The sequence below is a fragment of the Emydura macquarii genome, unplaced genomic scaffold (genome assembly GCF_026122565.2).
Source record: "Emydura macquarii macquarii isolate MOO-44397 ecotype Brisbane River unplaced genomic scaffold, CSIRO-AGI_Emac_v2 contig_67, whole genome shotgun sequence".
NCBI classification, from domain to species: Eukaryota; Metazoa; Chordata; order Testudines; family Chelidae; genus Emydura; species Emydura macquarii.
The window spans coordinates 6,019,674-6,596,389 of record NW_027130204.1 but is presented as its reverse complement, the minus strand read 5'-3'; the positions used below and the strand labels follow the sequence as shown (position 1 = coordinate 6,596,389).

Here is a 576,716-nt window from a genome sequence, read left to right as displayed (position 1 = left end):
AGATAGTTTATAGGGGCGTATTTGGATTTGTGGCAGCCAGAGCCTACCTATCCTGATAGATTCGTAACTTTGTCAGCTCTGGTATGGGCAATTCAGGAGAGCCCTTGGATCACAATAGGGAACCACCATCAGCTCCTGGGACACATGCCAGCTTGCACCTTTATGACCAATCATAAAAGGCTGCACCTCCGCTGGTTCCAGGACTGGCTCAGAATGACCTATTCTCCGTTCAGAGACACCGTGGACAGACAGTTGATTGTTTTCCTACAAATGAAGAACGCCCTAGACTGGAGGGAAAATCAACTCAATGTCTGTGCAGGTGTTTCTGTCATCAAACTCCATAACTAATTTTAACAACAGATGCATCGCTGTTGGGATGGGGGACTCACCTCAATGCCCTCATGACTCAGGGCAGATAGGAAACCAGTTTCCACATCAATCTGTTGGAGTTGAGGGCTGTCAGAAATGCTTGCCTTCATTTCCTTCTCCTCATCAGGGCAAACCAATCAGGGTCATGCTGGCCAATGCATCCTGAATGTTCTATATTAGCAAAATCTTCCTCCTGGGGTGCCGAAACTATGGAACTAGTGCATAGCTCATCAGATCCGAATTTCAGCCTCCCAGGGATTCTGGACACCACAGTCAATGTCCTCAGCAGACACTTCTCACAGGACTGAGTGTCTAGCTCTCGTTCAAGTCTGTCGCTGCTTCCTGCCTGAATTGGTGCTGCTGTCAGTCATCTTGGGTTACCTGTTGGAACTGAAGAAATCGGGGTTATCAGTTAGGTCAGTTGAGGTCCTTTTGTCTGCAAAATCAATCTTTCATCCTCTGGTGGAATGCTTCTCCAAATTGGCTCACCTGGTATCATCTAGATTTATTAAGGGTTTGGGGAATCTCCATTCCCAGATCAGAGATCCCACCCTGACCTGATCTCAACTTGGTATTCAGCTATCTTTTACGAGACCTCCATTTGAACCTATGGCAACATGGTCTCTGCTCCATGTAGCTGTGACCATGGCCTTTTTAATAGCCGTCATTCTAGACTGTAGGATCGGGGAGATTGGAGTATATATTACAGTATTCTTCAAAGACAAAGTGTCTTTCAGTCCACACCCTAAATTCTTACCTAAGGTTCTATTGGAGTTCCACCCTTAACCAATCCAGTCATCTACCAGTGTTTTATTTTTTCCCCTGAAGCTGCATAGCTCTCTGCAGGAGTCCTGTTTTCATACCCTGGATGTTCAGAGGGTGTTGGCTTTCTACTTAGATAGGACCAAACAATTTTGAAATTCACTTAGGCTCTTCATCTCCTTCACAGTGTAGACCGCAGGGGTCCATGATTTCTATTCAGAGCCTAGTGAGATGTATAGCTGGATGTACTATCACTTGTTAGGACGCTGCAGACATTCTGGCACCCTCCCCCCCAGCACATTCGATCAGATCACAGCAACATCTACAGCATTGCTTCAGCATGTGCCAGTATCTGAGCTACGTAGGGCCTCTACTCGAAGAAAACGAGGTTACTCACTTTGCGCAGGAACTGCAGTTCTTGGAGATGCGTCCCCTCTGCGTGCTCCACTACCCCGCTTCCTTTCTGCTTTGGGCTCTTCTCTATAGGACGTTGAGGTAGAGAAGGAAATGAGGGAAATGAGTTTGCCCATGCGTCCCTGTACAGCCCTGGTGCCTGGTAAGAGGAGGTATCGGGTGCATGTGGGAAATCTCCAAACAAAGGCTAAAGAGGCACTTGTGCACTGGAAGTGGAGCATTCGTAAGGGGCACATCTCCAAGAACTGCAGTTGCTGCACAAAGGGAGCAGCCTCTTCTTCTCTCATTCAAGCTCTTGATTCCAGCAGTTAAGGCTTTAGGAAAAACACCAATATCCCATGACGTGACAAAATCGTAAGAGTTGGCAACACTGTAAAAGTATGAGACCAGAGATGGAGACAGACAGGGGAGGACAACGAAACAATGAGACAATACCGGTCAGCATGACAAGCAGTGGCCTTAGGAAACCAACAGCCTCGTTCTTCTTGTGTGTTTGGAGGCATCACAGCAGAGGAGAGTTTATTTTAAGGTGCAATTTTGAATTCAGCTAGAACATTGAGGTTAATTCCCTGACTCTTGCAAAAGAACCACATTAGGATCCCGATGCGTGGTGACGATCTCCACTTTACATTTCTGAAATTCAGCACCTCTAGCCACAGAATATCGATTCAAGAACCAATCCCGAAGGAGAAATGCCACGGACTGGAAAACCAGCAGTACATGGAGATTTCTCATCCAAAGATTAACTAGGCTCAAACCTCTTTAGCTTCTGAAATCACCGCGGCGTTGTGGTGGACAAGACTTTGGTAAGCATTGCTCTATGTATTACGGGGTTCAGCACATGGAAAAAAAGGGGAAGGTGGAAATGCGATGAAAGTGATCATGTCTTCTGCCTACCTCGCTGGGAGATCTGCCGATAACTGACTTATTTTAGCCCTGAGATAATGTTAAGCCAGATGATTGCCATTGGACATAGTCACAGCCACAGTTACCAAAAGTATGCTCTCCCATCTCTCTCTAGGAAGAAGATGCTCTTTAGTCATCTCTGTAAGGGCTGCTGTAAACTCTCTCTGCCTAGCTCAAGGCAAAGAAAGCAGCAGCCCATCTCCTCAGCTGCATGAGCAGACGAGAGCATATTACAGTGGTGATCTGCAGCCTGTGCTGGTTCCCACCTCGCTTCAGGCTCTATGTCAAGGTTCTGATATGGATTGCTTGGGCTTAGCCCATTAAGGACTTTGCTGATCTCAAGAAACATCTCTCTGCCTGAGCAAATCCAGGCCTCCAACGCACTGGAACTCTGGCAGCCCACTTATTGACTGAAGGGAGCCAGAGCAAGTGCTTTCCTCACTGCAATCCCAGCATTCGTAAACAAGCTCTTAAAGGGGACTAGGAGCCATCCTCCCCTCCCACCTCCATTGGATCATAGTACAGGAGTCCCCTCTTCCACAAAGCCTTCAACAAAGCACTAGAATATTAGGAAACCTGGTAGCGTATTCAATTAACACAGAGCGGGATAGAAAATTGACTGTGTCTTCTGGACCGATCCCACCGTTTTTCTATAACACTGTAGGAAGGCGCTGTGGCCTCCCCCAGAGTCTGGACCCGAGGAAGGGCCACAGCGGCCTGGTTGGACCGAAACAAGCCCAGCAGACAAGTCCTCCCGGCAACAGAAAGGCCGGGCTGTGATAGGGCCGGCAGGCCAGTCTGCCCGGCAACCAAAAGGCTGGGCAGTGATAGGACCTCCCGGCAGCCCAATCAGTGACAGCGGGATGGAGCTCCTACAGGAAGGGACAGTATAAAAGACAGGCCCCAGGGCTCAGTCTGGAGGAGACTGCCGCCAGAAGCAGATGTGCTGCCCCGCTGGCTGAGGCCTAGGCCGGAGCGGAGCCGATGCCAGGGATGCTCACTTCCCAGAGCAGAGATCCCGACCATTCCCCGATCCTGCCTCAGGGCCTGGAGACTGGGTAGGGCCCTCAGGTAGTTGGACCAGGCCAGAGTGACTGGACTGAGCTACCAGAACCCCAGGACTGGACCGAGACCCCTGAGCAACCTGGATGAGAGATACCCTCCAAGGCCAGACGGGACCTGGAGGAACTGCCTGACGCTGAGCCCCCAGAGACGGGACAGGACCTGGACGAGCTGCCCGAGGCTGAGCCATCCCACGAACCCTGTGACCTGGAGGAGCTGCCCCTCGCAGAGGAGCTCCCCGCCTTGCCACCTGTGGACAAGGAGGGACTGACGGGCCTACCCCGGACCAAATACCCCAGCGACCCCGAGGACCCTGACAAGACAGGTACCTGGGGATACGGGAAGGAAGTGGCCCAGGGACAGCCATAGCTGTGGCTGAGACAGGGGCAAGACCCCATCGGCGTGTTGCGGCGGGAGCTCTGCCGACTCAGTGGCAATGCCTTTGCCACTGCTAGGGCCCTAGGCTGGGATGCAGTGGAGACGGGTGGGCCTGTGTCCCTCTTCCCTAGCCACTCTGGGAGAGCCTATTCCTCCGTACCGCTACGAATAGCGGAGCCATTGCTTGCCCACCCTGCCTAAGGGCCATGGGCGATAGACTGCTTGCTCGCCTGCCCTGCTAAGAGCCACACGGGAGGGCTAACTGTTCCCCTTTCAGGAAGGCGCTGTGGCCTCCCCCGGAGTCTGGGCCCAAGGAAGCGCCACAGCTACCCGGCTGGAGAGGACGGCCATATAACAAACACATGTGCAGTGCCAAGATACCAGAGGGTCAGAAAGATCTACCAAGCCCTTATCAGGCAAATCACTGTATCTCGCTGTACTTCAGTGGTGATTTACATCAACTGAGGATCTAGCCCTGTGTTTTTAAAACAGGACCATAAAGTTCAAACTAGCATTGACACAGAGCTTGAGCGCCTCCAAAGTACAGCTCCTTCACTAAGGACTGCACATGAAGGCTTTAAGCTGGAATTTGAGTCACAAGTCACAGTGGTTCCGATTGCAGGTTTGATCTCCAACCCCAGCCTCCCGCACAAATCCTGGCCCCAAAAATGAAATGGTGCATTCAATTGGCGACCTCCATGTTTTCCTCTGGTTTTTCATAATTTGTGGTATGGTAACTCACACAAAAACAACAGAGGCCGCAAATCTTTCTATGCTATTGAGCCTTTGCTTCCATGGAAGCATGCTGAACTTGCACTTGGGTTCCAACAGGTGCGCATTTTTAAAGCGCATCCGGAACCATTCATTCGCACCAAAACCCCCTCCCCACTGCTTACCAGGAAGGTCTTCAAGCAACTCCATTCCCGCTTATTTGGCCTGTGTCTGAGTCTTTGATTTTCAAAAATAAACGGAGAGAGAAACACTAAAGAACTGCATTAGAGGGGGAGAGAAAGGCAAGGCTTGAGACGGCTTTCTCTCACCTTGGTGAAAATCAGCACTAAGGCCCAGGTCCTCAAAGGTATTTAGCAACCTAACTCCACTGCATTTACATCAAAGCATTGTGTATGTGGGATCAGAATCAGAACCCAAATGTTAAATAAACAACGTCTTTATTATTGGCTTTTGTTCTGCTTTCTAGACTGCTGTATGAGCACAGGAGATTTGGCCGTGTGAAAGGTTTCAAAGTTTAAGCGCTTTGCATTTAACAACAAGGCAAATCAGAAGGTGTTTTTCCATTTCCCAGTGTCTGAGAGGAGAAGCAACTGCATCTCGTGCCTGGGGAGAGGCAGCCAGGCTTCTCTTATAATGAACTCAAAATATTAATAATGAACTAAAGGAGGGCACTGCAATTAATGCAAATCAACATGGGTTTATGGAAAATAGATCCTATTAAATTAATTTTATCTTTTTTTTTAATGAGATTACATGTGTGGTTGATAAAGGTAATAGACTAGACTTCTGTAAGGCATTTGACTGGTGCAGCATGACATTTTGATTAAAAAAGCTAGAAAGATCTAAAATGAATGGGACACACACTAAATGGATTAAAAACTGGCTAAATGTTAGGTCTCAAAGTGTCGTTGTAAATGGGGAATCATCACTGGGCAGGACTGTTTCCAGTGGGGTCCTGTAGGGATCTGTCTGGGCACTATGATATTTAACATAGAATCATAGGACGGGAAGGGACCTCAAGAGGTCTTCCAGTCCAGTCCCCTGTACTCGAGGCAGGACTAAGTATTATCTAGATCTTCCCTGACAGGTGTTTGTCTGACCTGCTCTTAAAAAATCTCCAATCACAGAGATTCCACGTCCTCCCTAGGCAATTTATTCCAGTGCTTAACCACCCTGACAGGAAGCTTTTCCTACTGTCCAACCTAAACCGTCCTTGCTGCAATTTAAGCCCATTGCTTCTTGTCCAATCCTCAGAGCTTAACAAGAACAATTTACCTCCCTCCTCCTTGTAGCAACCATTTATGTACTTGAAAACTGTTACCAAGTCCCCCTCAGTCTTCTCTTCTCCAGACTAAACAAACCCCATTTTTTCAACCTTCTTTGACCTTTATTCACTTTTGCTGCTCTTCTCTGGACTTTCTTCAATTTGCCCCCATCTTCTCTGAAACGTGGCGCCCAGAATTGGACACAAAACTCAAGTTAAATCCATATCAGCACAGCGTACAGTATGTCTTGCTTCCAGCACTCCTGCTGATACATCCTAGAATGATGTTTGCTGCTGCTTTTTTTTTGCAACAGTATTACACGGTTGACTCATATTTAGCTTGTGATCCATTATGACCCCCAGATCCCTTTCTGCAGTATTCCTTCCTAGGTAGTCATTGCCCACTTTGTATGTGAACAACTGATTGTTCCTTCTTAAGTGGAGCACTTTGCATTTGACCTTATTGAATTTCATCCTATTTACTTCAGACCATTTCTCCAGTTTGTCCAGGTCATTTTGAATTTTAATCCTATCCTCCAAAGCACTTGGAACCGCTCCCAGCTTGGTATCATCCACAAACTTTAGAAGTGTTTTCTCTGTGCCATTATCTAAGTCATTCATGAAGGTATTGAACAGAACTGGCCCCAGAACTGTTCCCTGCAGGACCCACTTTATCAATGACTTAGAAGACAACACAAAATCATCACTGATTAAAGTTTGCAGTTAACACACAAATGGAGGGAGTGGTAAATAATAGGTCGCTGATTCAGAGCGATCTAGATCACTTGTAAACTGGGAGCAAACAAACAGTCTGTGTTTTAATAAGGCTAAAGGGAAATGTGTACATCTGGCAACAAAGAACGTAGGTCATGCTTACAAGATGGGGTCTATATCTTGGGAAGCAGAGATTCTGAAAAAGATTTGGGGGTCGTGGTGGATAACCAGCTGAACATGAGCTCCCAGCGTGATGCTGCAGCCAAAGAGCTAATGTGACCCTGGGATGCATAACCAAGGCAGTGTCGAGTAGCAGCAGAGAATTTATTTTACCTCCTGTATTTGGCACCGGTGTGATGGAATCCTGTGTCCTGTTCTGGTGCCCACAATTCAAGAAAGCTCTTGATCAAGTGGAGAGGGTTCAGAGAAGCGCCACAAGAATGATCAAAGGATTAGAAAACCGGCCTTCTAGCAGTAGATTTGAGGAGCTCAATCTGCTTAGCTTTACAAAGTGAAAGTTCAGGCAGGGCTTGATGATGATTAGAGTCTATAAGGACCGACATGCTGAACAAATACTTAATAATTAGCTCTTTAGTCTAGCAGAGAAAGATCTAACCCGATGGCTGAAGCTGAAGCCAGACAAATTCATACTGGAACTAAGGTGTACATTTTTAACGGTGAGAGTAATTATTGGAACAATTTACCAGATGTCATGGTGGAGTCTCCATCACTGACAATTTTTAAATCAAGATTGGGTGTTTTCCTAAAAAAAAATATATATATATATATATATATATATGCTCTAGGAAGTATTTTGCGGAAGCTTTATGGCCTATGACAGCAGGTCAGAGTAGATGACACAAATTCAAAGATGATCACGCCTTAGAAGCTAGGAATCTTGCTTCTAGCTAGGTCCTTAGCTGGCCTCAGCACGGTGGTATCTGAACCCCTTGCCATCATTAACAGATGCTTGCCTCATTTCACTGCTCAAAGGAGGACGCATGCTCCCTATTTTCCAGATAAAGAATAGTTCAAGCCCCAGCTCCTTAAATGTATTTAGGTGCTTAGCTCCCAAGTGATGTGGGTCTAAGTGATTAGCCAAGGCCACACTGTGAATCAGTGGCAGAGCAAGGAGGCAAACCCAGCTGTCCTGCGTTCCAGGCCCGTGCTCTGACTCAGATGTGCTCATGCCCTTTCCCTGCTGCCGGCTGGAGTGTGCAGTAATACAGTTTAAATCCTGCTCCTGTGATGAGCCACGTGCAAAAAAGTCAGGAAGCTCTGCATGGGCAAAGGTGTTCTCCAACATGTATCACACTATAGAGTCGGGCTGTACAGCACTGTGCTCATGGAGGTTCTTCCCATGGTCTCATCCCTCCCACGGGTGACACCCGTGTTGCCTTGTTCCATTTCCCAGTAGCCTCACGACACGCTGAAACGCTTAGGTCCAAGTGTTCAAAGGTATTTAGGCTCACAACTTCCATTGAAATCAAGAGCCTAAGTACCTTAGTGGCTCTGAGCCTTACCCCTAGTGGTAAATACTACACCCACAGTAAGGAACTGCAGGATGGGGCCCTTAATTTAGCTACCGTTCCCAGCATGGACTCCTGGGTTCCCAGTCATGTCATTCACACCTACATTCATGGAGTTTCTTTTCCCCCTCCTCAAGACCATCTTTTGTTGAAACGTCTGTGTTGCTTAAGTGTATTAAAGTGCCCGGCTTTCATCACATGGCGAAGAGATGATTTCTCCCCCTCTCCCCCTTCCTTTTTTATTGCCTGACTCTGGCCCTTGTTAATATTAAAACAAACATCTTGGCACCCAACGCAGACGCTCTGATTCCTGGTTTTTGTTAGCCACTGTTTGAAAATGTTGGTAGCTTAACATCAGGGCCCTCATTAACCTTTCAACATGTGCATGTCGCCGACCAGCCCGACGGATTGTCTGTGCTGCAGCAAGTGTGGGACGCACTGACCTGGTCACATGGCCAATAAAACTGTAAAGGAACCAAAAAAAAAAAAAAAAAAAAATTCCAGGGTATAGTTTTCCCCCCTTTCCATCTGCGATGTATAGAATCCAGCAGCGCTCCCACACTGGGCTCCCTTCTGCTCTCAAACAATGGGCCGCTGTTCGTTTCATATTATCATGTGCTGCACCAGCCGTGGAAACTGCTCGTTACTGAGTTAATCAAATATTTTGCTTCCTTCCCCCCTCCGAATTTGTCACAACAAATAGATGCAGGGCTTCGGAGTTGGGTGTGATCAATATTGCAGCCTGTGTATGCAGGTGGTCGTGGGAGCTTTGTTGGGAAGCGGAGCTCTCAGCAGCACGGTAGACCACGGGGGATTCTGTTTTTCCTAAGATCAGGCTCGGGAATGCCAGCGGTTGCCTGGCGTGCATGTGTGGAAAAACATCGTCACCCAGCACAGCGGTTCTTTATTTTTTAATTACTACGTGACATTTTAATGTTTGACTTTAACGACATTTCCCGCTCCTCTGTACTGCCCCTCCCCTCGGCCAATAAAATAAATAAGGACACTTTTGTACAATGTGTTGGAACAAAAGGAGAGGGCAACATGCTTTTTGCACCAGCTCCGGTCTTCTGATGTCTGTGCTGAACCATAGTCCGTTTCCGTAAAAGAAAAGGCTCAGGAATTTGAACTATTTACACACGGGTCCTTGCTGGTGCAAATCAGCACCCGTGTCAGAGGAGTGACTCATTGATCTGCACCGGCTGGGATCTGGCCCAGGCCCTGTATGTGACAGGCCTACAGTCTAAATGTGGTGTTGCTCCTTGGTTTTGGTCCCCCTCACCTGGGCGAGAGGCAGCAGTAACTGCCCTGACGCCGCCGTGTGATTTGCAACAGGCTAAGGGAGCGGAGACTGAGCCTCCTCCGTGTCTGGTCAGGTGCCCGGCAGCTGGATTTGTTCCCCTTGCTCCTCATCTCTCAATAGCTACTTTATGCGCTGCAGAGCGTCAATATTTACATTGGGACGTGCTGCCTTGAAGCCCAATGGCTGATTATTTTTTTGTGGCTTGTGCTTGGGTTGAGCTCCAAGGTGATGTGGGCGCCGTGCATCCTCCCTCCCTCTCCTCCCCAGGCCCCTTTCAGACGGGTTCGGTTGCAAAAAAAAAAACAACCCAACAAAAAACCCCAAAATCCAATTTGCCTGGGGTAGACAAAATGAAGGAGACCAGCACAGGATCTGGGAGGCACATGGGACTCGGTCTGCCCCTCCAAGGAGAACGTCATCTCTGAGGCTAGTGGAAAGTGCCAGGCGGGCACTCAGCCATGAGCATGGAGACCTCTGTTCAGCCCCAGAATGGACCTTGGCTAGGGATTACTTGGGCTAAACATTTGCCCTTAATGTCTAACTAGCGGAGCTACTGCTGGGGCCCCCAGTGCCACAGCATCTGAGCCCCTACTTTGCTAGCCCTAGTTTGCCGAGGGGACGAAGGCTAAGTGACTTGGTTAAGGTGACACAGGGGGTCTGTGTCAGAGCAGAGACTTGGATTCAGGTCTTCAAGTGCCAGGCTCGCACCTAATCACTGCACCTGCCTTCATAGAGCAGAGGCGAGTAGGATATATTTTGGGGGGGGGGGGGGGGGTAGAGGGGGAGCGTGAGAAGCTTCAGGAAAAAAAAAACTTACTGTGCACATTTTACCCACCACATGAATATCTAGCCAAGCTGATTCCTCCAGACATATCAGGTCCTTGGATGGCGCTGTGCAATTTTGCCGGATATCTCTTAATCTCGCATCATTTGTTTGCTACGGCGCGGGGTGCACATTTCATTGTACGCATCGACCACAGTCTCAGTTTCGCTTTTGCTCTTATTGCAGCAGAGCGCTGGCTCATTCATGCAATTCCTGGTACTGCTCCGCCCCGAAAAACAGGCGCCTCCCGTCACACTAGGAACAACATCATGAGGCCAGTACGCTGTACTGCACTTAAAATTTACTAGAGACTTAAATGGCTCTGTTTGAATCAGTGCCTTGCTGTTTTTAATATTTAATGAGCGTTGCATGCTGATTTTCTTGGTCGATGTACTTGTGTGGTGGGGTGGGAGGGGGGATGAGCGTAAACTACTACAGACACAAAGAAGGGGGGGCACAATTAAATAAGATTGAGAACCACTGTCCTAAAATGATCAGAAGGTACTTCCAGCCCCTGACTCATTCAGTCCTCAGCCTAGGGTGACCAGATGTCCTGATTTTATAGGGACAGTCCTGATATTCAGGGCTTTGTCTTAGATAGGCGTCTATTACCCCCGTCCCGATTTTTCACACTTGCCATCTGGTCACCCTACCTCAGTCCCTCTGCTGAGCTAACAGATTTGGGAAGCAAAGAGGTACTGTGGGGTAGGCACATCAGTTATGGAGGGGGTAGAAGGCTCTTCCTGGTGACACCACTGCCAGCCATTCAGTAGCCTGATTCTCCCCACCTCCCCTTTGGATGTTCCCTGCTTCTCCGCTTTGCCCTTTCCCCCTGCTGTTGGCTCCTCAGACATCTCCGCTTCCTCCCTGTCAAGTGCTCACCCCTGTGGGCTACAGGAGACCGAGGAACCACAGATCAGTGGCTCTGGAACCGGGGGAGGAGCAGGGGTCCACAGCCCCCCACTTTTTGGAGGTAGTCTGGGAGGGGATGGGGCGGTGCAACAAAGCGCAGCCCCTACTGCTGCCACTCACCTCCTGCCTGAGGCTCGCAGTTTGCCAAACTATGCCCACGTTAAAAAGTGGCCTCCCCGTTCCAGCGCCGGTGGTCCCCCACTTCTACAAAGGTTCTGGTGCCTTTGTCACAGACCAGGCCCCGACTGAGCTGCAAGGGCAGGGAGTGAAGCTCTAGGCAGAAGAGAGGGAAGGGAAAGAGAGGAATAAGGCCTCTGCCCTGGGCTTGCTCTAGTGGCTCGAACAGTGAAGTGGGAGGCAGGAGACCGGGTTCTTTTCCTGGTTCTGCCACTGACCTGCCGGGTGACTTTGGGCACGTCACTTTCTCTGCGCTTCCCTCTCCCCACTTGATCTGTCTTGTCGATGTGAGCTGTGAGTTCTTTGAGGCAGGGATTGTCTCTTCTTTTGTGTACATGCAGCACCTAACACAATGGGGCCCTAATCCAGCTGGAGTCTCCAGCTGCTGCTGCCAATGACCCTGAGTGGAGGAATCAGTCTTTAAGGATGTAGAAGAGGGGCATGACGCTCGTGAGGTAGGGAGAAGAAGAGCAAGACTGAAAAGGGTCGGATCTCCTTGGTATAGAGGATGGGGCTGTGGCATAGCTAGCTGCAGGACTGGCCCCAGAGGCTTGACATTTGCTGCTTTACGTTACTCCGAGGACCAGACTGGCTCTGGGCTCAGCGGAGCCTCTTTTGTCCTGAGTGTATCTCACCCACACCTGAGGATCTAGCAGCACCCCTGGGGAAGTGTTAACAAATCAGATGAGGGCCAGATCTTGGCAAGTGGCATGTATTGCACCAGCCCCTATCACATCCATTTCTTTGTGCTCATCCATTCCTGGTGCCAGAACAGGTATATCCTTTGCCACTGTGCCTTTAAGAGCCAGACACTCAGCCAGACTGCTCAAATTCTGTTTCCTTTCCTGCTAAAAACTAGGAAACTGCAGCAGATTTAAGGAAAAGATGTGCCCGGAACCGTTCCAGTTCTTAGCACTCTCCCTGCAATCACAGCTCAGTGCAGCCTGTAGGAGGAGACGCACAGGCTGTACTTTCTCCTGGAGACTTTACTTTTGTTCTTTCTTGCTTCATTGTTCTCCTACGCTAAAATAAAAGTCATTTTGTCTGAAAGTGTTGGTTTGCTCTGTGCACAGGGTGAGACGCAGAAGAACATAAAGTACCTGTCACAAAGTAATATAGTAAGGCACAATACAGGGGGAACACCAGGGGGTTTTCTATCCAGTCACCACCCAGATGTTCTTGGGGTGAGCATCTGGTGCAAAGCCCCATGCACCCCTAATGGCTGTGTTGTAGGTAGCCCTAACATGGCCTGGTCAAGGGAGGCAAAGAGTTCTTACTATCTGCCTAAAGTCAGGGCATAGTGAAGTCATATGGCAGCTAGGGGCCAATCAGTGAGCTTGCTTTTGTGGGTTTGAACCCCTGCCCCGGTTCTCGCCATCTACCTCCGTCTAGTGGTATTGACAGCTCCTGGGATTTTTTCACGTCTTGCAATTTTTCCATGTGTTTCCGCAAGCCCCAGCCCTGCAATCATGTGAACATATCAGAATCTCACTCTCACAAAAGCTCTAGCCCTTTTGGTTGCAGAGCAAATAATGAGAGTGGGACCCCGCGGGCGCCCTAAAAGCACAGATTCTAGAAAACACAGCAAACGAACCCAAAACAAAGCCAAATCTCGGGCCGGTCTTATGACTTGGGCTGCCTAACTCGTTAGTTTGGAACGCTGGGTTCAGCAGAAGAGCTGGCCGGGGACCGGAATTTCAGCACCGGGAACATTTTTGAGCTCGCAGATTTTTTTTTTTTTGGCCTGAATTGGGATGAAAAGCCAAAAATCCAAACTGTCCCAGCTCTGAAATCTCACCAGAACATGGAGTTTCCAAGATGAAATGTACTCCCTGAGCTGCGTGACTGCCAGCCTGGCAGGCTGCAGCAGAGTCAAGGACCCTGGGCTACATCTACAACCACAAAAAATATCCCCTATGGCTTTGGGCCTGGGCCTACAGATCAACTGACTCCGGCTCAGTCTAAAAATAGCAGTGTTGACATTCAGACTTGGGCTGAAGCCTAGGCTCGAGACCCTCCCCCCTTTGCCGAGTTTCAGAGCCTGGCTCCAGCCCCAACCCAAACGTCTTCACTGCTATTTTGAGGCCGGTAGCCAGCCCTGAGTCAGTGGCCCAGGGCTCTGAGGCTCAGTGGTGCAGGAAGGTTTTTTTCACTGTGTGGACCAGTGGTTCTGCAACATCTTTGACCCTGTTCCCTTTCTTTGTGTCTGTAGTAGTTTCCACCCCATTCCACCCGGCCAGCAGCAGTCACTCTCTGGCTCCCCAGCTCTGAATGTGTGTGATAGTGTAAATTTGTGGGTTTTTTTCTCCTAAAGCTTCTCATGCCTGTGCCCGCACCCCCAGGCTACATTCCATGCTCCCCCTGGAGGTGGTGCCCCCCCCAGTTTGAGAACCTCTGGTGTAGACATACCCTGGAAGTCCAGACAGCTGCTGAGTGAACTTGACCTGCTTCTTGTCAGTTTCACAGCTGCCCAGCCCTGAGTAGTGGTGTGAAACTGAGCAGACTCCAGGTGTCCTGGGAAGTTGGTAGAAAGGGAACTGAATTAGTTAGCAGCATGGGTTCTGACTCACAGCACCCCCACCCAGGAACTGTCTTCTCCCCGGATCATCGGCCTGAATCATCAATTCTGAGAAACAGGGGCTCATACTTTCTGCTGGCAGCTTCTCGCCTTTTGAGGCCAGATGGGGATATGGACCATGCATCCCCAGGTGGGAGTCCAGGGCTCGCACTCAATAGAGTGGGTAACAGCACAGCAGGGATGAACAGCCTCTCCAACTGAACCCTGCCCTGCCCGCACTAAAATCAGTGGGTGCTTTGCCAGTGACGTCAATGGTACTTGAACGGAACCAGCTACGTGCGTGCGCTTCGTTATCTGTGTGAGCCACTCGTTCTGCTTCACAAATTGCTCTGTCACTTTGTACCCCAGCAGGGAAGGGCCAGTTCCCATAGCTGTGCAAGCTTATTTTGCAAGAGAGAGAGAACAAAGCAAGAATAGGATGGGCTGGGGATTTCCTGTTTCCTGGATTTAGCGGCAGCATGGAACAAAATGGAATCTACCGTCACTCCGGCTTTGGCGCAAATACGTCCCATCATTAGGGAACCGTGAGCCCAGAGGGTGCGGCCTGGCTGGCCTGGCCTGGCCTGGCCGAGGCGCCCCACCTCACAGGGAGGGGATCTGTTTATGGAACACTCATGTACATCTGAGCCATGTACCAATCTGAGCCATGTACCAAATGGCCCTCTCTCCTGAATTCCCGTCAGCGGAGCTGGGGTGGTGGGGGGAGGGAACAGAGAGCCATGCTGAGCAATCAGTGGTAGCTGAGGCTGCTCAGCCTCTTCAGGATGTGCCCTCGCTAATGAATTGCTGTGGATCAGGTGCGTCTTGCCAGCCCCACTGCACACATAGGGAAACTGAGGCACCACGAGACTAAGGCTGACACTTTTTCAAAAGGGGACTCTGATTTTGGATGCCTCAGTTTTGTGTGCCAAAGTGGGGCCCCTGATTTTCAGAGAGGGTGGGTATCCGTGTCTCCTTTCAGCTCCAAACTGGAATGAGTTCGCTGGTCTCTGAGAACTGATTTTTATATCCCTTCCCCCACACTTCAGCAAAACCCTCGCTCCAGGGTTAACAGCAGGAGGAGAGACGGTCCCTGGTCTGTGGCTATCTAGGCATCATTGCCATCACTGCATGGTACAGCAGTCACGTGGAACTGCACAATAGCAGTGGGGAGAGAAATTATAGCCTCGTCATCCAGCACTTGAGCTCAAGTAGGATCTCCATTTACTTTCAGCAATACGGGGCCTATGATGCACAGTTCATTCCATTCGGTTCATAACAGAGTCTCCTACCAGGGCTTCACAGGGGTTCACACCTCACTCCTGACACCAACCAGACAAATCGATGACCACCTAGGACTCCACAGTCACTTCTGTGCCACACCCTTTGGCCTTTCAGCATGTCACAGCAACAACACGGAGAGAACTCAGATCCTGCAGCTCCAAAACCACAGCCCTGACCTTCGACGGCTAGCAGATACTCTCCCTATGGGCTGTTAGCAGTATAGGGCATATGACACACAGTGGAGCAGTTCTGATTCCGTTCAGAGGGCAGCAACACATATCGACCGAGAAGTACATTACAAGTCAGCTAAGGTGAACCCTGGAAAATGCATTAGAGTTCTGCTGGGAGATGAACTAGAGAACCCAGTAAGTCTTTCCCATCCATACTGCATCTGTTTCTGTGGTGCTGTGGCTAGCTCTCTGTTCCCAGAAATCCTGCAGCAGGGCTTCTTATTGGGCCCTGGGGTAAATTCCTTCTCTACTGCTTGGTTTCAGGAAGTAACCGGGACAGGCAGGTGTTATCATCTCTCTCGTGTCATACGGGCAAGCACAGCTTAATGCAGCAAATTGCTGTTGATGCAGAAGTTGTAGCCTCTGCTTCCAGAAATGCCAGGCTGGTTCACCACACGCCGCGTGTCCACCATGAGTCTGGAGATATGGGGACTAACTGTCCGGGCTCTGGCACTTCCATGTGGCCATCTCCTGCGACTCCACTCCAAGGGCCTGGTTGAGTCACCCTTCCCCGCCCCTCACACTGGTTCGATAGCCGGTGTATTAAAGATGATGGGTCTTGCAGCGTATGAGCCAGCTGCTTTGGATTTCTATGCAATCTAAGTGTCTGTCTTCTAGCAAGTGCAAGTAAGTACCGTAAGTGGGAAATTGGAGTTTAGAAAGAACAGGTATTTTCAGCCCTGTGGATTTCAAAGCCATTTCATGAAACACCTCCTAACCTTGCTCTCTTGCTTGGGCTGATATCCCCTTGGTTTGGACAGTGTTAAGTGCCCCTTCGTCCCCCTCTCACCTCAGAATGCCATCTCAATCGCTGGGATCGGGGCTAGATTGTGGAATGATGCAGGACTCTGAGCATGGTGGTGCCGGGCCAACACGTCCCTCCCTCGGGTGAGCTCAGAGAGGGATCATACCACAAAAGCACAATCCTTGCCTGAGCTCTGAGGAATACATGCTGCATCACCCCGTCGCATGGCACGGCTGGTTCCATTTCTGTGGCTGGATATCTCCTTGAACTGGTCAAGGGAGCCGGGCTTCCCCCAACCCCTTTCCTCCTTGGGAGAAGTTGATCGCTCAGGTAGGCCTGGTCCCTGAGCTCCGTTGGACACGTGGACTGGTGCTGTCCCTGGTGCGTGTGCAAGGATAGGATGTGGGTCCCTTGCAGTCATCCTCGCCACTGACCTACCAAGTGACTTCTCCTTTCTGCAACTCACCTGTTTCCTCAGACCAAGGAATCCCAGGAGCACTTGCTGCCCATGCTCAGGTCTTTGCCCTGCAATCTGGATCCCCACTGGAGCTTCTGATCTCACCACAGCAGGTTGAATAAGGCCATTTTATCTCATGGAGAACTTGGAGAGTATCCAAGTTTTCCAAACTCTTTTGCAACGTTTTTTGCCAAAATGTTTCTAAATAATTTTTTGGGGTGTTTTGGAAAAACAAAAAAAAAACAAAAAAAAAAAGTGTTTCATTTAGATGGTGGGGGGGATTAAAATATTTTCTCTCACTTATTTACTCCTTCCTCTTATTTTCTACTGGGAAAAGGATAAAAAAAAAAGTGTGAGGAAAGTGGAATTTCTCTTACTGCAACATAACAAGTCAAATTAAAATATTTGTTTAGAAATTTTTTCTCGTACAGTGACAAATTGACTAAAAAGAAAAGGGAATTTCCCGGAGAAATTGAATTTAGTTTAATTGAAAAGCCATTTTCTATCAAAATTTTGGGGTCAACTTTTTTTTTTTTTTTTTTTTTTGAAACAGCCGTAGATGTTCTAGCACTTCGTGTTTTTCAGACCTCCATTCACTAGAGGGTGACGTGATGCCAAACACCAGAGCAGGTCCCAGCCCACCCAGCAGAAGGCAGCGGTGCACAGACCCACACGTACAACCAGCCTTGCGACAATTTCCCATGAACACCGCCAACACCGAGGAGTTTGGTAAAATGGGATGGGACACCTACTCTCCCTGACACATCCTGCTACAGCACACAGACCCTGACATTGCTCTTACCAGCTTGCTCTTCTCCTTTTCTGCCCCCTGTACTCCCTCTAGTGGTCTTGATTAGGTATTACACTTACTTACACTTTTGCCATCCCTCCACTTAGCAAGAAAATTGTGGTACCCAAGGCTAGTTGAATAGATGTTGTACCTCAAACAGCAAAGCCCTGTGTCGAAATACCAGACCAGCAGGTTGCCTTCAAATGCCTGACAACATCCAGCTTGGAAGCGCCGTCTGAGTTATGTAGCTCCGATGGATGAACGGCCATAGCAGCCACCACGCAGCATTGTCTAAGGCGATGGTATCGCTGACGCAGATCTGGTTTTGGAGGTTAACGGTAGTGCAGGGATTTTTCAATACAAGAGGGTGGTGGCAAGGCCTTCTGGGAGGCAGGGATTTTGGTTAATACCCTGCTTAACAAACCAACCTCCTGGAGCTCTGAGGATTCACACAATGTGTCTTTAAGGCTGTAGCAGGAAGCCAGCTGGGAGGAGTTGGGGAAAGTCCTAGGCAGAAGTGCTACAGAGATTCAGGAGGAGAGAGGGAGCAACTCTCACGTCACTAGTGGATCCCTTCTTCTAACAGAGCACCTTGCTCAGTGCTAAAGAAAGCGACGCTTTGTGCTTCATCCCCATTGTCATGGCAGCAGGTTTGGGGTGGAGTCAGGGCCACGTGCGTACACGTGCAGGGCCAATGTGATCCAGGCAGCTCATCCTTATGGACCTTGCTATCAGGTCTCAGTACCGTTATTTAAGGAGCTCCCCTGTAAGGCAAGATACACTCTTCATCCTCCATCAACAGCTGCTGCCGCTTCTACCTTTCTCCGGCTCCTCTGAGAGATGTTAAGGCCAGATGAGGCCATTCGGACCATCCAGGCTGGAGCACTTAACCTAACGTGCCATCAGGCTGTCCAATGAGCATAGTCTGAGCAGCAAGAGTCTCCATGGATAGCGCTCCACGCCCAGACAGCTGGCTTCAGAGAGTGTCCCACCAATGCCGCTCAGATGCCTTTTGGCTCAGGCCTAAGGGTCATCGGCCAGGCTGTGAGGGCCCCCCGAGATTAGCAGAGCAGGGGTGCTTTGAGGCAGGCTGGAGGTGCAGCAACCAAACGGTGGGGAGACAGGATGGGAAAAGCGGGGCTGTCCAGATGTCCAAGTTAACTTGCATTTGTAGCGTTCTAGAGGGAGCCCAAATTCATGATCACTAAGTTTGCTTCCTAGTTACAAGGACTCACGTGAAATGCAGGTTCCAGGTTACAGAGGGAGGAGGGGGAAGAGGGGCTTCTTGTCCAGTTATTACTCAGGGTCCTCCATAGCTGGTCTTGTTACTTCAATGACAGCTCCGCTCTCCCTCTAGAGCTCACTGCTACCTGACCAAAGCAACACGGCAAGAGCACCTACGTTGCCATCTGCTCACCAGCCAGCTGACCTGCTCAGGGTGTAGCATACGGATTTGCTCGGTGCCAGGCAGCTCTTCGCAGTAGTTCTCTGCACACCTCTGGATAAGCAGCACTGGAGTCATCTCCTCTATCCTCAGCTGCCAAGCTGGGGAGGCCCCAGGAGCTCCCTTCTCACCCGCTGGACAGGCTAGCCCTTGTCCTCTCAGCTGCGGCCACTTGGTGCCAGCTACGGGGACAGGTTTTGTGGTGCCACCACCTGCCTCACAGATGGAGCATCCGTTCATTTCCCAGAGGCCACCTAGTAACAGCCAGCTGGCAGCAACTTGTTCCAGTGCTAGGCCGGAGCCGATGGCCGAAGAGGGCTCCTGCACCATTCTGCGTCTCTCAACTCGACGACGTTTTGCTGCGGCCCTTCCACGCTAACAACCCTGCCCAGCAGCAGAGCAGCCCGGTTCTCAACAGGTCAGTACGGCCAGCTTGTCACCCACAGAAACACAGCCAAACAATGTACATCCACTAAGCTATGGGCCAATCCATTGTGCTTTGTGTGATGGCGATGTATCACGGTAGCACCTAGGAGCCGGAGTAAATAAGGTTTCTGGCCTTTTGATTTCCCAAGAATGAGCAGAACCAACACACACAATGGACTGCTAATGCGCTCAGCGCTGGGCAGATTAGACAAAGGCACCAGGCTGGCCCTGCCAGTGGCTGTCCAGCCAGGGGAATGCCAGCTGCTTTACACACTCTTAGCTCTTCAACAGTGGTGCTCGCGAGCCATTTTCATCTGGTTTCAATCAGCCCCCTGCTCTCTTGCCCTTGAATGTTCCTATTTTCATGGAATATTTCTCCGCCTGCCAAGCGCGTTCCTCTGGCTTCACCTTGCAGGCCTTCACCAGGCAGGCCTTGTGAAAAAAAAAACCCATCTCCGCGTCGAAAGGCCCATTTGAATCAATACAGCGTTAGCTCCACGCAGTGTTGCTTTTCAGCTCCCCTGGCAGCAGACATGTTCTCCTGCTATAGCAGGGCATTGCTTCTTAACCTTTCCCAGCGCCAGTGAAATTGAACGCGATCTGATCCGTATCTCCAGAGTCCTGAGCTAGCCAGTGTGATGCTATCTTGCTGGGGACGGGGGAGTTGAGCAAAGAATGGAACAGTGTTTCTCCAAGTTATCACATTTGGGGAGGGGGGAGATCTTGTCAAAAGAGGGGGCAGGGTGGTGGAAAAGCGCCTTCTCCTTTATCCCACAGGTTTCTTACGTTGCTGTCAACAGGAGCGTAAGCGGATCTCTTTCTTCATTCCATCCAGATAAAGTCACAAACAGATTTCAGAATCAATGCACGTGTCACTAATCAAATGATGTAGGGGTCAGGGGGCTGGTTTGACATTTGTGTGTGTGTGCCAGGATTGTAAGCTGCATAGCAATGTGTTTCACAAGGGGAAATAACAAAGTGCTCCCTCTTTTATGTGGAGGAAGCGACGGTACATGTGAGCGCCCTCGAACAGCAAATTGCATTTTAAATAGAAATGTTCCGATAAAAAGGCAGTTCAACCAATGTGTCCCTGGCTGACTCCAGGAAGCAAGAGTGTGGAGCAGATCCCTGTTACCTCAGAAACAGAAGAGCAAATACATGGGCCTGGATCTTCAGGCAGATCCAGATGGAAAGCTCATGCCCTGCTGCTTGGTTGTGGGAAGGGGTTGAACCTAGGACCTCTGGATCTAAAAGCATATGACTCTGTCACCTCAGCTAAAGGACTAGTCCCATTAAGAACGGGGAAGTAGTACTCACAGACCGCCAGCTGGGGTCTGACCACTAGAAAGGGACAGGGCACATTGTGTCAGTCTGCATTCCACCTGCAAGATTTAAAGGGACTAGGTGCTTTCTCCATATCTAAATGCTCCATGCAAGGGCCATACACAATCACAGGCCCTGCACTTGGGGACTTCAGGGGCAGCTTCTCCAATGAAGTTCAGCGGGAGGCCAGACTTCCTGGATGGAGGCAGGGAGCTTTAGGTGCCTTTAGTTGTGTTCAAAAATTCAGCCACCCAAAACGAGTGGCTATTTTAGAAAATTTGGAGCCTAAAATGCTAAATTCATTGTGCTCTCTCTGGGGAGTTGGCATCTCTGAAGGGGCAGAGTTAAGGTTATCTGGCTTCCTACACCAATGTATTCCCATACTACCAAATGTTCAGGTTCACCTTCACTCAACAAAGTTTATAGCTGTGGATTAATTTTACTTTGTGGGTGTCACTACACTTCCATGCCATGAGCAGACATCCCGCTGCCACAAAAGGCCCAGGGCACGTGTGATTATCAGCCATGCTTTGTAGAGCCAAGAGACTTGGATAGATTTTTTGATTGCTTATCCAAAATGAACCTTCTGAATCTGCCTGGTCCTAAAGCTTTCCTTCCAGCTTGTTGGCATTGGCATATAAAAGGTGAACTTCACCTCTGGGCACAGGGCGAGCCCAAGGTAAATGCACAACTTAAATCTTTCCTAAGGCTTCAACTGCACAGGGGTGAATTTCTCTAGTGGATCCCATTAACTGTCATCATCATCATCACTTATTTTCAGAGAAATGGTAACTTGGTGGCAGAAGTCCATGTCAGAGTCAAAAATACAACACAGGAGTTCCTAGCTCTCAGGTTCCCTGCTCTGACCACTAGACCACATTACCAATAGTGCAAATAGGTGTCGAGGGCCTTACCCATCTCAAGGGAGAGATGAGTCACACCCTTAATGGGAAGGACACTAAGGCTAAATTACAAAAAAATAAATACCACACTGTGAAAATGGTAGTAAAGCAAAACATTTTTCATTGGAAAATACTGATTCATTGAAACAAACTTTTCACAAGAAAGGGAAGGTTTCAGTAAATTTCCTATTTCGAAGAAATGTCAGGAAAAAGTTTCCAAATTGTCAAAACATCCCATTTTGACATTTCCTAGAGGAAAAGTTCAGGTTTGTTTCAGGTCGAAATGATGTTTTGTTTCAAAAGTTCAGTTAAAAAAAAGTTTATTGATAAAAGATGAAAAAGCAAAATTGGAGCAACTGACCAAGGGTCGTGGGAGATTCTCCATCATTGACAGTTTTTCACTCAAGCATGGATGTTCTCGTAAAAGATCTGCTCTAGGCATTATACTGGAGATATTCTCTGGCCTGTGTCATACCGGAGATCAGATGAAATGGTCCCTTCTGGCCATGGAATTTATGAAAACAAAACGTTTTGATTGACCTGATCCACATTTTCTTTTTCCAGCTTTTTGACGTGTGACCATTTGAGATTTTGGAGGAAAACGTTCAAAAAAATCTCAAAGATTCTTGGGGGAGGGGAAAGTCACTTCCTGCCTAGCTCTAGTGACCGGGTCTGGAGGTGTAAGTGCTGGCAGACAGCAGCACCAGCTCAGTCCTCCTCTGGGCATCAAACAGCTGTACCGCCTGCCTGCGAACAGGGCCGTGTGAGAGCAAAGGCAGGTGGAATCAAGCAGAGCAGCTCCTTCCTGCCAATGAAGCACAGGAGACAAAAACATCGTGCCGCCCTTGGGGAGCCCTCAGTGCTTGTGCAAGTGAAAGCACATGGCCTTCTGCGTACCAGACAGTGCCCAGGCTAGTCTCTGGGTGGAAAGCAGCTCTGTGCAGTGCACCAGCACAAGTCTCTTGCTCCACTATAAGATGGAGTTAAGAGGGATGAGCCACACCCAGGTCAGCCTAGACCAGCAGCTATTCTGCAATGCCTGCCCATGTTATTGTGTCCTCACTGGTGCCGTGAGTGTCCTTACTCTGTCTCTATGCCAGCCAAGGAGTCTCCCATACCCAGAGATCCCCGTTTACAGCCCCTTGACTGCAGGGACTGAGCAAAAGGGGCCTTAGCATGGCTCTAGATCTGACCCACTCCCACCTGTGTGACTGCGTGTTCTGGGCAGCTGGCGGGGAGTGGGGGTGCTGCTCCAGCATGCCCTCTTGTGGCCTGTTGTGGCCCTGCAGGTGCATTGCACTCCATGAGCCTCAAACAATTACCCAGACCAGGGGAGTTCAACCCGTCTTCTCGGGGTCTGGCTTAGTCACAGTTCCAGCACGTATCCCTTTGCAGGGGCGGGTATAGTTATTCTTTCTGCACAGGTCACTCCTTTATTTAGCCTCTCCAGTTCACAGCCACGCTGGGGCTGTGAACCATGTCCTCCACTGTTCGGACAGTCCCTCCGTCTCTCTCTTTAACGCAGCAGCCTCCTTGCTCTCCTCCTGGGAGCTGGAGGTAGACTTTAGGCTCAGCAGTAGAGGTTCAAGCAGCTTCTCCCCCAGCTGGCAGGTTACCCACCCAGTCCTTCTGCCCTCAAGCTGGGCAGGTTCAGCCAGCCGACCTGGCCCTGCCGCTGTCTTCTCCCTGCTAACTCAAGGCCCTGCAGGAGCCTCTATGCTCCCGGCCATGGTGGCAGGCCTCAGCCTGGCTATGAAGAAGGAGGCAGCTTTTATACTGGCGCCTTCTCCCAGCTGATCGTTTTTGGGTGGGCGAGAGGGGAGCCGGTGAGACCCTCTCTGCAAGGCTCCTGGCCCCAGGCTCTGAGAGGAACAGTCACAGAACCCCTGCCCCAATCACGAGTCATTCTTGGGGCCACTTCTCCTTGGGCTCTGTCCCCCATAGGGCTCTATAGATCTTTCTGTTGGACCCTCAGTAGGCCTTGCCACATGATGGAGAAGGCTCAGTGCTTAATTTGTGCCAGGGCTGAGCCCCGGCTCCTTGTACAATACAAATTAAGCACTGGGTGGCCTGACCACTAGGCATGACTGCCTTTAAGGGGCAGAGCAGGACATCCCAGCAGCTGTGTCTAACTGAGACATCAGCTCTGACTTCGGCCCTGTGTCTCTAGCAGCTAGTTCCCATTCTCACAAGGGGAGGAACAGCTCCCTCCTTTCACTCCAGGGCAGGCTGATCCATTTGAAATCTCACTCAGGCGGCGCGGGTTAGATACCAAGACGAGATGGGCTGTATAAATACCTCGGCGAGAAAGTCAGGGTTGATTTTTAACCTGCTGCGGTGCCAGTGTAAAATCAGTTTGGCCAAAGCCTGAGCTGGAGTAATTAAGAGTGCAATCAACCCAAATGGCCCCTGAAACTACCGCTGCAATAGATCATTACAGGCCATCCCCTGCACAATGGGAGAAGACAGGCGCGAGCCAATGCTTTCATCTGGCCATCAATCATCATTACATCGTAAATTGCTGGGGTGAAAGAGGGCAAAGCTTTGAGTCCAGGGCTGATGGAAGTTCTATGACGGGGGCTTTCTTTAGCTAAAGGCTAATTAACCATAAAAGAGTCAAAGGTCTGCAACGCTAACACGAGGCGGTTGCCTCTTTAGATTCTATTGTGTCAGTGAACATTAATTCCGTTAAGTGTGAATACATCTAAAGACACTTTCCTCCCCCGCCTCCCCTTTAATTTGTATATCTTGCAAGATTCTCCCTCTGTGCACCATTACCTCAAGCTTGGGAATCCACACAAGTCACCAGGCAGGCAGGCTACATTTGAAAGAGGAATTCTTGACATTCTTCTACCCCAATCAACTCTGCCCAGCTAATCACATTAGCCACAGAGAGTATGTTTGATTACAATCATCCAGAATAAACACGCGCATAGGCTAAGCGACCGTTTGACTGGTTCGCCATGTGCATGGAATCGTTGTACAATTGTGTGGATCTATGTATTAAATCTATGGGCAACAGCATAAAACAAATAGATGTAATTTAAAGGTAAACATTTCATCTATACCAACAAATAGACAGGTACAAAGACTGCTCAGCCTGAATACATTTAAAATAGTTTTTAAAGGATTAATTTGTCTAGCTTGGAATAAAATTCTGATAATCAAATTAGTGACACTGTTTTTTGGGGGCCTGAACTAAAGCCTATTGAAATCAATGGGAGTTTTCCCACTGACTTCTACAGTCTTTGGATCAGGCCCATAATCTGGTGCTTAAAGTACTGGAGAGCTGTGGTTAGGTTCTAAAACTAGAACAGGCTTCTTGGTCAAGTCACTTCATGTCTCTGTACTGCAGGTCCCAGCTGGAAAGTGGAATGGTAAATAAAGCATTATCTGTCTCATTTATTTGTACTGGAAGCTCTTTGGGGCAGGGACTATATTTTATATGTTTTCAAAGCAGCATAGGGCAATGATCTTGGTTAAGCCTGTGGGCACTTCCATAATACAAATCAGTCTAATAAAGCTAGAAAACACTTAGGTTTATGTTAGGGATGGGGAAACTGTGGCAGGCAGAATAAAAGCTGAACTGAGCTTTTTATGCTGGTTCATTCTTTTCCATCGCTTTTCATTTTCACAAACTTCTGCACCATCGAGGTTTGGCCTGCGGCAGAAGCATAGGTGCTAGAAATATCCTGTGCAGGGTGTGTTTTCCTGAGATCCGCAGCCCGGCTTTGAAGCATCAAGAAATTTGGAGACTCATCTGAACTTCTGAGAGCTTATGCAGCCGGAGCCTCCAAACCTTCCAGCAAGAGTCAGCTTTTTCTTATACCCAGTGGGCCTGATTCGCCATTCACTTCCATCAACGTCACCCCAGTGTAAACGTACTAGTTTCACTGGAAGTACGCCTGATTTACACTGGGGAAAGAAGCATTTAAATGTTACTTAGCAAAGGGGTTCATAGAATCATAGGTTTTATAACACAGGGTTGAGCATTTCAGCCAGCGGTGCCTGTGTTGAGCCAATGTTTTGTGGCTTTTGTAGTAAGTGCAAGAGCCCATTGAACATGCGCCGTGAGCCATGAGTAAATGTACTGGTTGTTAGTGGATGTGCTCTCCTTGTCTGCCTTTTTGTAACTCTGGACTATGGGGAACACACCCCCATGAATCACAAGTCCAGCAGGGTATAGGCACAGTATATTGTACACAGTAATGCGTCTATATGCCATGCCGTATTGCGCTATGATCGGCTCAAATCTCACAAACTAAGAAACAGCAATGTCACAGTGCCACCTGCCCTTTTATTTCCCCTCCTTGCTCCAGTAAGGGCACCAACTCTCCTGCTGCTCAACCATTGCCTCTGTTAGGCAGAGACACACGTCTCCCTCCCTCCTGAGCAGGTTTTTGCCAGGCTGCACCATTCCCTGCCTAACATTGTGATATTCCCAGCAAGCCAGACTGCCTAACTGTCCAGCATCTGCATCTGGCTCTCTCTCCAAGGGCTCTAAACAGCTGAATTGTCCCCCAGCTCTTTCTAAGCAAGGACGTTTGTTCTTAAAGTGAAAGCATGATGGAGAAAACATATTAAAGCAATAAAAGAACCTACACAAATGCTAATCAGCTCATCCGAGATCACCTCAGTGCCAGCCTCGAGTGCTGGCAGTCCATCCAACCCTCCCCTAAGAATTGGGGTTCCCCCCTTGGACAGAAGGTCCTGTCCATTTGCTGGATCAGAAAGCAAGCCCGGACTCAGTTTAAACTCAGGTTGTTTATCCAAAAGTCCTTCCTTTGGCTGTTGGTCTCTGGAGAATCCAGGCTGAGCCAATGTATGGGACCCTTTCCAGGTGTTAATGCCTCTCTGGAGTGGCTACAACCGGAGCGATTGCCCTAATTTTAGTTCCAAGAGGGGTGTGGTCACCCTCTCCCGTGGAATTACAGACAACCCCTGGCCCACGCTGATATTGAAATGTAACACAGTAAGAGCTCTCAGGGAAATTGCCAGGTCTGTCACAGTCAGTACGTGGATGGGAGACCTCCAAAGAAAATCCTCGAGCGGTAGGAAGTAACGCTGATGATTTGGATCCCGGTGCTGTGTCTGATCCTGCCCCGCACAGTGCCCAGGGTCTCAGGGCTGTCTTTCAGCTCAGACATACAATCAGCTGTTTTCCTGACCACGCGTCGTTATGAAAGACCCCATTATGTCATTTGCAAGAGCATTAGCCCTGGAGTCCTTCCCCACTTGCGGTTTAGTCTACCGAAATGCCTGCTAGTGCTTTGAGGGGAGGAGTTAGCCCTTGACTGTGCTCCAAAACAGCTCTGTGTAGCTTTGCAAACACAGAATGATTTCTGCATGTCACCCCAAGGTCCCTATGTACGCAGCCCTGATTCTCCACGGGCCAGTGCTGCAATGCACGCCATTTCCACAGCGTCACACCAGCGGCAGATTGGAGAAACTTCGTGGCTATAGAGGCCCCACAGTCCATACGGCATTTCTGAGATATTTCAGGCTAAAAGGCGCTACATAAATGCAGGTTACTTTATGAAATGCCTTGCAAATCGTTTATAATGCCTTTTAAATATCAGAACAGCCGTACCACATCAATAGCCACTGCACATGTGTTTACTTGATTTTAGGGGTTGCCACAGTTCACTATAAATGGCTTTATGTTCAGTAATTCAGTTATAATGAAACGTGCGAGCCCTCAATAAACGCATATGTTACAACTGGTCTGCGATGTAAGTGGGTTGCCAATTATATCTATGTTAGTGATGACTGTCGTGAGCTTATAAATACTCTTTGTAATTATTTAGCCCCCCTATTCTCTTTTCTCTTACATACAATTTACAATTTACTCTGGTGGGTGACTCTAGTTGGACCTGCTATATAACACAGGCCAGAGAATTTCATCTGGTTTCTCCTGTATATAGCCCAATAACTTGTGTTTGACTAAAGAATATCTTCTAGCAAGGCATCCAGTCTTGATGTGAAGACCTCAAGAGATGGAGAACCCATCACGTCCCATGGTCATTCGTTCCAATAGTTAATCAACCTGACTGTTAAATGTTTTTGCCTTATTCCATTCCATTGCCTTTAGTGGGGTTATTTTTGTGAACACCAGTGGATAAGCAGACCTCATCTGACCAGGACTGGCTGAACCCTATTAATTGCTTATAAGGGCCAGAAGGGAACCATTGTGATCATTTAGTCTGATTTTGTGCATAAAACAGGCCCGGCCTAAGACCTCCCTGAATTAACTTCTGTTTGAACCAGAGCATATCTTTTAGAAAAACTGGAAGACTGGAAGAAAAATACTGGAAGAGCTAAAACTCGCCAGGGACCACAGCTCCATTCTTAGCAAACCTGAGCCTTTTATTACATTTGAAAAAAATATTGTGGAGTTCCCACTTCCCTTCTTCAAGTGGCCCCCATGTCCCCCTCCCTATCTCCAGCCGCCCTCCTCACCCTGGGTGAAACTGACCCCCCTGTCCGCCTCCCCAGTGCAGAGAACCTACATATTACCGATGTATCACCAGGAGCCACATTTTAGTGCAGTTCAGATTTTCAAGCGCTCAGCACCCACATATGCACCTAAATAAAGTCTATTATTTTCAAAAGAACTCAGCACGCCTGCTGATCTCTTCTGAAAAGCTGGCCTCTTATTTTGGTCCCCAAATGGGAGCTGAACTCCTTGGAAAAGCTCGTCTCCAAATGCAGGTGTCGAGCCCTTCTGAAAAATCTGGCTGGTTTTGACTTCTGAGGTGGATGGTCTTATGTGGACTCCCTGCATAGGGGTGACTGACTGACTCTCTCTGTCTCCTCCTCCTCCCTCATTTTCCTCCTTGTGCAGAAGGTCTGCTGAGCTCCGATGGGATGGTTTTGAAGGCTCCAGGCTTGCTAGGCTATTTGTCCAAGTGTAAGTAAAGGATGTGACCTTTGTTATCCGCACACTAGGGCACCCCACCTTTACTCCAATCTATAGGGCCCAAGGCATAACCCAGTTAAGGCACCCCCCACCCTTTCCCAGTCCGTAGGGCTCCGGGTGTAACCTGGTTAATTTAAGTACCCACCCTTTTCCAATGCGTAGGGCTCCAGGTGTAATCTTCTGCAGGGTCTTTTACCAGTGAAGGAGCCTTACACAGTAATATCCTTATTCTCTATTTATTAACAATTACCAAAACAGAATACACACGTTAAGCCTGCAATGCTCACCACTCCCAATAAGGCAGACAAACTTCTCCTGGTGGCCAATCAGGATTAGATCATCTGGGGATTCCAGCTTCTGTATGTACAGTTGGCAGCGTGATGAAGTCTGGCGGCTCTGATCTTGGGCTGTCCCCTGCAGTTAGGTTCCAAAAAACTTCCTTTTGGACCTCAGTTTATATAGTTAAAACTTGGGTCCTGCTTAGCTATACCCTAAGCAAACATTTGAAACTCAAGTACTACAAAACACCAATCCCAGCCCATTCCGAAACAATCCTTTAACCAACCATATCCTACCGCCTTAGTTGATTTAAATAGTGCACACTTAGTTATGCAACAGACAGAAACAATGAAAGAACCAGACAGAAATCATTCAGACAAACAATAGAGAAGTGGGGACCATAAAACAAAACAATAAGAAGTGAGGCTCTTACAATCACAACTGTTGATCAGTGATTCCTTACTGGACAGAATGCTACCAGACAAGATTTTCTTTAAACATCTTAAGATCTGTTTCTTTATTTAGTGGTGGTAGGTGCTATTAGGACAGTAGCATCTTCTTAACAGCCCAATATTACATTATTTGATGTAATTTCAGGAATGTGAAGATGTGACCATGTGCTACTTAGCTTATGGCTGCTGTCTCTCCTAATATGGCTGCTGCTGCTTTGCCAAAAAACCAAGGCCTCAGACCTTACACCTACTCAGGGTGTTACAAATGGAGGGATCTGCTGTCTAGTGCAATGAGTGTAGTTCTGGGCAGACAAATCCTCTTTCCTCCTCTGCTGCTGACATGTTCTGTGCTTTGGGCAAGACCCATCACTTCTCTGGGTCTGGACGCACTGTGAAGAAAAGGGTGTCTGTAACTCAGGCTAGTTAAATCGGGTTAAAATAGCCGAGCAGGCAGCGCAAGGGCAGCCACAGGCTCCCTCATTGGCTTGAATTCAAGCTGCTAACCCAAGTTAAGGGCACACCTGGACTTGCACTGAAGATGTACTCTCCACCCCAGCAATTCTCAACCTTTTTGGGCACATGACCCATTTGCAGACCTGGCTGGCCTGTCATGATCCAGTAAATAGCTTTAGTGCAGAAAACAACTGGCTTACTCAATATGTAACATCTGGCTTACTAAAGATGTCTGATCCACGATATACTACATACACATTCATGTAATAAATACATTCTGTCCACCACCGCGGTGGTGCCTGTCCCGCAGAGCTGGCTAGGGGCTCCGTGATCCAGGCATTTGAACCTCTAGGGCCACAGCACCATTCACTCCAATTTGGCCTGCCAGACCCCTCCCCGCATCATGACGGCGGGATGTCCGGGCCAAACCTGAGCGGTGCTGCAACGCTGCGCAGCTCTCTGCAATGCCGGGAGCCGAGTTCAGCCAGCCCCCAGGGACCAAAGCCATAGGAGCTGCTGCTGGAGGTAAGTGCTGCAAAACACACCCCTCCCCAGGCTTCCCATGCGACCCTCTGATGACCCAGCTGTGAGTTGCGAGCATGGGGTTGAGATACCCTGCTCTACCCCATCTCTAGAAGGAGGACGGTGTTGATTACTGCGGGGTGCTGTGTGGTGCAAAGAGGGGCACTCACTGCAGGAGCGCCTCCCTGTGGACAGGCGTGGCGGAGCAGTCATCTTTCGCTCTGGCGCCCCCTGCTGACTGTCGCTCCGCCTCATCTCTCTCCCATGGCTCTGCCCTCCGGCCAGGTTGTGCTATCTACATCCGTCGCTTTCAGGGCAACGACGTTCAGATGGCAAAAGTCCACTAGATAATTCTAAGCCCCTGTGCCAGGTCTCTGGCCCCTGACTCAGACCCCAGTGCTGATGGTATCCTGCCAGGCTCTAAAGTATCCTTATGGCCTGAGGTCAGAGGGCTTCATGCCCACCTTCCCCATGGCTGGTGGTGGGATCCAGTCCCTCCGCCTACACTGGGTTCTGGCCCCGGCCCATAAAACTGGCAGGCAGGGTCTGCACAATCCCACCTGGCTTCTGTGTCCCTGGGATTCTTCCTACCCTGTCTCAGCCTTTCTTCTCCATAACTTCTTAGGGCTGATCCTTCTGTCAGGGCAAAGCTCACTGGGCTTATTCCACCGTAGGCTTTCTCCCCACCACCTCTCTGTTCCCAGACTGTGACTGCAGTCTCTCTCCTTGCAGGCCACTCTGCTACCAACTGCCTCTCTTTATACTAACCAACCTGCTTCTGCCCAGCTGGGTTTCATGACCAGTCTCACCTCGCTTGCCCTCCAGATGCAGCCAGGTAACATAACTGGCCTTGCAGGCCTGCATTAACCCCTTCAGGGTCTGTGTGGGGTACACTCCCCATTGCATGAGGATTCACTGTTTCCAGTCTCTGCTCTGCAGTACATTCGCCATATAAAGAAATAGATTAGGGCAAATCTGCTCTGTCCACAACCTTAACGGAGAAAGTCCCCTTAGGCCATAGACCCAGCAGGACTGCTTTTTCCTCCTCCATCCATCGAGGCCTCAGTGCAGGGGGCTGGGGACATCTATGGCAGGAGATATGACTGTGATCCAGCTATTCTCAGCTGGTGGGTCCCTGGGGGCTAGGGCCAGCCGATGCATGTTAGATGCCTGGGCCAGGCACGGAATCAGGGAGCTGTGATTCAGTCACCCAAGCAGGAGCTGGACACGGCAGAGAACCCAGCCTATTGGCACTAATTAATTATTACATTAATGAACGCCCGAAGGCAAGTGATGGAGGCGCATGCTCCTGACGTGCTCCTGTCCAGTTCACATCGGGATCTCCCCAAGAAACTGCCGAGGGGTGATGGTGTGCCCTTTTAATTGCTCTATTAGCACAAAATAAAAATGCACATAAACTTCAGTGCTTTTCATACGACACTTAGGACTGTTTACTCGCTGAAGGTAAAGTGCTTTGAGAAGGAAAGCACACTTCCTCACCGGGGCTGCTTCCCATAATTAGCTGGGGTATGACTGTTTAAATTGTAGCTCGGCAGAAGTGTTTTGATTCTGTGAGGCACCAGCGGCTCTGCAACAGAGCCGCCTTTCACGTCCACTTCGCAAGCGTAACAGACCATTTAGGGCCTGGGGTAGCCAGGCCCACATAAACATGGTTTACAAAGAGTTATAAAAAGGCTGGGGGAGGGGGATTTCTCTCTCTCTTATTACAGCTTTTCCCCCTTATAATTAATTTCACCACAAGGCAATGCAGTCAAGCTTTTCTTGGCCGGCGTGAATCTAAATCAATAAATATCAGGCACAGAATATGAATCTATACACCACTGTGTGCTGGAAGAAAGACACCCTGGTTGTGTTAGTCGAAAGGAACCTCAGAGTTTGTTTTGTTCACCGTTGGCAGAGCACAATGCCTGTGTTATGTAGGCATTCACCGGGCTGACGCTTGAATGGGAAAGACCCTCTGACGGGCAATGGAGCCAAAAAGTGCTACGGAAAATGAATTGGTTCGAGATCTGGGGTCATAAGTGAAATGGCGTCTCCTGTGGGTGAGCCGTAGAACACCACACCGTGGAACCACCGCTGTCATACCAGCTGAGATTTGCAAAGCTGCCCAAGGGTGTGGCATGTCTAGTTCGAGAGCTGGGTATCTAACTCCCTAAGGCACCTTTGTAAATTTCAGCCAGGGCTTTGCCCAGGAGTATTTCCTTTCCTTGTCGGAGACATGTAACTTCCACAGGCTCCACAGGGAGAAATTCAGCCATGGGCAGAGGGACAATGCAAGGCATAGGCACCAGTTAATAGGGCTGCTGTGGGACTTAAGTGGTATATAGTTCTTGTGCTGGCGCATTTCACATGAGGAAATTTCACCCATAGGGCCTAATCTAAAGCCCTTTGAAGTCAATGAGAGACTTTAGGGAAAGATCCACTGGGAAAGATGTCTTATTGACGTCCGTGGGCTTTGGATCAAGCCTATGTTGTGTGGGGCATGCATGGCTTGTGTGTTCAAGTCATGGTTCTCCCACTAACTGGACCTGGACACACACACACACACACACACACAAATAAAACTCAGATTGTAACATCCTGGAAAGAGCCGCTCCATTTTCCAGACCAGGGCACACATCTATCCCACAATGATTTATGTGAACACTGCAACATGCTGATACGTGACGTCATTGCCCACCCAAAGTGGACATGTTCAATAAAGCTGCAAGTTTTTTTATATTAATAGTGACTCTTAGCCATGTTCATTCCAGTTCCCCGCAATCTGGGACACAGCACACTGCTGAGGTGCACTGTAGACATTGGGCGTTACATCTGGCTTACAGCTCTGTAATTGTTATGACAATATGTCCTTCATAGAGAAGTCAATACGTGTACGTTGCTACATCCCAGATGATGGTACTTTGCTTTTTAATTTAGTCCGAAAGAGGCCTTTGCTTTGGAAAGCTTCCAAGAGAGCATAACTTTACATTTCATTGGCTGTTAACAGATGTTAAATGTTATCATTCTTCTGATCCCAAGTGAACACACCCAATCGCAGTGACTCGTGAGTAAAGGAGAACCATCGAAGAAGCGAATTCCAGCTAAAGCACCAGATTCTCTCTCCCTCTCCAGTCCCTTTGTGCTGCTCCGGCAGTGCAAAAAGAGCAAAAGCTGGCCACAAATTCCTAGCTGCAGATTTCCTCCAGCAGGCAGGAAGGCAGGGTGGTTAGTGCCTGTACCTCCTTCCCCCGCCCCAATACAAACAGCCTGTCAGGGGCAATGAGGGTTGAACAGCAGACATGGTGTTCCTTGGAAACCATTGCCAGCTGGTATGTGTTAGAGCAGCTCCCAGGCTGCTCTAGCTTGCTCCTGGGGCCAAGCAGAGCGTCATGGCGCTCTAATTAGTTCCCCGACATCACCTCTGCTGCATCCCACTGGACACGGCAGAATCTGGATCAAAGTATAAAAATAATACGCACTTACATCAGTCCTTTCATACAAGGATCTCAAAGCATTTTCCAAATGCTAATTAGTCACCAGCCCTGTTGTTATGAGCTGGATTGAAAATCCTTAAAGCTGTGGGGTGTATCAGCTGCCCTTTACTAAAGAAAAGTGTAAAAAGCAATTGAGCTCCTTTAGGTAACCAGAAAGCTGAAACAATAGAGCCTCCACCAAAACACAGGCACGTCACTGCCCAAAACGAAGGTAAATGCAAGATCACAGAAACTAAGTTATGTGAGCAGAGGGGTTTTGATTAGGTACTGTTTAGACGTCCGTGTCTCTGAGCAAAGCAACAGAAGACCACAGGCGAGAGACAAACAGCAGAAAGCCAAAGACACAGCCAGAGAAGCACTGGTATTGTGATTCTGAGAAACAGCTGAGAGAGAGAGAGAGAGCTTTTGGGCTAATTGCTGCTTTGAAAGGGGCTTTGAACTGTAAGCAAAGAAACTGTCTTCTGTTTGATTCCTGCTGTGTTCAAGGACACAGGCCTTCATATATTCTTGGTAAATAAATAGGATTGCACCAAAGAAACACCGGGCTCCATCACTTCATTTCTCCTTCTAAGTGGAACAACCTGCTAGATCTGGAGGTTTGGCTAATTGCTCATGTCAAAAAGGGGTGATACTCATATCAGCTGCATTTTACAAATGGGCAAACTCAGTCACAGTGGGATTACCTGTCAAGCCCAGAACCAGGCAAGCGCAGAGCTGGGAAAGGAGCCAAGGAATCCTGTCACTAATTGCATTGTTCTAACCATTAGACTATCTCACAACCCTGCACCACCGTCTAACAGCAGAGATCTGAAGGGCTTTGCTCTGTGGTTCTGAACAAGCCTCTGAGTTGCTCTGAAAGCTTCCTGGGATCCCCATCCACCTATCATAGAATCATAGACCATTAGCTTGGAAGGGACATCAGGAGGTCATCTAGTTCAACCCCCTACTCAAAGCAGGTCCAATCCCAACTAAATCATCCCAGCCAGGGCTTTGTCAATCTGGGCCTTAAAAACCTATAAGGATGGAGATTCCACCCCCTCCCTAGGGAACCCTTTCCAGTGCTTCACCACCCTCCTAGTCAAAAAATTTTCCCTAATATCCAACCTAGACCTGCCTCACTGCAACTTGAGACCATTGCTCCTTGATCTGTCATCTACTACCACTGAGAACAGCCTAGCTCCATCCTCCCTGGAACCCCCTTTCAGGTAGTTGAAGGCCGCTATCAAATCCGCCCTCACCTTTTGCTTCTTCAGACTAAACAGGCCCAGTTCCTTCAGCCTCACCTCATAAGTCATGTGCTCCAGCCCCCTAATCATTTTCGTAACCCTCCTCTGGACTCTCTCCAATTTGTCCGCATCCTTCCTACAGTGGGGGGCCCAAAAGTGGACACAATACTCCAGATGTGGCCTCATAAGTGCCAAATAGAGGGGAATAATCACTTTTCTCGATCTGCTGGCAATGCTCCTGCTAATGCAGCCCAATATGCCGTTAGTCTTCTTGGCAACAAGGGTACACTGTTGACTCATATCCAGCTTGGGGTGCAGGGAGGGAATTCCACGCTTCCAGGCCTGCATCCTTCCTGTGCACCACTGAATTAGACAGCAGCAGTGAGTTAGGCACACGCTGGGCCGGGGAGGCATCGGGTGAGACGTACTTTCACATCTGCGGATCTAGGACCAGCTTAAATAGTGGTGGCAGCTAGTGGCCAAGGCTGTGCACCGGCTTGGGTGTGTCAGCATTTGCAGAGCACGGCTGAAGGGCACAGCGGATCTCTCAGTTCCATGTGAAATCCAGTGCTTTCAGCTCAGGAACCCGGGAGCCCTCCCTCACCGCTCAGGCTGATCATTCACAATCATGAAGAAAGGGAAGATCACATCACTTACCCAGATTGCAAATCTCCCGGGGCCAGACCCTGGCTCATTCTGCACATGCCCCACTGGGAGCCCTGGGCCATTTGTCCACCTGCCTGGGACCATTGGGGCAAGAGCTGGAGAAGTCAGTGGTGCTAAATATCCCAAAGAAGAGGGACAGGCCCACTCCCTCTTCTCCACGGGCTGCTAAGCCACGGATGCGCTGGATGGAGCTGCAGGAGCCAATCCTCAATGTCCTTCCTTTAGCGCCCCCCAGAGGCATTCAGGATGTCTTGCCAACTGCCCTCCTCACACGCCAATGGCTTGTAAGACCATAGTGCATCTGTTGGCTTTGCATCCATTGGCACCCGGCAGTGAATTAGACCCAGGCTAAAATTTTAAAACCCACCTAGAGGATTTAGAAGCACAGCTCCTGTGAATTTCTCTGAGAATCAGGCAGCCAGACCAGTCAGGCACCTTTGAAAATCTTCAGACTGAAACCAGACATGGTTGGCATTCATCCATCCACCCAGAGCGTATAAATATTTTCCACGCACTGGACGGTGCCATCCGCTAGCTCGCATGGAACAACACTGTGCCCCAGAACAATGAGTCTCCTATGGACCGTGCCAACGCCCTCCACACTCGAGCCAGTCGATCTGACCTTTCAACCTCACTCCTATTCCTCAGCTCTGGCGGCCAAGGTAATGCCAAGTAAGAGACATGGAAAAAAATAAATAACTAAATAACCCAGAACCAGAAAAGCACGCTTGGCTCGGACAGTGCGAGTCCTGGCATCGTGGAAACTATGTACAAAGCCCAGCCTCTGTTTATATGGGCTAGTAACTGGAACAGCCCTGCAAGGGAAAGCTGCAAGGAGCAGTTCGGACTACAAGAAAAACAAACCGAGTCCCTTTGCCGCGTTCCAGTCCGAGCTGAGATTTCAGCGGGAAGGATAGATGGTGCTCTGGGACACACTAAAACCTCTCAGGGGCTTCAGCCAGCTGAGATCTATGGAACAAGCCAGGGGCAAAAATAAGTCAAAGGAGCAGAGGAGGGTCAAGGATTAGAGACTCACATTCCTGCCCTCCGTGATCCTGTACTGGTAGCCCTGTCGCTTTCTGAAGTTGTTGCAGCTACCGGATCATAAGGCAATGAGCTCACAGATGCAGTCAGCCCTGAGGAAGCGGAATTGTTCCATGATTTTAAAGGGAAATCTCTATGTTGTCATCCATGATGCGTACTTTTTGGCATTCCTTGCAGTGTCAAAGGCGCTGACCTGATTTACTCCAGCTGTGCTTAGATCAAGATTCGGGTGGGGAGGCTTTCAAAAGATCTGCTCCAGCTTAGTCAGAAGATACAGGCTTGAGTCAGGAATCACTGAGTTAGGTTCTGCGGCCTAGATGATGATCTCAGATGAAAGGATCACAGCTGTCCTTCTGGCCTTAAAATCTATGGGTGAAATTCTGGACCTTTTGAAGTCAATTGAAGTTTTGTCATAAACTTCACTGGGCCAGGATTTCATCCCTGGGAATCCATTAACTTTGATTTAAGGTTGCTAAATTATCCCCATTTAAAAATATATATATATATATCTGTGAAGCACATTCCAGTTGCAAAAGTTAAACCACAGAAAGGTTTGGAAATGTTGAGTTTGGATTAACAATGACTATTCAGTCCGACTCCGAGTGTTCATAGGTAAGTTTTGCAGCAGCAAACATGGACTGAGAAATGGGATCACAGCTCAGCCTTTGGGTGCTTGAATTATTTTGTGGAGGGGCTAGCTGCAGCTCCATAGTTAAGCCTGAGCTGAGAACGCACGGTTCAGATGTCCAGCCGACCTTAACTCTTCCCTGCAGTACTGCCCTAAAGAAAAAGATAAAAAATCTGAACTCTCTTTAATAATCAGTTTAATCTAATCTGGGACCACAGACACAAAAATATCTTAATTGTAACTGTGTGTTTCTGCATGGCATAAAAACTATAGGGCAGAGTTGAGGTCGTTGGGTGCCCTAGCTGTACATTGTCATTCTATAACATGTCTGGATTTCTTTTACGTTTACCCATAAGTCTATATTTCCTGAGTTTAGTTTGCATTTGGGGATAATTACAAACATCCCTGCAATGGATTTTATCCTCGATTCCTGCTATGGACGCAGAATTTTAACGTTAATTTAAACATACTTTTGGTCTGGGAAGAGTATATCCACAGATTCATAGCTTCCACGGACAGAAGGCACCATTGTGATTATCTAGTCTGAGCTCCTGTATAACACAGGCCAGAGAGCTCCCCCACAATAATTCCTAGAGCAGAACATCCAATCTTGATTTAAAAATTGTCCGTGATGGAGAATCTACCACAGCACTTAGTAAATTCTTCCAAATGGTTAATTACTCTCACTGTTAAAAATGTACCTCTTATTTCCAGTCTGAATTTGTCTAGCTTCAACTTCCAGCCATTGGATCATGTTAGATCTTTCTCTGCTAGACTGAAGAGACCATTATTGAATATTTGTTCCTCATCTTTGTTATAGACTTAGCCTTCTCTTTGTTAAGCTAAATAGACGGAGCTCCTTGCGTCTGTCACTATAAGACATGTTTTCTAATCCTTTAATCATTCTCATAGCTCTTCTCTGAACCTTCTCTAATTTATCAACTTCTTTCTTGAATTGTGGACACCAGAACAGGACACAGGATTCCAGCTGCGGTTGCACCACCATGAAATATAAAGTAAAATAACCGCCCATTTAACTAGAAATTAATGAGAATTAATATTTATTTTCAGCATCCTTAGCTGGGAATTTCCAAACATTTGCATCCTTAAGTTTTGTAACTATTCCAAACCAAAAACATTTCTTTCCAAAGACTAATTAAATATGCAAAGTGACAACAATGTCAGTCCCTCCACCAGGGACTGGGTTACATATTAGCATTTTAATGACGACCTTTGCATCCATGCCCTCTAGGAACCTTTCCCCCATAGATTTGCTGCAAATAATCATGAAATATTTCACCCCTGCAGCTATTCACCTTTACCAGTCAATTAGCACAGAAACCACTAATAATTTTCTGGGTTTAGACCAGTTTTGTTCAAAACTGCCCCGCCCCTCCCCCCCCAACCCACCTAGTTTCTCCAATAGGAATAAGAGCATCAGAAGTTTGAACTTGTAAATCCAAGCCATTTTCTACAGGCCGAAAAGTTAAGCAAAGACTCACACAAGTGCATCTCATATGAGAGGGAGCAGTGTGACTGTCTAGCTAAACCACTGGACCAGTGCCTAGAAGACCTGAGTTCTATTCCTGCCTCTAGTCTACTGAGTGCCCTTTGGCAAGTCATTTCACCTCCCCATGCCTCAGTTTCCCTGTCTGTAAAATGGGGATATGGATACTGATCTCCTCTGTAAAGCACTTTAAGGTCTATGAATAAAAAGCCCAGGAAGAGAGTGAGGTGTTATTATAATAGCCAATATCCACTGCTAGTTGATTTGCCATGTCTCCACTTCCTCTTTAACCTTGCAAACACCTGTAGTGCTGCTTTGGGCATCGTTATAGGCTTCCCAGGGACGGTGGGTGCGTTCGGACAGCTCCTCCCAGCCCGAGCATACCTTCCCCTAAGAGCACAGCCCCTTTCCTGACAGGCTGATTGCCTTTGTGCGTCGCTAGCGCTCTGGATTCACACAGCGCCAAGCTCTGGGTGCACATAACAGCATCTTCTCTTCCATGTACTCTGCGTTGCGGTCCAGTGGGTATCATGCTCTTCTCCCCTGTGTGGGGAAATTCCACAGAAGCCTTTCTGTCACCAAGCACCCACGCACTGCTGCTGGAGGTGCCATCTATAAAATCAATGCAGTACCCCTGACACCATGCTGGGGGGCACAGATTCCATTCTGACCCTGCTGAACCACCATCACTATTACCTTCAGCAGCCTGGGATTTGCTGGGCAGGGTGCATACAAGTGCTGACTCTGCTTAGATTAAGAGATGTGGTGAATCTGCAGGGCAAAGAGAGGGGCGCAGGGTCTGTGTGCCTGTGAGAGACACTAGCTCCTCTAGTTTTTCTTTCCAGCGCAGGGCACTTGGCTCAGAAGCCTGCAGACCTGGGTATTTCCCTTTCACTTTGCACTGTGGGAAATCACTTTATTTACTTTGCAAAACCTTTGCACCGCAAGCCCCAGATGGATTCCCACGTGCAACCCAGATTTAAAGTCCCACAAAACCAGGCTATTGTCCTGAGGATGGCCTGTGAAAACCAGGCTTAAGAAGACAGCTCCAAGCGGTGGTCACTGCTCACAGTGGGCAGGAGGACACCGTCCCCTTAGTGGCTTATACCAGTAGCAAATTATAGCACATCCTGCGATGGCTCTGCTGCTCCAGGCTGCAACTGTATGGAGCTAAATCTCTGCCCATTCTCTGCCTACTTTTTATCAGGAGGGCATAAACAGGCCTGTAGCCCTGCTGAGAACCCAGAGCCAAACGCCTAGAAAACCATATAACTTCTTTTCCCTCTTCTTACCTCTCGTGTGGGGGTCCAGTCCAAACCCCTCTGTGCACAGGGCTCACTTTGCCTTCTGCTGAAAAACCACCCACCCTGGCGTGGAATGGAGTAGCAACAGCTAAGTGACAATATAAATCAAGCAGGAAATGTAGAGGGATAACGTCTCCAGCTGAAATGCAGGGGGAAGTTAGAAGGGCAGGAGCCAATTGCCGGGGTTGGAATTCATCCACTTCTCAGTGGCTGTAACTAGAGTGGGGTGAAATTCAAACCGTTTTGCGAATTTGTGTGGAATCTGCTGAATTGTTTCAGCCAAGAAACCCCCTCCTGAAACAACAACAAAATAGAGAAAAAAAATCCCCTAAACTCAAAATCTTTTGTTTCAACATTTCTAAATAACCCGTTTCAACTTTTCAATTCAAAAGTGATTCTTTTTCATTTCAAAAGCTACTTCAATTCCACTGACAAAATGCAAAAGGTAAAAACCTCAGAAACTAAATGCAATGTTTCATTCAACCCAGAGGACATCTTTTTTGATGCTTTTGGGTTGCCTTAAAAGTCTACAATGTTTGGTTTCGGGTTCGCTCCAAAGTGACTTTTGTTTTCAGTTCACCGAAGTAGAAAAATCAGTTATTCACACAGCTCAAGTGGGAACTCTGCAGATGTCATCTGGTACCGACTCCATGAGCTATGTCCTCTGCTGGTGTAAATCAGCAGCAGTCCGTTGGCTTCAGTGGCACTATAGATCTCTGATTTACATTGGCTGAGGAGCTGGTCCAGTATCTTGGTTTTATTTCTTCTCCAAAAGCCACGGTGCTCCTAATGGCATTGTCAGGACAGCATTGTAGCAAGCAGCTGGGAAAACCAGTGGAAGACATAAGAGCCCCTTGAATATTTACCACATGAAAAAGAGTGAGGTGCAGTTGCATGCAAAAGCGCCTGCTACTGCTACTTGCCTCTCCCAGATTTTGGGATCTTGGCTTTGGTCCTTTAAATTATTTCGTCACCTAATTCTCATAAGAGTTAGATGCCTAAACACCTTTGAGGTGCTGGGCCCAGGCTCCTATAAAAGGCTGACCCTACGCTGGAGAGTTCTGGGCTGCTAGGTGGCCACATGTCTCTAAAGAAAGGGATTGAGTTCCCAATGTTTGGGTGGAAGGTGTGGTGGCATCTTCACAGCTGCAGCTTGGGGCATTTTGAAAGAAAAACAAAAAGGGCAGAACTCTGCATTTTAAACCTGAGCTGTTTCCGTTGCCTCAACCCAATCAGGCTTTGCCACAGACAGAGTCTGTACTTACTGGGAGGGGAAAACGCCACCTACTGAATCACCGACACCATTTCCTGCGGCACCGAGGGCTTTCCCTGGAGATCTCCTCTCCACAGACGGACCCAGCCACGGTCATGCTAGCAGAGTGCAGTTGTGGCCTGCTGTGTGCTTTCATGATTGTTTTGCAACTCAAATGTTTGAGTCAAGGCGCTGGAGAAGGATGGCACACACTGGGGCTACCGTGATCCTGTCCTCAGTATAGGGGCTGGCAGGCACGACTGCCGCTGACTTCAGAGGGAGCAGATCCTGGCCTGGAAAGGAGCCTGCGGTAATTCTCAGACACAATCCCCTGGCCTACCTTCACGCCCAGTTCAGCAACATGGGCTCACACTTTCAAAAGCAAACAGGTCAGGCTTGGAAAAAGGAAAGCCTCATGCTCCATCCTTCCCCGCGCCCTTGATTCCTCTGCCCGTTTTCTTCAAAGGGCCTGATCCTGCAGACACTGACTACGGGGGCAGTGCTTACTGCCACCAGCCATGCCTTTGGCTGCCAGGGGACTGCTCACAGCACCTACAGCTACGCCTAAAGGCCACATTTCCAAAGGTGTCTAAAGACCTTTGAAAATCTTGCCCCAAATCCTTTGCCATTGACTCCACTGGGACTAGGCTTTCCCCTGAAGTGTCTGCAGGATCAGAGTCTTAGGCCCAAGGAACTGTTTCCTCTATTACCTGTACAGCATATGCCACCCTCTGGGCAACTATGCTTTCTGTTCTGGTAGTATTTAGATGCCCTATGTGAGGTCAGGACTCCACTGTGCTAGGCACTGTACAAACACACAGTGAGAGACAGTGCCTGCCCCAAAGATCTTACAGTCTACATACACAAGACAGCCAAAGGGGAAACTGAGGCACAGCGAGGTGAAGTAACGTGCCCAGAGTCCCCCAGAACCCCAGTGGCACAGACAGGAATAAACCTGATTCCCAATGCAGTGCGCTAGCTACTAGACCACACTGCCCCTGAATACATATTGACTGTATGCATGAAATAATAATTAGTAATAACGAATCAATAAAGTCATTTCTGTAGCATATACCAAAGTAATGAGTGGTGTAAAAAAAGCAAACAAAAACTCACACAGTTCTAACCTGGAGAGAAAGTTTAAAATACAGAGCCAAAGTCATCCCTCTGCTGAGTTCGGAGGAGTGACACCAATGGTGAATTTGGTCCAGTGTTTTATTCAATTTGTCCACGATTTGCCAAGCTCATTAATTTCCTCTTGCTTCCCTCCCCCTTAGCCTAGGAATAACAACCCTTTTGCAACAGACATTAGAAGCAGGAAATCTCTGAGTATGTTTCTAATTGTCGGACGTTTTTCTCCCCTTCTGCTGTTCCTCTTCTTAAGGCAGCATGAGGGGGCTGCGTGACATGCCAGTGGGGAAGCAGAAAGGAAAATCAAGGGCAAAAGAAAAACCACACAAGAAGCAGGAAGAGAACCTTGCAGATAGGTTCATGACCTTAACATTTCTTCCGACTGTCCAGGACAGGGAGGGAGCATAGGAAGTTAATATTAGCGCAGATGTGTGCACAAACTCCCCGCCAAAAACCATCAGAGAACTAGGAGTGATGGACAGCAACAGCTACAACTTTTTAGGGTTCCTAGCTCTGCTCATCTGGCAATCCCGCACCGATGTGTCTGCTACTTAGTCCCAGACAGCTGGGGTAATTCCATCAGGTAAGGGCAGACCATTCAAAGCTTGGCTTCCCAGAAGGATTCACATGGCAGAGAAGACGTGAAAAACATTTGGCAATTCAAAACTATTTTGTAAGCAAAACAAATACCATTCAGAGAAGAGCCTGATCATTAAAGGTCATTAAAGATCCAGGACACTTTTCACAACAGCAGGCATGTTACTAACTCCTGGGTATTGTCTGGGTGATTCTGTTCTTTCTTCCTCAGTTCCTCTCCTCCTATTGTCTTATTTGGACAAAGCTATACCCTTTGGGTGTGCTCTGGGGCAGGGCCACTATTTGATGGGAGACCTCCAGCAAACATCCATGTAGTGTAGAAAGTCGATGAATCCATCAGCGTGTGGCATAATTCTCCCAGAGTCGGTATTGATCAGGTGCTCTGACATGGAGGAACAGTCTTTCTGGAGTCGTACAACTCCTGACAACTTGTCATTTTATACATTCAGCAAGATCAGCGTTCTTATTAACACTGGTGTCTCGGCTACATTCCAGGCTGATTGATACGCACTTGGCTACTTCAACCTCCCTCCTCCCACCCCCCAAAAACCCCTCCTTCAATGTAATTTAAATTGGTACTAGATTCTTCTTATTTTGGGCCTGTGACAGAGTGCTGGGAACCAACAGCTGACCCAGAATTCTGATCACTTAAATACCAATTAATTCCCTCCAGGATGGCTCTGATTGTGCCTAATGAGCAGATTAGAATGAAATGGGGAGGACTAACGAGCTAATTAGCACTCTAGCACAGAGGGTAAAAGGAGGCAAAGAAAGGATGTGTTGGGGAGAGACAGGCTAGTGCAGCCAGAATGAAGAAGTATCTCTGGGTGGAGAGATTTTGTCCCTCTCCTTGGCAGAGGATGGAGGAAGAACAAGTGTTGTAAACTACAGGGTGGTATTTAACAACTGAAGTTCTTCAAACAGTCTGTGTAGACAGTGCAAGACCTTGTGCTGTCACAGGGCCCAATCCCCATTTGAATTCACTTGGAATTGTGAATGCTATGCATTTCACAGGATTGGGTTCTTTATTTTCACAAAATGTAATCAGTGTTGCTACGCACTGTTGAAAAATTCCACTCTAGAGGTGGCTGCATTTCAGTGGCAAAGTCATTCCCGCATGAGACAGTGGGTCCCATAGTTTGGCTCATAGTTTCTACAATCCCTTTACAAAGTCCTCTGAGATCTTTGTGGACATGTGCCACATAGTTGTAATATTATGTGAGCAGGTTAAAAAAAAACCATGACAAATATTTCATAAGAGTTTTGTCAAAATTTCCCCTTGGAAATTTGAATTTTGGAATTTCAAAATTTGAAAAATTGCAGCCAGCTCTAATCATTGTGGTTGTTTTTTGCATATTAAAAATGCCAAGACAATTCCAAGACACGCAAGTTGCATTCATATGACACTCGAATCCCACTTCAAATTGGAGGGCAGACAAGAATATAAAGGTTCAGCCTGTATCCCTGAAGTGTGTTTCATGGTTGTGGAGCTCTGCAGAATAGTGTGTTCAGTTCTATTTTGAGAGAAGATCACACAAGACAGTAGCTTCTCAGACTGTGATCCGTGGAGCCCCAGTGATCAACAGTGCCCTCTCTGGTGGCCTCCAGAATGAAATATTGTACTCACTGTGAAGTGGGTCTCTGGGTGGTTGGAAGAGAAGATGGGTCTATGGGTGTGTCTTCCTGAGTGGTCCATCAGATGATCAAAGTTGGAGCGCTGCTAGTGTAAGAAGCATTTTCCATCCCTGTGTAACCTCAGCCACTACTCAGTCACCTTGATTTCCTCACGGCACTAGAATCTGTGCCATTTACAGATTCTCCTTATTCTAGGCAAATACACTAAGAAGCTACGAGATGCACTTCAACTAAGTCAAAAATTATTCTGAGAGACATGTTGACTCTATAAATTATAAGGACTTCATTTTTCCATCCACAGCTAGCAGCAAATGATAGTGTGAAATGATAAATGGAAAGAACAGTTAATATATTTATGGTCTGGCTACCGGCAGCTGTACACCTTCCAGCTGATTCTGCATGCAGCAGAGATGCACTAGGATTCAACAGGCCATGCCAGAACCCGGAACTCCATGGGAGAGGTTTCTAATGCTTGAGAAAATACAGCTCAGCTGTTACCCAAACCTGGTACCTACAACAGCTCCCCCGTGAAATAACAGTGTGAGGGGGCTCAGGGAGGAAAGGAGAGAGACAGAAGATATGCTAGTCTGTAAAAGCAGGTCATAAGCCAAAAGCAAACATTTCCTGGACTTTTTGAAAATATTTTCATTTCCCATTTTTTGAAAAGAAAACTTTGGCTTTGAATGCTTTGGAAAATGTTCATTGAATTTTACACTGAAAATTGTTTAAACAATGTTCATTGGTTCATGTTTCTTTTATTTCCCCTTCCACCCTTTTTCTCCATTTGCTGCTGAAAAGGGGGCAGGGGAGCAGTGGAGGAGAAAAGGAAAAGAGGATGGAGGGGGGAATCAAAAAAGGAAAACTAAAAAGTGAAGACAAAAAACAAAAAAGATGGAAAATTTCAAAAGAACAGTATTTTTCATTTTCGAAAATAGGCATTTTTCAAAGAAAAAGTTTCATTTTAAAAATTTCAGTCAGTTCTTCCTAAAACATGTCTCTGTCCATTTCTAGATGGTTTCTACAATGCTAAGCAGCTTGCTTTTCTGCTGAGCACAGACAGCCACAGCATGTGTCTTCTTCATCAGGCCCTTATTTCTGTCCTCTTTTTATGGGTTAAGACCATTCTGCCCCACCTGATGCAGAAGCCCAGAGGAAGGGTCCAGCGGGAATTCTGCGAGAACAGGAAGGCACCAAAGGTCAAGGAAGACACCCAAGTAAACATTCTCCACACTGCAACCAAGATAATTTGCGAGTGGGATGCAAGATGTCTTTCTTGGAAGCCAGAACATGTGTGGTGGGCTCTGATGACTCTAACTGGTATTTACATTAGCTGTATTGTAGCACAGACACATGCATTATCCACTGTTTCCTAAGTGGGACAGAGCAAGAAGGGGAAATGACAGTGGGACTCTCACCTGCACGGAACATGGAATTAATTCAGGGAAGTCCTAGGGCCCACTGAAGCCAGTAGAAAGACTCCCATTGGGTTTGGATCAGGCCCTCTGTCCTTCCTCCATACCATTTTATCCTTTGATTAAAAGTAAAAAATCCTTTGATTATTTCTTGCTTTTCTGTATATATTGCTGCCTTTGATCTACATGCAGAAGTCCCATTGACCTGCATGAAGGGCAGCAGATGGCTCCTTTTTCAGAAGCCATTGAGAATTTAAATGAAATAGTTACAGATCAATAAGGACACATTGTATCTTTCTTATTAATTGCATAGCTGAAAATGAAAATGGGTTGATTCTATAGCCAGATTGAGAATGTCGCTGAGGCCCAACTGGGAAATGCTGAAGTGGAAACATACTGAACAAAACGGAGAGGAAGATGGTTGGTTCCTGAGGCTCCAGCCAAAGGGTTTTACATTCCTAGGCATCAGAGGGAGGAACTATCCTCCACAAAAACATCATGACAATTAGAGCACACGTTCAGTACACAGGAACTGTGACCACACTGGGGGCATTCTGCAAATGATGAATCCTATGAATGTAGGGGATCTCGAGAGGTCATCTAGTCCAGTCCCCTGGAATGTTGCCCATCGTTGCTGACAGCAGGTTAGCCCCAGTCCTAGAAATGATAGGAGCTCTTGTGTAGACTAATTGACTGTTGGTTTAAGACCCATGTCATGTAACCCTGTTCAGAGCCAATCCCATCAACAGCAACAGCCAACAGCCCATCTGCACTGGGGTTTCCACTCTGAACCTGATGGAGAGAAAGCTAGAGAGGGAGTAGGGGAATGTGAGTTGGGTGTTCTCCGTTTCAGTTCCTGCTGCTTCCACCGACTTGCTGTGTGACCTTGAATATGTCCTGCGGGATCTGCAAATCTTGGTTGAGAACTGTGAGCAATACAGACATTGTGATGATGCTTTTTTGGGGTGTGGCCACTTGCCATCTAGGAACTGGACCGGAACCACAAACTCATCTCATCTAGGCTCCTCTACAGTCATGGGATGGTAGTACTTTTGGTGACCACCCGCCTGGCCTGCACTCTGTATTCCATTGGCAAGCCCTGGAGACATCTAATCATCCATAATAGTGACATTTGATATGCAGATAAAAGCTCAGATATTTTGTATTGTCACAAACTAGGTGTAACTGGAAGTCAGGTTTCCTTCTGTAACCCTTCTGCCAGACAGAGTCGGCAGCTTCAAGGGCCTGGTCCTATATCTAGGGGTCCCTGTCAATGATACCACACCAAACTAGCTCGAGCCCCCACCCAGTCATCTGGGAAATCTCACAATATCCCCTGGGCACCCCAAAGGGCAATACTTCCCCTCTCGCAAGCACAGAGGGACATGATATTAAGGGTCTGATGACCATCAACAATTCATCTCAGCAAAATCCATCCAGGTTTCTACTTAATTCAGGAATTAATCAAGGTGGTGAAAGCACCTAGAATGTCAATCAGAAAGTTTCCACGATGTCAGATTGGAATAAACATCACATCAAAGGACATTAAGGGTTACATTCATATAAAGGAGAGAAAAAATAAAGTGAGACCTTTGGAAAGATAGGAAGCTGAATGCCAAAATCTTTCTCCAGGCCTAAGCGTCTGTTGAAAGCTTAAAAATATGGCTCCTGATGTCTGAATCAAGATGAAGAAGGCATGTGTGTTGACTTTGCAGGGAGACTGTTTCACAGAAGATTGTCTTAGCAAGACCTATTTTGAGGAAGCTTCCCCCTTTTCCATAGCAAGGCCCATCTCAACAAACGGAAAGGCACTTTAGAGAGGGAGGGTTTCCGTACATTGATAACTTCCACACAGAACATGTAATTGAACTCAAAGAGTTTCCCATCCTTTTACATTGCAAGCAGATCGACCCAGAAGCTACTCTTTCACACATTATATAGGCTTAACCTCTTCATTCTGCTCTCGTAGACAAGACCTTTCCAAGCTCACATTGGTACTTTCCATGAAATTTGGACATCCCCACAGAGGTCAGGTGGTACCCACATTGTATGCAAGATCTGTGGTTCTGAGTGTCAGTTGAGGTGCAGGTGCATTTATCTCTTGGTGTGGAGGTAGAAGTGTGCATCTGCCTTCTACCAGGTGAAATATCTCAGACCTGCCCCGAAATGGACTACAAGAAGCACTGGTGGTTCCATGATAAAAATGCAACCGAGGGTATGTCTGCACTTCAGGTTTGGGGTGTGATTCCCAGCTTGAGGCGACAAACCTGTGCTAGCTCTGATCAACAATGGGAAGTAGGAGACACTAGACACATACTCGGGGCAGGTAGACCCTTGCATGGCCATTGCTATGCTCTATTTTAGTAATTCCTGAGCTAAGGCAGGTATGTCTTCTCAAACTGGAAGTTACACCTCCAGCTCACACTGTAGACATAAGCTGAGTTTTCATTTTAAGCCCAATTCTGCTCTCCCACCTAAAATCCACAAAGAAATGGTTAATTTATTGTGAAATCCTTCATTACATCTCTAGTGCCAGGACCTTGCTTCCCAATGCATTGATTCCGTCTATTTTTGCTGCCACTGGCCTTTCTTCCCTTCAAAGTTTAACTTCCGCTCCTTCTCATTTAGAAACCTTTGTCATTAACCTGAGTCCTGAACCAATTGACTGATCTTTGACTGATCTTTGACTACTGGTGGGAGATATGCCAACGGCCTGTGAAGGGATGTTAGATGGGGTGGGTTCTGAGTTATTACAGAGAATTCTTTCCTGGGTGTCTGGCTGGTGAGTCTTGCCAACATGCTCAGGGTTTAGATGATCACCATATTTGGGGTTGGGAAGGAATTTTCCCCCAGGCAGATTGGCAAAGGTTCTGGGGGGGTTTCGCCTTCCTCTGTAACATGGGGCAGGGGTCACTTGCTGGTTGATTCTCTGTACCTTATAGGCTTTAAACCATGATCTGAGGACTTCAATAACTCAGTTATAGGTCAGGCGTCTATTACAGGAGTGGGCGGGTGAGGTTCTGTGGCCTGCATTGTGCAAGACTAGATGATCATATTGGTCCCTGCTGACCTTAGAGTCCATGAGTCTATGAGAACAGCCAAGAGTATGGGAGCCTGGGTCTGGTTCCCAATGGCTGTCAGTGAGCAGTAATGCCAGTGAAGTCACTGGGGTTGTAACAGTGTGAATCACATCAGAGCCAACCCCTGGAGGGGGATCAGAACTGTGGGCCCATTCCTCCCACTTGTTCCTTAAGCACGCAAGTATTCCTGTTGAAATCCATTACTCACACATGGGAGGGTTTGCAGGATCAGGCTCGATGGGTTAAATCCTGCCGGCACTGAACCCACACAGTAAAACTTCCATTGAGTTCATGGGAGCAGGACTGGGCCTACTTGGAACCTCTAGGAAAGTGGGCTTGAAATTGCACAGTGACAGGTTTCTGCTTCCCTCAAACATGCCGCGAGAACAGCCTTCCTTTCTAGCTTTCAGCATTTCTTCTGCTGGCAGGGAGGCACGTGGGCAGCACAGAGCCATGTACAATGGGAAACAAAAAGTCAACGTCTAATGTGGTTTGGGTTCACAACAACCTTTAGGGTGAGATTCAGGGTTTATTTCCAAACTCGCTCAGCACTCCCAAGCATATGAATCTGGATCAGGGAATGTCCTTCTTGCTCCCGCAGCTCAAACTGGCTTCTAAATGCAGTCAGCATTAATCCAGTGTGGGTCTTTGTTCCTGCTAAAAAAGATCTTCACAAGCTTGCTACTGCCCATAAGCTAATGGATCTGGTTCTTTAGCTCCAGTTGCAGTGTCTCATGCGTTTAGATCCAGATCAAGCGGGCTTGTAACAACACTGCTAGCTGGGTCTCCTGCAGGGATTGCATTCAGATCCTCTGGCCCCAAAAGCATGGGTCATGAGCATGGAAGGAGGGTCCAGTGGTTCAGGCTATCTGCTTTTGCATTCATTTCATGAACAACCTGCTTCAAATGGCTCCTGGGTGGGGAGCTTCCAAACTGTGTTTTCCCATAACTATTTCAGACCCCGAATAAGTAATAGAATGTAGAGTGTGTGGAAGTTCACCCATATGAATACGGTAGACACTTGTTAGTAGCAACATATTGATGCCCATTTGCTATGTGGCGCCAAAGCAGTTGTTATGGGGAGTATCATTGACAAAAAGCGTATGAAGAGTTAAGGATGTTTCGGAAGAGGTGGGGCAGCCATGTTGGGGAGGGAGTTGAGGGTTGGAGAACCCCAAGTTTGGAGGGATGGGGAAGGGGTACGCTGGGTTTGGCTGGGGAGCCCCCCGGCAGCAAAGCAGCTGGGCAAGCCCAGCTGTTACGACAGGCTGACGATGCTCCGCCCTGGCGAGGGATGGATGGCGGGGAGGATGGCTCCTAGAATAGACAGCAGAGATGGGAGGGGGAAGGGAATAGGTCAGTGATTGGGGGAGAGGGGGTTCACCCGACCCCCCCCCATGGCAAAACAGCACACCACACTCCGCCGCTGGCAACCCAGAGAGGGGACAGCTCAGTGCACCCATTGCAAAACAGCAATCCCCCCTCCTCCTGCTGCCTGTAAGCCAGATGTTGAGGAAGGGAGGAGGAAACCTTCCAGCTGTGCCTCTGCTGCTCCTCCGACCCCAGCTCCCCCTCACCCCTGAAAAAATCCCTCTCTTTCAGACTCCCCCTCCACAAACTACCAGACACGTGCTCTGCATGCCAGCTCTGTCAGGCAGGGCCAGCGGAGGGGTTGTGTGCCCTAGAACAGTGCTGAAGGGCCATGGTCGGGAGAGGAGTAGACAGATGCAGTTGGGAGGGCAACGCCCCTATATGCCCCCCATCTTCACCCCGGATGTGACATCACAAACGTTTCTCTTATGTGGCGGCTGTGTTGCTGTTACCGAGTGGACAATTCGTGTTCGGGAAAGTATTCCCAGGGGAAATGTTGCTCCTAAGCAGCAGTTGCTCTTACAAAGTGTTGCTGCAAACAAGCGTCTACTGTAATACATTTGCTTAAAAATAACAGACGTAGCCTGGATAGGCCCACAAAGCCATATGACAGAGCCCTTCTCCGGGGAACAAACAAGGGGAATCTTAGCTTTCATTTACGGTCTTCTTTGTTTCCTAATTACCCAGAGCTTTTTAGTATTAAAGACAGATGGAAAAGTATAAATCATTACTGCAACCATTTCTGAGTCAGCATCACTTCCAATGCCCTCATCATCACCCTGCTTTCTCTCCAGTGACTGTCCCCCTAGCCTAGACATAGTTTTAAGAGGCCTCAATCTCCGTAACCTCTTTGTCAGGTATTCACTGAATTTTTGTTCCCTTTTATCTCTTCTCCACAAGCTTGGAATCATTAAATACTCCAGTTTGGCTACCTTGCCATGTTCTCATTGCCATTAGACACTGTTGAGCAATCCCTTGTGAAGCTGCATTGTCCACTCTCCATGTGTAACCCATGGCTAGTTCATGTAAAAAGCTTTATGAATCTGCTTCTGCCCCTAAACTACTAGCTCTGGTCAACTGGTTCTCCACCTGTTTACCCTTGTGGGCCACATATGCAGGTCTCTGTGTTATGAGGGCCGCATCCACACACTATATATACTACCTGTATGGCCCTAAGGATGTCACATGGACTGCAGCTGTGTGCTAATTGGGCCACTTGGTTAAGCACCCCCTCTCTGTCTATTTAGCTGACTCTATGGTAGCCTATGCTTTTTAAATTCAGAGGTGCCAGGTTCAATCCCTGCAGGCAATCTTACCAAGGGCATCGTTGCTACAGTTGGTTGGGAAATGATTCCGTCCCCCCTTCCCCTCATCTCCAATAAATGTTTGTTTTGTCAATGTTTTCATTTTTGTCAAAAAAATTTCAATGTTTTATTGAAAAAACAAACCGAAGAACAAATTTTGGTGATGAAAACCAAAACGTTTTCTGCTTTGGGGCCAAACCTGAAGATTTCCAATGAAAATAGAATTTTTTTAGCTGGGAAAATGTCTATGTTGCTGAAAAGTTGTTTTCCATTGAAAAACGTCTTGATGGAAGATTTACATCCAACTCTAAGCATTTCATGCAGTCCTATTTTTCAGAGTTGATCCCTTTTGTGTTTTAATTATAGTGTCTTTTTTATGATTCTGAATTTAGATTCACCTCCAAGTCACCCTGGATTAGACTATAGAAGCCTAAATCTGAAACCACTTCTCATGGGAAGGAGACAGTCTCACTGAATGACTTAGTGTCTCATAGGAATGTAGGAGTTGTCTTGCTGGATAGTACAGGATCTCTGCAGCACACCAGAGGTGTGGGCCGAATCTGTGAGCTCCCTGGTTCTTCTTGATGCCCCCCATCTCAGTGCTAATGGTCTGGCTCCTCTCACGACCTGCATTTTCATACATATCCTCAGCAAAGCATCCGTCTCCACCCTCTCCCTCCAATTTCCCCAGGCAACGTGATCAGTAGTTACCTGGATTTGCTTCCAAGTTCACCTCAATCCTGCTGCAGCTGCTGTCATCACAGGCTCTGCAATGCTAAAGAGACAGCGATGTCACCAGCTGTCACCAAGGAGAACACAAAGCCGTGAACTCTGCCCTTGAGAGGGGCAGGAGGAGGGAAGAAGGAGTATCTAGGGGTGAAGGAAAAAGCATAGAGCAAAAAAATTGGGCACAGGTGTGGGATATAATGGAGGAGAGATAGGGCAAGTTAATTATGAAGAGGGAGGAAGAAACATGCTGCAGTGGAGAAAATCCTCATGGTCACTGGGCTTCCTTCAGCAGGGTCTGACAACATAGGAAGAGGAGAAGCAAAGGAATTGGATATCAGGAAGGGGGAGCTGGTCAGAGGGACTCTGAGGTGAGACAGAGGGCCAAGGGGTCCCAGATAGAGGAGGAGGAGGGGGCCGGGAAGCCCGCTGCAGAGCGCCTCTGAGAGTTGGGCGGAGGGGGGTGGAGCAAGGATTGGAACTGATGAATGGAAGAACTGGAAGATGGGAATTACTTGTGCTGACCGTGCTGCGCAGGGCAATATTAACAGGCCTTATGCTCTCAGTAGCGAATGACTGACGGTTGCTAGCATCTGCTGGCTTTCGATGGCCTGTGTGAAATGAAGCGGTGGCTGCAAGACAAGTCTGAGTGGTCAATGTCCGGATCACACCAAGCCTACACTCCCAGCTGGCACTAATTGGCCCCCCTGTTGGAACTCTCACTAGAGAGGCCAAGGGCCAAACTGTCTTGTCACCCCCGAGGTAGGCCGAGGTCCCTACGGCTCAGGGTTGAGGCGTCTTGGAAGGGCTGCGTATGTGGTAGAGACGCTTGCTTCTGTTGCACCTATCCTACGGACAGAGGACCTCTGTCTCCGGGTTGTCAGTCTGGCCTCGTACATCAGCAGCAAATTCACTAAAAGAAACATGTGGACAAGGGACAGCCTATTTTGCAGATGCTCTTTATTTTAATCATACAATGAAAATGACAATTTTTATGTAGAAGCCATTAAGGATGCAGGACGTGTCGGCTCCTCACGCTGGGGTTCTTTCTTTTTGCTGGGCCGTGGCAATGCAAACACAGACCATCATGATATTTATACCTTTAGCTCTCCCATTCAGTGCATTACTAACACACTGGTGGGCCCCTTGTTCTTGGTTTGTCTATTTCCTTAAACTTTCTGCCCCCTTTTTTATTATTATTATTTTTTCTGTCATGTGCGCGGTTCCCAAAGGTCAATCAAACTTCACAGATAGAGCCATTCCGTTCAGGGGCTCCCAGGCAGCTTGCTTATGAATGAAGAAGGCTTTGTGAACTTCCAGGGACCTGCTGAGTTTTTCTAAAAAACTACCAGTGGGACAAGAAGCTTGGGAAAGTGAAGGCCTCTTACAGAAACAGAAAACAGGCGCACTGCCAATAAACCTGGGCTGACATTCTGGTTTGTCAGACTCATATCCAAGTAACAAGCCTTTTGGAAACAAGTGGAGTAGCTACGCGTCTGGGTTCAAGATGAGTGTTCTCGGTACAGCATGTGTACTGCCGCAGCGAATGGTTTCATCAACAGCCGAACGGAAAGATGTCAGAAGATAAATAGAACAAACAGATCAGGGCATCGTGGAATAGAACACCGAAAGGACAGACATGACTTAAAGCAATGAGACAATGCCCAGAATGTGGGCAGAGTGGATACATACTGGGCCCAATTCAGTTTTACAAGGTGGGAACTCCAGGTAACCCTCATATACACCAGCATCAGAGGAGAACCAAGCACCACTGGGTTTACTACCAGACCAAAAAAAAATACACATTACAGGTAAGGTTGCTAAAAACAATTCAAGAGATGATGCATCATTGAACACATCCAGCAACCTCTCCCGTTAACATTAAAAAGCATGGAAATCACAAGCTAAGGCTAGCTAACCAATTCTGAAAGCAATGTTGTACTCCAGGTGCTCACACAGACAGTTAAACAGAAGATTCTTCCCCATAACCTTAACCCTGCCTCAGAAGAGCTATTAATCACTTTGATACCCATCACGTGGTACATCTGGTGGATTTAGTATAATTCGATATTTTCCAGGCAGGAGCTGAAAAATGGGATTTTGGTGATGTAGAGGTTGCGGTCACTCCTCCCCCTCTGGATTGGAGGGAGGCCCCATTGCTTCACTCACTGTCTATTGGCAGGGGGAATTAGCCACCCAGCCAAGTAGCAGTCTATTGCTCCCGGCCCTCTCTCAACTGAGCTAGAGGCCCTATCTTTTGTACTTCCTGTCCCACCCATCCACTTCCAGTGGGAGGGATGAGATTGGCCTAGCTCCGCCCACTTGGGTAGGGAGGGTGGTTCCTCCCCCTCTGACTCGGAGGGAGCCACACTGCCTCATTACAGGTGGCCATGTGAAGCAATTTTAGACACTCTCATTCTGGGTCAAACATGGCAGTTCAAAAATGACCGAGGCAGCCAAAGATTTGGTTTGGGAATAATCAGACGGGCTGGGGCCATCCCTGCTTTTTTGTGAAACTGGCTATTCTGCACTGAGCAGGAGTTACCACTGTGCTATTTGACTTCCAGACCGGCGGCAGCGCTCAGACTGAACTCACTGGAGTGGCCCCAATGTAGAATTGAGAGAACTGAATTAACCCAAGAACCTGGCGCTGAAGTATCCAGTTGAGCCCATTCACTTTTCTACCACCCCCATTTTGTTTCAAGCAGATAAGACGGTTCCAGGATGCATCAGAAGGTGGACTGTGATGTGGTTTTAAAAAAAAAAAATCAGACAAACACCAGAAAGTCCATCGTGTGGCATTATATTGACACCCACCTGGGATGGAACCTTTCCACTGCACAGACCTCTGCCACTTGAGCTAGTGGAGTAGCCGATAACAGGAGTAGGTTGTGACCCTCCATAGGGCCCAGTACTAAAGGGCGATGAAACACATTTTGCCAGTGGGTTTCACAGTTATTTGCTGGCAACAGAGGGGTGGTGAGACCCAGGAATCTTGGCTTCCACTCCAGGAATGGAGGGGCTCTGGAGGGGGGTGAGCTCTAGTAGTTATAGGCCCTTCCATCCCTGTTCTCCCCAAGCCTGCCCTTTTCACCTCCGCCCCCTCCAGCTTGTCTCTGTCCTGTCTCTTCCTTCTCAACTCCCCACCTCCACCTCACAATTCCAATCTCCTAGTTTAGCAAGTCCCAGTCTCCCCACAGTTTCTCATCCAATCCCATTCTTTCCACCACCCCCTTTGCTGGCTCCTAATGCTCGTTTCCTTGCCCACCCAGCCCCAGTCTCCCCCCAAATTGCTCCCAGTACCTCCCCCACTGGCTTCTTGGAGCAATAGCCTCCTTTTGCAACCACCCTCTGCCAGGTCCTATTCTTGTCCCCTCTGCATCCAAGTCAGGCTGCATCCAAGTTACTCACAGCACAGAAGAGACAGTCTCCTTGGTTGTGCAGTCCACTGGCATGGCAACCCCTGCTTCCCTCAGCTGGAAAATACTTGGTATAGACAATCATCAGAGAATTTAGCTGCCAAACTCTAAGAAGTCTCTACTGAACATGTGCAAGATGTTTTTTCAAAGGCCTATAACTTGGCTATATTGAGCAGTATTTCCCCTACAAGCAAAGCATATGACATGTTCTTGACACCAGCACCATTCCACTGCCGAATTTCAAGTCCCTGCTCCAAAGCTGGGGAGCTCTAGAACTTCTCAATCACATGGTTGCACGAATTTTTGAACATGGGCAAACCATCCTGTTTTTCTGAATCTTGTTCTTGGGAACAGCTGGAATATTTTTTACTGAAACTTTCCAAAAAAATTAATTCCGAGGCCGTCATCTGACATGGAAAATTTCAGGCCCAACCGTTTAAGTTTGGTGAAGTTATAAAGTAGACTTTGAAGGACTAGATTTTTAATCAGTAAATGTCAACTTCACTGTACACCCACAAAGTGGTGAAAAAAAATATTTTCAGTGATAATAGCAAAGTAAGAAAGATGTTGCTTGAGAACTTAAGAGTTTGATTTAAGGATATTTACTTTGTATATTTTGACATGCGATGTTGACAATTTGAAAGTTAAAAAACTTTTTGAATCTTAGCAACAGTCATTAAATAATTGTCTGACAATTCCATAGTTTAATCCCCCAATAATTTTCTGTAGCTGTGAAAAACTAAATTGATACAAATAAAAAAATGTTTAAAAATAAACATCAATATTATCCATTAAAATTATATTAAAAAAACCAAACATCAAGTTCTGCCAAGCCTCGTTATAAGCAAGCAAAAACAGGGTCTTAAAATGAGAAGCATTGGGCAACCTTAACTATAGACATTTCTAGTAAAGCTGGGTGAAATTTTTCAACCAAAACCTTTTTGGTGAAAAATGCAGATAGGTCTCACTGGAATATTTTGCAAATCTATGTTGATTTTGTTCAATTGTTTCAGTTGAAAAAGCTCTAGAAGAAAATTCCAAAAATATTGAAATGTTTTGACATTTTTATATGAAACATTTCAATTTTTCTGTTTGAAATTACTTCTTTTTTCTAATTTTCTTTTAATGAAAAAATATAAAAACATAAAAAATGCTTGAAATCAGAAGAAAACATTTAGTTTCACCCAAAGCCTTTTTTAAAAAGATCTTTTCAATTTGCCAAGCATTCCAGACAAGTTTGTTTCAGGTTTGTTTCAGGTCAACCTGAAATGATTTTTTCCCCAATTTTTTGGAAGTTCCAGTGAACTGATGAAGCTGCTATTTGCCCATCTGTAATTGCTACCTCTGTCACCTTTAACATATCAGCAGATGATTATTATCAATCATCTTGCACTGCTATAAGTGTGCCAGCATTATGATAAAATTTGGTCTTTTCCCTGAGGATCTCAAAGCACATTAGAAACATTAATTAAGCCTCACACCCTCCTTGCAATGTAGGTAAAAGTTTCCATCTTCATAGTACAAATGAGGAAGCACAAAGAAGTTAAACAATGTACGCAGACGCATTTACTGCTAAGTCAGTGGAAATGTTAGGACTAGAATTCAGGACTCCATGCCTGTGCTCTAACCACCAATCCACCCTTCCCCCCCTTGTAAGAACAAACCTCTATTGTAAAAGTCCAGTCTGATGATGACTTTGCTGCTAAGAATTCCCTCTGCACTGAAGTTTGCCATATAAGGGCTCAATAAAGGGAGCAGATTTTGAATTGTGCCAAAATCTGTTTTGCTGTTTGGAAGTTATTTGCAATGTTACAGGCACTAATTGATTCAATATTTTGACTGAGGACATCAGAATAGCTGAGGCCTTTTCAAAATGGTTTCATCAAACAAAGGCTGCATCAGAGTTTGGTCTGTGCATTCCGCTCATGGCTTTGCAACCCATCAACTTGGTATATGCTTTGCAAACGCCTCCATCCTCTGCTTACCGTACGGGATCTTGCTAGCAGATGGCGCGGCAAACCAAGCCACGTGCATGCATCCGGAAGGTCAGGCTCCCCACTAGCACCCTCTCCCCAAGATGCCTGTAGCTCCTCCTCAGGCGCTGGGGGTCGCTTTAGCTCTGAAGTCCTCTTGACTATCAGTTATCCCCAGACTCACCCCTTGTAGCTGGCAGAGCAGGAACGACAGCTCTACTCCAGTGAGGGAAACCTGGGCTCTCCCTGTGTACAGACACCAGGTTTCCTAGAGCCCGACTGAGTAGCGGGGGGCAGTCGCAGGTCTGGAGGGTTTCCTGCTGCCACAGGATGGGAGTGAAACAGAAAATACCTGACTGCATCAGGAGGGGAGGGCAGTGGCCACATTTCACCCCTCACCCCCTGGCATGTATGAGGTGGTGGAATGGGCCACAGAGCAGCCACTGGAAGTCCCACCAGGAGGTGGGAGGGGCCCACCTAGCCCCAGAAGACATGGATCAGAGCGGGAGCTATGAGGTTTGGATCCTTGGAAGTTACTTGAGAGAAACCAGCACATGAACACAGAGAGATGCAAACACACAGATACGGGTTTATTGAACTACAACTAAGACCAGCCAGAACTGGCTGAGTTATCCCATACTAGTCTCTGTTGCTACAGCAACAAGCTCTGTTGCTTTGGCAACCTAGACAACTAGGCAGGATACAAAATACACCGGAGCAGTCTCCACCTGCAAACCACAGCAGGGGTAAGTGGCTGGGCATCTTGGGGCGGGTGGGAAGAAAGATTGCTGAGATCTCATACTGGGGTTTGGACTCAGAGCTGGGCATCCTCCTCACAGGATGCTCCCTTGGCTACCTGGTGTGTCCTGCTGCCGGGCCTTTACTCACAACACACACAAGCCCTGCCTTTTCCCCCCATGGGCATCTTTAATCTTTCAATTCCCAGCAGCGCAGAACATGGCCCTGGCCTATGTCAGATGGAGCCTTCCACCACCCTTTCTCTCCCACCCCCAGCTCCTGCTCAGAGCTGCCCTTTATTTCCTGGTCCTGCCGAGTGCATATCTTCCTTTCCTGAACTACTTTCCACTAGCCCCAGCCATTGCCCCCAAGGGTCAGCCATCTCCACCACAACAGGTTAACTTTCTCCAGGGAAGCCTGCAAGCCTCTCTATTATGCAATTAGCTCAGTGACCAGTGACACAAGCGTGAATGTGGCCCAGCTGCATTCAGAAATGTGTCCTTTCCATCTCCCCACTTTCCAAACAGCTGTGCTCCCCGCTGCAGTCATGGCACGAGTCAGTGAGAATTCACTCCAGCCTGTCGTACGCAGGCCGCCATGTCCCGCCCTGTCCTGCCTCCTCTGTACGCAGGCCTGGCCCTGTCCTCCCCCTTGCACATGGGCTGTTGCCCCATCCTAGCACCTCTCACATGCGGGCCATTGCCTCACCCTGGACCCTTTCAAATGCGCGCCACGCCACACCACACTCCCCCTCACACATGGACCACAGCTTGTCTTGCTCCCCCTTGTATGTGGGCCGTTGTTCGCCCCACACCTCCTAGCGTTTGTCCCTACAGTCATTTCCCTGCTGGTGTGGCAGCTTTTCCCAGCTCGCTGTAATAGTCTTCCTCTGTATCTCCTCCTTCTCTCTGTGCCACTGAGGTTCTCTCTTCTCCTACATTTGTCTCTTGCAGAGCTGGACCAGGAATTCACAACAAGTCACTGATGCAGGAAATGTTGCTTATTTTTCAGTTCATCAGTTGTCCACAAACACATCACTGGTTTCTCAAGTGTATTTGTTATTTGAATGCATTCATGAAAACAAAATTATTTTAGGGCTAGGGTGACTATTGCATGAGACTGAAAAATTTGGACTGTTTAGTTTAGCAAAGAGTTAAGTAAGTGGGTGCCATGAGAGGAGTCTACAAACTGATGAATGGTTTAGGGAAGATAAACTGGGTGCTCCTATTAACCCTGACACATAGCACAAGAAAGAGGGGACTGAAAGGCAATACTTTTAAATGTGAACAAAGGACAAATTAGATAGTGAATAAATGACCTGTGGAACTCACTGCCACAAGACCAAAAGTTTACTAGGATTCAAAAAAAGAATGATATATTTACAGGAAAAATTATCGGGGATATATATATCCTCATACTTTAGGGAATGAGCCAGCTCCAATACAGAGTTCTCTTCAATTTACAGTTGTCCACTGGTTTTCAGCAAAATTGACTATTTACCACTCTGATCGTTCCCTTCCTACATTCTTTCTTTCTTATGTTACTATAAGTAACACTTGAAAAATTTGTGGAGTGCCTTACCTCAGGTTTCACAGATTCATAGATTTGGAGACGAGAAGGGACCATTATGATCATCTGACCTCTTCCATAACATAGGTCAGAGAATCTCCCTCAGCAATACCTTTCTTGAGCTCATAACTTATTTTTAATAATATTTTTGCATAAGCTTTACCATAGTCCTCTAGTACAGTATTTCAATTTTTTTAAAACATTTTCAACATTAACTAGTCAGAATTCCTCGGCTAATTCTTTTGATGCTCTTGGGTCCTGCACATTTAAAAATGTTTAACTTCAATAGTTGCTGCTTACCTGCCTCCCAAGTTACTGATATAGTGGAAAGTAATTTGTTATCATGGCAAGATATAAATTACCCCATCCTGCTTTTTTCTGAATGCAGAACAGAACTATTTATTGTATACTATTGTCTTTACTGCATTGTAATTGGCAATTTTACCACACTTATCTGGTATAAGACCTGTACCATTGCTAGGCTTTCATTTGTTCCTGATGTGTTTAAAGAATTCCTTCTTATTGTCCTAACACTACTGACTGTGATCTTCTGGCTACCTGGACTTGGTGATGCCCTCAGTGGCCTTGGGTATGACCAGGTTGGCCAGCAATGCCAATAGCAGCAGATTCATGGTTGTCAGGCTCTCCTGGGAAGCAAGTGTCGAGCACTGGTTGAAAGGCATCAGAAGGGACTCCTCCCTGGTGACGTGCTCAAAACCAGCCCTGACAAAAGCAATCACGATGGCCGTGGTGGTGTGGGAGGTGCTGGTGCCGGTGGAACCTGCTTCAGCCCCTGGCACGTGGATATGGAGTAACTCTCTTTACTGCACCTGCTTCTTATCACCCTTGTTCTGGGTCTTGGACACAACTTCCTTAGAGCCCTTCTTGGCAGCAGGAGCAGACTTAGCTGGCTCCGGTCTCCTGAAAGCTGGTTACTCCCTGCAGCCCAGACCTGGCCCTCTCCGCTGCCCGTCCATTGGCTCTCTCTGGATCCCAGACATGGGTGCTTTCTCTGATGCCTCTGGGATTTTAAGACGGGATTTTCAAAGGAGGCCACAGGTGCTAGGCACCCAAATCCCACTGAAATTGAAGGGGAGCTGAGTGCCCAGGATCTCTCAGGTACTTAGGCACGTACATTGATGCCTATGAGGGTTAGGCCCCTAAATAACTTTCAAGATCTGGGCCTAATTCCCTCAGCCCCCTTTGAAAACTCCAGCCTAAAAAAGGACAGACAATGGCTATAGTCACGGCCATGCAAGCTGTTATGGGGCAATTGTGATCGTCTGTGGCGAGAACATGCATGCTGGGTAACAAATAGCCTCCCAGCTTACCCAGAAGCCATTCAGAATGGCAGACGGACTCACAGTCCCTGTCTCTTCAAAGGAAGCACTCCCAGCCCAGTTAGTTCATCAACTTCTTTGAATGGTCCAGCCACCACTAGAGGGGGACAGAGCATAAGCCTGAGTGGGTGTGGCTTATGGGACTGCCCCAGCACTGACCACCACCTTGCATAGGGGGTCTGGGCTCACGGCTGGGGGACTGGGCCTAGTGTAGCGTGGGGAAATGCAGGGTGCACACCCTAAAAGGAGATATCAGAGCTGCCCCTGGGTGCAGGAGGCATTCTGCTTGCCTGTGTCTTCTGCAAGCAGGTTGCCTGTAGGTTTTGGCTCTGGAGAGCTTTGCCTCTGCAACTGAATGACAAGAGAGCTAAACCTATTGCCAAATATGGAGCACAAGTCCCTAGTGTTGTCAGACCCCATATCAAGGAGCCCTGTTGATCCTGCAGGTTCTACAAAAGCTCAGGGCAACACAGAAACACACCTGGGTCCTGCCAGCCTTGCCCCAGAAATGCAAATGGCTTAAAATAGCCCCTCCTGCCGCTACACAGCTGCAAACGGTATCCAAGCTTATCAAGCATGGCTGACACATGGTCCCACATCAGGGGTCCCACATCCAGCCCATGACATCCATGCCCTGATCAGGGAACCCGCAGAAGCTGAATATTGTATTGCTTATGGCAATCGTGTCCTAGTCCCACCATCCCTACAGGATACCAAGGCCACACAAATTACTGGAAATGGGCCTGAATTCTGATATATCTGAAAGCTTCTCCAGTATGAAGGTCCTCTTCAGTGCTTTTTTTTCCCCAAGCAAAATTCTTGTGACTTCAGACCAAGTCCATGGGAGACTTGCTCAATTAAGACATTAGCAAAGGGCTCTGAGTGGGTTGTTCTTAGTGGTAGTAGATGACAGAACTAGGAACAATGATCTCAAGTTGCAGTGGGGGAGGTCTAGGTTGGACATCAGGAAAATCTTTTTCCCTAGGAGATTGATGAAACACTGGAATGGGTTACCTAGAGAAGTGGTGAAATCTCCATCCTTAGAGGTTTTTAAGGTGTGACTTGACAAAGCGCTGGCTGGGATGATTTAGTTGAGGTTGGTCCTGCTTTGAGCAGGGGATTGGACTAAATGACCTCCTGAGGTCCCTTCGAACCCTAATCTTCTATGATTCTCTGAGATGGCTGCTATTCTATTTATGCTGGCCAAAATGCTATTTTCGACAGTGACTCTTTGGCACCACCTAAGTGCCAAGCATTGTTATTCTATTTCGCTTGTTCGGCATTGATTTAAGAGTCATGGCTGGCATCAGCCTGGCGTGGGATTAAAGTTTAGGGGATTCAGCTAGTTATTAATAGAAAAAATATGAAGCATCAAGAAACAATGCAGGTTTTTCTGATAGTAGAAACACCCCATCATTGGATGAAACATTCCCTTCTTGTTGCCTTCATAGAGTTTCTGTAATTGACAAAATTAACTGTTATTGTTTGAGTACGTTTGGCTCGCTGGTGGTGGGTTTTATGTTTGAGAACTGACTGGAAAGAAAAGCAGCGACTTTCCAAGTCACTGTTTCATTCACACCCCCTAACTATAGGCATGAGATTACCAGGAGCTGACATGAATGGGGCTCCTTCTCTCTCTGGAAAACAAAACACAGACCGGCATACATTTGAACCGCTGCACGTTGACTTTGGAGAAGGCTGGTATTTTTGCACGATAACAGTCTGTTGGATTCCCTCATAAGTCTTTCAGTTCTTCATTACATAAAGACTTTTCCTGAGCTGCAGGGCAGAGTGCAGCATGTATGTAATCCCTGTTTCACATTAATGCATCACATGTGCTGCGGATTTCAAATGTCAATATTTTTAGGAGCATACAGTCAGAGTCTTTTTCTGCAAGTGGGGTTTGGATTATGGCACTTACTGCCCTGCACCAACTCTCTATAACTCACTGAGTGCAGGTTTTGCTGTGCTTGTGGTCCATTTCAATGTTTGAAAAATGTTACCTTTATATTTAAAAAAAAAAAAAAAAAAAAAAAAAAAAGCACTGCAGTATTCTTCAGTAACAATCCAAAGTAATACCACTTGCCATAACAACACTGCAGCATTTATAGTAAGGAGTTGTAGTATTTTTTTTTAAATGCATCACTATGCAACCTTCGCTTTCTTTTCATGCCGTTGTTTTGAATGAACAGAGGGGCCAGGCCCTCAGCTATTGTAAATCCACACAGCTCCATTGACTTCAATGGAGCTACTCACCAGCTGAGGATCTGCCTTCTTTAGCAAAGCTTTTGATACAGTCTCCCACAGTATTCTTGCCAGCAAGTTACAGAAGTATGGGTTGGATGAATGGACCATAAGGTGGATAGAAAGCTGACAAGATCATTGGGCTCAACGGGTAGTGATCAATGGCTCCATGTCTAGTTGGCAGCCGGTAACAAGCAGAGTGCCCCAGAGGTCGGTCCTGGGGCTGGTTTTGTTCAACATCTTCATTAATGATCTGGAGGATGGGGTAGATTGCACCCTCAGCAAGTTTGCAGATGACACTAAGCTGGGGGGAGTGGTAGATACCCTGGAAGGTAGGGATAGGATACAGAGTGACCTAGACAAATTGGAGGATTGGGCCAAAATAAATCTGATGAGGCTCAGCAAGGACAAGCGCAGAGTCCTGCACCTAGGCCAGACAAATCCCATGCACGGCTATAGACTAGGAACTGACTGACTAGGCAGCAATTCGGCAGAAAAGGACCTGGAGATTACAATGGACAAGAAGCTGGATATGAGTCAGCAGTGTGCCCTTATTGTGAAGAAGGCTAATGGCATATTGGGCTGCATTAGTAGGAGCATTGCCAGCAGATCGAAGGAAGTGATTGTTCCCCTCTGTTTGTCATTGGTGAGGCCACATCTGGAGTATTATATCCAGTTTTGGGCCCCCCGCTATAGAAAGGATGTGGTAAAATTGGAGAGAGTCCAGCGGAGGGCAACGAAAATGATTACAAGGCTGGAGCACAAGACTTATGAGGAGAGGCTGAGGGAACTAGGCTTGTTTAGTCTGCAAAAGAGAAGAATGAGGGGGGATTTGATAGCAGCCTTCAACTACCTGAAAGGGGGTTCCAGGGAGGATGGGGATAGGCTATTCTCAGTGGTGGCAGATGACAGAACAAGGAGCAATGGTCTCAAGTTGCAGTGGGGCAGCTCTAGGCTGGATATTAGGAAAAGCTTTTTCCCTAAGAGGGTGGTGAAGCACTGAAATGGGTTACCTGGGGAGGTGGTGGAATCTCCATCCTTAGATGTTTTAAGATCTGGCTTGACAAAGCCCTGGCTGGGATGATTTAGTTAGGATTGGTCCTGCTTTGAGCAGGGGGTTGGACTAGATGACCTCCTGAGGTCCCTTCCAACCCTAATCTTCTGTGATTCTTACGAATACTGTTCTATCTTCTTTTAGGGAAGCCTATAATTGTAGTTATGTGTTTTCATGAGGATTGGTTGAGCGTCATCATTCTCATTTCAGATTCTAAAGCAACAGGGGCCACTGTGATCATCTGATCTGAGCTCCTGTATAACATGGGCCAGAGAACTTCCCCGCAATAATTCCTAGAGCAGATCTTTTACAAAAACACCCATTCTTGATTTTAAAAATTGCCAGCGATGAAGAATACACCACCACCACCACCACGCTTGGTAAGTTCCTATGGTTAATTATCCTCACTGTTAAAAAATTGCTCTTTATTTCCAGACTTGGTTTGTTCAACGTCAACTTCCAGCCATTAAATCATGTTAGCCATTTCCCTGCTAGACTGAAGAGTTCATTATTGAAGATGAAGCACAGAGAGATGAAGTGACCTATGTCAAAGAGCATGTTGGGGCAGAAATAGCAGGGGGATCCAGGTCTTCTGACTCTGAGTCCATGGCCCTAGCCTATGTGCTTCTCAAATATTGGTAGATTTGCAAGTAAACGGGCCTCTGCTGGTTTGCTCTGCTGCTATTTCTAGGCTTATATTCTCTGCTATTCAGGAGTATCTGGGTGACTATCAGGTATTTGTAAAGTGTTGATGATTCCTGAAAGTTTGACAAAGCAGAACACATTTTTGCTAGTCATTATTCACTGCTCAGCTATTTCAAAGGTTTAGCCCCACACCGAGGGTGCAGAAGTACCTCCATGAAGAGGAAAAGGCTAGTCTTGGGGTGAAGAGAGTGAACTGAGGGGTTCAATTCCTGAGTCTTTCAAAGACTTCCTGTGTGAGCTTCACCCAGTCACTTCATCCCTCTGTGGCTTGGGTTCCAATCTGTAAAGTGGGGATAACCCTCCATGGCTGCCAGACTGTCTTGACACAGTGAGTGATGCCTTGTAGTGCACTGGGATGGTTATTGATTTCACAGAGTTTACAACCAGAAGGAACAGACAGATCATCTAGTCTGACCTCCTGTATGACACAGGCCATTACATTTCACCCAGAAACCCCTATACTGAGCCCATTCACTTCCGTTAGATCAAAGCATTTCAGCCGTCAGGGAGACTAAACTGTGAACTGCAGGCAGAGAAGGCAGAGATCAACTGCCTGAAGCCCTGGAGACGGCAGGGAATTGATTAGGCGAGACATGTCCAGATGATCCAGCTGGCGATCCACACCCCATACTTCAGAGGAAGGCATTTGGCATGAGTTTGTGCTATGTTGTAGAGGTACTCCCATCCCATGGGGCTCCCTGAGACAGGGGCTTGGATGCAGATTTCAGGGCTGATCCATTGGCAGGGCTGCTTAGTTCCTCATGCTGCAATGAGGGGAGGGCTGCAAGGGAGCAGTGAGAAAGTCCTGTCACACTGAGCACCAGGATTAGGGTGACCAGATGTCCCGATTTTATAGACAGAGCCTCGATAGTTGGGGCTCTCTCTTATATAGGCACCTATTACCTTCCATCTCCCTGTCCTGATTTTTCACACGTGCCATCTGGTCAACCTAACCAAGATGGAAGTGTTTTGGATGCCCTGGATTCACGTATGTACCAGAAGCTCATGTGTATGGCCATACACCCCTCCTGCCAATTCCCCCTCTCTCCTATGACTGGCTTGGGCAGTGCATTTGTGGGAGAGCCCTACTCTTGGGAGGATAGGCAAGACGGAGCCCTGCTTGCCCCTTTTTAGTGCAAGCAGTGTGCTAGGCATGTAGCAGACAAGTACGGCAGGCACGATGGGCTAGAGCTAAGCACGTTCCTGTTAACAGAGGAGAAGTGGGGAACATGACCGTCAGCCATACGTAACCCATACTGCGATTGCATGTTCTTCGTCCCCTTCTAGCACCCACTCCACATAAACTCTTAGTGAGTCTCTTACTTCTTCTACCTAGGGGAGCTGGATGTTGAATTAGCAAGCCGCTCTTAGACCTTTAGCTTATGGTTATAGCACACAAGATCCTACATTCAAACCTCCAGGAAGGCCCAAGTGGGCTCAGGTACATACACATTGGCCAGCTACACCCATGCAAACCTAGTGAGATTAACAAGATCGAAGGGCAGATTTTGGCCCTATTCATCTCAATTATTTCACCTTCTGCGGTGCCAGCCCTCAAACAGCTCAGCGCAAAAAGCACCGTGTTTCTAAAGACACTTATCCACAGTTAATCTGTACGGAAATAATCCAACACAGAAGGTTGTATTTTCTGAGCGACCCACCCTCCTTTTCTGTTGTGTGCTCACAATGAAATCCTTGTGAGTGCTCCGAACAGCAGACGGCTTCTGTTGGCTGCATTTCACCCGCTGAGCTGAACAAGGAAAAATGTGAATGGTGAAAGCTTGTCAGCAATACAGTGCCATTCACAGTTAGTCACACTTCACTATCGTTTTGTGTAGTTGTTAGGATACAGATATATCCCGGGCAGAGGAGGGAGCAGAGACTCGTCTGAAAACTGTGATATTCCATCTCATGCAAACAAACAAACCAACCAATCCCAGAACCTCAAACATAGCAACCTCAAAAAAAAAAAAAAGAAAAAAGAAATCCAAGCACAACGTGAGAAATGCCTATAAATTACCATCTCAGTGTAAAAGCTTCTGTTTCTATTATAAATGCACATAATTTATGTGCTTCCACTGTAGTGAAAAATAACAGCTATGTACTTTTCTAGTGCCCTTCTTCTTGGGAGCTAAAATTGATTGATGTAAGAAGAATGGCTTTCTGGGTAAGGACTGGGACTCAAGAAATCTGGGTTTAATTCGTGGTGCTGTGGCAGACTTCTAAGATGATGGGTAATTCATTCAGCTTCTTCGAGTCTCCATCTCCTCTATTTTGATTGTAAGACCTTTGGAGCACAGACTGTCTCTTGCTATGTGTCTGATTCGGTCTAGCACATCAGTTGGAAAGAATAGACACCACTGTATTTATATATAAAAACGTGTGTGCTTTGGGGGGTAAGGGGTACATGAACGTCTTCACTGAAAATGATTATGAAAGATTGACCAGAAACCTTGCTAAACTCCCAGGTTATAGCATCATTTCCTTTTCATTAGACATGCATTATGAAGCAGTAAAAGCCACGCTCACTCGCTTTCCATTGTAAATCCAATTTTGCCTGTTTCTCCTCTACCCCTCTCCTTCCTCCACTGAGCTTCAAATCTGGCATATGTGGTCAATAGCCAGATGATAACTAACTTCAGATTTGGTCAGATATTATTTGAACAAGCTGTTTCAAAGTCACTAGATCTTGAGGGGAAAAATTAGACATTTAGAAAATCATTCCTGGACTTTTTCACCACAGTCATGCTACATAAGAGATTGAACCAGAGACTTTAAATCAGGTTTATATGAAAGGTGTGAATGACAATGGCACACAGGGCCACATAGGAGGCTGTGAGCTGTTGAAAAGCACATTGAAAAGTGTTTGATTTTGACTTAGGAATGTCAGAATAGCACATCAGAATCCAGCCAACTTCCACAGGGGGCAGCTGTTCTGCAAATTCACTTGACATCTGGGTCAACCACAGTGTGTACACACACACACACACACACACACACACACACCCCTACCTGTAGGAGTGGATCTCTGAAGGAATTGGAGATGCTGATAAATTCCTATGGCACACCAGGGTCTGACAAGCAAGCTAGGAAGATACTGACTTGAGGTTCCCAGTGAGGAGTGGGAATATTCCATCTCCCGGTATTGCCAACCCCAAGCATTCAAAAGTCTTGAGTCATGGCCTGAAAAATGATGAGATTTTTTTTTTAAATAAAAAAATGGGTGAGGGTAGAAGGGTATTTCCCTTCTGGGTTTTGAGCCTTTAAGGGGTGTATTTTCTAGCCTTGTCTCTTCCCTCACAAAGACTGGAAACTTCCTTCAAACAAACACAGTGAAAGTCAAGTGTCTCACATAATCATCTGACTCCAGGGGCTGGTGCTTTAAGGGAAAAACAGTAGATATCCTGAGATTCCCAATCAAATCATAGGAGCTTCCAAGCCTGATCAGTCAGAATCAGCCACTGAACATTCACTTGCAATCATAATGTCACCAATATCAGTGGTTTAGGCTCAGTTGTGCCTAAGCCAACACAGGTATGCAAGGCTAGAAGCCTTCCCCCAGCTCTCTCACTAATCTTACACACAGGTGCAGGGGCCAGACATAGGCCCAGAGCATCGGGACTGGGGGAGTCGAGCTCCAATAGCAATTCTAGACCCCTCCGAAAGGAGGGAGGCCAGGAAGAGGTGCAGAATGGCCCCTGGTCCCAATCTTCTCTATACTAGTCCACAGGGGGAATCCAAATGGGCTCTCCCAGCACTCTCAGAGGCAATGGGTTTGGAAGAATCCCTATAGGAACAGCTAGTGGGCTGCAGCCCATCCTACCCCCGGGCCCCCAAGCAGGCAGTGTCTTAAAACCACAGTCTTGCCTTCTGTCATGACTCCCCCTTGCCTCCAAGCACCATCTGGTGACTGGGCACAATGAGGCCAAACTTATTGCCTCAGTTTCACCTCTGATGCTCCTTGAAGACTCCAATTCAAGTTCTCCTGGAGTCCAATATTATCCCTACCCTGGGCCAGTTTATTATCCACAAAGTGCAAATCGTCCATGAAAACCCCAAACCCCATCCAGATCTCTACCCCCCGGCCTCAGTACACAGGATCTGTAGAAGTACCAAAATACAGTCCATCAACACACCTCATACCTCAGCTCCAGCATCTTCTACCACTCCTGGCTCTCCATTGCTCCCCCTGTTCTTCTATCACAATAGCCACCCCAGCCTTTCCAGCTGGAGTTTTTTCCAGGCTTCTTCCAGGCTCCCAAGCTTCAGCCTGAGAAAAGTTAGCAGCTAGTTCCTCCACTGATTTGCCTAAGCCCTCTTCAGTCTCCCAACCCTGGTTGTCTGGCTCAGGAAGATCTCCTGCCTTCAGCCTTCTTCAGGGACCACCTCCCACAACATTTCCCCCCTCTTCCTCTCATTTATTAGCCCCAGATGCTCTTCCACCCTCTTAATCAAATCCACCTGGGATGCACATGTCTTCATTGCTTTAGAAAGCCACTTTGTCTTTTTACTGCTCTACTTCTATCTCCTCACCTAGCCTCTGAGATCTTCCTTCTCTCTCACGCTTACAGACCTGGCATGGCACACCATGATTCTTGCTGCAGTTCCAGCCATGATAAAGCAAAAGCAATTCAGACTTTACAGTCTTGCATTTAGTATTTAAGACTTAGGACTCATGGCAGATAGCCAGCTGAGCATAAGCTCCCACTGTGATACCATCGTTAAGAAGGCTAAGGCATAGATATATAAGCAATGGAAAATCAAATAAAAGAAAGGAGGTATTATCACCTCTGTAAGTGGGATTCATGAGGCTATTCCTGGGATACTGTGTCCAGTTCTGGTGTCCACACTTCAGAACGGAGGTTGGCAAACTGGAAAGGATTCAGAAAAGATTTACAAGAGTGATCTGAGGTCTGCAAAACATGCCTTAGAGCAAGAGGTGTATAGATTCCTAGATTCCAAGGCCAGATGGGACCATTGTGATCATCTCGTCTGACCTGCTATCTAACACAGGCCAGAGGCCTTCCCCAAAATAATTCCTAGAGCATAAATGAAGGAGCTTAAATTATTTAGTTCATCCAAGGGAAAGTTAAGTGACTTGATCATGCTCTGCAAGTGCTACATGGGGAAGAGATTTAATTGAATCATAGAAGATTGGAGTTGGAAGGGACCTCAGGAGGTCCTCTAGTCCAACCCCCTGCTCAAAGCAGGACTAACCTCAGCTAAATCATCCCAGCCAGGGATTTGTCAAGACATAGCTTAAAAACCTCTAAATATGGAGATTCCACCACCTCTCAAGGTAACCCATTCCAGTGCTTCACCACCCTCCTAGTCAAAAACTTTTTCCTCATATCCAGCCTAGACCGCCCCCACTGCAACTTGAGACCATTGCTCCTTGTTCTGTCATCTGCTACCACTGAGAACAGCCTAGCTTCATCCTCCCTGGACTTCATCCTACCCTTTCAGGTAGTTGAAGGCTGCTATCAAATCCCCCCTCATTCTTTTCTTTTGCAGACTAAACCTAGAGTAGACTTACCAGAGTAAGCCTAGTTCCCTCAGCCTCTCCTCATGAGTCTTGTGCTCCAACCCCCTAGTCATTTTTGTTGCCCTCCGCTGGACTCTTTCCAACTTGTCCATATCCTTTTTGTAGTGGGGGGCCCAAAACTAGACACAATACTTCAAATGCTGCCCCACCAATGCCAAATAGAGGGGAATAATCACTTCCCTCGATCTGCTGGCAATGCTCCTACTAATGCAGCCCAATATGCTGTTAGTCTTCTTGGCAACCAGGGCACACTGCTGACTCATATCCAGCTTCTTATCCACTGTAATCCCCTGGTCCTTCTCTGCAGAACTGCTGCCTAGCCCGTCGGTCTCCAGTCTGCAGCTGTGCATGGGATTCTTCCATCCTAAGTGCAGGACTCTTCATTTGTCCTTGTTGAACCTCATCAGATTTCTTTTGGCCCAATCCTCCAATTTGTCTAGGTCACTCTGTATCCTATCCCTACCTTCCAGGGTATCCACCGCTCCCCCTAGCTTAGTGTCATCTGCAAAGCTTAGTGTCATCTGCAAGTAGACAGTCTTTCATTTAGCAGACAAAGGCATAAAAAGATCCAGTGGTTGGAAGTTGAAACTGAAAAAATTCAGACTAAAAAATAAGGTGCAAAATGTTTAACATTGAGGGTAATGAACCATTGGAACAAATTAGCTGGTGGTTTCATCATCACTGAAAGTCTTTAAAACAAAATTGGGTGTTTCTTTCTCAAAGATCTGCTATGGCTCAGACAGGAAGTTCTGATCCAGATGCAGAATTTCCACGTGAGGTTCTCCAACCTGGGTTGCCCAAGAGATCAGACTAGATGATCGCAGGGCCTTTCTCAGGGGTCACACACAGGCTGCTTCAAAGCCTTTCCCCCTTTCAAAGGTCTTTTGAGGTTCTAGTAAGTCTTTGTGGGTGGCACAGGCTTGTCAGCTGTTTCCCTCTCAGCCACTCTGTAATAAGAATCAGCTCCTTCCCAGACGCAGAAGCTTTCCTCCTGGTTGCCCCCTTTTCCTGTGACCAGCTCTTCTTTTTAAGCTTCCTCCAGCTCCAGCAGGCTTTGCAGTGTGTCTATTTGGTAGGGATTGAGCCCAGCAGTGCTTGTTAGCCTTCTCCTGATCGGGATGGAAGTGTACCCCATCGCAGGTCCCTTCTGCCTTCATCTAGTCATTGATTTATATAACATAGGACCAGACTTTGTGAAGGGTGCATGTCCGTGGATGCATTTGAAATTGGTTGTGGTAAGAGTATTGATCATGCCAGAGTACAATCTCAAGAGGACAGAACAGAAAGAAACTTCTTAATTGAGGCCCCATGACTCGAGCATGTTTTTGCCAGAGATGGTGTCCTCCTGCCTTTCCTTGCTCCTCCTTCTTGCTCAATCTTGCTTTCCTCTTTAGTTTACGTTTTAGTTCATGTTTTTAGATTTCTGAAACGCACCTCGTTAGGGATATTGGGATGCACATAAGTTATTTAATTGTACAAGTTCTGTGGAGTGAAGGATTGGTAGGGTTTGCACTGGTGTTGCTTATGGCATGCATTTTCTGCACTGACTGTGTAGCTAGCGCCACCTGGACCACAAGTAGGATTTGACCCGGGGACTTACAGAACAAAAACTGTTCAAGCTGGGCGGGAAATGGTTTAGCCATCCTGGGAACGTTTTTGAGATTCCAAAAAACGTCCTCATGCTGAGTAAAGATGAAAACACATTTTGCAAACTGACAATCCAAAAAAAAACAAATAAATAAACCAGATCAGATCAGTTGGTATGTTTTGTTTTCATTTCAGCCTGTGGTATTTTTTACAAATATATATTTTTTTACTACATCTAGCTTTACATTTAGAAATGTAAGCTGTTTTGAACAAAAAATGGAATTTTTTTGTTTTGAAAATGTCAAAATCAGGATGTTTTGACAATCTTTAAACTTTTTCTCCAAACCTTTTTTTAAACATGAAATTTCCTGCACTTTGTTTACATGAATCGGCATTTTCTGACCAAAAAGAATGTCTCTGAAAAATTCCCAAACAGCTCTAAAAACAGTGAGCCGTTACTGCTTGAGGAAAAGGACTAAATCTGTTGGCTGGAAGCAGTAACTGACTGACAAAGTATTATATGGAGAAGCTACTAGAGGGGGACAAAGAGCCACATTCGCTTAGGGTGGGTTCAAAAAGCTAAACCACAAAATTTGGGTCCAGATTCCACACACCCTGGCATTTGGGATTACTCAGATCTGGGATTTTGATGCAGCCCATTAGAGAGAGTCATTTACAAAATGTGGATCCAGAATCAGGATTTGGATTTTGAACTGCCCCGCAGTTTGGAAGTGCTGGAACCAGGCTGCTGGGCTGGGCTAATCTCTTGGTTTTGGGTCCATCTTTTCTTGCTGTGGGGTTTGTTTTTTTTTATTTTGAGATTATTTGGTGCTCAATGGAGACTTTTGTGTCTGAGCATCTAGAAATTAATTTTTATCATTAGTCATATTATGTGTGGTGCTCTAGACTCCCTGTTAAATGAAAATCTACCTCCTCTTGCCTTGCTGACAGCAAGTAGCTGGGCCAAGCCACAATCTCCAAATCTTTGTCTCCCCTGGGGCATGCAGCCATGTGATCATCTCACCAGCACTGACAGATGAAGGTCAACACTTTCGGATAAGCAAGTCTAATGTTTCTTATTTGCACACCTAGGAAAAATCAAAGTCAGGCATTCATCTCTTCTGTCGGGTAAACACAGAGGCTAACTGAACGTTGCACTCAGTTCTCCACGGGGTTGTTTTCACAAGACTTCATGTGAGGATTTTTGTTGCTGATTTTGAAAATATTTTGAGGTTGACTTGCCAATGTGATGTCCTCATTTACAGCCTTTCCTGCATCGTAAATCAAGGAACCTGTAATTAAATTGAACAGATAGTCAAACTCTTGACTAAGCTGTTTATTGAGTCCTAGAAGGGATAAGGAGAGTTTGTGGTTTCACAGATATCTAATATAAAGATTCACTTAAGACACGGGTTTTCAAGGCATGGCCCTGCTATCATGTACCATATGATAATACATTATCTAATAGTGATGACTGCTTTGCTTAGAAGACAATTCCATACCATTGGGGAAGGACACTTTTGCCTAACCCAGAAACTGTAGACTACTCCATAGGGAACAATTCTGCACTGGCAGAGGAATGAACTAGATAGGTCTTTTCCATCTCTTGTTTCTGGGATACTCTGGGTGACATGGTGTTTCTTTTCCCCCAGTATCACCATTGTCAAGTGTTTTAGGATGTTTGAAATACTTTTAACCTATTCATCATCATGACTCCCATTGACTCTCCTTGTGAGGCCCAGGCCTCCTTGCCTTGTCTCCAGCCTTGATTGTTTGGGGAAGGATACTGAGACGGTGATAGGCTTGCAATTTGAGATTCACCTAGATCCCTGTCATCCTAGGGCTGTATCGGCTCCTCTGGTTCATCAGCGCATTGCAGTGATGCGTGAAGGTCAGGTCAGATGCCCCAGCTTGATAAAGCAGGCCAGGCCGGCAGGAGGCTCTGTGCATTGCATTGGTTTTCCTGTCTGCGTCTGCCTGCAGTTCAAGGGGTTGGTTCTAACCTGAAATGCGGGAAATGGTTTGGGGGCTGGCTGTCTGCAGCCCCAGTGCCCACCCTGGGCATCACGGCAACACTGGAGACCAGTTGACACACATTTGATCACAAACCCTGATGCCTGGGTGGCTCGACATTCAAACTCCCCCAGAGCCCATGTCTGCTATCCTTTCAGGATGTGTCCACACTGCAGCTAGACACACGCAGCTGGCCTGTGCCAGCTGACTTGGGCTCGCAGGGTTCAGGCTATGGGGCCGTTTAATTGCGGTGTAGACATTTGGGGTTGGGCTGGAGGCCAGGCTCTGAGACCCTCCCCCATCGCAGGGTCTCAGAACCTGAAGATCTACACCGCAGTTAGCCACCCCTGGAGCCCAATCTCATTCCCCGAAGTCAGCTGACACGAGCCAATCACAACTGTGTACATTGCAGTGTTGACATACCCTCAGAGCGCAGTGTCTCTTCTCTAGCCTAAGACTTCTCTTTCCTTCTCTTTCCACATTTTCCCTTTATCCGCTGATCCATACTGCATCTAGTGCCACTGCGATGGGTTCGCTATGCTTTGATTAAAAGGAAAGCAATAAACAAACCAACAGGGACTCCCGGATTCTATTCCTGGGTCTGCCACAAACTCTCCGTGCACAATCTTGGGCAAGTCATTTCGCCTCCCTAGGCTTTGGCTTGCTTCTCTGAAAGGACAGGAGACTGGCATTCACCGGCCGCATGGGGGTGTCATGAGCCCAATCCGTTAACTGCCGGGGATCTCATCCCAGGATGGGCCCAGTCAGTGCCTCTCTCCAGCAGCAAAGTCCATAAGCAGGTGCTGAAATTTAAGCATGCATTCACATGTGTTGCTGAACAGAGATGGATTTAAGCCAATGCTTAAATGCTCTGTGGAACTGGAGCCTCAGCTCTGGGCTATTCACTGCCAGAAAGATTGACCAATAGGCGCTTCGGAGAACCCCAGGGTGACTCCAACCCTCTGACTGCCAGATGCTGGTAGTGGACGACAGGGGCTGGATCACGCAATAAATTGCCCTGTGCTGTTCACTCCCTCTGAAGCACTTGGCATTGGCCACTGTTGGAAGGAAGGATACTGGGCTAGATGGACCATAGGACTGACCCAGTGTGGCTGTTCTTATGTAGGAAAGAGCAAATAATAATCCAGGGGGATGGAGCCTGGTTTTGACTTATGCGGATGTACTAAAACAGGCAAATAGCTTGGGTAAGTAGCAGTGGAGAGAAGCCAGGGTCAGTCGATAAATACTGAAAGGGTGCCAGTTCTGAAGGTGGGAAGCTAGGGATCCTGGGCTAACATTAGGAAAGTGAGATTTGTTTAGGCCACGGAAGAGTTTCTCAAGGGAAGTGATAGGAGCCCCAACATGTGGACTTTGGCAAGCGCTTTGCCCAGTCTAATGTTAAATGGGCTATAGGGAGTGATCTTAGAAGGCAAGGAAAAGGGCTGGAGGATCTGTCTAAAGGGGATTTTCCATCTCAGACTTCTCTGACCTGTGTCACGTTGGTACAGTTCTCGCTTGTGATTTGTATTTTGAACAGTGTCTTGAGACCCTGGGTAAGTGCTTGGCAACTTGGTGCAGCTGGCCCGAATTTCTGTTTTCCTTTGCCTCACAGGAGAGGAGGATGAGCCGGGCTGCCTGGGGAACAGTGTGTGCATGCTGTCACTCTACCAAGCGCACCTACAGAGATTCTTCAGACTCAGTTCTGATCTCACATGCACCAGTGAAACTCAACTGACTTCACTAGGGTGACTCCCGCTTTACACTGGCATGGAAGCAGAATCAGGCTCGGAAATTCTAATGATTCAGTTTCTTTTCATGACCCTGTTTGAAGCAGTTATGCCAGAAAATTATTATTCAAAAAACAAGAATCAACCTAATTTAATTTGCATTTATTGTGTGGGGTTTGGGTCTCTTGCATTCGCCTCTGGTGTTGGGAGGAAGTAAGGCTGGAGATGTTGGGACCCAGGAGAAACACGTTCAAAGGAAGCCAGAGGTGTAGTGTGACAAATAGGGAAGGAAGGGTAGCAGGTGGTCAGCTGGGCCACAAAAAGGAACCCTAAATAACCATGTGGCCCCTGTCGAGTATGTATTTCAGGACTTGCAGAGATCAGGATCTGGAATTATGAAGTTCATCTCCCGATGGATTCCAGTTGGCCGCAGAGCAAAGCATGACTTCTTGGATGCATTCTGAGTTCAAGCGAGCCAAGGTCTTTCCACAAGGGACACCTGATCCACATGTCAGCTGTGACGTTCCTGTGGAGTGCAGCTGTCACATGGGGCATGCACAGAAAGGCAGTCAGTGACATAGCTAGTTCATTGACAGCTTTAGCAATAGGACAAGGAACTTGAAGTGAGTCTTCATCCTGAGCACTGGTGCAATGTGCTGTCATCTGGAGGAAGCAGATTGCTTTGTATTTTTGACCTGCTGGAGCTGCTGGATGGGCTGTGCAGGTAGAGGGTTGCTAGATGAAATTCTGGATCACTGGGCCAGGCCGTGTCCAAGGGGAAAAGGAGTGTCCTTCTGGCCAGCTCAAAATAGAGAAAAGGTATTTCTGGTCATGGTTGCTTACTTTGGTGTCCAGGAGCAAGAGAGGAGTCCAAGAAGAGAAGACCTCATAAGTTTAAAGGCAGATGTCCTCAAAGAGGGTGAGGGTCCTGGTTCCAGCTAGTTCCCTGAAGTGCTTTCCCCTCCCCTTCTGCCTTCACTTGATCCAGCTTCTTTCCATCCAGGCCTTTCTTTCTACCAGGCAATGGGATAGTAGCATCATCTGTGCTAAATGTTGCAGAGGGAGTAGCCAGCGCTGGGTGTTCTCAGCAAATTGCTGGAAGCCGGTCCTGCGTGGCTCTAGTGAACTCATCTCTGGATCAGGTTAAATAGGAGAGGGGACAGAAGTGACCTGTCACACAGTCAATGAGCAAACCCTACAGTAAGATTTTTGCTTTTCTAGTTTACAAAATGCCCCCCCTATCCTGGATGGGGAAACATTTAACCGCAGATCACAGGGCCATGCTAAATGAAAAGAAATGTATATTCTTTTAAAAGAGGACAGATCTAGAGAACTTCTTAGGCCAGGATTGAGAGGCAAAGCCATGGACTTTAAGCTGTCTACTCCAACCTGCTCTCTGAACCAAAAAGCCCTACTCAGGGGACACCTGCAAACCGTGTGGCAGGTAGTGATGAGTGACCATTTTTTCAGACAAAACTTTTTTCCCAGCAAAAAATGCAGATTCAGGCCCACTGAAACTTTCGCAAATCGGTGTTGATTTGGTCAAATTGTTTCAGTAAAAAGAAAAAACAAAAAACCTAAAAAATTCTGACAACAATCAAAATGTTTCTTTTCACTATTTTCTAAAATGAACCATTTTAATTCAAAATGACTTTTTGTTTAGAAACTGCCTCCAATTTTTTTTAAAAAATATTTAAACCGTTAAAAGGGCTCAAAATCTAAATGCAACTTTTTTGTTTCAGGTTGAGCAAAACGTTTCATTCAACTTGAAACAAGTGTTTTTCAGTGTTTCGATTTACCAATTTTTTTTTTTTTTAAATAAAGAAAAAATGCCAGTTTGGGTCCAATGGCAGTGGGTGATGCCATGACAGAAGCAGGGATTAGATCGCGTGTGTTGGGAGTTCTGTTGTGTCATGTGCTATCTATGTGCATGGAGAAGATTCCCTGCCCCTGGAGACATTTCAGCCATCAGTTCCTGAGCCTACAAAGAGATCCATCTACATAGACCCACATGGGATCCAATTTAAAGTCCATATTGCTTCACGCTAGGCCTGTGCCGCTCTCTCTGGCTCGCAAGGGTTAGATGATTGTATCTAGATGCCAGTAGCTCCGTAAGCTAACAGGGACTCAAACTCTACTGCTTCCCGTTGTGAATGGGCATGGTACAGCAAAACACTGGAATCTCTCCTTCTGTGGAGATAGGGCCTACCAGAAACACAATGTGGGGTTTAAAGGGTCTCTGGAAGTATTTACAAGACACACTCGTCTTTTATCTCACCTCATATACTTTCACAAGAGGCCGTCTTCCCCCTGACCTCCTCTGGTTTGTCTGTTAGCTGGTGAAGAGCCAGCAAAACCCAACCAAGCAAAGAAAATTAAAACATCAAAGCAACAGGAAGGGCAGGACCCAAAGCCAAACTTTCACTGGGGAGGTTTTTGCTCTCTCATTTTTAATTCTAGAGGATCACACGCTTCGTTGCTTCTGTAAGTCAAGTACTTTGCACACCCCACCGGCTCCTTGCCTTCCTTCAGTCCCCCCACAAACTCCCTGTGGGCAGCCCTCCCGTCCCATTGTCTTCCAGGGACACTGCAGCCTTCCACCCCCTCATGCCAGGGCTCTGTGTGTCCCCCTTTCCCATGTCCTCCATTCCCCAGGCCCCCCAAGCCAGAGATGTTAGCTAATCACTATGGCAAGGCGAAGGGAGTCCATTTCAGACATTTGGCTTTCCCAAAGTTAATCTGATAGCAGCCTAAGAATGGGGCTAAGTGCAAAAGCAGAGGCTCTCAGTCTTTTCCAGACCGCGAGCCACGTTACAATGGAAAACTGTTCTGAGCTGCCCCCATCTAAAGTGTCTAGCTCTCCTCCAGCTAGTCAAAGAAAATATGGGTGGCTGCAACACGCCTGGATTGGTTAGGGTCCCCCACGTGGGTGGCGAGGGGGGTCTGCCGTTCCACCCTGCAAGATGCTAGGCAGCTCTGGGAAGCGCTGAGTGCTATCGGGTCTCATTAAGGTCAGGGCACTCAGGACTTCTAGCAGCTGCTTCTCACCTTATAGGATGGAGCTCTGGGAGTTACAGCAGCCTTTTCTTGCTCCATTCACTCGTTGGAGGGTTAAAATTCATCAGAAATCAAATGCTAATTTCCATCCTTGAGATATGATTAGTCTAAACCATCTGTGGCTAGTGCAATGGATGCTTCCCTGTCAAAGAGAATGATGGATAAACTCCATTATATCCACGCAGTTAAATCCCGATGTCAAGCCGTTTGACTTCAATCCCACGCTCAGCTGGTGAAACAGCTCCCCCTACTGAACCTGTGGAAGAGCTTTTGTACCAGCGGGCCTCAAAGGCTGTGGGCCAGAGCACGATTTCGGTCGTGGATAACCTTCAAGCGAACAAAATGTAGGCCAGATGAGTTGGCGCGCATGTATCAGGAGGGCATGCGGTGTACCCGCTTCCACTGCATCCCAGATGTTGGCCAGAGGATGCCCCGTTTGCAATGCATCTCCATCATTAGTCTCTCTCATTAGTTTCATGCTGCAGGTCACAGACAGTGATCCAAAAACACCAGGCAAATGTTTTCACTTACAAGCTGAGAAGCTGATTTTTTTTTCTCCTTTCTGTATTATTATTATTTCATAAAATAGTGGGGAAACTTGCCAGATTAAGTCTGTGAGGCTGAAACCACTCGGTGCGAAGGATGGTTTGGTGGCCCAGCTTCAATTTCTGGGTCAGTTGCAGACTCCCTGTGTGTCCTTGGACGTATCTGTCTATAAAATGGGGTAATATTCTCATGCTTCACAGCTGTAGAGTGATGATAACTCCAGTAGTGATTGTGAGCTGCTCAGAGACTATGGTGAAGAGGCCCATGTGGTACCTAGAGCGCTAAATCAGGAGCACAGGGTCTAATTCCATGTCTCAATGGAAAAATTTCCATGATTTCAATAGGGCTGGCACAGGCCCTACGAGAAGAGTTGTCCTGTTACTTCTTGCTTATCACTTGTATTCTTCAGTGAAAGGTGAAAATGCAGCCAGGTCTTTGCCATGGTTAATATCCTATAGCCTCTGGGATATAAAAATATTTAAACTGAAGTTTGCACATCACCCCCACAGGCCCAAACCCCCATGTACATGGAACACACATAGGGGAAGAGTTTAAAAAAAAAAAAAAAAAAACACTACAAGAGAAGAGGAAAAATGTCCTCTCAGCTCCCTTAAGCCAAAGAGGCTTGTTATAATCTATCACCTGAGCCCCTTTCTGGCTTGGTTTCCAGCCACCCTAGTGGCCTGCTTATTCTTCCTGTTTTCCTACAGCAGGTGAGACCAGCCACACTGGCATTCCCCAGGCTTGTATATTGGAGAGCTAATGGCTGGTCCCCAATTGGCTGACCTCCAGGGCACACGGAAAAACATTTTGGGGAAGCGAGAGGGGCATTGAATGAGGAGAGCCATGGCTTTGGTGGGGAGAGAGAGAGAGAGGCACTGAACTGGGAGAGCCAGGCTCTTTCCCAGTGACTCGTGAGAGAACTTGTCTGTCCCTGTGGGCACAGGGGAGAATTGTGGGAAGGCACTGGAGGACTACCAGCACTTGACTAATTTACCCTATGTCCTCACTGCAAAGTGGGCAGGTAGCAGCCTGAGTGTAAGCAGCACCCAGGCTTTAGCTGACAGCCCAGCTGGACCAGCTAGTCCCGGTTGAAAGCACCATCACATTCGGGTCAGAGGGTTGTGTGTGTGGATGGGAGGAGGATTAGGGACCACACGTGAGTCAGCGCCCGGGTTCACTTTGCAGCGAGGACATATGCTGTGTGTTCACACAGAGCCAAGCACCCTGGGCACTGATCCTGGCTGGTGCCAGCAGGTGCTACTGTGAAAGTGTTAATAATATGGAAAAGAGAAACATGAAGCTGAAGAGGGAGGGAGGAGAAAGAGCTGGGCCGATGCGGCACTTACGCCAGTTATGCATGGCAGCAGAAGCTTAGGCAAGCCTAGTGCTTTCTGTGCCAGGGAGTGTGGCTGGCTGGGCCTTATTCCCTGCCTGAATACCATACCACTGGAGCAGGCTGGTCCCACCAGCTCCCAGAGAAAGGTCTTAGTGCTGATGGCGACACGCGGTACCAAGACAGTGATCTCCTGAGACTTGCCGTGGAATCTGTAGTTTACTAAAGAGGAATAGTGCTACTGTGGCTAGGTACTGTCATCTGTCACCATGGGCTGTTTACCCACAGCCAGGGTGCCCAGCAAAGCACATTCACTGCAGCTATCTCCTCTGCCTCCCCACACCAGGATCCATCCCGGTAGCGCACACAATGCAGAGAAGGGGAGCGACGACTCACATAATTCATTGCTTAAGCTTGTACGTCCAAATGGCAGTGCCTGAAAGGAGGCGATTTTACCCAGGAGAGTCTCTAAGGGAACCAAATGCACCTGTGTTGCATGTTCACCTCGGGGACATTTGTATGACGATGCAGTTCTTTTACAGGAAGAGAAATTTACTGGCCCCTGCCTGCACATTTGACTCTCTTCAATTTGGATTCTGCCAGGATCTGAGGACAGCATGGAGGCAGGGTGTAGAACAGCCACAGGGCGGGGACAGCACACAGCTGGGCAGGGAGGGGAGACAGGTGGGGTGTGAGCCTTTGACTGTCAGGCTGCAGGAATTTTACAAGATGGTCTAGTATTTTCCTAGATGACTTGGGCCGAGTCAAATTTATGGCACAATGCTTAGACATGCAAACTGTGCGCACAGTCCTGACGAGCCTGGCTTAGTCCTAACAAGATGTGCCACCTTGGAAACTCACAGCGGTTCCAGACAGAAGGCAAGAAATGGGCAGAATGTGAAATGCCAACCGTTTTGGTTTCACTGGCGCAAAGGGATGCAAGACTGTGGATCTGCCTTCTAAGGACCTATAGTGAGAGCAGCCCAAGTTGCCATTGCGTGTAACTGAGCAACATCTCCTGTCACTTGCAGCAGTTTCACACCATTGATTTAAAGGGATTCACTCCTGATTTACCCCAGACTAAGTGAGAGGAGAAATCAGGTCATATACATAAATATACAGAAACACGAAAGCAAGAAGGCTGGCCTCATGGACCGGAACTTGGGACAGCACAGTTCAGTTCCTAGTTCTGCCATGGATTCCTTTTCTGTCGGCTTGGGCAAGTCACAGCGTTTAAAGGCTGACAGGCCCACCAGATCATCCACATTGCAGGCCACCAACCCCAGCCAGCACCTGCCCACTTACACAACAATGGAAATGAGACCAAAGTATTACAGCACACAGGGGACTAGAGTGGTATGTGCCCCAGGCAGAGAATAGGAGGGCCTGAGGTGCACCAGTGCCCAAAGCCCCCGCAATGGCTGGGAATTGTTTAAATGAGATATAGCCAGATAATCTTGGCAAGTGACTTGCACCCCATGCTCCAGAGAAAGGTGACTGCCCCCCTCCAAATGACCCTGCCGTACGAGTTGGGGGAAAATCCCTTCCCAACCCCACCTATGGGGATTAGTTAGACCCCAAGCATGTGAGCAGGAACCAGTCAACCAAGGAGCAAATCTCAGCCTATGGACGTTGAGCATCCACCTCCCATTGAATGTCAATGGAATGTAGGTGCCTAAATCCCTTAGGCTTTTTTTGAAAAACCCAGCCTAAGGGCCTGAAGTCACTCTTGAAAATTGGAATTAGGAGCTTTGGAAAACCTACCCTTAGGCTCTTGGCTTTAGATGCCCAGTTCAAAAAAAAAAAAAAGAAATCTTGGTTGAAAGGCTTTGGGTCAGCTATGTGGTTTTTACAAGAAGCTGAAGTGCAGAGGTGGCCTTGCTGTTAAACATATGCTGCAAAGTCAGAGGAAGAAGACAGCCTGTTGGGGCAGAAGACCCAGCTTCTCTACATTAAGACCTTAAGAAAGACCAGATTGTGCCTTATAGGCACAAGGTCCCATAGGAGCTAACCAAGCTGGGGGTGCTCCAGGAATGATTGTACATCTCAAGAAGCACAGAGAGAATGTGCATGTTCCACCATCTCCTAGGATACCAAGGGGTGGTTCCCCTGTATGGCAGCTGATCCCGACAGATGAGGAGGAGAGTTGAAGAGCCACGCCCCTTGCCCATCTCTGTCGGGTCTTCTTCTCCACGCCACCAGGGTGCGAGGAAGGATCAGTCCTGGCATTCTCCCAAGCACGGAGCTGTTATTAGAGCTGAATGGTAAACTGTTTTCCTGCGCCGGGAGACTTTCCAAGATTTTGAAAAACATTCCCTTCCTGAATTGGGACAAAGTCATGATATGCCTTTTTCCCCCCCGATTCATGAAAGTTTTTGAGATCAAGTCAATCGTAACATTTTTTTCCAGCGTTGACCCTTATTTTAATCGATAAATTAATGTAACTTTCTCAACAAAATGTTGTTTCACGCAGAAAAACACCCCTTTGCATATAGAAAATGTCAAAACTGACCCTTTTTCAGGGACAGCTTCGAGTCCGACGAATTGGAATTTCCTGATGAAAAACGTTTCATCAAAGCATTCCCAACCAGCTGTAAATGGGATTCTGGCCTTTGCACCTTTTCTCCTTAATGCACATAGGCTGGCCCCGATGTGTACAAACTCCATACAAATGTGCCTGGGCAGAGAAGATCCTACCCCTGCCTGTCTAGATCAGTATCCTGTCTCCAGCCCTGGCGAATAAGTGATGGAAGCCACTATGCTGCCCCAGCCAAAGGTGGAGCACTGCACAGGGGGTAGGGATTGCTCTCCGAACCCTGCAGTCTATCAGTTTATATCTTGAAGCATGAAATTTAATAATCTTCATAATCCCAGACCATATAGCTACAGATGTGTCTAGCCATTCTAAAACCCAGACAAGGCTTAACTCATCCTGCAGCAGAGATCTCTGTAGGCCGACCATGCACTACATACAGTAACCTCTCCTTCTATATGAATGCCTTTTGAATGTCATTGACAGCCCCTTGTTCTCATCTTAGGGGACAAGGTTAAAGGCGAAGTTTGAAGCTCAGCTCACATGGGTTCTCCTTTCCTGGATAAATAAAGGATCCTAGGTTTTTGCCACTCTCATCAGATGTAAATCCAGCCCAGGCCTTCCATCTGGCTATGTAAAAAATGAGGAGGGAAGGCAGATCTCCAGTTGATGTAATCAGCATCAGTGCACTGAAGTCGATGTGGTTATGCTGATTTACATCAGCTGAGAATCTAGCCTGTTCCATGTAGAAAGTGACACAGGATGCACTGATAACCACGCTGCTTTGGAGAAAGTCCAAGAGAACTTCGTGTAGGAGTCAGTTGGCATCTGAGTGGCATTAGCGAAGACACGTCCACTTCCCAGTTGGGAAAAACATGTGTCAGCCATAGGCCATAAAGTAATCCCAGATGTAACGCAAATCAGATCAGCACTGGCAAAAGAAAGCTGGGAAGTGAAAAGACTGCTCAAGAAAAGGAAGCCATGGGAAGACTGCTTTTTACTTGGCCACCTGAATGGCTGGCTGCCTTCAATAACATAAAACCGTCAACAAGAATGGAAAGCGCCTTTGAACACCAGAATTACAGCAACCACAAATATTTCCAGGCAGATGCTGATGAATTTTGCACCAAAAGTAGAAACTAGAGAGAATGGAAAGATTCAAGATTTTGAGAAAATGAAAGGCAGACACTCTACAATAACAAATAGCATCCCCCATATTCTTGTAGTATTCAAGATTGCAAAGCACTCACATATATTTATCATACACCTGGGAAGTAGGAAAGGGCCATTACCCCATTTTACAGCTGCTCCTGCTGTTTGTTGGTTTTGCAAGTCATTCATATTCAAACCCATATTTCCATTTAATTTCCCTCACCACTTCCAGCTTCTTCCAAACATTTTTTTAATGAAAAGGTTTTGAGTTAAAAGTTGCTCACAAAACAGGAATTATTTTCCTTGAAAAAAATTCAAACAAAATGAAAAACGTTTATTCCATTGTAAAGGTTTTGGTTGATTTTGCCAATATTTCATCACAACCATCTGAAATGAAAAAGTTTCACTTGGAATAAAAGCAGAATTTGTTTTGAGGGGTGGAGATGTGGTTCCCCTTTATTTCTCTTTTTCCTTTTCCCTTTAAAAAAGGTAGGGGAGAAAAAAAAAGGTTTAAATTCAAATTTAAATGAAAATATTTAATTTTGAATCATTTTGTTGAAAAAAAATCAGACCAATTTGAACACTATCACAATTACACACCTGCTCCTTTTTTCATGAGTATTTCTCTGCCCACCATCCCACTCCCTTTGTTCTCCATTTTCCACCCTGGTTTTCCACTGGATATTTTTTCTCTGAGCTTTTTCTTGTTGAACCAAATATACATTTCAGTTCTGACTGAATTTTGCAAAGCCACAAGTGTTCAAAAAGTAGGTAAAGCACATTTTCCCCATCCCTGGAGAATTCGCCTTCAGAAAGCAGGGTGGGAAATAACAGGTCTTTAACAACCTTTCTGTTCCTATCAGCCTTCCTCAGCGCTGAGAGGAACTTGGACACAGCTTCTCCGTGAATGGTGGAGGGAATGAACCGTCATAGAAAAGGTGTCCTTGGGTCCTCTTTTGACATCATCTACTACAGTCAGCCAATCAGAGCCCAAGCTTTGTGTGGATGATGCTTGATGATGACTATTTCCCCCATGGCTGCCAAGAACAAACCATGTTTCAGGGCCCTGTTTTGGGAGCAAGGTCCCCAAGCCTGGAGTTGCATGATCAGCAGCAGGACTCAAAGCAGAGCCTGAATTACTCTGCATTTGTTCTTACCAGAGTGAGCAGGTCTAGAATTAAACAGAGCTCAACTCTTCTGTCCTAGGAAAGGACACTCAGGGCTTAAAGGTGGATGCAACACTAGAAAAGACTCCTCAGGAGCAGTTCTCCGGCAAGGATTGCAAGCCCCCCTGGAGTACAGCATCTGGCCTTTACTTTTGGTCTGTTGAGAAACCCAGCTACTTTGCTGCTTTTGGTGGGCTTGCCCACAGCGCAGGTGGCTTCCATGTGAAGAGGGTGGTTTCCAAAGCAGAGTGATCTGTGTGTGTTACGAAATAGCTCAGTCACAGAAATAGTCCAGAGGCATCTTTTATTTCTCTGATTTCGCTCCTAATTTATGTGATCCTGTTCCAGACACTCCACACTCTTTCTCAAGGCAGAACCCTATGGAAATACCCTGTCTTGTCTTGAATCTCCACATTTTAATGTCCAGATTTTCCATATCATTCCAACTGAGCATGGTGTTTGCCACGGATTAAAACGCTGGGCCACGTTGGCACTACTGGGCCTGTCCCTGTGTGTCACAGAATACATTCTTTCAGGGGGAAAAATTTGTGCGGGGAAGATGTCCTGTTTGGTCTCTGACTGCCTCCATCTAGGTCTATGGTTCTATCATCAGTTCTTCTAAGCCACATGTGGAGCTGTTTAAAATGCTTTGACACTTTTGCCTTTCAACGGGTTCATCCCGCTAGAGGACAGACTGCAGCCTACAAACCCCAGGCATTTCCCCAGTGCTGCTTACCAGGCAACCAGGGCGATCTGTGTGCCAGTCTTGTGCCTCTGCTCTGGGTCTCCAGCATCCATTCTCTGGCATGAGAGCTCCCAAATCAGTAGTATGTTTCTTCCCTGAGTTCTCCTATCATCATCAGTCCCAGCCAACTCATTCCTCCCCAGTTTGTCCACTTCATACCCCCTTTCCATTCACAGATCTCAAAGACTCCTCAGCAGCAGCCAGCAGAAGGCAAGAGATGTTGGTTTGAAAGGGGCTGATCCTCCCTTCCAAAAAGAACGGCGAGATCCATCTACAGATGAGCCAGGGATCTTGGTGGCACGTTCAAGGCCAAAGTCAGAGGTATATTAATGTGTTATACGCTAGGACCCTGCAGAGATACAGAGCTCTTTCTCGGAGTCATCCTGACAGCCAGACCAGGTGGATCCTATTGGCTTCAACCCAGGATATAGAAAGGGTTTGTGTGTGTCTCTGAAGCAAGGGACAATAGGCACACAGGAGAAAAAACGTGCAGAGAAGTGCCAGGACAGCCTAGCAATAAAAAGGCGAATATGAAGAGTGCAGTTCCAGTCCTCCATGTTTTCAAGCATGGAATGAGATTCTGCATCATATATGGTTTAGTGGCAGGTGGACCTCCAAAGGCCCAGAATTTGGTTTGGATAAGCATCCAAAAGGCAAGGGTTACCATGGAATCCAGAGCTCATGACTCTCATGCCTTAATTGTTAACCACAAGGCTGTCTGTCCTCCTCCAACCCCCCGGCAGCAGAGAACCCTTACAAATGTGCTGGGACATTAATTTGCTATGGCCAAAAAGGGAATAGCATCTGCATCGGAACAAACCAGCACCACTCCTAGTAGCATTTATGCTGTCCTTGAGGGTCTCCTATCTGCATAGGAAACAGATCCCCGGTGCCTTAGCTTGTGAAGCCCAACAAGAGTATGACCGAATGTGGAGCACTTCGAGCGCCTCCTGGGACTGACAAAAATGCAGCAATACAGACACCTTGTATGCTTGGAGGGCTGAGATAAGAGATCTTGCAAAAGCAAGCAAAGGTTCAGAACTCCTGCGTGGAGCTGCATGTACAACTTGGAGCGTGAAAGCTGTAGCTCTCTCTGGGCAGGTGTAACTGGCGGAGCTCACAGTTACTCAGCTGATCACCCAAGTGGACATTGACCTAAGGCTAATATTTTCCTTCACATAAAGCCATTCCCAATCACGTTCTCCAAGTATTGGAGCACACTGTGCATTAATAGCAGGTTGTCCTGGCTTCTTTTTCCATCAACTTTTTTGTTTCCCCCCTCCCCCCTCCTTTGCACAAAGCACACTAGCTACATGGCCAACACATGGAAAACTTCACTCAACAATAGCGTTTAGAGTTTCTGTTTGCTCTGGAACCCTCCGAGCTTCCAGCACCACGCAAGGGCATTTGCTGTACAACGGCTGGAAGCTGATTTCTCCTGATCTGGCTGACCCACAAAAGACAGGACTGTACCCTTGACTGAAGGGAGTGAGCTGCTGCTGACCCAGCAGGATGGGGAGAAAGCGGCTGTTCTAAGGGCATCAGAAGCAGCAAGGTGAAAGGCATGGGGATCAGCCCGAGCCTACGGCAGTCTCTCCACACTGCTATAGTCACTTACAAGTTGCTTACACCTGGATACTATCAACAGAGGCTACTGCTTTCCCAGTGGATGAAATGTAGCACAGCAGTGGCACTGGTATAATGGCAAGTTGTGGGTGCTGTCCTCAATCACTCAATACACAGTCATTTATAAGGCCTACTTCAAACAATACCATTGAGGCTTTTTTATTAAATCAAAAGGTCTGTCAAATTCTGCCATATGCGCAACAAATTGAGAGGGAAGAGACACTCTGCCCAGAGGCCCATCCACTCCCTTGCTGGCCATTCATTTACAGTTATTCCTTGGTGTTTCTCAGCAAAGGATGCAGCCTGTAACAAATAACCGCAAAAGCCTTTGCCGCTTCAATCCACAGCTCCAGCAGCGTCACTGGTTTCCCTGGAGATCCATCACAAAGGAAAGCTCCATTCTGAATTCATCAAGGACGGTTTTTAAAAGTTATGCCTCTCCCCCAACTCAGAACATTCATGAACATCACAGGTGTTATGGAGACACAAATAGTGTCTCCTCCCTGCCAGTCCACTTTCCCTAACTCAGCTCTTGCCTCACCTCCATTCATGATCATCCCATCTGACCGCCTGCACATTGCAGGCCACAGAACCTCACCCACCCACACCTGTAATAGAGCCATAACTCTGGCTGAGTTCCTGAAGATCTCAAATCATGATTTAAAGACTTCAAGTTACAGAGAATCCATCTGTAAGCCACTGGCATGGTCCAGCTGGGGCATCGCAACCCTTCCTCAGGCCTAGGCTCTGAGGAAAGCCACAACGCCTTCCTTTAGGGGACTAAACAGTGCCTGTTTACAAGTCTTTAGCCCCGGCCTCTAGCAGGGCGGGCTAGCACAGCGGTCTGGTGCCCCCGGCCCTCAGGCAGGGCAGGGCAGGCAAAGCAGTCTATAGCCCCCGGCCTCACAACCTCGCAGGGCCAGTAGAGCTCAGTATCCTTGGCTAGCCAATGCAGAGGATGTCAAGCACTCCCGGTGTGGTTAGGGAAGGCGGGAGGGGGACACAGGCCCACCCGACTCCACTGCGTCCCAGCCCCGGGCCCTAGCAGTGGCAAAGGTGTTTGCCACTGAGTCAGCGGGGTTCCAACTGCAACACGCTGATGGGGTTTAGTCCCTGACTCAGCCACTTACTAGTCAGCTGCCCCTGGGCCACTTCCTCCCACCCTGCCCCCGGGTACCTACAGGCATTAATCTCCCTCTGGGTCGCTGGGGTACACTGTGAGCAGCAGGCCCACAAGTCCCTCCCTGTCAACTGGCAGCAGGTCCGGGAACTCCTCTGCATCATCTGCGGAGGGCAGTTCCTCCAGGTCACATGGTCCAAGGGATTCCTCTGGTTCACAGGGTTCACTCAGCTCCCAGAGGACCCCGGCATCAGGCAGCTCCTTCAGGTCAGGGCCGGCCTCAGGGGGTATTTCCCACCCAGGAGTCTCAGGTGGCTCATTCCAGCTACTAGGACCTGGCGGCCCCACCCAATCACTAGGGCTCGGCGGCCCAGTCCAATCACTAGGGCCCAGTGGCCCTATCCAGTTGCTTGGGCCCGGCAATCCGGGCAGGTTTTGGAGGCTCCACTCGGTGGGGCAATTGCTCCAAACAGCTGCTGGGTCTGGGTCACAGCCTCCAGAAAGACATGTCTGCCTCCAGCAACAGCTTCCTACCTACTGAGCTGCTAGGCCGGCCTTTTATAGTTCCTCTTCCTACCTTGGCTCCGCCCCCTTTGTTGCCAGGCAGTTTGGCCTGTAGGGTCCTGCTCTGCCCAGCAGGGGCGTCACGACCCTTCCTCAGGCCTAGGCTCCGAGGAAGACCACAGCACCTTCCTACACCACCCTTTACACTAATTTAAACCTGCAAGTGACCCAAGCCCCAGGCTGGAGAGGCAGGCATAAAGCCACCAGGGTCTCTGCCAATCTGACCTGGGGGAAAATTTCTTCCCAATCCCAAGTATGGTGAACAGCTAGACCCTGGCAAGACCCACTAGTCACCTGGGAAAGAATTCTCTGTAGTAACACACAGCCCTCCCCATCTAGTGTCCCATCACGAGCTATTGGAGGTATTTGTTACTAGCAGTCACAACATTGTGGGCAGCTTCATCATAACCGCCCCTCCATACACTTATCAAGCTCAGTCTTTAAGTCAGTTAGGTTTTTTGCCTCCACTGCTCCCCTTGGAAGGCTGTTCCAGAACTTCACTCCTCAGATGGTTAGAAACCTTCACCTAATTTCAAACCTAAACTTGTTGATGGCCAGTTTATATCAATTTGTTCTCGTGTCCACATTTGTGCTGAACATAAACAACTCATCTCCCTCCCTGGTATTTATCAGGGAAATTGACTGTATGTAAAGAGCCTGGTCCTCTTCTAATTTGCATGAGACTTACACTCCAGCAATTTTATTGCCAGTCTTGAAATATCTGGTATTTTTCCTAAAACCTGAACTGTTGTTCTCCAGAGATTACAAGAGAATCTCAGCTTTCATTTGCAGAAGAAAAAAGTTTCTAGCTCTCACGGTTGCAGGGAAAGTTTGAAAATGGTACCCAATTGCACCAGAAAGGCTCACACACTAGAAGGCAAGTGAAGAGCCCACAGCTTATTTTATTTTTTAAGATCTTAGGACTTTTTTCTTGCCCGCCTCATGGTTTTTGAACGTGTGGGGTTGGCTGTGCTGCTTCTTCATCCATCAGATCTGATTGTCATTTACAATGAGTCTCTTTACACGCTAGTGTCAAATCCTAGGGGAGACAAGGCACAGGTAGTGTTTACCTGGTTTTAGCCAGTCAAGGATAACACAAGATCCAGCTGCCCCTTGTCCGCACCTTGCGCGGGGGGATCCTGACCTAGCTACCCCAAGGTATATGGTGACAGCCCGGAATGGGTCATCAGTGAGGGGCTACAAAAGTAAAAAACTACCTGTGCTTTGGGGTAATGAGAATCAGTGGAGTTACACCTGATTTGCAGCAGTGCAAATGAGATGAGAATTGGGCTCCAAATGCTGTCATAGCACATTTACTGGAAAAAGAAAGGAAAATATTTATTTTCTCTCATCCGAGCTACGTGTTAATTCGAACAACAGTAAGTGCAACATTGTCAGAGAGAAGCAGACAGATCCCTTTAATATCAACAACCTTGCAGCACTGCGCCGCTCGATTTACCTAGGGTGTAATTAAAGCTCCTCTTACTCAGGTGTAAATCAGGAGTAACTCCACTGAAGTCAATGTGGTTACAACATGTGCAAATAGTATTTGTATGTATATAACCAAAATCAGGACCCCATTGCGCTAGGCACTGTACATAGACAAGGTAAGAGACAGTCCCTGACCTGAAGAGCTTACAGACAGAACAAAAGGGAGATGTAGAGCAGGACTATTAGTCCCATTTTACAGATGGGGAATTAAGTGACTTGACCAAGGTCATGCAGGGACTCTATGGCAAAGCCATCAATTAAACCTAGATCTCCTGAGTCTCTCACCACAAGACCATCTTTCCTCTCCATTAAAGGGCAATGGAGTTACACACACTTTACACTGATTAAAACTGGGCCCCCTACAATTGCATACGTCTATTATGTTTTTGCAGCAGCATGAAGATTGGGAACAGGTGCTGTTGGCTTGGCCAACTTCTGCATACAATGAAAATATGGCCATAAAGCACAAGAGGGGAAATACTTTCCTCCACAGAAATGTGTGCAAAGAAAATACGGGTATTCCTAGCTGCAAACCAACTTTCCTGAATTTGGCTGCTTTGCAAAGACTAGAGAAAGCGCAGAAGGTTTTGGGGTGGTGTTTTTTGTTTTTGGAGGAGTGAATCATGACAAGATTCTGGAAACTTGGCACTCTCCTGTCTCCCTACCGTGTCCCAGTGCCCGATCTGTACATAGAAGGAGTGAAAAGGTTGTCAGTTCCTCCAGTCCAATTCAGGAAGGGGGGTTGGGGGGGGGGGTCGCACGTTGCCACATGTGCACTGTTAGGATGCCTCAGCGCAGATGGAAATAGCACCTTTCACAGAACATAGACACGCATTACTGCTGATGCTGAGCTTCCCAAGGAGAAAGGCTTAGAATGATTAGCTGTCTTGGAGTTCATTTATAAACGCCATGCAATGGGGCCAGGAGTCGCTAATGTCTTGGGATTCCCTAATGCCATTGGAAGTGAACTGGAGGAAGAGCAAGTAAGGAGGAGTTTGAAAGTCACAAGTTAGAAAGGCTTCCTGCTGGTCTGAGGTTTCCAACCCCCCCCCCCCCCCAATCTTTTAATTTGGAGTCTTGTCACAATTAAGTTTTGGTTTCACATGGCAGATGGACCCCTGTCAGGTCCCATGATAGCGCCCCCTTGGGGTGTTAACCGGCGGATAGACCCCTGTCCGGGATTTGGTCCTTTGACTGTCCACACCCCAAGGGTGCCCCATGTTGTAGACTGACACGGAGTCTGGTCACTCAAGAGGGATGCTCAGTAACACTCTGGAGGTGATGCAGTCTCAGCCCTCTGGCCAAGTCCCTCTGGAAGCTCACCCCTTCTCAGGGTGTTGAGGGAAACACACAAACAACTCAGGAACAGGACAGTAAATGAAAGAAAAGGAAACATCCAGTCAGCCCCCTCTGGGTCACTGCCTCTCTTCCTTCTTAATGACCCAGTACGGGCCGCAGTCTGGCTCAGAGAATGGTAGGGCCCCTTTAAACTCAGAGGACTTGGGCTGTGTTTAGGCAAGGGAATAGGTTCTGCCTTCCACCAGGCCTCTCCCTGGGAGCTGGGATGCTAGGCGTTCTGCTCCTCCCCAGAGCTGCTCACTACTGTGCTTTCCCTCTCTTAAATTCCTCCTCCATTCTTGACATGACTTCTCATACAATGAAAATATGACCACAAAGCACAAGAGGGGAAATATTTTCCTCCACAGAAATGTGTGCAAAGAAAATATGGGTAATCCTATGGTGGAGTGGGAGTGCGGAGGAGTAGGGCCACCACAGCCCAAAGCAATTCCATAACCCCTTCCTGCCGGGTGCGGGATCTATACCCTCCCCCCCCATCACAACTCTCTATACAGAAAATAACTCCCTGGTGCAGTGGCGTGACTGTATACCAGCTGAGCATCTGACCCAAGGAAACACTACCTGATGCTTTAAAAAAATGCCACTAGGCACCTCTTGAATCCATCTGTATTATCATTTGCTAAATGGGAATGCGGAAACTGACCCAAATCTTTGCTTAGAAGTCTAAGCATATTTTCTCCTTTTGAGTTTCATTTTGTTCTGAAAAGGAGGGACAGCAAAGAAGATGAGTTCTAACCTGGAGTCTTGGTTTGGGATGATCTCAAAATACACTCTCGCCTTCCAAATCAAACACAGATATTACAAAGATCATAAACTCTTTGGTGCACAGACCTGGTCTTTCAATTGTGTTTGTACAGCACCCAGCACAGTGGACCTCCATCCTGATTGAAGCCTGTGAGCACCAGGATTAATATTAAGTCAAAGAAAGAGTTATGAGCTAATGTAGAGAACACACCCGGGATATGAAAATGTAACTCCAGAAGCAAGGACTAAATCCCATAACGAACCCTCCTCTTCAGACCCTACAAAAAGAAGAGTGACTTTCTGAATTTGCCAGTGAAATCAGACACCATAGATCATAGACATCACCTAGATGGATGCAGACCCCTGGCTTTCCACTGCTGTGATGACTCAAAGGATCTCAATTAAAACAGGTTCTGCTGCTCATTTTGGACTGGTTAAAGCCAGGTTAAAAGGGCTTCTCCTTTTGTTAAGAATTTGCCTTTTTTCACAGCTGTCTCTGAAACCCAGCTGGAGTCCGAAGTAGACACACTGTGCCAGTGCATCACAGGAGCAGCTGGGAGCATTGCATTTCTGGCCCAGCCAGGCGCTGGGACAACTGGACATCTCGCAAAGAAACCTTTGCACTAGGTGGCTAATGCAGGTCAGAGTTGGGTGGTTTGTGGAAGAGCTGGACAGGCAGCCAAACTTGTGCGACACTTTCCCACCTTGTACCCAGACTGTGATCTTTGGGCTAGACTGACTGCCCAGAGTGTCTAGCCCAACACCAGAGCAGGCACAGACTGGGACTCAGAGGGTGTGTCTACACTGCACACTAAGGCCGGGCTCTGACTCAGGTTTGAGCCCAAGCCCCGCTTCCATCCACACACACAATCAGCCCAAATACACAGGACCCAGGCCCTAGGGCCCTGCTAAGAGGGGTGGGTCAGACCTGGAGTCCCGCTGAGCCTTGGGTCCAAGCCCTGTTGTTTTGCAGTGTGGACGCAGCTGACACATCTCAAGCTTCTGTCTACCCAAGTTAGAAGGTCTGCATGGTGCAGTACAGATTTGTTAACACGGCTAACCCAGGTTTACAAGGCAATTTGGACACCCACAAGCCTGGGTTCCACACACCTGGGTTTACAACACAGTGTAAACACCCCCAGAGAGTAAGAGAAGAAGCAGGGTTACAAATACTCCAAGAGTAGCAGCAAGCCATTTTACGGGTGCAATTTACTTCTTCCTCTGTCTGGTTCCAAGCAGTGCTCTGGGGGCGGTGGGTGAGAGGTGGGCAGAGCCCTCCCGCCTTTCTATGTTTGGCCATGGCTGCCTATGTGGTGAAGAAGGCGTGGCTGCTCACGCCCACGTTGTGATCTGTGAGAGAAGTAGCCTGTGCAGGGGGTCACGGGAGGCATGTTATTCCCAGGCATGGGAACCTACGTGGCTCCTGACCAAACGCCTTGTGAAGTTATCTTTTCACAAGGAAAAAATAGATGTTTTGGTTTCTCTCTTCTCCATTGTTTCTCACCCTTAATACGCACCAATCAAAAAAGGTTTTCCTAACCTGTGACCTGTAAGACCCTGAGCCTGAAGCCAGAGTCCTGATAAAACACCAGCTCCCCTAGAATTCTCTGTACCCTAAACACTTACTAACAGCCACTTTCGCATCCTACGATGGCTTCCTCCCAGAAAGTCCATGGGCCGAATTCTGAACTCAGTTAAACAGGGTGAAACTGAGTGAACTCTATCCACGTAAATGGAGCTGCTCCAGATTTACACAAGCATAACTGAGAGCAGGATCTTTCCCAGGGTCTTAGACCATTGTATCCACTTCTGACAACGGAGGTGTCAGATTTGGTTGCTGATATAATGGGCCACATTGATCCTCAGTGTAACACCCGACTTCATTAGTGTTATGCCAGGGGTGGAAGATCAGGCTGCGACATTAGTGGTGTTGTGTCGTAATGCATGTGTTCGATAATTTCGGGGCTATAGAGAAGAGAGCAAACCTATTATCATAATACACAGAACCAAACTAGTGACGAGGAAGATGCTCCTTCCCCCATTTGTAGAATGGAAGCCTTGGGAGCGTCTTCTCTGTTGGAACAAGACATTCTCTCACTTCTGGTTTCCAGCCAGACCTGTAGGCAGACATGCCAAGAGGCCGAAAGCAGAGACTCTTGCATGCTGCATCTCACCATGACCAGAGCTCAGTCATGTCCCCCGCAGGGGTAAATCTGTTATAGATCAGCGGGCATCACCCTACAGGCCTTTGTGCCCTTTTTGCTACTAAACATGTGCAAACTTCTCTGAGTATGTGTGAGGGGGTATGGTAAGGAGAATCAGGCCACTTGGTGGTGGACTCAGAGGGAGGGACAGTGAAAAGCCTTGTGCCATCCTACAAGATGATCAAAAGATGTCTGGGTCTCAGAGGCTCTTAACTATCACCCATGTTCCAGCTAGCCCTGTGCGTTGTGGTTAATGTCACGGCTATGGGACATTATCGTGCACAGGAGGGCCCTTGGGGGCCCTTCAAAACAAACGGCATGCCTGGAACTATTCCGTAATTAGCGTGAGTTTCGGCAAGTGTGAGGCTCAAGAGCACAGAGGTGTTGTGACATCGTTTAAGTCTGTTAGTGTAAGAGCATTCTTAGGGCTTCTGTGTGCAGCCACTAGCCCCCTCACTCTGCCCAGCCCCCCTGCCCTGATAGCATTCCCTCATTAAGGGATTAAGGATGTTATTGTAATATTGTCCGTAATGTATACAATCTGCAGCACCCCCATCTGTTTTCTGCACTTGGTATCTAATCAGCAAGACCTCCATTTATGTTTGCTTTGACATATCAAGGCAGGATACCAGAGGGCTCTTGGACAGAAAGGAAATAACAGAGGGCTGGTGTAATGTGCTAATTAAAGACTCCAAGGTCAGGCAAGAGGAATCCAGAATGCCGTGGGGAGATGGGACTCCGCTGAGGCAGAGCCCGGCCCTTCTGTTAATGGGGCAAACACCATCAAAGCATCACATCCCAAGGAGCAGGCCTCTGTGAGAGCACCCAGCTCCTGATAAAGGGCTGATGTCCTCAGTCAAGCATTGAGGAAGAAATGACAAGCCTTGCTTAGCACACGAGGGACTATAAGGAGAGCGAGCAGCTTGCTAGAGCAGGGCATTCATGCCGTTAGTCAGTTACCGACAGGTCCCATTTGACTGAGTCAAACCCTCCCCGCACTGACGCGTCATTTGTCTCATTGTCTTGACCAAAAAGAGCTCTAATTGGATGTGAAAATGTAACATTCAGAGGCAAACCCTATCCCCATTCGGTTTTTACTTTGCCTTGACATGCTGCTGTGGATTTCCTATCACATCACTAGCAATAACCCAAGCAGAGGAAAACAGCAGCAGCAGGCATCCCCTCAGGGGCCCATTGTGCTAGGTGCTGAACACAGATGTAATAAATGGTAGAGTCCCTGCCTCAGAAAATGTATAACCTCTATCTAAGCGAAGAGACACCAGGTGTATGAAACAAACACAGGTGGAGCACAGCAAACGGAGGTGACTGGGATCAGCAGAAGAAGCAGCAGCTACAGCGTGACAGCCGCCCTCTTGGCCAACACACGAGCTCTTGGGCTCTCCACAGCTGCAAGCATGAGCCACTACAACATTTGTGTGAGAGACAGCGCATGCGCGCCAGGCTTGGTAGCTGCGGTTGTGATGGACTCACTCCCCTGCAGATCAAGCACAAAGGGGGATGTGTAGGGCACACGGTCTCCAGGGAGGGGGTGGGGGTGCAAAAGCACGGCAGCTGCCAAGCCTTTCTCCAGTATTTTGTAGACATCACAGCAGAGGTGACTTTTAAGGAGAGATTTGAAGGAGGATAATGCAAGGGCACAGGCTGCTCCTTGGGCTAATCCAGGGAGTGTAGCAAGCATACTGGTGCCAGACAAGAGATAGAATATAAGACCTTGGTTCAGTCTAACAGCCCCAAACTTGACAGCATTCAAAAATACAGACCCAGCTTTGGAGTTTGCAAGTCATCCCTGTCGTGTAGGCTGCTTAGTTCAGGCTCAGCCGCAGCTGGGGTCTTTCTCTTCCCTGCAGCTCAGACTGTTGCAGTTCCTGCCTTTATACTGGGCTGGCTCAAACCTCCAGAGCTGAATGCACCTGAACCCTGAGGTGACTGAAAACCGAGGGCGTTTTGCATCTCGGGCACATTCTTTGATTACTAGCATGCATCTTTGGGAGGAACTGAGACAGCAAATTCCGCAGCTTTCCTCCCCCCACCAGCCAAAGCAATGCTGCAGCTCTTTAAAGTCAGAAAGTGAAATGGGTTTATTCCAGACAGAACTGGAGATTGTCCCAAACCAGCACCCTTCAACTTCGGGGGGTTCCGGTGAAGAAGATCAAGGACTAAAGCTTTCTTGCAGTTGGTTTTGCAGAGGCCAGCAGTGAGAGATCTTCCGGTGTCTGTCTATTCCTAACCCTCCCCTCCATGGAGACACGTACCTCCCTGCGTCCATCCACAGAGTCTCCAGGGATGTGGCAGCTGAGGAAGGGAACTCTGGCAAGTCAGATTACCCTTGATAGCAGAGCGGGGCAAATATGTTCTATGGATTCAAAAGCCCCGGTTTTGCCTTTCAGAGCCAAAAAATGTGACCATGGTATTTGTGCTATTCCCGAGTGGAAAGAGCACTGGACTGAGCACCAGGGGATGTAGGGTCTATTCCTGGCTTGGCCACTGGCTTGCTGGGTGATCCTGGGCAAGCCACATCCCTTCTGTGCCTCAGTTTCCCCATCTGTACAACCGCGGTAATGCTACTGACCTCCTTTCTTTGAGAGCTGCTGATGAAAAGAGCTAGATAAGAGCTAGGTATTACATTATGGTAACCCTGGGAAGCACTGAAGTACCGTTATCTAGATATGAGAGGCAAAGCTGGAAAGTTTGAGGGTATCCACTATGCTGGGAGAGGAGTATGTTTTAAATGGGAGCTCAGCACCTAACACCTTTGAGGATCCAGGCTGGGGCCCTATTTAGTAGTGAGATTAGCAGACCCAGAATCATGCCCCGTCTCAGTCCTACTACAAGTAGGGTGATCAGATGCCCCGTTTTGGCTGAGACAGTCCTTTTTTTAAACCCTGTCCTGGTCATCCTGACTTTTTGGGTGCAAAAGTGGGAGCAAATGGGAAAAATATCCACTTGTCAAAAAAAGTGGAGTGCAGAGGAAAGTGCAGGGGGTGAGTGCTGATGCCAACCCTGCGCTGGGCCGAGGAGGAGAGAGCTCGGGTCAGCCCCACACGGTGTCCTGTTTTCCCTTTGAGAAACATGGTCACCCAAGCCACAAGGTCTCTTTCGCCATCGTTTAATCACGGCCCCAGGCCGAACAGCTTTAATCAGATGCTGAGCACCAGCGGGCGAGTGACGAGGAGTCCTGATCTGGCTAGCTGCTGGAGCGCGCCCCTGCTGCCTGTCTCAGTCACATGTTAATCAGGGAACAGTAATTTGCGAGAGCATTAATGAATACAAATCACTCCCCCGGCTCAAGCCAGGGTCCGTAGTACATTATTTTACCTCTCAACAGTAACAGTCCTGATTATCTCGCAATAAGAGGCGCCTGTCAAGGCACTCAAGGATGGCCACATTTGATGAAGACAAATGATCTCCTTCAAAGGAGCGCCGCGCCTTCCCTTGACTTAATGGCTCGCTGACACAGAGCACGGATTTAATCAGAACCCCAGCGTCTGTCATGCCTGGCCCGTGAAGTTGGGTAATTGGAGGCAGGTGCTAAGTACAGTTTAAATGAAATGTCTAGTTAATAAAGAGTTTACAACAAGCAACTTATCTTCCCCTCTTGGGGAATGTGGAAGCAGCCAGCTGTGCCTAGGCACAAAATGACTTAATTTTTCAGCCCTGCCTTTCTTCCCCCAAACTCTTTGCTAGCTACTCTAAGTTTTCCTCTGGGAGGATGTTGGGGTGCTGCAGAAATGCCACAGCACAGCCCACCTCAGCGCTGGAGAGGAAGCCCAGCTTACATCCCGAGAGAAAGTCAAGCAAGAAGATTTGTGGCAGCAACTGCTTTTTGAACACCCTAACATCCAGGAGTTGAGCTGAGCCTTGCAGCTGAGCACTGGTGTCTGCCTAAAACATATTCACTAGCTCAACCACAAGGTATGGGCTGGATGCAGGAATCACTGGTTGCAATTCCCTGGCCTGCACTATGCAGGAAGTCAGCCTTGATAGTCACAATGGTACCGTCCAGCCTTAAAATCCATGCAAATAAACAAATTCAGATTAAATGGACAAGATGGGAAATGCATTCACCCATCTGGTCTCCTTAAGAGAGCACGACAGCTAAGAAAGACTGATGAAAGGCATTTTATCAGGTAATAACATGTGAGTCTACAGAATTCTCTGCCACAGGGTATTAGTGAAGCAAACGGGTCTGCAAGTTTCCAGTCAATTACATGAACAATACTCGTGTCTGCAGTTGTGATGCTAGAGGTCTCAGCTCTCAAAACGTATTAGAATTAGAAAAGGTACAGAGAAGGGCAACACAAATTATTAGGGGTATGGAACAGCTTCCATATGAGGAGAGATTAAAAAGACTGGGACCATTCAGTTTAGAAAAGCGACGACTGAGGGGGGAACCACGATAAAAGTCTGTAAAATCAGGAATGGTATAGAGCAGCGGTTCTCAACTGGTGGTACGCGTACCACCGGTGGTACTTCGAAGAAGGCTGGGTGGTACGCGAGCAGTACCGCGCCGCCGAATCTGCCGCCGAAAGTTTCCCCCCCACCGCTGTGAAACCCCGCCACAAGTCCCCCCCACCCAACCACCCCCACAAAACCCTGCCGCTGAAAAGGGGCAAACGGCAGCAGGGTTTCGGCGGAGGGCCTTGTTCCCCCCATGTAACCCCGCCGCCGCCTAAAGTCCCCCACCCCCCCGCCTCTGCCACGAAACCCTGCTGCCGCCGAAATCCCCCCCCCCTTTTTTTCCCCCCCGAGTGGTAGAATCATAGAATATTAGAGTTGGAAGGGACCTCAGGAGGTCATCTAGTCCAACCCCCTGCTCAAAGCAGGACTAACCTCAGCTATATCATCCCACCCAGGGATTTGTCAACCCTCAGCTTAAAAACCTTTAAAGATGGAGATTCCACCACCTCTCTAGGTAACCCATTTCAGTGCTTCACCACCCTCCTAGTGAAAAACTTTTTCCTAATATCCAACCTAGACCTCCCCCCCTGCAACTTGAGACCATTTCTCCTTGTTCTGTCATCTGCCACCACCGAACAGCCTAGCCCCATCCTCCCTGGAACCCCCTTTCAGGTAGTTAAAGGCCGCTATCAAATCCCCCCTCATTCTTCTCTTTTGCAGACTAAACAAGCCCAGTTCCCTCAGCCTCTCCTCATAAGTCCTGTGCTCCAGCCCCCTAATCATTTTTGTTGCCCTCCGCTGGACTCTCTCCAACTTGTCCACATCCTTTTTGAAGTGGGGGGCCCAAAACTGGACACAATATTCTAAATGCGGCCTCACCAATGCCGAATAGAGGGGAATAATCACTTCCCGTGACCTGCTGGCAATGCCCCTCCTAATGCAGCCCAATATGCCATTAGCCTTCTTAACAACCAGGGCACACTGCTGACTCATATCCAGCTTTTTATCCACTGTTACCCCCAGGTCCTTTTCTGCAGAGCTGCTGCCTAGCTCGTCGGTCTCCAGTCTATAGCTGTGCATGGGATTCTTCCTTCCTAAGTGGAGGACTCTGCACTTTTCTTTGTTGAACCTCATTAGATTTCTTTTGGCCCAATCCTCCAGTTTGTTTAGGTCACTCTGTATCCTATCCCTACCTTCCAGGGTATCTACCACTCCCCCCAGCTTAGTGTCATCTGCAAACTTGCTGAGGGTACAATCTACCCTATCCTCCAGATCATTAATGAAGATGTTGAACAAAACCGGCCCCAGGACCAACCCCTGGGGCACTCCGCTTGTGACCGGTTGCCAGCTAGACATGGAGCCATTGATCACTACTCGTTGAGCCCTATGCTCTAGCCAGTTCTCTATCCATTTTATAGTCCATTCATCCAACCCATACTTCTTTAACTTGCTGATAAGAATACTGTGAGAGACAGTATCAAAAGCTTTGCTAAAGTCAAGGTATATCACATCCACCGCCTTCCCTACATCCACAGAGCCAGTCACCTCATCATAGAAAGCAATCAGGTTGGTCAGGCATGACTTTCCCTTGGTGAATCCATATTGACTGTTCCTGATCACCTTCCTCTCTTCCAAGTGCCTTAAAATGGATTCCTTAAGGACCTACTCCATGATTTTTCCAGGGATTGAGATGAGGCTGACCAGTCTGTAGTTCCCTGGATCCTCTTTCCTCCCTTTTTTGAAGATGGGCACTATATTTTCTTTTTTCCAGTCTTCAGGGACCTCCCCCTGTTGCCACGAGCTTTCAAAGATAATAGCCAATGGTTCTGAAATCACCTCAGCCAACTCCCTCAGCACCCTCGGGTCAAGTGGTACTTGACCTGACTGTACCTGACCCGAGTGGTACTCGGGGAAAAAAAAGGTTGAGAGCCGCTGGTATAGAGAAAGTGAATAAGGAAGTGTTAGTTACCCCTTCACATAACACAAGAACCAAAGCTCCCCTGATGAAATTAATAGGCATCAGGTTTAAGAACAAACAAAAGGAAGTATTTCTTCAAACACCACACTGTCAACTTGGGGGACTCATTGCCAGGGGATTCTGTGAAGGCCAACAGCATAACTGGGTTCAAAAAGGAACTAGACAAGTTCATGGAGGATAGGTCTATCAATGGCTATTAGCCAAGATGGTCAGAGATGCAACCCCTATGCTTTGGGTGTCCCTAAGCCTCTGACTGCCAGATGCTGGGACTGGATGACAGGGGATGGATCACTCAGAATTGCCCTGTTTTGTTCATTCCCTCTGAAGCACCTGGCACGGGCAATTGTTGGAAGGCAGAACACTGGGCTAGATGGACAATGGGTCTGACCCAGTCTGGACATTCTTATGTTCACACTCAGCCATCACTCTTCGTGAGCTGATCACTATCACAAGTTAATTGCCCCTCTGACAATTGTGGCAGAGGCTGCCACAGGTTAGCGCCCCCTCTCACAATGGAAATGTTCTCACAAGGTGATTTCTGAGATCCTCCAAATGAAACAACCCATAAAACAAAGCTCCTGCTTCTTCACCACTTTCCTGTGGCCATCTGACAGTCACCTTGAAACCCGCTGAAGGGATCTGAGGGGAAAATAATGATCAAAGAGACATCTGAGGAGACAATGAGCATTCCCTAATGTGTTCCGGCAGGCCAAGACGCTCGCACAGCCATAGCTGCTGCCACGACAGTCCAAGGAGCGGGCCTAGGGGAGGGACTGCCTCAGGAGCAGACAGTATGAGTGAGGGAAGCACAAGGACACAGAATATTTTTAATTATACAGACGGAAAAAACTTTCAAGTCGCAATTAAGGCCACTGAGCATCCAGAGCTGGTTCGTTCCTTCTCCAGACCATAGGGCATAGGCCAGGGGTGAACCTGTTTGGGTCGATCAGAACCGCCTTCCTCCCACAGAAATTGTCTCTCTACACTTAACTGGAATTTTTTCAGAAGCTCAGTTTAACTTTTTTGCTCCATGATCTTAAATTTGTACAGCTTCCTCTGAAGCAAGTTTTCCAAAACACCACAATGCACCTGGTTCTGTCAGAGTCCACAGGTTCCAGGGATCTTCAGCATCTCCAACTCTCACAATTTTATCACAAGGCTCAGAGTAGTGGCTGGGCTTTTGGGTGGTGGGGTTGGATCCCCAGCTCCTGGTATCCTGTGATTATGGGAGGGATCTCAGCTTTCTTTTAAGAAAAAGTTTCTAGCCCTGCTGGTTGTGGAGAAAAGTTTGAAAACGTGATTCCCTAGTGACACCAACACGAGAAGGCAAAGAAAAATCACTCCAAATGTCTCATTTTTAAAATCTCATGCTTTTTAAGCCAATGTCATGATATTTTGAGTGGGGGATCGGCCTCATGACTTCCATACACATGGGACTGAACCCAGACTTTTTATGGGCAAGCAGATCTGAGTGAATCAGCACCAATTAATGTCTCCGACAAATTCAGGCCGTGTTCCTCTGGCCCCATTTGTTAATAAATAGGAGATAAACAGGATTTCTACTAAAGCATTAAGTATAGCTGGGACTGGGGAATAGGGTACAGGGGAAAAGTTTTTTTGATTGAAATGACAAAGGCATAACATGATTCAATGGTCCAATGCACTACCTCCACCCTAAGTTATACATTGCGGCTAATAGATTCATACAGGAAGAAAGAACCACACTTCTAAAACACACACACACACACACACACACACACACACACACACACACACACACACACACACACACACACACACACACACACACACACACACACACACACACACACACAACCACTGAAGCAGATACCCAAGAGCTGGGGTAACATTCTTCATCACTCGATATCTTTCATTCATGTTGGGCTGTTTTACCTTAACAAAGGCTGCGGGGGCCTAACCATTCTGGAGGAAATCCTGGCTCTAGTGAAGTCAATGGGAGGTTTGCCACAGGCTTCTGCAAGGCTGGGTTTCACTCCATCAGTCGTGTAGGAAATATTCTGCCAGGGACTTAGGAGAAAGGCCCGTGTCTTCAGCAGTCTCAAGCTCCCTCTGATAGCGTTAATCTTTCACTTCCCTTCTTCCAGGCTGAGCTGCGATTCAGCCAGCTGCCTTCGAGAGATAAGAGGGGTTTTATCTCCACCTGAGATGAAAATAGCATCAGATTCACTCTGTCCAACAAGTCTGATCTGGGATACGAGCGACCCCCAGTCCCAGCATAGCTCTGTTCTGACACTGATAGGGAGCTGAGAATCTCCGGCTCCTCGCTTAGCATGGTGCGTGCTGCGCTCTTATCACCAGGGAAAGGAAAGAGGAGAAGCAACCTGCTGACCACAAGACAGATGGTTTTAGCACTCAGCTATTCTTGCAGGCAGCAGGGCTCCCCTCTGCACCATGACCTGGTAAAGAAATGTTAGATTGGTTTCTCTCCATTAAATTGTCTTGCCATACCAGTACCCACTGTGCTAGGCGTTGTACTGACTTACAGCAGAAACTAGAGGGTTCAACTGAGATCATCAGGGCCTGGTTGTGCTAGGGGCTGTACATGGAAATACAGTGAAGGACTGTCCCCAACCCAAAGTGCTAACCGTCTAAATAGCAGAGCTGGATGGGAAACTGACGTTTCAGGGTATTCGCTGAACTCAACAGGAGTTAGGTCACCCCTTTGTGGATCTAGCCCCCAATGCCCAGCCCAGCAACAGAAGTACAAGCTTTTCTCACCCAAATTGATGCTGTGCCTCGCCCTGGCCAGGCCTGGGAATGGCGCTCCAGCCCATCCAGGCCTTGCTAGGAAGAGTGGCAGAGGTGATATTAACATTGCCCCCCGCCCCAGGAAGCGGATGGAGAGAACTTGTTTCACACAGACGCCACCAGGCAGTGGTGAGATGGCAGCAGCTTTTGGCCATTCTTAGCCTAGATGACCTAGAAGTGAAGGGTTGAGTTCCCAGCCCCTTGAGCTGTAAACTCTGCATGTGTCTTAACGTGCTTGGCATTAATGAAGGAAGCTCATTGAATCCATGTTGCCCCTAACTCATATGGAAGAGAATCGTGACATCTAGTGGACAACACTGGAATCTCAAACTTTTTCCTTCTCTCTCTCTCACCTTCCCCTCATTATCTAGTCATCCTGGGGGCATGCAACAAGAGGCTGGTCAAAGTATCTTCATCCAAGTGATCCTGACCGCAAAATTTTATTTTTTTATTTTTAAAGAAAAATGAGTCTTCAAAAGAAAGACATTTTAGTGAAAAATCCTTGGAAATTTTCTGATTCAATGGGGGGAAAAAAATCAAAACAGGAAAGATTTTTGGATTTTGGTTAATTTTTTTAACCTTTCCTTAGACTGGATTTTTCTTTAAATGAAAAAAGGTTTTCAAAAGCAGGAAAAATTTGTTTGGGTTTTGTTATTTTGGTTTGGTTTGTCTTGAAATTAAAGTTTTTTGCTGGAAATTGGAGGGAGTTTGAGATTTTCCCCCATCAAGAAAAACAAAAGTCATATCCCTGCAAGTGTTTCCATTGACATCACTGAGTTCCAAATCAAATCAGAGCGCTAGATCACACCCTCCATGTGTACATACAATCCCTATTGAAATCTATGGGGTTAACATGGTGTATAAAGGGTGCTGTCCTAAGTGGCAGAAGGCTTATAACTGTAGTTGGACATAACACAGCTGAGATCTGAAGCACAATGTACACAGTAGCAGGCTGGCATACATCCCTTGGGTCTTATACTTAGCCCTGCCTTGAGTGCAGGGGACTGGACTAGAAGGCCTCTCGAGGTCCGTTCCAGTCCTAGGATTCTGTGGTGTGCCAGCCTTACATCAGAAAGGCATTTGAATCTAACAGTGCCCAGCTTTGGTTCTGGTTTTACAGCAGTGTAGTGGTCAGTGGCATCAATCCAGATCCATAGCAAGGGATGGGATGGGGGGATATGTCACACACTTCCCATTGTGTCCTCCTGTCCTTAGACAAAGAAAGACCCTGTGGTCACTGCTGGCAAATGCTAACTTCATAATGGCAGCCACTCTACAGATCACCTCATCAGACACAAAGTCAATTCACATCCATCCCTGCTACATGGAGATACTGGAGAACCAGGCCCAGTAGCTCTGTGCTATGTTGATTTGATGCTGGGGTAACACCACTTAGGCTGGCCTAAGGTCAGAGGGCAGGTGCTAGATGGTGTCACCTGGCTTGATCTAAAACGCGACTAAAGCAAGACTAATGATACTTTAGCCCATGCTAAGTGGGTCGAGCTAAAACCCCATGTGGACTATGGGGACTGCACAGCTTAACCCTGCTCCACACACACAAATTGCACTAGCAGAATCCTATAGAGATGGGGCCACACTCATCTGCTGATATAACCAGCAGTGTCACGATGTCCACTCACTACTGCAGCACCTGCTGCTGGCCCATCTCAGGGATTAGTTCCACCAAGCAGTGCACCCCATCCACTGGTGCCTCTCCAGTCATCTCCACCTGCAGATCTGCCTGAGTCCAAGTATTGCAGCAACTCCTTCATGATGCTCCTGTCTGGCTGTGTCACTATCTGTGTTTTCCCCCTTGCAGGGCGGAGAAGTATCTCCATCAGCAGTCCAGCCACTTCCCTAGTGGCAAGTGGGGGTGCAGGGAATCAGGGCCTAGCTACTACTCCAGGTCCCAGCCTAGGAACCTTGTAGATAGCAGCCTGATGCTGTATCTCTTTAACTTGGCTCACTGCAGCTTCTATTTCCTGGGCCACTTCCCTGCAGCCCCAGCTCTTTCTTCTCCAGTCTTTCAGCCAGTAAGTCCCAGCAACCAGCCAGGAATTCCTTTTTGCTCCCCCACTTCCTGCCAGCAACTGCTTTGTCCAAGATGCTGCCCTTCCTGCTTGGGGCACAGTCCTCACTCCTTGGGCTCCCCCAGAGCAACTAAGGAGCTGGCCCTGCAGCTCCTTTTATGTGAGCCCATTGGGCCCTGATTGGCTACTCTGTGCAGCCTCCCTTCAATTGGCTGCCTCCTGCACAGCCTCCCTAGGCTGCTTGGAGGACTCACCGCCATTGCTCCTTTCTGAGACAGGGTGTGACAGGCCCATGAGACCTCTCTTAACCCCTTCCTCTCCAGTGTGGGGTGAACAACTCATCACAAGCAGCTACTGTGAAATAGCTAATCCCCGTTTTGGAATGGCACAAACCCCCTGCTGGCAGAGTTATAGCCCCACAGTTGCAGGGTGGATGCACATTACACAGGTATGGTTACAGCAGTAAAAATAACTAGGAAGTGCTAAAGTATGGAATATTTTGCTCTCCTATAGCAGCTTTCTGTAAGGCTCTAGAAGCATGTTGCAAACATTAACTAAGCCCCATGTGCCCCCTGTGAGGTGGGGGAGCATTATCCAAATTTGGTAGAGGGGGAAATTGAGGTACAGCGAGGTAAAGGCAAACTTGCCTCCCAGCAAGCTGGATTCTCCATCACAAAGCAATTTTTAAATCTAGAACTGGATGCGTGTCGAAAAGGTCCGCTCTAGCTCAGACAAGAATTAATTTCGGGGAGTCCTATGGCCTGTGTTATGCAAGAAGCCAGACTAGATGACCACAGGGGTCCCTTCTGGCTTCAAAGCCTAGGTGTTCTGAGCGATAGACCCCACGAGTCCTGGGCAGAGATGTGCAACACTCAACAGTGTTGTTTAGGGACACCGTTTCTTCCCCTTTGCTCCATGGGGATACACATTTCCCAGTGCTCACCCTGAGTTTTGGCCTTAAACCAACTAAATAGCTCAAACCAACTCACAGTTAACCCCCCACTTCCCCCCAAGCTTCCTCTAGTTCCCTGCAAAATGCACGGCTGCAAGTTTCAGCTGGTTCCCATGAACAAAAGGATGCAGGCTGGGCTGGCGAGAGATAGGTTTGGTTCCTGGCTCTGCTGTGGACTCCCTGTATGAGCTCAGGCAAGTCCATTGATCTGTTAGTGCCTCATTTGCAGACTGAGCATGATGCTAAGACCTCCTCTGCCTGTCTAGTTTGTAAGCCCTTAAGGGAAGCACTGTGTCTTGCTGCGTGTTTGTCTGGTGCCTGGCACCGTGAAACCCTTCAGTGCCCTGTCATCTGATTAGTAATAGTAACAGGTTCCTCTCATGACCCCATGCTGAGTTTGCGATGAAATCCAAGGCCAGGGGGGCGTGCGATAAAATCTCATTGCAGGCATCTTGCTGTTTTGGACTGCAATGAAATCTTGCAAGTTTCATTGATTAGGAAAGGTTCAGGCTCATTTCCAAGGGGGTTGAACCAGGAGGAGAATGAGGAACCGTCTTTGCTGGAGCAAGCAAGTGAAACAAGATGAGAGCGCCAGGGCTGAGCTGGTTAATTGCTGGCTTGTGCTATTGAGCTCGGGGCCTTGGCCAGGAAATGTGTAATTCCCATTGTGCCTGTTGCATACACAAGGTTGTACAGCCCTGGGGCATTTTAGTCTTATTCTACACTGAACGGTTTAATTAGCAAGCTAAGTAGTTGCAATAGTCTGAGAAGGATCTCAAAGAGCTCCCTGGCCCCAAGCGTGCATCGATTGGTTTGGTGCACACTAGACAGAGAAGCACATTCGGTGCTGGCCACATACCTCCTCTGGAAGTGCAGGGTACAGCTCGTCCTGCTGGCACAGGAATGAGACAGGGGGTCCAGCCACAGACAATGCGTAGCCTGTACATGAGCAGGGCTCACATACCTCTGGGATACACCTCGGAGGCCTGCCTCTTTTGTAAACTCTGCCAACACTTGAAGGACTTGTTAGAGCATCTAGTCTTATTGAATCGAATGGAATTGATCTTTGACTTTGATTCAGTCTTTGCACAGCAGAGCCAACACTACACACAACTTTTGAGGGTGCCCCCCGAAAGATGCATGCCATAATTGACCTAAACAAACTATATAAACATTTGTATAACTCTATATCTGCCCTAGGGGGCAATGCTTATATAGCTAGATCAGATGCCAAACCTACATAGTTTAACTGGTGCAAAAGTTGTGTGTAAACCAGCCCTTACTACACGTGCATTTATAAGGCCGGTGCCCATCACAAAAGCCTCGCGGCAATTAAAAGAACAAATTAGTAACTAATGCTTGGTCCCACTCCTTGAGTATTTCGAGTGCAAGCGCTAATTCTGGGTATGTCTGCACTGCAGTCACGGGATGTGATTGCAGCTCGGGTAGACGTATCCGAGCTAGTTCTAATCTAGCTCACACGTGTACCAGGGCAGGCGTCAGCATGGGATGCACAAGCTCATCAGAAACTCTGGATAGTCACTCCCGGGGCTAGCTCGTGATTAAAGCGGTCTCAGTTTATGTGATCTGGCCTCACTGTAGAGATATGCTTGTAGAAGGTTGTGATTCAGAGACACTCCCTAGCACGGGACAGTGATGTGTGAATTGGGGGATGTGCCCTACATCAGATCTAACATGGCTGCTCCCAGCTGCACACCTGGGAATCGCTCCTGTCTGTTATTAAGTGCTATTCCTCACTCATTCAATAATGTGATCTTTAATGAACCCTCCAGATCGTTACAGTCACGCCCTATGACTGCAATGTAGACGTACTGTTCAAGTTTGTAGTGAGGAGACCTTCGCAAGGGTCCCTAGCACTACCACTAAACCAGCTGCAGCAGGCAGATAATCCCCACAATCATCCCAGCCCCCACGAGTCCAAGGATCTCGGAAACACCATCCCTCAGGAGCAGCTGAGACACAAGCCGCTGCTGCCCCCCTCCCACCCCACACCCAACCCTCACTCAGGGCAAAAGCCTGGGGGTTGCACCAGCTCCAAAGCTCAGGAGAGTTGGGTGCTGGTGGAAAAACAAAGGAAGCCTGTTTACACATTTGAGAACTGTCAGCTCAGGGCAGAGTTTAAGCATCAGGATGGTGAATGGCTCAGCTACAAATAAGCATCAGGTGGAAATAAGAGAGCGCTTCATAAAACCAGAGGTTGTGCAACTCCCAGCAGCAATTTTCCACTTGTAAAGTCCGATCATTTGTAAACAAGACGGGTGAGGGAGGGTGGGGGGACCCCCTTTCAACTCCAAAAGCGGCCAATGCTTGGTGTAGTGTTTGCTATGGGCCAATAGGTGGCAGTGTTTACCAGCAATTATAATCTGCCCGTTGGTTATTTGCTAATTGTGCTGCCCTGGGAGGCGATTACCCCTTAACTCAGGCTATGCCCCCAGCCTAGAAGACACTTAGGGAAAGGAGGCTGAACATTGCCTCCTGAGCTGTTAGAGACGTTCTCAGATAGCTTATTCAAGATCTCACTGCAGCCCCAGGGCCCTAAGATGCCAACCCCAGTATTACCCACTGCACCGCACTGTGCTACCGTTCAGGAGGCCTAAGCCAGCCTGACCTAGCCTTCCTCAAGAGGATACCTTGCACCCTTCTCCCAGAGGCAGGGATAGAATCCAGGACGTGTGCACACCAATATTCTACAGCTGGTTGGTAAATAGTTGGGTAACCCACTGGGAAAATGCATCAAGGCCTTTCCGGTAGCTGGGTTGAAGCAGAGTTAGCCACCTAAGCCTAGATCCTCCAAGACATTCAGGGTCCTAACTTTTATTGATTTTAGTGGAAGTCAGGAACCTAAATACCTCTGAGGATCTGGACCTAACAGCCCTTATTCAGGTACATCATGAATCAAGGTGTCTAAATTTAGATTTAGTAAGTTTAAAAGTACTGACTCTCTCACAGCTGCAGTTCATTGGAGTTATACTGCACTTAGGTGATCTTCCACTTGCTGTCTTAGGTCTATGCAGGTACTTCTGTGGGTCCCACCACCATCATATCAGAGCACCTCGTACTATAGCAAGCACACACCAATGAGGCAGGGAATACTGGCCCATTGTAGAGCTGCAGAACTGAGTCATAGAAAGGCTAAGTGACTTACCCAAGCTGTGATGAATTGGGGCTGCAGCTTTACAACTGAGCAATTCTGATTGCTATTGTGAAGTTGTAGTAGCAAAATCTGCTCTGTCATGAGTGCTTGCATGTATGTGGATCCACCGTCGTGTACAGGTCCGACAGCAGATACCAAACCAATGGGGGATAGTTACGGTTAATGACGGTACTTAAACCTTACAAAAGGAATCTCAGAAATGTAGGGCTTGAAGGGATATCAAGAGGTCATTTAGTCCATCCCTCATGCTGAGGCAGCAATAAGTATGCGTAGGCCATCCCTGTCTGATATTTGTCCACCCTGTCTTTAAAAACCTCCAGGGACAGGGACTCCAGTCTCCCAAGGTAATCTGTTCTAGTACTTGACTATTCTCTGAGTTAGAACACTTCCTTCTAACCCTCATGAATTAGAGGTTGCTTTATGCGCCAAGGCAGGAGGGTTTATATCACTCCCAAACTTCTTGTTGTTTGTTTATTATATCGATTTCGTATCAAGAGACTAAAATGAAACACCAGAGAGCATTTCCAAACATCTCTTGTTTTAATATCCCTGTAAAACAGGAAACATGGATGTATTCAAACAGCTGCAAAGATGATGAACATGTAGAAAGTGGAGCAACGCGGGGGCACCACAAGGATTGTCTTTACAAGGCCAATAGGTTTGTTCACAGCCATTTTTGTACAAAGTCCAGGACGTTTCCATTGTGAAACTGGCTTGAATCAGTTTAGTACAAAAAGTGAATTGTGCATTAGATTGTGCAATTTTATCTCACATAGCAATGCATGTTAAGTGCAGTAAATAAAACCAAAGTGAAAGGCCAACACCAAACAGAGGTAACCGATTTATGAACATTCATTTGGCTAAAGATCTGTGCCGATAACTGCTACTCTAGATGCGGCATGCAGAGAGTAAAACACATTCATAATGTATGGAGAACAATGCTTTCTAGAGGGCTCAAACTCAATTAATTCAAGATAGAACATCACGTTCTGTTCTTATTTATAGCAGTGTCAATCTGGAGTTACTTCTGGTTTAGCCCAGAGTAACCAGGTGCAGAAAACAGAAATTGGCCTGGAATCTTTGAATAAGTTTATAAAGATGCATTTTCTGAAAGTCAGGTTTTTAAGTTGTATTTAATGTCATATGTCTCCTGCTCCATAAATCTATCACTCTGATCCATAATAAAATGAAACAAGAGTATTTAAATTGTCTTGTACCTTGTGGAGTGGTTTTATATGCAAATACCTCTTAATATTACTACTGTCTTGAAGTCAAGGAAGCAGTTTTTATACACAGATTGCTGTTAATATATTTCACCACTGTGTTGCCTATTTTGAACAGAAGGTAATCTTCTGTTGCATAGCTAATAATACTATTTCCATAAATATAACCCTGTAGGCAAACGAGTTACAATAATATCATAGCAATAGTTTGCAATTTACAAACATGGACAAATGAATCCCCAGATTACCCCAGCCTGTGAGGTAGATAAGATATCCCAGAGAGCTTCCCAGTTTAATGCAGATTTCAGTCTCATGGGATGGATTGGGGAGGGGAAAACAGGATAGATCTGCTCAAATTGAAACTCACAGAAAGTGAACCATCTTTCACAAAAAGATTATAGTACAATAAAGCTATTTAATGTTGTTTAGGACCAGATTCAACACCTCTGCCCCCGAATCAATGTGACTTTCCATCAGCTTGAACTGGAGTTGGATCAGGCCCTAAATAACAGATTATTAAGTAGTAAATCAATGGGAAGGGAAGAAATGTATGTTTAGTGTGACAATTATATATACACACACAGTCAGAGCTGGTTTGGTAATATTTTCCCATTTACATGGATGCAGAATGAAAGGAGCTAATGATATCTAAATGGGCTGATATTGCTAGGGAAAAACTGCCCTCTATTCCAATTGTTGGAGCTCTCTGCCTGCTCTTAAAGTAGCTCACTAGAGCTTTGGAATCATGTCCCGCCATCAATTTCTTTATGAAAACTTCCACCAATGGGAGTGGGAACCCTAGCGCTAAAATGATGGCAGGAAATGGCTCCAAATTGTTCAAGTAACCAGAAGCACACTGGTACCCCCCACACACTGGGAACAGAGAATATTGATTCAAAATAAAGGAGCAAAAGTCTCAAGTGACATGAGAGAACTGACCTTCAACTTGAAACAGTCCTGGTCTCAGAGATTCCTAGCTGCCTTTCAGATATTAAAGCTAACTGAATACAGCTGCGATCCTTGAAAGAGTATGTCACTTCCTGACCACCAGCCAAAGTTATTCTCCTGGCCACCAACATGCTGTCACACAGAACATCCAAATTACTCTCTGTGGCAACTTACCAGTGATGCTGATCAATTCCCAAGCCAGTGAACCAACATATAAATAATTTACCAATTTATGTTATGCTGATTTAGAAATGCTTTAGAAACCAAAGTTTCCTAACACAGCGTGCCAAGCAAGGCAGTGCATGCAGTACAGCACCTGTCTGTGCTGATCCGGCATCCCATTAGAACAAGTCCCAGGTAACGTGGGGGTCTCCAAGACGAGAGGCAATTGCAGAGGTTGTTATTGCAGAAGCTGGGATTCCATGGCCTCCATGTTCTGCAGCACTTCCAGCACCACTTCATAGCAGAACAGGTATTGATCCTGGACAGGTGGAGAAACCGGTACCTGTTACATTCGGTAGATACATACGAAGGACCCTGGAGATCTTCCTGGATTGGGAGCATGTCTGTGACGTGAATATAATCTTGGGCGGCTCCTTCCACTTCACCCACTCACTTGCTTTCTGTCCTTCTTAGCCTGTCCCTCATCATTCCATCCTTCCCGCTCCCCGTTCACTCACAAAAGCCCTGTCTCTGGAAAGCACCCCGGTTCAGAACAGCAGGGCTGTGCTTAGCTTTAAGCACATGCATACGTGTTGTCCTGAGTAGAGCTGGACAATGTGCCTATATGGTTTCCTGAACTGGGGCGGCACTCTGTCTTCCTTACCCCTGCCTCATTCGCCCCTGATTCAGCCACTCTCACGCTGTCTTTTCCCACCTGGAAACTATAGTTGAGTAGTAGGCAACTGAGCCTTCTTTCCCAGCATCCTCCCTGCTGCCCGTCTTTCCCGGGGAATCAACAGAAAACTGCACTTTAGTAAGGTGGGACTGGCAAGACCTGATCCCGCTTTAAAGGCTGACTCAGTCTATTACTTGTGCTTTTTAAAGAACAAACTAGTTCGTCCTGGCTATAGTGTCTTGGGTATATTGCTTATTCTGCTGTGAAAAACAAGGGTCTGTGATGACTGCAGGATACTATGCTAGACCAAAGATCATTCTCCTATAGTTTTCTTCACATTACCTAATCAGGGTCAGATTCTACCACCTTTACATTGCGTAGTACCCTGGGACCAATAGGGCCACTCGTGTAGTAAGGTACCAGTCAGCCTGAGTAGCAGTGGGAGAGTTAGGCCTTATAGAATCATAGAAGATTAGAGTTGGAAGGGACCTCAGGAGGTATCTAATCCAACCACCAGCTCAAAGCAGGACCAACCCCAACTAAATCATCCCAGCCAGGGCTTTGTCAAGCCACAGCTTAAAAACCTCTAAAGATTGAGATTCCACCACTTCCCTAGGTAACCCATTCCAGTGTTTCACCACCCACCTGGTGAAAAACTTTTTCCTAATATCCAACCTAGACCTCCCCCACCGCAACTTGAGACCATTGCTCCTTGTTCTGTCATCTACTACCATTGAGAACAGCCTAGCTCCATCCTCCCTGGAACCCCCTTTCAGGTAGTTAAAGGCTGCTATCAAATCCCCCCTCATTCTTCTCTTCTGCAGGCTAAACAAGCCCAGTTCCCTCAGCCTCTCTTCATAAGTCTTGTGCTCCAGCACCCTAATCATTTTTGTTGCCCTCTGCTGGACTCTCTCCAACTTGTCCACATCTTTTTTGTATTGGGGGGCCCAAAACTGGACATAGTACTCTAAATACGGCCTCACCAATGCCGAATAGAGGGGAATAATCACTTCCCTCGATCTGCTGGCAATGCTCCTACTAATATGCTGTTAGCCTTCTTGGCAACCAGGGCACACTGCTGACTCATATCCAGCTTCTTGTCCACTGTAATCCCCTGGTCCTTTTCTGCAGAACTGCTGCCTAGCCTGTCAGTCCCCAGTCAGTCTTATGGCCAGTGTTTAATATGTAATGAGAGAGGTGCTGGGGCTCAAGCGATTTTTTTTTTTTTTTACTTTCATAACTGACAGAGCAAGCCTAGACATGCCAGGGCTATGGAGTGCCAAGCCTAGACATGCCGGGGCTATGAAGTGCCAAGTCTAGATGTGCTGGGGCTCAGCCCTGGCACAAATTAAGCACTGCTTAAGGCCCCAATTCAGCAGAGCACTTGGGTACATGTTTAAGTTTCATGAATTTCTGTGGCAGTGAAGTACGTGCCTTGCTGAATCAGGGACCACATAAAGAGTTAGTCTTGTTTCAAGGTGGAGACCTTACCTTGGTTTGAACCATGCCAAATCGCTGATGTCTCAACTCTCTCACGGTCTGCTTTATGTTGAACTGTCAGGAGAGAACAGGGTTATTTCATTGCAGGCCAAGTTATTAAAAAGAAGGAAACGTACCCAATGGGGAAGCGTAAGATTGTCCCTTCTCTAACTGTTTACTATTAATTATTACCCCTACAATCAACAGGAATCAGGACTTAATACAATTTTCTTTTGAAAACTGACTTGAGTTGATTTATGCCAGGGGCGAATTGGTGTCCATCCACAAATAAGCGATTGATAATATTTATAATGATTTGGTTTAGATATACTCACACACAGATCTTTTTCAATGCAGCCCAGCAAAATATCAATACAAAGCAGAACCCCACTCCTTCCAATCCCAGCGCTGCAGTGGGCCGTTATGGGGCCCGTCTTGTGAACTTTTCTCATGTAGCGAATGAATTTTACAAGATGCTCTATCAGTCTGGGAGTGCCGTGATCCGGCCAAGTGGTAAACTGCAGGTGTCTTATGAAGCGTCTCTCTCCTGTCTGGAAGAGAGCGATCACCAATGTGTATTTCATTGTAGGAGTCAGGGAATTACTGTTGTAAAGTCAACCAGAAAACTAAGGACTCTGGCTTCCCATGTGGAATAAGCAATAAAGAAAAAGAGACTGTTTTCAAGATAGACAGTGAGGAACTAGGAGTAACCATTCTAAGCAATCACAGACACATTGTGGGGCTTTAATATCTTTAATCCTCAGATAGAAAGTGCTATGGTTGTGCTACAACTTCTAACAAGCCATATCCTGAAGCTTTCTAAGGACTTTGGCCAAATGTTAAATGTATTAAAATTTGAATTTCAAATAATCATTTTTTCTTCCTGCATAACGGGCACTTAACATTTGATGTGTCTAATTTCCTCAGCAGTAGTTCATTGTTGCTCCTGTATAAGTGCCCTTGGGCTCTAGAATGTTTCACACAGGCATTAAAGAAGAATAAATAGGTTTCCATGGGTCAGAGTCTGATCTCATTTACATTGGCATAAAAAAGATCAGCCTCTTGGGCACAATCTACTTCTCCTCACGGTTTGAGCATTAAGCACCTGCACTAACTTTGTAAATCTTGCCCATAGTTCAAAGATACTGAGCTAAATGTCTTCACAAAGCATACAGACAACAGCCAGATAGGGATCTCTATTTCAATGTTTTCCATAGTGCCTATCATTAATATCCATAATGGGCTTCTTGGAATACTGAAGGACTGGATGTTGTGGATATGGCTTTGCACAAAAGACCTTCACCAAAACCTTCACCCAGAACTCAAAATGAACCTTTCTTTAGGCTGAAAATTGTTCATTAACTTTTGTCTACCACATGGAAACTCTGCATCTCATGGTTCTGACTAAGGCTGAAAGTGGAAATGCCCTGGAAAAAGCACCGTAACTGTATGTCTACGCCAACTGGAAGCAGTAAGGACTGGACTTCTTGCCCAAGAGCCTGTTCTCATAATATTTCTCATTCAGCAGACTCAGGAATCTCAGAATGTTTGGCCATCACATGTGGCGGCTTCTCTGAACTGAGTGAGGATTGCCCACCAGTACAACCAGTGACCACACCCCAGTCGTCCTGACCGAAGACACAGTTTTAGAAAGGTTCTGAGCCCATCCTGCAAGTGCTCTCAACACCCACTGCAGTTAAAGGCCTTCAGTCCCTGTCCTGAAAACCCAGATCCACTGTTTCTGCACAGAGCTAAGGAAAAGTCACCCACTCTATGAGCACTCCTATAATTCAGGTTTTGATAAAACTGAAAGATAATCAGAAAACGCTACAGAAAAAACTTATTCAATATTTCAATTCAAGAATTCAATATTGACAGAGAGACACAATTTGTAGTGTCCGAGCCCTCCTCTTCATGCATAAATTAAATATATTTAATTTACCTGCTTGTTAATTATTTCTATTATTCGGATTATAAAATATTCTAGGATCTGGTAGTTGTCCAGCCTCAGATGGAATTCAGCCAAGTCTAGCGAATCCTCTGGCAGTTCAGGCCAGTATCGGTGACATTTGACTTTTCCAAGCTCCACTTCTTTTGTCATCATGGCGATCACATCTGACTCATTCTCCCAAACCATTTGCCAGAAATCAGCCACAGTGCAAGGCAGAGGCCCTTGTGTTGAAATATAGAAATGTTCCTCTCCTCCAACATGCATTCGGATGTAACTTGCATTAATATAGCCCCTGCTCGCTCCAAGAGGAACTCGCGTCGCATCATCTGGACAGAAAGAAAAAGTCCTTTGAAGTGGGAGGTCTGAATCCAGGTCTCTCTCTAGGATCTAAGGGGATGGGGAAGCTTGGACATCAGGCAGTTGAATGTTGGCTCAGTGATATTCAGGGTGCATTTGGCCAGCCAAGCAGCACTCAAATCCCTGCAATTCCTACAATTATATGATACGATTCATCTCTTCCTACTAAGAACGGTATTATTTCTTTAAGGCACAGCTGTCACAATCTGACAAGCCTTATAACAAATCACTACAGGATCCTATGGTAAGAGTCCAAAACGCTGCAGTTCACCCTACTGTTATCTGAACCATTACCATCTGACATCGTAATGTTTCTATAACAGAGGGAACTAGTAATATTTCACAAGTATTACAGAACCATGCCATGCAACATATCCTGTATTTTTAATTCACATTGTCACAGATGACAAAGAGATGTGTGTGTCAGTGAGAATGGCATGATGCTCTGTTAATAGTGATCATTCTGCTGGAGCAATCCAATCTTCAGTCCAAAAGTCAGTTCCTATTGGTAGTGAAACTTTTCTGCCTTGCTCGGTTTGCTCAATGGGGATTTGGGGTCTGCAGATCAGATCAGAAACTATTTATGTTCTCAGATGCTTCTGAAATTAGGAAAGAATTTTACCCCTTTTCGGGGGCCTCACTGATCCTGGGACAGCAATTCACTGCCTTGCAGTCAGTTAGGGTTAAAACTTCCTGTGAAAAACTTAGGAAGAGGTTCTATGGGAGACAGAGAAAGGACTAAATCTCCTATTCCAACCCCCACCACTCCTGCACCCCGGGGACAATGTCTGGGGAATCTAGGCAGCAGCAAATTCATTGTCCCAGCCCTGGCTCTACTCCCAGACATCCACCATAGAAGGAAAGAGCAGGGACGGACCCCTCATGGATCCGGGCTTCACATCACTGCAAGGGTCTACATTTCCTGGATGAACCCTACGAATGCTACCCACTGTCCGGGTAACAGCTGCCACTGCTTCTGGAGCCCCTCCTGTGACAAGAGAAGGGGTGGGATTTGCCTGCTATAACTCAGCCTAAAAACTGTTTTCCTTGGATCCCATCTATTTCTCAAGTGCTAAGCCCCATTAGTGTACTTGCTTACATGGAAGGATATCTCGGTATCTGTTTTTCTCCCGGTTTTCTGGTGCTTTTCCAACTCGGCAGCCATCAAGCGGTTTCATGTGTTCTAAAGCCTAGATCAAAGGCAGACAGTCAATACGCTTCATTTCCAGCCTTGGAAGAGAAGCTGCAGGGCTAGCGTTAGGAATCTCCATCAATCTATGTGATCTATGACTAGGAAACAGAGTTTTGTTTGGAATACACTCAATACGTCCTACTCTATATTTTCAGGTAAGATGAAGCCCTAAAAGCAAGGTGCTTTAATTTCCCATCTTCTAAATACTTCGAGAGACTTTTGAAAGCCCCCAAGAGTGAATATTTCGGGGGTTTTCCCACAAGATTTCAAACCAAGGTTCTGAGCACCATCACTAAACATCCCTTGGCATATATGTTTGTGAAGGGGGTGATCATTCTGGTGTCTTGGCCCCATTCCAGCATGGGTAATTAGCAAGCTGTTGACCTAAGACATGCTTGTAGGGTTATTGGTAGCAGACAGTGAGTATTGCATTTCCACCCCAGTGGTAGCTGCATTTCAGCGATGGGGGAAGTGATACATATAGGGCTCAAACTCAAAGGTAGGTAGCATAATTTCTGTAATGATAAGTGTTTGTACGTAGACATACAGTTTAACTTGGTATAACAGACATACCAAAGAACAGGAAGGAGTCAGTTACAATAGTGTTGTTGACACCTTTTTGCACCTTCGTCTTGGTTGTTTTTCCTGCTCTACGCCTTGGGATGAGTTACACCAGCTTGCAGTCTCCTATGCCTACTTACACCCTCTTCCTGACTTATACTTTACTCCACTCTTGAATTTGGTCCACAGTCTGTAAAGCACTTGGTGATTCCTCCGTATGAAAGGAGCTATAAACTAGTAAGAGTATCATGGGCCCAGGGCTCATTCAGACAAAATGCTCATTGGTTTCGAATGAAGGATCAGATACAAACAATTTCCATAAAAAGGGACAGCATCCTTTGTGACCAGACCCACATGACTCACCTGACAGCTGCTGTAGGATGCTATGGTCAAGAGTGACCTAAGACACCCTCCTGCCAGAATCACTGATGGGCAGAAACTTCAGAGGCTGTTGGGCTTAGGGGATGGTTAGGAAATATTACACACTTTTGTCGAACACCCTTGTGTTGCTGGAATTTATTACCAGACAGCAAGAACTGGAAAGGAGGGTAAAAGGAACCAAGGGACATATAAAATAGGAATTACCATGGAGACCAGGGACGATTACCAGGTTCTTTAGAGGAAGGTGCAACCTTGTAATGGAATATGGAATATTATGTAATAAGTTGCCCTTAAGGGAAGTTTATGCCTAGCCTCCATCGGTCAATGATTGGCTTATGTTGTGAAGCAGGAGATTTTATATCTTTTATCATTTTTATCCTAGCTATTGTAATTGCGCCTGTTCTCATTATCCATGGACATGTCTAATCCTCTTTTGAATTCTGCAAAGCTTTTGACCTCAATGGTGTCTTGTGGCAATGAGTTCCACAGGTCAATCATGCATTGTGTGACAAAGTATTTCCTTTGATCAGTTTCCAGTCCAGCTCTCTGGCAGCACAGCTGGGAATTCTTCAATCTGATGCCACCTCTGGAATCTTCCCTACACAACAGCACAACAGAGCTGAGAGGGCTCTGCAGAAAAGTCAATACACCTAAGGTGATTGCATGGGTTGGAAATGTACACATGTCCCCCCCATCTGATAGGGTCTAAGGACAGTGCCATCAAGGTGACTGAGCCTCACCTCCCCTCCCCCCCCCGCCCCCCCCCGCATGGAAAGCGGGAGATCTGCATATTGAAGATCCCCTCTAGGCACAGATCCTGAGGCACAGTCTGGGAGCAATTCCCTGACCCAATGGAGTCAGAAAGGACCACCCACACCCACAGATTTCTCCTCCAGCCCATGGGAACATGCTGATCCTTGGGAGACTAGGTTCTTTCACACACCACTCACTTTCCCAGCTGTGCCAAACACTTAAGCCTACGAAAACAAAGGAACACGTCTCACCACAAACTCTTTTAGGATCTCTTGCTCCTCAATCTGCTGCTGAAGGCTCTGGATCAGAGCTCTGAGACGAGACCTCAGACCTACCCCAGTTGGCGATGGCACGATGTGAGTCAGCTGAGTCAGCTCATCTTCGGAAACAAGGGAGCTGCCTAGGTGTTGACAACAAAGAGGAGATGAGTTTAAACTTAGCTTTTAATTTTTGTAGTGCAACGCGCACGCCCGGCTGGCTTTGAAAAGAAGGGGATTGCTAGTCTTCAGTGCCTTTTGCCACCTACTTTTCGGATGCAGAATCCAGAAGCAGTTTTTCCAACTCATTTATGTTTGCGGTTGACAAACATAAGTCAAAACCCTGGATCTGAATACCCCCAAATGTCATGAAAGCTGGATCCTGAGCCAAACATTGCAATTCATGGTCACGTGTAGTTTCTAAATACAGCCTAGACTAAACACAACATTACTGCAGAACCGTATACTTTAATGGCTGCTCACATTGGTCTCCACTTGCATCGTCACTGTAAATCATCTGGTTTCTACAGATTAGTGTGGTCACTTTCCTGATGCTAGGAATAATCACTGTAAATTTTTTCCCAAGTCAGGAAATAGTTCTTGTTTTCCTCCTTCTCTCTCCCCATCCCACTCATGCCGTGGACTTACAATTTTTCAGCATGTTGGAAGTAGCAAAGACTCACATCTGGTCTATCTGAACTCTCATGGACAATACAGTAAGTCTGTGTTCAGATTGCTGGTTACACTGGAACCAGAGATGCTGGGGTGAGTTACTCTGTGGCTTGTCTTTATGAATGGGGTCTGCATAGACCAAACTTCAGGGGTTCTGCATCAATTTGCACTATTACTTCAAGGCTAAGTCATGCCCCTTACACTCCTACGTGTGACTGGGGGTCCAGGTACACATGAGTTAGTAGCTGCTGAATGCTCATTTACTGCCCTAGCCTAGACCAAGTGAGAGGGCAGTGGGATAGGAAGACAAACCTAGACCCTTCTTGTCTAGTGATACATGAAGCAACCTATTTTTCCCATTGCTGTCAGTCCAGAGTAAGATGTTTGACTCTATTGTAAGCTGTATCCCTGATGGCAGCATCCTTTTTGATTGTCCTGACACAGGTCATTCTTTGTCCTCCACACCTTCTCTTGTCTCCAGGTTGAATCCAGTCTAAGATGTGCCTTGTTTTTCTGCCATGCAGTGGCCAGAGGATACAGCCAAACCACAGTAGCCGTCTCCGTCTAATTACTGAGTCTGCAGTCTGCTGACTTGTGCAGCACAGCACTTCCACATTGGTCACATGATTTTTCCAATGAATTCTCAAGATTCTTCTCAAACAATGCTGGTGGCATGCATGAAGCTTCCTGCCACATTCCTGAGGCCTACCGTAGTGTTGAAAGGACAATAGGGCTGCATCACCTTATCTGACTCTTCCAGATGCTTGACAAAGGGGAAAAGCATCCACTAGCTTTACTGATTCTTGTCTTCACTTCTTCAGTGAGCTGGCCCTTAGCAGATATTGCACTTCCAAGGTAGACAAAGTCTTCAACTCATTTGTACGCTTATCAGTCTGCCTGTGTTGACAGCATTCTCTCCTCTCTCCATGGTCTTGGTCTTCTGCTTACTGATTCGAAGTCCCACTTTAGCGGCATCTGCTTTTATGCTCATAAAAAGTCTTTTCATTCCATCCCAGCTGGTATCCAGTATTACTATCTCATGTGCAAAACTTAAATCTCACAGCTTATCTCTTGCCCAAACAATACCAGTTTGGCAGCAGCCATCATTTTTCTCATCCCAAAGTCTATGACAATGCAGAAGAGAAGCAGAGGTAGTATGCAAACTTGCCTTACACTAGAAACCATCTTAAACCATTCTGTGTCTCCGCTTTGTGTCCAGACGAAGCATGCCAACTTGTCATGCAAAGTTTTTATCAAAGTAGTATTCTTTGCTGGAATTCCCTAGCGTCTCAGAGGGCTTCTCTGTGGACACTATCAAATGCTTTCATAAAATCAAGCAGGCAGGAAATGGATGGAGTCTTGGCTATGTGCCCATATGAATCACTCAGCAGAGCTGAGCCTGCACAGAGTGTGTTGCAAATCACTGCTTCCACAGAGGAACAGGAAGCTGAGCAGCGTCTCTGACACACTCCTGGAGCAGTGCAACTACGGGTCTAAGGGACTGGTAAGTCAAAGTGCACTAGGGAACTTTTAATGTGTGGTAGCAAGGTCCACATGGACAGCTAGTGTGTAGCTTGCTAGTGCACTGTAGATCTACACCCCGGCTTGCAACAAACTAAATGTTCATTTAACAAGCCTTCAATAACCGCTACCTCTCAAGGTATTTTTCTGCATTTGGGATAGGAGCAATTGAACTTCTCATAAGACAGATAAGACTGAGTCCTGCTGTGACTAGAGGGATCTTCCAAGGCCTTTGGAGAAAAGTTTAGTCACTGATGCACCAAATGATTTAACTTCAAGTGTATGAGCAGTCCCATTGACTTCAATGAGATTACTTACATGCACAAAACGAAGCATATGTTTAAGCATTTGCAGGACCAAGGTCTTAAATTAGAATTTGGTTCTTTCCCCCTTTTTCCCCTTCTTTGTTTCCTTTAGTAGTCCCAGGTCATGGTTTTGGATCAAGCTTTCTGCAAGATTTTGAAGTCTTCTTGTACCCAAAGCATGATAAGGCCAATATAAATTTTGTAGCATGGTGTTGGGATTCATTTCAGTGGTTCTCAACACGTTGTTTGATATTGTCTTTCATGTGAATTACTGTATTTATCCTTGGAAATGAATTTAAAATTAAAATGAAAAAAAATTAATGCATAACTTGTAACTCCTCCATCATACCAATAGAACCTTCCCCTTTGCATTAAATAAATCATAAACATAATAATTCATCATCATTTGGAGTCTTTATAGTAAGACAAGATGTCTATTTAAAAGAAAGAATAACTCCCTCCACTGCAGGAATCAATTATGAGATTCTCTGGCTTGTGTTATACCTGAGATCAGACTGATCTAATGGTCCCTTCCAGCCCTAAACTCTATGAAATCTATAAGAAAAACCAAAACTTTCTTTCAGCAGAACAATGTAAAGAACTGACTAGTGTGAATGTGTAGCACTGCCCTCCATTGGATAGAATCACAACTGCAAGTGGAGGTGATTAAATAGGGTATAATTGAATTTGTTCAACAAATGGAATGACATTATTCAAATCAGTTAGGTAATTAACTTTTTCCCCTTTATTTGCTCAGTTTATAGAGCTGGTCAAATCATAAGCAAATATAGATTATGATTAATTTATTCAGTAAATGTAATGACATTGTTCAACAAAATAACATCTCCATTAGCCCAGCTCTAGTCTTAGACCCTGTACTGCTAAATGCAAATGGAGATTCCTCATTAGCTCAAGTTACATAGGCCCATGCTTTTGGAGCAGGACAATCTAAGCTTTATTCCTGCTGTTGCCAGGAACATCCGATGGCCCCAGCATGCCGCAGAATAATGAACGTTGTGTTCCCAGCAGCCCCAGGTGCGATACAAAGAGCCTGGTGTACTGTTATTATTTATACTTTTGTAGCACCTTGGGGCCCCAGTTATAGACCAGTAGCGTTAGGCATGTACAAACACAGAACAAACAGACAGACAGAGTCCCTAATTGGGCTTAATTCTGTTGAGCTCATTAGAGCTGTACTAGGAATCTGGGCCAATATGTTAAAGAAAAGAGAACCTTTCACACATTTACCTCTAGGTAGAAGGGAAATCCTCCGGGCCACATCTTCCTCACTCATCCAGCTGTCAGTCTCAGACTCCTGACTGTCTGTTCTAAGGCTGCCTGCACAACCCAGGTATTGCTGCGATCTGTAAAATACCATTCAGTTAACATCCGAGTTGGGAATGGAAGCCACCAGCACAGTGAAGGCTGCATAAGGGTTGGAGTTCTCAGCTCCTTTTTTTAAACCACTCATAACTTTCTGTTTCCAGGCATTGGCATGAGTTTTGGATGTCATAAGTCCCTCGCTGCAAAGGGGCCCTTTGTTTGTAGCAGTGTCTATAAATACAGCAGATAACAGTATCCACCGTTAACTTTATGGAGTTTAATTTTTAAAAGGCCAAGGAGACCTTATATATAAATCCAAAAAGACTGCTTGAAAAGAAAAATACTTTAACAACGGTTAAAGCTTGGCAAAGTTATAAGCACTGAAAATTGGGTCTGATAATAGAAGTGTTAACCAACCTTAGTCAATAGACAAAGCTGGTAGGGCCTCCTAAAATAAATATCAACCCAGAATGTTTTACAGCATGGAACAGAGAGAGTCCTGAATTGAAAGTCCCAAATCCAAAAACCTCTTAACTTTGGAAAGTCTCGAACTTTGAGGCTACTTTGAACTCCAAACCAAAACCCCAGATCTAAATCACATTAAACTTTGGGAAAGTTTCGATCCAGATCCACACTTTTAGCTAGGACACATTTCCAGTGTAAATGGTAGATTTTCTGTAACTTGAAGACTTTAAATCATGATTTGAGGACTTCAGTAACTCAGCCAGAGGTTAGGGGTCTATTTACAGGAGTGGGCAGGTAAGGTTCTGCAGCCTGCAATGTGCAGGAAGTCAGACTAGATAAACACAATGGTCCCATCTGGCTTTAAAATCTATGAGTCTAGTACAGAACTGAACATAAGAAATGTTAGTTCATCTTGAACTGCAACAGTTCGCAATGAAATGACACCAGCAGGTGACATCAGAGTTACACACTTCTTAACCACAGAAAGACCAAGGCCAGACGCAAAATACTTGTGTTCTTTATCATAGTTGTTAATTTCACACAGAAAAAAACTATTTCTGTGCCTTAAGTGTACAGTGTAAGAAAATCACACGCAACTTCTTTCTCTGCTTGTATCAGGCATGACCCCACCCAAACCTTCTACCAAAATTGCAGCTACTTCTGGAGGTTATGAAAATGGCCGAATGACCTTTTCTTTTCCAGTGCATGTCCATGTGTATCTGCGTGAAAGTGGGGCCAACTGTTCCACAAATGGGACTCCTTTTTCAGTTTGTGAATTATCCACAAACTGACTTCAATCTTTCTGGTTTTGTTTGTCGTTTGATGAATGACTTACACAAACGCATTTCAGACAGTGGGCTGCTCACATTAACTTGGTCATTGTTCATGCTGTGTGACTGGGATCTCTTCATGGGCATGGGTGTATGCAGAAATTTAATTTTGACCACTTTTTGGGGGGCAGACATTCTGTGGGGCCTTCCCCCACCTTCTCGGGCAGGAGCTCGCTCTCCCCACTTCCCCCTCCCATGCCACTGCGGCTCTGGAGCCGGAGGAGTTCTGTGCCCCGACGATTATTGGTGGAGAAGACGTGCCCTGCTTCTCCCCTCTTGTGCATGCCCCAGGCATGGGGGATTGTTTCTGATCACTGATTCGATGACTTCCCAGCTAGAGCCATGCAGAAGCAGTGATACTAGTGATGTCAATGAGAACTAAAGGTGCAGTGCACCTCTGAAAAGCAGGCCACGGGGTGCTTCATAGAAAATATAAATCTGAAGATGTTTTTTCTGAGAGTACAATATGCATCAATGTCCTTGTCTAAAATCCTCCCTCCCTTCACTGCTGTGTAGGGGTTGGGTGGCATCTCTCACTCCAGAGGTAGCTGCATTTCAGTGGAGCTGAATAAATATAGTGTGGGTCTCGCTATGGGATGGATGGTGTTGTACAAAATGTATGGTATTAGGATTGCTCAAAACAAATGGAAGAGCAAATTGGCCATGCTGTACGTTGTCATGAATTTTTATGTGCTGGAAAGACGTACTTTTCTGCATTTGCCTGATACTCAAGTTCAGTTGATTGACCTTGCAGGGGTGAACTGCATTTATTTTCTGAATCCTGTAGAAACATAATAAAACTATCATGAAAAATCAGTAGGAGGAAGCATCGAGAATATTGTTAATTTCATCATTAAATTTACTTCTCATCTGACAAAGCCACGTCCCCCGTCAAAGTCAGAAATGGAAAGAACAGTTTCCCTTTCAAAGATAAACGCACGAATCTCAATTTGGCACTGCAGGACCTACTCAGAGTAAAAAGTGTCTTCAGCTGTATATGCAAGCTCCACAACAATGCAGACATCTCTGTACAAGTGCACATCCTAGCACGCATCGCTGAGATCTGGAGGGATCCATATTCATTGCACTCTCGTTGTAAGAGCAGAGAGGAATAATCACAGGATTTATGATCCACGCCATGCTCTCTGCATCCCATGTACTGTATTAACTGGCAGCAGGAAGCACCATTGGAGGAGCATGAATGAATGGCATTAACTTGCTTTTTAGCCCAGGCACAACAATGCCAGCTGTTAGTGGCATGCTGCAGCTGATCTATGGAAGGAAGACTTGACTGGCGGAGAAGGCAAACAGTTGGTTGCCCTCCAGATGGAGGAGAAAGTGTGAGCATCGGTGGCTGATTGCATAGTACCAGAGTGATAATTGGATTCAGCATTTAGATTATGATACAGAACATCTGCCTTTATCATATGCAAGTTGCTCCTTCTCCACTGTCACGTCTGACAGATATTTACTTAGATTTCAGCTCAGGATGGATTTAATCTAATTTTTTCCCTACTCTGTATTTCAGATGCAATCAGAAAACCATCTTTGCATGTTACAAAGTGCAAACTGTTGAACCCCCAAATGTACCTCTACAAAAGCCACCATTTCTGTCTTATTCCCATAGATTCAGGCTTTCTTTCCCACAACAGAAATGCAAAAGAAGCTGGATCTATAGCCATGAATTCAGTAATCCAATTTCTACACCCACCAACCAAATCGATGGGAGAAAACCATGGGGATTTTTGTTTGTTTCTTAGCAGAGAGAAAATGTTTTGCATTGCTCCTTGATGCATTCATTGCGCTCAGTACTTTGTCCATTTCAAAAGCTACCCATTGGGAGCAAATGGCAGCCGTGGTTTGGAAAGTAAAGCATATACAGTACCTGTTTGAAGGAGATTGGGCTCAAGGCATGCTGAAAATAACCAAGAACAAGACATGAGTTTTAGGCTCCCATTCAGCAAAGAACGAAAGTGTGAGTTTAATGCTAAGCATGCGCTTTGCTGGAAAGGGAAGGATTTAACCATGTGATTATAATTAAACAAGAGCTTTAGTGCATTACTAATTCAGGGACCAAATGAGAATGGTCCTGATTTAAAGTACCCTCGCTGTTTCATTACTTTTATTTTTTTATTGATTTGCTAGGTGATAGCACAGTATAGGTGTAATTCTGTATTTTAGTGATCTTGGACATTTGAGTTCCAATCTCCATTCTAACCCTTTGCTCAAAACTTTCTCCAAATTCCTCCCAGTCTGAAATTTTCTCAGTTTGGTTCAACTCAAAGATGTCATTTTTTGGTTTTAAATATGAGTGAAATTGGTCGAGCCTTCTTTTTAGTCGTTTGAGCATGGAAAGAATTACATTTTGGTCATATTTTCTGATCAGCAATTTTGCAGCTGTAGAACTCAACATTGGCTGAAGCTACAAAACTTGGCAGGTTTTGTAGACCTCGCTGTGACTTAGATACCAAACCTAGTGTGAAGAAGTTTAGGTGTATCAAAGCAGTGAATATATTATCAAGGCAGCAACTGGAGGTCAGTAAGGTGCAATCTTTTAATGTGTACTTCATTTAAAAAAAAAACTACGTTAAAAGAACGTTAAGGTTGCAAGATCAAACATTCAGATGTTGGGAAATGACAAAATTAAAGTATTCCGTGCAACTTTCATTCAGCCCTTTTGTGTGTCTCTGTTATGAGTCTTTAATTATATGATCGCATACAATTTTTTACACACAGCCCCTACCTCATTCCGGAGCTACTGGCTCTGCTTATAACAATCCATTTCCTTCAACACGGTTTATTGTTTTTACTAAAATATACTCCGCCACAGAGGGGTGACCCATTAACTAATTTTCCTTAATTTCCCCAAACCCACGCCAGTGAAACATTCAAAGAGAGTCGTCGCCAGGTAACTTCTAGAAATGTCACCTTGCTGCACATCTGGCTGGCGTCCTCTTCCCCGCCTCTGAAAGCGAATGGGTGCTTGGCTTCTAGGCTTCTCCCGCCACCTTGTTCATCTGAATGCAAGAAAGTGAGAGCAGAGAAAAATGACTTTAAAATCTGAGATGCAAGTTCCACCTCTTGTGTGCAGCGTAACGCGGGCAGCTGGGCTGCTGGCATGGAAAGCTCACCAGCAAAGAGCTGCAGAAGCAGACGCTGGCAGCAACCCCCCACCCCCATGCGCCGAACAAATGAGCTTCTGGCTCCTCCAACTAGCATGTATAAGGCACAGTCCTACCCCCACTGAAGTCAGTGGGAGTTTTGCCATGGGCTTTCTGGAACCAGAATCCCCCCCAGGCTGTGCATCTGGCAACTCTTCCCCACTTGCTGCACTTATCCCTGCTCCCACACTGGCATGGAGAGGGGGGCAGGTCACCTCTTCTTCCAGGCCAGCGTCTCATGCAGCTTGCGAGCCCTTTGGAGAAAAGCCTTTTAATGTGGCTTGTAGACAGGGCTCACGCCCTCAGCCTGACACTCCGTTCAGAAGGACCGGGAAAGAGGGGGGGAACGTAAACCAGCCGCTCCCTATATCTGATTCCAGGGGTCAGCTGGGGGGCACATCCCCCATGAGCAGCCTCGCCTGACGGACCCCCCTCCCTGTCCGTCCTGCCTCATTCCTCAACTGCCGCCAACTGTCATGCCCTGTGGTGGAACTTTCTCCCTCGGTCTCTGTGACATCGCTGGCTGGCTGGCACCCCCCAGCACCCGGACAGGGTGAGAAACCTCTCCCTACATGGGACACCGGCAGCGCAGACTGGGCAGCATGAGGAGAGGGGTGGTCCAGTGCTTAGAGCACGAGCGAGGCTCTCTAGAGATCTGAGCAGGATTCCTTGCTTTTCCTCAGCCTGCCTGGGTGACCTTGGTCACGTCACTTTGTCTCTCTGCGCCTCAGTTCCCCACACGCCCCTACCTCACCGGGGTGTTGAGAGGATAATGCACTGAAGATGCTCAGGCACGAGGGTGATGGAAGCCATAGATGGACTGAAGAACTCAGTTGCCCCCCAGAGCCAACAGAAGGTACAGATGTCAGAATGAACAGACGGGGTGTAGTTATGGTTCACATACAGGTAATGAGCGAGGGAATATAGACTCCATGTGGGTGATGACAGCAGGGTGAAAAAGGAAAACTGCCCCCTCCTTCTTGGTAGCAAAATGAAACTGCATCTAGATGCATAAACTGTGAAATGCTTGCAAGGCTTTCTAGAAAACAAACTCCCTATCCCCTGAAGCACGCTAGCTTCAGCCTAAAAGCACCAGTCCCCTTGCCCCTTGAAAGTCACCCATGCCTATCTTTTTTGATGAGCAAGCCAAAAAATGGCCAAAAAAATCAATCCATAGCGCATATCCCACAATCCCCTGAACCTCAAAGGATTATGGGATATCTAAGGCAATTTCTTTTTGACAGTTTATTGGATCGTGGACCAACAAGGATTGAGTGATGCCAGTCAGATGTTACATGGCCAGTTGTACATGTAAATTATCACAGCTTTGTCTACAATCAGTGCCTGTGTGTGCAAATTCTACGAGCCATGCCCTCTCATGCAGCACAACATTTGTGAACATGTAAGCCAGAATTAGGACAAATCTGATATTCAAAGCCTGATTCTTACCCCTGTTACACCTCTCTGCACCACTCTGCTGGCTGGCTTAATCAGCTGCCTGGTACCCTCTGGGGCAAGGAGGATTTTGGGTGGTGGAGAATAGGCACCATGGCTCTACCACAGCCCCACTGGTAGCCCCTGGCCCAGGGAACATGGTACGAATATCTCTGCACTCTAGCTATTCCCAGCTGTGGCAACAGCCCCCTGGGAATAGAAGACAGCAGAACTAAGTCAGAGCAGCCCTGAAGCTGCTTTACCTTTGTCCCTAGCCGTCCCCAGAATCAGTCTCAAAGCTGTCTTTGCCTGCTTCCTGCTTGGTCAGCGCTGAGAATCAGGGGCGGAGGGCCCAATTTGACTCTCACTTCCAGCGAGTGACTCCTTTGAAGTCTGTGGAGCTATACTGGTGTCGCAGAGAGTCAAGCCAGAGCAACACAAAATCCCCACTCTCAACATGCAAGGAGAGGCGTGCGCTAGTGCTTACCCGGCTGTGTGGCTGTGCTCTGGAGGGAAGACGTATTGCACTGGTTGCCTGAATAAGCCCAGTGCAATGCCGCACTTCGGCAGACAGTGAGCTGAACTGTGCCTTGAGCCTTGCGTAAGAGGTCTATCACCGTATTGCGCGTCAGTCCGGACACTAAATTTCCATTCACCTGGAAAGCACACAATGACAAACGCCTTTACAGCGCTGGAGCAGAAGGGTTCTTCATATCACACACTGGCACGGAGCGCCGTGCACACACCACCCAGGCAGCTCAGATGGTTCTGATTGTATGTGTGTGTGTGTAGAGGTAAGAGATACGCTTGCCTGCAAGGGAGGGAGGTGTGTAGAGGTAAGAGATACACTTGCCTCCAAGGGAGGGAAGGAGAGAGGCGGGGTGTGTGTGTGTGTGTGTATGTGTGTGTGTGTGTGTGTGGTGTGCACACACATGGCTTAGAGAGGCACTCTCCTGCAGTATCAGCAGACAGCCACCACCCTCCAGAAACTGAAACATTTTCCATTTGCCATGTTTCCCCCCTTTATCCAGTAGAAAAGATGAGCGAAAGGAGAGAAAGGGAGCTGTGGGAATGAAAACTGGACAAGGGCAATTTTAGGGACTTGGCATTTTTTTCAGCTTTTTATCAAAGAAGTGAAATATTTGGGGAAGAAGAACAAAAAAAGAATTCTGTAACCTGTCTGTCTGGAGAAAAAGGCCGATTTTGGTTGGAAATGTGACCAGCCCTTTAGCAACCCACCCCTGCACTCCCTGGGGTGCCCTCTTGCACCCCGCCCAACCTTCCTGGCAAGAGGCTCCAGCCAGCACATGATTCCCCCCCATCCTCTCCTTCAGATTGGTTCCCCTGTGAAATCCCCACCATCTCTAGGCCTCCTCCTCCCCCACCAACCTGGCACCAATAGGGGCGGGCAGGAGGAGAAACCACTGCTCCAGCCAGTGCAGCCCCCTCCTGGCTTGGCCAGACTCCTGCTCTGCAGTCACACAGCCAAACTTGGGGTGTGGGGAGGAGAGGAAGAAGCCCAGGCAGGCAGGGAGTTGGGCTCTGCAGAGAGGAGCCCCAGCAGGGGACAGAGCGACTCCTGCAGGCAGAAGGCTGCACTGCAACTGCCTCTCACCTACCTGAGCCCAGGGACAGAGTCCACTGAATGTTGCTACACAGAACCGCTTCAGACCTTCCTCTTCGCCTCACTCCACTGCCTGCCCTCTCTCCCCCCTTCCCCTCTGTAGTCAGCCTGAAGTTAGAGAGGACACGGATATTACTGCTGCCTTGTAGGCTGGAAGTTGCGGAGGGCAAAGTATCCCCCATCCTCCACAATCATGCCCATGCCCATCCCTTTGGCATCTGGGTCTCTAGCAGCCTGACTGTTCAATTAGCTAGTATCCTTACAACGGCTGGCGTGTGCAGTCCCTGAGTGAGTCACTCAGCATTGGGGTCTGGGGTTTTGCTGCCTCAAACTAACTCATCAGCACAAGCGATTGCAGAGGATCCGAGTAACGTCAGAACCAAGCCAACCCTTTGCTAGAAACTAGAGGTCTAACACAGTCATTTGTGCAGACACGCCCCCTTTGCGGTAACTGGTGCCTGCCCTTATGGGAAGCACCGTGCCCAGTCGTAGGGATCTGCAGGGTTTTGTAGATTAGGAAGTTCAGCTGCAGTTGTTGTAGCGCACCCCCCCACACCCTGGGGCCTTCCCAAACTTTTGATGTTTGCCCATGATGGCAGGTCACTGGAATCCTCAGTTCTGATCCGATTACAGTGATCATGCTCAGCGTTTGGTGATGACTGCACCATGTGACACAAATTCTTCCTAAAGCTCAAGGGCAAACATAGACCAAAGTGGCAAAGCCAAATGTTACCTTTAGTAAGATGTCACCAACTTGAAGCCTGCCGTCGAGATCAGCAATACTTCCTTGGCTGATGGCTTTGATTAGGATAGCCCTGCCATTTCTGCCACCTACAAGCGCAAAGCCCAGGTTCCCGTTTGCTGTTTTCTCCAACTCAATCTTAATGATACAGTCCTGAAATACAGAAGGGTCCGATTTAAAATGGAGCTAGATCGGGGCCAGATAGGGTGACCAGATAGCAATTGTGAAAAATTGGACAGGGGGTGGAGGGTAATAGACACCTATATAAGACAAAGCATCAAATATCAGGACTGTCCCTATAAAATCGGGACATCTGGTTACCCTAGGGCCAGATGAAGTGACAGTGATCATGACTAGAGATTTCTAATGTGCCTTTCATCCTCACAGGATACCAATGTGCTTCACGATCTTCATTAATTGATGGTGTAAACTATAGGGCAAATTCTTCTCTTATGTAGACATGCAAAGGGTCCGTGCCTTAAACAGCAGCTGCACACATGTACCAAAGGGATGATATGATAGATAAATTATGTCCACAAAAAATAAAACTTCTTCAAAAACAATTAAAGTGGATTGAAGGGAAAGCCCACCTGCATAAATCCTTAATAGCAAGAAAATGTCTAGCTCTGGGATCCTTCTTTCACCACTTTCATTGATTGCTAAATAAGTCCCATATACTTCCAATGTGTACAGGGGCACAACACACAGCCCACTGGACTATAATGCAAGACCTTAGCCTCAGAAATATCTCTGTACATGTCTGTTAGGCATTGATGCACGAGTGGATTGTATGAGAAGCTACCTTATCAGGCAGTAGTTTGAAGTCATAGTTAAGGTTTTGGCAGACAAACTTATATCAAGTGCAATGCCCTGGAAATGTTTAAATTTTGTTCCTGAAAAATATGCAGCATATATTGATATTGACACACATTCTCGAACTCTTGTGGCAATCTGATCCACTCCACGGGAGCAAAAATTACTCTTCAGAAATATTTTAATGAGCTGCCTGGATAGCGACTGCTGATTGAGAAGATGCAGGAGAATTTGGTGATGGGGGTAGCTTCATCAGAAGCAGGGAAGTCATTCCTATTTTCCCTTCAGTTTGGCAGTTGAATTTTAGCAAAAGGCTCCCAGAAGCCCCTTCCAGCTGCATGACACTAGCAAATATTTCACCATAAAATTTCACCCCCAAAATGAACCATTTCAATTCGAGACCACTTTACAGCTCAGCTATTTTTGCAAAAATGAATATTAGCGGGGAGATGTGGGAAATCTTGAAATGTTGTACATTTCAGGGTGAAGACGGATTTTCCTGCGGACACAAATTTCTAACCTGGGAATTATCAGTTTCAAATGTGTCACCTCTTTTGCTGGAAAGTCAGACTATTTTTAAGTTAAAGCCAAAAATGTAGATAAAAATTCCACAGGTTTATCACACACTGGACCAGTTTGACAATCTCATAATGAAATGCAGAAATCTCAAGTTTCAAGGGGTTTTGGGAACTCTCACACTGTGAAGACATTTCACAGCCCTACTTATATTTATTTCCTCAGAATCCCCAGCTGCACCGTTAGATCTCTAGCATTCCTTCTCTGTCAGCACTTGATCTTGGGAGGAGCTTCAAACTCCAAACTCTTAGTGGGAGCTCCCAAGAGGGCACTGTGCATGATCAGGCTTTTTTATACAACACAGCTAGTAATATAGCGATATTACACATAGAAAAATAGCAGTAGAAGGACCTACTCCTGTGAGCAGCTCAGCACCTTCAAGTCAGTGATCGTTTAAGGGGCTCTGCACCCTCACCAGCTAGAACCCTAGTGGAATATGCTCACACTTGCAATGGAACGGAGGATCAGGCAAATGCATTCAATGTACCTATAAAAATTCCACTACAGAATGTATAATCTGTGTCCAGATCCTTCTGCACAGCAGATTGCCTAGCACTTGAGAAAACGATGACTTACCTCATAATCTGCTGAGTCAGCTGTGCTTTGCTCAACATCACAACTTTCTTCCTCCGAGTGCTTTGCTATGAGAAAGCAGAATGGGTTCTTACACAGCTGGATTAGTGGTATGGTTTAGAGTGTAACACTGGACATCACACTACTATTAGACATAAGGCAAGTTATTTGAGTTTTCACAAGCAAAATACCACCACCAAAAATTCACTCTGCATTTACACAGTTTGCTTTTCTTCCACTTCTTGAGCGGTTAACTGAACCCTGGGCCTGCCCTCCCCTGTCCTTTTACTTGCCACACTTCAGTTTCCCAAGCAAGCCTTAAAGCTGCAGGTCACAGGGTCGGAAACATCAACTGGTCAACTGATAGCGTACAAAAATGTTCTCTGATACTCCACGGGAGGCAGTTTTTCTTACTAATAATTAATCTTTTCTATTTGCAGCCAGAAGCACCTGCAGATTTTCTTTTTCTTTGAGAGAGATGGAGTGAAACTTTACAAAGCCAGACTGAGAAATGCACAGTAATTTCCTTACTATGTTGACTGGGTTGATGTTGTTCTTGGAGATTCCCATTTTCATTTGAGAGAGAGACTTGGACTTCCTCTGGGTCAGCAGGCGGCCCTAAAAAACAAGCATGTGGATTTGCCATAGCTGATAGGCAACCTGATAAATTTCATGTCTATGAGGGAGTGCAGACTAGTGTTTAGATTAGCCAATGGTGCCAGCACTCCTGAATTCTAATCTCAGCTCTAATCTCTAATTCTAATCTCAACTCACTAGATGAGACACTCAGGGTACATCTACACTGCAATGGAAAATGCGCGGCCAGCCAACTCGGGTTCCGGGCAACTGCAGAGTTGAAGGGTCCCAGAGCCCAGGCTCCAGCCCTACACAGCAGTGAAACAGCCCCGTGAGCCCGAGTCAACTGGCATGGCACCAGCCACAGGTGTCTAGTTGCTGTGTAGACAAAGAGTCCTTGTCCTGTGCATAAATGTCCCCATTTGCAGAATGGTAGAATTAATACTTGCATAAGGCATGGCAATGTTGTGCAGCTTAATCGCCCGAATTATTGGTTTTCAGATGCTGCCAACAAACACAGGGCAGAGTTAACATTATCTTTGGTGTGTGTGGTCGAGTTGGGTGGATTTGCTAAGGCAATGAATAGTGTGTGTTTGTGAGTGTGTGTGTGAAAAGACAGTTTTAGAGACATATAGCTTTACAATACACTATGTTTCCTGTTTCTGGGTTTGAGTTTTGCATTATTATCCCTTAGCAACCACAACTGATTTCACAAAGTGTTTTTTTAATGTCTGAATTATATAAGCAATAAACTTTCTGTTATGTTAGTACCAGTACTCTCTCTAGGAGAGGCGATGTTACTTCACTTTTTATGGAACTCAAATAATGTATATAATTAATACATTCATTGGCCAGAAGGGACCACTGTGATCATCTAACTGACGTCCTTATAACACAGGCTATAGGACTTCCCTGCATTAATTCCTGTTTGAAATACAGCAGATCTTTTAGAAAAATATACAATTTTGATTCTAAAATTTTCAGTGATACAGAATCCACTACATTCCAAGGTAAATTTTTCCAGTAGTTCCAGTTGTCCACACTGTTCAAAATTTGAATCTTTGTAGTCGGAATTTTTCTAGCTTTAACTTCCAGCCATTGGATCTCTTTATACCTCTGTCTGCTAGATCAAAGAGCCTTTTAGTATCATTTTTTTGCTCTTCATGTAGATATTTATAGACTATGATCAAGTTACTCCTTAACCTCTCTTTGTTAATCTAGAGATTGAGCTTTTTAAGGCAGTCAGTATAAAGCATGTTTCCCATCCCCCACCCCATTCCTTTAATAAGTCTCATGGCTCTTCTCTGAACCTTCTCTGACATCCTTCTTGCATTGTGGGCACCAGAATTGGACACCAGTGGTCACACCAGTGCCAAATACAGAGGTAATATAACCTCCTTACTTCTACACAAGATTCAAGTATCGTATTAGCCCTTTCAGCCAGAACGCTGCATATAACGAAGGATTGCCTTCTCAACATAATTAATGCACTGAGAAGCAAATTATTATTTTTTAAAAGTGTTTTGCTAAAAAGGAATCATTTTGGACTATAAAAAGAAAATGCAATCAAGGAGATTAAATTTATTGCAACTTTACGTTAGTTACCATCACCGTAATAAATCTATGGAAAGGGCAGAGGATAACTGGTAACTTGCCTGTTTTGAAAGCATCCTGGGAATGTTCGTGGAAAGCTAAAGCCTCACTAATATGAGTGTAAAATATGGGCTGGTGAGAAATTTTGGTTCAGAAGTGACTTTTTCAGGCCTTCCTCATGTGGATAAAGATTTCAGTTATCCAGTCAGGCATCAGAAACATCATCACTTGACTTGGGCCTCACCTACATTGAGTTTTTGCACCAATTTAACTAAAAAACAGTTGAAAATCAGTTTTAGTTACGTCCATGCAACCCCCTAGTGCAGATGCAGTTATAGCACTAAAAAGGGGGTTTATAACAGTAGTTTGTTTCTGGTTTTCTACCAATTTAGTTAAACTGGTACAGTGTAGACCAGGCCTTAGATGACCAATCACATGGCGCAATAGTGAAGTATGGATAGAAAATAGTCAAAATAGTCTTAGTGAATCATTTGTGAGCAACCCAGAGACTAAAATATGTTTGCAGAAAACTTCCATCCAATCAGTTTGAACAATGAACAAATTGACCAAACAAACAAATTCACCAAACAAATTCATGAGCATGGAGAATTCAAACATGGGTTAAATCCCCTAAACAAATTATTCTTTGCTAATAGTTCGCCGAGCTCTACATTTTCTCTCTCTTGGTAAAGTGCTATGTAGTTCTGTTCTCATCCCATGCTGCTTATCCTCATGGGCACTAATGAAACTGTGGGATACAGCCCTGAGCAGATCAGCAGTTACTACAGGGCTCTGGGAGCAACACTGAAGGGGTTGGAGGGGTGCAGGTTATGTTCTTGTCCATCCTCTCGATTGAGGGTAACAGCGCAGGCAGGAGCACGCATCCTAAAGATGAATCCATGGCTGGGCAGATGGTGTCAACAGGTGGGCTTTGGCTTCCTCGACCATATAATGCTGGGAAGAAATGGGATCCACCTGACTAAGACGGGGAAGAGCATCTTTGGACACCAACTTGCCAACTTTGTGAAGAAGGCTTTAAACTAGATTCAGATGGGGGCAGGTGACAAAAGTCCATAGATAAGCATAACAAGGTGACCTTAACAGAGGGCTAGAGGTTGCAGGTGAGGGTGGACATGGAAAATTACAATAGGGGTGATAGGAGCAATAACAAGGAAATCACTGGGAGAATCTGCTCAACATCTCAGATGTCTATACACAAATGCAAGGAGTATGAGGAATACACAGGCAGAACTGGAAGTATTAGTACATAAGCTAAATTATTATTTATTTGGCATCACAGAGACTTGGGGGGATAAATTTCAAAACTGGAGTATGGGTATAGCTTGTTCAGGAAGGACAGGCAGGGGAAAAAGCGAGGTGTTGCACTGTACACCAGCAATATATACACTTGTTCTGAGATCCAGCAGGAGGTGAGAGGCAGAGCAGTTAAAAGTCTCTGGGTAAGGGGGAAAAAAATAAGTGTGACATTATGGTAGAGGTCTCCTATTGACCATCAAAGCAGGAAGGGGAGGTAGATTCATTTCTAAAACAACCACAGTATCAAAAACACAAGACTGGTGGTAATGGGGACTTCAGCTACCCAGACCTCTACTGAAAAAGTAATACAGCAAAACACAAATTTTTCTAAGACAAAAGAAGTCTGGAGAGAGTCCAGAGAGGAGCAACAAAAATGATAAAAAGAAAACATGACATATGAGGAAAGGTTAAAAAACTGCATGTTTAGTCTTGAGAAAAGACAATTGAGGGGGGACTTGATAAGAATCTTCAAATATTTTAAGGGCTGTTATAAAGAGGATGGTGATCAATAGTTCTCCATGTCCACTAAAGTTAGGACAAGAAGTAGTGGGTTTAATCTGCAGCAAGGGTGATTTAGATTAGATATTAGAAAAACTTACTAACTATATGGTTAGTTAAGCTCTGGAACAGGCTTTCAAGGGAGATTGTGGAATCCCCATCATTGCGGTTTTTAAGAACAGGTTGGACAAACACCTGTCAGGGATGGTTGTAGGTTTACTTGGTCCTGCCTCAGTCCAGGGACTGGACTTGATGACCTCTCGAAGTCTCCACCAGCCCTGCATTTCTATGAGTCTCTGATTTCCACATTCAGGCCTGTGTTGTGAACCCGTAAATAAAAATGTAACTAGCATTACTTACAATTCTGTGGCTCTCTGGGAACTACTGGATTACCATTTCTGCACAAAAAAAAAAAAAAAGGAAATGTTCTGAACATTAAGAATTCTAGACTTTATAATGCAAGTATGAAAACCATATTTTTAAAAGGCATGTTGTTCAGTAATTTTTTTTTACATCTGTACTTCCATTATTTTGTTATTTTAAAGTGGTGTTTTTATAAATAACTTACCTTTAATGAATGTATACATTCTTATTCCATATTTACCCAACAGCAGTACACCTTAATTATATATGTTTGAGAAAAAAAGCACCTGTTATATAGCATCTGTCCCAATGTAGGACTGCTCCACAGAGCATTTGGTTGAATCCAACCTCTATATCCCCACTATAACATGGGGATAATAACCCTTCATTTCATTTACCCTTTGTCTGGCATGTCCATTTGGATTTCAGGCTCTTAAGAACAAAGGCTGTCTCTTGCTATGTGCATGTATATCTTAGTTGGGGCCTTTAAGTGCTACTATAACACAAATAGTGGATAATAATAATAAATTATTCACGCTTCATTAGAATCCCTTTTGGCACACTAACTGAGTCAGCTCTTTAAGCAAGGTAACTCTTTTTGGTATTGTGGCGGGGTGCGCCTGTTCCACCCTGTGGATCCTGCGCTTCACCGGCTACGCCAGTGGTGCGGCTGGGAGGGGAGTGAAGGGGGGGGGCCCGGTCCCGCCCTCTGCCCCGGGCCCCTGACCCAGGGACCCTGTGAGGACTGGTCTCACCCTGCTTAGTCCCTGAGACTGACTACCTTCCCTGGGTCGCCTGTCCGTGGCCCCCCGGCTTGTAGCCTGCTCCTGGTACCGGCGTGAAGGGTTGTTCAGCCTTCCCCGGCTGGAGGACTTCTCCGTTTTGGTGTGGTAGCAGCAGCAGATGATAGTCCCAAGCTCTGCAGCTGTAGCTGCAGCAGGGCAGGGCAGCTCCTCTCCGCTCGTCTCTGCTTCGCTTCGCTTCTCTTTGCTCTACGTTGCTTTGCTTTGCTCTGCTTTCTCTCCTCTGGCTCTTAACTCCCTTTCAGCCTTCTTGGCCTGCCTGAAGTGGAGGCTTTTAACTGCTGGGGCAGCTTCTTTGATAGGCTCCAGGTGGCCTAATTGGCCCAATTGTCTTGAATTAGCCCCAGCTGGGTTACCCAGGGAAGAGGGCTTTATGGAGCCTGGGGCTAATATACATGCCTTCCAGCACTCTTTCATAGCCATTCGGTCTGGCCCTGTCACACATCCTTCCCCCCTGCTCAAGCCCCCAGGTTTGGGCAACTTGGGACGTCAGACAGTGAACCCAGGACAGGCCATCAGCATTCCCATGGCGACATCCCGCCCTGTGCTGTATGGTGAACTGGAAAGGTTGGAGGGACAAGACCCACCGGGTCACCCACACATTTTTCTCCCTGTTCCGCTGCATCCACTGGAGGGGAGCGTGGTCGGTCACCAGCATAAAGTGGCGTTCCAGCAGGTAGTAGCGGAGTACCTCCATAGCCCACTTGACGGCGAGGCACTCCCTCTCCACTACTGCATACCTCTGCTCCCTCGGGAGGAGCTTCCTACTGAGGTACATAATGGGATGTTCCTCGTCACCCACCATCTGCGACAGGACCGCACCCAGCCCCACCTCCGAGGCGTCGGTCTGCAGAATAAATTCCTTTGTAAAGTCAGGAGCGAGGAGTATGGGGTTATTGCAGAGGGCTGTCCGTAAGTCTGTGAAGGCTTCCTCTGCCCCTGCAGTCCATCGTACCATGTCCGGGCCCCGGGCCTTGATCAGGTCTGTCAGGGGGCTGGCTCTGGAAGCGAAATGGGTGATGAACCGTCGGTAGTACCCTACCACACCTAAAAATGCTCGGACCTGCTTCTTTCGATTGGGCCGGGGCCAATTCTGGATAGGTTCCAGCTTGCTGAGTTGGGGTCTTACTGTGCCCCGCCCTACAATGTATCCGAGGTATCTAGCCTCGGCTAGACCAATGGCACACTTGGCGGGATTTGCAGTGAGGCCAGCTCACCTCAAAGTGTGCAGTACCCCTTCCACCTTCCTCAGATGTGTCTCCCAATCTGGGGTATGAATGACTATGTCGTCCAGATACGCAGCGGCATAGTCAACATGGGGGCGTAACAGCTTGTCCATTAGGCGCTGGAAGGTGGCTGGGGCCCCATGTGGTCTGAAGGGAAGGACCGTATACTGGAACAATCCATCTGGTGTTGAAAACGCCGTCTTTTCCTTTGCCTCTGTAGCTAGTGGGATTTGCCAGTATCCCTTGGTCAGATCTAGGGTAGTCAGGAATCGGGCCTTGCCCACTCGGTCCACAAGCTCATCTATACGGGGTATGGGGTATGCGTCAAACCAAGATACCTCGTTTAGCCGGCGGAAGTCGTTGCAGAACCTCGTAGTGCCGTCTGGCTTCGGTACTAGCACAATTGGGCTACACCACTGACTATGGGACTCTTCTATGACCCCCATCTCCAACATCTTTTTGACCTCAGCCTTAATCTCCTTTCTCTTGGCCTCGGGTACTCGATAGGGTCTCATCGTAACCCTAGCCCCAGGACTGGTGATAATGTGGTGAAAGACCTCCGTTGTTCGGCCTGGGCTAGTCGTGAAGACATCTTGGTTCCGGGCTACCATCTCCGCTGCCTCGGCCTTTTGGTTTGGCGTTAGATCGGGGGATATCTTCACTTGTTCAGGTGATATCACCTCCTGGGTGAAGGTCATACATGCTTCTCGGGCCTTCCATGGTTTTAATAAGTTGATGTGGTAGACCTGCTCTTGCTTCCGGCGCCCCGGTTGCCATACTTTATAGTTGGTCTCTCCCACGGGCTCGACCACTTCATAGGGCCCCTGCCACTGGGCCAACAGTTTGCTCTCGGCGGTAGGTATGAGGATCATCACCTGGTCTCCTGTCTGGAATCGTCGAACCATGGTGTGGCGATTATAGTGGACCTGTTGGGCCCTCTGGGCTTTCTCTAAATGTTCCCGCACAATGGGGGTCACTCAGGCTATCCGATCCCTCATCTGGAGTACATGACCAATAATATTCCTTCCCGGGGTGGGCTCCTCCTCCCATGTTTCTCTGGCTATGTCCAAGATGCCTCGGGGGTGGCGCCCGTACAGTAGTTCAAAGGGGGAGAACCCCGTGGAGGCCTGGGGAACCTCGCGAATGGCGAACATAAGGTACGGCAACAGGGCATCCCAGTCCTTGCCGTCTCGGCTCACCACCTTCTTGATCATGGCCTTGAGGGTCCTATTAAACCTCTCCACCAGGCTGTCCGTCTGGGGGTGATAGACGGAGGTCCATAGGGCCCGCACCTGTAGGAGAGTGCACAAGTCCTTCATTAGCTTCAACATAAATGGGGTCCCTTGATCCGTTAGTATCTCCTTGGGCAGCCCCACCCAGGCGAAAATCTTCACTAACTCCGTTGCAATCGCTTTAGAATTGGTATTCTGCAAGGGAACGGCTTCTGGATACCTGGTAGCATAATCGAGGACAACGAGTATGTGTTGGTGCCCTCTGGCTGTTTTCTCCAAGGGACCCACTAGGTCCATAGCAATACGCTCGAATGGGATCTCAATGATAGGTAGGAGCACTAAAGGGGCCCGCAAGTGAGGCTGGGGGCTGTGTAGTTGGCATTCGGGGCAGGTGGCGCAATAGCGCCAAACTTCCTGGTGTATACCTGGCCAAAAGAACCTCCGCAGGATTTGGGCCAGGGTCTTTTCTACGCCCAAGTACCCCCAAAGAGGTGACTGTGGGCTAAGCTCAGCACGGCATTTTGGTGCTTCCGCAGCACCAGGAGCTGCAACACCCGCTCCCCGCTCCTCTCCATGGCCCGATACAGCAGGTCCCCCTTTACCAGAAAGTACGGCCCTGGGCCTTGAGCTCTTCCCTCCACTGGGACTCCATCGATCTCAGCCACTTCTGTCCTGGCGTTGACATATCTTGGGTCGTCGGCCTGGTCTCGACCGAAGTTTTCTCGCACTGTTCCTAGTTGTCCCAGCTCCAAGGGACCGGTCTCTACCCCGGCTTCCGGTTCGGTGCGACTCGGCTCGGTGTCTGCTTCAGGGCCTTCTTCGCTCCGGGCTGTTTCTCGAGCTGTCGCCCAGGTCTGTCTGCCTACCATGGCGGGCTTCAGCCCCTGGGCCAGGATTCTTGTGCCCAGAGCCTTAGCCGCCCTCCTTTCGGCCCAGGTTTTTCGGCCCGTCCCTGGGGCCGGAAATAGATCTTGGGCAATCTCAGAGAACATTGGGGGGTGATCCTCATGGGGAAGGGCCCGCCTGGGGGTTTCAAGTTCCTCCCCTCCCCCTGGTCCCTCTGAGGGAAGGAGGGTTCCAAAGCCCGTAAAGTCTCTTCCTATAAGAACTGGGTATGGGAGCCTAGGAACCACTCCTGCTGTCTCACTGGTGACACCTTCCTGAACTTCGATGTTCACGGGGATGGTGGGGTAGTAGCTTACGGACCCATGGACACATGTCACCCCCGTGCGTTTAGCTTGTGCTAATTGGATGTGCTTCACCGATTTTCCCGAGATAAGTGTAATGGCACTCCCAGAATCCACCAGTGCCAGGATCTTGACTCCGTTCAGCTTCATAGGCCTTGTGTATCTGTGGGGGGTTAGGGCGACCCCTACAATGTGGATTAGGCTGCAGGAGTCCGGCCAGGTTCCCAGGTTGCACTGCATGGGTTCTTCGCTGTTGGGACATTGGGCAGCTATGTGTCCCCACTCCCCACATGCATAGCATCAGTAGAGGGTCCTAGGCTCCCCTTTGTTCTTTGGGCTAGGGGGTCTAGCTCTATCCTCCCTGCCCGCGTCACCCCGTCCCTTAGTGGCCTCCAGTGGGCCCTCAGTCTCCTTTGTCTTCCACCTGGTCCTCGCTGGGTTCTCGGGCGTTCGGACCCCTGGAACTGGAGCGGTCGTCTGACCGGGGCAAGTCCTTTCTGACTGGCTGGGCGAGACCCCTGGCCGTTACCTGCCTCTCTACTAGTGCAACCAAGTCGTCATAAGATGAGGGGTCATTCTGCCCTACCCAAGCGTGGAGGTCGGCCGGCAGCCCCCTCATATACTGGTCAATAACCAGGATCTCCAGGACCTTCTCCGGCCGGTGGACTTCTGGTTGCAGCCACTTCTGGGCGAGGTGGACGAGGTCAAATAGTTGCGACTGCAGAGCCTTGCCCTCCTGGAATCTCCAGTCATGGTACCTCTGGGCCCGCACGGCTGTTGTTACCCCCGACTGAGCCAGGATTTCTGCTTTTAACTGGGTATAGTCCGCCGCCGCCGTGGGTAGGTCATAATAGGCCTTCTGGGCTTCTCCACTCAGGAAGGGGGCGAGAATACCAGCACACTGAGCCTGGGGCCAAGCCTCACGTGCGGCGACCTGCTCAAAAGTAAGGAGGTACGCCTCCAAATCGTCCTCCCCAGTCATCTTCTGCAGATAGCCAGTGGCACGAAGTGTTCGCGCCCCATCCGGCCCTGGGGTTTGAGAAGCCAGGGTCCTCAGCTGGGCCACCACTTCTCGCAAAAGGGCCCGGTCCTGGTTGGCCTGGCTGATCAACAACTGATTAGTCTCTTGCTGAAGCCGCAGTGGTTCCTGCTGGGTGGCCATCTGGGCCCGGGTGGCCTCCTGCTGGGTCACCATGGCCTGTATGAGTGCCTTTACTACGTTATCCATTGTGGTGAGGAGGAGGAGAAAGTAAAAGTCCTCCACCCTCTTGGTTTTTTTTTTTTTTCTTTCTTTCTCTCTCTCTCTCTAGCCACTGCGCACGCCGAATCCCACTCCTGACACCAGTGTGGCGGGGCGCACCTGTTCCGCCCTGTGGATCCTGCGCTTCACCGGCTACGCCAGTGGTGCGGCTGGGAGGGGAGTGAAGGGGGGGGGCCCGGTCCCGCCCTCTGCACCAGGCCCCCAACCCAGGGACCCTGTGAGGAGTGGTCTCACCCTGCTTAGTCCCTGAGACCGACTACCTTCCCTGGGTCGCCTGTCCGTGGCCCCCCGGCTTGTAGCCTGCTCCCTGGTACCGGCATGAAGGGTTGTTCAGCCTTCCCCGGCTGGAGCCTCTCTGTTTTGGTGTGGTAGCAGCAGCAGATGATAGTCCCAAGCTCTGCGGCTGTAGCTGCAGCAGGGCAGGGCAGCTCCTCTCCGCTCCACTTTGCTTCGCTTCGCTTCTCTTTGCTCTACGTTGCTTTGCTTTGCTCTGCTTTCTCTCCTCTGGCTCTTAACTCCCTTTCAGCCTTCTTGGCCTGCCTGAAGTGGAGGCTTTTAACTGCTGGGGCAGTTTCTTTGATAGGCTCCAGGTGGCCTGATTGGCCCAATTGTCTTGAATTAGCCCCAGCTGGGTTACCCAGGGAAGAGGGCTTTATGGAGCCTGGGGCTAATATACATGCCTTCCAGCACTCTTTCATAGCCATCCGGTCTGGCCCTGTCACAGAATGTGTATATTATTTGATTTTCCACCCGAGATTTTTAGGAGTTGCTTCTTTGAGTATTATGCTATAGCCTATGCAGACACTCTTCATCGAATCAGGGATCAAAATAAATTCAAAGTGCCATCAAGACCTGATGAGAGAAGCTCCCCGCCACAGCTTATTGACCCACAGTATGGATTAACTATTTGGACAATTCTGCCTGAAAAAAATAAAACCATGTCATAAATGACACAAAGTTCCCAAACGCAGGAAGTTGCTTGCCTGTAACTGCGGATCGCAGAAGATACAGTACTGTTCAGAACAGATTCGCATGCTCTGGGCTCTGATAGAGGCATGAGACAGGGGCTTACACGGTTTCACAGCACAGAACGTTCTAAAATGGTGAACAGCCTCATTACTGAGAGCCGTGCATGTACGCATTGGTGAGGGAGTGTCCGTTACCATTAGTGTCATCTGCATCCACCTGTGGCCACTTCCTCTCATAGGAGGTACTATCGATAGCAACTAGGAATATCTGGTGGGACATTGCCCATTAGTTCACACCTCCCAGGCTTCCTGCCTCAGGATGTACGATCTTCTACTTGATCCATGGGAATTACAATGCATTTGTGGGAGACTGGCTTTGTGAGCTTTCTAACCCTAGCTGGATATTGCAAATGCCTGATGCCAGGAAAATGGAGTCAGCAACGTGACAAGCTGCAGCACGGGAAACCACAGAGCTGTAAAGTCAGGTCTTGGCAAGTCTATAAAGGAACAAATGCTTTTTAATTACATTTTCAGATGGACCTGAACAACTCAGGACTCTGGGGATAGTTAGATCCAGATCCCAATTGTGTGATTCAAGCTAATATCTAGTAGTTGTTGAGTCTGCACATCATTGGTTTCTATTTGAGATCTTGTACTGTTTTCTTTTTTTAAGCATTTCACTGCATCTTTCAGAAAAGAAGGCAGTAATTATAAGTGGTTGGGGTCACTGAGTTTGTTCTGCTAAGAGAAGGAGCAGGTGAGAAATTCCTCATGTGTCCCATTTACTGCAACTGTAAGGTGCTTTGTAGTACAACAATGATAAGAACAACACAGAGGAAGAGGGCGCATTTTATGCAGCGTCATTTTATTCTGTTAATTAAACAGATGGGAATGGTCCGTCTAGCTGGTAAGCCACTTTTATCCCCCACCAGCCATAGGCCCTTCAATGCCTATCTCTGAAGTAATCTTTTGCTAAGGGATAACTAAATTGCTACTTAGTAATAGATGGGTAACCCAGCAGCGAAACATCACTTTCAAATTACAGTTAATCTGGTACTGGATCAGAAAAAATTACCACTTTTCCTGTTAAGAAATTGGCCAAACTGAAACAAAAAACATTCTCAGTCTCTTGAGGGGTCTGGGTGTGATAGCTAGTCTACACTAGAAATGCTACAGCTCTCTCCCATTGGCATAATTACTCCACCTCCATGAGAGGTGGAAGCTATGTTGGCCGGAAATGCTCTCCCACTGACATAGCACTGGTGTGGACAGAACTTAGGTTTCTGTAATTTGCGTCGTGCAGGGAGGTGGCTTTTTCATACTCCTGAGCAACGTAAGTTACATTGACTTAAAATTGACTACATTGACTAAAATCAGGCATGAAGATTACCTGGGCATCTCCCAACCATCTCCCCCAGCTGCCTAGTTTAAAGCTCTCTTAATCAGTTGTGCCAGCCTCCATCCTAGAAGTCCATTTCCCTCCCTACTCATGTGAAGTCCATCCCAAGAGAGCAGTCCTCTATCCATGAATGCCTCCCAGTGGCCAGACATCCCAAAGCCCTCCTCATAGCACCACTGCCTGAGCCATCTGTTGATCATCAGAATCTTGTCATGCCTTTGTTGTCCTCCTCTAGGGACAAGCAGAATCCCACTGAAGATCACCTGAACCTCGATTTCCTGAAGAGTCTTCCCCAGCCTGGCATAGTCTCCTTTGATACGTTCCAGCAAGAATCTAGCTATATCATTTATACCGACATGAAGGACAATCAATGGATTCTTTCCCGCTCCTGTTAGGATCCTCTTCAGCTTCAGGTCCACATCCCGTATCTTAGCACCTGGCAGACAGCACACCCTTCTGTTCTCTGGTTACAGGCCTGTCTGTTCTTCTCAGCAGGGAGCCCCCAATCACCTAGACCTGCCTTTTCTTGGTAACAGTGCAATTCTCCGGCCTATCCCCTATTCTTTCTGGCTGCAAGTCATCTCGTCTACTATTCTCCTTTGTAATCCTCTATAACCGTTCCTGTATCCTCCTGGGGCTCTTATTTGGTGGTATCTCCATTGGTTCATCCACTCTTTGTATAGGACTAGCTGCTCTTCTCTTCTTCGTTGCCCTCCCACCTTCAGCAACCACCTGCTGTGCCCCTTCTTCATTTTCCAACTCCGCAAACCTGTTTCTGAGCTCTATTTCTTCTTCACGAGCCCGTCTTTTCCTCTGCTGGGTTCTCACAGCTGTTCCATGCCCCTAATCATTTGTATTGCCCTTCTCTTTACCTTTCCCACTTCTAGTATATTTTTTGAGATGAGGTGACCAGAACTGCATGCAGTGTTCATGGTGTGAATATACCATGGATTTATATAGTAACATGATATTTTCTGTCTTCTTACCTATCCCTTTCCTAATGGTTCCTAGCATTCTGTTAGCTTTTTTGACTTCTGGTGCACATCAAGCAGATGTTTTCAGAGAACTACCCACAATGACTCCAAGATCTCTTTCTTGAGTGGTAACCCCAAAAATAGACCCCATTGTTTTGTATGTATAGTTGGGATTATGTTTTCCAATGTGCATTACTTTGCATTTATCAACATTGAATTTCATCTGCCATTTTGTTGCCCACTCACCCAGTTTAGTGACTAGGTGACTCTTTGTAACTCTTCACAGGCTGCTTTGGACTTAACTATAATGAATAATTTTGTATCACCTGCAAATTTTGTCACCTCTCTGTTTACCCCTTTTCCCAGATCATTTATGAATATGTTGAACAATGCTGGTCCCAGCCCAGATCCTTGGTGGACCCCCCAGTTTACCTCTCTCCATTGTGAAAACTTTTATTCCTACCTTCTGTTTCCTATCTTTTAACCAGTTACTTGTCCCTGAGAGAATCTTCCCTCTTACCCCTTGACTGCTTATTTTGCTTAAGAGCCTTTGGTGAGGGACCTTGTCAAAGTCCAAATACACTATCTCCACTGTATCACCCTTGTCCGCATGCTTGTTGACACCCTCAAAGAATTCTAATATATTGGTGAAGGATGACTGCCCTTTACAAAAGCCATATTGACTCTTCCCCAACATATTGCGTTCATCTATGTGGCTGATAATTCTGTTCTTTACTATAGTTTCAACGAATTTGCCTGGCTTACTGGCCTGTAACTGCCAGGATCAACTCTGGGGTCTTTTTAAAAAATCAGCCTCATGTTAGCTATCCTCCAATCATTTGGTACAGAGGCTGATTTAAGCAATAGTTTACACACCATAGTTAGTAGTTCTGCAATTTCATATTTCAGTTCCTTCTGAAATCTTGGGTGAAGTTCAGATCTGGATCTACAGTCAAATGGTGCAGAATAGATTTATCTCTAGGCTGAAACTTGCAGTCAGACTTTTTTCTTTGAATTGGTGCTCTAGGGCAAAAGGTTTAAGCTGCCCTAAAAGCCAGATTTCAGCAACAGGAAGTTTTTCATTGACTATGTGCTTTTCTTTGTGGGTAAAATGCACTGGAGGGAATTTCCCTCAATGTGAACTGAACATTTTGCTTGCCTAAGATTTAAAATACAGTTTCATTGTATATAGCACCTGGCACACAGGGCATCACAAAATGCTTTGTAGAAAGTTAGTCATAAAAGGGTGTATTAAGGTGAGTTTTACAGCCCTAATTGATTTCTCTAAAGTACTTTAGATAATGCAGCATGAAAGAATAAAGATTAACTGAATTCAGCACCATGGGCTAGACCAGCAGCACCAGTGCTCTGCTTTAACACATCTTTGCACTCCCGGCACTTCAGGCCTGCTTAGCTTAGCCCACCGCATAATTTAGAGCAGTCTCAGGATTACCCTAAAATTCTACTGACTTGCAACATCCTCCTCGAGGGTCATTCCACCAGCTAGCAATTGCTGGAGCACATGCACTCTATCATGCCCCCTATGCTATAGGCATTGGGAGCAGGTGACACAAAGCCAGCTATGCCATCTGGAAACCAGCTGGGGATTTCCCCATGCCAAGGGATCCTGGCCTCCATGTCAGCCCCAAGGGGCTAAAGCCGAGGCCAGGATCTGCTCCAATAGCCAAGCCTATCTGTGCTCCACCACCACTAAATCAACAAATTGCCTCTGATGTCATAATCCCATCAGCCACCAATGAGCTGCCCTGTTCACAGAACAGCTGGAAAGGAGGGAGAGGAACAGCAACAGAATAGGAGGAAGAGTGAAGAGAGGAAGATGGGGCTCCCCACCCTGCACTCACTGGCGGAAGTCTCATTAAAGCCTCACGGAGAGTCAGATTTACCTTGTCGCTTTGATGTGGACGTTGCAGCTGGCAGCTTCACACACTCGCACTGCATCATCCAGGCTGATACCCTCGGTCCATAGCCCGCAGATGCAGACAATCTGATCCCGTGGCTGCAGACTGCCCTCTATACTGGCGGGAGAGCCTGGCACTACTTCAAGCACGTAGATACCCTGCAATTTGCTCCCGGCTCCTCCTGTTAACTTCAAGCCTGGAAGGATGCAAAGAAGTGTATTGTGTCACTGTGTTTTCTGAATGCTCACTAGCAGTGAGACGAGGATGGTGGAACCGTCTCCCATAAAAGGCTCAGCTCCACTGACGCTAGGCTGGACAAAGCACTGGATAATATCCTGTGGGGAACAATCCTGCACCAGCTGCACTAGATGTTAGAGCATGGGCTGGGCAGTGAAGCATAGGGAGATTTACCGAGAGAAAGGCAAGAAGAAAACAACGAAGGGCCTCCCTGCGCACAAGAACTGGAGTGTAGCACTTGCTGTGGGGTAGTTGCTGAAATTAGACTATTTAAGATACTTATACAGCCCTCATTAGCACAGGGTCTCAGCACCCCTCTTTAATGGATTGATCCACAGCACTATGAGCCCCACTGCAGAAATGGAAGCCTAGAGACTAAGTCACTTCCCACAGTCAGTCTGGGATGGAGTAAGGAAGGGAACCCAGCTTGCTTACATCCCAGGCTAGCACCCTAACCTCTAGACCATCCTTCTTCTCAAACAAGCCTTTCTTTTTTCGGTCTAATGTTGCTGCATGTATCTCAGCTGATGGTAGCCAACATCTGGCCTAAGCGCCTGACATCCCAAAACCTGATAAATATTACCAGAGATGCCACAGAAAACATATCAAAAGCCAGATCTTACTGCCACAATGGGTGTTTGCCACTCACTTCCAGGGCGGTAGCATCTAGCTCCCCATGTGATGAAATCCAGATCTACAGACCTGGGCCAGCCTCAAGAATGTCGCTGGGAAGCTAACCCACCCATGCGCAAATCTAGGACTGCACCAGTTCCTATGCAGCTTTCCACTATCGCCGCCCCTGCCTAAAGAAGGGGCAAATTTCAAGCTCTGCACCACGTACCCAGCTGTCCATTGCCGCCTTTTGTGAGGGTGATTTCAGGAATCTCATCTGGTCTAACAGAGGCATAGGGGTCATCGTTAACCCGGCCAACCACCAGGCTCAGATCAGGAGGAGAGCTGTGTAGCAATGCCTGGGCTTCATCGTATGAGAATGCTGTGACATCAACTCCGTTTACCTAAATGACAAAGAGCAGCCACAAGCACGTGCCAGGTCTTTTATAAACTGATCACACACTCCTTCCTTTTATGAAGCTCAATATATGCACTTCAGGCAGTTTCCACTCTGGCCTGACTGACTTGCTCAGGCGCCTAAATGATTTCCATGCTTACCTCCTATTTTCATGCATACACAACTTTCTGAAAAATTCTCTTCAAACAGACTTTCCATGCATTTTGCCCTGGTTTGTTTCTTCATGATGCACAAAGAAGGCCTGAAACTTTGTTTATTATTGTAGATCTTCCTCTTTTTTTTTTTTAAAAAAACATTAGAAATATCAGCTCTTCTCTACCTTATTTTTGCGGGAGGTCTTTCTGGAAGACTGCAGAACTAGCAGGATGACATCGAGAGCCTAGGTACAGAAACCTCAGCCATTCAGAGGGGAAGGGGAATCTAGTCAGACTTCCTGGGTTATTTTTTGTCTTTGTTTTTTGTTAACATGTATTTAACTCAAACACCTGACATACACTTGCAGGGAAAGCTGCCCTTGTTAAAGATTCAAACACGCCCAGTACTCTTCAGCTTGAGGACTGAAAAACCTTCTGCTCCACTTCTCTGCTCCTCCAAATAGTGCTCTAGCAACAACAAGGAAGACAAGCTCAACACAACAAGCTGAGGAAGAACCTTCAAAAAAAACCCAGTGAGGCTTTGTTTATACATCAAAAGAATCAAACCATGTTAATGCAGTTTTAGTGAATGAATGAACATTTCGGTTGTGTCACACTCCTGCTACAAAGCAAGGGGACACTGGTCTCCTAGTGTCTTTTCCTCCTTTTTAATTCAAAGGATTTCTGTACCATAATGAGTCTGTCCCCTCTTCTCAGCCTTCCATCGGACAGGGCAGGCTCAACATACAGGCAGTTGTCCAGATTGTTAAGAGCCACCGTGAATCCATAACCATTGTTCTCTGACCTTGTCACAGTGACGGGCACCTCCATTTCCTGTCAAATGCAGCATAAGATGTGTTTAACACCTTCCTTTCTATTACCTTCTTCCTTCTTGTTGTAGATACAAATTAGGAATAAATCAGCATCAGTTGTAGTTATGCCGATTCACAGCAGGGGGAACCTGGCCCCCGGTCTTTAATGGACCAAGCAATACACAGATGCAATGCACGTAATTTTCTCTCCATTCTCCCCCTGCACTAGTTCCAGAATCCATTTAGTTACTTGTAACTAATGGAGCTCTCAGGCCTGATTGTTCAGGCCAAATGGGGCTTGCAACACCTCCCGGGACCAGGCTCTAAGCATGGAAAGTTTACGTAAGCACTAAGTTTATGATAACATAAAAAGTGCTAAGAGATCATTGCTGTTATTATTACTCTTGTTACAGGGGTATGGGGTGGCTCAGACCTAAATTCTACCTTCAGAGACTCCCATTTTCCCATTGTGGGAGTTCAGAGCTTACCTACGGCAGCAGGGTTGGATAGTGTTTGGGACCTGGCCAGGTCAGACCCTGTATTTTGGACTGTAATAAAAATACGGGTCACAGCTTATGATGGAGCCATTACAATAGTTATCACCTACCCTGGTATATTCCTCCTCCTTCTCCTCTCCCGCTAGTTCCTCCAAGTCCTCCCACTCGTTGTCACTATTGCACGGTTCTCTAGCAGGCCAGGGGGCTGAGAAAGGTCCACACGGCTGTGGGGTGGCAATGATGGTGGAGCCCGTCTGAGAACTTCTGCCACAGGAGAGTGAGGTCAGAGACGTTGAGCTGAGGGTGAGATATTCCTCGTCGACAGGGGTGGGAGAGAGAATGTCAGGTACGCAATAGGTCCTGGAGAAGTCACTGTCATTCCCATCATAGACTGGGCTGGGAAAGAAAAACCCATATGATTGCAGGACAGGAAGGACCTTGCCTTCCAGGTACCTCAACAGCAGGACATTGAAACCTCTGCTGTAGGTACATTATCTCCCTTTTGGCTTATCTAAATATTTATGATACTAAAGTGTTCTCCATGACCTCCGGGCAGTATATAGCTACCTAATACAAGTAATCAATCATGAGAACAAGCATTGCACTTTGTACAGTTAGTCAAATAATTTCAGGGTTCAAAATCTGTCAGTATAAAAACAGACACCTTTTTCACAAAACATTTTCCATAACATTTTCCTAATTTTTTTGACTAATTCTAGGTTTTTTTATTAAATTGGAAAGAAAAAGTTAATAATAAAACCTAGGTCTTATCTAGCACTTTTCTTCTGTAGATCGCCAAGTGCTTCACCAAAGAGGTCGGTATCATTATCCCCATTTTGCAGATGGGGGAAACTGAGGCACAAGGAAGAGCTGTAACTTGCCTAGGGTCAGCCAGCAGGCCACTGGCAGAACTAGGAATAGCACCTAAGTCTCCTGAGTTGCAGTCCAGTGCCGTGTCCCTTAGGCCACATTTTTAAATGCTAGCATTATAAATTCTTTCATCTGTCATAAAAAAAAACCCAGAATGAGCAAATAACTTGTCTAACACATAGTATGAATTTTCATTGCAATGTCTCATCAGTTTTCATATCTGCCTTCTCCTTATCTGAAATGGACTGCTCAACACATACAATTCTTTGCATGGCAACCGTTGTTCATGGGAGCAACAGGTCCAGTATGATGGGACAGTAATCTCTCTGTAGTTAAAGCAGTAACTAACTTTCCACTGTAAACTTGACTTTGAAGCTATTGTACCTTTTTTGATGTCAAAAAAAAGGATCAAACACATTGAAAATGATCCCAAAATGGGCTTTGAAACATTTCATTTACAAAAAACCCTGTTTCATAGAAGATAGACGTTTTATTAATAATAATGTCTTTTGACATTTTCCCCATCTCTTTGATTACAGCCTCTACTGTTGCCCCGCATTCAAAAGCAAGTGAATAAATACACTTAAAAGAAGAGCAAGTCATTCTATCCTTTCCTGTTTTAAGCCAGGGGGCCTTAGAGTTTAGTTTTGTTAAAGCTGCTATCTGTGGTTGGCCAGAAAAATGAAAACCACAGAGAACCCTTCTTAACTCATGTGATTCATTCCATTGAGCCATCAGATGGTACTAATAGTTTTTATGTGGAATGCCCCCGCGAAATGAAGACTCATTCCCATTGGCTCCAATAGTTCTCCTGGTGGGATGAAGAGTGGCTGAGGTGAACGAGGAAGGGTTTGGGGGAACAGGACATGTATGTTCAATGAGAAGAGTGACAGCACTTTATTAGCTTATCTCTATAGAGAGAAAAGGGAGAGGAGTTGGCCCTGTCAAATAACACCGCCATGCTGAGTATGAAACATGCCAGTGCAGGTGCTTCAATAGCAGGAAGACAGATATTTATGAGCAAGAACATCTTGATAATTTAATGAAATATTTAAGAAGGACAGCACAAGGCCTGGGGAGAAGGGAGAGGCCATGGAGGAGGGGGAGGTCACAAGTTTAACAGAGATCTCAACCATTAAGCATATGGCAGAGGCTGTGTTATATGACAGTGAGGCACTATGCATGGAAGGTACTTGGCAGAGCTACAAATGTTCAAGGCAATCAGCCAACTAACGGTTCATGCCATTGCAAGCAAGGGCTGCTTCCAGCTCATCTCCTCGGCAGCAGGGAACACACAGAGGTCCTTATCCTGCTCTCCCTTACAACGGCATAAATCAGGAGAAGCACCAACCAAAATCTCTGGGCTGGATTCTGGATAGCCTGTGTATAAATGAGCACAGCAGCTGCAACTTCCTTGGTAACTCTGGGTACATGTACAAAGTGGCTGGAAAAGAAATTTGAGACCTTTCCATGCTCGCTGCAATCGAGCTAGCACCCAGCAGCATGAGGAGCTAGCTGTCCCGAGTACATACCTAGGGTTTCAGACAGGAGTGTACTGGGGACAACTAATGCCACTGCAGCTGCACTTCTGTTTGTAACATGGTAGCTTGATCAGAGCTAGCATAGGTGCATCTCCTCAAGTTGGAATTTACACCCAGCTTGAAGTGTGGACCCTGCTGGTTAGTGGAAGGAATTGAACCTAGGCTCTTTCTGAAGCTTCACGCATGAGCCTCTACTGTATGAACTAAAAGCCCCATCATCTGCTAGCTGGGCTAGGTGCCACTAGAGGAGGATACAGCACCACACCAAGCAGGAATGGGTTACATAGACATACCCAAAGTTACAACAACCTGATTCTCTAGGTGTTTTTACTGGACTTGATCAAAAAATTTAATTCTTTCCCATGTGAAAATTTGAATAAAAAGACTCTTCTCCCATGGGAAATTTTGAACTGATTGGAAATGAAAATGTTCATCCTATTTTAACGTAATATGACAATTTGGTTCCCTTTTTTTAAGCAGAAGGATATCTCAAGTTGAAATGAAATGAAAATGAAAATTGTCATTTTGAATGGACATTTTGACATAAAGTGTCAATTTCTTTAGGTTTATTTAAACCCAGAAGCTGAAACAACATTTTTAAGTCGATGCAAAACTAAAATTTCTCTTAGACAGTTCACACAGGAAAAACCAAAAATTGTCATGGGAACTGCCGTTTTCCTGCAAAATTTTCCAATTTTGATGAAACTATTTTCCACTAGGAAAATTTCCAATGCAATAAATGCTGATTAGCTTGAGTTTTCACACCAGAAAGGCTCAAGTGCATCAATGCACAAGTGCTTTTGGGGGAATGGGTAAGCTAAAGGTGGTGTGGCTTTGTAGCCACCACCTGAATTGACTCTGGGCAAGGGTCCTTGAATCACTGAATGTCTGGTACTGTCATTGCTGCTGAGGGAATCTCACAGCCGCACAAGGATCTCAATGGACTATACATGAAAATAGGCACAAGCACCTCCTAAAGCAAATGCTTAATAAATCTGCGGAAGGAGATGCCCTCTGGAAGAGCCCTCACTGAGCTCCCCCTCACCATCCGGAGTGGAGCACTAATTTCACTGTTTCTCCTCTCCCATTTCTTTTGAGATGGGGAGGAGGGTTGGAGAATTTCACATAGTAGAATGGTACCTGAATGAACTTTGTATTCTTTCCTCTGTTCTTTTAACAGCCTTCCCTTTCTTTAAGAAGTGTATAAAATCTGGAAACAGAGTCTTATGAACACTTATGCTTTTAATATTGATGAGCTTCACTTTGTACTTAGTACAAAGGGCTTTGGAAAAGACCATGGACCTGATTCTCATTTACTCTGCAGTCCTTTTATACCACTTGGGTAGAGTACAGGGACTGTAAAATAGATCTCAATTACTTTAATTCCCATTTAAGTCAATAGGAGTCCTTCCACTGAGTTCAATGGAAGCTCTATGAGGCCCTGGTTGGACAATGCACTTTATTTCCATAATGCATTATTCATACAAGTATCTCACAATGCAGCTTATCGCACAGTTCCAGGAAGGAGACAGGAGAAGGTGGAGACAGCAGACTGGGACAGGCATGAATGGCTGGCAAGGGAAAATGTTGGTTAATTAACATAGCAGTTAAAAGCATAGAACTATGTATTTAACCCACAGCATTTCACTTGCATGCAAAGTTGTAAGGGCCCGTGGAAGTAGCATGGGGTGGAGATCCGCACTTCTTACCTTTCTGCCCTTCTGCTCTCACATGGCGAGTAACAGTTCTGCTTCACTTCTTCCTCCAGAGAGAGAAAAGTCTCTGAGGTGATGGCCTCCTGGTGAAATTTCCAGAGGTGCTTGTAGGAGGACTCACAGTGGGCTCGTGGCTTCTCTTGGGGGGTTTCTGTGTCCTGCTCCTCATGAGACAAATTCTCCTCCTCAGAAGGGTCACCGCAAGAGGTCACTCCTTGAGAATCCATATGGTCTTCCAGTTCTGGAGAGGTACTGTCCCTCTCACTAGCATCGTGCCCTGCACCGCTGCTGGGCTCTGGGGTAGCCGGTGTCACTGTCCCAAACTCCTTAACCGGAGAAGGCACTGGAGTCTATCAAAATGACAGAGAGAGGGGATTAGTCTAGCTTCTCTCCTCCCTCTCCCATCACTCCTTCACCGGCTCCCTCTCATACAGGCCAAGAGGAACACAGCAGAGCAAATATCAGCAGGTTCTTCATGCAGGACAGTCACACAGTGCTGGTGGCGTGTGGAAGAATAGCTCTGAGAGAGAGCCACTAGCTCACTGTAAAGCACTGAATCTCTGGGGAACGAGGGATGTTGAAAATACTTTTCCCTAGGGAATGCATTGCTAGTGGGAGGTACCCAACTGGCCACTCTGGAGACTAGACTGGAAGTTCTCTTCACAGAATAGGTGCAATATAAGCAGCAGTAGGATAAGTTTTCTCCCCTCTCCCTTTCACTGCCCTCTGGTACCGTGCCTTGAGGTTTGTGGACAATCTCCAGTTAGCAGCTTCCAGCCAACTTGACCTCTGGGCAACAGAGTACAGAAAGAAGAGCCGAGAGGCCCCTGAAAGGACAGTAGTGTGTGGGTCTGTTTATCCCGAGGACTATTCTGACAGCAATCTCCATCCACCCAGGTCCTGAGTCAGTGAGGACTTGCTATGACTGGGGACTACACGGGAGTCAGCCTGGCCTAAATCAAATCTAATCTAAAGGTTTGTGCACCAAGGCTTGTGTGTGGACATGAGGTATGTTACAGCACAGGAGGAGTTTTGCTGGAGCACTGAATTTCTCCATTGTAGACATGACCATAGAAGGGAATTTGGCTCAGGCTCCTCAGCCCAATCAGACTTTGGCCTTTCTGCCATCCCTGCTAATCCATGCCAGTCGCGACAGTGGTTTCTGAAAGATGGTTATCTGCACACGGGAAAGGGGACTGAGAGCACTGGTTCATTTAATGAAGTTCACTACCTGGCAGCCTACACGTCAAACGTTTGATATCTCACATCCAGTCTCATTAACTGTCCAGCCTACTCAAAGCTCCAGATTAGCATCCAAAAAGCTGCTGCTTAGACCGTTTGTAGTGTCTGGCCTCGGATGGACTACCCCAGCTCTGCACTACAGCCCTCCAGAACCCTGCAAATCACCCTTGGCAAACACCCACTGCCTCCCACTGGCATTTCAGTGCGGCAGTTCCACAAGAAGATCCTACTGGAAAAACTAAGGGGGCGGATCTGCTCCTCTCTTACTTCTCCAGCGACTAAGAAAGTTGCTGTTGAATTTGGGGAATGGAGTTTGTTGCTGGGAGCGTGTAACAGGGCGTGCTGAGTCGCGATCTGGCTCGGTGCCCTGACACTCAAATCCCCACCAGTTTATATTAACTGAGCTTGGATTGAAAGATAGACAGTTGCACGGAGATACAGCTGAGGGGCTCATTGGGCGATAGTGTCTCTAGCAATTGGGACTATACAAGTAAACAGGAAAGAAGTGCTGGGAAGAGAGTAGGGGGCCTGGAGGAAGGCAAAAGCAAGCAGGACCGATTGCTGCTACTGTCCCTTCCCCAAAAGCAAGTGGGGAAGCTGGTTACTAATGGTAAATATATTATAAAGCACAGTGGTGGTTAAGAAGACCTGGTGGTTTTGGTCAATGATTGAGGTTGGAAAGGACTCTTAGGATGAAGAGGATGGAGAGGAAGGGAAAAGAACAGTGCTGCCTGAAGGAGGGAGAAATAATCCATGTACTCCTTGTTTGAGACTCACAAGCAAGTGCCACAGTGAGTGTTTGCAGGGCTACAGATGCAAATACAGGGCTAAGAACGCTTGCGTGTCTTACCAGCGCACTCTGGTCTATTTCCGGAAGAACACCCTTCGGAGGCCTGCAGAGAAGAAGCGTGACTTGTCGAGGAGCACCTCTCAGCAAGTGCAGGACATCCTACATGGGGGGAAATGCTATTAGCCCTGTAATGAAATACGCAGCTCCCGGGCTGCAGCACATCCCTCTCTGCTCTCTATTAACTGTGCCCCTGGTCAGCAGCACTTTGGGGGCAGAATTGGCCTGTTAGTTAACTTTAAAGCAACGTTCTCACTTACAAATTTAGCTTCCGTTCCAACATCCCATCTACCACTCTAGAACAATAATGATATTTTTTCACTTTCAAAGAAAACAGAGTGCTGGCAGGAATAGATTCCCGGTTGCTGAACAGACTCCCAGGTTCCAGGGGCTCTAGTGTGGCCATTCTGGTTTTCACTAGCTCAGAATTTGGTCTTCCAATGGCCACACGCATTCCAGGGCTCTTTGCTTTCAGTTGCAATGATAGGTGTCATTTACACCCAAGGGATGGACACCATGTAACCTATCACCTAGCTGAAAAAACAAACCCCTTGGGCACAAACACTGGGCACAAAGGCTGTGAACCAGAGTAGGCCTGGCCTTGGCAAAATACCATCACACTAGGTATTCGCTAACCAAGCGTCCTGGTGCTCTGACTGAGCAGGTACCATTGCCGCAGGCATACATGTGTTAGTGTACCTGTATGGAGCCAGGGCACTAGGACCATGCTTTTTTGACAATAAACTAAGCCGGGCACCTTCGCCACTGAACCGAGCCTGTGGTCTGCTGACTCAGCAGCTGTGCTCTCTGCCAGTGCTGCTGACATCGGCACTCCAGTAACAGCGGCTCTGAGCAGCCGTGACAGCTTTGCAGCCACAACAACTCTCTGCAGCACTAACAAAAGGAATAAGTACATACAGGGCCAAAGCCTGATTGTTGTGCATAGACTGAACCAAGGGGCCGTGCACTGGGACGCTATACAGGGAGCTGGACGGGATGGAACCCTCTTTCTCAAGCCAGGGGCAGGGCATGACGTACAGCTGCAGCCCTCCAAGGTTGGCTACACAGCCGCTGCTCGTGGGCTTTGGACCTACGTAGTCTCAGACCAACTGGGCTGCTGGAGAGGCCTCCGTGGAGTAGTGATGGTCAGTAAATGAAGATGGGGGGGGGGGAAGTCCCACTGCCTGGACTCTCTGTACTCTGTCTCTCCTCACACATAAGAACTGTGCTGTATCTGATGGGTTTGCCTCCTCCTGTGTTCTGTCCAGGCCTGGGACGATTTGTCCCTAGCAGTGTATGGAGAGGATGCCTGGTCAGCATGTGAAGACCCAGGATCATTTTTCCGGCCCCAGCTGCGCGCTGAAGGCCTTGGTCTAACGTTACAGTGTGGGTTACCTCATCATAAATTAAGGATGGGCAAACCTCCCAGGGTCTGGAGTTTGAACAAGGACCCAGACATTGTGATGCTCATTGAATCCTAGCTGAGCAGGCTTCCCCATGGAATTTCTAGCACGTCCTGCTTCTGACTGAAGTGAAGATGCTGCAGGAACAGCCCCTCCCTTGAGCTATTCCTACTTCCTGCCCTGGCTAAAATCTGGAACTGCATAAAGGAGAAACAGTCATTTCCTCTCCCCCTCTCCCTCCTCACAGTTATCATCTAGGTATGCAGGAGGATCTGCACTGGCCAGAGGGGCCTGTCTCAGCATTGCAAGCGAATGCAGCCCCGATACTCATGTTGGCGGCAGCAGCAGCAGACAGGCTATGCACATAAGGAGAACTACAGAAATCCCCCTTCCATACACAAGACAGACAGGATGACCACTTGCCCTGAAGTGGGTGGGACCGTCCCGGTCCTGGTCTGAATGGCTCCGGAACAGCATTTCCCTGAGGCGCTGCTCCATGCCTGCCCGAGGCTCAGGGGCAGTGTCAGCCTCTTCGCGGTGTCGGGGACTGAGGTGGGCCTTCGCCCCTGCTCACCGTGAGGCCTCGCCCTCTGCTCCTCCTCTTCCACCCAAGGCCCCAATCCTGGCCAGGCTAGAAGCTGGAGCCAGGAAGTAGTAAAAGCCACCCAGGGACCCAGGCTGCTGCGGGGAGCCCTGGTGTCCTGAACTCTGCACCTGCCCTGGGCGGTGCACCCCAGGGGGTGGGGACAAGGACCGGGGGCTGCTCTTGGGTCCCCTGGATCCCACTCAGGGCACGTGGAGGGTTCAGGCTCTCCACAGCAGCCTGGGCTCGCTGAGCAGCTCTTATCACTGACCAGCTCTGGCTTCCAGCCTATCAACGGGGTGGGGCCTTGGGGGGGGGGGGAGAGACGGAGCAGGGGCAGGGCCACAGAGGGGGTGGGGGACTCCTGAAGGTGTCCCAGTTTTGCATTTTGAAAAGGTGATTTCTGGGTCAGAGCATCTCCATTTGCAAATCAAACAATGGTTTTTCTTACAGCCAGCTGCACAAACAGCCTGGGATCTGTGAGTCAAGCTGGGCTCTCTCCATCTTGGCCATCAGTAGTGGCAGGGAAGATTGGATAGGCCAGATTCTGTTCACATTTGCACCCATGCAACCCCACTACCTTCAGTTTATGCCCTCAGTGACACCTGTGTTAACCTACTTAGCCTTCCCAGTTATTTCTGAAGGCATAATCTGAAAAAAATGGGGCTTCATCAGGTGTCACTGGAGGACTAATTTGGCCTTCAAACCCTTTTTTACGGTGATGATGCAAAAAGTGGAGGGAACCCAGCTTGACTCTCAAATGCCAGGCTGTGTTTGTACCACTGTCTGTTTTAAAACCATACTTTTAAATGGCACCTGAGCAGATCTGAACTTGAGATCAGTGCGAGATGGTGAATATGGACCCCTATGCTGTCATTTATACAAGGTCATTTTTTAATATCGCACTCTAGCAAAACAGTAATATACAGTTATACTGCAGCCTCCATTGGAGGAGCTCAAATTAGGTACACAGTGTATTATTATCTTCATTTTACAGATGTGGAAACCATGGCATGGAAAATGCAAATGACTTGTTAACAGTCACCTAAAGCATCAATGGCAGAATTGGGTAGAGAACCCAGGTCTTCTAACTCCCTGTCGCTGGCTCTCACCATTTACCTACACTGCTACTCTTTCAGTAGGAGAGTTCCATAACACTACCCATCATCCCTGTTCCACAATAGCATCCCCATTAATAATGGCTTCTTTAATGTAGATCTATTTTTCAGGCGACTTCACAAGGAAAGAAAATACTATATTTTGAAAAACAAACAATAAAGATAAGTCTAGTTGTGGATCTAAGTTCTATTGGTGTAAATCTGGAGTAATGCCCATTCAAGACAATGGCGTTACTCCATCTTTACACCACTATAACCTGAAACTGGAATCTGTCCCATGGTGTTTAGCATGACATTATAAAACACACGGGAACCAGAGGGGAAAGTGTATCACCTCATGTATCTAAAAGCAACACAGACTCCATCTAATTAAGTAACTGGTGTGTATCTGCCAATAGATTTTGTATGTCAATAGCAGAGAGCAAGGAAATTAAATAGTGAAGGAAATTATGCATAACGATTTTATCCAAACTCAGTACAATGGTGTTTGTTCTGAGCCCTTTGGGCAAAAAAAAAAAAAAAAAGGGTGAAACTTCATTTACACTTAATTAATATGTCACACAGTGGGAGACTCATTAAGAGCGTGGTTTGGTACCTGATACGAGAGTCCCTGAATGGGTTTCTCATTAACAGCTAAAATGACGTCTCCGACTTCAATCTCTCCATTCTCGGCAGCTGGCTGCCCTGGAAACAGTCTTTTGATCCTCACAATCTCTCCTCCGAAGTGTTCGCAAGCATCTCTTTCCATCTGCAGAAAACTGAAGCCGAGGCCTCCAGAGTTCTTCATCAGCTTCACTTCAAATGTGCTCTCTGTTCAAAGAGGGGACAGGAACCTGAGCGTGCTCTGGGGCGCACACGTCCCATAAAGTGCCGTTCGGCTCTGAAAAGTGCCTATATAACAATGTTGACTCACTACAGAGGCTCTGAGCTGGATTCTTCTTTTCCACCATGTGCATCCCCAGGTGGAGTAAATCCCAATCGGTTACACCTGGGCACGCCCACTGAGGGAGAGGAATCTGCACTGAGGTAGATGGGGACAGAATCTGAGGTGGTTTGGGCTCCCTGTAGATACTTAGCAGACCACAATAGTGATTTACAGTTATTTACTGAGCCTAATTGAGAGGTCATTCTCACCAGGATTGGTCAGGAGTAAGGGGGCATCACTAGGGTACATCTAGTGCCCTGCAGAACAGAATCAGATCCGTTGTTTTCTTCCAGCCAAGACAGAAAGACATGCCCTCCTCCCAGATAGTTAGAGCTAACTCCTAGCTTTTGCCTCAGGAGGGGTGCTGGGAAGGAGGTGAAGGAGCAGGGGGGTGGGGGCACCCTTCAGGCTGAGTTCTGCTGGGGGAGCTGAGAGGAGCAAGTAAGAAGAGGGACCTACTAGAATTCCAAAGAAGGGCAGTAACAGATCTCTTGAGCTCTGATTTTCTGGTGGGGCAAGTGCATCATAGGCCATAACCCCGCACTCCTCCTTTGGCAAGAGTGCCATGGCCATTCTGTCCATGTCCTCATGGCATGAGCATGCGGTGGAGGTGGAGAAAGGGGTTGTGTGCCCCCTCCTGACTGGTGCACTGATCCACAGGGAACCATTATTCATCCCTTACTCATTTAACTGGGCCTATGCACTGCTACAGCCAGTGGAGAAAGCCAAAAGTGCCTCTCACATTCCGCCCCTCCCCACTATACCTGCTAGGCCTGATTTTGCTCTTCCTCACATCAGGAGTCACTCTGCTGACCTCAGTAGGGTTACACCGGTGTAAATTAGCTGCTGTGTGTGAGTTGCAACTTGAAATGCTTCAGAAATAAGGTAAGAAATTCATTTTAAATCACGCCACTAACATTGCCTGTTACGCTTCTGTTTATTCCATATGTAGTTTGCACTGTGAAACCTGCAGGAAATATTCGGACCTATCTTTTTGTGGCCAGTGCAAATTTCACATGATCTTTCATTCCTTTCTTACAAAATGGAAGGAGTACAGTTGGAGGCAGACATCCTTTTATCATCTCTCACCATCTGTTGTAAATGAGTAGCTGTTGGGGCTGTCGGATAAAGGCGTTGCCAAGGAAACAACCTCACATCTCTCCTCCTTTCCGTCTTTAGCAGCTGGACACGGCTCTGCAGATCTGTGGCGTCCCCTTTCTAGGACCAGCCTGGCAACCTAGCGAGATGGCGGACAAGTTCCACTTAAACCCTGCACAATCAGCATCGGTTTTTCATTTCTCTCCAGTCAACAGAATAGCAAATAAATGCCCACGGGCCCAGTTCTGCCACCTAGACTCACATTAAATAGTTACTTGCTCCACCATTGTGATCTGCCCTTATACAAACCTGGCCAGATTTCTTCAAGCATTCCACAGCCTGCTTGTGTGTGATGCCACAAAGGCTGACACCATCCACCTCTAGCAGCCGATCACCTGAGGTAGACAACAAATGGGGTAAGTTGCTTTGGCGCTTTAATCAAACGGAGATGAGCGACCCGCGCTTCGCCCATTGTGACTGACCTTGGTGAGTTACAGTGGTCACCCTCAAAAGTGTTTCAATGGCTTTACAACTCAGTGCCGTTCCTGTTGTGTTTGCAGTATTTCCCAAATATCCCTTGTGCTGTGAGACCCTGAAAATTTTGCACTGCTGTGACTTAGTTATCGAAAGCAACATGGCAAGGTGTTCATGAGTGAAGTCTCTGAACAGACATTTGAGAACCACTGGCCAGATGTGTAGTTATGCAGAGTTCCCTGATTTGCAAAAGGATTCCTGGTCTTGCCAGTGTGAGCTACAGGGACTGGATATTCAGAATCCCAGATAGCTGGAAATTAATGGTTGCCTGCTCCTCCAACTTGTAACTGTTAACACTTTTTAGAGGCCCATGGAGAGAATTCAGACCCAAACATTTAGTTCTGCAGCGCAGAATCGTATTGTCAAATACCCTACCTTTCTTTATTTGTCCATCCTTATCAGCTGGTCCTTTGGGGATAACTGACTTCACGTATATCCCACCGTCACGCACGCTGGTGTTGATTCCACCCTGCAAAATATTCACCCACAGTTTACAGTAGTGCCTTAGCATGATTTTCTCCTCCCTTGGTAAAAATCAAAGCAATATTTTAACATACTGCCAAGCAAATTCTGAACAGAGTTTTCCAGAAATCAACAACTGCTTCAGAAATTACATTTTTTTAAATTTGGGGGACGGGGAGGAACCCAGAAACAGACATTACTCGCCCACTTTGTAACATGCTCCTCAAAGCAACGCCCATGTCTTACTCTCTCCGTAAAGCACAGTGCATATCTATGAGGCTACAAACAATTATTTAATAATAATCATTCAGAAATTCCTTCCCCTGCCATTGGGACTGTGGTTACAGCTCCAAGCCAGTTAATAGCCCCAACTCTCTAACTCTGTGTAATGCACTCAGTGGTTATTATTCTGACTCCTGACCACTTGGAGCCATTCACAATCCTACGGCACTTTTTTCAAGAATAGAAGTGTGAGTCCCCAGGCCCTGGGCAAATTCCAGATTCACTTAATTCTATTCTGCCAAACCACATCCCCAGGCAATTTCATGGACAAGATTAGATGCCTTTCTGGAAGATATACTATAGCCAAACACAAGTTATTGGGTTCACTATAGAGGTCATAGGATGGAATTCTCTGGCCTGTGTTATGCAGGTGGTCAGACTAGATGATCCAATGGTCCTTCTTAAACTCTTAAACTCTATGAAATCAGTCTTCATTGTCTATGGCACACTATTAAATGGCTGTTGCTTTTCACCCCAGTGGGATCTGCATTTCATTGGCGGGTGAAGCGACCCCTGAATCTATAGGAATAGATTAATTCCCCTGACCCAGTGGGAGGTGTTATCTCCCTGAGAAAGAACAGGAAGCATTACCATTTCTGCCTACCCTAGTGCCTCTGAACTAGGGAAGGAAATATGTTCTTGCTCAGACCCCATAGTAGGCCCACTAGCAGACGCTGCATAGGGAATACTCTTATTTAGTGCATCTCCCAGATGCACTGGCTAGGCCTCTCCCTGGCATACCCTGACACTGTCAGCGCTATGCCAACAGAGTCCTCTGACCTTTATCCACACTGACTTTCTGCCACTGCAGATCCTCAGCCCGGATTCTGATGGCAAGAATCTGGATGACTAGAACCCATGGTTTACAATCACTTCATCAATCATTGGGATCTCAGGCTGAAATTCACAACGAGAGTGCCGGGGATTGCTATCAGTATATCTTCCTGCAAAGCTGCACTTGGCCATGTGTACCGGGCAACATCATAGTCTTACGGATGCATTGTAAGATCAACAATAATACTTGCAGTCACACTGATTCCAAAAGACCCATCTTCTTTAAGCAGCTCCACAGAATAGATTTCATTTGAATTGCTTTCTGCAGACGGCGGAAAGTGGGAAGAGTTGGCTTCCTGTTTCAAAACATAAACCCTAATGAGACTGTTACATGGGAGATAAAGAAAAAAATACCAACAGAAATAAAGGACTCAATCCTACTCTCATTTGCAGCTGTGTAAAACCAGAGTAACGCCACTTATATCCACAATATTCCTCCAAATTTACATCAGTGTCACTCACAACAGAATGTGGCTCCAAACATGCAAGCTGAGGACAGACAGGGAGGTCATTCATAGCTAGAACCATAAGATTTTCTTTCTGATTTTCTAGAACTGGTTGAAATTTTCCACAAAAAAAAAAAATAGGGGGGAAAATCAAGAATGTTTTTGGGCAACCATTTCCTCCATTTTTGACCAGCTCTAGACTTGGGAACATTTTCAAATTTCAAAATTTCGATGAACAAAATCAGAAGATTTTTAAGCAAAATTTTCCTTGGATATTTTCCCCTCATTTTTGACCCACTCTGTTACTTTCTGTTATTTTCTTAGTGTAGCTGAACACCTTGTAAAAATACATTTCAAGCATTTCTGCTTGAAAGAACTGGGCATGTTGAGAGTAGAGAAGGATGAGGGGAGACATGCTAACAGGCTGCAAATATGTAAAAGATTGCTATAAAGAGGATGATGATCAATTGTTCTCCATGACTAGTGAAGGTAGGGGTGAAACTGGGACCCTTTGATGCACAAGGGGTGCATAGGTTTTGCAGGAATCCCTTGGGTCAGATACCGAGAGCCAGTAGCCCACTGGTTGTCATAATCATTTCAAAATGTATGGATGGATAATATTTAAGGAGTTATGGATCTATAATGAAAATATGTTCTCAAGGCCTTTGAGTTAAGACAGGTCACCAGGAGGTGACGTTCCTTGGAAATGTCTCCTTCAGGCTGGAGGTAACAGACACCTGTCTCCCTGTCTGTCCATTTGTGTATTGTATGCCTCATAATGTATGCCTATTTGCATACGGTGCAAGTGATGAAATAAGAGACTGTGAAATCTACTAGGTGACAAACAGCAGTGGGTGTCCAGTTTATGAATAAAGACAATGGATTGCTCTCATATATCTTGGAGTGTAAGGAAACATACTGAGTGTTTCACCTAGGAGGCAAGCTGACAGCATGTCTGTCTCATGAAAGCAGGGTCACAGCCAAACCTGGCTCTAAAACGCTGCAAGGATTTTGGGTGAGCCATACTCTACCAGACATGAGAGTATCTTGTTAATTAAATCTAGGCTCTAGACCATGTGTAATAATTTTGTTTTATAGGTAACCATTTGTTTCTAATATTTCTACTTGCGATTACTTGAATCTCTATACTTTGTTAAAGAAACATACTGGATTTCACTATAAACATATCTAAGTGCTGCATGTTAAGTGAAGAGGCAGTCTAAGGGGGAACTGGTAAGCTGGGGTGCATTGTTTCTTTGGAAGCAGCACATCTGTAAATATTATGAGTGTCCAGTGGACCACAGGACTGGATAAGCCTAGAGGGGAATGTTTGTGTTGCCAGTGGCCGATGAAGTCAGGGAGCTGACATGTAGCAAGCAAAGACATGATAAGGGTAGGTGGTAGCGAGATGCTTCACTCCCAGGAAATGTCACAATAAGACAAGGAGGAATCAGCTTAGTTTGCAGCAAGAGAAATGTAGGTTAGGTGTTAGGAAAAACTTCATAACTATACGGATAGATAAGCACTGGAACAGATTACCTGGGAGGTTGTGGAGGTTATTAAGAACAGGTTAGAAAAACACCTGTCAGGGATGGCCTAGGTTTACTTAATCCTGCCTTAGCGCAGGGGTTGGATCCATCTGCCAACATTTCTATGATCCTTCTAGTGTCACAGCTGAGCAATATAAAAATTGTGATTACCTCCATGTCCAGGCTACCCACTGAAAGAGCAGGAATCTTGGGACCCAATTTTGGTGCTAAATTCCAAGAGAGAACCTTCTCGAGTTCATCTGTATTTATGTCTAGTTCTCTGGAAGGTGCTGTATGACGGTCTTGAATCCTTTTTCTCCCACTATCTGCACAAGAGATCTCAGACCCACTAGTGCTGGTTTTTCTTGATAAATTCTTCTCCTCATTCAGTCCTTCTTCAGATATGTCTATGAAAACAGACCAAAACCAAACATTGCCAGCTGCTAAAATACAGAGAGAGATATTATGTATTGGCACAGGAGAAGTGGTTAGTTTCAAAAGTGTCTTGGTCCTGAAATCTCAAGGAGAACTACGAAACAAACCAAGTTTGAATAAGATTGATACAGCCATTGTGAAAATAAGGATTTCTGCTTAGAAAATGTGTGGCAGTTGTATTCATTTCACCTTCGCAGGACTCAAAAGCTTCCGAGAAGATTTTGCTGAAATTTTAGATAGAATAACCCTTGTCCTTGGACTAAGATGGAGCATGGAAACTTTTAGCACAAAAAGAATTATTAAGAAATGTATTAGCTCCTGAAAGGGGCAAGAGGGGATGGGGTTTATGAGGGAAATCACATGTCTGTCTTAATTATTATGATTGATAATGCAACTGTTTTAACAATATATTAACATTTCTTATTCATGTAATCTTTTCTGATACAATCAGTCACTATTTATCAAAAACTGTTGTTTTTAAAGTTAGCCACCTTTTCTTAACCAATCCAGTTATTAGAACATCTTTAGGACTTTATGATTTCACACCTCCAAAGGTTGGTTGGGGTTTGGTGTTTTTCCCCCCATTTCTGAGTGAACCAATTGCTCATCTGACAGCCAACAGGACTGAATTTCCTTATAGCCACAGAACAGGTAAAGCACACAGCCAGTAGCAACAGTGTAAACCTTCCCACACTGCCCTTCTAATCGCCCTAGAGTGGATTAAGCGAGTGCCTTTGAGACTAACATTATTCACAGATCGGAGTCATCCCCCTAAGAAAAGGATTAAAACAAAACACATCAGGAGGGGAGAAAAATAAAGCCAGAACAGTTCATTTTAAACCATGAAAGCATTTGAATTCTTAATAAAAGCTGGGGACAGTGACCTGGTTTGATACACCCAGCTCTGTCTGCAGGTCCCCCTGGGATAATAGATGCAATAAATATTCTGAGGTCTAACCAAGAGAGGATTAAGATAGGAACCTTCTACTATCCTCCAATCAGGATCTCATACTATGCCCTTCATCTTGGTATTTGAGTTCCTGAGCACTGGATCCTGGGATCCAGGCCTTACACAGCAGTTACTCCAGGAGACATCAAGAGCCTATGGGAATGCTGAGAAGGAAAGATCCGTTAGGTGGAGGAGGACCAAAGAGGACAAGTCTGAGAGAGCTGGAGGAGGAAGTGTAAAGTATCTATGGGGGGAACTGATGTTTTCTAGGAATGCAAAATACGGTGCATCTGGGCCCTAGTCCATTTTAATCTTCCCCTTGCAATCATCTCTATGAACAAGAAGGTAGCTCAGTCTTCATGGCATGTTCGTTCCTTGGCCATTTGCAAGGGGTGGTTTGTGAGGTGGATACCCACTGGCCAAGAACTGGACAGTCAGATCACACCTCCGTCCATAGAAGTCAATGGCAAAGTTCCCATTGACTCTCGTAGTGCTGGGTCAGGTCCTTAGAGCACCAGCTCATTTCATAGTGACTGCTGGACAGCTGTCCAAGGTATTTACTTGTGGGAACATACACTCACTACCAACCTGGGCTGGATTATAACCAACTATTTAGAGGCAAAAGGCTTCAAAGGTATCCCCTTACCAGTGCCCTGATCCAACCAACCCCAACAGCCAAGAAAACCATTCACCACCCCAACCCCTATTGTACCTTTGGGTTGAGAGATGATCAGTTCCACTTCATCGGGAGAATTCTGTATAATTTTAACTGCAGTATTAAAAGAAACACCTTCGAGGCTAACATTATTCACAGATATGAGTCGTCCCCCTAAGAACAAGATTAAAACAAAATACATGAGGAGAGGAGGGGGAATAAGGCCAGAATAGTTCATTTTAAACCATGAAAGCATTTGAATTCTAATTAAAAACTGGGGACAGTGACCTGGTTTAATACGCCCAGCTCTGTCTGCAGGTCCTCCAGGGATAATTGATGCGATAAATATTCCGAGGTCTAATTTCCCCACATTTTCTCCTCCAATTATTACAAAACCTGCAAAAATGAGATAGCATGAGAAGTTGGAAAAGCTGGTATTAGAAAAATGAACCTTAGGAGAACAAAAGCTTCTTTTCCATTGCCATAAGTTATCTGCATACTCTGGGGAATGGAGCTCTTTGATTTTGCCTCATCTAAGCCCTGGTTCAGAAAAGCACTTCAGTTTGTATTTAACTTTAATTATGTACATTTTTTTTCATAGATTCATAGATTCTAAGGCCAGAAGGGACCACTGTGATCATCTGGTCTGACCACAGGCCAGAGACCTTCCCCCAAATCATTTCTAGAACAGATCTTTTAGAGAAACATCCAATCTTGATTTAAAAATGGTCAGTGATGGAGATTGTTCCAATGATTAATTACTCTCTCCGTTAAGAATGTACACCTTATTTCCAGTCTGAATTTGTTTAGCTTCAATTTCCAGCTGTTGACTTGTGTTATACCTTTCTCTGTTAGACTGAAAAGCCCATTATTAAATATTTGTTCCCCATGTAGGTACTTACAGACTGTGATCAATTCACCCCTTAACCTTTTCTTGGTTAAGCTAAATAGATGGAGCTCCTTGAGTCTGTCACTATCAGGCATGTTTTCTAATCCTTTAATCATTCTTGTGGCTCTTCTCTGAAACTTCTCCAATTTATCAACACCCTTCTTGAATCGTAGGCACCAGAACTGGACACAGGATTCCAGCAGCGGTGACCTCTCCTTTTCATTATTTACCACTCCCCCAATTTTTGTCATCTGCAAACTTTGTCAGTGATGATTTTATGTTTTCTTCTATGTCATTGATAAAGATGCTAAATAGCTTAGGGCCAACAACCAATCCCTGGGGGACTCCACTGGAAACAGACCTGCTCAGTGATGCTTCCGCATTTACAGTTACATTTTGAGACTTATCAGTTAGCTAGTGTTTAATCCATTTAATATTTGCCAGGTTAATTTTATATCGTTCTAGCTTTTTAATCAAAATGTCATGCGGTACCATGTCAAACATCACAGTACATCAACTCTATCACCTTTATCAACCAAACTCATGTCCCACTGACTTCAATGGCAAGTTCTTAGGTGCCCTTCCTAAACAGGGATGCTTTCCTGAATCAGGGCCCTGAAGAGCCATATTCCCTGGTCACATAAGCCAATGCTCCCAAACGATAGATCCCGGCCCCTCAGGGGGATGCAGGAAACGTCCAGAGGGGTCTGGAGGTGCTCATCCTTTCCCCGTGCTCTCACTGGCCCTGCACAGCAAGCAGCAGAGGGGCAAATGGGATCCAGGCAGCAGCAGCACAGAGGAAGTTCCTTCAGGACACACTCAGGATGGGGACAGAGTATCAGAGACAGCCTGCCCACTGGCTCGGGCCACTTCCTCCATGCTTCTGCTGCCTGGATCCAGCTTTCACTTCCTCTGGGTAGCAGCCCAGGGAGCGGGCCACAGAAGAAGTGGCTGGAGCCAGCAAGCGAACAGTCAGCAGCCTGGTAGTGATTGATGCCCCATAGTACAGCTGGGAATGAAACCCAAATCTCCTGAGTGCCAGGCCAGCGCTCTAACCACTAGACCACATTGATATGCTGTCTGGATCCAGACTCGGTCTTTCACAAAGTTCAGGCTTGTTTGGACCCTGGGTTAAGTTTTGGGCTTAGCTCTAAATAATAATGCTGTACATATTGTAAGAACTCCCCACATGAGTTATCAGCTGGTTTTGAACCCAGAACTTTCAGCATAGATCTCTGTCACTTAAGACTTCAAAGTGTAACTATGCTAGCTGTCTGCAGTAGTAGGCTGCTATCCTCTAGCAGACCAGTAACTAATAATGGATGCAGCACGCACTTTGCCAGTGTGTTACATAATATAATATTAAGATTGTACAGCCAGGCACTCCAAAGCAGAAAATACCAGAGTTAAGGTTGCATATTACCTATACAGCTAAGTGAGCTATACATATAGCTGCACAGTGCATGCATTCATGCCACATGATGGTCCAAATGCCAAACAAAACCAAATCTAAAAACAAATCACATTTCCTATGTGACAGATGTATGAACAGAACTAGCGCTTTTGGTTCTACACCCAATGGCTACCCCATTAGGCCACTACAAACATCTATGCCTTGCTGAAAAAAGGTGGCTAATAATGACACTTTGCCATTTTCAACCTGTAGACCTCAAGATGTTATGCAAAGGTTGGTAATGCCAGGGGATGAGCAAGATCAAGGAAGTGACTGACTGGCCCAATTTCACATGCCAAATATCAGTGTCAGCAGCTTGTCTTTGAATAGAGACAAATGGATGGCATTTCTGTAACTGCTTTTACTCAACCTGGGGACAGCTTATCCTGTTATCCAGGATTTGTTTTTTTAAATAGATATCTAAAAATTTTATTGACTAGAAAGAAAGAGTCAATCTAAAGGCCCATATACATGATCGGACAGTCCTGGTAACAAACATACCATTCATACTTCTTACTCACCAAAGCCATTTTTAGGATCTCGTTTTAAAGTGACACAAATGATCTCTCTTTCTAATCCAGCCAGCGCATTTTCTCTTTGGCTGATTGGGGAACCCGGGGCTGCAGAAACAAAGCAGCTGGAATAAATAGACAAGTGCAGACAAGGGGAGGACGCTTACATTCTTTGGGCCATTCAGGTGGTTAGAAGTTAATACAGTTTCCTCTTAATGTCAACATTACTATTCATTTTTTTACATTAACATGATGCAGATGAGAGCCTTGGAGATTGGCATCTTGTATGTAGCTACGGAACAGGTAAGCACCATAGTGCAAGCGTCCCCCCCAGTGTCCCACCCTCACTTGGAGGGACCACTTCTGTTTAGATTGTCAGCCCTTTGGGTCAGGCGCCATCTTTTTGTTCTGTGTTGGTACAGTCCTCGCCAAAGGGGTCCATATCCATGACTGGGTCCTAGGCACTACTGTAATACACCTAATAATGTACAGTGCCGAGCGCAGTGGAGACCTGATCCATGACTGGTGCTATGATCATACAAAGAATAAATAACAATAATAGCAGCAAAAGGCTGGGTCAGGCTAGGATCTTTAAAGGACTTTATGGAAGTTAGGTATCCCAATCCTATTACGCCTAAGTCCCAGGGACATATAAGGTATTTAAATTTTGCTGCGCTCAGCATTGCAACACCTAACTGATTTAGCAGCCAAAGTCCCATCGACTGGCAATGGATTCAGGCTGCTAACTGTCAATCTCTTTCTGAAAATGAGATTTCGGCTCCTAAATCAGTTAAGTGTTGCCAGGTGGAGTGCAGCAACACCAAAATACTTTCTCAAACCTGGGCCTTCATCTCCATGCCCTTTCTGCTGGCTGAGGAAGCAGGTTCTGTACAGAATCCAACCAGCACCAGGCGTGGCAATGGCTTTTGGATGGGGTTACCTGTCGTACTATGTCATTTCCTGAAATCTGGACATTGAAAGCACGGCTCTGCTCTGAAAAGGGGCTGTGTAAAAATGACATCTTCAACGGAGCTTCCCCCCGGCCTGGCTGAGAGTCAGAGCTGCTGACTTCAGTGCCTCGCATCAGTTTCTACTACTTTTTCTTCCTGCACAGGCACAGACAGGGCAGCTGCGTTCTCTGCCGGCTAGGCTAGGATCTTTAAAGGACTTTATGGAAGTTAGGTATCCCAATCCCATTACGCCTAAGGCCCAGGGACATATAAGGTATTTAAATTTTGCTGCGCTCAGCATTGCAACTTATAACTAGGCCCTTATAACTAGTGTCGATGCAGGGGGAACAAAGAACCCAGTTGGAGCCCAAGATTCGTCTGCAGCCTGGAGGTGAGAACAATAATCTTTTACATTGTAAAGTGAGTACATCTGATCTGCAAACACTGAGACACGGTGACCATGGACCCTCCTGATACCAGTTGTTATGTTTCCTTTTCAGATCACCGCTGCATTCTGAGTGCGTCACAGGCTCCTATACTCACTGCTGGCTGTATTCTGAGTTGAATGGATAGAGAGATAGTCATAGCTCCTTTGTTTGTCATTCAAACCAAGATGTACTTCAGACTGGGACAATCCAGAGGGGGAGCTAGGGGCAAGAAAGGAGATTGACATTAATGCACCAACTCTACCACAGCACTCGCCATCCACAAAGCATTTTTCAAAGCATGTCAGAGCCAGGATGGGAACAGAGAAATTCTTGGCTCTTGGACATGTGCTTGGACTACCAGATCTCAGTCAGGCTGGGCTTAGTCTGCCTGGCATTAGCTTTCAAGTGAGCTCCACTACGCGACCATTCATGAGAGGACTGGGATGGGGCGGTCACCACACATGAGTCCTGAGCAGTTTAATGTCAGCCCAGAGGGGCCAATTAGCCTTAGATGCTGCACATGGAGGGGAAGCAGGGATTGATCAATATTAATGGCAGGGGAAGCCCAGCTGGGCTAGGAATGTAAAGTCTGGAAGTGAGAGCAAGAAGGGGCTGACCAGAAGAGGTCTGCAGTCACTCCAAAGAGAGCTGGCCTGGGACAAGGAGAAGATCCAAGGGGGAGAGTAAGCCCTGGGCTCCTGTCCTGGACTGGTGAGTCCACCACAAGGGCAAGAAGGGAGAAGTAGCCCTGGGGAGCAGAGGAAGCTCCCAGGGATAGGCAAGGAGATAAAGAGGTGGGGTAGGAAGGGGCGTGGGGAAACAGCAACAGGATCTGAGACTTAGCGGATCTGGATTGCTAGACATAGGGTCCCTGAGCTGGAACCCAGAGTAGCGGGTAGGCCTGGGTTCCCCTACCAGCCACTGGGAAAGTGGCACAGGGCCTCGAGTCAGAAGGGAAGACTGCCTGAAACGGCATATAGACAGCTTGTCCAGTGGAACTTGCTTACCCCAGAAGGGGGGACTATATAGTGATACTCTCTCTCCTAGGCTTTGTTCCACTTCATAGCACTTCAGATGGTATTAGAATCTCTTACAGGCTACAACAACAACCCACACATTGGTGCATGTCGTAATGTAAATGAAAGAATCATAGAAAATTAGGGTTAGAAGGGACCTCAAGAGATCATCTCATCCAACCCCCTGCTCAAAGCACCACAAACCCCAACTAAATTAACCCATTTAGAAGTGAGAAGTTCTCATTCGGTTTTCTGCGTACTGCACTTTTAAACATAGAATCTTAGAAGTGTGGGACTGAAGGGACCTTGATAGGTCATTTAGTCCAGTCTTTTGCTCTGAGGCAGGACTAAATATTATCTAGACTATCCCTGACAGGTGCTTGTCTGACCTGTTCTTAAAAAACTCCAATGACGGAGATTCCACAACCTCACTAGGTAATTTGTTCCAGAGCTTATCTACCCTGAAAGGAAGTTTTTCCTAATCTCCAACCTAAACCTCCTTTGCTGCAATTTAAGCCCATTGCTTCTTGTCCTGACCTCAGTGGATCAGGCGAACAATTGATCACCCTCCTCTTTATAAAAACCCTTTACGTATTTGAAGATTGTTATCAGGCCCCGCTCAGCCTTCTCTTCTCCGGACTAAACCAGCTGCCCTTGTGCGTCAAGGCCACATGCTACCTGTCACAGAGGAGATACACACACTGTGCTCTCTCATGAAGACTCCACTTTTGTTCTCTCTTTGTTTCATTGGTTTACATTCCCTTAACCCTGAATGAAAGGCATTCAGTCCAAAAGTAAATGGGTTGCTTTTTGTGTCTGAAAACAAGCATTACACCAGCTCTGATTCAAGTTCTCACTGGTTAGATTGTTCGCTCTGTGTCTTCCTCTGTGTATGTACAGCACCTAACAATGGAGCCCCCATCCTGAGGAGGGGGTCTTTGGCCATGACCACAATACAGATATCAACAAAGGGCAAATCCTAGCTCTGAAACAAGGGATCTGAAAGAAGTCTGCAATGATCTGAAAGAAAATAGTTCATTTCAGTTTAAATGTCAGCAAATCCTAGGGGCATTGTTATTATGACTAGCCCATGCACTGTGAGGTAGAGCAGAAAGTTGATGCTAAATAAATAAGTCCCTGCCCAGGCGGGCTTACAGTCTAAGGGTACAAGCTGGAAGAGAAGACAACAGCACAGGAGCAAGGTGGTGGCTAGTCACCGTACATGGAACGCCTCATGAGTTAACATTGGAAGGGAGAGGATGCACTTTGGTGAAAGCATATTGTGAAGTGGGGTTGCATGACACTATGGCAAAGGCCAAGTGACTTTAGTGACACAAGTCCAGACTATCTTACTGGGAAGAGTTCCCACCCTGCTCCATACAGAGTACACACACAATCTCTCTCTTTTCCTTTATTAACTTAATTAACAATAAAATATAAACCTCAGCCTATGCTTTCTTCCAAATTTGGCTGCTTTCTCCCTACAGGACTGCTTCTGCTTCTGCCCCTAGTCCCTCTGGCTCAGAGATTTTCAAACTTTTATATGCTCCAAAATTGGAGCTAATAGGATTCTCCTTGTCTGACATCAGAGTAAATCAGAAGTAGTAACTCTGCACCGCTGTGCTGGGCCCTAGAACCTGACACTGTCAGACAAAGGTTTTAAGTAATAATACTAAGTCCATTTGCAGAGCCAACAACTGCTTTTTAGTCACATTCAGAGGACAAAGCCAATTTACACTCACCTGCCTAGGTTGCTTTTGTCTCTGATCCCATTGTTGGTTTCCACACTGAGGTTGTCGCAAGACTTGCTCATCATCCCAGCAGACGCGTTCTCCACGTTGGTCCCGTATAGCACATTTTCTGAACGGGACAGTCTCTGAATTAGGGCGAGATGTTCATACTGAGCCGCATAAACGGAATTTGATTTGTCTATTTCCATAATTTTGCTGTCCTCTGAGGGAGAAAGGGGAATGAGAAAAAGATAAATCCACTGACTTCCTTCTAGCCTTTTATGTTCAGAACTGCTTTCTGTCTAGCCTTTTCAATATGCCAGCCTTACAAAAAAGCCTGACATTATATATAGTTGTTCTGATATTCCTACACCAATCCTGGGGCTGGGTGTGAGAAAGGATTTTCAAACATTTTCTATCATATCATAGGAGGTATTGTGGTTTTCATTGGATTTGGCTTTCATTCACAGGAACTTTGCTGCAAATTCTCTCTCCACTGAGGAAGATGCAGCGTGCAGCCCCATTAAACCTGAATGCATCTCTGAAATGTACAGTTAAAAAAATCTGTCACTGGAACTGGAAAGGGAAGGTTCTGTCTGCAGAGGTCTGGATCAGTTGATGCTCACCCATGCCTTGGACCACCAGCCCAACACATGTGTATTTGAGGAAACAGGAGTGCCTCCAAACATTCTCTCATGATATCAGAGATGGATCAGGGAGCTGGTTCTCAGCCCTGCACACTCTGTACTGGCGAAGAACGGACTATTCCGGTGAAACCACCAATTCAGTGAATTCAATTCAATGAAGACCCGCTCAATCGATCCAGAAGTCGATATTGTTAATCCACCCCCTCAAGTGGCATGGTGCTGCGTCGATGGGAACACGGTTCCCATCGGCGCGGTGCAGTGAAGACTCCGCACAGAAGAGAAGCACAGCAATCGACAGGAGTTACGCAAACTACTCTGTGTGGCTTGCGTAACTCCTGTCGACTGCCACCTAACTGCCAGATAAGTGTAGACCAAGCCTCTATATTGTACTTACATTTCAGCGTGTAGTATATAGAGCAGTATAAACAAATCATTGTCTGTATGACATTTGTGTTTGTAATGACTTCACTAGTGCTTTTTATGTAGCCTGTTGTAAAACTAGACAAATATCTAGATGAGTTGATGTACTCCCTTGAAGACCTCTGCTACCCCCAGGGTACACGTATCCCTGGTTGAAAACAACTGCTCTAGCTTAGCAAAGAGACGGTTAAGGGTGACATGATTACAGTCTACGTTTCTACATGGGGAACAGATGGATAATAATGGGCTCTTCAGTCTAGCAGAAAAAGGTGTAGCATAATCTAAAGGCTGGAAGTTGAGCTAGACAAATACAGACTGGAAATCAGTGAGGGTAATTAACCCTTGAAACAACTTATAAAGGGTTGCGGTGGATTCTCCATCATGAAATCAAGATTGGATATTTTTTCCTAAAAGAGCTGTTCTAGTAATTATTGTGGGGAAGTTCTTTGGCCTGTATTAGGCAGGAGGTCAGACTAGATGACCCCAGCGGTTCCTTCTGGCCTGGGAATTCTGTTAGTCTATTTACACACACTCCCTTCCAGACCCATGGAAAGTCTTGGTATAAGCTAAAGCTGACAGAGTCACTATTCATTTGTTCAGGTTCTCTCTCAAAAGGCTGGAATACCCCTTAAAGGGGACTTGGGGACAGCTGGTGGTTGGGGCACACCTAGAAGTACAACAGGAACGCTGCTGCCATGATGATGGGGGTTGCAAGTTGGAGGGCTGGAAATCAATATGGCTGCACGTTCTCCCCTCCCTCCTTTGTCCGACCCTGACCTCTATTGCCTTTCCCTACTAGACATTATTGCAACCCTCTGGAACGTTGCTTTTTAGTTCCAGTACACCTAGGCTCTCAGTTTCCTCAGTGGGTTTGATCAGAGGTATTTGTTCAGAGGCATTGACAGGGTTAACTGCCCATATTATCAGCAAAGCCTGCGCGTTGCCATAGTGATGGCTGAGTGGGGGCTGCCACAAGTTTTGCAGGAAATGTGGCCTGTGCACTTGAGCCAGGCAGCAGCAGACAGGAGAGCTCTTCTGTCCACTCCTGTGGAAGGGATTCTGCCAGTGTGGAAATGCTGGGGAAAGATCTGTGCTGGGATGTTAGTGGTAAAGAGGGTCTAATTCTGAACAAGGGTCCCTGCCACCTGCCTTCAAGAAACCAATCCATTGAGGAGGACCCACAAAGACGAGCTAGCTCTGCACTCAGGACCTGCCGTCTCCCCCACCCAGGCTCATGGCTTGCCCAAGACTGAAGAGTCTGTGATTTGAAACGCTTGCAACCAGGACTTGCATTATAATTTTCCTGCTTCCTAATTAATTTTGCTCCCTCATATCTTGCATGTAATCATTTTCATTATAAAATATTGTTGCCGGTGATTGTTGCTCAGCAAGCCTGATGATGCAATCTCAGGTCTCATTTATACACTGCAGATCACAGCAACACACAGTTAAATTAGAAGTAAAAGGAACCCTAACAACACAGGGAGGTCCAACATAAGTCTCATTTCTGCTACTGTCTAACACCTCTGCATAGTGATTTCATGTTAGTGAGATTGTGCAGCAAGAACTTTGTTTTCTATGAAAGAATTTTGGAAGTAAACTCATTAAAATATGAACCGTTCGGTGCCCATGATATCACCTCGCTGCCCAGCATTCTACATTTCCACTAGAGATGGGGGCAGTCTGAACTAATGAATAGCGAACTGGTGTGAGACACAGGGCTCCTAGCTCTGCCATTGACGCACAGGGTCAAATCTGCAGCTGGTGTAAATTGGCATAAGTGCATTGAAGCCAGCGGGCCAGATCCTCGGCTGACATGAACTGGGGTAGCTCCACTGTAATCAACAGAGATACGTGAAACCTTGGCCAAGGTATTTCCCTCTCGCCAACGCTTCAGTTTCCCCATATATGATACTTACCCACCTGTACAGAACACTTTGAGACCTGTGGATGCAGAATGCTGTATAACAATCAGAACGGCATAGAAATGCAGGGCTGGAAGGGACCTTGAGAAGTCATCAAGTCCAGCCCCCTGCACTGAGGCAGGACCAAGTAAACCAAGACCATCCCTGACGGGTCCCACTGAGCATAGCAGTGTTTCACTGTGAAGAATCCAAAGTGTGGGGAGGGAGGGTTGTGTAATGACAGCCCCTGTCATGCCGTCTGTGGGGATGGTACATCGTAAAGGAGCATATAAACAGAGAAATGTCACACAGTCCAAAGTGTGGCTGGAGTCCCAGTTGGTTCTGTGGTCTTGGCTTGGGACCATCTCTAATTTTCAGTTGCTGTAGAACCACTTAATAACCCTCCTCACTCAGGCACTATTGGACTAAATTCTGCCCTGGCACAGGTAGGAACAACAGCAGCGGCACATGTCTCTGCTTACACCAGGGCTAGATCTGACCCATTGTCTTCAGAAACATCAGCAGGGCTCCTGCAGCTATGTATAATAAAGCCTTTTTCACACGAATGTAGTTTTATGGCTCATATCACCCGGAGCACCTCCCAGACGTTAATTCAGTTAATTCACAAACCCCGAGCTCCTGTGAGGTCAGGAAACATTATTATCCCTGTCTTACAGAGGGACAGGCGAGGCAGAGTGAGATGAACAGATTGCACAAGGCCACGGGGAGTTTGTGGCAGAGCTGAGCAGTAAACCCAGATCTTCTGACTCCCACTTCAGTGCCTTACCCACGTGGCATCTCTCCTCTCCTTTAGTGTCCTTCATTCCTCACAAACCTGCCCTCACCTATTCCCTGTGTTACAGACAGTATCTTTGGAACTCACCGGACGAAGCTTGCCGTAGTTGCCTGGAATGCATCTGGGCATTAAATTTGTGCTGGGCAGAGCAGAGGTCCAGTAAATATTTACACGTCTTTGCTGTGTCGGTGACGAACGTGTATTTTTTGCCACTGAAGCTGCTTTCGATCATGAACTTTTTTCTCTAAAGGAAATAAAAATGCAATGGTCACTTTATATTCCACCCAGGACACGTTTTTTTGCACAAAAAATGTTGCCCAGCTCTTGGTTACAGAGTCTTACAGAAGGTGGACATCAGCTCCTAGAGAGCGGTCAGAACTCAAGATCCAAACATCACTGAGCGTTGGGATGACCAGAACCCTACATTTGGATCCTTTTTTTTTTTTTAATGGGATCAAAAATGAGCATGTTTTGTGCGTAATGATTCTGAGCCTGGCTCTGAAGTAGATGCCTGTATTTACTCAACTAACAGACCGAGGGGGAGTAACACAGTGTGGAGGAAGGAGGATTCACTTGGATCACACTCACATGAGCTGAAATCCTCTCCATTTCCCTCCATTGAAACCTCAACTTGGCAATTCTGGTGCAGTTTTTCATCTCGTACACAATGATGCCCTTGGCACAGATTCCCAGGACAGTGTCCCCTCCTGCTGTCTTCTTCTCCTGGGACACCCGATGGAATAACACCCCATACTCAGGGAGTTGCTGAGTCACCTTTGCAGAGAGGGAGAGCAGAGCACTTACTCAGCATTCTGCACAACACACACTAAATATCCCATGCAGCCCAGTGCTGCGTTCCCAGTGCCTGAGCAGAAAGAAGCTAAGCCAAGGGGAACAAGGCAGATGGCGTGGAGAGGAGATAGGATGCAGCAGCTCCCCTGAGCACTTCCGCTCTCTGGAAGCCTTGGAAACCCATCCAAATTCTCACCGCCCGACCGGCCTCAGTTTTCCATCTGTAAAATGGTACTAGCTCTTTCCTCCTGCCTCTCAAGGGAGGCTGTGCGGACTTGTTAGTTGTCTGTACAGTGCTCTGACCAGTACAGTGGATGCAAGTGCTCAGCAGTTCAAGCTGTCCCATGAACATTCAATATCAGAATGTCAGACAGGCGACTGGGAAACGACAGACTGATGAGGAAGAGACAGGGCCCTTCTACTGCAAAAATGAATAAAATTGTGCACCGTGTAGGATACCCTTAAAAATTCTAGCTCGGCTTCATCCTCAAAGAGGGAGTGGTTCATGCGGTGCAGCTTGGCGAGCTCTCGCTGTATGCATGCCAGGGTCATTTTCTCTATCCGGCTTGCAGGAACGTAGTCTTCAACACGAAAATAATTCTTCCCATGCACCTTCAGGAGGGAAATGGAGAAATGAGAGGGGAAAAGGTTAGTTCCCCAGGAGCTGTAGATAGGGCTGAAAATACAGTTCCCACAAAAGCTGAAGAGCTGTCGAAGGGAGGGTGCAGTGATCTCCAGCGTGAAACATCACACGCGGTGTGGGGCACCATTCTGGCTTTTGCTGCTGGAGGCATGCTGTGAAAGGCGGGATGCAGAGCCACAGCGGGGAAGATGCAAGGATATTGCCTCAGGGGAGTGTGAGGAGAACACAGCTTCTCACATCGGCTGCACAAGTGTGCAGCCTCTCTCCCCCTGCACGCCTGCCTCTAGTTACTAGCTGGTTCATGAGGGGAGAGGCTTTGGCTTCCAAGCTGGAGCACCATTAGTTCTGTCAGCTGGCCCTCAACATGCTTTCAGGAACCTCCCCCCATTCTGTCTGGCTCCTGGGCGTGGGAGAGGGAGGAAGAGAGGACCACTGCCCTTCTTCCCCCTTCCTCCCCCGATGCACCTGCACAAGACAATGCAGAATATAGCCTATACTGTAGTCTGGAAACTCGATCTATATTGTCCAGCGTACATAGCAACATGTAATGCCTTTGTTTTCTGTGTACTGCACCTTTAAACTCTAAAACTGTCTGTGAACAGAGATAGCAGCTATTCTGTTCTCAGAGTTGCTGCAGCTGCTTCAGAGGAGGACAACACACCCAACATGCTCCCTGTCATGGAGACTTTACTTTTGTTCTTTCTTCTCTTTTATATTAGAGTAAGGAAAACAACAGTGTGATAGACTGAGAGCCAGGCCCTCAGTTGGTGTGAATCAATATAATTCCACTTCAGCCGATGGAGCCACCCTAGTTGGAGATCTGGCCCTGGACTTATACAGCTGCTCTTTGTATATGGAAAAAGCATAATTTATTACACATAGGCCTGGACAACTGGTTCAGAAATATCTGCACTGGCATCCCTGTGCCTTTCTACAACCCAGCCCAAATGGCAACTCTTAGAAGGGGTTGAAATGTTCAATTTGCTTTTCTCTTCCTTATTTTTTCATCTTTGCAAGCCCCTCTGTGCTTCTGAGTTGCATCGATGGCTGAAAGTACTCCAGAGATCTGCTGGGATTTCTGGCCTTACCACACAGGCAGGAGGTACCAGTAATTTCCCAAGAAGGACTGTTCTCCAAGATTTCAGCCATTCCTGGCAGATTCATGAGTGCTGCATATTCAGGCAAATTTTAGGGTCATCTAATCTGAACCTGAAATGTGAACCCTTCCGGGCTCACTCACTGTACTGAGAAATGTCAGAAGAGCTGAAGTCAAGGTGCCATTTAATTTGCATCTTAACCGTAAGTGACAGGAGAAATCTGCAGGAGCTGATGACAGACACCTCAGAGAAGAGGTGCATTATTTACCGTACCTCCGGAGCGTAATTTCCAAGTTCTGCCTGCAAGGCTAAAGCACCTAACTGCAGGGAGGTCTCATCATTGCAGTACAGCCGCTCCTCTAGAATATCTTTACGAAGCTGCAGGTAAAACTGATGCCTTGTCAGACCATGTCTGGAAAAAAGGAGAGGCTGGGAATGTAACGAGCTTTGAATATTAAATGCCATCTTCCTCCCCGGCTGCCGACAGAACCTCGGCACTTACTGGATGACAGTAAAGTGGCTGACGAAGAATTTTATCCTCAGAAAGAGTGTGAAATTAATGATGGAGGTTTTCTTCTTGGGTTGGTCATTCCAGCCGTCTGGGGCCACTTTGTAGAGTTTGGTCTCATCATCCAAAAAGAAAAACTCTTTACCTGCAATGAGAAGTTTGGGTTCCGTGATGAGAGAAGCAGAAAGAGACCATTCAATAGATCAGAATTCTGCTGCTTTTCATCCGCCTCCCTCCCTTCGTTCAGCAGATCACCAGGAAGGGCTCAGAGAATCAGACCTAGCTCGCCGTCTGCTGCCCTCCACGATGGGTTATTCATGGCTTATTCCACCAGGATAACTCCCTGTACAGCTGGCCAGACATCTGATGGGGCTGGCCCGGTGTGCGCACTCGACAGATGGGGAGGGCATAATGAGACTGACATGTCACACACCTACAATCTTCATGCTCTGAGTGCAAGGACTGCTCCCCACTGGGGCCTCGTGAGCGCTAGCCACTCCAAAGGATCCAGGGGAAAGAGTGGGCTCTTTACGGGGAGTAGCTGAGCCTGTACTCCCCTGCCGGACGAGGAAGCTTTTGGAGGCAGGTGGCCTGCTTGAAGCACAGTGCTTCCTGGAAGTCCTGATGGGGCAACACTCTGCCCTGCCTCAAGCTAAGTCTGTGCCTAAGGCCTCGTCTGCACTGGAATAGTGTAGCTGCACTGGGTTGCACTCCTGCAGTGGACATGGTTTACACTAGGGGGCTTAATTCTGTTTGAAACTGAACTTCTAAAGTGCCTTCCATCTGAGGCTCTCAAAGGGCTCGACTGGCATTCATCAGTACAGACTAGCATGGCTCCTACAGCCCGTGCAGCCCCTAGACGTGGCACGTACCTTTTACGTAAGCTAAGCCAAAGTAGAAGTGTTCCACTAGGTTTGCGTAGGCCACGACTGTATTGAAGACGTCTCTCACCTTCGACTTGATGTCACATTTCACCTCTAGGCACTGCCCATTGAGCAGAATCACACTGAGGTCCCTTTGAGACAAATAGGATTTCCCTTTTTTAGTCTGAAAACACAAACCAGAGAATTGAGAATGAGTGCCATGTGAATGCAGAAATTCCTGCCAGTCTCGGGCTCTCCTGGTCCCATGGCCCTGCCTAAGGGAATCACGCACAAAGCCTGCTGCTCTGTAGTCATGTCAAAACATTTCAGACTTCTAGAAAACTTGTGGAGTCCCCAGGCAAACAACTGAGCATTTCCAGACTATATAGCGTCTGAGGTTCTTTCAAGTTGGACTTGGTTGGATTTGATAACACTGATATTTCTGTCAGGCTTTTACCCTAACATCCCTGCTACACACTGTCAGCCTTAACTACAGCTCAATGAAGTTTTTTCTCTGGGAAGTGTACTACGGGAGTTCACTGCTTTAGCATTAGGCAGTGTATTGTACAAGTGCTGTGTAATCTCTATCCACCTCCCCAAAGCTTTGCCTCAAAATGATCTTCCTGAATGGAGGCTTAATGGATGAGGCTCCCTTTGGAGTCCATCAGTTCCCCTCTGACCGCAGCACCAAGGATCACGATGTAGCAATGTGAGGTGCTCACCTGTCTTTAGGGTCTCCATATGCTGCCTTTGCAGGACTCCCACCTTGGAAATGAAATGGGGGTTTTACAGGGTAGCGTGGAGATTTAATTTAAGGGTTACCAGCTCTGAAATCCGGAACATTCATATTTACCACGATGGATCCAGGCATTTGTAAGGTGACTGGTGGTTCACTGGACAGAATGATAAATTCTGGCCCTGAAAACTAGAAAAAAACAATTCAGAAAGTTAATAAAATGAATCAATGTTATGAAGATCTCAGTTTTCTCTACATGGTAAAGCAGGGACTTGAACCTGGATCTTCTACACAGCAGCTGAGTGCCCTGAACTCTAGGCTCTTGGCTATAATGGGGGACAGCTTGCTTCCTAATGTTTCACAAAAAGGCCCCAGTTTCCTCCCACTGCAGAAATGGAAAATGTTTGAACTCTCAGAATTGTTTGTGGGCTGGGAAAACCCTGCCCAGCCTTACCCTTTACACCTGCTCCAGCGGCAGAAAGGGGCCACAAAAGCTCTTTATGGAAGAGGGTGGGAACAGCTTGGATGGCCCTATGTTTCCCCACTCCTGTGCATTTCCTGGCAGAGGGCCATGCTGGTGGGGTGCAGGGGCCTAGGAGTGACCCATCTAAGTATTCTGGGTATTGTTAAAGAATTCAAGGGTTGGGGGTTGTTTGTATTATTAAACAATCCATCAGTCGCTACAGAACTATCCAGAGAAGCATAATAGCTTTTCTACCTTTTGTTCACTATTGTTTTATACGTATATTGTCAGCTGTTTAGGGTGGGGACAATCTTTTTGTTCTATGTATGTACAGCACCTAGCGCAATTGGGCCCTGGGCCATGACTGGGGGCTCTTAAGTACTACTGCAACACAACCAGTAAATAAATAATAGCTTGCTCTGCCCATCCACTTCACATGCCTTCTTTCCTTTCTCTTGCAATTAATAATCTGACAAAAAAATTAACGCTATTAAAACCTAAATTCCCCTGTAAAAATGTTTTTTTCTCTCTCTCTCTCTCTCTCTCTCCAAGTGTTGAAATGACTGGCTCTTCATCTTCAAAGGCCTGCCACTGTTCAGGCCTGAGATGGGAGGGAATTTGAATTCCCTGGGAGCAGGAGCACTGATTTGAAAGATAGAATAATAACGATAACAGCAGCAGCTGCAAGGGGCCATGCAGGGAGCTACAAGCTTGAGTCGCATTCTTTGGTCTTCCTCTCCACTTACTGGAACTGGCATGAAAAAAATAAAGCAGCCTGAAAAGGAGACCTAAAACAGAAGTGTATTTCCCAGCGACACAGAAATGTGATTGCCAGCATCATTTGCTGCAGTGTTATGCAAACAAAACCACCCAAATTAAAATATCGAAAGGCTTCTCTCTGCCTGTGCGTGGGCAGGTGTGCAGATTTGGCAGTGGTGAAAAGATTGACGGTCCTGGAGGCTGACCCCCCCGTGTTCTCTATAACACAGCTATATCACGCTCAACCACATCACAGGGCTCCTGTCGCTGCCTGTAGCAGAAATGCCTCCAGCCTGCCCCAGAGGGTTCACGGCTGAGGATGGAAGGGAAGCACAATCTCGTGGTTTGTTTATTCCTTGGCTTCTGGCCTCAGACTGCTAGGCATTATTCCCTGTCCCATTTTACAGACAGGACATAAATAACCACAGTTTACACAACCCCTGTGTAACAATGGTGGAACAATTAATAGCTCCAAGCTCGCGTGATTATCCCATCGGTGCATTAACTTCTAGGGTGCGCTTTCCGTCTAGGTGTATATTGTAAAAGGAGAGCAATAGGGGCCTGTTCTAAAGTTCTTTGATCCCTGCTGACTGCAGTAGGCTTTGGAGTGAGCCCTTCTCTGGTGTGTTGAAGGCACAGCCAAGGTGACTGATTAAAACACCCCTTTGTATGCATTACAGGTCACCAAAAGCAGAACTAGAACCCCAAGATGGAAAGCTGGCCTTTTGGGGTTCAGTCCTACAACTCTATCTCAGTCCTTATGCAGACAAAGCTCCCACTGACGTCTCTGAGGGTCTGACTGCAGGACCGGGCTCCTTATCACACCCAGATCATGCGTAGCTCCTTCTGGGCTTGGCCATGGTGGGGGGCCATTCTGATTAGCTGAGTCACCTATCCATCAGCCCCCTTGCCGTGTGGGGCTGGCGTTGTGGGGTGGGCTTTACATTTTGCAATCAGTGCGCACATTTTCCTTAGTCACCTTTTCTTTCGTTTGGAACACGCATCTCAGAGATGCCGCAGCTGCTAGCGAGTCCTTGGCAGACACCGAGAAGGTGGAGCCTAAACTCTGCAGGTTGTGCTTGCTGTTCTTCTGAGCCCCAGCAGGGATTTCGTCCACAGTGCTTGCCGATCTGCAAAGGAATGAGCAACATTTCAGATTGTGCGTCCAAAGCAACGGACAGAGAGTTTAAAATTCTTCCAGTGGCACTGCCTTATGCAAGAAAGGACAATCTCCATTATCTATATGTCACAACCCCTACAGAAAAGTGTTATAGGATGAAACCATGAAAGTTATGCAGAAATTAAACTAAAAGCCCATATGAATTAACAACAAAAGTCTCAGCATGTTGTCTTGGACCGCCCTGGCAAGGATGGGTTAATGGGCAGGGGGCCGGTGAGATGCTCAGAGAGCACACAATAAATACACTGATCAATTTAACACGTGACTATCACCTCCACATACGAGGTGTGTGTATATATGATATCTATTCCCTACGAAACACACTGCTGTTCTGAGGGATGCACTGCAATTATTTCTTATTGTACATACAGGGGAAAACAGAGTATCTCTCACAGCCCTGGTAACTGTGGTTAATTATTATCTGTTTCAATCAGTTTACTCAGGACATAGCTGATGGAGAAATCTAAATGCAATATTTCCTATGGGTTTGAATTAAGTCAGTTATGCTTGATGGCAGGAACTCCTGTTTCACTGGGACAGGTATTTTGCTTAACTGGGGTACCTATCATGGACTAAGAGGTATGTAAATAGGGGATTCTGATTTTTATGATGCTCAGAGGCCTTGTCTACACTTGGAATTAGCCCCGATTGCAGCCTCAATATGCTAACCTCTGCTGTAGACATCCCAGGACAGGCAGAGGTGGAGTATACCCTGGTTTCAAACAGGAGTTAGCTCCAATGGTGCAAATCACAGCATCCCTTGTCTACACTTGGGGTTTGCATTGCAGCAGTCACATCTGGCTGCTGGCCACCCATGGCTGAATTGAGAGCAGATCCCACAAGCAGAGACAAAGCCCCACAGCTTTCTGTTGATGACACCGATGGGTTCCCTTTAACTCTTTAGTGAACCAGAGGGGTTGAGATAGTGAATCAACCTGAGAAACTATAGGAAAAACTAAAAATTACTCTGAAAACCACGTACTGCACATTTGGCCTATCAAGGCCCATCTCTTATAAATCAGACCTCCGACAGTAACATCAGTACAAGTTGGAGGCCCAAACCTGAAGTCTCTGCTCCATTTTCCCTTTGCCCTTATTCAGGAAAACTCTCCCTGAAGGGAATGAGAGGCTTTCTCCGAGGAAGGACCGACCAGGAGTGCAGTGAAGTCTTCAGGATTTGGCTCGAGATGAAGAGCGTCTGCCCACCACATGGCTACCTAATCCAGTTGCTACCCAGGGTTTTCACATCAGAGCCCAGGTGCATCTGAGCCCCTGTGCCTCCTGCGGTCATAAAAACGTCTTTGAAGGACAAAAGCTTTACTGATTACCTGTTAATGAAGAGTTTGTAGCTACCGTGTGTCCTCGATCCACTCAGGTTTGGGTCCCACTCCCTCTGCGCCTGTGGAGCTCTCCCTAACATGAAATCAAGGGAATACCACAATCACTGTCATGGAAGCAGCGCCAAAGGTGGCAAAAGCTTGTTTTAAATAGGGAGGCAGAGGGCTGGGAGGGGGAGCAGGACTGGGTGCTCTGCCCGAGGAGAGGAGCTACTGAGACTCAGCGGATTGGGGCAGCCAGCTTCAGGCTTGGAAAGGGGGTCCTGATGGGTCACATCTCTCTTCTGCCAGCCACCAGGGTAGCTGCTCCCTGCTCCAGCCTGACCACCATGGTTCCTACCTGTTCCCCGGCCCAATCACAGGCACCATGGTGGCCGCTCCAGCCCCTCCACATCCAACTCTCACCTCCATCACCCCTCCAACCAGCGCATGCATCGGTGCCCAGAATATAGCAGAACAACACACGTGGGTGGAAACACAGATCTGCGTCCATGAATAATCCTTCAGGTTGGGACTGGCTGTTGCTTCAGCCATGTCTGTAGCCCTTATTATTCCCTATTCATGGACGTTCAGGGGAATGAGTTTGGGGAAATAGCTGTTTGTGTGTGAATCCCTATATTTGCGTTAATATGAAGGTACTGTGAGCAAACAAAAGCATTTATTATCCCACTGGTAATCCTTCTATTTAAGCATTTTCCAGTCAACCAATCAAGGAAGAGAAACAATATAATGTGGTGTAGGTGGCCAATCACACACCAGCAATACAAAACAGCTGGAGTGAACTGTCTGCAGTGATTCCACAGGATGTGTGGCAAATAGTTTGCAGAAGCTATTCGGTGAATACTTCTGAATAATTAATGCAATACCAAAACCAGGGTTTGTTTGGGAGCGATTTGCAAATGAAAATGAGCTAGAAACGAGGCAGGTTTAATTCTCTACAACTATGGGGAAGCTAAAATCAGAAGGAGAGCCAGTGTGTTAAGCCAGAGTGTTATTATTGAGGTCTCTCTCTAAATGCCAACCCAAAAATACTACACTGCGTTCCAGTACAATAGCCACCATCTGAAGCATTTAAAAAAAACAACTAGAAAATCTATAGGTAAGTTATAACAAGTAAATAAAGCTGAACAGCCACAAACTTTGAGGAAGTTCAGCTCTGAATCCAGACACAAACTCTGTGGTCGTGTCTATGCCGCAACAAAAAACCCACAGTACCAACACCCGAAGCCCGGGCTCAAGCCCAAGGCTGAATGTCTACACTGCCGTTTTATAGCCCCGCAGCCTTAGCCCCATGAGTCCGAGGGAGCTGACCCGGCCAGCCGCAGCCGTACTACGGGTCTTTCATTGCAGTGTGATTCCTGGTCCTCTGCTACACAATACTCACAGCATTAAAATCTTGTGGAATCCCTGACGCAGCAAGGTAATTGACACAGGATGCAGCATGAAATATAGTGACAACTGACTGAGTGCAGAGCACTAGATATTAGCTCAAAAATGCTTTTCTAATGAAAACCTGAGCCAATCTCACGCAGGACAGGTCATAGCATTTCAAACACCTTTAGGCATTTGGAGCAAAAATGTTAAGAAAATTAATCTCTTAAACATAACCTGGTGAACAACAACGACAAAGGGAATATGCAGGAAACAAACACATAACTATAATAAAAAGACACTAAAGAAATAAAAGTGGAGTTTCTCAAGCAGCAGATGGCAGTATTGCAAAGTCAGGCTCTTCGGATGATTTGGAGGCGAGGATGCCGGCAGTGAGAAATGAGAGGCTATGAGACAAGCCTTTTATCAAAGCCAGATCCTCCTCTGATATCAGTTACCATAGGCCCACAGACGTCAGCATGGCTGTCTCGATCTACGCCAGCTGAGGATCCGCCCCATTGTTCTCAGAGGGGCGCAGGTTTGCACGGCTTTCTGATAAGACAACCTTGCAAGTCCCTACTCGCCCATTCACCGCGGACAAGTTACATGCACAGATTCTTTGACTACCACTTAAAATACCCTTAGTTTTTCATCATCCTAGTGGGACAACCTGAGTAGTTCATAGGCCATGATGCCATGCTTTTAGCACAAATCAAACCCATTCCTTGTTCTGGAACAGTGTTCAAATAGGAAGAGTGGGGAGAAACAACTTATCAGGAGCCATCATAAAACTAGTTAAGTTTATGAATAGGATTATATGATGGGGTTACTTGTGATTCAACTTGATGATCCAGGAAGTCCCTCCCAGTCCTATAGTCCCTATTTAAGACTAGCATGTGACTCTTGAGGTTGCTTCATAAACTCATAGACTCTAAGGTCAAAGGGACCAATATGATCATCTAGTCTGACCCCCTGCACAACGCAGGTCACAGTACCTCACCCATCCACTCCTGAATAAATCTCTAACCTATGACTGAGTTATTGAAGTCCTCAAATCATGATTTAAAGACTGTAAGGTATAGAGAATCCACCAGCAAGTGACCCCTGCCCCATGCTACAGAGGAAGGCGAAAAACCCCCAGAGCATCTGCCAGTCTGCCCTGGGGGAAAATTCCTTCCCAACCCCAAATATGGTGATAGCTAAACCCTGAGCATGTGGGCAAGACTCACCAGCCAGACACCCAGAAAGAATTCTCTGTAATAACTCAGAACCCACCCCATCTAACATCCCTTCACAGGCCGTTGGCATATCTACCACCCGTAGTCAAAGATCAGTCAATTTACAAACTAGGTTGTCCCATCATACCATCCCCTCCATAAACTTATCAAGCTCAGTTTTGAAGCCAACTAGGTTTTTTGCCCCCTTGGAAGGCTATTCCAGAACTACACTCCTCTGATGGTTAGAAACCTGAGTCTCATTTCAAGCCTAAACTTCCTGATGACCAGTTTATAGTCATTAGTTCTTGTGTCCACATTGGCACTGAACTTAAATAATTCCTCTCCCTCCTTGGTATTGATCCCTCCAATGTGAGTATAGGGAGCTATCATATCTCTTATGAACAATTAATTTATTAAATGCTAAATGAGCTTCCAGAGAACAGCCTGGCATACTAGCAAAGATCACTGAGGATATGGATCTCTCTTGAGCCTGGTGATCTCTTCCCAGACTGTAATAACCCTGTGGGGGGGGAGCTATATTATATTTTTATATATTATATATATATATTATACATATATTATATATATTTTATTATATTATATATTTTGGATATATTATCCTGGGAAAGGCTGGCTGTGGTGAGCAAACTCAGAGTCTACTTATGTTACTTTATATACCGTGCTTTTAGAGCCCCACTCCTGCACCCTCAGCTGCCACAGACTCAACGGGAACTGAGTATGTGCACCATCCCGCATGATTCAGCAGTTGGTTATGAGCATTACAGCCAAGATTTTCAAAAATGGGCTTGAATATAGACTTAGGGGCTTGTTTTGCAGGCACCTCAATAAGTAATGGCTCCCCCAAAAATCAGTGGGAGCTGCATGCCGGAGTCAGCTGCAGCATCCACGGTCTGTTATACATTTATATCGATTGCAGTCCACAAGGAAGGATCGTTTCCCCCCCTCTTTATTGATGAGAGGGGGATTCTGTGCTGTGCATCTTAGGGGTGCAGCCCAGAACTCGGAGTCCAGGGGGCAAGAGGGGTGCTAAGGTGGCATCAAGACCCCTTTACACCCTCCCAGACCTGGGCTGCTCTGCAATAGCTCCTGGCACAATTTAGACAGCCTGAGGCTTGTCTAATTATGGGCAGCTTCCTCGGGCTGCCCTATGGGCCTCACCACAACCCCAATGCCCCCTCCCATCCCCTGCCCCGCTCAAGACAATCTGTTGTCTAAGCAAAACATCAGTGGGCCACCCCCCTCCGACCTGCCTGCCTACCTCAGCTAAGCCACTGCAGCCTTTCTGCCCACCACTGATTAACAAATCTGCCTGCAGCACTGTCATGGGAAGAAGAACCATGTCACTGAGCCCTTTCCCCCAGCAGTCTGCTGCAATCTGGGGTAGCATGTCACCCATCACGCCGGGAAGGGCCTCTCCTCTCAGACACTAGCCTGGTATGTCCAGCCCAGCCTGTCAGCGCAAGCGTCCTTAAATCCGAGCTGAGCTGCTGTGTGTGTTACCAGCGCCGCAGGCTGCTCCCAGTTCGCAGGATCTCGCCCTCCCCAGGAGCAGGCGGTTCTGCTCTCAGGTCTGCCCGAGGCTGGGGTTAGGACAGAGCAGGACTAGGGAGATCAGAATTTGGGGTTTTCCCAAATGACCGGGGTGCTGAAGACTCTGAGCCAGCTGTGACTGCTTTACAGTCAGCTCCCAGGGGCAGCTCGTCAGCAGGGATCGCACGGCAGCCCTCTGGCAGGTTTAGGTTAGGCTCTGACTCCAGCGGGGTCAGGATTGGGCACAGAGCTGCACTTAGCAGCTTGGTTTCCCCTGGTAGCCCATGGTCTTTCCCTCCCAGCCCCGCAGTTAGGCTGTTGGGTCCAGAGGAGTTTTGCCCTGCCCTTGGTCTCTGGATGCAGTAGGCACCGTCTGTACTGGGTCAGGTCCTGGAGACCCCTTGTTCCTGCCCCAGCCACCCACCCCAGTCAGTTCCGTAGGGCGTCATCTCAGTGTGGGGCTCAGGGTCGGGGCAGAATGGCGCCAGTGCATCGGTGGCCGTTACACACACACACACACACACACACACACACACAGTGTGTGACCTTCAACCTTAATGTCCAGCTTGTTCCGCAGCAGGCCTTCCAGCAGCCCGTGCTTTGCGAGCTGGGAACTGCCCAGTTTTCAGCATGTTCATTTTGGGGGGTGGCAGGGGGGTGTTGGTTTTAGATCGATTTATTGCTACTATTCCAATTACCTTTTACACACACAGCTCCCCCACAACCCCCACAAAATAGAACCAGCAAAGTGGTTTCTATAACATTTCAGGATCAGACCACTTGTATTTGCACATTTGCTTGCACAACATTGACCTTTCAATACCTCTTCTGATTCCTGCACAGAGGGAAAGCTGGAATAAATCACAGTAACCATTTTAAAGTCAAACCCTACCTCTCCTGCGTCCCCTGTTTGACAATATCAATGATGTACTCTCTGAAATGCTGCTGGAGTCACAGTAATCCACAGAGAGTTGTCTGTAATCCTCTGCCGACCGACTATAATTCAGTGACCTGGCCCCTGTGTTTAGAAACAGAACAGAAGCCTGGTAAATCACTATATTATGTTCTGATTCTAAAATTGTGGTATCCAAGTGCCCATTTAGCTATCGCTTGGTCTTGGCTAACTTTTATTCGAGTCTTCTTTGCTCTTGAATGTCTTCCTTCTGACCCCGAGTGCTTTTCACTTCCATCAGGAAGGCATTCACCAGACCTTGGCAGAGCTGATTCTGCTCTCGCCCGCTTTTTACAGCTCTACTCTGAAAGCAGAAAGCAGTCCCCACGGGACCTTCAGGGAGCCCAACCAAAATGAGTCTAATGTACAAATGATTTTCGTCAAGTTTTAATTGAAAAGTGTCAGGAAGATGCAAGTAGCCAAGAAACAAGTTCTACCTACTTTTGTCCTCCAAATTCACAAGTCCAAAAGACCCCAGCTATCTTCTTCAGGAATGCTACATATTGAAAGCCACTATATGATGCAGCTGCCGCTATTCCCCAAGAATGGTGACCTAAAACTTTATGAAGTGCACACTTCTGTTGCAGCCTATCTTTGCTTCTATTATATTCTACCCCCATCCTTTTCCAGGGCCTTCCAATTTGTCGTGGTGATTTTTGAAGAGGAAAAAAAATTCAGTGAAATGCACCCTAAATAGAAAATGCATCACAAAGGTTCATATTTACACCTTAAAATAACGAAAGTACTGATTTAGCAAAGCATTCAAACAAGTGTTTACCTTGAAGCATGTGCTTACTTCCTATTGAAGTCAATGAGACATAAGCATGTGCTCACATGATTTGCTGAATATAAACAGTGCTACTCATGTGTATAATGCTGAAGGTGTGCATAAGTGCTTGCTGAATTAGGGCTGAAACCAGGACAGAAAAAACACATATTAGCTTCTGCTGAGGTGAACATCAAGATTTATTGACCTGAGAGGAAACAAGCAGACATGAAGTGGAAGTCAATATTTGTCTTGCAGCAGAGTTTTACCCTGAGGGACAATAATATCTCGAAGTTGAGTTAAAGCGAAATATGAAGTCAGGATAGATTGCTGCATACGTTCTGAATGATGACTCCCGCGTGCCTTTCTCAGGTGACTTGTCTACAGTAGGATTGCCTGCATGAGTATGGTGAGTAGGATTTGGCCTCGTTTCTTGAAACCTCTCTAGGAATCGGTTTTTGAAAGGAAGACGGAAGTATATGCTGAGCTTCACTGGGCTAATCAAGAAGGAAAAATGTGAATATGCTCTTTAAATGGCTCAAGCATGGATTCACAGAAAATTATTCTTTGCCCTTCAGGGTTCGGTTAGACACGTAGAGTACCAAAACACTTATTTCATATAGTGTCTTTCATGCAAACTGTTTTAAAGAGTTAAATATATGCACACTGATTACTTAATGGTGTTCCACACCCTTCAGATCACTGTACTTTGAGACTGTAAGCAGGGACTGTAAGTTGCTGACTTGTCATAGAGATTTCCCTATCGTACGCTCATTTAGAAGTAAAGCAGTAAATATCATATTCAACTCTACATATAATTGGCACAACATAATTTGAAACAAGTCACCTGGCCCAGGAGAACTTCCAAGAAGCGCAATCTAAACCAGAAGCCTTTACCTTGGTGAAAATTCAGCTGGGAGGGCAGTGCTGAGCTTTCAGATGCTTTCTCGTGCAGCCTTTTCCTTATCACATGGCTTCTGTTAAGCTGGCTGTCTTCAGTTGGTACCTGGTCTACCTGCAAACCAATTGCATTGCAAGTCAATGTCAGCAGACAAGGGGACTTCAAACCTTCAAGAGGAAGTGGTCCTTGCTCTGAGGTTGGTCTAGATTCATCAATGCTGCTGCTTCAGTTCTTCAAGTTAAGAAAGAGCAGGGCAATACTTTGCTTGCTTCAAGATTGTATGTGAATGTGTGTTAAATAAATGATACCTCGTATTGCAGGTGGAAACAGACTACTAGCTATTAGATTATTATTAACTAGTGCTGATCAAAAAGTGGGAATTTTATTTGAAAATCTCATCGGCTTTCTCTTCCTTTTTTCAGTCAAAACGTCAACAAAAGTGTTCCTTGAAAACATAAAATTGTGAAAACAATTTAACAAGCTTATTTATTACCATCATCACCTTCCAGGAGCTGACTGTGCCTACCACAGTAAGAGAGGTGCAGGGAGCTCACAGCTATTGTACCTGACGTAGGCGTGATGTCTTGGAGCTTATAGAAGGACAGAGACCAGTGGCAAGTAGAAACTCTTTGTACAGCAAGCAGCACGTTCTTCTCCCTTGTGAGCCAGTTCCGCTGGCCAGTGTGGAGTCCTACAGCCTGTGGCAAAACTACTAGCACTGTGGCATTAGCCTGGAGCGTGAAGTCTGGGCAGTGATCCCATGGAGGCTGGATCTGGATCTCTTCCCTGCCTGGGGGTACATTGTAGGAGGGGAAGGCTCCTTGCCTCACCCACAATGGGGCACACCCACACAGGGCCACTGCCGACTGCTCGAGGGACAGTCTCCCAGCATTCTCCTAGCTAGTCTCCCTCTGCTCATCTCAGCTTAGCCCAGTCCTGCAACATAACCTAAAATCAGTCACCACCCCTTACACTTCAGCACTTGCAGTCTTTCTTTGGCACCCCATCAGTTTCTTAGAGGCAGCCTAGCACAGGACTCTTGTCCCTCTGCTATCCCAAGTCTTTCTGCTTCCCTATCTCATGCTGGTCTCCTTGCTTTATAGCCGGGCTTCTTTTCCTTATTGGTCCCAGCTGGGGCTGCATGCGGCCATGATTGCAGTGCTGGCAGCTGTGCTGGGGCGTGGACAGCCTGAAAGTGGGGAAGACTCTCCTCTCCCTTCTGCCTACGCCCAGGTAGGGTTTGTAAACCCCAATACAGTCATGCAATCTGGCTCTTGGGAAATTAGGGCCAGAACCTCCCTCCTTTACTCACTGAAATACAGTGGGGTTACTTGGATGGGTAAATCCAGTAGGATATAGCCCGTAACCCACAGCACAGTTGGTTTAAAGCTGCTTAGCTAGTCTGAAAAGTGACCCAGCATTCAAGGTTTTCATCATGCTCTGGGCTGGAGCTTCTACATCTGAGATTCCTCGGAGTGGTAATATTGCAATCCTGGGATTGGGGCCATGGAATCCCAGTGTTGATAATACAGACCCTACATTGTGTTCCCAAATGAAATGATATCTGGATAAAATTTTGAAAACCGCCTACCTATGTGATTTAGGAGCCTAAGTCCCATTGTTTCTTTGGGTGTTTTTGGAAAAATGTACCCCTGCTTCCAGGGTATCAAAAATATGTAGAAGCCTAATAGAAAAATGCCACCTAAATACTAAAGAAAGTACATGCACCTTCTTCCACGGGACGAGAGTCACTCCTTTCAAGCCATCCCTGATTTTTCACAGGTGATCTTGCTCTAAAATATTCTACCCTACTGTCCATACCCAGCAAAAAACTACTATAGTACGGTCACTGACAGGAATAAGAGAGGTACTGACCTCAGTGATGCTTCCTACCACAGATGTGACCATTCCCTGGATGTAAACACGTGGTGGAGAGGAGGAAGATTCCTTCTGGTGCACTTCACATGCCTCCAGAATGGACTGAGGGGAAAGTCTTTTGTGGGGCAGATCTTCACACAGCATTAGCAGCAGGCCATGTAACTGGTCACTCAGCTGAAGGGACTGAGACCACAGGGAGAGAATGGTAAATAATATCTCACATTTAGGTAAAACACTGTAAAGTGCTCCATGAACTAGGGCTGGAATTTCCTCAGGGATCTTTGAGTTCCAATGAGAACTCACTTAATTCCTTTAGCCCCCTTAGAAATCCCAGTCTAGATACATACAGTACCACTGAAATTAAACCACCCTGGGAAGGAGGAGAATGCTGAAGGTAACAGTCAAATATGAGGATGCCGAACAGTGGGATATGTGGCTATTGACAGCAAGGCTGGCTGCTCCAGAACTCTGAAGTTCAGAACATTCATTTTTAATGTCTCATCCTCAAGACTTAAATACAGCAAGCTGCATGGTACTCCATCTCTCAGCCTCACAAGGGAGAAGAATTGAGCTACTCAAATCTACGTTTCTATGGAGACCAGGTATTTAAATTCTAAATAGTTATTTAGCTTATGGGCTCCCTACACTGAGACCATGGAGAAATAAAACACTATAGAAAGGGAGCTCAGATGGACTAAATACTAACAGCTTCCCTATCACCAGTGTGCAGTTAATAGCTTGGAGGATACATGAATAAAACAAGATTGCCTCCTGCAAATCATTGAAGAGACACTGAACTGGCTGAGCAGGAGATGTTTGGCCACTAATAGTGGCTCCGGTGGTAAAATCTGCCCAGGGCAGAAAGAGATCATTAGTCGCTTCCCAGCTGTCCTGTGCTTTGAACAAAAGTCATCTTCATTTGCACAGAGCTGTGTGTCCAATGTACATACAGGACACCAAAATGATGCCGGTGTGACTTTTCTCAGCATAAGAATATAAGAGTGGCCACACTGGGTCAGACCAATGATCTATCTAACCCAGTATCCTGTCCTCCGACAGTGGTGAATGCCAGATCGCTTCAGAGGCAATGAACAGAACAGAGCAATCATCAAGTGATCCATCCCCTGAGGTCCACTCCCAACTTCTGGCATTTAGAGGGTTAGGGACACCCAGAGCATGGGGTTGCTTCTCTTGCCATCTTGGCTAACAGCCATTGATGCACCATTAACTTATCTCATTCCTTTTCTAAACCAAGCATGAAGTCCTATTTATCTTATTTCTGGTATGAAGGAAATGCCTCTCTGCTTGCCCAGATTTGGATAATCCTGAACTTTGGGAGACATTCGGATCTGGTTCCGAACTTCCCAGCTGGTCCTGATCTCTCTAAAGGGCCAAGCCAAAACAATGGCCACAAACCTCCCACCTGGACTTGGGAAAGTTCGATTCATATCTCCCAACTTTCCAACCTGCCAATGTGTGACAAAATAAAGGAAAATAAAGATATTGATATTACTGACCTGGTTTGGAGGAACCTGATAGTCTGCTGACCAATAGAGAGTCATTCCCAAAGAATACACCAGCATCTGCTGAACAAGAACATGCAGTCAACCAGTTATGAATTGGAGGTCAATAATTACCAAGGAGTCACCTGGCACTGAGGTCAGTGAAGCTGTGAGCCATTCACAAAGGAGGAGTGATGGAAGCCCTATTGACTGAGACTTTTAAAAGTAGATAGGATAGAAAACACCTAAATGTACAATGGGACACAATGCTGACTAGGCAGAGAGATGGAATAGGTGGGACATAACAGATTTTCAGCTCTAGAAACCATGGACCAGAATCCAGATTGTCTCCTATGCAGGAAAACACACGCTGGGGATGTATGGCGAGCTGGTATGTGCCGGTCATTTAGGCACTAACTAGTTCCCCAGAGAAGCCCTGATTGAGGGGCGGAAGACTTAGTTACCTAATCAGACTGTGGACTGATGTGCTAAGGGGCTACTTATCCCATCAGCTGAGAAGGTGGTTGTAAAGCGCAAGAAGGAAGTGCAAAGGGAAGATAGGGTCTAGCAGAGCCCAGGGGAAGCCAGGCCTTCAGCTGGTGAGATCGCTTACTCTCCCTGGAGACAGCGCGGAGGCTTACAGTGCTGCACGGGGACTGTGAGTGTGTCAGGGGGTGGTAGCATCAATAAACACTCATAGCAGGGTTGTCAATCAAGAGGTATCCAAGACTGTTTGTGGGCGATCCCAGGGCAGGAGAAGAGAACGGGGAATTCTCTTCCACTCCGAGGTCTTGGAACTTTGCACACCAGCTGGTGTCACCAGCCACATGGAAGCATAGATGCTGTGTGCCTTCCCCTGGCTGCTGGGAATCCTGGAGCACTGCCCTGTCAGCGTCCCGCATCATCGCATCAGCTAGGACAAGATCTAGGGTGTATTCCTGTCTTAGGAGCTAGGTCCCCACACACCAGGGAGCAAACCTGCCCTACCGCTTGCACAGGAGAAAGAGGGTCCATACACCTCTCTTCCTGTCCTTGCATAGCAGAGATCTGGTTCCTATTGTTGTGTGTCCTTTGTCTCAGCTCTGCCATGGCCATTTCCTGCAAGTCTAGCGTCCTGAGGAGCTTTCTTCTCTTGTCTGCAGCCCGGACGTTATCCCTGTTTATTAATGACTGGGACTCCATTGGCCAGCCAGCTGCCACAAGAACACCCCCGGCAAAGATGTCTATTAAAAGGTCTGTTAGCCCCACCAGTTTTAGAGGGCTGGAGCTCGGTTTGCAAGTCACCCCAGCAGAGCAGATCTGCCAGAGACACATGTTTTGCAGGGGAAACATGGAACAGTTATTAAGCAAAATCTGTTCAGAAGCTGAGCACGTTCCTGTCTCGTGTTTATACAGACAAGCTGCTTTCAGGTAGCCAGGTTTTCTACAGTCACTGATCTGGCAGTGAGAGTTGACGATAAGATAGATGGTTCCTCGCAAGCTTTACTCCGGGGATCCCTCCTCGCCATGGAAGGATGGAGAAGCCCAATGCCCCCACATAATGGCTCCTGGCCCCACACAGCGCTGTCCAGCTCCTTGACAACACAGATCCAGCGAAGCCAGTGGCTGCCTCTGGAACCCCCTCTTGAGCACAGTCCTACAGCCTCTGACCCACAACGAGCTAGCCCATCCATCAGTCCTCCTGCTCTCTCTACACACCCCAGAATGGCAGGAGATCCTCTGTGGCAGAGAGAGTGTGAGGGGTAGGCTACCCATCCGGCAGGGAGAAGTGAGATAGGCATGGAAGGGCCCTCCATGTGTGAACCGACGGAGCACTATCCTCCCATGGTATCTAACATTAAAATGACGTTATTAGATACAAATCTTTTTTGTAAATGTTCCCTTCATAATGAGTGTGGGGTGGCTGGAGGTGGGGGGAGTCGCTTCTTGTGTGGGAGGAGGTGGCCGGTACAAATTACACTGGTCCATTTCCACCAGACTTGTGGACCTGTGGGATGCTGTTTGAGGTTGCAGAAGAACCTCAAAGTCACCTTGGTTTCAGGGCGTTCTAGGTTCCATGAAAACCCTTTTCGCAGCCCTCACGACAGCCTAACTTGGGTTTGCTCACTGCTGTCATGAGGGGTAGGGAGTCTGATATTGGATGCTGGGGCTGTTGTACGGACACATTTGGATATTTCGCCTAACCAACTCCAAGGTACCGTCAGGCTGTTAAAAAACCCTCACCTTCATCAGTCCAGCATGCTTGTTTTTACTCTGTCCATGGAGCAGTTCTGGTGCCCTGAAAGGGGCAGCCTCTGGGTGAGATACGTTGTCCTGGAAAGACAAACTTCCTCCGGCTGAAAGTACCATTGACCATGGGCAAATCACATGGATTAGTGGGTCTGAAAAACCGGACCAGCGGGAAAGCAGGGTTAATATTGTTCAATTCACTGTGCTAGGAGAATGAACTGATGGGGACAAATCCACCAGTGGCCTGCCCAGGAGAACTAAACTGAAGCCACTAGGATTGTGCCCACTTATGCAAGGGTTGATTTTGTCACATGGATGCTCAGAGATCTGATTCTCCTCTCATGTACACCACTTTTACACCTATACTGACTTCAGTGGAGTTATTCCTGATTTACACCAGTGCACGTGAGAGGAAAATCACGTCAGTCACACATGCATACTGTCTGAACTCTGCCAAGATATTTAATTTGTGATTCTTAATAGGCCTTCTGGGTCAAAGCACATGAGACTACCTGTCAAGTACAGCTCATCTAATAGTAAAGCATTAATACACTCAGGGTATGTCTACACTAGAAATGCAAGTCGATCTATATTAGGTCGACTTCCAGCCACTGCAGTAATTAGTGCAGTGGTTCATGTTCACACAACCCTCCTTGGCGTGGTGATGCATGTCCTCACCAGGAGCCCTTCCACCGACCCGAGAGGGGCAGTGTGGAGAGCCGAAAACCCGGTCTCTCAACTCCACTGGCAGCTCCCTGCCGGGAACCCAACTGCCCCATAGGCTCCTGGCAGGCTGCCCCGCCCCCTCCAATCCCCCTTCCCCACTGGGCATGAGGGAAGCTGGCCAGGGCTTTTCGCCCCGTGGAGTAGTGTACAGCTGCCCCAGTTTCTCGCGCCCCCCCTCTTCCCACGGGGAGTAGTTAAGGGGGCTGCCCAGGCTTCTTGCCCCAGCTCCCAGCTGGGGGTGGGGGAAGCTATCCGAGACAGCCAACAGCCAATGTAAGGGACACAGCGTCTACACAGACACTGCCTCGCCCTAACTACCCCAATGTAAGCCTCTCGTGGAGGTGGAATTATTATGTTGGTGTAAAGCACTTACATGGAGGGAGGCTGTTGTATGCAGGGTGCACACGGACATATTTAGATTAACGTAAGCTGCTTTATGCCAGTCTAACTGTGTAGTGTAGACCAGCCCTCAGACAGGCATTTTCAAAGGGCCTAATCGAGATACGCACCCAGCTCCCATTGAATTTCACCATGATACTGCGCTCTGCCATTTCACTTTCTGCTCCATGCTGTCTCTCCACAGTCAACCAGCTCTGCATGTAACCCTGCATCTTACAACAGTGACCCTACAGTTGTTGACCAATTACTATCAGACACTATTGTATTTTTTAAACGGAAACAGATCCAAACCACCCCACAGGAACTTTGGGGAAGTTTTTATCTGCATCCAAGTTTCACCTCTGTCCCATAAAATGGGTCAAACCAAACACTTGGATCCAAATACCTGCTACTCTAGGGACATTCATATTCAGGTTTTCTGATTTAGCCTTCTCTCTGCTTTATATACATTGTATATTTCAACCCAAAGGATCTGAAAGCACGTTACAATGGAAAGTTAGACTCCCAAATCCATATTTAGGCATCTAACTAAGCGGCCAGATTTTCAGAGCATGGAGAGCCCAACAGCTCCCTGTGAGGTCAATGCTGAGGTCTGCTGAAGTGTAGCCCCCTCTGGCATGAAACTGGAGTGGATCCAACTCATACACAGCACGCTGCAAAACGGTATGTGTGTGTGTCCGGCCGTCCATGTGATTTTGGCCAGACACACAAAAATGGATGGGTTCAAATGTCCATAAATACAAGACAGGGCTTTATCCAAAAAACCCACACAGACTCAGCTCAGTTTATTTCCATTAGAAAGAATAAGGACTGAGTTGACTCTGGTAGTATTTGTATTTGTGGCTCCTGGGCATGTACATAATAGAAACAGGAGAATCGGGCTACTAAGCCATTCCCTCCAGCCTCGCCCATGTAGACGGAACTAGGGTCGCTAAAGGATAAAAGCTAGGGAGTGAATCACAGGCCTCTGTCTTTTGGCTTTTTGACAAAAAAGATGAACCGTCTTCAATTTACATCTGAAAAATGGCTTGTTCATCCCAGACATAGTGACCTTTAACTGAGGAGAAGGAAGGAAAGGCTGAGGAGCCATACAGCCACAGGGGGTCACACAGCCAAAGCATCTATGGACTCAGTACCAGAGGCAAGTTTTGATGTTTGTAACAGCTAGGTCATTTCTTTACTTAAAATGTTAAAGGCCCTTAAAATAATAATAATCAATGAACCCTGTCCCCATCTCCTTTCCCTCTCCCTTGCACTGTACTAGAAAGTGATTATTGTTTCTAGGGATGCCTGTTTGTTTAGAACTTTTATCATTTTGGTTAAAACCAGAAACATTCAAGAGGGTTAATAGCGCCTCAAAATGCCGCATTCGCTTGGCCTGACCAATACCTAAAATGCTAGTGATAGAATACTCAGCCCTGCACGAACCTAGACCTCTACTGCTGCCCCTTCTCCTTCGCTGTGAGTTCCCTTGCCATTCTAAGGCCATCTGTTTATCACCAAGAAAAATAAAAGCCTCCCATTAGCCAAACGTAGCCACCTGGATTTGTCTCGTCTCCCCTCACTGCCAACACAGAAACGTTAGTTACACACACAGGGCCTTGTGTCATTGTAGCAAGGTGTGCCAGCTCTTTCAGCTTTGCATGGGGAACCGTACCCTGTTCTGGAAACACAGGACTGGAAGAGACTTCCTAGGGCATCAAGTCCAGTCACGTGCTGTCACAGGCAATTCCATCATAAAAAATACCTGTGGGACACTGGGCAGATGGAGTGCCTCAGAGCAGCAATTTGGGACTTGGGGGAAAAAATCAAGGCCACTATCTTGTAATGAGCTCCCTGCTTGTAGTGGGGTCTGCCTACTGTCCCAGTAGATTACACAGAGATAGTTGTTTCATTTAAAAATTTCTCAGTCTGTTTGGAAGGATCCTGCTGTTCCCATCACTGCTCTCTGTCTCTGAAATGGGGAATCCCATGAGTAACTCTACAGTCCTTCAGAATGATGCAAAGGTTCCAGGGTGGCCAGTGTAGGCAGGTAGATGGAGAGCTACCAAAACATCACCAGCACTCACCTTTGGGCAGGTCCTGGAGAAGATGCTCTGTCGTCATATGTAAGAGTGCCCATATCTCTTCCTCCTCCAGAGGGGTTCCCTTCAGTTGCAGGACCTCAGCCAGAGTCACACAGGAGCTGCTCATCCTTGCTACAATAGAAACCAGACAGCCAGATCTGACTGAATTGGTCAGAACAAATCCCATTCGTTATACATTTATCCCCTTTTCAGGGCAGCAAACCATTCATGAACCTGATTTCTTAGACCATAGGTAGCATGTGTAATGAGTCACCAGATTGTTTGGGGCAAATGATTTCCATCTACCAGCTTCTTTGTGAAAGTGGCTGGTATTATGATTCGTTATTCGGGTTTGCATGAGTGGTCACCTGAATCACACAGCATTGTTTCTGCTGCCTGATTCGGTGACCTACACTTTCTAAGCAGGAGGCGTGGCTGAACAAAGCATTGCCGCTGTGATTTTCCCAAGGGAGACGGTGGACTGGTGGAGGAGGGAGCATCTGAGACAGAGAAAGAGCTGGAGAAGGGAGAGATACCATGAGACAAGATGTCCTACTAAATGTCTGACATTTAAAATCCTCCCATGCTCTTTTGCATAAGAAAGAGCATAATATCTGGCTATCTATATGGATCATAGATTAAAGAAATACCTGGATTCCTTCCTGGTGAAGGAGAGTTGAACATAAGAACAGTCATACTGGGTCAGACCAGTGGTCCAGCTAGCCCAGTATCCTGTCTTCTGACAGTGGCCAGTGCCAGATGGTGCTTCAGAGGGAATGAACAGAACAGGCAATCATCAGTGATCCGTCCCTCATCATCCACTCTAAGCCTCTGGCAATCAGAGGCTAAGGACACTCAGGACATGGGATTGCATCCCTCACCATCCTGGCTAATAGCTATTGATGGACATATCCTCCATGAACTGATCTAGTTCTTTTTTGAACCCAGTTAAACTTTTGGCCTTCACAACATCCCCTGGCAAGGAGTTCCACAGGTTGACTGTGCATTGTGTGACGAAGTACTTCCTTTTGTTTGTTTTAAACCTGCTGCCTATTCATTTCATTGCATGACCCCTGGATCTTATGTTCTATGAAGGGATAAATAACATTTTTCTATTCACTTTTTCCACACCAGTCACAATTTTATAGATCTCTATCATATCCCCACTCAGTCGTCTCTTCTCCAAGCTGAAAAGTCCCATTCTTTTTAATCTCTCCTCACACAAAAGCTGTTCCATACCCTTAATCATTTTTGTTGCCCTTCTCTGTGCCTTTTCCAATTCTAATTTATCTTTTTTGAGATGGGGTGACCAGAACTGCATGCAGAATTCAAGGTGTGGGTGTACCATGGATTTCTAAAGTGGCATGATGATATTTTCTGTCTTATTATCTACCCCTTTCCCAATGTTTCCTAACATTCTGGTAGCTTTTTTGACTGCCGCTGAGCACTGAGCGAACGTTTTCAGAGAACTATCCAATGACTCCAAGATCTCTTTCTTGAGTGGTAACAGGTGATTTAGAGCCCACCATTTGGTATGTATGTATGTATTCAATCTATGGCGTGCTCAGAACAACTCTTGTCTGTCACATAGTTACATTAATTTCATCAGGTATTTATCTGAACAGCTGCTTCTCTTGTCTTCCCCTTGCTTTTAAATGTATACATCTTAACCTTAACTGCTGTCTGTCACCAAGAGAGGGCGCTGTGTTCCAGAGGTGGAGATGTGGGGAGATGTTGACTCATACATAGCACCTATATCAGTCTCACTGTCTCAGCTGCATGAGTTAGTATCAGCAGGTGTGCTGGGCTCCGTGGCATCCAGGGCACTGCCGGACACACAGATTTCGTGTACACACATACAAGCTACTACTTGTGGTTACTCAGTTTCCTATTACATCTTTATAAAATCACTGGTGCTTTATACTTCTTACAGTAATTAAAAAAAACAACCCACTGTCAAGTATGTGCATGAGGAGCTAAAGCAACAGGAAATGCCAATAACCCTGACTCTTCAAGATGTGACGCCTACAGCAGCACCCTGGCTGTGAGTTTGCAGGACCATGTCAGCCTGAGTCAGCAATATGAGCAGAGGCACAGGAGACAGGCTGATCAGGTTCAAGTATCAAAACTGCCTGGGCCATGCAGGAACTATCATTATCATCAGAGCTGTGTCTGAGCCCCCTCAGGATGCTTGGTATCAATGGAATGGGTGGGTAAGCATACGTGAGTCCCGGTGCCCAGGGGATGAGGAAAGCATCTAATAGACAGCCTGGGCTGGATCCCCCTCTGGCGCAGAACACCTCGTATTTTTTGTCCTGGTCTGTGGCAAACATGTATCCTTGGACATCCCCATTGACGAAAGATGCTTTGTAAAACTGAGTCTTTGATCAACCACTCATGATTGCCTGAGTGTTGTTGGCCGAGCTGGTCTGCTAGGGTACTGGAGTTCCTAACAGTGTGGGCAGCAATGCAGGAAAGGTGGATAGGGAGGGACTGGAACAGCTTAGAGTACCCCATGTCCACAATTTCCATAACCCAGTGGTCTGAGGTTAATGTTTCCAGGCCTCCCAAAAATAAAACATTCAGTTCCTAAATGGAAGGTAAGGGGAAAAGAGATCCTGTGGTTTTGTGCAGCTCTCAGCCATGCTGTCAAACCTGCTGGGGCGAGGTTGATGCAGGGTGGATGGTGGTGGCGGAAGAGACTGAGGTTCTCCTCTGGAATCTCTAACTCTTACTTGGAGGCTCTGATGATCTCTGATGACCACAGTAATAGGAGGAAGATTGCCTCTTCTTGGGGTATTTCTGAGGCCTGTACCGGTGGGAGAAGTGTACACCCCCAAAGACTGTAAGGTGGTGCATGATCCTTTCAGGTACGCAGGGCCTCATGAATTGAAAAGGTCACAGCCAAGGTCATGGATGGTCATTTGGCCTTCCTTCTGAATACCGGATGACTGCATCCAAGAGATGCTGCACATAGTAATCAAGGTAGCCATGGAGCAAGCTGCCAGGTCCGAGGCAGTGAGGATGGCTTGGAGTTAGTTGAGAGCCACCAACTGCCCTTCTTCCACCAGGGACTTAAATTCTTCTCTGTGCTTCTGTGGCACTCTCCTGACAAACTGTGATGCTCTGTCCCTGTTCAGGAAGTCACATTTAGCCAGGAGCGGTTGGTAGTTCAATGTGCATGTAAGAAGGCGCTGTGGCCTCCTCCGGGGTCAGGACCCGAGGAAGGGCCACAGTGACCGGGATGGACAGGGGATAGCCCCACAGAGCAGCCTGGCCAACAACCAAACAGCCGGACTGTGAAGGGGCCGGCAGGCCAATCTGCCCTGCAACCCAAAAGCTGGGCCATGATAGGTCCGCCGGAGCTTCCCAATCGGCCAAAGCGGGACAGAGCCTCTCAAGGCACCCGCTGTATAAGAGACAGGTCCCAGAGCTCAGTGAGGAGCAGACCGCCACCGGAGGCAGACGTGCTGCCCCGCCAGCTGAGACCTAGGCTGGAGCTGAGACTCTGACCAACACCGAACCAAACCGGGCCTAGAGACTGGGTAGGGCCGTCTCGTAGCTGGACCATACAACCCGGCCAGAGGGACTGGGCTGAGATCCCTGAACCATGGGACCAGACCAAGGCACCCGAACCCCGGGACTGGACCGAGCCCCCGGCGCACCCTGGGTGGGTAGCACCCCCCTGAGGCCGGAAGGGACCTGGAGGAACTGCCGGCCGCCGAGCCCCCAGAATCGGGACCAGACTTGGACGAGCTGCCTGAGGCCGCACCCTTCCCGGAACCCAGTGACCTACAGGAACTGCCCCTTGCAGACGAGCTCCCTGCATTGCTGCTGCCGGACAAGGAGGGACTGGCAGGCCTACCCCGGACGGCGGGCCCCAGCGACCCTGAGGAAGCAGGTACGGGGGATACGGGGAGGAAGTAGCCCAGGGGCAGTCATAGACAGTGGCTGAGTTGGGGCAACTCTGTCGGCGTGTTACGGCAGGAGCCCTGCCAGCTCCGTGGCAATGCCTTTGCCACTGTTAGGGCCCTGGGCTGGGACGCAGTGGAGATGGGTGGGCCTGCGTCTCCCTTACCCCCCCCCCCCCCCGTTTTCCTAGCCACTCCGGGAGAACCTCATCCTCCCTTCTGCTCCCCAGAGCAGAACCACTGCTGGCTCGCCCTGCCTAAGGGCCAGAGCAACTAACTGTTGGCGTACTCGCCCTGCCTAGGGGCTAGAGCAACTAACTGTTGGCGTACTCGCCCTGCCTAAGGGCCAGAGCAACTAACTGTTGGCGTACTCGCCCTGCCTAGGGGCTAGAGCCGTTCACGGCTCGCTCGCCCGCCCTGCTGAGGCCGGGTGATAGACTATTGGAGAGCAAACTTTTCCCCTGCAAGAAGGCGCTGTGGCCTCCTCTGGGGTCAGGACCCGAGGAAGGGCCGCAGCGACCGGGCCGGTTTGAGGAGGCCCACCGACAGTGCACATCTGTAAGCTGGCTGAGGAATAGGCCTTATTCTTCAGGTCCTTATCCCGTAGTGTCATTTTGGTTGGTCCCTGTTGCTTAGACTTCTAGTGGACAGCAGCAGCCAACCCAGGATCCAGCTGTGGGGTGATTATAGAAGTACTCAAGCTCCTTCAAGAGGACTTGGTAGCAGCTATCCGCCTTCTTTGAAGTGGGTGCTACTGATGTTGGGATCTGCCATAGGTCACTCACTGGCTCTAATATTGAATGGCCTTGACAGTCTACCAGGCACTGAGGGGTGCAGGGTGTCCACGAATTTGTGTGATTTCTCTTGCACTTTCTCTACTGGGATTTCCAGGGTATTGGTCATCCACTGGGGAATTCCTGGGAGATCCAGCAGTTATCTGGCTGAGTTGGAATGCTTGTCTTGACAGCCTCATCAATGACAATATCACCATTGTGATGACAATATCACCATTGGAGCAGGCTGGATATCTGTGCCTTGCAGACCTTCTTGCTCTAATTCCTGATGTTGAGAAGTGTGGTGGAACAATTGTCCTTTCTGAGGTGGTCAAAGAGGCAAAGGAGATTGGCTTTGGAGGTAGCAGCAATCAATTAAGTCTATCTGCTGGATGGCAAGCCCTAAGGGGACCAGAATGGCCATGATTGCATCCAATAGGGTTAAGGTCACAGCAGCCATGGAGGACACCAAGAGGGGGGGCTTGTCAGCAGGCTCCCGCCGTCCCGTCCCTCCCACCCCCCCAGAGGAGTGCCTTCTAGACTCCTGTTAGAGTAACTTGGCTCATTGTAAGGAGAGTGTGATAAATATGTGGGTGACATCTCTACACTTTGTGTGGATGTGCAGAAGGAGAAACAGTCAATCCATTCCATAGGTGACGCTATTCTCTCATGAGTTCTAGAAACTCCTGGTGTATCCTGCCTAGCAACTGAAGTGGCTGATACAGAAGCCACTGGGGCTAGGAGTTTCTTAGCTGGGGCTATCAATGGTGACTCTGGGAGGTCAGTTGCCATCAAGTCAATCGGTACCATGAATCTCATCAGTATTCCAAAGAATCTGAGCTCACGCACATAGGGTGCATGTGTGCCAGCAGTAGAATACCTGTGGACAGTCACTCAAACCTTAACTCTGGCCTTGTACATAGGCATCATTACCACGTAGTCTCTAATTATATACTGAGCACATACTATTCCTTAAACAATATACATACATGTAGGGTGGTTTTTTTTCTACAGTTGTTAATACATGTAGGTATCATTTTGTAGCACCCTTCAGCACAGGCTAGACTGTCATTTATATACTAGGTTGTAGCAACCCTAGATGATTACACTGAATTATCTCCCCTATGAAGCCCAGCTTCATTCAGTATATACCTCACACGCGGTTTATTCCACAGCTCTTAGTCACACACAGCCTATCTTCCTTCCAGAAGCTGCTTAACAAATAGGGAGTGGCCTTCAATAATCCACTCCTCCTTATCTCTTTCTGGGAATTACTTTTCCTTGTATCCCTGCTATACACTTCTTCTTTGGCCCTCCCAACATGTAAGTTAAACCGGTGCAGACTCACTTGTCAGTGGGCCAAATTCAGAGCTGAAGTGTAACAGAGGATAAGTTACATTGATAAGCAAAGGTTAGTCTAAGAGAGTCTAACTTCCATTTTATGGGGCCAAAAGAAGGTGTGAGTTACATTAGGTTAGGTACCTTTATAATCATTTAAATTGAGATTCACCTTTGAATATACCCTGAAGTTTTTAATAACCTTCCAGCTCAGACTTTCTCTTAGAAACAAGCAGACATACAAAAATTCACATTAAACATTCTAATCACCACCTTACCTCTGATTCTTAACATAGAGCTACCAAGAGTCATAGCATTTCAGTTCAGAGGTTATACACAGTCTGTTAAAAAGGCTTACAACAAAAATTACAACTGATAAAGTGCAAATAAATCCATAGTAATTATAACTGCCTCACACCAAACCACACATGGAAGTCTATAGCATACATGTACTCTGTTGAAATACAATTCAAGGTCTATTGCAGAACACTAACATTGAAATTATTTTGATATTACACAAAGAACTCTGTTGTTTATCTAATATTGGTATGTAACTAAGACGGCTCTTCTTATAGTACATCTTCTGCTAGATACATATACTCTATACAATGCATATATACATCTGCTAAAATTATGACCAATACTGGATTTATTCATTTTCCTTATGTAAGTTATGTCTTATAGCATATCATAAATATCAGATAAATTGTTAGACAATTGTATTACATAGCAAGATTACAAGGAAGGAAGAATTAAAGGTTGCTCTTAAAATGTTTAATGTGACTTTTCATGTCTACCTATTTTTAAGTGAACATATGAACTGTACAGACATGAGAATTTTTAGGCCTGATTCTAGTTTCACTGATTCCGGTTTTACCCTTGTGTAACTCTATTGACTTCTGTAAAGTTACTCCTGATTTTTACCAATGTAGATGAGACCAGAATCAGACCCTTTTGCCTTCTGACACCAACCTTAACATCCAATTCACGTGCACACCTGAACCCTATAAAACAAAAATTTCTTTATGGAAGATTCTGCCATTCATACTCATGTTCAGTGTATTAAGTGTGATTGTTGGTTATGACATTACCAGCTGATGTTTTAGCGTAAAGGACAGAGTATTATGCCCCTACATACAAGTTAGAAGTAGGATATGATCGCACACTAGCTTTGTGTCTCATGATATGGGTACATGGCATTGTTTTGCCGACTGGGAAAATGCTGCTGATGGTCTGGTATTCAGATAGTCTGGAACTGTTAGCTTTGTTTTCACAGATTGTCTCTAGGTGCATAGACTTTGCCTGCATAAGAGTGATATGTTAATATTGCATGCGCAGCTACGAGAGCAAGTTTTGCAGACTGTACATGCCTTCTGCATGCCACTGAGCATGATTCCATGGGACTCCCAGTACATTGTCCTAGGTGAGTTAAATACAAGAATTGCCATACTAGCAAAGGTTGGTGGCACCTCTAGTCTGATGACCTGTCTCGCCAGTGGGCTACATCAGATTCTTAAGAGGAAAGTGTAAGTGACCCCACAGTGGACAATTTCACAAGGCAGTTTCTTCCTAACCCCAGGCCGTTAGAGGCTGACTTGTGTCCTGAAGCATGATAACTTATATTCTTCTCTCACTGACCCCAATTTTATACTGCTACTGACTTCAGTGGAGTCACTCCAGATTCACACCGGTGGAAGTAAGATTGGATTCAGGCTGATAAATGTCTCATCCCATTTTTTAATCCTGCCAAGCTCTTGTTCTCAATAATCACTCATGGCCCTGAGTTCCACAGGGTAATTGTGTGGTGTGTGTGTGTAAAGACTTTGTATTGCATGGGTAGTGGCGGGACAGGGGCATTCTGGGGACGGGCGGAGGGGATGGATTTGCTACTGTCTGTATCCAGCAATCCTTGCCATCCACAGAGTAGATGTGTTGGAGTCAGCGATGGGACTACAGCTTTGTGTTCACTCTGCCCCTTTGAGACACCCCTGAGTATAGCCCAATTATCACCACTGCTTGCTTTCTGCACTGACAAGAGTTTGGTAAATCTGACAGCTGTTCCTCAGCCAGCTTCTTCTTTATAATGCAGCCTTCAGCAGGTTGGTGTGTGTAAGCTTTGGAGTTCTGCATTATTTTCACTCTGCTACATGGGGCTCTGCCTGGACTCTCTATCTTCCAAACCAGAAGCCACAACAGTGGAAGTGAACTGAGCCCTCAGCGCTCTCCTCCATAATTTTCTAAACCAACTTGTCGGCATTTCAGATGGGACCCAAAATACTAATTTTAGTCCATGTGGCTTCAAGGGACAGTAAAGCTTCTTAAGAGCCTAACCTTAATTAGAAAAGACAGACAAAATCTTCTTAATCTAAGCCATCTCCATTCTCTCTTAGTAATACGTTGTGGGGTAGCATTTCACTTAACCCTGTCGTACTGGGACTCCTGTGCTAGTTCAAATTCCCAATGCTAGGGTCATGATGTCCCCCCCACATAGGGTTAATCCACCATGCAGCTTCCCCCCTAAAAAAGCTGTAGTAGCCATATTAGATGGAAACACTTTTGCCAAGTTATTTCAGGATAGATGCTTCTAACTAGCTTAAATGGCTTAGTAAACAAACATGGAGGGTAAAGGCCGCCCTGGGTGGCGTCCCATGCCACTGAAGCAAGTGGAGTTACACCATATCTGCTTAACCTTCATAAGGGATGTTTCTGTGGAGGGGGTCAGGCACGTGTCCCAGATCGATGTTAAGCGCAAGTTAAATACATTCTGCTACCACTGATGTGCAAAGTTCTCAAGAGAAAAGTAATTAGGTTGCATGGGCAGGAACATCAGTCACTTTAAAGGGTAATAAATTGTTGCATTAATGCTCTTTTTCACTGCAGAGTCAACACTGAAGCAGTGTTACTTTAAAAGCAAATTAGCAATTGATTTTTAAACACACAACCAAGCGCCATTTATTTATGGAGTGTACCTTTGATTTTTTTACTTTCATTGTCGGCGAGAAGTCATATTTCTATACCATGTTGGAAACAAAAACAAAACTGTCCCCATTCTCAGGAATGTACATATTTTGTCTTTTTCCAGCCAACCTGGGATTTTTATATAAAGCAGGGGGAGTAAAAGGGAGATATTCTCATTGTAGTGCCACACATGTGCCTGGTCCTTCAGATTAATACAAGACATGATCTGTGCCCCAAGGGGTTTCACTCTTTATTTGGCATCACACAAGTGATAAGACACACTGGCTAGGTTAAGAGGAAAGGCAGACAAAGGTAACAACAACTGTGCAGGATCTAACAACTCACAGTGACACCACACAACAAGAAGTGAAGAAGAGTAAAACTGAGCCTCCAGGGGGAATGTAGGTCAATGGAATGTAATCACCCAAGTGGGAACTTGGCCAGGATACTGACGTTAACATCCCTGAGTCCTGTGAAAAGTAACAAGGGACCTTTAGCGCCTAATCCTGCTGCCACTGCAGTCAGAGAAAAATCTTCCATTGCCTTCAATGGAAGTGGGACTCAGCTCCTTCACCTGAGAGAGAAGCACCTCCAAATGTACGGTTCTCAGCCTGCAAAAATCAATTTGAAGCACCCTCCTCATCCAAATCCCCATAGCACAGATTCACCCGTTGTGTAATCCCCTGAGATCAGTGATGTTAACCCAGAAAAGAACTGAGTCTAATATGTTTGTGTAGCTCTCAGTAGCACAATGAGAACAGATCTCAAAGGTCCTTCCTCCAGTACCCATGTGTTTATTGTATTCCCTTTTATTTTGAAATATTTCATATTTTGGCCTCTTGGTGTCTTCTCCCATGCAGACATCTCCCTGTGAACATTCATGAGATTTGGGGTCAATGAAGGTAATAGAATTAATGACAAAGGATAATGAACTACAGCTTTGTAGCTGAATATGACACTTAATATCAATCAACCATTGCTCATTTCATACGCCAGGGTCACTTTACGTGCCATTTGGTTTGATTAGATTTGGCAATGTGATTCAGTGGCATGTAAGGAAACAAGCTGACTTTTGTCAGCCTTCTCCTTCATTTTTGCTGTTTTATTCACCACATCACAGAGGAAATAGTTGAAAATTATGATTCCCAGGCTAGTGAAATTTGGCAGACACAGCTAGGTGGATTTAAAAACCCTAGAGAATTGGGACATTTAGAATCCTAACTAAGGGAGAGGCATTTTTCATAAAAGCCTATCAGGGGGACTTCACTGGGGATGTGGTTCAGCTGTGAAATCAGTTTCTATATAATAAAGACACTCCTTCATCCATGTCTTTGATAATATGGTAAAAGGCAGATGAAAGCGAAACCACAGGACTCAGTCAGACCTTGGCAAGGTGGTAGGGGAGGAGTGGGACTCACTGAGTCAAATGTTTCCTTGCTGTCACTTCCTAGGGCTTGTGCCAGGGATGAATTTGGCCCATCAAGTTATTTGAGCAGCCTGAAAAAGATCAGTAACCAGGAGAAGGCGAATAATGAGACAAATGCTTTGTGCATAAATGGTGGGAAAAAATTAAAGAATCCATCCCAGGCTATAATTCAGCCCTTTGTGATCTGGCAGGGGGCTCTGCCTGCTCCAAGCCATCTCCCAACTTTCATTGCCAAGGAGCCGTTCATTAAGAGTGCTTTGCCTTTCCTCCAACTGGGCCTCCAGTCTCCCGCCCTGCTTCATCACTCCATCCTCTACAGCTGTGAAAGATCTGAGACACCACCTCCAGTAATGGCAACAGGTAAGATTATTGCCTTGTCTAAACACAGAAGTTCCACCGGTTTAACTAACAGGGGTTTCTCACATGCAGTGTTGTATGTAACCTATAGGCTTGGCAGTTCATAGCCCTGGCACCTCTGGGGCCGCTTGCTGCATCAGTTATGAATGTAAAAAAATGCTTGAGCCCCAGCACCTCTTTCATTACAAATTAAGCACTGTGAGAGAGACAAGCTTTCCAGCCACACACAGGTCAGGGAAAGGTACTCCCAGTGTCACAGCTAAATGCAAGGTGGAACAGATTGTTTTGCATAAGTAGCTAGCACATCATCTAAGGACCCATTCAAGGTAGAGTGGCCTGTTTTAATCAATTTAGTTACATAGTGCAAAGCCCTGGGTGGACACGCAATTGATCTACAACAATATTGATAACCGGTTTAATTCAGGCACTAAACTGAAAAGAAGAAGCAGGTGAACTTTTTGGTGCCTATCCAAACTAAACAGGAAGTTTCTTTTGACCATCACCTCTTTTGATGAAGGATAATTCCATCACTCATTTGCAGGCACAGCCCTAGATACAGGCTAAGGAGGCAGCTGACTATGGCGCCACAACTGAGGACGTATCTACAATGCTACTCACCAGCAGGCCAGGCCAGGCCAGGCCAGGTCCAATCTTCTTTAGCTATGATGTTTCTGGCCTTCCCATCTACCCCTTTCAATAATAGGGTCCTAAACTTCTCAGCTATGAGCCACAACAATCTTTGGGTCACCTTTGCATTGTCTGCCATGGCATGTTTTTTCAAGCACGGCTGCAGTCAGGGCATGGCATCAAGGAACTATAAGCACCCACTGTAGATAAATGGACAGAATCAAGGGATCCAATATAGGGGACCCTGTTTGATCAGTGGTGAAACTCCAACTAATGTCAGTGGAAGCAGGATTGGGCCCAAGGACAGCATTTTGGAAGAAGAATTTACACCATCCTATAAGGTTCTGAGAGCCCAAGTCCAAGCAGAACCAAACACCAAGAAGGTAGCAAGAAAGGAACGTGGGGAGATCTTCTCTAAGGCAGTGACGGACACCAACTCCAATCTTTATGCTGATGGACTGATTTTACTGCCTTTGAAGGATGTGATTGTCAGAGAGGCAGCTTACTAGTGTAAGCAGTGGGTCTGCGACACCACCACTCTACAGCCACAGGTTGCCATACAGTCAAATCAGCCTTTATCCTTCCTGGAGCAGATCAGGTGGTAAACATGCATGGGGAGATGAAACTTTAAAAAGGCTAATTCTGTGAAAGGTCTCACGGTGCTTCCTGTTACGTACTCAGATATTACAGTTATGGGGAGACATCCCGGCTTCCTTTAAGCCAATCGCAAAATTCCCACTGACTTTGCTTGGGCCAGGATTTCATCCAGCCTGCCTCTATAAGGACTTAGACCAATGGGTGGCTGTATCTCAGAGCGGATCTGTGGACGCACTTTGGGAAGGAAGGGGCTGTATAAATGTAAACTTTAAAATGTTATTTTAAACATTTAAGGGCAAACTTCTCAAATCCAGTTGCCCAGACATGGGCTCCTACACCCATATTTAGACACATAAACAAATGCCCTGGGTTTCAGAGCAACAGCACACTTCCCTCCCTGCAACCTCCCTGCCTCCCCTCTCTAGTCTCACCTTCGCCTCTCCTTCCTACACTACTTGCTTCTCTGATCTAGTTCCTACCACTTCCCCGCTGCTTTGCCTCTCTCATTCTCTGATCCCAGAAGACTTTTATAATGTCACACCCCTCAGCTACACTGGTCAAAAGGTGTTAATTGAGCCACATTTGCTAAACACGCCTCATTCTTTCCTGTGAAATGCCTTGTGTATGAGAAAAAGCCCATGCTGATTTTGTAAACAGCCATCTCTGTACAGGGAGCTCAGAAAACCCACCATTGGGGCTGAACATTCATAGAAGACTGGGGAAAAAATTAAAACACAAAAATATTTTATTAAGTACAAAAAAAATCTAATGCTGAGACTTTCAAATTCTCAGAGAAAATCCTTCCAGCCAATCTCAAACACCTCCTTGTGCAGACAAATCAAATACTCCAATTCAAAGCTAGAGGGGGTAGAAAACGGGGCAAGAACGGAAGTCTGGACTCAGCCATAATGCTGATGTCACCACCGATGCCTCCACATTACGTGTATAGGTTTGAGACATATTGATAAATTTGAATATGCACAATTTTTGCAAGTATAAAAATTAGTCAATTCAAATTTATACATATAAAAATGAAATGCTTATAATTTACAAGAACATTTCTGGATCTGGATCTGGAGGTGGGGCAGCTGATGGAGGTGACAGGTGTTTGCTTAGGACTTAAATCAGGGTATCAGAAATAGAGCTGGCCAAGGAAACAATCAAGTCTGCTTTTGTTTCAAAGTTTACACTCTCAGAAGAGACAGCTTCAAAGGATGCTGAAGCCTCTTTCTGCACAAGGCTGCAATGGTCTTGCTGCTTCATGTGCAGCAGTGCCACCAGAGTCTTTAAATCACTGCTGTACAAGCTACCATGCAACTATGGGACCTTTAAGGAGCAGTGGCAGTTGGGATCAACTCATCTACCCACGAGACCTCTTGACACATTTGTTCAGTCTCATATTCAAGTTCAGTCCCATCATCTAACTGCCTGGTTTGTTGCTCTGCCAAAGGCACTGGATGACCATCAACCGTATTAGACTGTTACAAGGAAGATATGCACACATGATGCGCAACTGGAGAATCAAGGGTTCACCACAGTGTGAATGTGGAGACCTCCAGATCCTCTAACACATTGTGAACATCTTTCATTTCCAGGAGGTATCACAAAGGGGTGGGCACTCTGAATTTCCTGAAGTCCTCAAATGGATTTCAAACCTTTCTATTAACCTGTCAACGTTGCTATTTCCATACGAAAGAAGAAAAGTCTCACGCTACTGACTCGTTACAACCTATAGAACTGTAACATGCAAATTAACTCTAAAGAAAAGGTAATGATTGGGTGAGTTATTTCTCATGTTACAGTGGTCCCACTTAGAAGTGATCTGAGCTGTTGACCTGACCCTCTCTATGTCCTATATTAGGGAGGTGCCAGTTCTGACCAGAGTTAAGTTTTGTACTTGAAGCAGACATTCAATTTCTTTTTTATATATTAAAAAATACCCTCCCTAAATTATACCCTCCCTAAATTAGAGCACCCACTCTTTGAGAGTAGAATTAATCCCTTAGACATAATTATGTGATTATTGCATTATGGTGAACAGAGAGTAGACTTAAGGTGGTTTGGATGCTCTAGTTGTGCATTTCCATACTTTGGCGTCTTCAGTAAGTTTAACCTTAACACTGAATTTCCTGTGTATATACAACTTTTGTTCTGGGACAATTCCTGGTATGTATCTACCTTAAATTTCTGATATGTACTGTCATCTGTAATTCCATTTTAACACAGTTTTTATATGGGAATATAAGCATAACAATTAGATACAACAATCAATATTAACTTACTTAAATATAACCTAATCACTTCAAATGTAACCTACGTACCAAGAGTTCAATGAGTTAGCTATATGGAAAGTTGGCAGAGTGTGTGTTCCATTATTAAGATAATGCCATACAAAATAAAAAGTCTGACAAGTCTAAATTTTTGTAAAGTCTTGTTTTAAAATTAATTTACACTCTAATTATTAATTCTGTACTCAGTGGTTAATTGTACAATTAGAATTGTAATTTTGGGGAGCATATGCTGTATTTTTCATGCACAACAAAAAGGTTGGATCTCTGTAGTACAAAACTCAGTTTTATCTTTACTATGACTGGTGCCTCCATAATTTAACCAAATGTCTCAAATACTTCTAAAGAGATATTCCAATAAACTGGACATATAGAGCTAAAGCTGTAAACATTTATGGAGGAATCTTGTTCAGTAGTAGGCTGGCATGGGTAATGAAACGTGACATTTTATGAACAGGATTATGCCATGGAAATGATGGCTGAAATTATACAACCTTTATTATGTGATAGTAATAACTTTTATTATGTGCCCTTTTGTGTCCTTTCACTAACATACTTACCTTTTAGGAAAGGAATGAATGGAACAGGAATCTCCTTTGTCAACAGAAGAACTAACTAATCTATTCCAAACCATACCGCACAGAGGGGAAACAACATTTTGTTTTTGTTAAGGGCCAAATTCCGTTGCTGGAAAAAACACAGTGGTATTTTACAGGTCTGGGCCCAAACACCAGCTATTTCTAAGTCCTGTCTTTGATAGAGAGGATAAATCTGAATCGTGACCTGACCTGAGTACTACCCATCTCTAGTCTTATGACTTGTGGTGCTCAGATTCCATATCAGGGGCCCAGGAATCTAACTAGTATAAATCGATATAGCTACACCAGAGTCAACAGAGCTACACTGATTTTTGACAGCTGAGAACCTGGCTCCAGTGAATTGTAAAGATATTTCAAAGAAGCTGTCATAGGACCTAAAAGGTATTTTACATTGTGAGTGAAAGGGGGATTGCAGCACGAGCAGGTGCTTTAGTTTAGCTAGCACAAGAAACAATGGGAATGAAAACGTGTGGCATAGGCATCTGCATGGGCTAGCTATCCAAATCCATAACCAGCATCCCTGCTGGGCTGATATTCAGATGGGTAGTCTGAGTACACCCAGTGCCACCATGTCTTTGCTGTCACTGTTACCCAGGCAAACTGGATTAAAATTAGCATAGTTATGCTGACCCATGCTGCAATCACATATTCACATGCAATGTAGGCATACCCTTACGCACTTTCCTCAGAGGTGCAGAGCACCCAGAACTCTCATGGTTGTCAATGGGAAAATGGAATCAGGTTCCTAGAGCAAAATTCTGTCTCCCGATTCACTTCAATGAGCCCGGCATACGAATCCCAGGTTAGAATCTGGCGCTCCATTCAATCATTTTGCAAATTGAGTTATTTCAACAGAAGCTTCTAAAAACACCTTTGGTGGGCTGCATTTCAAAGCAATTGGTGCTGTATCTGATCCAGAACTCACATGTTCTCTTCCTTCCACCTCCCCTTTGGCCCAAATCCAACACCTAAGTAAAGAGGAAATGGCATTAATTCCAAAGTCCTCTCAGAATGTCTGTCTACTAAGAACTGGCTCCTGTCATTGTTTTATTTTCCATACATCTCCCATAAAGAGCAGATGTACCTTTGAAGCAAGCTATTTAGCTGATGGCCTACAGTTAAATCCACATTCTAATGCATTCTAATGCACAATCTAATGAAGATTAACCCTTCAGAGATCTGCTCCCTGTCCTTACATATGGAGATTTTTATGCATCGAAAGATCTCTCTCTCTTCCCTCTAGGCTACTATCTTTTACGAGCATCTTCATCAGCAGAATTCTTTGCAATGAGGCGGTGTCATCCCCTAGACAGCATGCTGGACTAACAGTCAGGAGACAAAGATTATATTCCTGGCTTTGCCATCAGCTCTGTGACCTTGGAAAAGCCTTCATGCCTTGGTATTTCCATTTGAGATTTGCTGTCTTTAGTTCTGTACTTTGAGATCTTTAGCTATAAGAGTTAAGAGCTAGTTGTTTTACACCTATTAGATATACCTTACAACTTCCTTTAAAATAAGGATTAGCCTTATTTTACAGATGGGGAAACTGAGGCACAGAGCGGTGAAGTGACTTGCCCAAGGCCAAGAAGTGAGACAGCAGCAGATCTAGAAACAGAAATTGGGAGTTCTGGTGACCTATCTTTCTGCTCTAATCACTAGAAAACATATCCTCCATTTCTCAGGTCTATAGTACAATGATTTAAAAAAAATTATTGTGCATTACAAGTCCATGAACAGTGATGATGGAGTATCCCATCAAGTGTGACGTATGCTCTACAATCACTTATTTGAGTCCTGAGAACAGTAAATGTAATTTTAAATGATTTTACGGAGCTTTTTAAGTTGTCATACAAAAGCAAAAATATTCAGAATTATCAATACCAAAAGAACAACAATCATCCAGCAAGTTCTCTTCCTTCATTTTAAATATTCATGTCCAGATTCAACACTGGGATGGATGTTTCCAACTTCTGTTGAAGTCAATAGGAGCTGAGTAAAATCTGGCCATCCAAAATTACTGTTTTTAATACAAGCAACCATCCTGCACAATCTAAGCAGCTAATGGTCTGGGAGAAAAGAAATTATCTTTATTCCAAAAACCAGGGGGTAGCTATTAAATACTACTGTACTAAGCCAGGAAGCCTCCTAATTATCATTTAATCAATAATGATATGAAGAGAAATGTACAAGAAACTACCTGCAACAGCTGGCCAGATGCTGCATCCAAAATACTCCAAAATCTCAGATATCTTACCCTGAAATGCGTTGCCTAAGTCTTCATAGCCAAAAACTTCCCAGTGAAGTGCAGGGTTGGTTTGTTTTTTGATTTCTTTCTTTTTGCTGCTTTGTTTATGCTTCGTAACTAAGCACTGAGTGGTCTGGCAAGTGGCTAAGCAAGTAAACAATAAGGTCACTTCTCTCGCTTGCACACCCAGCCTAGCACCTCCTGGGTTGGAGTTGATGGCAACGTCATGGCTGCTGCATGTTGTTTACGCTTCCCTCTTTCTTTTTTTTTTCTTCTTTTTTTTTTGACAGTTCACTCTCCAGTTGAAGCAGTCAGCTTTTAGCAGCAGGATGAATGGGAATCTGTGGGGACGTGGGCATGTAAGAACTCAATTGGATTACCTGACGCACAAGGCAGCCTTAGCTCCAAAGCCCAGGAGCCGGTTTGCAGACTGATGTCAATTTCAGACCACAGCCTGTCCAAAGAGTGGGAGACTGTACCAAAGAACCATCTGACAGTCTAAGGTGGAAAGTCTTTGTTACATGAACAGGAAAATCCTCAGTCCTGAATGGCACCGATGAGGGCTTTGGACACACTTCTTAGGAGAAAAAACTACTGAAAGTTACAAGGGAAAACAGTTGATTGAACTGCAATGCTATGCTCAAAATAGGAAGAGAAAAATCAAGGAAAACTCTGTAATACCACAGGCCAGGTCTGACTTGGGGCTGGAGCAAATGGAGAGGCCATCCAGCTGGGGGACCAGAGTGCTGTGTAAAGTCGGACTGATTCGATCAAACCCTCACATTAATTGTTTTTTTAAATGCTTCCAAAATATATTTCCTTTAGCATTTCATGCCTTCAGACTTCCAGTAGTTTCCTTCTGGTTTGAGTTGAATGGTTAGGGCCGGCCTGACGGGTGAGTGATGTGGTGACCATCCAGGGTGCTGTGGTCGGGGGCGGGAGGGGGCGGCGCCGTGGTCAAGAGGCTGCAGAAGGGCCGTGCCCACATGGGAGGTGGGGGAAGATGATAAAGGGGGCTGCAGGGTGGGAGCCAGGCACTCACATGCATCCCCTCTCCACTGTCCTGGCAGCATGACACCTGCAGTACCTCCGCCACCCCACCTGCTGCCACCCTGCCTGCAGAGCATCCACCTGCTGCTCGGGGAGCAGTACTTAAAGGGTGCTGAAGGAAGTTTGCTCAGGTTGCCATTTTCCTTAAGGCCCGCCCTGTGAATGGTGAAAAGCAGTTGATTTATTTTGTAGAATTAAAAGTTACATCAATAGATACTTTCATCCCAAAATACCTACACCACCACCAAAATGCAGCCACCTCTAGGGTAGAACAACCAGAGAGAGAACTGGTGCTCAGCTTTCTGCACAGCATTGTGGGAAGGAGTGAAGCATACTGAGGCAAACTCTGGCTCTTGTGAAAAGAGCCATAGCAGCTTTAAAGTTCATGCAGTGTGGAGAGTGTCTTCTATACAGAGAGTACATTGCATGGATTTTGATTTGATGACACACCAGAATGAAGACATGATATAACACAGAGCATACGGATGAAAGGCCAAAATTTACATTAGCAAACTGCCCTAAGGTAACCACTAGGTAGCCCTTGCAGTCCAGTTCTAAGGCAGACATGAGTCAAGACATGCTTACCACCTTCATTTCGGTGTCAGAAGCTGAAGCAAAGCCTTCTCCGTTCTCATCCTCCTCAACTTGTCAGTTGCCTTGGGAACTGTTGATCAAGCTTTTCTTCTTGATATAGTGTCCTCCTTCGGCTTCCATGTCTGTCCTCTCCTGGTTCTCCTCCTGCCTCGTTAAGTATTCCTTCGTTGGGTCCTTCAGAGGATCCTCCTCATTCTTCCTCCAGCTCTTTGTGGGATTTCCACAGGATTCTGTCCTTGGTCCCCTTCTCTTCTCCCTGTACACCTTACCTCTGGGTAATCTAATCCGCAAACACAAATTCAACTTTTATCTCAATGCTGATGACTCACAGATCTACTTCTGTACTCCAGACCTCTCCTTCTGTCCAAACTAAAATCTCGGCCTGTGTCTCTGATATCTCATGGATTTCTAGCTGTAAACTCAATCTCAGCATGGTTTAATCAGGGGTCTTAATCTTTACCCCAAGTCCTCCCCACCACGTCCTATCCCAATCACAGTGGACAACACCACCACCACCCCTGACACTCACGCCCATAACTCAGGAGTCATCTTCAACTCAGCCCTCTCTCTAAATCCTCATGTCCAGGAGATGTCTAAATCTTGCTGAGTCTTTCTGAATAACACCTCTGAAATACAACCTTTCTTACCCATCCACAGAACTAAAACTTTTGTTCAGGCTGTCATCATTTCATGTCTGTTACTCCAATCTCCTCTTCTCTGGCCTTTACAAATGCAATCCTGACCTGCTCAGATCCATTCAGAATGCTGCTGAGAAGATCATTTTTGTACCTTGCCATTTTGCCTGTGTCACCCCTCCCTTTGCATCCCTCCACTAGCTTCTCTTTCTCCACTGCATCAAAATAAGCTGCTTGTCTTCTCTTGCAAGGCCCTTCACAGCCTATCCCCAACCTACCTAGCATCTCTCATTCACTTCTGAAACGTCAGCTTTATCTCCGATTGGCCCACTTCTTACATCTTCAAAGAAGCCCCTTCATGCTTTCTCCCATACAAGAAAACATCAAAAATGGGTAGGCAGCTGGCGTTCTGAGGTCCTCCTGCTTTCTAATATTGTCTCATTGTTTCTTTGTACTCTCCTGTTTGTCTGTCTGAATCCACCTCTTGTCTCTTCTCTTGTGCTTAGTAAGCTTCTCCCAGGATGTGGGAGGAAAGAGTGAGCTTCAGCGGGATGGGCACAGAACGTGCCCCTCCAAAAGGGGTCAAATTTAAATTTCTGGGCATGCCCCTGGGTGCAAACATAGATTTTATTAACTAAACACTGTACCTAAATGTCAGCCCATTGCTATGACAATAGACCTAATCCTCCCAGTTACGAATCCATGGGGCCAGATTCTGATCTCACCTACCCTAGGTGAATCCAGACTTGCTCCACTAACTTCAGCAATTACTCTGGGTTTATATCTTGTTAATGAGATCAGAATCTGGCTCATGATTTGTCTTCCTGTGTCCAAAGAGAGCTTTCCTTTGAAAACAAAGCCGTCCTAGGAAATTCATTCATGCGCTGGTTTGAATCTCAGTGGTATTTCAGAGTCATAACCACACCTCTCTCACAAACAGAATATTAATGATGTGGAACCTGCAACTGGTTTATTATGCATCCATAGTAGCCTTTATTGTATGACAACGGTGGGTGCTTGTGGCAAAGTTTACATAACTAGACCACTATGTAAGAAGGTTAACTAGATTGAAAGGTTGTTTAACCTGGTGGAGGAATTGCTGGATGGAGGCTTAAAACTCCCTTCTGTTCCATCCAGCTTTGAGAATTGGCAGGGGCCAGAATCCAATTATTCTTTGACATTAATGCCTTTTCATCCCAGCACTGAGGCCAAAGGGTGGGAAGTGCTTAACATTTACATAAAGGTAAGGATTATTATTTACACCTCAGCAAAGGCTGGTTCCGACATGCTGTCACAACAGCAGCCACAGGACAGCTCTAGTCAGGGGGGACACTCGCTGCTAATGTCGGGTTTATTGCTTTTGATCCAGGGTGGCATAGTAAAGGGCATGGAGTATAAGAGCCAACAGAGCTTGATCATTTGAGCCCTTAGAAAACAGCAGATCTCCCTCTTCATCTTCAGCCTGACCAGGGCATGCTGCAGATCCCCACTCCCATGGCAAACATACACAGACCAGTTATGGACTGATTTCCATGCTGCTTCATTTAGGTCTGAACCAACCAACCCATCCTCCCCTGCCTACTAGCACCACAAAGCTCATTTATTCTCTTGCTTTGTAGCCAGAGTGTCTCAAGCGCATGTTATGCTGAGGTCAATGATTTGGTTGAACTGGCCCTGATCTCAGTAGTAAAGAAAAACCAAGAGGGAAAATACCAAGATACAACAAGAGGCAGAGGATCTTCTCCGGGAAGTGAAGTAGCAATCAACAAACATCAACAGCTGAGCATCCTGTTTCATCCTGCCAGCTACTTCCTTCATTAGCGGAAAAAATCACCCTCAAGCTGAAGGGGAGAGTCTCTTAAAATCAGAATTCACCCCTCCTCCAGGCCTTTGGAAATAGGTACTGAACTGATGAGCGCTAGGAACGGCGAGTGTGTGCTTTTTCAGAGCCAGTCCCTTTAACTTTCTGTTGCTTTCCTTGCTGCTTCTGGGATACGACTTGACTGATGACATGACCTAGCAAGTAGCTCCACACTTGCACTACTGGACTGCAGATTTACTGAGCCCATAGGTAAATTGTGCCACAGAACTTTATCTAAGTCTGGGAGTAGCACTCTTCTGTGAGCTAGGCTGAGCATGGGTGGCACAAACAAGGCATATTTTAGGAGCCAATCTGGTTGTCTTTAACTAACCAAAAGAACCCAGACTTCAATGGACATTTATTTGTCCTGAGTAAGGCCCATAATCTGAAGAAAGAACAAAAGAACAAAACAAAGAACAAAACAAAATCCTTAGGTCAGTGCAGCTGTTTCTATACGTTGAGGATCAACACGCTGGAATGGCCCAGAAGTCTCATGAGGCAGTGAGGAAGAGGAGCAGTATGTATAGCACATGGCACAGAAGACCTGCAACTCCCAGAGACAAAATGTAAATCAGACTGCCTCTGCAAATGCCAAAATTTGAAAATGCTTTGACTATCATATGTGTACACAGCACACTAGATCCCAAAGGATTTCAAAGTGCTTTTCAGCCACATATACCAAGCCATCTCTAGTTGAAGTCAGTGGAAGCCTGGAGCATGTTCAGAATCCTCCTGAGGTTTTCTGCAGAATTTAAGCTTTTGTTCAAAATAGCCACTCCATTGTCGTGGGCCCCATGCCTGCAATGTAATGTGTATGTCAACAAGTCCTAATGTGGTAAAACAGATTACTTCTGGGGTGAAAGTAGAATTTTTCTTCAAGATATGCAGTGAATTAGACAAGGAATTTACAACAGTAGGGTGTTCACAGTCAAGTATCTTCTTTTTTCGCCAATTTGTAGTAGAATAGAAAGGAGAATGGAGATAATACTTAGTTTACTGGATTCCCCTAGCTGTAATTTAGTTCACAGCAGCCACATTTCACTGTTCAAGCTCTATTTTCAAAAGTTATTAGCTTTTGTATTGGGATCACCACTATGGAATGATGGATCCAGTGACCTTAAAACAAGATGTCAAATGATTGCTGGAGACCTACGCTTTCATGTTAAATAAAGTAAGTTTCAAACCCTGTTCCTTATAAAGATAGAGCTCAGAATGTAACCTGATAACTAGGGAGGCTTCTTAATGTTAAAAAGAGAACTTCTGCTTCAGAAGGAGGACTGGAGAGATTCTGGAGTATTCTTGGTTTTCTTCAAACACAAAAATATACAGAGCCAGCTCATGGGATCCATCCAAACTACACACAGCACAGATAGGAGAGGGGATTGCTCAAAGGTAGCTTAAAGTTTATGTTTGACCTCACCCATTCCCAGGGTTGTGGTGTGTAGGGCTGATCCTCAGTGTAAGTTAGAGCAACATTCAAATGTCTCTAACTTTTCCTGGCTACCAATGGCCCCAAACAGCTGAAACCACAACAAGAACTTGGTGCAGAGTTAGGACATCCTGATCATTCCCCCTTTCATCCATCCATGCCCTATACTAGCAGCAGACATCAGAGCCCTTTTATGTTAACTCTATGCCACTGGAGAATCCCCCTTCACAACTCATCTTTCCCAGGCAACAAAAGCATAAGAGCAATTGTCTGTGGTACACAGACATTTGGATGTATTGCCAGGATCCAGCCCTAAATATCTACCCAAAAACAGCCAGCCCAATTGTCCTGTGTCATAGGGATATAAAGCCAAATCCTGAGGTCCTTCCTAAGGCCTGGTCTATACTCAAAAATTAGATCAACATAGGTATGTCTCTGAGGGCTGGGAAAAAGTTTGTGCCCTGAGCACCGTAGTTAGGTTAACCTAACCCCTGGAGCAGATGTGGCTGAGTGGAAGAATTCTTCCATCAACCAAGCTACTGCCTCTTGACGAGGTGGATTAGCTGGGTCAATGGAAAACCCCCTTCTGTTGATGTAGGAAGCATCTACACTATGGCACCACAATGGCACAGCTGCTGTGTCGTAGTTACGCTGCTGTAGCAGCTGTCGTGTAGACATGGCCTTAGTTTTTCCATAATCTTCACCCAGACAAACTCCCTTTGAGTAAGGAGTAATAGTGAGGGTATAGAGAACCCCCCTGCACTGTTGTATTATAATGCATATATGGAAGTAAGAGGTGTTTAGAGTGCTGTCTAGAACCCGGAAATCCCAGACCTCAGCCCCTTAATAATTTACAGTTATTTCAGGCACATTCAACTGAACATGTCTACATTGCTGCCAAACATACTAAGTACATCTATTAATTTAAATGGACTGTTAAAATGGAATTGTAGCAACTCAGGAAGAATCCCTCAGGACCAGAAAAGAAGTTAACCTTTATGACATTTCAAGGAATGTACGGATTTCCTGCCTGGACAAGTATCAAATTCACTTTTGCTGGGCTGTAATATAACTTCAGTGATCTCCATGAACATGGCCCCAGTACTCACGTCCATAGCCTGTCCCAGGGTGCCCCATGGTGGCTGCTTTCCATCTATTACACTTGGCAAACACAGTCAGTACCTGTTCCATTTATTTTGTTACCTAAGAAAGCTATTTAAATTCCCAGCTCCTAAGTCATGTTCATTTACTAATATCCATTATAACAGAATAGAGCAACATTTTAAAATAAGAAACTGTTTCCAGTTGTTCTTAAAGGAGGAATATGATTCCTTCCTACCAGTTACCTGGACTGTGGCATTATACAATCATTAAAGAGAGTCAAGTTAAAATTAATCTATTTTAAAAACAAATATCTTTACCTTGGTCACTACTGGTCCCTTAGATGATTACACTTGAAAGAATTTTCAACATCTAACTTACTTGCCACCAATTAAGATATGTTTCTTTTTTGCATTTTTCTCAGTTTGGCTAATGATAATAGACCAATCAGTTCCACTTTTCTTTACAGTCAGTTTCTAATTCATTTCAATTTCTCCTCATGCAAAATGCTGCAATACTTGTATTGCAAAGAAAAGATTATTCCTCTGAATAAGAATTATTCCCACCAGATATTGTGGGGGAGGGGAGGCGAGGCATTGTGTTTCTGCTGTTTTTAATTTCATGGAAACATTTGTATTAGTCCTTGGAAAGTCCAAAAATTCGCTTTTTGTTCGAGATATTCATTTACCCCTTCTTATAATGGAACATAGATTGGGGGTGCTGATTCCGTGCTGAGTCTATAACCCTCATGAAAATGCTATTCAGCATGAGTAACAGCTGCAGAACTGGCCCCCCTGAGAATTACTGAGCACCCACAATTCCTGTAGATTTCCTCTCAATTAGGCCATTAGTGAACAGGGCAGATATTGACCAAACCTTTCATTTGAAAGGCTTATGTCTTGTACATTTCTATATGACTGCTTTCCCTGATATAAGACACCAAGGTGCCTTTGTGATAGGAGCCAATATATATGTCTAAAATAAATAAATAAATAAATGATGGAGCCAGGAAAGCTATCTGGTTGTACAGATACAAAAGCCTGGAGAATTCGAGGAGATGTGGGTTTTTTTTTCCCTTCTGGGGAGGACTGATTAAAAGAAGAAATGTTAGTAGCCTTTGCTATTTTCATCCATGCAAATCTATATGTATAAATATTGTGATCCATTTGAAACAGATTATTTAACTACCACAAATAAAAACTGTCATGTACGCAGCAAACAAAATATGCACTCCCTACAGTGGCATCTCTGAACGTTGCTGTTAGAATGGAGAAAGGACAGGCTTGTCGTTTGGCACAGATCTCGGAGTCTGTAGAGTTGGGTTCTACTCCCAGCTTTCTCACAGACTGACTATGTGAACTGGGGTGAGTTATTTTGGCAGAATTTTCAAAAAGGGCCTCCAATTTTGGATACCTGGACTTTTTAATGCCCAGCTTTAGCCACTGTGGGGGTTGTGATTTTCAGAGGTGTTGATCAGATCCCAATGATTCCAGTTGCAGTAGTAGTTGCTCAGAACTTTTGAAAAAGTTAACATAGATTACACCACTATGCAGTATCCAAAAAAGTGTTCACTGCTAAAGAATTTAGTTGGTATATTTAAATAATTATAAGCATGTATGGTCTAGGTACACTTACATAAACCTACATCGCCATATAACTGATGCATTTCAATAAAACAAACAGTTCATTAATTCTAATTCTACTGATAAAATATCCTTCCACACCAACACAATACAGTGAGAAAACCTGGAGTATTTTGACATAATGCAGAGTTCCCTGGAACTATATTCCTTTCAAAATCTTTACTATACACAGACTAACAAATATTTTAAATCAGCAGTATACATCCAACACTATATTTCAGTGTTTCTCATCCGGGAGTCCTGGGGGTCACGGGATGGGTGTAGCGAGGTCACAAGCAGGTCCAATGTTAGGAGGTAGGAAGCAAGGCAATTGCATGGGGCCCCATGAAACCAGTGTATACTTTTCAGCCCTGTGCCATGCAGGGCTGGAGCTCAAAGTCCCAAGCTTAAAGTAGGGGGTCGCAATTTTTTCTAGTGTGGGGGTTGCGGTCACAATTTATTTTTTAAGTACAAAGGGGGTGCACAAAAAGGTTGAGAAACACTGGTGTATTTCAGTTATTGAACAAAAGAAGGAGCAAAATTAAGCTTGCGTGGGCTGCAACAGCAGGGTGCAAGGGTGACAGAATGATGCATGATTACATGGAAGTGGAGAACTATTTGCATTCCCATACCTGTCCATTACCTTGACTTCTGAGATTGTTAAATATCACATAAAGTTGCTCATCAACGTTTCTGTGTGTAAGGGGTCTATTAGCCCCTTACTGAAATTTAGTGGGTCTTTTTGGTTGGCATCTCTTGAGGAAGCAGGACCCTGAAACGGACACAGCCCCCAGGGCCAGTGAGGAGAAGCCAACTCAGGTCAGCCTGATTGACAGGGCAGGCAGGTTAATGGGGGAGCCTCATCCTCTGTGTGAGCTTCAGCTGCCTGCCTGTGCCTGCCAGGGCAGAGAGCCGGGCCGAGCTAAGGACAAAAGCGGCCAGTGGCTGGGAAATGAGAGAAGAAGAAGCCCAGGCCAGGGAGCTGAGCGGAGCAGGGCCACAGCAGCAGAACCAGAGGAGCAGCCAAAGAGCTGAGCAGAGTGGAGCTGGGGCTGGAGCCGTCTGGAGCTGGGTGCGGAGGCCAGAGAAGCTCAGAGAGCCGTGCTGAGCTGACCCACAGCAGCAGAACCAGAGGGGCCTGAGGAGCATCCTAGAGAGTCAAGCCACACTGATGCAGAGCTGGAGCCGGGTGCAGTGAACAGCTGGGGAGAGCGCGGGGGACCCTGGGCAGGGCCTGGCTGCAGGGAGACACCCCCAACCCAGAGGCCTTGGAGGGGATCGTGACCCAGACACTGGAGGGGCTGACATTGGGGAGAAGGGCCCTGCCCCCTAGAGCCTGGGGGCATGTGGCCACTGCCGGAGCATGTGCCTGACTCTGCATCCCTGCAGTGCAGCCAGGCAGGAGGCCTGCGATGTGTGAGACACAGACTGTGAACATCTGTCACACCCCAGAGACGCTGGGCGTGGTGCCCCCAGGCCAGGGGGCGGCCTTAAGTATTTTCCTTTAATCTTTCTCCTCTTTTCTTTATTTTTTAAATTGATTGCTGTTTAATAAATTGTATCTGCTTTGAACAGTATGCATCGATCAGTGGGTCAGGGAAGTGTCCAATGCGGAGAGAGCCCCCCGGAGTGGGGACACTCAAGCCCCTGCCCTAAGTGACCATGACAAGAAGGGGGGTCACGCCTCCCAGCGATTCTGGGCCCAGCCTTGTCGGGGTTACAGGATCCTGCCACACAGGAGACTGGGAGGGGAGCCCTCGAGGTCAGGAGGCCTCTGGGTAAAGGGAGTGGGAGCGAGGATTCAGATCCTTTTGCTAACCAACTCCACTGAGGTAGTGTATGAGCCAGGAAAGTTCCCCGCAATAGCAGGACCATTCCCCTTCTTACATGTGTGAACTTCCTATGGTTGTATTTCACAAAGAAAATTCAAGCCTGTGAATAAACAGGCCATGTTCCCATGTACATAACCCTGCTTCCCCTCAGAGCTGAACTCCTCCCCACACGGTGCTTTGGAGAGTCCATTTCCCCTCAGGCCACCTCTCCTTGCACAGCCTTGATTACTCACATAACCTTGCCACAACACAGCCATGCTCTAATCCAACCCACCCTACCTTCACTCTATTTCATTACTCCCTACTGAGACCCCTAATTCTCTGACATGTTCAGAGTGAAATCCTGGCTCCGCTGATGTCACTGGCAAAACTCTCACTGACTTCAATGGGATCAGAATTTTATATGTTTTTGAGTATCAATCACAATCAGCACCTCAGAGAAAACACAGTCTTCATCTGGCTCCATTCCATACGTGTGTAATATTTATCACACTCACAAGCAAATGCCTCATCAAAACTTGAAAAATGTCTCATACAGTAATGCTGGCCTACTATCTTCAGTTCTTTATTCCTTTCTTTGAGAGTTTTTTTTTAAACTAACTAACTGACCAGCCCCCTATTCACACAGTTAAGGATGTCCATATCCTTATGTTTAGAGATGTGTTATTTCTGGATCTAGTAATTTTCTGAGGGACATAAAAAGATCCCAGTTACTGCTGAGGTTATCTTTAATTTTTTTTAAACCAATATGCTGGTATGTAGTACATGTATTATTATCATGCTCCTATCTTCTGTTCATCATTTTCCTTCATAAACCTTTTCAATATTCTGTAGTCTATGGCAGTGTTTCTCAATTGGGGTTCTGCGGAAACACTGTTAGGGTTCCGCAAACAGCTGTTCTCCGCGCCGCCAATCAGCTGTTCTCCGCGATGCCGATCAGCTGTTCTCCACGCTGCCGATCTGCTGTTCTCTGCGCCGCCGAAAAAGGGAAGATGTCCCGGATTTTCCGGCGGAGGGTATCCAGTGTAAGTGTAATTTAAGTGTAATTTAATTGTGAAATGCTGACCTTTGCTTATTTCGACATTTGAAGACTGTTAAGAGTTTGGAGGGTTCCGCAATTATTTATGGAGTTCAAAAGGGTTCCGTGGCCAAATTTAATTGAGAAACACTGGTCTATGGAAACTAATATTAAAGTATTAACACCTTTATTCACCTCACTAATCTTTGCTCTCTTTGTGCAATTTCTGTCTCATCATTCTCTAGTGTTTATCAGGTGTGTACACATGCTTGCATTGTGTAGTGGTGGAGGACTATGTTTCTTCAAGATGTCATTTAAAAATGTTTTTCTGCTAATGATATTAACTTTTTAACCAACACAGAGAAGTCAATTAGCCCAGGAAGGATCAATGTGTGAACTGGGAGTCTACACTCCAACTTCATTTTCTGCTTTAACAGGATTATAATTTTTAACTGCCAATCTCAGTGCAACCTTAACTATGGGGGAGCTAAAGTGTCTCCACAATAAGGAAGGAACAAGATCAAGATCAAGAGTGACATGACTAACGTGTAAGATGCCTCAACAAGAAAAAACCCAAGGGGGAAAAACTGGGTGATTCAAATGAGAGACATCCTCTCCCAAAACTTTGGAAGTGGGAGAAACTGGACTTCTCTATCTTGGAAACAAGTTCAGGAGCATGGCAAGATCAAAACAGGAATCTCTCCTAGAGTCAAATCCAAGCAAGAACACTTTTTATAGGTGTAAAGAGATGACCGTGTGGCTGGCCTGCAGCTCTCTGTAATAGAACCATCTCTAAGCTATGAAGTGAAGGCTGCCTTTACATGGCCTTCTACTTACAGAGCTGACAGGTTATAGCAATGTGAACTGAAATCAGCCAGGCAGTTAGACATGGTCTTCTTTGTAACAGCATTGCACAACAAACTGGTGCCAAATAAAATAAAAAGTGGGATTGACTTTCCATGGATTTTATGCTGCTCTAAACAGAACTTCAAAGACCTTTTAATGTGGAATGTTTAGAGAAAGGCCTCATTGAGATGAGTATATTAGCATGGGAAAAATGTTAGCATGACAGACTCAGTAGGGGATCAGAACTGACACTGTGCTGGAGAGGAATTCTGGCTAGGCAGCACCACTTGTTCTCTCTAAAATATGGTAGAATGTGGATCAATGACAAGAAGGGGAGAGGGATGCCAATATAGAAGGTTTCCTAAAAACCTGACTCTGTAACCCAGCAAACAGTGCTCAGACCCACTTTTTTTGAGCTGACTGGGGCCAGCCTGGGATACAAGGCTGGCAAGTTGTTTGTAGCGACAAGCTGGCTGTAAGCTTGGGAACCATTCAGAAATACTCAGGATTTTGTTGGTAGGTGAAAAGGGCATTAGGACCCTTCACCTTTCGTTAACACTGTTGGGACTATGCATGGAAGCCAGGTATCTGAGAATGCCAGCGTACTAAATGTAATCATTCCCTTTCCTCACCTCTCAGGGGGGTTTGAGGGACAAGATACAGATTGCAGTCTCCTTTGCCACCTGCTCCCCAAGGAAGTCCTCTCTGGTATAAAGTAGGCCTTCCAGCTTCTTTTGGAGCTCTTGAAAGAAACAAGAGTCCTATAGCCAAGCAGATAGATCTACATCTGAGGCAACAACTCTTGCCATTTCATCACCTTCACCAAAAGCTACCTGGGTCAGGTTTCCATGCTTGTTCACATGCTTCACAGTTTTGTTTTCTTCCTCCCGTTGGGGAAAAATTCAACCAAAAGGAACGCCTTCTCTCTTCCATCGTGCCACCTGACTTTTGGTCACGAGTGCCTGATAATCCATGATTTTAAGTGCTGCAGCCATGAAATAATAAACCCAACACCCAAAAAATCCCAGCTCCGAGTATCAGGGTCCTGGGGTGCTATTGCTCCCTCGATCACCAAGCTCTCATGTTGCAGGGTAAGAGACATAGCCAGAGTCACTTGAGAAAGGATATTCTTTTTTTCTTAGCCACCTTTGAAATACAGAGACTCTGTGCAGCAAGGCATCTTCCGCATTGTTAGTCAGCTGGTTAAAAACAGGGCTGCAGGGGGAAAGGGGAGTTGATTTTTGGACCAGTTGCCTCTCAGTGGTGGCCCTTCTAGATTCCTGGGTTGGTTTCAACTCAGGTCAAACATAGCTGTCTTGGACATTTTTTTTTTTTAAAAACTGGGGAAGAGTCAGCTCTCCTGCAGAATGGCCATCTTGGTTTCCTATCCAGGGGAGATGATGCAGTTGGTATCTGAAGGATCCACTGGTTCCACTGAATCCAGGTCACATCCCTGGAGTGTTGAGTGATTCAGGAAGCATTGAGATTGGCTGAGATGTTTTTCCCATCACAAGAGGCAGCCACACTCGAGGCCGGCCCTTTCTGCCTAAGACCACTGACTCCCAGGGCACGAACTTGGATCTCAGCACAAAAAGTGAGAGATTACCTCTCAATCTTGAACCCATCATTGACTGACACAAACCACTGAAATGTGACAAATGGCCAAAATGTGGAACACTTCTTGTTTTGATTGTGGTTCATGCCATCATTGACAGATTATATATATTTACAATAAGATCTATTTGTAAAGGTGTTTTCTCATTGTGTAAATTCAACAAGTTTTAAATTAAAAAAAAAAAAAAAAGGCAAAACCAGAATTTCCATAAGGACCACTTCTTGGTTTGAAGCCTGGACCTTCAGATCTCCAGCGCACATCTATGCCACTTAAGCTAAAAGAGTAACGGCCAGCCTCTATGAGGACCACCAACTAGAAGAGCACATGGCATACACTTTGTCACTGGACTATGCAACTATTTGCAAAACACCAGGAGAATGCTGGGAACCAGATTAATTAGGTCCTAGTCCTGGTTCTGGGAGGAGTGTATGGTCTCCTGGTTAGGGCAGTAGTTGCAGACAACGGAAGCCAAGCAAACAGATCTAGCAGATGCATTTAGTCTGAAAGGCAGCATAGCTGAATGGAGGTGACTTGTATCTACTGTGTTTGAAACCTGGATTCTAGCCCCAGCTCTGCTAGAGGTTGTCCTTCTGCAACCTGTCAATTATTTGTAAAAAGTAAGTAATGCTACTTGCCTGCCTCTGAAATCAGGGGTATGAGTGAGGCCTTGCTCAGTAATAAGGGCTGTGAAGTGCACAGATATATAAACAGCCGCCTGTGGAAGAGGTAAGATATGAACTGATGATCTGCTGGTTCCCACTTCCTCATAGGCGAAAGAGACTCTCTGGGGCTTGTTTGTTCTCTGTGGTGATGCAGAAGATCCTGATTCAGCTGAAAAGCCCAGTACATAGGACTTTGTGACAGAGAACCAAGCAGTTATCTGCGTAGGTCACTGTCATAGGGTCTGTTCTATGCCCTAGCCTTCAACCAGTCCCCTGGGAGTGGGTTGGGTCCTCCGGACCCACACAGTTCCACAGGACAGGCCTATGGCCCCCCCGACTGGATCACTGGCACTAGCAATCCTTGTCTCTCTCTGTGGCTTTCCGCTGCGAATCCAGCCAAGCCAGACTCCTGCAGGAGGCTTATACTGTCCCCCTTCACGGCACAGTGTTCTCAGTGACAAGCAGGCTTTCCAAAAACAAAGTAACCATTCATTAGTCAGCTGCAAGTCCTTACCTTAGCACAGAGAGGCTGAAGTTAAGCCATAGTCCGCTCTAGTCAAACCAGTGCCACGAGCCAACCAAGCTATGATGTACTCCACCTCTTGTTCACTCGTTCTCTCTGTTCATTCCTTTGTCTCCACAGAACCGGCTCCTGAGTCTGTCCAAAAAAAACAACCCCTTCTTCCAGGCACCTGACACCTTGTTTCCCAGCCCCGTTCCCAAATTCCACCCACAACAGTTTCCTGCTGTTATGTGTTGAGTGTTCAATCATTGGGGCATCTCTTTGTCTTGCTGGACCCTCTGTTGATTTGAGTCATTTTGAGCCAATTTTTTAATGACTGTATCCATTCCCCTCAGATAGGAAGATGACACACAAACACTTCCTACAGTAAGGGATAGTCTAGAGGCTTCGTAACTATGCTGCTAGGAGTCAAAGTCCTCAACAGTGGCATGTTAGGGTATATTTACATTGCAATAAAACACCTGTACCTGGCTCATGTCAGCTGATTCAGGCTCATTGGGCACAGGCTGTGGGGCTATACAATTGCAGTGTAGATGTCTGGGTACGGGCTGGAGTCTGTAGCCTGGATGTCTACACTGAAGTTTTATAGGCCTGCAGCCCAAGCCCACATCAGCTAACATGGGCCAGCCACAGGTGTTTTATTGCAGTGTAGACATATCCTCAAAGGCCTGCTGCCTCCCTGCCAGTGTCTTTTGTTTCAGCCTATCTGATGGAATCTCCATCTCATCAAATGAACTACTGCCCAGAATGGTTGACTTGAAGCATCAGAGTCCCAAAGAGCCGACCCTTGGCAGAGCTGGTGGTGGTGAGGTGTACTTGTATGATGAGGTTGCTCCGCGGGGCTGACCAAAGGGAAATTGAGTTTGTGGTGATGCGAGTGGTGCAGACGCTGAGTCCTGGTGTTCAGCAGTTGTTGATGACTCATGGTCCAATTTTGGGGGTTTATCCTTTGGCACAATCTGGCTGGCCTTGTGATGAATTTGTGGGAGTCTCCCTGCAGTGCCTTTGGGAGGGCTTGAAGATGCTCCCCCATTTTTTTAGTGCTTGGAGTAACATTTGCCTACCAACTTGGCTCCCTTGCTCATTGTGGTCATCTCTGAGACAAATGACACAATGAAAGCATCTGTTCATCACAGACATGCTGTCACTACACTGACACAGCTTGAAGCTCCTGTGGAGCCTCCTTTCCTGTGAGACCTTGATGTTCCTGCAAGAAAGAAGAGCACTGAAACACCAAATAAAGTGCTGGAAGGCCAGGGAGAGGCACCCTGAGCCAGGCCCCGAGAGCCAAAGACACTTGTAGTGAGGCACTTGGGAATCTTACACCGAGGTAGCACTGGAGATTTAGGGGGGAAATGGTGCCAAAGCAGCTGTGGGAGCATTAGAAAACATTAGCAGCAACAAAACCCCAGGCATCAAGTGCTCAGATAAAATGCTGCGTAACAGGGGATACTCACCTCTTGAGCACCTCCTTGTGCTTGGTGTGGACCCCATTCCTTTTCTCCCCCCTCACACTCCCTGGAAGCTGCCAGACAACCTTGGTGGGTCTTCTATAGCTTGGTCCTCTGACCAAGTCACAAAGTTCACAAGAACCCCTTCCAGCATAGTAGAGTCCAATAAATGAATAGTCCTGTTGCCCTCACTATGGTCTTCAGCCCCAGCTCTGGGCCCTTTCAATTTAGCTTTTTGTTCGGGCTCTCAAATAAGCCCCGTCCCCTTCTTGGGGTTTATGCCACCATGGCTGGTAGGGGAACCTGGGCCCACCCACTACTCCAGGTTTCTACCAGGGACCCTATACACAGCAGCTACGCATGCCTCAATTTCAGTTCATGGCTGCTTCTTCTCTGGGCCTCTTCCTATGGAGGAGGAACAGGGGGATGCGACAGGACTCCTCTGGTCCCAGACAGGACGGGCTCCGGTGGGGAGCCCTGAGGGCCAGGCACACCCTGCCTCATGCTGATATGCCAGGTAACAAGCCCTGAAGCGTGGAGGCACCAGAAAAACGAAGAAGGCTTAGAGGCGTTGGACAAGAAGATGCACAAAATTCTGTGGCTGTGGACGAAAAAGGTGGATGAACAGGCTGAAGGCAAAGGCTTCTGAAAATGTACTGTTTCTAAATGCACATGACCAGATGGAAAGGAAGGACTGAATTCAGGAAGGGACACCATAGTGTGTCAGAAGTAACTGGGCAGGAGAGCCACTGCAGCAGGCAGAGTCACAGCGCCTGTGATGGGGCAGCTCCTCCGCTGACTGACTGCAGAAGCATCTGACTGGAATGTGACATGGGCGGCTGCCAAACTCACCCTACGTTCCCAGGATGTAGCTCACCAGAGGCATTTTGGGGCCCAGCTCATACTGCACCCAGCTACCCTCCAGAGCTAAAGAGAAGAGCTTGGGGGGAGGGAGGGTGGAGAGCAAACACACTGAGCTGGTGGTGCTGGTCCCTGTGGGGCACAAACACACTGACCTGGGTAAGGACCTGGGGCCCTGTCAGGTGCTAGGGGAGGGGACATACACACTGATCTGGAGCTAGGCCCTGAAGGATGACGGGTGAGCACAATGAGCTGGCGGCACTCTTGTTCTTGAGCGGGGCAATGGAGTTGAGTGGGTCCTGGTCCCCATGGAGCATAGGAGGGAGACACCAAAATGTGTGGACCTGGTTCCTGGGGTGGCACACGAAGCTGGAGACTGGTCCCTGTTGGGGGCACACTGAGGTTGGGGGTCTGGTAGGATGATCAGCAGATATTCTTTGACTCCCTGATTTTATTGATTTGTCACAAATAAGAGAAGGCTGAGACTAACCTCTGCAGAGCAGCACTAAGGAATGTAACTGTTGACTGAAGCTTATATTTTCAGCCTAGAATTCAGCCCGAGGAAACACGTTTTTTTTTAACAAAAACAAACCACAAAGCTAACAGGAAAAAAAAAAAAAAAAGATTATCTTTTTGTGTTGTTCTAAGACTGCGCTGAATTGCTCACCTAAAATAAAAATCATAGTTGTGGCTTCTTGTTTGAGATTTTGCCTGTTAAAATAAGATATTAAATATTCAGACATTTCTCCACCCCACCCCTCTGGTTTTGCATTTGTAACACAGGTAAGAAAATGCTAGGGGGAATTTAGAAAACTTCTGGAAAGGCTCATTAATGGCTAAGTAAACAGCAACTGCTAGCCACACACGGGCAGTACTATGTTTTATTGCACAGAAGGTTCAGTGAGCACTGTGTGCAGGGGAATGGCGGGGGCTTTGAAACCCGGTAGCCAGCTCCTTCTCAGAACTTGGGGAATGTATTCTGTCCATTCCTACCTCAACTGCAGCAGTGGAAAGAGTAATTGCCTTGTGTAGACAGATATGGACAGACTGCAGAAACCTGCTCGATACGGATGCTGTTAAGGCTGCACTTCAAATCAATGGACTGAAATGTATTAAAACCTGCAAGTACCCCTTTAAATAAGCTGATGATGACTGCACTGCATACCTGAACACGCGCAAGAAAAATACCTGCTGTGCTACGGAAATTTCCTTTAAAACAAAGCCCTGTCCCTTATCTCTAGGGGGTATCCGGGTGGCACGAAGCGGGGGGCTGGGTGGTGCGGGGGGACAATCTTGGGGAGCACAGGGGGAGCAGTGCCGGGGGTGGGGGGGCACACGGAGCCGGGTTTGTCCCGGTGCGGAGGGACGGGCTCACGGGCCTGTGTGTGGGGGGCTGCCCCGATGGCCCGTGCGGGCGGAGCCCACGGGGCGATGGAGCGGGAGAGCTGTACGGGGGCCCGTGCCGCGGCCGCACAGAGCCGAGAGGGGCCGTCCCGCTCTCTCCTCCCACGCGGCGGGCCGGCGGCGCAGAGGGCGGGGCGTTGCGTCTCTGCGCGCGGCCCGGCCCCGCCCCCGGCTCGTCGTTACTCAACGGCCGCGGCGGAGGCAGGCAGGACTCTGAGGCGGCGGCGGTGCAGTCGGTGAGTGCGGGCCCGCGAGGCCTGTCCCGAGGCCGCAGGGGGAGCCCGGCCCGGTTCGGTTCGGTTGGGCGCGGGGAGTGAGCACGGCCCGGCAGCTTGTCGATGTTTTTGTTGTGCCGCGGCCGGGACTGGGGGAGGGGAGGGGAGGCGGGGTCGCGATACCGGCCCGGGGGAGGGGCGCGGCGCGGCGGTACCGTGCAGTGTGTGGCTCCTTGGGGGAGGGGCAGCGGGACGGGGTGCCGTGATTCTGTGAGGGGGGCAGCTGGTGTGTGGGTGTGCACGCGCCATGGGGGAGGGTGGCTAGTAGAGATGCATGCAGTGGGGGTGCGATGATATTTGGCTCATGGGGGAGGGAGCAGCTGAAAGGGGTGGGTGCAATGGTGTCTTGGGGGAGGGGCAGCTAGTGGAGATGTATGCAATGGAGGTGCAATAATATCTGGTTCGGGGAGGGGGGGTGCCGGAACAATACTGGAGGGAGCAGTGATCACAGTGGCGACGGTGGTGGGAAGAAGGGGTGCCAGATCTGGCGTTGCACATCTGGGGTTCTCCTTGTCAGCCCTTGATTCATGAACCTTCATCATCTATTCAACACTTTCCGCCCTTGTTGCATTTAATGCATAACCGGTACCTGCTGGCTGGCTCTCCACAGCTGTGCTGGGCTGTTGTAGGGGGGCTGGGAGACAGACAGGAGGCAGTGTATGGGGAGCAGGAGGGCTCTCCAAAATACGGGGCTGATATGTCCAGGGGTGGGGGAAATAGGAGGAATCTCTCTTTGTTGGTCTGGCGGCAGGGGCATTAGGGATAATGCAGAACAGAGGGATTCCTCTCCTTGGGAACAAGGGAACACAAACTCATGCTGTGAAAGGACTGTTGCTCATCTTGCAGACCTGCCCTATGTTTGGGCTTGGCAGAATTTGATTTTTATTTTTTCAATAAGTTTGACAAATATCAATGTTTATTTTAAAGTATTTTTTTCAGGTGATTTAAATGCCCACAGTTGTGGGAAATCATATGTGGTTAGATAATGGTGGGGGCTGGTCAGATAATAATTTAAGGACAGTAGATGGTTGAGATTCAAAAAGCTGAAGCTTTATAGCCATTAAAAAAGAATTGTCAATATCATGTCATAATATATAAAGTAAACATCCTTAGGTCAAACTCTAATATGTTCTCTAGCAGCATTTTTTTTTACTTTGCATTTCTGTAAATTGATTATTATTGATGGAAATGGTTTCTATGTATACAGTGAAATCAGTGTTTATCAATAAAAATCTAGTTTGTCCAAACCTGCTTATATTCTATTGTAAGCTTTTTGGGGGAAAGAGGTTTGAGTTGCAGCAGAGTGTGGCAATTTGTAGTGAATGAGATCTGTAACAAAATTCCAGATCACTGCTTTTGAAAAATGCCTTTTTGTTCCTCTGGGATATTTGACCTCCAAAGACAGCTGCTTAGGGAGTCTGGCAATATTTTTGTCTCTTCTGTATTTTAATCCTGATACTTTGTGAGAAATGGATGAAGTGTGTGTTTGCAGCTCTTTTGTTGACCTCCTTTAGTTTCTCTTTATTGTTAATAGCATCAATTAATTCTCAAAACTTCTGATTTCTTCAGTTTTTTTCTGTGCAGTGGTTTCTTCAGTGCAAAGTGCAAGAGTCTTATCTGGCCTTCATTAATAAGCTGCAAATGTGAATCCCGCAAGCCCTGTTTCTTCCCAATTATAGTGGCATAGTTGGGTTTATACTGTCTTGCTAAATTTCAGTGTTACGGACAGGCCTTGCAAAATTATGAACATTTTTGCAGCACAAGCAGAATATCTACTTACCTGGCCTGACGAGAATGATGTAAATACAGATGATATTTTACTCACTCATCTAAAGAAATTAATTGCTCTAGGGCAAGTGTGTGAGCAGAGTTGTGAAAGCTTATATTACTATTTGATTTTATTTAGAGGTTTGGAGATTACTATTGGTGAGTCTTGCGATTAATTCATTGACAAAGTTGTGGGCAAATGCACTCCTCTTTGGGTAAATCAGCTGTTTAAAACATAGTTCAGTGGCATGTTTTATTTTGTCTGCATAAACTGGTGCCTCAAGTCTAGAATTAGTTCCAATTGTAGCCAGAAGGAAGATTGGGTCAAATTCTTAACTAAGTGAAATTCAGTGATTTTTCAGATTTCTGTATTGTACATCCTATGAAGAAGATATAATAGACATAGCTGATGAAATTCAAATATGCCTATACCTCTATTTTGACCTCAGTCAATGGAAGCAGCCATCTTAAATTATTTCCCTCATATCTGAATCTAGTGGCACTCTTTAGTGTTTCTAAGAAGTAAATTCTAATGCACAGAGCAATACTTTTTTATATGTTATAAATGATAGTTTCTCACCCTGTGGTACATGTACCCTTGGGGGTACACGAGACACAGGCAGGGGTATCCAGAGAAAAAGAGTGAAGGGGAGGTAGGCAGCAGCTGCCAACTTCTGGGGAAGGTACGTGGTAACCCCCCGCTTCCTGCCCAGTCACAGCTCCCAGCTGGGAGGCAGGTGGCAGCCACTAGCTTCTGGGGGAGGTGGGCAGCAGCCTCCTCCCCTGCTTCCCACCAGATTCCAGCTTCCACGTGGGAGCCTGGTAGCAGCCTCCTGTGTCTTGAGCTGGGCTCGCAGCTGGGTAGCAGCCACCCGCGCCAAAGCTCTGAGCCGAGGGACAGCCTTCAGCACCCCTGCTTGAAGACGGGCAGCAGCCGCCTGCCCACATCCCTGGGTCCCAGCTGGTGCGGAAGCTGCTTCTACCCCAGCTCGGATTGGGTGGTTCGTTGCCTACCTCCCAGGCTGGCAGCTAGGTGGGAGCCGCCTGCAACTTGCCCAGGTGGCAGCCCCCCTCCCTGACTCAAATCCCAGTACCCAGAAAACATGTCAATTTCACTCATCTAGCTGAACAGTGAAATTGACAACTGACAGTCCCAGATTTTACCAGTTACTCTCTTTTCCTGTCTCTCTCTCACCCCTTCCGCCTCTCAAATCTGACAAATTTGGCATGGCACTTTGTTCCCCAATATTGGCATGCCACTCAAAGCCTCCTAGCTTTGGCCAACATCACCTCTAGCCCAGATACATACTTGAGATGTGCACCCCTGGTGTAAAGGTGGTAACTCTACCCACACTAGATCTGCCATATCACTGCCTTATATGCTCAGCCCTTCTTCCAACATATGGCTCACATTAGTCTGTAAATATAAAATCCTGTGGAAAATTGGGTGTTGGGGTATGTAGAAGATCCCCTGTAGGGGGCAGCGCCGGTGGCTCTCCCTCTGCATCAATCTCCGAGAGAGGCCACACCTCCCAGTGCCTACACCCTTCAGGGAGTCCAAATTAAGGGGCCGCCTCTGGCCCTCAGTAGGGCGAGCCTTGGTTCAGGCCGCTCCTTTGGAGGAATAGTCTCTTGTCCCCATAGGGTGCGCCAGCAGTCTATGGTCCGGCCCTCAGCCAGGGACAGGCAGGCAGCGGGAAACAGCCCTCAGCAGGGCAAGGAAGCAGTCTATAGCCTAGCCTCTCTGGAGGGCAGGCCAGCAGTCTCAAGCCCTGGACAGGGCGAGGAAGCAGTTTATTGCCTACCCCCCTGGAGGGCAGGCCAGCTAGCACAGGCTCGAGCCCATAGCAGGGGAGTCAGCAGTCTCTGGCCCAGCTCTTCAGTAGGGCAGGCAAACACACAGGGTCGAGCCCTTGGTAGGGCGAGCAGCAGTCTATGGCCCGGCCCTTAGGAAGGGCAGAGGGACAGCAGTCTCTAGCCCCTAGCGAGGTGAGTAAGTAGTCTATACCTAGCCTTCGGCAGGGTGTGACAGGCAGTAAGGGACAGGTTCTGGTGCTCAATGGACATTCACCCCAAGTCGGGGTAGGAAAGGAGGGAGGGATGCAGGCCCACCCATTTCCACTGCATCCCAGCCCAAGGCTCTGTCAGTGACGGTGTCCTGTCAGTGGGGCTTTGGCCGAAACTCGCTGATACGTCAGCTCAGTGGGACTGTAATCAGCTTCCCTGGGCTTCTTCCTCCCACCTTCTCCCTAAAGTACCTGGGGCTAGTAGTCTCCCTCTGGGTCACTGAGGTAGATGGCATGTGGGAGTCTCACAAGTCCATCACAGTCAATCAGCAGCAGGTCCAGAAACTGTGCAGGGTCTTCTGCGGAGAGCAGTTCCTCTAAGTCCTCAGGCAGTAGGCAGCTCTGGCAGATCCTCACGGTCCCAGGCAGGTCTGGCAGGCCTTCCTCCAGGTCATAGGATCCAGGAGTCTCCCCTCTGCTTATATGGTTCAGGTAGCTCCTCCAGATCCGCAGGGCCCCACAGTGTGGGTAGATCTGGCAGCTTCTCCTCTGGGTTGACACTGGATGTGGCCCTAGGCTCGAGCACCAAGGGAGAGGCATCCTTCTTCCTTGGGCCCTGACTGAGCGAGAAGGCCTGGGTTTTAAAGGACTAGCCCCGCCTACCTGCTTCTGGTCAGGTGTTGTCTTCCTGGGTTCCAAGGGGGGGGGGTTGGCTCTCCCTCTGCATCAATCTCGGAGGGAGGCCACACCTCCTGCTACAGGGTACTTCTGAAAATTTTAATGAGTTAGGGGGTACTTGCTACTTAAAAGGTTGAGAAACACTGTTTTAAACTATTTGTTTCTGTCACAGGTGGAGTCCAGTTATTTTAATAGAAAATTAGAATTCACCACCACTGGCAGGGTGGTGAACTTAGAGCAGCTCTCTGCTAGTGCTGAATGTTTGTTGTACACTTACTAGTTTGATGTCCTGTCTAATTTGTCATATGCTAACAATGAAATTTACACATGTGGGGGGAGAGGGGATGATTAGGGAGCCTGTCTGTGGTGATGGATGAAGTGTCCAGGCATAGATTTTTGGCTACTGGGGAAGGGCTCCAAGATATTCCAGAGAGCGGACTGTTTCCTGCAAAAGCTTGAAGTCTGATGTATGTAGATTGTATTTGCATTTGATATAAAATTACATAACTGATTCCATCTTATCCAAACATAGCTTTCTGAGTGTCCTGTGTCTCCCACTGAATGTTTTGGAGTGTGAGTTTTTCTGTCTTTGTCATCAAGTATCATGATTGTCTCCAAGTTCAGAATGATTTTTTTTTTTAAGTTAAATTAAACATTGAAATGTTTGAAATAAATATTAATTTATCTTCTTGAAGTGCATGGAGTGGGTGGAGAAATAGACAATGGAGATCTGAAGTCTTGGAAATGCACAAGTGTCTTCTTTCAGAATGAAATTATAGTCTTTTAAAAAAGGACTACCAAATAAAATGGCAGCATCTATTGTGGTAAATCTGCTTCCTGTGCATACTCAAAACCATATCATTTTGCTTTTTACTGACAAATGAGATTTTACTCATGTTAGTTCTGCAGAGCCAATTCAGTGATGGTAGGATAATCAGGATTCACTTCTGGCTTGTACATTATCACTGACAGAATTGCTAATCAGATATTTGATTGTAGAATCTTTACTGCTCATGATTCAGGAGCCAGAAGGAACCCAGCTTGACTTTCAGATCCCAGGTGAGTTTTCAGAGTTGGCAGTTAAGGGGAAAAAATCTGTTTATTTGTATACTGAGCAAATTTGAACTGGAGTTGTTTAGAGAGATCAGATGTTAAATCTCACAATTCTTTTTTTAGATTCACTTATCAGAATATAACCACACAGGATTTTTCAGGAAAAAGAGCAGTTTATCAAACATGCTAATTTTAGGGAGCTGTGCTTTTGAGGCTCAATAGAAATGCATGTACAATCTATTTGGCAAATCCATTAGGTAGACTTGCTATGTAGGTCAGGTATCTTATTTTAACAAATTTAATCATTATATTATAGTGTGTTGGTTCTCAATCTGGAATATATATCTAACAATTCTAAGATACTTTCATGTCTTACTAGTGGCATGTGTTGTGCAGCAGTTCTTAGGCTGCAGAGATTAGATTTTGATGCTATAGAAACATTTGGGATTGTAGTTCTTTCCATTTATTGTTCAACATCCCTTTGCTATCTTCGATTCTCACTATAAATACTTTTTCAATTCTTAGACTGTTCCACAAGAGATGTAGAGTGCACATTGAATTTTCCAGTTTTGAATAATCAGATAATATTGTGTTCATATACCACAGAAATTACATGTTTTTTTTCTTATAACATCTTATTTGTAGTGTGTTGAGAAATCTGCTACACTGTCTTAGATTTTTATTTCTCCTGAGTTGTGGGAATGGTCTCATATGGAGTAGAGATGTATATTCTTTGACAAATTATGCTGTTGACTCGTTTTTGGTCCTTGGTCTCCTTTTCATATATTTCATCTGCCAAAATTAGTTAAGTTAAAAAAACTCTAACTCAAAAATGTTGTAAACAGATTTCTTTGCCTGTGTTACTAATAACACCTGTTGTTAAACTGAGAAATTTTTAAAATCAAATTGAAACTGAAAACACTTCTTGTTTACTTCTGCATTTATCTCAGCTTGAACAGTGAAAATCAATTAAATTGTTTTCACTCAAGTTCTTAATGCTTTGACATCTGGCTTTCAAACATCACAAGAAATGATTTGTTTTAAAGCAACTGGTTCCATTTATGTGTCTTTTTAAGATTTGGGAATGCTCCTATTGGTTGTTTTTGCAAAAGTGTGAGCTAAACTTAAATCAACACTGCTCCTTTAAATATGTAGTATGGCAAACCAGAAATCTCAGTTGTTCTCTCTTGTACATCTTCTCTTTTAGCAGTGAATTTAGTGTTGGTGAAAGGTGTGAAGTTGGTGGCCTCTGAAGTTCTTTAGGACGGGTGTACCATAGGCAGCATCAGTATTTGCCCCTGCAGTACTCTATTTTGCTGGTATATCTCAGTGAGATTATGGAAGAACCACCTCTACTGCTGAGAGGTGTTCACTTTTTAATCCCACTAATTTATCAGAGTTTCTGTTGATGCTAGCTAAAAAGATACCAAACAAACTGGTTGCATGTGTCTTAGAGGTCAAACTGAAAGTGTGGTCACTTTGATTGGGAGGAACACCTGTTCATGTAATGTAGAACTGAATATTGACTTAGAAACAGATGTGAGCTTGTGACTTGGGTCTTGTCTGTATAGAGGACTTCTGCTAATTTAGTTGAACCAGTGACAAACACATGGATGGACACTTACACCAGTCGAAAACTCGCTGCGCATTTCTTACACATATAAGTTTTCTGCTGGAAGCTAAACCAATATAAACCAGATTAAAATGGATGTGACTGCCTTTCTACAAAGCTGCATGATGTAACTAACTTGGTATGAAATAACACTTTTAGTTAGACGAGTGCAACTTTGTGAGTAGATCAGCCTTTAAAGTGAAGGATTCCCTATCTCATTACTGATTCCCTGAACCATTTTAATTTGCTTTGTCTTGAAAAACTTCACTGGAAGCATGTTAGTCTTAGAATTCAAGAATGGGTAACAATCACCAGAAGCTTTGGTAGAGTTCTTTTGCTGCTAGACTTGAGCAATGGCTATAGGGTAATTTGTTATGTTGTGCATGTGTGCCCCTAAAGTAGAATGTTTGGAAATATTTGAAAGAAAGTTGGGGTACAGCCAGAGGGAAGTCTTGGGGAAACTAGCCATAAAAAGGCAGAGAATTATTCCTTGTAAAGCTGCTATACTTTTATTGCTTTTGTGACAGTGACATTTATGTTTGGTTTGTGCTGGTGTGACTGTTTACATCATCTTCATTTATCTCTACTGAAGGAAGGTAATTTAAAATTGATCCAGATTGTCTTGATGGAATGTTTTAGATCAGGAGGAAACTTGCCTATAAATAGAATTAAAATTTTTATTCTTCATAGGGAGTACTAAAAACTAAGTTATTTTAATGTTATCTTATTTGTAGAAGCTGATAGTTTAGACCTCTCTCGGGCAAAGATTTCTACTCACCACTGGCAAGTTGTCTTTATTTTATTTAATATCCATGCATAGTAGATAACCTGATAGACTCCATCTTTTCTGCTCCTTGCCCCACTCCTTGAATTAAATGTGGGATTTAGTTTCTCTACTGCAGTCTGACTCTGTGGTTCATAGGAGCATTTTGACAATAGGATGGCTTGAAGCATTCAATTCTTGCAATTTATTGGAGGTAAATATTGATGACTGCAGCTGTGGGTATTATGCCTTTTAATTAATGGGAACTATAATCAGAAATGCGGGGTATGTCCAGTGGGCTGTATTTGTGTTATGTTTGTATGTTCAGTCTGTATTATCTTCTTCAAAAATGGGGTTGGGGGGGGCTTTGCATGTTGCTATGAGAGCGTCCTGTCTGTGTAAAATGCAAATGTATTGAGAACTGCTTGATATTTTTCCCCTCCTCCAGGGCACAAATCTATTTCTATCTACTTTGAATTGAATGTAGGTGGGAGCTGTTGCTGGCTAGCCAGTTTGCAGAAGTTTACTATCACCATACAATTGGGTACTGCATGGCTCCTAGAGAGAGCTCCCAATACTTGACTATAGACCAGTGTTTCTCAATTAAATTTGGCCACGGAACCCTTTTGAACTCTATAAATAATTGCGGAACCCCCCAAACTCTTAACACAAACAACTAGGTCAGCATTTCTTAATTAAATTATACTTACACTCGATACCCTCCGCCGAAAAATCCGGGACATCTTCTCTTTTTCGGCGGCGGAGAACAGCTGCTCGCGGAACCCTAACAGTGTGCCCGTGGAACCCCAATTGAGAAACACTGCTATAGACAATCCAAAGATTGTATATCGCCTTGTTTTTCCTTTGAAGGTCACCTTTATGGTACTTTTTTAGCAGTCTCAAACAACTGAAATTATGTTCATGATCTATTTGGGGGAGGGGAAAAAAAAGGCCTGGAGGGTTTGTTCACTAAAATAACAACTAAAAGACAACCCAGGTAGTTCTCTCTACACTTTATTGGAAATTCAGGTCTTGTTTACCCTGGAAGATTCTATGATGACTTGAGAATTAGTTCAACTGTGAGATCACAAAAGAATGAAGGTTGAGTAGCTGAGAGCAGAATTTTAGACTGCTAAACTGTTTACTTTAGGGGTTTGTTTCAGTGGTTTTTCTGTTTAACTTTAGCCATTAACATTGTGTAGAAAGGAAGTCTGTTAAGATGTGAGAGCACACAGTGCAAATGTTCAGAGTATGTCTGTACTGCAGTGTGAGGTGTGATTGCAGACATACACACACTAGCACAGCTATAAATAGCCATGTAGATGTGGCGGCACAGGCTTCAGCAATGCAAGTAGGTATCCAGGGACCCCGCGGAGCATGCACATACAGCTCACGCCCTGTGTTGCCATATCTACACTGCTATTTTTAGCCATGCAAGCGCATGTGTATCCGCCTGAGCTGCAGTCAGGCCTCACACTGCAGTGTTGACATCACTGAGACATCCATGAAGTTCTCCAGTAAAACCAGATTTAACTTTGCTTATATTTTGGAAGTTAAATAATAACAAAAGCAGAGGAAAAAACACATTGAAAACTTTGAGTGTCTGTATGCATCATAGAAAGGCACAATCCCTAAATCCACGTCGGGTGACTTTTTATCCTGAAAAGTATAGGCTTCAAGCAACCTGGAAAAGAGAAAGTACAGACTTAGCCAGAGACGTTATGCTGTGGAGAAAACCAAATGAACACTTAAGGACCCAGGGCTGGGGCAGCAATATTCCAACCTCAATCTATAACAGACCTCTCATTGCTACCAATAAGATTCTGCAATCAACGATTGCAAGTACCATATGGCTCTGAAGAAATTTGTTTTAAGCCTCTTATATTGCAGAAGGTTCCATGACCGAGGGGGAGGGCCTTGCACTTGTGCGGTGTGACAGCGCCATTGACCTCAGCCTCAGTTTAGGCATAAAGGTTTGTCTCCACAGATTCCTTTGCAAGATCAGGGTCTTGGTAAAGTTAACTTGCATTCAGCAGCATCCAGTAGGAAAAATGATAGAGGGTGAACTTAGACCACTGTTGTTCTTACCCTTTGTTTTCCTTCTGGGCAGAGAAGCCTAACAGTGGCTAGTTTCTGTCTGGGCAGAAAGACTGAAAGTTGGGGCTAAATATTGATAGCCTTATAGGGAAAAGCCAGCACTTCAGAGCTCTCCTATTTACTTCCTTGGAAGCTTTAAAATCTGTATTTAGGAGTTCGGAGTACCTTTCCTCACTTTCATCCTGTCATGGATCCAGTGGGTGTGCTTTGCCTCTGACCTTTATATACTGTTTTTGGGAGCATACCCTTAGTGTTAACTCCAGTGGCCTCTGCTTTGCTCAAAGGGGGAGCCACTCCACTACTAAGAGACTGGGTCCCTGGCTTCAGCACCCCAATTTTTCACAATAGCTCCATCAGCAGGTCTAGATGAGTTTGGATCCCTGTTGGAGACTTACCCTTGAGAGCTATGCAACCAGCCGATGTTTTTAGTGACACAGGACAGCCTTCTCAAAACAGCTGGAATACAGTATTTAGGGACATTAGGTTAAAAGGTAAAGCAAAGCCTAAAAGCATCTCTTTCACCTTATTTACCAGCATCTCACTTGCTTAAGTGTGTCTGGCCCTGTCCTGAAAGGCACATTGCAAATCTCCCTAGCCTTACCTAACAGTCCTGGATTGGATAAATTCACCTCCTGAGAGAGCAGATTACATATCCCAGTCTCCTAATACTTTTAGTCCTTTGTCTCAAGTCACAGTCATGATGTTTTCATGTGTACTGCCCCCACCCCTGGTTCAGCTGGGGGAAATGGGTTATGGTTGGATGAGTAATTGCCCATTCACATCCAAGAGGTCCCGTTGGCTGACACTTGTTAAAAATTAGTAGTCTGCTTGTCTGTTGTTCTCCATTGTATCTCCAAGGTAGCTGCATTCACATGTTCACAGTTCTTGGCAGTCCATTCACTCAACCCAAACGTCTGCCATACCTACACCCAAACAATTCATTGCTTATTTCCTGGTCTCTGGAAAGAAGTTAATATCTTGCTATCAAGTAGGTAGCAATACAAATGTTAGTGAGTAAACTGAGTCAAACATAACTATTCACAAAGATATTGCAGAAATTTCTCATGTTCTCTGCGCATCCAACATTATCTGGATGTGTTTGCAAAAATGATCAGCAAATATTAATGTTGACTTTTTTGAACTGGCATCATTATGCTTCAGAATTAATACCTAACAGAGGAAAATGAGGCAGTTCACACCTTTTAATGCGGTTGCTTGATACAGTTTCTGCAGACCGGAAAACAGCACTGTCTGGTCATATAAACCAAGGTTATTTTTGCAACCAGATGGACTAGATGCTTTTTAAAAAATTGAAGCATAAGATCTGCTGGAGCAAAATTGATGTGGTGACTGGATGAATATGTCAAGGTGCAGGTGGCATAGCAACCTCCAGCTGGGAGTTAGAAACCCATTGCTCAAATCATATAGGGAGGAAGAAGCTGAACAGTGCTCCAGTTGACCATTTATTTCCAAAATGGCTACCCTAGAGCAGGACCTAACTGCTGGCCTAGAATTTAAGAAGCTTTTTGAAGAGGAAGATATTTGGGAAGGATTCCAGTACAAAAGGAAGGAATCTGGGACTGATGGAGTCTAACTGTGAGATAGAATAGATCCATGACTAATGCTGACTAATAACCTACAAGGTGAGTGACAGAACTGTCAGACACCTGAAAGTTGGGGGCCTGATTTGAAATCCCTCGTGCACAGTAGGTGTCCTTTTTGCGTGTAACTTGTTTAAATACTGCTTATGCATTTTCACAATGACATAATACTCCTCCTAAAGTGCTCTATAAACTTACCTCACCAATACCCAAAAAATAATATATCTTACTGTCTGTAGAATGAAACCCAGAAATTCTCAAAGACTGGCATCCATTACCTTAAGTCCACCACTCTACTCTCATGTAATGTATTCAGCATTAACAATGGACCATGGCTGATGTGTATAAGACATCACAAAATAAGGACCATCAGGTGCTACCATTACCTTTTTTTAAACTTTTTTATAAGCTTGGGAAAGATGCTTAGTATTTCTGTGTTCAGGTTTTGTTATAGTAAGGGCCTACCTCTTCCATCAGTGTCTGTGGAGTGGGGTGGGTGTAAGTTTACAGTGTACAAGATCATCCGATTTATATCTAAGCTATGTTCTTCACAATATATTAATATCTCTCTCTAATAGTTTTAAAACAGAAAATAGTGTCTCTAAGCATTTATCTTCCCCAGTGGTTATTGGACAGTGATACTGCTAATGTTCTATCCTGTATTTCAATCAACATTCATTGCATATACGCTTAGCAGTAAAATGATAATACTCACATTTATATTACCTATTTTGTTATACTTTCGTAGTTGCATAGATCCAGCTTGATGTGTGCCCAGGCTGGATGCTTATTCATCTCCTACTGTTGGGTACCATACTAATACCATAATGGATATTGGCAGAAAATGCAGCTTTAAATTACTTAATGGTCATGTGTTGCAAACTCAGAGCCGATCATACTAACTCCTGTGTGTGTGTGTGTGTGTTTCTAATGAACAAGGAGAAAAACATTAATTCCACAGCACAGCTGGAAGGCCTAATCACAGTAATTGTGGATTTAAATGCGTTTTTTTTTTTTTTTTTTTTTTTTAAAGGCCACATACGTATCTCGGGCAAATTTTTTATTGTTTAATTAAATAGATATAATAGAAAGCACGACAGCATATAGTTACAATAGTGACCAATAATAACATCTCTGTAAGGTCAAGATTTAGCATTTAAAAATTACCAAATAGCTTTGCAGTAAGTCCATAATGCGTATAGTGGAAATATATATATATCAGAAGAGCATATTGTGATGGCTGAGTGCTGTTCTAAGCCTTGTTCTCTGGTGGTGGTGGGGGGAGGGGTCTCTGTCTGTCTGTCGGAATAAAAATATCCTTTATTCTGAAATCTCATGTTTGTCTACACAAAGGCAATGGTGTTGTCTTGTTCAGTTTAATAATTTTTGACAACGTTTTGTGATATCAAATTAAAGTGCTCATAAAGAAATGTGTTGGTTTTTTTCCCCCCACTATAAACTTTTAACACCTTTGTTGTAAAACTTCAAGCTTTGTGTGCATGATGGGCCTGATTTGGCCAGGTGAATGGAAAGGACATTAGTTTAAAACTATAGTAGGACTAATTATAAGAAAGCACTGTTAGACATAGCTATCCCAGTGACAGTTTTAAGCCCATTTATATTGCCAAGCATCAGGGTAAATCACTTGAATCCAGTCCTGCAGTCAGGTATGAACCTGAGTAAAGATAGTCATGTGTATGACTCTTTGTACAGATTGGGTCCTGATTCCTTACGTATACTGTAGGGAAAGCTGAATCGGTCTTCCAGTGGAGTGTGTAGAGCCCCAGGCCTGGCAGGTCATAAAAACATAACTTATGATTATTAACTTGCTTTCTCTCCTTCTCACCCCCAAGCTCCCTCTTCAATTCCAGCATGATTTCACTGGTAACTGTCTTAACTTTTAGAACTAAAAGCCAGTATTGTGACTGTCAGGTTCCTGGCTTTCCAGTAACAATCTTTCAAAAGTCATACAATTGTATCCTCTAACTTGCGCAGTTTGAAATCTGCTGCCAAATTCTATGGTGCATTTGAATTGGGGAAGGCATTGAAAAGGGAATGGCAATAATGTGATCTTCAAATGACCGTGCCATCATTACCTATCAGGTGTAAACGCGCTTTGAAGGAGTAGTACAAATGGTGGCTGCAGAAGCAGTGATTTCCTGCCCCCTCCAATGTCCCCCAAGCCTTTCTCCAGAGCTAGCGATCAGAAATGGGTTTGGGGGAACTCTGATCCTTGAAGAGTCTCTGGCATGGGTGTAAAAATGTTACTTAGACATAGCATAGTTACAGAAGTTTGAAAATGTACAGATTGCTGCATCAGGTAAAAAAAACTACCTGTAACGAATGAGATTGGGGGGAAAAATACCTAGTGTAATGTATCTCCCCTCAGAGGATATTAAACTATGATTATACCCACCCCTGACACTAACTCCAGTATAAAAATGGTGACATCACCAGCAAAGTATATTTTGAGTAGCATTCCTGGCCCTCCATTGTACTTACAGTTCCTCTCTTCAGCCTGCTTGCCTTCAAGTCTGTGAGGCCTGAAGCTACAGCCAAGCAGATTTCTTGAAATGGGCTAAGATCTGATTCCAACCTGTTTGCTTTCCACATTTGTGCAAAAGACTAGACCTAATAAACCACTCGAATTGGTGCTATAGGAGAAACCATTGATAGCAAAGCAGGCAGTCACACTTAATCAAGAGTGTACTTGTTTGACTGGCTGCCAGTTGGCTTATTTAAACTCTATTCCTACTAGGTAAACAGTATGGAACTAAGAAATCAAAGGCATTACAAGTTAGGGCTGCCTCTTCATGTGCCTGGGTGTGTTTTATACACTATTGGATGTGAATTTTGCACGAGTAAGAAGTCCCACTCAGTTTTATGTATAATAATCTTATATACTCTGTGGTTTCAAATGTTTAACATGGCTATTTTATAGGTGCAGTTTTTCACCTTTGCTGTTTCGTTTCTTGTCTCAGGAACATTAGAGTAGCACTTCTTAGGCAGCTGGCTTGAACATGTCTTGTTTTTTGTTTTTGTTTTTTGTTTTAAATTTGAAAAACTGAGCAAATCCACTAGACTTTCACAAACTTCCTACTTGTATGGCTTCTGAATTTTGGGGATAGGGTGAAATATTGCAGTGACTTAAAACTGAGAACCGTCTTCAGAAAACAGCAGTTTAGTACTTTTGAGTACTCAACAGCTATGATTTTAATTTAGTGCTTCCATACTTAATGTTAAAGCCTTCTTGAAACACCCACCTAACTTTAAAAAAAAACAAACAAAAAAAAAACAAAACCAAAAAACTAAAAAAAACCAAACAAACCGAGAGTCCTGTAGCACCTTAAAGACTAACAAATTTCTGTGGGCATAAGCTTTCGTGGGCTGCAATCCACTTCATCAGATGCATGAAGTGGAAACCACAGATTGGGGGTGTGTGTGGGGGGTGCGTGTGCGTGTGTGTGTGCGCGTGCGCGCACACATCCAAGGGTGAGAAACATAACAATGGGGAGGGCAAGTGCTAACAAAGTCAATACAGTTAGGGTAGATGAGGCCTATTCACAACCATTGATTGGAAGGTGAGACTATGTGAACAGTGACAATTACCTCTTGTAATGAGAGAACAATTCCAAGTCCCTATTGAGACCCAGTCTGATTATGTCAAGTTTGCATATGAGTTCCATCTCTGCAGTTTCTCGCTGAAGTCTGTTTTTGAAGGTTTTTTTTGTTGAAGTATAGCAACTTTCAAGTCAGCTACAGAGTGTCCTGGGAGACTGAAGTGCTCTCCTACTGGCTTATGGATATTACCATTTTTATGTCTGATTTGTGTGCATTTATTCTTTTGCGTAGTGACAGTCCAGTTTGGCCAATGTACATGGCAGAGGGGCATTGCTGGCACATGATGGCATATATTACATTCGTAGATGTGCAGGTGAATGAGCTCCTGATGGTGTGGCTGATGTGGTTAGGACCTGTGATAGTGTCACTAGAGTCGATGTGCGGGTAGAGTTGGCAACAGGGTTTGTTGCAGGGATAGCTTCCTGGGTTAGTGTTCTTGTTATATGATGTATGGTTGCTAGTGAATATTTGCTTCAGGTTGGGGGGCTGTCTGTAAGCAAGGATAAGCTTGCCTCCCACGGCTTGAGCGGTTGATGGATTATCTTCTAGGATAGGCTGTAGATCCTTAATGATGTGTTGGAGAGATTTTAGCTGGGGGCTGTAGGTGATGGCCAGTGGTGTTCTGTTTTCTTTGTTGGGTCTGTCCTGTAGTAGTAGTCCTGTTGTTTTTGCCGTATACAGACTAACACGGCTACTCCTCTGGAACTTTTCACTATCTAATTTATATTTCTCCCTCTCCTACACCCTTTGGCCCTTTATTTGGGAAAGGATTAAGGGTTGGAAGATGTCTTTTTCCCTCTCTTTTTATCCTGTTATTTCTGTAAAAGAATTTTGCTAAGAATAGATTTTTAATCTGCTATCCTAACAGCTTCTTTGTCAAACTGTAGAATTATACTTGTCTTTGATAGTTTATGTGACAAAATTGACCTGAAAAAAATAGTTGGCAAGGTGTCATTTTATACCTTGTGATGATAGGATTTGTCATAGAACCATCTGTGGAGAAGTCTCATTGGACAATATACAGTAGTCCTATAAAGTGTGGTGCAGAAAAGCATTTATTTTTCTGATTCTGTAGTTGTAGCCTTGTTCTCTTTAATGTTGCTTGTCCCAGAAAAGTGACATTTGTTAAATGGTTTTATTTCCTTTTCTTAATTCAGGTCAGTTTGAAAGTTTGCAAAAATACTCATTTAGGAAAGACATTGTTAAATGTTATTGAACAGCTGTTGATTGTGTTGTTTTGTAAACTATATAGCTTTTCAATATGGTGCTGTTGACACATGGATTTTAAATAGTCTTGACGTGAAATGGATAGCTTTCTTTTCCATCTTAATTTTTTGAGTAATTTGTTTTAAAAATCTGTGCTGTTTTCTAATCGTGTTCTTAATTAAACAAATTTCTTAAGAATACAGAATTTTAAATACTTCACAGATATTTTCCATTAAGGAAGAGATCATTTCAGCATAAAACACTGCCACAGTAGGTTTCAATAACTTTAGTGATAGGCTTTGAGGAACGAGAACCTAGCTGCAAAATCTTTGTCTACACTAGAAAATTGCTGTGTAACTAACTCATGGTGCCCATAGCACAACTGTAATAAACCTAATTCTAAAGTGAATCCTGACTTCCTACTGTTTTTCATTATCTAATATACAGTATCAGCAGTGAATGTTCATTGTTGTTCTTGTGTTCATCTATGCCTCTTTCAATAAGTATATTCTCTTCAGTTAAACTAGCTTTATGTGATGGCCATGTAAATTTACCAATCCAGCCATGGACGATACACTCCAACTATTGACTGTGGTGACTGATGTTAAAAAATGAATATGCTCACCTGACAAAATAAACCTTATTCATTGTAGATGATTAGGATATCTCAAGGCTGAATGAAATGTCAATAGAACAGCTACCAGCCTGGGATTTTTAATACTAGCAAATTACACAAAACCTGCCTCATGGTATTTTAAACACTTGTGACAGTAGCTTTGCCATGGGAATTAATGTGCCAGCTGCCTAGGCAATGGGAATTCCAGATGGCATCATGTTTTATATACACACTAGTGCTTTACTTGAACAAGATACACGCAATATTCTAGGTTTCACTCCTTCCTCTTCCCTGATCCCAGTTTACTTCTCTACTCTTCTATCCCTATTCCTCTAGCAAGCATGGAATTTAAAATTTTCCTGGCACTGATAGCATATGCATGTGTGCGCTTTTCGCTGACTTTGTTCTCAAAGTGGGGAAGTATATGTCTGTTGGGGGGAGAGAGAGGATGGTCTGAGTGCTAAGTTGAATTTCTCCTCTCCTGCTACCTCCAGAATAAGAGTTTTAGTTCATTTTGAATCAGGCAGATCTTTGAAAGCTAGGTTATGTGAAAAACTAGGCTGTCTCAGGATGTATCAAGATATTGGCCTCCAACTAAGGAGAATGTTTGTTTGTTTCTCGGGTCTTTGCATATTTAGCTTTACTGGATGTACTCCGTAAGTAATCTTATTTTTGGACAATATAATGCATTTGACTCCCTTTCTGAGTGTCTTTTTTTTCTGTTTTTGATTCTGCCATAGCTACATATTGCTTGGGGAGAGAGTTGGTGGCTCTAGTCTGTGGGATCCATAATGCATTGTGGTTAAGTGCTGTGGAAGCAGAGGAGATGGGGGAGAGTGGGCAAATAAGACTACTGCTTCAGTTTGTATCTCTGTATTCATGAACTCTCCTGTGAGCACTGCCATAAAAGGAGAGAGAGAGGTGGGTAACCTTTGAAGAGCCCCATGCTCATTTATCTGGACCAGTGGGGTCACATTAGCAGTCAGAGGGCTAGAAAGATGTAGGGTCATTCATCTTTACCTGCCCCAATGATGATCTCTTCTGCTGTAGTCTGGAACCCCCAAGGTTGGAAGACACAACATTAACTTTTCATGATTGACTTGATGCACATTAGCACAAAATTCAGATGCAATCTGTGTAATTTGAAAAGCTTGCATTGCGTCCTACATGTACTAGTAGCAGTAAATCCTGGTACCGGTGCCATAGCTGCTTTGTAAAAGACTAATTTGTATTTTGAATTCATGCATGCTTATGCTTTGCACTTCTGAAGAAATATAATCTGAAATTGCCACAACTGCCCAATTCACACTCCATAGGGAGTTGTGTTTGAAATCACTGCTTGAGCTGTGGTGGCCTTGTCCACGCTAGCTGGCCAAACTGTGTTAAATAATGAATCCACTGAACCATTTAATGACATCCGTATTCACGCTGCTGCTTTTGGAGTATTTGATTGGGGCCTTGCACTGTTACCTTGAAGAAGGATTGACAACAGCTTAATATTGGTCACTATATTCATTGAATAATGGTACAAAGGCCTTTCCGTATGGGTGGACAACAGCTGAAATTGTAGTTACTACAGATGCTATTTTGGACTAACACAAGGTATGGAAATGAAAAGTTGATTCAAAGTCTTGCCTAATTCAACAATAAAATCCATACTTACAGATTAGTTTCTCCTGCTTTCCATTATCAAACCCCCTTTTTCCTGGGGTCAATATTTCAACTTCAGATTAAGATGTTATAATTTGTATTGATCCTGCAGGACATGGTCCATACTACTGCCAAAGTGTCAATTCAGAATGGACTATGATTTCTTAGGCAACTAGGATCCGAACATAGATTTGATGTAGGGAATCCCGTGGCAGACTCTTGTGTGTAAAGCGTGTTGAGCATTAAATTTACCTAGCCTTTCCCTCCCCCAAAACCTAGTGTGAATTCCCTTTTGGAATGGATATCGGGGTCCTATCGAAGTGTCACTTTTTTATTCTACCAGCTTCTGAAATATTCAGAGTGGGGTTCAAATTTGTTTTGTGCCCCCTACCTCAGAAGCTGCTGGTGTTGCTCTTTATAAGAGCAGAACTACGGACAGGCAGCATCCCAGTAAGCTCCTGCTTGTGTCCAGAAATGTCCCCATAAAAATAACCCCCCACAAACGTAGCTTGGGGGACACAGAAGGACATCCTTGCCCTGGCGTCTGTCTTCATGTGTCCATGGAGGGGGGCAGGGAAATATAGTGGGAGGCAGAACTCAAGGAGTCGAGAGGGATTGTAGGTTACCAGCAGCTGCTACTGAAGAGCTGCCTGGGAAGCAAATATGTTCCTCCCCTAAAAAAAACTCTTGACAGACTGCCAGGAGCAACCTTCCCACCCCCTCCAGCCACCATTTGTGGTTCTTATATGTCAGCCCTGTTTACCTGCTCTCTCCTCTGGTGGCTGCAGCTGTCCTCAGACTCTTTCCATAGGAGCCAGCGAGTAGCTGCTGCCACAGGAGGAAGGAGCAGGTGGAATGGCTCAAGATGAAGGATGACCAGCACAATGCAATGTAGGGTGTGCTTGCCCTAAGTTTCTATAATTTTCAGTGGTTTAAGGGCTACCCTAATACTTTATATCCTGGCTTTAAAATGTTTGTAATTTTTAAAAATTTCATGGAGAGATTTTTCTCCTCCCCCCTTAAATAATGATGCATATTTTACAAGCATAATTCTAATTTAAAAATGTTTAGCCTTGGGTTTATAATTCATCAAGTGGCTCTAGAGAATATAGATATTAAGGTGGGAAGGATTTAAATTAAGGAAATACAATAATATAACTAAAAGTAGATAAATAACTTGTTTTCAGGTATATATGTTTTCTGGAAGGAAGTCCTCTCCTTTTCCTACCTTTCAATCTCTACCTGTTCAATTGATTTAAAAACAAAACTCAATTCAACTTCCAGAGTGTCTGACAGGAGAGGGGTCAGCCTGATATTTTTAAAGCGCTATTCTGAGCTACTTGGAGAAGTGACCCGATAGGCTGCTTCTGTTAACACAAGTAGCCTTTTTTCTGTATAGTTTTTTGCCTTGAGAAGCAGGTACCCAGTGCATTATGCCCAGCACATTTTGAGTAGTGCTTACTTGTATTTCAGTTCCAGGGCTGGGCATGATTCACTGCTTCATCTCTGACTGTAAAACTACATCTGAAGTTTCTCCTTTATAATCAGTAGGTTTGGTGGTCAGATTGACTAGGCATAAAGAGATACAGTTTACTATGGATACGGCAAATGTTATTCTGGCAAAACTTTGGATTCCCTAATACTTCTAGGTATGAGTGTAGTGCAGCTTGTTTACCTCTTGAAGGTAAGTTTAAGGCTTGCGTACTGCCAAGGCTGTTACATCTGAACACCCAAATGAGCCACTTACAAATGGGGTCTCCACATCCTCTCTTCTAATAGCCTCTGAATCCTGTATAATCTCTAGGTATTTCTCTGAGTTTCCAATGATCTCTTCTTGGTGGAGTCTTGGAACTTTCTCTGCCTTCATCTTTCAGCTGCTTTTGATACTGTTGATCTGTCCCTCTCCTTCATAACTTGGCACTGCTCTGTCATGGGTATCCTGTCATCTTGACCACTCTTTCTTTTTCTACTTTGGTGGATCCCCCTACTTTTCCTTCCCTCTAGAATCCCACAGGACTTCCTCTACTTCTTTTCTATGAAGGCTTTGTCCACTACCATTGTTTAATGTATTTCAGTACTGATTTGCCAACCTGACTCTCTGCACACTGGTCTTGTTTACTGCCATTCTAGTCCTATGTAGTTAACTGCCATATTACCTGCGGCATCTTCTAGTGCATTTTTTGAATCAACATGGAATGATTTATATTAACTTTTTTTTATCATTTTTATATCAATTTGACAATTTGTTATTGCAATTTTAGATCCCTCCAGCATTTTTATGTTACCATGGCAGGGATCTTACTTGAATGTGGCAAAAGTGCAATAGACAAAGAACAAAGCATGGAGAATTAAGACCTTAATTTTTTTTTTTTTTTTTTTGCAAACACCTAAGCATGTGAATAAACTTATTCATGTGTGTAGTCCCATTGACTATGAATGTATGGCCACCTGTCCATTTTTATTTTGAAATAATATATTCTGTAGGGCCTCATCCTGCAATTGCATCCACATTGGCTTATGCTCCAGTGGTGGAGGCCTGCTGATGCTAGTGGAACACTGTGGGGTTAGGATTCTGGCTCATACACATGTTTACCAGACAGTCTCTGAAAACATGTAGTCTCTTTTGAATCGCGTCATCCAGAGTATGTCCACCCCTGCACAACCTAATGTAGTATAGCATAGCTGAGTATTTTGGTTTTCTTGACTTGTGTATGTCTGGCATATAAGTGACATGGATTACAAATATAATAGGGCTATTTGCTTTATCTTGCATTTTGAGTTTGTGTGGTTCTTGCAGCGCAGGATGTTAATGAATCCTTGGAACTTGTCTGTGGGGTAGATAACCATTTTAAGTGTCAAATTTACCAGCAGTATTTTAGATTTTTATGTAGGTTTTTTTCCCTACTTACAGTTGGGAAACTAAACGAACAAGTGAAAAAAATCCACGTTAGCTGTTTAAGGCTATATAATGAGAGGTAAAAAACTAGTCACATCACCAAAAATGATGTAAATAAAAGATATTTTTATTATGCATTTTGACTATACTAAGATGCAAAATAACACTTAGGTAATAATGTCTCAGTTTATTTTTAAAAGGATTGGTTGGCTATTTTAAAATCTTGTCCCTGACTAGATAAATATCAACTTCTCATTTTTTAGGCCTCTAGTCATGCAATGGATTTGGCCAAAATGAATGACCTTATATCTAATGGTAGAAGCTAATCACCCATTTTAAATGCTTTTTGCGCTCTGGCTAGTCTACAGGTGGGTGAGGAGCTGTTGCCCGGAATCCGATTGGAATCCAGTATACAGCATAGGTGTTGTTTGTATCAGCCTGTAGCACTTAAGAGGTGGACAGCTGCATTCTGTATTAATTGATAGCTCCACGTGGTCCTCAGAAGGTAGTCAGTCATTGAGGTAATAATGGTATTGAAAATCACAGCAAGATAAGTGTTTAGGCAACAAAAGATCATTTATTTCTCTTTGCTGGCTGTCAAAAGATCCTGCACACTTCAAGTATTTTGTGGTGGTCCATCATTCAGATCAGACCAAAGCTGATCTGAAGAGGGAAACAGATGCTTATTTCCTTCAGGCCTCACCGAAAGACCGCAAACTGAGAAGCGGAGTTACTAACAGTGTATGGGTTTATAAATCTGACACTTAAAATGGTTACAACCATTAGGGAGATTAGTGGATCAGTATTAATGGGTTTCATGGCCTATTCCATCCAAAAAAATCATTTGTGCACAACATACTGAAACAACTTTGTTAAACTACTTCTAGCTTTAAAGCTTCACCAGCAATGACATTTCCTGAATGACTGAGGTATGAAACAGCCCATACTGTGTTCTTATATTAGGTTATATTTTGCGACCACATTTTCAAGATGTTTTTCACTAAAGCTGTATATTTGTTTTCTGTGCAAACTCTGTCAGGTTTCTAGAATTACTATTTTTTTAGTGCAGAAAGCTGTCTGGTTGTTCAACAGCCTGTTAAGTCAAGGAGTTGTCTTTGAATTTTCTATAGGAAATGAATATCATGTATGCACAGGGAAAAATTTATATAATAGTCTCAAATTTAAAAGAATGAAAAATTTATCTTAAGTCTTCTTCATTTTTGCTTATGGGTGTGTACTTCTGCCCACTCCTCCCATTTCTGAGCATGCCCTCCCTGTCCTATTTGTCTAGCTAATCAAGGACATATGCAAGTCGCAGTAGAATCCAAATGTGGTCCTCACTGTGTCCGTGTGTGTCCCTGCCTTCTCTGTTTCTTTCACTGTGAGCCAACATTCCAACATGTAGTATCAGCATAGCATATAACATCAGCATAGTTCTAAAAGGGCTGACACAAAGATTGATTAATGTTGACTGCCAGCCAGCCAGCAGGTGTGTTCAGAAATATGTTGCTTTCTCACTTTCCAGAAAAGTACCTCAGCTGCACTTTAAGTGTTCTCTTACCATCGTCATGAGTCCTGATAGCACTCTAAACAAGTCTTACTTTACTAAATGGGCTGCAGTTCTATTATTAAAGAATTTTAACTTTGTAAATGCATAGTGTGCATCAGAATCTTTTTTAGCATAGCTATCAATTCATTGTGGTGCAAGAGAATCACTCCAACATAAGATGGAAGATTGTTCAATAACTGGGTTTGATGGTGGCATTGTCTGTCTGCATGAAATAGGCCCAGAGGCCAGTCTGTGTCTGTGAAATTTTGTGACATGCCTGTTTGTTAGTGACATAAGCTAAATAGAGAAATCATATAATGGAGATATACATTAGACAGACTGAGTGGGAGGCACTTTCAGTATCAATTAATGCACAATCAAGAGACCTCATTAAACTTATGTCAGCACTAACAGAAACTAAGGCAATCACCCAGAAGCTATTCAATTCATAACCATCTGATCTGTGAAGACCTAATTTAAATACTATGCAAAGAAAAAGGGGAGGGGGGAAACTACAACAAACCAACAGGCTATTTCATTTAAAAATGAGCTTCAAACTCTTCAGGACTGTAAGAATCTCTGAAGGTATAGTGCAAACTTACTTCAGTGTTCTCCCAATTAAGACTTACTCATTATCTCAAATCCCTGATCTGTGTTATAAGTGAGATTTAATAGAACTTGGATCATCCTTGTGGAGTACAGCTCTTCAGCTCCAATGGCAGCATGGAAGGTGAAAATGTTAATAAAACTAATATTGCTTTCACATACCTATGCAAATTACAAGATTGTGTTTAAGAAGCAGAGTAGTTCGTTTTCCAGCTTTTTCCCTTTGAGTATTTAAAGCTTTCATTTGACTAAACATCTGAGAAATGGGCTGCATTTACAATGCACCATTTAACAGATGTCCAGAAGCCTTTAAAAGTGATAGCTGAAAATTAGGCAAGCATTCAGGGCAACCTCACCATGCATGCAAATCAATTATGTATAAACTTTGAACTTCTATTTCACAAAGAGCTAAAATGGCAAAATTATTAATACTAGAGATTTTAAATAGTGAGTGGCACTTGCTCGATTTCCAATAGTCAGTTACCGATGGAATTATGAGTGTATGGTATTAAGCTACTTTATAGATCAATTAGTAATATCTATAAAAAGTTAATTTTCTATAGTTAATTACAAGAATTTAAATGTATTTAAAAAAAACCAACAACTTATAAGTGGAAATTACTACTACTTGATCCTGTCTGAAAAAGATAGGGTGGTGGTGGTGGTCTACAGTTTTTGAAATTGTCATAATTTAATCAGGAATTCTATTTGCAGCTACTTGGTTTGCAAGAAATAGTCCCCTTAGAAAGCTGGCTCCAAGAGTTTTACTACTAGGGAAGGGCATTATCATAACTTTTTTTAGATCTTTTGCAAGTATGTGTTGTCTGAGCTGTGTTTAGTACTCGTTTGAACTCCAATAATGGTGTTAACATGGATTCTCCATTAATTAAGTTTTAAAGTTACCATAATGCTATACAGTATGTCTTTATAGAATGATACAGGGAAATTTTGCAATGTGACTGGCTGATGTAAAGTCAGAATTGCTTTTTGTTTTCTAAACGGTAATATCAGATGATCTGTGCTTTTCCAGTAGTGGCTGCTGGCCAGTCAGAATTAGTTGGAAAGATTGATACCTTAATTGCTTATTAAAAGCTGTGCATACAATTTAAAAAATGACCTTTTCAGTTATGCCTCTTCATCTGTCCTGAACATTTTCTCTCTTCCCTCCCCCCCCCCTTGCAAAGTTCTATTTAAAAAGGATGATTACTTTCTGCCCTTCTAAATTTCCTAACTTCACTGGAAATGACTTTTCCAGCACAAATATTATTGCTGCTGTCACTCAATGGTATTGTGGTAGCTCCTAGGGGCTCCAATTATAGACTAGGAGTCCCACTGTGGTAGATTCTAGGGCAAGGGACCATCTCTTTATTGTGTGTTTGTACAAAAAGCATGTGCTCTGCCACCTACCTAGTTTTTGTTCTCTGACTACACCTCTCCACCCTCATACCTGGAGTGAGATTGGATTAGAGGACATAAAATCTGAGAACAGAATGTCTGCTGCACCTCACTTCCTTTTCAAGATGCCCTCCAGTCCTTCCAGTTGCTTATCTTGTATCTCAGCCAAAGTTACCTGAGAGTGTGAAAGTTTTATTTTCTGACAATTAACCCTAGTAGTGCCCAACTATATAAATAAAATTAATTGCTTTTAAGGATACTGAGCACGAGGCCCCATAGGCTGGAGCACTATCTGACCAAGCACAGCATCAGAGGAATCCTTGGTGTCCATTTGATAATGTCTATTAAAAGTATGAATGCTAGACCAAGGAGCAGCTTCTAAGACTATTTCATATGAAGCATATGTTTCTCCTCCACCCTTAAGCTGCCACTTCTCTAGTTGAATATATTTTCCTGTCCCTAGTGGGAACATTCTCTGGCCTCAACTTTAAATAGCTCTGAAATATATGCTTTTAGCCAGTTTGAAGTTTCAAGCTTTTGATGCTTTCATGCCAACTCTCACTGTCTCTGGCGTGGAAAGGGAGCAGAAGAGGTTATAAAATCCTTTGTCCTGTTGTAAATTGTGAGCTCTCTTCTCACATAGAGTTTACACCATTTCTTTTTCATTATGTGTGTGGAATGAATGTAGAAAGTGGCCACAACATATTATGAGATATAACTAATGTTCAATATACATAAAATTCGCTTCAAAAGAGATTTCAGTGGAAGGTACAGAAGTGTTTCCAGTTGATTGTGCTCCTATCTGATAAGATGGCCATAAAAAATACCATTTAATGGTAGTGTGGCACTGAGCTTAAGTGCTGAAATATTTTAGTGACAGCATATATTTCTCAAACTGGATTCAATTTGTGGAATATATGAACCTACTGTGGTTTTATCGGAAATGCAATTCCAAGCATTGTCTGTGGTGAAGAAACTTACCAAAAAAATTTCCACTAGAACTCCTGCCATTTCAGTTAAACCAGTAGGATTCCTGGCGCAGACAGGCTTCCTGTGCCTGAAAGCATTTTTACTACTGAGTTTGTCAGATTTCTTGAAAGTAAGTCTAATGATATGGTTGTTCAGCTGGGTCTGGTTGCTGGCAGGAGCCCCTAGCACAGATAAGCCTCCTGTGTTGATACCAGTTTAACTATACTGGCAACTAACATTAGTGGGAATATTTTTAATTTCCCAAATCTAAATGGAACATTAGAGATCAGTGTGGGGAAAGATATGAAGCTTGTCTAGTAATGTTGGTTGCATTTGCATGGTGGTATTTGTAGTAGTAAAGTGTTGCGTTTGTAACTGGTCTCCTTAAAGGCATAGTAATTAGCTGTCTGAATGCTTTCCTGATGTGCCTATCCATTATCACTGTGAGGTGTAGGTTCCTAGCACTTCTGAAAACCAGGTCAAGTTAAGTTGATTTTTATAATCTTGGCCCTCCTATATTTGGGCATGGAGAGGAATAGTAGCATGATGGAAGGCCCAAAGATGGGCATGGGAGAAAGACAAAGGGGAAGCTGGAATTGTTGGAGCAAAAGAGAAGTTCTCTGTGGCGTAGTTGGATGTTTCCTTCACTGCATTATTTGGGTGGAAAAATCTTTCTGAGTTAAACCTACAGCAGTAGGTCAAAGTATAGTAGGGAACTTTTAGTATTCAGCAGCAGGGTCCACATAGGCAGTTAGTGTCCGGCATGCTGTACACTGACTTGCTGTATTGACATGCCCTTGCAATATAAACTCTTCTGAGCTGGGCCTGTCTTGTGAAGCTGGACACATGGATACTTACCTAATAATAATGTTCTTGCTGCCTTCTTTCAGCATTTGATCCCCTTGGGCAGCTGCAAGTATCCTTGGTGGGACCAGTCTCTGCTCAGGATATTAGTCCTTCCTGGATTCTGCCAAAACTTGAATTTGGTGCTCTATTTCTTTAAAAAGCACAGTACATGGCACACCTGTTCATTTACTCTTCCTTAATTTGGGCCTGTAGCCAGGATTGAGGATGGGTGGTGGTCACTATCCTTTTAATGGATGAGGGTGGTAAAGACATCTGCTAGTTCTCCTAACTTGCTTGCTCTATCAGCATCTTTTTGTGGGGGCTTCTCCCAGCCCCCACACTGTTGGTGATCCTCAGGGTCCTGCATTTAGTCCCATCATCTTATTTTTAGGCTATTTCACTTGTTTCTGCAATTTCAACTATCACATGTGTGAATGACTCCCAGATCTGTTGCTCTGAGCAATTTCATGTCTCCAACTGCTCTTCTGCACTTGCTACTCTTTTAAGTGCTTATATACCCCTCCATCACCATAGTGCCTCACAATTTTTTAATGTATTTATTCTCTCAGTACCCCATGAGGTAGGGGAGGGCAATGATCCCCATTGTACAGAGGCTAAATTATTTGCCCAAGGTCACATCACACAGGACATCTGTGGCAGGGCAGGGGATAGAATCCAGGTCTTTCAAGTCCCTATTTATTGCATTAACCACTGGATCACCCTTCCTCTGTAATGACAACCATCAACTCAGTCAGTCTAACACTGAGTGCTTGTGTGTCCCTTAGTCTCTGTCCTTGTTGACAGTTTTCCATTCTTCTCAGGTTTTAAACTTTTGTGTTGCCATCTTTATGCTCCTATGTTCTCTCCTCACAACCAGGCTTTTGTAAGGCTGCTGCTAAAACCAGGCCTTGTTGACTTCTCCAGTTCCTCCCCTACCCAGAAGATGTTATTTTAGTAGTTTTGTCTTGCAGTGCTGACCTTCATGATGCCTTTCCATGCCTTTTTCACTGTGTGCCTATTCCCTACCACATCAAATTCCTTGTTTTCATTGTAAAGGCCCTTGGTAATCTCACTCCAGCCTACCACTTTCATGTCTCTTCTCCTACTCCTCCCTGTGCCCTCAGTGTAATGGTATAGTTCAGTTACCAGATGAGGATGGTAAAATTGTCATTAACGATGGAGAAGTGTTCAGTGAATATTTCTGTATTTGGGAAGAAGCAGGATAATGTATTCATATTTTACAGTGATAATGAAATGCTTTCTATTTTGACTGTAACTAGGGATGATAAATGGTAATTACTACAGTAAAACACTTTCAGATCTTCAGGAGGTGATGACTTGCAACCAAGACTCTTAAAATTGGCTGAGGAGCTCTCTGACCCATTGATGTTGGTTTTTAACAACTCCTGGAATGCTAAGAAGTTTCCAGAGGACTCAAAAAATATTATATTCACATTTACCCTTTTAAAGTATTAAGACTCTGGAAACTGTGTAGGTCAGTTAGCTTGATGTAAATAATGAAAAGGCTGACATAGCACAGTCAGTAAAGAATTAAAGGATGGCAGTGTAACTATTGCCTGCCCAAGATGGTTTTATGGCAGATAGGACTTGTCAAACTTAATACGGTTTCATGAGATTATAAATTTGGTTGACAATATTTAAATTTCTGTAAGATATTTGACTTAGTATCATATAAGAAGCTCAACCCAGGCAAGACTGTGGTGGTGGGTTGGGAAACAGCCGAAGTGATTGCTGAGGTAATATCAGGCATTAGTTAACAGGATTCACAATTTAAGGATGTTTTAAACTCTCAGTTGCTATTCATGATCAGGGGTCCAATATTTAAAAAAAATAAATAAATTTGTGTCTGCCTGGGAGATTGTAACCTTTCCTTTTGAATGCAAACCTTGCCACTGTTATCCATGTCTTTGTTACCTCAGTATTAAACCGTTGCAATGTGCTGTACATGGGGTGCCTCTGAAAACCATTCAGAGACTGCAAATGATACAGAACACAGCAGCCCACTTATTGAGCAGGGCATCTTTCTGGGAGCATGTGATCCCAGTGCACTAGGATCTGCACTGGCTGCCCATCAATCTCTGGGTAGGATTTAAAGAGTATACGTCACAGGCCAGCCCCAAGCCATTTAGGACTCTATGTGAGGCATTGCCTCCCTCCCTGTGTCATACTGCTGCAGCTGTGGTCCCCTCTCATTTTAAAAGAGGTGGAGAGGCTAGCAGGACATTCCCTAAGACTCTGGTGCACTTGCTGTCTGCTCTGGTCTGAAAGAGCCTGGATTTGGTGACTTTTGGGCATGCTGCAAAAGTTAGTTAGGGTTTTTGGGGAGGGTGAATGCATGTTTCCCCTAATAGTGAAGGGGTGGAGAGGAGTTTCTGTAGGTGTCTGAGTTCCTGTAGAAATAACTAATGCTGCTGCTATTTTATTGTGTTGATGATAAGGTACATAAAGCCTTGGATAGGCATCTCTTTACTTTTTTAGATCTAAAATAAAGTTCTGATTACAAAAAGACATTAGTACTATACAAAATTAATGTGGTATGTATTAAATGGATTAAAAACTGGCTAATTGGTAGATCTCAAAGTAACTGTAAATGGGGAATAATCAACCAATGGCAGCTTCTAATGGGGTCCTACAGGCATCTTTTCTGTCACAATGCTGTTAAATATCTTGATCGGTATCTGGAAGAAATTATAAAATTATCGCTGGTGAAGTTTTCAGATGATTCACAAATTAACCCTGTTATCATTTATCGCTTCATCAGTTATGCAGACCGATCTGGATTGCTTGGTAGTCTGGGCTCATTTAGACAGTGTGCACTTGAATACAGCCAAATGTGAGGTCGTACATCTAGAACCAAATAATATATATCATGTACAGAATAGGGGTCTGTATACTAAAAGCAGTGACTGTGAAAAGGACCATGATGGAAACCATTAAACATGAGCTCCCAATGCAGTGCTTGGATATATAAAACATTTTGCTGTGTCTAGTTCTAATGTTCACACTTCAGAGAGTCTTGCCAAATTGCAGCTTTTTTTTCCTGAAGCCTTTTTAAGAGTGATTTGAGATATGGAAAACCTCTTGCAGTGAGCAACATAAACCCAAAACAACTGAACTTTTTTGTTTTTATGCAAGAAAGAGCTAAGAGGAGACTTGATCACTCTGTAAATATCTAAATGGGGAGATTTCTGATGGTAGATACACCGAACTCATAACAAGATACAGCATCTTGAATCTGAAGTCAAACCAATTCAGAGTAGAAATAAGGTGAACATTTTTACCAGTGAGGGCAATTAACTATTGGAAAAACTTACCTAGGGATGTGGTGGGTTCTCAATCACTTGAAATCTTTGGAAAGACAGCCACTCTTGATTTAAGATTTATGCAGTAGCTCAATCTGAAATTATGGTCTTGGTGCAGGTCAGACTAGATTATGAATCTGAGTGCTCTCTTAATCTAATTCTATTTTTTCATGACTTCTTTTCATGCTGCCCTCACTTTGCAAATTTCCCATTTGTCTCTCCTCTTCTCCCCACCTCCTCTTCTCAAAATAGCTACATCTTTCCTTAAAATGTCTATTAAATCCTCCTTACCAGGGTCTCAGGAGTGAGATTTCCATAACCTCCCTTAGGCCTTGTCTACACTAAAAATGATTTGCTGGTATGGCTATATCTGCATAGGTATACCATCAAAGCCTCCTAGTGGAGATGCAGGTTATTTCATTTCCACAAATAAAATAAGCTTTACTGGCAAAAGCACTTTTTTTTTTTTTTTTTTTTTTTTTTGCTGCTATGTCTACATGTATATTGGGGCTTTTGCCGGCACAGCTATGAGCTATGTCAGGTAGGGATGCAGTTCCTTTCCCTCCACTCCCCATATTCATAGCTGCCCTAGCATAGCTATGCAGGCAAAAATTTTAATGCAGAGCAGACCTTACTTGAAGTGTTGTTCCGTATGTTGATTAGTAAACTGCAGGTTTTCTGCATCCTGGACCATGTCTTTTAGTTCTGTACAAATTTGTGGTGCTCTAAAAATATATGTGAAATATAGAAAATAAAACCAGCAAAGTGAACTACATCTCATTTATAACAAGTCGCTAGATGGGGCAACCTGCCGCAGTTTAGAAGGAGAAAAAGAAAGTGGAAATCTGAGCCTAAAGAAAGCAAAATTTATAGCATTGCACAAAAGATGTCACGATGATAAGGGCACTTGCACTCTAAATCCCTGTTTTTGTGGTGCTTGTAGCCTTTTGGAAAACTTATTTCCCTTCCTCCTGCAGCTCTGCTTTAACCCATAGTCTTGTTCATTTGTTGTTTTGTAAAAGCACTATATTCCCACTGAACTGTCACACACACACATTCTACAATACTCATCATGGAAACTCACATTGCCTGACCTCGTCTCCCCCTTTTTCCCCCCTTCTTCTAGAGAGCTGTTCAGTGATAAATTCAGGTGCTGATTAAAATCAACATGCCTCTGCAGGGCATGACACTACAGAGATTCAACATTTTTCATCATAGAACAGTATTAAAATATAACATAAAACTTGTTGGCTCTTGAATACTTTTATGTATGTGCAGTCCTGCTGACATGATAGCTTTTCTCTAAACATATACTAGTAACTATAAATTCTTCTTGCATACGGATGCATGAAACAAATTTGTTTGCTATACTGAAGTTTTTGTTACAGTGAAAAAGATTGAAGATTTTAGTACTCTGTAGGCTAGATATGTACGTTTCAGCTGATGAGGGAGGAGCAGGAAGTTGAATGGTAGAAATTAATTATAGCAGTTTTTCTTTGAATGTTTTGTTTTCTTGTTTAAGGTTACAAATAGTAAAACATTATGTCTGTAATCTTGGAATACCATCTGAATCATGTGTCTCAATACTGTGAGGTGAAGGATGATGACTCGTAGTCAAGAACTACAGGATAGCTAAGAGGAAAACAAATAATTGAATGCTTCTAGGTATGCTAGCTTATAAGGGATCTGCTTCCAGTTTGAATTGATAGAGAAATGCAAAATTTGTTTTTCATCAAGATCTAACCTAAGTAACAAGAAGATTGCTGCACTATTTTTAACTGTGGGAAGAGTCCATTATAGTAGGGGGAAATTTTATAGTGCATATTCACATGCCTAGCTCTTTCTCCTGGAAAGCATACTGGTTTGAATGGAAAATTTACTTCCTACCTGCAGTTTTTGATTTGGGTAATGCTTTCAAAGTAAGGGTCTTCAAACTCTTTTATAGTGGGGGAGAGTGGTTTGTGGAGACAACCCCTCCTGTTTGTCAATGCATGGACCCACCTCCCTTCCTGCATAGGTTGCATAACATTCCTGTGAATGTTGCAAAAATCACACAGAAAAGTAATACTAGGAAAGTATTTAATGTCTATCTGGTGCAGCATAGCAGCTAGGATTAAGAGCTGGCACCATGTGACCAGTCAGCTCACTGATGGTCTATGGACTGTGGTTGGGACAACTGTTCAAAGAGCGAAATTATTACTTTTAATTAAAAATTAAAAAATCATGGGATAGTGCCATCATGACTTTGAAGTTGTTTACAAGACTTTTCCGTCTTCAAAAGGCCTGATTTTTTTTTTTTTATTATAATCCTCCTTTGTACTTCTGTAGTACCCATAATACATGCGTAGGGCTGTACGAAATTCATGGCCCATTCTAGTCAATGTTATGGCTGTAGGATTGACTAGAATGGACTGTGAATTTTTTCATCTGAAATTTCACGGAGTTGTAACCATGGGGGTCCCTACCCAAAATCGGGTTGTGGGGTGGGGAGGGTCGCAAACCTGTTGCAGGGGATTGACAGGATTGCCACCCTCACTTCTGTGCTGCCTTCAGAGCCCAGCTGCCAAGTCCTGGAGCTTCCTGTAGCAAGGGGAGTTACTGGAGGTGGGTCCGATCTCCCCTGTGCTGCTGGGAGTGCCCCAACATGTCCAGGACTAGCAGCTGGGTGCCCATGGATGGGGCGCTTCCAGCAGCATGGGGGAGATCAAATTTCATGGGGAAGGACCAGTTTCATGGTCCATGACATGTTTTTCGTGGCTGTGAAATTGGTTGGGCCCTATATTCAAATCATTTCACCAACAACTAGTTTAGCTTCACAGTTCTGTGAGTTAGGACAGGAATTTATAGCATTAGGATCACTTAATTTACAAATTAAATTCAACCACCTCTGGCTATGTTTCATCCCAGAAGTGGCTATTGTTAGGTAGATGGAAAGAAATATTTTGAGTGAATGCCCTCCCCATCCCCCCTCCTCCAAATCTAACAAACTTCATCCTTGGTTTGGGCGAGGGTTACAATAAATTATTTTTGTAGCCCTAACTTAGGGCATGTATATACAAACAAGTAGACCGTATGAATCCATTCTACACTGGACTGCTGTGGTCTAACTGTTCATGTGCACTGCTGGTGTGCATTACACTTTGAGCGAGTCACATTTACTGTGGTCTAACTGGTCATATAGACTAGCCCTTAATTAATTACATTTTTTTTTATGGAGGCACTGGTCCTGGCTCTGTAGTTTAAGGTGAGTCATGCCTTGTACTTAAATTGAATCCCTACTTTATTTATGAAAATATAGAATATGCTTGCCAAAATTATAGAACTTGTTTTATGGGTACAGAAGGAAGTTTCTGAGAACTTACGAGTTATTCTGTTGATTAGTATAAGTTAAAATTATATTAAAATGGATCTTTTAAATTAGTACTTCTTTTATGGAGACCAGTTGAGACCAAAAATGTAATAACACAGACTCTTTCCATATAGTTAAAGCTTACTGAAAATTCATGCACAGGTGACATTTTGAAAATATTGGGTTGTAATTAAGCTAAGTTGTTAGTCGTTGTGTATTACATTAGGGCCTAAAGACCATCCAAGAATGGGGGCTTACTGTGGTAGGCACTGTACAAACATAGACGAGTAGTGGTCCCTGCCACTAAGAACTTACAATCTAAAGACAAGACAAACACAGGGTAGGAGCAATAGGTATAACGTGCAAACAGAGTTAACAGTGCAAGGGCAGCAAACATCATGTTAGGTTTTGCATTAGAGAGAGAGTTGGATAAAGTGGTGGTACATATTGCTTTTTGGTATCTATTGGAGATGGAAGCAAAAGCCTTAGAATGTAGGCGTGACTATCGGTTATTTATCCCAGATGCAAAATTATGTTAAGGTAGAGTTAAAGTTGAGAGTATGCATCAGTAATTTAAGAGTACAAAACATAACATGGATGTTATAATTAGCCCCAAAACAAGTAGTATAATTGGATTTCCTTTAAGGGTTGCTTTAACACTGAATTTCCTAACATGTGAAGGCACCCAGACATACTGTATTTACTCCTAATGTCAATACAGCAATTCTAATGTGGGACCACAAGCATGAATAGGCATTAATTATAACTGTATGTTGCTAAGTGACATCACTGCAGGGTAGAGGCAAGGTTATTTGGGTATCCTTACTGTGCGTTTCCATATCTTAACATGTTTGACTTTCTTTTCAGGTTAGCTTTTACTCCTGTAATTTGTACCAAAAATAAGTGTTATAAACATAGGAAATTCAGTATCCATGTAATGCCATTTTACCCTTAAGTTATTGATACATACACTCAACTTCAATTCCACCTGGGAATATAAAAATGGGATGGGGAATTATTCAACAATTTATAGCCTCCTGCAACAGAAGGGAATACCAGCTGTTCTTATTGGAGTACATGTGTAGTTGGCAGCGTGTCTTAAAGGTTCTCAAGGGAAACTTCCCGAATAAAATGGGATATTCCCAGTCACTGGAGGCATTACAAATATTACCTTAATTTTTAAAAAGGAATACAGTAATCACCCAATAACTTTTCAGTTGTTTTAGATCAAATTATATCAGCGTTTGCAACATTCATCATGTATTTCTGTGATTCTGTCTGATAACTAAATTAATGTTGTCTCAATATAATTATCTATCGCAATTCAAAAATTAAGGGCAATCATACTTCTCTATTACTGTAGTTTATCTCAGTTTCACTTATGGGAAAACTAAGGCAGAAAATGTGACACTTGCCAGTTCAGTATGGAGAAATGGTGGTCTGCATTAGAATTAGCTGGCTCCTAAAATAGCTTCCAGGTGAACTCTGTATATTGTTTAGTATGCTTTGAATGGAGGTGAGGGTAGCTCCCAGCCAAATTGACCTGTGGTCAGTCAAGTGCTGAAAGGTAAACAGAGAAGACACTTCTACAGTAACTGCTCTGTGGGACAGCAATAGATGGACCTTTGGCTTTGAATGTGTTATGATAGTGGGATGTGGCTACACAGGCGCACAAATCAATTGAGCTAACACTGATTGAAGCTCATCCCTACAGGGAATTGAGGTAACTCATACCAATGGATGGCAAGCAAAAAAACCCAATAATAGCAAATGTGTGTGGATGCAAGAGCATTATCCACTGATGGAAGGACACATCAGTCAATTATTTCTCTACGTTTAGTAGACCTAAAGCTAGCAAGTAAGTTAGTGTTAGGACTAGATCTAGAAAAGCCTTGTTAATACTCTACTCAACTCTGATGCTTCTCATGCTGTTGAAGTGCACCTCCTTGTGGCCAGACGCAACAGTTGCTTAGCAAAGAAGCCAGCTCCAGTGCTGGGAGCAAGCTTGCGGCAACATTGGCTTCATCAACAGAAGCCCAGATGTCATAGTCCCTTGCAGCTATGAATTGTTTTTAAGATCTCCTTTTTCTTCTCTCCCCCGCCCCCGTTACAAAAAATGGAGAAAGTCAGCGGGATGGGGGAGGTGAATGGCAAATAACTATGATCACCAGGAGAAACCAGTGACAAGCTTTGAACCTGTGTTTCGCTTCATACTTTAAATAACTTATTGCCCAGGTAAGAGATCTAGAAACTTTTAGGTAGTGAAAGCTGAGGTTTAGAGTACCCAGATGCTGGCTATCCATAGAAATTGAAGACAGGAAGTGAAGAAGAATTCTATACCATTTTGTAAATGGGAGGGAAGTTAGGAAGAGAATGCAATTACCAGAGTTGTGATTTGGTCAGGACACTGGAAGTTAAAACTCCTACTTGTGAAAGGGTCCATAGGCTCTTCAATGAACACTAGTGGACAGGACTTTCTGTTCTACATATCATTTGTTCCTGAGTTAATAATGAACCAGAGTCCCATCACTGCATGGCCAAAATCACGTCTTGCGACACTCTGCCCTGGTCTACATTTAAAATTTTAGGTCCACTTCACTGTGTTGCTCAGGGGGTTGAAAAATTGACACATCTGACTGTGCCATAGTTAAGCTGACCTATTTTGCAATGTAGGTGCGATTATATCTACGTAGGAGTTCTTCCTACCACTTTTTGGGGCGAAGAGTTTTTTTTTTCTGTTGATGTAGGAAGTGTTTATGCTACAGCAGCAGAGCTATGGCAGTGCCGCAGTAGCACCTGTAGAGTAAAAGTGCCTAAAGATAGATCTGGAAGGTGTTTCATCCAAATACTGACCCAGTCTGTCTCCACTTAGCTTTTGAGATCCATTGTGACCACAGCAAAAGGTGGAATGGCTGCAGGGAGCAGCAAATGGCACACTTCATCACTTCGATGATCTTCTTTGAAGACCGAATCAATTAAAAGTTGTGGCTCATTCAGGGAAAACAAAGTGCCTGGTGAAATTATTCTTGGGCCATAAGGTCGTTAAAATTACCATGACCACTAATGGTTTATGAGATGTCAGCATGCATTTCTTATTTCCAATCTTCATAAAAATGATTCCTAGAACCGATGCAGGTTTTAACAAGAGAAACACTTAAACTATCAGTTATTAAATTTATTGAAGACACTCTGCCAAAAGGATTTTTATTTATATTATTTCTAATACTTCAAAAATGGCTTGAGATAACAGTAGTCGGTCTCACTTGCACTAGGAAAATGTTGAAATCTTTGTCTAATGTAGTTTGTGCAGGGTGTTGGCCTGCACTATTAGATTAATGCAGTTCTCAGGCTAGTTTGTCTAAAGTGAAACATTTCAGATGGAATTTGAGCGTATGTTGAAGAAAGAGAAGGGGGGAAAATGTTTCAGAAATTAATCACTTTTTGTTTCCTGGATGCTTTCCATATGGCACCTCCTGACACCTGTATTGAAACTGCTTGTCTGATGGCTTCAAGAAAAGCTCAGCAGTTGCTATGAAAGGGAGAACAAGATTGTCTTTGCGGGATCCCTCCCACATCTCCATCTGTGCCAACATTTTAGCAAACTCCACGCCAGCGATGGTGAATAATATGTTAGCTTTCTCATTAATAAAAAAATCAGGAATTAAATTTTCTCCTTTCTTCCCATATGTGCGTCTATAAATATCACTTGAAACTGGAACAAAATGTTGAACTTTAAACAGACAAGTTTATCTGATATATTTTAACCATGTTCTCCTAACAAATCATGGAGACAAGCTGTAGAAGAATTTTGTCTGCCTGTTTCTAAACTAGGTTTAGGTTACTGATAAGTATTCTTGGACCCTTATGTCTGTATTGCAGCTGGGGCTTGTAGATATACAACATGCAAGCGGTGATGGAGCTAGTGCACTAAAAATAGTAATGTGGCTCAGGCTAGCATGTCAGATGGGCTTGTATTCAAGTGGCTGTCCCAAGGCGCAGCCTGTGTCGTCATTGTCATGCTGCTATTTTTAGTGTACTAGCTTGATCAGAACTAGGGCAGGTATAAGCTGTGAATTACATCTCCCAGCTGCTGTGTAGGCATACCCTTGGCGTTAGGGTACATCTACCTACAGCAGCACAGCTTCAGTGCTGCAGCTGTTGTAGCCTCTAAAACGTGTTTAGATTAAGAAATTAGTAGAAATAGATTTTGGCCTAAATTAGCTTAAGTACAGAGGAGTATGGGAAAATGAATTTGTTAGTGTGAGCAGAGGCTGGAGATCAGTTGGAGATGGTGAGTTGGGAAAATTGAAGTTAGCAAAGACTTGGTCCGGGTGTTATATCATGGTTTTAGTAGGATTTTTAATGACTGTTTTGAGAATTTGGACTATTATATTAAAATGCTATTTGTATTGGTAACTTGGGAAGGACATTGGTGCAGATTTTTGTTTAAATAATATGTAATGTAAAGAGGTAGCAAAAATGTAGATGTGGTAATTGGTAAGTTTAACATTAATTAGTATTATAATGGGTTTTAAAAAGAGTAGGCTTGCTAAATTGCTGGAGAACTCTAACACCAAAAGGGTTTACAGTTAAGTTATGGGTTAGAAGGCTATACTTTGTTCTGTTGTCAGTGGCCTGATCACCCATTGATACATCATTCTGTCTTTGAATGTGAGTGTAATTGTAGTAGCTGTGGAAATGGTAATTGCATGCATCTTTGGTTAACTAATCATTTTTTCTCTTAAATAAAGCTTGGTTCTATCATTCAAAGTGTCATCCAAGGTCCTCTACTAAATTAAATTGTCTGTAATTGACCTCGAGGCTCAAATCTGAAAACTAAGTTTGGTTATTGCATTCTTAGTTTTAACAGTTTAATATTAATTGGGAACATTAAAAATTCAAGGTTACAGTATGCCACTGTACTGTCGTAATGTAGACATTTCCTACATTGATGGACGTGGTTAATCTCCTTCTCTGAGAGGCAGTAGCTAGTCTATAGCAGAATCCATCCATCAACCTAGCCACATACACCAGGAGTTAGGTTGACCTATCTTCAGTTCTCCAAGTTTTTCCCAGCCCCAAGTGATGTAGCAGGACAATCTAATTTTTGCATGTAGACCAATCCTTAGGCTCTTTCAGCTTGGCATTATGCTGGACTGTTTGAAGTCAGACTCCAGGAGATTAGGCACTAATAAATGAGCAGCTGAAGGAGCTAAGTCTTTAGGCTTTGTTCTAGATAGCTCTTTTTACAAAGCCAGGTAGCAAAAGGCCTTTCTCAAGCGAAGAGATTCCATGCCAAGTGAGCACAGAGCAGTTTTGACTGAGTGAGAGTTAAATTTAGAGCCCATTTCCCCCTACTGCTTAATTGTTTGTTAGCTAGTAGAGTGAAAAACTAAAATTTCTAGAATCGCATCTGTCCCTGAATAATTACCAGACAACAAAAAGTTGAATCCATCTTTAGTCAATCAAAACCTAGTTTAATTATGTAGGCAGAAGACGAGCGGCAGACTAGCCAGGGTGGGTACTTTTTAGTTTATTGCATAGAGTACAGAATGTGCAACCACTTGCTTTATGACCATGTGGTATATGCATGCACTGGAGCAAGCAACTCACAGGATCCAGATACAGTATCTTGAGGCTAGAGACTAGAGTTGCTGACCTAGAGAAACAGAGAGAGGTGGAATTAGATGTAGATGCAGCAAATAGGAATGCTGTGGAGTAGGCCTCTGTCAGAGCTGACTTCCCTAATGCTCCAGTTGAGGAAGTTAGTCTCATGATGGAAGGGACCTAGGTGGAAAGGAGGAACAATGCCCTCCTTCCAGTTGAGATAGTGGAAGCTAGCAATTTGTCATGCACCTAGACAAAGGCAGGCTTAGTTCTGGCAAGCTGGTCAGTTGACTTGGCAATTGCTGCCTGTTTGACTGTGGTCAAATTTTGTCAAATATCCCAGCAAGAATGTTGTGTTTTAGGTTGCGTCCTACCTTCTTGATAGAACCATGGTTCCATCTGTGAGAAAGCCTACTTAAATGTTTTGATCACTCATTGTACTACATGCTAATGCCACCTGTTGAGGAAAAAAGTGAACTAAATATAAAAGTTGAGCATCTTGATTGTTTGTTCTAGCTGTTTCATAGATTCCAAGGCCAGAAGAGACCATCATGCTCATCTGATCTTACCTCCTGTATAACACAGGCCAGAGACTTTCTCCAGATAAGTCTTAGGTCAGATCTTTTAGAAAACATCCATCCTGGATTTAATAATTGCCAGTGATGGAGAATCCACCCTGACCTTGGTAAATTGTTCCAATAGTTAATTACCCTTGCTGTTAAAAATGTATGCCTTATTTCAGTTGTGAACTTATCTAGTTTCAACTTCCAGTCTTTAGATTGTGTTACACTTATCTTTGCTAGACTGAAGAGTCCATTACAAATATTTGTTCCCCATGTAAGTACTTATAAATTGTAATCAAGTCACCCCTTAACTTTGTTATAAAATAGATTGAGTTCCTTGAGTCTAATGCTATAAGGCAGGTTTTCTATTCCTTTAAACATTCTTGTTGCTTTTCTTTGTATGTATATCTTTATTTATGTATCAAGCCATCAGTGGTACATGGGGACTTATATGGCAGGTTAAACAAGTTAAGACATGCTCCCTGCCCTAAAGAGTTTACAATCTAGACTGACTAAACAAACTTATGGAAATCAGAAGGGAGGAAGATGAGGTTTCACAGTCATTAAACTTTGTCACCCAACACAAAGTGAAAGCCAGTAAACTGCTTGAAGAGTTAGCCTGCTGTCTACCTAAGAAAAATGCATTTAAAATGACTTTTCTTTTATAATTGGTTTATTTTTATTTGTTTAATTTCATTTTTGTTTGTTTGTAAGTGTTTAGTCTTGGGCAATGTTCATAATTAATTGCTAACCTTATTGCTTTAAAAAAAAGTAATTCTGTCACTTTTTTAGAACTTCATTTCATTCTTTCACATTTTTCTGAGTCAACCACTCAAGTATAAACTGGTTAGATAACATAATGGGGCAAAGTTTAGGGAAACAATTTCTTGGTACTTCATGTGGTTGCCTCATGGTTTAGTTCTAGAGCATACAAGAGAAGCTATTCTTGACTTTGACTACTACATGATTAGACTGAACAACCAACAAGCAGGTAAGGTAGCAAAAAGTGGCAGTAACACTAACATTTAGAAAGGGAGATTTTAGTAAAATGAGGTTAGTTGAAAAGACCCTAAAGTTAAAAGTAAAGCAGCAGTAGTCAAAAGGTGGACTCGAGACCAAATCTGGACTGCCAGAGGCTTTTGAATGGACTGCAAAATCTTTTTATTTACTCATTATTTTTATTGTTGTGGTATGAAAAATGTTTCTCTGGAATCTGTACCTTGGCTATACCATGGCCAAGAAATCTGGACCTTGACAAAAAAAACCTGACTACCCCCGAAGTAAAGACATAAAATCCTTAGAAGTGGTCTGGATGTTACTGAAGTGGGGTGTGGGACAGACCAATAGGGTCTCAGAAGGTGTATGGAACAAAAGGAAACAGGAAGGCTAAGGAGTAAACCAATATGTCTAAATGGCTCAAAGAGCCTTTCAAATCTTGTCAAACAGAACTTCTTCAAAATTTGGAAATTTTACCCAGGTGAAGTCAATAAACAGGAGCGTAAATTACAGTTGGCAATAAGAGGAAATTAGAAGGGCCAAAATGCAGTTCAAAGAGCATATAGTTAAACGTAAAAACAGGAGAGTCTTTTAAGTATGTAGGAAGCAAGAATCTTTCAAATGACATTGCTGAAAAGCAAAATGATTTTTTTGCATTAGTTTTCACTGCTGAGGATGTTGAGGAGGTTATATTCCATTTCTTCTCTTTTTTTCTGGTAATAAAGTTGTGGTAATCTTAGAAATTGAGGCATCAGAAGACAAGGTTCTGGAGTAAATTGATCTTTGTAAAGGGCAATAAGTCACCAAGCGGTGATGGTATATATCAGAGTTCTGAGGTGAGTGGTTGAGCTGCTAAGAAAAAATATGCAATCTCATTAAACGTAACCACTGTTCCAGAAGATTGGAGAGTAGTAAATGTTGTACCCTTGTTTGTTTTTAAAGCTCTAGAGGTCATCCCAGGAATTATAGATGTAAGGCTTACTGGTCTATATCTGAATAATAGGTTGAAATAATAATTAACAAAATAATCTCCAGAAGGACGTGATTTGATAGGCTCCAAACATGGTTTCTGCAAAGCAAAATCATGTCTCCTCATGTCATATAATTCTTTGAATTTGTCAGTGAAGTAGTGGATAAAAGAGGACTGGTTGACATAATTTGTTTAGGTTTCCAAAAGGCCTTTCACAAGATTCTGCACAAGAGGCTTCTGAAGAAGACATGGGGTGAGAAGCAAAGTATTGTTATGCTGTCTATGAAACAGAAAGCAGAAAGTGAGAATAAATTATCAGTTTTCATCGTAAAGCGGTGCGGAGGGGAAGGTTAACAGCAGTGATCTCAAGATTTCATTCTAGGGTGTGTTTAATATATCTCTGATCTGTAAAATGGGGGTGAAGGGTGAGATAGTAAAGTTTGCAGATGACAGTTACTTAATTAGTTGGGACCAGAGAGAACTGTGAAGAACTTGAGACCCAAAAAAGCTAGGTGAATGGGCAACGCAATGGGAAATGAAATGTAGTGTCAATAAATGCCAAATAAGGCACATTGGAGGAAAAAAATTAAACTACTTGTTCACCTTACAGGGCTTTTAAATTTGCCGTATCAACTCAAGAAAGGGACCAGGGCATTGTTCTAAACAGCTCTATGAAGACCTCTACACTGTGTGCAGCTCGGAGATGTTGGGATGCATAAGAAATGGGATGTTGAATAATACAAATAATATTATAATACCTTTATATAAATTAATGTTGCAGCCTAATCTGAAATACTGTGTGTAGTACTCTAACCCCATCTCAAAAAGTATATTGCTGAACTAGTGGGGGTTCAGAGAGCAGTGACTGGAATATTCAAAGACTAAGAAAAACTTTCATATGAAGAGAGATTGAGAAGATGGGGATTGTTTACCTAAGAAAGGGGATACATAACAGAACATGATTAAAGTATATAAAATGATGGATAGAGAAAGGTGATGGAGAACTTCTGTTCTTGTCTCATAATACACAAACAAGCTGTCTTAATTAAATTAAGAGGTGCAAAATTAAAAAATGGATAAAAGGAAATACATATTTGCACAGCGTGCAGTATAAACTTTGGAACTCACTTTGGAACACACGCTAATCAGAGTCAGTTGTACATTCCTAAACCTATATTGTATTTATTTCCTCACAGCTACAGATAGCTACTTACTGAGAACTCTCAACCTTGAATTTCATTCAACTTTTCTCACCGAATAAGCAGTTGATAAAGTTAAAATTGTACAACCAAAATTGTTATGGGCTGCTGTAAGGTGTAATACAGAATGAAGGTTTTGGGTCCTGTGGCTTCTGCAGGCTTCTGCTAGCATAAACTCCTGCACAGATCCCTGGTAATAGGAAGTCTGTCACAGTTAGAGCTGGGCAAATGTTTTTTAGGTAAATAGTAAATTAGCTGCAAAAAGCTCTCCCTTCCCCCTGCTGTCCAGTCTCAGAGTGCATTCCTTGGTGGTGTTGGGAGACATGGTTTATGCCTTCTTGTGCTTCACTGACTATGAACCTACATGTGCATCACAGGAAAAATATTATGTATTTAATTAAGAAACCAACAGTAAACCTAACCACAGTGGCTCTGGCTACATATGGTTGACTGGTATCCGTTTGGCTGCACAAGAAGTCTCAGAACCGGTTACTGAATATTCTGCTGTTAGATTTGATGACTGCTTCCTGCATACCTACCAGATATTATCCTGCAGTTAGTTGGGTGTACGCACATCGTCCTCTCATGCCTTGAACAATGTAGCATTCTGATGAGTATTAAACAGTAATATCCTTCCTCTGCAGAGGAGTCTGTATTTCAGTAGTGACTGCACTTTGGGATGAAAGGCACTATGTATAATTATAAGACTAAGATACTACACTGAGTGTGGAGAATAGAGCTAAAGCTGGTCAATACATGTTGGTTTGTTATATGGAAACATTTCCATACAGAAACATTTACAGCAAGATTCCAGCAAGATCATTCTTCTTTTTGTTTTGTTTTTTGTGGTGTTCTTAGTTTGACTTCCATTAATTCTATTAATATGAAGTTTCTTATGAATTCTTTCAACCCCTTGTCTTCTGTACAGGATTTGAAAATAATTCCCTTCTCTGAAGTAATGACCTATTAAGCATACAGAATATGTTCTACTCTCCTGCTTTCAGGAAAGCTGAACTGTTTATTTTTAGTGGCTTATTTCTTGTATTCCTCTCACTAAATAATTTTTATGTACTTGCAGCCTCAGTGCTGCAAAAAGGCTCACCGCCATCTCATTTTCTTACTCAACTCCTAGGGTTTGAAAATAAAATCGGATGATAAGCAGCCAGCCAGCCAAAGAACGTTTGAGATTTCAAGTCTATGAAGGCCAGTTACGTTTGGAGCAAGGTACCCTTGGTGCTTGGGAAGCAGCAAAATAGATGTGGACTAGCATTTTGATTTGCAAAATAGATGAAGTACACCTCTATACTACAGAGATTTATCACCAGCAACAGAGTTACTTGGCACACAATGTGAATGTATCATAAGAATCAGCATTGATTGAAAAACATCTTTAATGTTTGGTTCTTTAATTGACAAAAGAATTGACTAGATATGCCTATATTTAAAAGAATTGACTGGTTAAGTCTGAATAAAAGAAACGTGTAGAGCAGTTTTGGGTTATTTATGTTCTGTTTCATTCAGATAGAATCAAGGCAAACTTCTTATATTTTTAAAAAATCCAATAGCAGGGAGGGGATGTGGGATTTTAACTTCTAGTGCTTTAGTTCTATATTATTATATGGATTTTGCAGTCTGTTATTTGCAATGCTAATTTGTTCTTTACCTATTTGTTTTTCTTTTGATTTTCAAATGCTAAATGTCATGGTTGATTGTGAAATTAAACTGATATTTTTTTAACAGGGTGCAGGCACATTTAATTACAGCTGGCTGGTTGTCACTGAATCATCTCCCTCAGACACCTACCCAATTCTTTTTTTAAACCAGAATCATAAATACGCTCCTGGTGCCATGAATTTGTTATAGGTTTTGTGGAATTAAGCCATATAATCCTTGAGATTTGGAAGCATTAAGGGCATTTCTGAATTGCTTAACTATTACTCCAGATTGTGAGGCAACATGTCAACAATTGCTTTGGGGAACGTTGGAATAGCTCTTTTAAAACTTTAAACAAACCTCTTTGGATAGGATTAAAAGATTTCAAATTTGAAAATTAATCATTTAACCTTTATGCATTAAATTAGATGTTCCCATCCTTCAGTTAAGTAACCAAATGTAGTAGACATTTTTTCTCCCTGATTTAATCCTTTGAAGCAAAAACATTTTGCACTTGAACTGGGGCTTGGTTAAACCTGCTTGCTCAGAGCAAGCCAAAAATTTGTTTGGTTGAGCGAGGGACAGTTGTCACCTCCACTGGAGGGGAATGGGAAGGCCAGGCGCAGAGCAGAGCAGACCATGGGTTTGGGATGGGGAAGCAAGGAGCATAAATAAGGCCCAGCAAGAGCCTGTGTGCTTTCTGTATGCCCAGGAGGGCAACAGCAGAAAGAGCAGCAAAGGAACTCGATAAAGAACCTAACATGAAGGCCAACGTTTTTGGTTTGGGGGAGTAATGGGGAGGGGAAGAGGAAGAGAGCATTAATTAGCCACGTGCACAGTGTGTTCCAGACTGATGGGTTACCTGTTAGGATAACCGTGTTCTGGGCATTAACTAAAGCAGTTTTTACGTTAGATGTTTTGGCACCGAGTGGTTATATATCAGTAAAGCTGTGCTAAAAGCCACCTCCATTGTACTCTCTCTGACTGGCAGAAGAGGCTTGCCGTACTCTCTACTTGCTTCACTTTGGGGATGACCTCTGTTTCACAAACCCCGTAGATATGCTTTAGGTACTGCAGTGTATAGTTGTCTTCTGGGTATATTTATAGGGAACACTTGCACACCAAAACTTCTGTCCAGTGAGCTGCCTTCTTGAGTCTGTGGGCATGGTTTCCCAAATAGTCCAGACTGGTGAATTTCCAACTATGAATAGGGAGCAGCACTAATTGACTAAAGACAGAATTGTTTGATCTGGATGATTGCAGAGTTCATTTATTTGGGAAGGCGTGAAGGTGTTTGTCTTTCCTACACATGCACCTGCCCTTCCCAAAAAAAGAATTTTTCACCTATGCTAATAATCTCAGGTAATGGGAAAGTAGATGATGAGGAAAATTTTCAAGCATAACGTGGCATAATAGTTGGCATTAACATTAGGTGTGATGTTACCAGTCCAGCAACCTGGAGTCACATCTCACTAAGGTATGTGTCTATGAATGAGTTTCTATGCATTTGTTCGTGTTAGATTGTAAAATCCTGGGGGCTGGGACTCTGTCTTGTATAGTGCTGAGCACAATGGTGCTGAATGGCCTATTTTCGGGATACTTGGGTGCTCAATCTGGCATACCTGCAGTTTTAGGAAAACCACTGAAAAGTCATCTTAGTTGGCAGTTCTTACCATAGAAATGATAAATATGGTCTGTGTTATGCAGGAGGTCAGACTAGATAGTCATAATGATCTCTTCTGGCCTTGGGATCTATGAATGTAAGGGGAAACTGTGGTAATCTGAGATGCTGACAGTCAAACTTTAGTTCCAGGTACAAATCTATCTTTTAACTACCATTAACTTTGAAAGAAAGTATTTGCATGTGTCATTGAAGGGGGGAGACCAGCTGGAATGCAAAATTTTCATTAACAGGAATTTGTTTGCATTCATCTTCCACTTCTGAAAGAGAGTGGATTTACTGATACCTTTTAACCATCTGTCATCAACAAGCTCACTAGTAAAACAAGGTTTCTTACAGATGTTACAACCCATGTTCCTTATTTAAGTAATATCACAGATGTTCTTAAAAAATGGCTCTGGTTAACCTCAGAGTAATACTTGCAGCTGAAGAATAACATAAAATCTGTAAGCACTCAAGAACCTGAAGCAGGCAAAGTCACTGAATCTCTGAATTAACACTGCTTGGAAAATGGATACATCAACATTTTGGCCAATGCAAGAGCTATTGTCCTCTGGAACCATCATATAAACAATGCATTTTTATGGCTTCATTGTTAAAAGTTTTATTGGCTATAAACTATTCCACTACTTAAAATAATCAGCCACAATGCCCATGTCAAGTTTAATACACACACTTTTAGTTGAATAAATTTGATATAATTTAAGTATAAAAGCAGTTTTCCAAAACTGTTATTTATAACTGTATGCCATCTCCTATGGCAATTGGAAACACATTTGCCTTTCTAGGGGTAAAAACAGAAAACATATGCTTGGGGTGATTATTAGTTCTCAGAATATTTGCATTCTCTACCCTTTATAATGTAAAATGGTATCTTTTTTTGCAGTTTTGAAATTCACATGGCACACACCAAAAAATGTAAAATGTCCACTGTTAATGGTTAACTGACATGACCTCCTGATTACATAAGTGAGGTGGCACATTACCGAAAAGCACAATGCATTCATATTTTTAAAAGGAGATCTACATACAAAAAAAATTACAAAAGAAATATATTCCCAGTGCCCGCGTGTGATAGAACCCTTTAATCCTCCCTCCTCAGGGGCTTTTTGACCCATTTTAGGACTAATCAGCCCTGGGTTATTTGAGTTTGTGCCACTACCTGTTGGCCGTGTACATAATCTAGTAGAATTTATGACCTCTAGGAAATTGCAGATAATTACAGGGAATCAAGGACCAACCCTCACTATAAATAAGGCTGAAGTGTTAGTGAAAACTTTGAAGCAGGACCCAAAGGAAATATAGAAAGGAAACAGTCTGGGGGCTTGTTTCCTTTGCTCCTCACAAGTGGGGGAATAGGACAAAATGAAAAGTGAGGTGGAAGCAGGAGTAGAGTTGTGCAGAGCCTTGAAGGGTAGGGCCAGAAGATTAAATGGGATGCCGAATGTTAGAGAATTTGAGCAGCAGAGTTACCTGTGTGCACTTCAAGCAGGTGGCTGAGGAAAATGATCCCCAAAACAGCATTTGGGGTTGGTCTAGGGCAGTGTTTCTCAATGAGAGGTCCGTGGACCGACACTGGTCCCTGAGATCTCCCTGACACAGTTTAGGAAGGCATCAAACTGGTCCCTGATATCAAAAAGGTTGAGAAACACTGGTCTAGAGGAGCAAGTTATCCGTCAGAGAAGTCAGCAAGGAAGCCGTTGCTGTAGTAGAGGTGGAGATGACACAGCAATGGGAGGAAGGGACAGATTTTAAGGATGCTGCTGTAAAGGAAGAGCCAACAAAACTGGTGCTAGCCTGGATGTGCCTCGTGGGGGGAGGAGTAGAAATCTGAGTTTACACCAAGCATGGGTGACAGGATAGTGGGATTGACAATGGGAAGGCTTGTGAGGGGATTGTGGAAAGAAGAGTTCACTGCTTACTGTGCTAGGTTTGAGTTACAGGAGCACTTGTCAAAAAGTCATAATCTGGAGGCTGAACATAGTGGTTGATGTGGGAGTTGTTGCCCGTATTGCTTGGGGCTGAAGCCAAGCAAGCTGATGAGGCCATCCATGAACATGGAGAGAGAGGAGCAGAGGTCAAAGACAAAACTCTGATGGGCATTTACAGAATGGGAGAGGGAAGGAGGTGGTGTTATACATCACTGATGGAGTCACGTATTATGGCCCTCCGGGAAGTAAATACAGATATGTAGAGTTCTGGCTCTATCCTTCGTTTACAGTATGGGCTCAGAATTTTTATACAGCTTTCCATTCCTGTGGTTATGACAGTCGTGTCTGCTCAGTGAGGCATTCCATAGCTGCTGATATCGGCTCCTGTAGTTAGTGAATTGAGCCTTTGAGGTTTGTGTAACAAAGGTACAATTTAACAGTTGCAAAGAGAATTAATTTCATAAGCCTTTCTTCTCAATAGATGATGCCCATTATGGCAGTTTCTTTTAGATTATATAATACACTAAATAATTTAAAAACACATAATTTTAGTACTTTAGTTCCCTTTATATATTGCAGCTAGGTAGCTGGATTGAATGCAGATCAGGTAATTGAGAACTGAATTTGCTGAACTTTCAGATTCTGGGAGAATTCTAATTTTAGAATATTTATTTTCATGCAATTACACCAGATGTATAACTGACATGTAAAAATAATCAAACTAACCACAAAAGCCAGTGTCTGATTTTTCTCTGGAGAAAACATTGTTCCCATTTTCAATGTTCTTGAAAATAAAGCAAGTATACAGAATACAAATAAATAATAGAATGCTGCATAGGAGCTAAGAACCTTTCATTGTTTCTGTTAAGCAGTTGAATAAATGACTTCTATTAATGATGTATTAAAACAACATGCTCTTTCTTAGCCATTAGAGCTCAGATACTTCTTGTTCTAGCCAAACATGAGGTTTTAATATTAGATGCTCTTCTAAGAAACATTTACTTTTTCTTTTAATTGCACACACAAGCCTATATTAAGAGAACATTAAGATTGCACAGTTAGCATTCACCCAAAATTCACTCATAACTATGCAGAGGTGAGAAATAATATTTAATCCCAAAGACTCTGGCAACGCAGAAAGGCGCAGAGTTAAGGTTGCATAAGGTAACCTTAATGCTGATATTTTCTGTTTTTTGTTTTTGTGGGGTTTTTGACTGTTTATTGGTACAACTTTAACTTAATGGATCTTTAAGGAATATGTGTCCTATGGTAAGACTCCCTTTTTTCCTGGGAAGGAAGAGGAACACTGTCCCTTGCTTTCTCTGATTATTTCTTTTTTTTTTTTTTTTGTAGTTCATATCTGTCAATGAGACCCCGTTGGTTTTGGTAAACTGTTAAAACTCTACGCATTTGAAAGTTACTCTTATTAGGTTAAAAGGTAAATCATACTCCTCTCTCCCTGCAACTCATCAGTTTTTCTTCCTGGAACTCTTTAGCTAACAATCTACTTCACTGTTTCAGGTTTGGGAGTGTTCTGCTGTGATAGGCCTCTGTTAGGCAGTATTTAGTTTTTGGTCTCAGGCTATATATTATTCGTTTGTTTGTATTGCGATAGTCCCTAATGGGACCTTTGATACTGATTTGGGCCTCACTTGGAGTGCTGTACAGATCTATAGAGGCCTGCAAATCAGGGTGGATTGATTTAAATTGCCTTGATTTAAATCATTGATTTAAATTAAGTTTCCCACTGATACTTCTTCACATATTTCTTAAACAATGGTGCAAATCTGATCACTAAAACATGTTAATTTACAACTCAATACAGCATTTTACAACATCTAGAAGGGTATACTTTTGTGTAATTTTTCCGATAACTTGATTTTTATTAATTTAGGAAGTAGTACATATGACTCATTACCTGTGTCAAGCTGCAGATGTAACAGCACTCCATTAGGAATGGTAAGAACTAAATCACACACACGCAAACACAATAGCACTTATATTTTATTTTTAACTAAATCTTAAATGTTACATAAACATTTCACACTTGCAATTGCAGTAGTCTCCTGAGTTGACGGCTATCCTTAAACTTTTTTTTTTTTTTTTTAATTTTCAAGTTTTATTAAGTCTAACAGACATGTCATCCCAACACTAAACGTACGCTGTCCTCAAAATTTCTACAACTAGCTTTCATCTTCCCCACTCCCACTGTCATTTTTATTCATAGACTGAAACAGAAATACAAGTTTTCCTGCTTTATCAACTCCCAGTCGATTTCTTAGCTTTGAGTGAATAATACCAAACGATGAAAATATTCTCTCTGTGCCTATAGAGGAAGCTACTGCTGTGACGAGTTGGCTTAGCAACTGAAGGAACTCGGTTTCAAGGTGCCTGGCTAACTATTTCCACCAGTGCAGCGGAGTGACTTTGTTCAAAACATCATCAGTAAACATGTACTGTTTAAATGGTTCTGCTCCAGCCTTGAAATGTATTATGACTGGCATAACTGAGGAGTGATTTTGAGATGCCCATGCTATTACTGCAGCATCTTCTTCAGAAGTTAGGCATCTACCTTTATATCTTGGGTCAAGAATGTTTGCAAGAAAATGAGATGGAGTTAGTGCTTGATCTATTTGCTTCTTTATTGTCTGCAGTTTAACTTTCTGGTGAGGTATTTCTTTCTTCAATGTCTCTTGAAGTGCCTTCCAAATTTCAACAGCATCAGCAATGCAGCAACAGTTTCTCTGAAGTTTTGTTTAAGGCTTTGGATGTAGGCTTCAGTATACTGAGCATATCCTCTACATTCCTCTTTAATCCAATGTTAGATACTTTGGATGCGATACTTCCATCTATTTTATCATGGTTTTCATCACAAAGTTTTATGAGAACAGGCCAGTTCTTAATAAATTGTTCAAAACAATCAACCACAGAATTCAGTCAAACATCTTGAGGGAGAATTAGTTTGGATCCTCCTGCTCTCTTCAGTGAAGCTGAAGTAAAATGGTTGTTACGGAAGTGTTTTGCGACTTCAACAACATTTTCTTTTATTCCTGAAGAAGATGTACTTAAGTCTTTGGCTAAAAGATGCATTAAATGGGCACTGCAGCCATGTTATTAAGGAACATCCTTCCATTTCTTCTTCTAAGGGTCTTCTCATCTTTGCCACTTTTGCAGCATTATCTGTGACTAAACTGCGCACATGACAGTTGAATTTTTGTTCACAGTTGATTACAGCTTTCACTGCCACTTCTTTTAAATATTCTGATGTGTGGGCATTTCCCGATTGTATCTATTGTTTCTGAAAGATATGCAATCCCATCTTCTGTTGTGACACAGACATATATTACTGGATCATTGTGTACGTTGCTCCACCCATTAAGGCTTAAACTGGCAAATTTGCCCTCAGTATTTCTTGCACACTGTTCCAGTTCTTTTTCATGCAGTATAGCCTGGTCGTAAGGACTCAACCATGTTAATGAATTGTTAATCGCTAACAATGCGAAAAGGAGAATTTGTGGCATAAATGAACCGAGCAATCTTTTAATTTATGGTGTCTTGTTTGGTATTTGCTGGTCTTTACTACAAACCCATCCATGGTGGTGGTTTTACTGGATGATTGAAATCTTTTGCTTGCTACTGATACTTTGTTGTCTGAAATATGTTTAGTTGCAGCACTGCTGCTAAAAGTACTAACGGATGACTCTGAAGTTGTTGCAGATACAGTCAGTCAAAGTCTCTTATGTTTAAATGGGATCCTGAAACAAAATTCAAAAATGATTTTGAATAGTCGTTCTTCTCACTCTATTATTCAGTTAATCACTTACAATTTTTTCAGCAAGGATGAAGGTCCAATTCCAAATTATCAAAAAGCTAAGACTGACTGCACTTAGAGTGCACTTAATTTTGGATTAAGCCCCATAGAACTCACTGGCACGTCTGTTTTTTTGAGAAAACAAGTATAGGATGAGATTCCCTTGGGAAAGCTGAGTTACGCTGAAGTAAAATAGGCAATAAACTTATGGCATCACCATTATGGTCTGTGCCCATGATGTTCCAAAATGAGGGGCGGCATGTATTATGTAATATAAAGTAAGAAAATGTCACCCAGTGGCAAGTAGCAACTCTAGATTTCTCTTACTGCAGCTTTCTGTACCATATACTTGGGTGATATTCTAAACCTAGTTATCTAATTAAACAAGCCATAAGGATTAAGCTAAACTTTTTTTTCTAGCAACATCCAACATAGCAAACAGCATGGGAATTTACTTGTTAAATCACACTTACACTAAAAGGCATAGAGAGAGTCTTGAAGAATGATGCATTGCAAAGTAAATTATTTAAGTTACTAACCAGTTGATCCACATTGTTCTTCAGACATATCTACATCTTCATCCACATCATTTTCTCACAATAAGCAGTTTTCATTATGTTTCATTCTTGTAACTAGGCCCTGCATCTTCTTCTTGCACAGCTTACATTTGACACATTTTCCATTTTTTACCCAGGAAAGGAATTTCTTCAAAATATTCCCAGTTAGGGACTCTTTCACCCAGAAGCCATGACAGTTTTTCTGGCGCAAAAGCGGGGGGGAATATAGGAAGCTGTGTGTGAACTGAGTAATGCCTTCCCTTTTTCTTTCCAGTCCACTCCACTGTTCCTTTCTACTCTGCCTCTGTCCTTTGTCTCTCTGTCTTTTAAGACAGTGTCTTAACTAACTCCTCTGCCTTGGTTGGCCCAGCTCCACCACTGCATAAGCACAGAACAACAATAATCCTATCCAGCCTGTGTCTTTCTTTGCATATGTGACTTCAGTTTGCTGAGAAACAGAAACTGAAAGCCCAGAACTTTCAAGAAGCAAGAGTGGTAGTTATGCTGGACAGACTACAGCCATTAATTCAGTTTTATGAGACTGTAAGTGTAGATTTAGCATGTCTGTGATGAGATTTAATTGTAACAGTTATTTTTTTAAATGAGAGAGAAATTTAGTATTTATTTTTAAAAAAATCCGCTTTTGATTTTAAAAAAATAAAAAATTTATTTTTATCCACCCTGCTGCAAATCCATAGATATCCACTTTATATCTGCAGGTCATGGATTGGATGCGGAGGATCACAGAGATTATTGATTCTGTGACTTTCTGGGACCCCCGTGACTTCTGGGGCAGGGCTGGAGCAGCTGTCAGCCGCAGGGACATGCCCGAACAGCTGATAAACTGGCCCCTGGTCCGCCCCGAACACTGGTTTGGCTGCAGCCTGGGCAGAACAGCTGATCAGCAGCTGGGGTTGGCTGCCAAACAGCTGATTGGCTGCTCTGGGGCTGCTGCTGAGAGTGCAGGTGCGGATGTGGACGTAGATAAAATAGAGTGCGGGTTGCAGGTTGGATACAAGTTTATTCTGGTGGATGCAGATACACATTTTTGTATTGACGCAGGGTTTTACAGATATGTACAGACACTGTCTCTTCCCTGAAGACCTTACAGTCTAAAACCTCAGAGTGGCGGATCTGGTGTTGTCTTGCTGGGGAGACGTTCTCTATACAGCTGACAAAAGTGGATTTAGAAGAGGAAATCCTCTGAGATAAAGCAACTTTTTTGTAGTTGATACTTATGTTTGTCAAATTTGGGTTTTCTAACTGTTTTTCTTTTTTCTTCCTTTTTGTTTTTACAGGCTGTGCGTGAATTTTGGATGAAGCTATCTAACTAACTTTGTCGTCATGAGCAGAAGCAAGCGTGACAGCAATTTCTACAGTGTAGAGATTGGAGATTCTACTTTCACTGTACTGAAACGATATCAGAATTTAAAACCTATAGGATCAGGGGCACAAGGAATAGTATGGTAAGGTTTTTTTAAAATTTAAGCATAAATAATCTTAATTTAGAAGGGAAAATCACAAGTATGGTGGTTGTTCTACTTTCCTGTAAGGCAACATAAAACCAAAGGGATGGAGAATGGGGGGTGTGTGTGTGTGTGTGTGTGTGTGTGTGTGTGTGTGTGTGTGTGTGTGTGTGTGTGTGTGTGTGTGTGTGTGTGTGTGTGTGTGTGTGTGTGTGTGTGTGTGTGTGTAAAAAAGTAAGAGAGAGAGAGAATTTGATCCTCAAAGTGAGGAACTAATTGTAATAACATGTATTGTCCCTTCATTCTCCAACTCAACCAGTGCGGCTTGCCTTTAACCTAAACGTCCCCTCCAGTTTGAGGTTTGGTCCATTTAATAATCCTTAATTTGTTTTAAAGATGGAGAGATTAAAAACTAAATGTACATAACATGTCTTAAGCGGGAATGAGGAATAGACATACTTGTCAGCAAATATCTGAAGGTGGTAGACACAAAGACGGGAAGAGGAATTGTTTAGGATGCTAAAAGTGAATATAACTAAGTGCAATGGATGAGTTTAAAGGAAAATTCAAGCTGAATTTCTGGGAAAACATCCGGAGTGAGTTATTAGACTGTGCAATAAGCTTCCAAAGGAAACAGAAGATCTCCTGTCACGGGGTCCACTCACTGTTGGGGAATCTCCTCCTGGTCACTGGGAATGAGTGCTTGCTTGGTCCAACACCATCTCCTGCTGCTCATCTGCATGTTCTGCCTGCCCCTCGTGCGGACGCTCTCTCTGACTCAGTATGTCCACATGACGGTGGTAAAGTCACCGCCATCAGATCGACCTATCTGGATTGATTGAGCGGTCAGTGAAGACCCACTCAATTAATCCAGAAGTCAACACTGGTAAACCACTCCCTCAAGTGGTGCAGTGATGACGCCGCGTAGAAGGGAAGCACAGCAAGCTATTCCCGTCGACTGCCGCCGAATTGCCAGATAAGAGTAGACCAGGGCTCAGGGTACTCTCTCTCTCTATTCTACCTCCAGGTTTCCTGCTTTCTCTCCTAAGGCCAGAGAATGACTGCAGGCCTGTACTCTACATCCCCCTCTGCTGTCAACTTCCTGGCTTTCTCATTGTCCTCCCCTGTTCCTTCTCAGCTGGGCTCTGTTCCCAGTCAGAGGTTACTTATCCAGCCTCAGTTCCCTCAGGCATGGTCTATCAAATTAATTTGTCCCTGTTCTCAGCCTTTCAAGGCTGTTATGGTGTGGACCCCATCACAGCTTCTACAGCATGTAAAAGTAGACCATATGCAATAGGGGACACTAGTGACAGGAGAATGAACTAGATAACTTATAGGGTTCTTCCACACCTAAACTTTTGCTATCCTGTGAACACACACGATGCAGACATCAACTCAACAAGCTGCCCTGTCCTGGCTGCATGCCTCCATCCTTACCTGGAGAGACAGTCTAGGAGTTTAGTCTCTAATCCAGTGCAATCCCTTTGTGTCTGCCCGTGTGTCCTTCCCATCACAGTGGTATCTGAGCATTTAAGGTGCAAGCAAAGGGAACCAGTTGTAACATGCACTTGGAGGTAGACTGAGACACCATGGACTCGTGTCCTAGCGATCCAGGGGCACAAATACTGAAGCAATATTGCAGGAACCCATTCCCTCTGCACCTTTCTTTTCCTCAGACATCCTACGTCACTTTAAACTGGGGGGGAACGTCAAACCAATGAAAATCTCCATCTGTGAGTTCCTTTTTCTTCTACTCTCATTGGAGTCCAGTGGGTCTTGATTAACTTTTTGTATTACTATGGCCCAAATCAGATGGTGATTTATTACATATTTTGTTAAAGTACCTAGTTTTAATGCAGTAAACACTGAATATTTGCTGGCAATTGATTTTTACTGAACATGTGATCCTCAATAATGCATAGCTGCCAAGACCTTTACATCTGACAGCATAGCCACTGACTCTGTACATCTGTCATTGCTGCTTGCATCAAACAAATTCAGTGCCTGTCTGACACAGAAGTGTGGTGATGTATATGGGAATTGTTCCTTGTAACAGTCTTCACCAGTAGCAAAAAAGATGATAAAAACTTAAATTAATAGCATTTTTAATAGGTAATATTAGTGTCCCGCCTTTAGGCCACAAATAAAAAAACATTTGGATTGAATCCTTTCACAACTAGTCAGCTTTCCTTTATCATCAAGGAACATCAGAGGTGTCCGGCAGTTAAGTCTTTCTGACCCCGTTTTCCCCCCTTTGTATTTTGATATTGCAACTCAGATAGCATCTCCAGTAGGGAGGCCAGGGTACCATAAAACTGTGGATTGCAGAGTACTTAAGCACTCTGAAGCTGTTAGCCTGAAGGCAGAACTTCCTTCCTTTTTGTAGATGTTCAGTAAAAACCTATATGTTTCTCATGTTTAATGTCTTTGTGTTTTTATGTTGTCTAACCTACAAAGCCTTTATGTCCATTAGCATGTAGCAGGAACTCTCTGGCTTCAGTAAGAGGCTTTGACATTCTGGGTCTCTGAGTTCCTGTTACTGTCTCAGGAGATGGAGCTGTGTAAGACTTTCAAACTGGAAAATCTTTCCTGAATGCTCAGTTTTATTGCTCATCATGATGGAGTCTCTTGCTTGTACACTTGTACTGAGTTTAATATTAAATGGGAATTCTGGCTCACCTGCTGAGTTGCTGTGTACCTTGGGGATAGTCCCATAACCATGGCAGATTCCCATCTGTGAAATGGGAGCAATACTCTTCCATCTCAGAAAGAGCATGTTCCAAGGATTAACCAATTTACAATGTGCTTTGAATCGATGAAGTACCATCTGTGTTGTAACAATGGTTTACTTTTAATTGTAGTGCAGCCTATGATGCCATCTTGGAACGAAATGTTGCAATCAAGAAGCTAAGCCGGCCATTTCAGAATCAAACCCATGCTAAACGAGCCTATAGAGAGCTTGTTCTCATGAAGTGTGTTAATCACAAAAATGTAAGTGCAGTGTCTTGCCTTAAATGTTTGTGTTAATATTTTACATAGGCTAGAGATGTTTTTAAAGGGTGTCCTGTCCACATACGCAGTATAGGAAAATGCTTCAGAGTGCCACCATTGTGCTTTTTCTTAACTCTTGTCCCCACCCTCGCTTCCAGGCTGAAGGCAGAAGCCAGGGTGCTGCTCTGGTATGGGTGATACAGGCAGGCAGTTGTCCGATGTATTACAGGTAACTGCATTTTGCCTTCAATGCTGCATCTGCTAAAGAGTCTGCTTGGGGCAGAAGGGGTGGTAGACTTTGGTGTGCAAGTGGGTCAGAGGATGTTGCAGGACAACAGCAGAGCATTTCAGATCCAGGAGATGGCCATAAAATCAGAGCAAAGCCACATAGGTGCTGATAGGCCAAGTGGCTGCTTATCAGAACTGCTCTGGAGATAGCTGGTAAGAACCAACTCCTTCCTTTCGTAGGGGCCGCATCCTGTAGAGCCTTAAAACCCAGCCAAACCCAGTGGGACCCAACTTCAACTGTTCGGTTCAGATCAAGTTGGATCTAAATAACCTTGACACTCTTGTGTCAGGTTGGGTAATCTCAGATCATCCCCTCCTGCCCCTATGGTTGGCATGGCGGTGGCTGCAGCCGTGTGCCACACTCATGCTAGCCACTGACACCTTGCTGCCATATGGAGGTGCCAACAAGTCCCAGTGCCTCTTGCTTCACAGCATGTGCCGTGTGGCAAGGGTGGCTCCCAGGAATGGGGCGCACTGTCACTGCTGCGCCCATGCCATGGGCAGGAGGTGGCTGGAGATGGATCGTGGGGATGGGTATGAGGAGCAAGGCTGAGCCCCAAGGGCAAGATGACGCTGACACAGGATCGGGGGGAAATGTTGGTTTCAGGTTCAGTCTGAAAATGACTCAACACTCTTGGGTCGGATGCAGGTTGTCTGTGCTTGGCTCTGGGTCAGGCTGTAAAATTAGGCCAGAACAGACTTCTAGTATGCTGTCCTCACCACCTCCTCTCCTGATCCCCACATGGGAAGTTCCAGCTTCCTCAGGCTGATAGAAGAGGAGGGGCACTACCTGCAGGAGAAGAAGCTGGGTTCTACCGCAGACACTATTGCAGTGCCCCTCTTAGAATGCTACCTGTCTGCTCTCTGAGGCAGAGACTGTCCCCCTCTGTGTGTGCCTATCTCACTTGGCATGTTACCATAAGCTATGTAATGATAATGACAGGCCTTTTCCTGCTTCTGACTCTTGATGATGATCAGTTGCTTGACCTTATACTGCATTCCCCATCCACTCACTGCAGTTGACAGACATCTCACAGCAGCTGTGAAAGTTCACTTCCATCCTCACACTGCCTTATTTTAATTACTGTAATAGGGAAGCCTCTGCTTGGGCAAGGTTTGTCAGCTGCCTTCCTGTTTGTATGATTTCTCTGAAGCAGCATTCCAGCCCCTCGGCGGGGAAGCATAAGCAGGAGCTGGAGTGAAAACAAACTAGTTCGAAAGTCCGGTGCAGCCAGTCTAAAGGCCCTTCATATGTGTGTGCGTGGTTTGGGATGGAGGTGGTAATCATATGACAAGCACTCTGACACTGTGTCATAAACCTGGTTAAGATATTAAACGCTTTAAGCTGCACTGAAATTCACAAGGTGGTTTGCATTGGACATCATCTGTTAATTTTGAGACATGGATTACTGTAGAATTATAACTCTTTGAGTGATTGTCCACATGGATTCCACTTCTGGTGTGCCTACACCTGGTGCACCGAAGATCTGATTCTTTTGGCAGCAGTGTTGGTTGGGGCTCTGTGCCTGTAACCTGTGTGCCTTAGTGTCCTCCTGCTTGAGAGCATAAGGAGTGGCATGGGCCTAACCACCCTTCAGTTCCTTCTTGACACCAATGCTTGTGGGATGGAACCCTTGCAGTGTTCACTTTTCTGCTCACTCTGCAACTTTGTGTGTGTGTGTGTGTGTGTGTGTGTGTGTGTAAATAGCATAGTTGGCATAATATATTTTTCTTTTAATATTGCCACTTGGCATAAAAAAAAAAAAGAGAGAACGCAAAACAAAACTTAATGTTAGGGACTTCCCTTGTTACTGGAATTTAGCTGTTATGGCTGAAACTGTGTTAAAAATTTGCTCCTCTTCTGATGTGGCTATTTTGCTTATGATGGGCACTTGAGGTTCCTTTATTTTTGCTATATTTCTTCCTGAAGCCCCACTCTAATCAAGAAGGAAGCCAAACTGCACGGGCTTTTTGAATTACCTTGGCAGCTCCTTCAGGAACTCTCTCAGGCTGTCTGTAGCATTTGCAGACAGGATTAAAGGTCCAACAATATTCACCCAAAGATTGTCTAAATTGATAGCATAATTTAATACAATTATGTATGAGATAGCTATATTAAATAGACCCATATAGGTTAGAAGCCTTTCTACCAGATAGCTTTGACAGCTTTTCTAAGAAGCTTCCGTGTCTTCCAAATTTGCAGGGTAGTTACATGAGGATCAGTCCACAATTTTTTGCCCAGCACAACTACTTAGTTGAGACCTCAAGATCTGACTCCCACTTTGGTAGAGCTGTACTGCAATCCTCATTTAAATAGGACACTTTAACACCTAGCTCCTGATTTGAGGGCACTGCTTGCTAGCCACCAAAAGTGGAATCCATCTGGATAATCACTGGAAGAAGAGAGAACGATAACTTACCCTACAGTATCTGTGGTTCTTTGAAATGTTGTGTCCACTTGGATTCCATGACCCACTCTCCTTCCTTGCTACTGCGGAATCCTGTATCGTCTGGATTCTATATTGGCGAAGGAACCGAAGGACAGTGGATGTCCACTTGGCCCTGAATGCCATCAAGTGGGGGAGAGGATGAGTGCATCCAGGATGCAAGCACAGCTCCAACACTGCTGGCCAAAAGAATCTGATCTTGCATGCATTGGAGTTGTCTTCGCCTTTTTATGCTGAATTCGGTGGAAATTATAGCATGGCATTTTTAAAAGCAGTAAATTGGTTGCTTGAATGACTCTTCTATAAATTACCTCAAATGTAAAATAGTTAGCTCCTCCTGCAATGAAATGATAAAGCCAGTGTCCAGTTTAAGCCTGTAAACATCTGATATTTGTGTGGTGGTGCTTATTTCATTTGTTTGTCCCTCTGCTGGAAGATAACAGGCTTGGGGTCACTACAACAGTGTTCCCTATTCACACGCAGCATCAGTAGTCATGATGACTAGTAGTAACTCGTGTCATTGTGGCTGTGAAGTGGAGCAGTGCATTTGTTTGCTTTCTTCTTCCTGCATACTTTTGTATGAATGTGGTGGGCTTCCTCTTATTTAATCTCTTCATCTGATCCTGTGCATCTATGTCTGTCTGGGTGGGTGGGGTGAGGGGAGCTAACTAGGAAGTCTTCCCAGAGCTGAGATGGCCTCAGCTGGAACAGGTTGAGGAGTCTTTGCAAAAGAGGGCATGGCAGTGTGAGCCTGGAATCTGCTGGTCCCAGAATCTTTCACAAATCTCTTGTATGAGGCTCCACACCATCCAGTGCAAGGATTCTGATGTACATGTGGTAATGGAAATTGGGGGTTCCTTTCTGTATATAAACTCTCTGTCTACTTCCTCTGCCAACATCCTTCTCTTGGAAGCACTCGTTTCCTCTTTTGTTCACTTATTCTTGTGCTCTCCTTTATGATGAATCAGTGGTGCACTTCTGTATGAGTTACCCTTCCTTTAATAAACATTCTGTTTCCTAATCTACCTCTGGATTAATTTCTAATGAAATATTTACTTGCAATTTAATACAGCATACCTCTTGAAGGATTTATGACCCTGCTGTAGCTGTCCTTGGAGAACCCATATGCAACCTGTTCAGCTGAAGCATTTTCTTCTGGCTGACTGGCAATGTAACTCTTACTTCCATCACTCAGTTTTTGTAAATGTTATCATCCCTACCTTTACAAGTTATATTTCACCTGGAGTTTGAATACCCCAAAGCTACTACTACAGCATGCAATCATTGTCCGCTCTTCCAGTTGTCCAGGGTGCTAAAGAAGTTTCTTAACTTTCTATGTCGCTTCATCCTGTTACTATGAGGGATGCTTATATGGCCATGCATTTTGTCATTGATAATGCATATTACTGTACAAAAGTGCTGTAGTCTTTGACTTCCGAGGTTAAGTTGGAAAGCTGGTAAGCACGATTCTTAACAATGACTACTCAGCTATGCTTACTAGAGAGCAAAGTGCACTTGTCATACAAGGAGACTTATTAGACTAAGTTTTACTTCTTTCCAGCCACTAATTTTGTGTTCTGCATAGGTAAGTAAAATCTATTTGTTGACCTTCTGTGAGTTTTCTTTATTTCGCTCCACAGATAATTGGCCTACTGAATGTGTTCACTCCACAGAAATCCCTGGAAGAATTTCAAGATGTGTAAGTAATTTTTTAACCAAAGTTTGTAGCTATTTAGTTACCTGTCATGAGCATGTGCAATGAAATGGTCCTCAGACAATACATCTTATCTTCTAATTACTCTTTTGTTGTTGCTTCATAAGTTACATAGTGATGGAGCTCATGGATGCAAATCTGTGCCAAGTGATTCAGATGGAGCTAGACCATGAACGAATGTCGTACCTTCTTTATCAGATGCTGTGTGGTATCAAGCATCTTCACTCTGCTGGAATTATACATAGGGTTAGTGGATATACTATACTTTATTAATCTGCCTATTATTCTTGCTTTCAGTGTTAAGGAGCCAGGAAAAATCCTATTCCTATCAAAACCATAAATACACTTTCAAAGCCTGTGCTATTGCTGCGTGCGTGTGCATATTAGTGCGTGCATGTGTAAATTTGGAACAAAGTCTGAGTCCATCCTGAATTGGATCTCAATTTGGCTATGCTAAATTGTTCAAAATCTGTATAACAGGTTGCATCACCTCTAATTTGCAGTAGAATTCTTATCCCAGTGGATATCAGAAGGAAAGAATACCTGGAAAGAGCGACTTTTTGTACTAATTTGTTAAATCAGCTAAGCTCCTGTTTAGTTTTTTTGGTAACCAAACCGGAAATTCCATATATTTTTAAACTGCCATAATGTAATCTTTATTTCTGCAAGTTTTTAAATAACAAGCACATTATACAGCTCTAAAATTCTCTGGGTAATCAAATATTGCCTAGTCCCGTGCATGAAACTTCATACAACTGTGTAGCTTCAAATTCTATCATATATGCCTCTGACCTGTTTCCTCATTGTGTTGTGTATATTATGTCAAGGTTGCTGAGTTAGGCATTCAGGTCAGGGAACTGTGAAGTTAAAGTTGTCCATACATTACAATACCGTCTACAGTTACATTAGTTGTATATGGTTTCTCTGATTTAAAAAAAAAATTTTTTTTACAGTCTTAGAAATACGTAGGATCTTGTAATACTTTGTTTGCTTACTCTGTTCTCATTGTTAAATATTAATTATATATATCTATTGACTTCTCATCTTTCTCTACAGTATGCATTTAATTATTTTTCAGCCCCCATTTACTATACATTCTCTTCATTGAGTAATGCAGCCTTCCTTAGGTGTAATTCAGGGGATGAGACAGTTAACTATCCAAGGTAATTTACTTGGATGTGTGTGTGTGGGGGGGCAGGAAACTTTTTATTATTATTCTGATATATTCACCCTGTTGTACTTGACCTGTAGTATTGTGTGCTATTACTATTATCCATATATTCTTCATTTCAGTGTTTTGTATTACCTCGTGTATACCAGATGAAACACTACATAATATTGCATTTGTTTATTTAGGATGGTACCAAAAAATTGCGTGATACTATGTTTGAGAAATTCAGTGTGATTTCTATGACCCTTTTATGTGTCATCAAAGTCTCTATCATAATGCTTACAACAAGGGGTGCAAGTAAGAGTACATATACACTTGGCGTTCCTTGTCTTTTGAGTGGTTAGGTGTATGACCTTAATATTCCTGCGAGGTTTATTTTATGGATTTTCCTAGAGATTTTTCACTGGGGAAAAGACATACTTTGCTAGCTACTACAAGAATTGCCCTTCCCTTGCCTCACTGAAATACATAGGAGGGAGCCCCTCTCCTGTCAGCTGCAGGGCAGCTTCCCCTCAGACTCTCTACTATACCATACCACCATACGAACCTGCAGGTGAATGGAAACATTTATGCAGTGATAGTTCTAAAAGGAGCTACTTCACCACCACAATGTTCAGTTCAGTTCCAGATATTACTGGTGGTGGGTGATAATTTGAAAATCAAGAAATCTAGCTTCACTGCTTCTTGGTAGTTGTAGTTTAGAATTTGTACTGACACATTCCTGATGTATTTGGACTGCTTCATACTGTAGTGCAATATAAAGTCACAAGATGACATGTTCTAGCAAGACTAACTTTTGGCACATTTGCTGTGTAAATAGTGATTTTTTTGAATGCATGAATTTCTCTGAATGACATAGATGGACCAATTGCACCTGCATGGTCCTTCTATTATGACAGTTCATTCTCAGTATTCATAGAAGGACCAATCTGCTGTTCATGAAAAATGTTGCATTGCTTAATTTTGCGTTGATTAATCTTTTGTCCTTAAAGGTGTAAAACTTTAGATTTCCTTGCGTCTATCAAGCAGGTTACAACAAATCATCTGAAGAAAAGGGATATTTGCAAAGGACCATAGCTTTATGTGGAATACAGCTTCAGCAGTGATCTCATTTGTACCACACTTAACCATGTCCTCAGCAACAGTGTCAATTTTCAAAGCCAATTTTCCCATTGACACTATTCATTACACATTATCTGTTTCTGTGGTTGTGTGTGGTGCATTCTGGGTATTGGAGTGTCAAGGCATCAGGGAGTCAGGAACTCCTGAGTTGTCAATTGTATTTTGCCATTACTGTAGTATAATTGGGTTACTTAGCTTCTCTATAAAATAATCATATTTACCTCGTATAGGTTGAAGGTTAGCTAATACTTGCCCAATGTTTTGCAGGTATAAAGTGTAGTATAAATGCTTTTATGCTGGACATGTTGGATTTGCTTGTGGAAATACATGCTTGCTATGCACTGACTGCCAAAAACACGATAAATGTATGGTGGTGTCAAGAAAGGCAGTGAAGGAAAGCTCCCACAATTTTTACTTGCCAAGGAAAATATAGAGGGCATGCCTGCGCGTGCATGCACACAAAAATGTATAGTCTTCACATCAGTGTATATGTATGCGTGCATGGAATTATTTCATGGCAAAACCTTTCCTTAATTTTAGCCCCACAGTTTTGAGGAGAATGAATCTGACTAATTCAACAATATTGTGGTACGTGGAAATGCCACATGATTTATCAGTGGGGAAGAGGACTGCTCCAGAGGTCCTACAGTAATTCCAACCCCATAACAGAAACCTGCTTATATACAATAGTAACTGTGAAAACAGGATATAAAAACAACTCCAGCACAATCATAAATAAGTATTGCCTTAAGTAGCTGAAATGCCTCATTACACTTGAATGAAATGAATAAATGTTAATATCTTGTAAGCAGAAGACTAATCTCTAGAGTGGAGGGAAGCCTTCACTTCATGTCATATCTTCAAAAACATTTTCCTAGCATGTGGTTTGGAAAGAGGTGGGAAGGTGACTAATTTCGAATGCTCTTGTACACTGGTTTGATTTCCTTTGTTTTGTAATAAGCGTTGCAGCATTCTCATCTGTTAAACAGGCTCAGTGGAAGCCTGAAAATTGCCATATAAAAACTACATATCTCATGGAATAGTCACTGTAAGGCCTCGATGAAATAACAAAATGCAGGCTTGGCATTTCACACTCTAAGTCAATATTTTCTATATCAGAGGGGTGCCGGGTCTTGGTCTTCTATCCCATGTTAATTGTCTTTTAGAGATCAACTCTAGTGATCAGTTAGTGGGAATGAGAGATCTTATGGTGCATATTAGGGCAAAGCTTCTGATGTTATGGCCAGTGTTTGCTCTGTGACATCTAAAATGTGGAAGATATTGTTTAGAGCAAAATGGTTGCCACGTATACTTCTGTAGGCACTGTATAGCAAGTATGTAGCTGATAGCTTTGTAAAGCATCTTGGGAGACTGAGTTTGAGGGGTAATGGAAAATCAAAATCTGGTTGTAGAGCTCAAATGAAGAGTTCAGCTGCAAATCTTCTAATAAAATATTTTGAAATTTTGTGAATTGATTTTAACACTGAACCTTAAAAACAGGAATGATCTTCTGAAAGTTTTTTTCAATGATTCAGTTCAGGGTTTTGTTGTCATTAAACTTAAAGTTGGTTAACAAATAACAAGCTGAATCATTATTGCAAACTAGTCCTTTGCAAGCCTGAATTTCCTTCTGATCATTCAGAGAAATATCTACAACAAATCAAGAGGTAATGCAACCTTGATTGGCAGAGTTGATGCAGGGTAACTCACTTTCGTAACAAATGTAAAAAGTTTTGCTTGATTAAATCATAAGAAACTTCAAGTTATGAATACCATTTATGACTAAAGGTCCTGCTGTGACATTAACTCTAATAGGTCAACTACCCTTGGTCCCCTTTGGTACTGTAATTCCTTTGAGCAATTTACAATTCTTGTCTCAGTGCTAACATTTCACACTAACCCCAAATTATTTCAGACATTGCTAACCTCTCTAATAACTTTAGTTATGTTTTTCTCCCTCTACTTTTAAATAAATTGCTAAAAAGTAACACAAGAGGTTTAATTCTTTGGTTGGCTGTAGATATAAAAATTAATGCATAGTAGAGAAAATACTGGAAGACTGAAATTATAAATATGGCCCAGTATTTCATTTTTTTTTTATGCCAGTGGTTTTCTTTAAAATGTGAACTGCAGAGTGTTTTGTTCTTGTCTTAGCAGTCATGTATGATGTTTCTTTTTAAGGATTTAAAGCCCAGTAATATAGTAGTAAAATCAGACTGCACTTTGAAGATTCTTGACTTTGGACTGGCCAGAACTGCAGGAACTAGTTTTATGATGACGCCTTATGTAGTGACTCGTTACTACAGAGCACCAGAGGTCATCCTAGGGATGGGATACAAAGAAAACGGTCAGCAAATATAGTCTTTCTTTGACATAGCTTTTATTTTTTGTTTGGCACACCACATTTTACATGTTAATGTTTTTCAAGCTGTAGAAACATTTTTAAAGTAGCACTGTGACCAAAATGTATAATATGGTTGCACCCAATAGTTCATATTTAATGAAACCTACTAGAAATGTTTGTACTTGATCTCAAAAAGAAATTGGGGGTCTTGTTTGTTTAAAAAGATAAATAATCTACTTAGAACAGTAGTTTTTCACCTGCAAAAAGTGAGAAATGCACTGTTTCCATATGTAATACCTGCTTTGATCTATAGAATATCTTGGGTTGAGAGTTCATTGCTGGTGATGTTGGTAACTGGAATGTGAAAACAAATACATCTTCTAAATGGACACAAAAAAGGAAAAGGTTGCATTGGACTATATTTTCTCTTTTTTCAAAGAGACTCCAAAAAGGGATATGCAAGCTGAGCCCACTTCACTACTGGCATTATTTTGTCTATTTTAAAATGTGCTAGTTTCAACAAATTACCTTCCTCTTTAGTTGAGTGTAAAAGAATTTACCAGTGCAGCTGCCATGGTGATACAGAGCATCTTCTTGAAGAGGTGTTCTATTGGGGTCCATAATCCAAGGAAAGGTCATGAGGTAGGCAAGTGTTTGCTCCCTCCCTCTTCTTTAGGCTTTAACATTTTAGACTGGTGATACTCTTCCTCTGGCCCTTCATCTGTAACTATATTAGTAGTAGTAAAAGAAAGAGGGGTGCCAGACAACATTTCCTTGAGGGAAGTTATGCATTCAGGAAATATCTGGAATGTGTAATACCTTTCATTTTCTTGCAACACACCTGGTGTGTAAACTGGGCTGTCATTCCTGAAATGCCAGCATTCTGTTCCCAGTTCTGCCAATGGCTCAGTAGCCTTGTCTACTCTTGGACAAAATTTCCCTTCCTTTCTGTCACCAGTTAACTCCACTGATGTTGGCACCATGGAGTGGCCTAGTGCATAAGGGTCACCAGCTGCTGCAACATTTTAAACACCTTATTGATTAGACCAAGTCTGAGCATGATTAAATTACATGGTGCTTAAAGTGCTCTCAACAGTCATCAGCTTATCTGTATTAGGGCTCTTAAAGTTGCTACTGTCAGTGGGGCTAAACCTTTTTTGGGGCATGATGGGGAAACTTTCTGAAAAGTTCCTGTAGGCTCATCAAGGCTGCTGTGTGACATTGGACAAATTAGCTCATCTCTTCATTTCCCTGGATTCGTTTAGTATTTACAAGCCCAAGAACAAAGATTAGTCACCTGCTGTTGCTAAGGCTATAGCTATACTAGACTGCTTACAACTGCACCGATGCAAGCACTCTAATGTAGCTGCTCTAAGCCAATGAGGGAGACCTCTCCTTTCAGCTTAACTATTCCAACCCCCACGAGTGGAGATAGCTGTGTCAGCAACATAGCGCTGTCCACATCGGCGCTTATGTTGGTATAACTTACGTTGCCGAGGGTCAATGGTTTATTCACAGCCCTGAGTGGCATAAGCTATGCTGACATAAGTTGTTGTGTAGAAATTGATGAAAAAGTTACTTCGGGTGAGTGAATGAATAGTTTTTGTTTTGTTTTTTTGGTTTTTTTTTTTTTTTTTTTTTGCAAGGCTGGGGCTATGTTTTCCTCCCAAGACTGATAGGTTGTATTAGTGTGTGTGTTTCTCCAAAATGCTGTGTAAAGGAGTAGGTAAGAGCAATGAAGTAGTAGTAGTTAGAAACCCAGTGTTGAATGGGGCAAGCTAGGGATGAAGTTTCAGTTTTTGCTCTGAATTTATCTAGTTGATGAGGCTAGATCAGACATGTTTCCTTTTTTCTGGTGCTTTCCACTGGCTAATTACATGAGAAATAGGACAAATGAACCTTTTTTAAAAATCAAAGAGAACCATTCCCAGAGGGAGAAATAGTCTTTAAAAGCACCATCATATCCTTTGCAGTTATTATGGCTTGTTGTCTCCTACATAATTGTATAATGTAGAATCTTGAAGTAGATTTCCTTTTTTAAAAAAATAAATAAAAACTGAAGACTTGTCTTTTGGGGACTAATAGTATTACCAGCCTATTAGAATCATAGAATATTAGAGTTGGAAGGGACCTCAGGAGGTCATCTAGTCCCACCCCCGGCTCAAAGCAGGACTAACCTCAGCTAAAGCATCCCAGCCAGGGCTTTGTCAAGCCGCAGCTTAAAAATCTCTAAAGATGGAGATTTCACCACTTCCCTAGGTAACCCATTCCAGTGCTTCACCACCGTCCTAGGGAAAAGTTTTTCCCTAATATCCAGCCTAGACCTGCCTCACTGCAACTTGAGACCATTGCTCCTTGATCTGTCATCTACTACCATTGAGAACAACCTAGCCCCATCCTCCCTGGAACCCCCTTTCAGGTAGTTAAAGGCTGTTATCAAATTCCGCCTCATTCTTCTCTTTTGCAGACTAAACAAACCTAGTTCCCTCAGCCTCTCCTCATAAGTCTTGTGCTCCAGCCCCCTAATCATTTTTGTTGCCCTCTGCTGGACTCTCTCCAACTTGTCCACATCCTTTTTGTAGTGGGAGGCCCAAAACTGGACACAATACTCCAAATGCGGCCTCACCAATGCCGAATAGAGGGGAATAATCACTTCCCTCGATCTGCTGGCAATGCTCCTACTAATGCAGCCCAATATGCTATTAGTCTTCTTGGCAACCAGGGCACCCTGCTGACTTGTATCCAGCTTCTTGACCACTGTAACCTCCCCCTCTCCCCCGGTCCTTTTCTGCAGAACTGCTGCCTAGCCTATCAGTCCCCAGTCTATAGCTGTGCGTGGGATTCTTCCATCCTAAGTGGAGGACTCTGCACTTGTCCTTGTTGAACCTAGTCAGATTTCTTTAGGCCCAATCCTCCAATTTGTCTAGGTCCCTCTGTATTCTATCCCTACCTTCCAGGGTATCTACCACTCCCCCTAGCTTAGTGTCATCTGCAAACTTGCTGAGGGTGCAGTCTACCCCATCCTCCAGATCATTAATAAAGATGCTGAACAAAACCGGCCCCAGGACCAACCCCTGGGGCACTCCGCTTGTTACCGGCTGCCAACTAGACATTGAGCCGTTGATCGCTACCCATTGAACCCGATGATCTTGCCAGCTTTCTGTCCATCTTACAGTCCATTCATCCAACCCATACTTTTTTAACTTGCTGATAAGAATACTGTGGGAGACTATCAAAAGCTTTGCTGAAGTCAAGGTATATCACGTCCACCGCTTTCCCCACATCCACAGAGCCAGTCACCTTTTTGTAATCAGGTTGGTCAGGCATGACTTGCCCCTGGTGAATCCATGTTGCCTGCTCCTGATCACCTTCCTCTCTTCCAAGAATTACCTTCTAACATACTGTGTAAAATCAGTAGAATGGATCAAATGTAATGATTAGTACAGATATCTTCTACAAGAATTAGTACACTTTAAAATTTCCATAGCAGATTCCCTGTTGCACCAAAGCTGTCAGAGCACACTGGTCAGTTGAAATGTGGAAATACAGACTGGGCACATTAAAGGTCAGATTTATCATTGCACATTGGCTGATCAAAAAGAGCTGTAAAAGATTTAAGGATGATGATACATCCCTTTAATAGAAATATCAGATGGTAACAATCTCTTTGGGTTTCTGTTTAGTGTTTGTGTATGCTAATTAAAAAAAAAGATTTCAAAGTTCGAGACAAAACTGTTAAAATGCAGTTACAGTTCAGTATATGTGTCTGTAACCTAAGGATAAAAAAACATTACAGGGATGTTGTTCTTAATCAAACCAAGGATTATAAACCGAGGAAATTCAAACATCTCTGTAATACTTTTACCATTTATTACCAATGTGTAATATCAATTTCACTTCCACTTTAACATAGGTGGGTTTTTTTCTTGGAATTTTAATAGGGAGTAAGTGCTACTCAAATAGGGATTTTAGACAACAGACACTTTATCACAAGTAGAAGAATAGGAAAAGTAATATGAAAATGTCTCATCAAGATAATTTTTGACCCAAGATCTTTTATTCCAAACTTCCTGAGACCATCTCTTAAGGTTTAGTTATATTTTAGCATCACAAAATCTTTGTAAAGGAACCTTAGTGATTGACAGTGTTCTTCAGAGCAAACTTCTGGAGATTTTGAAGAGAGAAACAACTGCTTTGCTCAAACATTAACTCATTTGAGCCTCTTAAAATCCCTGGTTTTTGATGCATGAAGACAAATCCTTGATGTTCATATACTATTGCTCTTCCCTCACTTGCCACACAATTCATTTTTATCACTTTGAGCCCAGATTATCTCCAGTAAGTTTTGGGTGCATTTCTCTTCATGAGAGCAGAGGATTGTTTTGCAGGTGAAAAGACCAATATTTAGAATCTTCACTGAACTGTCAAGAACAAAATTTTACCTTTTTTTTTTTTTTTGGTGCCAAAAATGCACTGTTCTTAAATACCTGAAAACAGTTAACGAAAATATTAATACTAATAATCAAATGTAGTGGTGACTTATGTGCCACAAGTCATGTAATTATGATTTGGGATTTAAAAGCAACAAACTTTTTTTTTAAATGAACCAGGCCCTTAATTTTAACATCTAATATGTAGAAATGTTGTTGTGATCAGGAGATTGATTTAGGTAATATTTTAGAGGAACACTTAAACATGGGGTAAGGGAATATTTTGAGTAAAAAGCAACTCTGTTTGTAGTTTGTTTAACTGCTCAGTACTATTACATGTGCTTTTATTATGCAAGTGTTCTCAGTTTAAACTCATTGTTTTCTACTTCAGTGAAATTCTACTTTATCAGACAAGGAGCTAATTGTAATAATACAAAGTCGTTATGGTTTCAAGAAAACTCTTGCATAAAAATCGGCAACACTAGCAAAGAAAATTTGGCAAACCTGTAAGAAGTATACTTGTACTTTATTGGGGATGTGTTCCAGGGTTATTGAGATTTTTTTTTTGAGAAAGAGGTAGGGCAGAAAGTCTATGTACTTTGTATATACAAACTTGTATTATTATGAGTATTTGTTTCTTTTCTATCAGACAACATTACATTCTGATGTTGCTGGAGAAGTATTTTAAAATCAATTATTTCTAGTCTAACTACTTACCGGAATATACTAATCTTGTTAACTGATCCTCTAAAATGCTAGATGATCTTTTACTGCTTGTATTCCCTGTTTGTTTAAAGGGAGAGAGGACTGCACGGTAAAGCACTTTTCAGGAAATACTTGGCAAAAGTTTTCTACTTAATCAAATTTAGCCCGTAAACCATAAATTCTGTTTTAAAATATGCACTACTGAAACACGCTTTCTTCTCTCGAATGGCAATTTAATTTGCTGGCTTTAAAATGACTCTCACAAGCACAATGAAACATTTAAACAAATACTTACCTTTGCTATTTCAAGCAAATCTATTTATTGTTATTCCAAGCCCCAGAACTTCAAGATGGGCTTTAAACTGTGTGATATTTGTGCATCTCTTTCACTCTATCTTTAGACAATGTATATAAGCAAAAGGCTGCTATTCTGACTTTTCTTTGAGCCAGATGAAAAGATAATCCTTAAAGATACTGTAAATTAAAATAGTTTCACTGCTTAATCCCAAAATGATTTCTTTCCTTCCTGTGCTGTCTGCAGTTGATAGGATGCAATCACGTTATGCTTCTTTAATTTTAAATGACCGTTTGCTTTGCTTTTCCTTCTTTTTGTGCTACAAACATAGTGGATTTATGGTCTGTGGGGTGCATTATGGGCGAAATGGTTTGCCACAAAATCCTCTTTCCAGGAAGGGACTGTATCCTTGTGCTTCTGCAGCAGGTGAATTAGTCAGGCAATGAACCTTCTAATGTTGTCTCTTGAAAAGGCAGATGGGTCAATTTTTTCTTAAATGGACATGCATTTTTTGTGATACATTTAAAAAATTGTTGAGGTAAGAACTTATACTCAGGCTGCATTTAGCAGTGGGACATAGTCTCTGCTGGTACCGTAGTTAGCGCACATTCACCCTCACTCATTTTCATTACACACTGCTTTTTTATACTTACTTCACGTATGTGTGGATTATTTTTTTTAAATTTTATTTTAATAACTACCTTTTTATGTTAATGTCATTGCATTTTGTTTTCAGTTGACATTTGGTCAGTTGGGTGCATCATGGGAGAAATGATCAAAGGTGGTGTTTTATTTCCTGGTACAGATCGTATCCTTACATTTGGCCTAGGATGTAGTTTTGAAAGGTCAAAACATACTGCAGCATTTCAGTTCCATGTCAGAGTAATCTTTGTCTGCTCCACTGCTGACTGCTAAGACACTGTTTAATTACTGTTTCAAAATACCATTTGTGAGATCATGATTTTTAGTTCTGATTGTCAGAAAGATGTTTATAGGGATATCATTTTAAAAAAAAAAAAAGGAAATGCCTGTGGCTTGCAATGCTGTATTTAGCAATTCATGCAGACTAACTTTAGAGAGAGACAAGCAGCTATCCACTTGGACACACTGAGGTTTTTTACCCCTTTATTTTGAATGTAGTGCCTATCAATTGCTTCTGGGTGTTGCTATAACTAAGTTGGATTTCTTTTGTTGTACAGTGGTTTTACCTCTTATGTTTTGATTTCCCCTTTTAACCGAACATTTAATGGAGTGGTCTACTATTCAGCTATTTTCAGCTGTTGTCTAAACACTTCAATAATGTTGCTTTTTGTGTTTGTAAGCTGACATTTAAAAAATTCTTAACCAGTCTGGCTGGTATCAAGTTGCCTCAGTTTATGCTTTGTGTGCTACTTTACAGAAAAGCTCCAGTGACGATTATCTTATTTAGTAGAATATGTAGATAGATAAATCTATATATGTAACATGAAATATAGTAAAAAGTGAATCTTCAAAACATCTTTTAGAAATCCCTACCATACCTTTGTTTCCATTCAGTGAATGAGACTGCAGTCTCTCTCTCTTGGCATTGCCATATTAAAGATACTTCCAGCAGAGGACTTGTTAGATGAAAACTAGGACTGAAAGGATCTACATTACCAATAGACATTACTAGGAATCAGAGGCTTAGTTTGTGCAAAGTTCTGTTCACTCCCCCATCCCTTCAAAACGCTTTGGCTAATTTCATTGGTTAAATGAAGCATTAAAATCAGCATAAAAATGTGTTGGTTTTAAAGGTAAAGCTACTGGAAAAAGCCAAAACCCTTAAATTCTGATTTTCCATATTTCCAGATAGGAGCAGAATTATCAGTCTTACTCTGAATCATCCAACTGTCAGGGCTGCAATTATTTGTTTGAGACATTGGCCCTGATTCAGCTTAATTACTTAAATATATCTAACTTCAGGCACACGAGTAGTCTTATTTACTTCAGTGGGACTTGTTACATACTTAGAATTTGATCCAACAAGTACCTTACTGAATTGGTGACACTTTCTGTTATGTTAAGACACGAGATCTCAAATGTTCAAATGTGCATGCCCAAAGTTTAGGTGCCTTAATAAAAATAGCTTAGTTTTTCTTCACATCTGCTGACCAACCCCGGTTTTTGTTTTACTCTAGAGGGGGCTGCAAGTGCTCAACAGCACTGAAAATTAAGCCCTGCTCATTTATGCACTTATCTTTGTTCATTTGAGTTTGAAAAGCTTGGCTTTAATTTTATGACTTGCTGTAGTAATTAGCACTTTCTTGTACTTATGCCACTTCAAATGAGAACTGCAGTATATTTCTGGGGCTTTGTTACATAAGTCTGTCTTTCATAGGCATTTTATAATGTGCTCATGACTGTCGTATCTCACACTTAAGTAGGAGATACTTAAGGAGAAGCACAGGCAAAGTTCCCATTGCCTTCATTGGGCCAGGATTTCAACCCTGGTGTGCACATCTGCGTTGCTCAAAAATGACATCTGTCCTAGTTAGTACACGCTTCATGTATCGCAGAGACAGAGCTTGACATGGCTGTCGAGTATATAGTTAAAACACCCAGGATTGGCGTTTCCCTCAAATGCCTTACTGATGCCTAGCACTATTTGGGAGTTGAATCTAACAGAGCTCGACTATGACTGCTTTCTGGACAATGATACAAATAGTAAACATGGTAAGATTAGGAAGTTAACACTTTTCATAGATTTCTGTTAAACTTATATTTGAGCTTTGTTTTAATAACTCAGTGGGTTTGTAACTCACTATGCTTTCTTCAAGTGTATCCTTTGGTAGTTCTGGAATTTTATGGGTAAAATCAATAGTAGCTGCAGTACTGTTCAGCCAAGCTTACAACTATTCATCATCCCTGTTCTGTTTGACAAGATAGTCCTTCCTAATAGTAAGTGTCTTGTTCTTTATTATGGCTTGCTACCTTCATCTCCGTTAAGTATTTTGTATCGTTTTAACATAGCCTTTATACTGGATGTTAGACATGCCATGTTTTTCTTAGCTACTTGACCTTAGATATTGATCAGTGGAATAAAGTTATTGAGCAGCTAGGAACACCATGCCCGGAATTCATGAAGAAATTGCAGCCAACAGTGCGGACTTATGTGGAGAATAGACCTAAATATGCTGGATATAGTTTTGAGAAACTCTTCCCAGATGTACTTTTCCCAGCTGATTCTGAGCACAACAAACTTAAAGGTAAGATCTGTACATATCTGTTGTATCATTTTTACTATTTGTAGTAGCTTCATGAATGAAAGTTTTTTTAAATTTTGTCCATTATCAAATGAATCTTTTAAAGAGTTAAGCTTTAAAATATTATTACCAAGGGATTAGATGTATGTGCTGAGATTACTTTTATCTCCTTTTTCCTGTTTTCTTCTGAGCTACTGCTATATATTCTTGAAGCGGCTTCTTTGTTACCCAGAAACAGATATTTTCATTCACAACTGACTCTAAAACTGCTTAGGGTTGTGGATGTTGGAGGAAATGGGGGATGAAGGAAAAAGGCAAAAAGGATATAAAATATGTAGCCAGAATTCTTTTCTCTTAAGAGATTAATGTACATCTTTTTTGTATCTTGTCTACCCATACCTTTTGGCTCTGGATTCCCTTTGTTCTGGAAATAAGAGTTTCTTGGTGCTAGAAGTCAGCTGCTACTTAGCTCCATAAAGTAGCATGGGCTCATCACATTTTGTACTCTAGCAAAAGGTGATTAACTTGCTAGTGTTTTGAAGCAATATAGTCTGTTATCGCCTGGTCTTATGGAGCTTTGGAAAAAATCACTTGAGGCTCAAAGGAGGATGGAAGATGCTCACTATCATAATCTTTGCCTGTTCATAGGACAGCCTAGGTGATATCTCAAATAGGGATTTTTCATTTCCACTATCAGCCCACTTAGGGGTAGGAGGATTCCTGGGAAGAAGAGATATTGAAATGTTCCGAACTGTCCTCTTTGCCTCTGGGTTTACACATGGAGAATGGTTTCTTGTACTGTTTATGTATGCAGTGAGGTAATTTTGAAACACTGGAAACTCCACATTGTAAAAAACGTTTTGCAGTGATAGAGGCTCTTACACTGAATTAACTGAATTTTAAAAGTATGGCTTTCCTAATATGGTTAGTTCTGCTGTCTACAACATTAACTTGTATTTACTTGCTCTAAATAGTTTGTCTAAATAAGGTGTAAATTTTTAATTGTGAGCATAATGAACCATTGGAATAATTTACCAAGGGCAGTGGTGGATTCTCCATCACTGACCGTTTTTAAATCAATATTGTATGTTTTTCTAGAAGATCTGCTCTGCAGATTGTTTTGGGGGACGTTCTCTGGCCTGTGTTGTACAGGAGGTCAGACCAGAAGATCATAACTGTCCCTTCTTGCCTTAAAATCTAGGAATCCTAGGCACTATATATTGAAAAGATGTACTCTAGCGGGTCCATCTCCTAACCCCACTACTTCCTAGCTACTACAAGACTTCCCCTACTTTACTTTCTGTTGAGTTCTGAGTAACTCGAATGATATGGATGCCACCCATTATCTTTGAGAGACTGTTCTACAGTTCAGTATCAAAATCAGTCAGAAATATTTTCCTGTCATCTAGACTTTTTTTTTTTCTTAATTTCACCTCTTTACTCCTAGTTCTACCTCTGTGGACCCAACCTAAATGATTCTTTCCCTCTTCAGTGTTTATGCCTTTCAAACTCTTGTAAACTGTTATTCAGAGCCCCCTCCTTTTAGTGTCATGAATCTGTACAACTTAGCTGTTACCTTCTTCATCCCCTTAATCACTTTTTTTTATCTTCTCTCTGAATTCTCACCAATTTTGTTTCTTTCCAACATTGAGGTGCCCAAACATAGTATTCACCTGTTGTAGTTTTGCAGCTGGAATACAGAGTAGGGAGCGACGCAACCCAGGTTCATTTCATGATGGATGGCGCACACACAGAACCAAAATTTAATTGGCCTTTTTAGGTGGGTTTGCCACAGTGTTATACTGCAGGCTCCCTTCCAGTTGCTTTCCTATTATATCCAGCTTGTTAAAAGTATTAGGATATTTTTTCCTAAATGCACTAGCCTGTACATTTCCCCTTGTTTAGTCACATTTTATTTCCTACCCATTTGTTGAGCCCCTCATGATTTGTTTCTCTGATCTGGCTGGAGTTTGCCCTGCTTCCTCACCACCTCTTCTTCCAGATGATCAATAAAGATGTTAAATAAAATTGGATCCAACACTGATAATTTAACTGTATGGTGGGAAACTTCTCCCTCAGTATGCTGGTGGCTCTTGCCCACTTGCCTAGGGTCTAATTGTTCGCCATATTTGAAATCGGGAGGTGATTTCTCCCCAGATCAGATTGGAAGAGGGGTTCACTTTCCTCTGAAGTGTGGGGCACGGGTCACTTGCTGATTTGAACTAGAGTAAATGGTGGATTTCTGTAACTTGAAGCCCTTAAATCATGATTTGAGGACTTCAGTAACAAAGTCAGAAATTATGGGCCTATTGCAGGAGTGGGTAGGAGAGGTTCCGTGGCTGCAATATATAGGAAGTCAAATTAGATGATCATCATGGTCCCATCTGACCTTAAAGTCCTATGACTACAGTGCTCCTGTACAAACCTGTTTGAATCCAATCAAGAGCTTAACTGTTCTGAGTTCACTTATGTTGTTTGTGATGACAGATTTATTTGCGGGGAGAGGTAGGAGGCAGTCCTTCATATTAAGGAATAGCTACTTAACTGTCACTAATTACCAGGTTTCTCTTTTTTTCTTTTGTGTGATGTTCTCTATCCCATGGATATTTTTTTTTAATCAGGTAGCGGTCCAGCTTCTGATTTTTTTTTTTCCAGAAATGGCCATTTCAGTATATCCATCTAGTCACTGGGGACACATGTATCAATAAAACTCATCAGACATGAAAACGTATCCAATTACCTTCTTTGCATGAAGGAGGACTATGACTGGGTACTGATTTGTTGACTCTGCCATGTGACTGTTCTGTTCTTGTTACATATGATGCAAATTCATAAACTCTCTCTCCCCAGTTTTACTCATTATTTTGACCTTGCTTTTTTTATGTAGCATTTTTATATAGTACCAGCTTTGCTGAATCCTGTGCAGACTTTAAAACTGTAATTTGTCTACTCTCTAAGGCTTTTAAGGGTGTCTGTTCATAAGATTTAAAACATTGTCTAATGTGCATTCAGTATTAACCTAAATAGAAAATTTCACTCTTGCAGCCAGTCAAGCAAGGGACTTGTTATCAAAAATGCTGGTTATAGATGCTTCTAAAAGGATCTCTGTGGATGAAGCCCTGCAGCACCCATACATCAATGTCTGGTATGATCCATCTGAAGCAGAAGCAGTAAGTTCTTGGCTTTGGTCTCTTGTTAGTGGGGTGCTCTACTGAAGAAAGCCGACTTGTCATATGATGATTGGTGTTACTGCCTGCCTTAATAATACTTTTCTGACCTGAAACTGTCAGTATTGTAGCTGAAATTGTTAGGCATGTTTGTTAGAATTTTTTCTCTAGGGGCCAAAATTTCAGGCAAATGTGATTTGTTTCTATGCATTTCTATGCATAATCATGGTGATTGTACCTCAAAATAAGACATGCAAATATCACACTTAAAAGCCTCCTGAAAATCAGGCCCTGGATTTATTGAACCAAATGTTTTCCTCAGTCATACCTATGCGTACCTGATGCATTTAACAGGAATTTGAGCCATTGACACCTTCCTCCTCTTCTCACATCCATGAATTTTTACTAGTTAGGGCAATTTGGTAGTATCTCAACATTAACAAAATAAATGCCATAGGCAAAACTTTAGTGCAAGAGCTTGTGCTGTCAAATACCACCACTGGTGAATGTGATTAGTTGAAGCATAAAAGTACATCACTTTTTCAGTTGATTGAAATAAGCTGAAAAATAAGTGTCTGAATAGGATGGGGGTAGATGGCTATGACCCAGTAAGAATTGAAGGCATTTCAACATCCTGAACAGCATTTCATGGAAATTGTGCAACTAGAATTCTGCAGAATATTTACAACTGGCAGAGAGGAAAATGAACTATTGACAGTAAATGCCCAATGGCAGTCAGGTATGGAAAATCCTGTATCTAGATAGAATATCTTCGTTTAGCCATGTGTGTCGAACGTAACTGTAATAATGCAAGAAAAACTATTATTCTCTCAGAGTTTGAAACATGACATGAAGTATAGAAAAGTGGCTGGATATGAGATGACTGTTTCTAACAGTTTTGGCCCGGCATGACAATATTTTTAAATGATTGGGTTGAAATTCTGAAAACTATTCTTTGTACAACAGCCTTCCTATTAGGTGATGTGTGTTTTCCCTTTCATTTTACTTTAGTTGTTTGAGTTGTTTATCATGCATCAATTCTGTTTGCAGCCTCCACCAAAGATACCAGACAAGCAGTTAGATGAAAGAGAGCACACAATAGAAGAATGGAAAGGTAAGAAGAACATATTAAATTTTGTCTTTGGGGCTTGCCATCCAATAAAGGATTACTGTTACCAGAGTTCTGTTAAGAAGTTGGAGTGATCAGCAGCTTCAGAGTCTTTCACAGCTTACAAACTTGCATATTTTTTAAGTATATGCGAAGGTTAGATTATTACTGTACCTCTTCTGAATCCATGTGTTAAATGAATTGCACATAGCATGCTTGCAATTCTAATTGTTTAGTTAATGAGCCTTCTTAAAGGCACAATTATGGTACGGTAGTGCTCTTCCATGGTAGAGATCGGATTCACACAGAATTCTGGTAAGATGATTGGGTCTCTGGCCAATAAAGATTGCCCTGGTCCAGGAGATAAGGAACATGCTTTCACCCTTGGCATTTGTCTAACCTAGGAAAATTACTTATTGCTGATAATGGTGTCAGCTGTGGGTGAAGCTGACCTGGCACCAAGCATGCTTTAATGGCAAGTGTAGCCAAGGACAAGATCATGTTGAGTGTCCTGAGCCTCCCTCAGTTCCTTCTTACTGCCTATGACTGGAGTTGGAGCTCTGCGTGGTCTAAACCTCACAACTCTTCAACTAGTTAGTTTTTCTTCTTATTGTATATACAGTAGAACTTCAGAGTTATGAACACCAGAGTTACAAACTGACTGGTCAACCACACATCTCATTTGGAACCGGAAGTATGCAATCAGGCCACAGCAGAGACTCTCTCATCCCCCCCCAATCCGCCCCCCCCCCCCCCCAAAAAAAAAAAAATACAGCAAATCTTAAACTACTTTAAAAAAAAAAAAATCTGACAAGGTAGGAAACAGTTTCTGGGCTTGTTTCATTTAAATTAAAATGGTTAAAAGTATTATTTTTCTTCTGCATAGTAAAGTTTGAAGCTGTATTAAGTCAATGTTCAGTTTTAAACTTTTGAAAGAACAACTATAACGTTTTCTTCAGAGTTACAAACAAACTCCATTCCCGAGGTGTTCGTAACTCTAAGGCTCTGTTGTAGTTAGTATCTTTAGCGTTAACTTGGTGTTAGTTGTATTAGTTTAGTTTTCTCAGTGATGCCCTTGCTGGGGTTTAAACGTTGTCCTTCATGTGTAGGAGCCATCCCAGCAGCAATCCCTACATGTGGTGCTTCCTCTGTCTCAGTGAGGCCCACGTTAAAGAGCGTTGTGCGATTTACCAATCATTCAAGAAACAGACTCAAGTGGCTCAGGACCTTCACCTGAAGCAGCACCTGCTCCAGAACCAAGGCCCTCATTGCGTTGGTGATTGCCCTCAGGTTCCAAGAGTGCAGCTGCTTTGCATTCTGGAGCAGGCGCAGACCTGAAGAAATGGAGGAGCCCTTCCTAGTCATCTGCACCAAGGAGAAGGTCACATAAGACTGATTGAGGCTGCTCCAGGTCTCGGAGAAACACTTTCGCCTCCCCCGGAAAAAGCGTGGACTGGCATGGAGTTGGTGCAAGCGTGTAGGATGACATGGGTGTACCTCTAACCCTTCCCTGGTACCGAGTAGGGAGGTTAGAAACCTTGTACCCTTGACTTGGGTTCTGACCTCCACCTGTCCTTTTGAGTCCAGTATGGATGAGTGAGATTTCCATGTCAGCTATACCCCTCTTCTGCCTTTCGGTCCTGACCTCTCCTTTAGTCCAGGACTTTGCCTGTTGACTGAACAAGCCACTGAACTCTCAGGTCTGTTAGCACCTCACCCCAATGTTCCCCTTTCATAGGTTGTGGAAGCAGGGCCAGTGCTGGGATCTATACGGAGGACCTCGGTACCGCTGCAGTCAGCACTGCAAATGTTACCATGGCAGCTTTCGCTGCCCTTAAAATGGGTGCTGTCAAACGCTTCAATACCGCTGCTGTCTTTAGGATTGATGCCACTTCATACTCAGTACCAGCTTCCAGTGACAGCACTGCTTCCTGCTTCATTCTAGGTGACGGACAAATCAGACTGGTTACCTGCTGCCTCAAGTCTCGCTCTGCCCTCATCCCCGGGAGCCCAAAGCTCCTTGGCATCTGAGTGACAGTTGTCATCCTCCTGCTGTCCATCCCTTGACCAGCATTGGGGACTGGCGATGGACTGTTACAGGTGCTGGGATTGGCACTCATCTCATGGTTGGGATAGTGGCCCCTGGCCCAGTGCCTACTGGCCACCAGTCTCACTCAAAGGTGAGATCACCATCCTGGTCTGTGTTGGTGATGGTTGATCTGCCACAGGCCTGGGTACCAGCATGCCTCGTCCCTGTGGGGCCTCCAGAGTTGTCCCATCTGGGTCCATCAGCCCTGGAACAAGTTCCACCTTTTAGCCCGGTTAAGAGCCTCTTCTTCATCTCCAGACAATTCCGCATTGTCTGGTTCATCCCTCTCTTTGGTACCAGAGGATTTTAAGGCATACCACTACCTTTTGCGACCCATAGATGCTTTCCAAGTGGAGCTCTTCCAAGAGAACACCTGCCAAATTAGTGGATAGCCTGCAGCTGTCTGTGGGAGAATCACCCTACCTATCAATGGTGTGCTCCTTGGACGTGCTAAGGCATGGAGCTCTGTGCTCTGGAGCATGCCAGCTTCAATACTGCCTGCAACTAAGTGCTTGGAAAACTATTTCATTTCCATGCAGGGATTTCAGAGGCTTTACTCCCATCCGGCCCCGAATTCCCTAGTTGTAACTGCGGTGAATGACAGAGCCTGGCAGGGCACATTTAAGTCCATCCCCCAGGATAGGGACTCTAAATCATTGGGCCTCATGGGCAGGAAGATTTAAACCTCCTCTTCCTTACAGATGCGAATTGCTAACCGGCAAGCCTTGCTGTCCAAGTACAATTTTGTTAACTGGACAGCTAGGTCAAAGTTCACAGACCAGCTGCCTGAGGTCTCATGGAAGAAATTTCAGGCATTTGTCACTGCAGGCTGCTTGGTGGCTAAGATGTCCTTGCAGTCCATGCTAGACGTTACAGGCACCTCAGTCAGGGCAGTGGCCTCTGTGGTCACCATGAGGAAGGCTTCCTGGCTGCAAAATTCAGGTATTGCCCCCATATCTAGCGAGCCATTGAAGATTTGTACTTTAACTGGGAAACGCTGTTCTTGGACAAAACTGATGAGAGACTGCACTCCTTCAAGGACCCCAGGGCTACCCCGCAATTCTTGGAGATGTGCACGCCGGCGGTGCACCAACAGCAGCAGGAGTATAGGCTGGCCAAATGTGCACTGCAGACTTTCCTCCTCCTCCTCTCCCCTACCTCCTCCCAACCCCGAGGTAATGGGACAACCCCAGAAAGAGGGAGATCCCACAGGAGAAAGTGGACTTGGGGTCCAGCCAGGCCACGCACCCATCCCCCAAGCGCCCATTTTGACTCCTTGTTTCAGAGCACTGTTCCTCCCATGACATCTCACTCCTTTGAGGACAAGCTGCCTGCTTTTTCAGTGCTTGGAGCTTGATCACCACCGACAACTAGTCCTAAGCACTGTCATATTGTTATGCTATCCAGTTCCTCTCCACAGCTCCTCCCCACGCTCCCTCCCCCTCCCCGTCCCTGTTCAAGGACCCTTCTCACAAGATACTGCTCCTCGAGGTCTACTCTACTGGCTTTGGGAGCAGTGGAGGAGGTTCTGCCAAAACATCTGGGTCATGGCTTCTACTCCCAGTACTTTTCTGGTGCCCTAAATCCAAGGGAGAGATGAGACCCATCTTCAACTTTTGTGATCTCAACAGATATATTGGGTATATGAAGTTAGGAGTGGTCACTATCAGCTATTCTCTCTGCATTGTTCAGAATGACTGGTTTGCTGCTCTGGACCTTCAGGACTCCTCCTTGCATGTGACAATTTTGCCGAGTCACAGAAAATTCCTTTGATTCATTGTGGTGGAGCACCACTTTCAGTACAGAGTGCTTCCATTCAGCCTTTCTTCTGTCCCCAATTTTTTTACCAAATCCATAGTCATTGTTATGGAGTATCTCAGGAAGAAGGGAATTCAAATCTTCCCATATTTGGATGACTGATTACTGATTCTCCAGATCATCTTTGCAATGTGGGGCATCCCGATGATTGACCTGTTTCCTACAAGGGACAACTGGGAATGTCAGTTTGTTCTGTTCTCCCGGGAGACCTCAGTCCAGTCTCCCTGTCTGTTGCTTTTCACCTCAGCTGGCAGATGGCTTTCCTGTACGCCTTTCCCACAATCCTGATCATCCCTCAGGTCATCCTCAAGCTCGTCACAAACCAAGCCAAGCTCATTCTCATTGCTCTAGTGTGGCCTAGGCAGTACTGGTTCTCCGACCTTCTCGTACTATCTATTCAGCTTCCCATACCTCTTCCTCCCCGTCCCAACTTACTCATTCATAACCAAGGCCATACCTTGCATCCTGTGCTCAGCTCCCTTGCAGATAGGAAGGTGATCAGGAACAGTCAGCATGGATTCTACAAGGGCAAGTCTGGTCTGACCAACCTGATTGCCTTCTATGATGAGAGGACTGGCTCTGGATGTGAGGAAAGCGGTGGACATGATATACCTTGACTTTAGCAAGGTATACCTTGGCTTTTGATACGGTTTCCCACAGTATTCTTATCAGCAAGTTAGAGAAGTATGGATTGGATGAATGGACTGTAAGATGGATAGAAAGCTGGCTAGATCATTGGGCTCAACGAGTAGCGATCAATGGCTCAATGTCTAGTTGGCAGCTGGTAACAAGCGGAGTGCCTCAGGGGTTGTTCCTGGGGCCGGTTTTGTTCAGCATCTTCATTAATGATCTGGAGGATGGGTTAGATTGCACCCTCAGCAAGTTTGCAGATGACACTTTGTTGTGGGGAGTGGTAGATACTCTGGAGGGTAGGGATAGGATACAGAGTGACCTAGACAAATTGGAGGACTGGGCCTAAAGAAATCTGCTGAGATTCAACAAGGACAAGTGCAGAGTCCTCCACTTAGGATGGAAGAATCCCATGCACAGCTACAGACTGGGAATCGACTGGCTAGGCAGCAGTTCTGCAGAAAAGGATCTGTGGTTACAGTGGACAAGAAGCTGGATATGAGTCAACAGTGTGCCCTTATTGCCAAGAAGGCCAGCAGCATATTGGGCTGCATTAGTAGGAGCATTGCCAGCAGATGAAGAGAAGTGATTATTCCCCTCTATTCAGCACTGGTGAGGCCACATCTGGAGTATTGTGTCCAGTTTTGGGCCCCCCACTGCAGGAAGGATGTGGACAGAGAGAGAGTCTAGCGGAGGGCAACAAAAATGATTAGGCGACTGGAGCCCATGACTTATGAGGAGAGGCTGTGGGAACTAGGTTTGTTTAGTCTGCAGAAGAGAAGAGAGAGGGGATTTGAGAACGGCCTTCAACTACCTAAAAAGGGGTTCCAGGGAGGATGGAGTGAGGCTGTTCTCAGCAGATGACAGAACAAGAAGCAATGGTCTCAAGTTGTAATGGGGGAGGTCTGGGTTGGATATTAGGAAAACGTTTTTCACTAGGAAGGTGGTGAAGCACTGATATGGGCAACCCAGGGAGGTGGTGGAATCTTCATTCTTAGAGGTTTTTAATGCCCGGCTTGACAAATCCCTGGCTGGGATAATTTAGTTGGAGTTGCTCCTTCTTTGAGCTTGATGGACTAGATGACCTCCTGATGTCCCTTCCAACCCTAATGTATAATTCTATTTCACGGCATGGCTGCTGCATGACTGAATGAGGAGGAAGATCAGTGTTTGGCAGTTGTTCAAGAAGTCCTCCATAACAGTAAAAACCCTCCACCAGTGTATCCTATTAGCAAAATGGAAGCAATTTTCTGTGTGGTCCTCTAGCGCACAGAATCCAACCAATGCTGGCTCTCTGTTCATGACATTTTGGAGCACCTGCAGCACCTTCAGTTGTTGGAGCTTGCATTTAGTTCACTGAAAGTGCATCTGGCAGTGATATGAGCATTTCATCCCCCCATTCAGGGAAGATCAGTCTTCTCCAGTGCCATGGTAGCAAGATTCTTAAAAGGGCTCCGATGTCCTCATCCTCCAGTTGGAGAACCAGTTCCTCTGTGAGACCTTAACTCAGTCCTAGTGGCCTTAATGGGACCTCCGTTCAAGTCTCTGGCATCTTGTCCCATTCTACTTTTGTATCAGAATACTGCATTTCTCGTAGCAATGACATCCACAAGGAGCATATGAGAGTTGCATGCTCTCATGGCAGAATCTCCTTATACACAGTTCTCCAAAGACAAAGTGATTGTGTGGCCACATCCAAAATTTTAGTCCAAAATGGTTTCTCAGGGTATGTCTTCATTGGCGGCTGCAAATTTGCTGCCGTCAGATCGCTTCCGCTCAATCAATCTCAAAGAATCAAAGACCTGCTCAATCGATCCAGAAGTCAATTTAATAAATCTACCCCCAGAAAAAGAGTAACCTTTCCCATTGGCGCAGCAAAGTGAAGTAGAAGTTAGGAAGTCAATGGGAGATATGCAATCTACTCTACTTAGCTTGTGTATCTCCCGTCAACTACCGCCGAATTTCCCAGTCAGTATAGACCAGGCCTCAGTTTCATTTGAACCAGGCAGTATATTTACCTGTGTTCTTTCCCAAGCTGCATTCATCTCCGGAGGAGCAGTGTCTCCATACGTTAAATATCAGGCAATATCTAGGTTTTATTTGGACAGGACTAAACCTTTTTATGCTTCGCCTCATTTATTTGTGCCATATGCAGGTCCCATGAAAGGTCAAGCAGTCTCTTCACAGACAATCTCCAAATGGATAACATCCTGCATATGAAATAGCTTCGGCTTTGCTCCCTGAGCAGGTCTGAGCTCACTCTATGAGGGTGCAAGCAACATCCATAGCACTCCTCAGTGACATTTCCATATTGGACATATGCAGAGCTGCTTTGTGGTCATCAATTCGTACGTACATGAACCATTACGCCATAACCACATCTTCCAGGCAGATGCAGGCTTTGGTAGAGCAGTCCTTCAGTCTTTGTTTAGGTAGTCTTCAAGCCCCACCTCCTGGCTTGTGAGTCACCTAAGAGGAATACACAGCTGCATCTACTCAAAGAAGAAGAAACGGTTACTTACTGTAATAGTGGTTCTTCAAGATGGGATGTAGACTTGTGTTCCACAGCCCAACCTCTGTCTCCTCTGCATTGGAGTCTTGTTTGCAGGTGTTCAGAGCGAAGGAACTGAGAGAGGGTCAGAGCAGCACTGCTTCATGTAGCCAGGGGAGGAGACTACAACCATAAGGCGCGAACACCACCCCTGTACGAGTACTGCTAGGTGAATTTCTCTGGCTCCAGTGCTCTGGGCGCATGCCACCTAAATGGAATCTGTTTCTGTGTCACATCACGAAGAACCACAATTACAGTAAGTAAACGTTTCATTCAGCTGCACCCAGGGGAACCTTCTTGTAGACAAGGCTCCAACAGCTTATAGCATGTTTACTGCCATGTTAGTTAAACTTGCTCCTTAGAAAGTTTTAATTAACGTGGTAGCCTTTTATTTAAAAGAAAACTCAAAGCGACGGTCCACTCTGCCTAGAGTATTGCTGGATTTATATTTGTCTAGATTAGGACAAACATCAGTGCTGATGAAGCAAAGTTGGAAAACTGGTGAAATACTTTTTTTGCCTAAAATTCTGTAATGTAGGCAAGGCCTTGTAGTTCAGCTGCAGCCATTGCTAACACTTGTCAGTGAGGGGTAACTTTCCTAGGGCTTGGGTGCCCATCTGTGTTGTGCTTCATGACCTTCTGTTAGGGTGGTAAAACTTCTCAGTTCTTCAGTGCTTTGGAAAAGGAGTGGCAAAGTATTCAATCTCCACTTCTGAGGGCTCCCTACCACCAAGAAACTGAACTCTTTCTTGCTCCTCTCCCCTGCTTCCAGTAGAGGCAGCATGCTGAGACTCTGGGGGAGTAGATTCAGCATGTGTCATGTCAAGGATAAACTTTGCAGACTGAGCAAAGAGTAGTCTGGAAAGTTTGGGAGGGTGGGGAGGAATGGAGGATCAACCTAGCCTCCTTACTAAGAGACGTTTTTTCACTGATGTTGGTGATCCACAATGAGTCTCGCTTCTTAATACCAAGTTCATCTATATTTTTCTATTATACCATATTTGGTTTTTAATCTCCCATTGCTTCAGTTACTTCTTATCGTCACTGGTGTGTCTGAAGGCGGCTCAGCTGCCTTTAGTTTTACAGATCTTTCTTAGCTGTTTCTTCAAATAGAATTTTCCTTCAGTAAAAGTAAATGCTGCAATTTTGATATTCATTTCTGCCTTTAAAGGTAGATTTTTGGTTCCATGTAGATAAGATTAATCAAATATCACTGGAAAAAATGAAGGAAGTCATGACTTTTCCTGGCACAAAATAGAGATGTCATAGTTTTAGTTAAAGGAAAAAAGACCAGTGTATTAATTATTTTTGAGCTATTTGTCATGGGAAATTAAGAGAAGTCAAAAGCGCTTTACAACACATGTATGTATGTGAAAACCATGCTATACAAGATATATAGAGAGCTAAATGTATAAAAAAAAATGGAGAAGTGTTTCTGTGATTTGCAAAGCCCATGACTTTTGGTATACCATTATGCCCTCTTACCCCAAAACACACTGTATTTGTCACAAAGGTCATGTTCTTGGCCAGTGTTTACTTTTAATTAAACATCTGCACCAGCCCAGCATCAAAGCCTGTTAGCTGTGCCTATGGCAATACGAAAGCCTAACACCACAGCAGTGACAAAAGCCTATGCATCCCTTCTGGGTTACTTGCATACAAGACCATGAAAGTTTCTTCAAAACCTCAACTCTTTGCTCAAAACCCATTGTATGGTCACAGAATCTATAGAACTGTGAGATACTTTCATCTGCTGTTTCTGTATCCTACCAAGTTGATGCTAACCTTATGACTTCAGTCATACAGCTGATAACGTTATGGTAGGTGCTGAGATATTCTTCTCAATGACCTTGTTATAACTTCCTTGTATCTCTTGGGTTTTAAAGAAAATGCCATTATGCAGTCATTGAGCTTTGGGGACCTGTGAAGAATACTTTCACAGCAAGTGGAAGCTCTTTTTTATAAATCTGCCCTTTTCTGTATCTCCTCTTTAAGTTATCCAAATACATTGCTAAATCAGAAGACAACTGATAGCAAATATCACTTTTATCCTCGTGTGTGTGTCTGTGTCTGTACAGATATATGTATACATCAAGGGTGGCCAAACTGTGGCTTGTGAGCCACATGTGGCTCTTTCACATTTCATTTGCAGCTTGCGGAGCCTCCTATTCCCCCACCTTCTCTGCCTACCAGACTGGAGTGAGGAGTACGGAGCCTTTGCCCTGCGGCAGGGTGCTGGGGCCAGAGGGGTCCTGCCCAGCGGGGAGGGGAGTCTGGGGGTGTGGTGGTGGTCCAGTAAGTTTGGCCACTCCTGCTATATATATTTATTATTTATACATTATGTAGTAGTAAATACACTACTCACCCTTCTGTGATGAGATCTGAGTGCAAACTTTGTAGGAAGAAATCTTGGATCCAAGCCTCTGTTGTTGACAATTGACTTCAGTGCATTACTGAACCTTTGTGGTTTTAAAAACTTGAACAAAGAAGGGACTTTCATGGCTGCGTCCTACGTTTGTTAGTCTTGGGTTTTGTTGTCATTCACTGCACGTCTTGGTGGTGAGCAGGTAGTAATAAATGTTTTTGTTGTTTAGAAAAGTGTCTCTAGAAATAACCAAGGTACTCTGCTCCCGACCCACACCTCCTCCTCTTTGTGATCTAGCATATGACAGGATTTGGACGGTTCCAGGTTAAAATATTGTCAAAAGTAATCCTGCCTTGCGTTGAGTACTGACAGGCACAAAGTCCATTCACTATCAATTACATTTTCCAGAGTCACTTAGCAGGAGCTCAGAGCAGCCAGCATTTCTTCTTGTGCATGGGTCACATGCTGTGCCTCTTGAGCCTTTGACCATGTGCTTTATATTCCAGATCCAGCTATCAAAGTAAAGTTATAGAAGATCCCCCACCATAACCATCTCTGCTTGTTCAAACAGGCTTGGAACCATGTTTTTCTACTTGCAGAGTTTGCTTGTTTATCTCAAATTTCTAGTTAATTTTCAATTGTTTGGGGTTTTTAATTGTGATAGGATCCAGTTAAGATGGATTCAGAGAAGCATTACATTTTAAAGTGCTGCATTTAATGTGAGAGTGTAATGCATTGAATGGACTGGTACCCTTTTAGGTGCTTAAAGTGCCTGGGAGAAAATGCCTCCTTTCTGCCAGAAAGAGAAGGAGGTAGGAGGGATGCTTCATGGTCCATCTCTGGGGGATTTCACTGGACATGCAGGTAGCAGCTCTGACCTGCTAGCATAAGAACTTAGAGCCTTTGTGCCCATCACAGGTTACAGCAAATAGTCCAGAGCCCTTTGCAGTTAGACTCTGGGCATAGTTTTCAGCATGGGGGTTAAGCTAGAAGGGAAGGCAAATGATCCAATAATGTGGTTTGATCACCATCACCTTGAGAGTGAAGCCATGGCTCTTCTATATCCCTCTTGAGGTAGGAGATATGCAGTTATGGGCTTCCCAAAGAGATTGATGTAACCTCCAAGGCCGCTTTGAAACACAGTACAATACATCTGTCCTGCCCTAGTGCGAGGTGTGGATAGCACGTGGGTTGCTATTCTACCCCAGTATGCTGTCCCTGACTTTTATAGTGGTTTCTAAACAATCCCTTCCTCCATATTTCACTCACAGATCTACTCAATTTGCCACTTCTAATCTGTCACTGACCATTTGCATCTAAGGCATGGATCCTTTTTTTCTGCCAGTGCTTCTCCCCAACCAAAACTACCTCTGGGTGATTAGCCATCTTATCAACCTAGAGCGCTGCCTCCTGGCTGTAGAGGCATCTTTTTCATGCTGCACGCAGCTTTTAATCGCCAGAAAAGAATGATCTGATTCAGAGCAGCCTCTGGGTATTTATGGTGACATTCAGATCTGCATGATAGAGCCGTACCACTATCCCTTACTGAATCTCAGCCTGTGTCCTAACAACACTGCAAGAGTTGTGCCTACCCTCATCTGACCTGGACCTGTGGATGTTGTAGCTGATGAAACCTAGTGGGGTATGTTTGAGCCTCTTGTTTGAAAGGGTTGTCAGCCCTATCTGAGATGCACGATCTGCTGGTATCTCTCAAACAAGCGATGGCTAGGCCTCTGCTTTTTAAAAAAAAAAAAAAAAAAAAAACTGATTGGACAAGAATACTTGGTTAGCTATCATCCAGGATCAAAGATAACTGGGAAGATAGAGGCAGGCCAACACCAGTAACATTTGACACTTGGATTGTTTGAACGTCCCTCAGGGCATCAGGCTGAGCCATGGCAGGAAATTGCACTAGGACAATGGAGACATGCATGGGAGGGGTTTTGGGGGTGAGGAAAATCAGTGATGGCTTGGAGCAGGAGAACATTCTTTCTTCAAGAAACATATTTACTAATGCAGAGAGTTGTCTTGCAACTTTCAAGTGTGCTTCGAGGGTTATTGTCATGGACTTACATAAGCACAGCCAAGAATTATGGGGCTGCTGGTTACTAGTTCTGCTCAAAGATGTTGTCTTGAGCCATCCTAATCCCAGCTAGAGAGAGCCTTGTACCCTCCTTGGTTTTCCATCAGTCCTGTTCATCTGTTCAGGAGGCCTCCGTAGCATTGAGTGAATTGCTTGCCTCAACCTTGAGGCTCTACTTCGAAGTCTTCCATCTCAAAGCAACATGAACAAAATCAGATACCAAGCAGTGAGCAATTTCAGTTTGTGAGCTTCGAACCTTTGATATTGCAGCAGAAGGGTGCTGAAAATAGATGCATCACTTTCAGTCCTAAATATGTTCCCTTCTTTGTAGTCTAACATTGTCTAAAAATAATTCAGAAGAGTAATAAGCCTATGAAACTGAAATATTAATTTTAATAAGGTGTGCATGAATCATTATCAGTTTGAAGTATTGGATTGGTAGAACTACTTTTCTTTTCATGTTTACAGAGTTGATATACAAGGAAGTCATGGACCTGGAGGAAAGGACCAAGAACGGGGTTATACGTGGACAACCAGCCCCTTTAGGTTGGTTACAATAAAAGCACTGTGCAAACCTGCCCTGTGCGGTAAACTAGAAAAGCACAAGGCTGATCTAAGAGTAATAGAGTTAATATAGCTCAAATTATGACTCCAGAATTTCAAGAACACTTGGGCAGAAGCTGCTTTTAGCTAATTCATTTCATGTGTGATAATATTTGACACTGGTGCTCAGCTTTGGAAACATAAAGCATTATATAGGGATTAATTAAACTAATCCTCTCAACACCCCCATGAAGCAAGGCTTTGGGGCAGAGTCTGTCTTTTTTCTGTATTTGTCCAGCACCTAGCACATGGGATTCTGGGCCATAGCTGCAGGTACATCTACACAGGAAACAGATGCGAGTCTCGGCGCTCGGGTCTAGAGACTCAGGCTCCTGCTACGGTGCTAAAAATAGCTGTTTAGATATTCGGGCTTGGACCCACCTCCTCCCTAGGCCTCACAGCTTGAGCTCCAGCCCCAGCTGCAACAGCTATTTTTAGCACTGTAGCATGAGCCTGAGTCTGTAGACCTGGGCTCTCAGACTGGCTACCAAGGTTTCTGCTTGCTGTGTAGACATATCCAAAGGCTTTTAGGAGCCACCACAAAACAAACAAATATCCCAGTTTTACAGCTAGAAAACAGTGGATCTGGGCCCAGGTAACACAGTGAGTCAGCAGCAGAATTCAGATTAGAAATCAGAGTTGCTAGCCCTCTCTGCTCAGTCCATTGGATCAGTGTCCCAAAAAGGTGATTAGCTAATGAGGGTGTAGTGAGCATCATCAGAGTCAAGCATTTAACCAATGCACTCACACCAAGATGGATGCCTAAAGTTAACCTCCTGAATAATCTTACCCTGAGTTTCAAAAGTATTTAGTGCTCACTGTTTGAATTTCAGTGAGACTGAGTGTTCCTCCTGCAAACTCTTATCATAACTGTGCCTGGGCCTGCCAGGGCAACTTAGAAACCTGCAGTGTGATGTCATAAAGAGGTCAGCCTTTACCAGGCCTTCCTGAAATGTTGGCTGATCCTGTTGACCATGCTCCAAGTGCTTTTTCCCTCCTCATCTCTTATCTTGACCTTGAATTGAGACCACCATATTGTACTGGAGTTGTGTGGCTCCTGACCCTGCTCCATGAAATACCACTTTTTATAGTCTGTGGTATTCTCTCCCATCAGCTTCTTTTCACTGCCTGACATTAATTTCTTGTATTCTGCTCTCAGGAATCACATTATATATTTTAGTAACTTTACTGTCACCATTCAGTACCTCCTGATTAGACATGAGACTTATAACTGTGTAATACCGAGCTGCTTTCTTCTTGAATTTGCTTTAAAATCCTCATTGTAACAGTCGCATCCCTACATAGCTACTATAAAAGTACTCTCTAACACTTGCATTTAATGTCTACTAAATGTTAAGATCAAATTTCTCACTTGTATTGTTTGCCTGAATAACTAGTTTCTAAACAAGACAATGCAGAAAGGCCTTTGGAAGCCACTGTTGTATTTTTGTATAAAATACAGCTGGGTCATTACAGTATCCCCTTTCCATGATTGGAGGGTCTGTGGCACAGGGTTGGATAACTGCCACTGTCTCCCTGTGTGTAATCTTGAGCAGCTCAAAGTTAGTAAAGCACTTCAATACCAAAATTTTCTCTGGTGGCCAAAGTTCAGAAGTATTGAGCATTAAGCAGTTGCCACTGAGGTCCTGGAGCTGATGGGGATGGTCTGAACTTCTGAGAATTCTGCCACTTTTATGCCTAAGTATATAGTTATGAGCTTGATTTCAGGGTTTTGGAAGATCTTCTCCTTGGCTCTGTGTGGAATTACATGCCATTACCTCCTTTCATTCTCAGCCACACACATGAATTTGGCACTTAGCTGTTAGTGTTTATCTCAGGTTAACAAGTATCCTATTATGGAAGTCCCTTGCTTTTTGGCATACAGTCATGGTTCAGAAATATAACCCTTCACTTAAATAAAAAAAATCCTCATCTTATTTGGTAATGGACTCTCCAATAAATTTCTTAGAAGCTTCTTGAGTGGCAAGAAAAACTAGTAATCACTAGAGTAAGAAATACTAGTGCAAGTATTAAGCCATGCAACTGTATCTGCAACTGATTTGCTGTTTTGTTTCTCATAGCACAGGTGCAGCAATGATCAATGGTTCTCAACATCCATCTTCATCATCATCTGTCAATGATGTGTCTTCAATGTCAACAGATCCAACATTGGCCTCTGATACTGACAGCAGTCTGGAAACATCAGCTGGACCTCTGGGTTGCTGTAGATGACTACTTGGTCTTTTAGGGGGAGAAAAGAAGGGGTCCTTTAGTCATTAATATGGCACCTTTAAGAAAATCAGTGGTATTATTTTTGAGTGTTTTTTCAAAAATAATTGTAGGATTCATTTTAAAGTTCTGTAATTTTAAACTATAAGTTGTGTTAAAAGCAGCCACAAAAATATATTATTTTTTTTGCTGTAATTAACTGTGTAAAATATTAAACCTGGTAATTTTATCATGGTTTTAAAAAATCTGCATATTTGCTTTACTATTATGCTGCTGATCTTTTTTTACTGAATTTGTAAGATTTGTTTTATCAAAGCACATATTAATGTTGTGTTTCTACCGTATCATGTATTATTTAAGATTTTATAGGTTTTTTTTCAATTTTTTTATTAGAATTTTTTCCAATGTTTTGTTCATGGTTATCCTTTAAAGTTATATGCTCGGTCACTTGTCTTATCCCCGTGGAAGAGAAAATAATTCACTGTAGACAGTTAAAGCTTCAGGTATAGCTACTGTGGTGATAGCAGTGATCACACAATCCTTTAGTTCTGTCTACTTGCCTATAAAAGCAGCAGTTAGTGAGTTTCTTTAAGGAACCAGTTTGTGACTCTTGGCAAAGTCACCTCATCTGAAAGGCAATATAAACACAAAGCAAAGCATATCTTGAAAGCTGCAGAAGGAGTCATCCTGACAGGAGTCAGGCCTGTGGCATGCTGAAACTTAGGATCACATAAAACAAAAAGAGGATACTTCATGAATAATACATTGCAATGCAAATAAACTGTTTACTTCTAATAGCTATTAGCCTGTTTTTATACATGCAAAACAAGGTATATCCAGGATATCTAGATGGCCAACAGGGGAAACCTGGTATGCTGTAGTTATACTTTCACATAGCATGTGGTTCTTTGGAGTTTCATTTCCTTGTTTTGTGTGTTAGGATAGAGCAGTTCTGTGTTGGGGGTGTGTCTGAAAAACTTCAGCTTTTTGACCACTTTCTTCACCCAAAGTTAAACCGATCACTGGTAGGAGAACCTCAGGTTGTAAGATTTCTATAGCCAATGCATTAAGAGAGCAATATATGCTATGGTAATAGGGGGAAATAGCAGTGCTGGATAAACAGTATTTCTCTTTCACTTCACTATCAGACCAGCATAGCAGAAATCTTAATAATGGTTCTTTTTAAGCCATGAATATTCAGTAGCTTTCAGCATTGAAGCCCCAGCTGTCAATACTCTTAAAAAAAATTAATGAAACATGTAGAACAGTTGCTAAGTAGTCATGTAAAATGGTGCTGCTCCTTACAGAAGTATGTTAACTGTTTACATTTTATATTTACGGAATGATTTATGTGCAACTGACTGGCTTTGTTTACGAATGAGTAAAACAATCATCCAGAGGTTTGAAAATGGTAGATTTCTCATGAACCTAGGCTATATTGATTGCCTTGTGTAGATAAATATTTTGTGTAGTGAATTAAAATGTGAAGAGGAATTTAAATTAGTGACACCTACAAAAATGAACTTTTAAAGAAAAGCACAGAAGTCTTGGCAGGCACAAATCCTAAGGGAATTAATAGGACTAGCTGCTGAGATCGTCCAAGAGTGAAACTGATGCCGCTCAGTGTGTGTTCCTTTAGAATTTGTTGGGTAGATAGAATAAATACCCTTTTGAAATTTATAATTGGAAGAGGAAAAATTGCCTTTACCCACTTTATTTTCCTCAAGTACATTTTACTGTTTTCAATATCTAACAAAATTAGGCTTTTTAAAAAAATAAAACCATGGGGTTGCAAGAAATGGTAATGTCTTAAAGAAAGCCGATTGTCAATTGTGAAAGTGCAAAGTTGTATTTTCGTTGCCTGGCTAGACTGCTGCTAAGTGATAGCGTTGTGTAGTTTTGCTGTTCTTGCTTATATCCGATATTTCAGTACTGAACTTTAAAACACGTACTTAAGGCAACTATTTTACAGAATGCTGCCAAACTATGTTACCAGAAAGTGATAGGCCACATTATGGGGATTGGAACTTAGCATATTTTTTTCTTGTATTTGGACCAGCAGGGCAGTTTGTTTTGTGTGTCTATCAAATTTTAAACTGTGATGTCAGCCAACTATATTGGTCATATATTACAGGATAACGTCACCCAGTTTGTTCTGTCACACTGTTATACATTGAGAGTAACTCCTTTACAGATAACGAAATTACTCCTGGTTTTTGACACTGTAACAGAGTGGAATTTGGCCCCAATCATTCTTGTTTTAGTTGAATTCAAGACTAATCATGTCTGGCTTTCCAGGGATGACTGAGACTTTGCGGTGCTCTAGTCTATTGATCAGCTGTGGTACATGCTTTAAACAGTGGTGGAGTTGGTTTAAAGACTGCTTTTTCTGGATGTGTTGGGCATTAATCTGTCTCTTATTACCAGTGGCTTTATGTGCTGACGTAAGGCTGCTAAATTCATGTTCTCTGGTGGAGTGAGATGAGAATGGAGTCCATGAGGATTTCAGGTGGCGGGGGGGGGGGGGGGCAGACCGTGGTGGTCTCCAGTGCAGCCCGCAGTAACACTGCACATAAAGAGACCATTCGTAGCGCAAGAGGCCACTTCAGTCAGGATGGGACATACCAGTCTTCATGGGTCCCCCCCCTTCTGAGTAAATATGCAGATTATTGCAATTTATATTTTATGCAAATTAGGTGCCCATCGCAGGCGCCTGGCAAATGTCTAGTGCAGCCCCCTGAGCCAGGCAATGTTACAGCGCTGTGGTTCTAAGCCATTGCAACAATTTGCTATTCCAAGTTCTCTCTATATTCAGTTAAATTCATTTTATATTTTTTAATATTTCATGGCCTATTGCATATGGATGCAAACAGTAAGCAGGTGGCTAGCTAGAACTGTCCTGCCTTTTCTTTAGAATTGTCCTGTCCATTGATGTTCTCACATTATGTAGGTAGATGTCTAATATCCAATACACTTTATACTTTCTGATGTGCTAAATATTGAACTTGGTTTATTATTTTGATAAATAGTTCCATGTTATTTCCATCCCAATGGTTTGTGCTAAAAGATGTGCAGCTTTTCCCCTTCTATGACACCAGTTCCAGTCCAACCCAGACAGGTAGTGAATGAAAGTGACCCACATCTAATGTCTTAAGTAAATGGAGGTGGACACCTGCCCACTAAACGCAAGACGAGTTCCCACCCTTTATGGCTAGTTGCAACAAGGCCCAGGACTGACCATACAACTCCTCCTAGAAGTGAGTTCTTCTAGGTCAGTATTAAACACTTCTACCTGTTTTGTGTGTAGAGGACTTCATTCAGTGCAACACAAGAAGGTACTGTCTTTATCTTTCTCATCTTACAGAAACTTCTGTGTTTAAATCAGCTGAAGTTGCACAACAATACTGATTGGTTTAATAATCTTACAGGCTAACATGAATATGCCCAGTCTCCACCAATTAACTCATTTGGGTAAATGGCCCAATCTCTGATCCAGGTTAACTTTTTCAGCTTTGGGTTTTAAATTAGAAGAGATCTGTTATATATGGGATATAGCCGCTTTTGTGGTATAAATCCCCATGAAACGAAATAGTGGAATAAATTATCTATAAAATGCCAAGGAATTTGTTGAGGATAGAGCAAGCCTTATTTTTACAGCTTATGCTAACAGTGCCCTCTACTGGTATACTGCACAAGAAAGTAGAACAATGTAGTTAGCTGTGTGGATTTGTAATAGCAGCATTGGCTCCCAGATGAACACGTTCCTAGTTAGAATGCAAGGTCTAAGCACCTGACAGACCAGTCTCTGTCTACACATGACTAGGCTGGACCCACATTAAACATACAGTGTACCCATCTCAAACTTAGATGCGCTATTATAAACCATCAAAAATACTAGTAATACATGTGAACAGTCCCCTATACATACACTATTTCAGACATTCTGTCAATTAAGAACATTTGGGGGGAAGAGAACATTCCAGTTTGTGTCTGGTTTTCATGGCTTGAGTCACTGAAGTAGTCCAGGCTGGACTGCCAATATCTGAATATTTTCTGTCTTTTTTATAGCAGTTCCTTTTATTCTGTTGACTTTGTATTTTCCTATTAATGTTTTTTTTCCATACATAGTTATAGTAAGTTGGAAGACTGGAGAATGGAAACGAATTAGAGGACATCTGTGTATTTCAGTAAGACTAGAAAGAGAGGTTCTTAATGGAGGAATATGTTGTATTTGTAACTCTTTTTCTCAAACTCTCCAGCTCACTTAATTGCTCTTAGTTAAGTGCTCTTAAATGAGTTTTAGTAAGACACATTTTATTAGCTTCCCCGCACCTTAGATTTCTTTGCATTACAGAAATTTATTTTAAATTGGTTAAATTCACACATTTCCACATCCACTGCTAAAAAGTTAAAATAGTTTTTTATTGAACTACCTCACACAAACTTTCTATGCTTTCTTGAGTAAACAGAGCTAACCGTCACTATTAGCTCTACCCTGAATGTGAAATATAAAGTACATTTCCCTTTTTAAAAAGCCCAACCTATTGGCCAGTGTTGAGACAATACCTGTAAGTATGTATCATGTATGCTTCCCATAAGATGTTCATGTGTAATTTATAGCTAACATACAATAATGTACATCCGGACAATGGTGTTAGATGTAAATTGGTGAATTTATTATTGTAGTATGTTTTTTATAGGTAAAAATAACTTACTAGTAATATCAGTCCATCCTGTACATTTTACAAAAGGAATAATTCTTGGCAAGCTTTGCATACAGATGAATTACTTTTGTAGGCCCAAAATCTAGTCTGTTTTTGAGAGTTCTTAAACTTTTAACTTATTACTAAAGTTGAGCAAAACTGGATGAATTCTTGTGTTCACTCCTTGTGCTCCCTTCAGTGTGGATATTTAAGTGTATTCTGTCCTAGGAAGTGTGGAGGGGAAGGGCATCCCTTATTAAATATGGAACATTTACAGTTAGCTTTCTTTCCCACTTGCCACCCTCCCCTCCCCCTTTCCAAATAAGCCACTGGTGGGGAAATACTCAGATCATTGTGGTTTTTATCATCCATGCCATCGGTCATTACACGTGCACCACTGGAATGTATACATTGTTATCTAGTATGTCAATTGGTTATAATGATATTTTAAATAAAAAAGGGTAAAAAGTTGTTTGATGACCACCATGGAGTTGGTGTTTCTTCATTGCCGCTCTGGAGCACTAATGCAACGTGTGGTGGACTTCATAGGAGAGTTGAAGTTTAACTTGTATTTGCCTCAGTCGTTCTGGGGAAGTCTGTTCTTCATGGTGCCCAGGTTGGTTATGGTGGCCATATCAGCCTGCTTGAGGGGATGCCCCGCCCTCTCTCTCCAGTTTTGGCTTTCCTGGCACTTCCTGCTCTCCCGAGATGAGTTCCAACATTGGAGCTCAGAGTTCTGCCCGCTGGTGCCATTTGGTGACTGGCTGCTCTGATGCCCAGCTGCGTCCTCACACTGTGCATCTCCCTCTCAGCTGCACTTAGGTGGGGAGAGAACCAAAGCATTTCTGCGACTCCTTCTCCACCCTCCTCTACCAAATGTCTTGTATGGAAGCAGCGTCTCCTATTTGAGGGGTAGGAGGCAGTGTCTCCTACTCTGGGCAGGGATGGAGTCGTTGGATTGGAGAGGTCAGTTCTGCAGAAAAATAGTTCCTTCTTCTGTATCTCCTTCAGAAGAGACACCAGAAGAGCACTGCAGCAGTTAGAAGGTGGCACCTGATTCCCTAGACCCTGCACCTGCAGCCGCACTCCTGACCCCAAAGCAGGCACTGGATGCAACACGGACCCTGCTGCCGGAGCGTGCAGCAAGGGTCTTTGGGTCCTCACACTCTCCACCTGCCACCACTTCTAACAGGCTGCCTGGGGCTTCCCGACTGCTCTCCCAGGCAGCGGCTCCAGGATCCAGGCTCCCATCCTGGGCCAGCTGGGCCCAAGTTTCAGGTTTGTGCAAGGCCCATTGTCACACACCAGCCCACTCCTTGGGAAGCCTAGACAGGAGGGGCAAAAGTAAGACTGGACTCCTTGAGTGCCTCACAAATATTCTGTGTGATTGCTACCTTTACTGCGATAAGAAATCCCTGTGATGACGCCAGGGGAAAGCCAGCAAATAAATTCAGTCCCCTATCTTAATGCAGCGCTCTGCTTTCTCCTCCAGCACATCCTGGAGGGGTTATTTAAACAGAGAGATTTTTTTTACAGCAACTGCTGTATGTGTGTAATGGGTAGAGTGTTTTCGGAAGGAAAGTTGCTATGTAAATGAAAATTATCATTAGTCTATTCTGTCACTTGAGTAAAGTGTATGGGGTGAGCTGTACTAGTGAGGAAACTGGTAGCTTAAACTGCTGTTTAATGGCGACAGCATTAGCATAAATTCTTAGCTGGTGTCAAGTAGTTGGCTAATGTTGAAACCAGGTGTGACCATCTAAGATCAGCCCGAGACCTTGGATATAGCTGGCTTTAGTGATGTCTAGTCAAATAGTTCCAGATTATGGAACGTACCTGGCTGTGGTCTAGCTGAAACTTCTTGTTTTTGTTGTTTCGTTTTGGTTTTTGCACGCCAGCAGTGCGTTGAATCTTTAGTGATTGTAGCACCTGTTACTGTTTTTATCATCTTTACTCTCCTTTCAGCTCTGGCTGAAATGTAGCGGGGAATGGAGAGGATGAAGGTGACCTGTTGGCATCCTGTGATCATCCTGTGTAAATTTTGACTCACACCTCTGTTCCTTATCGGGCTAGGCTTCTCAAAGAAATCTTCAGCAAGATGAGCACGTTTATCTTGTTGCTTTGTGTGGGGGGTTTCTTGGGTTTAGATACTTTTTCCTTGAATCTAAGAAGTTCTGATATAAGGGAGATATGCTTGCATGAAGTGTGAGCCTTGCTTTTTGGGGGCGGGGGCTCATTAGTCTTCAAGCATAAGCTTATTTAAAACGTCATTCATTCTAGGAGTGGCTGTTGGTGTTCTAAGGACCCTGCTTCACATGCTAGAAACATCACATGCAAAGAGCTGAATAAATCTGTTCTGCCACTGACTGTGTCCATTCAGCTCTGAGACCTGTGGAACAGTTCTTCCTGAGCTTCGCTGCTTCCTGCAGATCCATGTGCCAAGGTATTCGCTTCACTGTTAATTTCAGTTCATGCCTCTCCCCCAGCCCCTGTTGTAGCCCTTGTGCAGTTTTCCACCCGTTTTAGAGGGAGTTTTTCTTCAGGGGCTGGTGGTCAAGCAAAGCTGGGGGAGGGCTTGCTCTGTGGCAAAGGCCTGCCCGTGTCCTTTGGAATGTTATAACAACAAGCCTGTCCCTCCTGGAATAGGCTCCATGCACTGCCAAGCTAAAGCCAGCTTTGGGGGTTGTCATTAAATAACAAGATCACCCCACCTGCATGAGAGAGTCTTGACAGGCAGCAAAAATGTTCATGGAGCTGCTGCTATGCTACAGTTCTCAAGGTGAAGTAAGCAGCTGTCGGCTCTTCTGCTATGTATGGACACCCCCAAAAAATTGAATAAACAAGACTGCCTCCTTAACGTCACTGGAGCATGGAAGCCCTAGAACAGCAGCCTCATGCAAACCCCAGCAGGAGCCGATCTTCCCCATGCTTCCCTAGTCTGTGGATGTTTCTTTTTGGGGTAGTGTCTTAGATTCAGTAAGAGCTGGAGGGAGCGGGGTGGGGAGGGAAAGAGGAAGAAAATGGTAATACTCACTTAAGTTTGACTCCCCAAATGGTGCCATTACAACCATTAGATGGTGTATCAAGGAATGCCCTTCCTCTTTCTTGCATGCTTTGATAGCAGTGAATGCTAACATTTAAATTGTCACTGTTAGCCTTCAGTGTTATGCCCCCCACTGAGATGAATAAAACAGCTTGTACTGCTGCGGTTTCAAATGGCCTGCACCCTCTGTCAGACTCCACTGCAGTTGCTAACCTTCAGATTGAACTGAATATGTTCTGTGCAACCGTAGGGGTTAGAGACGTCTCTGCCAATCTAAAGGGCTCTATAGGAACTAGATATGATGCATTAAACAAAAGTTCATGTGCATGGGATCCTGCTGGGGACGGAACTGGCTCCCTGAATTGGCTTGTCAACCTAGTTTGACTTGTGTAAGTGAAACCACCACTTCATGTAACAGAAGCTGCTGTGCAGGTGCCAGAGAATAATGGAGGGAGATGGGGTAGCCCTGTGATTACGGTGCTACCTGGAGCATTTGGGAGACCTAGCTTCAGTTCCCTGCCCTGCCACAGCTTTCCTGTGTGACCCTGGACAAGTCACTCAGCCTTTCTGTGCCTCAGTTCTCCATCAGTCCAGTGGGCCGCTAGTACTTTCCTGCCTCACAGGGCCGTGTGAGGATAAATACATAAATGATGGGGGAGGTGCCAAGTCACTGCAGTGATGGGGGCCATAGACTTATCTTAGACAATGTGGTTGCTATGTTTCTGGCTCGAGTGCCAGAGAGAGGAAAATCTCCAGCTCACAGGACTGATCCTGTGAGCTGGGCCGAGGCAATGGAGATGTCTCCTCCATTGTCACTGGAAGTGCCGCTTCAATATTTATCCCTCCTGCACTCTCAGTCTAGGCACAGGGTGGGTTTGTTTCACGATGGTGGCAAGGTAGGAAAAGTGGCCTAAAATGACCAACCGCAGATCTGAATTCAAATTAAATTACAAAAGGAGTCACTTCAAATGTCACTTCCACTTTTTTAAATTCAATGTGTGTCAGAGTCTCCATGGCAGTTGGCTTGGATGGAGTTACAGCAGAAATACACTGCCTCTTGCATGGATGAAACCACTGCCAGGGCAGGAGGCAGACAAATACGGCTCTCTTCAGGCCCTGCAGGTGCAACAAGCTGCTGGGCCGCAGTGCTTTTAGCGCTGCTGGGGCCAAGCGCTAGCAAGGCAGAGTTTGAGCGACTCTTTCAAACGTGGCTCAGTTTGAAATAACTTAAGTGTAGTACCCCCCTCCAAAAATCCTACAAACAGCCCTAGCACTGTAACCCTAGTCCCAAACCTCCCTTTGGCCAGATTACCCCTGGCCCCACCCAGCCCTTTTGAAAAAGTGCTGAAGCCCTCCTTTTAGCATCCCACCCTGCCAATTTCTCCCAGGCAGGCTTCTGAAACGGTGGGCCAGAACAGAGTGGAGAAGGAAGGGGGCTGGTTGCACCCAGCCAAAGGCCACTCGTGACAGAGCAGATGAAATGAGTGCCTGGGGTGCGGGTTGCAAGTGGTGCTCAGGACAGGACATAGTGTTGTGCCATGGGCACACTGGAAAGAGTTGTGCTTTCCTCCCCGACCCCTGGGTAATGGTTGAAAGTTGGTGCCAATGACCTCTCTCCACGTCCTAGCAGGTGTGTGTGTCTATCTGATTAAAAACCACCTTGCTGAGAGGAGCCACAGAGCCACCCAGGACTAAATAGACTGACACCTTTCTCAGAGCTAGAGGTGACCCCCAGGTGAGGATTGGGGTAAATGGGCAAGGGACAGAATCTGTCTTCTCTCTTATTAGAGTTGTTGAGAGACTAGAAGCTTTCACGAACTAGAGTGTTAGTCACGAGACTCATGTCTACACTCAAACATATTCACCTACCGCTATATCTGAGGTGCTTTGGGCTTTAACTAAGGGGCTTATTCACTGTAAACAGAGCAGCCAAGAGGTTAGAAATCTCACTCCTCCCTCCCTCCATGTTGATACCCATTATTACAAGTAGTGGTAAAGTCAATATTTCAAAACGAAGAACAGAGTAAAGCCTGGCTGGTGAGGACGTGTGTGGCAAGATATGTTTAGTTAAATCTCCAGGGGCATTGCCCCTCCAACATCTTTATTAATCACACAATTTTATTAAGTCACATTTGGTGCAAATAATAATATTTAGAGTCAGATTTTTGGGGGAGGAGGAGGAGGGTGAGGATTGGTAATTGGATGACAACCTTACTGAAGGGTCAGGTTCAAGTGCTTGTGGGTAGTTTTGCAAAACACCTTCATTAAATAAGACCAAGTACAGGAATAAGAACTTTCACCAAGCAGATTTTTAAACAAATTTCAGGAAGAATGGAAAACCTGCCCACTTCAACTTGATTCATCACATGAGCTAAACCAGCTGCCAGGCTAGAAGTGTCTTCTCCTCCAGAGGACCTGTGCTTCAGCCTGCCTGCAGCTCGAGTTAGCCATGGCAGCCATGATGGGAGCATTACTGTTGTCCCTGGACCAGCAAAGGGATGGTACAGTAAAGGCAAAGCTAGTGACATGACAACCACACAGTTGTCCCTTTGACATTAGGAAAGAGGCTTAGCTGTCTGCAAGCTGAGGTCTACAATTTCAAGCATTGCCTTTCACAGTCCATTTCCCTAATAGCCCAAGTACTATAGCATATGTAAACAAAACAACATAGCAAAAATCATTAAGAGCAGGGAATCACTTCAGAATTACTCATGATACATGAGTAAATCAGACCAAAAAGGAGTTGTGCTGGAATTCAAAAACCCGTTCGCTGTTGTATTTCTGCTTCCTTTACTTCGGCACTTTAGCTTCCTGGCTTGCAACCGTCAAATTTCCTAATGTCGAAAAAAACTCCTCCATTTCTGTCTGCAAGAGCTGGTTTCTCTTTTCAGCATCTTCGTGCGCACGCTCCGAATTCCTCAGTTTGATCTCCAGCATTGTGTATTTCTTTTGCTCCTGGTCCAACTCTTCTTCTAACCTAGTCACCCGTTTTCTCAGTTCAGCGCTTGTTTCTTCCATTCTTAAAGCCAAGAGAAAACAAAGAGCATTTTAGTCTCTAGACAACTGCTACAGTTGCCATGAAAAATACAAGTTTGCCATATGACAGCCAGAACCAACATCTCAAAGATTTCCTCATGATACCATCAGTGTCATGGAGGTACCAACTGCAACTTGGGAGGTGTTGCAAGCCCAGGCAGCTTTTCTAGCACCCAGTGATGCAGGTTAGCTAAGGAAAAAAATCCAGCTTTTGCTTTGGAAAAGCCCTGGCGAATTTAATAGAAAACTGAAATGTTTCTCTGGAATTTTTAACCCTTCTATAGAACTGAACCATGAATTAGATTTGCACTGGACGATTCTATAAGACAGCTGAAAAGCCTGTGGTCAGGGTCTTGTTCTCTGCCTACATTCTAGAGGTTCTTAGTGTAATTTCTGTAAGTCACTGTTACATTCCTATGCAGCCCTATTGCTTTCATCCCTATTTCTATAGTCCTATAGAATGTCCATTAGGAAAGAATCTTTCCTGGAGCTGCTGCTGTGCAGTCCAGGCTGGAGCTGTCCTTTTTACCCCTTGGCACTTGAAAACAGGTAGCCTGATCATTATAACAGTGCAAATGGCTCCGGAACAGATTGTTCGCAGGGCAGCTACAAACCCTGTCTTCCTCTGACAGAGAGAGACACACACACACTTTAAAATTTTTAAAACACCCTTCTGATCCTGCAGCCCCTACATTTTCATGTCCTGAGAGACTCCCTGTGCAATGCTTGCAGGACTGGGCCCTAAATTAACACTATATTTTCAAACCAGCATGTGAATTTGCTCAGGTTGTGCCCACTTGCAAGTTTGCCTGCACAGATCAGGTGACCAAGCAGCTGGTGCCTTGTGTGAGCTCCCAGAGGCCTGTTTGCAAGCGCAGGCAGAGGCGTGAGGCACTGACGGGTGTCTGGGCTCAGAGAGGAGTCCCAGCCCAGTGTATCTAAACTTTGAAAGTACAAAAGCTAAGTTGTAAGCGGGGCTGGGCTAAAAGTTGCAACTGAAAAATAAAAACGCGGCTTTGTCAAAATCACATTTTTTCCTGAGAAAAGATGGATTTCGGCAGAATTTTCCATCTTAACCAAACATCATCTTTCAGGCTGGGCTGACAGGAGTCTCTGCGTCTGACTGAGCTGACACAGTGCCTCATGGGAGTTGTAGTTCAGGTGCCTCTTGCCCTCTCCCCCCCTCTGGGGCCTGGGCTCTCTGACTGGACTACATCCCCCCTCAGGTCAACAGACCGAACTAACACCCTTCCAATGTCCATTGAAAACAACAAAATATTGGAATTTCCCCCAGGACAGAGATCTTGCTTTTCACTCAGCTCTAGTTGTAGGGTATTAGAAACGGGAGCGAAGCTGGAACCAGCCACCACTGAGTTTTGAGGGAGATCAGATCCAGATTTGTATCTAAACTTCGCAGCCCCTTTCTTGTAAACCAAACTCAATCCCTGGGTCTGAGCGCCCCACCTTGCAGCTTAGGCCTGTTGCTACAAAGCTGGGTATATTCCCTGTTCGGAGCAGAATTGTATTGCTGAGACCAGGATAATGCTGCAGGGAGAGCCTGGTCGCAGCCGGCAATTGCGTTACCTTTTGATACTAGATTCATACTCAGTCCTCTGTTTGCTCAGTTCTGTCTTTAGCTCTGCAACCAGGCTTTGCAGAGCCCTGGAGCATTTGGCTGAGTCTTTAGAAGCAGCCACCAGGTCGCTCTGCTCACTGCAGCTGCTGATGCATACGTCGAACCTCTCCAGGCTGTTCTCCAAGTCCACGGTCTTGACCTCGCTCTGTGACAATGAGCCCTGAGTGGCCCATTCTGTCTTGAGGGAGCTTAAGGCAGAGGAGTCACTGGCCCGGCAGGCCGGACAGCTGCTGATGGAATCGACGACAGAGATCTCACAGGACGAGGTGGACCAGGTAGTACTGGCAATACTGTGCGCGCTCAGGGAGAGGCTGGAGGAGGGGACGTTGTCGTAGGTGGAGAGTCTTTGGGATGAACCTGAGTCTTTCACCCGCTCCCCAGAGGACGTCCGGCGGTGGCCTCGGAGAGAGTACAATCCATTCATCAGCCAGTTCCCGCTGGAGGACAGATTAGGAATGTCTAAGGACGAGCTCCCCAACTTGGGACTGACAGATCTTGCCCCTTGTTGCCGGAAGGAGTACTTCCAGGTGGGTAATGTCTGCACTCTCTTGCTGGGGCTGGTAGCTGGCTGGGTGGCTTTGCTGCCACGCTCCTGAGGGGTGTTTTTAGCCAGCGAGCTGGGCGTGGCGTCCGGCACCATGGCACTACTAGAAAGTAAATCAGCAGGGCTGGGGGCCCTCTTCTCCAACCTGCTCTCCTCCCCATCTTCCTCAGAGATCCACTCCACCATGCTGCGTTGCAGTGCGACACGGGCTCCTGGCTGGGCCCCTACTGCGTCGGCCCGCGAAATAGCGAAGATTTGTCCATGTTCACTTATCAACACAGTCATCAAGTGCTGGACCAGCGAGGTGCCTGCAGGAAGGGAACGGAGGCAAGAACTCAATGCGAGAAACGACACGATCTCAGATATTCGTTTCCTGTCTGTGAGAAACCCATAGACTCTTCAGGGTAAGGGCATGTCTATGAGCATCAAGCACAGTAGGTCTGTAGAAGCAATCCACTACAAGGGGTCTGGGCACCTTTCGTTCACGGACGTTGAAAGGGGAGTATCACTGTTCCCATTATTAGATGGGTGGGAAATGAGGCACAGAAGCGTCTCTTGCACCCTAGTATCCTGATCAAGTTACCACAATACTGATGATTATTAACGAAACCCATGATATCTAACTCCCACTACACCACGCTTCCTCCCCTTAAGCAAAGAATCCTGGAGAAAGCTGGACAACAGTGGAGTGTTCCTGTGCGTTTGTTAGGTGGATTCCCATACGCGAGAAGCACAAAGGGCTTTCTCACCATTCAGTCCAACTACCTGTTTCTATGCTTCTGTTTCATATGGAATTGTAGCGTTCTTCACTTCTTGCGCTAAACATTCCTGTCGTGAAGTGTTAAAAAAGCTGTGAGGTCCAGCCTCAGAAGCGGCTGCTTTTCAAGCAAAACAAAGTTGTCCCTAGTTTACATATCTATTTGGAAAGTGCCATATAAATAAGTTTTTGAAATAGATTCAATTTTGGTGTAACTCCATTGACTTCAGTCGAATTATGCTAGTTAATCAATGCGGAGTAAAATACTCTACGCAAAATGGCAGAGAATTAATGAATGGGAAATCCAATCCATAAGTGAGTTCTAACTGTGTATTCAACAGTTAAACAGAAACTAGTAGAAAAGGCCATTTATCACACCCATGATAAATGAGAAAATCATGATCAGCAGCTATTTCATTAATTACAGTTTATCTTTTTTGTTGAAGATCAATAAAGAATAAGGCCAAAATTTTCAAATATGAGCCCTTAAAAGTAGGAACCTAGAACTATATTTATAGGATCTCAATAAGAGGCCTGATAATTAGAGATGCTGAGATCCTACAACTTCTATTGAAGTCGAAAGGATGGGGGAGAATTAAACACTTTTCAAAATTAGACTATTTTTTGGTACCTAGATTCGGGGCCCCAACTTTGAACATTTTGGTTTCAGTGTTCAAGAAAAGCCATATTGTAAAAGTATATTATTAATGGCACCAAGTGTTTCTTTCTCTCTTTACACAAAAGGAACATAATGGCCCTACTGGGTCAGACAAATGGTCCATCTAGTCCAGTATCCTGTCTTCTGCTGGTGTCCACTGCCAGGTCTCACTTAGTCCTTGAGCTGAAGAGCAGCTGTATTAGGCAGAATTCCTTCCACTATTTATATCTAATGGATCTTCTGCCCTCAGTGCACTGTAAAATAAAGCATCCCTCATGTTGCCTGCTTATGACTTGGCCCAAAGATGGCTATGGGCTGCAAAGGTTAGAGCAGGATCCCAGCTTTTTTCTAGGTTGGAGATATTTGGATCTGGGATTCTGGTTCAAATCAGTCTCCAACTACCTCGGTTGACAGTTTATGAGAAGATGGCACCGCTGTAAGGAACCTGTGGACATGTACATATTAGTATAAAAATGATGATCACCAGCTCAATTCTATAACGTGCCCTGCATGGTCATCACCTGGGGAGATCGAGGCTGGGCCCCCTGGTACGAAGAGTGTGGGACTCAGCTGTCAGAGCTAGGTCTCTCGGTTTAGGCAGTAGAGGTTATGGCAGGCTCAGCAACCTCTGTGTGGCCCAGCCACCACTAGAAAGGGACAGAGCACCACAGTGAGTGGGAGTGGGTGCAGCTACCCATTCCCCATGTGTGCTTGAGGAATAATCCCAACAGGTGCAGCTCAAAACAAAACACAGCCCGAGTCTCTGACACTTAAGGAGAATGTCTCTAAGCTACTGCTGGCAACGTGGCCTACGTCCTCTTTTTTGGCCTCCAGCCACAAGAGGCCAGTGGTACTTGTCACACACACCACCTGAAGTTGGGTCTATAACAGGGTGAGCCTTAACCTCCTCTGCTGCCATTCATCCAGTGCAAGGCCAGAAAGAACCGTTGTGATGTTCTAGTCTGACCCCCTGTATAACACAGGCCCGAGACCTTGCCCACAATCATTGAGCAGGGTGCCCATTCTCTGTGCCTTTAGGAAGCTCATTTGGGCATTAGAGTAAAGGCATTTCCATTGTAGGGATTTTGTAAAGTTTAAGAGTAAAGACTTCTAAAGGCAAGTTGATCCAAAGCTAAACTGATTTTAACTGATTCCCTGGTTCTTGCAACGCTTGGTCCCAGATGTTCTCAGCACAGCAAGCATTTTGGAAGCCCATGCTTCTAAGGGGACAGCTCTCCTGCAGCTGGGAGGTGTGCTTTCTGGCTAGGCTACACATTCACTCTGCTACCTCTGCTCAAGCAAGTGCCTAAAAACAGCAGTGACACGGGCTAGCTGTCTGAGTCTAACCCTGTTCAACCCCCGGCTATGTACTCTCCTATCGTGTCACTGCAGAGCTGATATGGGAGGATGTTCCAAAGGTTAAAGGAAATGGTATGTCTCACATGCAGGCATTGACCGAGAGGATGCCCAGCTTGCGGCTAGCGATGGCTCCTCCTCCCCCCCCATCATATCTGTAGAGAACATGACACAGGGCATCTCCTTTCTGACAGTGGCGTTTTACGAGTGACTTCCATGCGGGTCCAGAACATGGCCCCCTCTTGGTAACAACAGCACCTACCTTCCATGATGGTGACTGGATCTTCCATTTTGGGCCGCAGTATATTTGGGCCAAACACTGTGGCGAGGTTCTGGACACTCATCTTGTTCATGCTGGAGTGAGACTGAACTTCATCGAGGAACCTTCAAAAGCCCCCCCAGGAAAAAAAACACAGAAAAAAGAGTAAATTCCACATGAAACCTTACATCTCACTAGTTCCTTGGCTCCTCCTGTAGCCACCTATTGTCTCTTGTCTTAGCCATGGGTGGGAACTCCGTGGGCAGGGACTGTTTATCTGTTTGTACAGCACTTTGCGCAATGGGCCATGCTTGAGTCACCTCAGTGCTGCCACAGAACAAAGGTAGAATCGCCCCCTCTTCCCCCCCAGTTCCACTAGACTGTGGGAAGAGGGAAGGGCCACCGGCCCTTACTGCTGCAGACTCTCAGGGCCATTGTATGAAAACTGAGGTTCCCTCCTCTTTTAACAAGGATTCATAATACGCCATATCAGCCGGGGGTGAATACTTTTCACAAACAACCAATCCCTTTCAGACCTCTCAGTCCTCAAAGGAAACTGGCACAACACCTTCAAAAGACAAGCTTGGGGACCTTAAGGCTTGTCTGCACTACCACTTTTGTCAGTATAACTTGTATCGCTCAGGGGTGTGAAAAAGACACCCTCCTGAGCAACGTCAGTTACACTGACAGAAACATTGCTGTGGACAGTATGATGTGGGTGGGAGATGCTCTCCCGCCAACATAGCTACCACCACTCATTTAGGTGGTTTTATGTCCGCGAGAGTGCTCTTTCCTGTTGACAAAATGCGGCCACACAAGCGCTTATGCCGGCAAAACTGATGTCGCTCGGGACAAAAGTTTTGCCAGCATAAGTCCTAGTGTAGATATGGCCATAGACTTAATAAAGACCCTAACCCTCCTTTGTCCTACGACTGTAGAGGTGTTAACTGCCAACTTCACTTTGATTGATCTCTTGCAACATGTGTTATCTGTTCCTCCCCTGTATTTAGCTGTGTCACTCTTAGGCCTGGTTTAGACTACAGAGTTAAGGAAGGTCTACACTACAAACTTGCATCAGTGCAGCTGAGCCACTGTAGAGCTTCTGATGCAGACGCTCTTAGCCATTGACTTGAACTCTCCTGTTGGCTTAGTAACTCCACCTCCACAAGAGGCAGTAGTGATGTTGGCGGGAGAAGCTATTCCACCGCCATAGCACTGTCTGCGCAGATGGTTAAAGTCTGTATAACTATGTCACTCAAGGGTGTGGGTTTGTCACACTCCTGAGTGCGGTAGTAATACCGAAGTAAGTGTGTAGTGTAGACCTGGCCTTAGGCTGACACAAAGCAGTTTATCTCGACCTAGCTATGGAAATGTCAACACTTAAATTTCACTCCCGCTGACATAACTGCCCAGCTACGCCCACATAATAACTCCACCTCCATGAGCAGGGTAGAGTCAAGGTCAATGGAAGTAGGTTGATGCAGTGTAGACACTGCATTGCTGACATTGACTATTATTGGCTTTCAGGAGCCTTCCCACAATGTCCCTACAATCAATACACGCATTCCTGGTGAGGACATACACTGCCGACACAAAAAGCAAAATGTGGACACACACAAGTGATGTAATTACTTCAGCGGCTGTACGCTGAGCTGACCTAAGTTAGGTCAACTTAATTTGTAGTGTAGACATAGCCTTAGTACCTTTCCCAGGCCTGAAGAAGAGCTCTGTGCAGCTTGAAAGCTTGTCTTCCTCACCAACGGAAGTTTTGCCAAGAAAAGATATTCCTTCACCCCCTTTGTGTCTCTAGGAATTCACAATGCCAAGGTGAGCAAATCCCTGCCATTCTCCACCCAGCAACATGGCAGGAGGAGGAAACCACCATTCCCAGAAGAACTGCCTTTTCTTTTTAAAATCACCTGAGAAAAAATACCACCCATTTTTGTGGAAGAGAGTGAAAAATTTGAGGTGAAATGGCCAAACAATTTTTTAAAATACTTGCTCTCTTACAGCAGAGGGGAGACAGGACTTATAGACACTTCTGCTGCTGGTTTGGCGCATTTGGTCTCATGCTTTGGGCTCTAGGCTTGGACTCAGGCACTCCCAGTGCTGTTCTCAGTTCTGACCCAGATTCCCTAGGTGACCTTAGGTGAGTTCTTGAATCCCTCCGTGGCTCAGCTCCCTACCTGTGAAACTGGGACAATAATACTTCCTTGCCTCTCGGGGGCGCCATACCCGAGTGATGTCACTATACTGGCCTAACCCGTGGTGCAGACAGTGTTAGGTGGACAGGAGAATCCCCCCGGCGACATAGCTACCCCCTCTCGCGGAGGTGGATTAACTACACCGCCGGGATGAGCTCTCCCGTTGGCATAGTAGCATTTTTCCTAATGCGCTACAGTGGTGCAGCTGCACTCGTGCAGCGCTGTACATGTAGACAAGCTGTCGGTCCCAAGTTTTCCATAGATAACATGTTCTCGGCTCCAGGTTCCACCTCACGCACTCACCACCCTGCTGTAACTCGCAGGGCCAGCAGAGAGACTGATTGCTGCACAGGTCGCAGAGACTGTGGTGTTACAGTCGGTCACTCTACTCGTGCGCTCCCCCCCCTCCCTTTCCCCTGCCTGGGTCTGCCTGGTCTATTTAGAGTGGAGAGAGAGGAGGTGGGGGAGGTATTATCTTTTATTGGACCAAATTCTGGCAGAGACACAAGTTTGAGCTTCCACAGAGCACTTCTTCAGGTCTGAGAGAAGTACTCAGAGCGTCATAGCTAAATACAAGGTGGAACAGATTGGTTAGCAGCAGCAGTTAGTCAGTAGTTCTACTTCGAGTGATTGCTCATGTCCATTCCAATATAGGTGTGTGCACGCCACAGTGCCCGGTTCCCGGAACTTTTTTCCCCTGAGCAGACCCCGTAGGGCCGCCTCTGGTGCCCCCTGGAGTGCCCTGCGCATGCCGCAGCACGAGGCATTGCCGGCCCCACACCCCCTCCGTCTCTTCTTTCCACCCGTGACGGTCGCATGGAACTAGCACTTGCTCTCTGCAAGTGCCATTCCCCTTCTTCCAACGCCTTGTCAGTCGAAGTACCTAGTTAGTTTTAAGTAGTTGTTAAGTACTGTAGTTAGTAAGAAGTTCTTGATGGACTTAAGGTGGCCAGGTTATGTCCCGGCCGCCTGGTCTTAACCCCCTTCCCCACCCCTCCCCCCACCCCGCGTGGTACCTTAAGTGCCTGGGGGGAGTGCAAACAGGAAAGACAAGGGTAAGATATGCAAGGCTTTTAAACAGTGGGCCCAGAGGGACAGAGAGATCAGGTTTAAAGCCTTGCTCCTATCACAGTGCTCTGTGTCCAGGCTGTCCTGCTCCCCCTCGACACCGAATGTCACCTCGGTGCGGAGCGCACCGTCGGCACTGGATTCAACTCGGCAGGGAGCAGCATCCCCGCTGCCGACGATGAGGAGAGCGCATGGAGCGCAGACACTCCCCTGCGCCGTGGGTACGGTCGAGGACTGAGATGCACCAACCACGGCCCGTCGAGTCCTCTCCGGGTCTGCATCTCTGAGATGGGAGCCACCCCCAACTCCTGGGAGTGGGAGAGTGCCCCTGCCAACACGGAGGTTTCTGGTGGCAAAAGCCTTGTTGGCCTGCCTATGCCACCTCCGCCCCCCCCCCCACGCTCCTCCGTCGAGGGAGAAGGGGCCGGGATCCCGGGACCGTTGGCACTGGATTCAACTCGGCACGGAGCAGCATTCCCGGTGCCGACGACGAGGAGAGCGCGTGAAGCGCGGACGCTCCCCTGTGCCCTAGTACGGGCAGGGTCGAGTACAGAGATGCACCGGCCACGCGGTACCGGAGCGCCACGCAGCGCCGCAGCTCCAGGCGGTAGCGGGGCTCCACGGTGCCGCAGCAGGGCTCCACCTGCCGCCGCAGCTGAGGTGCTGAGGGCTCATTGGAGCTGCCCTTCGGCGGTCCCTCTCCCTCTTCCCTCCCACCCCGCCAACACAGGCAGTCCTCGTCATCCTCCATGGCGGAGGCAGCGAAAACACGGTCCGCGGCGCGGGCACGGCACCCGGGACCAATGACGGCTGCCTGTGTAGCGGCTCGGGTCCCATGGGAGGGACAGTTGTTGGGACAGCCGACGCCCCCACAAGGTATCCAAGCAGGTGGCACAGTCAGTCCCAGTTGGGCCCTGGGGTCAAGGGCCTTATTGGGCCCCCTGGGACACCCAGATGGGACCAGGGCCCCAATCCACTCTGCTAGCAGCGGTACAGTCCGTGCCCTGGCACAGTCTAAGGCCCATAAACACCGCTCCCCGGCCAAGGAGTTGGACCCCAAGGAGGGACCCTCTACAGGTGCATCCCTTCGGCAAGGGGAGCACCCTCAAGACGTGCCTCAGCAGTCCTCTTCCTCCTCCCTGGACGAGGCAGTCTCTGGGGATCACATGGTGCCACTGGACGATTTCAGGGCGCACCAGGAGCTGCTCAAGAGGGATTGGGATTGGATTCGCCATCCTGCATGGAGGAATCATGGGGGCTAGGGCAGCGCTCCAAACGTCCAATGACGCTGCTGCCGCGGCGGGTAGGCCCATAGCCCCCCCGCCAGTTCCATGAGGAAGTACTCAGGGCTGCTACCCTCAGGCCTGTCCAGGAGGTACAGCAGTCAATCCAGGACCTTCCCTTTCATAGGTCGGCCCTCTTCAATGGGTCCGATGCGAAGCTGCATGGCCCAAGGACTCCAGGGCCACGCTTCGCTCCCTGGGCCTGTACACGCCTCCGGCTTCCAGGCGGCAGTCGCGGCCCAGGCACAGCAGCGATCAGGACCTCCACATAGCCCCTTTTCAACCCTACAGAAATAGGGAGTTTAAAAGACAGACTCAGCCCCCCCGGGGGTCGGGCAGTCATAGGAGACAATTCGATGGTGTGCCCGAGGGTGGTGCCCCTACTGCTCTCCTGAGCCGCCACCCTGTCCTGCATAGGTTAAGGCCCTTCTATCCTGAAGGGGTGCCCCCAAGGGTCTGAGACCCGTACTAGACCTGCGTCATCTGAACAAATATATCAAAGACTCAGGTTTCGCATGGTCTCCCTAGCCTCCATAATCCCTGCCTGGATCCAGGAGCCTAGTATGCTGCCCTCGTCCTACACAGACGCATGCTTTCATGGGTCCATCCTCCGGAGCCACAGGCACTTCCTCTGCTTCACAGTGGCTGGCTCACTACCAATTTATAGCCTGCCCTTTGGCCTATCTTCGGCTCCAAGGGTGTTCACCAAATGTGTGGCGGTAATGGCGGCCCGCCTGAGGCGAAAGGGTGTGCAAATCTTCCCTTATGTGGACGATTGGCTGATCAGGGGTAGGTCCAGGTTCCAAGTGCAGGAAAGTGTGACTCTCAATTGCTCCACATGCAGCAGGCTGGGACTGCTCATAAATGAGCAGGAGTCCACACTAATTCCAGTGCAACACATACAATTCATTGGGGCCACCCTGGACACTTCCCAGGCCAGAGCCTTTCTGCCTCAGCCATGTTTTAAGGTGATGGTCTCTATCATCTCCCAGCTGCACCGATGCCCCACGACAACAGCCAGGCCCTGCCTACTGCTGTTAGGCCATGTGGCGGCCTGCACATACATAGTGAGGCTAGCTTGCCTGAGGCACAGGCCGCTTCAGGCATGGTTGGCCTCGGTATATAGTGAGCAGACACCCACTAAATTGGGTGGTCCAGTACCCCGCCAGCCCTAGTCTTCCTAGACTGCTGGAGATTCCCCAGGGCAGTAGGGAAGGGCGTTCCGTTCACGGAACTGGTCCTGTCGGTCACCTTAATCTCCGACGGCTCGTACGTGGGATGGGAGCCCAGATCGGTGCCAGCCTGAGCACTCGGGGGCTCTGGTTGGGGGAGGAAAGGTGCTTGCAGGTCACTGCGGAGGAGCTGAGAGCCATTCGCCTGGCGTGCAGGCTGTTCCTCCGATTCCTGACGGGCAGAGTGGTGCAGGTGCTGCTTGACAACACTGCAGCCATTTTTACATAAAGAGGCAGGGAGGGGCATGCTCCTCCACCGCTGCGAGGAAGCTACCCGTCCGTGGGGCTTTGCCGTGAGGCACAACTCCGCTGGACTGCCTTTCACCTCATGGGGGTGAGGAGCGACGGGGCAGATCGCCTCAACAGGTCATTTCTACCCCGCCACGACTGGTCGCTGCACCCAGAGGTGGTGACTGCGATCCTCCAAAAGTGGGGTGTCCCCCAACTGGATCTATTCGCATCGGTTTGGAATGCGCAGTGCCAAGGCTCGGCTTGCGCCGGGGTCATGAGACTGGGTCAGTTTCAGATATGATCCTCAGTAACGGGACGGGGACCCTCAGGTACACGTTGCTGCCCATTCCACTCCTGCCTAAGGTCCTACTGAACAGAAACAGGGACAGGGTGGATGTCATATTCACTGCTCAGGCCTGACCGAGCCAGCGCTGGCTCAGCATGCTGCTGGACCTTTCGTTTGCCCCGCCCATGGGGCTCCTAAGGCGGCACGACCGTCTCTCCCAGGACCACGGTCGCCTGTTGCATCTGGACCTGGACTCCCTGCAGCTCACGGCCTGGAGGCTCTGTGGCTGACAGAGGTAGAGGGAGCCTGCTCGGTGCAGGTCCAACAAGTCCTGCTGGGCAGCAGGGACCTTTCTACACAGGTCATGTATCAGGCTAAGTGGACATGGTTTACCTCTTGGGTGGAGTCCTGGGGCATTCCGCCAGCCTCTTGCCTCCGCAGGCGATCCTGGAGTACTCCGGGGTCTGGTGCTGGCCCAGTTGAGGGTCCACTTGGAGCTATTTTGGCCTTCCATCACCCACTAACGGGGAGATCCCTGTTCTCCCATCCCACGTTGGTCAGGGTGCTCAAGGGGGTGGAGAGGCGGTATCCCCAGGTCCGCAACCCGGTGCCTCCCTGGGATATCAGCCTGGTCCTCTCGAGACTCATATAGGGCCCTCCCCCTTGGAACCCATGGCTTCATGCCCTCTGCCACGCTTGGCGGACGGTAGCCTTCCGGGTGGCCATTACGTCAGATTGGGGGATCTCCGAAATTAGGGCCTTGACCTTGGAGCCCCTTTATACACGATTCTATACGGATAAACTGCAGTGGAGGCCGCACCCAGCCTCCCAGCCTGGGATGGTTTCCCAATTTCGTTGTAACCACGATAAATCTGTCCTTGTGTTTTTCCCAAACCGTGCGGTTTGGGGGAGGAGCGGCGATGGCATTCGCTAGACGCGAGACGAGCCTTGGCCTGCTACATTGAAGACATGGCCGTTCCAGAAATCGGTGCAGCTGCTCGCCGTGGGGGGGACCGGATGAACGGATCACCGATCTCCACCCAGCACATCTCCGCGTGGATCACGTCCTGCATCAAGTGCTACTATGAGCAGGCGAATGTGCCGCTCCCAGGTGTCATCACAGCACGTTCACCCAGAGCTAAAAGCCTTGTCTGCGGCTTTTCTGGAGAGAGTGCCCCTGCAGGACCTCTGCAAAGCCGCCACCTGGTCATCGGTTCACACCTTCACGTCCCACTACGCCATCGTTCAACAGGCGAGAGAGGACGTAGGATCGGCAGAGCCGTGCCGTGCTGAGGACAGCTCACCGGTAACTCCTACCCACCTCTGAGGTATGGCTATTTAATTACCTATATTGGAATGGGTATGAGCATTATTGGAAGGGATATGAGGATATGAGGGTTACTTACCAGTAACTGTTGTTCTTCGAGATGTGTTGCTCATATCCATTCCGCACCCACCCTCCGTCCCCGCTGTCGGAGTTGGCAGAAAGAAGAGACTGAGGGGGTGTGGGGCCGGCAGTGCCTCATACTGCGGCATGCACGCGGCACTCCAGGGGGCACCAGAGCCAGCCCTATGGGGTCTGCTAAGGGGAAAAAAGTTCCAGGAACCGTGCATGGTGGCGTGCACACACCTATATTGGAATGGATATGAGCAACACATCTTGAAGAACAACAGTTACTGATAAGTAACCCTGTTTTACGAAGACTGTGAACACTTCAGGGCAGGATCTATCTGCTCCTCTGTGTTAGTACAAGCGTCTAGAGCAATGGGGTCCCTAGGCACTACCGTAAAAAACATGAGTAATGCCAAGGCCCACTGGCCGGGCACTGTGTGAGAGCAGCCTGGCCTGGAGATAAACCAAGCATTTCATTTATCAGAGCTGCAGGAGCATTATATCCACACACGTTTTCAAAGCAGGAGGTTAGTTACGTGCAAATTACTTTCAAAATGTGCAAATCGGCTCCTTAAATAATTTGCAGATGACGTTACTCGTGAAGCGGCACAAAGCTTGTTCCTGAGCCCTGGTTAATGCCACTTACTTGCATATGTATTTGAGGAGGTTGTAGTTTGCCTGGGGCAGGGTCTTCACCTGTTTAGCCAGCTCTTTGGTGCCCTGCGGGAGGAGACAAACAACGAGAACAGTGCTGTATGGAAGGGTGCCAGTTCCTTTGTAATCCGGAGCAAATCCTTTTCCCTGAGCCAAGCCTGTGCCAGAGACACTGAAACCCAGGTAGTCTGTAGAGCCCCAGGCAGTATCCTGTCAGCCCCAGCAAACTGGTAACCGCCTAGGATGCTGCACTCTATCTCGGGGGGGAAGCAGAAGAGATGATGACATTGCAGCTCCACCCTGCCCCCAAACGCACCCACCCAAGGAGAAGCAGGGTGTGTGCAAGCCCTGTGCACCAGTCTCCAAGGATCTGCACCCATTTTGCTGTGGTAATGACCCTTTACATTTCCATGCAAGAATCTCAAGGTGCTGTATGGACATCTGTGGATTTAACCTCACCAGCCCCCGGAAAGGGAGGGAAGTATCATTATCCCCATTTTACAAACAGGGAACTGAGGCATGGAGGGGATGGGACTCCTTCAGGGCAACACCGTGGCAGAACCAGGAAAAGAACCCAGGAGTCCTGACACTGAGTTTCATGCCTAACAGGCAGTTCTACTCTGACCCATGGCTGCACATTTCAGTTCCCATGGGAAATTTGAAACTGCTTCAAAACCAACATTTTGAAACAAAACAAAAGTTTTCATTTCAACTTAAAAGGCCGCTGTGTTTAGCTTTCTCAAGCAAAAAAGATCGTTTTTTATTTTGAATTGACCTTTTCACTTAAGTAATTTTGTTTCAGTTTGAAACCAATTAAATGAAAAGACATTTTAAGTTAAAATGTCCATTTCAAAACAAAGACTTTCAGTTCATTCAGAAAAACAAACAAAGTGATGGCTGAAGTCCAAAATGAAAATTTGTATTTTGTTTCCAAGTGTTGATGCAAAACAAAATTTGGTCTCAAAACTCCCCAGGGGAAACCTGAGATTTTCATCAGAATCAATATTTTCCCCATGAAAAATGTCAGTTTCAATTAAACTATTTTTCAGCAGGAAAACCTTCCCCACAAAAGATTTTGGCCAGCTCTGTGGCCAGTGCAATGTTGCATGTTAAATTACGCTACCTGCTCTACTGGGCATACAAAGACGGGGGAAATCCCTGTGCTTGCTGTGTGTCTCCCAGTTCCTCTAAGGAAACAACCCAAAATAACTTCTGAGTTGTCAGGAAAATTTGGAGTCTTATTACAAGTGCATTTTCAGTGGACAATGCCAAGGTATCGGTAATGCTCTATGCCAGACAGAATACTACAATACAATTCATTTTAGTCTAGCATCATTCACACAAAAGCAACTCAGACGCTGCTTCCCAGACAATTGCAGCCTGCACAGGCAAATACAGGTCAACTGTCTAGGTAATAAACTACAAGAGGATATAAATTGATGGTTGCCAAACTTGGCATTGAGTCTGCTTTTGAGTAACAGGCTTTGGGAATCCAAAGCTCTCTCCCCAGTCTGGGCAGGTCAAACCCAGTCCACATGGCCACCAAACTAAACCTGCTTCCCAGACGCTAAAGTGCTGCTGCTTTTATTAGACAGCAGAGCGGCTGAGCTTCTAGCAAAGAGTAAGAAAGCTGTGTGCCAAATGCACAATCCAGGCATGGCAGCTGCACCTTGTGCTTAACAAATGGTGGAGACACGTACGTCATCAACAGGGATCGAATCTGGGCCCATCAGCATTACTACACAGACCGTTGCCAATTGAGTTAGAGAACTCCCTCGCTGTAAATAACAGGTTTTTATAATAGGCCATAGGACCAGCCACTAGAGGGAGATATAGGCACGTGCGATGGACCACACATACATGGCAGAGGTGAGTGACCCTAGACTGTTGACTCCACAGGCATCTGGTTCTTTGGCTGACACTAGCATCAGGTTTTTAAAAGCTTTAGAAAATGACGCAATCACACAGGACAGCAGCTCTGAGCCGCCATCCAGTAGAGGGCTCAGATATCACCATGACAGGAGCAGGACGCAGTGATCAGATCAACCCATCGCTTTGTCAATTACCCCATCTCTCCTAACAAGTCCATGGGAGGAAAGACCCTCCTGAACCACCAGCACTGCTAGGGAGCTGGAGGGAGGCCTCCTTCAGTCCCTTCCATTGTAATCAGATGGGGAAGAAGCTGAAGAAAAGACGCTCAGATGAAAGGAGCTGTAGAAGTGCTAAGTATTATGATGTCCCTGCACACCCACAGGAGATAATAGCATTTGCCTTTTTGTGGCTCCTTTCCTCTGAGAAACTCAAAGCCCTTTGCAAGCATCATTAGAAAAACCTCCCCAGCTCCTGCGAGGTAAGAATTATTATCCTCACGTAAGAACTGGAGACACTAAGGCAAAGTGACTTGTCCTCAGTCACAGAGCAAGTCAGGAGCAGAGCTGGGAATAAAACCCAGCTGTCCTGATGCACGGTTGTTACTGCAACCACTAGAGGACAGCTCTGCTAAGCAAGGAACAGCCATAGCTCAAGAGGACAGGAAAATGTGCATGATGGACATTGAGAACCACGAGCTTTCAAGACTAACCTGCAAATACGTCAGCTCTGCGCTGGAGCTTATGATGTTAAGGCCTGATCGAAAGCCCACCACAGTCAGCGGGAAGATTTCTCTGGACTTCAGGGGGCTTTGGCTCAGGCACGGGAGGAGGAACTGGCAAGGCTGTTGCATGTTGAGGTGTGAGGCTCAGGGAATGGCACAGAAGTGAAGGGAGGGAGGTTAGAAAGTGCACTGACCTCGCCCTTGTCCTTGGAGAGCAGCTGTCCGCAAGACAGGAAGTCTTCGTATTTGGCGAAGGGGATGACAGGCTCCGGCAGCTCTCGGAGATAAAGTTTCAGGAGGGATGCCACTGTGTGAACATCTGTGTTGCTGCAGCAGGAGGAAAGAGGGGTGAGTTTTAGAAGCCTGCAGGCTGACTGCCCTATAAGCCGGGCACAGCCCTTTCTGAGGTGTGTGAAAGGGCAGGCCTGGAGGAGGAGCGCATTCCTGTCACAAGTCCCACCAACACAGGCGAGTCCACCCCAGGACCCCCAAGGGAGTCTCAAGCCCCTGGGCAGGCCTCTGGGAGCACAGGCACCCTCCCCTGGAATTCATGCCCACTCTCCTCATCACACAGCATGACAGAGACAAGGCACCAGATCAGATGGGAAAGCACTTCCATTCCTCTGCTTCTTATGGGTGGGGGCACCTCCTCTAGAGTTGCCAATTTGGGTTGGACGTATTCCTGGAGGTTTCATCACATGATGATGTAATCTTTAATTAAAGATTAAGTTTTAATTCCTGGAGAGTCCAAGATAATAGTGGAGGGTTGGCAACCCTACTGTCCTGTCGGGGTTGGGGAAAATCTCATGATCTGTCAGGGAGAAAGGGCAAATCCAGCAGTGAGGTGGGGGGTGGACACTCCTGGGAGGTGGGGGGATCACAGGGGTGCAGCCACTTTTGTGATGTGGGGGAGAGCAGAGAGGGGTGCTGCCCAGGCAAGTGGGCCATTGGATCTGTGGCGCTGCAAATCATAGACTATGAGAGTTGGAAGGGAGCTCAGGAGGGCATCTAGTCCAACACCAACTAAATCATCCCAGCCAGGCTTTGTCAAGTCGGGCCTTAAAAACCTCTAAAGACGAAGATTCCACCACCTCCTTAGGTAACCCATTCCAGTGCTTCACCACCCTCCTAGTGAAAAAGATTTTGCTAATATCCAACCTAGACCTCCTCCACTACAACTTGAGACCATTACTACTAGTTCTGTCATCTACTACCAGTGAGAACAGCCTAGCTCCATCCTCCCTGGAATCCCCTTTCAGGTAGTTAAAGGCCGCTATCAAATCCCCCCTCATTCTTCTCATTTGCAGACTAAACAAGCCTAGTTCCTGCAGCCTCTTCTCATAAGTCTTGTGCTCCAGCCCCCTAATCATTTTCATTACCCTCCACTGGACTCTCTCCAACTTGTCCACATCCTTTTTGTAGTGGGGGGCCCAAAACTGGACACAATACTCCAAATGCAGCCTCACTAATGCCGAATAGAGGGGAATAATCACTTGGTAATGCTCCTACTAATAAAGTTCTGTGCCCTCCAAAATCCAAACTGACCCAGCGTTTGGGCCAACAACGTAACCTTTGCTGCTCCCCCAACCAGTGCCAGCGCTGTGATTGTTGGAACAGAATTCAGCCAATCCACACCGTCTACCTCCAGCTCTGCCCTGTGTGCCGTACTGCAGGTGACACTCCTGCCCAGGTTCCCCCCTGTGGCTGTAGGGCCCTCTGCCTCCCATGTTATGCCATTTGGCACTTGCTGTTTCATACTCGACACTGGAGCACCAGCCCAGCTTCTATTACTCCGCTCCAGGCTCTGCTTTCTGGGTCACACAGACACTCTGATCATGGGGGAGAGAGCTGTCAGCCTGCTTCGGCCTCAGGGTATCCAGAAAGAGGGGGATCCTTTGTTACAGGGTGGGCAGGCAGGAGTCAGCTGTCTGCATGCAAAGCTGAGCGTTTGGGAGATGATCGACGTGAGAATTACCTGACTAGTTCAGACCCAGAGTCTCTCTAGGCCGGTGTCCTGTCTCTGACAGTGCCCAGCACTAGATGCTGCAGAGGATGGCGTAAGAACCCTGCAGTAGCAGATGCGGGATAATCTGCCCCCACATAGGTCCCATTCTGGTCTCTAGGAGGTAGAGATCAGCTGAAGTCCTGAAACAGGGGGTTTGATATCTCTGCCAGAATTTGTTGTTAGCTGGCTATTCCTGATTTACACAGAACTGTCCAGTCCCTCTTGGAATAGTGCTAAATTCTTCACCTCAACAATTTCCTGTTACAGTGAGTTCCACAGTTTATTGACGTGTGAAAACAAGGAAATATGATTTGCCTTTCCCACCTTCTAATTTCATTGAATGATCTCCTTTCTCTAGACCATTATTTTATAGTTTTTTACCAAAACCCTCTTAATCATCTCCTTTTGAAGATAACCCTACCAATCTTATCAGTCTGTCTTCATGGGAGTCTTTTTCCAGGTCCTCGATCATTCTTGTTGCTCTTCTCTGAACCCCTGTACTTCTGCAATCTCCTTTTAGCGAGGGAGTGGCCAGTGCTGCCCTTAGTATCCAGATGAGGCTGCATCAGAGAGTTAGCTGAAGGCCAGCTGTCTGTGGTGCAGTAGGTTAGTGTGCTCTGCTGTTAGCCAAAGGGTTGGTGGGTGGAGCCCACTTAGGGAGGAAGCTTTTGACACACAGGGAGGAACTGGTTGTGAATCTAAAGGTAGAAGGCAATTTGGGTGAAAGTGACCATGGAATGATAGATTTCATGATTCTAAGGAAAGGAAGGAATGAAAATAAGGCCAACGGACTTCAAAAAAGCCAACTTTAAAAAACTCACAGAAATATTAGATAAGGTCCCATGAGATGAAATCTAAGGGATAAAGCAGTTCAGGAGAGCTGTCAGTTTCCCAAGGAGACAATATTAGAGGCAAAACTGCAAGCTATCCCGAGGCAAAGGAAAGATACGAAGAATAGTAAGAGGCCAATATGGCTCCCTCGGGAGTTGTTTAATGACCTGAAAATCAAAAAGGAACCCTACAAAGAAGGAAACATGGACAAGTTGCTAAGGAGGAAAAGAAAAGAATAGCACAAGCACGTAGGAACAAAATCAGAAAGGCTAAGGGAAGAAATGAGTTATAGCTATCAAGGGACATAAAAGACAAGAAGCAGAGGGTCTTTACATACATTAGGAGCAAGAGAAAGATGAAGAAAAGTGTAGGTCCTCTCTACTTAGCAGGGAAAGAGCTAGTAATGGATGAGATCAAGAAGGTTGATGTGTTTAATGCCTTTTTTGCTTCAGTCTTTACTAAAAAGGTGAATGGTGACCAGATACTCAGCACAGTTAATATTATTAACAAGAGGGAAGGAACACAAATCAAGATAGGGAAAGAACAGGTTAAAGAATTTTTAGATAAGTTCAATATATGCAAGCCATTAGGGCCTGATGAAATTCATCGTAGAGTACTTATGGAACTAGCTGAAACAATCTTGGAACTGCTAGCAATTATCTTGGAGAATTCATGGAGGATGGATGAGGTCCCAGAGGATTAAAGATGGGCGAACATAGTACCCTTTTTTTAAAAAGGGGAACAAAGAGGACCCGGGGAATTTTAACCCTGTCAGCCTACTTTTGATACCTGGAAAGCTACTGGAACAAACTATTAAACAATGAGTTTTTAAGCACCTAAAGGATAGTAGGGTTATAAAGAATAGCCAGCAGGATCTGTCAAGAATAAATCATGCCAAAGCAACATAATTTCCTTCTTTGACACAGTTACTGGCCTAGTGGGCATGGGGAAGCAGTAGATGTGATATATCTTGATTTTAGTAGGCTTTTGATAAAGTCCCTCATGACCTTCTTATAAGCAAATTAGGGAAATGTGGTCTACCTGAAATTACTGTAAGAAGGGTGCAAAACTGGTTCAAAGACCATACACAAAAAGCAATCATCAAAGGTTTGCTATCAAACTGGGAGGGCGTATCTAGTGGGATCCCAAAGGAGCCTGTCTTTTGTCCAATACTATTCAATATTTTCATTAATAACTTGGATAACTGAGTATGCTTATAATATCTGCAGGGGCCAGTTTTGTTCAACATCTTTATTAATGATCTGGAGGATGGGGTAGATTGCACCCTCAGCAAGTTTGCGGACGACACTAAGCTGGGGGGAGTGGTAGATACCCTGCAAGGTAGGGATAGGATACAGAGTGACCTAAACAAACTGGAGGATTGGGCCAAAAGAAATCTAATGAGGTTCAACAAAGAAAAGTGCAGAGTCCTCCACTTAGGATGGAAGAATCCCATGCACAGCTATAGACTGGGGACCGACGAGCTGGGCAGCAGCTCTGCAGAAAAGGACCTGGGGGTAACAGTGGATAAAAAGCTGAATATGAGTCAGCAGTGTGCCCTGGTTGCCAAGAAGGCTAATAGCATATTGAGCTGCATTAGTAGGAGCATTGTCAACAGGTCACGGGAAGTGATTATTCCCCTCTATTCGGCATTGGTGAGGCCGCATTTAGAATATTGTGTCCAGTTTTGGGCCCCCCACTACAAAAAGGATGTGGACAAGTTGGAGAGAGTCCAGCGGAGGGTAACAAAAATGATTAGGGGGCTGGAGCACAGGACTTATGAGGAGAGGCTGAGGGAACTGGGCTTGTTTAGTCTGCAAAAGAGAAGAATGAGGGGGGATTTGATAGCGGCCTTTAACTACCTGAAAGGGGATTCCAGAGAGGATGGGGCTAGGCTGTTCTCGGTGGTGGCAGATGACAGAACAAGGAGCAATGGTCTCAAATTGCAGGGCGGGAGGTCTAGGTTGGACATTAGGAAAAAGTTTTTCACTAGGAGGGTGGTGAAGCACTGGAATGGGTTACCTAGGGAGGTGGTGGAATCTCCATCCTTAGAGGTTTTTAAGCTGAGGCTTGACAAAGCCCTCGCTGGGATGATATAGCTGAGGTTAGTCCTGCTTTGAGCAGGGGGTTGGACTAGATGACCTCCTGAGGTCCCTTCCAACTCTAATATTCTATGATTCTATGACACAAAGCTGGGAGAGGTTACAAGCATGTTGGAGGTCAGGATTAGAATTCAAAACCACCTCGACAAATTAGAGAATTGGTCTTAATTTGACAAGATGAAATTCAATAAAGACAAGTGCAAAGTACTTCACTTAGGAAGAAAAATCAAGTGCACAAGTACAAAATGGGGAATAACTGGCTAGGTGGTAGTGCTGCTGAAAAGGATCTGGGGTTATAGTGGATCACAAATTAAATATGACTCAATAATATGATGCAGTTGTAAAAAAGGCTAATCTCATTCTGGGGCACATTAACCGGAATTTCATATGTAGGACAGGAGAAGTAATGATCCCACTCAGCACGAGTGAGGCCTCAGCTGGGGAAGTGTGTCCAGTTCTGGGCAGCACACGTTAGCAAAGATAAATTGCAGACAGTCCAGAGGAGAGCAACAAAAATGATAAAAAGGTTTAGAAAACCTGACCTACGAAGAAAAATTAAAATAACTGGGCATGTTTAGACTTGAGAAAAGAAGACAGAGGGGCCTGATAACAGTCTTCAAATATTTAAAGAGCTGTTATAAAGAGGGCCCTGATCAGTTGTTTTCCACACCCACTGAAGATAGGACAAGAAGTAATGAGTGTGATCTGCAGCAAGGGAGAGTTCAGTTAGATATTAGGAAAAACGTTTTAACAAGAAGGATAGTTCAGTATTGGAATACGCTTCCAAGGGAGATTGTGGAATCCCCATTACTGGTGGTTTTTAAGAGGTTTGACAAACACCTGTCAGGGACGGTCTAGGTTTACTGGGTCCTGCCGCATCGTAAGGGGCTGGATTTGACGATCGCTTGAGGGACCTCCCAGCCCTACATTTTATAATGTTTTTGATATTCTTGATCCCCTTCTTTGTTCATCGTAACATCCTGTTTCCTTTTCTGGCTGCAGCTGCACATTAAGCAGAGGTCTTCATTTGAGCTGTCAACAGTGACAGCCAGGTCTCTTTCTTGAGTGCATACAGCTAATTAAAAAGCCTGTAAGGTTTGAGTAATTTCTCTTGTTCCCTCCTTTTATCAACATTGAATTTAATTGTCCATTCTGTTGCCCATTCTCCTAGCTTGTCGAGGTTGCTCTGAAGTTTTTCATCAGTCCTCTCTGGTCCAGACTAAACTAAATAACTTTGATTCCTCTGCAAATTTTCCTACCCGGTTGCTCATCTCCCCTTTCCCAATCATTCATAAGTAATCAATTCACTGAAATAAAGAAAGAACACAGACCCTAGAATGGAACCTTAATGCCCTGCAGTTAACATTTTACCATGCTGAAAACGGACCATGACTCCTACTTTTTTCCTTCGGCTTCCTAGCCAGTTTTAGATCCATGGCGACACTTTACTTCTCACCTAATCTCATCTAATTTCCCCTTCTGATTGACCAAAATGTTGACACGCACTCATACCGTCCCATTTTTTGGAAAAGTACTGGGCAGCATGCAATCAAGTTAACTAATGAAAACATGTCCATTAGGAATCACTTTGTGGCGAGTGTATGATGAAATGCCTGATTAAAAGCGCACCGCTGGATGTCAAAATGCACCAATGCAATCCAGCACCAACGCGTTTAAATGTAAATGAAATGTTTCTACATTAAATACGTGGCAGGATGGTAAACACAGGGAAAATAAATTCAAGTCCACATCAATTCATCTGCCCAGCCCCCTATCAGTTCTGCCTCTACCCCCCCGCCCTCTATCTGCCCAGCCCATTGTCACTCCCTCACCACACAATCCCCTCTGTGCTCCTACTGGGGTTTTTCAAACCCACTCCAGGCTGCTGCAGGGTTCCTCTGCTCCCTTCCAGATGGAGGGAGGGGCCAGCTCTAGGGCTCTTCATGCCCCTCCTCCTTCCCAGGCCAGGTATTACAGGGAGGGGGAGGGGGGCAGGAGCAGGGGGGCCATACTTGCTCCTAGGAAAGGAGGGTGGAAGAGGCTACAGAGCCCCCTGAGCTGCAGGGCTCTTTCTGCTACCTCTTCTCCCTTCTTCTGTGAGCAGGGACAGTTCCTGTGCTCCTCCGGGGTGTCACAGTTCAACCCCGTTGGAGGGTGTTGTGTGCAAACAAGGTATCTTAACAAGGGTTGTGAGCAGCACACAGGATTTCTTTCACCTCTGTGCAACCCTAAAAGCAAGGAAATGAATCTCACTCAGATTTGCAAAAAAACATTCACCTCAAGGCGAGACCGTGCTCGGACGCTCTCCGACACGTATGGGAAAGGGCATGAGGAATGGCAACGGCAGAGGGAGGAATGGAAGCTGAAACTCAGCTTTGGCTGTATTGTGCAATGCTCTTGCCCATGCCCTGCCTGCAGAAGCCTTCGCTATACACCATGTGTTCCCCTGGCCCACATGCGCCCATCCACCTAAGCTCATAGACTTTAAGGCCAGAAGTGACCATCATGATCAGCTAGTCTGACCCCCGGCACATTGCAGGCCACAAAACCTCACCCACCCACTCCTGTGATAGACCCCTAACCTGGGACTGAGTTACTGAAGTCCTCAAATCATGATTTAAAAAGACTTCCAGTTACAGAGAATCCACCATTTACACTAGTTTAAATCTGCAAGTGACCCATGCCCCATGATGTAGACGAAGGGAAAGAAACCCCCCACCCCAGGGTCTCTGCCAATCTGATCCAGGGGAAAATTCCTTCCCGACCCCAAATAGTGTGATCAGTTAGACCCTGAGCATGTGGGCAAGACCAGCCAGACACCTGGGACAGAATTCTCTGTAGTAACTCAGAACCCTCCCCCGCATCTAGTGCCCCATCTCCAGCCACTGGAGATGTTTGCTGCTAGCAGTTGCAGATCGGCTACATGCTATCACAGGCTGTCCCAACACACCACCCCTTCCATAAACTTTTCAAGCTTGGTTTTGAAACCAGTTAAGTTTTTTGTCCTCATTGCTCCGCTTGGGACGCTGTTCCAGAACTTCACTCTTCTGATGATTAGAAACCTTCATCAAATTTCAAGCCTAAACTTGTTGCTGGCCAATTTATATCCATGTGATCTTGTGTCCGCGTTGGCGCTTAATTTAAATAACTCCTCTCCCTCTGACGTATTTATAGAGAGGAATTGTATCTCCCCTCAGCCTTCGTTTGGTTAGGTTAAACTAGCCAAGCTCTTGGAGTCTGCTTTCATCCTTCTCTGCATCTGCTCCAGTTTGAATTAATCTATTTTAGTCAGGGTAGACCAGAACTGTACACAGTATTCCAGATGACATCTCACCAGTGCTGTACTGTGCACGCCCCCTGCCAATGCACTACGCACAGCCTTCACTCTACCAGGCACTCCCCTGGTCTGGGCCATCCTCTAATGGGGGAGGAGGGATCAGCTGCCTCTCATGCACCTCCCCCCCACCCCAAAAGGCCTTGGGGTCATGCCACAGGTGCCCTGCCGCAGTTTTCCCTCTTGGACTCTTCAAATAAAACGTCACTTAGTCTTTTTATGGTAAAAAATCGCCCTCCTTGGTGGCTGGGTTTATTAATATAAAATAAAGTCCAACCCCAAATCAAAATCCTAGAACAAAGTCCACACAAAACAAAAGTTTCTATTCTTCTTCCCAAGCCTCTCTGCCTGGGGCCTTTCCTGCACTGGCGGGCCCCTTCTAGCCCCTACCTGGCTGGAGTCCCAGTTCTAACTCTCAGAACTCTCTGCTAAAGCCTGCTCACACCTAACATGCTCTGATCCCTGAGGAGTCCCACTCTCTGCAGCTTTCCTGGTTATTGATAAAAATGTTAAGTAACAGAGGGCCAAGAACCGATCCCTGTGGGACCCCCACAACACACACAACTCCTCAATGATGATTTCCCATTTACAATTACATTTTGAGACCTATCAGTTAGCCAGCTTTTAATCCATTCAACGTGTGCCATGTTCATTTAATAGCATTCAAATTTCTTAATCAAAATGCCCTGTGGTACCAGGTCAATGCCTTACAGAAGTCTAAGCATACATCACACTATTTTACCTTTATCAACCAAACTTGTAATAAAAGGAAATCAGATTTGTTTTATAGGACCTATTTTCCATAAACCCATGTTGATTGGCATTAATTATATTACCCTCCTTTATTTATTTATTTATTTACTTATTTACTTATTGAGTCCAGTTTTTGCCCCTCCATTATCTTGCCTGGATCAATGTCAGACTGACATGCGTATAATTACCTGGGTAATCCCATTTACACCTTTGAAATATTGACACAACAGGGGCTTTCCGCTAGTCTTCTGGAACTTCCCCAGTGTTCCAAAACTTATTGAAAATGAACAACAACAGTCAAGCAAGCTCCTCAGCCAACTCTTTAAAAACTCTTGGAGGACAGTTATCTGGACCTATTGATTAAAAAATTTAAAAATGTCTAACTTTAGTAGCTGCTCTTTAACATCTTTCTGAGATACTAAGGGTAAAAGTGTTATCATCACATGATGAGACTACATCATTTGATTTTTTTCCCAAATATAAAATGGAAAAAATTATTCAACGTCTGTTTTTTCTGAATTATTATTGATAATTCTACCATTTCCATCTAGTAATGGGACAGTACTATTGTCAGGATTGTTTTGTTCCTACTACATTTAAAAAAAAAACCCTTATTGTCCTGAACTCTGCTGGCCATAGCTTTGCTTCCCTTATCAATTTTCTACAATTCTTAGCTACTGATTTATATTCCTTACTATCAACTTTCCCTTTCTTCCATTTGTTTGTAAATATAAATTATAGCTGCCTTACTTCCCTCTAAACCAGATTGTTTTTAACCAATATGGCATTTTTTCTCAATTTTGACTTTTTGGGCATCTAACTGAAATGTTCTTAAACAATGGCCATCTGTCACTGACATTTTTCTGATTAAATTCTTCATGCTAGCAGATCTGACTCATAATAGTTTTCAGCTTTGTGAAACTAGCCTTTTTATAACACCAAGTGTGTGCATATATATAATCACTGGTCTGGACTTTATTCTCTTTGCACATGATAAAAGTGATAAAGTCATGATTACTTGAAGCTAAACTACCATTAATTTTTAGTTCTGTGATCAAGTCCTCTTTTTTTGTTATGACAAGGTCTAATATAGAATTCCCATGGGTTGGCTGCAACACTTTTTGAGTTAGGAAATTGTCATCTATAATATTTAGAAATTCCAGTGATGTTTTAGTACTTGGCAGCAGGAGACCTCCAGCCTACGGCACACGAACTGAAGTCCTCAAGGATCATTCACCATTTTTTTTCTACATAGTATCAATAGCTTGTCATCCAGCTCTCCCTTCTGCTTTAGCTGTATACTGTGTGCTTCCATTGCCTGTCTGCGTCCACCAGCCTTAGCTATGCTGTGTGTCACCTTGCCCGTACAGCTCCCTCAGCCTTGCCTATACTGTGCACTCCCCTTGCTGGTGTGCTACCTGCAATCTTAGCTACACTGGGCACGTTTGCTGATCCAATTCTATGAAGAAACTATGTTAATGTGATGATGTATTTCAGACTTTAATTGGTCAAAGGCAGGATGTTCTATATTACAGGGCTTGGACATGGAGAGTTTGCCAGCTTAGCTAACAGTGTGATTTTAAACCAATTTAATTAAACCCGTGCAAACTCCCATCTAGACACTTGTTTTGGTTTAACAGTGTCTTTTTTGGGGGGTTTTTTGGTATAAGTCGATTAGGCAGAGGTTAGCGCTAAACTGAAGTAAGCTACTCTTAAACCAAAATAAGGGCATCAAACCAGGAGTTTACACCAGTTTAAACTGGTGCAAGCTTGGGTATAGACAATGACAGTCTCCACCATAGCTAGGCCTCTGCTTCTTGGGCACATGTAAAGAAAGGTCTGATTGTAATACAGATTAACATTATCCATGCAGTGCAGAAAGCAAAGGGGTGGTCGGAGCCAGTATAGGCTGAAATTGGGGTGCACCGTTTGGGCTCAATTCCAAATCAGGCTTTGGGTTCAGATATGCCAGCAGCAAATTCTCACAAGGCCCAAGAAGGCAGAAATCTCATGAGGCCAGCTGATGTCACAAACTGTGTTATCAGCCCCCTTGAATCCTGGAAATCCCACAAAGCCAGGTATGGTGGTGAGCAGTTGGCTATTTCCGGAACAGGACACTGGGCTTATGCTGGATCTGAACCTTACTTGGACCCAAAAGGGCAGCTTCAGGCCTAGTGATTTCGGCCCAGTTCTCATTGCTGCTGCAGTTCAAAAAGCATCAGAGTCAGGGGTCTGGGTCTAGGCAGTCTGCAGTAATAAGGGAACATAAGAATGGCCACAGTGGGTCAGACCAATGGTCCATCTAGCCCAGTATCCTGTCTTCTGACAGTGGCCACTGCCAGTTGCTTCAGAGGCAATGAATAGAACAGGTAATCATCAAGTGATCCATGTCATTGCCCATTCCCAGCCTCTGGCAAACAGCAATCCCTGCCTGTCCTGACTAATCGCCATTGATGGACCTATCCTCCATGAACTTATCTAGTTCTTTTTTAAACCCCGTTATAGTCTTGGCCTTCACAACATCCTCTGGCAAGGAATTCCACAGGTTGACTGTGCCTTGTGTGAATACTTCCTTTTGTTCATTTTAAACCTGCAGCCTATTAATCTCATTTGGTGACTCCTAGTTTTCGTGTTGAGAAGGAGTAAATAACACTTCTTTATTTACTTTCTCCATGCCAGTCATGATTTTTACAGACCTCTATCATATCCCCCCTTAGTTGTCTCTTTTCCAAGCTGAAATGTCCCAGTCTTATTAATCTCTTCTCATACGGAAGCTTTTCCATACCCCCAATTGTTTTAGTTGCCCTTTTCTGTACCTTTTCCAATTCCAATACATCTTTGTTGAGATGGGGCGACCAGATCTGCATGCGGTATTCAAGATATGGGTGTACCATGGATTTATAAAGAGGCAATATGATATTGTCTGTCTTCTTAGCTATCCCTTTCCTAATGAGTCCCAGCATTCTATTAGCTTTTTTGGCAGCCACTGCACATTGAGTGGATGTTATCAGAGCACTATCCACAATGACGCCTAGATTTCTTTCGAGTGATAACAGCTAATTTAGACCCCATCATTTTATATGTATAGTTGCGATTATTTTTTCCAATGTGAATTACTTTACATTGAATTTCATCTGCCATTTTGTTGTCCAGTCACCTAGTTGTGCGAGCTCCCTTTGTAACCTTTCGCAGTCAGGTCTAGACTTAACTATCTTGAGTAGTTATGTGTCATCTGCAAATTTTGCCACCTCACTATTTACCCCTTTTTGCAGATCATTTATGAATATGTTGAGCAGTACTGGTCCCCAGTACAGACCCCTGGGGGACACCACTATTTATCTCTCTCCATTCTGAAAACTGATCACTTATTCCTACCATTTGTTTCCTATCTTTTAACCAGTTATTGATCCAGGAGAACACCTTCCTTCTTATCCCATGACTTCTACTTTGCTTAAGAGCCTGAAGGATTTTGTCAAAGGCTTTCTGAAAAATCTAAGTATACTACATGCACTGGATTGACCTATGCCCACATGCTTGTTGACCCCCCTCAAAGAATTCTAGTAGATTGGTGAGGGATGATTTTCCTTTACAAAAACCATGTCGACTTTTCCCCAACCAATCATATTAATCTGTCTGTCTGATAATTCTGTTCTTTACTATAGTTTCAACCAGTTTGCTTGGTACTGAAGTTAGGCTTACCAGCCTGTAATTGCTGGGATCGCCTCTGGAGCCTTTTTTTAAAAATTGTCATTACATTAGCTACGCTCCAGTCATCTGGTACAGAAGCTGATTTAAGTGATAGGTTACATATCACAATTCATAGTTCTGCAATTTCATATTTAAGTTCCTTCAGAACTCTTGGATGGATACCATCTGGTCCTGGGGACTTATTACTGTTTAATTTATCAATTTGTTCCAAAACCTCGTCTATTGACACCTCAATCTGGGACAGTTCCTGATTTGTCACTTACAAAGAATAGCTCAGGTTTGGGAATCTCCCTCACATCCTCAGCCATGAAGACGGATGCAAAGAATTCATTTAGTTTCTCTGCAATAGCCTTATCTTCCTTGAGTGCTTCTTTAGCATCTTGATCATCCAGTGGCCCCACTGCTTGTTTAGCAGCTTCCTGCTTCTGATGTATTTAAAAAAAAATTTCCTGTTACTTTCTGAGTCTTTGGCTAGCTGGTCTTCACATTCTTTTTTGGCCTTCCAAATTATTTTTTTACACTTCACTTGCCACAGTTAATGCTCCTTTCTATTTTCCTCAGTAGAATTTAACATTCACTTTTTATAGGACACCTTTTTGCCTTTAACTGCTTCTTTTACTTGTCGTTTAGCCACGGTGGCACTTTTTTGGTCCTCTTATCACATTTTTTAATTTGGAGTATACTTTTAAATTGATCCTGTATTTTGGTGTCTTTAAAAAGTTTCTATGCAGCTTGCAGTGATTTCACTTTTGGCCCTGTACGTTTTAATTTCTGTTTAACTAGCTTCCTCATTTTTCTGTAATTCTTTCTGAAATTAAATGTTACCGTGGTGAGCTGCTTTGGGGTCCCTTTCTGCCCCCCAGGGATGTTAAATTTTATGACATTATGGTCACTATTACCAAGCAGTTCAGCTATATTCACCTCTTGGATCAGAACCTGTCCTCCACTTAGGACTAAATCAAGAATTGCCTCTCCTCTTCTGGTTTCAGGACTAGCTTCTCCAACAAGCAGTCATTTAAGGTGTGAAGAAACTTGATCTCTGCATCCCATCCTGAGGTGACATGTACCCAGTCAATATGGGGGTAGTTGAAATCCCCCATTATTATTGAGATTTTTATTTTTTTAGCCTCTCTCATCTCCCTCAGCATTTCACAGTCACTATCACCATCCTGGTCAAGTGGTCGGTAGCGTATCCCGCCTGCTATATTCCTATTATTCAAGCACGGAATTACTATCCAAGCGATGTTTCTGAGTTGCTGTCAGTCTGGGGCTCCCTGGCCCCTCCGCTGTCCCATTCCCTCGCACAATGCAATGTCCGAGCAGCTGCAGGACACTCTGGTGAACAGTGACATTAGTAGTCCTGAAATTATTTACACGAAGGGGAGCTGCTGCTTGCTGCTGGAGTCCGTCCCAGAGCTTCTGCCTGTAGTTAAACAGGCAGTAACTTTCTTACCAGAAATGCCCGAAAATGGCAAGCTGCTGTAGCGCTTCAGTGTCGAGCCTACCTGCATTGACAGAAGATGCTCCACTGCCCCGAGAGGCGGGAGCTAGGTCCACGCAAGAATTCTCAGTCTACACGGGGGACTTAGGTCATCTTAACTACACCATCAGTGGTGTGCAGTTTTCACTCTCATTCAGAAGTAAAGTGTCCTCAGTTCGCGGCAGTGGAATTCCCTTTGAAGGAGGGTGAAGTTCAAGCACATTAAATTAACTTTGCACCTTTAGCTAGTTCATCTTCACTTTTCTGATTGTCCCGTAGACACAAGCCCTAGGAGACCTGTGAGGAAGGAGTGCGCTCAGTTGAAGCTTCCCCAGTGCAGAGGTCCTTTCAGGAGGTTTCATGTCCACCGTTGCACGCACTCAGAAGAGTGGCAGGTTGATTTTTCCCCGTCTGTTGAACTAGACGATGCGAACCACATGTCTCCTCCCCCCACATCCCAGCAGGAATCTGAACCATAGTGTAAGGAGTCATCCAGCCACGCGGGGGAGAAGATGCTGGGGGGGGGGGGGGAGGGGGGGGGAGACGGGAGACTCTGCTTAGACAGGTCCAGCGAGCGAGCAAATACTAACTGTGATTAAGAATCAAAGAGTGAAGGATGGGTGGTCCGGAAGTGGAGAGGGAGAGATGGGGAGGGAAGAATTGGAAGAATGTCTTCAGTAAACTCTTAAAGACATTCCTCCCAGGCTGGAAATGAGCCACTGTGCATCACACATGCTACCCCTTTCTGCAGCAGCGAACGTGAAGGGCACAAATGAACATAAGCCATTGGCTGGCTTGCAGGGGCAAGGAGAAGGTGGCATCATTGCTTAGTGGTCTGGCGACAAGATCTGTGTTCAAGTGCTACTTAGATCACCAGTGAAAATGATCTCACTGGCAAAATGACTAGCAACAGGTCCTGGTCATGATATTAGGATCCAAATTCCCCCAGTGTGTGGACCTGGATCCAAATCTCCCTGGGGTTCAGCTGTGCAGGTAGGATTTGATCAGGGTTACTGGTGGGGGCCCATTTCCAAAAGTACCATGCAGTTTGGCACACAGCACGTATGATCAGGACATTTTTCTCCCGCATGTATTCTGGGAGGGTATTTTTTAATCTCTTTCCTCTGAAGCAGCAGAGGCGGCCATGGCTGGAGGTGGGACACTGGGTGGGGTAAGCCAGGGCTCTGAGGTGGCACCGAGCATTTTCTCTCTCAGGTGCTTGTCTGGCTGGTTCCTGCTCACATGTGCAGGGTCTAAACCATCGCCATAGGTGGAGTTGGAGGGAATTTCCCCCCAGGTCAGATTGGCAGGGATCTTGTGGGGAGTTCGCCTCCCTCTGAAGCATGGGGGGCCAGTCCCTTGCCAGGATTATCGGTCTCTCTCACTTAATCAATTCCCGGCCAGTGTAGGGGCCTCGGGCACTAGAGCACCTTGGTCCTTCCTTCCTATTCTCTGCCTTTGGCACATACCAGTCTAGTCTTGCGTGCGCTGTAATACTTGGTCTCATTTTGGTTCTTGGGTGGTGAAGCACTGGAATGGGTTACCTGGGGTGGTGGTGGAATCTCCATCCTTAGAGGTTTTTAAGGTCCGGCTTGACAAAGCCCTGGCTGGGATGATTTAGTTGGAGTAGGCCCTGCTTTGAGCAGGGGGGGCTGGACTAGATGACCTCCTGATATTCTATGAGGCTATGAAAATTACGTGGCAGGTTGGCAGGGCCTACTTGCCCGACACCCCCAGGCACTCCTTGTTTCTGGACAGGAAATGAGTTTTCCCCTCATGAAAATTTTCAGTAAAACCAGAAAATCATCATCATTTTTGTCAAAATTCTCTTTGACTTTTTTTGTGTGGGGGGAGGGGTTGTTGAAAACAAACAAATGTTTCCATTTTATCCCAACTGAAAACAGACATTTTTCAGTTGCTGGAATTTCAGGGGAAAAGTTTCCATTTTTATCAAGCTGTTTTTTGTTGGGGAAAAAAATGGTTTTGATGGAAAATTGTTAACCAGCTCTTCATACTTCAGGTTTAATGCCCAAGGGACATCCCTTCGGTGCTTTTTGACCAAGACTTTGGACTAGTCGAAGGGGAGAATGAAAGAACCAGCCCAGGCTAGGTCTTGCTGGAGTTCCTGCGCGTGGTAAGAGGATCCTGTCAGAGCAGGTGGTCAGACACCCTACCCAGACAGTGTCATTCATGCCACATCTGTTCTATGGGTTGATTCCATAAGTTGCTGAGCGCTGGAGCCGTGGTCCAGCAAAGCGCTTCAGCACGTGCCTATCTTTAAGCACATGAGCAGTCACATCAGCTAGGCACGTGCTCAAATTTCAGGTCATGCTTAAGCACCTTTGGCCAGAGTTCAATGAACCTTGCAGGACTGAGCCCATAGAAAGCACATTAAATAAAGAGAACAACAGTCGGGTATGAGCATCTTCTGAGACTGCCACATGTGGGATGTGATCAGAAGCCAAGGATATTACAGTGACATGCATTAACGATCCAGAGTTTGGTACCCGCCCGAGTGACTAAGATACCGACTCACCTGTCAAAGAGGGGCTTCTCTCCACAGTCAAATGAATCCTGTAGGTCCTTGACAAGGTTGGCTTGACCAGGCATACGAAAAAGCCCTTCCTCGGTGAGGCCTCGCTCCCGGATAAAATCCACACATTGCTCGACCAGTAGCGGGGCCAGCCGCAGGCCATACTTCCGCTCGTATTGCACTGTGTCTTCCAGTCGCTGCCCGAAGATCCCTGCCAATGGGAGACGCACCCTGACGTTAATTTTAATTCTCCACAAGCCAGCAGATGGGATGGGGCCAGGGCAGGGTGGGAGCTGTATTTCACATGGAGGGAGCAAAACTGGGACATGGATGCAGTTGATACCAGAATCAGTAAAAATCAACCAGGAAAAATTACAAATTCATAATTTTGTTCTACTTAGAATAAAAAATACTATAGGCCAAATTCTGCCCTGACCTATGCAATAATAGCTCCCACTGCGGTCACTGGCAGGTGCCCAACTCAGGATAATATTTGCTCCCAAGAAAGGTAGAAAAGAATTCACCGTTGGTTCAGGTTATTTGTAGCTGTTCTCCATCTTTATGATAAACTGGGGCTACAGCTACACTGACGGTGGCAAATTTGCTGCCATCAGATCGATTTCTCTGGATTGATTGAACGGTCAGTGAAGACCCGCTCCATCGATCCAGAAATCGACGTACTAAGACCACCTTCACAAGTGGCGTAGCTCTGCGTCGACGGGAACACAGTTCCCGTCGGTGCAGTGCAGTGAAGACGGTGTACAGAAGAGAAGCAGAGAAGTCGACGGGAGTTATGCAAGTTTTTTGCATAGCTTGCGTAACTCCCGTTGACTGCCGCCGAATCTCGGAGGTAAGTGTAGACAGGGTTTGAGTGATTGCATGGACGGAGCACCTTTGATCCCAAAAGACTACAAAGCCCCATTTTAAATGGATGCACCAACTTGGCACATCAGAATCTACCACTGGAGCACACCCACCTCTGGGGAAGGACACAGCGGCTGCTAACAGCTCACCGCAACACAGACCAACAGCTAGGACAAGAAATGAAGCTTGGGACAGGAAGTGAAGGCTAATGTCCCCCATTGACACTGTCAGGGGAACGGTAAGGTGGCAGCATGTAATTACCCATTCTGGAACTGGCCAGAGATCCTGGAATTTATGGTAACACAATCGCAGCTGTGAAAGGTCCTTCCTGACTGGGTCCTTTTACTTTTACGTTTCATTTTCAACCATCTCATCTAACAAATCAGTCTCCCTTGCATCCTTCATTGTTGTTATTTAGCATGTATTTGCAGTAGTACCTAAGGCCGCCACCAGCTGGGGCCCCAGGGAGCTCAGTGCTGTACATACGTATAGTAAATGACAGTCCCTCCCTGTGATGTACAGTAATTAATGCATGTGCTGTGTAAATACTCATGTTCTGTCTCGCCATGACCTCTCCCACCGTGTGCGTGCAAACATACACACGCAGAAAATTACCCTGAATCATAAACATCATTGAGCAGCTTTCCTAGAAGAAACAGCTCCCCGTGCTATTCAATCACGTGCGCCTTTCCTTCCTGCACTCTGGATGCAATGCATATGCATACAGTACGCACCTAGGTCATGTGGAAAGGTAAGCCCCACCTGCTCCCTGTGTGTGACCCACTCCATGTAGCACTCTGTCTCCCTCTAGTGGTGACTGGGCTGCAGCTAGAGCTTGATGAGCCTGCTCTAGTCTTAGCTCATAGAGCAGGATTTCAGACACTACAGCCTCATGTTCTTAGAATCAAAGGTCCCAAGTTCAGTCCCCACAGGGATGTGGCTTAACAGGGCCTGCTCATAAACAAACTAGGGAAATGCACCTAGATGGAACTACCTATAAGGTGGTTGGAAAACCATTCCCAGAGGGTTATCAGTGGTTCACAGTCAAGTTGGAAGGGCATATTGAATGGGGTCCTGCGGGGATGGGTCTGGTCCTGTTCAATATCTTCATCAGTGATTTAGATGATGGCAGAGAGAGTTTGCTTACAAAGTTTGCGGATGATACTAAGCTGGGAGGGGTTGCAAGTGCTTTGCAGGATAGGATTAAAATGCAAAATGATCTGGACGAACTGGAGAAATGGTCTGCAATAAATAGGGTGAAATTCAATAAGGACAAATACAAAGTGCTCCACTTAGGAAGGAACAGTCAGTTGCACACATACACAATGGGAAATGACTGCCCTGAGGGAGTATGCGGAAAGGGAGATGGGAGCCGTCATAATGGATCACAAGCTCTATCCAGTCTTAACCTCCCTGCTGAGGCTGCCAACAAGGGAGTCCAATTTGGCATCTCTCAGGAAGGTAGATTTTGTCTACACACAAGTGGACACAAAAGGGGAATCTCCAGTTACTGGGGCTCCCCCCCGACTAAGGTTGCTCAGTGGCTGTGAATGGAGGAGCAGAGACATTTACCCTGTTAGACTCTCACAGCCTCTGTTTGTTTTCCACTCTAGCTGCCCTCTGAGCCTGTTTCCAGGCTCCCTTTCCTAGCACTGCCTGGTTTGGAATTGAACTTTTGATCCCAGCGGCGTGGGTTCAAAATCAGCCCAGCCCATTCCCCCGCTCCTTACTCATTTCTGGCTTTTGCCCGATTCCAAGCAGCGGCCAAAAGCTGAAAGGCTCCATATCCCATTATCTCCCACCAGCACACCTCTTCCTCTCCCCCTTGGAACAGGGATAACAACTTTCTTCAGGGAAAGGAGATCCCTGGTGACAGGATGGTCAGCTATGGGAGGCTTCAAGGGCAGGGTCACAGGACAGCAGCCTGCCTGCCAGGGAGCTCCAGCCTCTATCAGAAATTGAATTGTCTTCTCCCAGCAGCCATGTCTATCCCAAATCTCTCCACCATCAAACCCCTGGCCCCTGCCCGTCCTGTGCCTACACATCCCTCCACCCTGCCTGTCCGCCCTGTATAACTTGCTCGTGATTTCTCTTTCCAGCTACACATGCTGGGCTGGAAGGGAAAGAAGAGGCAATATGGACTCTGCCGCCTCTCGGGTTGAGAGGATGGGGTTAAAGCTGCTTTATTGCTGCTCCAAAGCCAATCTCAGGCCCCCCCTAAGACCAGAGCATGTGCATGGGCAGCTGTTCCAGAGCTAGGTGCTATGACCCTGTCATCCCCTTCCAGAATGGGGTTGTCGATAACAAACATAGGAGGACAGAGATATCCATCTCCCTTGGATACCATTCTAACTACAGCACCGCGCTCCCAGTGCCTGAAGCCTGCTCCACCCGCAGGGTTCACGCTGATTAAAGTAAATCAATACAAACCCCAATGCGGGCAGCTCACTGCTTCAATGCGGATAATGATATGGCCATCCTTTGTAAAGTGCATTGGGACTGAGGGGTGAAAAGTAAGAGGGAGGCATCCATTACTGGCGTGGACCCTCCAGGTAGAAGCAGTTCTATCAGGCTCGCATGCTGGCAATGGTCCTTAGACTGTCACTTCTCTTAACCGACAGCACCTACCTCACCAGGAAAATCCCACCGCTCCACCCAAAGGCTGCGCCCTGACAGATTTCAGAGCGGGAAGTGCCTACGCTCTCTGGAATCAGTCTCTTTTCTGCATCTCCTCACTCATCCAGCCCTGCACAACAAGGGCTTGTTAAAGGGGAGCAGCCAGATGGTCTCTCACCTCCCCCACCCCAAGGTTGGATGGGCTTTGTCCTTCCTTTGAAATGAAAAGCAAATTCGGAGCCAATTCCACACAGCAAAATCCGTTGGCTCCTGGAGGCTTAGGCCTGTTTTTAATCACCGGGGCCTGTAGCTGCTGCTGAATTTGCCAGCGCTTTGCTCTCTTTGATGATCCCCTTGGAAGACGTTACTGCCCTGTGCTGCTCTTTATTTCCGTCCCAGCAGATGTGGGAGCCAATGCCACTCAGCCTACAGAGCCGCCCGCTAGGGTTAGACTAGAAATCTGGCCCAAAGCTATTGGCAACCAAACAGTTAACGCCTCTTGTCCTATCATTATCTAGAGTCAGGGGTTTTGTTTGGTTTCAAAGCAGTAAACGAACACGCCTGGGACCACATCCTTAATCTCTGGGAGATCCTACAGATACCAGACAAATGGGTTAGAACAATTGGGGGGAGGGGTGGGGATTTCCAACACACTACCTCTGTTCTCTAAAGATTTAGGTGGATCGCTGCAGAAAACCAAGCCCACAAGGAGGTACTGACTCTCAGCCACAGCTGGGCTCTGTCTGGGCCAAAGAGCTCACCCACCAGCTCCAGGCAGACAATGCCTATACATTCAGCCATGCTGTTGACATGCAGTGGGCAGGAAATATAATCTCCCACCTCCAGTTTTGTGCATCCCAACTAAACTACAGGCGAAACAAGAAAGTCAGATCTCGGGTCCACTTAGCTCAGATTGCTGTGCCAAGCAAACCCAACACTCAGCACACACTCAGAGTGGAAAGATCAGAGCAATGTGTCCAGCTAATATAGCTGTGTGATCATATGCCACGCACAGATTCAGGTGTACATGCTCACCATGGACATACAGGCTCACACACATCTGGCGGCCTCACCCAGACATACATGACCTACATATGCTCACACACACACAGACCCAAGCGCTTGCACAAGGTTACATATGTGCTCACCCACATATGGACTCCCACGCTCTCTCTTTCTCACCCCTGCCACTCCCCATCTGTCACTCTCACAGACACGAAATCATGGCTGGGCACAGAGTCAGCCCCCCCCCACACTTAGCTCACTCCCACATATGCTCGCTCGCCCTCATGCATGCTCACCTCCATGCATGTGGATACATGAACACTCATTCACCATCATGCACAGACACACTCATTTTCCTCACTTGTGCACACCAACACACACGCCCTCCTGTGCACATATCACTAATATTTCAGTAGCAGCTACAGGTCCAATTGTGCAAGGCGCTGTGCATGCGTGGGCACACACACACACACACACACATAGAGTTCCTGCTCCTAAGAGTTTATGCTCTAACTAAAGAAGGCAGACAAAAAGTGGGAGAATGGGACACAACAGACTATCAGGATTGGAGGCACAGCGAGATTATGAGACTTGCCCAAGGTCAAACAGGGAGTCCTTGGTGGAGATGGTAACTTTCACACACACACACACACACACACACTCTCTCTCTCTCTCTCTCTCTCTCAAAACTCCCACAAAAACTTCCTTAGCAGTTCGCGTTGGGGCTGGCGGGTGAAGGCAGCCTTTCTGGCCCCTGCCCATATCCTCCTCCCCGCTTTACCTCTGTAAAGAGCGAGGTTATATTTAGCCTGTGTCTGCACTTACCCTGGTATTAATGCAAAGATCTGCTTTTCCTCTAGGAAAAGGAAACCATAACAACGGTAAGCTCTGGAAAACGGTCGCCTACCTCTGGCTGTGGTGCAGCACTCAGCTACATGGCAGGCACTGAGCTTCAAACAGAAGCCAGGCAGCATCAGACAGCAGGAGCGGCAGAGAAAGAAAGTCCTGACTTCAGGCATCAGACACATTCTGAGTCTCAGCACTGGCAGCCTTCCATTCCCCCAGCGCTGGAGAGCCGAGAGCAGCCGCTCTGCCCTGGGAGATAGTCTCAGCAGCACATCTGGTCTCAGATCCACGACTCGGCATTAATTATGACTTGTGCAGAAAGCATTTGAAATATCCAATGAGCTGCAGAGCTAGCCAGCTCCCTCAGCCAGGGGAAAGAGAGAGAGAGACAGGCAGGTAGGATCTTGCCCACCCTCCACGCCACAGCCTGTGTAAACAGCAGCTAAGTATGGGTCGCAAGTTTTAACAAAGGCATCCCCTATAGGCTGTGTAATATATTCATGCTCTAATTGCTTGTCAGATCTATTCCTGATAGCCGGGAGAACTCAGCAACAGTTGCTGTCTGCATGCTACACTCTCCGTCCCGTCCTCTCCTGGGCCCTCGTGCTACAGGCTCTGTTAGCTGCCCCACAGACAGTCCGTTGCCTCTGGCTGGCATTTTGATTGAAGACCAAGTAGCAGAAGCAGAGAAGTCAGTGTCAGAGGAGCATCCACTGAGCTCCAGGGTCATTCACATGGTCTAACAGAGGAGGAAATCTCCGGCTCAGGGCAGAATCTGAACAGCAGGCCCAGCGTAGCCTTATCAGCCGCACAGCATTTGCTTTAGCCATTGCCACACAGGCTACCCATTGTGACTTGCTCAGCAGGAGTGTCAGTGGAACAGAATGAAGTAAGGAGCCCGCCATATGGGGAGGGGTTTGCAAACGTGAAGGCTGCCAGGTTAGCAGACACCAGGTATTGAACCAGTGACTTCCAGGGCTAGAGACATGAGCCGTCACAGCTTAACGCATAATACGCTGACCAGTGGGTTCCACAGAGCTCAGACACAATACAATATATTCACTTCATTCCATTTAAAAACCAGCAATTGCAGGACTGCAGATCAGTGACCCATAATCAACCAGAACCTTCACCCCACATTTGGGAGCTCTGACAAAGTGTGGCTAACTTTTCCTCTCAGATAATGCCCATGTATGCAAAAAAAAGGATCAGACATTTATACAGATAATGAGACCCTCACCAGCTGCACTAGATAGGATATAGGGGCTATAAACCACCATGCTTCGTCAAAGAAAGAAAGAACAAAGGTGCCATGAGAGACAAAACGACCACACTAACTCCTGTGGGTGACTTAGCTGAAACATAAGATGGCAGCGGCCCCATAGCTGTTCCCTGCAGGGGACGACCCTACAGTCCAAGGTACAGTGGTGGGGCACGGGAACAGCCGGGCAATGTCATGTTGCACCCTCCCTCTGCTGCTGTTACCATCCGAGATCCACTTGCTGGTGGATGTGAAGTAGGTCTTAGTCGGTCTCATAAGGATGGGGGGCATGTCAGATACAATATTCCTAATCCAAAGCACTTAGAAATCATGACTCAAGGGCCAAACTATCATGAGATTCATGATTTTTAAGCCAGAGTTTGCTTTTAATTTGCTTTCTGGGTTTTGAGACCCGAGGCTGGACATGGATCACAGGTCCAAGTTTTCCCATGCCACCCCACAGGCTGGAAGGGTACTTTTTCTAAAACTGAAAGCTGAGATTCTCACATGAGCAGGAGCTGTGGATTTGCAAAGGACACTCGGTCTTGCTAGACTTGTGAGAAGATCTGGAGTGGTGTGAACAGGCCGGCAGGCCCTCTTTGTGAATCACGCAGACACACGCAGTCCAGCAGAGAACCTCCACCAACTCTTCATTACTGTTTAGGCTCCAGGTACCTCACAACAAAGCAGCAGTGCCTTTCTGCTGCCTGGCTCAGCCTTTTATACTGCTTGCTCTCTTCCCAGCGCGATTCAGCTGGAGAACTAGTTGCCTCCTTAGCTCACCAGGCTCCCTACAGATGCGGGTGATTCCTTCTACCCTTCCAAGTCCAAACGACCTACGTCCCTCCTGCTCTAACCACACCGAGAGCCCGGGGTGTTCTGAGTAGCCAGGTTGCTGGATTCCAAAGAGGTCAATTTATAGCTGCTCACAGCCGCCTGTCTCAGCTGGGGACACCGCAGGCAAACAACCATCACAACTGGCACTACGTGCTCAAAGGGTGGTAAGGGCAGGGACGGCTGACCTCTCTCCCCCTGGGAATGGGGTTGCTGGGGGAGGGGGGGAGAGCTTACGCTGCCACTACCTGGGCTGATCTTGTTCTGTTGATAAAGCGATTTGGCAAGAAAAGCCGCCATGGATGTTCTGCAGGGGAGCTGAGCCGTTTGTTTCCCGGGTACCCCAGCTTCGGCCCAACGTGCTGCTGGGGGTGTTCTCCCGGTAACTCTCTCATGGGCTGGCAGCTCAGCAGTTAGTCTGTAGGGACCTGAGCTGTGAGACAGGGACTTGGCTGTACAGGTCTTTACAAGCCCTGAGACTCAACCCAGGCTTGCTGGAAAGTTCACTCAGGCTCAGAAACGCCCTTGAAAACCTAGGCAGGTTTAAAACTTGGCATCTACCGCAGGTCAAATCCACCCCTGCAACAGACAGCAAAACTCAGGAACAGCGAGCCCATGTGAACCAAAGTAAGGTTCCACTCCAACCCCTGTGCAAATGGAACCTGCCTGCCTTCACACAGCCCCCCAAGATGGTACAGGTAGACTGCTTCCAGCTAGAGCTGGGCCTAGGCTGTTATGTTCAGGGATGGAAGAGCCAGGGGTTTGATTTGCTTCTTTTCAGAGGTAGGGCCTAGTCTTAAAGTTTGAACCCAGATCTGAACTCTCTCAAAGTTTGGGCACGTTCAGGTCCAGGATTTCACTTCAGGCCCATCTCTGATCCCAGCCAAACTCAGGTGAATGGGTCACCTCTTTTTACCAACAGAAAGCTGGCAGTGAAATAGTTAAGGACACTCAGACGGACTACTAAACTCAGCAGGAAATCATTGACCAATCATCCTTCCCTGGGCACAGAACAATTCCCTACTCCTGGATGTTTGGGACAGATCCTCTTAATAAAACTCCACTCCTGGCCCAATATTCTGAACCAGGGAGTCATCATTACTGGTATCTGAATGAAAATCAAAACCTCAGAATACAGCGTCCTCTGAATGCTGACTGAAATAGCCAGATCACACTGATTTCCAGCAGTCAACCGGACCTGTATTTAGGGCAAACATGAGACAAAGTGTAATCATTGAAAGGTTATTAAACATCACTGCTCATCTTTCCTTAGCAATGGAGGCGATTCAGCTAATCCTGTCTAAACAGCTTTTCCATCTCTCTACGGTCTGACAGGAAGGAGCCTCATTAAACAGCACAGTAAATTACACTGCAGCAGATTCTGCACAGTTTATTCTCTGAACTGAGCTTATAACTGTTTGCATGGAGAAAACAAAAAGATGATAAACAGCCCTGAGGATTGCTTAGCCACAACATCCAGAATGCCGCGCCAAAACCAGCCACTCATTAGTCTGCCTCTCTCTAAACAATGAGAAGAAGTAGTATTTTGAGAATGAAATGTTGAGAGCAACATAAAAATACCTTTCAAATTAACAGTCAACAATCTGATCTGAGCCAATATCCCTTGAAAAGCTTGATTCTCCACACAATGCGATAACACGGGAAACATACATTTGATAAAGGGCTCAATTATCTAGCAGGAAAAGCTATAACAAGGCCCAATGGCTGGAAGTTGAAGCAAGACAAATTCAGACTGGAAATAAAATGTAATTTTTTAAACAGTGAGGATAAATAACCATCGGAACAACAAGAGTTGTGGTGGATTCTCCATCACTGACAAGTTTTAAATCAATATTGGATTTTTTTTCTGAAAGATCTGCTCTAAGGATTATTGTGGGGAACTTCTTTGGCCTGTGTTATACAGCAGATCAGACCAGATAATCACAGTGGTTCCTTCCGGCTTTGGAATCTATGAAACTTTTCACTTCCGTCACCCCTTTCATCCAGGGACTTTCACATTCATTCCCACCACTCACTTAACGTGGTTGTCTCCCATGTTCAATATAGGGAAATGGCGGCAGAGAAAGATGAAAGCCCAAATTTTCAGAGCTGTCATTAGTTCACTTTTCGGATGTCCAACTTGGGAGTCCTAGGCCCAGATTGGCATCTCACTCCCATGAGTGAGGGGTCTAAATAGTTTGGAGGATCTGGAGCCTGGGGCCTTATTTCCCAGAGCCCTAGGCACCATCAATTTCCATCGACTTGAAGAGCAGTTTTGGTTGCACAAATGTGGTAAGAACATCTCTCCCGAGTCCACTTCATCTTGAGCTTCCTGTTCTCAGACATGTCTACAGGAATACTGGGTGTGAGTGAATATCAGTATAGTTATGACATAATATCTATTCCCACCAAGGAGCCTCATCATCAGAGCACGGCTTGGAATCCTGCCCTAGGGTCCAACTACAAGGACGGATGGAGGGCTTCTGAATCCTGTACTGGATCCAGGGCTGAATGTTGCTGCTGATTCCTGTCTCTAATGGACCGAACCAAAACCCTGGCTCTCTGAACACCCTGGAATGCCCTTGAACTTTGTTAGCTTTGCAGTCTGGCTCCGGATCCAAACTTTGCTGCTTGGGCCCATTTTATTTTATGGTGAATCTGTGACTTAGTGGGTAGCGCACTGAATTAGGACTCAGGAGGCCTGGCTTCTATTCCTCGCTCTGCCACTGGCTTGCTGGGTGGCCATGGGCAAGTCAACCCCCGTGCCTCCGTTTTCCCATCTGTAAAATGGGGATAATGATACTGACCTGCTTTGTAAATTGCTTTGCAATCTGGGAATGAAAAGCAATAGATAAGAGCTAAGGATTGTTATTTATTCATAACCAGTGATAGGTAGATCACCTCACATAAAATATTAACCAAAATCAATGCCCCTAAACTTTGCCAGAGCCCCCAACCTAAGCAGCTTGGGTGCCTGGGAAATGAATGAGATGATCTCCAAACCAAACCTTAGACGTGCCTGGCTCTGCTGGTAGCATGCACCCATAAACCGCTCAGTGCTGAGTGAATGTCACACTCACCATTTCACTTTACATCCTCCAGGCTCAACAAGAGAATCCAATCCATTTGTGAATTATTTTGCATTGTCTTTTATCCTTTACATCTAAATTTGGGTTGCAGTGAACACAAAGCATCATTGCACTAGGAAAACCTCCGTTCTTATCTGTGACGGGTGAGGTCAGGGTCAAAAATCTAGCAGTGACTGTGAGTGTATCCCTGACATGCAATGCAATAACCTACTCTTCCCAACTGCGGAGCTGTTTGTGCTTAGGAGGCTGGAATGGCTGCCATTTGGCACTTTGAATTGCAAAGAGTTTGCTGTAGATCTGATCCTCTGAGATCTGCATTTACAAGGGAGCCCTGAACTCCTCCCATGTGTGAACTGATTAGAAGCTACCTGAGGAGGCACAGAAATGGGTTTCAGCAGCGACTCATTCCCAGTTCTGCCAATGACCTCCCATGTGACTGCTCTGTGCCTCGGTTTCCCTCTATCTAATGGGAACACTAATACTTCCCTAGCTCACCAGAGGGCAGGGAAGCTGATTTACTAATGGTGCCCTCCAGCCCCACTAAGATCCTCTGATGGAAGGTGTTAGAGATTCATAGATTCTGCTAAAGACTTTTGTGGGCAACTAACTCCACCGCATCCCTGTCTGTCCAGCGAGAAAAAATCCTGTGGTCTGGGAGGCTGTAGCAAGTGAAGTCGAGTCATTCACTGCTCCCAGGGCAAACTGCTGACCTGCATCGAGAAACCAAGTCTCCTGGCTGAGCAGGAATGAGAACGGGCCTCTGGCTCAGTGTCCTTGTCAACACCCCCCACGGGCAGATGTGGCAGTGGGGAAGAGTGCACACACAGTTAGCACTGTGCCCCCTTCCCTGGGCTGCACGCTGGGGCCCAACGGGCTGAACAGGGCCAGAGGAGGAGTCTGGGAATCAGGAGGAAGGCCCACTCCTGTTCACACTGAAAATCCTGTACCTGGGTGAGCTGCCTGCTGCAATTCCTGTACCTCCTCTGGGCCAGTTGATCCTGGCCCTTTGCATGAGATTCCAGCATTAAGCTGGGGTCAGGACAAAGGGGGACAACTTCCAGGAGCTTAAACAAAGTGGACATGGAAAGTGGCTCAGGAGAGTTTCAGCACAGAGATACAGCTTGGTGCCAGCCAGACACAGCAGTGGCAAGCAACGAAGAACCCAGAGGAGCTGGAAAAGCATTGAACGGTTCAGAGGTTTATTCAAACATCCTGGGGCTGGAAAGAGCAGGGGAGCTGCCCTTTCTTGTGGGATTCAGGCATTCCTGAGCCAGGACATGAGGAATTCTGTTTAAATAAGTTAACCAAACTTTTCTGAGCCGTCTCAGCAGAGGGTGAGGATGGAATGGGCCCTGCCAGCCCAACCTGCAGCCCAATAGATAGCAGACGGGGACTGTAAAGCTGAAGGCCTACTGATGGGGGAAGGGGGAAAGGAGAACTTTCCACTACCTACGAGAATCCCGGAGGAGCTGAAGAGGTTGGAGGGGCTCAAAGGGTTAAATCTGCTGCCTGCAGGCAGCTAAGCTACTTTTCTCCTTTAACACAGTGTTCATCAAAGAAATAACAGTGATATTAAAATGCTTGCCTGCGAGCTGAGAAACCCCACAGGTACATGTGGCCTATTAATCACCCACTACCAGGGCCTGCTCTCAGAGCCAGGGGGGCTTTGAGCCTGTGTCAGCTTTCGTAAACCAAGCACAAACATGGCCAGTGCTCAAAGGGGAGGCCTGCGTGGGAAACTGAGGGTGTGAGTGACTCAGCTGGGGAGCACTTACCCTTCTGAGTCAGCCCCCACGCACTGCCCCCCACCATGGCTGGAGGCGGACATGAAACAATCTAATGTAACAAATCTGTGGCCATCTAAGATTTCACTATTATTACTTGGTGGCCCACTATGGCTAACAGGAATAGGATTCAGATCAGTCTGCTAGACGAATGCAAGCCCCTCATGCTTGATCTAGAGGAGAATCACCATCAGCAGTAAAGGGCATATGTAACAGGGATAAGCAGTTCTGATTGACTTCAGTAGCAAGTGGTGGTGCAAATGTGTATATATGAACCTATTGATGTGCGTTTGTGATGCAATAGAGGTTCTTTTGGAAAGAAATGTGCTACAGACAGACTGTATCTTTAGGGAGCACAACAAGACCCAAGGCTTTTGGCCGCTGTTAAGAGCTGCATGTAAAGAGAAACCTCTCGGCAGGGCACAAGACGTGTTACTGGTTCCATGAAATCCGGGAATGATGCTACACATTCTTGAGTGCCACCTACTGGCCCCGTATAAGCATACAGACATCTCATTAGCACACGCCTGTATCAGGGGCTACCATCAAATTATTAATCATTGCCTACCACTGTAGTAGTGCAGAAGAGGCCCTGTGGCACAGAAGTGAGGTGCTACTTCTTCTAGCCCGTAGGGGGGTAGTCCAGCAGGCCCTCTAACACAGGCGTGGCCCTTGTCCTTCAGCGGGCCCTAAGGATTTATGTGCAGCATTGCACCTATGGCCTGCCACCAAGGAAGATATGATTGCCCAGCGGACATCATTCATCGGCCCTGCTGCCCATGACCTCACAAGCTGAGACGATGGGCCAGGCCCTCAGCTGGTGGAAGCCCTTGAGCTAGGCCAATTTACAGCACATGGGGCATTTGGCCCACTGTCTCCTGTCTCTGCAGCTGTGCTAACACTAGCCCCGCCAGCAGCCTTCAGTTCCAACGCTCTGAGGTTGCATGGAGGGGCGCTAACCCCCTTCACACAGCGCCCCACACAGTCGGGCTCTGCTCTGCACGCTCCATACTCCTGGGCTGTCCCACATCTCTATCTGGAGCCAGGCAACGTGTGTGTTTGAGCTGAGTCTTGTGACTTGATGTCACAGATTCATAGACGCTAAAGCCGGACGGGTCCCCTGCAATCAGAGTTGGAGCTCCTGTGTAACACAGGCCAGAGAACTGCCCTGCAGTAATTCCTCGAGCAGATCTTTTAGAAAACACATCATCTTGATTTAAAAATCGCCAGCAATGGAGAATCCATGCTGGCCCTTGGTAAAATTGTTTTCCGGAAGCTCACAAATTGTGTGTGTGTGTGTGTGTGAACCCCACAGAGCAGAAACCTGGGCGTGTCTCATGCAGCCCTAAACCGTGGAACTGCTGTGGGTCATCTCTAGACAGTAATCTCTAGGGGTTAGGGCTTGCAAAGCCTCCGATGTCATTTAGGAACAGAAGTCCCATTGATGTTCACCCCACGCCTGGTCTTTGCCTTGTTGTAAGACATGCTTTCTGAAAGTTTGAAGTCTATGCAGGATCTGATTAATGGATCCATCTTTGTCTGTTCTCTAGGACGGATCAGATACAGTTGCCGAAGGGAAAGACAGCCCAGTGGTGTGGGTGCTAGCCAGAGACTTCGGCCTGCTCCATCCCAGACAGCCTGGATGGATGTTGGGCAAGTCACTTGGCCTCTCTGTGCCCAGCTGTACAATGGGGATAATATTCCTACCCTGCCTCAGGGGCATCGTGAAGATAAATGCCTGGTGAGGTGCCCAGCCACTATGATAATGAGCCTATGGGGCACCTTAGATATCTAGACAAGTCAGGTCTGATTGCATCTTAGGGGCAGATGTGAGAGACAAAGAAGATGCTGAGTAGACTGTTTTGGCAGGGAGGCGGGGTAGGGGGAGAGCAGACAGCGAGGCCCCATCTCTGACTCAGTTTTCTTCCCTGTCCTGTGCCTTAGGATTTCCTTTTACAGATAGGGAAACTGACTTCTGCTGCTGTGAGTACCGACTAAGGTAAAACTGATCTCAACCTCCACAGGTTCTTTGTCCTTCCCCTTGTCCCAGGTAGATCTTTCTGAATTCATCCAGCTCCTTAAGACAGACCCCTCCTCTGTTCCTCTCTCATTGCTCGGGTCTGTCTCCCACCCCCAGACAATGCTTACTCTGGGGTGGAAGAACAAACACTGATAAAACTGGCCAGGCGCCAGTTGTATCTCTGGGCAGAGATAACACACACGCATACACCGGAGGCAAAGCAAACAGCCAGCAGCTTCTCAGGGATCTCACTGGGTTTTATCCTACCCCGCAGCCTGCCCTTTTCTGCCCCATGGGAAGGAAAGAGAATGCTGCAGATGTAGTCCCTGCATGACAGATATGGAAGGAACAATGCTAGAGGAGGCTGGCTCCATTTCTGGGGCAGCCTCTCAGCTGTGTAATGACACTTGGCACAGTGAAGATGAGGAATCATCTACTTGGCCCATAGCTCCTGAATGGATTCTGTGCTCACAACAGCCCCTGGGGAAATCCCCAGTGTACAAAAGGGAAACTGAGGCACAAAACAGATTAAACGATTTACCCAAGATCTCATGGAGCCTAGGGCTAATCCAGGACCTGAACCCCACCCCCAAGTTCCAATGCAACATCCTAACCCCTAAACTGACCAATTTCCCAGCAGGCACGTGTGTCTGACGGGAATATTTGGCCCTTCAGAATAACTGTGTTTTCTCCTCATAGAGCAACTTCCATGCAAGGCGGAGTCGTTAATTCCACCTAGGGTCGTGATCAGCAACAAGGGCCCAGACCCAGGGACGCACCTGCTCCAGGCAGATCTCTCTGCTACCCCAACGTTTCAGGAAGTCCCTGGATTTCCCTGGACAGAGGTCAGATTAGAGCTCTGGATCCAAGGTTTCCCTGTTGGCTGAGTTGAGGGAGGCAGCGAATTAGGCAGTGCTTAATTTGTACCAGGGCTCAGCAGTTCATAGCCCCAGCACCTCTGGGCTTGGCGTGCCAGGTATGAAAGCAAAAAAAAATTGCTTGAGCCCTGGCACCTCTTTCATTATAAAGGAAGCACTGGAATTAGAGCTTGTCTACGTAGGGCAATGGAGTGGAATAGCTCCCTGGGCAGACGCTCTCCTTCAGAGTAAGCACGCTAATTATTCTGGAATAAAGTGATGTATGCCAGAACAGAGAGAGGTCAAACCAGGAGCTATTCCTGGCAATTGCCAGGCGTGGGCAGGTACTGAGAGCAAGGCTAGCTTGTTCTGCTTGAGGCAAGCACACTCCCTGTCTGATGCCAGCTAAGGCCATGGAAACAGCCCCGTAGCTGGGAGATGGGTGTAGCTGGGGGGTGGGGGAGGAGACTAGGAGGCAGGTGCCACAGCAGAAGGGCCTAGTGTGGAGGTGGGACGCCACCAGATAAAGATCTAAGCTAGCCAGACCTCGCCAGGCTCGGGGACAGCTGAGCTGCCGGGGCAGAGAAGGGCAGGTGTAGCAAACTGAAGGGGGGGTAGTGGGAGAAGGAGCAAAGGGAGCAGGGAGCCAGCAAGGGCTGATCCAGCTGTGAGGTCAGCCTCAGAGCTCCTGGGTCTGGCTTTTCAGCTCCCTCAGGCAATAGAGGCTCATGCTTTCAGAGGCACAGGCCCTAGCTTCCATCCGCGACCCAGGCTGGCCAGGGGTTTCGTTAGGGAAGACAACGAATGCAGAAGAACCCAGAGGGACGTGAACAAGCAGCAAGGCCCTGCTTGGAAGCAGCAGAATTAGCGAGCACGAACCCGGCCCCTGATGTTATCACCCTTCCCCCTCCACCACAGCAGTGTCACACAGCTGGGCTTGGAGGGTGCTGGGAGGTACAGCTAGACCCAACGTTGCACTGCAAGTCCAGTGGTTACAGCAGGAACCTGGGATGTTTCTCCTAGGCCCCTGCTGTAACCACTGGACTGCACTGCATCATGCTGCAGTGCTGATGCAAACACTGTAATGGAGAGAACAGGAGGAGTGTGGAGGCTAGATGGAGAGTCTCCTCCATAGAGAAGGGCACCCCTAGTGGCAAGGACGGGAGGTATGAAGCTACATTGGTGGATCTGACCTGCATGTCTGCCATGGAGCCACACCCAGATGCCCCCTAGGGAGCAGATTCTGCTCTTGGGTATAGGGTGTAAATACAGAGTAAATAACTCCATGGAGCCACAGATATAAACGAGAGATTTGTTCCCGAAAGAGTGAGGCAGGGTCAGACGGAGTTTTAATCGAGGCTTGAGAACACTGCCCAGCCCAGTGGGATCCATTCATTTTAAACGGATGCTCTTTAAAATAAAAACAAGCTGAAAACGAACCCCATGCACACAGATGCAAAAGATTCAAAGCTGAGCTCCTCGAAACCTCTGCACCAGCTGCAGTTGACTAGATGCACGGATCCAGAGGGCTGAAAGCCAGGGGAAGCCGTTAGACATCCCATTTGCCATAAACAAGCCAGTCCTTCTTCAAAAGGCTCAGGGCACCCATGGATTTTAAGGCCGAATTTGAAATTTTTTTCAAAGCGTAAACTCTGTGTGGCTTTTAAGTCTGCACCTGTCTTCTATTAATGACTTGGGATCCTCAACAGCTTTGGGGAGTTTTCTGTTTCATTTTTAAAAGGCTGTGCCGTTCATGTGCCCACATCGGCATGTCCCCCGTCTTCTTGGATTTACGACTTTCTTCAATACATCAGCAAAGATTAAAGTGGGTGGCTAAGCCTCCCCTTTTATCTTGGCATAATTCATTTTCACATCCTATCAACCTTCTCCAGGGTTGGATATTTACATATTAATAATAAAGCTGATTTTTTCCTTCTCAGCTTCAAATATTAAAACGTGTCGACAGATAAAACTTGGCTCTCAGAATTAGGAACGGTAGCAGTGAAGCAGAGTTAAAATTATTCAGTTAAAACACAAAGAGACCGCTCGGTTTACAATCTTCCCCTATATTGAGCTAGGCTGAAATGCCACATGCAAAGAGCTCTGCTCTGATTCCGGGGAGAGGTGTGTGAGAATTTGGTCATTTCCTCAAAGCCTGATGAAATACTTTGGAAATGAATGTAGTGACTAGATCTCCTGGTGATTGGCGCTCTATAAATACTAGGGAAAGGGAGAGAGACATAGATAAAACAGGCAGGCACGATATCCAGAATGGGTCAGTGAGCTGAAGTGAAATGATCAGAATTTCAATTTTTTTTCCCAACTGCTTGGCAATTAAATTGCAATGGCTCTGTGACTTAGCAGATAGCAGTGCATTAGGGATCAGGAGTCCTGGGTTCTAGTCCTGGCTCCGCCGTTGGCCTATTAGATAACCTTGGGTAAGTCGTTTCCCTGTGCCTCAGTTTCCCCATCTATAAAATGGAGACTGATACTGACCTCCTTTGTAAAGTGCTTGGAGATCTACTGATAATAGCTAGATATTAATATTACAGGGCCTGATTCAGCTGTCTCTGATATCCCTGGTAGCTGGGTTGGGCCCACTATGTCTGAAAATAGTGACAGCGGAACATTGCTGTCTCTCCTTGTTTATTATCCTGCACCTAGTCTATGGTATTGCCACCTCCCATGGATTTATTCTCAGTCTGGTGATATTTGGTGGCTTTTTGCTTAAAGCTCCAGCTCCTAGAGTCACGGGATTACAGGAGAATGTCAGATTTCTTTTTTTTTTTTTTTTAAAGCAAATTTCTAACCCTCATGGTTGCAGAGAAAAGCTTGAAAGCTCGAGTGCACCCAAGGGGCTCAGAGACCACATGGTCAAAAAAAGAACCCAAAAATGTATTTTAAAAAACTCTTGATTTTTTAAGTCAATCACATGATTTTTAGTTGGCACTGCTGAGTCCAGAGCCAGTGGATTTACCTCTAACTGTAGCGGTCAACCTAGCATTATTGCATGAGATTGATAAGTCCTTGGCACTTTGACAATAAAGATACCCTAACTCCTGGCAGCATCTGCCCTGGAGAAGGATACCACTGCAGGGACATCTCCTGCATGGAATGGCTGCTTGTCTCAGTTTTCATGACAGTGTTTAGCTGGACCACACAGCAAATTTGTCTCTAACCAGGCCCCACCGAAAGCACAGCCACAGTTGTGGCAGTACCAATGCATTATGGGATTCCTGACATCCCTGCAGAGAGGCGGCTCAGGGGTAAATTGAAAATGGGGGCACGACCCTGCAGGCTGGGCTTAGAAGGAGCAACTGAAGCAGTGCCTCAGCTGCCTGTGGGGACACCTCGGTAGATTAATTTATGTCCAGCTGAACTGGGGCAAAAGCCTCCTCTTAGATGTTGTGACAGACACTTGTGCCCATGGCAGAACAGCTGTTCCGGGGGTTTTATGCAGTGCTATACAGACACTGCAAGCACAGACGGGCAGCAAGGCCTTTAGCCTAGGTTGTCAGGGGTATTTAGGTGCCTAAATCCCAATGATTTTGATGGGATTTAGGCACCTAAATACTCTTGAGGATCTGGATGCTTCTGCCTAGGGTAGGGAGGGACTCAGAGGAAGGGGCATATTACCACTGCTGCTTCCAGATGTTCTCCAGTAATACAAACCGAGTCAATTCCTCCCCTCCCCCCACAAAATCAGGAGATTGCCATAAAAATCATGAGATTAAAAAAAAAGTTGGGTATATTATTGGTCTTGTGATGGCTGAACCTTCAGGCTAGACGGGGGTCACATGCTCAAGCTTTTCTCCACAGCCAGAAGGGTCAGAAACTTAATCTCAGCTTTAAAAGGTCTAATCACAGGGCTCCAGGAGCTGGGGATTTAGGTGGAACTGGAGATAACTGGACACCCTCCTCCTTTCCTTTTCGCTGTGAAGGTGGGAGACAGGGACTAGGTAATAAAAATAGCTGCATTATAATACGACGTTATTTCTTCCACCAATCAGCTTCTTTGAGGGGGCAGTTTTACGTACTGCAGAGGAGAAGAAGTGTGGATTCCCAGTCCCCACCTCCACCCCCAATTCTGCTTTACAAAAGGTGGAGAATTCAGCTAGGCATCGCAGTGATTTTACAGTGTTACACGTACCCTAGTATCACAAGAATATGTTTTACCTTGAGGCAACAGTTTTAATTTATGTGCATGTGAGCTATGTGCAATACCTCCACCAAAGGGAGCCCATATGACCCGCCGGATGGCTTTCACCCAATCTTCCATCTCGTTCTGGGAATTAGCCATGAGCAGGAAGGTTTCGTGATTGACAGGCATCTTTTCTCGGTCCCCTGCACCACCTGAGAAAACAAAAAACCACATGCCTCAGTTAGCATCTAGCCCAGGAGTGACCGCTTGTCTCTAAAACCACCACCGGGCTTGTCCAAGCCAGCCTCAATGGGTTCATTTTACACCCACTTTACATTGATCTACAGGATCACGTACGGTGCAAGTCTGTGAAGAGTCAGGCCCAGCAAGTGTCCCAGTGGGTGCTGCTGGGAAGACAGTTCCGCTAGACTCACCAGCATGCAGGGGATGAGTGTAAGCTGCAGTATCCTAAAGGACGGTGCAGTCCAACTCCCCTGCCAGAGGTCAGCTCTGCACACCTGTGCTGAGTTATGGAGAGGGTGATTCAGTGGCCTTGGGGGAAGAAGGGACTGGACAATCTAGTTGTAGGCTTCAAATGCTGCAAGAGAGGAATCCAGGTGTGGGTATCTGGCTATGATTACCCCAGCAATAGATTTAACAATCAAGATCATCACGGACACCCGCATGGCTGAGACAGCCGCACTGGAGCGTAGCAGAGAGAGCTAGACATGTTGCCTGGGGACCGTCCAGGAGGATCCAGATCACATCTAGACTCTGGCTTTGAGCTGAGCCAGACCCAGAACTCCAGTTTAGGCCGGATGGCCATTAAAACATCTGGAGCTGTCACCAAGGAGACTGGAGACAGCTCATGAGAGATTACCAACTTGAGGAGCAGAAGTCTCACAACAGCAGCTGCACTCACGAGATTTCCAATATCTGGAGCCACTTCAGGACTTGGAGCTGGAAAAAAGCCGCCTTGCTGTCCCCACTCTTCTAGTTTTGGATCCACCCCACAACCAGCATTTTAGGGAGCTGAAGATTTGAATCTGACCCTCCTGTCTGAAATTCAGGGGATAGGGTCCAATTTGGCATTCAGGTCTCATCCTGCCTCTGCTTCATACAGGATGGACGGGTGACATCCCAGGAAAGCTATTGGCCAGGACATCGTCTGTCCTGTTCGCCGTTCACCCTGGGATGCTCAGCAGCCCACCATCCCTGACCATTCTGCTATTCCAACTTTCCTCTCTGCTTCAGTACACAGGGCCCAATGCAATGCCCACCACGCTCCGTGGGAATCTCCCCCCACCCACCCCCTTGTGCCCCAGACTTGAGGAAAACCAGAGAGGGCCCACGTGAGGATACACAATAGCTGTACTACTTCCACTATGAGGCTGGAGACAGGCCAACCCACCAGCTATCACTAACAACTTGGAGCTTCCTCCTTCCATAGAGGCTGCCTTTGACTTCGCTACGTGGGCAGGGTCTTGGTTGTTAGGTCACTGCCACCTCCATACTCACTTACTCTGGAACATTAGGTCTATTGGACAAGCAGGAACCAGCGCCTTGAGCTGAGCTGCCGAGATTGCTTGTTCATGAAGTTCAGAAATAAGACTAGGCACAATGGTATGCGGTGGTTTCTATGGAATGGTTCCTATGGTTTCTTAATAGAAACAGAATTTACACCTACTAAATCCTAGTTAATCTGGGGAAGGGAATGCGTTGGAAGGCCTAGAAGCTGCCTGCAAGCCAAGGAAATGCTTGTTCTTGCTATTAATTATTGCTGAGCATAAACACGCTAACAGGCCCTGCACGGATTTGCAAAACGAAAGGGGCTGCATGAATCCCAGCTGTTAGGGCTCTGTCGGTTTCTAAAAAGGAATTAACTTGAACCAAGAAGCCAGTGGAATCTTAGTGTGTAGAATAAGGCAGCACGGCAGTGTGGATGCTCCTTGAGAAATGAAAACTGGGGCTCCCCTCCCCGCAGCAGCCTAGTTCTGAGCTTTCGCTCACACCAGCCTCCTGGCCAGCTTCATAGCATGGATTTTCCAGATGATTTACATTCTGTGCAATCTGTGAACTAGGATTCCTATTACAGGGGAGCATCAGGCACCAAGCTCAGACAACAGCTCTGACTTTTATGCCCCCCCAATCTTTGGGGCTGCTTTGATCTGGGGTTCCGTTTGGGCCCTGGGCACACCTAGCCAGTGCAGCTGCAAGCCCCTTCACGGCCTCAGTTTCCCCACCCCATGTTTCTCCTAGCACAGTCCAGTTGCTGTGGGACACAGCCCTCTGGTTAAGTCACAAAGTCCATCTCTTCCAGAGAATTAGTGAAGTCCAAACAGCGGATAAATCTTCTGCCCCAGACTTGCCAGGCACAGCCTTTCCTCCCCAAGGGCACGTCTTCTCTTCCAGCACTGCCCTACGGGGCTCTAGCTGGCTCCTTCTTCCCCTCACTAAATCTCTCCAGCCTCCTCTTACTAGCTGGGGTCAGTGCAACCACTGACAGGTTGGCAGCAACGAGGCAACCCACAGCCACCCTCTACCATGGGTACCTGGCCTTGGTAACCCTACACAGCTGTGCCCTAAGCAGCCTCGCGCTGGTACAAGTTAAACAGGTCTCGGAGCTGCTGCTAAGACCTTGTGTTATGCCTGTTTCTCTAGCACGGAGGTTGCACATGAGTCTGCTCCACAGACAGAAGCTGCCTTTTGTTTCCTTGCTGTTCTTTTCTCGCCCTGTGTGGGGTGAGGTTTTTTTTTTCTGTTCTTCTAGGAAACAGGATTTAATTGTAACCGGTCCAGAACCGTTTCCAGTAACAACTTCTCTCTCTCTCTCCCCCTCCTCCCCCACCCACAGAAAGGACAGTTACTACAGTACTATCTTTAATAGCAGCAAGAAGACGGGGCTTTCCTTCTAAAAATCTCTCCCCAGCTAAAGGGAAAGGGGACAAGGCATAGTGTTAGAATGAAGAACTTACTCAATTCTTTACATTTCAAATGCTTCATTCTCTTCTTTTCCCATATCTTTAATAAAAGGTTAAAAGGATTTTTAAAGGTGTGTTTGCCATGAAGCTAAGCAGGCTGAGGTCTGTGTATACCAACCCCGCACCTCGTTTAACACAGTTTAATCTTGGCCAGTGACTGGGTTATGATAACACCTTAGACTCTGCGGGCCCATATATTCCATCTAAATTAATACAACACTCCACCACAGCAGTTTAGGGCAGGAAATAAGGGAGAATTAGCATGAAACTGCAGAGGGAATTTAAGCAAATTGTGAGCTATGGAGTTAGATTTTGGTCCAGATTGCTGAGCTACCACCTCTACTCATACAAAAACTGCCAGATACTCTAATGACCATAGAGGGCCAACACAGCAACTCCACCCCACCCCCACCCCTCGGACTCAATACATGGGGGCATTGTCACAGCACTGATTTTTGAGGGGAGTGCACCATGGACTGAATTACCCCTTAAAGTCTTACAGCAACCAAGTGATACTATTCCACAGAGATCTCAGAACCCCTCAGGACCGTACGTTACCTTCCTAACATCTTGAGCTTTTTGCAAGCAAGTATTTAGGGAGAAAGTATTTATAGTTCTACTCCAGTCTGGGGAGGGGGGAACATGAAAGCCAAAGAAGGAGCTATGGGGTGAGAGGAAAAAAAGGAATCAAACACACTGCAGCTCCTGTGCCAAAAGATACGGATGCAGCGTTTCGGTGCTCATCATTCCCCTAGTGGTACTGTAAATAGGAACACGGTTGTGAGCTTACAGCCATTTGCAGGACAGCCCATCATCGTTAGTCATGTGGGTATGGGCAGAGTAAATATAACCATACACAAGGCAGAAAAAACAGACTGTGCTTCAGAAATGGTTGTTAGCGAGAACAGTACATGTTAATTTAAGGCTGATGCATGGCAGTGGAGAACCAGCTGATCTATCTACAGGGGACTTTTCTGTCATGACATTTCGGATATGTTCCTTTTCTTCCCACTCATGGCTGGTTCCTCTCACTACATCCTAGAGGCAGCAAGCAGGACAGATTAGAAGGTTCCCCAGAGTCTGACAATTATACCTCGCTACTTCTCCAGCAAAGGGCAGGAGTCAGACACGTCTCTTCATTTTGTTGCAAGACTCATCAGCTTTTGGGGAGCCTTGAGATTCCTTGGAAATAGAGACAGTAGCGAGATTCAAACCCACAGATCTAGAACCACACAAACTTTGGGAGAGTCCAGACCTTAGCCTGAAATTCACAGCTGCTCCTTTTCCTGGTTCTGGACCAAAAGTGGATCTGATCTAAGTGGATCAGGTCTGTGTGTAGCTCAAACATCTTCATAATGGTACAAATCCAAACACTCTGGGGTCTTTGGGAAAACTCCAGTTAGGATCTGGAGTTCGAACTTTGTCTGGCGATGTTCGGATCTGGCTGTTTTGGTTCTGCCCATTACGGAGATATGAAGCTCGGATCCAGCCATGGAGTTCAAACCCCCTTTCTCTCTGTAACAGGCTGAACTGAAAACGCAGATCAGAGAGTCATCATTCAGCTCTACACTGGAATCTGCGCTTTGTGAAACGGGTCCACTGCAAATAGAAACAGCAGCAACTGTCAGGGCACAGATCCAAGCCCATACTCTAGTTGTTGGAACAGCCTAGTCCTGAGCGATCCACTCCCCTCAGTGGGGACTTTAAGGTGATTGGTTACAGCCATTACGTCTTACTGGGCAGAATGAGCAGGGTGCTGACTGCATTGCTTCATGGAGGGGGGAGAAACACCCAGTTAGACACAGACAAACGCAGACAAGTGCCTCCCATCCCCACCTGAACACAGCTGCTCATACATCCTTAAACAAAACCCAGCCCTGGGTGCATTCCGCCATCTCTGCTCAGCTCGGGGTTACCAAGCACGCATTCCCAGCACTTTGGCTAAGTCACATTCACGCCTAGATTTATAAAGAATCCTGTTACCAACACAGCCTAGGAGTGTGGGCAGCTCTGTGGAGGTGGGTGACAAAGCGGTCTCATCTGCTCTTACAGAAGGAAAGGAAGCACTGTTCAGTGGTTAGGGTACTAGCCTAGGTTTTGGAAAACCTGTGTTCAATTTCCTGTGTGACCTTGGAGAAGACTCTTGGTCTCTCTTTACCTCAGTTTCCCCATCTGTACAATGGGGATAATAGCCCAGCCCTGCCCTACCTGCCAGGGGTGTTGTGAAGATAAACACATTAGGAGTGTGAGGTGCTCCAGATACTACAGTAATGGGGGCCACTGATATACCTTAGATAGAAGCTTTTCACCAGCACGTTGATCCGCAGATGCCATCAGACATTCGCGCTTTCCCAGCCCTGCCTGGGGAATCTACAGACTCCTTGTTTCTGTGTACCCCTGGTAAGTGTCAGCTGTCACTGCATAAGCAGCCATGAATGCACCAAACACATGCGACACCCACTCCTCAGTTAGAGCCCCGATACCTTGAGGGACTGGATGCCTTGGGAATACTGGTAATGGACTATGGAGTCTTTCATCTCTGGGTAACAGAGTGATCCTAGCTGGCAGTGCTCTCAGCTGCTGGCTTCAAAGCTTGTGTCAGCAAGTGGATATCCACACCACAAAGCCACCCCTACACCTGGGATGAACTGTTGCCCCTTTACTGCAATTCCAATACAGAAGCCCATGACAGAGCAGCAAGGAGCCTGGACTCCTAGAGATGGTCCCTTCAGGTCCAGCATGTAGCGGGAGCTTTCTCCAACCTTGCCAGTGCCATGCCTGTTCAGTAGATCTATCTATGTATATACACAGCTTTCATCACCACAGTATCTGGGGATCTCACAGTCTTTTCTGTATCCATCCTCACATCCTCTGTGGTAAGGCAGGGCTATCACCCCATTGTACAGATGGGAACTGAGGCACAGACAGACTAAGGGACTTCGCCCAAGGTCACACACTGAGTATGTGACAGAACCAGGGATGTGAACTGGAGTCACAGGCCAGCAAGCTAGCCCCTGGACCATCCTTTCTTCTTCCTGGACCATTGTTCCTCTTTAATCTCCAGCACTGTAAAACCAGCAGTTAATTCACTAGGAACTACAGAACAAAGTGCAAGGCCGCCATCCCCCCATATCAGAACTGCCTTGCTCGATGCTCCTGCTCCAAGCTAGCTACAGCAGCAGCTCCACTGACTGTCTCTTCACAGAGCTGTTTCCCAGAAGGAATATTCACAAGACCAGAGTCACACACTAGGAGTCACGCCTCCACTTTCCAGCCACCGCAGCAGGTACCTGCCATGTACCCATGCATAAGACGGGTGGAGTCCTGCTACCACTGAAATGAACAAGAACTGCAGTGGGGACAGGACTGGGCCCATTGTACATGGAAATGGAAAATAAATGGGGAGTTAGTAGAACATGCCTGCTGCTGGATAAAGCTTTGGGGTCGGGCAGAGTTCAAGGCTGGGTTGAAGGCCCAGCCATATCCCTTTTCTATCCAGTAAGGTTCGCCTGTCCTGGCTGGGTGTATCCGAGTATGAATGTGTCTGCACACCCGTGTGTGCATGCCTGGGTCTGCATGTGCCTGAGTGTCTGTGTTGGAGCAAACAGACTGAATAACATTTTAAAGGATTCCACTATATTTTCCGAACAACATTTCCAACTAATTTCGCTCCTCCCACTACTCACAGAGCTCTGGTGTATTTATATGTATGTTTGTGCAGCTGAGATTCTGAGCATTTGTATAGGTTTCCTCCCTTGTGCTTATTTCTGCATTACACATGGATGACTGTGAGCACTGGTTCGTAGGTGGGTTGGAGCTGGGCCGGGGGCGCTAATTGTGTGTGTACATGTTGTTGTAACCTGGTAGGGAATGAATGGAAGCTAGAGGCTGCATACCAAAGTGATGGCTGGGTGGAAATGGTCCTGCTCTGATTAGTTGTTTGCTGTGTATGCTAGGGAAGCTGCCATAGGCAGCCTTTGATTGCAGGCAAGCAGCAGTGATGATCTTGACAAACAGACAAAACTAAGATCCACAGCTAAAAAGAGGGTTACACTGATTTCTCGTCCCCCACCTGCTCTTTGCGCTTGTTGGAAAGGTGAATATCAGATACAGGGCTTGAAGATCGCATTGCTAAGGAGAGAAAGAGAACAATGAGTTGGACGAATTCTTCCAAGGTTAACTGACTAGATCGGGGGATCTGTTTCTGCACTGTGGCACAAAACCAGGCTTGATCTTGGATTTTAGAAAAGGACAAAGGAAATATCAGGTGTCTCCAGTGCGAGCAGGAAATGCAAGGTTGTTATGGAGCAGTCACATAAGAACTCTTTCAGTCCTGCCACTCACTCACTGCCTTTGATTCTGGCTGACATTGATCCCTTCCTCCCACCAAACACCATTATGGCCAGAGGTGGACTCAGACTGCAATACCCTGTTGTCAGATAACCCACAGTCAGAGGCATGGAATGTGGGATTTTGGCCCCTCTCCAACCATAATAGAATGATCGTGGAGTGGGTGACTTTTCCTCCGCTGTTTATTCTGCATGTCGGCCCTTTGACAGAAGGGAAAGATTGCTAGGAACAAAAGCATCCAGGGGGTGGAGGGCCATAGGAAGCTGATCTTGGAAAGATCCATTAGAGCAGGTTGAAATCATCTGAAAAAAAGCAAGATAGCAGCAGGAAGGCTGGCCCTGAGAGACAGGCAGGGAAAAGGGAACAAGCAGGGTTTCTATTGACCTTCCCACTAAGGTAAAGCCTGTGAAGAGCAGACTATGTCTACAATACAGAGCACATGGCGGCATAGCTATAGCAGCATAGCCCCCCTACTGTAGATGCTGTGTATTTGATTAGAAGCAGTTCCTCTGTCAACAGAACACCATCTCCCCAAACGACATTAACTAACATGACAGAAGCATGTTTCTGGCAGCACAGGTTTGTCTATAGAGGGTTCTAGGTCACCATGGGGGAGAATTGTTCACACCTCTAACTGATAGCTATGCTGGCAGAACTTTGTAGTGTAGACCCAAAGAACTATGGACAGCAAGAGGTGACACGTTGTTGCAGGAAATGTCCCATCCTGCCTTTGTTTTGACACAATCTGTTTGGAGGCAGAGCTGAGCCAGGAGCTGCTAGAGCGGGTGCCTGGAAGCTGGTGGGCTTGCTATTTTGATCTCAGTCACACCCTGGGAAACCTATGAAATAAAGATACGAGTTAAGCATTTTGTTAAGGTGCTTTGGATTCCTCAATACACAGAAAGGGTTAAGTGAAACAATTGAGCTTCAAGAGTCTAACAGTATTATCTGTCTCAGTTCTGGTGGGTAACATAGCAGCAGCCTTTTCTAAAGCAATACACAAGTTATTTATGTAGCCACCCAGGGGATTTGCTGAAAAGCTAGTTCAGGAGGGGTCACAATCAAGGACTCCACCTGTGGCTTGCAATGGTTTTGATGGGTTTCTTAATGAGACCTTTCCCATTGTGTCAAAACGGGGCGGGGTGGAGGGGGGGAATGTTGTGAAATCAAACACCCTTTGTTGTTTGGGAGCTTTCACTAATTCCAGCTGTGTGTGTGTCTGGTCATGAACAGACATGGTTCAAAGTTACATCGGCTGGGATTTTCAAGAAGCTTAGGTTCTCCGCTCCCTTTGACCTTCCATGGCATTTGGGACTTAGTTCTCATGGGCCCTTTTGGAAGTTGCAGCCTTAGTGTTGACATCCATGAATGGGAGCTGGTCAGATTCCCACTGGAAGCCCTTTGAGTTGGTTTTCCAAAAAAAAAAAAAAAAAAAAAAAAAAAAGCTTAAGTGATTTAGGAGCACAAATCCCAGAGGACACGGTGCAAACAAATATTCCATGGTGATCTCTCCACATCTGGTGCTCACCCATCTGCAGGAGCGAACTTTTCTGTCTGATGCTTTCAGAGCAACACTTCTGAGAATTTCAAATTCCCTAAAACTGCTTTAGAGAAGCATCATCAGCATGCTTACGCCTCAGAATTGTGGTTTGATTTACAACGAGTTGGACAAAACCGAACATGAATTGAAACCCGGACCCAGCAGCATTGCACTAGTACATTAGATACAGGAAGTGATTATAAGTGGAACATGAAACCAGTGTGGTTTCTCTCTGAGCTCAGGACTAATTCTATGATCAGTAATAGCATATGTAAGTTGCACATAACAAAAGAAGACTAAATCAAACTCACTTGCCAGCATACTGGTAGACCCATCTACACTTCAGAACCAGCACCTTCCTTTCTGGACCAAGACCTTCCCCACTCCACATCAGAATAAGCAGCATGCTGTCCTTTGGCTAGCAGTCACTGGGCTGTCTCTCTCCTTTCTGGACCCAGGCCTTTGCCTGCAAATCAACCCCTTTCCCACTTTTGCTCCACACATTTTTCTACAAAGAAACAATTTTTGTTTCAGCCCCTCTGACTACAGCCAGAGACACACGCCTCCCTTTCTGCATAACCAGTCCAAAGCTCATTGGCTCAGTTAAGATCCTTCTTTCTATTAGCTGAAATCGCTGATAAACCGGACTAGGGGTTTGACCTTAGCTTTCATGGTTAGGCCTTGACTAACCATGAAAAGTGTGCCGGTTCAATTTAAATAGGGATTTGCACCAGAGTAACCATTTTAAAACCAGATTTAGATTCTCTAGTTGTAAGAATGGCTAATATTGCTTTAGCTTAAACTATTTTTTAAAACTGAATTCAGATAAATTGGTATATCCACTTAACCCAATGTAATCAGGGTCTGAATGAGCTCTCCCCTGACATCTAGTGACGCACCAAGGGAAAAGACTTCAGGAGCAGGCTATATTTGCATAAACACATTTACTCTGCCTAGGTGCTCAGCAGATGGAGCTGCTTTGCCAACAGGATCAATTTTGGCTGATTTTGGGTTACAATTCACCGTGAATCGGTGTCAGGAAGACCCAAAGACCTTCCTCTCCACAGACAGAAATGTATAGATTAAAGGACTCTCTATACCACATCACTGACTCAATGAGGGACAATCCACTACTATGGACATATCTACTCCCCATTAACCGCATCCTATGTAACCCCTGCAATAAGTGATGTTCCCAAATTACCAATCGCTTCTTATTTTTTTCAAATCAAAACCCTCGACCCCTGTATCCAGGTTACTGCAGATTATGTATTCCATACACCTGTTAAAACTTCTAAGCAAACTCTGCTCTTGTCAATAATCTGTACACTATACCCAGGTGTCCAGCAGCTCTGTGTGTAAACTCTGAACTGTTTGTACTTTTAAACATTACCTTTAATAAAATTTGAATGCAGGAGTAATGAAATGTTGTTTTCCTTACTGTATGAGTGAAGGACAACAGACCTGTGCTTAGTATGCAATGACTGAGGGAGTCACCCTACACTGAACCTCTCTTGCTAAGCAGGGAGGAGAGATGCCAACTCCCATGGAAGATGGAATGGGGTAGAGACAGGTGTGCTTCTAAAAAGTCCTAGAGGTCATAGTGCTCCCTGGTCCTAGCAGAGATCCTTGTTTCTATACAGTGATTATTAAAGCTGAAATCGCTGATCTGCAGGACAAGGGGCTTGGTCTTAGCTTTAGTATGAGAACAGCGTTGCAGTGAAAGACAGTGAGGATGCAGCAACTTCCCTGCCACCCAGTGAAATCAGTAAGAGCTGGGCTAAGGGGCGGAACCTCAGAACGTGGCATTTCAGAAGTGGCAGCAGAGATCACAGCAGCAGAAGTGGCAGACAGCAGCAGCAGAGGATGCATTGCTCCCTGCCCCCCACCTTTCCCTGGTTCAAGGATAGGAGGCGGACCCCTGCGAACCCACCTCTGAACTCTGGGTTCTTGTTGACTGAGAACAGCCAGCTGTGGGCGGGGGCAGTAGAGGGGAAAGGGAACGATGTGCTAAAGGGACATTTGTTTGTTGGACAGTCACACTACAAGGCGGGAAATGGAGGCAAAGGACACTGCCCAGTGTCCTGTGAGGTGGGGGTTTGCTTATGGCTACATGCTTTTGAATCATGCTTGTGGTATTTTCCCAGATTAATGCTGGGATCCTTTTCCCTTTTAATAAGTGTTTCCTTGTTTTGCACAGACTCAGTGCTTGCGAGTGGGGAAGTATTGCCTCTTGGAGGCACCCAGGGTGGAGTTTAGTTTTCCCAGCTTACTGGGTGGGGGCTTGAGCCAGTTCTGTCTTGTACTGTTAAGAGGAATCCCTAGATATGGAACCTGCCCTTGTAGCTGGCAGAAAGGTTACACCTACAGCACGTTTCCACTAGAGATGCGCCCAAACCAAACTCTGGCATGTGAACCAGTCCAAACTTTGGGGAAGTCAGATCCCAGCTTTGTAATTCAGACTTCTCTTCATGCTCCAAGATACGCGATGCGACCAACAGCAGAAATGGTTCAGAGTAATATGTTTACAGTTCTTTCTACTGTGATAATCTCAGGTGTTATAGATGGATGCCTGACGTGGTCTTGCACTTTCCATGATAAGATCCTGTCTCGGTTGCTTACGACTTTGCAAAACTGTTTGGGCTGAAGTTTTCCATACTACGTGTCTGCCTCAGGCAGAAATTTTTCAAAAAGTTTCAGTAAAAATGGTTCAGTTGTTTCTAACATGAGATTAGAGAATATAAATTGTTTTGCACATGTTAAAAAAATAATCTTACAATTATTTAATCAAGAAGCTCTAACATTCTCATGTTTTGGAGCAGAGACTTGAAATTTGGCTGGCAATGCATTGGGACCAGGGACATGCCTTTTGCCATTCCCACGAAAAAGGCCCTAAGTATAATTTCTATTGCAGCATGTGAACAGGCAGGGCTAGGGTTTGGCATAGACTCAATGTGTGGCTGGTTTCTTTATCTACCACACCCCTTGCACCAGCGTAGCCCTGCCCCCATTGCATGCCGCCCTGTTTTTGGAGGTGGAGAGGAAGGCTGTCTGCCCCTTAAAGGGCATCCTTGCTTTCACCAGCATTGGCACAGAGCCCCCTGGCCCCTTCCCAGACACGTTGCAGGAAGCTGGGGTGCCCCAGGCAGGTAAATAGTGCTGGTGCTGTTGATAGCTCCCTGTTAAACAAAGACCTTCATATTTACTGCTCTGGGCTTTGTCGGTAGCAAGTACTGTTAACGAGCAGCAAGAGAGGAAAGCCCCCCCAGCCATAGCTAATTCAGGAAACCAGGGAGCAGCTACTCCAAATATAAACTGAACAATGCTAATTAGCACTAGGAGCTAGTGCTAGGCTGACAAATGCAGCATTTACTGGTAGCGGCATGACACCATTTTGTCTCTGTTTTGACTGGAGCACTTCATCCAGAGCATGAGCTCTCGAGCGCTTATATTCCAATTATCTCCAGTGATGCTGCTTCAGGGCTTGGATCGTCAAATAAGTGATGGCTCACTCAAGTCAATTAAACCCTTGTGGCTGAAGAGCGGAATAATGGGTTTCCTGGTAGGGAATTACTAGGCAATGCAAATGTGTTCACTTAGAAACCCAGTTCATTAATGGAACGGACAGCATGATGCACTAGCCTCTTAGCTACAGACTGCACGATAAACCAGGCTCTGTAGCCACCTCTTAAAGTGACCTCTACAGAGACTAGAAGATATTGTTGCTCCTCTTCCAGCATTAGTAGGCCACTAACAGCAATGTCGTCCTGCTGCTGAGCGCCGACAGATATCCAGAGCCTTCCAAAAATCAGCTTCCCACTGGGAGGAGAGATCAATGATGCTGAACCATGGTGTATTCTTAATGTAGCTTGTTTTAATTACACAGACACCAGCCTTGGAACAGAGGCGGGTGTAAACAGCATGCTGGCAACACCTTCTGTCAAGAGTCTTCTCAGCCCAACACCTATGAACAGCTCCCAGGGAGCCACCAGTCTCAAGATTTACCTCTAGTTGGAGCAATAAAGGCAGAAAAAAAACTCTGCTGCTTGCCACAACTCCCCATCAAGAAAACACCTGCACCAATAAACTAAAAACAATGTGGCATTTCTCCAAAGACTAAAAACTTGCATGCACCCTAAGAAAAACTTGGAGGACAATGTAACAGTGCCATCTGGTGACTCCTATCATAACAATAGTTTCCCTGTACCAAACTATGGCCCTGTCTGCAATACAAACATTACTGTGTTGGTGCAGGCTAGCGTAACAGTGGTGCCCTGATCGTGTTATATCACAGTTCGAATCTGCTTTTGTGAGCAATGCTAAACTGTGTTATAACCCTATTAGAGAAGCATACAAAGGGCCTGGGGCCAGATTCTACTCTCACTTGTGCAAATATAAATCAGGAGTAACTCCACTGAGGTCAAATATTAAAGCCATCGCAAGTGAGAGGAGAACCATGCCAGTAGGACTTACACGATTTTAGCAAAGTTCCCCAACATGCTGATAACATACTTTGGTTCCTTCCACAGAGATAAGGCCAAACTGTTATGACACAATCTATTGTGTTGCTCCAAAATGGTACCAGTTGTAGGCTGGGCCAATTACACTCTGATGTGCTGTGCACAAAATTCCCATTGCCAAGCATTCAATCATGGGCCAGCCTTCTGCAATCACGAGAATAGCTTAAAAATCCTGAGATTTCTAACGATAAAAGAGAAGGCTAATTAAAATGAACTCAAAGTTTTAAGGATATTTTTGGCCTTCAAGGATTACTACATTTTCCAAGTTCTCTGCAACCATGAGGGCTGGAAACTTTCAGTTTTTATTTTTTTTAAATAATCATAATCACATGACTCCATGAACTGGCACTTTAAGAGAGATCTCAGATCTCACAAAACTCACACACACACACACTCACAAAATCACAAGAGTTGGTGACATTTGAAGCTCTTATAGAATCATAGACTTTAAGGCCAAAAGGGACCACCAGTTCATCTGTATGTTCCAGTCCACCCACAGCACCCACACATTAAACCCAACAACCGAAGTGAGACCAAAGTATTACAGTCCACATCATCATGTGTCACAAGCAGAGGATAGGAGGGACCAAGGTGCACCAGTGCCCGAGGACCCCAAAGTGGCAGGGAAATGATTAAGTGAGGGATTGCCAGATAATCCTGGCAAGCAGCCCACATCCACATGCTGCAGAGGAAGGTAACCCCCCCCCCCCAAAGTATCTGCCAACCTGACCCGGGGGGAAATGCCTTCCTGACCCCACATACAGTGATTAGTTAAACCCTGGGCAAGAATCAGCCAGCCAAGTACCTGAGAAAGACAAGGTATGTACACCTGTCAAAAACAACAAAAATTACAGTGCACAAGAGCAGACTATTTAAAGAAAACTAATGGATTCCTCGATATAAATCCAAAACCAACAGAAGCAATTAAAAGCTCCTCTTGCTCTATTATCCAGGCATCCCGGAGGATACAAAGTGCCCCCTTGAGATTTGATCTTAAGTTAAGCAAGGCTGGACCTAGTCAGTCCTTGGGTAGAGAGATGGGCCGGGTGCAGTGGTTGGTAGTAGGAAGTCAATTCTAAATCAATGCTACCCCCTAGTGCTGGGTTGTTGGGCTTTCCTGAGGTCCCTCCTGACCATTTGTGATCATTACAGATCTTATGGCATTCTGAGCAGGAGACAGAAACCATATTTAACAGCCCAGATGTCAACTAGAGGTCATGGCAGATAACCATAAGAACGGCCATACAGGTCAGACCAATGGGCCATCTAGCCCAGTGTCTGGTCTTCTGACAGTGGCCAAGTGAACCAACTGAACGTGAGCTCCCAATGTACGGCTGTAGCTAAGAGGAAAATGTGATCCTTGGAGGTAGAAGCAGGGGACTATCAAGTAGGTGTAGGCAGGTGATATTACCTGGATATACACTGGATTAGTGAGACCATCACTGGATATTGTGTCCAATTGTCTGCACTTCCAAAAGGATGTTGAAACATTGGAAGGAGTTCAGAAATGAGCTATAAGAATGAATCAAGGTCTGGAAAATGCGTCTTGTAACGAGGGACCAAAGCAGATCAAAGCTACTTAGTTTGCCAACAAGACGGCTAAGCGGGGACCTGCAGACCAGGAACAAGTATCTACAAGGAAAGAGGTTTCTGATAGACAGCTCTTTAATCTAGCAGAAAAATGGCATAACAAGATCTAGTGGCTGGAAGCTGAAGCTAGGCAATTCAGACTAGAAATAAGGCAGGTTTTTAACAGAGAGCGTAAGTGACCATGAGAACAATTTATGTAGGGGATGTGGTGAACTCTCCATCACTTGAAGTCTAACTCAAGACTGAATGTCTTGCTCTAGTTCAAAAAACATAAGTTATAGGCTTGATGCAGAAATTATTGAGTGAGATCTCCTGGCCTGTGATATATAGGAGGTCAGACTAGATGATCATAATGGGTGCCTTCTAGGCTTAAACTCTATTAAACTACCAGCTAAAAACAGCTGGGTTTCAGAGAGATTAACTCTATTAAATGTAACTGACATGTGCACTCAATATGGAGTTTCCACCCAGATTCACTAAAGGCCCCCTTCCCCAACAGAGTAATGAGTGACATTAACAATCTCATCCACCAATGATACAGCACCATATCAGATAGTTAAACATTACATCAGGATATTGTCTCTCATTGGCTAATCCTGACCTGAGAACACTGCTAGATAGCAACTATTGAGAGATAATTTACCCTTTTATGGCTGACATATATGCCACAGGTAAAAAATATTGGCTTTTGTGCCCTGGACAAATTCCAAACCTGGATAATTCTCCTGGTGATTTTACATGGAGAAGGCCTTCCTACAAACTGTGTTGAAAAAGACAATGTTACAGAAGGTCACTGCTCTCCACCACAGAAGTGACTGCGTTTCAGAGGGGGCTATGGATCTTTGAGTATCAAAGATGGGCCTGCACCAAAGCCGCAGACCTGATGATGATGTCTTGGTAATGAAGTAAGCACAGCTTTTAACTCCTTTTTCTGCACTGAGCTTCCTCATTATGGCCAGAAGAGGAACCAGGCGGGTCTAAATAAGAAAGATTCTTTCTGCAGAACTTTGGTTTCCAGAATGACTAGAAACAGAAAGTGCTTGGAATTTTTAGGGTGGATGTACTCAAAATCTAAGAAGCAAGTCTGCTCAATATTGCAGATTCAGAGCTTTGGTAAGTTTAAACTGTCGAGTTAATATTGGAATAGCTCTGTCGAAGCCTGTGGCACTACACCACTTAAACTAGTTGAGAATTTGGCCTGTTGGTTGTGGGTTTTTTTTCCCTTTTGTGCTAAAAGCAACTATATACTATCAGTATAAAATAGAACCGTCAGAAATTTGACTAGACTTTTTTGTTGGAAAATTCTAATTTATCAAAACCCAAACCATTTGCAGGAAAGGCTCCGCTTTGACAAATTTCCCCTTCTGAAAGATATTTGAAAAACAGATTCAAAATTGTCAAAGTGTTCAATTTTGAAAGTGAAAAATTTGAATTTTTCAGGTCAAAATGATTGTTTTGAAATTTAAATGAAAAAACAATGAAAACAAATGTTTCAAGTCATTGAAATGAAATGTTTCAGTTGACAAGCAAAAAATTCAGAGTTTGAGATTTTGATTTTGTCCCAGTTTGGGGACAAGAAAATTCTTCAAAACCTCAAATTCTCATAGGAGAGGAAAACAATTTCCCATCCACGCCTAGTATAAATGTTTTTATTTTCGATTATGTGGATTGAATAAAAGGAAAGTCTCCATGAGAGAGCACAGTGTGTGCGCATCTCTTCTGTAACAGGCTGCAGCTGAACTGGACACAGTAAAGCCTGATTCTCCTACCATCTTGTGTAGCTATCTGATCTGGCAGCATTTTACAGATGTAAATAACTGCACAAGGTTTGGAGCAGAATCAGGCCTCTAATGGAAAGCTGCCTCCAGCAGACCACAGACTCCTAGAAATTTTAAAGGTGTAGTACAGAAAAAACAAAAATTGGAACAATTAAAAACCTACATACACCCCACACAAAGCCTTCAATCAGCATCTAAACATTTGGGTGTATAGCTGAACCTAACCCAAACTCTGAATCTTTTGAGGGTCCCCTATCAGAAGTTTTTACCTAGATATTCTTAATTACCAGAGGTGGGTGAATCATTCAAACATTCCTGAATATGCATTCACATTTTTAAAAATCAATCAGCTATAGCACTGCTTGAGTCTCTTGTGGATTTGTTTCCCACAATCATTCAAATCACCAAGTTTTCCTAGCAAAAATGTTCCCCAAAAAGTGAATTTTAAAACAAATGTGTTGGCAGCCTTGGAAATATACCTGAGTTCATCCAGTGAGGGAAAAAAACCAAACAATATCACGTGACTTACCCAACCAATCATAACTAAGCAATGGAGCTGTGGATTTGAGGCTATTCACAGTCAGTCAACTGTGAGATTAAATAATTCAAATAAGTTATTCGTCAAATAAATGTAGATAATGGGTGCATCTGAGGAAAATGTGACTCGCTCAAGAATATGTTGCAAGTAGAAAAGGTGGCTAAATTTGTTAAATAAATGGTTTGTTACAAACTATTCACTGAACTCTGAACTGGCTGAGAAAGACTAGGCTGTATGCTCAACTTGATGTATGCAGCGCTGTGGTAGCTGTGTCGGTCCCAGGATATGAGAGAGAAGGTGGGAAAGGGAATGTCTCTCACCAACAGACGTTGGTCCAATGAGAGATGTTACCTCACCCCTCTTTGTCGCTCAACTGGATAGCATTTCTCCATTTGTCTCGCTGGATGTAACACGATAACTCTTGAACATATCCAATCAGTTCCACAATTTCAGGGAATGTGCTGGGCATACACGGGCAGAATACTATGGAGATTGATGAAATATGGACAACTGAAATGGGGAGATAACCCTGGCATCTGGTTAGCAAAACCATCAGTTTCAACCAAGTCTGTGAGCCTATAGATCAAAGAACCAACAGCTGGCAGCTTTCCAGCGTAACCATACCCTTCCCTCAGTTCTCCGACCATCCCGGCCAAGTTCAAAATGTTGAGACCTTTAGCGTTCTAATCTCACAAATGCAGAAAGGGCACTTCTGAGAACCGATGAATGACAATTCCTAACTAGAGGGTTTGTTGCTTACCTGGGCTGAGTGGTAGCCCCTTGCCCCCCGTCCCATGGTCAGCGCCTCCAAGGCCCCTCTGAAGGGGCTGGCTGGAGCGGGATCAGTTGAGGACAATGGCTAAAGTAGGGGTGTATAAGAGGCTTCCAGCAGCCTGATTTTTCCTAAAATCAGGCCCAGACTGCCCATTGGGTGCTGTAACCAGAGGAAACTCTATGGCACCCTAACCCCAAATTCTAATCTAACCCTCAACCTGAGATTACTGCCTGACCCCTGGGTCCAGAGTGACCCTGGCTCACTACTGTGGGTCCCTGGGGATCACTGCCTCTCCCCTCTATCCAGAGCCTATAGAGGAAAGCAGACTTTTTTGACGGTCACCAAAATCTATAGGGTTTTGCCCACTGACACCTAGACCAGCCCCTGGAATTATGGGGTTGAACAGATGTGTTGTTCAAAGTTATGTTGCAGGCAGACAGACAAATAGAGAAATGCCATTGAGTCGAGCGTTTGGCCCCATGTCGCTCAGCCAATTAACGCAAGGCAAGATGTGCTAAAGGCAGCCCATCTAAAACAAGATGATTAAATCCAAATGCGAGAGAGAAAATCTGGAAATATAAACATGTGCACTAAAGACTCTAGGAACATAGAAATGTTCCCTAAAGAACTGACCAATGGCCCATGGAGACTAAGATGCTGTCTCCACAGTGTTGAGTGTTCAGTGCTACAGAGGAACGTGTAAAATTCCCCATCCCAATGGTAGTCCTATTTACAAAGGGAGGAAATCCTTCTCTGAGCACAGATAGTGATCTCTTATCTTGAAATAGTTGAATGAAATGACCTGGTACTTTTTATCCATTATCATGCAACCACAGGTGATTTTCTATAAATGTCTAATTTTAAACTGAAGACCAGGTTTGAGTAGTATCTTATGCCGTGAAGAATAAGCTATTATGCTATGTGACTAAGGATGGCAGAATCTCACCCTGAGCTTTCTGCATCAATAATTCCTTGACACACAAGGAATTGCATTAAACAAGTGTTTCCTTTCTTTATATTTTCAATTTATCACCTTCCCCCCTCCCAAGATATTCCCACTCATAAGTGTATAGGGGGAAAAAAAAATCAGAAAAAATGGCCCAGATTTTTTTTGCGTTGTGTCTGATGGCCACCACCTTGGCGGATGTATGAGGAACTGAACTGGGGACTGCTAAAGCGAAAAGCATGAGCTGAAAAGCCCTGCCTCTCAAGCCTGGGCTGTAACAGGCCCATGTTCTCTATGGACTGGGCACAGAGGGCTACAGAAATAAAGCTAACCAATTACAAGCTTTTAGTTTTATTGAGCAATGTTAAAATTACTCTGGCTTTAAAGTACAGTTTTGGCAGTGGCAAAGAACCAGACTAGCATTAAGGACTCAACACTTGCCTAATTTATATTTGTCACAACGAAGCCATTTTGTGGCTGACTGCAGGAAAGTAAGTTTTCATCTATACACATTTCCAAATTAGAAAAACCAAACTTGATGACAGTGCTGCCAACCCCAATCCAAACGCCTGAAGAGATCAGGGATGTTCCAAGCCCAGCGTGGGGTCTTGGGCCAATGTCAGATTAGCACTTATGCAGCAGAGCTCACCTACCAGATGCTGGGCATAAGTTAACCAGTGAATCCTCCCCAAACCTGAACTTGCATGAAGGCAGATGTACACGTCGCTACACAACACCCCTATTCACTGCACAAAACCCAGCTGCACTGCCCTGTTCACACAGACCCTCCATACATACCCCACATAAACCTGCAAGTGCCCTGTTCATCCCTCTCCTTCATGGGCCGTGGGGAGAACTCAAAGGGCAATGAATGGAATCAGGGCTATGGAACAGCTTCCGTATGAGGAGAGAGTAAAAAGGCCTGGGACTGTTTAGTTTGGAAAAGACAACAAGAGGCGGGGAGGGGGAAGGAATATGAAGGAGCTGAATAAAATCATGAATGGTGTGGAGAACGTGAATAGGGAGATGTTATTTATACATCTTCCTAGAACACAAGAACCAGGGGTCACCAATGAAATTGACAGGCCGTAAGTTTAAAACATAAGGAAGTACTTCTTCACACAGTGCACAGCCAGCCTATGGAACTCATTGCTGGGGATATTGTGAAGGCTAAAAATGTAACTGGGTTCAAAAAAGAACTAGATCAGTTCATGGAGGATAGGTCCATCAGTGGCTATTAGCCAAGATGGTCAGGGATGCAACCTTGTGCTCTGGGTGTCCCTAAACCGGCAATTGACAGAAGCTGGGTCTGGATGACAGGGGATGGATCACTTGATAATTGCCCTGTTCTGTTCATTCCCTCTGAAGCACCTGGCACTGGCCATGTTCAGAAGACAGGGTACTGGGCTAGAGGGACCACTGCTCTGATCCAGCCTGGCTGTTCCTATGACTGCTTGTATTGTCCTCAGTAGACAACGTTTACAGCTCTGCATTAAAATGATGATATCAAATCTCATGCTTCAGGGGTCCAGTTGGTTGCCTGCAAGGGGTCAGGAAGGAATTGTTTTTCCTCAATGCACAACTGGTTAGATGTATTATGGGTTTATTTTGCCTTCCCCTGAAGGATCTGAGTATCTGCAGCATCTAGAGACAGGACACCAAGCAGGGTGGACCAGTGCTCCAACAGGGTACAGAGAATCCCCTTTCTAGATGTCTGTCTTGTTCAGAGGTTCAGGGTCTAACTGATGGCCAGATTTGGGGTTGGGAAGGAATTTATCCCCAGGTCAGATTGGCAGGGACCTTGAAGGTTTACAATTTCCTCTGCAGCATGGGGCATGGTTTGCCTACAGGGCGCATCTGGGCCTCTCTCACCTAATCCATTTCCTGCAGTCAAAGGGGCCTCGGGCATTGGTGGCAGTTCAGTTTCTCTTCTCTATCTGTGGCACACAACCGTCGAGTCTCCAGAGGCTTGACATGTTCTGGTTTAACTGAAGTCCCTGGGCTCAACACAGGGGTTTTTGGATGAAATGTAATGGCCTGTGCTATGCAGGAGGTCAGATTGGATAATCTAATGGCCCCCTCTGGCTTTAACCTCTATGGAACTATGAAACCTGCCCTCATCCATACACAGAGACCTCTCCAGATGTGCGCACATCACCACCCGCCCAAAGACATGCCAAAGCAGCCTCAAACACACCACATGTTTTAAGTCCAAAACTACTTATCTATTCAAAACTCCCTGCTGAGCCAGTGAGAAGTCTTTGTGGTCAAAGCGTCTGTGATCAGGGGCTTGACACAAGAATCTGTTTTTACATCAAACTTCCCCTGAAAATCCACACAGAATAAAAGGAAAAATAGCTAATTAAATTCAAGAGAATGTTTGCAACCCTCCTATCCCCACCTCTAGCAAAGTAAAACTTCCAGATGGTTTTGAGGCACTTCAAACACTCCCAGGGCTGCCCCATTCCCAATCCGCATGGCCAAAATCCTGCAGTCCCTAGGGAAACATTCTCCCATCTCCTCTCAGCAGCAGACGGGAGCCCATAAGGGGTGAATGATCCAGATTGGGCCAGGGGAGGGTGCCAGCTCTGTTGCAGGGCATGAGGGACAGGGGAGCCTGCAACAGCTCTTCAGCCATATTCCCACAGAAATCCTGGAAGGGATGGCACAGTGGAGTAGCACGTTCTTCTTGCACCTCACCGATTTCCCCCTGGAATCACATCGGGGTTTAATGCTACTAGCAGCCTGGCTTCCCTAGAGGGACACCTGTAGCACTACTGCCACTATCGCGCTGGACACTGCATTGGTCTGCATGATGATCAGGTAGCATCCTTTCTGGCTGACATGTTCACGTGCACCTGTGGGCAGGTGAGAGGGAGAAGGGGGCAGACCATGGGCACACGTGTGTCAGTCCCCAGCACCATTTGGGAACCCCCATCTGCTCAAAGCCTGCTATTGTTTCAGGGACATTAGCAATCTTCATTGCCTGTGGATGACCCAAAGCACCATCACCACAGCACCAGAAATTGACTTGCCAATACCAAAATTGATTAGCCACAGACCGACAGCAGTCTGGGGTAGACAACCTGTTTCTAGATTGCGTGGCCACCCTCACCGGCACAGCTTGGCGCTCCACGGCTAGGGAACACTCCTCACACAGCTCCAGGAAAGTGACCTTCCCTATGCAGAGGTTCTGGAGCCACTGCTGGTCATCCCAAGTCTGTCCAATGCCGTGACCCCGTCACTCTGTGCTTGCAGGCCTGCTGCAGAACCTCCCGGCAGCTATTCGAACCTGCAGCAGCCAGCTCCACTGCATGCAGCCTGCGTGGGTGGCTCAGCAGGGCACGCAGCCACATCTGAGGTGACAAGTTGCTGCAAATGAATTCATAGAGTGGCATGGAGCCGAGCACCATGGGCTAAACCTCCAGAAGTCCCAGCACCTCACATGGGTGAGTGCAGCACCAGGGTGGATGCAGCATCTTGGCTCTGGCTCGATTTGCAGTGTGGACGGACAGACACAGGCTAGCCGAGACCTGTGTATATTCTACACGGAAAGACAAACCTGGGTTGTCCCTCTTGCTGGCAGTCTTAGCAGAAAGGCTGGAGCCTGATTGGGATGTGTAGGCCGAACTCCCTCCAGCTTGGGTTAAAGCACATTTGTGAGGAGATGGGGAAAAGGTGTCATGTTTTGCGCAGACTGCAGGAATGGCTATGAAGCGCTGCCCTGACACAGCAAAAAAAGGCAGTTCCCATCTCGAACCACTTTTAGCCTTGCTCTTTGCAGCTTGTGATTCACTAGTTCTATAGAAGAAAACTCCATGGCTGACAGTCTGTCACCTTTCAGCAGCACGACAATATCTAAAGGATTAGCTACACAGATTAGATCAGACAGATCCAGCACTCCTGTGAGAAATGGGAAAAGCGTCTTCCAGATTGCTGAGGGTGCTAACCATTGCAGAGGTACATATGAGCGACTCGTGTATTTCTATACACGTCTGAACAATCAGTCCAAGGCGTAAATCTACCAGGGTTGCACCAGAGATGAATCTGGCCTAGTTGGTGCACTGAATACAGCGTGAGCAAGAAACAAAGCAAATCTTTGGAGAGGGCTTCTCTGTTCTCTCTGCTTAGCCTGAGCCTTTTCAAGGCCATAGAATTTAATCGTCTTTTGCCCAAGGGACGGCGCTTGTTATAGGATTTGTGTTTCCACATTTAACAGCAGGATGACAACCGGGAGACCAGATCTGCATAGCCAGTGACGTGGTGTATCAAAAAGCCTTCCGGGTTCTGTTTTGAAACAAAGAGCTCTTGATCAGCCGTAAGACAGCAGCCTCTGCCTACCATGTGCTGCTGTTCTCTACCTCGAGGACACCTGCTGAGCCAGTGCCTCTTTAATAATACATTAAAAAAGCGGCTTTCCAGAGAATGAATTATGCATCTGCAGTGCAGCACTGGGACACAGGGAGCAAGGAGATGCAATAACTGCTTGTACTGGGGGCTGAAGAGAGAGAATCACTGCCAGCCATAAGATGTGTCTGACCCCAAGAGGTGGGAGGGGGCATGAGATGGCCTTTACTTGTCCCCTTCCCATCTTGCATCCATCGAGGGAAATCAGGCCAGCCTGTGATGTGCTAAGGAGGTATAGGACTTTAAAGTAAAAATGGCAGGGCCACAAGCAGCCACTTACATTGCTTCTGACTGCAGCCAGTTCATTAAAGACACAGCTTCTGTTTAACAAGTATTTCTATTTCACCCTTATGTAACACAACGCAAGAGCAGGCTGTTAGCTGCAGCTGGTCACAATGTGGGCTCTTCCCGGCAAATCCCCGGCCCAGCCTCCCAAAGTGAAGAATGGCCTTTGGCCTCTGCCACCACCTCCACGTCAGGCCACTGAGTCCATGCACCGGCCAGGCAGAGTGGTTTTCATAGTCCTCTTGCCTGTGTTTTGCCCAGAGGGTTTTGGTTTTGCACATCTAGGTGTTAAAACATCAGCTGCTCCTAATGGTTATTATTTAAGAATAAATATACATAACACATTGTCAGCAGGCTTTGTATACAGACCGCTCCTTTCTACAGCTCCCACAAGGCTGAAAAATCTGTGTTAAAGCTTGGGGCTGAATAAAGCTCTATACTCAGAAGCAGGCACACAATAAGAACAGGTCTTCACACCTGAAGCCCAATTTAAAAGGCTTATTTACACTATGGAGACTGTACTGGTAGGTGCAGAATACACCGACGGAAGGGATTTTTCCGTCAGTGCAGGAACATCACCTTTCCCGATGACAGTAGCTACATCATTCTTCTGTCGCTCTGGGCTTGGATTTTTTTATTTTTTTTACACCCAACTGATGTAGCTCTGTCAACTTAAATCAAGTGTAGACCAAGCCTAAGATTCAGACGCATCTAATCAGGAAATATGAACACTTTGTTGTTACCTATCCATTCAATCAAAAATAGCCAACACAGCTAAAACTGCACACTTACAGTGAATAGTAACAACCCACTGATCACAAACCACCTAAAGAGCAAGATTCATTCATAGAAATGATCTGGGTAATAATTTAGAACAACGGATATGTTTGAGGAAACCACAAACTGGTCATGCACAATGAAAGTCAAAAAACAAGGATACACGGAGGGAGTCCATTATGGGCTATGGATTATTCACTTAGTTCTGAACATCATCATCTTCATTTTGCAGAAGGGGAACTGAGGCAGAGAGAGACTAAAGGTGGCTGATTGGTGGTTTTAAAAATATGAGGTGCAGTTAGGTGCCCATCTGGCCTTAAGTGACTTGCTCAAGGTCACTTAAAAAAATCAGTGGCAGGGCCAGGGATAGAATCCAGCTCTGCCAAGTCCCACTACCTTGCTTTAACAAAGTGCCACTCCCAGGCAGGATAGGAATAATGTTGTGGGGGCTCAGATCTTGCCCTGGTCTGTGCACAGTGATGCACGCTGTAAAGGCACAGCTAGCAACCGAGTCACTGGGCCCGCTCAGGGAGTGGCCTGACTCCATGAAGTCGGCCACTGCCTGGAGAAAGCCCCCATGCCGCTAACGTTTTAACAGCCCTGATGGTGGAGACTCACACTGGAGCCACCCGGCTGTCTAAGCTGTTTGCTGAATGCGTCACAGAGGTGCTCTGCCAACTCCTTTCATAATCCCAGGGCTCCAGGAGCACGGAGCCCGGCTTCCTGGCCTCCCTCAGCATGGTTATGTGAATTCCAGGTGAGAAGGGACAGCCCTAGAAAGCAATACCCTCCATCCACAGAACAGGGCGGCTCAAGGAGCAGCAAGGCCAGCTTTACCCAGCCTCTCTGATCTCAGTCCAGGCCTGAAGGTGCATTTATATAATGGGGGTACGATCACCTCCCTTATCATAAACAGTAAGGGTCCTGCTCTGGAGTTACTCTGCTCCATCATCCACCAGGTGCATGGGGAAGGCAACAAGGTGGAATGGACAGGTCTGCACGGCCTGGGGGACGCCAGCCTGGAAAATAATGCTCCAGCCCCATGAGTCCCACCTGGGCCTCCCTAGAAGCAGAGTTAGCTTGGTGGTTAGCTGCCATGCAGTCCCCAGCCCAGCTAGGCAGAGTACAGGCCTAGGAGCCAGGACTCCCTGTCCTTAGAGATGGAAGCAAGAGGCCTCTATTGTGGGGACCCAGGGAGTGTCCAGCATCGGCACTGCATTTGGGGCAACGGTACTTGGGGGGCAGCAGCACTTCTGGGGCTCTGGCTCATTGTTGTCCAATGCACTCAGATGCCCTGACACTTGTCTAATGTACACAGCAGTTCCCTGTCAGCCCTGTTCGCCGAGAACAATGAACATGCCCGCAACATGAAAGAGCATAAGTGAACGCGTCCCCTCCTTTTACTGTAGTGATTGTTTTGCTTGTCTGGCTAGGAACTGATGCTGCTCCTTAATCATCCGACTTTGAAGTCCTCTGAATCGACAGCTGCAGCGGAGTTGGAATCGCTTGGCGATAGAAGATGCATTCTTAGTTTTCTGAATTGAGGAGGACAAGGAAAACACGTCTTAGAAGACGTTTTATTTTCTCCGCCTTTTGGAATCAAATGGGCAGGATCAAAATCCAATGGTGACGTTCACAGCGTCATCGGAGATGGAGATTTTTTGAGGATTTGACTTTTGGGGCCCGATCCTGAGATTTAACCACTCCTACCAACTCCAAAGGGGATTGCAGGTGCCCAGCACCGCTCTGGACCTGGCCCCTGATACAGCGCTATACATGTACACAGGGCTGGACAGGATACATCGAGACAGGAGTCTTGTCCTAAAGAGCCAGCAAATACTGTAAAGTTCATTAAACTGCTCAGACAAGAGAAGACAGAGGTATTATCACAGAGGGTTGGAGAAAGGTGGCTTGTAAAGGCACATTGCAAAGAGGAAAACATTGTCTTGGCCTTGATCACACCTGTACTGGGGTGTGGGTGTGTAGTTGGTAGAAGCAGACACGAGTTGAGATTGGTTGGGTGGGCCAGTGAAATGTCACCTTTCCACCTGGCTGGGGTGGAGGAGCTGGACCCCTTAGCTGTGTGTTTCCAGACTCTCGAATGCTGGGGGGATTATAGGTGCATGACAGAGAGGGCTAAACACACACTGCTGGCTGGGATCTGTGGGAAATGTCGACCCCTTTCAGCATTCACCCCGCACAACTGTTTGTGGGAGAGCAAAGCAGCACAAAGCAGTGCGGTGCTTTTGCATTGCAGTTCCCCTTTAAGGAAGGAAGGGCAGATTCTCAGTGCATGGGAAATGGCAGCTGAGACCAAGTGGCAGCAGAGGCATGAAGCGGAGAGCGGGACGAAGACTGATCCTGAGAGGTACATGATGGCCCGGCTCCTGGCAGAGGTGGGATCTGGCCCAAGGGGAGGAGGGATGTATTATTGCCCAAGGCAGTGTTTCTCAACCTTTTAAGTAGCAAGTACCCCAACACTCAATTTTCCACAGGATTTTATATTTACAGACTAATGTGAGCCATATGTTGGAAGAAGGGCTGAGTATATAAGGCCATGATATGACAGATGTCAGATCTAGTGTGGGTAGGGTTACCACCTTTACACCAGAGGTGCACAACTCAAGTATGTATCTGGGCTAGAGGTGCTGTTGGCCAAAGCTAAGAAGCTTTGAGCGGTATGCCAATGCTGGAGAACATAAAGTGCCATGCCAGTTTTTTTTGCCATAGATTTGAGAGGCGGAAGGAGTGAGAGAGAGACAGGGAAGGACGGCAAGAGAGAGACAGGAAAAGAGGGTAACTGGTAAAATCTGGGGATGTCATAGTTGTCCATTTGACTGTTCAGCTAGAGCAGTGAAATTGACACGTTTTCTGGGCACTGGGATTTGAGTCAAGGAGGGGGAGCTGCCACCTGGGCAAGTTGGAGGTGGCTGCCGCCTGGCTGCCAGCCCGGGAGGTGGGCGACTGCCACCCAATCCAAGCTGGGGCAGAGGCGGCTTCTGCACTGGCTGGAACCCAGGGATGTGGGCAGGCGGCTGCTTCCCGTCTTCAAGCAGGGGCGCTGAAGGCTGTCCCTCGGCTCGGAGCTGGGGCACGGGTGGCTGTCACCCAGCTGCGAGCCCAGCTCATGACACGCAGGAAGCTGCCACCAGGCTCCACCCTGGGAGCTGTGACAAGGTGAGAAGCGGGGGGCTGCCGCCCGCCTTCCCCAGAAGTCGGCAGCTGCCGCCCGCCTCCCCTTCACTCTGTTCACTCCCCTGCCTGTGTCTCGCGGACCCCAGGTTGAGAAACTATGGCCTAAGGGATGAGGGTGATAGAGGATGGGATGAGAGCAGAGCTGACCTGGGGCCAAGTGCACACTCAAATACAGGTTAGGACTACACTGCACAAAGCCCTGGAAAACTGGCTAACTGATAGGTCTAAAAAATGTAGCTGTTAACAGGGACTCGTCATCGAGGGTGTGTGTTTCCAGTGCGGTCCCACAGTGGTTGGCTCTTGGCCCTATGCTATTTCAGATTTTTAAACAGTGAACTGGAAGACAAGATAAAAATCACTAAGCAAGTTTGCAGATGACAAAAATCGGGGGAGTGGTAAATAATTAAGAGGACAGGTCACTGATACAGAGCGATAGGGATCACTTGCACAAGTCAACAATATGCATTTTAATATGGCTAAATGTAAACGTGTACCTCTAGGAACATAGTATGACTCACTCATACTTACTCTGTTCTGGGAAGCCATAACTCTGAAAGAGATTTGGTGGGGTCACGGTGGATAATAAGTCGAACATGAGCTCCCGGTGTGATGCTGTGGCCAAAAGAGCCAATACGATTCTGGGATGCATGAACTGGGGAATCTCCAGTAAGAGTAGAGAGATTATTTTACTTCTGAATTTGGCACTGGTGCGACCACTGCTGTAATACTGTGTCCAGTTTGGTGCTCACAATTCATGAAGGATGGTGATAAGGATGGTTCACAGAATAGCCACTAAGATGATCAAAGTGCTAGAAAACATGCCTTTTAGCAGGGTTTCCTCAAACTTTTTTTTCCCTGGGACTCCCTTTGAAAATATTTCAGGCTGTGATGAACACCCCCCCCCCCCAAAAAAAAAAAAACCCAGACAATCCCCGATGCCATGCCACCCACTCCCCTATACCATGCCACCCTTACTTCTGCTGGGGGTGGCACTGCCTTCAGAGCACCTGGCCAGCAGCCGCTGCTGTCTGGCCACCCAGCTCTGCAGGGTTCTGCTGTCAGCCGTGCATGACGTGTGGGGGCTGACAGCTTGTGAACCACCCCCCCACATAACCACCTCATGACACCTTGAGAGGTCAAAGCCCCCACTTTGAGAACCCCTGCCTTGTAGGGATCGACTCATGGCGCTCTCTCTAGTTAGCTTAACAAAGAGAAGGTGAAGGGGTGACTTGATCACGGTCTGCAAGTACCTACCTGGGGAACAAATATTTAATAATTGGCTCTTCAATCTAGCAGAGAAAGGTAAAGCACCATCCAATGGATGGAAGTTAACGCCAGACCAATTTAGATAGGAAATAAGGTGCAAGTTTTTAACAGTGAGGGTAATTCACCATTGGAACAATTTACGAAGGCTCGTGCTGGATTCTCCATCACTGACAATTTTCAATCAAGAGGGGGGGTGTTTCTAAAAGCGCCACTCTAGGAATTCTTGTGGGGAAGGTCTCTGCCCTGTGCTACACAGGAGGGACAGACCAGGTCACCACAATGGTCCCTTCTAGCCTGGGAATCCGTGAACCCAGCCCCACTCCCCAGGAATGGACCAGATGAGGCCTTGTGGCCAAGGATCTGGAACAGGACACAGAAGAGCTGGGTTTAATCCCCACCTCTGCCACCCACACACTCCCTGTGCGACCCTGGGCAAGAGCCAGTCACAGCTGAATAGGATCCAGGGCTCTTCCCTCTGGCTCCACAGGGGACAGACCCTTCCAAGGCACCCAAGACATCTTCCCCTCTGACTTTCTACTGACCAGGGTGGCTTCTTGCCCATGGACCATTCCCAGCCCTCTGGCCATGCCCAGGAGTGGGGAATGGTAGCCACCATCACTCACTCTAGACATTTCTGCCCAGAAGAGAGCAGCGAGCATGGACAGACGCAGCAGAGCCTGTGGTGACGCATGCTTTAATGCAACCCCACTTTTGATGCGAAGCCCAGGGCACTTCAGAATCGTTTAATGCCTTTTAATGGCCACATTTCCTCACTGGAACGAGCAGCAGCCTCCTGCGTCAGTGTGCAGCAAGAGCCCTCTGCAAACCACGTGCCTCCTGGAGGGGAGCATGGCAGGGGTGCGCACAGGGACAGGATGGAGCTCCTTGACCCCGAGCGTCCCTCAGACCCCACTAGTGATGGGCAGCCATCAACAGCTCAGAGGGACACCTCATGAGCTGCAAATCGGGCGACAACAGGCTCTCACACGGCATTTTGGGGGCTTTTCTCCAGGAACTGGGGCTGACGGAGGCAGAGCAGGATGAACGAGTGAACGGATCCTCTCTGAAGCTCGTCTGGGTTTGGGCCCAGTGATGGGCGCGGGGTTCTGATTCTTTCTCAGCCGTGTCTCTGAGCAGGGGCTATTCTGAGTGGTTGTCCGGGTTACCCAGATCTTTATTCGACACAGGGAGAGGAATCAGGGCGTTCACATGACCCAGAAAGGTCGAGGATTTGCACGCCATTACTGACTCACTGGGTACCAGGGTCCTGTATCCTTGGCACTCCCAGAAAGCCAGAGGTCAGAGCCAGCCCCCGCTCCACGCTCAGGGGACTAGGAACATAACAGTGAATCTCAGCTTCCAGATAAACACTAAGTCACTTTCTAGCCAGTTTCCTTGCAAACAGCCTGGGCAACGTATCCGATGCTGTGAGCTCACCGCCCGTCACTGACTCTGCCCAACGACCCCTGATTAGTCATGGCTCCGCACAGCCTCCTGGGCCACGGAGCCAGTAAAACCATGGCCATTGCTCCCTTCAGCTCAGTTGTCAGCTGTTGTGGGCAGCCCCATCCAGGCGATCGCTGTGGGAACTGGGCTACACAAACTCCCTACCAGCTGCAGCCTGAGGCTAAGGCCCCTCCTCTGCCTATGCAGCCCCTGCCCAGAGAGCAGTTGGCTAGTGACTGAGCGAGCAACTGATCCCAGGTTTCTCACCAGCTCCCGCTGTGGCCTTCGGGAGGTCACACAGGCAAACGTGTTCAAACCTGGATACCTGATGTCAGGCTCCCGAGTCGGAGGGGCAGTTTAAGGGGCAGGTCTTTACACTGCCACGTCTGGAAAGGCTCGTTTTAGCCTCCCTGAACCTTGGCTCCTGTCTCGATGAAGCAGGGCTAGGACCAAGTGACCTGCTGCAGAAGGGTGGGGGCTGTTCCCAGCACCCTCTTCTGGACATTCACACACATCAGAATGCGACTGGAGTAATTCCCATCCTGCCAGGTGATGACAATGGAGTCACTCCACTCCAGCTAGCCTAGCTCCAGGGAGAGCACCCACCCCGCCCCTTCCCACCCCGCCCCACCCACCTCCCGACTGTAAATCCAACAGCTGCATCCCCACGGCACCACTGGCTCCAGTGTCAGCAGCACGCTGACTTCATCCCGTCCCGATGGGCCAGATGACTCAAGTATAAACCACCACTTAACTCGAGCCAGAAATGTGTGTGTGGATGGGAGGGTAAAAGTCATGTTCTAAACTCCAGATGAAGTAGATGGAAAGCCACCCACACCCACACTCTAAAAGTTTCCTGAATTCCAAGAAATACATATTGAACAAAATTTGGATCCGCACAGAATTTAAAGTCATCCCTAAAGAGTCAGACTCAGACAGTGGCAGTAGGTTTGCTTGTTCCAGACTCGATAATTCTCATTTCTCGACTCCGTTAACTCTGACTGCACGATCACCTATTAAATACCAGCCTGATAGGAAAGACAGCTTGACGAGAAGAAGATTTTGAATACGAAAATTTTGTCCAACTTTAAGTCACCTTTTACAGTCTACAACTCTGCCTCTGAGTTTCATGCTACAGCCAATGTCCATTCAAAGGAAGGATCCAGGGGGAGATCCTATGGGATCGCATGGGGATGAGTGTGGTATAAATGCTTAGTTAGGTCACTAAGACAGATCTTCAGGAACTGATAGTTGATGCCCTACTATGGGAAATCACTGTTATTCCCCTTATTGCAGAACTCATATCCAGATGGCTAGATAACCACTGTCACAATACAGAGACAAGTAGCAGAACAACGGAAATCATCAAGTAGAATTAATGTGATTTCTCATTCTGAAAGCTAAGCCTTGTTAATTTGTACAATGCTAGAAGCAAGCGACTCTCAAACAGCTAGACGTCTACCTGAATGCAGAACAATTACATTGCTGGGGAAGACTCAGACTGCCATTCTGAATGCAAATATCAACACAGCCTCCAAAAAATCTATGTAAAATCATCTACTCATGTCTCCCAATTATTGGGAAGGTGCTTGGAAGAAATGCGATTTTCCCATTGTGTGTTGTTGTAGATCATCTCAATGCAGAGAAACATGCAACTCCTTTGTGTTAACACAAATGAAAATGCTAGAGTATTATCCCTGTCCAGATGCATAGCTCATGTATATGAAAAAGAAAAACAGAACACACAACACATGGGTTTGTTCTGAAATTGGAAATCAATCCTATTTGGCAGAAAATGTGTGCAGTGTTCACAGGGTTAAACATTCTTCTGACTAGCCAGCTTTACTGAATGTAGAAAGCATAACAATGGATATGGTATCTTAGATAAAAAAATGAGTAGTACAGAATAAAGCCCTCTTTGCTAACTGAACTGCTGTATTCAGAGTTCCATTTTCACTGCATGATAATACAGGATAAATCCTTTCCCATGATTTAAAGTAAAAACACACAACACTAAACACACCAAAAATATTGTGACTTACCCTTTCGGAGACACTTGCTTTTCTTAAGATATTTGGCAGTGAAAAATGGCATCGCTGCAAGAGACAGGTTTCAGCCAGAGCTGACCTTTTATTACCAAGTGCTAAGAGCAAAATGACTGGACCAAAGAGAGAAAGCAACTTATTATAGCAGATCTTTAAAATGCTCGATGATGAGCAAAGGGAATTCGGGGTGGGATAAAGTATGTTAAGTTGCACGGTGGGGATTGCAGATATCTTTCTGCTCATTAGCACTGCTGTTCGAGTTATTTAAAGTGTGCTCAGGGGAAATGAGGACAATTTCCATGACAATATGTACAGTATCATATAAGGAGGAAGCATTTTTTCAGGCAGAACTTCTGCATTACTCAGCTGCCACAGCAACCAGCAGTATGTTGAGAAGGAAAGAAAGGGAAAAAACCCCCCCACAAGTCTGGGAAGTGTAAAAACTGAGCTTATTAACCAAGCCTTGTCCACAGTGAAGGTGCTACCACAAACCTTCATATTAGGGTATCCTCTGTTTTTTAGCAACCTCTCCATAAAGGAAGCATTGTCAAGGGTGGCGAGTCAGCCAATCTACATTTGATTCCTGGCTCTGCCACAGATTTGCTCTGTGATCTGGGGCAAGTCAATTCACCGCTCTCTGCCTCAGTTTCCCCCTTCTTTAAACTGGGGGCAATAATGCTGCCCTAACTCATGTGAATACTGTACTACTTCATTCATTAAAGTTAATAGAGGGCTTTGAGAATCTCAGGTGGAACACAATATAGAAGTACAAATCATGAAAAGTACTAAATCCGTGGCGTTTGTTGGCAATAAAACACCAGCCATGCTGATGGAGTGCATTTACACTTCAGAATAAAATGCCACTTAGTGTATTCTTTTTCTTACTCACCAATGTCCCCTAACTTCATCTAAGGACTTGGCTGTGTGGTCAGTTAGTACGCAGTAAGCCGAGCAGTGAACGTACTGTGACACGCTCACTGGCCACGGGGTCCCTGTTACCTCACACTAGAGTAACAGAGCTTTGACATACTCCTGTTTCAGAGCACGCTGCATGACTGCTAGTGTGCGGTAGCAGCGTACACGTGGCCAGCGAGTGCATGTGCGTGGCAGGCTAGTGCATATTCCACTCATATGCCAGCTTGCCAAGCATGAACTGACCAGGTAGACAAGCCCTAAGAGGTAGTCATCCGTATCCTCACCGTCTCCGCTAGAGAACTTCAGGGAGCCAGAGCTGGCTAGGCACCCCTGCAACCTAAAGTCTTCTATTTCCACACAAGGGAGACAGCACACTCTGTGGCAAGGGAAGTACCCCGCCCGGGAGCCTCTTATTCATTGGCCTTCACTGCCTCTCTTTGGAGCTCAGCTGTCCCCTGACCCCGTACTTCACTGAGCACAGTTTAGCGTGGCCCAGGGAACAGAACACTGGACTGTGTTGGGAGATTTGGATTCTGTTCCTGGATCAGTCACTGCGTGACCTAAGGCAAGTCTCCTAGCGTCTCTGTGCCTCAGTTTCCCTATCTGTAAGGGTAAGGAGATGGATACTTACCCATCTTTATAAAGCGCTCCGGGCTCTTTGATGAAAAGGGCTACTTAAAAACCAGGGATTAGTATTTCCAGGGACAGTTCTGTCCTTGGCTGCTCTGATAAAGCTATTGCTTGTGCTAATTCTGACACCACTACCACCACCTCTCTGCTCCCCCGTGACTATTTAAACCAGTCATCTGGAGGTGAAAGGATCTGGAGTTGCTCTAGCCTGGAAAGGCAGGAGGTGTGAATGAAACTTCCCCAAGTATGTGCCCATCAAACAACCCATCTCAGGGGCGGGCAGGCAGACAGCGTCATGGTTTTTAAATCAATTTGCTCTTAGCACATCAATATTTTCTAGGAGAGCTCCATAACAATGCGAGGAGCTCTGCACTTTGTTGGAACATCTTCCTGCTGTTTAGCATCTTCTGCAGCTACGAGGAGCCCAGAGAGTTCAATGAAATGCTGAAGAGGAATCTGTTGGATTCACTATACCAGGCCAGAGCATCAATTTAGCTAGCTGCTGCTAGCTATTTTATTCAGTGCCCACCTCTAAGTGCACTCAAGGTCAGACTTTGTTCAATGGTGGCCGTCTGTCCCCAGGCCAGAAAGGACTGACGCCATGCCCAGAGCCTGGTTTGGCCCTTTCCAAAGGGGCTTCCGCTTGTTTCTGCCACATAAAAGCTAGCACAGCATCATCCCTAACCAGGGTCTCCTGCAGGGCCCTGCCTATTCCCTAAAGGTTTCCACTCTACAGGCCACCTGCCTGAGAGTCAGTCCCTGCGATGGGACCTGCTACAGGAGCCAGCCTGTGCCGTTCTCCCACTGGCCCAGGTGCTTTCTGCCAGAGTTGCCTTGCTGCTGACAGCTTTCTCCTTAACTGAGCCCCTTGCGGGCTTTTTTAATCTCCTGAGCTCTAGCTGATCAGTCTCAGCTGGGAAGCAGCTGATCCATCACAGGTGAGGCTGGACCCAACTCTCCTTAATGGGCCAGCCACCTCATGACAGGTGATTCTGGGGATATTGGGCTGGGGAGGGGTGAAGAGTTGTTCATTGGTCCATCGGTCTGTCTGTACCCATTTCAAACTGGGAGCCATGTCTGGATTCCTGTTCTGTTCCCTCACATACAAAGAACAAAGTGGTGCTTTCAGACACAATGGCCTTTGTTTGAAATGATGAGAACAACAAAAACAAGAACAAACAAGAGTAAAGTCTCCTTGCGTGAGAGAGCACAGTGTGTGATTTCCTCTGAGAGTCTGCACTGGGCTTTGAGTACAGGATGGCTGCTGACCTCTGCGCACACAATGCCTAGAAAATGTCAAGATACAGCACACACCAAAAAAGCACCCGTCTCAGAGCTGTATCAAGCTCAGTACACACAAGCTATGTATGGTACTTATCACTGTCGTATTGGAGCACCTCAATATCTTTTCACATGCATTTATCCTCACAACACCCCTCTATGTGGAGCCACTGCCACCCCCATGTTACAGAATGGGAACGGAGGCAAACAGATTAAGGCTATATTTTCCCACTAGAAACGTTGTAGCAGTACAGAAGAATTCTTCTGTCGACCTAGCACGGTCTAAACCAGGAGACAGGTCGACCTAACTACATCACTCATGGGTGTGGCTCTTTCAGACCCCTGAGCAACGTAGCTGAGTCGTCTTTACTTTTTGGTGTAGACCTGGCCTACGTGACTTATCCAAAGTCACACAGAGAGTCTAGAGACTATTTGTGAGCTGGGAAGTGGGTGGGTGCGGGCCTGCCCACTGCTAAAGGCCCCTCCCCCTGGGCGGGAGGAGTCACACAGAGAGTCTAGGCAAAACAGGGAATTGAACACAGGTCTTCCAGGTTAGGGCCTAACCATCGCACCATCCTTCCCCCGGTCAGGTGCTGCCTTTTGTCTTACTCCTCTCCACCCCCAGCCCTGCCAGGACTCACCCAGGATTAGTAGCTGACCCTTTGCTTCCACCTCCCACCCCTTTTAGGTTTAATGGAGAAAATTTATTTCCTCTAAAATGAGAGAGAAATCCAAACCTCCCCTATCACAGGCACAATCCAGATGGCTGGAAACATTTTTGGGATTTGCAACACCTCCCCACACAAGCAATGTGTTTACCTCCAAATCAGACTACTTTAAAGCACTAATTAGACCATTTCTCGGCAAGCTTCATTCCCGATCCCCACGCCTCCTCCTCCCTGCTGTCACAGCACAGCACACGGCCAGATTTAGAGAACAAAAGTACAACTACAACATCCCCTTGGCTGGCTCGTCACCAAGTTGCTACCTACTACTCTCCCATGCAGCGCCATGGCAGGTGGGGTTTTTGCTGGAGAAAGCTATCTGTTTCACTCATGGCAAAAAAGTATCGGCTGAAACCACAGCAACCAGAAGGGAGTTTCTTACCCTGCACTTTAATCAGGGCCAAATTTAAACCTATTTCAGAGTCTAGGGATCTGCCTTTCCAAGAATTTGTCACCACTCCCCCCCCCCCCCCCCCCACACACACACACACACACACACACGCTAGCCACAGGGCCATCCACTACCCCACCTGCAGCTGCATCTGATGCTGGATCTAGCAGGCAGAAGCTGAATTCCCTGAGTGCTGCCCCATTCTGGGAAGCGAGGGGTGCACCAGCCTCATTCCCAGCAAGAACCTGGTTTATCTCCAAGAAATGAGAACAGCCAGCCATCAAATGCATTTAAATCAGGACACTAATAGATGCACACACTGCACATGCACTGTAAGGGCCATGGGGGCGGGGAGGGGGGGTCTATGCCCTGCGGAGTGGGAATGACACCTCATGTATATTTCGTTTGCACCGACGCAGCTTTGCACTTCCAGCCATCTGACGTGCCAGCAATCCTGTCAGAAACTCTATTCTGCTGAACTCGGGGAAAGATCTGAACTTTGAAGAATTTACTCAACCCGCTTCTGATGGAGTCACTTACCAGGTGCCACCAGTGTTTTTAGAAAGGACTCCATGTAACAAGAGTCCTTGGATTTTGACTATCCCTGGGCTTTGTAACCGGATCACACAGCCCCATTGCTCCAGAAATGTCAAAGCAACTTGAGTGATGAATCCAGCCCTGCTAGCTCTGCTAAGAGGCGTAAGCACCATTACTGCCATCTCCGATGGAGAGCCTGCAGCACACAGAGGTGACATTTGCCCAAGGTTACATGCGAGTTAGTAGCTGAGCAAGAAACACAATCCAGACTCCAGGCTGTAACCACTACACAAGACTACTTCTCCTTCCCTGCCTGAGAGGAACAGAGACGTGTCTGACTGAGATAGTGATACAGACATGAGAATTATTCCTGCCCATTATGGCCACTTGGTTGCACCCCTACATGGTAATTTTTCACTGAAACAGCAGTGGGGATGTCATTTTCCCCTGTTCAAAGTGAGTGAAAAAAAATCAAGGCACCAGGCAGTGGAGAATCAGGCCTGGGGCTTTTAGATCTGAGCAGCTCAACAGCCAGGCAATGCGTCTGTGTGCTTCCCCCTCACTGACTCATCTCCCCACCATTACAGCTGTAGGATGCAAATGAATTGAAGAGGAAAGAGCAAAGATGAGTGGGAGGCACATCTGCCCTCTGTCCCCCAGCAACAAAGGGTTTATGCGGGGGGGGGCAGAGGGAGAGCGAGAGCCTTTTAAGCAGGATGCCTGGTAGAGAAGCAGGGTACAAGCTGTGTGAAAGGGACCCGGCTCAGTGAGACAGCGCTGGTCTCCCTAGCCTGTCGTTCAGCCATCCCTTCCATGCCTATGTTATGGAATGGAATAAATATATGTCCTGGGGTTGAGGATGGGGGAAAGGAATCATTTGCAAAGATTTCTCATGGCTGGAAATTGCTGAACAATTAGTGATCTGCAGCCTTGCTGCAGCCATGTAGGTCCCAGGATATTAGAGCCTCGAAGAAGAGCTCTGTAGTTCAAAAGCGTGCCTCTTTCACCAATAGAAGATATTACCTCACCCACCTGGTCTCTGCAATAATTGGTGAGTGTCTAACTGTACTTGTGCTGATGGCTCTTTACAATCTGTGCAAGAAGATTTGTGTTGTACACATGACGTTTTAAAACCAGGATAGCTTTCCTCTGTAACCATGTGTAAATTGTATTGATAGAACAAAGGACTCACAGCTAAAAAACTACTGTGACTGCCATATATTTCAGGGAAGCTTGGATCTGTACCTCCTTACCATTGCCTTGTAAAATCCTGTTCACTCATTTGCCTGGGGCAAGTAAAAAAATATCACACATCTCATTGATTCCCGCCACCATAGTTGAGATGTCCAGATTTATAAAAGTTAACAGCAATTTAGCAAGGCCGCCTAATTGTGTACTTGGTGTGTCCCACTTGTAATTGACTAGGGCTTCTTTACAGCCACACACTGCAACTCAGCAGTAAGCTACATAACCGAAGCTCTGATCCTGCAAACAGATCTACACAGTTGGAGCCCTGAAACCCATGTGGCTCCAATAGGCTGGCACTGCTCTAAGGTTGGCACTGCTCATACCTGCATTACGGTGCATTTGGGACCAAACTCCATGTTGTGCCCCAGTGGGCACAGAACAAAACCAGGGATTCAGGCAATTTTGCTGGTTGTTCTAAAGTCCTGGTCAGGGTATTTGCAGGACATTGGGGCTGAATTCCAGAAGGATTCTTAACTCCCTTAGCCATTTTTGCAAAGCTATCCATCTAAAAATGGTCCTCCTTATTAGTGGCCCATTGAGCTTCTTGGGAGTTTTCCCTGAATAAGGACAGAAGGATTCATCCCTTTTTTATTTTTTACGTTTTACAGAAGAAAACCTGCCCCAGGACAGCCCTCTTTGCTTTCTTTCACTCCCTCAGGCTCTCCAAACTGAAGAGGATGATGTGTGGAAAGCCCCTTTGATATGAAGATTAAGACATAGTGTGAAGTGCATTGAAAGTTACCAGCCAACCTTTTTATCTTGATCTATATTTAAACGGTGTATTTCTAAACCAACAGTGACAAGCTAGAGTCTATTATCCTCCTGCAGAATCTGACTTCTGCAGGATGGCCAACCCCAGGCATTCCAAAATCTTGAGTCAGCCCCCAAAAATCACGAGATTGGCTTTAGGATTTTTTTAAAAGTGTTTTTATTTCCTTTCTGGTTTCTAAGCCTTTATGGTGTCATGTATTCAAGCTTTTCCCTGCAACCAGGAGAACTAAAAACCTTCTCCTTCATGTTTTTTTTGGGAGATAAATTAATTGAGTCTCAGGTAATAACATGACTCCAGGAGCTGGGACTATGGATAAGACACTGGATTAGGACTCAGGAGACCAGCGTTTGATTTTTGGCTCTGCCATAGATTTCCTATGTGTCCTTAGGCTAGTCAGGCTGTGCCTCAGCTTCCATATCTGTAAAAGGGGAATAAACCTTTCTCTCTCCCCCCACCCACTTCTCTACTTAGATTATAGGCTCTGTGGGGCAGGGACTATCTCATGCTAGCCCAATTTCACCTTGGACCTCTGCATACTCGCCTGTAATACAAGTGAGACACAATAAGAATTCCAAATGGTCAGTAACCGCTGGAGGTTTTCGTTTCAATGGGCACTTCCACTGTTTGTTTGTCAATGAGACAAACATGACAAGTCCAGACAGTTGCCTTAGGTGCCCATTCCTGGAGTTCTCAGCATGACAGCCAAGCCTCCACAGCATCTGAGTGGGAGGACTCACAGCTAGTGACCTTGAATCATTCATTCAATCTCCCGCCACTTTCTGCTTGGAAGCAGGCAGCAGAAATCAGACTATCCACAACAGATCTAAAATAGTGACTGACTATCTTGACTCCAGGGGCTGAGGAGGTCACTTTCCATTGCTCTTTATGCAACACACACAATATGAAGGAACCACATGGGCACAGTGGGGTCTAAATAACTGTATTTGCTAACCATCAACAGGCAAGGCCTACCTAAATATGCACCTCACTGTCCTGGCAAGTTTCTAAATAGAGAACATGGTGAGCGCCACTAGAGGGCTCACATCCTATTAAAGCGATACCACTAAATGTCACATCTCACTTTCCAAAGAACAAAGGAGGATGAGGGATGCAAGGGGAGATAGAGACAAGAAGAAAGAAAGGAGGGATGGGGGAGATTTCCCTCCCCCAAGGTTTTGGGGAGGGAGGACTGAAGGTCAGTGAAATTCCTTGAGCAAGCCTGGGGTCTAGAAGCTGTGTTCAGAAACCAGAGCACAGATATCTATGGCACACTCATGGCTGAGTTATTACCCTGCTCCTGCCACAGGAGGCGCAGGCTAAGTGAAGACTAGGAGAAATTTTGGAGCCCTGAACGCCCAGCTGCTGATGGAACGGCGTGCCAGCGGTGTTGGAAAGGACCTTCCTCTGCGACTCGCAAGGGTGACTCAGGACTGGCAGCAAAGCGGTTGGCTCAGAGCTAGTCAGGTGGGAATAAATGAGAACCTGCTTCTCCAGCCGTCATTCACAGGAGGTGACTAGCCTCCAGTTACTGTCACTATAACTCTTCTCTTGGAGAAGCCCAGCCTGAGAGCTGTGCCCCAGCCTGTCCTTACGGTTACTATGCTGCTGGAAAAGTAGAGAAGGACCGTCTTTTCATTACTTGCGTGCACAGGGCTTGGCACAATGGGCTTGCTGGTGGCTGACTGGGCCTATAGGCGCTAACTCAATACAAATAAATGGTAGTTTGACTTCCAAATTACACTATAATGAACTGGCTTGTGGAGGTGTCTGTGTGTGTATAGAACACTGCCCTCGACAGGATGGAATCACCAATGTTCACCTGTGTGCCATAGACCCTCCACTGTGAACACCTAAATAAAGATTCTCCTTTAGCTTATGTGGCTGGGGCCGGTCCTTCACCAGTGGGATCTGCATTTTATTCTCCCCTTCCCCATCACTGTGATGTTTCAACTACAACAGTGAGAAACATGAAGCTCTAGGGTAATATTATCCTTACTTTATAGGTGGGTATAGTACAAAAGGAAAGAAGAATGATCCTGGGAGTTGCTGCCCCAAAGCTGACTCCTCCCCAACCAAATAATAAGAGAAATATTAGGTGGGGAAGGGAAAAAAAAAAATCACCAAGCAACAAGATGACAAATGATGAACAACAGAGACAACACTGGTTTATAAAGAACAAATCATCCCAGACAAACTGGATTGTTATTTTTTAAATGAGATTATAGACCAAGCAAAGGAAGGAAATGCCACAGAGGCAGAGTGTTTGGAGTTTAGTAAAACACCAGATTCAGGGTCTCCCGAACTTTCACCAAATTAACTCAAAGTGCCTGGGATATTAACACCGTCACAGGGATTCAAAACTGTCAGAAGGACCATAAAGAAGGTTAGTGATAATCTGTAGTGTACTGAATTGGGAGTAGCTGTGTAGTGGGCTAAAAGGGCTAGAGAGGAAGGATGGGTCTTCTGGCTAACACAGTGAACTGGATTTTCTTTCCCTGTGCCTCAGTTTCCCATAGGTTTATCTGTCTATATTGTAAATTTTTCAGGACAGGGGTTGTCACCACCTGCCTTGCAACAGTGGGTGCCTTCACTGCTATGCTGCTGTGGCTAGCCTTGACACCAACAACCAGCCATACAAACGTGAAGGTCACACGCCGGATTCCATTGCCCAGCTTTTGCTGAGTGACCCCAACATATCCTAGTCCTGAATCCCCGCCCTCCCCCCGAATACCTGTCCTGTAGCATCCAGTCCTCCTGCCTGACTGTAGCCTTCACGGAACCTTATTCCTTTTGTTGCTCCTTTAAAGAGTCAATACACTGCAGCTCTTAAATTTAACTGGGGTTTGAAAAAGCACTGATTTCAATCACAGCACTGAACTGGTTTATAACAACAACATAGGTTTAAGTGACACCAACTATAAGAAGTAAAAATAGAAAGGGTTACAGACAAATGAAAGGAAAATATGCTTCTAAGACTAACAATGTCAGCAAGTTACTGTGTTTGCCTAAGCAAATTTCTCACATATAGTCAGTTGTCAGAGGCTGAGGGACCCAACATTGTGTGATTTCAAGAGTTCTGGCCCCATGGGTCCATCCCCCCAAGTACTGGATACCTAGGAGGTTCTCTCCCTTTTCTTTTTATAGTCCAGTAAACCTTTGAAATGGATTCTTTGAAGAATAAGCCTGGAAAATGTCTCTTTTCCCTGCTGGTTGTGGACACCAGGCAGTCTTCTCCCCTGCTGGTGATTTTTACAGTGCAACAGATCTCTTCTGGCAACCCTGTTACAGATGACTAGCCCACTGAATTTGGCCATGCCTGGTTTGAGGTGCTGGCCTCTTTCCTTTGGTGAGAATCTGTTTATCAACTCCCCCTGAGCTGCCTGGCTTAAACACCTTTCAGTTACACACCTTAAAGCATAATGCCAGTGAGTATCCATACTTCTGCATATGGTGCTTATGCATATGTTTCACAGTCTCAGCACCAGCACGTCACAGGCTTTCATAAGAGACCTTAATTGATACAGTAATATTGTAAACAATCGGTTGATTCAATTGCTTACCATTTGAGGTTCAGACACCCTATCTCCTGCACTCGCTATGTTGATGGTCTTGCTCACTTTTTACATAAATGTACCTTCACTGTCTCCACCTGATGACCAGGCTGGTCACACAAACAAGTACAGATTCGTGTGTCTAGGGCAGACTGCGTTATGCAAACAAACATACATAGGTGGTACATGAGTTGTCTGTTTGGGTAGGCTTACATATGAGCACCAGAACCTACCTACCCTGCTCCACCTCTTCCACCAAGACCACTCCCACTCACTCCTCTGCCTCTTCCCCCAAGGCCTGCCTGCTGGTTCCTCTCTAAAGTGGGCAGGGGTGGCCTGGGGGAAAAGGCAGAGTGAGGGTGGGGCTTTGGGGGAAGAATCTGAGTGGGGGCGGGGCTTCAGGCCGATGTCCCACCCTCCCCCACCAGGGAGCTTTGCTTCTGGTGCTCCAAAGGTGGTGGGCTGGCACAACTCTAAATGGATCCGTGCTGCATCCACGGCATTTGCCCTCCTGCCTGGCCAGCCTTTTCTGAGGGCGGCCTAGCCTCCCTCAGCCTCTTATATGCATTGCCCATGAGAACATAGTTCTAACACATGTCCATAACTGTCTGTACTCACCCCTACATACACCATGCAATAATATTAATAATCCATGAGTTATGAGTTGTCCAGTGATATATTAGATGCCACCTTTTCGGTATATCTCATGTGTTAGGTGTAGTGAGTGTATCAGGTCTGACAAGACCACCAATGGGACCTCTGTGTCACACACTTGTCTGCAATGGAAGGGTGAATCCTGCCAGCACTGAGACGACAGCGGACAACACACTGGATATGAATGTGCCATGTGCTAGACAGTGGCTTTGCTGCCCTATCCATTTGGCCTACTTATGCAAAGCCCCCGGATCACAGAGGCAGCATTCCTGGTCTAAATGGCACTGGAATATTCTGATGAGTTCAGGACACCATCAGACCACCCCGCTAGGGGGGCACATACCTCATTGCCTATGTAGCTGAGCTGTGTAGCCAGCCTGGCCCTTTGCCTGATCAGAACCTTACTGATTTTGGTTAAAGTTGGAAAACTGGAAGAAGTCTGGTGTCTAGCTGACCAGAGTAGGGGCAAGATGACCAGCAGTGGGGCTGGCTAGAGTTGTGAGGCAGGCTGGCATACAGGGGGCAAAGGGAACCAGCAGAGAGGAGCGGGGGGGAGGGAGGGAAGAGATATGGCCAGACTTGGATGAGAGGCCATTAATCCTAACCCTGAGGTCATGGCCTCTCCCCTGTATCTAGAGTGACTCTGCTCCCCTGCCATGGGCCCTGGAGAGATCATGGAGGGGTGGTTGTGACGCTGTAAATAAAGGCGAGTTCTGTGTTGCACTAAAAGCAGGGATTCAACTTCATTGTTAAGTAGAAAAACCACAGCGTCACCCCCAGATGAACAGCGCTAACTCAGCCACAGAATTAATTCTCTGCGAATTTACACGTAAATCTGTTAACTAGTCTGTAAGTTGAAATTAATTAAAAATTGGGTCCTCAAAGAAACACACCATCTGTGTCAGTCAGCTTGTTGCTCAGAAGGCTCATAACAGCACAATGCAGACTTTTCAAACTGTCCATGTAGTTAAAAATAATCAACATCTTACACCTAGGCGCCACTTGAAGATGTTAAGTTGTAATTAAGCTACGTTTGGAGGATTGTGCTGTCATGATGTAGGCGACAGGCAGGGTCAGGTGGACAGTTCAGTGGGGCCACTAAATCTTTCTGGAGGAAGTCCCCAGTTTTACTAAACAGCAGGTGGTGGATCTTTTACTCCAGTGGGATCAGTCTAACAGCAGCTGGAGGAGTTGTGTTTTGGGCAAACAGCCCATGCAACTGTAGGGGAGTCACTAGAACTGCATGGAGGCAGCGGTAGAGCAGGATTTGTCTCTTACTCTATTTCCTCCTCCCCCGCAACTTTCCCTCCCACCCCCAATCGGCTCCCAGCTCTTCCCTCATCAGGCTGGCACTATCTCTTTCCCTCCCCCCTCACGCTATGTCATCTCCACAGCTCTCTGGCTGGATTTGCAGTGATCAGCATCGGGGCAAGCGTGCCTTCTGGCTGACTTTATTAAAATAGTCCATCAGAAGCTGCATTCCCCACTTGCATCTCTATGACAGCCCACCGCCAGCTCATTGCAGCAACGTGCCAGCGCTATGAACAAATCAGCAGGGCCCACAGGAGAAAACTAGCCTTCCCACTAACGGAGAGCTTCTCCACTGCGACACAGCTCAGCTGCAGCTCTGTCTCTTGGTCTTCTAACTCATTCCTCGGGCTGTGTTTGCACAAGGCTTGTTTTCAGTCTTCTAGGTACTTACATGGCCCTCCTGGTTGATGTGGTGTATGGTGATGGATTCTACCCTCCCTGCAGCCCAGTGAGGTAGGGAGATACAGATGGGGATCCCAAGCAAAGGGCAGATGAAATGACATTCACACTGCAATCAGAGGGATGCTTGTCGCCTGGCTAAACAAACCTGCAACCGCTTTATTCTAGCTAGTACAGCTAAAATAGCCATGAAGGCGCAGTGATCTGGGCCTTGCCTGCCAGCCCATGCTCAGAACAAGCCTGCCCAAAACCCTTGGTGCTGCAATACTCTCCACCCCCTTTTGAGGCCCTTGCCATTGCATTGTCACAGCTGTGCTGAGCCACATCAAAGCTGGCATGAGTCCACCTACATCTGAGCTAGGCATAGCCACGGGCAGCCTGGGGATTTAAACCCTGGTCTCCTGAGTCCCACTGCCATGGCCTACCCACTAGGCCATACTGCCCCCTCCTGGGCAATCTCTGGCTGTCACCCTGTAGCTGGTGTGACTGCCTCAGCGCTAGTGAAAACGGGAGCCCCAGCATAGCCCCGCCACTGGCCTTTTAACCCCTGGGTGGTCACAGCATGCCCAGGGCAAGTCTAGCTCCCAGGACGTGAGAGCTCCAGCCAACAGGGCTGCTCTGGGATTGCACCTGGGGAGCAGAGCTGCGCTGGCAGCAGTGCCTGGTGCAGCCAAGGCAGACAGACGGGGCTAGCCCGTTCCCAGAGCTGGCACCCGACTGCTGTATTTGTGCTGGGCTGCATTTTGCCCACTGCCCCATCCTGGCTCTAACCGCCTGCAACCCCCCTAACTCCCACCCAGCAGCACGCCTAACCCTTTATTTGCTGAAGGCACACAGGGAGAACCCCACTTGGCAGATGGCACGCACAGGCAGGGACGAGACTAAGGATTAATGCCAGGCTGTTTGCCAGATGCACAGCTGGCCTCCAGCAGCATAAGGGAGATATGCTGATTTACACCTGCTGAGGATCTGGCCCCATGCTCTTTAAGGAGGTCCTACAGCATGCAGAAACAGACAGAGGCATTTCCATTGGACCCATACGGGAGCACCCTGCCAATTTCATTCTGCAATTCAGACACAAGGACTGGGAGCAGACACTAGAGGACAGGAACTTCTATCTTCTCATGCACACAGCAACTGGCAGCCCTGCCTGGGAAACAGGTACTTCTTGTCACGGGAGGGGGGCCGCTGTCTCCCAGGCATCCCGTCACTGCCAGGGGAGCCCCCACATTGCCCTATTAACCATTTCTTCAACTACCACCACACAGGCTTGTTCTACCCACACCTCAGCCCTTCTCCAGGGACCAAGTTTACTCCCATAAATCAAACTCACCATCCCAGACCTTCAGTTTTACACTCCTAGGGGGTCACTCCCAGTTCGTAGCCTCCAAAGGGCAATCCCAGATCTCTCTGCTGGAGCCTGCTCAACCCCAGCAGTCCCCAATTCACCCTGCTCCCAGGCCTTTCACCTGGGCCCTTTCCTGCTTTAGCAACCAGTCCCCCAGCTGGCTTCTCAGGTTTCCAACTTCCTTGGGATCAAGATCTTGTCTGCAGGAGCTGCGCGCGCCCCCCCCGTTTTTTTTTTTTTTTTTTTTTTTTTTTTTTTTTTAAACACTGCCTGCAGTTCCTAAGTCTTTCCACTTAGCTGTGGGCACCTCCTGCCCTTTATAGGAAATTACCCTGATCTCTGCCAGCTGGGGCTAATTCTGCAATCAGGCCCTGCAGGGCTGAGTCCCCCTGCTACAGTCAGCGTACTATTTGTATGGTGTTAGCGCTCCTGGGCCCCAGTCATGGCTCAGATTCTGTGGTGCTAGGTGCTCTGCACACCCCCATGGGGAAAACGAAGCAGAAGGAGTTTAAGGCCAACATCTCCAAACCTGGTCAGCAGCTTTGGGACCTTGGAGCTGATTTCCCAGAGGCGCTGAACGAAGGGCCCTCTTGGTTTTTTCCTGAGTGGCTATGTCTAGGGCAGCCTCTCTCCTTCCCTGCCTGTCTGCTCTGACATGCTCCTCTCCCTTCTTTCACCCATCCTCCCTCTCCACATTTATTGCCCCTGACTCTGCACCATTCCCTCCTGCACTTCCTTTCCCCACCCACCCTCTCCTCCGCCGTCACCTGTGCGAACGAGACAGGTAGGCAGAAAAGGGAGAACCAGAAAAGAGACGGAGGTAAAAGGAGGGGCAGGTGGGGAACATGGAGCTGCATGGAAGGCAGTCTTTGCAGCAGGCATCTCTCTGGGCAATTCCTGCTGTGAGGGGGCATGTGCACGGGCTGCGTGGCTGGGGGACCCTAGTGCTGTGAAGCCATGGAAATCTGTGGCAGCTGTGGGGCTCAGCGCCTTTGAACCAGCATAGCCAAGGGGGCTCGTGCTGGGCTCCCAAAATGACCCGCTGCTTTTGAAAACAGTGGCATGAATAGCAAATAGTGGCTGAGCAAGATGGTCTTAGCGGTGGGATTGGCGTTTGGGAGTGGAGGGATGTCTTTTCCCAGGCTTGCGTTGCAGACCTTAGACTCCCTCTCATCTGCCTGGAGCTCCCTGAAAGCAGATTGGTGAACAGCTGAGAGGAAAAGAATGAAAATAAACAAGGGAAATTGTTATTAATATTAACAACAGCCCAGGGGAATGAATGAGACAGGCTGGTCTTGGGCCAGGCTACGGTGAAGGGACCGTGGAGCTGTGAGAAAGAAACTCCCAGAATTAAACACTCTTTACAAATAAATCCTGTTATTTTTCAATGTATATATTTACTGCACCATGTACAGCCCTGAGTTATTGCCCACAGCAAAGGATTGGGACTCCAGCCAAGGAGGATTTGAAAGCAGGAGATCTGCCCCCCCCCCCCCCCCTCCCCCCGGTTTGTCATATTTTTAAGTATTCCCACAGCTGGGAAAACAATGCTGGACAAGAGAAGCTGGTGCTTGGGGCTGTGGGGATCTCAGACAGACCCAGACACGCACACAGCTGGAATTGCCGAGGGGACCCCAGGGCAGCCCAGGCAGCTCTGCTGCCCTGCCAAGGGGGGCAGTGATTTGAAAGTTTCCTATATGTTTCTCACTGGACAAAGCACAAACGATGGGAAAAGTGAATTTTCACATAAGCTGAAAATGTCTGGGTGTTTCCAGGCACACAGGATTAAGGAATCACTGTGTATTCACAAGGAGATGTATTAATGAACCACTGCTGAGCGGAATGTAGCCAGAGAAAGAGTTAATATTTATAGTACAGTAGCACCCTAGAGACCTCCACTAGGAATAGGACCTCACTGTGCTCTACAAGCACATAACCGACAGTGCCTAGCTCACAGAGCCCACAGACGTAACAAACGGCTGAGACAAACACACAGCCAGGGTGGTGTAGAGAAGGTGCGGTAACAAATAAACATGCCAGGATGTTTTTTTCCATTGATTCTGAACCCAAGAGGGACCACTGTGATCATCTAGTGACTGATCCCTTGTATAACACCGGCCATGGAATTTCCCCACAATAATTCCTAGAGCAGATCTCTGCAAACCTCCCATCTTAATTTAAAAATGGGCCGTGATGGAGAATCCACCACGAGCCTTGGCAAATTGTTCCAATGGTGAATTACTCTCACTGTTAAAAATGTATGTGGATAGTCCTTAGCCAGGGCAAGAGCCAGCCCCTATCCTGAAGAGTTTCCAGATTAGGTCTGGGTGGGAAACTGTTTTGCGTCCTGTGAACATTTCTAAGATATCAATGTTCCCCCCCCAATTGGGACAACAAATCAAAATCTCAAAAATTGACACAAACCGAAAAAGCTTTTAATTCAGATCAATCAACACATTTCACTTATTTGGAAACATTTTGTTTAGATGGTAGAGAGACAAGGTGGGTGAGGTAATATCTTTTATTGGACCAACTTCTGTTGGTGATGGAGACAAACTTTTGAGTTTATGCAGAGTTTTATAGGTCACCCACCTTGTCTCTCTAATATCCTGGGACCAACACAGCTACAACAACACAGGCCATTTTGTCAATTTCAGAACTTCTTATTCCAAACATTTTTCAAGTTGGGAGTTTCATCAAAACAGCTCCTGGTTCATGAACAGTTCTGAATTGGACCAATCAGTATTTTTTGCTGGAAAAAAAATGGTTTGTCAAAAAATTCCCAACCAGCCACACACACTAGATTCATGAGTGGAAGCAACTCACCCAAGGCCACACAAGTCAGTAGTAGAGCCTGGAAGAGAACCCACATCACCTGACTCCTAGTCCAGTGCCCTTCCCACTAGACCCTGTTGCCTCTTTAGTGAAGGTTACCCTTGCACTGTGAATGCCTACATATGTCAGTGCACTTCCTCTGTGTTTCTCCACTTCACCCAATTAGATTGTCTTAAGTACTATGTACTGCAAATTTCTGTGACTTTCTTTCATGAACTCTGCCTGTTACGCACTAATTATAAGTGACTACACTTGTGGACAACAGCAAAGGTTGTCAAAAAACAAAACTGGATACTTTCATAGAGTTCCCACTTTTGACCTGTGCAGTTAGCCAATTTCAGGATCTTGAGAAGTGTTTGTGTGAGGAGGAGAAATTGATTAATCAGGTATTTCTTTGTAAATAGGATTGCAACAAAGTCCTGTTTTCCTGAACACAGCAGGAATCGAACAGGAGACAGTTTCTTTGCTCACAGCTCTAAGCCTCTTTCAGCTGGCACTCTGCCCAAATCCTCTCTTGCTTAGCTTTTTCTCAGGGTCACACTCCGTGTGCTTCCATGCTGTCTCCTGTCGCTCGCTCGCTCTCACACACAGCTGCACTCAAATCAATCTCATGCCCCTCTATTTAATATCAGACCTGTGGAGAACCTCTAGGGCTGCATGGCCCAGACACTGCCCAGGTTTCAATGCTGTCTAGTCCTTGGGCAGTGGTTTTCTATTGTTTCAGATATCATTGAACAAAGAGGAAGTTAATTGTTGCCCATTTCACCCAAAACTGTCAGCTGCAATGTTAAACCGAAGAGTCAAGCAACAGGAAAGCTGTTAAATTTCACAGTGCACAATCTCATCACTTAGCACAAAGGCCTTGTCGACACAATTTTTTTCACTGATTTAACTAAATCGACCAGAAAAATCAGTCCAGTGAAAGTGGTGCAGTCCCCTTAGCGAGGCCACCGTTCCAGGGAGATTAAAGCATTTGTAGTGGGATGGCTTGACTTGGCATCAAATTAATGAAATTGGTTCTTTTTTTATAATGATTTAATTAAAGAGATGGTGTGTAGAGCAGGCCTAAGCAACACTGAAATCTCATCAGTGAAATTATTTGTTCCCTGGGCGTCCTCAGCACACGGGCTGTGTGCAGCCTTGTGATATTGGTTTCATAAATTCTTAATTATGTGTATCCCTGGTGGAGAACCCATCAACTGAGACATCAGGAAGAACTCAGGAGGGGGTGGTGATGGGCTAGGTGTGACCCAGCAGGGCTTTCCCATCTTCATCACAGATGCTTCACAATAAGCGGGAGCAGAATAACTGGAGGGGCACAATTCCCCTGTTTGGGGACTCCGATATGGAGAAGGATGCTGCTGTCTCAATAATCCAAACAATGAGCCTCTCTCTGCCCAGCATGAAGTCTCTGTGAGGCCTCGCTCAGGTGCTCCCCCTTGTGGCAAAAAAAGCTATTTGTTTCATTCCTAAAACAATTGGTCTAAAATAAACGATCCTATCTTCCCTAGAGGTAAACGTCTCCTGGAGACACATGGCTGGGTTAACACAGGTTGTGCTGTACCTGATCTGCAGCTAAATAGAGGAATTCTGTATCCCAGAGCTCTGTCGACTTGCCACCTTTATGCAGCTGCACCTTCCCATTGTTTAAAGGGCTGAAATAGGCAGCATATGGAGTTCAAATGTTGCCTCTATTTTAGCTGCAAGTGCATAGAATGGTGTATCTCCGTGGCAGCACCAACTTGCATGTGTGCTGGCATTAAGCGTATGCATTGCACGGCCGGGGTTAGTGCCTATGAAGCAGTCGCACAGTCATACACCCGACACTCAAAGGCTCCCGGCCCACAGCAATTTTTTTAGGATGGAAAATTCTTTTGCAGCTTCTTCCCTCCCGCTTACCCCCCTTAAAATCCAAGTCAGAAAGAACAGAGCTTTCACCTTCAGAGTCAGTCTGCAGCCCCAGGAGCGAGAAGCGACGTCTGCTGGCTTGCGGTGCCACTAGGCCAGACAGACAGGAATGCCACTGAGACGGTAACTCTGGAAACCACCCTCCCTCCCCCATGTTACCTTTACAGAATTGCCTCTCTCTCTGCGGCCACACTTTTAAGCCACCTGCTTTGACATCCATGTCCCCAGGAGGGGCACGCAGGAGAAGGTACTCTTCCTCTCATACTGTGCACCCCCACGTGCTTCCAGCTCCTTAGCTGAAATGATCCCATGTGGTGGGTGTCTGAAAGGGGTTTAAGGATGTGTGTGGGGTGCTAGTGACTGAAGAGATCAAGGGACATCCTCCACCCAGGAAGGTAGGATTGCAGAGGGCATATCAGGGAATTAATGCCTGTAGCAGGCTGGGGTCATCGAGTTCCAGAACGTTTGAATAAAGGGATAATCCAATTGTTAAACACCAGCTCTTGTGGTTCTAATGCAAAGAACATCCTGATGTGGTATGTTCCAATGGCATTGCCTGCCTCTTAAAGAGCTAAGAAAGAACAATGGGTTAGGAGCAGCGTGCCCACCTCCACTCAGCGTGCTGAGTAATCAAAGACAGACTGGTTGATTGCAAGACATTACGGCCTATATTGAGTGTTTGTTTGCCGTCAGCATCATAGATTCTACTGCCAGGCGGGACCACTGTGATCATCTAGACACAGAACCAAGTCTGAGCTGCAAAGTATAACGCTGGTCATAGGACTTCCTCAATGCAGGGTAGTTAAAGATTCTCGTATCTTGCAAAAGAATGACCATAAGCATTTAGCATCTAACCCTGTCCTGCTCAAACCTTACAACTAGCAGTGTCAGATACTGAACACCACACACACAGTCGGCTAAAACTGTAGCCACTTGGAGCTGAAGTTGCCCCTGGAGTGAGAGCTGTGAAGTTCCTTGCTGCTACACTTCAGCCTTCCAAGGGCCATTGGAGAGTGGTTCAGAAATAAATATGCCTAAATGAGTGAAATGGTGTAAATGAGGGAATTTAGATACACAAAACGTTGGCCCCATCTTAGAATAGTACCGTACTACACAAGCATCCAAAATGGGCTAGGAGCTAGGCCAACACATAGAAACACAATCTCTATCCCAAATTGCTTACATAGAACAATACATTCAGCCCAAGGCATCACCACTCCCCAAAAAATAGAGAGATCCTGCAGGGAATCTGGAAAAGCGCAACAAAAATGGCTGAGGGGCTGGAGAGACCTGCTTTATAAGGAAAGTCCAAAAGACCTAAATTTAGACTGTCAGCTGCCTCGTTGTTCTATGTCTGTACAGCACCTAACACAAAAGGGTTCTGGGCCAGGAGTGGGGCTCCTAACTTCTGCCACAATACAGAAAACACATAATAAAATGAGGTATAGCTGCAACGAAGGAGGCACATGACAACTATCTACAGATATCTACAAATCAGACAAATTTGAATGGAAAATAAGGCCCATGTCCGTAGCAGGACAGGTGATTAAGCTGCTGTTATGCTTACCAAGGGACATGGTGGGTTCTCCATCATATGGATCCTTGGCGTCAAGATTGGATGCCTTCTTAGCTCAACTACAAATGGGTGGAGGAATCACTAGTGAGGGTCTTTGCCCTGTGCTAGGCGGAGGCCAGACTAGGAGATCACAATGGATCCTTCTGGCCTTAAAACCTATGACCCTCTCTGAAAGGTGTAACTCCGAGGAGAAAGGGATATGCTTTGGGATGCTACTAGGGAGAGCTACTAGGAGTAATGGGGTGGAACAAGGGGAAAAGTACTATGGAAACTAGGAAACTATCAAATGAAACTACGAAAAGGAAGTGTAGGCTGAATAGCAGGAAAGCAGTCTGGCAGTGAGATCTCATCGGCTGTGGAATAAGCTCCCAAGGAAACAGCTCAAACTGATTAAACAAGGACTGGACAAAACCCAGGAAAATATACCGGTGGGGACAACCATGCACTGGTCTACAGCAATGAGTAGTTTTAGATATGACTGATTTAGTCCCATCCATTTCTACCGCCTCTGAATCTATGAGATTTTCATTCCCTGGGACAGCAGCAGGGGCCTTTCTGCCTGGAAATATGTATAAAGTTATAGGGAACATTTCTCCAGGTTTCACCTTGATCTTTGAAGTGGTATAATTCCACCTGTGTCTAGGAAAGTCTCCCAGTGGATTCAAGCAAAGGGGCAGGAATTAGACTATCTGCAACATTTGGAGAGTGGGCACTGGAATTCCTTGTGTGAGCGGATGCCCTGGGGATGTTTCAAATGGAGCAGCAGAACTTGGGACCTGTGGCGCCTGTGGCCGTGGGCACATTATGCATGGGACAGTTCACTGGCAGGCATTGGCCACCCTGGTCCCTATTCAGGTTTGGCCCCTTCTGTTGTGACGGGGGGACGGCAGGGCCAAAACTGAGTGAATAGTGCTGTGACCTGATTCACGGGGGTTGCATCTCAGGTTTGGCCCAGGGGCCGTTCTGGCAGGATGGGGGCTGCAGGACCAAACCTGAGCAGCACTGCAACCCCTCTGCAATAGCTTGCAACACCACTGGCTCGGTTTTGGCCTCGCCACCCCCCCAGCAGGATAGAGGGGTGGCAGGACCAAGCAGGTACTCCAGCTAGTTGAATGGCAAAAAAAACCAGAACAAAAGTAAATTGCTCATGAGATACCCAGACTGATCTTGACAAATAACCTCTGCTCTAGTGGTTAAACCAAACTTCCTGGGCAACCTGGCCTAAGGGCAATCCAAGAGTTCAGCATCCAGCTTAACCCTGTTTCTGAGAATTTCACTCTGTCCTAAAGCAAAGCGTCTATGTCTTGCCTGCCTATGAGTATGCACAGTAACCCTCATGCAAATGGAAAGCTCTGCTGCTTTAGAATTCCACATACTTCTTTGACACTTAAGGGATCTGGGAGAGAATTCCACTTGAACGCTGATAGGAGTGTGTATGCGTTTTTGGTCTGATTGTGTAACAACCATTTTTGATATTTAGTATTCATGCGGTTCCACAGATGTGCGTAGCACTGTCCACAGCATTCAGAGAGTTAATAATCTCTTGTGCATCTTTTATAAGCTAAAAGAAGCACAACAAGATGACACCAGAAGGGAGGGTAAAGGTGCAAACAATATGGCTGACATCTTCAAACCTGGACACCTAGAGGTAGGCCCTAAATCCACACTTAGACAACCAAATAACTGCCCTGATTTTCAGCCATTCTGAAAACATCTTACACTGTGTTATGTCTACTTCGACTTGGAGCCCCTGGTTGTGCGGCCCACAATCTAACAGTTTATGGGCTTCATAGGCTTCAGGGGATCCCATTTTTCTTTAAAAAGTGGTTTATTAGAACATCTAATTCCTTAAGAGGTGCTTCTGACAACACATATCAATAACATGATGTAAATGTGTCCTATTAATTTGATAGGGGGTGTATAATTCTTCCTGGCCTGTCGATGTTTAATAATCAAATGAAGAAAGGTAACAAACAGCACGGACAACTGTCCTATCTATTTCTCTCCAGCTACATTATTTAGTGCCTAAACATTTACCAAAGCAACTAATCTAGATTTCTTTCTTCAGAGTGGACTATTAAGAGGATGGCAGTGTTTATGTATTCTGCTAGGCCCATGGGCAATTTGCATGAGAGCAATAGCAAAGCAGCTTGAGAGACCCGCAGACCTAACACCTTTCACTGGTCTATATCCGTGCGAGGCCAGGATGGAAACCACCATGAAAACCTAAGTTCCCCAGAAAGTGAGGTTGGTCATTCGAGTAGGTAGGCAATAGCCCTGTGTTAAGGTAGGGATTCTGTGATGTCCTTCAGAGGGGATATGAAACCAAGGTTCTAAATAAGGGACTCTAACCCAGCTGGTGTAGCAGGGTCTCCTGCCAACTTCTTGTCGAGTTTTAAGGTGGAGCTCAATACCTGTATGAGTGGATTATATGAGGGGGTTGCCTGTGATAGCAGTGCCCAGGACTCACTGACCCAGAAGGCCCCTTCCAGTCCTTTGTTCCCAATCCAAGTCTCACACATCCCTCTGAATTTTGGCTTTCAATGAACCCCCAGGCGTAAGAACAAAGCTCAGCCAAAACTGCTTAATTTGCAGCTGTTCTTAATTGAAACGAGAAACCTGATGATGTCAATAAACCAAGAATCAGACCCACAGACAGGGCATGAAGGCACTTTTTGGTGCGGATCTCCTGAGTTCGCATCAAACCCGAGAGGCAGGTGAGTCTTGCATTGGGTTCTGCTGCAAACAGTGCACCTGGCTCTGGTCCTGTCTATCCCAGCTCCCATCGTCAACCATGCAGCAGCACTTCTCAGGAGCAGGGAGGTACTGGAGGTGTCTGGAATCAAGGCCTGCAGCAGAGGCAGTCTCCAGGCAACCCAATGAGCACAGCTGGCCTGTGGCAGCCTGCCTGCCTGGTGTGAAGAGACAGCAGACCAGCTCTTAAGCCCAGCAGCAGCAGCAGTTTGGTGACTGCTTGTAGAATTTGCCCACAGCGATGATAGGTCCTGCTCCTGCCTTGCCTCTCTCTAGGTAAACCAGTTCTGACTCTTGGCTCCAGTTCCTGCCTGTGGGCTCTGACCTCTGTTCTCTGACTCTGAGCTTGGGTTCCAATTCCTGGCTACCAACTCCTGCTCCAACCATTAGGCATGGCCACACACATCCCGGTCTCTGACAAGATGATGCCTTAGCATGAGCCAGGATATGGCCCGTGATTAGAATGGCTCTGGCAAACCCTAGTCAGTATTGCTAGGAAAATCAGCCTTCTGGGATGGCTAGATTTCTGAAGCGCTTGCTAGTCCTGCAGACAATTTAATAAAAAGCCCTTTGCCTCCTGCTGAGCCTACCCATATTATAATATTGAGCACCCTGGCCACTGGGAAATTGTATAGCTAGGATATAACTTGGGTCCTTCTACTCCAAAAGCACAGTTCCGTTCCATGTGAGCCAAAGGTTAGCAGCCTACTGCCCCTGACACAATTTTGATCTCTGGTTCTATCCATTCTCTCCCCTCACCAGGCCATTGCAATAACACCATTGTAACAATACTTAGCACTTATGCATGCTTTATATTTCCAAGGCCCCATCTCTGATTAAGACATTGGAGAGACTGTAAAGTCAGCATAGTCTGTGCATTTTAAACGGCCTGATGTTGTGAATTGCAAATCGGTCTTCCTTTATTTTTGCAACCCGGCTGCTAATGCAAAATGAATTAGCGTTTAACAGCAGAGGAGCGGAGAACTGCTGCTTCCCAAGGGGTGAAGAGAAGAATCCTTCTAAATCACTGCATGGTGGTGAGCACCCCTATATTGCACAGAACAAGTTGCCATTCACTGTCTTGCGGGAAAGCCCCTTCTGAAGCTCTCCACCTGGCTTTCCGTGCTTGCAGTCCTACTTGGCTGCCGCTGTCCTTCACTGAGACTCTCTTTCAATTAGTCCTGCCCCAGTAGATTGCATCGTGTACTGGAATGAATTGAACTGGCTCACTGGCTCCCGGGTAATGCATCATCCTGATGGGCAGCGGTTAGGAAGGCATCAAGCGCCATGCACCAGCCAGACACTTCCTGCTGTACTAACCTTTGCTCACGTCCCTAGAAAGAAGCCATTAGAAGTAAAAAAAAAACAAAAAACAAACAAACCCCCAAACAAATTGGCCCTAGTCAAAGCAAAACAAATGGGGTCCTTGCTGGAAAGCATCTGGAGAAAACCTCTTTTAAAGGCAGGCGGTTCACCCTGAGAACAGTGAAAGCCAAATCAGAAGTAGCGAGGACTCTTCAGAACATTTCCCAAAACCCTTTGCATGGGCTGAAAAAGTTTCTATCATCATCAGTTATCTGTATTGTGACAGCGCCTCACAGCCCCAGCCCCATTGTGCTAGGCGCTGTACAAATACAATGGAGAGAGGGCGAGTGCTAGAGAACAGTGAGTGGTTCTGAATTGTGAGAGCTGGCTCAGCACACCAGCTGCCTACCCCCTGGCAAATATTTTCGAGGCATCACAGCAGAGGAGAGCTTTAAAGCGAGATGTGAAGGAGGATGGTGAGGTGGGATTTTTAAAGGGGGCTCCCATGCATGCGAGGAAACACAGAAGTGTTGGAAAATTTGACCGTGGACAATCAAGATGTCACCATTAACAAAGCAGAGGTGTGGGTCAGGAGTTCAATAGTGTATCAGATAAGTGTAGTCTTGATTGTCCACAGATCAAATTTTCCAACACTTTTGTGTTTCCTCCCATGCATGGGGGCCTTGAAAGTGAAGACAAGCAAGTTGTGTCTGATGTGCTGGAGAAGGGGATCCAGAGGAGGGATGCAAAGAGGGGGGTGACGTGGCTGAAGCAACAAGCTAGGTCTGGGGGTGGCTTTTGGAGCTGTGTCTTTCCTTTGCTGATTCTGGCCAAGAACCCGAATGTCCTAGGAGGAAGGATATCTCTGGCCCATCTGGAAGCAGGATGCTTTGCCCCAGGATTTTCCCTCTAAGCCCTATTCTCATGCAGCCAACCCATTATTTTTTTTTCAGTAGCAGATTCTTTGGAAAGTTCAGAGAAATGTCCAAACATCTGAACACTTTCCCTGAACTGCACATCTCTGCTTCTTTGAGGAAGGAAGCTCTTGCTGGTCATGAATTGGAACGGGACTCGGGAGACAAGCTGGGTGAATAAGTGATTTTTGGGTTTGCAGGCAATTCTGAAAAATGAAAAAAACAAATCATTGTGAGTTGACCCCAAACCAATTTAAAACATTTTTTTTAAGCAAATCAAAAAGTGAAATGATTTTGGGTAGAATGAAGCATTTTGTTTGACCCTGAATAAATGTTTTGTTTCAAATTTGAGCTGGTTTTATGAATTATTTTTAAAATAAAAATTGAAGGACATTTCTAAATACTAAATCAGCTCAAATCGAAACATTTTGATGTCATCAAATCTGCATTTTTCACTGAAAAAAATGTTTTAGCTCAAAAATGTCACCAAGTTGTCCTCACTCTGCTGCAGCCTTCCTGTGTTACTCTGCCTTCATCACTTCCCCTCTCTGGGCCTCAGTTCCCAATCAGTCAAATGGGGATATTAATATCCCTTTCTCCCATCGTTCATCTGTCTTGTCTAATGGATTTGTGAGCTCTTTGGGGCAGTGACAGTCTCTTATGATGTATCTGTACAACACCTAGCACAAGGAGGCCCTGACCTTAGTTCGGTCTCTAGATGCTAGTGGAATATTAATAATGTCAATCACTAGCATTTCACTTTAAATATAAAATATTGTAGTATAAAATGGGATCTCTATAAAACATCATTTATCCATATGGTTTCACTGGCATTTTTCCCTTCTCATTTAAATCCCCATAGACACTCATAGTTATTAATTCACACAAATTTCCAGGTACCATCTTTTTGGGGACTTGCATTTGAATGAGTCACATGGAGAGTCTTTTCCCTTATTTTTGGGGTAGGATCAGAGAGAGGATGTGCAACGTGCGCTAGGGGAGGCCCGCAAAGGAGAATCTAAGCCCTAACACCGCTGCTATAAGGGAGACTCCGTGTGATTTTTCAAGTCCAAGATGCTGATTTTTATTCTCCTGGCACATACCCCTGTGGCTTAGCTGACAACTGTGCATCCATGCTCACACTGCCCTGATGTCATTACTGAGCCTTCGGTATGCACTGGCTGAATTCACTTGTCATGCCACTGAATGGTCCCATCATGGAGGTGTCCCTTAAGAGACCAGCCTTGGCTGACACGGTGGGATCTGAGATTAGCACTGTGTCTCCTTTCCCTCCCCTCCCACCATTAGCCTTGATCTTAGTGGTAATCCTGTAGTAACAGCTGGCAGCTGTCGATTTAACAATGGTTTCCAACGGTGAGCGCAGGTAAATCACATCTACTGTGCTGCTGAATGTTCCAGGTACGGCCTGGTAAATTGCACCTCCGGTGCTGTTGAATGTAATATCTTCACATTCCAGTGGTTTAAGCGGAAGGTTTACAGCACAACAGGTTTTGCCAAGAGCCAGCAAAGAATGGGTGTTTAACCCATGCACAGGTCATGTTACTACCCTACTGACCAACTCTGCACTGTTCTAAAACTACATGGTGACATTACAGCTGGTGGAGAAATAACTAAAGGGAGGGAGAAAAATTGTCATGCCCTGAGCTCCTGGCTCTGCTCTTTCAGCTGTCCTTAAACACATTATCCAGAACGCCCAGCAAACTTCCCTTCTGGGCAATTCCGTCTATCTCGACTATATTAAATTGCCACGATCTGGAGCCACGGGACACTTTTCCCCTAAAAAGATTTGATGCGCAGCCTGAAGGAAATTAAAAATTGGACAAAAGTGACTGTTTGAGAGGCGTTTGCCACTTCAGTTTAAAACATGCACAACATTCCAAGGCAAAAGGACACCAACGCCCCTGGGGATACCATATAGAATTGCCTCTGGTCGTTCAACGTGTCCCACCCCCCCACATTTGCCATGTGAATAATCGCTGTGTGCACCTTCTGAATCTATAGAGCACAGCAGGGAATTACTTGGGTAATTCTGCTTAATTCCCCATGGCATCTTCTTTTTTTACCCCTTTTCTTTACCCCTTCCCTAACTATACAGCAGGAACAAAGCTACACTGTCACCAGGCCAAGATAGATAATGACTCTATGCACTAGGGTGCCAATTCAGTACGGCAGTGAAGCATGTGCCTTGCTGACCAGGGCTGCAGTGGGAGGCAGGGTTCCTGGGTTCCCTTCCCAGCTCTGCCATTGACTTGCTGCACCTCTTTGGACAGATCATGGAGAGGCCAAGCACCCACAGCTCCCACTGACTTCAGTGGAGGGGTGGGTGCTCAACACTTCTGAAAGTCATACTCTTAGTTGCTCCGTGCCTCAGTTTCCCCATCTGTAAAGTGGGAATGAATGCGACTTGCACCCCAAGCCTGCTGGAGATGGATGAAAAGCAAAGTCAATGAGTGAAGCAACATTTTTATTCCCATCACTGTGGTGTTCTGTGTCTGTGAAACCCTCAGCCATAGCTGAAGAGTTGCAGTTGCTGTCTGAGGTTTCCTCAGCAGTGCAGCCCTGAGAGCACCAGCTATTGTTCTAGCTGCATGTGCCATGAAGTTCACTAGTCAATTGTCCAGTAATTGCTCTGGCTGGAATTCTCAGCACAACTGGTCCTGCTGGGAACTGAACCTGAACTTCACTAGGTCACATACAACCAGAGCAGAATGTACAAAGAGCTGAGCTACTGGGCTGCCAGCTTATTAAACCTTTCCTGGAAAACTTGCTGGCTAAATAGGCACTAGGCCAGGGGGAGCAAACCCAGGGGAATATTGGGGGAGGCTCAACTCACACATGCTGGGGGTGGGAGGGTAGAATGAGCCCAGGAGTTCCCCAGCCTGGAAGAATTCCAGTACCTCCCCTCACTCCCCTTCCTATTCCTCTGTCCCCCCTTTGCAGGGAGCTTCTGCACCTCTGCACTAGGCTGGAGCGGAATGGATGGAATTTGGATTTATAAGCTGTGTTTTCTCTTTGAATATGAGTGGCTTGTCTCAGAGCCACAGACGCTCATGCAGACATCAGACTGCAAATACAGCATCTCACCACTTCAGCAAGGCACCGTGTACAGATCTAAGGTTCTTGACAAATCAAGATTTGGACTTTTCTTCCAAGAAGGAGATATGTTTAACGCACGGACCTGGGAGACAGGACTCCCGCCCCAACTCGCTGTGCCACTGGGAGCAAGTCGCTTACCCATGCTCTGCCTCAGTCTCCCCATGTAAAATGTGGGTGATGCCACTGCACAGAGGGAGTGATTCTTACTCAGCCCTGCATGGCCACGCTGGGGCACAAGGGGGTGAAGGTCCCCCAAACCTGCCCGGGTGGCCATCCTGCACCTGGAGACCGGGCATTTGGGAGCAAACAGGTTCCATGAGGCCCATGCTCCTGTCCCATGCCCCCCGAAAGCAAGCTGGCAGGATGGGGACAAAGAAGGGAGGGAGGTGTCCATGAGCAGGGCCAAGCTGGCACCAAGGAGGATGTAGAAAGCACTGAAGCAAATGATTCCCCTGTGGAGCTAGGAAGGAGCCAGGGAAAGCAGCTAACAGAGAACCGCTGCTGGACCACCCTTTCCTCAGGGTTTAGATCTAGCCCAGAGATGGGAGATGCAAATAACCGAAGAAAATGCTTTGAGATGCTCTGAGGACATTGCTAAGCATTCACGATATTTAATGGTGCATTAACAATCCTACCCACTTCTCCTCAGGAGAGTCCTGGGGAAGGAGCTAGGAGGCAGCTAGTAAAGTGGGGTCTGACTGTAATTCTAAAAACAAGAACTTCTGTCCACTCTCTCCCAACTCAAGACCAGGGGGAGTGTCCATGAAATTAAAAGATGGCAAATCCAAAACCGGTAAGATGAAAGCATTTAAAAGGGACAGGATTCGAGCTGTGCTGATAACTGCCCCATTCAGTTTGCTGGCAGCTTTGAAAAGTCAAACCACTATTTTGGTTCAGCCGAAACTGAATATTTCTGAAGTGTTCCAATGACTGAATTAAAACAAAGCAGTGGCTCATTCATGTCAACGCACATGGGCACTTCATGCCCACACATGCCACAATTCACTTCCCTGGTGCCCAGATCCTGAGAGCCTGTTGTGCCCAGAGTGGCTAGTAATGCAGGCTCCGGTCTGCCAGCAGGTTAACAATGAAGTCTGGACAAGCAGGGTGCTGTTGCTCTGAGCAGGGGGGCTGGGAGGAAAATGTTATGGTTGATAAGGCCATGAACTTCTGTGGGTGGCGTGACTACACGCAGCAGAGCGGTATAGAACTGGGACAGCTTTGAGAGGGGATCTCAGAGGCGGCAGACAATGAGACTTGCTAAAAAGCCAGCATGTATAGACCAGCTCGCCAGTTCTCACAATCCAATAGCCAAAGCAACTCTGGCGGCAGCATACCTAGCCAATTAAGCCTCTTTGTAAAGGGGAGACTTCACATTCCTTCCCCCATGCCCCACCTCTCTCCCCGCTCCCACGGCTAATTCACAGGCACGTCAGAGATCCCCAGAGAGAAAAAGCAATGCGTAAAGCAAGAAACGCACAAACGGCTCCCTGGGGAACTCCAGTGAAGTCAATGCCCTCAACACCAGGGGCCAATCTCCACCAGGAGTGTCTGCAGCTCAGACTAAACCAGCTAGGACCAGTCAGCTGAGAGCCCCCTGGCATATCCCACTGCTGTCATCTGTTTATACATTCCCAGCATTCCCCTTGGCCCTCATTCTCTTCCCCACAATGAATATATTGCTACATTTTTAGCTTCCCAAGGGAAACACTGGCAGCCCCATCACTTGAATCGCTTCAGGCCAGGCTGGACAAAGCACCAGAGACGAGCCTGCCAGGAACAATGCCACAGACGGCTGTTCAGCATTCCTGTGAGCTGCAGACAAAGAGGACCAGTGATGCAGGCTCTCCCCGTGCCACCATCTATCCTCAGGGACATTTGACCCTGGGGGCTAGTCAGCAAGGCAAGTGCCCAGAGCTGCCGGGCAGGGGCACCCAGAGCAGTGGGCTATAGAAACACAAGGACCCTTCCCCATGTATAAGGCTCAAAACACCATTTGCAAAGGTGAATCAATAGAAAGGCGCAAATTTCCTAACTCCATCACAGAAAAACCCTCCTTACGATGAAACCAATCGCTGTGGATTACAGGGTAGGATGGGGTGGTATTGAGCACGCTCTTTCCTATTCTTAGGTTTCTTGCACCTTCCTCTGACCCTCTTGGTGCTGGCTGCTTGCAGAGACAGGACACTGATCTGGTACGGCCGTTCTCTGTTCCACTGGCTTCATCCAAGCATCCATGGAACCACAGGTTCAGAGCCCAGCGGGGTTAAATGGGCCCTTCTCCCCTTGAATAGACACACTGTGTTTTGTGCCCTCTTGCTGAGGGCTTTCAGACCCACCGCAGGTCTGTCTGCTCGGCATTACAAATCCCATGACAGTCTGCACAAGAATATGAATGTTTGGCTGCAACGTCAGCTCCTAGCACTGCTACGCAAGGTGCTTGGGCACCAGCGGTCTGCCACCCCCAGATCTGGCAGTCCTTCAGCACCTCCCCTGGGCCACTATGGGGAGAATGGTAGGCTGCCCAGTTGAGCACTCAAAAGCCAGGCATAGCCAAAGGTCAGTTGCACACTCAACCTTAGCCCTGCCCGTCATCCTGTGTCTGCACTGTTAACTTGCAAGGTGCTCATGGCAGAAGCAGGGGTGGTTGTTGGAATCAAAGACAGCCCCAAGACTAACTAAAGCCAAGGGGTGCCGAGCATTCTCCCAGGCTCAGCAGAAGGAGCAATTATGTAGTAAAACCAGCTGGGGGCTGCGGGGAAAAAGGCAGGAAGCTGCATGACCAGCCATGCTGTGTGGACGGAGGGATTTCCCTGATTGCAAACATGGGGGCTTGGATATCAGTTGCAGACTGTGTAGGTTGGTGTCAGGTGAGGCCAGCAAAGGAACTGTGAGCGTGACCCTGAGAAGAAGCACAGGGCCAGAGCTTTTTGGGCACAGAGCTCGCTGCAGTGGCAGGCTTGGAAATTTCTGAGCAATTTCTCAGGAATTTCTCAGAAATTTCTACCCGCAGTTGTTTGTTCCTACTGTTTTCAGGGTAATGGAACTTGGTGCATATTTTCTTAAACAAACCACATTAGACTAAGAGCAGACCCAGCTCCAATAACTGATTTCTCATCCTAATGGAAACAATCCTGCAAAGTCTCAAATTTTGGCTAGTTACTTGGGCCAAAGGGCAACTGTACCATTACAATAGCTTTCAAGGACGTGATTATGCACTGTTCTCTAATACGGTATCGTGCATTTTTCTTCAGCCTCACATGCACACATATAGTATCTTGTAATTTCCCCCATTCCTGTGCACTTACACTAACTTCATTGTCCTATTGATCCCCGTACATCGCTGCTGGCTTAGGGCCAAACCTTTGGAGCCAGTGACCACGAGCCACTTCCGTTTGCTTCAGTGGCATTTTCAGATGCTCAGCACCTCTCAAGATTTGCTCCTTAGACATTTGATGTGGTTGGCTCTCTGCTTTCTAGGATCTGCGCTGCAATCATTTCCTCAGCACCTATGTATTGTACAGATAAGAGAACATTTTCTTTCCACAGGCAGAAAGACACACCTCTGCAATGTCTTGTATTATTCTGGTATCTTGGAAGAATGGGACACAGCAGCATCTAACATCTAAGCACCTTTAACACTCCACAGGGTCTCAGCCAAGCATTCTATTCAGCTCCTTACCTTACCCAGTGCATAACAATCTTCACATCATATAGTTCCTATGAACCTTTTGAGCTGCCTCCCCACCAATGCCTTTTTGCACCATTTTTCATTAGACAGCTAAATCTGCTAATTACACACGTGAGCATCAATGTCTTCCTTAGGGGCCCAGTCCAACTCACAGAATTCAATAGGAAGGTTCCCAGTGATTTAAATGGGCCCCCGGCCCCAGAAGCTCACTTTATGAGCTAATTAATATCCCCGGTGTAAAATGTAGTGCGCCATGTGAATTTTTCGACAGGGCACAACTCTCAAATCTAACAGTTTACATCAGGAAAAGGAGAGGAACTTCTCTAAAACGAAGGCGGATTCCTTTCCAGAGCTCAGCTTTCCACTCCCCCTCATTCCCAGTGCCGGAGCCATTCAAAACACAGGCACAAGAATGTTTGTAATAACAGGGAAAGGATTTTAATTGTCATTCCCCTCATGTTCTCAGAAGGCAAGAATGATTTTGCGCCGACTTCCAGAAACCACCCCACGAATGTTTTCCCAGAAGGTGAATTCGGAAAGTTAGGAACAGCTGAAGACAGGGAGTTAGAATGGAAACCACTATGCAGCCTTAGCTATAGCTATCACGGCCCCTCGCTGTATCTAACCCTACTACATTCATTTACGCCAGCGGTTCCCAACCTTTTTGGCTCAAGGGCCACAAATATCATTTTTACAGCCCTGAAGGACCACCCGTCTATCAACTCATAAAAAATGTATTGACGCACACACCATTAAGGACTACAAATCACCACATATTTACAGTACACATTTTGATGCTACTGTGCTCATCTTTACATTCACTATTTTACACTTACAGATTGCTCACAGTATGTCACACACTCACAGACAAAGCACTAGTGTAGACGGGTGACTGTCACTACACACTGAAGCACATGGCCTAGCAGCTAAGCCATGGTGGGTGGCCTGCTAAGTGCAAGCCAAACCGGAAGGCACTGATTTTTAGAGTCCTGCCCCTCCTCAAGTATGGTGGGTCATGGCTCCTCCACCAGCAGCCCCCACTGCAGCCAGATGGAAGGAGCTCAGGGATGAGGCTGCCTCCTCGCTGATCTCCCGTCCCTCTGGCTGCAGCAGGGAAACCGCATGCATCCTGTAGCCCTGTGCACTCCACCTGCGTCCCTAGGCAGTGGCTCCCTTCTGCAGCCAGGGGGATGGGAAATCAGTGCTCCCCTCCCTCTGGCTTCAGCAGGGACCCAGTGCCTAGGGACCCAGGCAGAGTGCTTTGCTCTCTGCTGGTGCCAGGGGACAGGGAGCACTGCTTTCCCGTCCCTTTGGCTCCAGCAGGGACCCCAGCACCTATGGACCCAGGAGGAGCACTTTGCCGTGCTCCCTGCTACAGTCAGGGGAAGGAGAGCGCAGATCTCCCATCCTCTTGGCTATAGCAAGAGGCCTGCACCAATCTTGTAGCCCTAAGTCCTTAGGTGGTAGCTCCCTTATGCAGCCAGCAGGATGGGAGCAGTGGGGCCACTTTGAAAGACCCCACGGACCACTTTTGGTCCCTGGGCCACAGGTTGGGAACCACTGATTTATGCTATATTGCAAAGTATTTACATGTACTGCATGATGCTCTATTGGCTCTAAACATGATAAACCTACCTGATATGCTGTATATTTCCTAACCTACTAGTTGATAGTAATGCCATACAGCATTATATTCTACATATTGTTCCCTATCTAGCCATATTGCACAGGACCTCATATATATTAGATACTTCTATGGTCCTCGTTACCGAGGTATCTGAGTACCTCACAGTCTTTAATGTATTCATCCTCACAACATGCCAGTGAGGTAGGGTCATGCTATTATTCCCATTTTATCAATGGGGAAACTGAGGCACAGAGCAACTAAGTGGCTATTCCAAGGTCACGTAGGAAGTCTGTGGCAGAGCAAGGAATTGAAGCTGTCTCTCTCCTAAGTCCTAAACGAGTGCCCTAAGCACTGGGCTTTTCTTCCTCTGCTGCAATGCTTCATGGCATCTGATACACTCTAACCATCCTGCCTGGTATTAAGTGGAAGTAATTTGGGAGTGCAGGAGCCGATAATTAATTGTCTCTGGCATTTCTTGAAGAGGCAGCACTTTGCTAAGGGGCAACTATGTTTATTTCAGCAACCGAATAAAAATAGGCCAGTCTGCTGAAAAGGTATCAGCAGATGTTACTTCCCCCACTGACTACATTTCTTGCATTCTGCTGAGCCCCTTTGGCAGAGAGAATGTGCTGATCCTAGCCAATTGCAAGGATTGCAGGGGTGCCGCAGCAGCCATTAGACCGGAAAAATCTTGATTCCTGCCATCCAGGGGTTCCTCCGAGGAACACAGCGCACGAAAGAGATTTTGGGGATGGATTCTATAACATAGACACTTTCTCTCCCGATCCCCTGACTCAGGCAGTAGCGCCCAAGATGCTCTTTCTTTGAGCTTCTGTTGCATTGTTTATAAACCTGTTTGAGATCAGCTGGCACCAGCCAACGTACAGGTCTAGCATTGGTGTATTCTGGGAAAACATTTGGTCAGACATGAGCTCCTTCTCAATTACGAGGAGTGAACATTGTCCCTTACACAGCTAGAAGGAAAGTTTCCCTTTCCATAGGCTTCAACAGTGAGCTCAGAAGGCATTCATGATCTCCATGCAGGTAACCTCCCAAGAGAAATACAGCACTCTTTTTATAGGTTTGTTAGTAGGGAGTTAATTCACAAAGAGCCACTCACATAGCTGATCTTGTTCATTTCCAATCTGTGGGCCCGTTTCACCAGCATAACCAGTCAGTCCCGCGAACACAGCGTGACTGGGACTATCCGTTCCCACTCCACGAGGCTGGTGAGTCTGATCAGATTGGAACACACAATCCCAAGAGCAGAGCCCCCGGATCAGCGTGGAAGTGGAGGTCATAATAGGCAGGGTCACTTGCGGCTACTGACAAAAATCTCCTGACACTCAAGAGCCTTCTCTGCTTGCTCAGCTCTACCCTAATTGTGGGCTGAGATGTCGAACCCTCCCTCACCCAATGCAAGCCCCTTACGTGTGAGATTCAATCAGAAGCCAGATGTCACGGACGTCTACTCTGTGGGTCTGAGTTAAGAGCAACTTTTCTGGTCCTTCTCCCTCTCCGGGATCTGCTTGTGAGGATCTGCAGGCCCAAGCAGCTGCCACATCCACACCGCCACCCGACAGCCCTGGCAGAGCAGCAGTGGACGGGCTGTGAGCCTTGTGAGGCCAAGCACCACAGGATGTGTTGCCCACAGTGGCATGGGTCCCTGAATGGTCCAGATGCTCTCCTGAAGCCTAGATGGGACACCAGGAAGTTGCCTGTGCCGCTAGGGGGATCCTCACCTGGCTGCTATCACAGACCCTGCTTCTCCATCTTGCTCTGCTTCCTGGCTTCTGACTTGGGCTCCCTCAGCTTTGGTACTTGGCATCTGATCTCGGCTCTGACCCTGCCCACTGGGTGTGACCATCCATGCCCTGGCCCTGCTCTGCCTTTTCTAGTCTCTGATCAATGTCAGGATTATGACATCAAGGGCAGGTCAGCCAATTAGTATAGAGTTGGCTCAGTTTATTTGCATACTGCAATCCTCTTGGTTAAAATGCCGTTTGAGTTGTTTCTCGTCCTCCAATAAACCCCCATTTGTCTGACTACGCAGGAATGGCAGAGTGGTGAAGTGGCTCACCACAAGATCACCTGAGTTGTGAAGTTTGGCTGTTGAGTTGTTACTGTATCTGTTTCACTACCCGGGACAACTGAGGGGTGGAAATTAAACAGACCATAGAGGTGGTGAAAAGTCCACTGGATTGTAGTAGCCTTTCAGATTGAATCATCTAAAATACCTTTGATTTCTAGGGAGAGGACTAAACTAAAACCTGAACAGTTCCTGAACTCTCCTGTGCCATGACGTCTATAAGAAAACTTGACAAGGGTTAGCCCGCTGATGCTACTACCTGTCACACTGACCAATATTGTCTCATTGTTTCCTTGTACTCTCCTGTCAGGCTGTATCAATCTTTTGTCTCTTGTCTTATACCTGGATTGTCAGCTCATGGCAGGGAATGTCTTTTTGTCCTGCGTTTGTACAGTGCTTAGCCCAGTGGGGTCCTGGTCCATGCCTGTAGCTCCGAGAAACTATCGTAATACAAATAATAAACAATACCTGCTAATTTAGGGAAGATTTAGATTTGCATCTCGTCCAAACTTCTCGGCGAACCGGATTCTCAATAACAAACCAAACCAACACCCCAGCATCCCACCCAAACTCTGGAAAACGTTTGACTCATAAACTCATCTCTCTTCATAACATTTCTATTGATTATTTTATGGATCTTAGATACCACAGTGATAGCAGCTTAAAAATACCTAACAGAGGCACAGATAGTGTAGACGGTTTTTAAAACACTTGGCTTTTCTTGGCCGTTTAACCTTTATGCTTGTGAGACAAATTACAGTCAATGGTATAAGATTATTATCCCAACAATAAACAAAATGTTCAACAACAGTTGAAACAAAAAGGAATTAGTCACTGAACTCAGACAACGTAACTGATCTGAAAAGCCCTTTTGCTTATAGCAGCTGCTAACAGCAATGTGATCACCTACAACAGATGCAAGCCATCCAACGTTAACGTCTGAACCAAGGATAAAATATTAATTACAGTGAAACCAGTTGATAACAACAATACAGCTGTTGTCAGCATATGTGGCAGAGGAGTGCCAATCCCTCCAAGCCAGAGAACATGTCCCACCATTGGCTCTAATAAGACATCCACTGAATCAGAGACTATAGGGGTAGAACTCACCTCAGATACCATCCTGTGCAATTCCCCCCCAATGGATAAGTACAGGATCCTTCCCTGCAATGGTTCTCCAGTCCTTGCATTAAGTGTCCTAAGCAATGGAGCTTCCAAAGGTCTAGTCCAGTCTAATAAAGCTCACCACCAGGAATTTCTTTATGGATATTCAGCCTACTTAGTCCTTTATTAATTATATCCCATTAGGACTCATTCTAGTCCATCATATCACTCTTTTCCCACCATAGCATTTACACCCTTCACATAGCTATAGAGAGTTAGTCTCCCCCACCTTAATTATCACTGTGGTGAGATACATGTACCAGGGGTGCAATTTAGTTTGGTTGAAATTTGGTTGAAGAATATTTAGCTCTTTAAATCCATCTTGATCACCAAATCTGCATTTATTTATGATAGGGCTCCTGACCGAAAAGGTAGCACAATCTTGGCCTTAACCTTGAGGCACGACTCCTTCCTTGTGGCTAAGACATTCGTTTGGGACTCGGGAGACCGGGGCTCATTCCTGGCTCTGCTGCAGACTCCCTGGGTAACATTTGGCCAAGTCACTTAGGGCTTGCCTACCCATGAAAATTAATCCAGCATAAGGCAGGATGTGAATTTAACGTGGATTAACTATTCCTAAATAACTCCATGCATGGAGGCTCTTATTCCAGAATCAGAGTGCTTTATTTCAAATCGTCTTAAAGCAGAATAGGGCACTCTTACTCTGGAAGCTTTTGATACTCTTTGATTGATATGGTCTCCCACAGTATTATTATTAGCAAGTTAAAGAAGTATGGGTTGGATGAATGGAGTATAAAATGGATAGAGAGCTGACTAAATCATTGGGCTCAATGGGTAGCAGTCAACAGCTTGATGTCTAGTTGTCAATCGAAAACAAGTGGAGTGTCCCAGGGGTCGGTGCTGGGTCCGGTTTTGTTCAACATCTTCATTAATGATCTGGAGGATGGGGTGGATTGCACCCTCAGCTAGTTTGCAGATTACACTAAAATGGGGGGAGTGGTAGACACACTGGAGGTTAGGGATAGGATACAGAGTGACCTAGACAAATTGGAGGAATGGGCCAAAAGAAATCTGATGAGGTTCAGCAAGGACAAGTGCAGAGTCTTGCACTTAGGATGGAAGACTAGGGACCGACTGATTAGGCAGCAGTTCGGCAGAAAAGGACCTGGTGGTTACAGTGGACAAGAAGCTGGATATGAGTCAGCAGTGTGCCCTGGTTGCCAAGAAGGCTAATGGCATATTGGGGTGCATTAGTAGGAGCATTGCCAGCAGATCGAGGGAAGTGATTATTCCCCTCTATTCAACACTCATTTGGAGTATTGTGTCTAGTTTTGCCCCCCCCCCCCCCACTTCAGAAAAGATGTGGACAAATTGGAAAGAGTCCAGTTGAGGGCAAAAAAAATGATTAGGGGGCTGGAGTACATGACTTATGAGGAGAGGCTGAGGGAACTAGGCTTGTTTAGTCTGCAGAAGAGGAGAGTGAGGGAGGATTTGATAGCAGCCTTTAACTATCTGAAAGAGGGGATCCAGGAAAGATGGAGCTAGGCTGTTCTCAGTGGTGGCAGATGACAGAACAAGGAGCAATGGTCTCAAGTTGCAGTGGGGGAGGTCTAGGTTGGATATTAGGAAAACCTTTTGGAGTAGGAGGGTGGTAAAGCTCTACAATGGGTTACCTGGGAAGGTGGTGGAATCTCCATCCTCAGAGGTTTTTAAGGTGCGGCTTGACAAAGCCTTGATTGGGATGATTTTGTTGGGGTTGGTCCTGCTTTGAACAGGGGGTTGGACCAGATGACCTCTTGAGATCCCTTCCAACACTAATCTTCTATGATTCTATGGCCATATGTGACAGAGATGGCCATTTCCTGCAAATCCTTGGGAGACCTGGAATTAAGTTCATGTATCTTTGGGGTCTATTGTTTTAAGTGAATGATGTATATGTGACTGTGTTCCACTCCAGGGGTGAAGGCTATCACAGCTCCTCCAGGAACTGAAAACAGTGCGGGGGTGAGTGAGGCAAATCAGCCAGGTTGTAGCCCGCCAGAAAGGTACCACCACCTGGAGAGTTCGCATATACTAGATTCTCCAGAGACTAGCAGACAAAGAAAGGATTTTTGGATAAACAACTGCGGAGCCATGAGCGTAGAGTGGGTGACCTTGGTGGACCTCAGAGGGGGAATACAGGTGCAGTTGCTCTTAACTGTGGCACCATATATGGAGTTAATCAAGAATAACTAGTTCAGAATTACTTCCCTAATGTAGACAAGCCCTGAGTTTCTCTAAGCCTCACATGCCCCTACTATAAAAAAGGGGAAAATAGTATTTCCTTTCTCTCATCCTCTGTCTGTCTCAGACACTAAAATCTTCAGGGCCAGGCTGTCTCTGACTATGTATCCATGCAGCGTCTGGCACAGTGGAGCTCTGAACTCAGCTGGGGCCTCTACGAGGCTACTGTAATAAAAATAATAAGCAATAATGTGATCAACACAGCACAAGATACAGCTATGCAGACAGTCCCTGCCCTGGTTAATTATTCGGTCCTTCCCAGCAAGTCCAGTCAAATCAATGACATTTAGGACATGCCAGACACATTTGGCCATAAGAAACCTTCACCCCAAACTCACCATGACTCTTATGAGCTTTGCCCACCCCATAGGCATATGCTTGGATTAAAATAGACACCTTAATAAAAAGGTTTCCTGGATGCATGGGGCTATGAAGGGGTTAATACTGCAATATAACAGCTTCTGAGAGCCCTTCCTTCCACAGCTGTGTCAAGCCCTTATCGGACTGAGTTTATCTATTTGAAATGTAAACTCTAAACTGTGTGACCCTGACTGTCCTCAAAATACAAAAAGGGAGTTATCTAGGGCAGGTTGATACTAGAGTTCAGACTAAAGCAAGACTTATGTTTGGGGTGGGGAATTAATTTCTATCAACCCTTCTTTCATGTAGCACAACTTTTTATATCTGTGCTCTAGAGACAAAGGAATGGTAGGCAGACATGCATCAACACTGCAACTTCAAAACCCGTAGTATTAAAGGGTGCTTAAATCTGAAAATTATTTCAAGGGTTTTTGGGCCAGTAACAAAGATTAAAACCAGTACCCTAGAAGCTGCATGGTCACTAGGAACAGTGCGCTCCAGTGGACAGAGCAGTGCAAGAAGACGCTAAATACCTGGGCTCTACTCCATGCTCTGCAACTGGTCTGCTGGGTGACCTAGAGCAAATCATGGCCCCTCTTTGTGCCTCAGTTTCCCTATCTGTAAAATGGGGATGATGATACTGCTCCTTTGTAAAGTATTCTTGAGATCTACTGATGAAAAGGGCCATCTAAGAGCTAGGTATACTTAGAGTACCAGTGTCATTTTGCATCTTCTGGCTCCCTAGGCTCTACTGGGTTCCCTTAGCATCTCATTTAGCTATGTGAGCAGGAGGTCTGCAGGACTAGCCGAGGGATTTGCCATATACAGACCGTAACATGATTTCATGTGCTGTGAATGTGTTCACAGAATAATCCTATTTTCAAAGGGATGAAAAGATCTATATTTCAGAAAGTCTTTTGCACAGCCCATTTAACTGATTGATGCATTTATATTAGTGTGCACACGTGTCTGAATTCCACCTATAGACAATACAGGGTTTGGCTTGTGCTAGGATGCCTTTGAAATCTGGACATAACTAGGAGACTTGGGTAAGTAGGCACGATATAAAAATACAAAAAAATGATAGAAAGAGAAGAGATTGTTCGCTCTTTTTTAAAATGTTGTTATCAGAAATTGTCAATTCAGCCAGGGCAAGGTGGCGGCATGGATATACCACTTACCTTATATCCATTTAGGCAACTTTCCTGCGGCAAAGAAAAGATATAGTAAGAGAATGAAAAAGAAACGTCATTGCAGGGATCAATGCTGCCTTTCTCTAGTGAGAACCTGAAATCAGATCAGCTAGTAGGTAAAGTTCACCTGCTGTAACCATTTAAACACGCCAGAGGTCATGGATTTGCTGGAAGTTATGAAGCCTTCAGATGTTAATATCAGTTGTATAAGAGGTTAAACATGGAAGGAAATAAAAGGTAGTTCATCCAAGGGGCATGTAGACTCTGTTTGCCAAAGGAAGCTAGTGTCCAAGTGTCTCAGCCAAATCAAGTGGCTACTATTCTCATTGTCCTTGCCTGATTGCTCTCCAAGCCTCCATTTTCTCCTTCACATTGGCACCTGCTTGTATACAGCCTGCGACTGACTGCTTTCCTGGATCTCAGCAGCCTGCCATTGCTTCCTGCCTCGTACAACACCCTGAATCACAGCAGCATGGCCAAAGTCAATACATGATCAAATTTGGAGGCGCTCCTACCCCACTCTCATCCATGTAGCATACACAGAGATGCACATTTTGGGTGCAATCCTACAAGATGCCCAGTGACCTCTACTCCCATTGATATCAGAGATACTGGACCCTCCACACTCGACCCTCTCAAAAACATGTTTTATTTTTTGTGGAAAAAAATACACCAGCCATATCGCTTTTTGGTGGATTTTTTTTTTTTTTTTAAATAAGAACTATGAAAGCTGGAAAAAAATCTGGAAAATAATGAGAAAAAAGTGAAAAGAAAAGAGCGAGCGAGAGACTTCTCCAAGCTTGTGATTCTTAGAAGCACTCCTTTCCTTAATTCACAGGGGTGGTACTAGGAGACACACCTCAGTGTTTGTAAAGTGCTTTGAGATCCTTGCCTGGGCTAAGTTAAATAAAGCTTAAAATATTTATTATTAATAAATGTATTTGTTAAATACCATCTCCCTTCATTTTCTTGTCCCCTCTGTTGCAACAATCAAAGCTCCCCTATTCTTTGGATGGACAAATTGATTCTTTTAATGGCTTTCCCCCACTCAACTCTCCACATGAGATCATAGCTAGAACCCTAACTAGCTCTAATATTTATAACACCCCAATCTCTCACAGTGCTCACTGGACTTTGTACCTTCTTAGGCACAGGATCCAACCAAAGAGCATTGAATGGCAATCAGCAGCCACTCTGACTCCAGATAAATCCAATGGGCAAACGGCAGCTGGCTGCAAACTTGGAAGTTCTCCGTCATGTTTACCTGAGCTTGGAATTCATAGTAGCCAATTTGCTGGGGTTTGATTTTTAAAGCAGTGAATGCACTCTATGTCTCTTAGCAGAGGTAACTCAAACAGAGCAAATGGATGGCCAAGTTAACGGTGGCAAAGAGAATATTTGTTAATCTTCCCTGTTATATTGCCCCATTGGAAAGTCACTTACAGGAAAACATTTGCAAACCAATATCATGAGCATCTTGCTATAATTCTCCTAAGGGAACAACTGGTGTCAAAAAAAAATTAAAAAAATAAAAATGGAAGGAATACAATGAAATTTAAATGAATAAACCTGGCTTACAGAACTTGGCAAGGGGATATGGTAACTTTAATCTACATGTTAGAATTTGGCCTCAGCTGGCAGGGACTGAAAGTGGCTGGAGGGTGGCCTTATCAGTTTCATTCCAATTCCAAGCGGTCTCTTTCCCTCATCCCCCCAATGTCTCATCACTTTTATTGACGATCACGGCCAAGATGCCTAAGTGCTGGATGGGGGACTCCTCCAGGTCAAGCACACGGTCTTGGTGAGCATAATGTGTAGATACAGCACCACTGTCAGGGCATCTAACGCTTTTCCCCAGAGTGGCAAACCCAATGGCTCAATCATTGCTGAAAATGCCATTGGCCTTTCTTTGTCACTTATTTCCACCTCTTAGCAGCTCTGAAGAAGATATTCCTACTCAAACATGACTGTTTCAGAGTCAGTGGGACTTCTTGGTTACTTAGGCCGCTCTTCTGCTGATGGACAAGACAAGCACGCCAGGTCTGTTAGCATGGGCTGAAATCCTTTCGGCACTGATCTCTCTTAAAGCCAATAACGTGGGGCCCTATGGCATAGGCCGGGATGCAGGCAGCTTTGCCTAGTAGTCAGAGCAAGAGTCAGGTTGAATGGGCAGAGCAGGTATCTAGGTTGGGGAACGAAGCCAAGGAGTCACCTGCCGATTATCAGAGCCAAGGATCAAGCCAAAGTAAAAGCCAGGACTCCAAGCTGAGGGTCAGTGCTGAGATCAGGTACAAAATGCCAGAGCCAAGGGTCAAAATAGAGTCAGAACTGGTGCCTGATGGAAGCCAGGTGTAAGGGCAGGAACTGGAGGAGAGGCAAGGATCAGGCATGGAGCAAGATCATGGTGGGAGCAAGAGCGAAGGCAGGGGTGACGCAAGAATCAGGAGCAGTGGTGGGTGCAGCCAGGCACAAGCAGGGCTCAGGGCAGCCAAAAGAGGGAATCACCTTGTTGCTCAGACAGCCTTCTGTGCTTCCTTCTGGATTAAATAGCGTGGAGCCAGGCAATCCTTCAGTCGGGGCTCCAGTGGGTAGGGCCTCAGCTGACACTGTAGTCCGACTAGCTTCTCAGCACAGGGCCAGCAGGTTTCAGCAGGCAGAGGGTGGAGGCCGGATGTGGTGGCTATCTGGGCACTCAGAGGCCTGAGTTCGTGACCTGGGACATCACAACCTAGATGATCACTCCCAGACAGGGAGATCTGTGAACTGGTCTCCCTCCAGATCACAATCTGCTCGTCTGCCAGCCCCGAGAAGCCAGGCATAGACCGAGCTGTTCCTTTTGCCAAGGCTGAAGTTGGTAGGGTGTGCCCAACGTGTGCAACCCTCAACACCTTGGCCTCAAGCCATGCCCTCCCTCCTGAGTGCCCCGCCAAGAGTGCCAGAGCTAACCAAGCAATTACACCAGTGAAAGCGCACGGGCAAAAGGCCAGAGCAACAGCAGCACATGCTCTGAAACCACCCGCCAGCAGCACAAAGTCTGCGGCAGAAGCAGTGACAGAAGCAAAGAGAACCTCCATGAAAGCCAAAGGGACGCACTGTTGTGAGAGACCAGCATGGAGATCAGAACCAAGTTCCCTGCATCAGTTGTATAACACCCCCCCCCCCCCCGCACACACACACACACACACAAGCAAAGACAATCTGACTTCAATGGCACCGTACCAAAGGAGAATTTGGCTAAGATCCCAAATCCAGGTCCTGGTTCTGCAGTAGAGGCCCAACTTTAGTATAGATTGAGGTGGAAAATACCCAGCCTCTCTAGCTGTCCATAGACCAGGATGATAGAGTAGCAAAGCTTATATTGGTGTCCAGTTTTCTAAAAGCTTGTTTGTACATAACCAATATTGGGGAACAAATTTGATTGGGACTTTGTCCCTCTAAACAGACTGAAAGGGGTAGTTACAGTGGGAAACATTTATCCCGTACTAAAAGTGTAATCGCATATGCTTTCAAAATAAAAGAACCTGTGGCAGGCGCTATAATGGGCTAAACTGGAAAGAAGCCCCACGATACCTGTTAGTATTGTGTACTTCTATATCATATTTTCAGGCCTCTCTGCCTGGCCAGGTGGCTCTGTAGATAAAGAACAGCTTGACGAATGCTGGACTTTCACCTCAATTGGGATAAAAGTACATGGCTTTGAAAAGCTTTGCAGGCTTACCTAATGGTACAAATTTGACACACATACACTTGACACTGCTGAGCCTGAATGAAGTGTGCTGACTAAAATGCTCCCTCTTTAGAAAGGATTTCTCTTTGGGAGGAGAGCAATGTTGGGGGGGGGGGGATGTGGATTACATGGGATTGGACTCATCTCTAGAAAGGAGCATGATACATCTCATCCTGGGTCCCTGTTTGTGAGCCTTAACAGAAGGGATAATCAACCTTGGAGTCATATCAACCAAGGGTCCATTGTCTCTGAGTTAAATTAAACAAAGCACATTTATAATTCCCTTGATTTGACTCTCCCCACTTCTGAACTCCCATCTGAGAGGGTCCAGCAGGACAGATGCCTCATCTAGTTTTGATTAACTCCATTTTAGCAGCCACCCCTTTCAAAGGGAGCTGATTGGACAGATATCACCTCATTTGGCTTTGTTTTTGGTATCAACTTTTATTTATTTTATTGTAGCTCACAGATGCTGACCTATGACTCTGGAAAAATACAACTGTATGGAGTGATACAGATATAGGAGCTACGGTTGCCTTCAGGCTGCACCAAACATTTTGAATTTTTCTTTAAAGACCAAAATAAAACAAAATCTGTTTAACACCCTACAACTAAAACTGTGACTCTGAAGACTAGAGCTGGTCAAAGAATGTATTTCACTTTCCATGAAAAATGTAAAAGAAAATGGCCTTTTTTTTTTTACTTTGACAAGGTTCCCTAGATCGTTTAGGTTTTCCATCAAAAACTTGAAAAATGTTGGTTTGCGGTTGTCAGAAATGATTAAAAAATTTTTTTTGGTGGTCAAAAACTGAAAAGTTTTGTTTTTTTGACAACCCCTTCCCAAATTATTTATTATTTTAGTGAACCCACCAAAAAATTCAGTGACAAGAGTAATTTTCTTACAAAGGTTTCTGTTTTATAAAAAAGTCATTTTTCCTCCACCCAAATTTTGGGATGCAAAATGTTTGACCAACTGTGCTGATGGTTTAGTTGCCAAATCACATTGCGTTGTAGTTTAATTTGAATATAGCTACAGAATTGCTGGGAGGGCATCTGTTTCCAGATAGTCCAGAAAGTGTGTCCATATTTTGTAACTGAGCTTGCCTTTGCTAATAGAATAGCTAAGTCTGACCCTGACAGATAGGACCTGCATGACAGTGGACTCAGAAGGAGTTTATGATCCTTAAAGAGAGGTAGGAACCAGGACCAGTTAGAACTTCTGCTTGGGGAGAGAAAGAGTCCAAATTTCTCCTGCTTACCTGCATCCTGAAATTATTCCTAACCCCCCAGAGAGCTCATTCTTTGGAAAGAATCTAAGCCTCACAGGATATAAATGGGAACAGATGAGAAACACAGTGCCTCAGATGTGACCCTTCGGGCAACATTTGTAGTTTATTTGTCAAGCTTCACTTTGCATTTGGGAAAAAAAAAAGGTTGAACTGTATTTTCAATGTAATTCATGCCCACAGCAATTTGCCATCGCAGCCATATATGAACCATTTTAGAAGCGATCACACCTTTCAAAAGATTTGATGTTCTCAGAAGAGGGGGAAAAATGACCCAATTCTCCATTCCACTTTATGCTGATAAAGCCCAAGTTAGATCCAATTTATGCTAGGCGAGATAGGATTGGACTGGTAATAAATTGGGGTGGCAAGACTGTATCCCCGGTTTCAACCCAGTAAAAGAGTTTGCGGAACACAGATTGCATGCTGTACTCAGAGGCTGTGAAACATACATATCATGCATTGATCACCCATTAACTGAAATCAAAGTGAAACAAACTAACTAAGAGCAGCCACTGCACCCCCGCCCCCACTTTCAGCCAGCATCTCCTAATGGAACTGTTTGCTTCTGTTCAGAAGCTGGCACATAGGAAGGGGCTGCCCTTACAGCATTGCTGCTGAAGAGCATTGCTCACATAGCTGACCACGGTGGTAAAAGGGGGGGAAACAAAAGGAATGACTCGTTCTGACCGAATCGGATATCAGGACATTCAAACTGAACTTCAGAGAGAGGAGCCTTTTTAACACCAATGGTAGTGCTATTCCAGAAGCAATTATATGCTGCAAAATAGCAACCCATTGGGGAAAGGGGGGGGGGGAGGGGGGAGGAGGAAGGAGACTTGCCTCTGAAGCCTGCAGGGAGGTTTCGAAAGGCAAAGTTACCTTTAGGCTCTCGAGAGCGGCCTTTCCAATCTTTGCAGCAGCTCAGCCCCATCTCGGGTGCTGCGTCTCTCCAAGCCTCACAGCCAATAGGTCATCGCTGTTCCCACAAGACTGCCCCCCATCAGGCAGGTACCTAAAGCAGCATCCTAGGCGGCAGGTGCCATGGGAGGATGCAAAGGACCAGAGCTACATCGCTGGACCCAAATGGAGTCCTCTCAGGCTGTCAGCCAATGCTCAGACATGCTGTTCTCCCTGATCGCCCTGCACGTTTGTAACAGTGCTGGCCGGGCAGTTTTCCCTGCTTGTTTCCCAACTTGCACCAACCCTCTAAGATGTGCAGCCCAAGCTTGTTCCCTGCCAAGTCCCGCAAACATCCCAAACACAAACAGACCGTGCTAATCAATTTAAGAACTAGCAGATTATTGTCTTGGGTCTCCCCTCCTTTATCTCCTATATTTCTGTCTGGCTCCGGCACATTTCACTGGCTGCCTTGCCTATTAAACTTCTACTGCTTATTAATTATAATCTCCCCTCTCTGAAGGAGTGAAAGGCCATGAGAGGGGTCTTGATGCAGATGCCTGTTCTCTGACAGCCGGAGAGCAGCGATAGATTCTGAATGTATACCCTAAGCGTGCAGAAAAAGACACCAGAAAAGCCATTTAACCTCATGCACAACGATGCCAGGGGAAGAAAAAGACTTCTCATTCCCCTGCCTTTCCCCAGACTAAAACCTCTCTGAGTCTTTCTGCAGATACTGGGAGTTCCCCGAGGCCTGTGGAGATCTTGCTTGCTCTCAAAGGTCAGTGCTTCTGTAGGAATATTCCCTGGGGTTGTTTAAACACCCGCTTTTAATTGCATTAACACACCAAAGCGCCAGCCACACAGACGAGACACCAGTCACATTCTGACGTTTGTTTCAGGTCAAAGGGAAAACATTATTAATCACGCCAATGTTTAGTGATCCTCTGATCATTCCCGGTTCATTTTCTAGGCTGGTCGGCTCTCAGTTTTAAAACAGGCCGTGTCCCTGTTTCTTGAAGACCCACTGCTCAGTAGGAGTGAGTCCCAGCTGTACACGTGACAGCACATCGGTTCAACTTTGTTTTGCTTTGCACCTTTCAAACACACTGTGAAGAGTTAGGGATGCAGAGCTCAATAAAAGGCAGAAGAGGGAGAGAAATTAAGAGGTTGGACGAGACAGAGATACAGGCAAACAGTTCCAGGGGGCAGTGGGGCCAAACTGAAGGGCGTTTCAACAACAGTGGTGAAGGCATGTAGAGGATCAGAGAGGGACAGTCTGGGGCAAGATTATGGAGGATTTTAAAAACAAGGAACCCCATCTTGAGAAACAATTACATTTATGCAGGACGGGCCTGATCCTGAGAGGCGCACAGGACCTGTATCTCCTATTGATTTCAATGGGGGTCTCCGGTGCCTAACAGCTCTCTAGATTGGGTCCCCCAAAGCAGAAGGGATTGTCCCAAAGCAGCCAGAATGAATTAAAGGGTAAAAATGTATCTGCTGTCTGGTTAGTCAAGGTTTGTTTTCTAGGTGATTTAGAGGGAATAGCAGGCTGGGCACACTGTTGCTATTGTTAGTTAGAGCCATCCCGAAATGCCAGCATTCAGCACCGACAAAGGTGGTAGGAGATTCAAGTGCAGCTTTTCCAAACCAACTGCTGCAAGAGAATCAGTTATTCTATCTGTCTCCTCTTGGAGAAACAACTGCAAGCCACTCTGAAATGAACTACTCTGAGCAGGCAAATCCTTGTTCAGAAATGCCTTTTAGCCTTCGACATCTCAGAAACCTTTCACAAGGAGAAAACAGCAATCTGTGCAAAGGGCACTAACAAAGCAAGCTTCATTTTCTGAGCTTGCACCCCAGCCAAGGAGAGGGAGGGTAGAGACACGCAAAGCACTTGTCCGCAATGCCTGGGCACTACGGGTGGCAAAATTCCCTGAGTTAAACACAGAACCAAACTCCAAATAGTCCACAGGAAAAAGGATGCTTTTTACTTGCTGGGATATTTATATAACACATTTTCACTAGATCCCCTGCCTGGAGGAGACACTGTCAGGTCAGAGGAGTGGGGAAGTGCTGTGGGTCTGTTGTCAGAAATCACAGAAGCAAACTCCTCAATATGAAAAGGTCTTTCAGTAAATAAAAGCTCTTTACTGTAAGAGATTTTTGAAGCGTGGGCATGTGTTTATCAGATATTGGTTGGCAAAGAAAGGAAGAAGAAAAAGGAGGAGGAGGTTAGGAAAATGTTCAAACAGCAAAGGATTAAGAATATTTCACACCATTATAGCTACAAAGTTATTTTCTTTATTCCTACCAAACAGATGGGGGAAATTACATCCAGTTTCGCTGTGAAATTTCAGTAAAATAGCTGTGGTTTGGGAGAGAAAGGGGAGGTTAGAGGGAGGATGAAAATAGCAAGCTACAGCCTTAACTATAGAGAGACAAATGTCTCTCCATAATAACCTCTGTACAGCCAATATGCACTGTGTACCTATAAGTCCCAATATGCCCAGTTAGTATCTACAGAACTTGAAAAATCCATATAAATTAGTTTATCCTACATACAACAGCATGTCTATGCTGCATGTACTCTATACACTGTGCACCTCATTGACCATTTGTCAGCTGAAGTTTTAGAAGTCAGAAGTTTTGCTACCTAAAACTTTAGCTGACAAGTATATTTCTTGTCAAACCCATTTGACAACCAAATATTATCTGGCAATGTAACAACTGGCTGCGGTTGAGAGCAGTAAGAAACACCTTCAGAGAACTGACTACTTCACTGAGAAGCAAGAACATCCTTGGACAACACCCATGTAAATGTAGAAGCCAGTTCTCCAACACTCCAGAGTGAATTCAACATTCTTCTGTATTGGATGAAAAACCCATTTAACATTTCTTTGGGCCTTACACATAAACTCTGTGTCAAAGTGGATTGGGTCACTGGCCAATGAATACAGCAGGGAGGTGGAGTTGCCATTTAGAGGTATTTGTGGATGTAAAAATGACCCTGGGAACATCATCCATCAACCTATTCACATTGAGGTTAAGAACAAGGTGTCTGGATTCTACTCTGAGAGGGACCCCAAAACTCTCATAACAGACTCTTTCTCCCAGAGATGGCCAAGAACTCTACTGTGTGCCTTCACTCCAGCAGCTTGATGCCTAGGACAATCCAAAGATCCAGAAAGGGGAGCCTGAAGTGATAGTCATTGCTTCTTGATGGCAAAGGAGGAGGCCATGATTGTTGGATCTAGCCAATGAGGAAGTCAGTCTCCCATTTTTTCCTTCCCCTCAGGAGAGATCTCCTCTTGCATGGTCTCATCTTGCAACAGGAGCCAGAAAAACTGAAGCTGTGGCTTCAAAGAAAAGGCAACAGGACAGTTACTCTGATGAGCTGGTTAATATTTTATTAGCCGGCTGCAAAGCCTCAGCAAACAAGATGTGCATCAAAACAAAGAGAAGATTCAGTTCCTGAGGCAGAGACATCAGTAATGTAATTCCTGAAAAGATCTTCCACTCAAAGAAAGGAAAATTCAAGTTAAGCACTGAACAATTTGTACTGTGGGATATATGGAGATAGATATATGGAGATAGTCTTTTCAGCAATAGAAACCAAATGCTCTGTGGTAATGAAGTTGTTTGGTGAGACTCTTCACCCATGTGTATTAATTTCTCCATATGTAATATGGGGATGATACTGACGTCCTTCGTAAAGGCCTTGGAGATGTCAGGTTGGAAAGTGCTATATAAGAGCTAAACAATATTATCATCATCGTCAATTAAAGATGTCCATTATCCTGCATAATATTAGTGGGAATAACTCAAACTAGTTTGGGATTTCCATAGTTTTTAATGTTTTGGCCTTTTAAAGGTATATGAGGGTATATCTTTCTCTTGAACTGTGCTTACCAACTTTAACTTTAGGCCAAGAGTTTCAAAAGGAGGAGGCTAAATTAGCCTCTTGCATCCTGGTTTCAACTCCTGAGTAAGGGGGCTGATTTTCAAAAGAGCTGAGCACTGAGCAGCTCCTGTTAAAATCAATTGGTGCTGTTGGGAGCACGGCATTTTTGAAAAACAAGTGACATATTTAGGAACTGAAGGACCTGTCTAAAAAGATCCACCAGCATAACATATGCACATGTATCTTATGCATGGATTACATGTGCTTTATTGTTGTGGTTGCACTGGAATGAGCTACTTTTCATCTGGAGCCATAACTTTAGGCTCCTACTTCTGAAAATCCAGGCCTACCACTTTGCTTGTTTGTTGTCACGGTGGTGGTAGCGGGAGGGGTTTCTTCATTTGTTTCCCAGTTTTATTGCTATTTCCTGAGCCTTATGGTGGAGCTTTGGCTACAACCTTAACAATGGAGACTGGTGCCTCTAAAAACAGTGATCACTGATAACTTTGCTCAGTTAAAGCCCTTTTCAAATGTGGCCCATGCATGAATTTCCAGAGGGCATAATGAGATCGAGAGTTTGGAGGGTCAGTAACAAGCTGCTTTTGGCTGGAGTGGCGGTTCCCAGACTGAGGTCCATGGAGTACGATGGAGATGAGCGATCGCATGGCACTTGATCTTTCTCCTTGTTTCCAGCTCAGAGAAGCAGAACCGATGGGAGGGAGCTGGGTGCGGGCTGCATGCTCAGCCATTCCATGTAGAGCAGACACTCAGGGGGAAGCTGGCTGGAGCTCTCCTACTAGCGTTCTGGAGACGTGATGGTGGTGTGCTGTAGCTCAGCTCTGGATTTGATGGCTTGTTGGGTTTTGTTAGTGGCTTTTTTAGAAACGTTTACCTTCCATTTCCTAATGTAAATGGTCCTGCTGCATGCTTTTCCTGATGCCCACTTGTGCCCTGGTGACAGCTTTAGTGTTGGGAAAACCCTCCCTGTTTTCTTTTAAACACTACTGCTGTGTTTATTGTTTCTTCCTATTTTCTTTTCAAATCCTTCCTCAAGGGCAGAATTTGGTTGGATACTGATAAGTGATAGGGACACTGTACATCCGTAAAATAAAACAAAAACAACTGTGTGCCCCCGATAGAACAGCAAGAGGCATGAGCCAATCTGCCAGCTACTTTTACAGTAGATGAACATCCCGGAAACTAGCCATCAGCTTGCTCCAGTGTCTGTGCTGGGAATTAAAGCAGAAATGAGTTAACATTGACACCAGTTTTTCGAGATAAAAAGAATCTGAGCACCTATGTGGGCTCTTCTAAAGCTGATCACCTAGGATCTATATGTGATTAAACTCTCTCGTTTGTTCAAGAGCTAGAGGCCCTGTCACAGGGTGATCTGGCCCTTTACGGGCAGTTGGGGTCAGCCTGGATTAGCCCGCTTTTTAGGTGATGGGACTGAGAGGCTGGGGGAGGTCACAGGCACGTGACCTGTGGGGCTACACGATATAAGAGAAACCAACGGATGAACTAGACAGAGCTAGGAAGGGCTGTAAAAGACTGTGACTCCTTGGGGGGAGGCCTGTATGGAGGGTAAAGCCCTGGAAGATTGGCTTTGCTCCAGCAGAGGAGAGTTAATTCAATAATACAGGTGTGTGTGTGTGTATATGTGATTGGATCAGCTAGGAAGAAGGTAGGCTGAGGCAATGGATAGGACCAGTGCTGGATCAGATAAGCCGCTGCTAGAGGCCCCAGTGAACCCAATGGCATTTGGACCAGGACAAAGGGAAACCCAGTAGCACAGAGGTGTGTGTCTCAGAGATCTGAATTTAAGCATTTGTTGAAGGTATAAGGATCCAGCCATGTGCATAGCAAATGGTCTCTGCAAATCTGCGATAAGCCCCTCCTCTGAGCTCTGCTCCTAGATCCTGATCTCCTGATGCACATTGCTCTTCCACTGATGCTTGCTGGGTGTCAGCCAAGGAATGAGTAGGCCATACTGCTCTGCCTAGGACCCTTTCCTTCCAGGAAGGGACTGATGCACACTGGCATGGGACTGCAGGCAGGCCTGAGCAGATACTGATCATGCTCTACCCGTGCTTTGGATAGATACGAAACGCTGTTCTGCAAGGTTTTTTTCTCCAGCACTTTTCGCCATCCTAGAAAGTGAGAGAGAATTCACAGGGGTGTCTGTGTTTTAGGGAGTGATTTGCCATTTTGGGTGCCCAGATGACATCCTGAGAGTGTGTGAATTTCAGAGAGGGATGAGCCCCCTGCCCCGTCCTCTTGGAAACGAAGTTGACTCAATCTGGGAACCCCACATCACTTCTGAAAATTCAGGCCAGTGCTTCTTATCCACAGCAGGGTCTTCATCCTTTCACTTTCACCCAAAGGAATCTGTTCTAGCCCAGTACTGTCTATTTCCTTTGCTCCTATCCCAAGGGCATTACTCAGGCTTCTGCTGGCTTTGTTCTTCAAGATGCAGTCAGTGGGGTTTCCTATGTACCTTTAGAAAACATCGCAGGTGCACCCAGCTCCGGATAATTAATGTAACTCTACAGCTGGCTGAGGCAGGAAAGTCAGAAGCTAGGCTGAGTTTCCTCAGTAGACCCGGTCTCATGAGAGGGGCTTTCTTTTTGTAATGCAACGTCCTAGAGAAAAGTCACATCAGGGTCAATCCCAGCTCACAGATCTCCAGTCTTACCATGCTCTTGAAGGCCTTTTTCAGCTCTTGTTAAGGTCTAAGACAAATAAAGCTTTTTCAGAGCATTAACTTGTCATCTTGGCACTACATAACTCCTCCTTAAGACTATAACAACTTCATTTAAAAAAAACCAGAGAGGTTTAAAAGAACCCTGAAGTCTTTAATGTCAACTGTGAAGAAAACTGTTTTTACAAATAGAAGTCCCAGGTCTCCAGATTGGTACAGTCCCTGGAGGTACACTGCTGAGAGGAGATCCAGACCTTCACAACCCTAGGTGCAACTTATAGCCACTCTACTCCTCCTGGTTGAATCTTGGCACGGTTATGAGGCGAATGTAGTTGAGGGTATGCCTGTGTTGCAATTGCAAACCTGCAGCTGGCCCATGCCAGGTGAGTCAGGCTTGCGGGGCTCAGACCAAAGGGCCGTTTAATTGCAGGGTAGACGCTAAGGCTTGGGCTGGGACCCTCCCACTTTGCAGGAGGGACTCCAGCCTGAGTCTGAATGTCTACACTGCAATTAAACATCCCCTTAACCTGAGTCCCACAAGCCCAAGTGTGGGTGTCTAATTGCAGTGTAGACAGACCCCGAATGGCCTACAGAAATCTCATTGCAGCATATGGCAGGTGGGTACAGCATCGAATTCATGGAGCCACACAAATTTTGTTTTCTTTCATCTTCCTTCTTTCACGTGATATACCACCCCCGCAGCATTATATGCTGCCAGCAGCATCCAGGCAGTCATCCTGTGTGTTATAAAAGTATGTTGCATACAGTGAAGTGTTCATGCCATATGGCTTGTATGTTTAAAAAAAAACCCCACAGGAATCGAAACTTTTCTTCTTATCAAAGGTCCAGGAACAAGGGTTTGGAATGTGCCAAACTATTTCTAGCTCAGAAAATTCCAAAAAACTGCAATTCAAAGAGGATTTCAGCAGCTCAGTCTCCCCAACCTCTCGACTTAGTGATCAGTGCTTTTATACTGGTGTTTTCAAATTGTTTCAAAGTGTTGGCCCCATCTTAACAGAGAGATTGTCTTGTAACCCTTCTCCTTCCGCTCGTGATCACATCACACAGCAACTACAGCCCTGGTCACACGGGAAAATGACATTAGGAAAAGGATGGAACATGGCAGAAGAATTTCAGCCTGCAAGGTGAAAAGTGCAAGGAATTGTGAACGCTGGGTTCTAATGGAAATGTTTATACAACCTTAGCTATGGGATGTGCTGCACAGCTCATCCACAATATTACTGTGTCTGTCTGCCACAGAATGGCTGGCCCCAATAAATGAAGTAGTTCCAGCTGCCCTGTGCTAGAGCAGGTGCTCCCATATGGCCAATGAAGAGGGCAGGCAGCTCCTGGGGGCCATGAAGGATCAGGGAAAGACCCAGTGATAGGAAGTCCCTGAAGAAAGCCAAGAAAGAGAGGCCTAGTGATTCAGAGAAGACTGGTTCAGTCAGGGAAGGCTGGTTCAGTTCATATGGGACTGCCAGGACAAATTGTAAGCAACAATGGTCCGCAATTTGTTTCAGAGGATCTCCAACCTTTCGTGAAAAGTAACAGCATCAAACATGCTACAGCTGCACCATGCCGCTTTGCAACAAATGGCTTATCAGAATGCTTTATTCAAACCAGGAAACAAGCTTTGATAGCTGCAACAGAACAACTAAGTTCATTGTAGGCCAAGCTCGCAAATGTCTTGACTGCAAGTTGTTCCTAGGACTCAACCTCCGATCTCGCTTGGGTTTGTTATAGCCTGATCTGCGAAGAGAGGTAATTAATAAGCAGACTGATGAAACAAAGAACGGTGGACACTCTGTGTTTAGAGAGTTATGGATGGAATAATATGTTCTTGCTTGAGGTTACACAGGTGCCCACAAGTGGGTTCCTGATACTATCCAAGATCAGAAGGTACACCTGATGTGGTATCGCATCACCACATGGAGCAGATTTTGGATTTACCCCCAAAACAAAGACACTGTCTGTATCTGCTCTGGATGATCCAAATTCTGAAGGTCAGGACACTAGTTCCACTGATTCCTAGCATGGTGGAACCAGAACCTGAATTGTCATCTGAAGCATCTGCTCCAGAACCTGAGAGATGCTGCCCTGGGCACCAAAGGAAACTGCCTGAGTGACTCAATCTGTAGTTGAAATAGTTGATAGTTAAGGCCAACCCGCTGACTCTGTCTGGAGTGCTCAGATGCTCCATTCTGACCTAGTTAGTTAAAGTTGCAATTTATAATGCAATTTAAACATGTTAGACATGTTTTGGAGGGGGGGAGGGGGTAACAACTCCATAAGGGGGGAGGATTTAATGTACCACAGTGTCATTGCGCGTGTTCCATACCTGATCACTAGAGGGCATCTGTGTGTATCAAGGTCCTTAGGGGCAGACAGAGCAGTAGAGGGTGTCAGAGCAAGAAGCAATGCAGCAGCTGAATAAACACACAGGTCACTTAGCTCTCTGTCCGTGCCTTGGCTGTTAGCCAAGGTAGTCAGGGACACAACCCCATGCCCCAGGTATCTGACTTCCAGAAAATGGGGCTGGATGACAGGGGATGGATCACGTGATAATTGCCCTGTTCTGTTCACACCCTCTGAAGCACCTGGCCTGGGCCACTGTTGGAAGACAGGACACTGGGCTAGATGGGCCATTGGTTGGACCCAGTGTGGCTGTTGTCATGTCTTAATTGGCAGGTTCCTGGATGCAGGGGTGACAGATCTAACAATAGGAGGTGAGAGGGCAGGACTGCCCAGCTGAGGGTTTCAAAGTGCTGTACAAGTCTGAGGAAATTCACCTGCCTCCTGGGCCAACAGGACACTTGGGAAAAACAAAATTCATTCATGTCAGTTCCTGCTGCCATGATCCCCTCCTGACACCCCCTCCCCCTCCCGCCACCACCACCCAAGCTTATGACTTCTGTGTTGCCTGTTACTCCCTCATCCTCTCCCCCCCGGCTGCTCTTGAATCCTCTGTTTCCCCACCCACCACCACTAAACCCAGCTTGAGTAAGAAGGTGACTTTGCATCTCCACACATCCATAGTCATAAAGGCCCCTGTGATACCTCCATGGGTCTCCAACAGGCTCATATTAATAATGTCCAGGAGGGAGGATTTCTCATGCCAAAGAAATATCTTGAACACGGTGTCATCTTCCACTGTCAGAGGCTCTGTTCCTTCACAGCTGTTACATGTCTGGGTCACCAGGCTGGCAATAAGATGGGCATGTGACCGTTGTGGTGATGCCATCGGCAAAAACTAATGAGCAGTCAGGGTCTCTGAACCCACGGGAATCAAAACGAGGGCTATCAAAACCCCACTGAACTCTGGGTTTGTTCACCAGAAATAAGAAGCCACAGAATTTGCATGAGAATGTTTGTTCCCATGAGATTTTCTGCTAGGCTTTGCAGGTCCAAAATAGAGTGACCAGATATCAAGTGTGAAAAATCGGGGCAGGAGTTGGGTGGGAGAGGGGTAACAGGCGCCTATATAAGACAAAGCCTGGAATATCGGGACTGCCCCTATGAAATCGGGACATCTGGTCATCCTAGGTTCAAATGACACAGACAATTATGCAAACCAAGACTCCACCATTAGCTCTCAAGCGCGGTCTGTTTGAGAGATGTTTGCACTGATGTAAATTGACTGTTAGATGTAACTACACCAATATAACTAGACTGGTGCAACCCCATGTAAATGCTCTGCATTAGCGTCAAACGTACGTCACTGCCCAAGTACAGGGGGCCTGTATCTTCACAGGAACTTTACATGCATCGGTGTAACTACATTGGTGCAGGGCTCCCTAGTGCAGACAGGCCCTTAACAGTCTACCGGTGTTACAGCAGCCACAGGTTGGCCCGTGTTAAAAGCACAGCTCAGATCCTGGGGAGGCCAACAAGGATTGCAAGATTGTCCATCAGTGCAAGGAAGAAAGGCTGTCTTTGTACCAACCCGATTAGCCTAACCTCCCAGACCTTCACCTGTAATATGGGACTCTCCCACTTTCAAAGGTCTTATCTCCATTAGCCCCCACTTATTTCCCCCCCACCCCCCAGATTTGTTTAGCATCAGGCACCTGGTGCTTTAAAAGCAAAAACAGAACTTACGAACAGGTCTCGAGTTCAGCATGATATAGAGCCTCTCTAGTACCAGGTGGGGGTGCAGATATCAACATCTTAAGTGGTTTTCAATTAGATCAGCTATAGTTTATGGATGTCAAGAACACTATAATCCTGCATTTACAAAGTAATCTGCCTCTGCTGGCTGGGATTCAAGTCAGCCTTTGAAAGAATGTGCATGCAGGGGGGGTTCTGTACCTGCCAAGAAAATGGAGATGGAGGAAGGAAGCTTTGGGGAAAGTAAATGTTTAGAGCTGGTTAAAAACACAAGTTATAATTTGCATGACCTGAACTCTATTTTCTTTATGGGAAAAGCTATGTTCATGTCATATCTACAGGGTCTCGAAGGAAACAAGGAAGGCTGCACTTCTTACAGGCTACCGTAAGAGGACTTGAGTCTGATCAGTTACTTTATTACTGTTTATTTGTATTAGAGTAGCACACTGAGCGATCTCAGCCATGTTGGGGTCCTGTTGTGCTTGGTGCTGTACAGTGCTGTACAGTGCTCGGTGCTGTACAGATCAACTGTAAACAATAATCCCTGCTGACTAAAAAGCTTACATCAGCATGTCTTATGCAACCCCACTAAAGCTACTTCACATTTACACCAGTCGTTTTCCACATAAGCTGTTGCATGCCGAGCTCTTCTGAAACACTGCAGGTAAACAAACTTGTGCACAGATCCTGCATAAATGTATATATGTGCTTAACTTTATTAATAGATTTTTAAGACCAGAAGGGACCATTATGATCATCCGCTGTGTAACACAGGCCAGAGACCGTGCCCTAGTGATTCCTGCCTCAAGGTCAGGTTTTGTGCCTGAGCTAGCGCATATTCTAAGTCAACACTTACGTTAAAAGATTGTAAAATATGAGTTACACTTATATCAACAGGACCGCGCAGGAGGGTAAAGCTAAGCACATCTGCTGGATGAGACCCTTAAACACCACTAAAATGAATGGAAATTGAGCGACCAAGACACATCAGCAGCTTTGAAAACACCAGCCTTCGCTAACAGGCACTTTAGAAACACATAGGGTAAGTTAATGAATGCTTTTCAAATTCAATTCTAATTTCCAAAACAACATTTCCATTTAGTAGCATAAACACTTAGAAGAAAAATACAAATCCTAAATGTTCTGCCGAAGGCTACGTGCCACGTCTTTGTCAGTCTCTTCCCCCTCTTGTTTAGAAAGCCCTGTGCAAGCTGGTGCCCACTGATAGTACAGTAACGTTTTTGGAGAATTTCAGATGTAAACACAAGGAGAACTTTGCGTGTGAGATCCCTGCAGCTGTTTGACAGCGGGCCAGCTGCCGCTTCAAACTGGCATTAGTATATCATTCAGAAAGAGCCGGGTTCATACACACGCCAGATAGCAGCTTACCAATTAGAATTCCTTCTAGAAGTCAGAGTGGTATGTTATCAGCTCTGCCTCTCCCATCTCAGTGTGGGCTGCATGCAAAGGAAAGGTGCCTTCCTTCTCCTACCTTACCATTGAAGAATGATTTCCAGCTGGTATTTTCAAGTTGGCGTATTTTACTGAGCAGTTAAGCTACCAGCACTAACAAGCACTCCAACTACATCAAAAACACCGCTGTAACTTTCTGGATTTTTTTCTTAACTAAATACCTTGAAACATTTAACTTGTCGGGGCAGAGTTTCCTTCACTAGCATTATGGGGCGCATCCTGCCTGGTTTATGTTTGAGCTGCATGTTCTAAAGCACAGACCAGCCCTTCCCCTCAAATAACCCCATTACTGGGGCTGTGGTGGAACTGGTGCAGGATTTTGCTGAGATGCACATAGGCCTTGTCTACACTGGTGGTGGCGTGTAGCTACAGGCCACGGCGAAAAGCAGGCTGTGTCCACACTGTGGTGTGGAGCTACAGGCGGTGAAAGGCTCTGGCGATGGGGAGGCAGCGGGGAAAGGCTCCAGCAGGAAGGAGGCTGTGTGAATAACCGTGTAGTGATGGGAGGCACTGCATGGGCATGTGGAGAGCCTTGCAGGGTATATACCTTGCTGTGTCTTTACTCACCTAAGCAGTGCCTCACCATTTAACCCGCTCTTTATACTGGTGCAAAAGGGGTGTGCAGTATATGGACTCTGCACGCTGCTGTCTGTGTAGACATAGTCAATCACAGAGCCTGCCTCTGCTGCGTGCCACGGAACTCAGAGCCATGAGACCCACTCTGCCTCACTGCACAAGGGGCAGGGCAGTAGGGGAGCTGGGGCAGGCTCTGTGGATCTGTGGGTGGGTAGATCCACCAGCCATTGGCCCTTATGGAGGGGAACATAGGTGTTACAGCAGCTCTGTCATTGCAGAGCAGGGTGGTGGTGGACACCAGCCACCAAAGATACCCTGCGCATCCATCCCCTCCCCTGAAGACTTTGCACTGTTAGGCAGGAAGAGGTATAAGAAAGGGGGAAGGGGAAGGCTGCAGAGCAGGTAAAAGGACAGAAGAGATTTGAAGGAGGAGAGGGAGGCTGTCCCAAGCACAAGGGGTGAGACATAAAAGTAGGCCACAAGTGAGGAGCGGAAGGCGACAACATGCGGGACAGTAAAGCAAAAAGCTCGAGTGGATTGTCATGCTCAGCTAGGGGAGGCTTGTGTAAAACCACCTAAACGAGCGGCGGTAGTTGTGTCGGTGGGAGAGCGTCTCCCACCCAGATAGCGCTGTCCACACAAGTGCATAGGTTTTTTCACACCCCTGAGTGACAAAAGTTTTGCCAGAATAAGTGCTAGTGTAGACAAGGCCTACGTAGCTCAGTGGGGCATAAGAGCTGTTGGTAATATCAGGGTGGATCAGGGGAAAAGAACCTATGTCCACATAGGGATGAATTTAGGGGCTAGTGACCCAGGTGATTGCCTGGGGTGCTGAGCTTAAGGGGTGCTGGTGCTGTTTTTGTTGTTAGCAACAAAAGGGAAAATAGAATGTCTGAAGTAGAACGTTTCAGGTGTTCCGTATGTGGATTTGTTTTTCACTAACCTCTTAGATTGTTCTGGACCTTTGTAGAATCTCGTGGAACCTTCCAGACTCTGAGAACAACAAATCGTGCAAATCGTTCATCAAGGGCGTGAAATCGGCTACAAATGCAATAAAAAATAAGGTATTCAAACGTTTAACGAATGGAGGGGAGGCACCTAAGATGTTCCTTGCCTGGAGTGCCATTTTGGTCTAGGGACAGCTCTGGGTCCACAAAGGTTCCCATTGAGATCTGGACCCTATTTCCTTTCAGCTCCGAGGCAGACAGCCTGTGGAAAGTCACCCTGAGTAGAGGATAGAGTAGAGATGGATGACATTTTCTTGGTAAATAATACATTTGCCACAAAAAAAAAAAAAGCATTTTGGGGGTCACTGGAACTACTTGTGAATTCAGGCCAAATGCAGCAGATAATTTTCAGCGGAAAGAAAGGGAAAAAAATTAGAAAAGCTGAAATGTTTCAGCTGGACTTTTCGTTTGAAATGTGTTTCACTTTGAAATGTAGCTGTTAAAAACAAAGTGAACACTCCAAAAGGATCTGAAATGAAAATGCCCCCAAATGAATGTTTTGTTTTACCAGAAACAAATGTTTCATTCGACCCAAAAAATTTAGTTTTTTGGTTTTTTTCCCCATTTTGGCATGAAAAATCAAAAAGTCAGTTTTGGTTCAAACCAAACCAATTTTTGTCAGATTTTGTGGTTTGGCCCCAAACTAAAAACAATGGTTCACTCAGCTCCATCATAGCTTGGCTCCTGCAGAAGGTTGTGGGTCAGGGTAAATGGACCTTATTTGTATTGTGTGCGTGCCTGAAAGCCCCAATGATAGACCAGGACCCCATTGCACTAGGTGTTGTACAAACACAGTCCCTACCCAAAGAGCTGACAACCTCAGTATAAAACAGGGGAGCATGGGGCACAATCGGCAGCGATCTCAGCACACCGGCAACTTAACCATAGTTGAGATTTTTGTAGTCACCACAGCAAAGAAGTGTTCAGCAATCATTTTGGTTTAGGCCTCCCCCTAGTAATGGAAAATACAAAGAGATGATCTGTGCCCCAAAGGGCTTGCAGTCTGATGACTGAAACACTGAACTTCTGTGAAATAGTTTCTATTTTTGAAAAATAAAACTGAAGCCCTGAAGAAAAGGGGCTGGACTCCTGTGTGTGGAGAGCATTCTTTAGTGCATGGCTCATCAGTTAGCTTACTAGTTTGCAGACCGAAAGTGTGGGATTTCTTGGTCAGACCCAATTTCTCCCTTTATTTCCATGTTCAAACTGCAAAGTTGCATCCTTTTCCATTTCCGCTGTAGTCTCTCCCCACCACTCAAGTCTCTGCACGTTACTCTGGCTGCAGTAGCTAGCCCGTTCCCTCCCAAACCTAAGCTCATTTTCTGTGCTGTCTCCACCTTTGTCAGACCACCAGACAAATGGCAGTGGGTAATTAATGCCCAGTGTTAGCCAATTGATGGACTGTTTCCATTGACGCACTGGGAAGTCTGAGGGACCGACTATTTACATCGCTGAAAGAAATCAAATGTTTGTTTCATCTGGAGAGAGCAGCTGTGACGCTCCCTGTCCCTGGTTAAGTTTGGTTCTCCGTTCTAAACATCCTCATGCATCTAGAATAATGGTTGAAGAGTTACTGTAACAGCAGTCTGGAGGTCCCCGAGGAAAATGACTGAGTTAAAAGGGAGAGATAAATTCATCTGGAACTGAATGAGCTGCTGGAATGGAAGTATGCCACAGAAACTCAGGATGTGCCTATGACCCCCATTACCATAATAACTGAGAAACTCAATCTTTAATGTGATTACTCTCACAGCATACTTATGAGGTAGAGCATTATCCCCATTTCAGAGATAGGCAACTGAGGCACAGAGATTACAGGCTTGTCTACATGGGGAAATTGGGCCTAAATGAAGGGCCTAAATCACTTTTGAAAATAATTCTGGCTCCTAAATCAGTAAGGTGTTGCAATACTGAGCACAGCAACATCTGAGCACCTTTTAAAATCTGGGTTTAGGTGACTTACCCAAGTCCCCACAGGAAGTCTGCGGTAGAGCAGGGGATTTTACCTAGGTCTCCCAACTCCTAGGTTAGTGCCCTAACCACTGGACCATCCTTCCCTCCTGTGTGGGAGTTCCAAAAGCACTCAGTGTTGGCCTACCGCTGCTCTGCTGAAGTCTGCGTGAGTTTTACCAAGAGGAGCAGAGCTAAGCCAATGCTGAGCACTCCTAAATGTCTATCCTGAGCCTCCCAGCCTCCAGAGTGGGAATCAGATATCACATCACAGGGAGGGGCCAACTGTCATTGGCTGATTTACCAAGAAGGCAGGACCCAGCTCCTAAAGATGGGGTGGGCAGCCGACTTCAAAAAATGAATCCTTTGAATGAATGCCACTGGGAATTCTATGCAAACCGAGCCTATATTTAAAACATCTCTAGTTGTCTCTCCTCCAAGTTCTCCTCCTAGAGTGAGGAACTGGATTTCCATGCAGAGCAGGGGAAAGTGGGCCGAGCCCAGCCTGTCTAGGAATAGGAGGGAGCCCAGTGGCCCAGAACAGCGAGGACAAGACGTACACAAGAATTTACGTGAGGGGGAGGGCCGGGGCACCAGACTACCTTCTGCTAAGAAATCAGTGCTACTTAAAAATGTGAGGTGGGGGAGAGTCAAACACATGCTGGAAGCAAGTCCCTAGTGTAAGCAAAGTCTGAGTGTCTGAGTAAAGGGGGTCATTTTATTTGCATGGGCTTTGTATCTGCATGAGTACAATTAGTATTTAGCATAACTTACCTAGGTGCTGAGCATAATGGGAAATGGTTAGCAGGGCTGGTTTTGGGCTACAAACCACTTTTGTGTTAACTGCTGGGGTAATGAAATGTTGTCCTTCAATTATATGAACAGATGTCAACAAAACTGTGCTTAGTCTGTTATGATAGAATCTGCACCCTAAACTAACCAGAACTCCACAAGGGTAGTGGACAGATGTTTCAGCCTGGTAAAGGGGGAGAAATCCCCTATTAGGATTGCACTGGCCTTGGCAAAGTGCTGCCCCCAGGCATGGAGTGACTCTTTCCTCCCATTGTTAAAAGGTAGAATTAATGACTCATCTTGGAGTCTTTTGTTTCTTGAAAGCAGAGACATTGGCTGTGTGTCAGCAGAAGGTTTACCCATGAGCTGAAATCACTAAAGAGCTGAAATCCACTAAGAGCTGAACCAGTAGAGGATCTGGGAAACCTTGCCTGACAGCTAATAGAGCTGAGTGAGCAACAGGCAACTCTGGTGGGAGGCTGGCACAGTCGGTGCCAGCCTGGTGTGGTTGGCAGAGAAGCCAGCATGGTCAGTGCCAGCCCGGTCAGTGAGAGCCAGGCGTGGTTGGTGCCAGCGGTCGGCAGGAGCCAGGTGCGGTCAGTGCCAGCCCGGTTAGCGGTCAGCAGAGAGGCTGGTACAGTCGGTACCAGCCTGGTCAGGTTGGCAGAGGGGCCGGCACAGTCGGTGCCAGCCCAGTGCAGTCAGCAGGAGCGAGGCGTGGTCGGTGCCAGCGGTCGGCAGGAGACAGGCGCGGTCGGTGCCAGCCAGGTGCATCAGCGGGAGCCAGGCGTGGTCATTGCCAGCGGTCGGGGACTCAGTGAGGCCCGAAGGTGGTAGGAGACAGCAGCAGAGGGGACCTGGTCAAACCTGTGTCGGACAGTGGCATAGGGGGTGGAGCCACACTCAAGAGGTGGACATTGCACCTACGACGGTCAGTACAGGGGAAAGAAGGAAGGGAGAGACGAAGGACACGCCCCGTACTCTGGGATGAGTTTGGCTCATTGAGTTCATGAACTCTGTTTGTACTGTTTCCCCAAAACCAGTGCTGTGTTACCTCTCTTTTGCTATTAAAAGGTTTCTTTCTACACTCAGACTCTCTGCTTGCGAGAGGGGAAGTATTGCCCTTTAGGGGCACCCAGGGGATAGTGTGTGATTTCCCAGGTGACTGGGTGAGGGCTCGAGCCAGTTTGGTGTTATATCATTGACAGGGACCCCTAGATATAGAACCCGGCCCTTGCTGCTGCCAATTCGGTCCGGCAGAAGGGTTATACAAGCATTAATTGCTTTAGAATTAATGGCAGCAGCACACAGCCTGTGGCTGTATGCGGAGCCCACCTTTCTTTCCAGCGGAGGTTTGGTAAAAGCATTCTTTTTTTTTCCTCACAAAGCCAAAATTTCAGTCTTGATCTACTTCATATCATCCCTGTCAGGCTCCCCGCTGCACCCCTGGAGTTGCCGGGAGTTCAGATCCCTATTTGGGCAGTTCTGTTCCACATGTTTTGGGGGTCAATGCAGGAATCACTAGGGGAAATCCTCTGGCCAATGTTATGCAGGAGGTCAGACTAGATTATCATAATGATCCCTTCTCAGCCTCAGAAACTATGACAGCCAGATCTGGCCTTACGAAAGTATCCAACTTAAGAGAAGCCGCGTGAGTGAACTGCAGGAGCAGATTTCTGCTTCCGCTGCAGCATATCATAAAGTGAGTACTAAAGAAGCAAGAGGCAAGAGAAACAAAAGGAAAGTGACTATACTGCACCTGAAACGCTATCTGGCCCCTGGAGAGCCATCAATTTACTCCTCCCATTATGAGAGTGAAAGAAAATGTGCTGCCTCAGCAGACACTCTGATCCCTGGAAATCTCAAGTGCACGAGATCAAGAGGGAAGATGTCACTGGGAATACTGATGGAGATAGTGCAAGCGAACCAACTTGCCATCTCAGCTCAATAATGCCGGTAGGCACAGGCCCAGGTGGCTCCAACTTCATTACAGCCGTACCTTAGTACGAGTGATGCCACACCAGGAATCAGCCTTACGTTCAACCCATTTAGGGCTGCGCGGCCACATATCAGTTCCAAAGACAGGCCCTGACCCTACAAACACTTGCATACAAGGGGAGTCCAGCTGTCCTCAGTGAGACTCCTCATGGCAGCCTTTGTGGAATCGGGACCTAAACAACAAACCCTCATGTAGCTCGTTCAGGGATTTTGGTTTCTTTCTGCCCACTTAGCAAGTGCTTACCCTAAAATTCCCTTTTATTACCACCTGCAGGATAGTGTGAGCTATTAGTTTAAATGGCTGCATATTGTTCTTTTTATTGCACTATGTTGTATAATAATACCTACCTCTTTTTGTTGTTAGATTTCAAAGCACTTTATAAAGGAGGTCTGTATTATTATCCCTATGTGGGGAAACTGAGTCACAGAGGCAAAGTGACTTGCCCAACCCAGCAGATCAGTGGCAGAGCCAGGAACAGAAGTCAGGTTTCCTTAGGTCCACTCCAGAGCTCTGTCCATTAGGCTCATTTCTATAACACTTATGAGCCTGAAGAATCCCAAAAAAATGTATAAAACTGACATAGAAAACTGAACAAATCAGCCCATTCACCCAGCAGTGAAATGCAGCTGCCTCTGGGGTGAAACACAGTGTAATCCCATCACACAACATGTAGTAAAAGTGAAGAACAACACTGCTTCTGACTGAAATTGGCAGGAAACTTTAGGAAGGCAGAATATAATTGCCATAAACTGTAATTTGGCCAAGGCACCGGTGTGCAACAAAGCGTGCTAGAGGGTCTCCAATGGTCACAAGAGGCTTTGGCCTTTTCTCTCATCTTAAAGGCAGAGCATGCCCTAACACCTTGCAGAAGCGCTGGCTCAGTTGGAAGAGCTGAAAGTTATGTTGACTGGCCCTCCCTAATCTAATCCTTATATATTCCAGGAGAGTCACACCATCTACAGCTTCTGCATCAGCCAAGCAGCAGGGTGCATGTTACAGTGCGCTCAATATCGGGCTGTGTGTATTTCCTGTTGGTAGGCAGTGGGCTTGAGGAATATAAAGTGTTAAGGAAAACCACCCGGGAACAGCTGGCGAAGACGGTTTAACAACACTCCTCTAGCAGGAAATTATTTATGAAGCTATTTAGGCTTAATGCTCCACTCCCAATGGGCCATGTGTTGATTTGTTTGAAGTTGTTAAAACAGACCTTCCTCCTGAAAGCCGGTGTGTGCCCTGAAAGACAGTCAGGAAAAGGGGTGCCCTTGAGACAGCCTGTCACTAGCTGAAGAGCAAATGTGCCGGTATGAGATGCTATTAGCCATAGAGCTGGGGCTGCATGTTACCAGAATATACACAGCATTTTCTCCCAGGTGGTGATTTAGTAGGGAAAAGCTCCATAACCCCGTCCCAAACCCCACCCCCTGAGTCATAACATTTCTATTCATTTCACTAGACCATCCGTGTACTGCAACAATAGTGAGTTCCAGCAACTAAGAGGTCAGAAATCACATACTGGATTGACAGGGAAGTGTTGTGTCAAGTGGATTTGCTTGGAAGACAGAAGAAGCACTCAGGACTCCTGGGTTCTGTTATTGAAGTCCAGGGAACTACAGGCGCACAGGTCTATAAATGCCCCCAGGGATTTATACAGACCAAGTTGCCCCAGGAAGGCAGCTCATCTTGTCTGTGCTGAGTCACTCTTATTATTGATGCTAAATCAAAATCATTTAAATTCCTGTCAATGAAAAGCAAATGCAAAGAAACCCAACATGAAATACCAGATTGTGGTCCACAGGCTGTCGGACAGAGCTATGGAAGAACTGCAGTGTCTCGATGCTTTGCTTTTGATCAGATAAGACAATGACTGTGGTAAATAACTTTTCATTTAAAGGACAACATTGAAGGATTCTGGGCACTTAATAAAATATAACTGAAGGTGAGTCCTAAAGGCATGGCAGCTAGGAGCAGCCACATCTAGTGCTCAGGATGGGACAGGAGCCTGCGTGAGTGAAGGTAGCTGAATAGATACCATACAGTGGGCCAAAGGAGACAATCTCTTGCAGACCACACAGTAAAATCGCAGTAATTCTATGGCTACATTTTCTTTTTAAAAGGGTTGTCAAAGCCCTTGTGATTCTGAAGATGCGCTGGCCTCATATTTGGAAGGTTAACTGACGCACTGATGTCCATCTGAGTCTGCAGACAGCCTGAAACAGCAGTTCTAAGGGGCAGTGTGACCTGTCCCATTCAGCTCAAGGGGCTGTTAACACTATCGCCATTGAGTTTCAATGTAAATAGCAGTGTTATTAGAATGAACTGGCTAGTGTGTTTATCCAGCACAGTTGGATGCAACGGGGGTATTGGGGTGGGAGGCAGTGTAGTGGCTGGTTGCCATCAGAGGCTGTTCAAGTATCTGGGAGGCCTGCAGTACTTTTACCACATCCTCCTCACAGCCAAGCACCCCAACTGCCTCCTCAGCCCCACTCTTTTACACTTTGTTTGGTCCCAATAGTCCCTTACCCTCCAGCTCCCCCATAACAACCTCTAAGGTAAGCGCTGCCAACACAGAGATCTCTGCCCCTCTGAAAATGGAACATCGGGACAGTTTAAAATCAGTTGATGCTACCAGGGCAATCAATAATCCAAGGGACGCTGGGCTGTTGGTATTATTCCAGTTTCATTACTAACGCTGACTGTGCTGTGCCTGATCCTGCAGAGGAATTTCCAGCCTATCGCAGAGCGCTGCAGAAACCAGGAGGCCTGCTGGCAGCTGAGCTTAGATTCACAGGGCATTAAAGTATCACTTCCTGCAAGATGAGAGGCTTGGAGCAGTTGTTATTCTAGCAAAGCTCCCATGGATCTTAGGGAGACCAGACCTTATTACTATGTTGCATGCTCCCAGCATTGCTTACAGCCTTCTACCAGCCTTGTGTGCTCTTGTAACCCAGGCTAACGCTGCGGCTCTTGTCCGTCTGCATCCTAGCTCAAACCTGCTCTACAGCCTTAGCGGAGCGCTTCTCTGCCTGCCCGAATGCCCTGAGACCTTACAGAAGTGCCTAACTGAACACAGTCCTATATAGAAAGGCCATTCTTAACCCTTCCGTGGCCGCTGGGTTAAGGCAAGTGTCCTTATTTTCACCCAGAGCAGAAGGACCCCCCACAGCCTATCAGAAACCAAGATGTGGATGGGCAGGCCTATTGGTTGGAGCAGTGGTAATGGGGCCTAGAGGTCAGTGCAGTAGCAGTCAGGCCAGGAACTGGTGCTAGAGACCAGAGATGGAATCAGGAGTCAAGAGCAGGGTATGAACAAGACAAGCGGAGCCGGACAAGGCCGATGGAGTCTGTCACCACTATCAGGCGGGGGTGGTCCCGAGCCATGCAGTGATGCGTCTAAACAGCTGCTACTGTAGGTGCCTGTGAGGTTTATATACCTGCCCTGAGAGTCACCAGACTAGCTCCTGGCTTGTGGATTGGCTGAGCCTAGCACAGGAATGACTCATCACCGCACGTAGCTTAATCTGGCTTTAGTTCAGGGACTCCTCCTCACCTCCTGCTGCAGCCAGCCTTCTGCCTGCCAGGGAGTGGTTCGCCGAGACGCACCCTCAGCGCTCTGTAGAGTCGCTTTGTAGCCTCTCTCATGGCCCTAGTTAACCCTCCCCCCAGCTGCATTATACAGCTTAGAAAGGGATTAGATGAAACATGAATAATACTAAATGCCCATCATTAGCTCTTGTTACTCAGCAGAAAACCAGTACAGACTCTGTTACAACACAGAACATGCTGTTACTACCGGCCCTGCGCTTTGAGGACACGGCTCTAGCAGCCAACTTCAGGGCAGCCTGCGGCACAGAAAAGCTAATAAAGGCTGAGCAGCAGTTCTGGGAACTAGGCTCCTGCAGCCCTGTCTATTAATCACACAGTTCTTTGCAGGTAGCTCGTGCCAAAAAGACTTTATGGAGCCTCAGCATTTCCTTGCTGGACCAGGTAAGACAAAGCTTCCAGCCATTTGCTGTACCAGACACTGGGTTTCTGCAGACGCCTGATGGCAGCAGGATTATTAGTAACGGCAGTGTACTTTGCTCTTAGATTTCTTTTTAAAAAAAATTCTCCCCTCCGGTCGCATGTACAATAAAAACCATTAACAAATACAGATTGCGCTTGTTATCCCAGGATCCCAAACTCTGCTATGAAGAGGAGTGAGTATTGTTATCCTTGCAAGTGTATAATCCCCATTTACAATGGGGAAACTGAGTCACGGTATGGTGATGTTTTCCCTGGTCACGCAGTTTGCCTCGGTCAGATCTGGGGATTGAACCCAGATTCCCCTGATACCAACACCTGGACTTTAGCCATATGCTCAGCCATCCTTCCTCTCCTATATAGCATCCATTGAAGAGTTGTGCACTGCCGACAGATAACTGCACAGAACCAAAGCCATTTCAAATAGCACACACAAAACAATGACATCTTGGGTCATACACAGCCTGGGACAGCTGTGGTGCAAGAGGACATGGACATCTCCAGGCCACATCGACCTATGACATAAGCGCCAAGTTACACTTGGCAGATGCACATTTATTAGCTAAATATACTTTTCAATATCCTCATCACTGTACTATATCAGTAGCTCACAAATACTAATGAACATAGCTTCACAGCACCCCACTAGTTAGGGAAGCTTTATTTAAATTTTACAGAGCTGAGCTGAGATACAGAAAAGTTAAGTGACTTGCCCAAGGTCATCCATGAATTTTTTAGCAGTACAGGTATTGAATCCAGACCTCCTCAGTCCCATGCTAGTGCCTTAAACACAAGGCCAGCCTTCCCCTGTGAGCAGGTGAATAAGTTTCCTGCATTTATTCCAGAGGATCCCAAATCACTTTGCAAGCTAGCCCCAGGGATTGCCACATCCACCCCATGGAATGCAGCCACTTCTAGGCTGAAACGAGACAGCTGTTTCGTAGGGCACAGTAACGCCATCTAACAATTCAAGGCAGGAAATGAAAAATAACCTCTTACTCCAGTTGAATTTGCAGGACAAATGAAAAGGTGCCAAAAGCTGAAATTCAGAAAGGACAACAGAGTTAATACTGATTGCTACTCTAATAAAGATGCTGTGAGATTTTTAATAACCAAGCTTTGTTTTTATGGCTCATGTGAAAGGCACTTCCCAGGCAGTAAAATGATAAGAACATACGTAAGAAGGCAACACTGGATCAGACCCATGTTCCATCTAGCCCAGTATCTTGTCTTCCGATAGTGGCCAATGCCAGGTGCTTCAGAGGTAGTGAACAGAACAGGCAATCATCGAGTGATCCATCCCGTTGCCCATTCTCAGCTTCTGGCAAACAGCAATCCCTGCCCATTTGGCAAATAGCCATTGATGGGTGATAAAAGATTTAGAAAACCTGACCTATGAGGAAAGGTTAAAAAACCTGGGTATGTTTAGCCTTGAGACAAGAAGATTGAGGGGTACCTGATAACAGTCTTCAAATATGTTTAAGGCTGTTATAAAGAGGCCACTGAAGGTAGAACAAGTAATAGGCATAATCTGCAGCAAGGGAAATTAAAGTTAAATATCAGAAAAATCTGTTTAACTCTAAGGGTAGATAAGCTCTGGAACAGGCTTCCAAGGGAAGTTGTGGTAACGCCATCACTGGAGGTGTTTAAGAACAGGCTGGACAAACACCTGCCAGGGATGGTCTAGGTTTACTTGGTCCTGCTTCAGCGCACCTCGAGAGGCCCCTTCCAGCCCTATGTTTCTCCGAGTCTATGAGGGCACCACGCTGGGGAATTGGCTCAGAGAAAGGAGTGCCAGATACTAATCAGCACCTGGAGGTCTCCCATGCAAACAGTGACCCAACTCCGCCACCCCGCCTTTGCTTGTGGGAATACAGCAGGTGCAGGGCAGCCTGCCTCATGGGCCGCTCAGATGATTATTTCTGACAGTTGGTGGGGAGGGATGAGAAAGTGTCCTTCTCTTCAAGGAAACTTCCAGCAAGTCAACTAGAATGCTGTTGTGGTGACGTATTCCGATGGCCTGACCAACGCAGTCATTGAAAGGTTTTCAGCACAGTCTGTCTCCCATACGCTGCCTGATACTGTGGCAAGAGGATTTTCAACAGAACATGGGCAGTGGAAGTCCTGTTGGCTTAGATAGCATGTGCAAGGCCCTCGACACACTGTTAAAAGCACATTTGCCTCTGGCACTAAGGCACACTTGCCCAGACAAACGTACCCTGCCTTTGGAGAGCCAGTCCATTTACCTGTAATTGTATTAGGCTGGAGTTTGTTGAGATACGGTAGCAGCAGCAACACTGTGGGGAAACAGATAACATCAAGGAAGGAGACAGCTAATCCATGCAGGGGAGACGCACAATGTGAACGGCAAAGCAAGCAACCCACTTGCACATGTGAACCATTGCTAGAGAGTGCACTGACATCTGCAGTCACCTTCCTTGGCTTCCCATTCCTTCCAGAAGCTCATTCATAAATCCTTCCACCAGCTAGCTCCAGCCAACCTTTCTAGACTCATCTATCTCCCTTCTCTCTCCTCTTGCGCTGACCTCAGTTTCACTACTATTGCTGCAAGAACTTTCTCCTCTGCTGCTCCTGCCATCCGCAACAGCCTCCCAGAATCTCTCCTGCTCATTTCAAATTCCGGCAGAAGGCATCCCTCTTCCCCATCCTACTTGTGCCTCTAAAGGGCTGTCCCCTCTTCTTTTCATCCATCTCTCTGTAACTGCACTGCTGACCTCTGGAAAGCCTTTTGGGACAGAGCCCATATAATGGACGTGAGACAAAATAAAGCTGTAAAAGTGAAGATTCTCTCTTCCAGAAGATATGAAAAGGCACATGATTTCCAGCTGCAGGATACAGAGGACAAATGTCTGTCACACACTGCATCTGCAGACACCCGTGAGATGACGTAACAAGAAGGACTCGAGCTAGATAACAGAATGACTGACAATAACCCTTAACACAGAGTCTTAAGGCTATGATTTTCAAATGGTCCCTTTGAACATCCCAATCTAAATGACCATTAACTACTTCTATGGCTCTTTCTTCCCAAATTCACCTACATGTGAACAAAATCACATGTGAAAAAAATACCGTGTCATGGAATCAGATAAAAACATGGTAAATTATTTATTTTCATGGATCAGTGCAAACTTTGAAAAGCCAAGGTCCTCCCTCCAACAACCAGGTATATCTACTGAAGTCAGTGGAGGCACTCTGTACTAATGCAGATGTGAGAGAGCAGAATTTGTCCTTAAATATACCAAGTGCTGACACATCAGTCCATGGAAAATGATTGCATGGAAGACAAGACTAGGTCTGACCCACTCTAAAACAGAACCAGATGATCGGGTACTGTGCACTGGGCATCAGACCTCTCAGTACAGAAACGCGCCTTGCTGGTCAGTTACCCTGTGACAGGCGGTTGTGAGCGGGACCATATTAGGTATGAAGGAAAAGGAAATGCTGGCCTACCTGGGGCAATTTCAAAGAGGTGTTTCCCTGGTTCCTCGGGATGAGGGGTCAGCTCGCTCACCTGATTGCCTTGCAGTGGAATGAAACCCTGTAATGGACACAGAAATAGCAGTGAAGGGGGAAGGGCCATGAGGAGAAGAGGGAAAGGACGATAACACAGAACAGTTTTTTGCAGATTTAAAGTCTTTTCCCCCACTGATAGTCTCTCTTTTCCACTCCACCCTTTTCTTTCCAGTCTCTCCCCACTGCTCTGACTCTGCTTGTCTAACACTTGCCTCCTCTGTCCTTTCCCACAGTCTTGCCACTGTTGGTGCAAAACCCTTCTCCTCAGCATCGACTGCTATTTCTTACTGAGCCCCAGCCTATCGGTGCCATACAATCCGACCAGGAGACACAGTTGCTGCACCCAGGATCTCTACTTCAGACATCAGCACTACCTCTGCCTTTGGGAACAGTCTTCCTGTGTCTCCCCGTCTGCTAACCCCATCTCTTATTAGTCTAGTCTGAAAACATCTGTTCTCAATTTCTCTCTCACTCTGATTGTGGTCTGAAAGCCAAACTTCTCATTCTCAGCTGGCTAAGGTTAAGCACCTACGTCCATATCTAGGTATCCAATAAGTGGCCTGATTTTCAAGGGTGCTGAGCACCCAAGAGCTCCCACTGACTCCCAGGCTGGGGAGGGAGGCATCTGAAGCAGAACAGCCAATCCAAATTCCCTTGGACCTTGGAGGAGTTTGAATCCTGGTCCAAACTCCATATGGACTTCTCTCTAGTGCCCAAATCTCAAGCTGCATCTGGAGAGAGGGCTGAGCCCCTCCATTTGCTTCCACGTTCAAATGCCCCCAGAGTTGGCTGTCTGAAACTGAGGGCACTGAAGGTTCAGGGCTATGTTCGGGTTGGCCAGAGAGGCCTTTTGAAGGATGTCAGAGCCATACACCATCTCCCAATGGTGCACAGCTGGGCCTCCCATCACCATTGAGAGAAAAGTCCCTCCCTTTATTATGGGCCAGGAGAAGAAGCAGCACTTCCCTTTGAAGCTGGCTAAAAAGTTCCCAGTTCATGTTCTTAGGAATCTATGTGAGGTGAAGAAGGGAATGGCTGGCAAGAGGGGCTGGCAGATGAGAAAGGCGGTAAGGGGCCAATGGGCCATATTGACGTCCTGTCCCCAGAGAATCTATCTGCCCTGGCAGGAAGCTGTGGCCTGGTGACAATTTCTTCCACTACAACATCCATGACACCCAGATTCCAAATCAGAATGCCAAGCAGCACTATGTTCACCCTGCATCTATCATTTATATTCATGCACACAGTTGTTATCGTCTTTCATATAATTTTAACAATAGACAAACCCAAGAGACAATGGAGCGTGTATAATATATAATGCTGGTAATCAAAATCAATCCCAATTAGATTCTCCATCTGCTTCCAAGTTTGTGTTATTCAAGTAACACAATTCCGGTACTTGATGGGGATGAGAGAACCCAGAATTTCAACTAAAGGAATAAAACCTGCCATGTGACCTTTGCATTCTTCCTTGGGTAGCTGGGAAGCCAGTAAATTAATTTTTTCATTTACGTTATTGTATATTTTTTTTCTAGCATTGCCTCTGGGAATAATGTCTTCTGCACAGTTGCTTTCTTTGGAGAAATTACTGTAATAAACCAAGGAGCCAGCTGGTATTCAATGTAAATGAATTAAGCTTTTACTCTTTTTCTTTGAGTGTATAATGTAGAAATTACCAGACATAAATTACCGAAGCAGCAATTCTTGAGCTGGAAAATATTGTTGGCTGCTAAATAAACTTGGATTCATCAAGCTTCATGATGCAATGAGCTGGGATTCACTTTCATACAACCCACTTCATTAAAATTACTGGCTGATCCGTTCATATGTCGCTATGGCTGAGTCAAACAGGCCTCTCATTAAAACCTGGTAGGGAACGGAGAGTCAGGTCCACTCCCAACAAAATGGTGGTGGAGGCAGCCCCATCTTGTCACAATGGAGTTATCTGGCCAACTCTTGTAGTAGCATCAGAGGACTCTGGAGGGAGGTGCTTCAGCTCCCCTTTACGAGGGAGAACAGTATCAATCCAGAGTGGCGACTCTCAGGTCACTCAGGAAAGAATCCACTCTAGAATTTGGGACTCCAATCCAGTGTTACGTGTTGCAATCACTCCAGAGTTCATATGGTTACAGTCCAGTGAACTAATAACCCTCTCCAGAGTGTATGTGACTCCTCATCCAGGGAAGAGACAATAACAAATGCTAAGAAAAAGCTACCAACTCTAAGTTGCAGCACCATTAATAATCACAAAAAGTCAGGAAATGCAAATGTAAGTTTCCACAGCAAAATTACCTTGGCTGCACCACACCTAATACCTAGCTCTTATATAGTGCTTTTTCAACATAGATCTCAAAGAACTTTACAAAGAAGTATCACTAGCCCCATTTTACAGATGGGAAACTGAGGCACAAAGCGACAACGCGATTTGCCCAATGTCACCCAGCTGGCCAGTGCCAGAGCAAAGAACTGATCCCAGGTTCTCTGAGTCCCAATTGCCTATCCACTAGGCAACACTGCCTCATCTGTGTTGTATATTTAAGGGAACACACTACTGCTGTTTGTTTGCAGAAATTAAGAGGAACACTGTACCAGAAGAAGAGGAAGCGAAATACCACCACCCAGCTAAGTTAGGGATCCTGCTGGGATCTTCATTTTTGCAATCCATGCCTTTTTGTTCTTTAAACAATGCAGTCTTAACAATGCATTGAAGTCATTTTCTCAATTTAATTTCCTACTATTTTCAAAGAATTTTCCCCCTGTACTTAATATAATTACAACAGATGGGTTTGCCTGGGGTTTAGGAAAAAAACATTGTTAAATTCTTTATGATACATTTTATGTGGCTATGAAAAATTTGCATTTGAAAGCGAGAGGAAGGATGGAGCTGAGTCACAGAAGGCTAACAGCTGGCACATGGTGCTTGAAAACAAAGTGCTAAGAGGCTGGTCAAGCTCTGGGAGTCACTTGCGCCACCTACTGCTGGATGGCCCACACATAGCTCCTGTGGCAGAAGAGCTGTCAGGAGGAGGTTGACAAGGAGGTCTCAAGATTTTGCAGCACATGGAGAGATGGGCAGAGCCCACTGGAACTAAAGGCCCACCCCCGCAAGCAAGGGAGGGGCCTCAGGGCCAGGAATCAACTGACTGTGTGGGACAATAAAAAGAAGAAAACAGGAGTGGGAGTGAGGGTTAAAGCAAGGGAACCGGATGGGGGTACTGAGCAGAGAACCCCAGGCAAACCCCATTGTTCCACAAAGGAGTCAGGTGACACTACCCAGAGGAACACTGCATTGAAGCAGACAACTAGGAAATGAAAATAGGCCCCTGTGGTCTATAGAGCATTAAGATAGCTTAAGATAAGATATCATATTTAGCATTAATGCAAGGACCCTATATGCCCAAACCTGTAAGCTATTAGTTTAAGCAGTTAAGCATGAGGCAGTTAAGTCTTAGCATAAGTAAGCTGCTCAGCAATGACTCTAAGTCATAACATGGCATAAGGTATTTCGCTTATTTTGCAATATGCTATTTTGCTGAGCTCTTGCATAAAATGCTGACAGGAAACTGCAAGACGTCAGTTGATACCAGTTTTGGGGTATTTTGGGATAGGAACATCAGCAGATGCATAATCACAAGATTGCAACAATAACCAACATATATGCTAATAAGTCTGGGATAATTAATTTATCAACCTGTAAGATAAGGACAGCCCAACATTATTTGTATGAGGAAATTAGTTATGGGCAAAGGATGTAGAACACTTTTATGAAAATTCATGGCAGCCATCAGACCCTATGATAGGCCCAACCACGATCTAGGAAAACGAAACCTCAACCCCTGGGCTCGCATGGCATGCCAGAGACAGTATAGGACCCTGTGGACCACCACCGGCCTTTTATCTATAGGTGAGTATGCATATGCTATGATAAGGCATGTCAAATTAATATCGCTCTACTGCTACATTCTTCTTTGGATTGGAACATTTGTGTTTTTACTAACAGTGTTAATGAAAATATTGAAAACTCCTCTGCACGCTGGGCTTCCCAACCAGACAGTAATTCTTATTCTACTGGGCCTGAGTCTAGCGCTAGAACCTATCAAACCTCAGAGATTTAATTATTTTGCTAATTAGGGATTTCAAATAATCAACTTAGCCAATATAATCAGTAGATCAGGTAAAACAGTCACAGAGAACGTCCCCGTCAAGCTTTCTGCTCCTGGACTGAAGAGGGTTGATGAGGAGCTCTAACGACGAGGTGGGACATGATGTCAGGCTGATGGTGCTGAAGACTGAGGCCCTCTATTTATCCATATCTAATGGAAAGGCTAATCTTCCCCAGTGCTGCCCTCTCAATGACAGGCCATGTTTAAGGGTAAAAAGAGACTTCAGTTTCCATGGCCCATTCTTTCCTTGTCCTCTTGTTTTTGACTTGCATCAAGGGAGCTAGTTAGAAAAAACAGGACAAATACATTCAGGTTGCAACAACTCACTTGGCTTCAGTTCAGTTTCACCTGCTTACACCAGGACTGCATTTTAGAGCTGGTCAAAACATCTTAGACAAAAGGTTTTTCCATGGAAAAAACGGGGTTTCGTCAAAAAATAATCTGTGAAGGTAAAACTCCCAAAGATTTTTAAACCAAAATTTGTTTGAGCTTTTGGTTTATCATCAAAATCTTGAAATTTTTCACACATAAATGAAATCATTTCCCAGAAAGTCTATTGAATTTGGCCCTGTATTTTGGTTCTCCTAGACAGAGAACCCATTTTCTTCTAGGATTTGTATATTTACAGTATGCCAGGTTTAGCCCAGGAGAGAATTATTGGGATGAAATTAGGAAGATAATGAATAGACTGTTAACAAGATCTTCACCTCAATCTCATGAACACAGCACATGGCAACTTGAGCTTAACTGGTATTAGCCAGGGATCCAGCATACTACATCATTAACGAGACTAAATGCCACAGCTACAAGAGTCAGCTTCTTCCTCTTGAACTCTGCATTTGTCTGCAGGATGCTGATGAGGAATATGCCAATGAGCACCAAAATGTCGTTAATACAAACATGCCGGGAAGATACGCAACAATTTAATTCTTGATTGCAGGGACAAGTGCCCAGGAAAGGGCTTTTAACGGGAAGATAATTTAGCCAACAATTTTTTCCATACAATTGAAGGCCATGTGCTCATCAGTAGTTCACTAGGATTAATATACATGCAAACCATGGGCAGAGGCAATATAATATAGATCCATTATGAGTTGATCATACAGTTATTTTTAGCTAAAGATGGGCACGAGCCCCAAAGTTTGGACCCCGATTCAAAATTTCTCAAAGCTCAGGTGTATTTGGCTCCAGCTGAATCTCAGATTTTGGCTTGATGTTACATTTTATTTTTTTTGCTTGTTTTAACATAACATCGGCAACTCTCACATTGCATCTAATTCTTGCCTGCTGTAAAGCATGTGGACTTCCAAAGCTGCTGAGAATGATGGGAGAAAGGATAAGGAAATCGCAGAGGGAAGCAAAAGAGCAAGGGAAAGGACTTGTTATCTAACAGGTGTTTCAGAATTGCTTTCAGGCCCCACTCCTGATTCAGCAAAACATTTTAGCACATAGAATGCTTAGCCATTACAATTCCCTATTTTCTGACTTTTTTGTTTACCCCTGAAGGGGAATGCACTGAGTAGTGATCTGGCTGGAGGACGAGGCCCCAGAAAAATGACAGATCATTGTGGAACCAGAATAGCGAATGGGGCACTAAACTGAAAAAGCCCCTGTAACACCACTCGTGGTGGAGGCAGGGAGGCTTGTCTACAGGGACATTTTAGTGGGGAGTCAAGGAGGGTGTCTTTTGCTCAGCCTGGCTTTTCACAGGCAGTTTTGGAAATCAGCATGGCCAATTCAGATCTACTCCAGGCAAAGTCCAATATCGATGCTGACTTGTCAGCATGAGCTACTTAACTGCTGCTCATTTTAGAGAACGGAATGTGGGAGGGGGTGAGAGTTAGACATGTAGAGCAGGGATAGTCCAAAATTTTCCATCAACATTAATTTTTGAGGGAAAATTGGGTTTTTGTCTACGCAATGTTTTTCATAAAAAAGTCTTTCTGCAGAAAATTTAGATTTTTCATCAACAAACCAAATGCCCAAAAACTAGAATATTGCGGACAACATCTGGATATAGTTTGCTGTAGTGCCTTATGGGAGTTAGTGTAGTTTCCTCCTCTCTCTGTTCTCCTCCATGGGCTGGGTTTAGCAGCCAGATTACATCTCCCATAATACACCATAGTCAGGGACTCTCCTAAGGCAACTGCCTCCCCTCACTGTGATGGGAGACCCTGGTGCATCATGGGAAATGCAGTCTGACTAGGGAGCCTAGCCTATAGAGGACAATGGGGTCTTGAATCACCTGAACCACATCTCCCATGAGGAACTTCTACATCAAGACATTTTTGTTTTCACTTTTTCACTGAAAATTCCAACTTTGCTGTGAAAATTTTTATTTAAAATGAGTCCCCCCATTTTCTTTAATATTTTCCATGGCAAAAAGCCCATTTTTCAACCAGTTTCACTGCAGAGGGAAGAACAGAGGAGGGACACAAAGGAAAGGAGGAGGGGAAAAGACAGAGAAAAGGAGGGTGGGGAAGGAAGAGAAATACAGGATAGTAAGAAAACGGAGCAACAGAGTGATGCTGAACGTGACCCTGTGGAAATGAATAACTCAAAGGCCAGGTATTACTGACAGATTTTACCCTTGATCTTTGTCCCAACTTCCCACTGACATCAGCAGGAAATCGGCTGTGGATCGAGGGTGACGTCAATTTTAGTTTATACCCCAGCTCAGAAGGTAACAAGACACAAGCTTGAAAGCTGAATTCAGATTTCGGACACTCTTGAATTTAGGTAAAAGTTGGTTGACATTTGGTACGCAGGCCTCTCTCAGGAAAGTACTTTTAGGTCATGGGTGCATGGCAAAGGGATAGATTGTCAGAGCAGTCTCTGGCTTGGTCTTCCCCACCTCCATATTGTCAGAGTGCACTCCATGGAGTTGCTTTCTCACACCTGCTCCCATCAGGCAATAAGAGACTTCTCTGGTGGATAAGAGAGTCTAGATCGCTACCGTCCAATCTTTATGTCATTTTGTAAAACACCTTGTAAATAAACTAATAGAAAGTAGGAACGGCATGAAGAATCTATATGAGCAGACAGGGCGTATTGATTCCCGCAGCTGCTCTCACTGGTAGTGAAACATTACTAAATTTAAACTGATTCATGGACAGGTCACATCAATCAGGCTGCATTAGCAAGCTTGTTCAGGAGCTAAATTAACCATTAAATCAGTGTCAATGGCACAGGGTCTAACTTTGGTATACTGAGGCAGAGTAAACTCCAGCAAGTCCAGAAACAAAAACACACCCAATCCTGACTAAACACACCTCTCTGAGCATCGTAAACCATGTCAGAGCGTGGGTGGCTAGCCATGGCACACTGCTGGGTCACACGTTCAAATCCAGCCTATGTCAATACTCGCTGGAGTTATCGCCGTCTCACAGCTGTTTGGTGGCCCTCTATGAAAGGAGTTCTCAGAGCAGGTCTTAGAGGACAAGTCTCCACATCACAGAAGCCCCCATCTGGATGGCGTCAGCAGAGAGATCAAGTATTGAATAAAGTCTAGCGAGTAAACCATTCTCGGTCCTTTCAATGCCCTGGGAGGTCAAGGAAGAAAGAGCAGCAGGGGATAAGCTGCTCAGGTTGTCCTCATTGTGTAGCTAAATCAAGAGGCATGGTCTCCTGGGCTCTCAGTCCGTCATCTTGGGTCATGGTTACAATTTAAAAAGAAAAATAGGCTCCAACTCTGCCTTCAGGTGCATGTTTCTGAATCCCAAGCCAAGCTGATGGAGCTGTACAAAGCAGGATCGGGACTGTAATCCTCTTGAATTTAGCCAACATCCCAGTACAGTTTCTGTGGCAACCTTCGACAGATGGATCAGCCTGTGTCCCAGAGCCACACGGGATATGTCTACACTGTAGCTAAACACCCATGGCTGGCCTGTGTCAGCTGACTCAGGCTCCCAGGGCTCAGGCTCTGGGGCTGTAAAATGGTGGTGCAGAGGTTCAATCGTGGTCTGGAGCCTGAATGATTACATCCCAGTGTTAGAGCCCTGCAGCACAAGTCCGAGTCAACTGACATGGGCTAAACACGGGTGTTTAGTTACTGTGTAGACATACCAACAGACAGCACGTCCCTACCTCTATTCCTAATATTCCTCCCCAGCCTGGCACCAGCAGAACACAGCAGAAAATACGTTTCTTAAGTGCCCTCCATTCCCACTAGCAGAACTGTCTCTTATGCTTTCTGAGTCAGTCGGGAAGAATCAGCAGAAGTTGTGTGGCTTCACAAATAAGGTGGGAAAGGAGGAGAGTCTCAGGCATGGACTTTGGGGGACAGATGCTATCGCTTGAGGAAGAGGAAGGAACCCGGCTAGAGGGGCGAGAACCGGATGGGTCCACACCATGTCACTTGGTATAGACACACTGTGGCAGAACCTAGGGGTGACCTCTAAGTTCAGCCTGGCAAAGGATAGAGGGACATAGAAATAGCTGCTGTAACCTCTGTCAGCTGCACAGGTGGCAAGGTAGCTGTGCCAATTCACCACCTTTTTTTTTTCATGAAAATGCATCTATGCTGGAAAATCTTTGAGAGCCAGCAAAACAGATCCCTTCATAGCCTCATTGTTAGGATGCTCACCTAGCTGCAGGAGATGTGGGATCAAGCACCTGCTCTGAATCCAGCAGACATGACAAAGCATTTTCATGAGGATAGTAGCAAAAGCAGTTGGGTGCAGGCAGGCTTTTCACTATCAATTTTATTTGAAAGAGGAGTTGGGGAGACTGGTACATTTGAAACATTACAAGAAACCCTGATAAGATCGTAACAAGCTGGGCTAATACATTGCTTTAAGGGTACTTAAATGAAAGCAACAGTTGCCTTTAAGCCAGATGGGTTGTTAGCAGCAGACTCTCAGGCTCCTGTGACTGAAAGGGAGGAGTGCTGAATTCTGATGGGTTTTCTTTTGTGAAATAAAAGGAGCTGAAGGTAGATAGAGACCCTCCCATAGGATCCTGAACTTCGGCCCCCCTGCGGCATCGTGTTGGATTGGCACCATGGTCAGGTGGCTGGGGATGTTGGCCAAGTGACAGCCCAGGTAGATGCTTTTAAAGGTTTTAGGGTGGTTAGCACACCTTGTCTACATCAGGGAATGTTCCATAGCATTTCCCACCTGTGCAACTGCTGGTTCAGCTGTACCAGTATGGCTCCTAGCACAGGCAAGTCTCCTGTGGCCAAACAGGCTTTTACTATGTTAGCCTCCTGTTGATGCTGGTAGGAATTGTTTGTAATACTCTTCATTGTAGACATGCCCATAGAGTCAAGCTGCAAGAGACACTGTTAGGCGAAGGCCTTGAACACAGCCACTTTCCAGAGCTGTGTGAGCTTCAAGCATTGATTCATAGATTCCAAGGCCAGACAGGACCACTGTGATCATCTAGTCTGACCTCCTGGCGAGAGAATTCTACTGCTTGATATACTTCTGTGATCAGAGCAACAAGCCTCCATGCTTATTTTTGAAAGCAGTGCAGCTTAGGGAAGAATCTCCTACAGCGACTTATTTCTCTCCCAACAAGGAAACAACTCACTCCAGGAGTCCAAACTTCTTCCAGTGGCTTGGGAGTAGTGACACCGTTGCAGAGACAGATCTGTTTGCCACACCTGGTGTTCCGCTCTGACCTGGGAAAGACGGACAGCTGTTCATGGTGAATCTCAGGCAATCAGCCTGAGTGTCTTTTGGGGGGAAGAAAGGAAAGTGGGTCAGAGCCCTATGTTTCTCATGAAACTTTCTTGGAAGGGGACAGTGTTTGCATGACTGTAAAAATGTGTGGCTGGCAGCACCTACAATAGCCATATTTTAACCTGAGACGTCAACAAACCAGGGACCTCCAGAACTAAGTGCATAGCTTATGCTGCAGCAGCTCAAAGAGCCAAGGTTCCTTACCTAGGATTGTATGAGACTCAGATCCGCTGCTAATCAGGCACAGAGGGGGACCCAAAAGACAAACTGACGGTGGATTTTAAAAGCTTCAACAGGAAGAGCAGTATGCCGTCAATAGCGTCCCAATCTGCTCAATCAATACATTGCGTGGATGGGCTCTGGTTATTTTTAGAGGGTTGCCTGCTGTTTGTGGAAGCAGAGATAAGAAGAGAAGATTCCCAGAAGCGGCTGGCTGTCCCCACAGTGGTTTGTGGCAGGATAAAACTCCACCATGCCCTACATAATGTATGATTTTCCCCACATTGAAATTGCCACCATGCCGCTGCTAAGTGCCGCGTGGTCTGTTCGGGGCCAGTGGGACCGCATTGTGTGGATGTTCCTGCCAAAACAGAGGCTGGAAAATGGAAATAGTCTTCAGATCTCGGAGAACAAGGAGCCAGGCAGACAAGTGTGTCAGCTCCTTAAGGACTGTGCTGAAATGTCGGAGTATTACCAGGTGTCATCTGGCAGCTAATTAATCCCCATTATCTCAGTGGGGTAGCTCCAGAAGAATCTAGAATTCTGATAATAAATAAATCAATAAAAACACTTTAAAAATGTTTAACAGTGTGCGGTGATCATTGTTTTTTATGCTCATTACAATGGCCCCACTGTTCCTCTGTGCTCTTGTCTGCTCATTGCTGCATCCACCTGTTATGTCTCATCTCAGATTGTAAACTCATTTGGGCTGACTCCATTTCGTTGTGTGTATGTACAGCACCTGACACAATGGGCCTTGATTCCCGATTGGGTCTCCAGGTGATCCTGCAATGTAAATAATTATGAGAGTGCAGGGCTGGGTTATTTGTCAAAAGGTACATGGAAGGGAGAAGACAGAACTCCATCAAAATCAAACCTGAAAGTTGTTTTTGTTTTTTGAACAGGAATGAGGATCAGTAAAAAATTTTTTTTTAAATTCAGGAGATCAGAATAAAAAAAATAACAACCATCCCCTCCCGCCAAAGGCCATAAGCACACTGTGAATGAGGGTCACTGAAGCTGGAAGACACACCAAAAACATCTGTAAGAGCGAAAATGTGGAAGCAAAGGAAAATCAGAGATAAAAACCAGATGCAACAAAAACAATTCCAAGAAAAAGAATGGAAAAAACACAGGAAAAATCACACACTGAAGCCATCTCCCCTCAAGTACAATTGACAGAGCCAGAATCTTGGCACATATTGGATGCTCAAGATCCTTAACCATTTTCAACATAAATATTCAATGTAAAATGAGAATAACAAATTAGCTAGAGACCTGCTCCTGCTCCCATTGAATCAACAGGAGTTGTGTTTTTAGCTGCCAGCCCCACAGCTTGTTTAAAATGTACTAAAATACACACCCACCTCTTTACCTGGACCCTCAAGAAACCTCGTGGGTAAGAACCCCTTTTAACACAAGGGAGCACCTGCTACCTGACTGGCAATGTTCAAGAAAGACAGTGCCTATAAAAGTTTGCTCTGCAACTTAGAACGGGGAGTTTTGTTTGTTTGCTTTAAAATCAAAACCTTGCCACTCTCCTGAAAAGCACCCATCTATAATTATTATAAGGGCCTCAGATCAGCGCCCAACTACTTCTTCACACAAGTCTTGTCTGGAAACAATGCATGCTGGAAGAGGCTAGTTCTGAGGCATGTTCTGTCATTTCCAGGAAGTCTTCTGCCAAAGCTGGATAGACGGATCTACCAAAACCCATCGTTTTATGTTTCCATACATAAGGAGCAAAAAGATGCTGTCAGCTCGAATGAAATATTTTAGATCAAGAGGACAACCAAAGAAGGATTAAATCTCCATGAGAGAGAGCACGGTGTGTGCGTGTCCTATAGCTTGCTGTTTCTGAACTGAACACACAAAGGCAGTTGACAACAGACTCTTAGAAAATACGAACATTGTGGTACACAGACAAGCCCATAACTGTTTCAACTGCATGCTTTACCTCAATTATTAGTGCATCAATTAGAGATGGCCCAGAAACTGTAAGAACCTCTCTGCTCTCCTCTGAAACTTTGCACATTTCTAGAACCAAATGAAACATTCTTCTGACGTGTTTGGCTAATTACTCTTCCCCACACTCGTTTTTTTCCTTCATATGCTGGAACCAGCAGCAGAAGTGTTGAAATCCCATGGTTGAGATTTTCAAACCCAGTCACTTAAGGGATTTAGATGCAGAAGCTGTATTAAAATTAATGTTAATTTGGTATCCAAATCCCTTAGGCAGGTTTAGAAATCTCAGCCCAGATGGTTTCTCAGCTGGTTCCAGGATTTGTTCTCTTGAGAAGCACAGTGGTTCTCCTGAGCTTTTCCTGCCAAGATTTCCCAGACTCAAGAGAGCAGGGTAGTTTGGAAGAGCATGCAAACTTATATATATGAACCAAACCTTCTGAAACTGGCTCTTCAACCTTTTAACTGGGCGCTTTTGATTCAAGCATGTAGCCATATATAGCTTCACACACACATACACACACACACACACACACACACACACACACACACACGTTTCTTCTCCATGGCTAACATCAGAGCCCTGTGTTTTTCATACTGTAATTTCTCTAAGGGGAGCATATTTACAGAATTCCCTGTGGAGAGCTGGAGACACAAAATTTCCTTTCAGCAAACAATGCATTATCCATAAACTAAGTTATAAATGGCGTCATTCAAGGTTCATTATCCCTTGTGGTGTTATGTGGTGTAAATCTCATTAGGCTTCAGCAGATAAATGATCAACACCTGATCCTCTACAAGTGTTCAGATAAATAACCTGCAGGAAAGATCAATAGGATGGTGGGAAGTTCTGCTAAGCTCTTTGTGTGTGTGTGTGCGTGCGTGAGTGCGTGCGTTGTGTTTTCAGATTTGCAGGCCATGTTCAATACTGACATATGCAGAAATGCAAAGTGTAAAAAACAGCAATAGTAATTTAAGAACTGGAGATAATTAAGGATGAAAAATGTATTGACCTAGCACCATGAGACCTTCAACAAGGAAGATCTCTCAGGGACACAGCTGTCTGTTCCCATGTCACCTAAGTTTTCATAGGTCATTTCCCACCCATGCCCCTTTAAAGTCATAATCCACAGTTGTCTATAGGGCTCTGAGAAGACACACATTCCAGAGACAAATTCAGCAGGTACATCTCCCATTGACATAAACGGTAAAGAAATGGCCAGTTAGGCACTCTTACCAATTTTCTCATAGGAAAGCGATACTCCCAATGACTAGGCAACATATTTGATATTGAAAGGAAACACCTTTCAAATTAACTTTTAATTAGTTTTGTCAATTAACCTGTGGAATTCTCTGCCACAAGATACAGTTAAAGAAAAAGATTTGATAGTCATAGTGGTAATCAGCTGAACATGAGCTCTTACTGTGACATGGTGGCCAAAAAAACTAATGCAATCCTGGGATACATAAACATGGGACTCTCAAATAGGAATTGAAAGGTTATTTTACCTCTGTTTTGGCATGGTGTGATAGCTGCTGGAATACTGTGTCCAGTTCTGGTGCTCACAATTCAAGAAGGTTGTTGATAAATTGGAGAGGGTTCAGCAAAGAGCCATGAGAATGATTAAAGGATTAAAAAACATGCCTGATAGTGATGGACTCAAAGAGCTCAATCTATTTAGCTTAACAAAGAGAAGGTTAAGGGATAACTTGATTATGTTCTATAAGTACAGAGAAACACATGTAATAATGGACTCTTCTATCTAGCAGAGAAAGGTATAACATGATACAGTGGCTGGAAGTTGAAGCTAGACAAATTCAGACTAGAATTAAGGCGTACATGTTTGGCAGTGAGGGTAATCAAACACTGGAACAATTTACTGAGGGTTGTGATGGATTTTATATCACTGACAATTTTTAAATCAAGATTGGATTTTTTCTAAAAGATCTTCTCTAAGAATTATTTGGGGGAAGTTCTGTGACCTGTGCTACACAGAAGGTCAAACTAGATCAGGGGTTCTTACACTGGGAGTCATGACCCTTCAGAGGGTCACGAGGTTATTATGAGGGGGGGTCGAAAGCTATCAGCCCCCATGAATGCTGGTAAGGATGGCATGGTATGGGGGTGTCATCACTTTTGTTGGGGGCGGGGGGGGCAGGGTTTCATCACAGCCTGAAATATTTTCAAAGGGAGTCCCAGCAAAAAAAAGTTTGAGAACCCCTGGACTAGATGATCACAATGGTCCCTTCTGGCCTTGGAACCTATGAATAAGCCAAGATCGTAGCCAGATTTTAAAAAGTTAGTTAGCTGCTTCTCATGCTGTCTATAGAGGCCACCAAATGTGTTATGCGCCTGTTTGATGTTCCATCCTGAGCCAGATCTGGCATATTACAAGGTAAGATGCCTGTGAGGGACAGAGGTTGGCTGGACAGTGTCCAGCCACTGTGCTTTATGTCTTCCAAGGAGGTCTTTTCCATCTTGCTTTCACTGGGTCAAAGTTGAAGATGATTCTTGCAGGGATGTCGGCAGGCATTCAGAATAAATGACCATACTGTCTTAGAAAGCATTGGGTGACCACTGGAGAAAGTGGGACCTATTAGTAGAAGACAGGTCTCTTTATTAGACTTGAATTTGACCTGTTTGATATTTTTTACCATTTGGAGATGCTTCATCTGGATGGTGTCCAACTTCTTGTCAATCTTGAGGGCCATGTTGCAGAACCACAGATCAGGATATTGACTACCAAAGCATTACACATCCTCAGCTTCCTCTCTCTACTTATCAGGGTGTTTGGTTTACGAAAGACATCCTTGATGAAATGCACCATTATTGATGACGCTTTTGCAGTACAGGCTTCAAGTTCTTTCTTGATGCCACCCATATTATTAGACATGAACAACAAGAATATCATCCACCATTACACTAATGAAAATAAAATTGTACAGAGGCAATAAAGCTTCATGCTTCAGCGCATTAGCCAACAGCTTGCTGATGGGAGCTAGGAAGAAATTGCTCCTGAGGACAGGTTACTCAGAAATCTTCCCTTCTGGAGATTTTTACACTCTCTTCTGCAGCAGCTGGTACTAGCCATTCTCAGACTCAGGAGATGGCATGAGATGAGTTATTGGTCTGATCCTGCCCGGCAGTTCCTAGGCAGATTAAGGCAGGCTCTGAAGAACTGGGCCTCTGACCCAGCAATGTGGATCCATAGGGAGGTGCCACCACCAGAGACAGCTTTGACCTGCCATGGGGACTGCAGTGCGGCATGAAACCCACAGCATGCGAAGGAGTGAGGAGAGCAAATTATCAGCAGCTTCCTGGCCCAGTCCCCAGCTGACTCTGGCTCTGCCCAGAACCAGCCAGCCAATAGCAGCGATATTATGAGCCTGGGTGCTGCGTGCAGACTGCCAGAGAAGAGGGAGCAGCTGCATGTTGCTCGGTACACTGGAGCCTGCCACTTATTTGTTTTGGCTAATAAGGGCCAGAGTAGGATGGGCCCAGCCTGGGGTTGTGCGTAGTTCAGCCTGTCCAGCCTGCAGTGTCTGTGCCACTAGGAGCTGCCTGCGCTCTGCAAGTCAGCATAATGCAGCAAGCTCAAGGCCAAACTGTGCACGCTGCTCTTATTATTATAATTATTCATATTACTGTCGTCCTGGACCAGGTCCCCACTGTGCTACCTCAGTGCAAGCCAACATAAGGTCTAATTAGTGCCAGAGTGTCAGTGGGTGAACAGAAACGGATATCACGGCCTACTGAAAACAGGTCAGTGGTGACAATGTGCTCTGCACTGTGCAAAATCCAAGGGAGTCTCTACTTAGCAACATAAGCTGTCGTGAACACATCACAGTGCTGCTCCCCTCTCTGTGAAACTGTTGACAAATAGCAGGATGCTTGTGAGAGCAGGGGGTGGAACCTTCACTGGGATCGGAGCTAAACCAGGGGACAATTCTCATTCTCTGAAGTGAATGCAAGTCTCATTTGATTTCTTGGATAAGGGAGGTCGAGTCAGACACATTCACGTCGGTACCCATTAATCTCCCACTGCAAATAAGAACAGGAGAGAACAGATATGACACCATGTGGACATGAACTTTGATATAAACAGCCCTCAGCCAAAGACGGCATTTAAAATGGTCAATGCCAACGTGGAGAGGTTCTCTGCAGAGAATGCTGACATTCTCTCTGGCATGACAACAGACATATGCCTGCAAGAGACACACAAATACAATAGCAGCAAACATCCTTGACATGCACATTGCTGTGAACATCGAAAGCAATACGCATGGTAACACGATACTTGTATGCAATAACAGACTTATGAAAAAACACTGCTGGGAAACACCATGGTACAGTGGAACTTATCATGGCAACCTCGACCAAAGAGCAGTAGTTTCTGTTTGCAAACCACCAGATGAACAGTTTGCATGGCCAACTGACTTTCCCCTGCTGTAAAAACCATGCCTTGTCATAGGTGACTTCAACTGTCACAGCACCACTTGGGGATACCCAACAACGACAACAATGGGGAAGGAGTTGAGAAGTGGGTGGCAACAAACAACCTGACTCTGCTTTAGGACTCCAAGGACAACGGTACCTTCCAAAGCACAAGATGGAACAAAGGGTACAATCCTGATCATGCCTTTGTCACCTCGGAAAATGCAGGCAACTTCAGAAGGGAGGTCATGGCAGCAATCCCAAGATCGCAGCATACACCAGTGCAAGTGACAACAGAGGTTAGAGTAAGCCCAGGAAGATAAAGTACCTTCTGAGATTTAACTTCAGAAAGGCTGACTAGGAAGGTTTTACCTCTGAATTGGATGAAACCATCTGCAATATTACTCTGACATACAAGCACTATGAAGAATTGGTCTCCCTGTGGAAAATTGCCCAAAAGTACATCCCCAGTGGATGTTAGACACTATATATACCTGGGCTTTCAGAACAAACCTGCCAACAATATAAGAAGTATTCAGAATTGTTTGATTCATGTTATATCTACACTACAATAAAACACCTGTGCAGGCTCCCAGAGCCAGGCCTCCAGTGCGAGCCTGAATGTCTACACGGCAATTTTATAGCCCCACAGCCTGAGCCCATGAGCCTGAATCAGCTGACACAGGCCAGCCAAGAGTGTTTTGTTGCAGTGTAGACATACCCCCAGATCCCTTTGGTGAAGAAGCCATTGGGCGCAGGGAAATGCTTGTGACAGAGATCAGAAAGGAGGAGCACCACCTCTGGAGCAAGCTGATTGAAACTCTGCCCCCACAGCAAAAGAGCATGGACCACCCTTTGCAAACTGATCCCTGATGGACAACAACCATAGCGCATCATCACAGCCTCTCCACTGAAGTCGCACATCAACTGATCCTAAACAGCAAACCAGTCCATAAAGAAAATAGCAGAATGCAAGCAGGAACTTTGCTCGCTCCTCAGAGAAGCAACATTCACAATGAGCAGCGCAACACTGAGGAGCTGACAGTAGCCATGAAAACCCTGAAATGTGGAAAGGCAGCTGGACTGTATGATATATGTAATGACCTAGTCCTACATTTTGGGATAAAAGCACAGAAGTGACTTTTTCAACCCTGGCATGAAAACACTGCAGATACCCTGGCTGGAGAGGCCAGCCACAGTGATTGCACTATTCTAACCACATAAAGAGCTGCAATCTCGTTTCCTTACTCGGCTCAACCTACAAGATACATGAGCAAACGGTACTGGTTAGAATAGCAGCAACAGAGGAAAGGCAGCTGACTGATGACCAAGCCGGTTCCTTCCCGGGACGTTCAGGCTGTGGCTAAGTTGTAAACCTAATTCAGTACGTTGAAGATGGTTTTGAAATCTGTAAAATGACAGGAGCTGTGTCGGTTGATCTGTCAGCTGCTTACAACACTGGGAACCATTGTGCACTTCTACTGAAGTTGGCAAGAACTTTGAGTAATAGTAAGATGGTCCAGGTCATCTCCTCCCTGCCTATTTTCTGCACTGCGGCTCCTGTCTCGGCCTTGAAAATGCTGCAGGATAAGCCGTGAGGTGTTTGCAATGCTTACAATGATAGTGCACAGCTGAGAAAGCTCCATGCTTCTCCAGCAATGGCGTGCATGCGTCAGAAATGGGTTTGGAAAAATGGCACGAAAAAATGTGCGTCTGTTTGTTTTGGACAAGAGAGGAGGGGGGATGTTGCATCATGGGAGGACGACAAACTTCCCAAAAGGCACTGCAGGTCATTGCACTGTGGGATAGCTACTGACAGTGCACTGATTCAATATCGATGCAAGCATGGCTGGTGGGGACTCAAACACCCGAAGCAGTGAGCGTGGTGTGATCACGCTCCTCCGACTTCTGAGGCTGGGCAGGTGAAGGTCGATTTAAATTAAATTGATTTCACTCCGCAGTGTAGACATACCCTCAGATTTCCCTCACATGCAGGCACACAAACAAACCTAAATAGAAACACACAGAAATTAACCAAGCTTTTTCTTCTACCGGCATGAAAACAAAGAGAAGGAGATTACTTGCACTTTTAACTATTCAGGAGGAGCACAGATGCTCTGATAATGTGGGACGTACACATAAAAGAGAGATCTGTGCAGATACATCTCTGTCATCTGGGAACCTTTCGACATATGCTTCTTCCCCCCCCTCCCATCATGAATGGCCATAGATCTGGAAAAGGGACAAGGAAGAGTTTTGATTTAGGATCTTGGCTAATATTGCTGGCCTAAATAGCCAGCATATGGACAGGAGCGTTAGCCTTAGCACAGACATTTTGCATTTCTGCGTGGGAGCATCACACAGCCAGCTGTCTGGGTTTTGAAGGAAAGCTACTGGCAAAGCAGAGTAGTTAAAGAGCTGAAGCCAGAGTACTTTCTAGCTGCAAAGCGATCTGTTCTGCTCAGGCAAACGGAGGGTCCTCTCATTCAATATATTGCTGGGTTCCACACCCAATGACTTAGGCAGCTCCAGCCTGGTTATTGCCATTCTGTTGGCTTCAGGGTTCACACGCAACCTGCCATGGCTGTAGATCGTACCTGGAGCTTTGTTTAACTGCCCTGAAAGGGGCATTGCAGTTGCAGACTTGGTTCTCCAGCCAGCTCTACAACAACTGGCAGAGTCCATGGTCGGAGTCTCTCTCTCCATTCCCTGCTATGCAGTGCAGCGCTCCTCCATGGCCCAAACCCTTCCTTTTAAAAGCTTTCTCTTAAACAGGTCTAGATGTCAGCTCTTCCTTCCTCCAGAGTGGATGGCTGGTATAATCCCTTCCTCCTGTGCCAATAAACTCATAAACTCTATTTTCTCTCCTTGTTTAAAGTCAGATCTACTACTTCACTGACAAATAGGCGCTTTCTGCTTTTTATTCCCATTAGCCCTGCAGAGCCAGCCCAGCCATGGAGCAGGAAGCTGGGGTCTGTCCCTGTGGACCTTGCAGAGCCAGCCTAGCCGCGGCAGGTGGGGAAGCTGGATTCTTTCCTGTATGTGCATCATCAGTGGAACTGTTCACTAAATCCCTGCCTCACCTGTGTAAACCCACTGAAGGCAGTGAGAGAGACAGAGGGAGTATGAGTGAGTGTGTGTGTGTATGAGGAAGTATTGCATAGATGCCAGTGAGGGTCTAATATGGCCTCCAAAACCTTTGTTGTTATTACTTATTATGCTTATTATGCTGGCTCCTGGGGACCAACCAATAGGACCCTGTTGTGCCAGGCACTGTACAAACAGAGTAGCGGACAGTCCCTATCCTGAAGCGCTTACAATCTCCATAGACCAGACAGACCCAGGGTGGTGGAAAGGGACTGGCACCGCAGCAGCGTTATCAATAGGATGGTAGCAAATGGAAATGTTAGTGCCCCAATGGATAGTGTTTAGCAAGGAGTGGAGTAGCTAAATGGAGGGATCAGGGAAGGGGTAAAGGGAGGAAGACAGAGGGTCTGAAGGGCAGGTGTGGAGTGAGGCTTGTGGCAAGTAAAGAATGCAGCTTGACTTTCTGATCCCAGGGCGAGTTTGCAGGGCTGCCAGTAACAAAGATATTTCCCCTAAACACAGCCCATGGCACAGAGAGATAACAAGTCTCGAGCTCCAGGATGCTATTTTTCACAGAGAATAACTGCACTTTCTTAAGCAAATGTAGTGCTTATTCAGGGATGGTACCAGCTATTTAAGGTTTGCTACTACCTTGAAATTCCTAAATCCTAATTGCTGAAATCCCCCTAAAGGGATACAAAATCCATTTGTTACTACTAGGTTTGAACCTTTTAGTTAGAGGGAAGGTGACCAAATGGCAAGTGTGAAAAACCAGGACAGGGAGTGGGGGGTAACAGGCACGTACATAAGACAAAGCCTCAAATATCGGGACTGTCCCTATAAAATCAGGAGATCTGGTCACCCTAGCTAGAGGCTAGGTGCTCCCTAGGCAGTTACCAATCCACAGAGCCATTCAGCACCTCACTTCTTCTCCCTGGAAAGGTGTTCAGCTGATGTCCATGAAGAACAAGTCTCCTACCTAAGAAGTTACAGCATGATGGTGTCAGCACTCTTCTCCCTATGCAGCCCGTCCCCATTTTGCATCTACCATTTCTAGAGGCGAGAGGGTGTGTTGCGTCTCTGAGTCCCAGGCAATCCTTGTCCTTTTCACTGACACTATCAAGAAGGGTGTCAGCTTGCTGACGGGTGTCTTTGGCCATTCCAATACAGGGTAGAAGTTTTTCTGCAGGCACAGTACCACCACCTCCCCAAAGGAGGTGAGCTGTGCTGACAGAAACACTCCTCTGTCAGCATAGCTGCGTCTACAGCAGGAGTTTTCCCAACATAGCTACGTTGCTAGGGGTTGTGACTGACACAGTGATGCCAACAAAATTCATAGTGTAGACCTGGCCTTTAGCATAACAGCCATCAGGACAATCAGCACTCAAAATGTGGTTAGACTGTGTTTTGGGAGCATGCTGGAGTCAAGTCCCACACTGTGGATCTGGGAGAAGAATTTATTCCCCACGGAAAGAACTAGCAGAATCTTAGGGTTGGGACAAACCTCTAAGGAGTTACTTAGTCCATGCACTCTCCAGGATGGCAAAGCAAATACTAGGTAATTTCATCTTAAATGCAAGAGATAAGATGGTACCAGCTTCTTCCTATCCATTACGTAAAGTTCCTCTGATATTCTTGCAGGATCAGATTGGAGGAGCATCTTGAATCTGTTAATCTGTTCACTCACTGAGATATATCTCTAGCATTTTGCTCTGCAGCCATAACTAACATTTTAATAATTCTCCCTCATGAATGCGTGGCTGGCTATGGTACTGCGTGGGAGCTTGAGCTGTTGCATTTGCTGACTCATCAGAAGGCAGCAGTTCAGGAACATGACACCTGTCTCGTTCAATTATCTCCTCCCTTCTATTCAGTGACTTTGGTTTTATGACATCTGGGGAAAATGTAGCTAATGTGATATATGCTGTGTGATATAACACTCAAGGAAGCATTTAGCACAAATGCCAATATCGAGATAGGTACACCTGTCCAATAATTTATCAGAGAATTTAAATATGAAATTACATATATCACAGTTGTAGGCTTCAGTCCAGCCTGTAATATAGAAATACACACACAGCCTTCTCTCTCCATTCAGAGTCACAGAAATGGAAGAGCTTTATCAGCAGTAGGACATTAAGCAAAAAAGGGTAAATTTAGTGCTGAATCCAGCCTGACAATTGCTAGGACTGAAGATCTATATCCAGAGAGCAGGTCCAGAGGCTACACCACCCTGCCCCATAGCAACATGTCACACCACCCTTCTGGGGGCATCGTATCTAGAGGGGTGTCCAGGTCAGTTTGATCTGTGACCTCTTCGCAGACTGCCCATTAAGCCTGAACACACAAAGGGCACTAGGCACCAAAGTCCCTGGTTTAGATGCCAGATCGGGAGCAGTGCAATGCACAAAACCACATAGGTGACTAAACTCACTGAGCATCTAAGTTTTTGCAGTAAAAGTTTCCCAGGCACCCATGTTTCTGCCTTTGGGCCTGCGCATTGCTGCCATCCTCTCGGCATCCCAGACCTATCTCCTGCCAAACCACCAGAGCAATTCACAAGCCAGGGCCGTGGACATTGAGCTGTTTAACTCACCTGAGGGGAGACGTGCTCAGAGCTGGATTGGGAGCTTCAGGCAAGTTCACACAAAGCGAGGAGGCCAACTACCTTCTAAACTTTCAGCTCAATGGTGAGGGTACTCACCTGGGATGTGGGGACTTGAACCAGGGGTCTCCCACATCTAGGATGACCAGATGTTCTGATTCATAGGGAAGGTCCTGGTATCCTGGGTTTTTCTTATTTAGGGGCCTATTACCCCCAACCCCCTTTCTCCATTTTTCACACTTGCTATCTGGTCACCCTACCCACATCACACATGAGTGCTCTAACCACTGGGCTAAAAATGACGAGGGAATCAGAACGTCATAGAAAAGTAGGGCTGGAAGGGACCTTGAGAGGCCATCAAGTCCAGCCCCTTACAATGAGGCAGGACCATCTAGACCATCCCTGGCAGGTGTTTGTCCAGCCTGTTCTTAAATGCCTCCAGTGATGGGGATTCCACAACCTCCCTTGGAAGCCTGTTCCTGAGCTTATCCACCCTTAGAGTTAGCAAGTTTTTCTAATAGCTAACAAATCTCCTTTGCTGCAGATTAAAGCCATTGCTTCTTGTCCTACCTTCAGTGGACATGGGGAACAATTCATCAGCATCCTCTTTATAACAGCCCTTAGCCTCTTTGAAGACTATTGTCAGGTCCCCCCCTCAGTCTTCTTTCTCGAGACTAAACATGCGCAGTTTTTTTAAAAACCTTTCTTCCTAGGTCAGGTTTCCTAAATCTTTTATCATTTTTGTTGCTCTCCTCTGGACTCTCTCCAATTTGTCCACATCTTTCCTAAAGTGTCGCTTCCAGAACTGGACACAGTTCTCCAGCTGAGGCCTCGTCGTGCTGAGTAGAGCAGGGTAATTATCTCCCGGGTCATACATCCCACACTCTGGTTAATAAACCCCAGAATTATATTGTCATTATTTGAAACCACATCATATTTGTTGACTCATATTCAGTTTGTGATCCACTATAATCCCCAGATCCTTTTCAGCTGTACTACTGTGACAAAGAGGGAATTTTCTGTAATATTTTTAAGACTCCTATGTGTGCCTCAGTTTCCCCCATATTTTGAATGGCTACCCCGTGGGGGAAAAGGGATTAAGTTTGCTTTCAGGGCAGACTAAGATACATAGGGAGGTGTCCCTGTCTGGGTAGTATGAAGAGTTATTAAGGAACTGGTTGAAACTGACCCAGATCACCCAGGTGGCCAGAGAGACAATGCAAGCTCCAAAGACTCATGGAATTTCCCTGTCTCTCAGCAGGGAAGATGACCAAAGACCCCAGCTAGAGAACAAAAGAGGTGTGAGGTGAGGGGATAAGTTATTAGCTTCTGGAGGACGCTTGGAGCTCTCTCACCTGGAAACTGACAAAGGAGGTGAGACTGGAGCCAGTGCACACTAAAAAGTTAGGTCTACCAAGCTATGTAGCTCAGGAGTGTGAAAAATCCACATCCCCGAGTAACGTAGGTAAGCTGACCTAACCCCTGGTGTAGACAGCACTAGGTCAATGGAAAAATTCTTCTGTCAACCTAACTACCGCCTCTCGGGGAGGTGAGTGTTTACCCTGAAGCGCTACAACATTGCAGCTACAGTGCTGTAACTGTGCCTCTGTAGAGGTTTAAGTGAGAGAAAGTGCCTGAAAATGGATTTTCATTACAGGTTGGCTGGGCTCTGGGCTGACTAGAATGGACTATGGTTTAACCTTCATTTCTCTGTGCTAACCTAAGGACTTCCTGTGCTATGTTCCAGCTGACTAATAAACCCGACTGGAAAACGCTGCCAGAGTGTCTCTGTCAAAGCCTGATGAGGTGCATTAATCCCTGAAGAGTGGACATGCCTCTCCCAGGAGTCTGTCTCAGCTGGACTCATTGAACAGAGCTCTCGGGGTGATGCAAGATGGCTGGAGCCCAGAGATTCAGTCTCAGAGGCATTGAGGCTGCCTGGCCTACCCTGAAGGAAGAGTGAGATCCCGTAGGGGTCTGGCACACTGATGGGGTTCAAGGCTGGGGGTGAGCACTGACCTTGTGGATCTGGGACAACTACCAATTATTCCCCATTTTGTAGATGTGCATTTGATTTTTCCTGCCTAACTGAAGTACTTTCCACTTGTCTTTATTGAACATCATCTTGTTGATTTCAGACCAATTCTCCAATTTGTCAAGGTCATTTTGAATTCTAATCCTGTCCTCCAAGGTGCTTGCAGCCCTTCCCAGCTTGGTGTCATCTGCAGATTTTATGAGCATATTCTCCAGTCCATTATCCAAGCCATTAAAGAAAATAATGGATAATTCCAGACCCGGGACTGACCCCTGCGAGACCTCATTGCATACACCCTTCCAGTTTGACAGCAAACCATTGCTAGCTACTCCTCGAGTATGGTCTTTCAACCGGTTGCACACCCACCTTATAGTAATCTCATTTAGACCACATTTCCTAGTTTGCTTAAGAGAATGTCATGTGGGACGGTGTCATAACCCTTACTATAATCAAGATACATCGCATATATATATATATATATATATTTTGTGGTAAACGGTCGGCTTCACCCTAGTGGGTCTCGCGCTTTTGCTCTCTTAGTGGGCCAGGGCGTCACCAGTTAGCCCATCTCCCCAGGGAGGGGGGTAGGGACCCGGGCCCACCCACTCCTCCGGGTCCCAGCCCAGGGCCCTATGAGTAGCAGCTATGTGCTGCTGGCACCATACTCGCAGCTGCAGTCTTTTCCCCTGGGCTAATTTCCCTCCTCTGTCCTTCTGGCTTCTTGAGCCCAATACCTTCCTCAGCACTCCTTTCTGCTCCTCCACACACTCTGCACTCCTGCACACAGGAGGGCATTCCTGCTCCTTCAGCTCACGCCCTGTCTGTCTGGAGCACAGGGTTTTTATCAAGCACCTGACTGGGCCTTAATTGGCCTCAGCTGCTCCTAATTGCCCCCTCATGACTTCTAGCTAGTCTGCAGGGAACAGAGCCCTGAGCATTCTGGGGCTTACATGCCTCCCTTCGAGGTTGGCGGGGGGGGGGGCGCCCTGAGACTGTGGGGCCTATCTCCGTTCCTCCGTCCTCCGCATCCGGGCGGAGTTCCTCTGGACGGCATCTGCTGGCTCCTTTGACACCTTCCGAGAGCAGTGGATGCTGTCCGGGGTTCTCTGCTCGGTGTCCCCTTCAGGTTCCCTCCGTTCAACCCTTTGACCCTCACGCCCCTTCCTGTTTTTTCATTTGTTGTCCCATGGAATCAGTTGAGTCCCAGGTCCAGTGGCTCCTCCCCTTAGGCTGGGGGAGGGGCCGTTAGCAGTGGGTGGGCTTGTGCCCACCCACCCACCTGGAACTCAAATAGGAGCACTCTCCTATTGCTCTCTGCCCTTGCTATATCACAATATATATATAAAACAATATATATATATATATATATATATATATATATATATATATATATTGTTTTCTCCTATCCACTAGGCCTGTAACCCTGTCAAAGAAAAAAATTAGACTGGTTTGGCATGATATGTTCTTGACAAATCCATGCTGGCTATTCCTTATAACCCTACTATTCTCTAGGTGCTCACAAATTGATTGTTTAATAATTTATTCCAGTAGCTTTCCAGGTATCAAAGGTAGGCTGACTGGTCTATAATTCCCCAGGTCCTCTATGTTCCAATTTTTAAATACAAGTACTACATGTTTGCCCTTCTTCAGTCTTCTAGGATCTCATCTGTCCTCCATGAGTTCTCAAAGATCACTACTAATGGTTCTGAGATTGCTTCAGCTAGTTCCATAAGTACCCTGGGATGAATTTCATCAGGCCCTGTTGACTTGAATACATCTAACTTATCTAAATATCCTTTAACCTATTCTTTCTCTATTTTGGCTTGTTAATTTTAATTGTTTTGTCCTTCCTTCCCCTTCCCCACCCACCGAGGCTTCTTGTACACACTAGCAATTACTTCAATATAAGTGATGTCGCTCAGGGATGTGAATAAGTCACTCCTGAGTGACATAAGTGACACCGACCTAAGTGCCGGTGTGGACAATGTGACCACTGCTCAGGGAGGTGGAGTAATTATGCCAACGGGAGAACTTTGGTCCCGTTGGCATAGCGCATCTGCACTAGCGACGCTACAGCAGCGCAGCTATATCGATACAGTTGCGCCGCCGTAGCGATTCTAGTGTAGACTAGCTCTCAGCGTCACAATGCCTAACTCCTTTTGTGCATTCAGGCCTGAGTGCCTACGGTGACTGTTGACTTTGATGTGGACACTTGTTCCATGGAAATTGGGTTAAAAACCATTCAAATCTTTCCATAATGATCATTGAGGAACGTTGATATTGGAATGGCTTTCTACAGAGCGTCTCATCCAGGGTAGACTTGCACTAATGACCTAGATGTAAGCGGAGATGCATTTCCTGTGTCTCAGACTGTTAATATGGACTTCCTGCCAGCAAACATCAGTGTGACAAGGTGCACTCACCTCACGTGAGCACCTCCTGTTGGCCAGGTGCAAACCCAAACTCTTTCTTTTTCTGGCACCCCCTATTGACTGTTGCCCTCATCAGGCAGGTCTTCAGTAGCTCAGCCCTCCGGCCAAGTCACACACAGTCAACATGTGAATGAACAAATCCCTTCCGGCATAACAACGTTCATCAAATGGTTCTTCCTTTTCAGGGTCTTCAGCCCCATCCCTGGGCCTGTTTAAACTCCCAGCCCCATTCTTGGGCTTTTAATGCCATGTCTTATCCCCTCTTTGGGGCTTAGGGCACTTGCCCAGTGGCCAGTGGAGGGAGCTCCATTTAGGGCACTAAATAGCAGCTCCATGTTGCTTCCTTTAACCCCATTGCTGCTGCTGCTATTCCCTGGGCTGCTTCAAATGTAGTCCCTTCCTCTTCACCTGTACCTCAGGGTTCTCTGTCTGTTCCCTGCTTGAGCAGGGTCTCTCCCAGGCCACTTCACCTGGAGAGTCTCACAGCCTTCCAGTCCTTCCTCTGCCTTCTGGTCGCAACCAGCAACTGACCTACTCAGGCCCTGCAGCTCCTTTTAATTGAACCTGCTGTGCTCTGATTGGCTGCTTCCCAGGCCTGGAGGATCCACCTTCACGGCTCCTTTTCTGGGCCAGGTTGTGGTAGGACTGCAAGGCCTTCAGCCTGTAAGGGCCTGGTACACCCCGTCACTCTCAGTAAAAGGTGCTTAGCCAGCAACACACACAACGATGCAGATATTGAAACAATGAGAGAGATTTGTAAAGAAAACTATTCTGAGTTCATATCGTCCACCTCACAAGTAGCCATCACAGTCTTCCAGCAGGATACAATTTTGAAATCGAGCATGTTCCCAATATGTCCTTTGGGAATCTGCACCGTGACTAATTACCTACTACTCTGTATTGCTGGCAAGTTTAGCCCCAGAGCTGTTCAGCAAATATCAAATTAGAACTTTCTGAGAGCACTAGTTTGCAGTGCCGGAATGCCTTGGAAAGGTGTCTCCGGCACACATCTGTTGTCCTACAAAGGAACTGAATCTTCTGATCTTAACTTTCCTGATTAATTAAGTAGACCAGCTTCAGTTAGTTTTATTAAATCATTCTCTCTCACTCCTCCTTCCCACTCCCCCAAATAATCACCAGCTGGTTCCCTTCTCCTGTTTAAATTCCTTAACATTCCTTTCTCTCTGTCCTCTCCTTTATCTCCTTTCTTCCTTGCCTCAGGCCGCCTCCTGCAACACATACCCACTCCCATGAGCCACCTCTGCCGCCATAGGCCTGCCCTTTCACTCCCTCAACATTCATTTCAGGATAACTCTTAATTAACTTGGATTGTTTGGTGAGGTTCCCTTCTCTGTTAATCACTAGCATTGCAAGCTCACTTCATGCCTGTACTTTGCAGGAGCAACGGATGCCTGCAGAGCAGGAAAAACACATCATTTACTGACACATACCTCTTGGCTAGCATGGATACTACAGGAAGGAATCAATCTTAGATGCTGATCTCACTTGGGTGCCAGAACTGTCCTTAGCAGAACTTGGAACTTCTCTAGCTCCTTTCATCACATGATCTCAAAGTGCTTTCCAGACAAATGAAGTCTCACAGTCCCCGAGGAGGAAGGCAAATGTTAATCTGTTCACTCTATTGAGGGGGAACAAAAGTATGGACAAACATAGGACCCAGCTCAGTAGTGCCTGTGCAGGAAATTCTCCCAGATCTCAGGAGTACTAAACTAGGCTCTTAGTAATTAGTCCATGATCAATAAACAAATCAGTGGCCAAGTCTGGAATGGAACCCAGGAGTCCTGACTCCCAGCCCCCCTCTCTAGCCACTAGATGTCACTCCCTCTCTATTAAAGCCCAAAAGGGCCAGTTCAAGAACATCTAAGCAGGGTTTCTCAAACTTTTTTTGCATGGACTCCCTTTGAAAATATTTCAGGCTGTGACGACCCTCCCCCCCCCCCCCCCCCCCCCCCCCCCCCCCCCCCCCCCCCCCCCCCCCAAAAAAAAAAAAGACAATTCTGCCACGTCATGCCACCCTTACTTCTGCATTGCTGCTGGGGGCGGTGTTGCTTTCAGTGCACCCAGCCAGCAGCCGCTGCTCTCCGGCCACCCAGCTCTGAAGGGCTGTGGCTGTCAGCCTCGCAAGGGGCTGACAGCCGCAGCCACGGCAAGTGCGAGGACTGATAGCTTGCAATCCTCCACACCAATAACCTCGCGACCCCCTGAGGGGTCCCGACCCCCAGTTTGAGAACTGCTGATAGGGTCCCCTGTAGACCAATTCATTTGGGCCATCCAGTCCTATCACAACATTTATTCTTCCCCTGCCATCCAGCTTATTAAACTTTGCTGTACACATAAAATCATAGCTTCTCACAGTCCCAGCCTTCACCAGCTCCTCCTACACTCCTCCCCACCACAGCTTTCCTTTCATCTCCACCACCTCTGGCCTAGAGATGGAGTCACTGATGATGCTGGAGGCAGATTTTGGGATTCTCTTTATTAAATTCCACCACTGAGCTAGGGGGAAGCTTGGGGCGATTTCCCTGTCTCTGATGGGATCAACATTCTCTGGACTTTGTTGTAGCAACCTTGCTAGAACTGGCTGATCCCTGGGGGTCATAAAAACACTGCTGGAGAGCATGTTGTTCACCTGCAGAATGGATCCACTGGAAACAAATGGCAGGTATTTTAAATAAAGTTTCTTGGGCGAAGAGACTCTCCTGAAAAATTTTATTATTATTTATTCTCCATACTGTGATCGCATCTCTGAGCCCATGTCATGGACCAGGACCCCATTGTGCTAGGTGCTGTATAGACACACAAAAAAAATGATGGTCTCTGCCCCAAACAGCTTACAATTTGAGTACCAGACAAGAGGCGGAGGGTAGATTCCGACAGACAGGGAAGCACAAGGAAAGTAAGTCTCTTTCCCCCGCCTCCCCAAGCAACTCGCCATCAGATCTCACAAGCCAGACACTGTGCTGCACCATCAGTAATAGTCACGAACTTTCTCTGGAACATCTTACTATGAGTTAGTTTGCTCAGTGAGGTGTCTAGATTCTTCCCCTGCTGAGGTCATAGAGCATTATTATTTTCATGAATAAGCAAGCCAAGAGCTGCCCCATGCCTTCCCCCATCTCCTCTGCAAACACATGCAATCCTGTTGGGTCTCTCTCAAGACAAAGGGAAAATCCCTACATAACCCCTTTACTAAAATATTGGTAACATATCACTTAGTAAAACCCGCTGCTGATATTTGTAGCTGGTTCTCATACCTGCATTTTATAGCGTGATCAGCCACAATCCATGCTCTCTGGAAGAAGGTAAAGCAATGCCATGAACAATGTGCAGGCAGGCAGAACGATGTGTTTAGCCTTTCTGAATTCTGTTTGTGCGCGTGACCAATGCACATAACTGAGGGGAGCGTGCAGCACATATATTTTTTTGTTGAAATCTTTTATGGCAACTCAAGAACCTGATGCTTGAAAGCAACTCAGTAATTACCCGCCACATGCTATACAAATTTTACTGCAAATGATCAGTAACAACTGGTATACAGCATCCTAGGACATCCCCAGATACAACCTTCCCTATGGTATGAGAGTAGATTGGTGTTTTCCCTCTTCTTTCTGGAGAAAGCTTTAGGAAGATGGGGTGATGTCCTGCTATGAGCTTCTCCCGCTAACATAGCTACCGCTGCTCGTGGAGGTGGTTTTATTATGTCGACAGGACAGCTCCCTCCTCTTGGCATAGAGCGGCTACATAAGTGCTCTTACAGTGGCACAGCTGCATCGGAACAGCTGTGCTGCTGTGAGGCAATGTCTATGCTAGAGAGCTTAGTCATGCAGGATTGCAAAATACTTTCAGATGTGTTATTTCAGACTCAGAGGTGGACAATGATTTATTCCCTCCTCTGTAAAATGGGAATAACTGGTGCACAGAAAGGTTAAGTTCTAGATTTTTAAAGGTATTTTTGCAACTCCTAGGATGACATAGGAGCCCGAGGGCCAGACTTGTAGAGGTATTTAAGCAACTAAGTTAGTGAGGGGTTGCAATGTTGAGTGGAGCAATGCCTAAATATCTGTACAAATCTGGGCCTAAGTGACTTTGGGTGCTGGCTGCATGCACCCTTCTTTAATCACAACACACACTGCCTTCCAGAAGAACTCAAGTAGCACCCAAAAATAGAAAAAGCAGCATTTTTTACACAATGTACTGTGGACTGCCAGGACGTCTATATAGTGAGCAACTTATTCTCTTCAAGTATCTGGAGTCTATATATTCCATCCCAGACACAGGGAGTCAAGACAGAACAATTTATGCAAGGTTACGGCTGCTTGTGGTGCGCTCTGCACACAGACACCAACTGAGCTATCCCTCCAGGGCCGTGTTATCCATCAGGCACAATAGGCACAGTGCCTAGGGCCTACGAAACTTTCAGGGCCTACGAAAAAAATTTATATATAATTTTTTATTTTTATTTAAAAACTATTTATTAATAGCTTAAAATCAAATTAGTTATTTCGGTTGGGGGGGCCTACGAAGGCAAGTGTGCCTAGGGCCTATGAAGGTCTTAAAATGGCCCTGCATCCCTCAGCTGGTTAAGAACATATCTCGGTTAGCAAGAACCTAAAACTCTGAGCTCCCAACAATGAAGAACTGGACGGAGAGAAGTGTAAAGCCATATCATCTTGGACCATGACCTCAAACTAAGCTTAGCCATACCTGGTCAGGACTTGGATGGAGACTTCCAAGAAACACAGAAGATAATCAATATGAGGATTGATTCACTCATACACACACACACACACGTCTGTGCCAGAGTAAATGATTCCTGCCTGTGTCTTGCAGAGAACAGCATGATTGATGTGTAAAGAACTGAAGTAGAAATGGGTGGTTCACAGCTCCTTAAACAACAGCATATCCATGTGGGCTTTTACGGCCCTTTGACAGCATGACCTTCATCCATCATGGCTTTTCACCAGCCAGTCTGCATACAACCAGCTGATGAAGACTAGCGTGTTGAGTGTGAGAGTCTCATGGTGTGAAAGGTGGCAGTCTGTTTGGTGTCTGTGGGAGGGATGGTGTCCCCAAAGGGACCTGCCCCTGTAGGAAAGAGATTTCCTGCTATAGACATTGTTCCTTGGAGCCCAACTTCCCTGGCTCTAGAACTCCAGAGAGGGAATAAACAACAGGAGCCAGTGATTTGCTAGAGAGCCTGTCCCCATGCAAAATGTTACTGCTGGAACATATTCCATGTTTTGTGCCTCACCTTCAAAGCTCTCTATGGGTCTGACCCAGGTTACATGCTGCATGAGGCACGGGTCACTTTCACCTTCCTCTGCAGCATGGGGCATGGGTCACTTGCTGGGGGATTCGCTGTACCTTGAAGTCTTTAAATCATTATCTGAGGACTTCAATAACTCAGTCTTAGGTCAGGGGTCTATTACAGGAGTGGGTGGCTGAGGTTCTGTGACCTGTGTTGAGCAGGAACTCAGACTAGATGATCATAATGGTCACTTCTGACCTTATAGTCTATGAGTCTATGATCATGACCGCCCAGGACAGCTGCCATCCTCTGTCAGCCCCAAGACAAAGTCCCTGTGTGCAGGGCACAGAGCTTTCTCAGCGACCAGCTCCTGAATCTGGAACTCCCAGAAGAGAGCAGGGTGAGTGTTAACAGGAAGAATGGTGCAGTGGTTAGGGTCTAATCTGGGATTTAGGAGACCTAGATTTAATTTCCTGCTCTGCCACAGACGCCATGTGTGACCTTGGTCAAGTCACTTAATCTTTCTGGGCCTCAGTTCCCCAGCTGTACAATGGGGATAATACCTCTGCCTGCCTCATGATATGAGGATAAACATATTTTTGAATGTATGGCACTACAGTTCTATAGTCCCAGGGCCAGATAAGTATCTACAGTACCTAGATAGATGAACATCAGCCATTTCAGAGCACAACGCAAACCCTGCTTCTCTGACCTATGTTCCTGAGAGAAATGAACAAAATGGACAAATCCAGCCCAGGCTAACTGGTGGGAAGAGAGAGAATATATACCTTTGTATTCACTTTTTAATCTTGGAAGGTGCTCAGACACTATGAGGATAGGCACCATATAAGAACCTAGAGAGATAGGTCAGCACAGGAGAAGGGCTAGGGATTGATAGCAATGCAAAATAATCACAGAAAAACACAGACGATATGTATAACACTAATGAAATTATCTCTAAATCAAGACTTTCATGAGCCATCAGCAGCTGTTTAACAGACCCATCAAATCCAGATGTTTAATGGAACCTCTTGACAATCGTAGCTTGTGTTGGGAGCCCATTAGTTAAAGAGAATTCACATGACACTGATATTCACTGGGGTTTCTGCACTGTGAGCAACGCCTATTTTGTATTGAAACCAGACGGCTCAGATTAGTCCATAATAAATAATAACATGCCATTCCATGTAATTTGACTTTGTCATCAGTAAAGCTGCAGGGTATTAAATAAAGATTCACCTGGGAAACTTGAAAACTTGACAGTGCTAGAAATGATGGGAGGGCTGCTCCATTGCTGCGCAATACTGAGCAGTTTGGTAACAGTTAGTGGGCAAGGCAAGAAAGACAGAGGTGCTGGATTAGGTCTGTCTGACCAGTAGCACCTCATGTTTCTTTGTGGTGCCGGTGAGACATGCTCTCCAGTCCGGAGTCTCATCCCAGAGTTTATCCTGAAGGAAGCACAGCCTTTAGATCTGAGGGGGGCATAAATTTTAGATCCATATTTCTAACAGCCCAGAGTTTGGAGGAATAGAAGGAAATGCTTTTGCATGCAACAGGGAATTAGCCGGTGAGACTCACTGCCACAGGAAGTTCTTAGGCTGAGAATTTAGCAAGATTCAAAAAGCAATGGGACATTTATATGGATACCAAGAACATCCAGCGTTATAATAATTACACATAAGAATTTTGGAAGAGATATTAAACCTTGTGCTTCAAGGCTTAAGCCAACTGTTAGAGACCAGGCTGAGACCCATTTTGGGGTCAGATGATCCCATCGCTGCTACCGTAGGGTTTCTTGCACATTCCTCTGAAGCAGCTGGTGCGGGGCATTGTTGGAGACAGGACAATGGACTAGAAGGGCCTTGGGTCTGATTGCCTCTGGCCATTCCTATATTCCATATCAGATCCATTGTGCACGTCTCCGCCATTGGCTTCCACCCCAGCGTTCATCCCATTTGCAACTGCAGCCCCCTCCGTGGATGTGCTTTTTTCTGCCTTTCCCCCCACCTCTCCCTGAGCTTATTTCCTTTCCTCCTTGCCCTGTCCCTTCATGTTGGGAATGTCTCCCACATGGTCATTGCCGTCTCCAGCTGGAACTTCAATCTGTCTGTCCTTCAAAGCCACTGTCTTACTAAATCTAACCTCCGGGTCCACCCTGTGCGGGCAGCCCTATGCAAATTGCCTCGTCTTGTGCGTGGTCAGAGGCACACAGAGCATTAGTTACTCAGCAGATTGCGGTCTCCAGGGAGCAGAGCTGAGATGGTGAGTTGCTTTGTCAGTGAGGAATTGCCCAGCATTCCCTGGGACCTCTGTATCTGCGTATCCATCGTACCCACCTCTAGCTCTGCGGTCACAGCCAAAGCACTGTATTGCAGAGCAGCCTTACCTGAGGCTTGGTTTCCTCCTCATCCTTATAGTAGAAGAGCTGGTCCCCACGCAGCACAAACCACCGTTGCTGCCAATTCTTCATGATGCTCCTCTGCTTCTTCAGCCAGCCTGACTTCAGCACACGGTCCTGCAGGCTAGGGGAAGACGGCCTGGAGGAGGGCCCAGTCTGCTCACCCATCACCAAGCTCTTCGACCGGGCTGAAACACAAGCACACGCTAAGTGAGACTGACGCGCCAAGTGTGGAAGGCGAAGCCATTGGGAGCATGAAGAGAACATTCCAAATGCAGACCATTTGCCCCCCGGCTTGTTCCTGGCACCCCGGGCAGGGATGATGTCCCTACATTCACCTTCATGCCCCATCCCCCTAGCAGGGTTGCCTCTCACGCACAGCCCCCTTCTTCTTGAGGGAATACCTGCTTTTCAGGAGGCTAATCCTGAGCAGATACTATTCAAACACATTCTTATTCCCAGCTCTCATGGTATTGTACATGTTAGGGACCCTCCAGACAATATGTAACACTGCCACCTGGGCTCCATGGCTCATATTATTTCTTACAGAAGCGGGTCACTTCCCTTCTCGGGGAAATGGGAGTGATGGCCCACGCCCCCCTCGCAGGGAGCTGGGAGGCTCAGTCAACAAAAAGGTATAAAGCGGGCGCTTTGAGGTGTTTGAAGCAGAGGTGTAACGGAAGTAGAACGGGGTGAAATTAAAGGAGGAATGTAGGCTGCTTCCAGACAGGGTGGCCTATCAGAATGGAACAGTTCCCCATGGAAATTGGTGGGAGTCTCACAGTTCAGGTCATTTAAAACAACACTGGAGAACCAGATAGCACAATACGCTGCACAGCACAATCCAGTGCCCGGTGTTCTTCTCCATTTCTCCTCCCTCTGGTTTTTATGAAGAACAGAGCAACAGCAATTATTATTCACTGCCCTTAGCCCATTCCTTCCCATCCCATGCCATGTTCTTCCAACAGTAGGGGGCCAGTTGTGTTTCCCAGCAGTTCCCTTGGTTTGAATGCAGCAGTGAGACTGTGGACACATGGGGTGTATGTAATCCATTCCAGTCTGCCAGAGGCCAGGTGGATGAGGTAATGTCTTTTATCGGACCAACTCCTGTTGCTGAAAGAGACAAGCTCTGTGTAGCTCGAAAGCTTGTCTCCCTTGCCAGCAGAAACTGGTCCAATAAAAGACGTTACCTTGCCCACTTTGTCGCTCTGATATCCTGAGACCGACATAGCTACAACAACACCGCAAATACCAGAGGCCACAGAGTTTTAGGTGTTCAGTTACTGTGTACCCAGCTGTGTACCCAGCTGTGACACAATTTCCAGAGGTGGCCTGGCTACAGGGAAGATGGTGGCCACTCTGGAGAGGAAGCATTCTTTAGCTCATGTTCCCAGATGCATGGGTGCTCTGACATGAAACCACTACAGGAGGTTTCAACAGAGCCTTGTGCGTGTGATCTTACTGGCTGCTGACGGTGGCCATTAGTCAGCTCCAGATCACGTCCTTGGTCATGAGAACAAAACAAAGATGCCATCTGGTGACTTCTGATCTCCCCTCTGCCTTGTTCGGCTGATGTGCCGTGCCGGATCTCAGAAGATCACAGTCACTCTGGTGTGCGGAGGCACTTAGCATTCAGACTGTAGCTCTCATAGAATCAATGCTGGCTACTCTTGCCACCTCTCAATTGTTCCGAGGAGAGCATCTGCCTCTGCCGAAACCACGTGTGGCTTTCTGGGCTGCTTGCTCCCACCACTGCCACGATGCCACATGGGGCAGAGAAAGGAGGAAGAGGAATAGAGCAACGGCGCTTTTAGCAGGCTGACCCAACAGCCGTTCTGCCATGACTCTCTGCCCTACAGTCACAAGGTGAGGGGTGCCCCAATTATCCCTCACTGGAAAGCTCCCTGAGTCACAGCATCCCCCACTCACATAGCAATGGGGAGCTTTCCCACTGACTCCTGGACAGTGGCCCAGCAGACAGCCATTCTGCATTCTGCTGAGTCCCCTGTTTTACTAGGGGAAGACACCATGGGCTCACTCTCCCTTGAAGTGTCTAGTACACAGCAAAAGCTGTCCAGGAAAACACTGTGGGAGACTCTGTGTCTAGAGCGGTTTTGAAGGTGAGCTACACTGTCCTTGCTGATTTTTATTCTTTTCACATATCCAGAAGAGATAAAAGCCCCTATCAGACAAAATCCCTTTCAAATAGCCACAAAATCCCAGCCTCAGACATAGCCGGGGGAGGATGGGCTTCCCATCTCACCAGATTCACATTAATTTCTGGGCATCTCAAAGCAGCAGAGGTGAATGTGTAATCTTTCCAGGACTCCCTAAGCATCACCAGCTTCCCCTCTTACCATACCCTGCTGGGCATCACAGTGCCCTTTATCTCCCTCCGGTGGATTTTTAAAGAAGGTATAGATTACAAAAGAAATACCACTAACTTTTTCCCCTCTTTTTTTAAACATTTATGAAATGGAGGAACCAGATCGCCCCACACCTGTGTACGATTGGGAAGAGCTAGCTCACACTGATTTAAATTAACATTGCAAAAGCTCTCTTAAGAATTCAGCGGGTTGAACTAAACCCTTTGGCTTTAACCAGTGACACACATTTTGTCAAGGACCAAATTTTCACATTTGCAGTGCATGAATCCAAGGGAGCTGTTCGATATTAAACTCACTTTCATGCCAGCATTGAAAGCTGCTTTCTACAACAGCAAGAAGTTTTTATTTTTTTCAGTTGGTTCCCAAAATTAGCCTAGATGCTTCCTCGGACAATTTCCTAAATCCATATTTAGGTACCCAAATAAGTGATCCGGTTTTCAGAAGTGCTAAACGCCCAGCAGCTCTTTCTGATACCTGCTTTTCATCCCCTTTGTACCAACTATGGCAGCATCAAGGGGACTTTCATTGAATCATGAGTTGCCCCCATTGTGTTTCATAGATTCCAAGGCCAGAAGAGACCAGTGTGATCATCTAGTCTGAGCTCCTGTATAACACAGGCCAGAGAACTTCTCCCAAATAATTCTTAGAGCAGATCTTTTACAAAACACCGTCTTGATTTTAAAATTACCACTGATGGAGAAACCACCACAACCTTTGATAAGTTGTTCCAATGGTTAATTGCTCTCACGGTTAAAAATATACGCCTTATTTCCAGTCTGAATTTATCTAACTCCAATTTCCAGCCATTGGATCATGTTATACTTTTTCTCTGCTAGAGAGAAGAGCCCATTGTTAAATATTTTTCCCCATGTAGATGCGTATAGACGGGGATCAAATCACCCCTTAATCTTCTCTTTGCTAAACTAAACATTGAGCTCCTTGAGTCTATCATTATAAGGTAGGTTTTCTAATTCTCCAGTCATTCTTGTGGCTCTTCTCTGAACTCTCTGTAATTTATCAGCAACCTTCTTGAATTGTGGACACCAGAACTGGACAAAGGATTCCAGCAGTGATCACACCGGCGGCGAATTCAGAGGTAAAATAACTTCTCTACCTCTACTCGATATTCCCATGTTTATGCAACCCAGGATCGCATTTGTTCTTTTGGCCACAGCATCACACTGGGAGCTCACATTCAGCTGATTATCCACCATGACGCCCAAATGTTTTTCAGAGTCACTGTTTCCCAGGATAGAATCCTTTGCTGTGGAGGTAAGGCCGATATTCTTTGTGCTAGATGTATACATTTACATTTAGCCATATTAAAACGCATATTGTTTGCTTGAGCCCAACCTGCCAAGCGATCCCAATTGCTCTGTATCAGTGACTTGTCCTCTTCGTTATTTACCACTCCTCCAATATTTGTGTCTTTTGCAAACTTGATCAGTAATGATTTTATCTTTTCTTCCAATTCATTAATAAAAATGTTAAATAGTGTAGGTCCAAGAACCGATCCCTGGGGGACCCCCACCAGAAACACACTCATTCAATGAAGATTCCCTATTTACCGTTACATTTTGAGACCTACCAGTTAGCCAGTTTTTAATCCATTTAATGTGCGCCATGTTACTTTTATATCATTCCAGTTTTGTAATCAAAATACCACGTGGTGCCAAGTCAAATGCCTTACAGAAATCTATTACATCAACACTATTCCTTTTATCAACCAAACTTGTAATCTCATCAGAAAAACGAAACAGAAACATCAAGTTAGTTTGACAGGATCTATTTCCATAGACCCATGTTGAATGATTAGCATTAATTATGTTACCCTCCTTTAATTCTTTATCAAACGAGTCCAATATTAGCCACTCCTTTCTCTTGCCCAGGATCAATGTCAGACTAACAGCTATAGTTACCCAGCTCAACCCTGTCACCCTTTTTAAATATTGGCACAACACTAACTTTCTTCCAGTCTTCTGGAACTTCCCCTCCCTTTTTTCTCAATCCATCCTATCACAGTATAACCATTTATTTTAATATTCCAGTCATTCCAATTCCTCTTGCTTGTTCCCCTGGCTCCTACCATGGATATAGAGGCAATTAAAGAATTTCTTCTCTTCATGTCCTTTGGCTCCTTGATTAGTTTTCTTCTCAACAGCTCAATTTTGTGCTGAATGCTCAGCTTGTCATGTTTTTTACCCTCCCCGTCTGTTGTTAGTTCAATAATTGACTGGCTGCGAGGCAGAGTTAAGGGTATGTGGGCACTTGGGACGACTGGTCTGTTAAACAGCATATGCATGTGACTCAGATGTTAAAGGAGGTGTCAACTGTTCACATTACCTTTGTTTTTGATTTCCTTAGGCCCTGTCTACACTACAGGCATAGCTAAGGCACCGCCTATAACGTAGCTGCACCTCTAGCGATGGAAGAATGTTTTCCATCAGTGTAGGAACACTAACTTCCTGAGCAATAGTAGCTAGGTTGATAGAAGCATTCTTCCATTGACCTAGCTGTGTCTACACTGGGGGTTAGGTCAGCATAACTACAGTGACCTGAATTTTAAGTGCAGACCTGGCCTTAATATCTGATGTGGGGGGGAGGGAGGGAGTGTTGCTATCAATATGTGTAATGGCTCATCTGGTTAAGAAATGTACTTAGCAACCTCATTTGTAAGTTAGCAAAGCTGTTTGGGTGAGAATTTTAAAAGGCGCTAACAATGTATTGGTGGCTACACAGCTAAAGTAGTGGGAATCACACCTCACCCTTTAGAGAATAAAGTGATTGCCATTGAAGTCAGAGAGGAAAATGTTCCTGTGTGGACAGCACTACACAACTGGTTATGGGGAGTTTTTCACCTTTCTTTGGAGCAGCAGTATTTGAAGCACGATCCCTGACTCGATGGTCAATCAAGCATGTCAGTCCGTGTTCGTAACGGTGTCATGTTTGCCTGTCTAGAGCAGTGATGGAGCCAACTGAAGCGATGAGATTGTGTTTCTTTATAGCTTCCTCGGGAGGACTCAGCAAATTCTTTAACATGCTCCGGAGTTCTAAATGCGACAAGGTCCTTAACTAGCCCCAATGAATTAGGTTCTGCATGTCACCTTTTCATTAATGATGTAATTAAACTGGCCACATGCAAAATATCTGAGCCATAACCAACACAGAGAGGATTTAAGCTTCTCCAGAAAACAGCTCAGGGTCCGTTTGCACGATGCAGGGGTTGCCAAAATGCCAACCAAAAGCTCTCTGCAGACACAGCTGCTGCGCGTCTGTGGAGCCAGCCTGCAATGAGCCATTGACTCAAACAGACATGCCCCCTTCATGCTCCACAGCAGGGCCAGAGCTGACCCAGGTTTGCTGGCTATCCAGCATGATAGCTCAGTGACATCACTGAAGGAAGGACCTTAAAGCTACAAAACCTGAGAACGGTCCTCAGATGGCCCTGGCATATGGTGGCTTTTGTATCTAGACCCTCAGAGAGGAGCCAGCAAGGCTGAGAGGGAGGAGTCACAGAAGGCTGTCACTCTGTCAGCTGTGTGATGGCCTGTGGCACACAACATGTGTTGTTGGACCTCACCCCTATTCCTAGCGGCCAGCTGTGCACACCACACATACCCTGGCACAACAGGCATGATGCGGTACCTTCAGTAGAAGGCCCCCTCCCCAGCTCAGCCATTCCCTGCAGCATTAGAGAGGCTCCCAGGTTTTGTTCATTCCAGTCAAAGCACTCACCTCTAATATAGGTTCTGTGCAATCAATGGAAACAAATTGGGGACCTTGGGATCAATCAAATCAATGCCATTTGATATCAATTAAACATGTCATCTTCTGCAATTTCACAGACCGTTAGCTGGAATCAATAAACTCATTACAATTGATTTTGGTTGAGATCGCCTAGCCTTCAGCACAGGCACTCTGGTCTAGTGGTACTGGAGTATTTGGTTTAGTGTATTATTTGCAAGGCGGTCATTGTTTAAACTGAGAGCCATACAGGGAGACAATTCAATGAACAATAAGCAATATTTTCAACTGTTTTGTTGTAGCATATCTTTGAAAACCTTAAAGAAAAGGTTTCACACATAATACAAGATAGGAGAATTATAAAAAACTCCTAAACCTTCATACAAGCTATGTCCTTCATGACAGATTTCAGGGGGCTGGAAATTCCAATCTACACATCTGTATTTATGTTTGGATCTGATTGCTAAGAGACTCCAAACACCTGTTTTCATCTCCGCTCAGTGTGAAGTCAAGATGCACTTCCCCAAAGCAACTTCAAGAGAATTTATCATCTCAAAACACCATAAACACAAAGAAATTACTACAGTACACTTCAGATGCCTGAAGTGATTGGAAATGGAATACATCCAGATCACCTGTTTCGATGTGGACCCAGTCTATAGTGAGCAAAGATCATTGTGGTGTAACAAAATTATTCAATTATTCTGACTGCAGAGATTGGCAGCAATTTTCCATTCAGCAAAGATTGTTACAGGCACAGGAAGACGCATGCTGTGCTCTCTCCTAGAGATTTTACCCTTTCCACCTTGTTTTGTGTCCTCTTCCCCCAAAACAAAAGGATCTAAAGGATTTGTTTGCTCTTTGTGAGAGCAAAAATCCTGGAGATGCCCATAAGGCTGGAAAACAAGACGCAGCCAGTGGGAATGTGGAAAAAAAAGCCACTTATGAAAACAGAGAATGCTTCCAGTTTAATGAAAGAGAGGTACGATCTGAAACATACATGCAGAGGCTTGGATGATGATGTTATACAAATGCTACTGAAGGCAGGAAAAGAGAGGGAAACAAATCCGACGTGCAAACCCTGGTTTGACAGTGTGTCCCTTTGCACAGATATAAATGAAAGTGCACAAGATACAAGGGCCGGGAGAATCAGGTTCATTGGTCCCAAAGGGAGGCAAAACTCCATCTTTAGCATCAGCCAGAATGCATGGGTGGGCTTTAATCTTAGCTGCATATTAGGTACAAGCCTTCAGGTGAGCGTGCTAACGCTGATGCATTACCCAGATGATTGCCTCTGAGAATCCAGACACAACAAGAAGTAAAGTCATCCAGCAGGCGCTCTTTCCAGGGGGACCTTCCCTCTACTGTCAAAGAGATAGTGATGAAAACGAAAGCCCACCTGGTCAAGTGACATGCTTTACTCTCCCTAGCAGCATGGAACAGTCAGGACAGAATGACTGTTTACCGGAGGGCTTCTTAAAGCATGTTCAGGAATCTGGAGTGCTGGTGCAAGGGAAGAATTTGCTGACTCACCACCAAAACAGAGGGTTAGTTTCTCAGTTACAGTCTCACATATGCTCTGGAAGCCCCGCTGGTGACTTTCCCAGCAAATGAAAGAGAAATTAACAGGGCCTAATTCTCCTCTCAATTACAAGGGGGAATCACATAAATAAAAGCTTGGGATGGGATTTCCAAAAGGACCCTTAGAAAGTCAAGCACCCAGTTTCCCTTGAATTGCAATGGGATTTTGCCACTTCACTTACTTAGGTTCCTCTGAAAACCCCCAGCCTTAAATTCTGCAGATCTATTGACCTTGCTATTTGGGGTGTGTCTTCACTACAGAGTTAACTTGGATGATCAGCACCCAGGGGTGAGCAGTGACCATGTCCTCCTTGCTGCTGTGCTGCCCGGTGTACGGTGCTAGGACATCTGGAGGCACACCTCCGGGACCTTAGCACTGCCAGGAGCGGACTCTTTCCCAATGACCTGTGGGAGAACTCATCTGCCCCTCTGGGCACGGAGAAGAATTCTGGGAAGGCCCTGGAGGACTACCAGCACTGAGTGATGTAGCCAGTGTCCTCACTGCAAAGTGGGTGGGTTACCAGATAGAGTGAAAGCAGGACCTGTGCGTTAACCTATAGTCCCAAACTCACGCTTGGGTGAGAGGGTTCTGTGTGTGGACAGGAAGGGGGTTAAAGGTTCACTCTGCTGTGAAGACAAACCCTTCAATAGGGAAGAGCTATTACTATTTACAGATGGGGAGCTGAGGTACAGAGAGGCTTAGTGACTTCCCAAGATCACACAGGAAGTCTGGGACTGTGCAAGGAACTGAACCCAGGTTCCCTGGGTCCTTGGCTAGTGCTCTAACCACTGGACCATCCTTCCTCTCAACTGCTGCTGCCACTAGAAACGTACGGGGTGCATGTTTCAGCTCAGTTGGGCAATAGCTCCAAGAGGTGTGAACCACCTCATTCATGGTAACGGGTTTAACTCACACTTAATTATGGCAATTTAATGGCAATAGTAGCCATTTTGCCACTGATCATTTAGCAGAAACAGCCAGCTTCTTTGGGACAGAGCAGAATTGGAGTAGAGCACCATCCCTTGTCCACTGTTCCCTTGTGCTCCCCCCTCTGTCTCTGTTCATCTGCTGTCTCCTGTCCTACTCCTAGATAACAAGGTCTTAGGGCAGCGACCATCTTTTTGGTTTGTAGTTGTACAGCACCTAAAACCACAGGTGCTGCTCGATGCTCTTAGGAACCACCACAGTACACCATAATAAATAATAATAATCCAGCCATCGGGATCTGTCTGCCATCCAGTCTGACCCACTTCTTTCACCAGCACTAAATTCCTCTCTCTCCTTCAAGGAAATTGCTAACAGGGTTTTGCAAAAGCTGCTGCTGGTCGTATTTTAAACAAACACCATTCAGCCTAACCATCTCTAACATCTGCAGGTCCCAATGGCTGAGAGGGATGCGGCAATACCTTATTCACTCCAGGGCAGGTGGCAGAGCTGCAAGCTCCTGCCAGGAATCGAACACTAGTCACTCAAATGTTATTATTTGCTTGCTTTATTTATTTGTTAAGCGCAGGAAGGGGGACACAACAGCTACTGGGTTACTTCACTATGGATTATTTATGGTAATCCATTCCAATAGACAGCAGGTTCTGCTGGCTTTCACCTTCAGATGACAGAGGTTCGATACATTTTATTGATTTAAAAAAAAAAATCAATAACTGAGAATATTTTTGCATCTTTCTCTCTCTCTCTTGCTCTCTCTCTCTCTCTCTTTTTTTTTTTTTTTTTTTGTGCTGAGCATGAGTAAATTCAACATGCCGTCAGTCAGGGCCCAGCTTCAATTGCTTTGTCTTTGGTTATTGCAAGATCATGAATGCAGAGGCTTCTGCACTACAGAGGTGGGAGTTTGTGTTCAGAGTTTTGGTCCTTTCCTACCTGCATCATTTTTGGAGAAGATTTCCTAACAGGCCCACTGCAGATTGTTCAGTAGCTACCGGCTTCAAATTCAGCTTGTTAGCCCCACAAAAGAAACTATGAATTAAATATCAGCTAATACTTAGTCCTGCCATGAGTGCAGGGGACTGGACTAGATGACCTCTCAAATTTTCTTCCAGTCCTACAATGCTATGATTCTATGATTGTGTTTTGATTTCAACCTTTTTTCTTTTTTTAATTTTTTGTCAGAATAAATTAAGTTAAATTTTGAAATAAAAAAAATAATTTTGAACCAAAATCGCAAAACTTTTTGTTTAACGAATGTCAAAAGGAGATGTTCAAACACATTCAAAAAAAGTTAACATTTCTTCGTCAGGAAATTAATCAGAAATGACCCTTGTCTATGAAGAGTTTCAGTTCTGACAAAGCAGCATTTTTCATGAAAAAACATATTTAGTCAAAACATTTCCTGCCAGATCTGTTCAAGAGTCCTATCAGTGACAGATCACAACACAAACCTCTCTGCTAAAGGGCGAGTGATGATTCTAATCTGACATCAGTTCTGCACTGCAAACTTCTCGTCTGTTCACTTAGCCCCTGCCAGAGTGTGCAATTGTAGATGCTGTTCTGGGAATCAAATTTAAAAGCAGCCTTGTCTCATTGAAGCATAAATAATTCTTACCACATGTATTTAGGAAGCAGGATGTTATCAGTTACTTTCCCAGATCCCACCAACAAAGCACTAAAGATCTTTTCCTAAAAGGGATTTTTAAACAGATGTTTATCAGGAAGCAGAGAACCAATGCATGTAATTTAGAGTCCAGCAGATTTGACTAGCTAGATGCTCTGCAGAAGCACAAAATAGCAACTAGCTAAAAATCCTCTCCTGGGACAGACTGAACCAGTGTCAATGGCCTATGTGAAAAGGGTATGAAAGCCAAAGCCACCAGCACAACTGGCACCAGCTGCCTCCTTTGTTTGTACTCTCAGCAGGTAATCCTGAGCCCAAGTGGAAGGGAGGTGTGAGAACAGCAGTGAAATGATGGTGCTGATACTGCTGTGACAGCAGGGGTTGCCAGCCATAGACCACTGCGGGGAGGGTAAACCTGTGGGGAAAGGAGTCCTGGCAACAGCCATGCATCCAGAATCCCCTCTCCATAATCCCTGCAATACCAGTGGTTAGCAGCATCAGTGCCTGCAATGCCCTCACAACATCTTGGTTAAGTGTCTCACGTTCCCATCTAGTGGCTGCTTGACCGAGAAGTTAAAAGTTTACTACTGTTACCAGCTATCAGTTATTCCATTAGTCCCTTCCCCGCTCTGTTCTGTGCCCAGAAACCCAGCTCCCCTTTGAGTGGCAATTTGTGACCCGACTGTCCCTTTCGACCCACTTTCCTTTATGAAGAACACAGGTTGGCACCACTGGGAGTTCCCAGTTTGGCTTTCCACTAGGAAGTGGGTTGAGAGCCGCTGAAGGACCCACAAATGGTTGCTGAAAGGGCAGCTTGCCAGCACTCTGGGAGAAGGAGAGGCTAAAATATCATTACCTCCTGCAGTCCATTTTTCCCCTGGGGAGCCAACCGCCCTTCCTTTGCTAGAAAGAGAGGAGATCCATGCCCACGCCCCTTTCTGGGTTAGGACGCTCCCCCTGGGCTGACAGGGGGGCAGGGACACCTCTCAGATACCTTCCTTCCCTTCTTCCTCAGTCTCCACCCTGTGCCACCTCCCTTAACCCAAAAAGATGCAACGTGACTTTCCCCCTGCGCCATCAACACCGAGGCCCTGGACAGTTGATGAGTCCCCCTTCTCGCTGATCCGCCCGAACCAAAGATACTGAGCCAGTCACTTCACAAAGGTGTGGAGACAGGATGTAGGGGCACTGCCCAGGGCCTGGCACACATGGGGTTAAACCGAGCTTCCCTTCCCTTTCCCCTGAACAACTGGATAAAGAGGAGGACAGCTGGAGATTTCTCCCGTTGCCCCGACCTTGCTGCCTGCGGCTGTGTTTTCTCTCTGTTCAGTCACCCCCCAGCTATCCAGCCTGGGCCGTGATATCATCTCAGCAATCAGAGACGCTGAGGCAGTGTCCTCACAGGGGCCAGGGGCACCCTGTCCTGGGCTGAGCCAGGACGGGGTTAAATCCCCTTATTGGAGAGCTTCCCCTGTAACAACTGAGCAAGTGTCAGGCATGGAGCATCTAGTGCAGCCACTGTGGGTCTGCTGAACAGAGAAGCCATACGACCAAGCCCTCGAGGGGAAGGGAAGGGAGACTCCCCAACTAGAGAAGAAACCCCTCTCCTCCCTGCCGGGCGGGGTGCAGGGTTAGGCTGAGCAGAAAGGAGACACTGAGGAGGAGCGAGGGCACTGGCCCTGCTGCTCACCAGGGCTGCTGTGTCGTGTGGGTGGGAGATGGGTGTGACACACTGCACTCTCCTCCAGGCATGCTGAAGGCAACAGGGCCCGCTGGGCTCCTCTGCAGTCCAGGCCGGAGAAGCAGTCTCCAGGTTTCCTTCTCAGTCAGCTGGGACGGAGAGAAGCTGGGACTGACCCACTTATGCGGGGACCTGGCAGGAAGGGCCTGAGGAGGCGTCTCCCCGGGGTGAGGCCTAGCAATGCCCCAGCCCTTTATATCCACCCAGCCGGGAGGGAGCGCGGGGGCAGCGCCGCCATGGCCTCGCAGAACACAGACCTCGCCGCCCTCCCCAACGCCGCCCGCAAGGAGGCAGGAGCCGGTGACGCTGCTGAACGTTAAGTTGATAAGAATGGGTTTAGACTTGATGCCATGCTTGTAGGATGCTGCATGTGTTGATCTCACTTATCACACCTGTAGCCCATGCTATAAAGTTATATTTAGTGTTTGCATTGGAAACCGCTGTACCTGTGTAACTCACCATTTATTAAATGTAAAGAGATGGTCCTGCAGATAAGAAGGCCCATTGACACCAAATGAGCCACAGTGAAACATTCAGGGACAAAGACTTTTTTGATTGTTCCCCCCCCCCCCCCCCCCCCCCCACACACACACACACACACACACACACACACACACACACACACACACACACCCCACGAAGAGGAGACAGGCGCGGACACTTGTTCCATCGGTTTGAACTCTGGAGGAAGGGAATAAAAATGCCTGATGAGAAGAAACTGTATCACTTTGCTGCTTGGAATTTGGAAAAGGCAAAATTGCTAAGCATAAGCAAAGGATCCCTAAGGTGCTTGTCTTGGGTTAACCCTAAAGGACATATAAAGCAGCTACTATCACCTTTTGGAACTTAAGACGAACTCATTTGTGTCTGTATATTCCCCTGCTTCAACCTTGTAAATAACTCTCATTTCCTTTTCTTAGTTAACACATCTTTAGTTAGTTTATTATAAGATTGGCTACAGGTGTTGCCTTTGGTGAGAGAGCTAGGGCGCACTTGACCTGGGGTAAGTGACGGGTCATTTGGGACTGGGCGTAACCTGTATATTGTAATTGTTGGTGTAAGGGACCATCTATCACAAAGGCAGGCTCGCCTGGCTAGCAGGATAGACTAGAGTGCCCAAGGCGACTGTTTGTGACTCCATGGTAAGGCTGTTACAGTGCTTGAGGAGTTCACATTTGGTACATGGTTGGTGAAATCTAGTTATCGGACACACAACCGGTTTGGGGTTTGTGCCCTGGTTTGCGACAGTCTGCCCTGAGGTTGGCACCTACGGTTGTGAGCCATTCCAGACAACTTGGCAATGACCACATAACTTTGGCAATATTCACTAGCAATAAAATGTAGCTTTTGTCGCCTGGGCTATCTTTCATAGAACCAAGAGATGGACTCAAGATGCCAGATACAGGTCCAAATTTGGAAGCTCCTCCCCCCCCCCCCCCCCCCCCCCCCAAAAGCTTGGTTTGGGACCATCCCTAACTCAAACTGCATCTCAAAATATTCTAGACTACATAATTACAGAGTTAATTTAAGCTGAACAACATTAGCAGTGGGAGACCCAGACATAGGCGAGGGGGGGAAATAGGCTTTCGAAGAAGATTTGAAAATATGTGGAGAGGTGCTGAAGCTGAGATACGCAAGAAGGCTGACTCAGACAGCAGGAGATATAGAGAAGCCTTTCACATCAACAGCGAGAGGTCAGGGAGGAATCCGAGAGAAGGAATCTGATTGCAGTGGGTGTTCTCCCCAGCTAAGAATATGCCAGGATTGGGTCCAAAATCATTAGGCCTTTTGCTCTAAGCAGATCTGGCACACCCCTTTAAAGTGTATTATACAGTCCGTGGTCGGATAATATCCAAAGCAATATGCTGGACAAATCAAAGGCAGTTGTCATGGGAACGTGTAATAAAGCACTGAACCACGTTAGCGTTAGTATGTCTGATGGCTCTTGGGCGAGCTATGAAATAGGGTGGTAGACGTTTGCCCATTTCTAGGCAATGGGGGCCCATCTGGCAAAATCCATCCATGAGCAGGTGCTGTTCCCATCCCACTCCCAGTACTGTCCACTGCTGCTACATTAAACTCAAATGTGTCCCCTTTCCCAGGGTTTGGCTTTATTACTGACTCCAGTGGCAACAGAATATAAGCCCCATCTAGGCTTTGTCCGTAGGCCTGTCTGTTCCCAGCACTTCCTGCAAACCTACCCTGTGTCTCTTCTGATTTTCTCTAGCCAGAAGTGATACCCACCCTTCTTATAATCCAAAGTCCTGGTGGAGTGTATAACGCTGCATCTGCCACTGACAGTCACCAGAGCTCACTCAGCAGCTGGTAGGAGATCCCGGCAGCCCTTTGCTGCATTGTAGATCTTGATGCCTGTCACACCACGGTTACCGCCTGGACCCTTCTTAGCAATCTCCAGAGAGGCCTAGGGGGATGAACTACCATGTCTTTCTCAGCCCAACGCTACAAGGGGTTCATCACCTCTCCGGAGGTGCTCAGCTTCTTCAACTCCTGGGTAGGTCAGCAGGAGCAGATGGCACGCTGGCACCATGCAGGCCCTTTGGCCCAGGCGAGCAGCACACTGATGAGGAACTGCCTGGGCGGGAAGATTACCCTTCTGCCTGCGCGTGCTGTCCCAGCTCTGTGGATAGGCAGAGGACCCTCCGTTTTCAGGGCCAGCAAGCCAGCTCCTTCCACAAGTCGAAAATTGACTCAAAAGACTAATCCTATCAGAGCAAGGTTCTTAACATGAAAAACAAATACTAACAGAGCCTGCTGCAAGAGCGAGGTAGCTTAAAGTCCACCGATTCCAGGGCATCCGAGCCAAAGAACTACAGTCTAGTCCGTGTGTCTATCACACACGGGGATCCCGTGCAATACTTGCCCTGTTAGTTAAGTGCTGATATAACTTACCTTCAGGATGAGCTGAAAGAAAGGGAGGAAGGATGGCCCGGTGGTTACATGCTAGCCTTGAACTGGGGAGTTTAGGAGTCCTTCCCTGCTCTGCCACAGACTTCCTGTATGACCTTGGGCAAGTCACTTAACCTCCCTATCTGTAAAAGAGGGATAACAGCAGCACCCTGTCTCACAGGGGCGGGGGGAGTGGTGTGAGGATAACTACAGTAAAGATTGTGAGGTGCTCAGATAGTAGTGTAATGGGGGCCATGTGCTGTAGGTAGATAGGCAGCACAGATTGGAATGCAAAAGTCTCGCAACGCAGACAAAAAATTGTCTAATGAAAAATCAAACGCATAGGTATTTACTATGGCAGGAATGGTATGTATGTAATTGCTGAGCGCCAGATTCCGGGCTGGCTCTTTATTTTAAGGAACTCTGTGTCATTCAATGGACTTTGGGAGTTTTAAGGACGGTATGTATATTGTACAATCCTACGTGTATTTTACGGTATGATCCACAGTAACATTCACCTAGAAGCATCCCTCTCTGAAGTACTGTAGCCGACTATTAAACCATTATAATGTTATCCCTTCTCTGTAAACAGCTGGCAGTTTCCTATTTTACAAAGCTGGCATGCCTGAAGAAAGCTCTGGGCTGGTTTATCTTGAAAACTTACGTTAACATAGCTATGTCTCTCAGGGGTGTGAAAAGTCCACACCCCCTGAGGGACAGAGCTCTGCAGACCTAACCCCCAGGGTAGACAGTGCTAGGTCTATGACAGAAGTCTTCCATTGACCTACCTACCACTTCTTGGGGAGGTGGATTAACTACAGCGACGGGCCAACCCCTGCCCATTGATGTAGTGAGTGTTTACACTGAAGCGCTACAGTTGTGCCACTGTAGCATTTTCACTGTAGACGTAGCCTTTAAACCTTAGGTTTTCTTCCAGACTTACTGACTGCACTCTGCTTCAAGTCTACGTGGTACTGTAGTCTCTATTTCTGATGCCTCAGAGATTGACATGAGGCTGTGAATGGCAATGGTGTGCAGCAGAGTTTGCAGATTCGATGTCCAGCTCAGAGCTGCGGCAGCAGTGCAAGGTCACACAATGCATCCCCTCTGGTAGAAGATATCCCTTGTAAGGGAGGGAGCATAGACACTAGCCATGCCCAGCCCTAGATGATCAGAGTATAGCTGTTCTGGAACATGGTGCTGCTTGTGCGCCCAGGCTTCTGTACTTTGCAAATCTGAGCTTTTGCACTCTTGCTGAATAGCTTTTTCAGAAATGGGACAGGTTTTCCCTCTTTTGTCTTCTTCAGCAGCAATCGCTGAATGACTTTCCCTTTCCTGCCTGCTGAGCTGGAGGGGTAAGGTGCTAGGATATTTGCTAACAACTATTTCTTCAGGATGCTTTGGGCAAGGTGACCACAAATGCCCATCTGATCTTATTAAGTTAAAGATTCCACGGCATGTTCTGCATTATAAAGGTTCCAGAGAAACACAGTGTAATGAAATATGTATATCTAACTACAAATACCCTTTCTTCGATTCTGGACAGATTAGAAGTGATGTACAAGTGATGCAGCCCTAATTTGGAGTTGAAACGGCACACAACGCTAGAGATCAAAAGACCAAGTCCCCTGCACATAAGTCGCAGGCAGAAAAGATATAACTCGTTTGACAAAGTGCAGTTGCAAGAATAACTAACTCACTCTGCTATTTTAATGTACACCTTTGGCAACGGAGCGTCGTTGCGGGATGGCACACTCTAAACACAGCAGCAACTCAGCCGACACTGCTTTCATAGATTCACAGATTCCAAGGCTGTAAGAGACCATTTGTGATTATCTAGTCTGACCTCATGTATAACACAGACCAGAGACCTTCCCCAGAATAATTCCTAGAGCAGATCTTTTAGAACAACGTCCAATCTTGATTTTGACATCGCCAGTGATGGAGATTCCACCACCACCCTTGGCAAATTGCTCCAAGGGTTAATTCCTCTCATTGTTAAAAATGTATGGCTTATTTCCAGTCTGAATTTGTCTCTCTTCAGCCTAGCTTTGCAGTGTATCTTGAGAAAATGCTGCACGCTTTTGAGGATGTACAGTAATTAAAGTGCAGCAGCAGTCAGAATGAAAGCGATCGTGCAGAGCAAAATTCAAAGAGTCAATTGCTGTGTCACCATGGAGAGTAATAAAAAGTTTCCATCTTTTGCTGATCTGGAGCAACCTCCCCCCCCCACACACACACACACACCTGGGTGTATTTTCCAGGGAGCAAACCCCAAGGTATAAAACAGAGCCTGTACTCACCTCTCCTGGCCTGCCTTATCTTGGGACTCAACATACTCCTGGTTCCAGTGTCCCCTTCCTCACAGCCTTCAGCATGCTGTCATCCTCCTTCCTATCCTCCGCACCCTGTTGCAGCTCATCACAGCACAGCCTGTCCTGCCGGTAGCAGCCTCTCCTCAGCCTGCTCTGCAGTGAAGAACCACTTCCCTGCACTCCAGTACTGGCTCGGGAGCGATGTCTTGCATTTGGCTAAATAAACCTTAATGCATTATTTATCCAGCCCAGAATTAATTCCCACCTAAACTAGCCATTAAGTGCCTCAATAATTACTGTCGATAAATCACTAGAGCCAGAGACACAAGGGCTGGACCTGGCTCCTTGTCCTAATTGGCCATGCATCAATGTTATTAATACGCCCCTACTCGGGAGTCTAAGCAGAGTCCCTGGCTGTATTTTTCTCTGGCTGCGTTGAATAGAAGCTTTGACTTGATCAGATCAAGAGTTGAACCTGCCTGAACCTGAGAGAAAAGGATACAAAGACCACAGCAGTGTAGCTCACGGCTCTGATAAGGTTGCACATTAGGAAAATAATAAGCACACTGGTCCACAGGGAAGTGGCATGCTAGGTTGCCTATTGAGTAATGCATTCAGAGAACACACAGGCTGAATCAGCGCTGGGTTTGTATTTCAGAGGGAGAGAGCTAGGGAGACACCGGCATCGCTGCTGGAAGCAAGGCAATTTATTGCAGGGAAGGAAAAAAATCACTCTTCCTGCACTGGTAGGTTTGCAGGATGGGCACTGTGGGATGCCATCCTTTCCTCATAGCACAGGCTGCACGGTCATTTTTTAAAGCTGCCTCCCCTCCTGCTGAAAGGGGAGAAGTGGGGAATCAGCAGTTATAGGCAAAGGACAAAGAGCTGATGTAACAGTGAAAAGCCGTTAATTGGAGGGGAATCGAATCTGCCCTGCTAACTGAGATGCATCCTGCATGGTGCTGCTGCTATTAGCATAATCCTGCCCTCCCCCATCTGGAAGGACCTTCTGACGCATGGAAAGGGATGTAGCTGTTTTACTGGCAAGGTGTACGCCCTGCAGTGCTCTGCACTGCTAAGTAGCACTTATGAAGAGTAAATTTATGTGCTAAATGCACTGCGTGAAGCATCCTCTTCCCCTAGGCGACAGTAATATCTTGGGTCCTGAATGCTGTGTGTGCCATCCTGGCACCAGCCTGCACCTAATGAGCTTCTTGGCCCCGTAGCATAAGCCAAAGCCCTGGCGGCCCCGAAGTGAGATATTCAAGCTACGTGGGGGAGCCTCAGCAGAGCCCTATCCTGTAGGTTGTGCTCTGAGCACATCTAGGACCTGAGACCTGTCAGGCAGCATAGCAGGAGGGACGGCTGCGGGCTATGGAGAGGTGGCAGGGCAGCAAAGAACTTGCTCAAAAGACAGCCAGGGGCAAGGGTGAGTGTGGCTCAGGCACTCCTTTGGGCCTTGAGCCCAGGTCTCCTACGAGCCAGGCGAGCACCCTCTTCGCTGGGCTATAGAGTGCCTCTGTACCCAGGAGGATTTCATTATTTCTACAAAGCGGAACAGCTCCAACAAGGGAGCCAGAGAGATGCACCCAGGATACCCCTTGGCCTGTGCTTAGGGCACTCCTCTGGGATGTGCAGACTAGATTCAAGTCCCTGCTCCAAACCAGGCCTGACCCTGAGTTTCCTATATCTGAGGCAGGGCCCTGCTCACTGGGCTATTGGCTTTTGTGGGATCTTGTTCCCTGGTTTGTCACCAGAAAGGGCTGAGGTGCCTAACTCCAGGAAAGGGTTTGTGGCTGAGAATCCCAGCCTCCGATGGGGCAGTGGGCCAGCTGTCCCTGGCCCAGGCAACTGGAATTTAGGCACAGCTCCCCAATCAGCCTGCTGGCCTCTGAGAACCCTTTCTTGAGCACTAACTCTTCCTACACACGGCACCTAAGTGGGCAAGCAGAATTTCCCTAGGAGGGAGGTGTTGCAATGCTGAGTGCAGCTGAGCAATGGCTAAGTACCTTTGTGAATCTGGCCCTGGGTGCACATATTTACTCTGCTTGGGCCCAATTCTGCAAGAGACCTTTTGCCTCCTGAGAGGTGCTGAGCATCCCTTCAACTCCCTGGCTGCAGTAAGAGCCGGGGTGGGTGCTCTGTACCTTTTCTGGAAGCACCTGGTCTTTTGAAGGATCAGGCCATTTGCAAGCACTTAGGGCTGGAAGCTGGGCCTGGTGTAAATCTGCAGTACAGAGTTCAACGGAGCCATCCTGAATTTACACGGCCGTATCTGGGGACAGAATTTAACCCAATGGGGATCTGAAGTTTTGCGCTTACTGTGTCTAGACCAAATCCAGCAATTCAGCCTAACCCCCTGTTTCGTGTCCCTGAGAATTTTGCCTGTACACGGCGTGAGTCAGCACCAGGCTCTGTATAAAGTACCAAAACTTGTATTTGCTTTGGCCAATCCTTTGAACAAGTGCCCTGACCGTAGGTGGACTATGAGGGATGGGAAGTCTTCAGAGGAGTCATGGTTCAAGCAAGCTTGGCTTTCCTGCCCTTACTCCTGACTCACCCAGCTCCCAGGTCTGTAGCACTGGAGGTCTCATGAAAGTCTGGTCCTTTCTCAGCATTTCTGACTCTTCCAATCAGGTTGGACAGTGCGAGAACTGTCTTTCTGGTTGTATTTAAGCCCATCAGCTTACAGCTGAAATCAGGAGGTACAGAGATGCAGGATATAAAACATCACAAGGAATAAGGTTAACTGAACTTCTAACCTCAGGGGGAAACCCAGGGTTATTAACATCTCCAGGCCACTTAAGATGAGAACAGGACTTTCTCCTCTGTAACAAAAAAGGGAAACACAGGCAAGGGCTGTACCAGCCAGAAAAGAAATAGAGATGCAGCCAATTAACAAATATTAGCTACAAAATAGCCTCTTTAGAGTGGAGAGTTAGAAGGAATCACCTGCTAAGAAAGGCTAGGGAATGGGATGCTTTGTGTTTAGCCTGCTCTCTCTGGAGTACTTTTCATTTGTCTGGGCCTCCATTTCCAAAGTGATCATACCATTGACAGCATACTAGAGTATAGAGAAGGCCAGTTGCAGGCTGGAGCATGCACAGTTTACGGGAAGGGAAGTAGTAACAGGGAGATGGGATCCAGCCCAGCTGCTCTTTCTTATGGCCCTGATGCAACAACTTTTAAAGCAGCAGCACCCACTGCATAAAGGGGAGCATAAAGAAGCCATTCTATCAGCTTCAACTGTGAGTACCAGCATGTGCATCAGTTGCTGGGAACCACAGCATCCACACAGAGAAATTAGATAGAAACATACTCTTGCCAGATGATTGCAGAGTAACACTGAGACTGCAGAATGATAACACCAGAAAACAGAGAGAGAGACAAAGCAGGCTGCTCCCTGAAACAGAGCGGTACAGCTCACCCCACCTTATTCTTGGCTGTCTGTCTGCTGATTGACTTTGATCACAGGCTTCCCTACAGAGCCTTCTAGCCCTGGGTTTCTCAACAAGTGGGTCACAACCCAAAATTGGGTCACCTGCATGTGTCAAAGGGTTGTGTGAGAGGCCTGAGTCCTGCCCTATGTGGGGTTGCAGAGCCCACTCTGCCTTCACCCCACAGTGGCAGCCCTGTTCCTGTGAGCCTGGTGGGGCTTGTCTCCCTGCTCTGGGCACTGCGACCTGGTGCATGGGGTCACAGCACCACTCATGTTTGGCCCAGCTATCCCCCTGTCATGATGATGGGGCGGGGGGCAGAGATTGTGTAAGTGGCACTGTGGCCTGTCAAGGGCCAAACCTGAGCGGCCCTGTGACCCTGGCAGTCACAATTCCCCGGCAGGGCAGCCCAGTCCAGCCGGTCCCACAGGACAGGAACTGTCACTATGGTACACACAGTGTACTTATTTAGTACTTATTACATTCATGTGTATACTATGTGTTGTGGGTAAAACATATTTAGTATGTGGGTAAGACATATTTACTAAGCCAGATTGTTTTTCACAAAAGCTATTTAATGGGTCGTGACCAGCCATCAAGGATTACAAACGGGTTGTGAGACCAAAAGAGTTGAGAACCACCACTCTAACTTGTGAGCAGGACCTGGATCCCTCGCCTCCTAGTCTCAAAGTGCTAGCTCGCAATTCTATCCCAGTCCTCAATACACCACGATAGCCGCTCCCACTAAAAGAAAATACGACAGTCATTGTCCAAATCCTGCAGTGTTGCTATTTACTGTAGGACAGTGGTTCTAAACCAGGGGTACATGTACCCCTGGGGGTACGCAGAGGTCTTCCAGGGGGTATGTATGTCAACTCATCTAGATATTCGCCAGGTTTTACAAGAGGTTATATAAAAAGCACTAGCGAAGTCAGTACAAACTAAAATTTCATGCAGACAATGACTGGTTTATACTGCTCTATACACTGAAATGTAAGTACAATATTTGTATTGCACTTGATTTATTTTATAATTACCTGGTAAAAATGAGAATGTGAACAATTTTCCAGTAACAGTGCGCTGTGACACTTTTGTATTTTTATATCTGATTTCGTAAGCAAGTAGATTTAAGTGTGGTGAAACTGGGGGGTACTCAAGACAAATCAGCCACCTGAAAGGGGGAGAGTAGTCTGGAAAGGTTGAGAGCCACTGCTGTAGGACACTGGCACATTCATCTAAAGGGCTGGGGGATGGAAAGTTGTGTATAACCTTCAGCAACTTACCCAATAGCTAGAGAGGACGCTCTCCCCGCTGCCTCCCAGGTGAATGTTAAAATAAAGCCCCAGAACCTCAAAGTTATTTAAGGCCTAACTCCAAGTGGTTTCAATGGGTGTTAGGTGCCTAGATACCTTTAAGGATGTGAACCTAAGTGTTTGTTAACCAGCTGCCACCGATTTATGGCTGAGGAAAATCATGGCCTTGGACACTTCTGTAGCGCACAGCTGAACAAATGTAACATGTGGACTAGTGGTTAGAGCATGGGAATACAGTTGGGCGACAAGGGCTCTAGTCCTGAGGCCACTGAATTGGCATGCTCACTAGCCAGCCTTTACTTTGGGCCCTGTCCACCTGGGTAAAGTACTTTGTGATCCTGGGACAGGGAGGGCTGCAGAAATGCAGAGGATTCTGTTGGTTACAGGATCCTGCGGCAATAACCCTTGCCAACCACATGACTCATCAGCTGGAGCCAGTTCTGGTGGCTCTAGGCCACAGAATGTGCCAGGTGCTTTGGAAGGGAGAGTGTGTGGGCCAGCATTGCTGCCGAATCCATGTTTCAAGGGCTGAGCAGAGCTATCCTTCCCCAGGCTGCACACACAGAAGCAGCCGTCAGCCAAGAATTGCAAAGGATGTTTTCCTCCTCCTCCTCCTCCTCAGCTTCTGCTTCCACGTGCAGGCCAAGGACATGTTGTAAATAGGTGATTTATATGGTCTTACTCAGCAACAGACATGGAGCTGGGCCAAAGCCCAGGATCTACTCACTTGGGGAGGGGGTGAAATGCTCATCTGATTTTTGTAGCAGAACCTGTTGTTCTTGATTGAGAAGCCTCCTGTATCAGGGTAGTCTGTCCCTCTGGGAGTCCGGGGGCCAGGCCCTGTTTGACTATGAGACTCAGCTGGGAAGAGGTTGGGTAATTCCTGTAGAACTGAGAGAGCTTAGCTGAAGAGGAGCTGTGAGAAGCAAGGGGGCTGCTATGGCTGGCTGTAGAATGGGGGGAAAAGCCTTGGCAACCTATTTTGATTGGAGGATTAGGTTGTTTGTGTTTCTGGGTGAGTTCTGCATCTGAAGCATAATATTGTGCCCTAAAGGAAGGGCCTGAACAGACTGTGTGTGAGGGGGTTAGTCCTTTCTGAGCTGGGGTTCAAGGCCTATGCCCCTACAGCTCTGAAGATGCAGCAAGACCTTTGGAGATAGCCAGCAGAGAGGTGGCAACGGCACCATCTTTAACAAGGGCAGCTACAGGGCTCGTGTATCTACATCTGTGGGAATTGGGAGCTTTCCTTATTGTGGAATGAAAGGCTCGAGGGACTTGTAATGGGTTGTTGAGATCTGAGTCTCCAGGTCAAAGATTCACATTCAGGTCAGGTAACTAACAACCAGAAAGCTGCTTCTGCATGAAGGCCTTTGGTCTAGTGTGGTCTGATTCATGGCTTAAGGTTAAGTAATGGTTGGCTCATTTCCTGGAGAAGCCCTCCCCTTTGTGAGAGTGCAGCATAGCGGTCTGTGTAAAATGGGTTCAAGCTGCTTCCCAGCTGACGCTAGCCAGCCCTCTTGTTGGTAGTCTCAGCAGAGGGACCAAGGACCAGATGGACCGAGATGAGTGTTTGCCTCCCATTGTCTCCAGGGTCTCTCCAGCTGCTTTTGCAGAGTGGAGAAGGCTGTGCGGTTGCTCTAGCCCCGTTCTGGAGAGAACTAAGAGGTTGTTAGTCTCTTTGCAAAAGGTAAAAACAAGTTCTAGTCCCGGGATAATCCTGTGCCAAATCTTTAGAGCAATGGTTTCCTTGTGGTGAACTGTAAGCTACAAAGGGCTTTGTACAAGCCCATCCTTGGGCAAGAGGAGCCATTCAAAGCAGTGACTGTTGCTGGGTCGAGGAGGGTCTGGGTGACTTGAGTAGAAGATACCGTGGGATTTCATCAGCCCCAATTCTGGGAGGATAAGGGAGAATATGGTGGTTACTCATGAGAACTGGGGACGGTATCATGCATTTTTGCAAAGCTTGGTAGTCTCTGGGTGTGACAGACCTCCTGCAGTTGCTGCTACTTCTCATCTAGAGAGGCATCATTGCACTAAGCAGAGTGGGCAGCTGTGATTTCAAGGAGGACATGAGTAATCTCCAAACAGCAGTAAGCATGTGAGATGCTTAGTCCAGTTCAGGCTGAGGAGAGAGGCTCCGGCAGCAGAAATCATGCTGATGGAGCATCTGAGTCCTGCTCAGAGTCCCCCTGTGAAGCGGCGCCCAGCATACAAACTGTGGCTCTGACACCCAGCCGCAAGGTCTCTGCTAGTCACTGAAGGCCCAGTGGGAGGATGGATATTTATTTCTCTTACCTAAAGAGGTCTTGCAACAGATTCTCAGAAACTGGGCTTGATCTTTAGGATGGAGAGAGAAAGCCTGACTTTTTAAGTGTGTTTTTTTGCTTGTTTGTTTTTTTAATCTTACAAATATGAAGAATGTCAAGTCTGCTCTTCTCCAGTTTTGCTGGAGGGTTGTGGGTGTGTGTGTGTGTGTCAGGGCATCTGCACAGTGAGCTCACACCTTAAGTGGAGGGGCAGGTGTGGTTCTTTTTAGCAAAAGCTTTCCTTCTGCAAAAGTTTCCCTAGACATTGCAATTAAATATGTGCACATGAAAAACAAACAAACAAACCCCAGAGCCTTGTGAACAGCCTGACAAAAAGTCCCTTCCTCTCCCATGTGTGAAGAATCAGTAACATCAGCAGAGCAAACAAGGCTGAGATGTCCAATGTAAAATAAAGAGGGGGAAAAATCCCTTTTAAAACTAAACACTCCAGCCTTCTATATGCATGCCAAAGAGCAAAGAAGGACACAGTCCTAGTCTTCCTTCTTTGTGAGTAACCTTAACCTGCTCCAATTCTCATCCTGCTACCTTGGCTGGTGTCTTCCCTTGCAAAATGCCATCCCAAAATGGAGAGACCAGGTGGGGGAGGAGGTAATATATTTTATTGGACCATCTTATTCAGGTGAGAGAGAGACAAGATTTGAAGCCCCTTCAGGAAGGATGTGGACAAATTGGAGAGAGTCCAGCAGAGGGCAACGAATGTGATTAGCGGGGCTGGAGCATGTGACTTATGAGGAGAGGCTGAGGGAACTAGGCTTGTTTAGTCTGCAGAAGAGAAGAGTGAGGGGGATTTGATAGCAGCCTTCAACTACCTGAAAGGGGGTTGCAGGAAGGATGGAGCTAGGCTGTTCTGTGGTGGTAGATGATAGAATAAGGAGCAATGGTCTCAAGTTGCCGTGGGGCAGGTCTAGGTTGGATATTAGGAAAAAGTTTTTCACTGGGAGGATGGTGAAGCACTGGAATAGGTTACCTAGGGAGGTGGTGGAATCTCCATCCTTAGAGGTCTTTAAGGCCCGGCTTGACAAAGCCTTGGCTGGAATGATTTAGTTGAGGTAGGTCCTGTTTTGAGCAGGGAATGGGACTAGATTACCTCCTGAGGTCCCTTCCAACCCTAATCTTCTATGGTTCTGTGATTCTAAGCTTACAAAGAGCTCTGTGAAGCTCGAAAGCTTATCTCTTTCATCAACAGAAATTGTCCAATAAAAGATATCTCACCCACCTTGTCTCTCTAATATCCTGGGACCAACATGGCTACAACAGCACTGCAAATCCCAAAAGGGGTAATTCCAGGCTATCATCACAGCCTTCAAAAGCAATTGGCTGGTGCTATCATGTGAGTCCCAGACACACTGCTTGCCTGCAAGGATTTTCCTGGGCAAACATGAGGTGCTCACCTATCCGAATTCACAGAGACAAGGGTGACTCTTAGTACTGTGTTCAATCCGGCATTGGAAACAGGCTGATTGCTGATAGCACGGAGGTCTCCTTTATGGACAATTTGTGCCCAGATTCCCAGGAGATGGGCTCATTGAGGGAGCAGAAAGAAATCCTCCTTCCTGTCTACCCTGTCTCCCTAGATCTATTATTATTTATTTCTGGTCACCCCTAAGTTGTGGTAGATTCCTTCTAAACAGAAATAGGACACAAACATTGCCCCAAGGGGTTTCCTATCTATAATCGGACAGAGGTGAGGGGGATAAGAAGTGAGAGCCTTCCATTCTGTGAGGCCTTTTTCAAATGAATCCTTATTTTCGTGGAAATATTCCCCTATGCTAAATATCCTGGGTTTACCCAGGGCTTAGTCCTGATGGCCTGGATACAGCAAAGCAAGGGCATGCACGTTAAGCATGAAAATAATTTCATGGGACTGCTCATGTGCTTAGTGTTAAAGCATGTGGTTAAATGAGCTGCTGGATCAGGGCCAATTGGAGTAACATTTATTGTCCAGATTTAGGAGCTTCTAGTGTTTATTGCTCATTCAGTTGAAAGTTCAGGACCAGGGAAAGTAATCTCCTTCAACCTGGCTACTTGCTTAGGTCTCTTCTTCTATTCCGATCTTTCCATTTATTTTTCTGATTGGTGACGGCTGAGGTACAAAAAGTTCGATCGGTGACTTTCCTTCATTCACCTCCTCCGCCCCAACTTGATGGGAACGGTGACAGCAATGTATTCCTTAGTCAGCATCTGCCATGTCTTGTGGATCAACCCACGCAGAGAGCAGCAGCTCTAGCATTAACCCGGACAGTCAGCGTTAACCTGGATGTGTCAGCCATGAACCTGGAAGAAACAAGGTCCTCGTTTCAGAGAGTAGCCATCAAATGTAGGATTTAAAACTGAAAAGCAGCGTCCCTGGAATGGAATTTGTTTTCTTCTAGCAGCAATAGCCAAAGCAGCTGCACATTTCAGCGTGCGTGGGCTGGGGCTGGCGATCTCTGGAACAGTTACGGTCCTGCTGTCTCAAGGAAACATACAGTCATTGAGGCACATCTGATTCAGAGTAAAACTGGGGGGTGGGAGTGGGGGAATGAAAGCTGGTTGGCAAATGAACTGAGCCAAAATTGCAAAGCTGTTTTCATTTCAAACTGACCTATTTTGGGTTCTTTTAAAAATCAACGTTTTTATCAGTGCAATTACTGAGATTTTTCCTTTAATGAAATCCCTGCATCACTGGACTAGGACCCAGGAGAGCTCGGTTCTGTTCCTGGCATGGCCGCTGGCCTGCTGCAGATCGTAGCTCCTCCCTGTGCCTGACCTTCCCCCATCTGTCTAACGGGGATAAAGATACTGGCCTCCTTTGTAAAATGCTTGGAGAGCTACTGATGAAAAGCGCTTGATAAGAGCTGGATTGGCGTGGTGATATTCAGGAAGCAAAACATTTTGTTCATGTATGTCACTGAATGTTTGATCCAAACCATTTTCAACTAAGTCATGAAGCATTTTCACAATTTTGGGGGGAGAATGTCAATTTTTTGGAGAAAAGTTTCCTTGTGGGGGAAAGGCCTTTTTTTTTATGAACAAACGCTTTGTTTGGAAAAATTCTGCCCAGGGCAAGTACAGATGGTCTTGGATTTCTGGTGATCAACAGCTTCAGCAGAGCACCTCTTTGAAAGGAGCCCCATTCTAGGGATCGGACTGAGATTTCCCCCCAAACTCTGGTCTGTGGAGCAGATCTGCCAGGGTTACACAGCTATGTCTTTACAGGGTTGTCATCTTAAACACAACCTCTTGCCAGGGCCACCTGTGTTTACAGGCTGCCAGAGCTCAGTGAACCTGAATAGTGCTGTCACCCTCTAAAAACAGGAATGATTGTGTCATAAAAACCCATGTCCTTCACTCTGGAGGAGGGCAGCTCCTGGAGCCCCTGTTACTGCAAGTGGAATTTACAGCTTGGGAAAGAACATGAGACTCTGCAAAAATCCCTCCTGATGTATTGAAAGGACCGAGCCAGTCGGTATGAACTGCACGTGGGGAGTGAAAGCTGTGATGGCTGGCCCACTAGGCACCTGGGCCACCGTTTTCAAAGGTGGCTTCTGAATTGGGCGTCCAGTTAGAGAGACTTGGTCCCTGCAGCGCCCATTGGCTGCGGCTGGAGTGTCGGCTGAGGCCCGGAGAGTGGGTGACATACATGGCCGTGGCAGAGGAGGCTCTTCCTGTCCATCATCTGGAGCGGGTGAGTTCCAGGTGCCTTTCTGGAAAGCAGGCCCCAGCTAGCTGGAGATGGGCCCCTTCAGGACCAATGCACACAAGAATCAGAGGGCGCTTTGGCCAGCTTTGGCTGGAGACTGCAATAGAGTGGAGCTGGGAGCTGAGCGCTCTCAGGGATTTCAGTTAGCATCTGCTATGGCACAGGGGAAGCTGTGTGCAGATTGAACATTGTATGCACATTGAGGGCAGGATGGGACCATGAGCGAGTTGTGTACAATCTGCCTGGCGACCGTTTTTCCTGCTTCTTCCTCTACAAACAGGAAACAGAAGCATTTTAGAAAGTGCAGTGTGTGCAGTGACTGATGTACTGCAGATTGCTTTAGCAGCCCCTGTGTACCTGTACACACCAGCTAGCCTGGAGCACTGGTAAGGGTGTCTGTCAGGGAATTGACCTTCCATCTCGAAGAGCCATTGTATTAAGGTGACAATCCCAAAGAGTTCATAGAATGGACATGGAGGTACGTTTATTCTATGATGATCATGTCCTTCCATTTTCCGAGTGCCCGGTGGCAGAACCAATGCCCGGCAACACAGATAGTACGTCCCTTTAGCAAGCCAAGTGGTTCTGAATGGTTATCTGGAAACATCTGGCTTCTGGATTTTCAGTAGGAGGTACCAGGATCTGTTCTGCAGGTAGGGGACAGGTTTTCAGGGATGCAGGTAAATGTACCAGCATCCCACAACCTACAGTCTTCCTTAGAAAGAGAGATGCAGTGTCATCATAGCTGTGTCAGTCCTAGGATACCAGAGACACAAGGTGGGGGAGGTCATATCTTTTATTGGACCAACTTCTGTTGGTGAGAGTGAGAGACAAGCTTAGCTTTCAAGCTACACAGAGCTCTTCTTCAGGTCTGGGAAAGGTACTCGCAGATCACAGCTAAATACAAGATCAAACAGATAGAATATGTGCTAATTACCTATGCTAAACTAAGGGACCATTCAAGATAAAATGGCCCATTAACACTCCTGTAGTCATAGGACAAAAAGAGGATTAGTGTATTACAGATTATTTTAATAAACTACTAAACTCCAGTGTCTTTTTTAAGACCATGATTTTTTAGAGTCTAGCAAAGTAACGAATTGAAGCTCCCAGGCTCATCTTTTGAAAGTGCTATGCAGGTTTTCTTTGAGAATGGAGAGGTCAGATATAGCGCTTTGTTCACCCCCAGGTGATGTGGTGCTTTTATCTTTTATCATTTCCCTCTGTGAGTTCATTTGAGAGCATAGCGATTGTCTGGTTTCACCCACATAGTTGCTATTGGGGCATTTGGTGCACTGGATGAGGCATGTGTAGGATCCATAAATCTTGAAAGGCGTATCATGGGGGGTGTTGATCATAGCAGTGGAGAGATGTCTGCAGGTTTTGCATTTGTTGTTCTGGCAGGGTCTGGTGAGGCTTTGAGCTGGTGCATCATGGTCTGTGGGGAGCTTGCTTCTGGTGATGAGCGTAAAGAGGCTGGGGGTTGTTTGAAAGCCAGAAGAGGGGATTCAGGAAAGCTTTTTTTCAGGATGTGATTTCCGTTGAGTCTGGGTTGTAGCTGTTTGATGATACCCGGTAGGGGTTCCAGTGTGGGGTGGCAGGTGACAACTAGGGGTGTGTGATCAGAGGTGGGGGGGGAGGTATTTCAGTATTGAAATGGTTCTCTTGGGGTATTTGGGTGACCCGTTCCATGAAGTGATCTACTGCTCTGGTGGAGTGTTTCACACTCAGTTAATAACTACTTTGTGACACATGTTTTTTAGACAACATACAGCTCCTTTCTTTAAGGTTCATTAAAATGGATTTTGGTGGGTTGGGGCAGTCTTGCTTCCTAGCCCTCCTACCCCTGGTGGTGCTCCCATGTTTGCTTAACACAAATTCCTTGCAAGGAGGAGCTCACTTAAACCTGAAGCATACTCACCTCTCTCTCCTACAGGGGACTACCCCTCCTCCCTCTGGCCAGGAGATTTTTTTCTAAGGCTCCCAAGAGCTTTCCATCCAACTGGTGATGAGTGCTGGGCTCTCAGTCATGCATCTTATGGAACAGCCATGTTGCAGTCACAGTGCTGGGTGGAAGCAGTTTGTTTACAACATTCAGTCCCACACTAACTTTGAGGATATATCAAAAATGAATGTACACATTTTTAACAGTGAGGGAGACTAACCCTTGGAAGAAAGTGCCAAGGGGAGTGGTAGAATCTCCGTCTTTTGGTGTCTTCCAGTCAAGCATGGGTGTCGTTCTGAAAGATATTTCATTAAACACAAGTTATTGGGCTTAACCCAGGTAACTGGGTGAGATTGTCTGGCCTGTGCTACACAGGAGGTCAGACTGAAGGATCTAATGGTCTTATCTGGACCTTAAGTTTTATGAAAAAAGCAGACTGGCTGTTTTTGGACCAGACCTGAGCTACAGGCAAGCTCAGTTCTGGGTCCAAACTTCCGTCTTTATAATTAGCAGAACCCCAGCCTCCAAATCCCTCTGCACTTTGAAGATGTTTCAGTAATCTGTATCTGAATTTAGTAGCTCAGACACATTAGTCTGAAAATAAAACCAGAGCCCTTGAATAATTAAACTTAAAAGGCCCATGCTTAAAAAAGGGTGAAAGTGTATCTAGTGCGAGAGCAGTGCCAGATGGAACAGACATTTGCACGGATCATACCCAATGTAATGCTTAAATAAACGTTTGCATGTTATCATGCATGCAACCCTGCCCCAAGAAATAATTCTGCCCATAGACTCAAGGTAGAATAAGTTTTTCAGCTCCCGACAGCTCTCGAGAGTGGTGTTTTCCTTAAAACACCAGCTTCCAGAAGCAGGTGATTGCATGAGCATCTCAATGTCCCTTTTTAATGTATGTTTCTAGCCTGCATAACTGCAGAGAAAAGCTTGAAAACACGACCCTGAAGGCAAATACACAGAACTCCAAATGTCTTTGGCTTAAATATAATGATTTCAGAAATATCTCATGATCTTGGGGAACAAAGGGCTGATTTATGATTTAACGATGAAGTGCACCCCAGTAATTATATAAGATTTCTTCAAGGGCAACCCATTCAGAGCAAGGAAGACCTTGTCAGGGTTTCTGTCCTAGTGCCACCTGGTGGCCGTGGGATAAAATGGCACCCAGCACAGCGTGCTGAAGTGCTTCAGGACACAGTTACCTGTTTGCACTGAGCCGTAGAGGCCAGCTCAGGAGAGGAGCTGCTGCGGTGTGGCTGGAGGGTCTGATGAAGGAAGTGCCTGTGTCTCCAGCTCTACTTTTTGCTCATCATGGAGGGAAATGCCGCCATGAGGGTCAATGTCCATTGCTCAGGCGTTGGTGTAGCTGTCACTGTTATCCCCTCACCTGGGTGGATTCTGGGAGGGGGACCAAGACAGCAATTGTCTCCCTCTCTGCAGCGAGGGCTTCGCACCAGGGTGGCTTACTGAGCTCTGTGCCTGCTGGCCTGCACTCAAGTCCTGCCCCCGTGGGAATCTGAGCTGGGGTGTCCTGCCCCTGGTCCTGACTCATGCAGGCAGTCTGGCAGGGCTGGGTTTCATTAACAGACGTGGCAGAGGATACTGAAAAGTCAGGAGTGATTAAGGGCAGGGGATTATAATGGGAACCCTTTGGGCACCTTAGCTATAGGGTTTGTTGTTAATGCTCCGGCCACCCTCCAATGCTGGAGTCTCCCAGCACCAGGGAGGAAATGTTACTCAATGGAGTGGGCTTCTCCCAGCAGCACAGATAAAGGGTTAAAGTGAGGGTCGTGTATTTTCCAGGTGATCTGTAGTTTACTGGTCTGGCCACGAGGTGTCAGGATTGTACAAGATAAACTGAACTAAGAACGGGTAGGCCAGAACGTAACAGCCCAGGGCCACAATTTAAATGGTTCTTGACCCACAGCTGGGTCCAGATCACAGCTGCATCCAGCTTGGGGGGCATTGAGGTGTTTGGAAAATCTAACCCTCCGAGCCACACTGGGAGCTGCAGGGCGCTTTTGAAAATCTGGTCTTTGTTTAGCACCTAGCAGGGAGCTGAGCTCTCTAGAGAATCCAGTGATGGCCAGGACCTCCTTGTTCAGGGTGCTCTGGCAAAGGGGTGGCTTCTGGCTTGCCCCAGTCCTGCCATCCCCCCATGTTCAAAAATCACGAGTCAGGCTCTGAAAATCGAGAGATCGGTTTAAAAATCCTGAAAAATAATAATAAACATTGGGTTTCTTTGCCTTCTGGTGTCTGAGACGGCACTGGGGCTACATTGTCAAGCTTCTCTCCACAGCCAGGAGGGCTGGAAACTTGTTCATTTACTTTAGTGCAAACTGAGATTCTCACCTCATCCTGTAACTCCAGGAGCTGGGCGTTAAGAAAAACACCAAGGGTTGTGAGATAAAATTGCAAGAATTGGCAGTGCTGCCGGGCTTCCCCTGTCCAATCCTACCAGCATACCTGGGACAGGGCAGTGAGAGCATTTGAAAATGAATTGCTGAAGCTTATAAACTAGCGGTTTCAGGTGAGATTGATTTCCAGGTGGTGTGGGGTATCGATGGCTTGGATGAAATGATGGGGTTTTTTCCTTGAGTTCAAGCCAATACCCAAGTCACTCATTAATTCCTCAGCTGGGTCTCAGGCACTGGTGAATCTTTAACCCACACAGCTGCACCCCTAGCCAAACAAGGGCAACCATACAAGTTCACTCTGTGATCACACAGAGGGTTTTATGATAGACGTTAAAGTGCTGCTGCAATATACGCTTTATAGAATCATAGAATCATAGAAGATTAGAGTTGGAAGGGACCTCAGGAGGTATTTAGTCCAACCCCCTGCTCAAAGCAGGACTAACCTCAGCTAAATCATCCCAGCCAGGGCTTTGTCAAGCTGCAGCTTAAAAAACTCTAGAGATGGAGATTTCACCACCTCTCTAGGTAACCCATTCCAGTGCTTCACCACCCTCCTAGTGAAAACCTTTTTCCTAATATCCAACCTAGTCCTCCCCCACTGCAACTTGAGACCATTGCTCCTTGTTCTGTCATCTACTACCACTGAAAACAGCCTAGCTCCATCCTCCCTGGAACCCCCTTTCAGGTAGTTAAAGGCTGCTATCAAATCCCCCCTCATTCTTCTCTTCTGCAGGCTAACCAACCTAGTTCCCTCAGCCTCTCCTCATAAGTCTTGTGCTCCAGCCCCCTAATAATTTTCGTTACCCTCTTCTGGACTCTCTCCAACTTGTCCACATCCTTGTTGTAGCTGGGGGGCCCAAAACTGGACACAATACTCCAAATGCAGCCTCACCAATGCCAAATAGAGGGGAATAATCACTTTTCTCGATCTGCTGGCAATGCTCCTATTAATGCAGCCCCATATGCTGTTAGCTTTCTTGACAACCAGGGCACACTGCTGACTCATATCCCGCTTCTTATCCACTATAACCCCCAGGTCCTTTTCTGCAGAACTGCTGACTAGCTCGTTGGTCCCCAGTCTGTAGCTGTGCATAGGATTCTTCCGTCCTAAGTACAGGACTGCACTTGTCCTTGTTGAACTTCATCAGATTTCTTTTGGCCCAATCCTCCAATTTGTCTAGGTCACTCTGTATCCTATCCCTACCTTCCAGGATATCTACCACTCCCCCTAGCTTAGTGTCATCTGGAAACTAGCTGAGAGTGCAATCTACCCCATCCTCCAGATCATTAATAAAGATGCTGAACAAAACTGGCCCCAGGACCAACCCCTGGGGCACTCTGCTTGTTACCGGCTGCCAACTAGACATTGAGCAGTTGATCGCTACCCGTTGAACCCGATGATCTAGCCAGCTTTCTGTCCATCTTATAGTCCATTCATCCAACCCATACTTTTTTAACTTGCTGATAAGAATACTGTGGGAGACAGTATCAAAAGGTTTGCTAAAGTCAAGTATATCACGTCCACCGCTTTCCCCACATCCACAGAGCCAGTCACTTCTGCATAGAAGGCAATCAGGTTAGTCAGGCATGACTTGCCCTTGGCGAATCCATGTTGACTGTTCCTGATCACCTTCCTCTCTTCCAAGTGCCTTAAAATGGATTCCTTGAGGACCTGCTCCATGATTTTTCCGAGGATTTAGGTCAGGCTGACCGGTCTGTAGTTCCCTGGATTCTCTTTCTTCCCTTTCTTGAAGATGGACACTACATTTGCCTTTTTCCAATCATCAGGGTCCTCCCCCAATTGCCACGAGCTTTCAAAGATAATAGCCAATGACTCTGAAATCACATCAGTCAACTCTCTCAGCACCCTCGGATGCATTGCATCTGCCCCCATAGACTTACGTATGTCCAATCTTTATCCCCCTTTGGAGCTGTGGTACCGTGGCATTGGCCCTTTAGCACCACTTTGCCTCAGGATAGTTCAGGGGAAATATCTCCTTTTCACAGTGGAAGTGCCTGCAAACCTATGAGCCATGTTAGAAATGCAGGCACAGTCATTATTCCGTTAATTAAGCACCAGCAGATGTGGTTCTGGGGAGGGGAAGAATGTCATTCATTTTGTGAGTGATTAAGAGAACAGCTCAACTTGTGCCAAGAGGAAATAGCCTTCCATGTCAGATGTGTGCCTAAAGCCTGGGGAGAGCTTGGGAACTCAACTCCCCGAGCTGAGCACCCCCAGCCTTCAGATCTTCACACCTTTTCCCCACTGAGTGGCAGCTATAACCCAGATCTTTGACAAACCATCGAAGCCCAGGGGTGGGTTGGCTGTAAAATGGCAAGTATGCTTTGAAAAACTTGAACATTCAGAGTTTTCTAACGGAAAAGCAAAACCTGAATATTTGGGGCTGTCCCCTTCTCTCTCTTCCCCCACCCGAAGGTGCCACTGGGAGAAAAAAGGGGTGGGGAGAAGGAGGGAATCAAAGAGGGAAGGAAACCAAACCCAAACATTTACAATTTTTTTTCTGTTGAAAAGTGGCTTAAAGGAAAGAAAAAGTCTGTTGGAGGAAAAAGGCCCAGCTTCTCAAAGACCTGGAGAGGCCTGGAGGCTTTTGAGGATTTGGGCCAAAAGAACATTTTGAATGGAACATTTTAGCCTGTCTTAGGGCCCTTGGAGATGGTCCCTGAGACTTGTGTTTGCTGGGCTATCTCCTTCTCACAGCGGGGCTGCTGACTCAGTGCACGGTGGATCACGCCGCTGGCTGGGCTGAGAGGGCCGTGTGGGGCTGAGTGTGTGGGGCGGGGATGTGGCCATCGGGCTGCTGCCATCAGAACAAAGCCAGGCTCTTCTCTAGTGACGTTCCACCCCACTTGCTTCTGCACTGGGGCTGAACCGTTTCCTGGCAGCTGCACTAGGACTTGCTGTTGCCTTGTTTGCTTAGAAGGCGGGGGGCAGAGTGCAGCGCCTTTCTGGGACACCTGTTTTTAAATTCACTGAAAGTTTCCTTTCAGAGGAAACATGCAGCTGTTGAGAGGATCAAGCCGGGGAAGGGAAATGGTAGCTAGCTTGTGTGGCTGGCTAAGCGATTGCAAGGCAGGGTGGAGAGACAGGACTTGGTTAGAATGACTATAAAGTGACCAGCCCTGTAATTCTCTCCAGCTCTCAGCTTCACGCTGTCTATGCTGCCTCACGTCTTCCCTGGATGTGCCCGTCCAGTTGGAAGTGGCTGCTGACTGTCAAGCAGAATGAAGGCTCTGTATAACTGTTTTCTTATTTCAGGAAGATCAGCTGTTAGATTTCTTCGCTGGCTTGATATAAACACACAGGGCCTGATTTTCAAATGCGCTGAGCAGGCCCCAAACGCCTTCAGAGAATAAGCCAGTCTGATGATGCTCTGCCATGCAGGGATCAAGACTCCTTGGCTAAGGTCTGCACTCAGGTGCACTCAGGTGCCAGCCAGACTGGCAATGGCTTGATCTGTTCTGCCATTGACCCACTGAGACGCCAGGGGCTCAGGAGATGGCTATAGAGCTCATCAGCTGCTTCTGTGCTGGTCCTTATCCCCGCAGCTGTGTCCACGTTCCAATGACGTCGGAACGGGCCATCTTGCCACAGCGGTACACCCAGCAGTTTACATCGTGCAGTGTGTGGTGGGAGTGTGGGCTCTGATAAAGCAAGGGACCGCAGGCCAGGACTCCTGGGTCCTGTCCTTGCCTCTGCTAGTGTCTTTGGATCTGTCTCAACCTCATTGTTCCACAATTTATCCATGTGTCAGCTAAGGCTGAATGGCACCCAAGTGACCCGGAATCACGTCTGGCTCTTGGGTCCCCATCAGTCACTCCCTACCGACATCACTGGGGAGTCTTCCAGGGCAAGGCACTCAGGGCTGGGCCCTCTTCTCTCCCATTCGGAAAGCTGATGGTCTTCATTCAATGGTGACTTCCTATACGCTGATGGAGTTAGTCAACGACTCTGCCCAGCAAAGAGCTGAAGCAAAGGGACGTTGGATGACGTACTCAGGGTCACAAAGAGGATCTGCGGCAGTGCTAGGATCTGCGGCAGCGCTGGCCTCAGCTCCGTGTCTTAACCGCAAACTTTTCCTTCCTCCCTTACGCGATTTTTACTCCAGATGACTTGATTACAGCTGTTTTGCTGAAGTGATGCGGGGAGAACTCGGGAGGCCCACAGTGCTTTGGGGTCTATGCAAAATGAAGAGGAAAAACAGAGCAGCTTTGCCAGCCTGGCCTTCAGCGAGGGAGGTTCCTCACAGCTCCCCAGAGCACAGATCGCCTCAGAGGTCACAGCATCAACAGGTGGAGGGCTTCCCCATGGATAGGAGAAAACAGCCTGAGAGGAACAGTCTCCCAATTGCAATGGCTGGAGCTGACAGCAAGAGACCGCTTTCTGCTCTGTGGTTTTAAACTGACACTGAAAAGGGAAATATAAGCGCACATGGTAACATTCAGGCTTGTCTCTGAGCTAGGAAAGAGGCACGGTTTTGTGACATTCTCTCCTGGGCCACGTTAACTCTTTCTCTCTGTGCCTCATCCCCTCTGTCTTGTGCTTTGCCTGTGTGGCTTTGCGCTGACCGGGATTTGGAAGGAATTAGCTAACAGCATAATGCAAACTAGTTTGTGGAGCTAGCCCCTTCCAAACCCTGATCTGCTGAAGGCCTGTGTCTGTCTATGGCGACGGGCATGGAATCTGTTTTTTCTCAGACTCCACATAGTGCGGTATTTCTTGCTTTAGCGCTACAGGGCTGGATTAATCCCTGGACTAACCTGCACTGACCTTACACCAGGGATGAATTTGGCCTGTAATGTTTTGCTGCTGGTTCCATCGTTTACTTCCCCCTTGGCAACTGCACTTGCATGCATAGCAAGGTGAACATGCTGTGCACCTGACATGCTGCTGTGTGGAAATGGAGCTTCCTGTGGCTGGGAGGAAGAGGAAAACCTTCTGCTCTCTCCTGTTAAATCAGCACTGCACAGAGTCCTTTCCATACAGGGGGCATGTTTTGGAAACTTCAGGAGTGTTAAATCTGCTCTGCCCTGGCTTTGCTGGAAGTGGGAGGGGTTTTGTCAACGACATCTTTTCTCCTAATGGTATTTTGGGCATTTGAGTTAAATAGGCATTAACAAAAAGCAAAAGGCTTTAAATAAACACCCTGAATAAAATCCCTTCCCTCTTCAATTAATCAGGTTTCACTTGCTTGATAAATGTGATATTATGTGATGCCATAATCCTAGTTTTCTGGTTGTCCTTAAAATCTTCCAGGAGGAACAATTTCTAATGTTAAAAAACAAAATGAATGGCAAGCTAAAAAACAAAAACCCCACCCCCTTTCAGGCCTGTTGTTATAAAGAGAGGGAAAAGAAAGGCAAATCCCTTTGTTTTTGATTCCTAGGTGGGTCTCCAAGTTCATTTGTGTCAGTTTACATTGTCTGCTTCAGTCTCCAGGGCTGTCAAGCCAGCACCTTCCCTAGCCTTCAGCAAACCTTAAAGAAAAGCACCATTTATTTGTTAATGTCGGAGCAAGAGAAACTCCCTGTTGTATATGGCCAGAAAGGAGCCCAGCTCACTGGCAATGGTAGAACTTGCTATCTGAACTGGTGTGGGCGCCTCTTGGTTCTAGTAGCTGATAGTTCATGTTGTGCTTCTCCACTTCTGCTTTCCCCAGGAAATAAGCACAGCAGCTAATCAAGTGATTCATAGTGGAAAGTTTAAAGAGCAGAGTGGGAGCTGTTGAACGCTTTAAGATGCCTGGCAGGACAGCTGTGTCACTGACCAAAGAAGAAAAGCCGGTTTCCCTGGATATAGCAATTGCCAGCTCCGGAAGTCACTGAATCTGCGCACTCAGGTAAGTCACCTGCTTTTTGGATTTGCTTTGGAAGTGACTGGTTCACTGCTCTAGCAGAGTGAGTGGCGTCTGTCATACTGACCAAACTCTTTGCTTTGATAGAGTCATTTTCAAATGGCATAGGCTTCTGTGAAAGTGAAGCATGCTGCTGGGCTGCGGGGAGAAAGTGGAACAGCGGAGGTATACAAAGTTGCCTGTGTTCTTTGTTCTAGGAACAGCAGAGGGATTATAGATGCAAACTGTATAGGCTGATGTTGTTAACAGAGTTGTCTGATTTGCTGTAACTGCCTCCAACTCTCTTACACTTCTATTTTTGAGTGATCTATGTTGACCTGGCTTCCATTCTGCTCTTCTTGAGGGTCTCTCTCAGAGATTAGCTTTTATTGTTAGACTGCCGGTGGGCAACTAGCAGCATCCTGTGTTTTACTGAGCATCAGGGAAGAATATTTCAGATAGCTGAACTGCCCCTTACAAATGCAATTTCTCACTGCATTATCCCCCATGCTACTCCGCTGACTTCAACAGGGATACATGGTATATAAGTCAGTTCAGAATCTGACCTGACAGTGATTGAAAGCTTTTTTTTTTTAATGGAGAGAACAAAGAAGGCCAAACATTAATGTTTCAGAATTATGAAAAGCAAAGCAAACAGAGAAGCCCTTAAGAACCTGAGAGTGAATTAATGATTTGCCAAAATGTGGTTTAGAAAGGCCTGTTTTGAAATACAGGCAGCAAACCACCTGCACAACTGAAATTTGTCTAATAAGAAGAACACAGGCCAAATTCAGTCTTAATGTAAATCTATTGGCTTTAATGCAGTCATGGCTTCTCATGCTGGGCCTGAACTGGACATGTTATTACATGAATCGCATTGCTACAGGAAGCAAGGACTGTATCTCTGACAAGGCACCTGTCCTTCAGACAACGAACAACCCTCTCTAAATTGGACTATTTTCAACATTGGCAATCTTCTTTTATATTTTTTCTTTTAAGAAACACCGAGGGGCCCCTGCCAAGAAAGGGCCCTATTGCACTAGGTGCTGTATAAACACAGAAGAAGAGATAGGCCCTGCCCCAAAGAGTTTACAACCTAAAGAGACAAGACAAAGGGGGGAGGGGAGTTTTTGCATGGTATATGGTGTGGGATCAACTGTAAATCTGTGTTTTTAGATTTTCCTTGGAAATGTTATTCCCAGTTGAAATTCAGATACTAGGTACATGATTGAAAGTTGTAAATAACTGATCAGATCAGAGGGAATTCCAGGAAGAGGAACAAAGATGATTAGCAGACACAAAAGATTGACTATATGGAAAGATAAAGGAAAGTAAATATGTAGCACTTGGCCAACTGACACTT

General features: G+C 45.9%; 4 protein-coding genes across 6 annotated transcripts; 1 reads left to right on the top strand and 3 right to left on the bottom strand.

The window, feature by feature from the left end:
* Positions 1-113,792: 113,792 nt before the first annotated feature.
* Positions 113,793-129,418, bottom strand: PTPN20 (protein tyrosine phosphatase non-receptor type 20). Its single transcript, XM_067531019.1, has 9 exons — positions 129,394-129,418; positions 127,173-127,246; positions 125,096-125,211; positions 121,344-121,492; positions 119,305-119,395; positions 117,840-118,174; positions 116,233-116,448; positions 115,910-115,972; positions 113,793-114,061 (listed from the first exon to the last, which is right to left on the bottom strand). Exons 1-9 carry the CDS (start codon positions 129,403-129,405, stop codon positions 113,981-113,983), a joined length of 1,137 nt encoding a protein of 378 aa, XP_067387120.1. The 5' UTR covers positions 129,406-129,418; the 3' UTR covers positions 113,793-113,980.
* Positions 129,419-157,310: 27,892 nt separating this feature from the next.
* On the bottom strand, positions 157,311-222,758 carry FRMPD2 (FERM and PDZ domain containing 2). Its single transcript, XM_067534486.1, has 29 exons — positions 222,692-222,758; positions 205,567-205,695; positions 202,367-202,524; positions 200,159-200,224; positions 198,639-198,824; positions 196,760-196,877; positions 195,037-195,162; positions 189,997-190,081; positions 188,468-188,618; positions 186,384-186,455; positions 185,540-185,714; positions 184,662-184,812; positions 184,433-184,571; positions 182,879-183,031; positions 182,216-182,401; positions 181,715-181,871; positions 177,873-178,083; positions 175,230-175,333; positions 173,746-173,844; positions 171,171-171,278; positions 170,940-171,056; positions 167,060-167,130; positions 165,666-165,759; positions 165,066-165,151; positions 164,741-164,895; positions 163,329-163,536; positions 159,633-159,731; positions 157,535-157,890; positions 157,311-157,396 (listed from the first exon to the last, which is right to left on the bottom strand). The coding sequence occupies exons 2-29, from the start codon at positions 205,688-205,690 to the stop codon at positions 157,330-157,332; spliced, it is 3,822 nt and encodes a 1,273-aa protein (XP_067390587.1). The 5' UTR covers positions 205,691-205,695; positions 222,692-222,758; the 3' UTR covers positions 157,311-157,329.
* An 18,542-nt stretch (positions 222,759-241,300) lies between these two features.
* Positions 241,301-340,046, top strand: MAPK8 (mitogen-activated protein kinase 8). 3 transcript variants are annotated; one of them, XM_067538978.1, is made up of 13 exons: positions 241,301-241,422; positions 285,532-285,623; positions 295,331-295,498; positions 298,360-298,489; positions 302,865-302,923; positions 303,046-303,184; positions 307,413-307,578; positions 313,742-313,813; positions 316,050-316,232; positions 319,275-319,399; positions 320,447-320,510; positions 332,509-332,586; positions 334,725-340,046. In XM_067538978.1, the coding sequence occupies exons 3-13, from the start codon at positions 295,377-295,379 to the stop codon at positions 334,739-334,741; spliced, it is 1,155 nt and encodes a 384-aa protein (XP_067395079.1). In that variant the 5' UTR covers positions 241,301-241,422; positions 285,532-285,623; positions 295,331-295,376; the 3' UTR covers positions 334,742-340,046. The 3 variants fall into 3 exon arrangements, with proteins under 3 accessions (XP_067395079.1, XP_067395069.1, XP_067395061.1); XM_067538968.1 differs by lacking the exon at positions 313,742-313,813 and adding an exon at positions 313,337-313,408 and having other exon boundaries at positions 241,316-241,422; positions 334,730-340,046; XM_067538960.1 differs by having other exon boundaries at positions 241,321-241,422; positions 334,730-340,046.
* A 4,245-nt stretch (positions 340,047-344,291) lies between these two features.
* On the bottom strand, positions 344,292-554,494 carry ARHGAP22 (Rho GTPase activating protein 22). The gene is made up of 10 exons (XM_067538946.1): positions 554,354-554,494; positions 537,112-537,311; positions 502,772-502,859; positions 397,907-398,083; positions 378,558-378,765; positions 362,003-362,135; positions 359,208-359,281; positions 350,868-350,989; positions 347,239-348,142; positions 344,292-345,637 (listed from the first exon to the last, which is right to left on the bottom strand). The coding sequence occupies exons 1-10, from the start codon at positions 554,385-554,387 to the stop codon at positions 345,409-345,411; spliced, it is 2,169 nt and encodes a 722-aa protein (XP_067395047.1). The 5' UTR covers positions 554,388-554,494; the 3' UTR covers positions 344,292-345,408.
* Positions 554,495-576,716: the final 22,222 nt, after the last annotated feature.

Coding starts and splice junctions, on each gene's coding strand:
- PTPN20 (XM_067531019.1), bottom strand. Junction 118,175..119,304: donor ATACCGAGATATCCTTCCAT/GTAAGCAAGTAC, acceptor CTTTCTGTCCAG/ATGATGCGACGCGAGTTCCT. Junction 116,449..117,839: donor TAGAAATAATTAACAAGCAG/GTAAATTAAATA, acceptor GCTCTCTTCCAG/ACAGGAGAGAGACGCTTCAT.
- FRMPD2 (XM_067534486.1), bottom strand. CDS start 205,690: ATGAGCAGCTCCTGTGTGACTCTGGCTGAGGTCCTGCAACTGAAGGGA. Junction 173,845..175,229: donor AACTCAGAATACAGCCAGCA/GTGAGTATAGGA, acceptor TTGTTTCTGCAG/CCCCGGGTTCCCCAATCAGC. Junction 171,279..173,745: donor AGATCCTAAAAATGGCTTTG/GTGAGTAAGAAG, acceptor TCATTTTTGCAG/GTTTTGTAATAATTGGAGGA.
- MAPK8 (XM_067538968.1), top strand. CDS start 295,377: ATGAGCAGAAGCAAGCGTGACAGCAATTTCTACAGTGTAGAGATTGGA. Junction 316,233..319,274: donor TGAGCACAACAAACTTAAAG/GTAAGATCTGTA, acceptor TCACTCTTGCAG/CCAGTCAAGCAAGGGACTTG. Junction 320,511..332,508: donor CACAATAGAAGAATGGAAAG/GTAAGAAGAACA, acceptor TCATGTTTACAG/AGTTGATATACAAGGAAGTC.
- ARHGAP22 (XM_067538946.1), bottom strand. CDS start 554,387: ATGTTGAGTCCCAAGATAAGGCAGGCCAGGAGAG. Junction 502,860..537,111: donor AGGAGGAAACCAAGCCTCAG/GTAAGGCTGCTC, acceptor TGTCCATTACAG/GGTTTCATTCCACTGCAAGG. Junction 362,136..378,557: donor GAGAAGCCCCTCTTTGACAG/GTGAGTCGGTAT, acceptor CTCCTGCTGCAG/CAACACAGATGTTCACACAG.